This window comes from Oculina patagonica, chromosome 6, assembly GCF_052425735.1.
Source record: "Oculina patagonica isolate OP01 chromosome 6, crgOcupat, whole genome shotgun sequence".
In the NCBI taxonomy this organism is placed as follows: Eukaryota; Metazoa; Cnidaria; class Anthozoa; order Scleractinia; family Oculinidae; genus Oculina; species Oculina patagonica.
In genome coordinates, this window is record NC_135763.1 from 1,880 (window position 1) to 457,916 (window position 456,037).

Genomic DNA, 456,037 nt, shown 5'->3' on the forward strand with positions numbered 1-456,037 from the left:
TAGTCCTTTTTGAATGAAAGGACTTTTAAACTTGAAAAATTCAACAAAAGTTTCTTTTAACTTCGCGCGCGTATCCTCGCGTGTTCATGCTTAAGTACAAGTTTAAAATCTTCCACGATGAAAGATGTGTAAGCTGGTGATATTCTTGCGTGTCTACACGCGCGCTTTCCGTTCTGTAGTCCTTCTTGAATTAAACGAGTTTTAAGCTTGAAAAATGCCACGTAAGTTTCTTTTGACGTCGCGCGCGTATCCTGGCGTGTTACCGCGTGAGTACAAGTTTAAAATCGTCCACAATGAAAGATTGTCAGTTGACGATATTCTCGCGTGTCTTCACGCACGCTTTATTAGTCCTGTAGTCCTTTTTGAATAAAAGGACTTTAAAACTTTAAAAATGCCACGTAAGTTTTTTTGACGGCACGCGCGTATCCTCGCGTGTCCCCGCGTAAGAACTCGTTTAAAATCTTCCACGATGAAAGATGTTAGTTGATTATATTCTTGGTTATCTCCACGCGCGCTCTCCGTCCTGTAGTCCTTCTTGAATGAAACGACTTTTAAACTTGAAAAATTCAACGTCAGTTTCTTTGGACTGCGCGCGCGTATCCTCGCGTGTCTCCACGCGCGCTTTCCGTCCTGTAGTCCTTCTTGAAGAAAACGAGTTGTAAGCTTGAAAAATGCCACGAAAGTTTCTTTTGACGTTGCGCGCGTATCCTTGCGTATTCATTCGTCAGTACAAGTATAAAATCATCCACGAAGAAAGATGTGTTAATTGACGATATTCTCGCGTGTCTGCAAGCGCGCTTTCCTGCCTCTAGTCCTTCTTGAATCAAACGACTTTTAAACTAGCGTGTTCCTGAGTGAGTAAAAGATTAAAATCTTCCACGATGAAAGATGTGTTAGTTGACGATATTCTGCCGTGACTCCACGCGCGCTTTTCGTCCTTTAGTCCTTCTTGAATAAAACGACTCTTAAACCTAAAAAAATGCCACGTTAGTTTATTTTGACGTCGCGTTCGTATCCTCGCGTGTTCCTGCGTGAGAACAAGTTTAAAATATTCCACGATGAAATAAATGTGTTAGTTGACGATATTCTCGCGTGTTTCCACGCGCGCTTTCCGTAATGTAGTTCTTCTTTAATAAAACGACTTTTATGGTGGAAAAATGCCATGTAAGTTTCTTTTGATATCCCGCGCGTATCCTCGCATGTTCCCGCGTAGATACCAGTTTAAAATGTTCCACGATGAAAGATGTGTTAGTTGACGATATTTTCGCGTGTCTCCACGCGCGCTTCCGTCCTGTCGTCCTTCTTGAATAAAACGACTTTAAAACTTGAAAAATGCCACGTAGGTTTCTTTTGAAGTCTCACGCGTTTCCTCGCGTGTTCGTGCGTGAGTACAAGTTTAAAATCGTCCACGACGAAAGATGTGTTAGCTGGCGATATTCTCGTCTGTCAATACGCGCGCTTTCCGTCCTGTAGTCCTTCTTGAATTAAACGAGTTTTAAGCTTGAAAAATGCCACGTAAGTTTCTTTTGACGTCGCGCGCGTATCCTTGCGTGCTCCCGCGTGAGTACAAGTTTGAAATCGTCCACGATAAAAGATGTGTTAGCTGGCGATATTCTCGTGTGTCAATACTCGCGCTTTCCGTCCTGTAGTCCTTCTTGAATTAAACGAGTTTTAAGCTTGAAAAATACCACGTAAGTTTATTTTGACGTCGCGCGCGTATCTTCGCGTGTTCCCGCGTGAGTACAAGTTTAAAATCGTCCACGATGAAAGATATGTTAGCTGGGGATATTCGTCAATACGCACGCTTTCCGTCCTGTAGTCCTTGTTGAAGAAAACGAGTTTTAAGCTTGAAAAATGCCACGTAAGTTTTTTTTTTTGACAACGCGCGCGTATCCTCGCGTGCTCCCGCGTGAGTACAAGTTTAAAATCGTCCACAATGAAAGATGTGTTAGTTGACGATATTCTCGCGTGTCTCAACGCGCGCTTTTCGTCCTTCTTGAATAAAACGACTTTTAAACTTGAAAAATGCCTAGGCTTGAGGTTAGGGTTAACTTCAAAGGTCCGGCCACATAGGAAATTCCCCATTAATTTTTAAAAATTTTATCCTTATGGGAATACACGCTTCAAACGTTATGATCGGCCTCACTTTGATTTGAAACGTGTATTCCCATGAGGATAAAATTTTCAAAATTAATGGGGATTTTCTTGTGTGGCCAGGCCTTTAAAGTTACTAAACCTAACCCCTAGAGAAACCCTAACCGTTTTTTTTTAAAAAAATTTAAACAGTAACCATTTTTCGCCAAACTTTTCACGATGATTGGGCACGTTTATTGGAAATAAATGCCGTTTATTTTGTCTAAATCCATCGAGATCTTCTTGGGTTAAGCGCATTTATAAAGTGCTCACCCCAAGGAACACTGTAACCCTAGCAGTTTTTTAAAATATATTTAAAAAGTAACCGTTTTTCGCCAATTGCTTCACGATGAGGGACCTCGTTCTTTGGAAATCAATGTCGTTTATTTTGTCCAAATCCATCGACATCTTCTTGGGTTAAGCGCATTTAGAAAGTGCTAACCCCAAAGACCACTATAACCCTAGCCTTTTTTTAAAAAAATTTAAACAGTAACCGTTTTTCGCCAATTGCTTCACGATGAGAGAGCTCGTTCATTGGATATCAATGCCGTTTATTTTATTCAAATCCACCGAGATCTTCTTGGGTTACGCCCATTTAGAAGGTGCTAACCCCAACGACCAACTTTAACCTTTGCCGTTTTTTTTTAAAAAAAATTTTAACAGTAACTGTTTTTCGCCAATTGCTTCACGATGAGAGAGCTCGTTTATTGGAAATCAATGCCGTTTATTTTATTCAAATCCACCGAGATCTTCTTGGGTTAAGCGCATTTATAAAGTGCTCACCCCAAGGAACACTGTAACCCTAGCAGTTTTTTAAAATATATTTAAAAAGTAACCGTTTTTCGCCAATTGCTTCACGATGAGGGACCTCGTTCTTTGGAAATCAATGTCGTTTATTTTGTCTTAATCCATCGACATCTTCTTGGGTTAAGCCCATTTAGAAAGTGCTAACCTCAAAGACCACTATAACCCTAGCCTTTTTTTAAAAAAATTATTGAAACAGTAACCGTTTTTCGCCAATTGCTTCACGATGAGAGAGCTCGTTTATTGGAAATCAATGCCGTTTATTTTGTTTAAATCCACCGAGATCTTCTTGGGTTAAGCGCATTTATAAAGTGCTATCCCAAACGACCACTTTAACCCTTGCCCTTTTTTAAAAAAAATAAACAGTAACCGTTTTTCGGCAATTGCTTCACGATGAGAGAGCTCGTTCATTGGATTTCAATGCCGTTTATTTTGTCCAAATCCATCGAGATCTTCTTGGGTAAAGCGCATTTAGAAAATGCTAACTCCAACGACCAATGACCACCAACCCCAACGACCACTGTAACCCTAGCCGTTTTTTTTAAAAACCAAATTTTAAACAGTAACCGTTTTTCGCCAATTGCTTCACGATGAGAGAGTTCGTTCATTGGAAATCAATGCCGTTTATTTTATTTAAAACCACCGAGATCTTCTTGGGTTAAGCGCATTTATAAAGTGCTAACCCAAACAACCACTTTAACCCTTGCCGTTTTTTAAAAAAAATTAAACAGTAACCGTTTTTCGCCAATTACTTCACGATGAGAGAGCTCGTTCATTGGAAATCAATGCCGTTTATTTTATTTAAATCCATCGAGATCTTCTTGGGTTTAGCGCATGTTCCAGGCTCTAGCAAGATAATAGGTTGCATTATTTGAGCTTCAGAAGGTCACTTTGAAATGTTTTATTGCATCTGTTGTAACTAAAAAGTGATTCCACTTTTGTGGAGACTTCATCATCATCATCATCATCATAAACTTTATTTAAGTGTCAATGGTATTTAGCTAAAGAGCTAATTGGGGACACTAAAATAAATATACAAATATAAAAATACTAATATTATACAAATAGATATAAAATATAAAAACACTAATATTATATAAATAGATAAATAGATATAAAATATAAAAATTGTACAGCAAAATAATGTTGTGGAAGTGAGAAGTTCAATAAATTGTTAAAAACTTAATGAGGTTCAAATTGGTTCTGTTCATTATTTTGCAAGTGGTTATCCTGCTTATTACAGAAGAGAAAAACCCTGGTTAGTTTGTCTCTGTCTGACACAGGCATCAAGCTTTTTGGCCAAGAGTATTTCATTTAATTTGTTGAGCTTGGTAACAGGAAAAAAAGGAGTCCTGCCTCCTACTCATTTGATGTATATTTCCAGCCAAGTTGCCCAGCAGGCTGGAGCTTATACCAGTTTCAGGAGCTTGAAGAGACTATGAGTATTCTCCCCCTCCCCTCCTGAATGGGATGTTAGTTAGTCTATCACAGGGTTACCCCCAGCAGTAAACTTGCCAGTACCCATTTATACACCTGCGTGGAAGGAGGCACTATAAGAGTATTAGTGTCGTGCCCAAAAACACAACACAATGACCGGGGCTATGGTTTGAATCAGGACTGCTCAATCCAGAGTCCGATACACAACGCTTCCATACCACCCTTAAATTATCAAGACACTAATGGAAATATTATAATTATTATTATTATGAAATGACACAGTGTTTCTTTCACAATGTTTTATTTATGCAAATTTTAGCAACCTTCAGCATCTGAGGTTGTCACTTGATATGTTCCTTTATCTGGTTGGTTTATTCTTGATTATGAAGCTTCTCCTGGAGAAACAAATTCTGAGAAATTCGGAGAAACGGAATATCCTAAAACGCGGAATGACGGAATATTCTAAAACGCGGAATTGTGAAACATTAAAAAAAGAAGCAACAAAAACAAACAAGCAAAAGGAAAATTATAATTGCTAACTTTCTCAGACGGTGATAATAAGGCTAAGTATGTCGCTAAGAATGATTCAGGTGTACTTTAACTAGTGGATATTCGTTGCCGTGACAGAAAAGCCAACTTGTTTACAACGGATGCTAGCAGTAGAAAACCAGTAAACAGTAAATATACCCTATAAACGAAGGGTTCTTTATATATCTTCTTAATCCTTCGAAGAATACTCGAGTGATCAAGGGAGGATTTCGTTATTTTATCGTTATTTTACAGAGTTCTCGACCCGCTCGAGACAATGAAACGTATAAAGCTGAAGTACGCTAACGAAGCCGTTAGAAAGAAAACGAAAGGGCCTGAAATTAACTGAGTTTGTACTGACATATTAATAAAAAAGAAATCCACAACAAGGCAAGGGGTTTCCAGATGGTCACCCATCCAAGTACTAGCCCCGCCCAACAGGGCTTAACTTTGGCGATCGGATGAGAACCGGTGCGTTCCATGTGGTTCTTGTCTGATCGCCAAAGTTAAGCCCTGTTGGGCGGGGTTAGTACTTGGATGGGTGACTATCTGGAAACCCCTTGTTGTGGGTTTCCTTTTTTTTAATTTCTCAGTACGAACTCATTAAATTTCAGGCCCTTTCGTTTTCTTTCTAACGGCTTCGTTAACGAATTTCGGCTTTATAGATTTTATTGTCTCAGGCGGGACGAGAACCCTGTAACTTTACGAAATACTCCCAGTCGATCACTCGAGTACCCTTTGAAGGATAGCCTTATTATCGCCGTCTGTCTGAGAAAGTGAGCAATTATAATTTTCCTTTTGTTTGTTTGTTTTTGTTGCTTATTTTTTTAATGTTTCACAATTCCGCGTTTTAGAATATTCCGTCATTCCGCGTTTTAGGATATTCCGTCATTCCGCGTTTTAGGATATTCCGTCATTCCTCATTTTAGGATATTCCGCCATTCCGCCGTGCCGTTCCTGTGTTTGAGGCCGCGTTTATACGAGGCCGGCGTTTAATCCAAATTGGGGTCCGGGGTTTAATAGAGAAAATACGGTACATCATATTAAACAAGCAAATTTACAAAATGGCGTCTAGCAGCATGCGTCCATTCGCTGGATATAGGGTTGGCGAAATTTCTCAAGCACTTGTTACAAAGGATGCTGTAACAAAATCAGACAGCAAAAAAAAAAAATGAAAAGCTTAATGGGTTGTTTGCTTCTGCAAGAGTATTTCAACCAGCATTTGTACCGATAATTTCTAAGGTAAGAGAGCATGTATCGATTATAGCGAGATTATAGCGAGAAATGGTTACTGAAAAAATTAATCTTAAAAGACAAAAACATAAATTTTCCAAAAACAAAACCGGAAATCAACACGTGATAAGTTCTCTTCCTTTTTAAATGGAATTCCAATTGATAAGGCCTCACAATACAGTTATCTTGGCACTACCTTCAACACAAATGGAAGTTTTGCTAATTCAAAAAAAGTTCTGGTCGAAAAAACCAGAAGGTCGATATTTGCTTCGAAACGTTACCTTGACTTTAATAAACTACACATCAAAACGTGTAATAAACTATTTGATACTTTATTTCTTCCCATCCTTTTATACGGTTCCGAAATTTGGGGAGCTTACGATAGTATCAACTTCAAAAAATGGGAAAAAGACCCAGTAGAAAGACAACATACACAATTCTACAAATGCTTTCTTGGCCTCAATAGAAGAGCACCTAATGTGATAGCCCGCAATGAAACTGGACGACTCCCTCTTAAGTTGCACATTTTGGATACATCTTGAATCTCTCCCAGAAAACAGTATTGCCAAACAATGCTTAATCATTTCCAATCAATTGGCAAATGAAACAAAAACCTCTTTCATGTTAACAATTAATGAAATTATTCATAATTATTTAGACATTCAAAAACAATCACATAGCAAAACAATTCAAAATAGTAATAATATACCAACAATCAAACATAATTTACAAAAAATAAAATGCCACATCACAACCAGTTTAAAAAGCCATCAACTGGAGTTAATCCGATCTAATAAGAAGTTATGCTTCTACTCTATATTTAAAACAGATGTTAGTAGATCTGATTATTTAGAACAAGTGAAGAATCAAAAGCATAGACGAGCTATAGCTAAACTACGATCAGGCAATCACAGTCTTCGGATCGAATCTGGGCGACATTGTATACCAAAATTACCCGAATCTCTTAGGATTTGTCAATATTGTCACTCTAATCAAATAGAGGATGAAATACATTTCTTATTTCATTGTGATCGCTATAGAACTATTAGGCAACAAATAACAAGTGATATTGTACTAAAGTATCCATTAGCTAATGTTTTGAATGAGACTGATAAAATTATTTTCTTGTTTAATAATGTTGATCCTTTCATCTGTAAGAAACTAGGTTATTATATTTATGAAGCATTACGTATAAGAGAAACTTGTAATCCTATTTATTCTATTGTATAGTGTTATCTTAGGTAATACCATTTATATGGGAATACCAATAAAATTATTGTTGTTGTTGTTGTTGATTATGGGCTAAGTTTATATAAAGCACGATTACAAAAGACGTAAAAATGTATTCTTTGCCTCAGAAAACCCGTAACGAGCTTCAGTATTCGGCGTACACGTGTAAGGCTGTTTAATACAAATTTACAAAACCACAGGAACCTCCGGAATATCCTAAATCGCAATCAATCAATCAATCAATCAATACAATTTTATTGTCCATACGTGGGACGAGGTCTCCCTCAATGTCCGAGCCAGAGGCTCATGTATAAAACGTAGGACTAAAATTAAAATACACTTAAGTATATGCTATTAAAAATATAAAAAACATTATCCCACCCATTAAAAAATAGAATGAAAAACAAGAACAAAACTAATACCACCCCCCTCTCCTTACCCCATACTGTATAATTAGTTTAAATCAATGGATCAAGTGATAATATATATACACATATGTCTGAATTTATCAAAACCGGGTCACGACCAAAAAGCCTGGTCTGCACTTTTTCCAGCAAAAGCACCGTCCTTGTCAATCAATCAATCAAAAGCAAACTGTCACTTGTTAGCATGCACACCAACCTTGCTTGTGTGTGAAAGCCTCATGGCAGCTTCTCAACCCTGCACGCAGCCGCCACCTGGAAGTTCAAAGACGATTTCAGCCCCAAAATCCCACTTTTGGAAAGTGACCAAACCCTGACTAGGACCACCCCCCCCCCCCAGCAAGCCCACAAATCAATGACTGACCCTGGTCTCCCTTGGGCTGTTAGGTCATTGACTAAGCTACCCAGCACAGGCTCCGGTGACGGAGACCCCCCCTCAATTTTTACGCGTGCGGCTGGCTTGAAGGCCGACTGTCGTCGGCCTTCAAGCATGGCTCGCGGAGTCCAAAATTCGTCAAATCAGTGTAGAATTTCAAGCCCACAAATCAATGACTGACCCTGGTCTCCCTTGGGCTGTTAGGTCATTGACTAACCCTAACCCTAACCCCCCTCAATTTTTACGCGCGCGGCTGGCTTGAAGGCCGACTGTCGTCGGCCTTCAAGCATGGCTCGCGTAGTCCAAAATTCGTCAAATCAGTGTAGAATTTCATGGTGTAGTTAGCTGTGACTGACAAAAGATGGCTGCTTAGATAACCAAAGTAGTCACTTGGATAGTTAGCTAGTCCTAACCGTATTTCTTCCCTCTCCTGCTAAATAGCAGATTAAAGAACTTTCCACTCAGGAAAAGCAAAATATAACTGTTGTGGTTTAACTTTGTCTTTGGCTTAATATTTTTCAAACCAGTTTGATTTCTATTTCCCTTTGTTTCACATTGTGATAATGAATGTAAGACAATGAAAATTAAAAATCAAACTGGTTTGAAAAAATTTAAACCAAAGATAAAATTAACATAAAAACCACAACGAAACCATGCCAAATTCTGACCCTATTTTGATAAATTCAGACATACATATATATCGCTCCAAATGGTCGAGACAGCAGCAAAATTGTAGAAATTTTTAAAAATAATACGACTTTTTTAATTTTCACAAACATGTTTCGACGGTACATCCATCATCGTCAGTGTGACGGTTATGAAAGTTTACAGTGATTCAAAACGCGCCTGTTACAAATCATACGTTACATTGCATTGAAAAGCAATACGCTAGATAAATTTCGAAGTTAACGGAATTTAATAAAAAGAAGCGCGCGCGCGTGCAGCTATAGGGAAAGCGTCAAATTGATGTGTTTGACCTGTTGATTAAGGTCCGGCTTTTTCCACTTGATGTACATAGACTCCTTAAGCTTAACCTGGTACTTAGTAGGCGCAGAGTCTAAGATCTTGAAGCAGTCTAAGTTACAAGAGGTACGGCATGACTACATAATACATACATACATACATACATACATACATACATACATACATACATACATACATACATACATACATACATACATACATACATACATACATACATACATACATACATACAGACAGACATACATACATACATACATACAGACATACATACATACATACATACATACATACATACATACATACATACATACATACATACATACATACATACATACATACAGACAACATACATACAGACAGACATACATACATACATACATACATACATACATACATACATACATACATACATACATACATACATACATACATACATACATACATACATACATACATAGCTTTTTGTTAAGGCAGGTCTCGTAGGGCAACCATAAAGGCTGGTGTGGACCTGCCATTAAATAATACACTAACAAAACATATAACTATTAATGAAAAAGAAATATAAAAAGAGAATTAAAAATATATGAAGTCAGAATCCTTGGAATTAATCAAGCAGGCCTCTTTCTCAAACTGGATTAGGTCTATAGATCTAGAGACATGTTTAAGACTTGCTTTGAAAAGCTGTAAGGAGGCAGCGTTTCTGATGTTTCTCGGGATTGATTTCCATACAATAGGTCCCCGATATAGTTTGTTGAAGGTTTGTCGCTGACTGTGTTTTGATGTTATTTTTTCAAGACGTTTCGGCTATTGCTTAAGCCTTCATCAGTTAAAAAATCAAAGCTTTCACACGCGATTTAAAAAATAGCAGCACATAAACACGCGCTTTAAAAATAACGTGTAAAAGTTTGAAACAAAAGAAAACGTGGCGCGAAACTCATGCGCGTGACAAGGACTTGTAAACCTCTGGGATGACAGCATGGTCGTTCCCAGAGTGCGTATCCTTTATGGACAACCAGGCTTCCAAAAAGAGTCGCTTGCGGTAATTTCGCTCATGTCCAACTACATTGACGGCATTGAAATCCATGTGGTGATTATTTTCATGTACATGACAGGAGATCTTTGAGTCATGGTCGAACATGGCCACTGCTCGTTTGTGTTCCGCAATCCGGGTCTTTAATGGTCGCTCCGTTTGACCGTAGTATACAAAGTTACAGTTGGTGCAATTGATTTTGTAAACTACGCCAGATCTTGGGCGGTCAACATCATTTTGAGCCTTTGGGCGCGGAAACAAACTGTTTACAGTTTTTAGCGGTTTGTAGGCGACTTTGATCTCTTGTTGTCTCAAAATGCGGCCAATCTTTTCGGAAATGCCTTGAACATAGGGGAGTACCACGAAGCCATTAGTTGGTAAATCTGCTGGTGGTTTTGACAGTGATCTCTCACACTTTTTAATAAAAGATGGTGGATAGTTGTTCTCGCGCAACACCGACTTCACTCGTTTTGTTTCTTTTCGTTTCCCTTCTTGTGTTGAAGGAATGTTCTTTGCCCTTCGTAGCAGTGTGCAAACTACAGATCTCTTATCACCCTGTGTGTCATAAGAGATCTGTAGTTTGCACACTGCTACGAAGGGCAAAGAACATTCCTTCAACACAAGAAGGGAAACGAAAAGAAACAAAACGAGTGAAGTCGGTGTTGCGCGAGAACAACTATCCACCATCTTTTATTAAAAAAGTGTGAGAGATCACTGTCAAAACCACCAGCAGATTTACCAACTAATGGCTTCGTGGTACTCCCCTATGTTCAAGGCATTTCCGAAAAGATTGGCCGCATTTTGAGACAACAAGAGATCAAAGTCGCCTACAAACCGCTAAAAACTGTAAACAGTTTGTTTCCGCGCCCAAAGGCTCAAAATGATGTTGACCGCCCAAGATCTGGCGTAGTTTACAAAATCAATTGCACCAACTGTAACTTTGTATACTACGGTCAAACGGAGCGACCATTAAAGACCCGGATTGCGGAACACAAACGAGCAGTGGCCATGTTCGACCATGACTCAAAGATCTCCTGTCATGTACATGAAAATAATCACCACATGGATTTCAATGCCGTCAATGTAGTTGGACATGAGCGAAATTACCACAAGCGACTCTTTTTGGAAGCCTGGTTGTCCATAAAGGATACGCACTCTGGGAACGACCATGCTGTCATCCCAGAGGTTTACAAGTCCTTGTCACGCGCATGAGTTTCGCGCCACGTTTTCTTTTGTTTCAAACTTTTACACGTTATTTTTAAAGCGCGCGCTAATGTGCTGCTATTTTTTAAATCGCGTGTGAAAGCTTTGATTTTTTAACTGATGAAGGCTTAAGCAATAGCCGAAACGTCTTGAAAAAATAACATCAAAACACAGTCAGCGACAAACCTTCAACAAACTGTGTCTTCCCCTGACTACAATTACACGATTTTGAAAGGTCCCCGATATCTCACGCTGTTTCTTCCAAGTAAACTATTGTAACGTATTAGAGAAAAGTCATTAGAGCGCCTTAATTTATAATTATTATCGTCGTAACGTGTTCCAAGCAGGGATGTAAGTTGATCAGGTAGAGAGTGATTGTACACCTGGTACATAATGGAAGCAAGCCTTCGCTTGACTCTGAAGCCTGCAAATGCTTATATGTCTTATAAACGTGAGAGGTTCTGTCCGATGACAAGTGCTCGTGCACGCGCGTGGAGAAATGTCGGCTTGTTTCGCCAACGTAACAAGCATTACAGCTTGCACAAGAAAATTTGTACACGATACGCGTACGGAGCCTGTCAGGGAGAGGATCTTTCACGTTGAAAGATCCTCTCCCATGACAATTTGGATAAAAAGCGAAGGGTTACAAGGGCTTTTTCCTGTGTTTTAGACTTGTTTGCAGACTTGGCGCGTGAATTAATTCTCGGGAAAAAGGCATTTTTAATGACCTGAAATGGATCTATGGTCGGGCATTTGAACGGCTTTTTGGTCCGGGGAGGGGGAAATTTGAACACAAATTTTTCAAAAATTCAAATGCCCGGGGTGTGGCCCGTGGGGGGGGGGGGGGGGGATGTTGAACCTTCGATTTAACTGGTACATTATCAAAATTAAAAGTGTTCAACCTTTTGCGAAAATCGTTGCGCTTTTTAAGTTGAAACCAGACAAAGCAAGTGGCCCGGACCACGTTTCCTCCAAACTTCTAAAGTATGCTGGTAATGTTATCATACCGTCACTGATGTCTGTCTTCACTGCAAGCTGACTGCATCCAATTCTGTCCCTGCTACTTGGAAATTAGCTAATGTGTCGTCATTGTATAAAAGTGGTGACGAGACAGACAAGCATAACTATCGTCCGATATCCCTTTTGTCCGTTCCTGGGAAGCTGATGGAGTCATGTATAGGCTCCATCATCACCACGCATATAACAAATCACGACTTAAGAAGCGGGAACCAGTGGGCATATAGAAAGGGCTACTCGACAGAACTACTGCTGGTGAAGATGACTGAAGACTGGAGAACGGCGCTGGACAGTAACCTGGTGGTGGGAGTAGTGTTTGTGGACTTCCGCAAAGCCTTTGATTCTATATCCCACTCGCTGCTGCTACAAAAACTCCAAGGGCTTGGCATTTCAGGAGACCTTTGGTCTTGGATCAAGGACTACCTTTCAGAAAGACACCAGGTCACGGTAATTAACGGCAGTCGATCCAGCCTACAGACAGTGAAATTTGGCGTACCACAAGGATCTGTCCTTGGTCCTCTACTTTTTGCATTGTTCTGCAACGATCTGCCAAATATAACCGATGGTAGTGAAGGAGAGCTTCACATGTATGCTGATGACACAACCATCTACGTCGCGGCCACAAGTCCGGACATGGTAGCCACCGTGCTAAATTACATCTTACGGAAATTATATCGCTGGTGTTGTCAAAATTTGCTGACGCCACACCCGGGAAAAACAGAATATATGCTGCTATACCGAGGATCATTTACTGGCCCTTTACAAAGCATTAAGCTTGGGGAAAATAACATCAGGCAAGTCACTTCAGCTAGGTGTCTAGGTGTCCAAATAGACAGTGCACTCAAATGGAACATTCATGTCAAAGAACTGTGTAAACGTTTCACCCAGAAACTGAACCTTTTAAGATCATTGTATTTTTTGCCAATTCCTGCGAGAGTAGACTTTTATTTTAAAGTAATTTTACCGTCTGTAATGTACGGTATGATAGTCTGGGGGTCGTGTGGCTCAACACTTTTTAGTGACTTAGAAAAAATCCATGTGCGTGCCGCCAAGATAATTTTCGGCTTAGACTGGTTCACCCCTTCAGAAGACGTACTGCGTCAAGCAAAGTGGATACCATTGAGGCAAATGTACATCCGCAGGGTACTTTGTTTTGTCTTCAAATGTGTATCTGGAGGTGCTCCGGTCCAATTACAACACTTGTGGACGGAGCAGAAGACTAATTACAATCTTAGAAGGAAAAATTGCTTGTCAGTACCAAGACCAAAGACTGACTTTCTCAAAAAGTCGATTACTTATGAAGGGGCCACATTATGGAATTCTTTGAATAACGAGGCCCGCCTTAAAGAATCGTTGGCAAGTTTCAAGGGTGCTTTGAAAGTATTAGGGATTTAGAGGTTGTGTATTTTTGTTTGTTTGGAATGCTTAGTTTGTAGTCTTTACTTGTTATTTAAGGGTTTAGTTAGATTCAATAGTAATTTGTAAACACGACCACATCAGCTATGCTGCAAAACATTTATCGTGTATAAATAAAAGCTTTTATTATTATTATTATTATTTATTATTTATTATTTAAGTTCGTTGATTGTTGATTGCAAATAAAAATGGTTTCGGAAATGGGTTCGGAATTCTCCGATGCCACTCTTATGAGTATAAAAAAGTAGACTCGGAAATTTCTGAAACCACACATCACCAAACATTGTTGAAGGAAATCACCGAAAACCTTTCGAGCAGTGGCGCGAAGTACACTCCACCCACAAACTTGACCCGGACCACTCGACCCATTTCTGGTGGAGCGGAGCATTGGAGGCCTGGAACCGAACAGTTCTTCGCTTAGCAACCACAACAAACTTCAAAATGGCGGATAAAGTGCTGTGACTTTCTTTAATTACGAGCAAAAACAACCTTTGCTTAGAAGAGTACACCAGTGAATATGTCCAAATCTCGAAGAGGGAAAAGTGCATCAGCTAATGAACTAAGTAGATGGGAAGCAGAGCTAATTCAAGCGCCTCTCAATGAGGTTAGTGCAATTTTAACAGCGATACAAACACAACGTCTGTTGGTGTTTCATTGCATGCGCAACCTTTAGTAGTCTTTCCATGTACAACATCTAGGATATTTCTTAACTGTATTATTTTCTTTCACATTAGGAAACGTGGAGATCATGTGTCTTCTTCATTGCACCAAATAAACTGGAGGATAATGTATTTATCGATGTACTGTCAGAAGTGGTTGCGTCTGGTCTCAGGAAATTGTTTAGCATCATTACTTACGAAGGCCTTGTTAAAGATGTGAGCTTTCTTACTTGATAATTATATAAAATTACGAGTTTGTGTTTATCTGTAGTATGTGAAAATCACGATATACCATAGAACATCAGCTTTCTGTTCTAAGTCAAGCGTTACTTTTATTAAGATTTCAATATTGGGCAATACCAATAAAAAAGTTTAAAAAAATCCAGATTCATTAGTCAAAGAAGCAAGTACTTCAATTTACAAGCACACGATCTTGTTTTATCAACAAAAATTGGTATAATGTGATGTCTTTGTCTTTAATAAACATCGATACTAGGTTATTTAAAGACTGTAAAAACTGAATTCCAGTTTGTACTGCGCAATATCCGCTTGCAATGTCTCACACGAAGGAATGTTTACTAGCAAAATTGAAAATTCTGTGACAAACTTACCTTTTTCTTCATTATTAGCACCAGATATCCTTGCAATACAATAATAAGTAGTAGGAGAACCTCGAAGCTATTTCAAACCAACGTTTCAGCTCATCAGAAATTCTTGAATGAAAGGAACCGTAATGGCGGACTTAAACTTTTCATGTATGTTATTACCGAAGTGTATTGTTTTAACAAATTCAAAATAAAAACAAAAAACAAATTCCAAATCTGCGCAAGAAGGACTGGAAATCAGCTTTAAGGAATAATGGATGAAAAAAACCACGCCATTTCTAGTTGACTTTGTAATCAGGTTTTCTGATAGGGTGCGGCAAAAAAGCAGAAATTATGCGGCATTTTTAGGGCAGATTATGCGGCAAGAAAGTACTATTATGCGGCAAATTATGCGATTTTATCTGAGCGATTTTAAGCTTACTTTACAAGGTTTCAGGAGATGAAAATCCATTTTGTGCATTTCAAAAAATAATAAGAGCATAAATGAAGGATAAATGTCTGTATTAGAATGAAATAGATTATTTTCACCTCATTTGGGTATTCCAATGTCAAATGGCTTTCCGTGTACACTACATGACGTAGTAGAACGTTGGAGACTTTTGGTGACATAATATATGAAGTGTAACAAGATACCACTGACTGAATCAATGAAGGCGCACATGGTGTCGAACGATCGAACAATCTACGATGTTTTTTACTTCATGGAAGGATTTAGACATTTAGACATTCTGAATTCAGCCATTTTGCCTTGTAAACTTCAGTACAATACAAGAAAGCAAAGATAGAAGCAAATTTATTTGCGTGAATGTTGTTTTGGCTGAGTTAACACTGAAAAAGAAAGTTGCCCGCTCGAAGTAATGAAAGTTGTTCGCTGGTAACCACATAAGAGGTTTTCCAAGTTTTTTTTGAAGGTACAGGGTTAGGGTTAGGGTTTAGGGTTAGGGTTTAAAGGGTTTATTTCCTTTATCTTTGCTCAAATTGTGCGATTTTGTGCGAATTATGCAATTTTTGATGAATTATGCGAAAAGTTGCGATTTGAGGTCAATTATGCGAAATCGCAACATCGCATAATATCAGAAGCCCTGTTTCTTACTAAGCAGCCCGGCCTTCTCTGGAACCCATGCAGAACCCTTCAAGTGTTCATTCTTTTCTTTTTTTGCCCTACCGACCAACCCACCATCACAAGAGACGGGGCATTGGGAAATGAAACATTTTATTGGGATGCCCTTGATGAGTTTGTAATAATTTTTGTTGAGAATATCTACAACAGCTATACATATTTCAAGCCATTGTCCTCTTTAGTATGGTTATCACACAGTTGTAATAGCCTGTTCAAGGAATTACAATTAGTTGGTTTGGGAGTAGCTGGGTATTGGGGGCCCCCTCATTTTCTCTTTCCGTTTTTTTTTTCTGCTTCAACTAACCAAATGCCTGGAACAGACAACATAATAGTTTCTGATTTTTTGAGAGTTTATACAATATTTTATCAAGAGACTCTTGAATTTAACTTTTTTTAGATTTTTAATATTCTTAAGATTTTATTTTATCTTTAACAAATTGATGTCTGCTCAGTTTCTTATGCGTTTGTCTTGTTACTGGTGAAAAATTGCATCATAACATTTTCAAAATCCACGAGCCCCTAAGCGAGTGGATCTGACTTTGACAATGTTATGACAAAATTTATCATCAATAACAGGACAAATGCATAAAAAACCTATAAATTTAAGATGACTTCCTCATTGAAGACTATTAGATTTGTTGTATGATTCTGGCCTTATCAAGAATGCAGCATGCTGAATCAGTCTAGAAAAGTTTGACAAAACTTTCACTGATGGTGCCAGCTTTTCAAATTTCATCCATCTGTTCTCTTATTGGCAATAAAAATTAGCCAATCAGCGCATGAGAATTCGCTTAGTTATTGTAAAATTAACCCATTGACACCTGAACCGGCCATAGCCAGTCATGTTGAGATTGGTCTTTTTCCACTTTGAACAGTCGTCTTTACCTTCGACCAAAAAAGGCATCACTTATACTCAAAATCTGCAGAAGGAAAAGATCACAGTGATTGCGTAAATGTAGCCTGAAATATGCACCGAAATGGATAGACATTTCAGTGAAAAACTGAAAGGGAAATTTTTGCCAACCAACCCAGTGCTGTTTCATGGTAAAAATTTTGTGTGAGGATGATACTTTCTCTAGAATAGTCCATTTTACAGTTGGCTGCTAAGTGACCTGGCCTTTGAATGGTAGTGAGGCTGGAGGTGACCTTGCATTGATACAAACCTCTCTGCATTATTATGTAAATACAAACTAGTTAGCATCAGAAGAACATGATTAACAAAACAAAAGCAGTGAGGTCTGTATCAAAACAAGGTCACCTTCAGCTTCACTTCCATTCAAAGGCCAGGTCACTGAGCTGACAACTGTAAAATGGCCTATTCTTGAATTGAGATCGAGCAAGGCCACTAGATCGCCAACAAGTGCAACAAAAAGATAATAAAAGGAGGAAAAGGAAAAGTGAACAACAACAAAAAATGAAAAGCCTAAAATGGTAGAGCACTTTTCTCCAAACTTTGAATTTTGCACTACCCATGCAAAAATGTCATAAAATGTAAAGCTAGTGAAAAGAAAGGCATGCTTTCATGTTGTATTTCTAGAGTCGCCATCAGTCTTCTCTTTAAAGTTGTTATATTTTGCTTTTATAAGGTTAAAGAATTTGGCAAGGGACCTGCCCCAGGAGGCAAGGGCAAAGGGGCTGCATCAGCTAAACCTCCTCAGTTCTATGAAGTATGTGAGCAAGTCAAGCCATTGGTGGATCAGGGTGAATCAATACCCCCTTCTCTAATGGCTAAACTTCTGAAGTTTAAGTTGCTGCATGTTAAACAGAAAGATTTGGACAGAAGAGAGGATGAGAGAAAGGTGCTTCTAAATATCTATCTATTAAATTATATATTTTATTTTTTAACAAATTTTAAAATCTTTAAATAAGAGACTAGTAATTTTACAACTGGGTGATAAGAAGTGAGAGGGTCAGGCAGCAAATTAGATTAGGATTTCAACCTGCTATAGAGTTCTCATAACAAGCCCTGGTACATGTATTAGGTCCAAAGGTTTTTATGGTCAGTAATTTTTAAGGAGGGAGGTAGAGGGCAGGTTTGGGTGAGGGTCATTGTCAGGTGGACTTAACATTTTCAAAATGTTTCAGGATAAATATCATGATGTTTCAGAAGGAATGCTGCATCTAAGACAGTCAGTGGTAATTAGCGGGGTATACAGTGCAGATCAGGTTTTTTGAAAATAAAACAGCCCTTTCACAATTCACAACACATTAAATAAATGGCATTTCACACTTCACGGAAAATAAAAGAGAATGTTTTGCAAAACCGTGGTTCACAGCTACTACGGAAAATTGTGATCCAAGAGCAAAAAAATACACATTTCACATTTCACCAGAAATAAAAAGGGCCGATCACAGCTTCACAAAAATACCTTTTACCACCCTCATCTAAGATGTTTCACTTGTACACAAGAATACAACATGACATGGTTAAACCCTCTAAACAGAACAATGTGTAACACAAAACAAATTTAACAGTGATTCAGGGCATTAACTATACATATGGTAGCCATAGGAGCTCCATGCATATATTGGGCTTGACTTCGATTCCACTGCTCTCTCAAGTGCAGCCCTGAGCCATTCTTTCACAATCTAAACAGTCAGCTAGACCTGTGTGCCAGGTGTGCTAGTATTTCATGCTAAAAGACATTAAACAATATGTTATTCTAATTTTAGGCTGCTAAGGCTGCTGAAGCAGGAAAGAAAGATGAAAAAGGAAAGAAATCAGGGAGAAGTACATCTGCTGGAAAACGGTCCAAATCACCAGGAAAGAAGAAGGGTAAAAAGGAAGCAGACCTGCCACCATCTCCAAAGAAGGACACAAAACTAAAGAGAAGGGGAGATGTTGAGGACACATTTAAAACTATTGGTAAAAACCAAAAACTAAATAAAGATAAATTACTAAATTGAAATTGTTTTTACTGACTGTGAGCTAGACATCAAGTCACAGTTAACTTAGATGTAGTCACGGATTGCATTCCAAGCTGCTGTATACATGTGATCTTCACATGTACAAAATTAGTATTGTTAATCTGTTTTTGTGGCAAACGAACAAGTTGGAATTTCATTGTCCTATACTTGACATTTCATTGGCTGAAATGAAGCAGGAAGACATATTTGTTGTGTAAATTCAAGTTTGGTATAATCTTTTAAAGGTAAACATTGTTATAGGGTATGGGAATAAAACAAAGTACCAAGGGTAAAATACATGTATGAAACCACAACATATAGACAAAAATTGAAAAAAAAATTTCCTAGCATGTAAGCAGGTTACTGGCCGGATTAATTTGTGATGATATTAACCGTAATGACTGATTCCACATTCTTATCTCAGATGATGAACCCGATGACCAGGGAAGCCCCCAGCATTATGTTTTGATCCATGGCATCCTCACGGCACCGGTCATTTACCACTTAAATGAGACAGGTGTAAATGTTGATGCTATCATCTGTGTAAAGGCACAGAATTATGATTGCCTCACACCAACTCCAGTTCAACAGGATGAGAACAAAGAAGTTGATACTTCTAAAGTAAGATTATACTACAGCTGGCCCCGGTTGTTCAAAGCATGGATAACGCTATCCATCGGATAAATATCACTATCCAGTGGATAGCGCAGTATGTTTCGTGAGCACTTATTTGCTGGATAGCATTTTACCCGGTGGATAGTGTTATCCATGCTTTGAACAACTGGGGCCTGGTGGCTATGTTATCAAATGAGTTTGAATAGTGGTATACGGGATGGGCTCAGTTTGCACCTTTAAAGTTGGCTCATCCGCGTGAAACTATTTACATAACAATGCAGAAAATTATTATTATTTTCACAAACTAATTTATATTCACACCACGATACAACATTTTACGTTGATAATGATGTTAGTTACTTCGAAACGTCAGACAACTTTAGTTTTAAAAACTAGTGGTAACCACAGGTTAGAAAGTGCGGGCCTCGATGAAGTTAAGAGAAGGTACTCAGGGAGGGAAGTGTTTTTAAATCACTGGACAAAAGAAAATTATTCCGAGTAAGGTCGAGTAACGCGTCACGCTTAAGTCACGAATGTTTTTTATCGTTTCCTATTGCCGCGAACCAATCAGAGTTGTTTTTTTGTGTCTAGTGCGAAGCGCAGACACTAAGCTATAACGCTAAAATTTTTCAGTAAGTACTTCATATACGGCAAATTATGACGTCATACTAACCAAATTCAACTGAGATTTCTAATACGTGACAGCGTACACGAAGTATTTTACAGAAATGCTTCTCTGCATAATAGTAATCGATAATCACTCGTTTTGCCTTCGTTACCCCTACGTTATTCCTTCGTGAACAAATGATGAAAATGTAGAACAAACGGAACAAGTCTAATTTGAGATAATTAAGGCATTAATTACGTCAACAAACGTCAACACAATGTATTGTGCTAAAAATAATAAATTCTTGGACATTTGAAGACTTTTGTCTCTTCATTAACGTTAAAACTGCCGTTAACAGACAGCACGCGCAAGACCCTGCATTCAAATGGGATGAACGTTGAATTTGCTTTCTTGATACAGTGCAAGCGCTTGCTTGCGGCGAAGATGCATTTTAAATTAATTTAAATGTACACGTGCGTGCTGTCTGTTAACTGCATTTTTTACACTTACGAAGACGCGCGTGACGGTATTTTTAACGCTCACAAAGAGACAAAAGTGTCGAAACGTCCGAGAATTTATTGTCTTTTAGCGCATCAACAATACTTTTGTTCAGATGTACGCAAGAGTAATTTATTTAAATCTCTTAATGTACAAATTGCTTCTCTGATCACGGCGCGTGCCATCTTACATTGTGACAATGCCAGCGCGTGTTAATGGCGAAGACGTGTGCTGTCTGTAAACGGTATTTTTAGGCCGATGAAGAAACAGAATACGCGATTCCCTCTATAGCACGCGCCTGCAGGGAATCACGGTAGTTGTATTCATCAAACCATGCGCAAAACTCAGCAACACGCATCATTGCTGAGTCTCGCGCATGGTTTGATGAATACAACTACCGTGATTCCCTGCAGGCGCGCGCTATAGAGGGAATCGGCCATTCTCGAAACATACCAGAATCTTTTGTATTTGAGTGCACCAAGAATACTGTTGTTTAACTTTGTTCATACCATACATGCGCTACACAGTTTTTTGATGATAACTTCTACCCATATTTCTTCACTACACTGTTGAAGCTAGAATCCTCTACAACTATAGTCTATGCCGACAAAAACCTAATAAATGCACTACCGTGACCGAGCAATACAGTAATGCACAAAGCTCAATAAAGCTCAGCACTAGACACATGTACGCAGTGCGGACCTATTTTTTGATTGACAGTTTTGCGAAGTGTAGTCGAGCACGCGGTGTGAATTGAGATGTGATTTTCCTCCGTCGGCAAACTCGCTTTGTTGTCAGTGTTATAAGGAATTTCTCGAGAATAACCGTTGTTGGAATCATTCGTTTGCCGTAGTTTATCTGTGATACAATCACAGCAGATCTTCTCAAAAGCAACACCTATAAAACAACGTCTGCAAAACGTAATGTCTGCAAGACAGAAGCCTCGATCTAATGTGACAAACTGTTGATTTTTCGCATTCTTATCGCTCTTGGAGACAAGATTTTTCTCTTCTGGTGTTACGACAAACTGTCGTGATTGACACATTTTTTGCATTCCGATCGTTCTTAGTGGAAGAACAAAATTTTCAACTTCCGGTTTGCAGATAGCCTTTATAAACGTGGCGCGCACTGTCAAGATTAGGGTTGCGGGCCTCTCTTGGGCCCGCAAATAATAATAACTTTATTTCACATAATCGTTAAAATATGTACACACATCGATAAAAAAGATACAAAATTGAAATTAGCTGTAAAAAAGTCAATAAAATGTTTTTGCAATAATATTAATAATAAATAAAAAAATTGTTGATAAAATTTAAATAATAATAATAATAATAATAATAATAATAGAAAAACAATGTAAAATGTGATCACAATGAGGATTTCGCTCTCTGAGGTAAAAACTTTCTTGTGGCGGTTATAAATGAAAACTAATCTGTCAAGTGTCTTGCATTGTCCAGCAGGGAGTTATAAGTATGTGCAGCCATCAGTTTAAAATTGTCTGATGCTCTTAGAACGTTTAATAGAGCTGCAGCTGATTAACGCAGGTTGTTAGAACATGGAGAGTGAAATTCAAGTTTAAAATGCTTTGGTAAACCCTCACTTGTGGTGCACTGTGAGTCATTTTCAGCAAGCTCAATTCTATCCTTTCACATACCAGGCTATTGAGGCCCCCCTCACCCTTAGAACATCCAATAGCAGTCTTTGGAATTAGTATGGATATTCTGGAGCTGCAGATTAATAGCTGATTGCTGATATTTTTAGGAAGATGATCCAGAAATGCTGGACAGAGAGCTACAAGAGTCGGAAGAAAGGGCTCAAAAGCTTGAAGCAGAAGCCAAACTTAACATGTTTTGGTGTGAATCAGAAAGCATTGTAATGAGAGCCCCTTCCGGTCACAAGCTTAAGGATGTAGCAACATATGAAGTGAAAGTGAAAGAGAGTATTGTGCCAGAAAGTGATCTGCAGGAATTAGATGCAGAGAGAAAGGTATCTTTCAAGTACAATTAACTGATGATAAAACTTATGGTCTTTTACATTATAGCTGGGATAAATTTCCTCTGTAGGCATATTTCTTTCTCATAGTAAATGCTCTTCTTTCTTCTTAAAATAACCAGCAGAGACGTGCAATCACACTAAAAAATCTTGGTGTTTCAAGCAATCTGATTGGTTTGCTTTCTCGGACTAATGAGCATTATTCACTCCCTATGGAGTGAATAATACGTGATCCAAACAGAAACAAAATGGGTGGCATTTCTGAATCGCAAGTAGTAACAATCAGAAGAATACAAGAAGATGCTGAAGCAGAAAAGACAAAAAAGGGTGATGGTTTTCAAAGTAAGAGAAGACTACATATTTCGCAATTTGCAACACAATTTCCACACAACTGGAGTAAAATGATAAACATTTGCTTACCGTCAAGTCGCTCTTCGCGCGGCATCGGCAAAAATGAATACTGCCGATTTATCGGCAACAACATCAAGTGTTATTTAACCAAGATCCAGAATAATTTACCTCGATTTCAAAGAAAAGTTTTAAATAGTTATAGAAAGATGATGATATATAACAACTTTGGGAGTTTTGAGATTTGATTGTTGTTAACTTTGTAATATCAGACAGAGTTTGGAACAGCAATATTTGAAGACGTGGCTGATGTGTGCTACAATATGCTAGATCATTTGGAGCAGTACAAACAGTATCTAGATTCAATGAAGTTGATTCATGTTCCTGTGCACACGAAGCCATCAGCCAGTGCTTCATCAGTTATTCAAACTACTGCTGATCAGCTTCCTGGATCACAATCTGTAGCAGCTACTCAGTGTGAGTAATCAACTGCCTATAGAGTTAAAAGAAAGTTGCTATGTTTTCCACCTTGCTCTTTGGGCATAAATTTTGGATACATACGTTAGTGTCAGGTGAAACCCTAGCAAAGAGTGTGATCAACTTTTAATACAGTAATGTTATACTATTTTGTGTTATTTCATGTTTCTTAGTGGTACAAAATATATCAAATAGAAGAGACAGTGTTTCAATGGGTTATCCGAACACCGAGAAGAAAGTTGAAAATACGACGTGCAGTGGAGTATTTTTGACAAAATTCAAGGATAGCCGATGAGACACTGTCACGAGTGTTTGATATATCTTCTCAATCGGAGTGTTGTTTATTTATGTGTTAAATGCCATTGGATGTCATTGTTTTTGTTTTTCAGTGTTAGACGCTCAAGCAAATGTTGCAGTTTCAGCTAATATTGACAAACGCTTTTATGATCACCTTATCGGCAGTGTGCCACCTGAGAGCCACAGTGTGCCACTCATCCTTCACTGTTTGTTAGAGCAGGTTAGTACCTAAACACATCATCCTTCAGCACTGATATCCAGAATTTGTATCGAGAGCAACCAATTTTTATCTCTTTTCAGGTTGTTGCAACAGTTGATGACAAAAATCCACTCGATCAGGTGGTTCCCCCGAGAGGAGATGGGTTAAATCATGATCTGGCTGCATACATTTCTAGCAAAACCTCCAAACTAGCTTCAGTACAAAATAGCGAACAGGTAAGGTTCAGTTTAGTGTTTAGCGCGCCACATGTCCACCAAATGAATAATGTGTAGCTGAACACTACATATCTGTAACAGTAACAGGACGCATAATAGACACAAGTTTTTACAGATCAAATGCAAGTTGTTAAATTCAATATATGACTGTATTTTTATTTACGCACGTTAGGCGTGCTATAGCAAGAGAATGTGTCTTATATCATACATGTATTTGAAAAGCTTATTTGTGCCACCTTTTACTTAATTGTTTTAGGCTGTTACTGGACCTGCAGACAGCAACAAGCCTCGAAAACCTCAAGATTCTCCAGTGATACTTCATTACCATGACAAAATGACGTCACGCCTACATCACCTCGAGCCAGCCAATGGTCTTGATCCTACGGAGGCTGAACTGCGCATGCTTGATCTTTTCCCTCAAAGCCGACTAAAAGAACTTCCAGAACTGCACGGGCGGGACATGGTGGAGCGTGATGCACGTGCTAATGAGTTGCGCCACTTTTTTGAATCCCAGATAAATTCCGACCTCCTGGAGCGTGCATTAAAGCAGTTTGCTTTTGAAGGGATGCTTTTGAAAGTTGTAGGCCAAAGTGGGGATGTTGTGGATCTCAAAGATGTAGATGAATCGTTTAAGATTTATTCAAACTTGTGGGATCATCCTTACAGCAAACTGAGCGAGTTTCAAGCGTTGAGATTTCCTGCTGATGACTCAGAGAAAGTGAAACTTGCTAGTGATATCAACTCTTCACCACTTGCTTCGTTTCGTAACCTTGATGAGTGGTTTTTTGTGGAACATTTTGACCACAAGACCATGATTCAGGCAAGTTTTTAACACTTTTAAACTTTGTTGGCGTTCATTTCACATGTTTAATTCTTAACGATTCTGATCTTATGGTGGTGTGACTGATTCGCCATTTTTTTCTTTGTGCTTTTCATCTTGTTGGTAGTAAATTTGATAAACTTAGCTACAAAAAAAATCGAGTCAACATTGAAGGACGCTTTAGAGCCACAAGCACGAAATGTGTGTTCCTTGTTTAGTTGCATATGTGATGTTAACATGAGAGCCAGTTGGGCTATAGTGATTATGTGAATCCACACAGCCAAAGGTAAAGGTTTAATCAAGTGCGTTCAAAGCCGTAGGACACTGTCAACTGATAAAAATACAACAAGGGGTTTGACTTGTCTTTGGAAAAAGAAACAGATGTTAAAAAGTTTACTGACTATTTACAGGCTAGACATAAATTAAACTGTTGGTCAGGGGAACTTGTAAACTATTGACAAAGTAATACACCCGTCACAGGCATGCATTGTCATGCGCACGCACAATAACTATGGTACTTACTTTGTTCGTTAACTGTTCTGTTTGAACAGGTTTTAGAAGCAGCACGCCTCGCCAATCCCTACATAGACACATACTACCACAAGCGTGACCACTCCCTGTTGTTAGCGTTACACAATCCTGTCGGAGCCAACTGTGACAGTAGCAAGTCATCCTGGAGTACAAAGCTCCATTCAAATGTGGGCTTTAGAAACTACCTTGAACACGTAGTCAGTTCCATTGAAGACTGGGTTCGAGAACAGGTATTTGCATTCTCCATTTTGTTTAATGATAACGTATGTGCTTCCAATATCAAATTGAAAGCTCAGACCATACAGTGTTCCTGCTTTTGTATCGGTTTTTATATTTTTATGCAACTTATTTCTTTCTGATATTTGTGGCAACTATTTTACTTTAGTCAACTCTGTGATGTATACAATTTCTTTCAAATCTAAGGAATTTTAAATAGTTGTTTAAAAAACCTCAATGATGTAAATTATATGAATTAAAAAGGAAGTAGGCTACATAACCAAATCTTTCCGAAAGGGTTCGTGTATACTTTTTTTCTCCGATATCTTTGGTAGTTAACTTGCAGTTCAAAACAGTAAGTATAAACTACAGCCGTTGAATGTGTTTTATTTCTTACTTTAACACAACAGGAGAGAATTCGAGAACAAGCAGCTAGAACACCCACCCCTCCCCCGCCGGCTCCAGAGCAACCCAGTGTCCCCCTGAAGATTGGTAGTCGTTACGGTCTTATGACAAGACAAGAAGTTGCTTTGATCAAGGCGGAGGAAGAAGAAAAAGGGAAAAAGAAAGGGAAAAAGAGCGCACGTGGCAGCCGGAGTCCCAAGAGAAGTGCAAAGACTCGCGAAAAGAGCGCCTCGCCGGATAAAAAGGACGATAAAGGTAATGACAATAGATTTAGCGTGATGATTCGTCCTTCAAGAAGAACATTCAAAGTGACCTAATGACAATCAATTGCACGTAATGTTGTTTGCGGTTAATTGCGAGCGCTGAGCATGTAAATAGATAGACTGACAACAATTTCATTGCACAAAACGTTTTTTTTTATTTTTACACAAAACGTAAAAATAGCTAAAGAAATGGTAGATATTCAGTGCTTCTTACCAATAATATGATATCACAAAAGCAATTAGGGTACTTATTAATTTTAGTCTAATAGGTTTATTTTCTCCCAGCCTGCTCATAGCCCATCTCCACAACTGGTGCCCGTATAATTGTCTGTTATATTTCCGTGTTACTTTTAGATAAGAAACGCGACGGATCAGCCTCCAGTCGACAAAAATCAGCGACCGGTCGGAGTCCTTCGGCAAAAGGTTCTCCATCCATTAAAAGCGCCACTAGCAAGGCTGACAAAAGAGGACGGTCACGCTCTACAGATTTCGAAGAGCCTGAGATACCACCTGTGGAGGAACCTGTCGAGAAACCGCACGATTTCATTGGCTATGACGTGGGAGATAATTTGATTCATGTTTCTGGCTCCTTGACTACAATGTTCCCAGCTGACGGGGGACAGATTCAGGTTAACAAGTCACAATATGTACAGGGAGCAAAAAGAATCTCCACATCTGTGTTCAAAGATGGCAACATGTTTGTGCTTCATTTCTTGGAACCGATTGACGAGATTTTGACGAAGGAGGAACTGGAGGGTTCTGTAGAGAAGGAGGATGGTAGAATTGTAACCGACGAGAATAAACAAGAAGACAACGCGGGCGAGGAGGTAGATAAAAGCGAAGTTGAGTCCTCTGAGAAAGAACAACACAAACGTCCAAAGGATCCCAAACCATTCTGTGACTTCAGCTCTTTTGTGGCAGAGCTGAGTGATGGTATGGTGTTAGCTCTGAGTGGGTATGGTCCCTCGGGCTCCCTCAAAGAGAAAGAAACAAAGGAATCAGAAGACATAGTTACAGGGTATTTGGCAGCAGATGTTGTCCCTCCCCCTCAGGCCACGCCCAGTCCACAGCCCAAAGCGGGATCTCCAAAAGCGCGTAAGAGAGCAGAAGAAGAGGTCAAGAGAATGGAGGAAATCCAACAGCAGCAGGAAGAAGAACGACTCAGACTTGAAGATGAAGGTAAACAACAGTCTCGTAGAGGGGCAAGTGTAAGCCTGCGTACAGTATAACTGGCTGTAGTCTGTATTTGAGACTAGAACATAAAGTCACAGAAAAAAGAAGTCACATCCATTACATAGACTGTATTCGTGCAAGTAAAGAGTTTTGTCTCCATTATATCATAAGCGGTTTAAAATCTATATTGTTTAGCAGACTGGTCACGAGAACAAAGCAAATTATTAACAAAGTGTTAATTCCATTGTTCACTCATTGTTTCTATTGCAGCGCGAAAGAAAGCCGAGGAAGAAAGGTTGAAGAAGCCATTCCAACACGTGTATATCACGTGCCCTGATGGCCAGCACGTGCAGTACTTAAACGATGATAGTTATCAGAGCAGAGACAATAAGGGTGGAGTGATTGTGAGGCAGAGCTATCCCGTCAGGCCACTTGGGCCTGCTAAAGAAAAACCAGCATCAGAAGAAACCTCCCGTACCGTGATGACTGACGGGACAGTCATAAAAGTGAGTAGCTGTAACCATGGATAAGCGTATTTTTGATTAAAAGTTGATGTATACATTTCTCCAGAGTATCAGCGCATGGTCTGAAATGAGACAACAAGTAAATTATAATTTGTCTGCTGACTTCTTGTAGTTCATTTATTATCACAATTCAAGATTGATAAAAAGGCGTTTGTTTGATTAAGTGAAGAAATGTACTATTTGTTTGATGTCTTAACGACGTAGCGTATTTAGTAAGCGTACACAAAATGTTTGCATATTAAAAGAACTGTTAAAAAAAACACTTTATTCCACTATAAAGTTACCAAATGAAAAATTATATATTTTCACTGCGCAAATTGACACAAAAATATGATCAAATGCGAATAACAAAATAGCCAAAATACAATATATTAAAACACTAACCTGATGGCTGGAACAATTATCCAAAAATAATTATTTATTTGTCTATAGCTACTCGCTGATGGGAGCATCCAAGTTCTTTTTCCGGACGGTGCAGTAAGCAAGTGTCAATCTTACCCCATCAAAAGCCCCCCTCCTACAAGCAAGCCAGGGAGTGCCATAGCCAGACAGGACCCTTCTGTGACTGCAGCAACTAAAAAGAACCTCCGTGGGCCAGGAATAAATCCAAAGCCCTCAGAGGAACCTCTGGTGCCAGCGATCTCTCTACCTGAGAAAGTCCCTGAATGGTCAAGTACGGCAGTTGATGGGAACAGAGTGGTTACTATACCTGATGGAGGTCATGAGAGTGTTGCTGGTGTACTCTGTTCTTTAGCCACGTGCCCTCAAAGTGGGCAGGTCAGTTCTACTCATTATAGGCGAGTTTTTGGCTAAGCATCTAGCTTGATATTAACTCGTGGGGCTCCTTTTCACGCTTGTTTTACATACTTTTCTTCTGGCCATGGATACAAAAAATTATTAGAATATTGAAAAGATGGCGTTTTTTTTTGAGTGATTTGAAAGTAAGGTTCTGACCCAACGTCTAATTTAAGCATACCGTGCTAACAAATCAAGAAACCTCAAGCGCCATGTTACCTTTTCTGACGCGTTTAAACTACAGACTTAACGATAACGCCGGTACGTGGCGCCAAGAAAGGGGGCTCTAGTTAATAATTTGACGGCAAGCTCGAGGTTTCTATCGGCTGACATCAAAGTCGATAGAAACCGAGAGCGATTGTTTTAGCAGAACCTGGTGACTGATTTAACTGAGTGAGCGCGCGCTCCGAGAGCCGTCTCTTGCACCCGTGTAGCCAATCAGATTGTGCGTTTTGCCAATAGTCAGCCGCTTGACCATAGATTGTATCCATATAGAGAAGTGTAATGAAAAAAATTATATTGATTTTACCACCTACAGCAGGTGCAATTACCCCAGTGAACAATTAGTTTTAACAGTCATCAAACACGCGGGCATTCACCATACGAAAAAAAATGGCAGCTGTTCATTTTATCACAATACCTCGCGAACCTAGCAACGCACATGAAAATCCACGTTTTTGCAAAATTCATCTACTGACAACAGTTTTCATGCCGGGTTTGAAGTTTTATAGGTTTTTTTTTTACTATTAGCGTGCGTTTCAATGGTTTTCTTGCGCTAAGCATTAACGGTAAATGTGCAAGTCGCCATCGTTTTTGGTACGGTGTATTGAGCGTAACTATGCTAACGAAGTAAACAGAAATTGTGCTGCCATTTTTATCAGGTTCTCAAAACGCGGGAAGACAACGTCATCACGGTAGAGTGCCCGGATGGAACACGAATTGTGGAGCACGCGGACGGAACACGCGTTACAACTTTCTACAAACAAATTATTTCGGAACTTCAGGCCCCAGACAACGAGACAGGAGAACAGGCTGAATACTGTGAGATTACCAAAACGTTCTTCAAAGTAGAGTGCACAGGATTCGCTACGGTGATATTCGACAGTGATTTAGGTTCGTGTGAGACTGTGTTTGGAAATGGCACGAGACTTGACACTCAGGCCAATGGTGTGTCTGTTATGTACAGGCCAGATGGAACACAATTGCATATAGAAGCTAAAGGTAAGAGAAACTGAATACTTATCACTTGCGATGCGCTTCAGTGAAAATAAACCAGAATAAAATAGAGCATAGTGTTTAGACTTGGACAACATGGCACTTCCTCCCACTACATTAGTTAGCACGTGGTTACTAAACCTCAGAGTAATAATGTTAGAAATTTCAAAAAGCAGAAATTAAGGGCCTACAGAAATGCGTATGCGTACACGAAAAATTCGATATGGTAAGTTCATGTTAATAATGCTCAAAATTTTTCTTGTTAGCAGAGATTTCATCGCTTGTTTGCACTTTCACCCATTGCGTGCCTGTTTTCCTCTTTGCAGGTGTTGTGTCATACTATGGCCGTGACGCTCAAACTGACAAACAAGCTCATGATTCCAAAACACCCAAGGGCATTTATGTCATGCGCACCGCAAGCCAGGATTGCTGTGAAGTAACAGATGGCAGAGGAAACCACTTCATTGTCATGTCAAACGGTCAAATGACAGTTGACAAGAAAGAAACTGAATCCATCAATAAGGAAACAATTATGAGGTCCGAGGGTACAGTGGATGAAAAAGAGGAGCCGTCAGAACCAGGGCCCTTACAGCAAGCACCTGCGAGCCCTATAGTGCCTCGTTTCTTTATCATTCATGCCGATGGAACAGGCTCCGAGCTCTTGCGAAGTGCTGACGTGAAGGACTTCCTGGAACGTGCCGAGGAGGACCCCGCCACAGCTGTCTTAAAGAGCCCCTTGGAAGGACACCTTGATGTTACAGGACTTACAATCTTGAAGCCTTATTCTGGTAAGGGAACTAGTCGCATTTTCTAAACACTTTTTAATCATTTCTTAATGATACATTAAATTTTAAATTTAAATTGCTGTTTAAAATAACTGTTCCAATTTGTAAAAAACCGTGACGAATGACGCCGAAAAACTAAAGTAGAATACGACCCGTTTGGTACTTCAGCGGTTTTTAGCTCTCTGATTGCTGTGTTCTTCAAGGTGGGTTGGACAAAGGTGTAGCCTCTTCACTTTCTCTTGTGTCCGACAATCTAGGAAGCTGAATTTTTATAACGCGCTCACGTTATGTTAAACTTCGTTTCAAAAATAAGGAAAGAAATATGCTACGGTAATAACGCCTGATGGCCGGCCAAGTAATCAAAGCGCTTGTTTCACTGTGTCTGTATCCAACAGGTGGAACTGACAAGATTTGGTGGAAAGAAAAGGACGAGAAGCTCATCATTCCACAGGGGTTGAGAGAAAGGGACTTCAAAGTGATGCCTTCTAGAGAGCTAAAGAAACCAGGCCCTGTTTTTGGCACTAATGCTGGTAAGGAACTGTTTTGGTTTTATCTCTGGTCTGAGCTGCAAAGCTCTGAACAGTTTAGCAGTTCTGTGCAATTCTTCTCTGACCATATATATTAACATCCCTTCTCCATACACTGTCCATTGCAATAAAGATGTGTTCTTATTTGATTTTTATAAGGTAACAGTCTAAACATTGGATCCTCTGTAGTGAAGCCAATTCCTCCTCCTCCCATCACATGTCCACGGGCTCTAGAGTTCCGCCAACTAATTCAGTATAAACCGCTGACCATGGAACAACGACAGCAGATCACTAAGGCCATGCAGGATTATGGAGAGTACCTGGAAAAGAGGCAAACAGGGTTAGACGACTTACTGCCGCGAGATCCTAGAAATGAGAGCGAGAAGGTCGTGGCCGAGAAACTGCAAGCTAACGTGAGTTTTAGTCCCTCTAGCCCAGAATTTTCTGTAAGTCATTAAAATGAACTAGACACAGACAGATGTGTTCAAGCCTTCGGTTGAACATAAAAGCTGTTGATAGGTTAGGTTAGTAATTGGAAGAGGGTGAAACATAAAACACAACTTGTAAGCAATCACTGTATAGCTGCAACAGTAAGACATTTTATTCAGTGTCTTTAAACCTGAATCTACAAATTTTATTTCAACCACAGGTCAGGCAGGACACCGAGAATGAAGCCGAGTTACGCGACAAACAAGGTACGATGGTTTAACGTTTGAAACTTAAACTGTGAAATTTAAAATGAATAAAATGATTTTGGTAGTGTAAAAGCAATTTAAAGTATGTAAATGTGATCTAAATTTTCTTCTTTCTTAACTCAGATGAAGCGAAAAATGAAGACTTAGCCTCTAAATACGTGAATGAAATAACGCCCGACCCAGTTCCACAACCTCCACCCCCGAAATGGAAAAGATCTTCGTCAGAGTGGGAGCGGGACCGAATAGAACTGGCTGAGCTGGATTATGGGAAGCATGCCTTGAGATACAAAGAAGTGCCGCCTTACTTTGAGACTACTCCAGGTAAAAGTGATCAAGTGTAGCACAACTGTCTTCTGGCAAAGGGGTTCATGAATTAAAAGAGGCGCGATTAAAAGGGTTACATAAGCTTAACTTGATATTTCTAGTTTCATTCAGTTTGTATGTACACAAGCCGCTGTTTATTTGCCTTGTATTGTCAGGTCAAGAGTTCCTTAAAGGTATCTACAGTCAGAAGGTCCCGGATATGGAAGCGTTGACATCTGAACTAGCACACCAAACCCGTCACCCACCCCCTGGAGAAAGCAGCCCTGCGGAGACACCAGAAATTGTTGTATACGAGGGGAGCGCTACATCTGATCGGACAGGTAACTTGTACAAGTGAAGCTAATAATCTATCACTCATGGCCATATAATAATCAAACTTTTGAAGATATTAATCTGTATTTGAGATGGTACTAGCAGGCGTTGATAACCCGCAATCATCCAAAATTGTCCTCCCAACATCGCGAACAATTCTATTACAGAATAGCCTAGAACGTCTGCGTAGAAGGCTAATTACAGAATGATCTAAGTACTTTTCTACAAACTTTGCCAGAGAATTCTATTGACATACCCACTTTTTTGAAGGCTTTGTAAGAGGGTGGTTATTGTTAAAGTTATCATAATTGGAAACTTTAATGCAACGCGCAGCTGAAACATCACTGTAGATGAGAATAATTGTGTTGTCAACCAATCACATTTCAGAAATTTCTCGGCCTGTATTATAAATAGCATGTTTGTATTACTTAATTGTAAAATTCATTAACTATTCATGAGGGTGCAAACCAATCCCAGTACAGTATTCAGATCACATGTACACAACTGTAAACCCCAATACAAATCAAACAAGAGAATTAACTTTTGATACAAACTCCTGCTCAGCTAATTAGTATTCATTAACTTTTGATACAGATCTCTACTGATTCACATAACAATACTTTGCATTCAATTTATTGTTTTCATTTCACAAGTAGAATAAAATTTTCGCATCCGATCTGTATGGCCATTTACAATGGCTCGCCTAACGGCTCGCCATTGTAAATGCCCATACAGATCTCCTGCTCATATTTTATCTACTACTTATAATTTTCTCAGCAGAAGAAGAGAAAGATCCAGTCAGCCCCGATGTTGCTCTTTCCACGACAAACGGAGAGACAACCTCGCTTCCCACTGGTGAGCCAAGCGCCACACCTAACGGAATGAGGCCTACTAACCCCACCCCGGCACATGCTACTGGTAATGGTACCCCCACCCCGGTGCGTCCAACTAATCCTACTCCTTCCCATGCCTCTTCATCTGTCATTTCTCGTCCGAGTAATCCAACACCACGACAAGCTTCTGAGCTTCTCTCTCATGAGTCACCACTCCAGGGGGACTCCCCACAGTGGAGGAATAATTTGGAGTCTGTTCAAGAAGTGGATGTTCCTTCTTCCGTGGGGGAGGTAGTGGAGGGGCCGGTTGAGGCGGAGGACCCGGATGAAGAAGAAAACGTCCCAATGTTTTCGGGTGAGTAGGAAACTCGACTGGCAATTATCCAATGGGACAGTGTCTTTCTTAATACACAGCGCTGTACTGCAGATGCCGTTTAAATTTTGTGATGAACGCCAGAAAAAAGTGTATGATGCTTTGTAGAATTCATGCTCCAACTACACCAGAAAACAACAGGACAGTGTAAAAGCTTCTAAAAATGTGTTCTAGCGTTGCTTCTCGACACCCAATATTAGTATAATTTCCAGAGGTAAATTCAATTCTGATTGGTCGAGAAGCTCGGACTATGTCGCAATATTCACCGCGCTAGGCGGTGAATATTGCATCTGAAGGTTTGGCTACTAAGCCATGCCACGTTTGTCATCCAGGCCAGTGAACATGGCGGCATTTGCTGAATGAAAATTTCTCTCATTTAGAAGAAATCACTCCAAATCCTGGATATTTGAAGCATTGGGAATTTTGCAAATTTACTACCAAGGCTTTTGGACCGAAAATATTTTCAAGAGATGGTTTTCAAGGCGTTAGAATTGATCGTAAACATGGTGGTTTTGGAAATCGCACACGGCCATGTACTCAGTCAGCTCGACTGTCAAAACATATTTAGTTCTCTTCTCTTCTGCTAGTAATTTGGAGAGGATTCACACAATTGCTCAGAAGTCACCAACAATTAAACAAAGGTACCAGATATCTATCTTTTTCGTAGTGTTTGGTTTGTTCCGTTTTATTGCTAAAACTTGAGTGTAAATTTTGATTTCATTCGATGAATTAAACTGGTTTACAGGTATGCAAGCGAGCTTTTCTGTTTGTTGTTTTCGTGTTTTCTATTGTTATTTTGCAGTTTTTGATATTCACCTCTGAAAATTATACTAAAACAATTATTCGCCTCAGGCTCAGTGATTATTGTTGAATAATCACTTCGCCTTCGGCGAATAATTGTTAATTTAGCAGTTATAGTTAACTCTGACAGTCTATGCTCCAGTGTCTTTCCACTTCCTAATATCTACGTTATAATGATTAACAGCTGATATGCCGCAAGTTGGTCCGAGGAGTCTGTATTTCGATGTAACTGGAGAAGCTAGATCAGAGAAAGTAAATCTGCCCAGCTGTATCAGAAGTTCCAAACCAGGAGCACTTCCCAACACCCAGGTGTGTACCCCCCACCTCTCCCCCCCCCCCCTCCCACACCGTGCAGTTATCGGCGGGAAGATCGTCTCGTGAAAAGCTGACGTCGAAAAGTTTTGATCAGATATGAATCATAAAGTCGGCGGGTAAAACAACGCTTGTTACCTTGTCTTTTTATGCAGTTAACTTGCATCCTATGGAACATTCTGGACAAGGTTTAATTCGGAACGAAAGAATTTGGAGGTCTAGTTTGATTTCAACTCTTAACTGCGTTGTCATCACATAAATTCTTTTCAATTTTCGGTTTTACGCCATTAACATAGGCCTGTTGCAGGTTCTCAGGTTTTGGTGAAACGAGCGAAAAGCGTTTTCCTTTCCTCTTCGTTATTCATACAATCCGAGAGTAGAAACACACTAGATCGGTTTCAGTATTAAAATACCCTGTACACCTATCTCCCTATATTTCCCCATTCCTCAGTTTCTACTGTAACATGTAATTCGCTCGATTGATTGCAGTTCTATGAAGTAGAAGACCCTGTACGGCGGCGTGTACAAACAGTATCCGTGGCGGGTGGCGATCAGGAACAAGTGGAAAATCTCCGAGGCTTTGAGCTGCTTCCAGCACAGGTGTCGTTCGGAGTGTTGAAGGAAGGCTGCACCTATGTACACAGTGTGCTGCTAAAAAATGTCGGCATTGATAGCTGTCGGTACAAAATCAAACAACCGCCGCCATCAACTGGTTTACGCGTTCTTTATCAACCTGGTCCGGTAAGTTTTCTTCATAAGTCATCAACATGTACCATCGATTGGTCATCGTTACCAGATGCTTTTAAATACTAGTTATGCAACGCTTTCGAGTGGTATACTATGAAATATCCCACGAGTCACTTGTATTTTATCGGTATACAGACGAGCCTTTAGGCGAGTGTGTATACCAAGAAAATACAAGTGATTTCAGCGGCAGTAAGACACTCAAGGTTTAGGAACTTCTTCTATCTTCTTTATTGCATCTGGACTAAACAACTCTTGACAGCTGTAGGTAACTCAATGGTAGCTCGGTGGTAGCTTGAGGTAATTCGAAGGTAATTCAAAGGTAATTCAAAGGTAATTCAAATATCGTACAGAAAAGGGCTTCTTATATATGTTTAAAGTGTGATAATAATGACAGGTGAAAATACAAGTTCAAGGCTAAATAAACAACTACATTTAGTTTATCAATGTCGATCTCTAGGAAGGAAATTGCTTAACACTTTAATCTTCCGTTCAAAAAGGTTTCAGGATATTGCTTAAGATAAAGGCAAATAATAGTGTTACTTGCGAATGTGCTTACTGCGCATTTTAGAACAAGGAATAAATTACTGAACTAAATACAACAGGTACAGTTCTTAAAACTTGAAGAGAAATTCCTTTTATGTTATGATTTACGATTCTATTAATGATTCTGAGCTTAAGGTTCTATTAAACTAGTAAACACTTATAAATTATACTCGCGCTAAAATTCAACATGATAAACAACAGGACATACTGCAATTATCTATTTTCTGGAAGAATAACGCTTAGCTTGCAATTCTTAGCTATGAGCGGAACTAAGCTACAGAAAGATAAATAACGATAGGAAATTGCTAACTTAGAGAGTAAACATACTAAATCTCACAATTAAAACTTGCATAAGGTCAAGGCTAAATCAACAGATGACATCTTAAGGTTAAATATATTTTAAAAGCATAATTGTCCGAGTTTCGATATGTTTTGAAATATTTGAATCGCATAGGGTGAGTTTTACCGTGACAGCTTACTGAATTTCGTCGAGAATACAATCGCAGCGCACGATGGGGAGGTTGGGTTGAATACCGTCGAATATACAACGGCTATCCTGTATTCTGATTGGCTGTATTTTCTATGGCATGGTATAAAAGAACCTATGTCGTGTGAAATTTTTAAACAGAAAATTAAGAACTTTTTAAAAGCAAAGTACTTTGAACTTTTTATTTAAATGTTTAAAACTTTGTTCTTAATAGAACATTATACTTGTAATATTAACTTGATTTTTAACCTTGTAAATTGGTTTTATTTGAGGACCTCCCTGAAAACATAAACATTGATTTGTTGTTAGTGGTTATGGAACTGAATGAAACAACAAAAAATGCCAAAATGTCACATATGTACATGGCGACGATGACGTTCACGTCAAAAAATATTTGGTGTTTTTTTGTTTGTGTCTAGTGTGTTTATTTTTTCTTTATTTATTGTATTTTATTTTTTAAGTTTTATCCCTGGTTAGTGGTGATTACTATTGTAACGTGCTTGATCATTCTCCTCAAGGTGGCAGCTGGTATGAATACTGTCCTCGATGTGGAGATATTTGCCGTTGCAGTGGGCGTGGTCGGAGAGAGTGGTTTAGGCCACGTGGGCCATCATGTGGAGATAGTTACTGAGACTGACATACTTTACTTGCCAGTTACTGCAAATATCCTTTTAAACTCCTTTACTTTAACGTTACAGACATTAACACGTAGTCTTTATTAAAACACGGTTATTTACAAGTAAGTTAACGTTAAAAAAAAAACCGTTCGCCTGACGTTAGGCAACGAAAGGTTTTGCGGCTGCTCAGAGAATAAAAGGGGTCGTGCAGTGCTCGTAAAATTAGGCTTCTGCTCGGAATGCTCGGTAAAAGTGCTCGTTGCTCGCAAGGCTAACTTTTGTCAATGCTCGTGCTCGCAAAGAAAAACGCTATGCTTGCATACTCGCAAAGACCATTCGATAGCCCCTATAGACAAGGGGAAGGGATAAACGAGGAGCCAGTCTGACTGATTCCCTTTGACCTTCAACTATCCAGACACAGACTTGTCTGGGTCAAATAGTTTGTTGTCCAGCAGACTTCAAAGCACTCGATTGGCTATTTCTTCGATAGTTTTGTAAGTCGTAAAATGTCTGACGGTTTTATCTTTCCTGGCGAGCTACAAAATGCAAAACTTGAATGGACAAACTTGAATTACTAAAGTTTTCCGTTTTGCTTGAAATGATTTGTCATTTTTTGTCATTTCTTGTATACCATTAAAGCTTTGGTTAACCCAGGGTGAAAAATAGGGTGTCGTGTTATGTTGTCTTTCCTTGACCAGGGGTACCTATCATGACGGTGTACGAGTACGAGGCCCGCTATGGCGACACTCAGGAGGGGCTCGCACAAGGCACACGTAGAGTACCCAACAGGCCGCCATCCAGGGACCCCACACGGCCTCGCAAAGAAGAGGATTACGCATTATTAGACGCGGCTCTTTAGCCTATTGGTGTCATACGAATATTCTGTTGGTGTTCTTTTTCTCGCTATCGAGGATTTAAAGCAATTTCCAATAGAATAACTAAATGCACTGTTAGCTAATGAGACTACCAGTGTTTCAAGCGTGTAGAAATGTAATAAAATTGTACATATTTGTTTAATTGCACGGTCTGGTGGATTATCCTATGATTTCCTTTTGATGAGTCGCACAAATTAAAAGAAAGTCACTTGTTGCGGGGACACATTCTCTCTGATTGGTTTATTGTTGAGGTAAAAAGGATACACTCGCGTTTCTACAACTAAACGTTTGACTCGATCAAACCTGTTTATTTCCGCGGGAAGGACAAATACTAGGCCTTTTCCACACATGTTCACCGACCGTATTAGAATCTGGCTCGGTATTGTATTTCTGGTTTTGGGATTAGAACGAAGAAAACCGCCAGTAGTCTACTTCTTCTCGCAAATGCGCGTGATATGAGTGTAGAATGCAATGAAGCCGATCAATTGAAAGAATGATGTTTTATGTTTCATGTTTATTTGCTATATTTTACTTTTAGTTAGGCGTTGAAACACCAGAAGCGTTCTTTCTTTTATTTCCCATTTATTGCTGGGCTTACAATACATTGTCGCAATCTTTCCTTATTTCAGTGCACGAGGTGGTGTTCCAGAAAACGTCTATAGCAATACAATACCACTGCAGAGTCTAGTAAGGGCATGTCTAAAAACAACAGGCAGGCAATTTTCTCCAAGTATTTTATTACTGTTCTCTCATATCGTATATATTAAATTTTTCTGTAAAAATATCTCTTATAAATCAATATATTATTCGAAAACTATCAGTATTTGAGTCAGCTACATGTTATTGAATTATTACGTACATTTTTTGGTGACACAAAAGTATATTTATATAACGTTTGGTAAAGTACATCACGAAAGTAAAATAACAGGCTACTGTTAGCAAGGACTTTGTAAACAAATCCACCTCTAATGATTTGTAAAACCAAAACTAACAACAACTCCAGCGCTGTTCTAATAGGGCACAACAAACGCACATCAATTTCGACACAAAAACAAAACTACTAAGCTTATTAAATGTTATCACCTCTCACCACAGAGAACAAACAAAACTACATTTATCAAAGTTTCTTGGGGGAGGGGCTGATAGCAAGGGCTACCAAATTATTCGCTCATTTTTAATTTTCCTTGGCCATGCCTCGAAATCCGCCCCTGAATAGTGCCAGGACTCTGCAAGAGCCTTGGCACAATAAACACGAATAAACTCGATATATAACATAATGTCCAGGATTGTGATTACTAACAGCCCGCTAGTGTAATCCTGGGGTGGGTCTATTAGTCTTCTGCCCTTTTCCCAAAACGTCTCCATACTTCTTCCATTGAGGAAAAAAACTTTAACATCAAAACAATTTATACACGAAGGAGAGGCAAATCATGCAATCAAAATCAGCATGGGTTTTCAAAAACATCAATAAAAAAATCAATAAATTATGTGAATGAATTCTCTGAGTAAAAATAATTATATGTTAAAAATTATTTTGATTTCCACTCTTCTTTTCACTAGCTGATCGCTTGGAATTTCATGCCTGAGGAACAGGAAGAAATGAAATAAACATAATTACAAAACAAATGTTGACTGCAGCTGAAATAAATAGCAGCCCTCGTGATTTACAGCTTTCCTTTCAAGAGTGAAAAGCTGTAAGAAGGGCCAGTTATGAAAGCAAGTGATTAAAAAGATGATCAAACTAAAAGACAAAGTTGAATTCAGAGGCTGGTCAATATTCGATAGCCAGAGTTGGTATATAAAATGATGACTTGCAATTGAAATTCACTATTGATCTTAGCTGACGAATCTTAAGTTTGCCAGTCTTAGTAATGTTAGAAAATTATCAAAAAGCATTTAAACCACCTTCACTACAAAAAGTCAGGTCTTCTGTTAGTTTAAATGTATCAAAGTTATTGGAACAAGTAAATGACCTTTGGACAATCTTGACCTCAATCTTAAGGTAATTGTTTGGAATATCATCAGAAATATTCAGCTCATCTTCATAACCTGCCCAAGTAATCCCCTTAAGCTAAATAGTTAAGTACCATGACAATGATGATGATGACGATGATGATGAAGATGATGACGATGGTGATGATGATGGTTATATGATGAAGGGTTAAAAGAAGTTAAATATAAGTTAGATATTTTATAGCTAAAAGAAAGTTACAACAAGCAAACAAATTTAATCTCAAAATTAAATCTTTATTGTTACAACAATAATTATCATCATCCATAATCACACATTATGATTAAAGTACACACTAATTAATAGAAAAATGAACAGAATTTCAACACGGAGGCAATATCACAACAAGCTACACATGACCAAATGCTTAAAGCTTTTTAATTCTGTAAAAATCAACAAACTATGAAACTGGAGGGAGCTCTTTAAGTATGAGATGTCTTTTAACATAACTTAATTACTCTATACACATACATCTAGATGTGATTGAACAATAATTTATTACATATAGTCGTTACCCTCAATGTTTATTATTACCATTACAATTATTTAGATGTCATCCAACATACATTATTTCACTCCACAGCACTCTAATTATCACTTTACCCTGATTATGTAGAAATGAATATGAGCTACAGCCAACATTACCATAGCTTAATTATGATGTACATTGAACATGTATGACCCTTTCAGCAAAACCTTTAAGAAACCACCTATTTGATATTATACACACAACAAATTGTTTTGACATGTATGTCCTTCAAGTGAGATTGTGTTTAATTGAGAATTTGAGCGCGAACAGTTTCATTTCAACACATTATGAAGTAATTTGCTTCCCATGACCACTTGAGCAAACAAAGGTGTATGTTGATATTTATTAACTGATTTGAAAATTCAACAAAACAAAGTGATAAAAAGTACTTAGAAAATTAATTTGTAAAATGACTACGAAAGAAATGTAAACTTGTTCAGTCTATATTTTCCGATTGGATAATGGTACTTACAAAGAAAACATCTGTGCAACTGGTGAGTACAAAAATAAAGGCAATTTTAGGAAAACATTCATTTTGAATAGCATGGGCATGGTTCCAGTATGAACTAATCTTATTTTTCAAAATAATACAAAAATACACAAATTTCGTAAATAATATGCCCATACCATTGGCTGCATCTAAGTGTGAACACATCATTTACAAACATGAGCGGATATCAACCGTTGCATAGCTTGCCATCAAGTCAAGTCATTTGAACTTTGACAGACCTTTATTCAAACCTTTGTGCCCAAAGTGCAACACAGCTGGTATTGTTTTTTATTACCAAATTGTCAATGAAAATGTTTGCAATAACTTTTTAGTACGAATGAAAGTTCAAAGGAGTTTAAATGTTTGATGGCTACTCAGATCATTTTTTTTATGACATGTCCACCTTTAGATACAACCAACAGTATTTAAACATAAAACAAACACAGTTCACACTTGCACAAACCAAAATGCACTCTATTCAGCAAGGCCAATAATACTAATTTCAGCCAGTTGGTTTCTTAATAAAATGATCGTGAAATAAAACTTTTAACATATAGAATAATTTGGTTTAGACTGAAATGGCAGGCAGTTTACATTGAAAGTGACCACCCATTTGCAAACTCCACAAAATAAGTTGTGCATATTTAAGAAAGTCAATCTCCTCGGCCACTGAAAACAACCCTTTCAGTTTCTTGTTGATTGGATTGCTAGATATTCCATTAAACAATAATACGACAGTGTATAATTATGTATAATTAAGTTTGAAGGAAATGCATTTCGTTGATTTAGGATGTTTGTTATTGCTTTTGGTACCAGCTGTAAAATGGTTTCAATTTTCTACATGTACATGTCTGTGTTTTTGGGTTTTTTTTTTTTCAGACAAAGTTTTTCTTTATCCATGTCTTTTACATCCTTGCATTTTATTGTTGAAATTTGCTATTTTAAGGAAAGATCAGTATGACTCTTGCATGTGTATTGCTGAAAGGGCAACTTAACAGAACACAAACCACCAAAAACACAAAAACACTTAAAATAGATTTCAAAATATATTACAGTACTATTATTAAATCTGATTGTTGATAATTCCTCTTTAAACATACAGAAATATATTAAGATCATTTGTTACAAAACTCATATTTTTGCAATAGGAACTACGTAAATGGTTAGTCCACAGTTGTGAGTGGGCTTGTAAAAGACAAAAGAAAGCAGTTTCTTCAGGCTTTACATTTAGCCTGGTAATTAGTTGGTCTTCTTCAGAATTAGTGTTACCCATTGTCAGTCTAGTAAGAAAGAGAAGTTCTATATTAGTATAAATTAAATTAAGTTAAATGCTTCTTAGCTGCAAAGCTGTCAGAAAGAGGGCTTTTATTAATATATTTCCTTTTAGTTAACTCTTGAACAGCACTTTACAGTTTAGTTTGCAAGCTTTAATTAAATGGCAGCAAGCAAAACCTTTGTGCAGAGTTACATTTGCCAGATTGTTTGTTATTATCTAAATAATGACTTAATAAACGTTGTGAGGGTTATATTGCTCATATTGGAATAACCAGCTTTGCCCTTTATGCAGTTCATAGATTAATATATTTTGGGAGGTTTTGTAAGCTCCAGGGAATTGGCAAGGTACATTTACTAGTTAAATGAAAGACATTAGTGACTTGAGAATTGAAGTGATTATAGCAAAGAGAATTTGATTCTAGTGAGGGATATATATTGTCACTGTCCTTCACTTCAAGCAAGAAATAATAATAATAATAATAATAATAATAATAATAATAATAATAATAATAACTTTAATGAGACAATAACTTTATTTCACATAATCAGAAAAAAAACAGCTGGTATCCTTATAAAAAAGTAAATAAAATATCTTTCGAGAATGGCATCTTTTTTTAATGTCACTTCTAATATGTAAAAATGACAGGAATATAGAGCAGAGAGATTATACTATAGAGATAATAATAATAATAACAATAATAAATAATAATAAAGAAAGAAAATCCTTTATTTACAATAATATTTTATAAACTCAAATAAAACTTACAAAGAACTAATGTGCATCATAAATATCGTAGCAGACATAATAATAATAATAATAATAATAATAATAATAATAATAGTAATATTAATAATTAATACAGTTAGTAATAATAATAAAAATTATAATAACAATTTTTATTTAAAACAATAGCCTTCACCTACATAATTACACTCTGAAAGCTTTAACATGCTCTAAGCTTCAATGTACACAGGTTATAATATAAAAAATTGAGGTAAATTATTTATAATAATAATAATATTGTCCATAATGTTCGCTTTATAAAATATATACTATATACAAGGCTAAAAAGAGTTAAAAAAACAAAAAACTCTTAACTCTTTTTAGCCTTGTATATAGTATATAATAATAATAATAATATAAATTTGGCTTGCGAAACGAAAACATACCTCATAATCGAGCAAATCTTGACATTCGTAAAAAATAACGCTGACAGTTGTATGCAATGAAAGGTATGAAAGTCGTAAAAATAATTAAAAATAATTAAAACGCTAATGTATAGATTTAGGAAAATCTAAAAGTGGAGCTCCCCTAGTTTAGCTTTTTAGTTATTTTGGGTGACCAAATTTATTTATTGTTTAAACATTTCTTTTTTGTAATTTACAGTTCAAATAAACTTTTGTTGTTGTTGTCGTTGTGTTTTATACTTTTTAGACCGATTTTTTTATTCATGTTATTATCTTTATATATTATATGTATCATTGTTCACCATGAACAACAGCACCAAATAAGAGCAAAAACAATATTATTGATCAATCAAAAAAGGATTATCAATTAGCAGTAACTTTTCTTAACCCTAGGATGTACAATTCCCGGCGTATCCAATCGAACGTTCGGTAATCTAACCCAATCGAACACCAATCGTTCGATTGCGTTCGGTCATCGAACATATTCGAACGTTCAATTACCGAACAGTCAACTCAATTAACCGTACATAACTGAACTCATGTTTGTTTATATTGCGACATTTGGACGGTGCACCGTCCCCCTCATTAGTCCTGCGTGATTTACTTATCAAGAGACGGATTCCAAACAAAATAGAGTCAGATTGAATTCGATTGAGTTCGATTGGTTCGAAAATCAAACTCACAGCAAAATAGATGCTCGATTTTGTTGGATAACCGAACCCAATCGAATGATTGGTGTTCGATTGGGTTCGTTTGATTTTTAGTTTGGTTTTGTTCGATTGGATATGCCGGGACAGTTGAATCTCGATAACTCAAACTCATAAAAACTCCAACCTCTCACTAGCTCGAACCTTTTTCAAATTCCCCTTCAGGTAATTTTTTTGTAATAATTTTACCCTCCCTAACTCAAACCTCCGATATTTCGAACCATTTTTGCGATTTTGCGTCTGAATCGAATGAAGTCAAACATATCTCTGATGCCTTAAAAGTGAATTGCTACCCCCAATCAATTATCTCTAACATCCTAAAGAAAAAACGCACTACAGAAACAATTCCCTCTCCAGAGGAACTTGTTGGTTTGTTTTTTAAGTGGGTCAAGCCATCAGAATCATTTGACTTGGCTTGTCTGCCCTATATCAATGACCTCACCGAACCGCTTAAAAGATTGGTTCAAAACACCGGAATTTGTGTCGTCACCAGACCCTACAGAACTCTTCACCAAGAGTTTCCTTCACCAAAATTCAGACCTCCCAGCCACCTTCAAACAAATGTGGTCTACAAGATTCCTTGTAATGACTGTAATTGGAGTTACATTGGAGAAACTGGCAGATGTCTACAGACGTGAAGAAAAGAACACATCAGAATTGTTTAACATTGTAACAAAGGATCGAACATTTCAAACCATGCATGGATGAATGACCATCAAATTGATTTCAAAAATGCAAGAGTCATCAACAAAGGAGACTATCGCGTGCAAAAAACTCTTGAGTCATGGCACACTGCCATGACAACTGAAGCGGACAACAATGCTAGGTCATTACCTCCACAATATTCTATTCTTTTAAAATAGTTCTCTTTTATTATCAAATTCTCACTATTTTTCTTGTCACCTTTTTTACGCATTTTTATTCTGTAATTTTTTCACACATTTTTACCCTATATATTTATTCATTCGCGCCATTTTTATCATTCGTTAAAGGCTGCAGTTTGGCAGCCGAAAGCTTATATTTTAACAAAAAAATTTTTTTAACCAGAGAACGTTTCAAAAACATTTTACTTAATAATAATAATAATAATAATAATAATAATAATAATAATAATAATAATAATAATAATAATAATAATAAGAAGAAGAAGAAGAAGAAGAAGAAGAAGAAGAAGAAGACCTCAACGAGATATTAAGAACACTAACATTGACGTTGGAATTGCAGAAAGTGTGTATTGTAAATAGTTTAAATAGTTCTTCTTCTTTTTTATTGCTACTCACGTACACCGGATCACATCAAATGCACAATGTAACCATTATGTTTCCTTTGCATTTAAAATCGCTCATTCCAATTTTGAACGCTTCTCAGCTTTTCTATATAACATATTGTGCTTTTCATTTTAACGATTGTATCATAGAATCGTTTATTGTAAATAGTTTTGCACCATAGATAATTATCACAGAATATTTTTAATAAAGAATTGTTTTATAATTTAAATAATAATAACTAATAATAATAATAATGCTTTTAAGTACACTTAGAACATAGGCTATCAGGAGGAAAGAGATATCTCTGCTCTACATTCCAGTTATTTTTACATATTAGAATTGATTTTAAGATTTTGATTCTCGCTTATACAATGATATTTTACTTTCTCAATATATAACGGTGCAAGCTGTTTTTTTAATTCTTAATCTTTTTATCGATGCTTGTTGTTTTAATGATTGTGTGAAATAAAGTTAAAATATATTTAAAAAAAATTAAAAATAAATAATAATAATAATTATAATAATAGTAATGGGAATTAATTCAAAGATAATTTATTTCACCTGGCTAATTCAGGCTGGTAAATTCCTTGATGGTGGAAAATAACAATACCAAACTGGCTTATTGCTTTGTTGCTTACCTTATCTCTGGTATGGGTGTTCTCTGATAGGTCTCCGGGGTTTAACTGCACCTAAGCAGCAAGCAAAATGCAGTGAATGCAAAATAGAAAACTATTTACTGCAAAAATAATTTCTACTTAGAAAACACTGAAGTTGAAATTGCACCACATGAAAATACTGCTTTTGACAAACAGCACAATTGCTTGAAAAGTAATTTCATTTGAATGGTCACACTTCAGGATTTAAAACAGGAGTTAAGTTTCAGCTCCAGGGGGAGGAGCTGACAACAGGTTAAAAGATTTTCTTTAACATTTGTAGGTTAAATCATTTATTAATCTGTCTATAGTCTGGATGCCCTAATTTATTTTCATCAGACTTACCAACAATGGACTGTTCTAGTCCATAGTCGAAAATAGTTCCTGGTCTTGTTGCATATGGCGCAAATTCTAGTCCTGCTAGGCCAGCTGGGTATGCACTCGGAACTGATAAAAACAAAATCATCATTGGTTTTAATGTTTTAGGAATACTTCTTTGGTTCCTAACAAACACTTTTGATGCCACAGATTGCAACACTAAGAAAAAAACAAAGGTAAAGCCAAAGGTTATGTCAGCCATGCAAGAGACCGAATTATGTACCATCAAATCACAGGAAATAAGCTTTCACAGTACTGCACCTTTTTGCAAAATGGCGAAGGACAAATTAAAATACCAAACCAACAAAAATACAGCATTTCATTTGTCAAAAAGAAGAAAAAAGAGTTCTAGATGCCTAAATAATAAAGAGGCCTGGAGTTGCAAAAAACAACTTTGCAATTTTTTTGGACAAACTGCATGCATGAGATGTGCAATTCCATGTAGACCTATGGTGTCTGATAAGTAAATCGTATCATGTAACAGATTAGCTCAACAATCAATGTGTTCTTTTTGTACAAGTCATGTACCTGGAGGTCGAGCTGCAAATGGATATCCAGCTAACGCTGGTGCAAGGGGCATCCCAAGAAGACCATTGTGAAGAAGAGTAGCATTGCCTGTATGAAAAAATAAAGGCCTTTTTAACATTCCCGAGTTTATAGCACAGCAAGTTTAGGAAGCTTTTCGAGTATAATAATGCATTCATTCGGCTTGATGTGAACATACACGTACCTGCTTGTTCCCTCAGAGTACCATTCATTAATGCTAAGTCTTTCAACTGCTTCTTTTTTAATTCATCTTCTCCTTCATTCTAAATATAGAGACAATGAGAGTAATAAATAAATAATTCTAATAAAAATGCTTGTAATATATAGTTGGAGAAATACTATGCAAGGTAAGGCAAATGCAGCCACTCAACATCCTTAAAATAATACCTTTACCCTGAAGGTACATGTACCTGCTAGGCGAATGTGACACCCCTGTAGGTACATGTACCTGTAATGCAAATGAGACACCCCTGAAGGTACATGTACCTGCTATGCAAATGAGACACCCCTGAAGGTACATGTACCTGTAATGCAAATGGGACACCCCTGTAGGTACATGTACCTGCTATGCAAATGAGACACCCCTGTAGGTACATGTACCTGCTATGCAAATGAGACACCCCTGTAGGTACATGTACCTGCTATGCAAATGAGACACCCCTGTAGGTACATGTACCTGTAATGCAAATGGGACACCCCTGAAGGTACATGTACCTGCTATGCAAATGGGACACCCCTGTAGGTACATGTACCTGCTATGCGAATGAGACACCCCTGAAGGTACATGTACCTGTAATGCAAATGGGACACCCCTGAAGGTACATGTACCTGTAATGCAAATGGGACACCCCTGAAGGTACATGTACCTGTAATGCAAATGGGACACCCCTGAAGGTACATGTACCTGCTAGGCGAATGAGACACCCCTGAAGGTACATGTACCTGTAATGCAAATGGGACACCCCTGAAGGAACATGTACCTGTAATGCAAATGGGACACCCCTGAAGGTACATGTACCTGTAATGCAAATGAGACACCCCTGAAGGTACATGTACCTGCTATGCAAATGAGACACCCCTGAAGGTACATGTACCTGTAATGCAAATGGGACACCCCTGAAGGTACATGTACCTGCTATGCAAATGGGACACCCCTGTAGGTACATGTACCTGCTATGCAAATGAGACAACCCTGTAGGTACATGTACCTGTAATGCAAATGGGACACCCCTGAAGCTACATGTACCTGCTATGCAAATGAGACACCCCTGAAGGTACATGTACCTGCTAGGCGAATGGGACACCCCTGAAGGTACATGTACCTGCTATGCAAATGAGACACCCCTGAAGGTACATGTACCTGCTATGCAAATGAGAACACCCCTGTAGGTACATGTACCTGTAATGCAAATGAGACACCCCTGAAGGTACATGTACCTGTAATGCAAATGGAACACCCCTGAAGGTACATGTACCTGTAATGCAAATGGAACACCCCTGAAGGTACATGTACCTGTAATGCAAATGGAACACCCCTGAAGGTACATGTACCTGTAATGCAAATGAGACACCCCTGTAGGTACATGTACCTGTAATGCAAATGGAACACCCCTGAAGGTACATGTACCTGTAATGCAAATGAGACACTCCTGAAGGTACATGTACCTGCTATGCAAATGAGACACCCCTGAAGGTACATGTACCTGCTATGCAAATGAGACACCCCTGTAGGTACATGTACCTGTAATGCAAATGGGACACCCCTGAAGGTACATGTACCTGCTATGCAAATGGGACACCCCTGAAGGTACATGTACCTGCTATGCAAATGAGACACCCCTGAAGGTACATGTACCTGTAATGCAAATGGAACACCCCTGAAGGTACATGTACCTGTAATGCAAATGGAACACCCCTGAAGGTACATGTACCTGTAATGCAAATGGAACACCCCTGAAGGTACATGTACCTGTAATGCAAATGAGACACCCCTGTAGGTACATGTACCTGTAATGCAAATGGAACACCCCTGAAGGTACATGTACCTGTAATGCAAATGAGACACTCCTGAAGGTACATGTACCTGCTATGCAAATGAGACACCCCTGAAGGTACATGTACCTGCTATGCAAATGAGACACCCCTGTAGGTACATGTACCTGTAATGCAAATGGGACACCCCTGAAGGTACATGTACCTGCTATGCAAATGGGACACCCCTGAAGGTACATGTACCTGCTATGCAAATGAGACACCCCTGAAGGTACATGTACCTGCTATGCAAATGGAACACCCCTGAAGGTACATGTACCTGTAATGCAAATGAGACACCCCTGAAGGTACATGTACCTGCTATGCAAATGAGACACCCCTGTAGGTACATGTACCTGTAATGCAAATGGAACACCCCTGAAGGTACATGTACCTGTAATGCAAATGGGACACCCCTGAAGGTACATGTACCTGTAATGCAAATGGAACACCCCTGAAGGTACATGTACCTGTAATGCAAATGAGACACCCCTGAAGGTACATGTACCTGTAATGCAAATGAGACACCCCTGTAGGTACATGTACCTGTAATGCAAATGGGACACCCCTGAAGGTACATGTACCTGTAATGCAAATGAGACACCCCTGAAGGTACATGTACCTGCTAGGCGAATGGGACACCCCTGTAGGTACATGTACCTGTAATGCAAATGAGACACCCCTGAAGGTACATGTACCTGCTATGCAAATGAGACACCCCTGTAGGTACATGTACCTGTAATGCAAATGAGACACCCCTGTAGGTACATGTACCTGTAATGCAAATGAGACACCCCTGAAGGTACATGTACCTGCTATGCAAATGGAACACCCCTGAAGGTACATGTACCTGCTATGCAAATGAGACACCCCTGTAGGTACATGTACCTGTAATGCAAATGGGACACCCCTGAAGGTACATGTACCTGTAATGCAAATGGGACACCCCTGAAGGTACATGTACCTGTAATGCAAATGAGACACCCCTGAAGGTACATGTACCTGTAATGCAAATGAGACACCCCTGAAGGTACATGTACCTGCTATGCAAATGAGACACCCCTGTAGGTACATGTACCTGCTATGCAAATGAGACACCCCTGAAGGTACATGTACCTGTAATGCAAATGGGACACCCCTGAAGGTACATGTACCTGTAATGCAAATGAGACACCCCTGAAGGTACATGTACCTGCTATGCAAATGAGACACCCCTGAAGGTACATGTACCTGCTATGCAAATGAGACACCCCTGTAGGTACATGTACCTGTAATGCAAATGAGACACCCCTGAAGGTACATGTACCTGCTATGCAAATGAGACACCCCTGAAGGTACATGTACCTGTAATGCAAATGGGACACCCCTGAAGGTACATGTACCTGTAATGCAAATGAGACAACCCTGTAGGTACATGTACCTGTAATGCAAATGAGACAGATAAGATAAGATAAGATAAGAGACACCCCTGAAGGAAATTTGTATAGTACAAAGCAATTTAGTTTATGTGTCACGACAACTGGAAAGATATGTTAAGTCAGGTAACTAACCACAGGTTGAAGAAGCTCTTTGACTTTATCAACAGCCTTTGCAAGTCTTAATTTTGCTCTATCCTCTGTATCTTCCACTGACAATAACACATGAAGATCCTCATCTAGATGTTCATAGTTTGGCTGGCCTCGCTTTTCCTCCTCCTGTGATACACAAAATGGTAACGCATGTATATCACTGCCACATATGATTTAACACAAACCGTTTTATGTGCAGGTATGTAAATAATAAATTATCCATCAGAAGTGTCAGTTCATTTTGCTACCCCATCAACTCCAGTTTGAGATTATAAAATTATTTTTAACAAACCCTGTGCCTTGTGTCTTATAGTAACAGAAATGACAGAAATATCCCAGCCTGACAATTTTACAAGTTTAAGGTAACTTAGATTCATTTAAATAAAACTAGAATTTGTGCGACTGATTGCGGCGACAAAAACTGTAGCCAAAATCTACCATGTCACACGAGGAAACATGTTGCAGCAACTTGTCCCCTAGTGTGTCCCGACCTTGAGCCTTATTCAACTTTTCTCTTGTTTGCTAGAATTAAAAAATGCATCACATTATGCCAAAACAACTGACGACAAGACCACTGTTGAAATCAACTAAAGTTGTGTGTAATTTAGCTTACCAATTTTTTGTCTTTCATTGAACCTTTTCCTCTGACTAAAAGTTTGCATCCAGTGGTAGACTCTACTGCTCGTAACGTCATGCCTCGAGGGCCAATCACTCTACCAACAAAGTTAAACTGGAACAGGAAAACATATCAAAGAACTTGAAACAAACCTTTGAGCAAAGCATATGTGTATATGTTGCAGGTTAAAACTGTTTTCAGGTTAAATCCGTTTCCAGCCTCGTTTAATCTGTTTCCACCAGAAGATAACAATCTATTAACTTGACTTCTGTCAAGTGAATTCATGTTATGTCATTGTGAAAGTGTTGTCTTCAGGTTGAAGCAGATTAATCTAGGTCGGAAGCAGATTTAACTTGAAAACTGATTTAACCTGCAGCATATATACTAAGAAACATGCTGGCTGCCAATCAATTTCACTTGACCAGATCTTGTTATCGTTGCCTGGCACAGTCTTTTTTCGATTTTTAACAAAAAATTCAATCACTTCCTGGCTGACTGGATTTTTTTGCCTGCTTAGCTACACTTCTGCAATTAAGCAAAATTTGTTTGCTATATGTAACAGAGAACATATCATCCCTCTACATAAAATGCTCACTACAAGCAAACGATAATACAGCCCTCCAAGTTAAGACCATTTAAGTCGCCATGGTGACTAAAATTTTGGAGCTGGCGACTTTTTTTGAACTAAAGTCGCCAGCCTGGCGACTAAAATTGAGAAGAAGGATTGAAAGCGTGAGCTTAATTTTAGCGACAAAAATTTTTCACTGGCAACCAAACCTGAGCAGTCGGTGGCCAAATGGCCACTAAGGAAAAAAATAAACTTGGAGGGTCGTAATATTAGCAAAGCAGGGTGCTCTATGCTTTCAGGGTATTAGTAAACTTTCTTCTTTTGCTAACTGTACTTATTCAAACATGAATTCCTAAAAAATACTTGACAACTGTAAAAAAAACAAATTTAGACTTAAAGTAAAGGCTTGGTCATTATTTTTGACCAGCTACAGTACCAAGCTACCATCCTTGCTATAGATGTAAATTATTGTACAGTTATTATTTTTATTATTTATTGTAAGCTTTTTTTCCTGGTATTATTATTCTAAAAATGTTGATGTTGTTGTCGCACTGAAAATCCATTGTTATAGTGTAACAAAACATTATTCTTAATCATCTCCCGACTACCACTGGAACATATTCATTTGTTTCACATGTACCAGACATTATTTTCACCTAAGTCACACCCGTGGTCTGGACATAATATAACATTGTTAACAGCAATCATAAAATTCAAAAACTATAGAAATTACTTCTTTCCTTTATTTATTCAAACAAAAGCCACAAGCCACAACTCTTTTCATTTGGCATAGGAAAATGGAAGTTGAAAAAATGTTAATTTGTTTATTAAAAACAAAAATAATAAATCATAAAAAGCGGCACTCTGCAAATACAGACAAGAGTTCAATATTCTTTATGTAAAAAGGGATCAGCCAGGGCTAGGAATGACCTCAATTCATATAATGGCAGCAGCTGCTTCTCTAACCAAGGACCATTTCCTTTCTTTTCCTTTAAAACTCATTTACTTGAGATTCAAAATGGATTACACAGATTATTATAAAGAGTTTACTAAAAATAATAAATACAATCTTTTTTAACTTTTAAGGGACACTTGCTAAGGATGTGTGGGTTCACCTGCAAACAAACTTTCATTAGACATAAAAACAATGCCCCCTCAGAAAATGGCGACGATTTGCACATTTTAATAAACACACACTAGGGTTTTGATTCATAGAAACAACTTACAAAACATAATATTAAACCAGTACCACACAGTGTAAATATAACAAGATTCATAAAACTGCTGGAGCGATCTGTGGTCATAGCTTAAAATATAAAAATGGTTTAAACAGATCTAAAAATATAAAAGGATACTCTAAATTTTTGATCGCCTTCTGCGGTCTTCTTCAGAGAAGATTCAGACAAGATTCAGTTGTACGGTTATTCAGTTTAATCTGCATACATGGCTGACTCAAGGTTTGACTCACAGAGGAAAGAGCTGTTAATAATCTTTTTTTATTTCCACTTGTTAGTGTGTAAAAATATCTTTACCTTGGGATATTCTTTCACTGGTGCAAAAACCTTTTCTGTCAATTTAACTCTTGGCCCTGCTGGTGTAGGAAGCTGCAGTTCTGTATACTCTCCATCTGGTTCATTTTTTACCACACCATGGAAAAGCTCATTTCTTACTCTGTTTATTTCTGTATAAAAAGAAACTATACTCAATATTCTACATTTTTAGGAGAGGTCGCATGGCCTAGTGGTTAGGGCACTGGACTTGTAATCTGGAGGTTCAGGGTTCAAATCCTTCCCCCCTGCCACTACAGGGATTTGTGTTTGGTCGTTCAGAATGAAGCCTCCTACGCGGACCTCCTTTGGGCTTGTCAGGCTTTCAGTTTGTGAGGGAGAAACGCATGACAAGACCAAAGAACATCTGCCTAGGAGGCTATTTTGAATCCAACTCCTCTATGCTTTATAAATAGCCAACTGGTCAGCCTTCCACCAGTTGGGGTTAGTTTTAACAGGCTTTATTTACAATATTTGTTTGTTTATTCAAGGGCCACATTGAAAACTGCTGGGAAACCAGTAATTGTGTTACCCTATCAACCCTCCAAGTTTATTTTTTTTCCTTAGTAGCCATTTGGACACCAACTGCTCAAGTTTGGTCAACGGTGAAAAATTTAAGTCGCTAAATTAAGCTTACGCTTTCAACTCTTCGGTTCCAATTTTGTTGCCAGCTCCAAAATTTTAGTCGCAATGGTGACTAAAATGGTCTTAACTTGGAGGGTTGCCTATAAATAACTATTAATAACGTGACACTTGAGACCTGACCATTTTAAAAGATTATTCTCTATCTTTTTACAGTGTATGTTCCCTTCTATAGACCTTTGTCCAAAATAGCCAGCTCAAAGTAGATACTACATTCCAAAAAAATCTTTTACATTGTATATATACAATGTACATAATAATACTTGACAAAAAAGAAGTAAAAATGATGAAATATGATTCATTTCCAATAAGTAGTCTTTCTAAGAATCGTCTAAATATAGTATTTTTTTTCAAATTTTATAAATTCTCTCCACTATGGTCAAATGTTGACTAAAGTGGTTTTGATGAATTTTTTTGTGAATCTTTTAAAAGATTAGAAAAAATTAAAAACAGATATTTCAAACAAATGTTATTATGGGGTAAACCTCTGACTAGTTTTTGACAAAAACTGACAGTGCAATGTCAGTTAATTTCCATGAAAATAACAATATGTAAGTTATAATATAATTCAATAAACTGACCGACTAATATATCACAACACAAAAGATGCAGCCATTTGTTCATTACAATTATATACAGAACATTTGAAGCTGCTACGGTGAACAAAAGCCAATTTAGAAATAAATGGAATAATGTAGTCAACATGTTACATATTGCCACAAGAATAAATTATCTTGGTAACCACATATCACAGCCTTCTATTCATTCAAATAAACTAAGGTAAGAAACTGCAGCTTGTGACAAAATTATGAAGAGTAAATGGAATAAATCTCAGTAACTGTTTTTTTTAAGATGAATACTATTTTCAGCCTACAAATTCCAAATCACATCAAAATTACAGAAGCAGAATTGCAGTGGTTGCAATTAAAACTGCTGTATTTACAATGAATCAATTTAATTTAGGTCTTTGGGGCATATTTGAGAGGCAAAATAAAAGATATTTCAAATCTGTTCACAAAAAGTAAAAGGGCAGGAAAGAATTTGACAGCGAATGTTGTCAATTTGTTTGTTTTTCCTCAGAAAAAATAAAGACAAAATCATAAAAAATGCTAGATTCAAACTATGAAGAATGAAAACCACAGGATGTTTACGTTCCTTCATCTGAAAGCTGATCAGTGTCTTCTCAGTTTCAACCCAACCAAATGACACCCCCTATCAAAAAAACACATTCAACATAAAGCACTAAACCACATTTCATCATTTTTTATCTGTAGAACTTTCCATGATTTGTGGTTATGGAGTCTTTATTGCGAAATTATACATTCTATTTCTGATATCTTCTCTGTTTGGCTAGATACCCGTCTTTGAGGGCATCTGCCTCTTATCACCTCAATGATGATTATTACGCGCGCATTCCGTGAACTAAACCTGCTAAGAGTGAATTCCTTAGCCACCAAACCAAAAAGAAATTTACAATTATAGGAGCGAACAAGGCGAACCCCTGCAATACGACTTTTTGATTTCTAGTTCATTAAGTTCTCCGATGGGACGTTCTGATCTGATGAATAAATCTGAGCTCAATCAGAACACATCAAATTTTCACAGTGATTTGACCCTGACAAATTAAAATGGAAATTGAATTCCAAGCGTGACGATTTTTGTTTCACCGATAACATGTAATTTCATGGACCGTCGAGCGTTTCAAACACTGAAACTATTTAACAAAAGACCTTCCAAGTAAAAGCTAATGTTTTAGTTTGTTTACATGTAAGAATAAAAACAAAACACCATCGCGGCAAAGCAACTTGCAAAAATAATCACCGCGTAACAAGCATACACGACTTGTCGGCGAGCTCTGTAAATTAATTTCAAAGCGATTTTCTTTATCGATTGTGAGCTTATTTGATTTCGGTACATGTAATATCATGTACCTCGACTTGAACTTAAAAATAACCAATGCCGGACAGCCTTCAAATAAGACTGTCTTGCATAACTGAGATCGAAACTGTGGATAAAATATTCATACATCCCACTGGGTCGAAAGAAATCCCGTTGAATGCAATAATACGAGTTAATAAAACAGAAAATCACAACAACCTTGTTCACAATACCAGCAACCGAATTTCAGGATAATTTATTTTCACGGTAATTTGCAAGTTTCAAAGGGGTTATTGATATATTTTACCAAAAACATCTTTTGAAAAACCCCACAGCGTCAAATTCGGGACAACAAAGAGGCACACAACAGTTGAAGGCAACTATAATAATGAGCGTTCGATCAACCCAATGTTCTTTTCCCATACAACTAAAACTTATCACTAACAAAATGTCATATATCCAACAAACCTGAAGGTGATCTCTTGTACTCCCCGGTGTTTCAGTGATGCTAAACTAAAACACAATCGTTGTTCGGTAAACACAGGACACGGTGTCCGGATGTAGGGCAAACAAATAGAAGGTTCCATCCGCGATCGATTACGATTTTTCGTCGACGTTTTTTAACTTAAATCGCGTTAGAACAAACTCGACCTCTGTGAAAATAATTAGATATTACCTCGCAAAGTTATATTTCTCTCTGCTGGGGATTATTTACGTTCATTTACCGATTATTTATCATAACTGCAGTTATTATTATATTAAATTTGAAGTTAACTTGGCGCACACAGTACCTTGATCCAGCAACCTTTCGGCGTGAAGAAATATCTTGGGCATTTTCGATACTGTTGTTTTGTCGCTCAGTAGCTCGTTAAGGTATTCAGAAGAAGCGACAGAACAAGACATTGTTGCTGTTATGGGTTAGTAGAACGTAAAAAGAAAACACATAAAAAAAGCAATAAGCGGTTGTTCTACGCCTGTGCAAGTCTTGTGAACCTCGACATGTGCAACCAATGAACGCTCGGTCGAGGGACTGGGCTCATTTGCCCAGTTTCTTTTCTACGAGCCTGTGATCTTTATAAAGCGGTTTTCTCACAAAATCCAAGATGGCGGAGGCGACAAGTTCTGGGAATGATGAAGTTGACGACTTATTTTCACGTTTTATGTCCGAGGTAACAAGTATTTCATTCTACTTACTTCCTTTAAATTTATGTATTTGATCCAAAACGTTTTTTACTGAATATAGTGTAATAGTTTTATGCCTGGGTGGGCTTTTGGAAAAAGAGCCGGGAATAGAACTCTTTTGAGATCTTCATGCATTCATCTAGCTTTTTTATTCATATATTACATATCTTCAATATAAGTTGAATGAGATAGCAAAGAACAGTTTCTTGATGTAGAGTTTAAGTTATCGGAGTACTGTGCAACTTCTATGTAGCTGAATCTCGGTTAGTTTTATCGTAAGCTTACTATGATATATTGATGCCATTCTTTTTTGCAATTTAATGACATATCTGTTGTAAGATTAATAATTGGCATAAAAAAAGCCTTGCTTAAAATTGGAGCAAGATGCATTTAAGGAATCATAAGGAAATTATTGCGGGCGAGCAAAAGCGAGCCCGCAGACTATTCTTGGAGTCAGCGGCACTTTCTTAGCCGACTTGAAGCAAAATGTGGGCACATTTTTGACATTCCTTTGTTCTTCCAACTGGAATGTGAGCAAACGGCAAAGCAAAGGCCCTGGTGTTGAGTTCAAGGTCCGTGGTCATCACATGAATTTCATGTTTCCGAAACACATGTCACGTTTGGCATTTACTTGTACAAGCAACAAGAGGCTAAACTGCAAATTTTCGGTAAGATATAGCTGTAAAATGGAAAATCATCGAGTACAGAGTGCTAAAACCTTGCTGATGAAGGATTTATCTTCCTTCCACGGCCGCGAAGACATGGTGTCACGGCACTTCCAAATGCGTTTTGAATGCACATCACAGACTTGAACACAGACTTATTAATGCGGCTTCTAAAGACTTCTAAGAACAAAATGGTAATGTTAGGATGGAATTTTCAGAAGGATCGGTAAAGCCGTTGAGTGAATAATTGAATAATTAATTCTTGTATGCCGAATTGCACGGCTTTGAAATTTTCGATATTTTGACGCTTTTGAATAAGCTTACATTTCTTGGCTTCCTCTTAACCGAAAATTAATATGAAACAAAGTTTCTTTAAAGTTTCTCCCATTTTCTATCTTTAGTCCGCAATTTTAGGCTTTTGAAGCCAAAGAGATTTGACACGCATTTGTTGTTATCTGACACCCATCTTTTATCGGGACTTGCTTCAGTTGTTTATTTAGCCGCTTTGTTTTGAGTTGTGTTTATAGATTTAGAAAGTTACTACAATGCTTCAGAAAATTCAAAGGAGTATGTTTATTAACATTAAAAGAAAAGGAAAGCGTTGAAAGCGTTGCTTGTGTTCATTTTGTCCTAGGAATTCTGCAGTATTGTAAGCGATTATACGCTGTTTCTCGCTTGTTTGTCACACCCTTCAAGTCAAGAAAGTTTGTATATAGTTAGTAACCAATCAGAATTGTTTGTTCCAACAAATAACAATCATAAAAAAAGCTCGAACATGATTGGTCCACACACAAACAAGCTCAGGTTCTTTTATTTCAAACTTATATCCTGGTTAAACTACAGATTAACAGTTAAACCTTGGCATATTACATTATTTTTAAAATAATGACAGCTAAAAAGAAACAGTCAGGGCACGAGACTAACGGTAGCCAACTAGCCAAAGACTAGTAGAAATGCAGTTTTGGCTAGTAGGTTTTGGACTTTCACTAGCCAAAATGGCCAGTGAAAATTTCAGGCATAAGTGCAAAGAAACTGCAATTATTAAAGTCGTTACTGAGAGAAAGGAACTAAGAATGTGCATATGCTGAAGTATCCAAAAGCAAACAGACTGCTACAGTAACTTTTTTAAGAGTTCTTTAGAGGCCTTTTTGTGTGGAAAGCGGCAAGTGACAGGAAATTGTTTCTGCTAAGACATTGCAGTATAACTTCACCGTTACGTTGATCGTAACCTGAGATCATGTCCTCCCTTTATCTATATCCTTGGCGACTAAAAGTTCTGGTTTAGTCTTCAAAATGGCCGGCGATTACATTTCTCTGTGTTGACGATTTATAACGGTAACTTTCTCAGACATTTAGTCCTTTCAGAAAATTAAATTGGATGATCTTTTCTTCTAAAAAATTCATATAGTGAAAAGAAGTCAATCTATCGTTTTCCTTTGCCATAAAAGATCCTCACATGTCCGAAAACTTGCCGTGTTAGAATTCGCCTATAATGCATTGCAAACTCTTGAACATTGAGTACGTCATTTATGAATGCATTTGGATTGTGTCTCATTTTATGCATCGCTGTCTGTCTGCCATGTTAATTGCCTCGAAGTTTCTTACGGCTCCATATGTTTGCCACAAAGTAAGTGGCCACAAAATCCTACATCATCTATTTGTTTTAGACCTTGTGATAAGATTGTTTTGTTTATGTTCTTGAGTGTTTGTATATTCAGTCCTTTTTTAGATTAAATTCCTGTAACACTTTTCAACTAGCCCCTATTTGATTTTAATAATAATAATAAATAATAATAACAGTTCTTAGCACGCACTTTACATACGTCTCAGTGCGTTTACATTTGAAATTTAAAAGTAAAAATATAAAAACCCGATTTAAATTACAATCAGATAAAAATACGCTAAGGATAACCTAATTTATTTACAATTGATAAAAAATAAAAATAAAAATGACAATAAAAACATGGCGAACTTGTTAAAAATATATCGACCTAAATAAATATGTCTTTAAAAGTGTTTTAAAAGTGGAGACTGAAGGGGCATTCTTTACTGTTGTTGGTAGTGTGTTCCAAAGTCTCGGCGCAGCAATGGAAAAGGCCCGATCTCCGTATGTAGAGGTGGCCGATCTTGGAAATTTAAGCAAATTTTGCGAGGCCGAGCGTAGACAACGTGATGGCACGTATTGGTCAAGAAGATCTACAATGTATGACGGAGCATAGCCATTCATAGCTTTATAGGTAAACAACAAGATCTTAAACGAAATGCGTTCGCTAACAGGCAGCCAGTGTAATTGTTGTAGAATAGGGCTTATGTGATCCGTGCGCTTTGCCTTAACCACCAATCTCGCAGCAGTGTTCTGAATGCGTTGTAACTTTTGAAGTTCAGTAGAGGGCAAGCCGTACAATAGACTATTGCAATAGTCCAACTTGGATGTTATGAAAGCATGTACTAAGCGCTCGGTGCTGCTCTGGCTTATGTATTTCCTTACTCTACCAATGTTACGAAGCGCCAGGGATGCGTGACGGCAGATGTTGTTAACGTGGCTGGTCATGGTGAGGTGGCGATCCAAAACACTTCCCAGATTACGAGCTTTGTTTGCGCAGGATACAATGTTTACGCCAATAGAAATATTCGATAATGGAGGATGCCGAGTAAAGCGAGATGTGAGATGAAGAACTTCTGTCTTAGTCGGGTTGCAGACTAGCTTATTAGTAAGAAAGAATGCTTGGATATCATTAATACACAGCTCCAAATTGAGAAGCGCAGGCTGTCTTGCTGCAGGGTTCAAAATAATGTAGAGTTGTGAATCATCAGCGTACATCATACAGTCCAGTCCGTGAGCCTTGATGACGTCTTGTAGGGGTCCGAAGTATAGGGAAAATAACAGAGGACCCAAAACTGATCCCTGTGGGACACCCGATGTGAGAGGCTGCGGTTTGGACTCAGTATTACCAATGACAACCTTTTGTGAACGATCATTAAGGTAGGACCTGAACCAATCGAGCACCGTCCCTGTGAAGCCGTACTGTGTTGAAAGCCTATTGATGAGAATTTCATGATCTAATGTATCGAATGCAGCTGAAAGGTCCAGTAACACCAATAGTACCTCATTCCCATTATCGATAGCACGTAAGATGTCATTTTGAACTCGTAAGAGCGCAGTTTCTGTGCTATGGAATTTACGATAAGCTGATTGTAGGCTGGGGTAGAGGTCATTCTCAGTGAGATAATCACGTATCTGGCTTGCAACAATCCTTTCCAAAGCTTTCGAAAGAAAAGGAAGATTAGTGATGGGACGATAGTTCGAGTATACCTCGGGATCGAGTGACTCCTTTTTAATGAAAGGAAGAACACGACCTTCCTTGAAGGCATTAGGAAAAACACCTCTACTCAGCGATGAGTTGATAATGTTGGTAACTGTCGGGAGCGTCTCATTAAGACAAGCTTTCAATGTCCGTGTGGGGATGGGATCAGATGGACATGACTTGGAAGGTGCTTTCTGGATGGTCTTTGACACATATTCTAGTGATACCTCATTGAACTCGGCCATGGAGCAAGCGCAGAATGTGCCAATAGTAACTGACATTGTGGGAATCGTTGCTCTAGCTATACCTTGTCGCAGACCCTCTATCTTGTCGATGAAGTAGCAGCTGAACTTCTCAGTAAGTTGTTCAACATTATCATGGGAAGGGAAAATAGGTACCGGTTTTAAATGAAACATTCCGTCAATCAGACGGAACAGGTCCTTCTGATCTGCTTCCTCAATCTTTGACTTATAGTACTGAGCCTTCGTGTTTTCAAGTAACGTCGCGTAGCTGCGGCATTGTTCACGGTATATTTGCTCATGAACGACAAGACGAGATTTCCGATAAGCCCGTTCACATCGACGTCTCTTTCGCTTAGCATCTCGAAGTTCCGCGGTGAACCACGGAGCATGTGGGCGAAGGGTGATTGAGCGTGAAACCTCTGGAGCATGTTTGTCTATAGTATCACGTAGCGCGTTGTTGTAAAGATCCACAAGTGTATTGGGATCAGATTCTTGCAAGTCATGCGTCTTAAGTAATTTGGCAATATCGTTTTTAAAGGCGTCAATGTCCAAATCTCGCAGTCGGCGCTGACGAAAATGAGATTTGGAGGCTTTAGGTCTTGCAAAAGCGACAGAGCATATCGCTTTTACGATCTGGCGACTAAAAATATGCATTTGGCGACTGTGTTTTACCATTAATTCGCCAAATGACGACTGAAGAATTTCTTTCGATGACTTCTAGTATGTGACTCACTTAAGAAAAATACTCCAGATAAAGATGAATACCTGATGAAGTCATGTCTAGATGTCTACATGGTTTGAGATTTTATTGGTGTGCGTTTCAGTTAAAATATGTTCCCTCCCTCATGGTGAAAGAAAATTATATACACTTGAAAAATATGGCTAGTAGAAAATCAGTTTTGGCTAGTGGAATCAAAGCTGTCACTAGCCACTTGGCTAGTTAGCAAAAAAGTTAGTCTCGAGCCCTGAACAGTAAACCTTGAATTATTTTATGTCTTAACTAATTATAATGAATATTATTTATCTTGTTCTCAACCCCAAGGTGAAGGAAATTGAGAAGAGGGATTCTGTTCTTACTGGACCACAACAGATAGACAGACTAACAAGACCTGGATCCACTTACTTCAATCTTAATCCTTATGAGGTTGATATGATTCTTTTGGGTTCTATTAAAGTCTGCTCTGATCTTAGGGATCAAAGGATAGAGGCAACCTTAAGTAGTGTTGTCCTGACCAACCATTGTTGAACTCGATTGTTTTCGCCCGCAAGAGAAACCCCAAGAAAATGTACATATAGACTGGCAGAGATCAAATCTTTTTATTACCTTGTTCTCAGGCCAATTTTGGCCAAAATGTCTCCCCTCCCATTTCACAAGAGCCTTTTCTACAAGCTTGCATGCATTGCTTCCTTTCATGTATCTTCCAGGTTCTTCAGCTTTCTACTGATGCCAAAGAGGAAGAAATTAAAAAGCAATATAGAAAGGTCAGTTACTAGCTTAGCTTTTGTAATGTAACTTTAATAATTAAAGTTGCACCAGATTTGTATCATACTGATTAATGTATGGATGGACTATGGAGGTTATCCATTCTTGCCTTACACAAAGTGTTGTGTTGAGGTTCTCTGTTTTGCTCCCACCAGAGATAGCCTAAGTGTAGTACAATCGAAATCGACTGAGTGCATAAATTAACTAATAAAAAAATTGAGGATTAACCTCTACATCTAGGTATTTGTAGCTAAAGAATATGTATCCTGGTTTTCTTTCAATAAAAAAAGGATCAAATTGAATGCAATAACCAGCAGTACATGGTATAATTAGGTGGTAGATAAAATGTTTTAGGAGCCATTCAGATTGAAATTCACTCAATACTAAAACCTAGGATCAAAGTTAAGAACAAATTTGAATACTTGTAAAACTGACACTGTTATTGACAAAACATTTCATTTTGATGTTTGTTTATAATGCAGCTTTCATTTCTTGTCCATCCTGACAAGAACAGAGATGATTCTGAAAGAGCTCAGAAAGCATTTGAAGGTAAGAACAACAAGCCATTGGATTTAGTTGGCATAATTCTGCCACTTTTGGAACTGAATTTGCTGAAGAGATATTTTATAACATGATGGTATTACTGAACAGTGCAATAGCGTTTACTGTCATACATTTCAAGTAGTTTTAAGAAAAGAAAAATGCTATCCTGAATCCCGGGGGTTTACAATCCTTGTTATCTATAATAGCAATCGAAAAAAATAAAGACCAGTCCCAAATTTGCCACAGGAGTCTTACATTAAGCTTGGGAAGTCGAGAGAGAAACGAGTGCCAAAATTTTGTCTGCATTTGCAGGCTATCCTACATTTAATTTAGGAATTCAAAGAATCCTTATACAGGAACCCAGCAACTCAACATGTATCCCAGGGCTCAAAATAATGGCCAGTCAACAGACAATGTCCGGTCAAGATGTCAGTTTGTCTGGACACAGTTTCCTTTTTTCTAGTCTTTTTGACTGGTCATGTACATGGCTTTAAAATAATAACTGATGACCAGAAAAATAAATAATATTTTCGTACCAATTTATATTTTTAGTGATAACTTTTTTTCTAACTAAGCTGCACCTTGAGTTTTGAAGGTCAAATTTTTGGGGAAAAAAGGATCTATAAAGAATTTTAAACAACCACTCGCATCTGCTGTTCATTGAATCATCCTTTTCATGTGGTGTTAAAAACCTGCTATATCTTCACTGTTGTGGCTGCAAGTTCTGAGAATAGATGGCTTCTTGATGTCCTTGTAAGATGTGATAGCGACAAGTCAATTAACTTATGCACAATTTAAACATCTCCCACATTGTTTTCGTTCTCTCACCTTCAAATCAAACGTCTGGTGTCCATGCAAGTTATGAATGTTCTTCTGCACCTTCCAAGCACGTCCTTGTCCTTTATGTGAAAAGTTCCGCATAATACTTGAACAAAACTGTACAGGTTAAAAACTAGGGAAAGAAGATGCACCATTTTTTACTGAATAAGAATGGCATTTGTACTATAGTGCATATGAATTTTGGATTAGGAATTTAAAAAGATAAGAGCATGTGAATTTAAGGTAAAACTTTATGGTTTGAATGTTGTAGAGTTTGCTCTGATATATCAGTCACACTCGGTTGATGAAATAAAACTTCAGCAAAGTTATTTCGGGACTCAATCTTTTTTATTACAATTTTCAATATTTTGTCCAGTCAGAAATGACACGTGACCCAGCTAAAATCTGTTTGGCTGGTCATGTTGACCAGCAACTGTCCGGAAATTATTTTGAGCCCTGTATCCTCTGTGTCATGTGACACCATCATGTACACAAGCCAAAAACTGTCATGCAGATAACAAACTGCAGAACTTTGCTTTTGTTGGTTTGTGAAAACCACTCCATATAGTCAGACTCCAAGTTTACAGCATTTTCACACAGCCTGACTCTAGATGGTCCTACCAGAATCCATGTGTACAGGGTTGCTACACAGTCTGACTGTGTGGGATCCCTGTGTAAAGGGTTCCTAGACAGTCTGATTGCAGCCCTGTGTACAAGGTTGCTGCAAATACCTGTGTACAGGGTTCCCACACAATCTGACTCCATTTGTACAGGGTTGCCACACAGTGTTACTGTGTGCAATCCCTGTGTACAGGGTTCCCACACAGTCTGACTCCATTTGTACAGGGTTGCCACACAGTGTTACTGTGTGCAATCTCTGTGTACAGGGTTCCCATACAGTCTGACTCCATTTGTACAGGGTTGCCACACAGTGTAACTGTGTGCAATCCCTGCGTACAGGGTTCCCACTCAGTCTGGCTCCATGTATACAGGGTTGCCACACAGTGTTACTGTGTGCAATCCCTGTGTACAGGGTTCCCACACAGTCTGACTCCATTTGTACAGGGTTGCCACACAGTGTAACTGTGTGCAATTCCTGCGTACAGGGTTCCCACTCAGTCTGGCTCCATGTATACAGGGTTGCCACACAGTGTTACTGTGTGCAATCCCTGTGTACAGGGTTCCCACACAGTCTGACTCCATTTGTACAGGGTTGCCACACAGTGTTACTGTGTGCAATCCCTGTGTACAGGGTTCCCACACAGTCTGACTCCATTTGTACAGGGTTGCCACACAGTGTTACTGTGTGCAATCTCTGTGTACAGGGTTCCCACACAGTCTGACTCCATTTGTACAGGGTTGCCACGCAGTGTTACTGTGTGCAATCCCTGCGTACAGGGTTCCCACTCAGTCTGGCTCCATGTTACAGGGTTGCCACACAGTGTTACTGTATGCAATCCCTGTGTCCAGGAGTTCCTACACAGTGACTATTTGTATGTGTTCCCACATAGTCAGACTTCATGTGCACAGGGATCCCACACAGCCTAACTCCATGTATACCAAGTTTTTACCCAGTCTGCACAGCCTGCTGTCCAGTATTAAAGACCTGCAAGGCAAATTAAATTGACATCCAGAAAGGAATATGGAATTCTGTCTAAGTAGTTCCAGATCTCAGTTCTGTGAAATTTAATTGTCTGCTAGCCTAAATTTCTCTTATGGGAATAAGTCTGAAAGAAAAAGACAGATTCTTTGGAATACTAGATGTTATAAATGCTTGTTATTTGCTCAAAAATGAGCATACTTCCTTCAACAAAAAATATATATCATAATTTGTTCAATTCTTGCTTGCCATCATGTTACATGTTGTGTCTGCCTCCATATAATGCACATTGTGTTTGGTTTTATGTCAAACTCATCTTTAGGTTCATTTTATAATTCTCATTCCAGCTGTCAGTAATGCCCACGTGCTGCTTCTAGACGAGGACAAAGTTAAAAAGGTCAAAGAAATCCTTGAAGAAGCACGAGCGATGGTCAAGGCAAATGTAAGTTTCTCCTGGTTAACTGTTTATTCTGTTTAGATTGAGTAGCATCAAATATTCTTGCATGCACAGTGTCCCAGATCAGGTTTTTGTGTTCCTTTCTCAATTGCACTGTTGATATTACTTTTGAATTCTGTAATCCAGGCAGTAACCAAGTAGATGTATTCAGCCCCTAGGAATATGATTATTTCTTACTGTGTTATTGTGAAGAGTACAGGAACAAACTTCCAGAAAATATATGATCTGAACTGATTTGGTTTTCAATATGAATTTGTTTAGCTTAGCACATTTTTCTGTTGCTTTATTTCCCATGGTATTCATTGATATAATAATCCATACCCATGTTTAGATCACATTTCTTGAGCAGCAAAGTATATACATATGCAATGTGTTTTGTGATCCAAAAAATGTCTGTCTGTTTCGTTTCACATATTGCAGCTCAAAGAAAAGAAAAAGCAGGCCAAGAAAGAAGGAAAAGAGAAAATTGAAGAGGAAGAAGACACAGATAAGGTAACAACAAAGGGCTTACATACCGAGGATGAGGTGCAATTTATAGACAAGAGTTGTTTTTCAAACTTGGTTAAGAAAGTCCGGGAAAAACTTGGAATCTTGTGCCTTATAATCTTATCTGTGCTCCATTTTCCGGAGCTGGAATTTGATGAAGAAGTACACGACCTATATGAAAATTGTAGTCTGCCCTTTTTGAAAGGGTAGATAACGCTTAACAAAACCAAGAGTTCCATCACTGGATTGTGATTTATCAAGTAGAAAGCCTGAAAAACATTCAGGGTTCAACAGGATTTTTACCTCTGACATTTATGATGCCAGTGCAAATGCTCTAAAAATAAAAAATCTTATAAATTGATATACACTAAGAATTAAAATCAGCAACTCTAGAAGCATGTAAAAACTTAGCAACCTAGGGTAAAAAGCAGAAATTAAATTAGACATTGGTCTCTTAAATTCGTTTGGCAGTGAGGCCCAATGATTTTATATTGCTCTAAAATTGCTCTAAAAAACTGACAACCTCTTTAATTTTGCATGCACATTTCCTTCAACTGTGCACTCTAGTTTTACGTTCCTAGCTACTCACTTACTAATTTTATCACATGTATTTATCAACTGTTTGTTCAGGCAATACCATCTGTAAATGGAAACTCATGCTAATACAACTTGCCCTGTTATTGTTGTTGTTTCTGTACTTCATACCCCAGATCATGGTGATGATGATGATGATGTGAATTTTTGTTTCTCACCAAATGTAGAAATAATTTATGTGACTCTTAATCTGAATACAGTGTACCCAAAAATCACAACAAATATATTTTCTCGTTGTTTTGTTCCTATAGTTAACAAAACTAGTACATTCTACAACTGTTAAACTATTCGCTGATTATGAAATCAAGAGAAGAGCACAAGAAGAAAAAGATGCAGAGACAAGGTAAAGAAAATAATTAGGGCATTATTGTTTCCACTTGATTAAGTTTTGACAACGATTTGCCAAATTCAAGATAGTTTTTCATACTTTCATGCAAGTGCAATTTGTAAGCACATACTACCTCTTTACTTTGTCAAGAATTAATATTCTACAAGCTCAAGTTTTCTAGTAGCGAACAGTAGGCACTTTTGGTCATTTCTCATAGGAATAGTTCTGTATAGAAATTGTTGCACAAAATGAATATATTTATGTAACTTTACCGCCATAAATGGATTTGAGTTATGATGGTTTGGAACAACACGCACGCAAGTCTTGACTATCGGCAAAGACAACGATGGCATAAAAATAAACATCTATTGTTTTAAAACGTAGCTTTATTGTATTAGCACTGTTCTACTTTCAAACAACCAAGGTGTTTCGTTCAAGTGAATTTTTTCTTGTTTGCAGAAAACGGCAACGCGAGCAAGAGATAGCTGAAGAAGAAGCTGCAAAAAAGAAGAAAGAATGGGAAAAGGAATGGGAGGTGAGTGTTCAAGTACTCACAGACTTTTTAACCATATGGTACTTTTATTAATCTCCGCAGACTTTCTAACCTTATCGCCCTTTTAAAAGTCTCTTCAAGTTTTCTAAACTTTTGGTATTTTACAAGTACCCCTCAGGCTTTCCAACCTTAAGGCTGGTTCTCATATGATCGCCCCGATCGTTTCTGTCGCTTCTGTTGTTTGCAAAGTCTGAGGTGATTGGAGCAAGCACACTTTTTGAAGCGACAGAAGCGACAGAAGCGACAGAGACGATCGGGACGATCATATGAGAACCAGGCTTTATTGTCCTTGTAAATAATAAAGATGGTAAATTTTAAGCTCGGTGATAATAATGAGAATGAATTTTTCAACAATGACACGAGCATGGGGCAAAAATCCTGAGTCTCCGACGGGAATCGTACCCATGGCCTCCCAGATACCGGTTGGGCGCTCTAACCAACTGAGCTAGCTACGAGAGACTCATGGTGAGCTGGGCCATTTACTAGTTTGATATGTGACACACGTCCTGCATACTGCTCGGATCAGCAATGTCGAAATCGTAAAGTATGTAGTAAATAATAAAGACGGTAAACTTAAAGCTCGGTGATAAATAATGAAGAAGAATTTTTCAACAATGACACGAGCATGGGACAAAGAAAAATTCTGAGTTCCTGACGGGAATCGAACCCCAGCTCACCACGAGTCTCTCGTAGCTCAGTTGGTTAGAGCGCCCAACAGTATCTGGGAGGCCATGGGTTCGATGCCCGTCAGGGACTCAGAATTTTTCTTTGTCCCATGCTCGTGTCATTGTTGAGAAATTCATCTTCATTCTTATTGTCCTTTTACTTGTAAGTATCCACAGGCTTTGCAGCGTCCAAATAGAACCCGAGGAAACGCAACTTTCCATCAGAAAATACCCCCCCCCCCCTCCCTGCATAAAAGCCCTTCACAAAACGATGTTAAACAAATAATTATTATTAGTGCAGGGCTTGTTTTTTATTCGGAATTTTACGGTACCAACAGTTATCCCAAGACGTTTGACTATTATAATTTGCTATCGTTTCTTTTTAAAGGAGAGTCGAACAAACCGCGTAGATAGCTGGAGAACGTTTCAAGCTGGAGGAAAAAAGAAAAAAGAAAAGAAAGGCCGCACTGCGTTCAAACCACCCGCTCTTAGACCAGAGAAACGCTAAACAAGTGGGCGTGACACAAGCTGTCAATCATTTCAAACTACTGAAAAGAATTGTGGGACGTCTCATCATCAGATGTGTTTATAACGTTTGTGTGCGTGTAGAAAAGCAAAGTGCGAGACGTGACTCCTGTTTAAATTGTAAATATTGCCTTTATTTTATACCCGCGAAATCTCTGTATCTAAAGCTGATTAAAAACTGAACTGCACATGATTCATGGCTACTTTTTCTTTATATGGCCGTATTTTTTCTTGTTGTGTTGACGATTCCCAGTTTTCTGAGGCCCAGTTCAAACGCCGCTCATCTATCCACCAAACCTACCTGACGCCAGGGATGATGGACCATTATATTTTTGAGAACGGGGTGTGGGAGGGGGTGGGGGCAATTACCCCCAAAAATTCCTGCACGGCAAAACACCACACTTTTACGTACTTGTCAACAAGGATACGGAATTCCGGCTGACGCTATTACAGAGCTGCCGGCGCTGTAAATAGCTTTGAGTCATTTTGTTCTCAAACATGTTTTTTTATATACATGTAGTACGTAGGTTTTCTTAACGCTTTTAGGTGTAAATTTCTATATTACTATTTTCTTCATATATTTTCTTAATTCGGAGATACTAGCTTATTGCTAGTCTAGATATCCGAATTAAAATTGAGTTTTTGACTTTTGACTTGAATGCGGGCGGAGACACGCGAGGTATCTGCCGCCTGCTGCTGATTGTACGTGGTTGTCAATATCCCAGGAAAAGTGTTCCTGCCTGAAGCAGGTTTTCATGTGTTATGTAAAACGACTACATGGTTCTCGGTTGGCTGTTTAGCTGCAAATTTCTAATGTTGCATGATCGAAAATAGCTTAGGTATTGAAATGAGCGACGTTGCCACGCAAAATGGGCGTGGATTTGGTCTGGCGTGGTCAAACAGAACTTCTAGGGCACGCAACACCTTAATACTGCAGCAGAAGCTAATATATAGTATAATATTATTGCAATTCCTAAATGGGTTTAATCCTGGGGCTCAATCCAATAAAACTAAAGTCAGTGCAGAAGAGTTATGTTTTGCCGGTGTTCCTTGAAAACTGTGCCCCCTCTTGGTCTCCTCCTGCAGGCTTGGTCACTCAGCTATCGGATTGATTTGTACATGACCAGCACGGAACATGTTTCGATACATATTTTATTTTCCCGTATTTCTTGCTATCGGAGGCGTAGAATGCCCAACCCAAAGCTTGTGTACAGCTTTTAACTCTTAAGATTAAGAATGACTAAATTTGATGTTTAATTCAGAATATGGAGTAGTTTTTTGTTGGCCTATAGCGAGGTGGTGTGTGTGAACTAGCTTGTCAAGTACTTAGGCACAAACACGAAACTGGATCTCGACGGTTTGAACACGACAACACCGCGGCACAAAGGAGAACAAGTAGTCAAGACATGGAGGCGCATAATATCGCAACGTTTATCAGGAATCGAGAAGTAAAGGTAAAGTTTATGTTGTGAGAGTAACTGCTGCCCGCAGTTTACATTTCTTCATTTGTGGATTTTGTCTTCTTACAGTCGTCCATCACGCGAGCATTTCAGAGAAGATTTCAACTCCATTCACCGTTTGTTGAAAGACTTGGACTAGAAAGGGAGCTCGAGGTAAAATAAAAACTTTTGATGTTAAGACACGCGATTTATTCCTTTGCTCTGTGCCGCTCTCTCATTACTGCTTGCATACGAAACTACATCAGCTACATGCATGTCTTTTTGAATGTTTATTTTGGGTCTGTGATGAATATGTTTCAGGATTCAATCAACTGTTAAGTGTCTTTCATTTGATGTCACGTCTTTGAATAAGAGAGGAAAGCAACTGGGGGTTTCACGGAAAACTGAAATCCATGTTTTGGTCACCAATTACCTAATTTCGTGCAGAGGTCTCCAATCACGGTCGCCATTTGTCATGAAGAGCGATTTGGAATAAACAGGAATGTTAAAGAACTTAATTAGCCCTATTGTGAAAACCCCTTATATAATCCAAAATTCCAACAGGGGAAGCAATTGTAATTGAAACTCACTAGCCAGAAACTTGTTAAATTTCCAACAGTTTTCAGGAAAAAGATTTTTAAGACTCCCAAATGTGGTGTGGATATTGGTCGCGAGTTCTTAGCTATGTGATATAGAAAGTGCATATTAATAAATTTATTTGTAACGTGACTTTGTCATATAGAACGGCAGAAACAAGGATAAATCGAGACTTTTCGTTTGTCGTCATTATATTTTCTCATTTATTCACAGAAGGAGATGGAGCAAATTAACTTTTTTTTTAGAAAAACAATGCATTCATTTGTTTTGAAAAAATAAAAGTATTTACAAAAAAGAGTTAATATTAATATTAAAATGCTCCAGTACAAGTAAACCAAACATGTTGACACTGCAATGTGACTCTGGTTGCTTTTATTGATCACCATATCTTTATTGTTATTTGCCACCCACTTATTGTTTAGGTATGCAGTTTTTGTAGGACCCTTTGAATGCTGTTTACGATAAAATGTCAGAACACAGAACTGATCTTAGCTGATGTCATTGTTTACATTTTGCCTTATTAGCATACAACTTTGCAGCATCAAGCTATATACAAAGTGACTCCAGATATTTAAAGAGCTTGTAAAACTTAATTATCAGCAAAGTTTTCAGCTCTTTGTGTGGAATATTTAAGGAGATATAAGTGTTCAAAAACTGCAAAATTTCTGGGTGGCAAAAAAAACTAATGAGTCCATATATATTCTTTGTAAAAATCAAGTTTTCAAACCTATGTCACAGAAAAAGTATTTAATACGTCAGGCTCAAAAAAAAAAGTGAAAGTTAATCGTACCATGTACTTTCAATATTCAGAATTGATTTTTTTGCAGTTTGATCAGAAAGTGAAGCACTTATGCCAATGGGGCAAATATTTTTAGCAAATATTTCCAAATTAACATAATACTATGCCAATTTGTAAATTTGCCCATTAGGTACAAAAAAGGAAGGTTATTACACAAAAAAGGAATTGTGATCAGTCCAACAGATTTCACCATGTTGTGCATGGCCACACACATGTTCGTGTATTGTGTAGTTCCAGAAAATATCCATACCCTCAACCACGTAGGGAATTTCACGTAAGAGCTCCATGGATCTCTCTGAAATAAACCCTTCACCCCACCCCTTCTGAATTTCCAAAAGTATTTTGTGTACCCCCAGCGCAGCCCCTCTTGAAAACAAAATTAATAAGGAAAATTATGCACAATGTGAGTGGCAGGTAAATGATTTCTGTGTTTCTTGAGGGTTCTCAAATACCTTACAGGGTGTTCAATGACAGTTGGTAATTAATGGAGTCAGCTTCTTTATTATAATTATTTAGATTAAAGGCGTGCAAAACAATAAACATGGCTTTCTCAGGTTTATTCTGTTGGAGTACATGCAAAATCCAAACTGTATTATAATTAAAAATTAATCAATAACATGCACACATGTTTACAATAACCTGTATCAGTAGTCTTGTGCAGGTTTTGAGATAAAGGTTTTATAACTTAAAACAGTGAAATACGAGATAAAAAATACTGAGTTGATTAAGTGTGTTAATGTTTGTGCAATCATTTTTCCACCAGGGTCACTCTGGGTGTGTTAATTGTTTGGAATGGAATGAAACTGGAAAGTAAGTTACATAGTTTTATTTCAATCAGTCAATCACTCATTCAATCAGAAATATTATTATTAAATGAGGGTGGCACATATAGTTATGTGTTATAAACTAATAATCTTAAGGCCCTCCTGAAAATAGCTAATTATATACTTACAATGATAATCTGTTTGTTTGACAAGGCAAACTTTACGCCAATGTTTGGAGCCGTAAGACTTGTCAGCCACGTTTATTTACTTCAATTTTTTGACAAATTTCCAGAATTATTTAAGACCTTCTTGTGAAAAGTTGTCGCTTCTGCATGCATTGCATGCCATTTGTTTAGACTGCATTACTATGGGCTATTTCAAACTTGGTTCTCTCAAAACTCCAGTTTTTTACTGTATTGTTGCAGCATGTATCTGCGACCAAACCTTATCATCTTGAGTTAAAGTAATTTGAAGGACAGCAGGGAAAAAAACTTTTGCACTCACTATCTTTCGAGCAGTTTTCCCCACCACTCAGTAGTTCAAGATAGCAGAGATCTGCTTCAGTTATTGCTAAAAATTGCTATTTTCCGTAGCCTTCTTGTGTCTGGATCAGATGATCTCAATGCAATATTGTGGGATCCACTGCAATGTCAGAAAAAGTGTTGCATCAAAACTGGACACTCTGGAAACATATTCTCTGTGAAGGTATCATATCCAACAAATCTTAAATGATGCACAGAATTTAAAAAGTATAGAAAATATCAATACCCACTCCATGGAAGGAATAAAATACAAAAAAAATGCCATGGAAGGTCATTGGGAATTCTGAGGGGGTAGGGGTCTTAAGCTGGAGCTTGGACTAGGAGTGTGGGCTGGGACTGGAGTTAGGGCTGGGACTGATGTTAGGACTGGCACAGGAGATAGGAATGGGACTAGGGCTTGGACTTGGTCTGGAACCAGGACTGGGACAGGGACTACTAGAGCTGAAACTAGGACTAGGACTGAGACTGGGGCTAGGACTGAGACTGGGCCTAGCACTGCGACTAGGACTAGGACTGAGACTGGGGCTAGGACTGAGACTGGGGCTAGCACTGGGATTAGGTCTAGGACTGGGACTAGGACTAGGACTGAGACTGGGGCTAGGACTGAGACTGGGGCTAGCACTGGGACTAGGGCTAGGACTGGGACTAGGACTGAGACTGGGGCTAGGACTGAGACTGGGGCTAGCACTGGGACTAGGACTAGGACTGAGACTGGGGCTAGGACTGAGATGGGGGCTAGCACTGGGACTAGGGCTAGGACTGGAGTTTGGACTGGGCCTGGCAGAGGTTTCATTAAGGGCCAGGCACCAGGCAATTGACTGGCTTTGAACATAACTTAGTCCGGCTGTTTTCAACATCTGAACTGACTTCTGTCTAATCAAGACAATATATAGTGCCTTGCTGATACTTTGCTGTAGATAGGGTTTTACTGCTCTAAACCTTAATGACTCCCCTGGCCTGGGAATTTGGAAAGACCATTTCTGGGACTAAAACTAGGACTAAGAATGGCCAACCAGTCAAGTAGCAGTATCAAAGAGTACCTTATCACATTCTAATAACATTAAAGTTCCTGGTGGATGGTGCTTTCTGTTGCAGCCTTTATTTGAAGGATCATACTCCCACTTGAGTTCAGTGCACAGTTTAAACAGCTTAAACAGCTGTCCAATGAACAGCTGGACAGGCTGGATGTTCAAGTTTAAAAAAAAGATGCTGATCCTCAATATCTGAATGATTTTAGTGCAGTGCATTTTTGTGATGGCTTAGTAGCCCGTTGGCCACTGGTAAATAATCTAAACTTATCCTGCCATCCTTGGTTTTGTAGTTTTTGCCGCAGATTGGGGATAGAATCATTGCAACAGCTGCTGCTGATGCTAAAGTTCAGATCCACACAGTGGAAACACAGGAGACATCACAAGTTTATAAATGCCACATTGGACGTGTGAAAAGACTTGCTACAGCTCCAGACACTCCATACATGCTGTGGAGTGCATCTGAAGATGGCACCATAAGGTAAGAATAAAGGCATGTACATTTACCAGTCAACACTTTATACTGTGCCCACTACCATGGGGATGCTTTGTGGGGGTGAGGTTGCTGGGTTGTAATTGGCCTGTCCTGACTCACAGTTTCTGATACAACAGTGAACTAAGGAGGACACAAGTGGTGATTTTATTGCTTCTACATCTGTTTTCCCATTATCTAAGTTACAGATGTGAGAGCCTTGCATGTCCATTATAAACAAAAAGCAAAACAAAACAAAAAATGTGGTTGCCCAGTCACTGAGATATTAATAAACTGATTTATAAATGTAATGTGCAAATAACTTATCATTTTTATAACAAACTGTGTTTCAACCGTGAGTATAATTTTGTATTGGAACAATTAATACTAGGGCTGCAACGATACACCTGTGCATTGGTGTCTGGATACGAATATCGGTATTTGAACAAAATATCGCAGTATCGTGAAACAATAAAATATTCTTCATCGACATTCAGAAATTACTTTTTTTTTGCTTTTTACCCAAGTCAAAGCCCTCAATAATGATTTATTAAACCGAGGGACAAGGAAGTTCTATTCTGCTTCACTTACGATCACATATTCTTAATTGATGCTAATACTAGTTGGCGACTGACACAGCATTGTGTGCCCACAAGCAAAAACATGCGGTTCATGAGAGCTTCACTTTGCAAATAAGTTTTTACTGCTGATAAGTGGAAAAAACGTAGTTGCCAACAGAATTTAGTAAAATTATGGCACTTGTCAGTTGTATGTAATGTTGTATCGTATAATTTGTGTATCATATCGTGGCACTTGTATCGAGGTACGTATCGTATTGTGAAAAAAAGTATCAATGCAGCCCTAATTAATAATGCACAATTTCTTCTTTTCATCAGGCAATTTGATCTTCGACAACCACATACTTGCAACACAAGCAGTAAAAACTGTAAGAATGTGCTCATTAACCTCAATATTTATGTTGGTGCCATGGCAGAGGCCAAGTGTCTTGCAATAAATCCTCTGCAGCCAGAACTTCTAGCTGTTGGGTGCAATGATCCCTTTGTACGACTGTATGATCATAGAATGTTAGCAACACATAGTTTCTCAGAGGTAAAGAAGCCTTCCAGCAGCAGCGGCAGTAGCAGTCCAGAGGATGCAAAGCTACCTCCTGGATGTGTTCAATATTTTGCTCCAGGCCATTTGCCCCCACAGTTAAGCAAAGATTCACGGAGACGATTTCGAGCCTATGTTGCTACCTATGTAAACTTCTCTCCTAGTGGACGTGAGTTGATTGCAAATTTAGGCGGTGAACAAATATACTTATTTGACATTAAACAGCATCGAAAGGTCATGAAGTACCAGGCTGTAAATGGTATTACTTCATCGCTTTCTTCAAATGGTGTCGTCAAAAGTGTTGTAGATAATTTTGGTATTTCTTCAAGTAAAAATGGATTTTCACCCTCTGCTAATGGAGCTACAAATGGTTATACAGTGTGTAAAATCCCAAATTTGGATGGGAAGAGAACTGTCACAGACAAGAGACCATCCAAATCCATAAGTTTGACTTATGTTTCACAGGAGTTGCCACCCAAAGCTCTTGAACTAAAGGCTAAAGGAAATGATGCCTTTTGCCAACAACAGTTTTGGACAGCTGTCAACTTGTATAACGAGGCGATATCTTATGCATCTGACTCTGCTGTCCTTTACGCCAACAGAGCTGCTGCTTTTATCAAGAGGGCATGGTATGTAACAACTCTGATACCGTAAAATTCTGCTTATAAGCCCCCCCCACCCCACCCCCCGGTTTTAGGTCCATCTATCAGGCAACAAAAAATACATCCGATTATAAGCCCTCCCGGATATAAGCCCATCCTCTGCCGGATGACAGTACTGAACAGGGCTAAATGTTGCTTTATTATGCGTTTTTAACTTTAAAACATATTTCGATCAACACTCTCGTGGCTTGTTTCAAAACGTTTTTTTTATTCCGCTTATAAGCTCTCCCGGATATAAGCCCCTCCATTTATAAGCCCACCCAAAACCCCTTATGAAGTTGTATAAGCCCAGGGCTTTTAACCGGAATTTTACGGTATGTCTCTTGTGATGGCTCTTAGTGGTGTGAACTAATTAAAAATGTTTGTTTGTGTCTCTTCAGCTAGACAACTTTTTCATACATGTACCTAGCAATACTATATTGTACCATACATGTGTATCAGCTATTTGTTATTCAGCAACTTTTTTGTAGACTTCATTCTGAAAGGTGATTTCACAAAAAATTTGCACACTACCGGTAGTAGTAGTAGTAGTAGTAGTAGTAGTAGTAGTAGTAGTAGAAGTCTTTATTAAGAAGCTAGTCACAACAGACGTGTGGCTTTACAATAAAAAAACAAGCTAAAATAAGCTAAACTAGTAAAATGAACCTACCGGTAGGTGATAATCAAAACATCTCACAAGAGTCTTTCCCAGAACTACATAGTCCTGATGCTGCACTGGTGATCTTATTCAATCTTTTTATAATTTAGCTGGATATTAAGGCAGTTTAAATGGGATTGAGCAATTTTTATGTGAAAATTTTTATTTGCTCTTGAAAGTAGATGAGGAAAATTGGCCAATATTTATGTGACAAGCTGAAAAGCTGGGGTGTTAGCTTTTGCGACAAATAAAAGTTGTCAAAAATTGCTTGACATGTGTAGATGACTCATCACATAAAATGTGGCAAATATTGCGACAGCATTGGTGGTCCCCATTGTTTCACTGGGCACTGGGCATGCCTTGTTTCTGCAAACCACTGCTGTCCAAAGTCATTACTGGTGCACTAAACTTTAAACTGTTGCAAATAATTGTAAATGTGCCATCTACAGAATCACATAATAAATGTCATACACCCATGCTGCCCGTGTTACCACACACTGTTTTTCTAGCCACCAGACTACTAAGTTCTTTGCAACATTCATGACCTGCCAGATAGATTTGTACAATGCATTTTGCTAATAAATGCTCTTAAGGTCGCGGGGGATACCTACAGCATGAATAAATTCATGAAGCGAAATTTTGCTTGACCTGCATCTTTTAAAACGCTTATTTATCGGCTGTTATGGGTGCGATTAAGCTCAAATTTTACAGAGACATAAAGAAATGATAAAAGATTATGTATGTCATCTTTTATTTGGTAGATTGTACTTAACGGCAATGTAATAGCCACGTTAGTGCCAAATTGGGAAGAACATGATTTTGTGGCAGAGTTTGCGGAACGAGTAGGAGACAGCACACTGTGATCTTGTCAAAAACTAATCAGTCAACATCTCAAGAGTGTCATAACAGAAGCGGATTTTTTAATTTAAAATTTGCCAGCAAGTTATGGCGGTTTAAATGCGCAAATGTTAAATTAATTCCTTCTACCTCTTTCTAAAAGCGCTCTTTTAAAATTCCGCCTCTGTTATGACACACTACAATATCCATAGTTTACCTATTCGCAGTGGCAAGTCATGAAGTTCTGTATCCGTGCTGTATTCTCTGCCACAAAATTGTCGGAAAAGTCCAAACTTTGAGATTTCCGAAGGTGTCCCGGCCAAAACACGATCAGTTTCCAAAGGAGAGATGTAATTATGGTAATTATATTCCACGCTTTTATGGTGAGAACAATGCGTTTTTATAAAGACACGATTGTTTATGCCGAATATTATTGTGATAACTCTGAGTTGCAGAAACATTCAAAAATAAGCTCATAGACCATGTAGACTTCCTACAATTTATATAAACGTATAACGCCAAGTGTTGTTATAAATTGTTTAAAATATCAAAGAAACAGGAATTTATTTTTTTTTTTTTTAATCCCGCCACGCACCCATATTTTTATCCAGTCATGAATATCTCGTAAAGTTGTCGATGTCAGTCGTTGCACTTCGTGCATACGCTTTAAATAAATGCATAATGATGAGCCTAGGGTGTCCCCCGCGACCTTAACTATATCAAGTTGTGATACAAGTGAAATCACATATTTCTTGACAGGGATGGGGACATCTATGCAGCTTTGCGGGACTGCCACAGAGCACTTCGACTGGATCCCAATCACACCAAGGCACATTTTCGCCAGGCTCGCTGTTTGTATGAACTGCATTGGTTCCAAGAAGCTCTGTCCTGTCTGAACCATTTCAAGTTAAAATTTCCTGAACAAGCTGAGGGAAGTGCAGCAAAGACTCTAGAGAGAGATATCAGAGCAGCTGCATTTGCCGAGACTGAAGGTGGGTAATTCCTTGTTACAACAGCATGTCAATATTCGAGATTTTTCACCTACGATGATCTACCCTCCCTTTGACCTATAGAAACAGAATCAAATCTCTTTCAAAGTATACCTAATGGTGATGTTGCATATAATGTGGCCCAATTTTACCCTTGGTACAATCTGATATTTTCCTTTGTTTCATATTACCATACACCAGAACAAAGGAAAATACCAAATTGTACCAAGGATAAAATTGCACCACAACACATGTACACAATACCGTAAAATTCTGGTAATTAGCCATGGGCTTATACAATTTTATAGGGGGTTTTGTGTGGGCTTATATGCGGAGGGGGCATATATCCAGGAGGGCTTATAAGCGGAATGAAAAAACGTCTCAAAACGACCCAGGGGAGTGTTGATCGAATTTTGCCCTGTTCAGTACTGTCATCCAGCAGCAGGGGGCTTACAATCAGATGTATTTTTTTTGTTTCCAGGTAGATGGGCCTATAGGGTGGGGGGGGGGAGGGGGGAGAGGGGCTTATAACCGGAATGTTGCAGTATATCGCAGGATTTCTGGTGACAGTCTCTGTTTTAAGGTCAATTCCAAATGACCCCATATGCTTTCCTCATTCAGATGATGATGATGAAACAAGCAGCCAGGCAGATTCTGTTCCCAGTCGGCGCAGGAGACGCCTTAGCATTGTATCTGATCAAGAGAAAGCTTTCCGTTCTGAAGCTTTTGATTATGAGCAGCGGTTCTGTGGACACTGTAACACGACCACCGATATAAAAGAAGCAAATTTCTTTGGTAGCAATGGACAATATATTGTGGCAGGTAGTGACGATGGTTCTTTCTTTATGTGGGACAAGAAAACAACAAATCTAGTAAGAGTTTTGAAGGGAGATGATTCTATTGTGAACTGCTTGCAGCCACATCCAAGCACATGTCTTATGGCCACAAGTGGAATTGACCCTGTGATCAGACTTTGGAGTCCATGTCCACAGGAAGGAGAAACACAGGACAGACTTATTGATGAGGTGGAAGCTGCTGCCAAGGCAAATCAGCGGAGAATGAATGCTGATCCTTTAGAGGTGATGCTAATGAACATGGGATACAGATCAAGATTCACTATGGCAGAAGGTAGTGATGAAGATGATACAGAAACTCCCATACAATGTCGCACCAGCTAGACAATAAAATTTTATAATAATTATTTGATACACTGTAAGTGTTGCTAGAACTCACTTTGAGGAAACTGACTTACGTTTTAGTTACCTTAAGCAAAATTATTTCATGGTAATTAATGTATTAAATGCTTGCAAAATGCTGTCATTTTCTAAATTTTTAAAGGTGCCGAAATGGGTACAGCCATAAGAGACAGTGCCCTGCAAGATTTTACAATCTTTAATTTATTGCGAGTTTAAGGTGGCTGAATACAGTTTTTACCTGGCTCAAAGGCGCGCGCTACGATTTTCTGCTTGACGTCATTATTGCTCACGCGGCCTAAAATGGCGCTAGCAACTCTAAACAGAAACGAAAAAGAGTTCCATCTGTTTTACCATGCTTTACCAAATTTGTATACTTCAAAATACTTTCAGATAGGTCTCGAAACCTGATTCTGTGTTTCATTATCGCTCGCGATGCATGGCGTCATATGAGCGCGCGCTCGCACACGCAATTTGATTCGCTCCGGAGGTCGTAAAAGCCAGATTTTGATCCAGATTTTCTCGAAAACCTACCGTACAACCTATTATGAAACTTTCACAATTAAATTTAAGGGGTGAACCACGTTCACGGCCAAAATTTTAAAAAAAAATCTGTAAGACAGATTTTGAGCTATTTTAAAAATCGGCAAAATATCACATTTTCCTATTTTGCGAAAAATCTGTCTTAGAGATTTTTATATTATTTTGCATGAATGATAAATCAAAGCCAATTTCTTATTTCTTAGATTTTGAGGTAGGGTCATACGGGTAGATTTTGAGAAAAACGCTGTTTAAACTACTAGTGCCAGTCCCCTCATAAGCACTCGGCCGTTCATTACAGCTGTTTATTAGCATTTTTATTTTCCAAATATCGCATTAGATGGTTTTAGGATGTAACAAACAGTGATAAGAGAAAGACAAAACTTTTCTGGAGAATTTACAAGAGAGTTAAAGGTTGGACTGATTTGCCCTGTAAAAACTGTATTAAGCCACCTTAAAGTAGTATCTAAGAGCTGGTCAGTTGCACAGTTGTGCTCTAGACTGAGCTTAACCTTTGAACTACAACAACTCAGTTCAGTTTCTTTTGTCTCTTTTAAAACTTTTTTGTGTGAAGGATCTAATCAACTAAGGAGAAATTTAAAAAAAATAATCATGAATTTAACTAAGGAGAACTTTGCCTTCTTTGAAACGGAAGGATTATGAATGAAGTATACTTGGATGAATTACTAGACTACACTATGGCAAACTGCGATGTTTATTTCATGTTCACTGTCAGCAAGACATGTCAAAATATTGCAGCTGCTGTGTCTGTTGCATTGCATATGTACATGTTAAGTTAAAGCTTTAGTTGCATAAGGGAAATATTCTTTTTTGGGAAAATGGAAATAATATCAGTTGTTAAGTCATGCTTCCCTACACGATGGAGTGTAAGGGACTGTATAGCCTGGCAGCAAGAATCCGCCAAACACTGAAGGGGTTATAATAATTTTCAGGTAAAAAAAAAAAATGAAAGAAATTAAATGACAGGTACAGGTTTTCCAAGGAGGATAATGCTATTCTGGGATGGCATCAACTTTAAATTCCTGTAACCCTAACCCAAACTAACATTTCGAGGTTAAGAATTACTGTGCATTATTCATTGGAATACCAACTCAGTAAACTTTATGAAGTGTTGCTGCATTGGAGGATTCTCGCCTTGCCCTTGCTTTGTATGGCCAAGATGATTTTTGTTGTTGACCAGATGCAAGTGTAAAATCTTAGGGCTTTCTAGAAATTTTCTTAGAGTGCAAACTTGTTGAAAATATTCTAAAGTTGGGTACAGTGTGGCATTGTTGACACATATTTTTGTTAAAGTGGAATTTTCTAAAAGCAATGGGTAAAGTCAACATGAGGTGTCCAAAATTAAAATAAAGCAAATTTTGTCCTCAGAAAAATGTGTTTTGCTCTCTCCGCCATTGTAGAATAATTAACTTTTTTTCAGCTAATGTTTAAAAATTTATAAAAAAAATTATCTAGGTCTTTTTAAGCTTAAATTGTTAAATGGAAAGTTACTTGGTTTTGAATGGCAAAAAAAATTAAAAAAATTAAAACTTGTGGAAATTATTGAACTGCCTGGTAGATAGTCTACGTTGCCCTTATTGCCATACGTTTTTGTTTGTTCTAAAATTTTAAGTAGGCTATTGAGACAATACATCCTGTACTTCTATAACATGCCAGTTGTAAGCCCTTATCCTCTCTCTGCCCTTCCCTGTTAGCAGCGCTAATTTAACTTTTCAATAAACTTACTAACATCCTCACAGAACATCGCATTTCAAATAGAAATTGGCAGTAATAAGTTTGCAAGTAGAGTGCAGATCAAAACTTTTAAGTAGCTTTCTTACAATATGCACGTCACCATCAACAACTCAAAGCGATTCCATTGTGAGACAGACGACTAAACACTTTCCTAACATATCTCTCATCAATCTGAGTCTTTTCTTGTTAGCTCAGTTCCAAATGTTTTTTTTTTTGCCATTTAAAAGCCCCTCCAGATATAAACTCCTCCATTATAAGCCCACCCAAAACACTTTACTTGTACAGTCGGTTACAGGGAGCTGTTCTTCACAATTACCCATTTTACAGTTTGTGAGCTACTTTACTCTCACTGTATGTTTTTTTTTGCAGCAAAGTATCTGTTGACTTGTTGCATGAGACAAAGTTGCACTGTCTAATCAGTCAGAACAAGAGATGCATCTAGAATACAAAGCAAAACATTTAATACTGGCTTTGACGTACTTTCTAGATTTTTGTGCATGATTGCATGGTGAAATCATGACACTTCCAAGTCTAAAAGTGTTACATTAACAGCACGTGTCTTGTGGGCACTAAAAGAGGTCATTGTGCTGTTCAATCGCCACTTAGACTACGAGCAGTCCCTATTTTTTCGCAGAGTACGTCGAGCTTGAAGCGAAATTTTTTTCGAAGAGTTCATCGAGCTTATAGCGAAAAAAATTACGCGTGGGGGGAGGAGGCGGGGCAAGGCGAGAAGCGAAAAAAAATTTTTTTTTCGCTTCTCGCCTTGCCCCGCCTCCTCCCCCCGCGCGTAATTTTTTCGCTATAAGCTTGACGAACTCTTCGAAAAAAAATTTCGCTTCAAGCTCGACGGACTCTGCGAAAAAATAGGGACTGCTCGTAGTCTAATCACCACTGGGCTTGCTGTGCAAAGTACTCTAAACTGGTCTGACATCAATAGTAAGAACCAATCACATGCCAGGATAAAACAGAATTCTGCATATATCATTGTATAATATAACTAATGCGCCAGATCAGTTGCTCACTTTAACCCTTCATGTGAACACTTTTCTCCGGGGTTAACAGCTTCATGAGGGTCAGTCTGTCTGCTGCATTTTGTATGGAATAGTTTTGAAACTAAATAATTAAAAAGAAATTTATTTTTCAACAAGAATACACTGTACCACATCACACACTAGTACTAATTATTATTATTTTCCTCTGACACAATCTTGAAACTGATAATTATTCTGATCTACAGTATCCCTGATTAATTTTGAGTGATTAGTTGGTTAACCGAACCCTTGATATGATCACCTTCAGTTGGTTATTGGAGTTAAGTGAGTGTAGTGCAATTCAGAGGTAATCAATATGTAATAATATTGAAATATCACTCTCCTTTGATTCGGAAATCAGTTTCCAAGTATAGATTTCAAATCATGCCAATCTCCTACAACACTCGTTTAGTTTTACTTATTCTAATTATGTCTTTATTTCTTGTTTGTAGACACTTCAAATGTTTCACTAAACAATACAAACAAACTCTGGTTGTTCAAATTGTTTATTACATGTTTTTCTTAGTAAGTACTGTACGTTTTTGGAAACTGTTTAGCCGAGATACACATCATTCTCTTTTACAAAGTTGACTGAAATTTGTGACAACTATTATTAGTACAGGTAGCTGCATTAACAGCTTCATATTTGCAGTTACTATTTACGAAAATATCATCCACTTCCTATGATTTAACAATTTTATCCAAATATAAATACCCCTAACACATCACCCAGTGTATTAGATGTAAAAGTGACACCCACAAGTTACAATCTACACCTGGCAAAAATAAATTAAAATGACCAGTATCTCTTTGGAGCTCTCCCTGTTTCCCATAACACCTGTAGTCTCTCCTCCTTGGGCACTTAACTACCTTACTTTAAGGGAGACAGAACTGAAATTCTATTAAAAAAATTCAATGAAGATGTACACAGAAGATCTATGTTGTGTCTGATCCAAATTGTTAGGATAGAATATACAGTATGATCACTGAGTGCACAATACAGTCATTTTTGATGTTCTTTTGTTGTGTTGTATTATTATTCCACTGCTAGTAGCTGGTGATTTTCTTCAGAGCTTCAAAACATCTCCACTTGTCTGGGAGGTAAAATGGCTCAAAGATGTGGGGGAAGGGTGTGTCCCAGCCACACACACGTTGGACAGGGGCTTCAAGAGACAAGAAACAATGTTCCTACAACAGAAAAAGAGAAAAAACCTGTTAGTGGTGCAAACTACACACTGGAATGTAGTACAAACCTTTTCTCGTATTCTGATCAGTCTGAACCTCCCCCTCCTCACCCTCTGCACTTACACAAGAAAATATGTTAACATGAAAAGATCACTTATTTTATAATGAATAGCGGATGTGTGTGGGCAAACTGATTCTTTTTCAGTTCAAAGAAAGCTTGCACCTGTCTGGTAACAGAAAACCCATGTTGACTTTTTAATGTAATAAAAATTTTCCCAGCAAATTATAGAAATTAGTTACAGCTAATACATCAAAAACATTGAGCAGAATTGCTAATGCTATTACCTGCACAGTGCTGCCAATTTCTCCAGCAAATCCTCCAGTTAAAGGAGCTTCATGTGCTATTAATAGCCTTCCTGTTTTGAATACAGACTAACAAAAGAAAAACAGAGTTTAGATGTTTGATTCATTTTGTATTCCAGACAGCTGGAAATCAATCAATATACCCTAGGTGTACACTGCTGTAACTACCTAAGGTATTGGATAAAAAGACTTTCTGCCATAAAATTGAAAAAAATAGACTACCTTGATTACAGTCTCTTCATCCCAAGGAAGAATTGTTCGAAGATCAATAAGTTCACAGTTGACTCCTAGCAGATCTTTAGCCATTTTACAGACATCACGCAAAACATGGATCTGTGTACCCCATCCAACAAGAGTCACATCAGAACCTACAATACAATGACAAGAATGAAGAGTCAGCTGTCAGCCAGTTAATCAAGTTATGCCACTACACACAGCTTACCTTCCTCTAGTATTTCTGCCTCAGAGAGTGGTATTTCATAGTCTCTAACAGGCACTTCCTCGACAGCTTGTCTGTACAAGATCTTGGGTTCGAAGAAAACAACTGGGTTTTTGTCTCTGATAGAAGACAGAAGAAGTCCTTTGGCTTGAATAGGACCTCTGGGTATGACAACCTAAAAAAAAATTAAATTAAATTATAACAATTGGTTCCTGCTTTAGCATGCACTATCAAGTATGGTTCATATGGGAAGTTTGGAGTGCATGAAAGAAGCGTATAAGTCCGAAAGCAACTCTAGTTTCTGGAGTGCTCTTCAGACTCCCTACATGCATCATAACTCGATAGTGCCCAGCTGAAATCATGAACTAATATGTTTTATAACACTACCAGTGGAAATGTACATCAAAACCTGTGCCAAAAACGTACGAGAAAAAATTCTGACTATCGGATTATGGTGCACACTTATGTGTACTTATGTATATAATTCCTCGCGAAGCGAGACCGAAGGCCGAGCGTAGCGGAGTGTATAATTTTGTCCCTCAAAGGGCTCAGGCGGGATGAAATCTCGGGTGGAGTTTACCGTCATATATATACTAGTTATGCAACGCTTTCGAGTGGTATACTATGGAATATCCCACGAGTCACTTGTATTTTCTCGGTATACACACGAGCCTTTAGGCGAGTGTGTATACGAAGAAAATACAAGTGACAAGTGGGATATTCCATAGTATACCACGAGAAAGTGTTGTGTAACTATTTTATACCATGCCATAGAAAATACGCTTACTAAATTTCATCGAGAATAAGATCGCAGCGCACTATAGGAAGGTTGGGTTGAATACCGTCGAATATACAACGGCTTTCCCGTATTCTGATTGGCTGTATTTTCTATGGCATGGTATAAATATATATATTTGTGAGCTTGGTGTGTGGCGGAAATGACGTCACACGGCCGCGCGCTGGTGGCCTAATGGTGTGAGGCGTCGAACTTGAAATCAGATCTTCCGGACTGAGGGTGGGGGTTCGAATCCGGCTAGGGTTTTTATTTTTTATTTTTTATTATTTTTTTTTTTGTGGGTTCGAATCCTGAGCCTTTCATTTTTATCTTTTTTCTTTTCGGATTAAAATAACACTGATTTTCTATAAACCTTTCATCACCATCAGGGGCGCGTGGGCGGAGGGTTCGAATCCTCCTGCCGTTCGTTCTTCTTTTTTTTAATGCCCTCAAATAAATGTCAAAAATGCGACTATCCAATAATTTGTCGATGATTTTGAAAATAGCCTGCGCTTCCCAACGCTTTATACCTCGTTACGAACCAGAAAGAGCCGCCATCTTCAAAGCAGAGTAGACCCTGGAAACGAGGGTGTCGTGGCCACGCCCGTTACTAGGCAACAATAACAAATCACCGGTTAAAACCGGTTATAACACCCCCCCCCCCTCCCCAACCCAGAGCTTCGCGGGGCCCTGCGAGTCACGTATTACTAGTATATAGTTTGATTTCACAGCTCTGCTGCTGAGCTATGTTATAATTATATCTCATCACTCACAGCTGCTACTCTGACCAATGTCTCTTGCTTAGATGATGATGCATTTCACTTTAAGAATAAACTGTTCCCCATGATCTTGCACTTAGTTACATGACATGGTACCTTTAGTCCTGGCACATGGGCAAAGAAGCTTTCCACTGATTGTGAATGATAATGAGCTCCATGACCAACAGCTCCACATGGCGCTCGCACAGTTAGGCTTCCACAATCATAAAGATTTCCTGACCGATACCTGAATTTTGCACCTTCATTAACAAGCTATAACAAAACAGCATAACAAAGTACGGATTAAAAACTATCACACAGTTTACTGATCACACAGAGGGTCTCAATGGGGTGGTGTCTTTTCGGTTAACAGTTAAAATATTGGCTTTTTTACAGCTAACAGTTAATTTATATCCATTACAGTAAACAGTAGTTAAAAATTAATTTCCATTATTGAAGAACATAATTTATTTTAGGTCTAAGGACCATTCTGGGACAATGAAGTGATCTAGTCTGTTTTATTTATTATTACTGACTGACTTTTTACGGTAAAATTATTTTACGGCTAACAGTTAAAATTTTCCAATTTTTACGCATAACGGCTACATTTTTGGCCCTTTTACGTTTAATGGTTAAGCCCATTGAGACCCTCCATACATACTAGCAGAACCCAGTGCCTCTGATTGCCTATGCCAGTTAACATTCTATTTGTATCTACAGTCGACTCCCGATAACTCGAACCTTTAAGGGAAATTGAAAAAGGTTCGAGTTATCGGAAGTTCGAGTTATCGAGAGTTGAGAAAAAATGAACGGAAATAAGGAGAAAAAAACGGTGTTAACTGTTCAATTCATACAGTGTAAGTTTTAATCGAATTTGATTATAGTATTGAAAAGTCGAGTGAAAATGAAATAATACATTTCTAAATAACTGTATCAATCGTAACGTAATGTGAAAGAAAGCAAAGCAGCAGGAGAAGTCTGGGTAATGCGAACTTCGCAGGTTTCAAAGAGAACAACGTCGGGCTACTGTTAGAGTTCAAGCGATTTACTTTCAATACGCCCTGACGCTTTTCAACTAATCACTATCAACTATCCTTGAAAGTTTTCTATGGTGGACTTGAAAGAATCGGTATCAACCTCAAGCTCCATCAACAAACCAAACATCTGTAGCACGCCAATGGCGTGGCACAGTTCATGTTTTGAGGGGCATTTTGGGGCTGCTCTACTCCCGTACGTATTAATTTCAAAAGACAGTCGGTGTTTTTTACTACAGTACACTGTTTCTTGTGACTTGTCACGTATTGACAGACATGGTTTGAGTTTTCGAGGGTAAAAATATATAGAAAATGACCTGAAGGGAAACGAAAATTGGTTCGAGTGAGCGGGAGATTCGAGTTATCGAAGGTTCGAGTTACCGGGGGTAAAATTACAGTAAATGTATGACGGAAATCCCAATCGACTTTGGTTCGAGTTAGCACGAGGTTCGAGTTAGAGAGGGTTCGAGTTATCGGGAGTCGACTGTACATGTGTTCAACAGACAGGGACGGATCAATAATTTTTCAAAGTGGGGTGGCTGTTAAAAAATATCTTGTTTTTTATTTTATTTTATTTTATCCCCAGGTTTTTTATAGGGGAGGGGGTGGCTGTTATCAACTATTTTAACTTTATGTTAGCTAAAATTATCAACAATTTTTACCTTTTTACCCAGTGTCATTGTCCTTATTTTCTAATTTTAAGGTGTTTATTTTGATTTTTCTGATGGATCTAGGGGGCGGCTAGCCACCCAATCTACCACCCTCCCCCCTAGATCCGCCCCTGATTAGTGATAGAAGGTCCTTAGTGTTCAAACAAATTTTTTCTTGCATCATTGCAAAAATGTTATATGACTAGTTTTCTTGCAATATTTCTAAGTTTACAAGATTGGCTGGATTGTATTATGATGACATATAAGCTTGCTCATGGTTTCTATCTACTGGTACTTTTGATACATTGTACACACAGTGTGTTTGGGGCTCATGACATATGCCCCTCACCAACTTTCAGGTGTTAGAAGCCTTGAGCTTGCAGTCTAAATATTTTTAAAAAAATTATCATTAAACCATTTTTGGAGACCAGTTAGTGATACATTTACTCAGTGGTTAGTGCTTTAAAGGTTGATGGAGCTGATCAGAAGTCTGATACAGCACAGCCATATATCCATGGCAACCAATTGTCAACAGGCATAAAATATATTCTTATTGGCCACATAATATTATGTAGTAATATTAAAATTATGTGTAATATGCATTGCTAAGGTAAGAAGGCAAAGGTGAATTAACCAACCTGATCAAATGCAGGGAAGATATAATCAGCAAACTGAATCTCTGCAATAGCTGTTGCACCTGCGGCAGCCATTCCAATTCCAAACCCAACAATTCCTTGTTCACTGAGTGGTGTATTAAACACTCTGTCTTTACCTAGTGCAAGGGGAAACTAAGTTTTACCTCTTCAGAAAGGATATCAATTATCATGGAATTGAACTATTCAGAGGATGGTACCAGTAGACATGTTTAAATCCCTTGATGATGTAACTTTACAAAGATCCTTGTAATGTATTGTTTGTTACTTACACGTAAAACTACAAAATAAAGCACAAGCCACTATGTCATCATTAAGAATGGATTTTTTTTTGGGGGGGGGGGGCGGGGGGGAAGGTAGGAGTAAATCTCGACTATCTCTTGATCAGGAGAAAAATTGAGCAAACTAGAAACAAAAACTAACAGGTTTAATAATAACAATAATAATGGTTTATTAACAGTATATCCATACTACATGGCTCTTCACCTGTTAATACTAACTAAATATAGAAGAACTACAGTTCGATATAGAAGACAAAAAGAAAAAATTCCTATAGCTAAAAAATTACAATTAATATAAAAGACAAAAATTCATATAGCTAAAATACAATTTGATATAAAAGACAAAAAGAAAAATTCCTAAAGCTAAAAACTTACAATTAATATAAAAAGACAAAAATTCCTATAGCTAAAATAATATTAAAAGCTGCTATTGGTCGCATCTTGACCTAAGAAAGTGCTTTCTGACTCCCCTGCAGAACATTTTGAAGTCGCTACAAGTTCTAAGGTTGGCAGGTAGGTTGTTGAAAAGGCTGGCAGACATGTCCTGGAAGGTTCCATGTTCTAAGGGAATTACAAGTCTAGTTGCTGAACTTGACCGCAGTAACTTGATCAATAGACAGAGTTAAATATTAAACTTACCATATTTGTCTTTAAGACCAACAGTACATCTAAATACTCCACCAAAAGCAACATCCTCTCCAAATATAACTAGTAAAGTTCAACAGGTTTGGATTACACAGGGTTACATGGTGTAACAGGATACATTAAAAATCAACCTTAAATATAAACACCAGGGGCGTAGCCAGCTTTTTGAAGAGTTGTAGTCAAGGGGGATGGGGTGGAGCAAGTTTGCTGTGGAAATATATTTTTGGATCAAGATTCTCAAAAATAAGTTGTCCTTCACTCTTCTGCTTATGTTATGTGTATTTCATAGCGCCTAAGTTATAACATTTCATAGGCAGGAATTGTGCCAGTTTTCACTCATTCCCGGCAAAATAAACACGTCTTTTTCAGTGTATGCCATTGTGGGTTTGTCTGTCACCTGGCAAGCCTAGCATCACGAAAAGGTTAAATGCGAAATATATAACACTAAGGAATGTTGCAAATTGCTCTTCATTTCATCTTGAATACGTTTCAGCTGGATTTTTTTCTCTCATCATACATTTAAAAAAAACGATTGGGCTGAAAAATTTGTAGGCCCCGGCCTACAGGCCTATAGGCTGGCTACGCCCCTGAACACAGTCATGTATTTAATTGAATATCTATAGTTGGTTCTTTAAAAATAGGCATTTTGGAAACAACCCCCAAGATGTCACATTTGCTTATTCACCCATTAACTTACTCAAACATTGAACAAAGCAGAAACATCCCAGGAGGCCAGGTCAGTGCCTTCTTAGGTTGACAATCTTCAGTTGTTAAAGTGATGCATGTGTTTAGTTATCAGTTTACCTGCTGATGGGTCGGAATCAAGAACAATATCCATTGCATTGGTTAGAGATTGAAACAAGTTCATCTTTTGAGTTTCTCCTGTAGAGGGAAGTTCAGAGATTATGAAGTTTATTCATAACATCTACCTTCATATTATTTATTATTTAACATAACATTATGTACTGCATATTTCATCTCCACAACCAGGGGAACCAGGGACACACTAGGTACTCAGTAAATACTTCGACAATCAACTCTCGCCTTGCGGACACCTTGCTATTATGGACAGACGTTGACGTCCTGGCGAATGAGAATTAATGAAAATAACTCTGGCTGCTATGGACTCCCTTTACTATGCACACCAAATTGTGGTCCCGAAGGTGTCCGTTATAAAGGTAGTTGATTGTCCTATCAAAATCACTAGAGTGGTAAAACTTCCATTAGGAATCTGAACCAGTGGCACAATTCTTATCATGAGATTGAAAAATTTTCACCACTCTCACTAGTGATTTTGATAGTTAATGTCTGCTGTTAATGAAAATATCCAATCTTTTAACAACTTGAACCTAGTAGCTACAGATTATGGATAACAGCCTTTCCAGATAAGGAGGCTTAACAGCTTCCCCAGCAAACCAAAAGAAATTTTATCTTTTTTATATATAGAGCTTTTTTGGGACTGTAATGATGTTTTCATAATTGAAAATCATATAAGATTATGTCACACATGCACTTAAAATGCTCCATTCTAGGCTCAAGGAAGTACTTTTGGGCACTAAAACAAGTTATTTAAAAGATTCATGTCCATGTCATGAGTAGGCAAGTGGACTGTTCTTGACCAGCCTTACACATTTTTGAAGAATCACTTTTTGAGCAGCATCAGAGAACAACACTAGTCTGTCCAGGACAATAGTGTCAAAATTAAAGAGCCAGTGACTGTCCTACAGTTTTTCTTTTCTTTTTTTTTAAAAAAAAAAAAACAGGTAAGTGGAAAAGGAGGAAAATCACCAGGACATATCTAATCGATAGAAATCGATCATCGATAGTACTCGATATTTGTTGATTGATAAGTCAATTTAATTGATTGAAATTGATAATCACAAATTTTTTGTCACATCAATGGAAATCAAGAATCAAAAACGTGTTCTGATCTTTTCATAACTTGCATAACACTTACCTTCAAGCTAACCTTCGAATCCGCTTTGTTAATAAAGATGATGTTACTTCTTTCTCCAATGGACTACTGTGTATTAGTTGGAGTGAAATGTGACTAATTCTAGCGTAAAACTGAGAAACGTATGAAAGAGAATCTTCATCCATTTTCTTTTCGATCACTGTCGAACAAATCGATAGCTCAATTACAGAAATCGATCAAAATCGATAATCACAAGAACGCGAGTGATCGATTTCTATCGATTTCGATAGTAATCGATTGATTAGTATCGATTACGATAGATTTCTATTGAGTATAGAAAATATCGATTAGATAGGTCCTGATATCACGCAGGTGTCAAAGGTGTGTCATTTTATTGCCTTAAAAGGAATTGGATAGGACATTTTGTTTTCTGTAGATGGCGGCTTTTATACATTAGCCCCATTCGTCAATTTAGTGTACCTCCTTCTAAAAACTTAATTCAGAGAATCTTATCTAACAGCAGCAAATGAAACCTCTATTATAAGCTTTAGCTTTAATGGGTTTAATTATAATGTGCGTGGAATAATTTATCTAAAGCTTACCATCAAGAGGCGAAGGCGAATCCGGTACAAATGAGAATGTCGAAGCACATCTGCAACATCTCTGAAGTGAAGCGCTCGATTTCGATGTTCCTAAATGGTGTATTTTCCTTGCAAAATTCAACAAATTTGAGTTAAAAATCTTTTTCAACCCACCAGCACCCGCCATGTTGGAAGTGATTCCTTTCCAGGCTTTCTCATCCTCCTCCTATCGCAGTGCCCCAGTCTTCCAGCCAGTCCCAGGCTCTCGGGAAAAACGAGGGATCATTACTTCAGTGAAAGTCTCACTTGATTAGCTTTGATTAGTCGTGAGAACAACATTAAATAACGGACACTTACAATGTCCCTATCCCTAAAGACAATAAGCAATAGAATGCCTCTGGAATTAGAGGTTCACTAGCCTGCGAACAGTCTCCCAAGTGGAGAATCGCCGGTTTCTTTTTTTTTCGCCCCGTCCTACTCGGGAGTCTGTTCAGTCGCAGGTATAGTGGTTCAAATGAGGTACTGTTGTACTGGAGTGAATTTTTGTATGTATGTATGTATGAGCATGGGACAAAGAAAAATTCCGAGTCCCTGACGGGAATCAAACCCATGGTCTCCCAGATACCGATTGGGCGCTCTAACCAACTGAGCAACGAGAGACTCGTGGTGAGCTGGGCCACTTACTAGGTTGATATGTGACACGCGTCCTGCATACTGCTAGGATCAGCAATGTCGAAATCATCAAATGTGTAGTAAATAATAAAGATGGTAAATTTTATAGAGCTCGGCTCGGCTCAGTTTTTTTCTTTTTCCCATGCTCGTGTCATTGTTGAAAAGTTCATCTTCATTTTTTATCACCAAGCTTAAAATTTACCATCTTCATTATTTACTACAAACTTGATGATTTCGACATTGCTGATCCTAGCAGTATGCAGGACGCGTGCCACATACCAAACCTAGTAAATGGCCCAGCTCACCACCCCAGGGGGGGTACTTGCAGTATACATGACGGGGGGGGTCCGACGGAGCTTCATATTGCGAACCCAAAAAAATACATGAGCCTGAAATTTTACACCCAAAAAATACCTGGCATCAAAATTTTCTACCCCAAAAAGTACAAGACCAAGCACCTCGATACTGATTTATTCAATCAAACAGACTTTAAGACCTTAAAAAATACATGACAGATCTCTTGACCCAAAAAAATACCGAGGGTGGAAATTTTCAACCCAAAAAAATACGTCGGACCTCCCCGTCATGTATACTGCAAGTACCCCCCCTGGGCTCACCACGAGTCAGTCTCGTAGCTCAGTTGGTTAGAGCGCCCAACCGGTATCTGGGAGGCCATGGGTTCGATTCCCGTCGTGGACTCAGAATTTTTCTTTGTCCCATGCTCGTGTCATTGTTGAAAAATTCATCTTTATTAGTCTAAAGTTCTTTCCTGGTCTTCACCGCCCATCATTGTTTTCTATTTTATTTTTTTATTATTATTTTTAAAGTTTTCCACGATTCTGAATCGTGATTTCGTAATTCACAAAGACATCTATTTGTGCAAGCTTCTTTAAAATTTATAGCTTTCAAGTGGAACTAACTTCAACTAAATGGTGAAACGAAGACGTTTCCGTTGTATTCATGAAACGTTGATAATTTGATTAAAAATTTAAGGCGAAAGGGGGGCGAAAAGTGTTTGGTTAGTTTCAGAAAATTCATTTAGGTAGTGCGTCAATTTCACAGTAATCAAAAGGAATTTTAATAATAAAGAAAACTATACAATGGTTGTTGTTTCTGTAGCACAATACGTAATTCGGATCAGTGTGGGAGTTTTGTGGGCGGATGACGTCACAAAAGCTAGTGTGTCAACAGAATGTCAGTAAATCTGAATAGCCAAAAAAATTACAATTTCAACAACACTTACGTAACGAAACATGCCGTCGATAATCATTGTGACAGTAATATCTTATTGCGTATATTCATATAGAAAAAAAATTCAAATCATTACAGAGAGTACTAAAGGCGGTAAGATAAAAAACAATGACGTCTCGATTGAAACGGGGGCTCATTCAGAATAGATATTTACATCGAAGATATCAATTGAAACCTTTTGACTCGATTATTTTCATTAACAAAAGTAATGATCATGAAAAACCCACGCTTTTGAGCCTCATAAAAAGTTTAACTGTAAACATGTGGGGTTGCATTTTTCCGGATCTATCTTTCCTTGTCGAAAAGAACAGATACAGTGAAGATATTGGATAAATTCGTAAAAAATACCACATTTAGATTTTTTACATGTATATGTATTTTTACTGTCATTCAATAAGATCCTTAAATCTTAAACTAAAATCAGCATTGCAAGTTTTTTTCTTGATATACCGGGTAAATGCGTCGAAAGCAAAGGAAAAACTTAATATCTTGGAAATCCTCGCTTCCTCCCTCTACCCAGAAATGTACAAATATCAAATTATTAGTTCAGGATCTCAAGCGTGGGATCAGTGATCCTTCAGTTCTGAATTGAAAGATAAAAGGAGATTTCCCAGGTCACGGATCAGACATTTTTATGGCTCGCGGACAAATAATCTTGGAGAGCTAGCGTGTATCAAGTTGAACTGATTAACCAGGTTGCTGCATGGAGCAAAGCGAAGTTTATTAGGCTATGCCAAGGAGGCAGAGGGTAGCTCTTAGTCTGCCATTGTTTTTGACCGCAAAACATTGTTTCATCTCTACCGCCCACCAAATATCGAATACTGATCGCGAATGAAAATCGTGAGCGAAACCGCCAAGAAGGCGCCGTACTCCATTTTTCTGTCCACCCCACCCCAATGGGCTACCATACGGACATCCCTATAATAAGCTAAAAATATAGAACAGCGAATCTATTTACTTGAACCATAGCCAGCTAAACAATAGGATTCAGTGCTCATTAACCTCATTTTAAGGTTGCTTAAAGGTACGAGTAAAAATTACTTCGCTTAATAAAAGTGGATGCTAATTTTAGTCCTGACACAGTGCAAGACCTACACAACAAGAAAGTCGATTAACCTCTGGTGGTGAAGAAACTTTCCCAATTATATTGCTTTCCAAATCGTGCACGTACAGTTGTTAAACAACATAAGAGCATGTGTATTTTGCATTTGTCTTGGTAAACCTCCGAAAATAACAGTGTAGTTATTAAAATGACAAAGAAACACTTAACCGTCTTTTTTTTTTTTTTTTGTCCCGGGTATTTGCAGTGAGCTAAACGAAAAGATGAATCTATGGCACTTTTCTCCCAGAGGAGAGCCAAGAAGAAGAAACGAAAAGATGAAGAAACGGAACTGGGCAGCGATACGATATATGCCATATGTTCCTTGTCTTAACTTGAAAATGATAATTTAGAACATCATTTGAACTGATCAGCATACTATTTTCTTCTGCAAAATTTAAAAGTGAAAATTACTGATTAATATCTCCTTGCATCCCGCCTGGCTGTATAATATCACTAACCTTTTATTAAACGGCATATCAAATAGTTTACACACCTGCCAGAAACAAATGATTGCTCAGATATGTTGGTTTTAAATACAAAGCTTGCTGTTTAAGCAGTTGTCTTGTTTTGCAGAGAAGCATGATTTGCCGGGCTATATTGCAAAATGTGGACTCCTTGACTAGGTCAATAGCAGCCTGGATTTTTTGGGTTGTTTTTAAAAGGATGTGATCACGGTCGCCGACGCACGAAGTCAAATTCGATGTTTTAAGTGCCTATTTTAGTAAGTGTGTCCCCTTAAAGTACTTGAAAAAACTTCTAAGGTATTCGGGGATATTTGCCTCTTTCCATCTAATTTATCTCGCATCACCCGCAAAATGTGGTCCGACTCGCTCCACTGGTGCAAAACGCTTTAGTATCAGGTCTATCGAATAATACTTTCCCTGCTATTAATTTCTACTCAACAAAACAGCATTCATTGCAGACATGACTCTTTAAGCTGGCGTAGAGTGCCACCCTAAAACTGACCAAAAAAGGCCATATGTATTTTTATAGCTAAGCTATATTGCCCTTCACATGTGGATCATCCTCACGGTTGCCCAGGAGCAATTCCATGGTCCAGGAATTTTTCGGATGGAATTTACATGCAAGAAAAACAAGTTTGAAGCGATCCGGCTTTTGGTCTCTTTATTTTTATTTTTCGAAAGAGAAAGTTATCCATCAGAAAAAGAAAAAACGAAAATTGTTTCTTTCTTCGTGATTGTATGGGATTGTATGCCCGCTTGAGTAGAGGTGTCGAGCATTCAAAACGGAAACGGAGGTAGAATGCGAGTGAAATGGAGAAAAAAACATCCAAACAGGGAATTTTAGAATATTTAAACGTGTTATGAATGAATGACAAGTTATGTCCTGCTTAAGGAGTTTATATCTTCTGTCGAGACACTTGCCGTACACTGTGTCAAGCGCGACTAAAATTGTTCCGGTCGCGTGCATCAGCCTTACTTGAACAAAACGACGAACTCAAAACCCCGAGAAAAAATTACTTTTTTCCTATAGCTTCCCTTTCTATTAGAAATTTCTAACACATTTCAGAAATTGTCGTGTTTTTCTGAAACGATTTTCGATTTCAATTTAGGTGGAAAAAATATTAGATAGGTTTGATCGGAAATGCAAATGTTTGCTCTCCACTCGAGACGAAAGGTACAGCGCTTTCTATTGGTTCACAGATGAAGAAAACCTGTTCTGATTGGCTGATGGAGTTAAAGGCCATCAAACCATTTCGTTACGCCGGAATTAAGAAAGATTTTTAAACCGAAGCGCCAATTCTACGGGTAAAATTTCTTGACAATTCTATCCCGTCCATGGTTACAAGGACTGATATATAAAAGATCCTAAATACGGAAATTTCAATATTCTTTTAAAGAAAAAGCAAAAATATCGGGTTGCGTAATTTTACTTTCCGTCAGACCAACACACGAACATCAAACGTAACACAAACAACATTCTAAAAAATATATTTTTCATTTATTTTTAACACAACCATAGATACTTTTCGGATGAACCAAGTACGACGGCTATTTTTATAATCTACTTATTTTTTACTGCGCGATAGCTTGTCACAGCAAGCATCCGCGCAAAATGTCTGTCGTATTTCAGTCTATATTTCAAAGCAAGACCACAACTTTACTTGTGAATTGCGAAATAATAAATTTGGCATCAATGCCTGCCCGATATATTAAGCCGTTTTACACAAATTACGGGCAAAGGAAGAGAATTTTTTTGTTCGTTTTCTTCAAACAGCAAACTAGGGTTATACACTCTCTTATACATTGATACAATGATAAACAAATACGCGTCTCTACTGTACCTATAGAGCTACATGTATTCAATGAAACGACTTCAGTCCCTCGATATAAAAATATAACTGTGCTCTCAACGTTCGGCGAATAAAGTCACGAATGTGATGGATGTCTTCACTGGGGGGTCGAGTTTCAGGCTTTTATAGCGTTGACCTTCTTGAATCACTCGTTAAAAACACGGAACTAAGCTGTTGTACGGATATGGGTTGTAGTTCTGGCTGCTGTCCGATTGTACAGGCACCATATAACCGGTAGCTGGAACCAAAGAGTAAGCGTTATCGCCGTACATCACCACTGGCATGTAGCTCACTAAGCTGTGTTGTTTGGCTAAAAAGTCTATAAGTCGAAGGGTTTGTTTTCGTTCGTGTCCCATGAGGCAAACCGTCGACGAAGCAACAATCTGATAGAGAACCATCAAATATTCATATTGACCTCGCTCGTCTCCGATGAAATGATTCGCTAGGTAGCTCTCCAACTTCTGTTGCTGCTGTTGAAGATCACTGAAGTCGATGAAGAAACGACTGCACATGTATCTCTCTAGGATCTTAATCTCTTCGAAGTTTTCTGGCACATAATTCCGCACCAACAGATTGCAGTACTTTAGAAGACCGCCTCCGCGTATTTCCTCTGGGTTACGGGTAGCTATCAGTTTGTTGTCTAAATGATGGAGGGCAACTTTAATGTCACCGTAAACCGACTCAGCAACAACAGTGGGGAAGAAATTCGGCTTCATCGGCACCGGCGACAGCTTGTAGAAACCAAGGAGAGAATCGAGGATGATCTGAAACGAATCCACCGAGAACTCGAACTGCCTTCGCATCGAGTCGACAAACTTCAGTTCGACATTTTTTCCCTCGTTGTTCCAGAGGGAAATTAACGACCACCGATCGTTGTCAGTCGATACTTTGACCATCTTTTGAACGTAGGCTTCCTTCAGAGTACAGCTATTCATTCTATCCTTCGACACTCCGCTGGGGAAGAAGTTGAGAAGGGAGTTCAAGACGACACACTTGATCTGTTGTAAGTGCGAATTAGAGCGAATCTCCACTCCGAAGATCAAGTCTATGTCATTGTACGAGCAGTTACTCTCGGTGCTCAGAATATTACTGGCAGTGCTTCCATTCAATCGAAGGTCTCGAACTTTCAATCCTTCTTCTTTTAGGCCCGCTGTCACCGTTTCTATTAAATCTTTCAGGGGAACTTCGAGCGTAGGAAAATTTCCTCGGCCATGGATGAACACGGTTTGGCTCAGGACGTTGTGAAGTCGATTGACCTGGTCGAACGTAAGGACTTGGCAGTTGTTATTTAGCTCCATATCTTCACTTTGAGTCGTTTACAAACGTAGAAAAATGCTGAATCGGTGAAAACGTAGTAGTTTTGCTGATCGAAGAAATCAAACACTGCAAATTCTCGGTTGAAGTGAACGCAATTTTACCGACGACAAGAAGATATCATGTCTCAGTCATAATTTACGCGATCTGATTGGCTTAGAGAACAATACAACACAATCACTCGGCAACAGCACGAGAGCTGGCGGTGACAGGTCATTATAGCCAATGACATGATAGGTTTTTTTATCAGCCCACAACCCGCCCACAATTCATAAACATATTAGACAAAATTTCTTGTTTTAGCTTTCAGCTCGGCTTCCCGTATTTTAGGTTTTTTTATCCGGACCAAAAAAACAAAATTCCCCGCAGAAATAAAATTCCCTCAGATTCTTGGCGGCTTCCGTTTATTTCAAGAACATTAGCGGGTTTGAGGTCATTAGGGAATATGCGTCAATAATTTTAGAAGGCGCAAAATAGCTTTATCTGTCCTCGTGCATGGCATTATTCATAAATACAAAGAGTTTGACGAAAAGCGTTTTCAGATTTGAAAGTGACGTCAAAGATTTCAAGAGTTTTGTTTTCATGTGTTCCTGGCGGGGGATTTGTCCACAGGCTTGAGAATTAATTGCTCAGGCCAATGTTCAATAAAAAAAAGAAAGAAAGCAAAACTCTACATTATCATTTAGACAAAAGGACTTAAACAAAAAGCAAAAATAATTATAATAATTTCACCGCCAACTTCAAGGAACACAAATCCGATGTCAGTGACCTATTCCGCGAGATCACGCCGAATCGCACGAACAGCACGAACAGCACATACCACGCGCTGCGAATATCTCCCAGGTGAAGCCAACGAGAAAACAGGAATTCGTTTACAGTCAGTTTCTACTAATGGAAATTAATTTATAACCGGACATATCGGAACTGGTGCGTAGTTCCAGTCGCTTCAAGATATCTTTCTCGGTAGAACCACTACGCAAAACCCCACAAGACTAAATTACAACAGATCTTGGCTAAAAGTAAATCATATTCGAATCATATGAAGGGGCAGCAAACACCTGTGTATAAATTTAAAATCGCTATCAAAGCGAAAAATCAAAATGCATCGAACAATGTCAGGTTTGTACAAGGCTTTCAGTGTTTTGAGTCATAAATAAAAATATACACGAACTGAAAGAAACTCTTCTCGCGACATCTTTTTTTTAACTTCCTTCCTTCGTGTCAATAAGCGTCGCATTTAGTAATAATAGGGCAAAAAAAATTTGCATGTGAACAACTCAGTATTTTCTGGATGAACTTTTTTTAATTCTCTTTTTTCAAGACGTGTCTTCAATTCGTTCAGTTGAATGCAATGCGTTGGCGAGACAATTTTTATTAACAAGAAAGGTTATTTTGTTGGTCAGATAACATCACTAACACCTACTCTTATTGCGAAACGGAGAAAAACCGTTGAAAGTGACTCCTTTGCATTTATATATACACACCTGTCACTTTAAAGCGAGCCCGTAAGTGCAGGAATAAACTCTGGGTAAACAGTGTGATCTCACTAGTCGATTCTGTATTTTTTTTTCTTCATATTTCAACCCATAAGTGCTGGAATAAACTCCGGGTAAACAGTGTCATCTTAGTAGTCGATTCTGTTTCTATTTTTTCATATTTCAAACTTCTTGGGAAACTCGGTGACAAGTGCGTTATAGGTTTGTATTCACTGTAAAGCGCATCCCAGCGGCTCAGTTTAAGATCTGATATCAAACTGACACGGATGCAAACAAAAGGGAATTTTCATTCAATGCCGGGACGAGAAACGTCTAAATTACACACAAACCCCAACACAAGACTTCCTGCCTTCATATATAAAAATAACTTTATTGCTCTTTATATATTTATAGTACAGTTCGTTGTTGCCTATTTCTGTATAAATTTCTCAAGCTTCAAGCACTGAATACACTACGAATCAATTTCTATGGATTACTAATATAAAACGGAAATTCAGTACGGCTTACTCAGCAAACTGTCATTTCCAAAATATATTTAGAAAATTCTATGGAGAAAAAAAATCAGAAATAATAATTTGATTCTTGGAAGGTAACTTTTTTTCACGGTTCTCCTCCGAAAAATTAAAACAACTTTGAGTGTCTATAATACTTCTAACTTACTGAAAATAATATTCGCCAATGTTGACTAATTGTTTTATGTCATCAAGCTTTATAGGATCATGTCAAAGTTTTGTTCATAACACTGCATTAACTTGATATCAATGCCCGCTATATGTGGTCCGAAAAAACCAAAACACGTAAATGAAAGAGAAAAACAGAAACACACAACTGAAAAACGATCGGCGCAGAAATGAACCTAGCAGGCAAGGAACAAAGAAATATTTTTTCTCCATCATTAAAATGTTTAATTTGCTCTACAACTAATTGACTGTATTTCCTAAAAAATTAAAACAAGTTATATCAACTCCAAAGCTGCCATTAGAAATTCATATGAAATAACACGGGGAATTACTGCTAGTGCAATTCACCATCAAGTGAATAAATACTGATATTTTTCGATTCAGGTAATACAGTGCTGCAGCTCGTGTTCCAAAAGATTATTTAAAATATCGTTCGTCCATATTTACTGGTAGATTCGACACTTAATTTTTTTAACACTCTCTTATAGACTTCCTGTGCGGTACGTGCTAGCCGGAGTATGGTAATTGTTTCCATTTTCCTAAAAAACAAGAACAAAGAAACCCATAAAATGACCGAGTAAAATACTGATACGAAAAACAAATTAGAATTTTACTGTATTGCTTGTTTCGTTTAAAATAGCCGATATCTTTTTAATCCTGTAACCTTAGACAAATAATTATACCTTCATGTCATACTCCAACACAAAAGCCGGTATTTCCAGTTGATCCGGATCAATCCAGTCGTACAGGTATTGAATGCCAGACAGAAAGTGCACTTTCTCCTTTATAGAGGAAGCGGTGAAGGTCGTGAAGAACCACGTGACAATTCTAGCCCAGAGGGTGGGGTGTACTATGTAAAATGCCTTCAGGTTGCGTCGATACCTACGTACAAATAACACATGTTAGCGAGAGAAAATAAGCGGACTCTTGCCGTCCAAAAAATCAGTCAATTAGCCACAAGTCTGTTAATAGATTGTTTAGTAATGTGAGTGAAGTGGAAGCGAGCGATCAGTGATTTTGCACCTTTCCCCAGTTTGTGGCCACGGTCAAGTTTTATTCGTACACATTCGATAAAGTCATTGTTAATAATGACAGGAAACTAAGCAAATAACAGCAGCATAGGAGACTAACTTGTTATCCACCAAGTGATAGATATCCTTCAAGAATGACAAGGGAGGCTGATTCTCCTCGGAACTCAGGGTGTGCAAGTAAACGATGACGTAATCTCTATTAACAATCTTGTCCAAGACGTAGATGAAGTATGCTACTGCCTGAAACACAAACAACAGCTTACATCAAGTATGCTACTGCCTGAAACACAAACAACAGCTTACATCAAGTATGCTACTGCCTGAAACACAAACAACAGCTTACATCAAGTATGCTCCTGCCTGAAACACAAAAACAGATTACATGAAGTATGCTACTGCCTGAAACACAAACAAGGCCTACAACGGCCACTGTCAGCTTTCACAACCTACTCAGCAGGCAAGCACTAAGTCAGGTAAGCCCCAAATTTGGAACACAGAAAACCCTCAGATAAATAAGTTATTGTTCAGAGACTGTTTGCGTTTCTCATACTGCAGTCGTGTTTGATAGAGTGTTTACGATGAACAATTCCCATATGGCATTCTTTTATGCACATAAAAGTTTTCAGACGTAAAATTGTGTCTAAATTTTCGTCTGATACCCTACCACCCAGAAATAAAACATAACACTGCTGTTTTGGCTAGAAAAACTAAACTTAAATTGCGTGCTTGAATTGATGTAAACACAACCCAAGTGGACCACCCTTCATAACCATTACTTTCCTATTCAGACAAAATAACAAGCCAATTATAATAGTAAGAATCCCTGAGTATGTTTTCAATTTTTATATATCACATGGAACCTGTCTAAAGGTCAAAGATATTGGAAATTAACACGTGAAAACGACGCAGTCTGCATGTGCATTTGGCATCTTGGTACATTTCTGACTGTGCTTTGCAAAACAACAACTGAACGTAAAATGTCAAAATTCTAAGTTCTATGGAGATCATGAATCACAACAGTCAATTTTCCTTGTTTCTTTTAAGGCTAAAACATTGTCTGCTAATTGAGTTAATCATGACTTTGATAGAGCTATTGTGATCAAACACATTGATTTCTAAACATAGTACTTAGCCAAACCCTAACCTTAACCCCCACTCCCACCCACCCAGAAAGAACTTCTTATTCTTTAAAATGTTCAAACGCACCTTGTTCAAGTCGACATTTCTTGCCTGAAAATGCCGACCAACAAATACTACAACAGGTCTGCCAAGGAAATCAACCCCTGCAAAACAAACACAAATTTTAAATCAAAACTGTTGTCAAAAATGTTTCTATAGTAATGTGACGGTGCTGCATTCTACTGTCATCCTAAATATTAAACTGAGTCACAATTTGAAACACCTTTCTCATCAGTGTGCCTGACAGAGTGAGTTTGAAGGTGAAGATTAATAAAAAAAACAGTCTATCGTGTTAGATTGGGATGGAAAAGGATCAATACAGATGGGTGATTTACTAAAACAAACAAGCAAACAAACAGACAAACCTGATTGGTAGACCATCTTTAGTCGGACAAGACTTGACAAATCCTCTGTCCTTGCTCGTCGTAACCATCTCTGATACCTGATAAAAAATATTAAAATACTCTCAACAATGCAATTTTCATGTACATTTTGTCTTATAACTTCTAAACAGCAAGAAAAATTGCAAGGAACAATCAAAAGGCTAACATGCCATGTGATAGCCATACTTGCTGCAACAACTGCAGCTTGAAACAAAGTGCATGTTCATTTGACGGAGCACGCACCATGTAATATACATACTACATGGTGCAGTGCACAACATAATGTAACAGGGCATTTGTATATACCATTTTATACCATGCCATAGAAAATACAGCCAATCAGAATACAGGAAAGCCGTTGTATATTCAACGGTATTCAACCCAACCTTCCCATAGTGCGCTGCGAATGTATTCTTGACGAAATTTAGTAAGCATATTTTCTATGGCATGGTATAAAATAGTTACACAACACTTTCTCGTGGTATACTATGGAATATCCCACTTGTCATTTGTATTTTCTTGGCATACACACTCGCCTAAAGGCTCGTGTGTATACCGAGAAAATACAAGTGACTCGTGGGATATTCCATAGTATACCACTCGAAAGCGTTGTATAACTAGTATGTATCATATTTCTCAAACATATTTTTTTATAACAACTCTTGCTTTCTGTTTATGGCTTATCAAATACCGTACTTTATTTTAACCTGGACAAAATGGAATTAAGTTCATGTAAGCCTGACACATCTATCCTCTCTAAGCCAACACTATACAATGCACCTTCTTGCTGGTAACCATGGTAACCATTGCAAAATGTTATACCACTTTCAGTGGTATAGCATTATACGTGCATAGCGTATGCATATCTTTCGGCACCCATCTTTCGACATTGTCTTTAAGCTGTTTGAAATGAGCCAATCAAAACCGACACATACTGGTGTTTGTTTTATGCAAATGAGCCCACAAGTTCAGAAATTTCTATGTAGCATGAAAGCACTTGGAATATTGGTACCCCTCCCAAGTGGGGAAGCTGGTCTGTTGCAACACTCCTTTGCAGCATTTTGTCACACATAATCATGGCCATTCATATTGCTACACAGTGAGGGAGAGACCCACACTCCTGTCTCCAAAGAGTTTGATTGATTAATTAACTGCCTTACACTCTCTCATGCTGAACAGCATGCATTTCGTTGGGGGATCTTTGTAATCGTTGTCTTGTTAGCTGGTCATGATCTCCTGCCATTGCAGTGAAGGAATGTTTTCCAATTGTAGATGAATCCAACATGTGAACAGCACCAGCTTCTTCAGCTTCTTCGACTTCATCATCATCTTAGAACACAAAGATAGAAGCAGAGAGTTATCGGTAGTTTCACAAACAAGTAATACTTTCAATGCTAGACGGCCATAACTCAAAACAGCCACTGTGATCACGTTAAGGCCAGAGAAAAAATCTGCATTTCTCTCAGGGTGAGGGAGAATTCCTCACCTTCTCTTTACTTCAAATCGGGCAGTTGTGATCAGAAACCAAATTTTAATTCGAACATTGATCCCTGCTAATATTTTAATAACATGAATGCATTCTTGGAATCGACCAACAGATTCAAATTTCAAACAAATCAATTAATTAATATAATTTTGGGGGTTATGCTTTGCTTGGCACAGCTTTAAAAGAACTCTAAGGCATACCATCATCTAAGTCTCTATGTCCAAGTGGTTTATCCATGATCCTGATTTGTCTTTCAGCAATCACTGGCTCACCATTCTCATTTCCTACAAGTACAAGTAAAAAAAAAAAGATGAACTAGTAAATGGAAAACTCACACACATGTTGACACAGCTTGATGCAAACTCACTACAAGTTGGGAGAATTGGACAGTTTGCATGATACCAAGCAGCAAATGAGAGTTTACACAAGCTCCTCAAGTAACAGAGATGAACTTAATGAATCATGTTCTTTTTCCAGTTATCAATAGTTTTAACTGAAAGGAGTCATTCAATTTGGACACTTTAAATAAGTCAAGATTGGTTTTACATGCAGCTTGAAGTTTGGTCCTACTACAACCCAACCTTAGTCTAGGTCTCGTCTATGTCAACCAGTGAATTTACAGCTCTTATGTGTTCAGAATTTTAACTCACCAATATCATCAGGGAGTTCATTCAATGCAAAGTCTTCCTCTTCCTTGTTTCTTGGAAAGTAGAGAGGCATGACTTTCCTGTAAATTGCCTGAAAACAAAAGTAATCAAATTTAACACCTCTTATTGGCCTACAGTTTTAACTTGAATAAAACAATTGAAAACATATTTCAGTGATCATTACCTCATCAGCATTTTCAACAACAAAAACAACAAGTTCAAGATCAGCAAACTTTTCTAGAAATCGTCTGACAGTTCCTGTAATCAGAAGATAGTAAAATTAGCAAAGTTTGTTTCTGTTTCTATTTCTGATAATAGCACAATAATAATAGAACCTCTGCATCGCCACTATCTCCTCATCTAGTTATAAAACTGCTTTTTAGAATTATTTACCTAATGAATTGATTAATTTTCTGTCTATGTGCCTTGTACATGAAGCTACAATATTTATCTTTTCATTACTAAAAAAAATAAATCAGTCACATGAAGGGATTTCTAATATACTAAATACAATGATGTACCTAATACAAATCACTTACGCAAAGCTATGTGAGCACCATCTTCAGGGGGGTACCCTCGTCTTGATGTGTTTATAACACACAGACCAACTGATGCGATTCTTGACTCTCTAAAAAATACAGGTGAATGAGCTCACTTAAATTCTAAAAGCAGGAACAGTATCTAAGTGAAAATGCTGACATGTCAGAGTTATGACAGAGGTTGATAAGCTGACAGATTTCTGAAGTACATGTATGTTCTAAGTATAGTACATTCACTACTGAATAAATTCATTCTGAGAAGCTAATCTGCTAACACCTTAACAAAATGTTGTCTCATTTTCTTTAGTGAAACATGTAATTAACAATCACTGTGCAGCACTAATACATGTTGTATTATCACTTGTAAAATTCATTAACTATTCATGAGGGTGCAAACCAATCCCAGCAATGTATTCAGATCACATGTACACAACTATAAACCCCAATACAAATCAAACAATAGAATTAACTTTTGATACAGACTACTGCTCAGTTAATTAGTATTCATTAACTTTTGATACAGATCTCTACTGATTCGCATAACAAAACTTTGCATTCAATTTATTGTTTTCATTTCACAAGTAGAATAAAATATTCGTTTACTCGCGAATATTATGGGCGTTTACAATGGCTCGCCTATCGGCTCGCCATTGTAAACGCCCATGGATATAGATCTCCCGCTCATATTTTATCTACTACATGTGACTCAAAAGTTGACTAATTTTATAACTATTATTGTTTTTCTCATTTTATTTAATACCCACCTTACAATCTTCATAACACTCCTGTAGGAAGAGTACAGAGCACTTTCTGCTGCAGTCTTGTATTTAATGTTGTAACGTGGACCCACAGTATGAATGACATATCTACAAATACAAGCAAAAAAGTGCATGTCTTGTGTCATGAATCGAGGTGAAAGGTACAATCAACAGCAGATGAAACATCTACAAAATTAGCTAACTTGTAAAAGATCAATTGAAAGCGTTATTCACAATATGAATAAATAAACTTTACAAGAGGCGCAGTAGTCTAGTGGTTAGTGCGTTGGACTCTGGAATGAGTGGTTCTGGTTAGAGCCCTGGCTGGGGCAATGTGTTCTTGACAAGACACTCTACTCTTGCAGTACTCTTTCACCCCAGGTGTGTAAATTGATGCTCGCAAATTTAATGCTGGGGGTGACCCTGTAATGGACTAGCATCCCATCCAGGAGGGTGGTGGGGGTAGTAGAAATACTCATACTCGCTCTATATTTCAGAAACCGCGATAAGCTCTGGCCTGATAGGCCACTAGGATTGAATGCAGACATAACCTTTACATAGTTAAAATTGACATGCTATGGTATGCTTCTGCAAAATCACCTACCTTGCTGGTAGACTGTAGCCTTTTGATACTTTAGCTTCTCCAGTCCTACAACCTACCAAAACAAAGACATTGATTAACTGGTATCATATTTTGCTACATTATGTAACAAAAAAAAAGGCATAACTTCGCCTTCAGTTATACGAAATGGTCTTAAATTCTTTTTCTTTCAGATGTTGCCGTAATGCTGTAGCCGAAATGGAGATTTTCATTGCCATCTTTGTATCCTGGCTGTTGTTCTCTCACAACTCTGGAAAACAAGCTGCTATTTTTTACAGACGTGAAGACAACTACACATGAGCAAAATATTATTTGTATCAACACCACAGTCAGACTGTGAAGCGCATGGGCAGACCATTACTTGTAGGCTGTTATTTGCATGTCACATGGCAGGCTCTCGACCAATGGATCCAAATGAAAGGTAAACAAACATTTATGCAGTAAATTGCTCAATCAGATAATTGACAAAACATGACATCTTACCAAGTAATTGTGTTTTACATTCTTGTAACAGGTCTGGGCCTGCTGCTCGATGGATTCTTTCACTTAACACTCCTCTGTTGCTGAGGGATTCATTTGTTGTGTTTACTATTGCAATGGTATTCAGTTTAGTAATATCACCAGACCTACAACAACATGGGAAACAGAATTCAGCAGGTACATTAAATTAGTAATAAAATATAATTGACATTGTATGCATTTGAAACTATACAGTGGAACTCCACCTTACCACCAACGTGGAGAGGGACAGGGGGCGGGAGCCCGGGAGAAAAAGAGTAAAATTTCACAACATTTCGTTATATTTTGCAATGGATATGGGACAAAGAGGAGAGAACTGCTATAGAAACAGGCGGGAGTAAAAGGTATGGGAAGCATGAGCTAAGGGTATGGGAGCTGGAAGGTTCAGACTCCCCTTGTTGGCATGCCTGTGAAGCTGAGTTTGGCGCGACTTCACAGGCATGCTGGCAGAAAGTCAGTATTTGGGAAAATGGAAATGTTGGATAATAAATCTGTTACTAGACAGTAATCACATTTTAGTGTGTGGTATCGCTGTACATTTTTACTTGTCACTTACAAAAATACCACAAGTCCCATAAAAATATACAGCGACACTGCACACTAAAATGTTTATAAACATACATGAATAATTTATTGCGTTATTAAATTAGAAAGTTAATTACGTCATTATTAAGCTGTCATTTGAGAGAACATCCATTTCCGATGTGCAGTATTGCTATAACCATATACACTATAACCTTTGGTGGAATTAAAGGATGCAAGGTGAAATGTGTAAACAGAATATGAATCGCTTATAATTTTATTTATAGGAGTCATCGTCTGTTGCAACTTTTTTTGCCAGAAACCCTTGGGCCAAGCTGAGGCAAGTCATATCAGCTGCATACAAAACAACAAAACCAACTTCTGCACTGACATCTTCACCTAAAAACCAAACCGGACAAATCTATAAACAGCAACTGCTACTCACCATAGAGCTACTTTGGAGTTTAAGTCTTGCCGAACAGGAAATGGATTCTCCATTCTTTTGCTACTCGCGGGCGGCATCGCGTTCTCATATGCCGGAACAGGAATGGAACTCCATCTTGGAAGAGAAAGAGCGTCTACAATGGGTGCTGTCACTCCAAGAGGGTCCATAGCGCTGTTATAAGCTCTACCTTAAAATCATAAACTAAATAACTTGCAGTGAGCTTGAACGTAACTCAAATTATATCGGTTTTCGTATTTTTTGGACGTATTTCGAAAGAGACAAAGTGCACGACCGCACAAGTTGAAACGTCTGTACAATTGACCAGCGACACTCAACGAAACACTCCCATTTCATATAAGAAGAACTAATGTGTATCCTCATCTCCGAACATCTGGAAAATCCATTTTGATCGACCTGCGAGGCCCCATTAGGGGGGGGGGGGGGGGGGGTCCGAGTATCCCGTATCTCATTAATTAGTTCGATATCCCACAATCCCTTTCTTTAATATCCCATATCCCTATAATTTTTCCCTGAAATATCCCGTATCCCTATAATTTTCTCCCCAAATATCCCGTATCCCTAAAACCCCTAATGGGGCCTCACCTGCGTTTTGCACGTGGTAGGCTGAGTGATAAGAGGCGGCTGTATTCGCAGCCTACATCTCATTGGTTTTATATGAAAACAACTCGACCATATATATTATTGCGACGCAGGCACCGCGTAACAACAACAAGTAGCTTTATTTGTATGAGCATAAATTCATACAATATTTGTGGCCTGAACAGGAATTGTATAGCAAGTCGTGGACAATACATATGTTGCACATTTATTCAAGGCGAAATAAAGACTTAGTTACACAGCCACACTCTTAACTCTTTACACTCTTAAAAATTTGCCCTGTAGTAAATTCACTTGATATGTACATGTTCACTCCACTAACTCGACACTTTTACGGATCATGCAGTGTTGGTTCCAAGTTAGGAATTGAATAAAGGTTGGCTCACATAGTCTATATATTTGTCATTTACAACAAAGAGAAAAAATAAATAAATTTCGTTCATACCCAAATTTCAGCCTTGGGTACGTTCTTAGGCCTTTCTAAGCCTCGACGTTCCTATACCATACAAAAGGTTCTTAATGCTAGACGTTCCCAGACTGATAAGCAATGTAAAACAAAACCGATGCAGCTCATGATTTACGCTGCCTTACTAACCGCAACAAGACGAAAGTCGACAGCCGTTTTAAATTTTACGAGAACTGCGTAGATGTGAAATAGTTATAGGTTGCAAAAGAAAAAAAATCCTTCAAGATGAATGGACATGACTAACCTAAACTATGAATAAATTTCAGAAAATTTCGCTAGTTCTTGCATGTTACACATCAGCGAAAAAAGCAACAACTGAATAAGATGCGATTACCTTCACCCAAAAGAGAGACTCATCGTCAATCCATGGCCAGCTATTTGGAAACAGAATGTCAAAGAAAGTCATTCATTTTCATTAAAACGTTTCGCTTCCAAAACTACTGTCGGCTATTTAAAAAGAAGATGAAAATTAACAACTATCGAATAATTATTTTCAACGGACTGAGTAAATTTTCCACTGATCTTCTTGGGGTGCTTTTACTTCCTCCTCCTTCGATTGTACTCACTGCCTGTAATTTGCTTGTAATCTTCTTCAGTAATTTTTATTCGTCCCATTCTTCTTTGTGGCTCTGCAGTCATACTCCTTGAAGTTGTCCTCGCTATCGCCTGTTGCAGGGAACTGTTCTGCCTATCCCGACTATCCCATGTAAACGTCAATTGATTCGCACAAGGATGAACAAATATGATGATGGGGCGTGGATTTAAGCGTTGAGATTCTTCAATTAATTTTCTGGCCTCCTCGATATCCCATCCCGCAGTATAGAACGGAATAGAACTATTAGCACCGTGTTGATAAGAGTTTTTTTCAGCCATTTTGGTTTTGCTGGAAAATGACTTGAAGGTTCGCTCTCCGATTGCTATGACGAAATGCTTACGTAATGACATGAGCTTTAAAGGTTTCTTCACATGCCACAAAGCGATTTTTATTCCGAACATTGAAAAAGAGTGAAAAGAGTGATGAATGAAATTGAAACAGTAGCGTTTATCCCAATTTTTATCTGTTCTGTCATTCTTTCAGGGAATATCAGAAGCGTGCATCGGCTCAAAATACTGCGGGCTAGACTGTTCACAGCCCCTTTATTTTTCATCGGAAAAAACGTGAGTTTTGAAACGGATTATATTAAAGTCGAGAGAACTATAACGATGACACTAATTCTGTAATGTTTACCAGCGATTTTACGGGTTATTACAAAACAGTGTGTTATTACAATCGTGTACGACAACTCGGATTATTACACACAGTTTGCCATAGGGGCGATTAAAAATTTGACTACAGGTGTAACAACTGTTAATACAATTCACGACAGTACAATTGGTTACCTTCAGCATTTATAAGCAACCATCAGATTTAATTGTCGCTAACAGGGGAGGTCGTTTACATATAAAAGATAAAAATAGGTAAATTAAAACTGACTACAACATGGACAGTTTTAACAAACATCTTTATTGTACAGTCAGGCGATATCCCTTCAACGCCAAATGTCAAATGAAATATTCTACACCAAAACAACAAACAACGCTTTGAGAATGCTATGCATACAAAAATAAAATGCCGGATTTGGAAACTGTATGTACATATGCTACATTGCAGTAACACACTATTGTAACGTATAACGGCGTTACTAATAATTTACAATTCATTTACAATTCACTGTTCTACGAGGTGAAACCTTGCATGTGTTCATCTGGCTGATCGTGACACCAGTCTGGCTCCCTTATAAGGAGACGATACTGCCGTACTTTGCAGCTTCAAGTTATCCAGTACATAGTTTCTCTTTTGTTTTACAGTTCTACGCGAGGAGTTGGCGCTCGTGGACACGATTTTGGACCGCATGTTAGGCGGGCTGTAGTCAGCGGTCGTGCCAATGATGTCATACGTCCATTGCATGTCTGAGGTCTGTTGATAAAAAAATATTTTTTTTACTTTACCGACAAGGTTCTTAGAATACAGCTACACCTTGTATTTCTAGCGTTTGTACATTAAAAATGTCCTGCGCAATCAGGACTAGTATTCTTAACGATCCACGCAGTTCTATGCTCTATTAGTCCAGTTAACCACGCAAAATGTTAGAAGATAAAAAGGGATTGAAAGTCGCGAGTGATTTACAAATTTTAAGTAAAAGAAGACAAATTCTGTCGCTGACATGCGTCGTACACTTGTGCTGGTTTCATTCTCGTCCCCAGAGCTGCTTGTTCCTCTCAGCCGGCGGAGCCTGTACACGAGAAACAAGTGGCTCTGGGAACACATGACTCGATTGGCTGGATTTTGACAAAAGGAACAGCCGTTCTGTACATCGATTGGCAACAGTACGGTGCATGTCTCTCTAGCACCAAACCGCAAACCAGTTGCCTGCTTCAGTCCTTACCTGAACCACCAGTTTAGCCTTGTGCGTCTTGCCGTATATTTGGGGCTTGTAGGCGACCCTGATAAGCGTTCCTTCGGTACCTACAGGAGTTAGTTCCCCGGATGTAGGAGCGACTGTAAACTCCAGGTCAGAATTGGGAGCGAAAAATGCTTCAAATGGAAGAGTGTGTCTAGAAGAGAGAACAAGATCACGTAATGTAATCTTCATCCATTTTATAGTTGACAGATGACATCAAATCACTGGGACAACTTTAAACTAAAGTTTAAAGCTCCGGCTCCAGCAATTCACTGCTCCCATATTTTAAATTTTTCACCAAACAACCTGATCTTATTTTAACCTGCTTCGAACCTGCTCTTCATATCTTAATTGCTTCACAGTGAGTTATTATTATTCACCTCATTTGACTTGTCATTCTGAAGCCCACGACAGATTCTTTGTCCAGTCCAACAGACTCAATCGTTATCGTATCGTCGACTTCCGGTTCAGTGGCTAACACTCTCAGCGGAAATCTCCAGACTCCACCGGAAGCTGCTGATATCATTAACTGAGTCTTGTGGCTAGAGAAACGAACAACAAAAACGTTCATAACGCGACAGCCAGAATCTATTGCAACGTCAAAATATTTCAATCGACATTTGGCAATTTTAGCTGCTTTCAGATCAAACTAATGACAGCACTTAACTAATGGCACTCGCAATATTTTAGAGTTTGTCTTTGTAATATCGTGTTAACGTGATAATGGCGGAGACAGAGTTTAGCCGCTTGTCAAATTCTGATTGGCTCATTACGTTATTTCCGTATGTTATGATTGGTCAGATGTTAACTTTAATTCCTGTCTGGCTTACCTGAATGGCTTGAATGGTGAAAACACAAAGTTGAACACAAGAATCACCACTCCTGACACTTGATTCTTGATCTTTCTCAACAGGCTCACCCCCAGTGATCGCTCCAGGCAAGACTGGCATTCAGCGTCATCGTAAATAAGTTCGTACCTACAGGGGGAGGGTAGGAACATTGATGAATTAGCCCCAAACAACTTCCTGACCCCACCCAATACAGTCTGTCATTACCTCTGAACTCCCATCTTCTCGTTTGGAAAAATTCTTTTGACTGTTTAAGTGTTTTTAGCTATTGACAACTTACTCCGCAATTTTCAAATCGTCGATTTGTAAAAATGACAATAATCTCTCACGTTCAAATCACTTTAGATATGATTACCTGAATTCCTCAGGCACATTCAAGTAGTCCACTCCATATTCCATTTCTCCAGGCAAATGTCGGCCAAGCAGATTAATAGGAGTAACGCTAGGGTACCGCCCAAAACCCGAGCTGCCGGTATTAGGTGCCAGTCCGGTCAGGGTTACCTCCACTCTCTCCTCCACTCGGCTGCGAGCTTTGCACTCAATACATGGGGCTTGGGACTCCTTGATAGGATGTGATTCAGGGATCCCCCTAACGGGGTATATCCAGTGTAGATCATTCACCATGCGCGTGCTCATCATGCTTGGGTAGTTTCCATCCCACGTGTCTTCTGTGTCTCTGTGCATGGTCACAGTGACCGTGGCCTCGTGTAGCTGCATGGTGTCAGGCGCAAAGGAGATCGGGATATCAAGAGTCGCACCAGCCTCCAGAAGGATACTTTTGGCGCGTTTGAGCAGGAGGCAGAAAACCGAGTCTTTTGGCTGGGTGTCACTGCGCATGCTTGTGAACAAGGAACCTGGAAACAACAATGACAAAGAAAATTGCGATACTGAGACTGAGTGCGTTTAGAAAGGGGTTTTCATGTTGAAAACCTCCCATCTTTGGTGAAAGAATCAATAATCGTTTCCACGAATTTGCTATTCAAGGCGACCAAGAACTCCAGCAAGAAAGCGAAACAACTCACACGTAATGGGGATAGCTCAGGGTATTTGGGGTGAAACGTACCCGACCACTTTTTAAACACCACAATGAAATAGTCATTAAATGAAGTATCAGCAACATAACAAACTGAAAGGATTTCTGAGCTAAGCAAGAAATGATTCCCTTCTCAACCTCCTGTATGCAGTTACTGGACTTACCACTCCTAGACAAGAGGCGCTCCTTCATAATCACATCCACGATCACTTGCCGGTCAGTAGGGTTTTTGAATGGAATTATAACCGAGGAGTTTCCACCGAGCTGTGAATAGATATCGATAGGATCCACCGGGCCTGGCATCATCCCCGTACCGTGGGCTAGGAATACCCAGCTACCGAGCTGAAGAAAATGGTAAAAAAAAAAACATTTAAAAATAGTTCAGAACGAATAATTTAGTTTTAATAAATGGCATCAACTAATGACTCTTCTGCGCAAATCCTATTTCAATGCTGTTTTCAAGTACACCTTCTATAAAAGTTAAAAATAGTCGTTCAATGAATTGCTTAAAGTTCCTCCTTGTTGCTTAATTCACACACAGCAAAGGGCAACGATTTACCTGAGGACATTGGAAGGAAATTTCTGCAGAATGAAGTTGTCCTATAGCAGATGGAGTAAATTTTAGCGGTATTTCTAACAAACCGCCTGATGGCAAGAGAATCTGTTTAGTATTGTCCAGCTCCAGACTGAAATTAGCTGGGTTTGAGCAGTGAGGTGTGAGCACAAGTGACTCGTCTGTTGGATTCTGAAGGCGAATCATCTGATAAGTGGACCTGAAAATACAAAAAAAATTCACTTTACTCTGAGGAACAACGACGCAAACAATGAAACAAATTACAACAAAATTTTAACCACGTCACAGATAAAACCTTAGACTCAGACCAGTACAAAAGTGGTTAACTTACTTGCCAATCTCGCAATGAATTGAGGGTAGGTGTGAAGGTTGAGGAGTAGTTGCCTTGAGCACCAGATCATACCAGAACTCTCCAACAGCTTCATGCTGAAATATCACACTGAAAACAATATCAAAAGCAAAGTAGGTAAGAAAACAAGCAGGCAGATAAACAACTTAAATAAAACGCCTCTCATGTGAGAGACCATTCATAACGATAACTGAACTCGGCAAATCTAAACCCAACAGCTCTCACCTGCCAGCATATTCACCAATCACGGTTGGTGCAAATGCCACTTGATATATGACTTGCTGCCGAGGGTGCAGAGTGACCGTGGGCTCACCAGACAGAGCCACGCCGTCAATGAGCACGTCCATGACAATTCTCTCCCGGGTGGGGTTAGTCACTGCTATGTCGACTGCCACTGCCGAATGTGCTGCACATGTTACTTCCAGGGTCCTCTCAGGATTGGGTGCTGAGGACTGAACTTCTATCGTGTACCACAAACGGTAGGGTCGATGTTTGGGATCATCTGCCATCTCCTGGGACAAAAGAGCTTTAGTATCATTAGGAGACTTTCTGTCATTCAAATCTTCTTCGTCTTCGTCATCGTCTCTAACTCTGCAAATGAATCAAATTGTTGCATTGTGAATGGCACAAAGCGTCGATCACTTAAATAAAGCTACGCGTTTTACACAACCCGCGCTGGACATCTCTTAACGTCAAGCAATAGACTATAACAATTAGAAATACTTGTGGCTACTAGGGCTACTTTCCAATTTCCGTTAAGTAAGAGTTCGTGACTTAGAAGCTCTAAGTACTTTAAAAAATAGGGCCCCAATGGGTCCATGTGTTTTGCTGCTAGAGCAAAGTCTTAGGGAACATGTTGATGAAAGACAAGTGAGTCGAGATTGAAATCCAACGTCTTTTATTGTCTGTCACTTGTGTGCAGGTTAATAATTGCACTATATTGTAGTCACTTTGTGTTAATTCAATCCTGATAATTTTACTGATCAATGTTATGTTGAAATCAAAGACAGCAAACATAATTTAATTACTAGTAAGTTAACGTAATGTCTGACATGATTGTCTCTTTGATAAAAAACAGTAACTCTTAACATTATAAAAAAATCTCAATGAACTCAATGTGATTCTTTTAGTGGCGTTATCTCACTGGTTACCGTTAGTTGTATTTGGAATCATTGTCACAATGGTAGCGTTTTAACAACAACGAAAAAGACAGAATCTATTGACCTTATAAGAACTCAATGTGATATATTTATTAGTGACAAGACAGTGGTTCTTTAACCACTTTCACCCAAATTAAACACTGGAACAACTAACTCTTAACAAACTTGTTGTGTCACCCTGAGTTAAATATGCAAAATTCAGAAATTATAAATAATCGCACGCGCACCGGCGTACAACAACAGAAAGACGGCGTTGAACGTAACGCAAAGTTCATTTTGAAAGCGAAAGTTTACAAATAATTATTATCATTCGTCAGTCATCCCTTCACGCATGAACACTCGTCGAATTTCAGTGTCTTCACAACAAGATCGGAAGATCGATAAGGACCAATTTTTGATTCTGCGAAAGTTCGTTTTCTTAAAGTTTTAGAAATTTGTGAAGTTGGAGGATTCACTGAGGACTGCGTAGCCGAAGATGCAGTGGCTCGCTGGACATCAAATTCTATTTTTCACGGCGTTTAATTAATCTTCACAAAATAAACATGTGGCGCCAGCGCGTCTGGCAGTCAAAACTTCATTTTTCAAAAAACTTTCCCTTTCCAGCTATTTTAGCGGGGCTTATACTATAGTACCTACCTGTCAGTCGTAGAAAAGCTGAAATTTAAGGATGAACTGTTTATTAAATGAAGACCGTATTATTTTTTAATAACTAGTAAACAAACTGGTCGCCACGCATTTAAACACGAACTGACGAATGTTGCATCTGATGCAGTGAATCTGGTGAATGAGAACTTCCTTTAATATTTCTTTGTTTTCGACGGTGTGCACCACTGAATAAGTTTCTTTCCCATTGTGATGTTACTAGTATTAATTCGTTTCTAGCTGTCTTTTATATAGCTCGAATACAGCTACAATTAGCGGTGCAGCCTACCAGCATGGTATATTCCTTTCCAGCTGTCTTTGCGTGACAAGTTACACGTTCATACATTTTATTTTAAAATATGAAGTTCAGAGTTAATACAGTACTAGTATGCTGTAGACAGTGTAGACAAGGTGAGGGTAAGTTTATTTTCAAAGCGAAAGTTTACAAACTGTGCACTAACCGGTCCTTTGGAGAAAATATTTATGACCTTCGGCGAGGTTCCAAGTCTTCGCTCTTTTCGTAAATGATGAAAACTGCAGAATAATTTTCTCATAAAACTGGAGTGGTCGCGCCACAGTTTGTTTTCTTTCCCAATGCGATATACTTTTAAATCGGTTTTCTGTTTTCCAACGTGTCCAACGTGGTTTGCGTTCGAATACTTTGGCCCGTAACTTCGAATGCGATCAGCGCTACGGTTCATTGGTTTCGATTTTGTTTGTTCATGGATTTGATTGACATCGGTAGTTCAGATTTCTCCTCTGTTACGGCACTTACACCTTACGGCACTTACCACCTTACGGCACAAACTTCAGCTCTCAATGTGTTTTGCTTGCAGCCATTGCGGCTGCAGCAAAACACAAAAATTACACAGCAGCGGTTTACACATGGTGCTTAATCAGTTTCAACAACAAACGACTCAATTCATGGCCAATTCAGAATCCACTGTGGATGTACTATTCTGCTGTCCTTACCTAACTGCATCAGGACTGCCTGAGGAGGATTCTCCAGGGGATATAAATGTAACAAGTCCAGTGAATATGCCTCGTTTCCAGGGCGAGACTGTGATCACGTGCTCGGCAGTCTTTCCTGGGAGGACTGTTACCGACGATGGACCACTCAAGATATCAAGGTCGGTCTTGACCTAACAATATATGGAACATGAAATAAGTTGAAATACATCATGCTGATCACACAAAAGTTTATATGCATTTGACACATCTAAGAGTCTTCATGTAGTTTTCTTTATGCAATTTTAAGAATCAACACAATCGGTGATATCTTGCTCTTTGAACGGGTGACTGCGCTTGCTGACACAGGGTGCAAAAAGGCGTACAGTGCTATTTGCAGCGGACGGATAATATAGTGTTCCAGTCTTCATTATCCAGAATTTTTTCCGGATCTCAAAAACTAGCGAGATTTTCCTCCGTTTTGTTTTCTAGGAAACTTTTTTTCATGATGACCACGTAAACGCAAATTAAAGCCCGATGCTTAAGGAGAGTCTACTAACCTGGAAGGTGAGTTTATTTTTCGTCACATTTGGTACTTGCAGAGTGTAGGTAGCACTGTCAAAAAACAACATCAATGGTATTCCTTCAGCATTAACCTTAAGCATTAGAAATTGTTTTCAATCAACTTTGAGTTTGATGGGATTTCTGAGAATTGGGAAGAAGCCGAGGAAACAGACTGCTATACTCCTTAAAACTATTACAACAATATAGAAAACGTTCCCAGGCAAAATTGCAGCAAGAACAATCAATGAACCAATCAAATAAATCAGCGAACCAATCAGCACTCGCAAAAAAAGGATACGACCAGCGCCATGCGTGAGAAAACATGCGCAGGAAAAACATGCAGCCGGCGCCAAACGCGGGAAAGTGCGCTCAAGCCAAGTCTCGATTGGTTTAAGTTTTGTTCCAGATTGGTAAATTTACGGTAATTGGTCAGAACACGTGTCTTCACTCGTACCTTTCTTTGGCAGGGCACTCAATCAAGATGTGATCCAGTGGAAGCGGTTTTTTTCCTGTTCCTAGGAGCCTGTAGACCTGCTCTGTGCCATCTAAAGTGTTTGTCAGCAACAGTTTACCCTGAGTAACAAAGGCAAATAAATCAAACGTTAATTATCATGAGTGGATAGTTGGCAGCATTGGACATGTCTTACCTCCACTTGTCCCTCGTAACAAGGTTTAAACATCAGGGGGTAGCTGGTGGTGAGGTGTGATTTTGCTACCATAACAGGTGGCCCGTAGAACCCCTCCCCCTCTAAGGTTGCAGCGAGATGCCAGTCCTGATTAGTTTGGTTGACCTGCAAGGAGAAATGAAAATTAAGAAAGAATGACATACTGCAGCAAAAAATGCTCTATCGATAAAGTTTCCTTGTTTTACTTTTTTGGTCTGCTATGATTTTGACAGCGCTTTCACATGAAACAATGTTTTTGTTTTTGAAACTTGTCATTCTAACAAACAGGCGCATATGTAAGATAATAAAAAGTAATGAAAACGTTTATGGAATGACATGGCAGCAGGCTGCACATGATTTCAGTTCATTACGGGAACTAACTGTTTCTATAAAAGGCCGAATGTTCCAGCGAGGTTGGACGATTGGACGTTAGAACGGTTGTCAGTGATTTGGTGCAGTTCCCTTTGGTTATCAAATCAATGATTGGTATAACTCAGTGAATTAATTCCTCACTTCATTTGCGGCCAAACCTTTGTACTTATCAGCGGAAATACGTTATCTCTGGTTTGGTCGTGCGTTAATTCAATAACGCATTTCAACATTTCGATAAAAACGCGACCGGTCACACTTGAACAAATACGAGATGTTTAAATACAGAAGAACGGACACAGCTTGTATTTACCACTGGTATGTCCTGAGTCACTGACTGATGTGTTGGCGACATGAACTCCAGCTCAAGAGCTGAGCCCTCGGGAGACACAGTACATTCCAGCTGATATACTCTCGTGTCATGCGCAGACTTTAGAATAATTCGACAAGGGTAGTGTCCAGGTCCTTTCGGTTGGAAAGTCACCGGTAATGGAACTGTATTCCTCAGTGGCCCGGATTTAAGTCCAGTAGATGTCAACTCAACTAAAATGAGACAAAGGTAAAATGGTAAGGTATACAAAGTCTGTGTTTCAGCCTAGTGGCCCATCAGGACAAAGTTTTTGCTGGTTTCCACAGCATTTAGCAACTAGGAGTATTCCTACTTCTCCCTGGATGGGATGCTAGTCCGTCGTAGGTTTACCCCGAGACTTTTCAAGACTGTACGAACCATGTGCGTAGAAAAGCAGAAAACGACTCAACTTTTTGCGTAACTTTCAAAAACAGCACGAGGTTATCTTACCGCTCTTTCTGTTAACACTCGCCGGGATGATGACTTGAGAAGGAGCCTGAAAGAACTTGGAGCTCAGTTCAGTGTGGAACTCTGTGACCGCTTTTTCAAGTGAACTTTTAGTTTTGGTGTCGCCAGGATGCAGGAATTTGTCGCCTCCCAGGCCTAACGCGGCCACACTTGCTGTGACGGTACAACTGGCCAGCGTACCCGTCAGCTTTCGGCGTTGAAGCTCGCGCTCTGACATATGCTGTTGAGCAGCGATTGCTTGGAATCAAAAGAAGAGGAAAACCAAATCAAATACACTGTGTAGAGATAACATAGTCATACACCACCCAATACATGTTCATATACTCACCCAAGGCATTTTCCCTTGCCTCGTTTACGAGCGGAATGTACAAGTCTTCCGTGAACGACTCGTCATGTTCGCATTTCCAGTACACCACCCTTTCATCGCCACCGAACGCCCCCCTACCCCTCCTGGCTGCTGCAGCACTGCTGATCCGTATGCTATGGGGGGACTCGGCTACTGGCATAGGGGATGGGAGGGGCAGAGTGGCGTTTGCTTCAATACAATAGAGAAACTCGCCAATCTTGTCGTTAATGAAGAGGATTGAGCACTGTCTATGGCCGACTTCAAATGGTAAAAACTGAATTTCTACTGCTCCTGTGCTGTTGGCTTCAAGTTGAATGGTGTTGGTGGGACACCAGAAGGCGCTTAACATTGGACTTGGGGGAGCTGAATAAAAACAACAAAGCTGAACATCAGTGAATTCTACATAGCTAATCACTGTAATAAAATTATACACATGTACAAATATAACCATGATATGTTAGAGCCGGCTCACCTGTGGCTGTCTCAGTCTTCTGTTGTTCAATTTTATGTGGGAATTCTCTTCTGGGTGATCTATTCATTTGTCTGCGATAAACAAAACAGAGAAAAATGCAACAAATAATTACTTTTATTATACAATGTACAACACATTGATTGAAGTCACACTTTCGTCTATTAACATCATAATGCAGCTGGCGAGATAGCCCTCAATTGGACGTTATGAACTAGAAATCTTTCGGCCAAAAAGACACTAGTTCCCTCTTGACTGTCAAAAGGTTTACAAGAATTTTGTTGAGTGGAAAAGAACACCAATAATATTTGAGCCAAAATTCTAAAAGACGAAATTGACGATAACCCTGTTAAAATAAGCCTTGAACTGTTACCCGTGATCTGTTCTTGACTCCACTTTCTTTAAATTCTTGTTAGACTTGGACGCCTTTGCTTTTGGCGGCGAGGTTCCCGGGAATGAATTTCGAGCTTCCACCAACACGATACGGAACTCTCCGGTCAGCGGAAACGGGTTAGTGGCGTCAAAATTCACCTTCTGAAGTTCGTAGCATGCTGACTCGCTTTTGATAGTTGCCTTAAAGAAATTATGAGTATTTTTAAAAAAATAATTACTCAACTCTATGTTTCTTTGTTTATTAGACCCTAGTTTCTTGTGAGATTTAAAAACAAATAAGTTAATTTTAAACAAAACACGACACTTTTAAGTTTTGCAGACATGTTTCGGCAGGAACCAATTTGCCATTCTCAGTGCGATTATCGTTGCTTTTACTAATATCTCTCAAATAAATTAATCGTTGACAGCGTTCTTAATATTTGTTGTGATAAAGGTTACTATTATGTCAGCTACGTATTTTGCAACCTAAATCACATTTTTTTTCAGAGCTGGTGCAATCGACAAGACGGCAGCTAAGTGACTTATCACTGGTTATGTCAATTCAGAACACAGATTCTTTTCTTACCACAGGAACAATGTTGGTGATGCAAGTTTCTAGATTAAACACAAGAGTGTTTCCACATGGAGTCCCTTCTCGTTTTCCAACCAGAACTAATGTTCCGTTACACGGTCTGAGGAAACGACTCTTGAACTCTACTGGCATCTGAAGCTGGCCTTTAGACGGAACCTAAAAACAGAAATAATGCAAACGTACATTGTTTTTTATGGGTGAAACATAACAAAAAACAATCCAATGAACTAGGCTTATTCCTTTATCTTGCTGCAGTGCTGAGATAATTGCTCCAAGCGACCTTTGATGATTTGGAACCCGTCTTTTTTACCTGTTCGGTGTCTCCCATTGGAAGTCGAAAGTCGGCCGCATCTCTTCCCGCTAAAAGAACTTGATACACGAGCGGCTTGGTACTAGGGTTTTGAAGTCGAACCTGGAGATGAAAAAATGATCACACAATTTGGTCACAAACTTCTTTCACAGTTTTTTACCATTCCTTTACTCTTTATATATCCGTTAGTTTTTGCAATAGTGTTCATCTCTCGAAAGAGAGATGAGGAAAAAAGAACCACTAGAACCACTAGTTAACTACAACCCTAACCCTTGAGAAGGTTAAACGTAATAAAAAGTACTTTAAAGTGTATCACTGTTTCCAAAAAAGAATCAAACCTTACATGTTTTGTCACTGTGTCGTGTAGCGGACCTTCAAAGGCGACAGTTGCACGTGGCAAGTAGTGAGGAAGCCGCTGATACAAATGAATACATAACAGAAGAATCGTGATTGGGTTGGGTTCCGTCAGGTCTGTTGGCTGATACAAAGAGAAAAACATTATAACAATAGTCAGTTAATGAATCCTGAACGTAATGTTACAATAGCAGTTAATATTAACATAACATGACTTCATAAAGTAATCAAGTTTTTCCTGTTTTTGATGAGATACTGGCTCGTGAAAGGTGCGTAACGTGCTCCAGCCAATCAAAAGCGAGGATGTTGACTTTTCAGTCAATCAGCTCCTTTGTGATTTGGATCATGTGACTTTTCCCGTGCTTGTCATGACTCGTGTCATATATTTCTTCTTTGAGTTCTGATTGGACTGGAGCTGCGTTGACTTTAGATTTGGTTTATGAAGTCATTAAAAATACTCTTTTAAAACAGGATGAGTGGGCAGCAACCTTAGCCAAAGACAAACCTACACTGGCTAGACCGCAAAATTATAAATGCTTCACAAACATTGTTAACTGTTCAACAGAGAAATGTTACTTTATAATTCTTGCTTTTATTTACATCTAAACTTTAAATTTTTTTCTTTAGTTTGAAGCTGGCTTAAGAAAACATATAAACAATGCTATGTAGTGACTAACCTGAATGTCGTAGTCCAAGCCTATATGTCTAAGAGCCTCGACAACTTTCAGCACATTATGAAGACACTGTTCTCCTTTACTAGGGCGAGTGTACATTGAATACAAATGGGTTGGAATCTGTAAATAAAGAAAAGCACTTCAACGTGTGATGACAGAACTTTACAACAGAGCGGAGAACGAAGAAATGAGGCACCGAGTAGATGTAAGCCAAGATCACCCCCTCCCCCAAGAATAAAAATGTGACTCTTGTCGTCTCTAATTACTCACAGCTTTTTCTCATTAGAGACTGGGGATGAGTTTATTACAAATGTGTCACAGCAAAAGGTTTGCATGATGACAATAATTATTATCAGATGGCGTGATAAAACACGTTTTGGTGTACAATAAGAAAATAAGAGTCTATGTATAATTGCTTACCACAAATGGGACATGAGCACTAACAAGAGCAGCTAGTACCAGTCCATCCATGAAATCAACATCAAAGTTCACAATCCACCGACATGGAGGGCTGGTACCTAGAAAGCGATTTGGGGCATTTTTACAGAAAATGTCAAAGAACCTTAAAAAGTTTACTAATTGGAAAACATACATTTTTAGCTTGAGTAAATTAGTTTCCTTACGACCGTTTTAAACTAAAATCTTGATAATGAGGATTTCAGTAAATTACATAATAAACTAATCACAATCCAAAGCAAACCACATAACCGGTGCAAACTTCGGACAGAAATACATCACACATGATTTGCGTTGTGTATCTATTTCAGGCGATATAAAAGGCACTCAATATGTTGATACCGAGGCAATCGGCAAATAATGAAATTTCTCACCACCAATAGCAGCAGGCCAGTTAATGCTTCTCTGCACATTGTAATGATGATTGATCCAAGCTAACAAGATCCGTTCTCCTACACTGTAAACATTGCTGGTCAGCGGATCAGGATTCACATCTGGCAAAGGAGCGCTCTTATTGGGAAACTGAAGCTTCTTGAACTGATGAGGGGTGATACGGCTCAATATCAAGACCTACAAAGAGTGAGATATGGATAACATCAAAAGCATCACGTCTGGTAAAGGAGCGCTCTTATTGGGAAACTGAAGCTTCTTGAACTGATGAGGGGTGATACGACTCAGTATCAAGACCTACAAAGAGTGAGATATGGATAACATCACAAGCATCACGTCTGGTAAAGGAGCGCTCTTATTGGGAAACTGAAGCTTCTTGAACTGATGCGGGGTGATACGACTCAGTATCAAGACCTACAAAGAGTGAGATATGGATAACATCACAAGCATCACGTCTGGTAAAGGAGCGCTCTTATTGGGAAACTGAAGCTTCTTGAACTGATGCGGGGTGATACGACTCAGTATCAAGACCTATATAGGGTGAGATATGGATAAGTATCAAGTCTGGTAAAAGAATCAGTGTTGTTATTGGACAGCTGAAGCTTCCTAAACTGTAGTGGGGTGACAAGGCTCAGTATCAAGACCTACATAGGGTGAGATATGGATAAATATCACGTCTACTCGTCTGGTAAAGGAATGTTCTTATTGAACAACTGAAGCTTCTTGAACAGATGTGGGGTGATACGGGTAAGTATCAAAACCTAGTGTGAGATATGGGTAAGTGTCACGTCTGGTAAAGGAAGTTCACATCAACTTGAGCAAGTTTAGTGTATTGTCCAAGCCAAGCACACTTTCTGTCAATCTAGCTACAGTACAGTACCTTGACTAGTTGTGACAGGATGTGAGTCCATGCCTGGGTAGAAGTTGCTTCAAATTGAGCTATTTCCAATTTACTACTGTCACTTGGCGAGTCTTCTTCATCGGCTCCTGTGAGGTTTCTTTGGATTTTTTGCCAGCGGTGATAATCTGCGCTATCTAACAAGTCTTCTGGATTGACATGAGACACCATTGCACCTTGAGTTCTTTTGGAAAGAGAAGAAACAATTGATGGATTATGTTCACGTCTGACCAAGTATGCTCGTTATCTTGTTATCGCACAGGTGTATTACACAAGGCTGAAACCAGTTCATGCGCTCAAATTAATAGAGCTACTAAGCAAACAACTGTAATCCATATACGACTTATGTGCTGTTAACAGTAGATATTTTGAAAACACATAATATCGTTTGACGTTCTTATGTCTCTCCATGGCGCCAAGCCTGCGTAGTATTTAGGAGTATTCGCATTCAGGCTATTATTTGATGGGAATATGAGAATTTAAAACTGTTCGCTTAACTTGTTACCTGATTCAAAGTGCGCAAATAATTTTAACTTACCTCAAGAAAGTAAGTAAGGTGGAGTACATCCAGTGAATCTGCCGTACACGGTCAACAGGACATGTTGGAAGAGTGGAAGCTAGTGGAATTCCTGGCACAGGGCGACCACACAAATGACCAACAAGATCAAACACTGATCTCACTTCTTTTTTGGAGTTATTGTCCCAGTTAGATGTCCTTGCAGCCCCTGTACCACCCGCCTGGGGATCACTTGTGTCTTGGAGAGCTGACCGTAGGGTCTGAGGTATAGTCATTGGGTAAGGTCCACCAGACCAGGCCTGCGCTGAGAAGTACCTGCATGTGATCAAGAATGGGAGAGCATTGAAGAGGTAAGATAAAATCTCAACTGTAGCATACACCTTCGAAATAATAAACCATTTGTAAACACGTTCATAGTTCTCACCTCTGCACAGCATTAACGACCTTCCTGATGAACTTTCTCTCATCACTCTCAGCTCCAGGTCCCAGAATGAAGGTCCCATTTGTGTCAGATCCATCAGAGACCCCTCGAACAGGGCCCCCATGCTGAGGCTCGCCGTGATGGGGCGTGGAGGGGTAGGTAGAGGATGTAGCCTCGTTACTGGACTCGGGATATGTAGATGTACTGATACCAAAGCTCGTGCTTGTGGCACTAGTTGAAGCTATTGTCGGGGGACGGTTAGGGGTTACACATGGCATGAACAGAGGTTCCCCTGGGGGGTAGTCTTGGCCGTCTTCTTGTTTATCTCGGATTGATATTCCTTGTTGTTCACAGATGATGTGGAAATCTGTTTGGTGTGCGGACAGGAAGGGATAACACGAGAATAGACAATTGTCAGCAGTGGCCGTCACGGGCAGCTCATACCTACAAGCAGCAAGAAAAAAGGTTAAAGTCATAATCATAACAAAAGCAGACACATGCAACCTTGGGAATGAGTTCCTACAAAAAAAAAAAACAAGCAAGCAATAAAATGTTGGCCATGAAAGATTGGCATACAGTGTATTGCAGAGAAAACGGCATGTAAAAGTCACTGGTAGTACAAAAATGAAGCAAGAAAGAATTTCAATCCTACACTCCATTTAACCAGAGTTCTCCAATGCCGCCGAGAGTTAGTCAGAGCAAGAAGGTGCCAATCCACGACTTTTTCAATTCTAATGATCTGCTGACTAATACAGTGCGAGGATTCGTAAAAAAGGTTGTCAATTACAATGGCATGGTCTCGCTTTTGACAACACATAGTGCTACCCAGCAACAAGAAAACTTTGGGCTTAGTCAAAATCTCAACATGTTCTGATGAAAGTAAGTCAAATTAGTAGACATACTTTTCCTTTCCATCTGTGAAGACGATAGCTGTGGTAAACGTCACAGGACTGGGGGACTGGAATGTCACAGTACATGGAATCACGCTAGGTTCTCCTTTATCGTCGTTAATACAGCATGGTGGTATTGTCTGTCCATCAGGAAAAGCCACTTCCAACACTGACTGCAAGCTGCCATCTTCTAACTCCACCTCTGGGATTTCACAATCTAACACTGACGCTCTACAGAAGGCAACAAACGTTTACTGTAATTGTTGTAGTTCAAAATGAATATCTGGACAAAATAATTTTAAACTAGTGTAATTTTACTTTGTTCCAGATTAATTACCATCTTGCTAAACAAAGAAAAATATGAATCGTACTAGTTTAAAATCATTTTGACCTGAAATTTAATTTAAGCCGTAATCATAAGTTTCATCTAACAGCTGTGCATCTCACTCCATTGCACTCCATGAGTATAACCTCAGTCTGTGTATAGCCACACCCCGGTCCATTCCTCTGTTTTAGCCAGTTAAAGCGCAAAAAATTGCACATTCCATTTACCGGTTAGTGAACCTCTGTGTCTTTATTTTTGAAGTGTAACACAGTTCTTGATGTGTAAAACAACGAAAAACGGACAGATAACCGTAGGGAAAAAACGTGCTCTGGGAGAACAGCATGTAACATTTTACAAAAATGTCCTTAATCTATGCTAGAGACCACAGGCATTAAGTGTATAACGCTGTTCGTTTACCTTCTGTATCCACTCGCAATGATGTTGAAATTAACCGACACCTGTGTATTAAGTGGCACAGGTGTGAGGCGAAGACATTCAGGGTCAAACTTGAGGCTCGGTGCTAGAAGTTCTCCCCTGAGGGTGAGGGTGCGGTATGGAATGTCTCTGTTACCATTCAAGATCACTGGAACGTGTACCACAAACATGCCTGGGCTCCCTGTGGAGATTTGACAGAAAAAACTCATCAGAGAGATACCGAGAATTGTGCACTCTAAGAAAGATAGTGCCTGTGGTACATCTGGAAATAAAACTAATTTGATACTTGCAACAACAATCTGCTGCATTACTGAGAATATCATGACGTTATCATGTATTCGAACAATGCCTGAATGGACTTCCATCAATGATTAAGATTTCAAATAAACTGGTGCATATCAAAACATTGGGGCAAATAACAAAGTAGAGAAAGACTGGCACATTATCATGCAAAATCAATCGTAGACATATCCAAAAGTATCAAGCCAAATTGTTTCCCAATCCCCACAAGGGTGTAGAAAGAAAATGATGTTTCTAAGGAGCGGCTAATTGTAAGGCAAGTAACACGGCTGACTTCATCCAAAAGAAGAAAGCGGAATTGTCTTACGTGGTGTAAACAGAACTCCCAGTTGAAAAGTCTCTCCACTTTCCAGGGTTATGTCAGGAATGACACTTTTCTTTCCTGCTGATGATGGTGTGAATGGTGACCCCGTCCTGTGAAGGAATTTAAAGGTGCCATCCTCCATCAAGGCTCCTGCAGCCTTGGTGTTCAGAGTCCATGACAAGGTTTGATCGCTGTTGTTTACAAACAAGCAGCCCTGTTTAAACATAATCAATGTGTTTGTTAACGGATAAATTTTCTACTAGCCACTGTTTTTTTTAACTCATTTGTACTTCAGATGGAGGAATAAGGTTAATTGATTTTATTACATAGCTAGCAGAACAATTGAATTCAGTATACATAAGTGTGCATGGTAATCCAATAGTACATGCTGATAGGGTCAGCAAATGGCTTTGCCAAAGTTTTTTTCCTCACATGAAGGTTTTGATGTATATTTCCACCGTCAATGTTATAAAACAAATGGTTCATGCTTTCAGCTGTGCACTATCGAGTTATGGTGCACTTGGCAAGTTTGGAGAACACTCAAGAAGCTAGGGTTGCTCTCGGCTAAAAACCCAAGCAACTCTTATCCTTCTTTTGTGCTCTTCAAACTTCCCAGGTGCACCATAACTCGATAGTGCAGGCTAAAGCATGAACCAATTGTTAATTGAAGCATGAGTAACATTACTGTTATTTGGGTACCAAGTCGACATGACTCAAGGTAACTTCTAGTTGAATTCCAAAGGAAACTTCGAAGTTAACTTATTTTAAGGGACAAATATTATACAATTTCAGCCTGATTCAAGCTACAGTGTAATTTCTCCATTAATTCATTGTAGATCAAAAAAGAAACAGAAGAACACTATAACAGAAATGTAAAGTTTGAGAAGATGAAAATTGTCAGAAAACAATTTCTATATTAAAACAGTAAAACAGACTTCACTGACCTGTGCACGCCCTGCCCCTGACTCAATGCCGAGCTCAAAATAACCAGATGGAAGGTTGAACTCAAGGACAGAATGTGACAACTGCAGAGGGGGACGCAAAGCTGTTGCCACCACACGACGGCTGGGAGTAGCAATGCCAGCTAGAGAGGGTACAGGGGTCATCAGCTCAGAGATGGTCCAGTTCATGTGTGAGGGAGCGGGTGTGGGAGGGAAGGTGGATGGTGCTGGAGTAGGAGCCACTGTGTGGTTGATGCTGACAGGGATGACAAAGTCATAAGACGCAACCTGAGAAATACAAAATAGCTGTAAAAATCAGTTATGGTTCAGTGGCCAAGTTATCGATAATGTAGGAATAAAATGTAAGAGAGTGTCTAACTGATCTTACCTCCTCCTTCTCTTGAGGAAACCTGGTGTTAGGGCACTAATACTGGGTTAGCGTCAAGTCTTAGATGTAAGATCATGAGCTGTCGCTTTTATTAATTTAAAGGTAACTCCAAGGTAGTGGGGTAACATGTTATAAAAAAAACAGAGTGGATTTAGTTTGCACCTCAGATGGCTGGAATTCCAGAGCACACTCCAAGACCTGTTGACCTTTCAAAGAAATGTGGTAAACACCATTTCCATCATCCACTGGATCATCTAGGAGGCACAAAAACAACAGCATTACACCAACAACATGTGCAGTCATTCAGATAAGATGTTTGTTTTGTTACATGTTGTCAGTTGGTGATCACAAGTGATAACTGCAATAATACCTTCAAGATCAGTGTCCAGGAATTTGAGTGAAAAATCCAGGAATCTGCTCAGGTCAAAAACCATGTCTGCTTGAGTGCGGGTCTGAAAATAAAAAGCTCATGATATTAAATACTAATAACATACAGTTTCAATTCAGACAATCATTAATATCATGACCAAACTTTGTTTATGTTTTTACCTTGTTGCTCAGTTGAAATTTAACAGTTGCTAAAGCACCACAGTGGACTCCACCAAACTGAAATGAACTCTGCAATTTGAAAGAAATTATATCATCGCTTAATCATGGTCTTCTCTACTTAAGTAAAACCTTGTCTAGTTTTGAGGTAGTGTGAGTCTACACAGAGACTGCCAAAAAATTATATTCATTACCCTATCAGTAGTACTCCAACTGCACTTACCGCATCAATATCCACACAGGGAGGTTCTATTGTACCTCCCACCCTCAGTGAGATGGTCTTCCATCCTCGCACATTCACCTGGATGTGAGTATCAAACTTGTGGATGCTGTTAGGAGTAAACTCAACCTGGAAATGAAGAGACAAACATGGTTATCGCTTAAGGTTTAACATTAGTGCAACTGTCATATAAGCATTGCTAATTAACCAGAAAGTTTGTTTGGAATTAAATTCAGCAGCAGAATTTTTTTTTTTTTGCAGAATCTTGCATTTTTATGGGCTGGAAGAGGGAGGGTCGTCATTTCCGTTTAATTACACAAAACATACTAATTTAAATGTGACCTTTTATGCAAAGAGGTGCATTTCTTAAATTTGCAAATTTGGGCATCAGAGCATGAGCATTAAATGAAAGTTAATCATAAGTTGCATCTTAACACAGACTGTAGATGCCTTGCAAGTGGTATGCGTAACAGTTTGTTTGATTTACATTTTGATAACCCTTGCCATAAGTAACTACTACTCGTGGGTACTGCTTATGAGTGAAATAAATATAGGATACTGGGGCAGCCATTACATTGAAGTTGTCACCTGTAGCATTTCACTTTGAATGCAAGTGTAACATGACACCAATCGACGTCTTCACCCATAACATCAAGTGAACTCGGCCATAGCAGGTATTATGGGTTATGGACCTTAATGACAGCCCTGGGATAAGGTTCCTTTCAAATCAGCTGATAAACCAGAAGTGATGGCTCAGGTCATTTTTGATTCTGTTTTTGTTGCTAATTATTCTGCATAGTTGTAATAGAATGTAAACTTCCAGTCTCAACAGTAAAGGGAAGTACTACTAAGGTACTAATTTCTTATTTATATCTCCTGATTTTCCAGGTTAATGGCAAACATCCTCAATCTCCCAAAAAATTACCTTAAGTTCCGCTGTTCCTCCAATCGGGATAACTCCCTCCTTTGGAGAAATGATGATTCCAGGGATAGGACGAGTGTCGATCACCTAGAAAGCAAGAAGCCCAATTGCTGTGAGGTAACCCCCTCTGATGTCTGTTTTGGTCTTGTTATTTTTTTTCATTCTCAATTGGCAACTGCAGAGCCAATATTTTGTATTTTACATAATTTGATTTACTGTCAGACATTTATTTTATGAATTATTTTTCACACAACCCATGTATTCAAAACAATAAAAAATACTCTGATGCTTGAAACTAAGTTGTTTTGGTCTAACAGATGGGACTATATCCTACATGTATGTGTTTGTGGATGTTTAAGTCTTGTCCATAAAGCAGCAAGCAATCATCAAAGTACAAACCTCAAAGTAAGCATGGTTATGACTTGTATTTCGAAGGGACACTGTCTTCACTGTTGTTAAATGAAGAGGTACTGAGCCAAACAGAAGCCTCCTCTCCACAAATGAACAATGGGCAGAGCCAAGCTAAAAAGGATGTACAGTATTTGAAGTTTAAACACAATTGGCTTTGAAAATAACTCATCACTACCTAAGCAGCAAGTGTGGTGGACCCCATAATGGTAAAATAATGAAGAAAGTATGAGATCTAACTGGTCAGAATAAAAGATATTTACAATTGGCTAATATAGTTTTGTGACACATTGTCTAGCTGTAGCTTACAACTTCAGCATAGAAATGGAATCCACATAGAAATGGTGACTGGGAAAACATTAAGTCCTTTATAGAGGGAAGTTACATAGTACTTGTGGAGTTTTAACAGTACTGGTAGTTTATTACAGGTAGCATTCCTCAAGGATAACTGAATATAGTGTGTACCTTAGCCACGCATTTTAGCTTCAAATCACTTCCTCCAGTTACATGAACAAGGAAATCAGTTTCATCAGGAGCTGAAAATGTGGGTTGATAAACAACCTCACATTCCAAGCTAGTAAATGCATCAACAGTCCCTACAACAGCAAAGACAGTTTCTTATTTATTAATTTTCACTGGAAAGATGTAATGCCTCTATGACTTTGACCTGCTCTCTTCTCAACAATTTCCCTTATAAATAAGTTAGCCATCCCTTAATAGATGCTCCAGATAAATCAAGGTAACAAAAATTATTATGAAGATGAAGTGTTCAACATGACGCGAGCATGGGAAAGAAAAATTCTGAGTCACCGACGGGAATCGAACCCATGGCCTCCCAGATACTGGTTGGGCTCTCTAACCAACTGAGCTATGAGAGACTCGCTGTGAGCTGGGCCATTTTACTAGGTTGATAAGTGACACGCGTCCTGCATACTGCTAGGATCAGCAATGTCGAATTCATCAAGTTTGTGGTAAATAATAAAGATGGTAAATTTTAAGCTTGGTAATAGATAATGAAGATGAAGTGTTCAACATGACTCGAGCATGGGACAAAGAAAAATTCTGAGTCCCCGACGGGAATCGAACTCCCTTTGGGGACTCAGAATTTTTCTTTGTCCCATGCTCGAGTCATGTTGAACACTTCATCTTCATTATTTATTACCGAGCTTAAAATTTACCATCTTTATTACTTACTACAAAAATTATTATGTTTTTCTTTCTTTCTATTTTGCATTATTCTATTTTCCAGTTCAATGAAACATAAAAGCCTAGCATTTAGGAAATAATTATAACCAAGCCAAATGAAAGTGGTGAATTGGGTGCCGAATAAAACCGTGGTATTGATGCTCATATGGCAATGACTACCCTTCAAAAGTGTAGCATTTTACTATCAGCCACATTTTTGAGTAAAGAGTGCAACCTCTACATCCTCTGTAAGGACATCGTTACCTCCATACCTATTGATGGTCTTATGGAGAATGCCGTGCCCTTTTCATCCATCACAGGGGACCAAGAAAATTCTGCAGGGTAGTTTCTTTTGTTTAACAAAGTGATGGAGCCTCGGAAACCTAGAAGAGTTTAAAAATAGTTTTATTCAAAGATGTGTTAAGACAGTGTCATGAGATGTTTTAACTATCAAACTTTTTACTTTCTGATTTTTAAATGATACGACTGCAAACAATATGCTGTGTCTGGTGAAAAATGCATGGCATTTACCTGAATCAGCTAAGAGGCCAGGAGAGGGTCTAAGTTCAACTTCGTCACTTGATAGCTCTAAAGCAACAGACACAACTTCTGCCAGAACCACAATATGCTGTCGATGATAGCCATTAATGCTGTAGTTGATGCTCCTAATGAAGTAATGACAGACCAAAACAGGTGTACAGAAATGCACATTTAAGCAATTCTCTTTCTTTGAGATGATATGACTGAGCTGAAATGTGTGGAATGAGACCAACACTGTTTTGTACTCTAACAAAACATGCTCAAGTTCCATGCGCAAACACAGCAGCAATGTTATGACACACCATTCAGTTCTTCCTTACACTAGGTAATCAAAGATTTGTTACCTTTCAAATCTGCCTCGTACATTTGATTCAAACATCATGGCCAGCTTTGCCACAGAGCTTGGTGGTATCACTTGTGACAACGGAGATGTTTGACGAAGCTCACGGCAATCAATCTGCAATTTGACATCAATAAAATTGCTAAACATTTACTATTGTTAATAGAAGATAAAAGCTAAAATTAGTAAGATAATAATAAACTTCAGATGATAATGAGAAATTCAATGTATTGCTTGGTTGGTTCAGTCAGGGTCAGGTAACTTCATTCTGTTCATGTCAATTCACAAAAAAAATAAAAAAATAAACATGCAATCTAGATGTTTTTCATGCAAACAAACATTGATGATGGCAACAACAAATAAATTTAATGCTGAAGTGTCACATATCTCAAAAGAATGTGAACATCACAAGTTTATTTTACAAAAAACGTAAATCAGCTGTTGAAGACAAAGCAAACATCTAGTTGGTTGACCTTCCCTGACATTATTTTGGAATGTTGGCCACTATTATTGCCACATACAAAAACTGGTGAAAAACATCTCATATACAGCATACTACACTGCAAAGATAAAGGAAGCCTGAAATGCAAGAAGACATGAATGCCCACTTACCTCAACAACAACATGAATGAAACTGTTTAAGTTGTTAACAATCATGAGGTCTTTACTGCTAACAGATCGCAGACAGACTTGGCCAAAGTCCATTAAAGAGGGACCTAGAAATGAAAAGCATTAATCAGAAATTTACTGGAAATGAATTTAAAGGAAATACAAGATCTAGCCCTGGTAGGTACCAATAATATTATTGTGTTGTGTAAAAACTTAGTACATGTACTGTGTTACTGTTGCTTGAATTACTTGTCCACAAATAGCATAAGGCAACAGGATAGCTGGTTTTATCACTTAATCTGACAAATATCATTGTTTAACTGACAAATAGATATTATTGTATATTTTAATTTTTTTAATTGAATTTACCTATATCCACAAGTTTTAGTTGCTGAGGAGTGAGCCATGTGGAACATTCACGCTTTTCCCTTTCAGTCATCGGCACAGCATTTAAGCCATCACTTAACTGCACAGAACAAAGTGAATAATCAGACAACATGTTAACAACTTTACAAAGCTACTACTGCTGGAAAATCAACAAACAATCACTGCTTCTAATATTATTATTAATATTCATTTCTGTTACAGTGTTATTATACATCTTCAAGCATTATAATTTTATTTCCAAAACACTTCTGACTGATAATCAGGGACTCCCAGACCTGTGATTTCTCATTGGTCATCAATTCCTTGTGTGAATGATGATGATGATGATGATATGTTGAATGATTTATTTTACTCACTGGCTTTAATAATGTCTGAGACTTCTCTCCTGCAAGTGTCATGGAACTTAGTAACTTCACTTCATCACTAACAGGAGAAGGAGCTGCATAATGATATAGAACAATCATCAAAATTATATTACAATACAACATGTATGTTGTATTCATCAAATAAACTGTGCCATGAAAACTTAAAGGAATAAACACTAATCTCACTTACTTTTTTCTGGGGATCTAAGTTCTTTTGTAGAAATCTTTGGAGGTTTTAAACCTTTACCACTCTTCATTCCTAAATCAGTATCATTATTATATTGATGAAAGTCACTGTGAAGAAAAAAGCAAAAAGACAGTACTATTAGTACTGTAAGTATCTCAGGGTAACATGTCCGTTACTGATAAGTTGCTCGACTTGTACAGGTCAACTTAAGTGTTCGGTATTTTAAAAAAGAAACATTTGACAAGTAAGCCCTACCAGTAATTATTGTAACACAAATTTCAAGTTGCTTTAAACCAACACCTTAAAGGAAAGTTGATGGGAGGTGTGTGAGATAAAAGAGACAGAGATATCGAGGCATAAACTTTTAATACAAATGTGCTGTTATCTCTTGCAGCATTAAGTCAGGTTTACAGGCACATATATATTATTTTGTATATCTTTCTAAAGAAGTTATCTTTCTGTGAATGTGAAGTAAATTTTCTAATACTCAGTAAGTTAAGGAGGTTTCTGGCTTTAATACTGGAAATGATAACAATGTTATTCATTTTTGTTAGACTTAGTATAACTGTGTACCTAGTCTTCTCGTCAGCCAGTCTATTTCCTCTCAAAGTTTTAATGTAGTCCAGATACTGTTGTTCATGTTCCATTCTGAGTCGGTGTTCCTCATCAGTGAAAGCATAATCAGGATCTACAAATGTATATCTCTCAATTCCTGTGAATAATGTTCTGAAAACAACAATGTGGAAAGGTTTGATTAGTTTAAATATAACTACCACCATACCACATTTACATTTAATATTGATGGATGTGCATGTTTTTGTAGTACTTCAAATTAAATCAACAATAAAATAAGTATGCTACATCCAGGTACACATTCCTTGAGTAAGGAAGAATTCCTGTTGGTGCAGTTCCCAAACTAAAATCCGCCTCAGGGCAATGCACTTTTTTACATAGGGCAATTGCCCATTGGAATTCCTTGCCACATGCTGTAGTTGACGACCTTCATACATTCAAAAAGAAACTGAGAGAGCTTCTATTTGATAAACATTTTAGTTTTTAGATAGGCGATTTACTTTATTTGTCTAGTTACTCTGTACATTGGGTCCGTGTGGAAAGCCCTTTATAAAGTTAATAAACATTTATGTTTACTTTCAGATCTGTGCATGCATGTGGGTTGTTGGGAACCTGGAAAGTGTAAATCAGAATTTCCATCTTGAACAGTCTTGCATTATCTTTTGTTCAAAATGAAGGCCACAAAATAAAGAAACTCAGAAAGCCTTAAACAAAAAATAATTTTAAGTTTGTGTGGAGCAAGATGATGTAGTATAAACTTACTTGACATTTTCATCCCTCTTTGCTGGTCGGATGCTAGTGGCTCGATCATTTGGATGAGCAATCTGTAGCACACCTGGCGGCGGCTGTGTTTTTGCATGATTAGTTGTCCTGGTGCCAGCACCATAAAGACAGATTGGAGTTGTGTAAATTGGTATCAGCCTGCAACAAGCAAAGTTCTTTTTTAGTAAATAAAAAAATAAAAATAAAAACCAAAATAACCAAGAGTTGAATCTTTGTCACAAACTTATATGTGTTCCTATCTCATGAAAGATGTCTGCTTAGTTCAAATTCTAATCAGAATTTATAGCAAATCATAATTTATAAATGGCAAGTATAAGTGTCAAGTGGTATACAAAAGTCATTGAATTAAATCACTAATGAACAATATTTTTAACTTTCAAATACAGACACCATAAACTATTAAAAGGTAATTGCGACCAGCGAACAAGCACCAGCGCAGTTCGCTGGGAGCAACTCTAATGTTGGTGAGGAAAGATTTCTTTGACGCTGACTAGCGATTCCGCTAGCGCAGGCGCTTGTATTGTTCTCGAGCTATATTTGGCATTTAGCACGTAAACAAATGTTCCTGCTCATATGATTTTAATTAAATTAATCCATATTTGGTGCAGCAAAACATGCGTTCAATAATTCCATATTCCTTATTTGGCGTGTTCGTACGTGCCTGTGTTTTCACTATGTCAACATGTTTTCACATCGCTCATGAGTTTTCTGAGCGGTTAGTTTAAAACGAAGACTAAAATGCAGATTGAGGGTAAAGTAACAAAATACGAGTCACAAAGCCTTCCGCCGACTCCAAAGTTTGAAGAAATGTATGTCAGATTACATTTCGCATGAGCGAACACGTGAATGGTATTAAAATGTTTATATGCTGACACAAAATGTGTTCAATTTTTTACTTTTAATACGGACTTGACCTTGTGAGACTTCAAGTCTTCGTCACCAGTAAACTGGATGAAACTGAACGGTTAACATCCCTTTCAGCTGTTTCAGGCTGTGCCCTTTCGGAAATTATTTTTTTACGCACACGAACTCATTGAAACTCAAGTCATTTGTTTATCGCTCCCTGTGTTGCAGCCGGACGTGTCACGAAATCCTCGATTGTCTGCAATTCGCAACGCAAGCAAGCAAGTTAACCGCTCGCTATAAACATAAAAGTGTTGTACCTTTTTTTTTATATAGTGTTTTATTACGACGGTTAGCGAAGCAAAGCCATTATTTATAACTTTACTGCGGAAGCGTTAAATCTGCGCCAGTTAAAAACACTTGAAAGAGCTGTTGCGGTGAAGTAATTTGATCGCTGAATGTGACCTTGTTGTGTCGGCATGGTATAAAAGAGAATTATTTTTCTAAATTATCCTTAAACCGCCCAGTTAAATGAGTTAAATCGGGTTTTTAAACGTAGTATCAAAAAGTTAATTTGATAGCTTTTGATCAAATTATCTATTTTGTATGACATTTATCACCAGTTCATTTTCATGATAGCTCATGCGAAACGTTGTCTGGTGTACATTTCTTCAAAATTTGGAGCAGCTAGCCGGCAGGGAAAAATGGCTTTGTGACTCATATTTCGTTACTTTACCCTCGGTCTGTATTTTACCCCTGGTCTGCAGTCTGCATTTTACACTGACCGGATTGAAAAACAATAATTCACATAAAACATAACTCATTTCTAGAATTCACATTCCTGTAGTTTCTTTTATTTCACAACATTTTTAAAAGATAATTCTATACAAAATACACATGGTCGCACTACTTAACGTATTGTAATTACAAGTCTACATTGTACATGCAAAATTATGCAATCCTACCTAACAGCAGTGGGATCACCATCAGATGAAAACTGCTCAACAATGCCTCCTAGAACGTCAAGTGGAACTACAGGTTTGAATGTTCCCATCTGATTAGGTCTGAAAGTCAATAACACATCGACTGACTGTCCAGGACTGATGTGATCCTGTGATGGTGAAAAATGGAAGTGTGCCGTAGAATGGAGGGAAAATGTCAGTGGTAGACTGGCTGATTCATTGTTTACGGTACAGAGGGCATCAATTTGTTCACCAACAGCACAATCTCCAAACTTGAACACAGGGCTGGGTGAAATGGACAGCAGCACTGGTAAAGCTGTGCCCAACACACCAACTTCAACTCTTGAGCCTAGAAAAGATAAAAATATTCAGAGTTTCAGGAGTTTACAGACTTGTAAGTTCTTCATGAAGGCGCTCCATCAACCACTGAGTTTGATGAACTCAACAGAGAAGATATCTGCCTTGAAGCTCTGAACATATCCTCTATGTGACTATATATCTCAATCAATATTTTAAATGCTATTTCAATTTCACTACAAACACTGTAAGTATTTACACATTCTTGTTGTATCTGCCATCAATGGCAGGCACTATCTATGAAGATAGAAATTCCATTTGGACACCAGAGATACATGTACGTCTGACAAAATGTTGCACATTTCAGACTTACTTGGAAAAGTGAATTTGTATTGTATCCTGTTTACTACAATAACTGGCCACCTCAATGTAGTACACAATTTACGCTACTAAGATAATCTTTAGATGTTGTCCTTCAGTAGCATTGGAAATGTAATTGTATTCTAGGCCCAGACCACAATTATTGTACCAAGCACATTTTTGGCACATTGAAAACAACAGAGCTGAATAATATTTACTTTTTAACAACTTTTTTTAACCTTTTCTTCCTGCTTGTATTAAAGAAAAGTTCTACAAAACATGTATCTCACCTCCACTGCCGTTTCCACCGTTAGACTTATCAGAGATACCAGCAATGCTGCCTACAGTTTCTATATGCATGAACAAGGTGTAATCTTTCCTTGGAGGTGGCTGATCACTTTTTTTCCAACCTTTGTTAGACTTGGTGTATCTTGGACTGAATCTAAAGTGAATCTCTCTTTTTTCTTGTGGGTAAAGGATTCCTTGACTTGGTAAAGCTGTCACAAGTGTAGTCAAGTCATTAGCAGTGCCAAGTTCCTGAGAACTTGTTTGAGACAGTAATGTGGCCGTTGCACTTTTAGTCAAGTCAACACCCTGGGATAAACAGATAGTAAGCCATGTTAGAAAACTTAAACGTTTTACTGTGAGTTTATTGAACGGCTTCAAAGACCCCTGATGTACTTCTTTTCATTCTTGTACTCAGTCTGATAATTAGATTTTGGGTTATTTTGGCCGAGAAAATTGTTTTGGTCGCCAGTGAAAAATTTTAGTCGCCATATTAAGCTGATCCTTACAATCATTCCTCTCAATTTTAGTCGCCAGGCTGGCGACCTTGGTTCAAATTTAGTCGCCAGCTCCCAAATTTTAGTCGCCATGGCGACTAAAATGGTTTTAACTTGGAGGGTTGCAAGTACAAACTATATAGAATTCCTCAGGGTATACTATAATTTCAACATAATGTCACACACACAAAAAAACAATGTATGAATAGAGAATCATCAACTGGGGGGGGGGGGGGGCTGGAGGCAAAGGGATTAACGTACCACTTCCTGTCCCTCTCCACCTTCTTCCAGTATAACAACAAAGTTAGCGACATCTGGTCCATTGTTATAAATCAGGAAAGACTCTGTTCGGTCAGTGCCATAGTAAGTTGAACCAAAGTTAATTGTTTGTACATTTTCTTCTGTGTCCAGTGTCAACAGCTCCAGGGACCTCTCAACTACATTGCCAATAATTTGAAGAGTTGCTGGAGGCTGTCTTTCAAGTTTAACTCTACAGAAGAACAAAATTGTAAAACAGTTTAGCCGATATACTGTGTATGGCAAAAAATTAAATATATTGCATGTCCATGCACAGTTTTGATCACTACATGTGCATGTACACCTCAGTGATTCCCAATACAAAGAAGCTGAAAACTTGGTGGTGGTTAATCTAAACAGTAGCCAATCATTCTTTATTCCCAAAATTAAAACCCCGTAGTTGTATAATGCGATTCTAATTTGTCACAGTCAAATAGACCATTTATTTTAAAAAGTAAAACTTTAATCATGCTGTCTTTTCTGATTACCTCTAACAGCTTCATCAAACCTAAATGATAGCTAAACCTATCAGTCTTTTTATGCAAAAGTTTTCACTCACTGTGCTTCTTCATCAAGCTTTCCTGGAGTCTTGCTGATAAACTCAATCTGCACATACAGTGAAAAAAAAAAGCTATTGTTGTTATAGTTCATGACTTTGACATAATTACACAACCCATTACCTCTATTATAGTTTATAAATTATTAATCTCCAATGAAACTCTCTTTTTCTAAAAAAAAGTAAATAATAATAATAAAAAATTAAAGGAGAGTGACCACTCCAAACAATTTGGCCCCATTCTTCACGAGGAGAGATGGGATACTCCAAACAGTTTTCAAAAAGAACATATATTTGTACATACAATGAAGATCAATGAAGAAGGAATGCCAAATGCCAATATTTTTCTGCAGCACTCACCTTAATAGTCTGCCTCACTCCTGGCTTGATAATACCACCTGTTGGCATGATCGTGATTGGTTGATTGCCGTTGTACCTTATTTTGAACTCTCCCGTTAATGATCCTTCATTGGTAACAAAAACTTCACGTGTTAATACTTTGCCGTCAGCCACTGTTACACCAAAATCAGCTGGCCCACTCAATTCCAACTGCGGAGAAGGAGTATATCTGTTGACGATACAAACAACAATCTGCTTAGTTTTCCTCTTTGATATTCTCCTACTGTTCAAACATTGAATATGCACTGCAAGCACTAATTAAGCTTTCTCATTAATGTCAACAGGAATGTAAATTATTTAGAAATTGAATGAAGTTGTTTTTTTTTATTGTGAATGAAACCTCATACCAAAGTGGTGCATTTTGGAGAGAAGCACTATGAGTAAAGTTAGTTAAGTTTAAGTAAAGTGCTTAAGTATACTAACGCAACAAGAGGAATTTCAACAACATCATTGTCGACCACGAGTATAACCCTATCCTGTGCATCTTCTGCCTTGGTGGTGTAATACTCCACCAGTCCTGACACTTCCAGTCCAGGTGCAATAGCATGGTCAGGATTTTTCACTTTTAATCGGAAACACTGAAACAGAAAAATAACGTTATTAAATATCACACTGTGTTATTAATATTAATAATAATAATTATAATTAACTTTATTTAAAGAGGGTAAACACGTGACAGTAAAAAACTCAAAAACCAGTGGCCCTCTAATATATAATACAGTTAATAACTAAAAAATAATGGTTAAAATCTAAGAATCTAAAATCTAAAATTCTACATATTAACTTGTATTATCTGAGAAATATTCAACAATAAGACTATCAGCCTAAGTTTTCTATATATACATACATATACATATACTTTATTTATCTTATCTAAGAGCGAATAGTCAATGAGGTACAGCTGAGTTAACTGTCACTCATAGAAAATGAGGGTGAGCAATCTTATTGTTTAAGTACAAACTCAAAACCATTGTAGTCCAAAACCTGCCAACTATTGCGAGATGTTTATACTCCTTTTGTGCATTATTTGTACTTTACCAAGTGCAGATGCATAAATAAGTGAAGTATGTCTGGTATAGAAAATGTCCACAGACACAGAACAGTTTACAAATGTTGCTACAAATGTACAATTTTTGAATTAGCTAGCTAAAGATTGAAAGATTTAAGTCCGGATCATTCTCTTAATGATGCCACAAAATAGAATTCCATATCATTACATGTATCTTGGGTTAGCCTAACCCTATTAAACTCCTTTACTGTACAGCTGAGATATAAAAGATGTCTGCACAGAAATCCATTGAGCTTACATTGTTCCTAGTGTGAGTCCAAGCTGAGCTTGTTATATTACTAAGCAAGATAGTACACATGGTTAAAGATCATAAGCCACTTACGTTAGATGCAGGCCCGTGAAACCGGATGCTCTTTGAAGTCTTGCTCAAGTTTTGTACTGTCAATGTCATTTGATGCACCACGTCCGATTCGGCATCGAAAAATTCCACCACAGGAGGGACAATCCTTACTCCAGCCACAGTTCCCTCCATAACTGATGCCTTAACTCAAATTTGATCGTCTTTTTCAAATGATTAGATGCTTACAAAAAGTGAATTTCGCGAAGACTCATTACTTGTTGTGAACTTAAATCAGCCGCCATATTGATTTACGCTTTCGTTGCATGGAAACAAGCGGGAAAGTGACTGACATATAACGCGGATTCTAATTGGCCTGTTTGTCGATAAAAAGTTTAACCCAATCAGAAGTTGTGTATTATTCTTGTTTTCATGATGCCGTTTTATTATTCAAAATGGCGGATGAACAAAAATACATGAAAAGTTCATCGATCGATCAATGCAGAGAACGGTTTATACCTTTTCTTAAATCAAAAACTGAAATCATTCTTTACTATGGATATATGTCAGAAAGAGGTCTTGTTTCTTTTTTGGTCGACGTGCGATCTGAAAAGGTTCAACTTCAAGTTTGCGCTTCTTGCGTGAGTCCTTACAAGCTTACACTTTCTGCGGTAAGCTCAAGGCCTCACAGTGCAGACAGTGCAGTGGTAGCCATGTTGGTAATAGAAGGAATCTGTTTCTAACTATTAGACAACAAAGACTAGCAACGATTACGCAGGTTCTTTGCATGTGCCCAGGAACAAATGAGTAAGTCTTACACATTTTTAATTAATTAAGACGTAAGCTTACATTTTTATTTGTGCGGACATTTCCATTTTTTCTCTTTTCCGTATGGGGTGTGTGGTTTAGCCTGGCTCAAGGCGGAAGCGAGGAGAAATTCTGGCGATTTATAACAATGGATGTCTGTCAACGCCATGTCCACGTGGGCAAGAATGGTAAACAACCACCTGTTGCACGCGTGACGTGTGAATACTTGTGTTGAATATTTATGCGGCTCAGTACATGAATGGGTTGCGAGTGAATGAACTTTACAAACCAAAACAAGACGCCCATATCGCTAAGTCTCTGAAATTTTCAGGTAAGTTGATCGACCGTAAATCTACTTGCGTTTTAAAATGTTATCGCCCGAAATATTTATTCCATTTAGTTAACTTTCCTCTCTTGGCATCGGAGAGTTTTTCTCTACATCAATCCTTTGTTCTGGGCTCGTTTTTCGACGTAGATGGAATCGGTGCGTCAGTGAAGTCGAATTTAAACTTCTTGCCCGATATTGAGCTTAAAGTTGATAACAATCTTCTAACCAGTCTAACCACAATAGGAAAATAAGTTTGAAATTCAAAACTTCAAGGATCAAAAAGATGTCTGGCCCTTCTTGAATATTTAGGGCTCTTTCCGCTTGTGAAAAATAAAGGAAGTTGAACTATAATTTTTTATTAGAAACATCTTAAGCTATTTCGATATTAGATTGAGCGCTTCAAAGCAGTTAATATTGGAGGGACTAATGCGTATTTTTTTTATTCTACTAAAAAATATGGAAATATATAGGGAGCTGTCGTTTGCGTGTTTCGCGCGCAGTCGATTTTGCATGTTATTTTTATTGACGATGGCCCGAGGCATTTATTACGTTTCATCTCAGGGAATGTTTTACAATCTTTGACTTTTAAATGAATCCCAACAGTACTCTCGCTGGTCTAAATTCAGTTTCACTGCGTCGCTACCAAATTCATGGTTAGTTTCGATGGTGGTGGACAAAACACTGACCCCCAGTCCATGGACTACCCCCATGGACTACCCCATGGACTACTCAAATGGACTACCTAAAATGGACTACCTCTAAAAATTGGACTACCCCTTAAAGTACTATTCCGAGTGTGTACTACTTACTGAGCTGTTGTTATACGCACATAATTTGCACTTACTTCTGTTACTTTCGACAACTCTAGCCGCCATTTTGAATGAATTACACTATACATCTGCTGACCTCAAAAAGCGAAGACTCATGCCCAGACTAAGCACTATTTTTTTCTCAGGATCTTTTTTTTTTTTTTGCCTACCGGTTCTGTTCTCCTCGCTGCGCTGCCAAAGTTATTCATTCAAAAATTTTCTCTGGCCACCAAATGTTTAAGATGCATCTCAAGCAACTATCTGATACTATTTATAAAAGTTTGGATCTTCTGTAGTGCAGTGCAGTGCCTGTTTCGTCTGTCTCTATGAGTCCAAAGATTGATTGCTTGATTTGAGTCTACACTTTCGTGATCAGCGGATGTTCATTTAGTATAATATATTCAAAATGGCGGCGAGAGGGATACGTACAGCTTGAAAATAAACAAGGTAAGACGTAAGTGCAAATTATGTGTGTATAACAACAGCTCAGTAAGTGGTACACACTTGGAATAGTACTTTAAGGGTAGTCCATTTTTTAGGGGTAGTCCATTTTAGGTAGTCCATTTGGGTAGTCCATGGGGGTAGTCCATGGACTGGGGGTCAGTGTTTTGTCCACCACCAGTTTCGATCCTGTTTTGATGATCATTCCTTGGGCCACGTTTGTGTGACCCAACATGTCACGCCTTGAAACTGAAAGTCGTGTGTGTTTATTTACATTGCGGCGTACGAAATGCGCTAATCGATAATATTTTTCATCGCATCTGTTTGCTATAGCCAATACGTTTTTATCGCTTTAACAGATCTGTGGTTTTGCCAAATTTGGTTCAAGATTTATACCTTGCTTTGACAGGTGCAAGCACATTGGGATCGAACACGAGGAAACAATGAGGAAAGACCCCTGCCTTCAGCTTCGGCAACAAAGATTTAGTGGCACAGTCATACACGCATCAAAATAAAGGTTTGTAGGAGAATTTACACTTTTATTTTAAATTTGTTGCGATTGAGAACTATTTCAAAGAAACTTTCAAACCTACTTGAACTGTTGTTTACTATTTCTCCTTTGAAAAAATATGCAAATTTGACAGCTAATGATATTGTATCTCAGACGAATATTGGTCCAAATAAATTTTGTTGCAAAAATTAAGGAAATCCTTATTAAGTCAGTCTAGTATGCGAGTAAACTGGGAGGGATTTAAAATATGATAGATTAAAGTTAAAAATTGCTTTTTGGAGAAATAAGTTTTTTTTCCACTCAGTAATGTACAAATTTATTTTGTTCAAAATGTTTGCCAGAGATTTTTTGAGTTTCACCTGTACTTTTGGTTTCTATGGCTATTAAATATTTACAGCATTTTCAGTGTTTTTACCAGAGTAGACAAATCAGAAAAAGAGGAATTGTGTCTAATCATGTTACATGTTTCTTAGTTATGCTATATCACCATGGGTTTCAGAAGTTTTTTTTTTCTAGATGTTAATTATTTTACCCTCAAATTTGACACCTGTTGAATGTAGCTGCCTGAGCTAATGTTTGTCAGCCTTGACTGAAATGGCAACATTTTGAGGACAATTTTTCTGCTGATGTATTGAATTTCTGAGTTAGACTGAAACCTACAAATAGCAATGAAAATCACTCTAATTTACTATAATTTTATAAATTTATTTTAACCAATTTAGTTGGTAGAAGATCATATAAGACCCACCCACCTTATGAAGCTATTCATTTTATACAAGCTGTGCCTAGATTGTCTATTTTCACTGAATTTTTTTGCATTTTATAGTTTGGGAAGAAAAAAAAAATATAAATCAGACATTTGTGAAATTTTACAGCTTCTTTACATGCTTGGGATTGGTAAATTATACCTAACAGAGAGAGTACTTCATGTAAAGAGAAAAAATACATATTTTTAATTGCAATCTCAAAAATAAGTATTTACTGCATTGTTTCTCATTTTGTCTGAATAAAACACAAGACATTGATTGTTGTACAGCTCAAAATCATAGCTAGCTTGGATGGAAAGTTATAAATTATTTGTTTCTTTTTTTTCTTGGTTCAACAGGTGGCTATGAGGGAAAGTTTCTTAAATATTTTAAATCATAAAAGTCTTAAGTTTCACAAATTAAAATAAGTGATAATGCAAAAAGTTGTTAATGATAAGCACCTGCCTGTCTGGAAAGTCGCAAATTATTTAAAAGCTAAAACAGGATAATTACAAGTGTTTTGTAGCTGGGAAATTTAGATCTGTGATGCCATTAACAAGAAAATTAATTAGTTTTTATAACCAGGTTTATAATTTTTTTAAACACACTCTTGTTGGGTTACCTAGCTAGGGTGTACACGAAAGCAAAGAACTCTTAAGAAATTTATTTTGTTTTCTATAGTTTTAGCTATTCTTTACTTTTTGATTGTATATACAGTGCATGCTTCTATTTTTAATATTTTTTCACTACATTTTGTAAGCCTATAAATTTAACCATTTCTTTTATCTGTTCGTAAGTGCATTGATCATTGTCAAACCCACTCAAAATATTTATTATAATCATCATCATAATTATCATCATCATTGTTTTGGATTTCTCTTTACCTGGTGAGTATAACGTGCAGGGTACCCAGCAAAAAGAAAATAAGTAAAGTTATTTTTTTTTTATTTCAAGCATATAATTATAACATCTGAAATCACCTTGGCTTTTATTATATACTGAAAAATTAAGAAAAGCATTTATTCTTTTTTAAGATTAAAATGATAATTGAGCCAAGCAATATTGGGAATTATTCTTGCTTAATTTCCTTCTGTGGCATTTTTGGTGATAACATTAAATTAAATCTTTTTTTTTTTTTCATAGCGTTCAAGGTGGCACAAAGGACAGGTTAGACACAGACACAATGAAAGATTATTATGTGAGTGTTTGTTTTTGCTGTCATTACATACACTCTCTGTTTTGGCAGTTTTGAAAACAGGAAGGTTGATATCTCAGTCTGCAAACTCTGTGCCCTTCCCCAAAAGCATCAACAAAACCAGTTGCTTTTTACATTTCAATGAGAGAGTAGATTAAAGCAGTCCAAGGTATAAGGCCGACAATTGTCTTTGATGAGATTTTAACAGTAGAGCCCCCATGCACCGAAGACACGCACGAGTGCAGCCCCATACCTAAGAAAGATTGGTAAACCCGTCGAGCTGAAAACTGTTGGTTGTCACGTGTTCGTCCGTCCGTACGTATGCCAGTTGCACTGCGCGTATGCGACCTGAGCGTTGAGTCAAGTCAAGTCAATATACGAGTGAAATAAAAGAGGAATGGCCATTCACTACCAGAATTTTCTTGTTTGTTATCAATACCCGATAATTAGACATCTTAAATTTATTGTCGTTATTTACACTGCAGTGGGCACCGAGTTCTAGAAATAAATAGGTGTAGAGCTCCGCTTTTAGGCTTGGCTAAATTTTTTATATTATTTAAATTATATGTTTTCAGTACGAAGACTTTGAGGCGTTATCACAGACAGCTCGTGAAGTGTGGCTCGCCGAGCAGTGTTCAGCCTTTGAAACACAAATACAAACCCTGTCACGCGAGAGAGAAAAGGACCATTTTCTCGAGGAGCTGTATCGCAAACTTAAACAAGTGACCCGTCGCTGGCAGTCCTGGAATCATAGGTCCTTTGGAGGAGTTACTTCAAGAGGGTGCGTTGGACCACAAACATGTCTGAAACACTTGCCAAAGCTCGCGTGGCTTAGCGTTTCGCTAATATATTCCTTTCGTTGTTATAATTTTAGATTCCTTCACCTCTTTATAAATGATAGGCTCAGTTTTTTCCCTTTCTTTTAATTCAATAGGTACTGAACAATGTGGACGCCGATTTAACATTATTTACCATTTATTTGTCTTTTTTTAAAAACAGGTATGTGGCCGAGTTAGCCTCATGGGAAAGAAATATTCAACTCCGTGGAATCTTAGTCCCAAAGAGTCAATCGAACTCGCCGGAATCAAATGTGCTTCAACGGTTTGATGAACTTTGTATGAGTTTTGAGAATCTACTCGAGCGCTTTAGAAAAGGCATTTACCAGCCACTTAGCGACTTCTTTCAAAACGAAAAGATACTGTCGCATCTCAAAAGCGTTCCCAAAGACCTGGAGAAAGTTTTAAATCAGTGGAATGCTCTTCTCACTTCTGGTGTCATAGACGAGAAGTTGTTTAGCCGAACGAGCGGCGAGGGACTTTATCCAATAGGAATACGAAATAGAATACACGACTTTGATCTCGTGTTACGACTTATTCCGGACTTGACTGAAAAAGCTTACGAAGCTTTACGACTCGCTCGTCGGTGGAGGCTAATAGGAAAAACATCCGCTTGCATTCAACGCGACGAAACTTATATCATTTCCAGAGAACAGACTGCTAGACTGCACAAGCGCCGTACTTCGAAAACTTTGAAGAAAGTAAGTTCGTTGGAAGCGGAGCTGGAGGAATCTAAAGCTCAATGTATCTCTCTTGAAGCTGAACTTAACAAGTCGAATGCTAAATGCGAAGCCATTGAAAAGGTTGTTGCGGTTTACCGACAGCAGTGTAACCAATTAGAGAACGAGCTAGATGCCGTGAAGAGAAGGTGCGAGTCTCTGAAAGAACAGTTAGAAAACGCGAAAAAAGAAAGTCGAAATTCTTCTAACGAGGTTGAAAGTTCTCAGGAGCATTGCCGTATTTTACAGCAAGAACTGAACAGTGCTAGACTCAAGTATTGTACGCAGAAAGTCAAGTTCATAAACACGAAAAAACGTTGTGCTCAAGTGACAAACCAATTAAATGCTACTCGAGAGCAGTTAACGCAACTTGAAAGTGAACTAGAAGCGAGAAAGAAACGGTGTCAAGCGCTCCAAGTTAAACTGGAGAATTCTAAGAAAAATATATTCACGCAAGGCAACATGCTAGACGTGCTTCAGAATCAGTGTTATACACTGAAGGAAGAGTTGGACGGAACAAAAGCAAAATGTTTACAGTTAACTTGTGAGCTGGAAAAATCTCACGATAGGTACTCTACGCTGGAGAAAGAAGTGAACCTTTTGAAAGAGCACTGTCAAACGTTAGAGACAGAGCTGAGGAGAGCGAAAACACGAGAGGAACTGTTGGTACAGCAGAACACCCAGTTACGGAAATTGTTTCAAGGTATTTATTTTCAGTTGTAAGTTGGATGACTCATGCTTACTCTCTTTATACTGTCTACTGTAGTTGAGTTTTTATACTCGTTTTGGTAAAGTTGTCTTTTGTACGTTGCTAAATTTAACTGTACTCTCAATGGAAAGACGAAAACAGCGAAAAACAAAACTAAAAAAAAGAACATAGTAAACTTTATGGTTTGAACCCAGGAGTATCAGCATCGCTAATATGGCTGTGCAAATTGTCCAGGGTAGTCCGTTGTTGATGATAGGTGAAGTTATTTTTTACCTATTTTTCTCTTCATTAGAAAAGGGGATAGAGGAACCAAGTTTGCTGAAGGTCAACTTACACACCCCCGACTCAGGTATAGTATTTCACTATAGCCAGATAAGTCCTCAGCCAATAACTTCAACAATTTACGCATGCTCTGTTTTCTTGTTAGGTGCCACGTGATCAGAAGTCGTCAGAAGCCATGGCCTTGGTTCCAATTGCAGTCAAAGAACTGATTTTAGTGTCGCTGTAGCTCTTTGTTTTAAGACATCATACGCTACCGAAGATTCTAACTTACCACTGACGTGTTTTGATACTTCATTCATTATCCTACTCAATAACAGGTCACGACTTTTGTCAGAATCAGAAATTAATTATTTTAAGGGCCTGTTTATATGGAGGAGAGTTGTCCCTGGTAGGAGGGTTACCCTCCATACCGAGCCACCCCGGGCGAGAGAGCTTTTCATACGTTTCTTTATAAATAGCTGCGAACTGTTTATATGAGAAATTGCAAAGTTGGCTCGGGGGGCAGGGTGACCCTGGGTGGAGGCTCACTCGCTTTGAAGGTAGGGTGACCCTGGGAAGCGAGCCAACTTTTTTCCATGTAAACAGTTTGGTTATTTTCGCCTCGCCCACCAGGGACAAGTTGACACATACAGAGCATGCGCAAACGCTGCAGTCGACCAAAACAAAATTGCAGATACATTTAAATCGAAGTCGGCGGTAAATTTGTCCAAAAAATGGTCGTGGTCGATGTTTCAGCGTTCCTTATTTAAAAAAGGCAGACATAATAGATATTTCAAAACAACTCTCGCCAGTCTTTTGAACCAAGAGGGCCAAGTTTTGGCTCGGTCAACAGGGACAACAACAACAACGCTCGGCAAAAGATAGCTCGGGGGAGAGTGTAGCCCTAATACCAGGGACAACTCTCCTCCATATAAACAGGCCCTAAATGTTTCATCCCACGATGTTTTACCTAGTAAAAACGGAAGTGACAAACTATACAGAAAAAATCGGTGTCTTTCTAAACGTACATAGACTGCGATCAATTTTCCATCTTTTTGCAAGCGTAACTTTATTTCTATGCAAGGTTTTTCCTTTCCTGTGGCCTGTAGCTTTATCGCTCACTGCTCGATACTGAAGACAACATAGACACTGCTGCGAGTCTATCATGCTAAATTTTATTTATAACAGGAAAATAAATTGAGAAATATTTACAACATTTATTGCATCTTTCATTATAAAAAGCAATGCTTTACAGAAATTGATATAGGTATTACGAAATATAGAAATTAAAGAATCCAGACAAATGGCTTATGCTACGCAAATATTATCATCAGATTATCACACCAATTGTAATTTTAATACTAGTAAAAGATTTATCGATATTAAGATAAGATTTATAATAAAGATATTCTGAAATTAGGCTAGGCAAGAAGGTCTCAACCTGGAGAGTCTATATTGGAATATGATACAAGGGTTGGGGTAAGAAAGTTATTTGCTCAAATGGTATAGTGTAGAAACAAAGGAATCTGAATTATTAAAAGCAAAAGTTTTGTTCACATTTGTGACAGTACCAAATGATAACTATAGATATTAAATAAATGAACAAATAAATAATTTTAAATAAATTGTAAAGATTTTAAACATTGATAAAATAAATAAATGGTTCTACGAATATGCGTGCGTTTCTTATTTTTCGTCATTATTACGAGAGCTAGTCTAATTATTCACTCCTTTCTGTTTTAGTAAACGGCCAACTTTGCAATTGTCGTCAGCTAAATGTTGCAACAGTATCAACTTAACAGTAATAATTCCTGAATCAGATTTTGAGAAAATCTGAAACTTGAATCTATTAATAGCGAATAATGCTGGCAATGTAACGTTCAGGATTGTGACATCACACTTGTGCGGTTATGAGTGAAGCATGTTTGAGGTTCAGTTTTTTTCTATTGTCACCGCTGGTCAGCATGTTCGTGCGAACGACTTCTTTTAATCTGGAGCAAGGCGAAGTCCTTTGTCTTTCAGTCCACCAGTCAGCGGATACCTCCAATTCTTGCTGCAACTCTTTGAGCTGTGATGCGGGTGAAACTTTGATGTAATAGGAAATCTAAAGGAAGATACATCGAATCGTTACAGTTTACTATACATGGCTTATTTTAAGCCAAATCTAAAGTTATTTCTTTGGCCAATAACAACAAATGCAAATAACCCATTAACGGGTGTCAAGCGCGCGGGAACACACGTCAGTCGCGACTTTGTTTGCTACTGAGGTCGATTAAAAACAGCAAGTATGCAGCAAGTACGGTGTACGACTTATTCGAGCCACTGATCTAAGAACTTAATGACACTTGGGATATGTGGTAGAAAAAACAATCATGATAGCACCATAGACTCTGTTCTAAAAAGCAAACGGCAGTTGTTTCGGCCTTCTAGGCAGCCTGCGTCGTTTGCCACGACATGTTGAAGAGATACAAGAAGGCTGAATTAGATGTGCATGGTTGCTAAAAGTCGAGCGTCAGCTGCTTGAGTTGAATCGTCATCTACAATATGAGAAAATCAGCGAGGATATCCTTTTCAAATGTAAACACATCTATAGATGATTGTTTCCACTGTGGTTGCGTTTTGTCGCTTTCTTAGGAACAAAATCTATTAACTGCTTTAAGTAATTCAGCGATTATTAACATGTAACTTTATTCACTGTCAAGCTATACTCTAATCATGTTTAACTCTTCCCAGTACCTCTTTCTGTGTAAATTTTAGTTGTAAAACTCCACTGTCCTCTTTATTAACTGTTGCCTGATCAAGCCGCAAGACTTCTCGAGGTTGATCCTCCTAAAGCGAAATGAAGAAGGGTTTTCAGTTCAAGTTTTTTATACTCTTTGAAATTTTAAAAAAGTTTACTATTGAATGTAGAATTAGTCGTGTTAGTTGTGAAGTGACTCTTCTTTTTTATAACCTAAATTTTCGGTGACTATACTGTTCACCTTCATTAGAGTTCACTCTTCTTTTTTTCCTTTTTTTTGGGAGGGTGGTGGTGGGGAAATCATTCAGTTCTGGGAGAGTTTCCTATATTTTAAAATACTTATATTTTTGTGGAATCCGACACGTTAGAATGCAACGTACCTTCTCGCTATCGAAAACAAATAAAAAGTTATCTTTAATAAGAAACACTTGTGATGTAGTTTCTTCCAAAGATCGACCTCCATCCTGACAAACTGCACATTAAAAAAAGTTAAAAAGAACAAATTAGAACTAACAAACTTCAGCCACTTGCAAATACCACGGAAAGCTATAAGTAAGATAATTGAAAGCAGGGCAGTGAATAACCAAATGACTTACATTTCAGCACTTTACTTTTACCGTTGGCGCTTTGTAAAGAATTCGCGTCTAATTTCTAGTGAAAGAACGTGTAGGTATAATTATTAGATCAGACTTAACCCCAGTCCCTTTATAGAGACGCGAAGGAGCGAGCACGAATCGCACTAAGTACTTGCTTGTTCAAAGCAGGATTAAGCACGTAAATCACCTACCCCATAAAGTGTTTCCGCCAGCCCCTTGTCCGAAATAAAATATTTGAAAAGTTGACGAAGTTGTTGAACATGTCGCTGACGGCGATCAACCTGTCAAAAAAAAAAAAAAACGTTTAGCTACAAAAGTCATTCTTAATCACAAGCCTGTCTCTTTGTAGTTACTGACAAATGGCTAAGACTACATTTTTTTACTTAAGTGGCAGTGAAATTAAGGACTGTCATACTTGTCCTTTAGGCTCTTCTTTATTGATAAAATCCAAGATGGTGTCTTATAAAACAGCCACCTGTGTATACTTAAAGAAAATTACTTAACAGACTATCTTGTATGATCCAAGATATTTTTGTTAGTGAGATATTTCAACCCACCTGGGCTTGAAGTCTGTTCAGCTCCGCTTCACATTTTTCGTGCTTCCGTTTTAAAAGCTGTTTACGAGCAAACAGAAAACAAAAACTTGGCAACAATAAACTCAAGAAAAATGTAAACAAACAAACAAACAAACAAACAAAGAAAAAAATGAATGTGCATCCAAAAGAAAGAAAAACTATTTTGTAATCGGTGTTTGATTAACCAGTTGTCGAAGCCAAGAGAACATAACCGAGAAAGTTTATAAAATCTGTAAGCTTCAGGTTCCTAAAATAGAACTTACGTCTCGCTCATGCGTGATAGCCTCTTTCTGAAGTACCATAGTTGTTTGTCTTCGTGAAGTTGCCGAAATTTTGTTTTCAAGTTCGTTAACTTGTTCAGCGTATTCTTTTTTGAGAACCTAAAAAAGACAACAGTAACCAAGTCAAATATAGCAGCAATAAATAGCTGTTGCTCGTCCAGTAGGATTAAACGTGTCAATCGCAAAAAATACCCACGCAACGAGATCGATTTCTCCTTGCAAGAGAGTTCTAGAGAAAGTTAATCTGATTGAGAAATTTAAGCTAGCTTAAAAAAATTACTGGAAAAAATTGAAGTGAATAGTTCTTTGAGAGAAAGTAAGAAGAAATAAAATACAAAGCAAAGAAAACAAACAAACCTCTTTTTCCTTCTTCAGACTGTCAATTGTTATTTCTTGATTTTTTATTGTCGCTTCAGAATCGGTTTGCACGGCTTTCATGTCGGCTAGCTGACTTTTAAGAAGGGAATTCTCTGCTTTTAAAAGTCGAAGTGTTTCTTCTACGCCAGTCTAAAAGAGGTAAAAACGAAGAAATTAAAATCTGGCTGATTAAGTTAAGGGTGACTGGAGAGAGATCTGACACAGTCTATGTAATAATTAACATGATGATATCTCTGAGACATTTCTCGGTGCCTTTTTTGCTTTGCAGGGCACGACTGATAAGGGTGACTGGAGAGAGATCTGACAAAGTCTATGGAATAATTAACATGATGATATCTCTGAGACATTTCTCGAGCTCGGTGCCTTTTTTGCTTTGCAGGGCACGACTGATAAGGGTGACTGGAGAGAGATCTGACACAGTCTATGTAATAATTAACATGATGATATCTCTGAGACCTTTCTCGGTGCCTTTTTTGCTTTGCAGGGCACGACTGATAAGGGTGACTGGAGAGAGATCTGACACAGTCTATGTAATAATTAACATGATGATATCTCTGAGACCTTTCTCGGTGCCTTTTTTGCTTTGCAGGGCACAACTGATGACACGTCAGTCAGATCTGCTCACTTTTGAACAAAAGAAAATGCTTGGGATATCACTAAATGAAACTTTGGAATAAAACTTTGTGCAGTTGAATCGGAGAAAGTCATTAGCGAGCCCTGCAATAACAGGAAACAACTTTTCAATCTGAGTATGGGTGAAAGCTGAGACCGTGTGCTGAAAGTTGGATAGTTCATAAGACGATTACTGCATTATTTTCCCTTCTCAAAAAACTTATAAATTATAGAGCCTTTATTAGAAGAAAAATGTCACATTCATTCGTCATTCAGTGAACTCCAAGAAGCTTAAATAACAAGCTCATCTACATTTCCTCATGTGGAGGCAGCGTGGCCTAGTGACAAGACTTGTAATCCGGAGGTGCCGGGTTCAAATCCTTTTCCCTGCCACGCTTTGTGTTCAGTGGTCAACTCCTCCACGCTTTGTTAATAGCCAGCTGGTCAGTCTTCTCATTATATTTGTTTTTTTTTTTTCAGTACCCTCAATAAGCGTAGCAGTGCTAAATACTCTGTCACTTCACCTATCCTCCTCTCGCCTCGTGGCACATATGGCCTTACCCTGACACTTGAATAAGCATTTATTTATTTTTATTTTATCATTAATCATGATACGTACGAGGTGTTTATTTTCGTCTTCTAGTCTTAAAGCTTTCCTTTTGAGAATCTCCATCTCTCTTAGACTCTCCTCCAGCCTCTTGCGAGCGTCTTTAAATTCTTCTGACATCTCTTTCCTCACTTGTAGCAACACATTGCGCTCTTCTTCGGCGAATCGACACCTCAAAAGAAGATATATATTTCATAAACTAACTGTCGGTAGAATATTACTGCAACTACTGAAAAATGTCTCAGTGTACTTAACAACTTTTATGGCATTAATCTGTGGATACAAATATGAACATGTGTTGAAGAATAAAATAATTTAACTGATTTTTAGCAAATGACTAGCAAATGATTTTTAGCACATGATTTTTCGCAAATGATTTTTAGCAAATGACTAAATGTTGACTAGCGTGTTATTAATAAGCCTTATTGGCGGGCGTTTATGAAAAGAAAACAGTTGCCTTTCTTCAACAAACCAGTTGTTTCGACTGGTATGGCATTTTTAAAATTAACTAAATAAAGTAAGAGATACAGAAACAGATTGACTTTTATTTATTTCATACGTATGATTGGTTATAGGCCCGCAATACCTGCTGAGAGCGGTGTTCAGTTCCTCTGTAAGCCGGATGGTGTCCATATCTGTTACAGAAAACTTAAGTCCCGGACTAGTATGAAATAGATTTGCCAAGAACGCAAGGTTAAGCCGTGGATTTCCCTAGAAAAAAAAAAGAATAAATCAAATTTTGGTCAAACCTGCGAACAAAGACGGATCTCCTTAATTGTTAATTCATCCGCCGAAGGATAATTTGGATTTTAAGTTATTTTTGTTTACGTGGCCAAGAAAATCATCAAACGAATATTTCATTCAATTCGTATATCTTGTGACAACATATCAAAACATTTACTCACAAGTACCTTCACAAGTTCGTGTGGAGTCAGATACTTCCTGCACCCTATGAGCTCTGCCATGGCAAGGACTTTCTTTGCTCTCACAAACAAATCTTCTTCATCTAATGGAGACAGGATACATCTGTTGATATGAAAAGATAAAATGTTAAAAATATTAAAAACTATTTTTATGTGTAGCTATTTTTATTTTAGAGCGCCCAACCGGTATCTAGGAGGCCATGGGTTCAATTCCCTTCTGGGACTCAGAATTTTTCTTTGTCCCATGCTTGTGTCATTGTTGAAAAATTCATCTTCATTATTTTTATGTTTTTGGTTAAAAATGAATACGTTTTAATGACGACGACGACGACGATGATGAAGAAGATGATGATGATGATTGTGATTATGATTGTGATTATGATGACGACGATCATGATCAGTACTCGAACAAAGCTTTCTTTTTCTGTGGGGAGTAAGAATATTTCCCACAGTTGCGGACTGTCTTTTATTCCTATCACCAGCTCAGAGTCCATCTCATAGTGTATTGATCTTGTACTAAAAAGCTGATGTTGAAGGATGGAGTGTGCGAATTCCAGTTACTCGGTGCTCTTTCCTGTAGCATAGTTCGAGTCAGTTAATTTTACAGCCACCCATGGTCACAGCGTGTAGGTGTGTCGGGAACATTTACCAATAAAAGACAAAGGTCAAAAGATACCGTTCTGGAGCCAACTGGTTCAAAAGATGGCAGTAGATTGCTGAGTCCTACATGAAGAGAAGAAACGACAAACATCATTTCGAAGAACGAACTAACTTGGAATTCGTGAAGGAACAAATTTGAATAAAACAGGAGTGATTGGAAAGGAAAATGGTCAAAAAGAATAAGACATGACAGTAATATTCAGGTAAATTTGGCTCCGATGTTTGTGAGACCATTCTACTGAAATAAGGAATTCTTTTCTGTAATTAAGTTATGTTAGTGTTCAAAGAGTTATGTAATTTGATGTATGTGATGGCTCCCTTTGTCACGTACCTTTAAACTGCTGTCGAAGTCCCTCATCTCTGGGCCCCTGTACTTTGAGTGCCTCAAGTGATGATTGACCCATCTGATGAGCAGCACTTCTGGAGGAAGCTGAAGGGTAATGTAATGCCCTGGTTATGTTTGTGCAAAATAAAATGAAATCCACCATACAGATTAAACTTATAGTACGACGATTGACGCTAACCTTGACGAACACGGCCCAGTCTTCATTGGACTTGCGTAGTATAGTTATGTTTGGATGTTCTTCGACGTTTACGTGAGATAGCAGACCAACCTAAAAGATATGACCCACCATAATATCTACCGTTAGACTTATCTGGTGTATTTGAAAGCGTCCTCCCGGTACAAGCAGAGGTTTTGCTTCGTTTGTGAAATCTTGGTAAGACTGCAAACCGGGCCTTTGGCCTTCTTTCCATCTCAAAAGTCTCCAATCAAACATAACCATAGAAAATAACGAAGTACTTGCAGTTTTAAAATTTGCACCAGGGTGTGGATTCTAATTTCTTTTATCATAAAGGAGACCGTGTTTTGATTTTTCGTTCCGAACAAACGCTTGAATGACACACACAAAAAAATTGTTTCACCCTAAAAGAGTATTTTAAATATTAAATAAAAAAGATTATTAACAATTGCCCTAACTACATTTTACCGACAAGGCGCAAGTAAATTTGGTGCGCTATTTATAAAACCTATAGCTACCACATAAACAGTCAAGCAGCTTCTATCCAACCACTTAGTCTCGTTGGCTGCACTTGCACACGCGCGTGTTCACGAGTTTTGTTGCTGCTCATTTTTCTGCCACTTACTTTGACGATTTGCCAAAGGATTTCCAAAACCACATACTCCTGGTAAAAATAAAGATGACAAAATCAAGTTACAAAGTTGCAAATTGTTAAAAGAGGTACTCTAGAGACTTTGTCAACGTGGTTACGTTTGTCCTCCAGTAGCGGCGAGTAAAGTGGGGTGAGTTAGGGTTTCCCAAGTGATATAATGGCTTCTTTAAATTGACTTAAATTTTGGTTGCCACAATCTCAGATAACGACTAAGTCTACAGAACAAGAGTATTGACAAAAATATCAATTCTGACCAATTCTATAGACGTTTTAAATCAGCAGAAGTTGTATACAAAAATAAATTTTCTCAGACCCTCCTGAACAAATGCCTTTTGAAACATAGAAACATCAAGAAGCATCTATGTTAACCAAGTGAACACTCAACGTGGACAGCCAAAACTGTCTTCGCCGTACCTTTCCACTCCAAAGATCCTCAGCGCTAATATTCTGAACTACAATACCAATGTGTCGCGCTCCCGCAATGACAAGAGTCTGATTTTCAAGTGCTTGATGGATATTCTTTACCCGTTTATTTATCTTTAAGCACGGTACAGTTCCTCTGCTGATGCGGTTTAACAATTTACTGAAAACAAATCCAGCAAACAAATATGTCAAAAACACTTTCATAAAACAGCAAACGGTCAAAACAGGGTCAAGAACACAGTCAAAACATGGTAAACCATGGTCAAAACAGAGTCAGGGACACAGTCAAAACACGGTAAACCATGGTCAAAACAGAATCAAGAAGATTTTTAAAACACGATAAACCATGGTCAAAACAGAGTCAAGAAGATTTTCAAAACACGGTAAACCATGGTCAACACAGGGAAAAGTAGATTTTCAAAACACGGTAAACCATGGTCAAAACAGGGTCCACAACACAGTCAAAACACGGTAAACCATGGTCAAAACAGAATCAAGAAGATTTTTAAAACACGATAAACCATGGTCAAAACAGAGTCAAGAACACAGTCAAAACACGGTAAACCATGGTCAAAATGGAGTCAAGAAGATTGTCAAAACAAGATAAACCAGAGTCAAAACAAGGTCAAGAAAACAGTCAAAACACGGTAAACCATGGTCAAAACAGGGTCAAGAACACAGTCAAAACACGGTAAACCATGGTCAAAACAGAGTCAAGAACACAGTCAAAACACGGTAAACCATGGTCAAAATGGAGTCAAGAAGATTGTCAAAACAAGATAAACCAGAGTCAAAACAAGGTCAAGAAAACAGTCAAAACACGGTAAACCATGGTCAAAACAGGGTCAAGAACACAGTCAAAACACGGTAAACCATGGTCAAAATGGAGTCAAGAAGATTGTCAAAAAACGATAAACCAGGGTCAAAACAGAGTCAAGAACACAGTCAAAACACGGTAAACCATGGTCAAAACAGAGTCAAGAAGATTGTCAAAACACGGTAAACCATGGTCAAAACAGAGTCAAGAACACAGTCAAAACACGGTAAACCATGGTCAAAACAGAGTCAAGAACACAGTCAAAACACGGTAAACCATGGTCAAAACAGAGTCAAGAACACAGTCAAAACACGGTAAACCATGGTCAAAACAGAGTCAAGAAGATTGTCAAAAAACGATAAACCAGGGTCAAAACAGAGTCAAGAACACAGTCAAAACACGGTAAATCATGGTCAAAACAGAGTCAAGAAGATTGCCAAAACACGGTAAACCAGGGTCAAAACAGAGTCAAGAACACAGTCAAAACACGGTAAACCATGGTCAAAACAGAGTCAAGAACACAGTCAAAACACGGTAAACCATGGTCAAAACAGAGTCAAGAACACAGTCAAAACACGGTAAACCATGGTCAAAACAGAGTCAAGAAGATTGTCAAAAAACGATAAACCAGGGTCAAAACAGAGTCAAGAACACAGTCAAAACACGGTAAACCATGGTCAAAACAGAGTCAAGAAGATTGCCAAAACACGGTAAACCATGGTCAAAACAGGATCCAGAACAATGCCAAAACAAGGTAAATCATGGTCAAAACAGGTTCAAGAAGATTTTCAAAAAACTGTAAACCATGGTCAAAACAGGATCCAGAACACAGTCAAAACACGGTAAACCATTGTCAAAACATGGTCAAAAACATAGTGCAATACAGGGTCTAGTAAACCGTGATAAAGATAAACTGAGGAAAAAGGTAATGAGAATGACAAAACAAAAAACTGATTCAAAGATGGACTAGAAACTGATTCGAAGTGCTTCTGATGTTGTTTTGGTTCAGTTCTGGTCTTTTCCTCAAGTTACGTGTTACACTCACCAGAAGAGCACGCCATTCTTTTGTGCTTGGTAGAGTCGCTGTGCAGGTTTGATTGGCAGGCAGTCAAGATCACCATCCCGAGCTAGGACGGAGTTCACATAACTCACCAAAGCCTCCAGCTATTACCAAAAAATAAAACTCTGTTTTTTAACAATTGCAAAGAGAATAATTTCGCTGAGCTCCAGATATCCTCTGTTGTTGAACTAAAAACATAGCAAAGAAGTGTAGCCCGATAACGGCTGGGCAAGTATAATTCACAAAAGCCAAAAGTAACTCAAAATCGTTGTCAGTTTGCAAGAATGCTCAGAAAAAGCGAGGCTACTCGTTAGGTTGTTTATGTTATTTACAATTGCGTGCGGTTGGAATAAACCTACACAACAATTTAGAATATGATAAATACATTGAGGTTAGAAACAAAACACCGTTTTTTTCAAGGTGAATAACACATAAGCTGAGTAAAGAACGCTCGGCGAATTAAAGTCGTCCATTTGTGGATGTATGTTGTCACTTTTGGTATCGGACATTTGTAAATCAAATCAAAGAGAGGCAATTCGAAGGTTATTCATACAAGGTAGTAGCATGAAACTTTGCTCTAATTTTACAGTCAACCCTCACTTTTTCAGTACTTTCTCGCGAGCAAGCCAATAACTAGTAAAATACGTGCGAGTACACCGGCTCATTTTATTTGCACTTTGTCCCTACTTAAAATAAACTTTTATAACAACTTTCAGTACAATACAGTCAGTTCTGTCCAAGGCTGTGTATGAGATAACTCGAAACACGTTCTACAATAATTTTCCGTTATTCTATATATGTTACTGTTTGAAAGTCCCGCTAAGCTTTTGTTCAACCCAGCAATAGTTTTCCTTTTAAACAAACAGTACTGCAGAAACTGTTAACATAACGCGAAGAGTATTTGTTTTTCCTACTCGTTCAAGATAATGAACTGATTGCCCAATCGTATAATTATTAATTTTCACTTATTGACATTAAAATGCTTGTCAGCAACATTGAAGTTGTTAATTAACTTACCTCAGCCAACGTAAAGGCATACGCGGCCATTATACACTTCTAGCTACTTCTGCTTCAGGTCAATCTACTCTTAACAAGCTAGTAACTCTTGCGTTTTGACTTCAGTTTGTGTAATAATAAAATTCGAAGGTCACGGTGGTAATTATTCTAATTTGAACGAACTTTATCCTCAAGGGATCACGTCCACGATTCAATCACTTCAATGAAAACAATATACCCCCAAAACTAATCACGGTAATCAATCATTTCTGTTTTGTTTAAGAAGGTAAACAAAACAGTCTGGTGTAAACATTGTAAGCTTTACAGCGTGACTGTATTAACAAGATTTTAGTCGGCCTCGTTGCAATTAGTCAAATTAACCATGCGAGTCGAATTGTGCAATCGACAGTTTTCATAGCACGTTTTTCTTTTAATCGGGATTCTACTTATTTTCGTCCCCAGACCCACTCGATTCTCTTAGTCAAGCTAACATTGGATCCAAACCTAAAACGTGGAATTAAGAAATGGGCCACATTTCTGAACAATTACTGGTATGATGACGAACCCGATATAACGAATTCTAGCTTGAGCGGGACATTTTGCCCCAGCCTTAACACTGATATTAAAAGATCCCGGTGTTGTGGTCTGTTATATTCCATGGGTTGGGTGGTGAGGTGAGATCATACACATGGACGGATAGCGGCTGCCATAGGCGCCTTATATGCTGATGTCCGGTCTCATCCCATAGATTTAAATGGTAAAGCGCATTGATCATTAGCTTTGTAAATGCGCTATATAAGCACCCATATCATATCATATCATATCATATCATATCATATCATATCATATCATATCATATCATATCATATCATATCATATCATATCATATCATATCATATCATATCATATCATATCATATCATATCTTTCTTACTAGGGACAGACTGGTAAAAAAACTTCTGTACCAAGTTTGTATCGTTGCTTACTTTACTCCGTACTCGGAACTCAGTACTAATGAACGTAACCCGGTAACTCGGCATGTTTTTCTTTTATTAAAAAAGCATAATAGCTATGATTATAAGTATTTACAAATATTTTATGCTCTGAAATATTTTTATTGACAATGAAAAATATATCTTTTAAGGAGACTTCTCCGTTGATTTGCTTTTAAAATCAAAATTCAAAATTTCATAAACTAGTGAATTTACAAGACTTGAGCAAAGATTTAAAACTAAGTATGGCTGCCCAATCTTGTTAGCCAATCGTGGTTATTCTGGGCAGCCATGCACTTTACTTTATTTTTTATTATTGTATTGTTAATTTAATTGAATGTAAAGGGTGCAAATAAAGTTGTTGTTGTTGTTTAATAAACATATATAAATATGCCTATAGGGCATGACTCTTGTTTAACAAGATATCACCAAACTTTTTCTAAGTCGGTGCATAAAATGTACAGTTTACTCTTTTAAAATACCTAAGTCGTAAACTACATTAGGTATGGGGTCAGTGTGCCCCATCTTGCCGGAGCTTATCCAGGTTCTATAGTCTGAAGCAACTAAGGGTTCTTACCATTTAGCTATGAAAACCGGAAATTTCGGTTGGAATGAAAATGGTAAGGTTAATTTTACGAGAATTCCGGCTGGAACTAGTGGACAACCTTCGGAGGTTGTCCAGCGAGTATGGTTGGAACAAACCAACTGGAATTCCCCTTACCATTTGCACGGTTTCCCAGTTTCAGCCTCCCAGCAACGGAAAACAATAACAGGAAACCGAATTACAAATGGTAAGCGCTATCTCTTTCGGTTAGTTTGCTGATTTTGGAAAAACCCTTACCATTACGCAGTGGTCATCCCAACCGGTTTCTTCCGAGGAATGGTAAGCACCCTTCAGAAGTCAGTATTTCTACTCCCCTGGATGGGATGTTAATCTATCGCACGGTGCAAACAACATAAAACTAAGTCCATTTCAATACACTGTACATCTTGTTAGCCTGAATTTCAGGCGTCTTTCTCTGGTCGCGTACTCCTCAATAAGCAGTAAGTACTCTCGGAAATAAGCGACCAGAGAAAGACGTCTATTTAACTTCTGTTGTATAGAAGTGCCTCTCACTGATTATGGTTTGTTAAGTTTGAGATTAGTCAGAAAACAGTAATGAAAAGTTTAAAAACTGAAATCAATAGGTAATCCTGGCCTGAATTATCTTGATCGTGCTCTGAACAATTGGGATAAAAAAGAATTGACAAAATTGATTATTAGTTACATATAAAATAACTCTTATAAACACAATGGCATAAAACGTAGCTATAAACTACAAGTTTACGGGTTGTTATAAATCAAAATTTATGAAAACTAAATAAAGAAAATCAATTGTGATAAAGCAGTTTCCCGGTTAAACTTGATCTTTGCAATAATTATTTCAAAGGAATCTGAGCCAAACCTCTTCCATGCTCACTTCCAAATAGGTTCCTTGCCATTTGTTGAGCTCTGTTCGACAAATCAATACATTATTGATGGCATTCCTGTCAACTACGCCGGCGTGACAGTGCCTTTGTAAACTAACTTTTTTTACAATTTTGTTTGCTTTTTGTGATTTGATGTTGCTTGTTTTTAATAAAAATATACCTTTGATATTAAAGACAGCACATCAACTTAAAATGACTGTCAGTTTCGACAACATAAAAAGCTTATAAATTAAAAAAATAAATAAAAAATGGTAATATGACCGTAAGGGGCAAACAAACAAAACACCTGTGGCATGCGAATTTTGGTATTGGACACCTTAGCTGCCCGCGCTCCAATTTGGTAAAAAATAAATGGTGCTAAGAGCAAAATCAGATTCGAAAATCGTGTCATAGTTAACATACCAACATAACTAACCTATGTCTTAGGGAGGTATAAACTCAATTGTTTACTTAGGCCGAGGAGTCAAACTGATTTAGTTGTTCTGCTTCAATAGGAAGAGAAAAAGCCTCGGGGGGAGGTGGGTAAGGTTCGTCGTCGTCCTCGGACAGCTCGGAGTTAGGATAATCTACTTCAGGAAGTACAGGCAGTGAGTCGCCATCATTGGGTGATATTGACGGAGCAGGTGGCGGAGGTGGAGGGGGTGGCGGGGGAGGTTCCCCAAGATCAGGACGCCTTCGGATATTCCCTGTTGTTTTCCTTCGACCGGTCTCCCCCACAAGAACTTCCAGATTCCGATGATCCCCGTGGGAACCAGCCGTGCTATTAGATCCTTCTTCTTTGCCTTCGTTCAATGGCGGCAAGGGAAGGGAATCTTGTTTTGAAATGAATTTCTTTGGAGTTGAATGGACAACAACGGCGGGCATATCGTCTCCATCCGGGTTTACAAATGGCTCTTCCACTGGAGGGAACAACCGCTGGCTGTATGAATATGGAGGCGCGTTTTGTGACGTCAAGGACTCTTGACTTCTTCCCGAACCTGGGCTTTGAACTGTGGAATGACTGAAGACGGCGTCATTACTAGTTTCTCGAAGACTTTCAGCTGTTGTCCAGACACCACTTGATGACGCTGCAGATTGGCTCAGAAGAGAAATTCCTTTCAGTTTCTTTAACTTTATCTGGTACAACAGAGCAAGAACGACACTCTTGTAACAAAACGCGTATTGTTCTAACGTTTGCACCATTCCCGAGCGCTGCTTTCTCAAATCTCGGACGGCTTCAGCCACGTTTATCTTGCCCGTAGATCTAAACGACTGTAGGCAGTTGTTTATGGCGCAAAATGCTCCGGATCGTCCAACCCCCGCACTGCAATGTACCAATATGGGGGTCCCGGGCACCGGAAGTGATTTGTAATCTCGCATAACTTCATAGTAGAGCTCGAGGAAGTCAGCTGGGGATGATGGGATACCAAAGTCAGGCCAAGCGGTGAACTGAAAGTACATGAGCTCTCGACACTCGCCGCTGCCTGAGTTTTCAAGAAGAAACCGACGGATCACACGACTGTCCAGTTTTCTGTGAACAAATCAAATCAAATCAAAACCTTTATTTAGACACGATGGAATAAAAAAGCTACATAGCTTGTGGGGTCGTGTGTAAATAAAACATCAATACTAGTAGATAAAAACATTAAACTATATTAAGGTAAAAACGCTAAACATATCGCTAAAAATAAAACCAAAAGAAACATTCTGATCACAAATCAATTGTTATTCGGCTTTGTATCATTTAGGTTCTGGTTAGTTTATTACATTATAGTGACTTCGATTTTGGCAAATCGTCGCAGAAACATTCAAAGAGTTTGCGATTCTTATTGTCCAATCAAACGTTACCATGAGAACTCACTAGTTTCCAAAAGTGGCCGCGTCATCTTACGTCATTTTCCTTAGCAACCGCTGAATAAAACCGTGGGCTAAGTCCCTTCATCGCCTGTTACGCACGCTACGTTAGTGAAATTCTTCTAGTATAGTGGTAATACCTCACCTTTTGTAAGTGCTGGTGATCACAAAGTCTCTAAAGGTCACTTCTTCATCTGTATCAGGCCAATACCTTCAACAATTCAAATAAAAACATACTTTTAGTGACATGTATAAACACCTGCCATTTGTTTGACAGCAAACGAGACACGTCGTGATTCTTACTTGACGCACTTGACTTTCTTGCCCTCCTGCAGTCTCGTTAACATAACGATGACATGGACATTCTGTTCCCAAACCATTTGCCAGAAGTCAGCGATAGTGCTGTTCAGCGGACCCTAGAATCGAGTATAAATAAAGGTGGTTACCGAGGAACATACAAGTGATGTTAACCATTCTTTAAATGACTTTTATTTTATACGTGGTAATACAAGGAAACCACATGTCAGAAGTTGCATTTTTTGACTTAACGCTACCTGAGTTGCAATGTAAGAATTTTTCTGTTTAAATCCATCCAGGAAGTTGGCGTTGATGTAATCAGCATCTTCTTGGCCTTGTTCTGTTTCCAAAGTGACTCGCGAATGATCAAAGGGAAGAATATTCTTGTAGCGGTTTTTAGGCAGATTAACTGGATCACTGGAAAAAGAGAAATAAGTTTTTAGGAAAGGTCGTAATTTGGGTGCCGGACACGAGAAAATAAGATGTCTTCGAAACAAGCCCAGACTACAAATAGGCCTTGTTCTGAAATACTTTCAATGATTACTACTTGTAGGATATGTTTTTACGCGACTGTTTGAGATTGAAGGTTTAGATAAAAAGAGCTTGCCAAACTGTAGGTAAACATCGAATGCAAAAACCTGATAAAATTAATCGCAAATAATTGTATTACTTTGTCGACAAATAACTGTAACTGAAAGGACGTTGTTTTACAAATACAGAGTGCACAGTGTTGGCCTTCACAACAAATTATCCAGCGTTGATTTAAAAAAAAGGGTCCCTTACTTAGCACGTTGATAAGTCCCTTCTGTCCTCTCAGCTGCTAGCTCACGGAACTCTTTGTTAACGTCACCACTTGCTAACCGCTGGAGCATCTCTTCTGCCTGCAGGCGCGCCTTTCGTATCTGTCCACGTGACTACAATGATGAACAACCAGAGGTTGTCAAGGAAACAATTATTGCGGACATATAATATTGTAAGCTGGAAAAATAAATTTCATTCTGAATTTTGTGGTCTGAGTGCAAAAAAGGTACACCATGGATATGAAAGGGAAGTTGTTGGTAAGCAATTTTTTAAAATCTGATGAGGGCAAATAAATTACCACGATTACCACACTCACGAATCAAGATAGAAGCAACACAGAAAAAAGCAACACAGAAAAAAGAAACGCAGGAATGACGACTGAGAAGTTAAGTTATCACCAAACACAGTCAAACAAACAATGCTGAGGGAATTACTATACGTCACAAGTTTATTCAATCATCCTTTGAAGATTTTATAAAACGCATGTTATTGCCACTCACTGAATGTTTGGATTATTAAAGAAACCAGCTCTGTTGTTTTTCAAATGGCCATGCAAATACCGCTGGTGTCCCTAACTGAGCCTCTGATTGGTCAACCAGTGTGTGATAACAATGGGACGCATTAAGCTGAAATCACGCTGAACAGTCTTTATTACATTATTTTATTTTTTGAATAACAATACATTTAAATAGATAAGTTAAAATTTTTAGTTTATTAATGAAAACTTTATTCTGTAGTTTAATCTTGAATTAACTTTTATTTTGTTATATATTCGAAAGGTATTGAAACAATTATAAGTGAAGACGATTTATTAAGTATTTTATATTTTAGTACCCAAATAGTTTACATTTACTGTCTTTTACTTGTTAGTTGCTTTTATTTTTATTCTTTCATTAAGTTTATGTTTTAACACATTTTAAAGCTAACGACTGGTTTATATATTGCTGCGACTTTTAAGTTACACTTTGACAATGTTATTACATTTTCTTCGTTCTTTTACACTTAATACTCGAGACTTTTTTATTCGGGTTAAAAACAAGTAGAAATTAACTTTAAAAACTTCTATTATTTCAACTATTTAGTATTATCGTGTTACATTTGAAACCAGGAAATGCTCGACAACTTAAATTTGCGGCAAAGCCAAACATTTTACGTCACAAAGAATATTCACGTTAAACGTTAAGTTTTAGAAGTGTTATTACCGCGGTTTATTGGTCTTTTGAACTGCGTTAAATTAAAGTTAATCAGATTTATATTTTACAATAATGTTTATCTGTTACTTTAGCTCTTCGTAATTTACAGCTGAAAAAGAAAGACAACCGTTAGGAAAACAACAAACAAACATTCAGACTGTGAACTAACACTGCTTGCTTTCCTTTGACAATTAACACAAAAAAACGTTTGGAATATGTTGTGATATAAAGTACAATTTAATCTTTAATATTTTAGTAAATGAGAAAGACAAAAGCTTTATTTCCATTTTGTACCTTCGTTTCCTCAATTCCGAAATGATCCCCTTCAGTTAATGCACTCCTGGCGTAATAGTAGTCCCACTCAATGGTATCATCTACAAAATGGACAAAAAATAGTACCGTAATGATTCGATTTAGCGCCCGGGGCGCTTATTTACTTTTGGCACCTCGAGGGAGGGCGCTTATTCGAGACAGGGCGCTTATTCGGGACAGGGCGCTTATTTAATTTCTTGAGAAACAACCAAATGTATCTAACAATAATAGAAACTGTAACAGTTAAAAATTGTTTAAAGTTCAGTTACTTTTAAAATAATTGTTCATTTTAGCAGTAAATATATACATGAACTGTATGGCGAACGGTCAGGAGTTTATCTAGTTGACATCAATGTCTTCAGTATGGGCAGTTTTCCACGATAGGGGCACTTATTAGAATAAGGGTGCTTATAAGAACGGGGGCGCTAATAAGAATGGGGGCGCTTATTGGAATAGGGGCGCTTATTTACAAAAACACATTCGAAGGGGGGCGTTTATTCGGAAGGGGGCGCTTATTTGAAGGAGAGCGCTAAATCGAATCATTACGGTATTCATGCCACTCAGCTCTCTCGGCACAGTAGATGTCATACGCTTGCCAAACGTCAAAATCACTAGAGTATACGTATTTACTGATATTGACGTCACACAATTAGCGATGATGATTTAAAATCAAGTTACACATGGTCACTAGTTTCCTTTGCAGCCCCTTTTTCATTTTTGGGATGTCACACAAAGCTCTCCCCAAAGCGTTGCGTGACATCCCCCAAAACGGCTGCAAAGGACACTACAAGGTCACACGTCTGTGATACAACGTCTGATTTTCAGGATTTATCCTAACAACTTTGATTTTAGTTTAAGAACATTGAACAGTCATTTGGAAAGCGGTCTTACCCAAGGTTCTTAGCACTGGTAGGTTCCTTACCTTCCTTTTTTTTCTTGGACTTCTTCCTACTCGTGTTTTCTGGACTGAAAGTGGACTGGCTGCGAGATTGTCGTGTCATGTTAACAAGGTTGTCTTCCCGAAGAGAAAACTGTTGTCCACTGAAGCCATTTACACGCCCCAAGGTGTCAGGGTTCTAAAAATAAAGAGGAATTAGTACATTTCGTGAAGTGGGAGGCCCGGTGGTCTGATGGTTAGTGCGCAGCATCTCCTTAAGGCTGGTGTCAATACTCCTAGTTGCTATAGAAACCAGAGTCAAATGCCGACACTGATCAGCCACATGGCTTTACAATCCACTGGATTGGAAAACACTTTATATCTTTAACCCAACGAGTCCTGAAATGTTGAATAAGAAAATTTTGAGAACTTCTCATTCGTTGTTTACAGCAGTGATCAAGATCCTGTTTTTCCAAACAACATTTAATACATTGACAAGGAGACAGTTGCAGAGAATGAAGAAAATCATCAGCTATGTATGGCACACTGGCATAGTAATTAGAATAGGTAAGTAATCGTAAAGGTCAGTAACAATGACTAGTGAGTTAACGTCTACAGTGTAAGCGAACCTCTTTCATGGCTGCATCAAGTTCATTCATTTCTTGTGCTGCTTCTTTGAGAACCGTCTCCTCGTAGCCTGGATCCCAGTTCTGAGTGCGCGCGGAGCCTGGTTCAAAGTGTCTGTGGTTCACCACAGCAAGTGCGTCTTGCCCAGAGTCATTTTCCAAGTCCTACATACAACACGACAATTTTTAGAAATCCTTCAAATTTTGCTGTTAATAAAACACAGTTGTTGATGGAATTTCGGTTAGGTTGGTTCCCTTTTGAAAGACTGCGAGTTAGGACTGCGAGTGCGCACTTAAAATTACGAGAAAAATAGTCCAAGCTTCCACATCGTTCGTAATTGAAACAAAAACGATTGTCTAAGAAAAACAACGATTTTTCAAACGTTAACTTAGTATTTTTTACTGTATTATTGGCTAGGCGACGTGTGGATAGTTCTAGAGGTGCCTTGAAAACAAGATTGTTCCCCTTTTTCTCACTGCACCGTGTAACAATGTCTGCTTTGACCCAGAAATCTGTGCGCCATTACACGAAAACGAGGCCAAGTCAAAGTCATATCCCAAGTAACACTAAAAATCGTCCCGTATAACAATCGCTTTCGTGATAAACTACGTGATCAACATGACGTACCTGCTCCTTCCAGGGATTTTCCAGTCCATCTATGCTGAAGTGATGTTCATACATTCGTCCTCTGGCGAGACTAGTCTCTCGCAGACTTGAGGTAGATCTTAGCTCCATCGCTAAGTTGTCTGTGCTGCTGACGTCCTATTAAAACAAAGTAGAGTGCGTTTACAGTAACATTATAATGCTAATATCTTCCGGGATTTGAACACCGATGAATACGTCACAGAGTCATCAGCGATAATTGTCGTAGCCTGTCGCTGTCACGTGATTAAAGTTTAAGGAGAGGTTGTTCTGAAGACTTCTATGAAACAATTATGAAGAAACGTTGCAGTGCTAATATAGGTTGTTAACAGTAATTTGAAATCATTTCTAGCACTAAATATGTACAATATGTACACCGAACTTTCGAGACTACCGTTTAATAGTCTATTAATTGTGACTCGCTAAAACTTTAGGGTGCGTAGACTACAGCGGAACACCCTCATCTAAAAACTTGCAACAAGAAATAATCTAAAAAAAAAATCTTACCAAAGAATTGTACTGATGTAATGATCGATAATCCAGCTTGCTTGGCTGTTTTCGTTCTATGTGTCTCCTGACAAGCCACACCAGTAGAATAATCAACAGAGCGATGAAAGCAGCGCTACCAATAGTGATTCCCACAATAACCTCAACTGACAGGTCCGTATCGCGGGCCCCTGAACCTGGCGATAACAAAGAATAAAACATTTCAACTTACAAAGTATAAGACGTAGCCAAGTGATAGCACGCATTACAGCTGAAAAGCCTAGCCTTGAGACTAAGTTACCAGCCATTTCTATCAGCGTTTGGTATTCACACGTCATTTAGCTAAAATTGTTTTTATCATAGTTTTGTTGTTGGACACTTAAAACTACGAATGTAATCAGTAGGTGAAATTTATTCACTGCACAGTCATAATGACACAACAGAAAGGAAAAAACTAGAAAGAGGCCTGTCTTTGAAGTTTGCCGGGTTTCATATTAAACCAGCCCCTCGACTCAGTGTAAACACTTTACTTCAAACGTAAATACTCACTTGGCGACTTTTCCAACGGCACAGAGACACTGACAACAGAACTCTTGGTGCCACCCACAGATGTATTGGCCATGACGTAAAAAAAGTACTCTTGACCAGCGGATAGTCCAGTCACGTGATACGACAGGCTGGAGCCTTGATAAAGGATTGAGTAAATGGACAAATTGCGCATGTGCAAAGAGTAACTGATGATGATGCCATTTGGATGTTCTGGTTCTGTCCACGAGGCGTTTAGTGAAGAAGAACTCGAGACTTCCAAAACAGGAGGATTAACTCCCTCGGGTACTGGTGAATAGAAAAAGGAAAACATTGTTTACACAGCAAAAGCTATAGTTAGAGGGGAGACTTACACTTCTCAAATATTTGTTTACAATTAATTGCCGAGCTAATTGCGCAAGTTTTCACTCAACTGCTATGCGAAGCGAAACGAAAAAAAAATGGTGACAATTTAAAGGGAAAGATCCACAAAATTTATGTCGAGAATAACAAGTCCTCATTTTTTTTTATTTTAAATATGTGTTATATTTTAATTTAAATAGTGTCCCCGATTAGTAGGCCCTATAGCCAGCTAGAAGACTAGACACTCAAATTAAGTTGTTATTATTATTGCTATTACATGTATTATCGCTAACGCCGCGACGATGTTTTAATGAACAGATAAACTGTGTCTGAGTAATTTTTCGGTTACGAGCAAAACGTTGCTCTTAATCAACTTTTCTTGCAGTTTATAAATATTATCTTCTAAAAGGTTTGTGAAGGAGATTGCAACTTAAAGATGCCATCACATGAGGGGGCTTGTCGCAGGAACATGCCGCAGCTACATGTAGCAATGACAAAATCACAACGCGGGGACATGTTGCAGCGACACGCATCGCTTCACATGTAACTGCTACAGTGTTTTACGTATGCGCACGTTGTGATGTGATTATTATACTACTATTATACTAAGAATCAGTTCACTTACCTGACTCTAACGTTCGCACAGTTTCCCAACCTGTCTCCCTCAGTGGTAGCCCTGTGGTCCTTACTTTCAGCGAGTAGTTGGTGTAAGGTTTGAGGCCCGTCACGGTATGGTTAGTCCCACTCACTTGCAATGAGCGGATTTCACAAGGTTCGTTTAACTGCGCTGGATCACAAAGACGTAGCTTTAGACTAAATGAAAAGTTTAATCCTCGTCGTACATTTGCAAGCCTCCAGGATGCCAAAAGTTTCCTTGCGCCAAGTGCTCGTAAGACAATATCGTTTTCAAGTAGAGGATGATCACTGCAGTTGGTGGACGCTAAAGCATTACTAAAGAAAGTGTAAGGGTTGTAGCCGTTCGGTCTTCTAATGCTATAACGTCTTCCATTCCCTAGGTCGAAGGTAGCGTTGAGAACGCCTTGATAAAGCGGCGGCCGAGTGAATAACCCATTAACCATCACAGTTCCTGTGAAGTCAAGCGATCCGTCATTTGCAAAACGAACTTGAACGAATGACAGACCAACGTTTGTATAGAGCAGAGAGGTGTTCAATGACGCCACAAATCTTCTTTCTGCAGTGTTAAATTCTGCACGGATTATCCCCCCTGGAATTCCTTTTTCTGTTGTATCTAAAGCCCCAGTTGTAAAAACACTGTCACGTAAACTGTTGGAAAAACTTTGCTCAGAGTGCGAGACATCGAAGAAAATTTTAGTGCGGTTTGCGTCAGGCGGTTCAACACCAAGCTGGGAAGCAGATACAGAAATAGTAAGAAGACAATTAGAGTTGGGATCTTGAACTGGTATAACTGTAACAGTAGGAAATAGTGAAACAATTTGGAGATTGGCCTGTAATAATAGATTAACGTCATTTAAGGTCACTGATCCGTCCCCGTTTGCGTCCAAAGCCTGTAACTGCTGTTGTGTGATAGAATTCTGTATCTGTTGTCCTTTGTCGCGGGTAAAGTTAAACTGCTGCTCTGTCATGTAAGCCAGCGTGAATTTTACATCTCTTATATCGAAAATACAGTTGCCATCAGTATCTCCAGGCTCTCTCCCGTTTGTACAATTGGCGCAGGGAGGATTGGGGCAAGCAACGGCAGAACGCCTCTTACGAGTTTTTATTGAAGACTGCGGATAAAGTCTTGGTGCCGAGGAAAAGGATCTCCGCCGGCGACCCAAGTTATTGACAGTAGCAACTTCGGTATCTCCCGCCACAATGTTCCTAGGAACAGGAAGCCCAATAACGCTACCAACAAGATCATCATCAGCGATCATCAAAACAGTTCCACTAACACGTGCAATGCCGCTCGACACGACCCGGAATTTGACATCTGCGACATGGCGAACGGGATGATCTTGACTCTCAATGCTAAGTGCTCCAGCGATTCTCACTTTTCCGGTTTGACCGGTTCGGCTTGACTTGTCAGCGACAAAAAACCCGGTCATGTCAGCACCTTCATTCACACTGTCAACCTCCAACAGTTCACTGTCATAAACGATTTCAACATCGAAACTTCCCAACACCCGGTTCCCGGAGTTAACGCGCACTGGAGCTACAAAACTTTCCCGCACATGCGCGGGCTTTATCGGGACACCAGTGACGCCACCGATATCCACGTCACCAACATACGGGTCTAAATTGCAGGCGAATGCAAACGAGTCGTTTATCAACGGAGACTGCACTGCAGATACAGTTACACGTACTTCTTGTGGAGAATTAGCTTTTAGGGTAACTAAACCACTGCTTTCGTTCAGCGATATTTTTGTTGTGTCCTGGGTACTAAAAGTAACTAAATCAAACAAAGTTCTGTTTTCTGATCTAAAGAGTCCAAGCAGTTTAGAATCATCGCTAAATTCAAGATTCACAGTAAGTTGCAAAGTTGAACGGTCTCTCAAACCGCTGAGCGTGAAGTTGGGTGACATGGCAACCTCTACTGATGTCACTGTTACAGGAGTTGACTCGACCTGAAGAGTTAACACGTGACTAGACATGCCAATAAAACTTCCTTTGATTGACAGCTGACCCTTCTCACTTCTCCACTGGACCGACACCACGTGATAACCATCATTGGTAGCTTCAATGAAGCTGTTATGCGCAAGCTCAGGTGGCTGAGTCGCTGTGATCTCGAACAGTGCCTTTGCGTCTCTTGAAATGTCGCTTGAAGTTCCGTTTGTGAGGATAAGAATCAGATTCAACCTCGCTTGTTGATGCTCTCCTGAGTTTCCAATCGGATTTAACTGAGTAACGTTTATACTCATTGACGAGTTAAACGCTGGGTGTGGACTTGCGTAAAATGACAGTTCTTGAGCGCCAATGACATCAATTGCTACTCGATTACTCGCCTGAACATGCGTAAACTTGACTGACATTTCAACTTGACCAAAGCCAGCACCGGAAGCGGAAACGACGACTGCGCGCTCTGTTACAACGAAACTGACCAAGTTATTGCCGACTTCCAAGTTATAAATTGTCCGATTGTCATTTGTAACATCAACGCGCTGTTCACGGCCACTAACGTTGTAAACAAGAGTCACTGTTAGTTCAGCAGACAAGGAGACGCCAATCGCCTCAGCAGGGTCCCCACGGGGAGTTACTTGTCTTGAGCTTAAAGTGAGGAGAACTGCAACTGGTTCCTGGAAATTAACGTCAACGTTTGCACTTGAGATTAAGGTTGGTTTCAGTGTGCAGTGACCTGAGTGCATGGCGACATGAAGTAGATTCCCACTTCCATAGTTGACCGCTGTAATGCGTTCCTCTTGTACCGTAATCACACTATTGTTTGTAGAGTTGATGTAGAAGCCCTGTAGGTTGTTAAACGTGTTAACCACTCCATCGCTGTACTGCAAAGATACGACAACTGAGCCCTCGTCCTCCGGAGTAGAAAACTTCTGATCGATGTGAACTCTCACTGCGTGCTGCAGTGAGCTGTTCAATGACTTAGGAACAACAACAAATATCCTTGTTGCAATGATTGCGTCAAGAATATAGACTCTTGTCTCCTCATTGGTAACTTCCACAATCACATCTCCAAGGGACTGAACTAGCTCAGAGTTGTAAACTTCGATCATGGCTTTGCCAACGCTTTTACCATGAATATTTAAACCAACTATTTCAGCCACACTGATGTTCGAACTTTTTAAGTTATTTTCAACGTGTTGGGTAACATCAACTCCAGTGTATGATTGCTTGCCATCAGAAAAGTCTGCCGTTACTGTCACGCGCGCATGCTGATAGCGCGACTTGCAGGAATTACCAGGATCATACCAGTCACGTATTCTCTTCAATTTTCCAGGAGTGACACTTAAGGAAATAGGGATTGTCGGTGTCCACACGATAAAGGAATAGTTCGTTGTAAGATTTTGGTGGGAAAACTCAATTATTGCTTCTGTTGATCCACGAGTTTCACTTCCAGTTACATAAACGCTAGAGCAGTTGTTTGAAACTTTCAAAACAGCGGCATCAAGACTTTTACATGTCACGACACTCGTCACATTCAAGACTCGTCCAGACGCGGTTACACCGTACACAACCAGAGGAACATCAACTCGCCTTCCATTCAGCACAGCAGTGTTTACAATGACTGAAAAATCAGCCACGACAAAAATAGCTGTTACGTCATCATCAACAACCACAAAACGTCCTCTTTCATTTCTTCCGAATCTGTCCTCGAAAACAGCCTTCACTGGTGCATCAATAAGTTGGTTGCCTTCTCGGTCGCTCACTTGACTCACAGTACATTCCATGTGTTCTGGGCTCACCATTATGGCATTCTCAGCGATTTCAGCTTTGATGGTAAAATAAAGCGCAGCAGTAGCTGAAGTATCTTCACTGTGACCACTCTTCCGAACTCCAAACACAACAAACTCGTTCGCGCCATTGAAAGTTGTTTGAACACTCCATGAAGGCGAAGCCTGCACCCCGGTTATCTTTATGCCAGTGGAAACGGTAAAGATCAGAGTGAAATAATTTACGAGTTTAGGATACTGAGCATACACCTCGAGTAAAAATTCATCACCAACATTCAACAAATACAGTGGCGCCAATATAACAAAGTTTCTTTCAACTTGGGAGATTGGTCTTCCTCTACGAGAAACCTGTTTTAGCTCAACCATATTTGAGATTGACAGACCATATTGTAGAGAAGCTGTCCGAGCGGGAGCAGAAGTGTTCAGCCATTCCTGAGGGACGTGCAAACGGCCAACACACATTCCAGTATTAGTCGAGGGAACACAGTTGATACTGATCTCCAAGTCTGTATTCAGGTTGATAAGCTTAAAATATACTTTTGTTGGTGCGGTCTTGACATTGAAGTTTCGGTCAAATACCTGCACTGCGATCCGTATAACCTGATAATCTGGCCAATCACTGACAAGGGCTGCTTTAATGTATAACGCGAGTTCTTTTAACACCTCGAACTTCTCTGCATGTTGAATGTTTCCTGTACTTACTTGAAGATCACCCGACATCTGGGAGAATAAGCCCAGGCTAGTCTCAGCATAGACGCTGCTCAACATGACTGGCGGCTCAACTTGAAGTGCACCACAAACGGCATAGCTAAAAGGATATGTATCATTGTATTTGAACGTAACATTGTAATGTATACGCACTTGTAATAAGGCGGTGTTATTTAAAGGTGGCACGCCCTTATCCAATGCAATTATCGACAAGTCGATAGTCCAATAATTTGCGTCTCTGAGAGATAACTTTGTCCTTACTTCTCCTGACGAGCCATTAATAACAAACAGCTCTGTAGCCCGACTTGATGACAGAAGTTCATAAGTTATCTCTGCGTTGATTCCTGAATCCTGATCTGTCGCGTTGACTCGAGCAACCAGCGAACCTGCAGGAAGATTCTCATTGATCAAAACAGAGTAGAAATCTCTTGCAAACCGCGGTGGATTATCATTCACGTCTAGCAACAACAAAGAAACGTTCGCAAAGCTAAAGAATGAGATTGACGAGTTAGAATCATTTGCAGCACCAATGACATCGAGTGTGTCATTTGGAAGAAATGTGTCTGTTGCCTTGACAACCAGAAAGTAATGATTCATTTCCTCGAAATCCAGCGAGCGCGCAAGTTTGATTTCTCCTGATGAAGAATTTATCATAAAAGTTTCATTGTCGTTACTATCATGTACGCTGTACACGATGCCGCCCGCGGTACTACTGTCCAGATCTTGCGCGTGCACACGAAGAATTGTCGAATTGACCGTAAAGTTCTCGTAGATACTGGCTTCGTATAAATCTTGACTGAATATTGGGCGGTGGTCGTTCACGTCAATGACGTAAATGGTAAGAATAGCATTTGAAGACAGAGGTGGGACTCCATTGTCGATAACAGAGATGTTTAATTTGTACGAGGACACATTTTCATGATCCAGCGCATGCGCTGTTGTTATGACCCCGCTTGTCTCGTTGATAATAAAATCACCGGCCTGGTTACCTATGAGAGAGAAAAGAGAAAAACAATATTTAAATTGGCAACACTTTTTAATTAGGGTCCCCTTTTAGTAGAGGGTCCTACTCGGGATAAACTATTTATACGTACACATATTATTTATTGGTACAGTATATACTAAAACAGTAGATAGCCATTTGGCGCGCGCTGATTGGCTACTCAAACTCGGAATATCCTTTGCTATTCACCTCCGAGCAACGTGCGCGAGAAAATTGTAATATTTGAAGGAAAAGATTTAGTCAGAAGTCATTCTTTGTGGCTATTTTATCTCAGTGTTTTAGTATACAGCTATTTCGAGAAACGTTGTCGGAAAAAAGCACAAAACTGCACAAGCCAATCCCTAAAGGTAGTATGGGTAGACGTATTAAGCTACTGCACGTGTTGAATACTAATGAGATATAACAACAAAATAAGCGCAATTTTCAGGTTTTCTTTCTTTTCAGACATGTAGAAACAAGGTACGTTTAGACCCTCTGAAGTTCAGAAGAATTTTTCCTCACTCAAAGACATGCGACAGTAAAAGTAAAGCTACAGATATAGGCCTCCTGAGAACCAAAACAAATTCTCCACGTGCAAAAATACAAACTTGTAAATTTCCTCTAGGCCAATATGCAAAATTCCAGTGAATACCCAGACCACCTTTCGGTCTTGTCGCGTGCACTTTGATGTTTTTTTTTTCCGACAACCTTTCTCGAAATAGCTGTATACTAAAACAACTATTCACCTCAGTGTCGGTAGCTAGTGATGGCTATTTACCTCGCCGCTTCGCGTCTCGGTGAATATCCACCACTAACCACCTCCACTTCGGTGAATAGTTGTTAAATATAACATGTTGATGGTATGGGGAACGCATATTTGGGGTTATAGCTCAGTCTAAAGCAACGGTGATCTAATCCGGAGGTCGTAGGTTCGAATCCTATCGAGATCAAAGAATTATTCTTTACTTGGTGTGGTCCCAGATTTCCTTACTAGGGCTAATGCTCAGGACGAAAGTCTTAAATTTCATAAGCGTTTATTCTGTAGTTTCCAGTCCCCATTCCTAGAAAAGACTCACCAGACACAATAGTGAAGTTGAGCACCGCATTCATCCCTGAGTCACCGTCTGTAGCATTGACTCGTGCCATCACTGTATCAACAGGGACATTCTCTCTGACGTACACAGGAGACAAGGGGTAAATGACAGGTGTCATGTCATTCACGTCAATCACTTCAACTGTTACCAGAATGTTACTTTGCAGGGGAGGGATCCCTTGATCTTGCACACTCACATTCAAAGTGTAAAATCTCTCCTTTTCATAATCAAGTTGTGAAGCTGTGGTGATGACGCCATTAGCTGGATTTATAGTGAAAGTGTTGTTTAAATTTCCACTTACAATTGAGAACGAAAGATTTGAATTTATTCCGCTATCCGCATCAGAAGCATTTATTTGTACAACAAATGTCCCTTGTTGAACGCGTTCTAGTAAAGTTATGTTGTACGTTTGGTTACTGTCAATAATAGGTGCATTATCATTGATATCCCGGATGTTAACTATAACCGACGCGTTGGCTTCGAGCGGTGGTGTCCCATGATCCTTAGCTTGCACGGTCAAATTCAATTGGTGCAGCGTCTCATAGTCAAGAGATGTTAACACAGTTATTTCACCGCTTGAGCTGTTCATGCTAAAGATACTCTGGTTTCCTGAAATGATCGTGTAAGATAAAACAGAATTGGCTCCCTGGTCAGTGTCATTTGCGCGGACTGATACTAACACTACCCCGGGAGAGTTTTCTTCGTCTAACTCCACTGTGTAGACACTTTGTTTAAAGCGAGGACGTACATCATTTACATCTAAAATACGTACAGTGATGCTGGCATTGTCGACGTATTTCTCACCAGTCAGGGGCGAATATTTGTAGGCGTTTATTTCAAATTGATACGTGTCTTGGATTTCACGGTCAAGCTCAACTTCTGTTGTTATGATCCCTGTAGAGGAGTTTACCTTAAACACAGAAGCAACGCTCGCAAATGTGGAAGATATGTTGTAAAAGATTCTATCTCCGTTAGAATCAGCAGCGAACACAGTAAGAACTTCACTTCCAGGAGGACGATCTTCCAGAATGGAGGCATTGTAATATGTGCGATTAAACTGAGGTGGGCTGCGGTCATCTTCAACAGTTACGTTAATTCCCGTTGTATTGTACAACATTGGAGATCCGAGATCAGACACGTTTATAGTAAGATAAAACCAAGGAACGCTCTCATACAGGAGAGATCTGTTCAACTGGAGGAACCCGAGCTCGTTTATAACGAACTTATGCAGCTCGTTACCGGAAGTGATTCTGAACTGCAGCTGCGCATTAAGACCTTCGTCTGCATCGGTAGCGTTCACACGCAGCAACGTGTATCCCACGTGAGCAGTGTTCTTGATTGTGATTGGCTGTACCGCTTTCAAATATGGCGCATTGTCATTGACATCAAGAACAGTGATATTTAGCAAGAGTTCTGTAGTTTGAATTTCTGCGAAGCGTTGAACTGCAAGGTTCGAAGCGTGAATAGATAACGAATAAAAACGTATTTCTTCCCTATCCAGACTTTTTTGAATAAAAACCTCCCCGCTAAGATTTCGAATTGAAAACTTCTCATCCAAGTTACCACTTGATATGGTAAAGTATGTGTCCAGTTCTTGTCCAGAAATATTCATTGGAGCAAACGTGTACACAACATTGTCAATTGAAATATCTTCAGGTAAAGTAATGTTGATGTCGCTACGAGAAAACCGCGGTGGAAATAGGACTGAAATATTGACCGTAAAGTTAGCTGACAACGCAGGGACACCTGAATCGGAAACTTGTACTGAAAGTTGAACAAAACTTTCGTTGAGATCCAGCAATGACGAATTTAGGAATATCTCTCCACTTTCTTTGTTGATTACAAAGAGATTGAAGACGTCTTCGAGAAGATAGAACTTCAGGGCTGAATTCTTTCCAATGTCTCTGTCTGATGCATTGACGCGCCAAACTTTGCTGCCCACGGGTAGATTGTACGGGATGACCCGCAGAGGTGCAGGATAAGGGATAGGGGCATTGTCGTTTTCATCTAAAACAGTGATATTAACTGTAGCATTAGTGCTGATGTTCTGTCCGTAATGTGCAGTTACAGTCAGAAAGAAAAAGTCGCTGACTTCCCGATCAATTGTAGAACGCACCAATACAACGCCATTGTTTGAATCGATTTTGAACGCCGCGTTGTCACTTATGGAATAAACGACATCAGCCAAAGGAAGTCCAGGAACATACGCCTTTACTTGGACAACACTGGTATTTTCTGGGCTGTTTTCTGTCAGGTTTGCCTCATAAAATTGAGAATTAAAAAATATTTCAACATCCGAAGCGAAGGTTATCCAAAATTCCACTGAGGTGTTGGTTGTTAACACAGGAATACCATGATCTGAAATCAACACCACTATCTTAAAAATATCTCCAACTTTTCCATGCAAAGAACTGTTCAAAATCACTTCACCAGTTGTTTCATTCATTACAAACGTTCCATTTGGTGAAGAGTTGCTAACGATACTAAAACCAAGTCGTGCATTTTTCCCGACATCTGCGTCTGAAACGATCACTTTGGCCAGCGGATTACCGATGACAGCATTCTCAGGGATTTTGATTACGTGAGCCGGTACAATTTTAGTGACAACTGGAGCATTGTCGTTCACGTCAGTGATCAAAACGAGCACGTACGCATGAGCAAACTTTTCTCGACCCGGGGCTCCTCCATCCGTGGCTCTGACCGTTAGATTGTACCAGGCCTTCTCCTCTCTATCCAAAGATCTCACAATGCGGATGACGCCTGAGGTCGAGTTTACAGCAAAAGGCAGCGCTTCATCGCTTACAAGACTGTAACTGATTCTCCCGCTATCTCCATGATCAAGATCCGTGGCGTTAACAGTAACAACTGAAGAATTCACAGTCGCATTCTCTGAGACATTGGCGTGATAGAAGAGCTTTTCAAACTGTGGTGTGAAGTTGTTTATGCAATCCGCGGAGCTCAGTGTATTGTTAAAGGCGACAAAAGGATTGTATTTGTTGTTCGCGTTTACTCTGATAGTTTGACCAGAAACTTGCAAGTCTACTGATAAACTGAAAGGGAACAAGTACGGCGGACGAGGACTCCCAAGGAGTGCAGACAATCGTTGAAAACTTGTTTTGTTGTTGGAGTCAAAAGTACCATGAAACACGCTAAAGCCAAGACTATCTTGAACGAGCTCAAAGGGAGACTGGACACCAAAACTTCCGTTACCTTGACTAATTCCCCGGATTAAGTTTCCATAGATACCAACATCTCTTTGAGATGCTGTGGACCCTGCAAAATCAATGGGGCGCCCCCCGTAAGTGATGTCAAAGAAGACAAAAGTGTTGGCATCCGAGGCGGGGCCATTCTTTGACATTAAGGTGACGCTAAATAACAGCTGGCAATCAGAGCTTAGCATCTGCACTGGAGTCACGCTTGCAGCAGAAACAAATCGAACTAAACCCAGGAGTCCTCTCACAAGGTAAAACGCATCGGCAGGGTTCACAATAGTGTTTTTATCTACGTCAAGGTCACGTGATTGATTGGATGCTAGTGATTGGACAAAATTTTTACCAGTCGCGCTCGAGAAATTGAAGATCCAGAACGAATAGTACCTGAGCACAAAGATAACATCGCCAAGATCAAAAAGACAATCTCTGTTCACATCGCCAGGGAGGGGAGAGTTATCGCATTGACAAGGAGGAGTAGCACAAAACACAGATCTGCGCATGCGCTGCTTATGAGCTTCAAGAACTTCTCTTCTATCACGATCCTCGACGCTGCGACGCTTTCTTTTACCGCTACCCACAATTTCTTGATCTACGTCTCCGGCCACAAGCGAGGAAGGCCCAAGGTCATCCGTAGTAACAAAACCGAAAATTCCAGCCAAACCAGGACTGGTGGCATTGAAAGTAATGTCTGCTACCTCAACAAGACCACTCAAGGACGAGTCGCTCAGACAATCAAGAGAAATTTGCCCTGGGGTGCTAAAATCGGATACACAAGATGTCCAAACACTTCCTCCAATTACAGATAGCACAGCTAGTTTTGATTGATCATAGCTTAGAGTTAAATCAATCATTTTGACGCCTGGACCTGTTCCAGCGTTCAAACGCGCCTGAATTTGAATCAACGATCCAACAACTCTGGGCGGTAAGGGTATTCCTCTTTCTTCTCCGAGATCAACATCACCGATGGCAGGCAGGAGGTTGCAAGTGACTTTTAGACTAGACGTTACCATAGAGACCGCAGCAGTAGCGGTTAGAGAGAGTGTTTGGTGGTAGTTTCGACGAAGCGTGATTTGACCTGTGGAGGAATCCACAGTGAACACCTGGTTATCTTCACTTGCCAAGGTAATTAATCCCGGAAATAACGCAGTACTTCTGTCATAAAATTGCGTTACTCGCCTTCCATTGCTAAATGCCAAAGATAACTCCACTTGTGCTACAGGAGAATTTTCCACACCGGACAAAGTTCCATTGTTTTCTGGTGATAAGACGAAGTCAGTTATGTTAATAACATTTACAGGAGAACTCTTCACAAAAATGCACATATCCATCTTGCCAACATCACTAAAAAATCCTTCAACAACAGCAGAGGCCGATGTCACGCCAGCTCTTACTGTCACGCGGTTTGCAGCGTGTTGTCCAACAATAACATCTAAAGATATGGATGAAAAAGACGTAAGTTGATGTCGTGTGATGTCATAATCTGAAGCATCACTCAAAATCATAGCGAGGCTTAGCGAAGCCATTTCATGTGAACCGGTGTCAGCAATACGGCTCAACGAATTGATCCGAGGCGATCCAGGGTAGGGTGGGTAAGGTTTCGCATACAGGTCTAGTCCTACGTACTTCACAATATTGACTGTAACAGAGTCCGAGAGTGCAAAATGTGTGAAGCGCACCACAAGTTCTTTTCTACCGAATTTTCCGAGTGAGCTTGGTTTAATCACTGGAACATTGTTAAGGTCGCGATGCACGATGAAGAAGCCTTCAGACTCACTCAAGTCGTAAACAGTCCTGGAGTCTGAGCTCATATCCACACGATGCTCATTCTCGAACACTAATGTCACTACAATAGCACTTGATGTTGGTATCCCTGCGATAGTGGACTTGTCTCCTGGCACAGTGATCTGTGGACTGACACCGGTTATTTCAAGTCTTATCGGAGGTGACAAACTCACATTCGTCATTTCATAACCAACTCCAAGGCTAAACCCACTGGGATAGCAAACGCTTGGGGGCAAGACCCAATCAGCTTGAAGCATCCCAGCTCCGGAACCGACGGAGATCGCATCTGATTGGCCAATGATTCTCAGCACGTGATCATCAAGTGACTTAAGCTGAAGGCCCAGTTCAGAGTTTAGTTTTTGCCGTCTGCCATCGCTGAAAGTTACGCAAGCCACGAGGGCACCACGTGTGTGATCACGACGCAAATCTTGGTGAACAGAAACTATGGCCATTTGTGTTGACAGTCTGGGGTAGGGTGGAGTAGGAATGCTAACACTCAGATTGGTTACCATGACAATGTCGATCACCTGGACAGCGACGCGCTTTGAGGAGATCACCGTGACTTCAGCGCTTCCCAGAAAAACACCATTCAATGGATTTACAGCTCTAATAGTTGCTCGACCAGGAGACATTCCGTGAACGTTTCCAAAGCCATCAACAACTGCTACCGACTCATTCAGACTCACAAACGAGTCACGAACGAGGCTTGTTGTCGACATGTTTTCAAAGTGGACTCCATCATACGTGAACAGGGCTTCAGAATAAACTTCGCTCCACTGATAACGCTGCCCACATTTACCGCTTGACGCTTTGAATTTTAACCAACCAGACACTTGTGCGAGCTCTGGGTAATTCAGAGTCAGGTTTAAGGGCAGAACAGGAAACCACACGCGAACTAAAACAATCGCCTTCACGTGACCATATTCGACTTGCACCCGCGCTTCGGGTGATCCCTCGGGTTCGCTACCGTTTAGAAATACTGTCGAACAGTTCTTAGTAACTTGGACAGCTTTCGATAAGCTCGTGCAATTTGCCTCAGAGAGTAGTGTGACGTCACCTGATCTTTGAACACCCAAGAGCTTTATGTTCGCCGTCACCATCTGTCCATTTATAACAGCCGTGTTTACCAGGACAGACGGTTCAGCGTATGGTATTAGTTGTTTGATATCATTGGAAGCAATTCGTATCGTCCCTATAGTGTGTCGAGCTTGGCTCAAACCATCAATCATGGCTGCCATGACAGGAAGTGTCTGTCCGCCGATTTGAATTTCCTCGTTGTTGATGTTACTGAGATAAGCTACCTGTAATAGAAAAGAGAAGAAGGGCAGCAAGACCTTAGCTCGAGAATCACACATCATTCAAAAAACTATATACCCCAGTTGATGACTTTTATCAATCTCGTCATCTGTCTTGCTCTATAGCAATATACTGGTATTGTAAGCAAGGCTGAATTCCACTGACGTGTAAGTTAGAGAAAGAAAACGCATAGACAGCTTTCTTCTACGGCAAATGTTGAACCGCACGCATTTTCTGAATCATCTTTTTCCGTAGATTTTCTCATTTTATTTACGCTCGTACGCAATGCAAGTAAAAATTTCGTTCGGTTCCAAGCGCTTCCCTCCCAGTAACCTTTCCTGTAGTGGCGATGCCTGCTGACAGCCATTGATGTTGAAAAAAGCTAAATAGAAACGCGTGGCAGAACAAAACCAATCAACGTTGACTTGAAAATATGAATTTATCTCCTCGCTCTCACCTAGATGTAATATCATATCTACATACCTCGGCTGTCACAGTGCCGTTTGTATCAGCTGCAGCCATCTCCTTCACTTTGACATCAAAAGTAACCAGCTTGGCCTTCTTGACAACTCCTTGAGGGGCTGATTCAGGATCAGTCAAAGTGGCACTCACAACCCATTCAGAAGAACTGTGATTGACAGCAACATGAACCCAACTCTGTCCATCAACGTGTGATTTTACAATGACAAGCGACGGACCTACCACCAGCTTTATTGCAAACGAGGCTACAGCGTAGGAGGAGTCACAATAAACCGAAAAGCTGAATTCTCTTCCCACAAATACACTTTCTAAAGGAAGGACACTGTACACGTCATTTGCGAACAAATGTGTGTTGGTTTGCGGGTGAATTGTAGCGTTACCTAGCAACGTAGGAGACATGGCAGAGTTGCGGAGGCGGTAGGTGATGGTTGCAATTTCAGGATCAACAAGAGAGGAGTCTGAGAACCACTGAGGAGGTAAAGGCACTTCAACTTCGGCAATACCACTCGATGCACTTGGCTTGACAATCGACTAAAGGAAAAATGTCAATCAATCAATCAATCAACCAGTCAGTTTGTCAGCCAATTATTTCATAGCTATATCATACATGTAGAAAACAATTACATTTTGACTTGTAGAAAAGTTCTAACAAAAAACAGCAATTCACAACTCAGCGAGGATCAAGGTGGTTTACAATGTGAACAATCGTAAAAACACAAGGCTTTGAGTACTACAGAAGTTTGCAAAAATCTATCAATAAAACTTCACTCGAAGACAACCCTCTCGTGCTGTTTTATAAACAGCAACTCAAAACCCAACCGTTCGTCAAAATTCAAACTGCTCCAGTTTGAAAGATCATTAAAAGTCACTATAGTAATACAACTGATTTACTTACTTGCAAGAGTCTTCCATCAATCATTGACAGGTTGGCACTGGGTTCGACTTTTACAACAACCTCGCTATCGTCCACCAATGTACGTACATTATGCGAAGAGTCCTGCACCTGCGCAATAACTCGCACCGCTGGCCTGTCCCAATACACATCACTGTTGACCAGGAAAGCTTTCACATACATGGCTCGTTCACGTGTTGTTGTATAGTTTACTTTAGCGCTCACATCTCCAACAAACGCGTGTAAGCGTCCTTCGCTGTCTGGATAACCATTCACGAAGAACCCAAACTGTTGCACGCGGTTTGATATCCGTTCGTTTTGAAGGAAACCTAATTTCTCAGTTTTAAAGTTTACAATAGTTCTGGAGTTCAAAGTGTCGCGAGCTATAACTTTGATTAACACCAGTGTGGTAGAGCTGTTTACTGGATGTTCGCCATTTTGAAGTCGGGCTTCTACCAGAAATTGAAATGTGCTGTTCAAGAACACGTAGGAGCGAAGTTTGAAGACTCCTGTTGTGTTTTCAATTTGAAAAGAGCCTGAGTCATTTCTTTCAATGATGGAGTAAGAAACTTGGGCAGACCTGTCGCATAGACTTCTGGCGTGAACTAGAATAAAAAATAAAATATTTAGTACATAATTAGTAAACTAAGGCCCGGTTGAGACGCCGATCTTTTCATAAGCCGAACCTAATTCCTTGAATTAAGTACATGAAAAGATCGGCGTCTGAATCAAATAAGAACGGCTATTTCAATTTGGAACGGCTCACCCGTTCTTCCCGCCTGGCTTGGCCGAGAATTTCGCCTGTGGAACTCCTTTGGAACGGCTTTGATTCAGACGCCGTACTTTTCATGTGCCGATCCTAATTCATAAATTATTATAATGTATTTTGCAAGCAGTTTACCTCAATTATTGGAACTGTATTAGGAACGGCCTCGGAACGGCCAAAAAGTGCGGCGTCTGAATCAAGAGGCGTACTTTTGTCAATTTGGGTCGGTCCAAATTCGAATTGAGTTCGGCTCATGAAAAGTACGGCGTCTGAACCGGGCCTAACAAGGTCATCTTCAAAAAAGTATTATTTGTTTTTTTTTTTCGTCAAGTATTGAGCGATCAGGGGTTAAATACTGAATTATTCAGGAACGAGAATAGCACTGATTACAGAAAGAATAGAATTCCTTTTGGGGTTTGGGAATATACAATTAAGTACATATTGGACAATTCTAGCAGATGGCGGCTGTGGTGTAGTGGTATGGACGACGCGGCATGTATAGGCAAACGATCCAAGTTCAATAGCTTGTGTGGGCATTTAAAAAAAAAAAGAAAGAAAAAAAGATTTATTTTTAGAAAATACAAAAAAAAAAAACACTAAAAAGTAAAAAGTGACGTTACCGATGGTATATAATCACGACTTAGGTTTCGAACCTGATTAGCTGAAAAGGTCTTTTCTGTTTTTTGCTGTTTTTCGGCGAGGGCACGTTGCAAATTAGTTGCGATTTTAATTTTCCGACATTATTTGATAAACTTTACCTACAATCATTACAAGCATGAAACTAACCTTGCAGTATTGGAACCCCAATTGGTGTCTGATCAAAGATACTTCTAGTGTAGCGCTCGCTGTCGAATGTCAAAGTTTCATTGCACTTTGGCGGCCTAGTAATGGCTCCATCACATTGACAAGAAGAAATATTTGTTGGAAAAGAACAGCTGCAGTTTCTACCATAGATTTCAATCTCTGCAATTGCAAAATAATCTGTCTTCTGCTGTGAATTTCCCAAATAAGATACCATCGACAACCTAACATGGGTGGCAAAAGAAAACTCCTGAAGAGTTCGATTTGTTTCAAAACTATTTGCTCCCGGTCTTGTCGACTGCAGTAAATAAAACGGTACAGTTTCGCCTGGGACAGGATAGGACAATCCTTCAATACAGTTAACACTGTTAGGAAAGTCCAGCTTTTCACGAGCCTCCATGTTAAAGGTCGCTTTGCAGTCTTGAGCAAAATATTGCCAAGGGATCCATGTCGCACCATTATCTGCAGATTTTAAAAGAATCAAACCTCCCGGCGGCCACCATTTGAATGATATCTTAACAACTAACACTTGTTTGACGCCGCCCAGACTGACTGTAAAATTGAGTGGGACTTCCGTTGTTTTAGACTGCCACCAAGTATCAAGGTTACCATCATTGGCCATGCCAACAAAATGCGCTTTCTCATTCACACGCCTTGATGTTTTGTTGTTTTTAGGATTGACACAGTAAAGACCATCAACATCCAAGGACATTAATGGATAATTCACATGACATCTACAGCGTGGTGCCAGACGGGGCTTATGAATGGTTCGCCCTGTAGCAACTACACTGATTTCTGATGGAAGAAGAGGTCCAGCATAAAGACGAGCGGAACCAAGCTCTCCTGTAAGAAATTAGTTATGGTGGAAATGAAAATAAGGAAGGATTACTTGTTAGACTACACCCTGTCATGCTACAAAGGACTGGACTAATGGCAGATTTGAAAGAACCACCATACCCAGTTGATAGAACATCTGACCTGGCAGTTCCAAGCTAAAGCTTAAATTTCATTCTTCCCACTGATCATCATTGTATTCGTTTCAATAATAGTTCGTGTACAGCTATAATTCAGGAAGGCGCAGACTGCTAAATGGATTGATCTCTTTTATATTCCTAGAGTCAAACCTCAAGTCAGTTAATGATAAATAAGGATTTAACTCTTAAGTTTGTGGAAACACCCTAGTGTGTGATAATTCAAATAAAACTGAGATATCGAGCAGTACTTTCATGCGGTCCTTTTTAAATGCTGTACAAGGTGGCTCTAACTTTTGAAGTCTGTGGGTAAAACGCAAGTGTTTGACCGTTCAAATGAAAGCTATTGAGTAGTATATTTATGTAGTAGTGTTAACTGTAATGTACAGGTGGTTTTTGTTAATAAGAACCAAGATTTGATATTTTAAGAGTCAAAGTATTTAACATTTTGCAAGTACCTTCAAAGAACTGATCTTGTGAAGCATTAGGCATCCCTCCTAAGAAGATACTTCCACTTCTGTTCCAAAGATTCTGATAAGTAATCTCTTCAGCAACAAGAATTGCATTAATGTACATTTGTATTGTGGAGCTAAACAGCACCACTGCCACATGGTGACACTGGCCATCAGCTATACTGTAGTTGACGAGCAAGTTGCGCCTAAATCCACTCACATTGAGATATTGTAGAGAAAGTTCCTGGTTACTACTGTCAGCAGATAAAGCAAAGACTAAACTTCTGTTGTCTTCTTTGCTTATGAGATCACTAAAAGAATCATTTGAAAATGGAATTTATTAATAACTACTGTATGCCATTTTTAAATTCAAGATACAAAATAAAAGGCACCAGCAAAAGATGGTACATAACTCAGGTGTCTGTGCTGTCGTTTAAAATTATCTTTGGTTTAAAATTTTTCAAACCAGTTTGATTTTTATTTTGCTTTGTTTCAGATTATGATAATGAATTTGAGACAATGAAAAATAAAAATCAAACTGGTTTAAAAATTTTATTCAGAGCTAAATTTAAAGGTGCAATGTCACAGCATTTTAAGTCGTTTTTCTGATTACTTTCAAAGTGAAGGAAACTTCAAAATATAGTTTTCTAACAGAAAAACAACAAAGGAGCAACAAAAATGCGAAAATAACCAAGGATGGTTTCAACTGATGAAGATTAGAACGCATTTTCAAGATACGTTGTCTGTGAAGTATCTCCTTTAAATGATAACATCTGCACCACAACACCACCACCAATAAAAACCTTTATTAGTGAAGAATCAAGGACAGTACTGCTTTGTCAAGCAGTTTTGCTTCTCCTATTTTGAGGTTGCTCCGTTAGCAGTAAGACAATACGCATTTATACTCCTGGGTGGAGAGAGACATAAGAGTTGTGTCTTGCTCCTTAAAAAAGTCTGTCTCCGAGCCATGAGGCTCATACAGCCGGAGCTTATCCCGGTTTCAGTAGCATTAAGCGACTAGGAGTATTGCCACTCCCCCCTGGATGGGATGCTAGTCCATCGTAGGGTTACCCCCCAGCAGTAAATTCGCCGGTACCCATTTATACACCTGGGTGGAGAGAGGCACTGTGAGAGTAAAGTGTCTTGCCCAAGAACACAACGCAGCGCCCCGGCCAGGCCTCGAACCCGGGCCGTTCGACTCGGAGTCGAGCGCGCTAACCATTAGGCCACCGCGCCTCCCTTAGAAAGACTCTTGCTCCTTAAAAAGACAACAAAACAAACCCAGCCAAAGTTGAATGGGCTGGAACTCACCCACTATCTCCTGGGTTTTGGCTCAGATGAACGGTAACTGTAAGCCCTTGAAATTCACTGAAGAAAGGCAAGCCTTCAGGTGACTTGGAAATAAAACCATTTGTGCCATTAAATTGAACTGTTCTTGCTCCTTGTTGATTACAAGCTGTACTGGATTGATTTATTAATGTCACCTGTAAATTTAAAAAAAAAGTCAGATACAATAGTTGACTACTGAGGGGGGTGGGGAGCAATGGCAGGGAAATGGGGTACTTAGGTATATTAGTGAGAGGAAAGTGCAAATGAGGCCAAATTGTTGTAGCCCCCAAAAAGTCATGTTTGTGATTTTGGAATTATACTTGTACATGCTACAATGGCAGTCTATTTAACAATTAGATGGCAAGCTCGATGTTTCTATCGGCTGATAGTTGGCGAGGGGCGAAGCCCCAAGCCAACTATTAAAAGCCAGTAGAGACCAAGAGCGAGTCGTCTAATTGTTTTAGCATAACCCAGCTGCCTATCTATTAAACACAAAATATACATGTAGGTAGAGTTGATCATTTGAATGTTTTGTTGATAAAATTCCACAAAAAAACTGAGCGTGCACACCAAGAGCCATCTATCGATCGTTAGCATAACCACCACACTGACCTACTATTGGTATTCGCGCAATCTGATTGGCTACACAGGTGCCTACTATCGATCCGTAGAAGGCTCTCGGAGCGCGCGCGTAGTCTTCGCTGAATTTTATCAATCAAAACCTTCAATAAATCATTTCTAGCGATATTCTGAGTTTACTAGATAGGTCAGTGGGTTATGCTAACACAATTAGACGGCTCGCTCTCGGTTTCTACCGGCTTTTGATAGTTGGCTCGGGGCTTCGCCCCTCGCCAACTATCAGCCGGTAGAAACCTCGAGCTTGCCGTCTAATTGTTAAATAGATGGCACCTGTGTAGCAAATCAGATTGTGCATTTTGCCAATAGACGGCAGCTGGGTTATGCTAATTAACAATTAGACACCAAGCTTGAAGTTTCTATCGGCTGATGGTTGGGAAGGGGTGAAGTCGATAAAACCCAAAAGCGAACCGTCTAATTGTTTTTGCATTAAACCCAGTGGCTGATCTATAAGACACAGAATATCACTAGAATTGATTAATTGAAGGTTTTGATTGATAAAATTCAGCGAGAAACTGAGCCTGTGCTCCAAGAACCGTCTATCGATCAATAGACAGCACCTGTGTAGCCGATCAGATTGCGTGTTTTGCCAATAGACAGCCACTGGGTTATGCTAACAAAAGTTAGTAGAAATTCAGCTGTGTTCTATTGGAAATCCGTGAATCTGATTGGTTCTCCCACTGTTTTCTATTCGCCAATAGAAAACAGTCGCGCACGCGAGTAGCTCTTTAAGTGGTAAATTTTCTTGATTTTTGTCTTCAAAGTGCACAGTATTGTAGGTTTTGGACTGCAATCCTTTAGAGTTTCTACTAAAACAATTAGACTGCATTGCATACATGTAGCCAATCAGATTTCAAGTTTGGCTCATAGTTGAAAAAACAATTCCCAGTGTGGTACATGATGTCTGATTCACCAATTATTTTAAGGGATTAGTCAACAAACTCAAGATGCACTATATTAATATAGGCCACCATCAACTGGAGTAAGCCACCCCAGGAGCTAACTTTTCTAGTCAAATATTAACTTTTACTAAAAACATAATATAAACAAACACAGCCCAATTATCATCATTAGCTACCGATCTATAAGGATAATTGCTTCAGTTCATGTCAACCCCGTTTGGGAAACAGAGTGAAAGTCGTCGCGTAAATTTTAGCTTCCAGGTTAAACACGTTGTTTATTTTTGAAACAAATTAGGCTTTGTTCGCGTTTCAGCGGGCCCAATCAACAATGCAAATTGCAAAGAAATTCAGATTAATTGTAATTGTCGAATTGTTGTTTGTATCGAGCACAACTAAGTGTTATACACTGTACAACATTAAAACAAATCACCATCAAGAATGATAAAAAATAGGTTTAGCTTTATACTAGTTACCTCGCCATGGAAAATTCCCGTAGCAACAAGATCCACGCTATCCGGAATATTCTCCCCAAACGGACATTGAGCGCTACAATAATCCAGCTCTTGACACCGCTGAAAGCGATCTACTGCTGAGCAGAATTCATCGTTTTCTTGCAAACCACAAGTGTCATTCGATGAAACAATTGCTTCTTGATAAAGTGCGAAATTTGTTTGTGCATAGATTGGCAAAGCACTTTGTTGAATTAAAAAACCCGCAATTAACAATACCCGAAGACCCCAAAGAGGCATGTTTATCACGTAAGTGCATGATACAGATCCATTGCACCTATATTTGTTTTTCGATCGAAATCACCTCAGTTTAACCTGTCGTGTGGGGGATAAATTGCTGATGAAACCATGGTAGAACCTTCTGCAAACATTGACAGCTTCACTCAGTTGCATCCCGGAAACTTGCTAACTTGACAAAAAGTTGACAATCAAACAACCTGAACATTTTGCTGGTCTTTTCACTACCAGCGCACAAGGCAGACCTTCGAGTAACTTCAGTTTATCTGCTGTCTGTAACACCACTACTACTTCTCAGTAAAAACGCCATAGCGGTTTGCGGTATAAATTTCGAGACGAAGCGAAATGTCAATTGTCAATAATTAATTTATTCCGTTTACATCTTTGTTTTGGAAGTTTGCTATTTACAGACTGACTGAGCCGACTGGCGATCAGCGGTACTCCAAAGTGAATACCCACACTTCTTGTAAGCGCGCAGTTCAAAATTTAAAATGGCGGACAGGGAAGTGAAAACATTGCAAAGATTTGCGTCTAAAAACTCATCTGCAGCTCCTTCTATACAGTCCGTGACTGTTTCTAAACGCAAGAACATAGTATTACTGTCAAATGGCAGCGAGTTCCTATATTTGGTTCTAGAAGACAGCATAATAGTAAGTGTATTTTAAAATAGTTCTGGTGATCATAATTTCTTTTCACTTTTCATGCAATAAATTTACACTTATAAGCTAATTAATAATAATATAAACTTATTTTGTCACTAAACGAACAACGGACCTATGATTACACGTTTTTTAGCTCTCACATTTATTTTTTTCTTCAATTGCAGCATACCTTTCGACTTCCCACTTCGATTATTGGTGTTCACTTTCAAGAATTTGACGGAAAAAGACAGATAATATTTGCAGCAACAGAGGATGGGAACATTTTTGCTGTTTCCTTGCCAGAGAATCTGACCAAAAGCAAGAGGTATAATTTGCCACTGGTCACTTTAGGACCATTACCTTACTTTATACTCACGGCACTTACTTAAGCCCATCGCTCCAGGTGGAGCATGGGCCATTGACAACACGTTACCAGCAAGGGACCGTTACTGGGGACAAAAAAAAAATGAGAGGTCATATTGGTCCCAGTAATGGTCCCACAAGCAAATGCGAGAAGAGACTCCCCAGAATTTTTTCTCTTTTGTAAAGTGGCGAACAGAGTAAAATTTATCAACTTGCCGTAGTCATGATTGGCATTTGTGTACTTGTGACTCTATTTTCAAATTTCGGTCATCCCCACCCAGGGCTCCAAATAACGGCCGGTCAACGGACAATATCCGGCCAAGATGACAAGTTGTCCGGACAAACGTTCAATTTGCCGGTCATTTTGACCGGCCATACACCAGACCAAAAAAAATTGTTGCACATGCCAAAATATAACGTTAATTCTAACAACTTATTTTAACCTTTACTCATGGAGCGATTTAATACACAGTATCAGAGCAACCTTTACATTAAAACAACAGGTACATGTGTAGCTCCAAAGTCTTACCTTCAATTCCAAATCTGAAATACATGAAGTATAAATGTTATTCCAATTCGGAAAATATGATACATCTTTTTTGCTAGTTTTTGATCCGTGCAGTTCTCTTCAGGTCAGTATTATAATTTAGTATTATGCAAAACTTCAGCGAAAAGAACATGCATGGAAAAACGCTCAAAGCTTGGTAACTACTAGGTATTTCATTCGAGTGCGAAAGAGGGAAAACAACGTGACAGATGTTTGCATTTTGCCTCAGTTAATTGACCTGTCGCTATCACATCTTACAAGGGTACTAAAAAACTAACTAGAAAAAAAATTGGCAGGCAAAACGGTGAAGAGATGGTGGGTCCTTTTCTATATCACGCGAACAAAGACGATTCAACGAAAAGCAAAAGTGACTCAGTGCTATTTTCAATATTTTGGCCGGTCAAAAACGACACGTGACCGAGCTAAAATTGGTTTGGCCGGTCAACATGACCGACAATGTCCTATCCAAAAATTATTTTGAACCCTGCCCACCTGTCCTGGACCAATGTTACCCCAGATAAGTATAGAGTTCTGAACATGGAGGACACCAGTTGTCCTTTAAAAATGCTTTTCTTGCCTGCATCTCAGTTGTTAGTGAGAATGAATGGCCAGTTAACCCATCATACACATCCCATGCAGTATTTCAATCATCATGCAGTACTTCAATCATTTTGGTCCCTCTACGAGTGACAACATTTCTTAGCAAAGTTGCTGCATCGAATCGACCAACAATATCACAAGTGCTTGTAGTGTTCATGTAAATGAGGTGTTTTGCATTTACAGTGCTTACTGGTAGTTAAAAATGGTGACCAAACTTTCCATTAGTGACCATTTTACAAAATAAATTGAGCATCAAAAGGCAAATTGTGGAAAAAATAAGGGTCCCCTTGAATAAGTGCTCGGACTGCCAGTCTTGACCTATACTTGTTAATACATGTAAGTGCTCTGGGTGCTTTAAGTCAAGGAATAATAGGCTGGGTACCTATATCCCAGCCAGGTGTATTTTACTGCTTAGGCAATGGTGTCCTTCCTTAAAAAAGAAGTATCTTTTGTATGTTGTGGTTCAATTTTTCCCTTGGTACAGTTTTTATTTGGTATTTTTTTTGTTTTAGATTCATTATCACATAGTACCTTATACCAGAACAAAGAAAAAAGACACCAAATTGCAGCAAGGGTAAAACTGAACCACAATATGTACAGTGTACATAATTAACTGTAAATTATGGTAAGAGCATGTGACTTGTAAGTTACTAAACCCCAGCTAAGGTTCGTGAAGGCAAGGGGCATGAAAGAAATAAAAATGGTTGGTGTAGAATCATGTATGCAAACCCAAGATCATTCAATATATGCAATAAATTACTTTGCTTTATCCATGCATATAATTGCCTTAGGTTGAAAAAGAAATGTGGAGATGTTAATCCAGAAGTACCTAGTGAAGGATCAAAACCACTACAGACTGATAATGATATCTTTGAAGAACTCCTTGCTGGTACAAGTGCTGCTGTAGAAAAGACAGTCAATCAACAGCCGCTCAAGACAATGAAATGCATGACACTGATTGATGCAGGAAGTGCAGTTTTATTTGAGCATGGCTTAAGAACATTCTTGCCTATCAAGGACAAGATGGTATGTTGCAGAGCTTCAGAGCAAGGCTTTGTGGTGTCCATGTATGGTCCAGTTGCAGCTAGTAGTGATATTGTCACACCAGCTTATGCAGCACTTCCAGTGTTCAAAGCAACAGTAGAAGTTCCACCAGTGATGTCCTCTGTACAAGAAAGTCAAAGAAGTTGTTACTGGGATTATACACCTCAGCTATGCTGTGTACAGCCTGGTGACAGTTTGTCATGTTCATCATCATGCGCAGTTGTCGAAAGACACTTATTTAACAAGCTTTTTAACTGTGAGGCATCCCTTTTGGACTCACCAGTCATTGTATTTGGTGGTATAGATGGACAGATAGTCTTTTGGCCTGTGAACAGCTTTGCTCTCACAAGTACAGGTTCTGAAAGCCTTGGAGGTAAGCAGTCATTTACACCCCAGGTGCTTTATCACCTTGAACAAAGAGTGTTAGCAATTTACACAGCAAATCTCTGTTGTCAAAAGGATCCATCAGGTGTGGGATCTGCGTCAGTTAAAAATGAGTCAGGAAGCAGTGATAAACACAACAAAGAATCCAGTGGTTATTGCAATGCTCTTGTTTTTGTTGGAGATCGTGACAAGATTGTCATTGCATCTGAATGTTTGTCTCAGAAGGCAGATGAAGTGAAAGCAATCAATTTCACTAGTCACACGATTCTTGGGCCTGTTCTGTGTTCGTGTCTAAACAGCAATGGTGACACCCTGGTACATTCAACAGGAAAAGAAATTTTTGTCACCAAGCTGAATATTAACGGTGAAATGGATGCAACAAACTCTGCACTGGTGTCATTATCTACATGTATGTCAACATCGCTTATCACTCTGAGCATGCAGGTACCAAACATTTGCACAGTTTGCTGTGTTGATAAGAAGAACAAGACAGCTGGAACAAAGAGACAGGTTTATGCTCTTACTTTGGATGGAAAACTGTTGCAGTTTGTTTTACCTGAATTACAAGATGGGGAATCACCCATGTATTCAAATGTCTCACCGCAAGTGGCTGGTGAGAAAGTAAAGAGCTACTTACGTGAAATTGAAACTCAGTCTGCAGAGCTAGCCAAAGTTACTGCAACCATAGAGACTGAGGATAGTATTTTGAAAGAGCTTAATATGGTTATCCACGCTGCTTGCCAACTTGCCGAGGATGCAACAGTAGGTGGCAAAAGTACAATGCCACAACAAGACATGTTTCCTTTATGCTGTACATTTACACCCACAGTTGTGTGCTATGACAGCAGTGGAAACAGTTCAGTGTCTCTGCACTGTAAAGTTGTTAATCAAGGGAGCTTGCTGTTGTCATCTTCCTGGTCTCTGATGGTTCACATACAAGGCAAAGAACCTTGGTGTCGTCAAGTCACAACAGAATCACACACCATGGGCCGCTCATTGCCACTGAAGATTTGTAATCCAGGGTCATTCTTTGAGATAGACATTCCCCTTAACAAGTCTTTCTCTTTATCATTTCACATTGTTGCAGAGGTGCACTTGTATTGTAACTTGAATTCGTTACTTGCTGATCTCAGAAGTGACCCAGTCTCAGGTCATTTCTTTAAGAAGCCTGTTGAAGATGTGCTAATACCAATCAGTAGACACGTGTTGGATGTGCTTCATTTTGTGCGGCAAAATCAAATTGGATCACAAGTTTCAGTGCAGAGTACTGTACCAGGTTCCAAGGAAGAGCTTTTACAAACTTTAGACAAACTTGGCTCAGAATCCCAACATGCTATGAACAAGGAGGGTTTACTTGGCCATGATGGAGCAAAGAAAGCAGAGGAATCTTTGCAACTTGGAAACTTCTCTGCATCGTTTCTCGTTTCTCAGGATGCTGTGAGCTTTATGAAGACTGCCGTTAAGAGCAACACTGCTCCTTTAACACTGCAAGCCACTGTTTTGCAGTTTATCCTTACGGATTCAAGCATCTCCCATCAGCACATTGATTCCAAATATCCAGGCATAAATTTGCTAACTGTTAATGGTAGTCGCGCCTCCATACACGTGAAACCAGCCGCTGGATCTACAACATCAGCTGAAAGCGCTCCTTTGGAAGTCACACTGCACTGTTCCTCTATTCCTCTCCTGTGCCGTCTGCATGAGGCAGTCTTAACAAGATTGAAAGTAAGTAAATAGAATTCTCGAAATCGTGACAAAATTGTTTCAAGAGGGTCATTACACTTGGTACAGAGTTGCATGCTTGCCCTCTCTCTATACTGAGCAGTTTACTAATAACTGTTGTAGAACAAAAACAAAAGAAATCATTCTGACCAATCACAGCAAACGTAAAAAATAAAAAACGCAATTAAAACGTGACCAGTGCCAGGTGCAGGAAAACGCACACAGCCGAAGTGATAAATGGTGTTGGTTTTGCACTTGTGTTGATAAACAAAATCCAGTTACAAAAAACCTGCACATTGCACATTAAAAAAAAGCGTACAATTTAGTTGTTTTTGGCACTTCCAACTGAAAACGACTCTAACATGCATGATTCAACGACTAAACCACGAGTTCCCTTTAAGTTTGTTTCGTGTGACTGGGACGGGAAGAGACGAGTTCTCCGCATCTATTGCAATAATAATGGTCTCAAACTGACATACTTCTTGTTTAGCCTGTCATCACACGTGAGACCAGAAAAAGTCAAATGCGAGCACATGATCTTCAGAAAGCATTGGAAAAACTTCAGGTACAAATAAGTCTGTCATTGACTTTTACACGTGTTTCTTAAATATGTGACGTTAATGAAAAAGATATCGATCGTTACAACATTGTTACCTGTATCCCAAGAAAACATCAACCGAAACTTTCAAACTGGCAAAATAAACCTCCTCCAAAGAATTTGATTCTGTACCAGGGCGGTAACTAGCAAGAGGCAAGATTCTAACCCAAAATTAAAAACAAAATATATTTTGATGGGAAAATAATCCCAAATTGAACAAGATATATTTTTCTCAAGAAATACCTTATGAAAAATGTTGAAGAAAGAGTTTCAGAGCTTCTACAGTAGATTTCAAAATTTCCTGAAGGGCATGCCCCCAGAAACCCCTAGCAATATCTTGCCTTGCCTAAGGCAAAGGTCTGGTTACGGCCCTGTGTTCAATATTTAATGTCCTCTCTATTGTTTTCCTTTCATTGATTCCAAACTAGACCCTCCAAGAAAAGGTCATGTGGCTGGAAGATGCAACATCTCAGAGGACATATCTCAGACAAGACAAGGTTCAAAGAGCCCATTGTAAGTTCAAACTCTGGACATTCTACGAGGAACTTCGACGAGTTGTACTTCTTGTCTAATCAATCGGGTTTACACCCGCTTTCAGTGTTATGTGCATAGCGGCTTTCTATCGTCATCCGTCTTTTGACGTGCTAAACAAACAAGATGGATCAAAATCCGCCAATCACAGCCCACGAGCATGACCTTCTGAATTTGTGGGCTCATTTGCATAAAACCAACACCAGTATGTATCCGTTTTGATTGGCTCATCTCAAACAGCTCCTCGAATGACGATGTCGAAAATGGATGTAGAAAGATTACTATGCACGTAACACTGAAGGCGGGTGTAATTGAAAGTGCCACTCAAGCAGATCTTATCCACTCGCGGACTTTTACTTTGCTGAAAGTTTGTAACTTCTTTTTCTTCATGTTTTAAGTTTATTAAGCGATAAAAGTTTCAAGGCAGGCATGGCTGGATGCGTTAAAGGAACTTTGTCATAGATTTTAGGTAAATCAGTTAGACATACGGAAATAGCCACCAAATTGAGTGAAATATAAAGTAACTCCTCAAAACAAAACAAATACAAAAGAAGGTATAGATGGACAAGAATTTAAGAAGGTTAAAACGGATCGCGATATGGGTATTTAAAAAACTGTTGGGCTGAACAGTTTTCAGAGTTAATCACGTTTGTTTGTAACTTTTAATTGTTACGCCCGGTAGTCATATTTGTTTGTAATCCAGCTATGGTTTTGTCATTTATAATTAGGTCCATAGAAGTATTTTTTTCGCTAACATTAAGTTTCACGGCGAATATAGTTGGTCAATCTTAATAAGATTAAATAAACAAAGCCGTGACACAGTCCCCTAAAGATGGCCTGCGGGTATCTATTGCCCTTTCAAAACGCGTTTTTGAAGAGGAAACCATAAAGCGATTTCTTAGAATTTTTAAAGGCTGACAGAAAAACCCTGAAATATTGTAAAATCATAAAAAAATGTGGCTATCAAGCAGGATTTGTCTTAGTTATGAGCAATTTTCTGAAGCCTTATTTTTTCAGTAATATAACGCGTTTTCTTTTTAATATGCCACGGTAAAATAGCAAGTTGCATGATATTCCTTGCCGTAGATTTTACAAGATAAACTGCTCTATTATTCTGTCCGCCTCAACTGCCTCATAAATGTGACAGCTATCTTGACCGAATACCCAACCCCAAATAAAAAGATCGAAAGATCAGAGATTTACATCAAATGTTAGCAATCGATAAAGTTGGACTATTTCACGCCAAAATAATTGAGAAAATCAAACAAATGATATACAACTGTAATTGCAACTTGTAGAAAAACTGTCGATTTGTTTTGGCTGAAGGTCGACCTAATTTTGGCCGACCTGGCATGAATCTGAGGGGGTAGTGGAACAAATAGAACCTGCCGGCAATAAAATCAACCAAGCGTCTCCTGGAGAGTATGGAAAAATTCGCCATGTTGGAAGCAATCTCGAGCCCAGAGTCTGCCGGCTTCTCGGACACCGGTAGGTCACCGGGACGGACTCTTGGAAAATGAAATGCCAGAATTTCTGGTGTTCTAGTTTTTATTGTGCATGTTAGACAAAAATTTTTTTTGTTCTGAAGTAAAATTTCCCAGAACGGAAGGTCGTCGCGCTCGGCTAGGCCTCGAGCAAGTCTTACGCTTCTTTCGTCCTCTCCAAATTCCTGCGTGCATCCATAACTCGATGGACGCGCGCTCAGCATGAACCAATTCTCAATTGACAGGATGCTAGGACGACTAAACTCAGTAAGGTTACACTGCGTAGAAATGGGTATGCTAGTTCGACTAAAAGCAACTCAATGCTATTCGTAATGAAAAAAAGTACCGCTCTTTGTGTTCAAGGCTTTTATTAGTAGCTTCACACAGCCTACATTACTAAGAAACTAATTCACTGCTGTTTTGTGCACCGTTGAACACACCAAGATTCATCCTTTTAAGCCGTCGGTCCTGCAAAAAAGAAGTATTACAACGTATAAGTTTCCTTTGCTCTTAAGCGAGGATACACACTTTTTCTTAGAACCTTTTTTTGTAAGACAACTAGTAAGTAAGTAAGTAAGTGAGTCAGTCAGTCAGTCAGTCAGTCAGTCAGTCAGTCAGTCAGTCAGTCAGTCAGTCAGTCAGTCAGTCAGTCAGTCAGTCAGTCAGTAAGTAAGTAAGTAAGTAAGTATGTGTGGTTTTGCGCGCGTATGTGATCCTCTCGCGCCTTTCGCGTTTCCCAAACGCGCGCTCAAAAACTACACAGGCGCCTACTACGCAGTCTAGAAAATCAGCCATCACGCAGTAGCATCCATGCGAGGCAGTACGTATAAGATTGCTTATGCCATATCCAAGAAGTATTCTATCTCAGTACTCTAAATTTATACAATAAATTTGCTTTTCTTGATCCTTACCGCGAACCCAGACATATACTGGGTAGGCCAGGTCGTTCGTGTTAGTGTACGCTGTTACCAATGACGTATCTGTGCACTGGAAGCATGCGAAGTTGTATTTCTCCCAGTACTCAACAGCGATGCATCCTGGAAGGCCGTCACAGCGTGCCTGGCATTCAGCTGCGCTAGGTACCTGATAAGCTATGAGAGATCTTCCAGAGACAGTGCACCAACTTGTGTAATTCGTGTATTTCGCCCACACTGTAAAGCAGAAAGATCCTGTGAGTCTCACATTTCTGTTTTTTTGACTTTGAGATGATCGCTAAATAGTACAAACAAAATTGCGAGATTGGTCATATCAAGCCAACAGTTTTTTACAAGATACGGCATTGATTACAGTCAGGTTCTTGACTTTCTTCGATGTCCTTGCAATCTTGGAAACAAAATTTCTCGTGGCGTCGTCAAACCGGACTCGACATCAAACAAACACAGCTTCCTTTCAATTAGTTACTGTCTTGTTTAGCCCAGTTAAATGTCTCGAAAGGTGAACGATATTTGGCGGATTGTCCCTCTCTGTAGATTTACAATTAAGCTGAACTTTTTCTTTTTATTGTGGCCTCGCGACTTTTGAAAAACGTTTCCGACAACACTGACTTGTACTATGAACTCTGATCACGCACGCGAGTTATACCATGTAGTGACGTCATCTGTACATCCGCGCCCGTTTCTCGGAAGCCCCGAAAACTTTTCGGGCCCGTAAAGCCAATTTAAAATATCTGTATTTCAAAAACAGAGAAGTGTATAGCCCTGAAACTTTTTATGAATGAAACCTCTCTTCATATGAAAAATGTCATGGAATTAAACAACTCTGTAAGGTTTAAGATCTTGTTATGGGTTTTCGGGCCTTGAATAGTTTTTCGACTTTTTATTGAAGTTTTTGGTTTATTATTTCCTGTCCTCCATTTTTGACATCGACTGGTCTCAAACTCGACAAATCATAAACAATAAAAACACTGTTATCCTGGGTTAGTGTTAATCGGCTTTCGAACAACCCGGCCCCAATCAGAACACGCGCAGTAGCTCGGTTATTGTACAAACAGTATCAGGAGCCAAGAAATGGAGATCACAGTTTTTGAGGCAATCGATTTTGACACGATGCCGAAATATCTGAGTGGTCTGTTTCAAATGAGAAATACTACTCATAACTTTATCTAGCCTGCGTTGCTGGCGGGATTCGCGACCGAGTGCGAGTGCTTTGTTTACGGCGAACGGCAGACCCGAGCTGCGAAGCCGCGAGGGAATTGGGGAGGAGTCGAGTTTTGAAAATTTTCCAAAAATTCATAATTGTAAAAGTGTTTTGCAGTTAAAAATCGCTAGTTTCTTCGAGCAATATTCTCTCCACTTCTCCTCTTTTTGTGTTCATTTTTATTGATTACAATTTTTAAAATATCAATAATAATTTGAGCCATAAGCAATTTTTTTTTGCAAAATGTGCCAGATGATGCAATATCGGACAGCAGCTTTAATGTCTGAGAGGATAATCAACGCCGGTCTCAATAACATTTTGTTTTTAACATATCCATTCTTATCAATTAAGACAAATATACTTTGCGTTACCTTGATTTAATTATAACAAGGCTTTTTATGGCTTTGTTTCTGTGGGATAACTTCCCCAGTAACGAGAGACATGCGAGCAAATAAGAAGGCATGATCTATCGAGCTTTCTGAAAGATGGATGCAAGGACTGGCAACTATGCAACTCTTAAATTTTTGATCCTGTAGATATATCTCGTTTAAATAGTTTTTAGATGTCCACTGTAAGAAGGGGGTTCTTAATCTGCTAGATATCTTTATATAAAGTTCATTCGTAGGGTAGGAGCCACACCCCTTACTAAAAGCATTCGTGGCGAGATTCACTGATAACAATATCAAAGTGCTGTCTTACCAGTTGGTGGTGACGTTGTCGTTGGTGTTGCAGTTGTTGTTGGTTTTTCAGGTGTTGTTGGTTTTTCAGTTGTTGTTGGTGTTTCAGTTGTCGTTGGTGTTTCAGTTGTCGTTGGTGTTTCAGTTGTCTCTGGCATTTCAGTTGTCGTTGGTGTTTCAGTTGTCTCTGGCATTTCAGTTGTCTCTGGCATTTCAGTTGTCGTTGGCGGAGGTGGTGGTTTAGTTGTCGGAGGTGGTGGTGGTGGTTTAGTTGTTGGAGGTGGTGGTGGTGGTTTAGTTGTCGGAGGTGGTGGTGGCGGCGGCGGCGGTGGCGGCGGCGGCGGTGGTGGCGGCGGCGATTCCCTTTCATCACGGACACGATGTTGCTGCCCTGGTGCCATTGACTTCCCCTCGTCTTCACCAACTTTATCGAACAGGAAATCTTCTGTGCACAAAATTATACATTATTAGAAACTTCTTGTTGACACAAGCTTCAAACGTGTCCATTATGTTTTGTTTTTTAATTTTTTTGTTTAGACAAAGGCGTCAAACACACGAGTACTTGACTAATTTTTAATTGTTATGTTGTCAAAAAGGCGTTACACTAGACGTGCACGACTCTGGCATTGTAAATAGTTTATTATTACAAAGACTGGCGTCAAACTAGAACTTTGACACAAAAATGTTAAACTAGTTAATTAATAAATGAATATGATTGTTGGCACAAAACGTCAAATTCGTACAAAACATTTTGGAAATGTTTGTTAGGTATTTTAATTGTGTCCCCAATTAGCCCATAAGGGCTAAATACACAGCCACAGAAATAAAGTTTTTACTTACTTACTGACTGACTGACTGACTGACTGGCTGGCTGACTGACTGACTGACTGACTGACTGACTGACTGACTGACTTACTTAACACAAAGACTCAAACTCGTGCATCACTTGTTGTAAATGTTTCATGGAAGTGAATATATGAAGTTTTAAACTACTTTGTACATCTTTGTTGATAGTAGTTTGTAAGTCATGCCCGTACCTAAATTGAAAGCTTCATGTGACCCATAGCCAACTCCGTTGACATGAACATTCACCAGCGTGTCCCTCTCCTCTTCGCGTTCTGATCGGATACTGTCGCTTGCCCATTTTGTCCCCTCGTCACCAGCTCCATTGACCGGCGGTGGCTCTGTAGCTGTGTAAAGAATTGTGTTGAACTGAGATTAGTATTACTATCCTCAACATGATTATCATTTCAGAGGTACCCCTCCCTCAGTGAAATTCACTGAACATTTGAAATGTGTATCAAACTGACTAACCAGAGTTTGCAGCATCCTGCAGTGGCTCGACACCCTTTAGGCCATTGACAATTTTCTCCGGATCATCTGTTTTACAAAGAAGCAAAAAGTTGTTGAAAAGTGACTATTTGTTATTTTGAGTTAGCTGAGGTAGCTTGACTTTTTTGTCGCTCTTTTGTAGAGGTGTGTTCTTTAACAGAAATAAATTAGATGAAACTTTTCCCCGGCTACATGTGTTTCACAACTGTCTAATGGTGCTGTACATATTCTTGAGATAGATAGATAAATACATAGAGAGAGCGAACAAGAAGAAAGGAAAGTTTTATAACGAAAGAAGGGAACTAGTCTTCTACAGGGCCTAGTTCTGGTTCGTGAACTTGAACAGTTGGAATAGAGGGCTTAAGTCAGCACATCACAAACAGACTATTCACACTTCTTGTTTTGACTAAAAGAGATCTATGATATTTGTCAATCTCAAGTAACCAGTGTAGCCCAGTAGAGGAAAAACTCACCATTGAACGCTCGTGAGATGCAGCAGGGAATGAAAGCAAGGACGAGTAAGCCCACAAAATGCATCTTTGACCTCACTGAACAGCAAACAGAAAAAATGACTCCGGATTAACATCAAAGGAATTAATGCATCCATGAATGAATGAATGAATAAACGAATAAATGAATGAATGAAAAAAATGAATAAGTGAATATTAACTGGTGACACTATAAAAATTGACAATACAACGAATGAATGAATGAATGAAGGAATGAATGAATTAGACAATAAAATATACTAAAAACGTACTGACTTTTGAATATGCAGTTCATCAAACTTCAGTATTTTGATTTGCAGAAAAATAAGGAGAGTGGTGGAGAAAAAGACTGGCATTCCTCAAAGTTTTTATAGTCTAATTTAGAGATGGTTTGTTTTTGAACAGGAGCAAAGCTTAATATGTAATAATGGTGAAATTTAAATGGACCAGGTTTTTAAAAAAAAATTAGCGTTAGTAATTGTGAAATTCTACGTATAACTTTGAATTAAAAAAAAGAAAATGTTGGCTTTCCTGTAAGTTACAAAGTAATTGGCAGCCTGATTTTATGCAATTGCCTTCAATTAGGCTTTCGAAGTCTCTCTTTCTTATCCTGAACCTGAAAACAATAAGGCTTACAAAATGAAACTCCGTCCTTTCTTCGTCAATTTTGACGATAAATATGGATTAATAAGTATCTAAAAGAATTCTTACCATATTTATTTTAGATACCCACTTAAAGACGACACATTAAAACTATTGAAAGCTTTGATTGTTTTTAACTTGTTATTTGGAAAGCACAGATTTGAAGGTCAGGTATTGGCGTTAAGAAAAGAAACCTTAAACAGGTTTGGTGGTAAATGTCGTGATCTGGTTACTGCTGGTTCACTGAACAACATAATCTCACACAATGCCTGTTATAGGTGGACCTCTTAGAGCACTCTCTCGAGAAAGAGAACAGTGCGAGATGAAAGAGGCACTAAAGCAAGCTTACCAGATATACGCAAAGCGAAACTGAAACAAATGAATTTATTGTATGTAGTATAGATAGCATACAATGAACACATCAGTACATATTGTTCAATCGCATGATGTAAGAAAGTGAGAAAATAAGGCAACCAGTTTTCCATTTTAACGTTGTAAAATGAAAATTTCTTTTTTTTTTTTTGCAAATAATTAAAAATATCGCTTGTTTTCTTGTACATTTTTACTTTTGTTAAACATAAACGTGTCGGACAAGAAAAAATTAAGTATCAATGGTTGCATAGAATCAAGTTGACTCAAATTAACAACCAATAATGCCAATTTTTCTTTAAACGAAGCAGATCGAAAGGTTGTCTTCGGTTTCAGTTAGCATAAAGCTGCCCTTACAGGCTTTAATACTGCAAAGATTTTCATTCAAAGAAGATTAAGAAAATTCTTACCTATTCTGTATAAAGTTGAAGAACAATGAAGAAAAAACACATTTTAACGTTGTGTTGAACAATATTTCTTTTTTCCTGCAAATTTTCAATTGGAAAATTCGCTTGTTTTTTGTATATTTTCACTTTTATTAAACATAAACGTGTCGGACAAGAAAATATTAACAAGCAAAAGTAGCATAAGGTCGAGTCCACTTAAATAAAAAATCTAATTCCATTAAAAAAAACACAGAAGAAATCGAAAGCTCGTCTTTGGTTTCAGTTAACATAAAGATCCCTGGCTTAATAACAGACTATTATTTAGACCGAAAAGCTTTTCATTGAAAGAAGGTTTGGAAAATTCTTACCTTTTCTGTAGAAAGATGAAGAAGTTTGAAACACAAACTAAAGTTCTCTTGCGTGTGGAATGAAATAGGTAATAAACATCAAATGAGCTTATTCATAACTTGATGTTTGTTAAAGAAATCCAAAAGTTAATAGAGATTGTTAGTTGGGAGGCGCGTGGATAATCGCGAGTGATCAGCTGTCCAAACAGCTGTTGCCGTAATTGATATTTTTAGCGCATTCTTTAAACTAGAATTGAACTTTATTTAAGTGCTAAACTTGTTTCTACTTAAACCAAGTGTGACAAAAAAACAGATTAGATTTGATCGCTTTCTTTCTTTCTTTCTTTCTTTCTTTCTTTTCTCATCGTCTGATTCAAGAAACCGGGTAAAAAATCTTCTTCCATCTCGTTGTAGCCCAATATAGAGCTGGGCATGTGAATAAGTTAATTTAAATTATTCACAAAGATCACGGTTGCAATCAGATATTTTTTCGGGCTAAAAACTGTATTTTGTAATGGCATAACTTATTTTACGACTGTAAAGGTCACTAAGCAACGAATACTTAGAAAAAACGAATTGATTTGACTGTTTAAAGTTTCTGTTTAGGCGCCTTCTGAAATCAAAGCGAAAACATTGAAACTTCTTCGATTGGCATAAATTGTTATTTTTATTGTCAGATAAAAACGAAAAAAAGGTAGTTGTCCGAAATTAAAAATACGGGATCTTAGCACTGAAGGAAGAACCATTTTAGTATTTGAAAACCCAGTGTTGTCCTAAGTTTGTGTAATCTGCACATCATATTTTTTCTCCTTCTTTAGTCCAATGCCCTTTACTGAAAATTAAACTTTATATTTTATCGTCTATAAAATAAATTCTAGGCAGGAAAAATCATCAGGTTCTCGACAAGTTTTTAACTCTCGGTCTCTGTTTAGGTTCTTTTAGAAAACGCGGCGTTTAGGCATTGAGGGAAAAATAAATGTGTAAACCTGTCTCCTGTTAAATGTCGTGATCTGGGTATTGCTGATTTACTGAACAACATAAACTCACACAATACCTGTTATAGGCGGACATCTTTGAGCACACTTACGAAAAAGAGAAAGGAAAAAAATTGAGATAAAGGCTTTGTAAATTTGCAAATTTAACTTTGGGTTTTATCTTTCTTTAGTTTCACATAATAGTGCGCCTTGAAGTGAAATTAGTTTTCCATTACTTATCAGTTCTAAATTAAATACTTTGCGTAAAATGAAGACAATAGTTTACATTGTTTAATCGCACGATGTAAGAAAGTGAGAAAATATGGCGACCAGTTTTCCATTTTAACGTTGCGAGTTGGACATTCCTGTTTTTCCTGCAAATTTTCAATTGGAAAAATCGCTTGTTTTCTTGTATATTTTAACTTTTGTTAACAATAAACGTATCGGACCAGAAAACATTAACTAGCAAAAGTATCGCAAGGTCAAGTTGACTTACATTAATAATATTTTGCCAATTATTTTTAAAACGAAACCTATCAAAAACTCGTCTTTGGTTTCAGTTAAAATAAATTTCCCTTACGAACTATTAGAGAGACTGGAAAGGTTTTCGTTGAAAGAAGATTAAGAAAATTACTTACCTATTCTGTATATATTCTGTAGGATGGGTTACTAATAACTTGATGTTTCATAAATAATTAACAAGAAAAACAAAGAGATCGATAGTTGCGAGGCTCGTGAATAATCACGAGTGATCAGCTGTTCAAACAGCTGTAGCCTTAGGTGATATTTTTTACAAAAAGTTGTAAGCGCGTTCTTTATAACATAATTGAACTTTTATTGAAAAACTTGTCGATTGTACGACTTTTCTATTAAAATCATGTTTCGTTGATTGGAATTTAAAAATATGGTAGGGCGTCAAAACATCAAAAACGAAAACATTGAAACGTCGTCGATTAGCATCAATTTTGATTTTCATTGTCAGATATACTGTATTAGCAAACCATAAAGTGTTCGGAAAAAACGTCTTCACCACTGATGGAAGGACTACACCAGTATTTGAAAACCTCGTGTTTTCCTGAATTTGTGTAAATCTGCACATCATTTCTTTTCCCTTAGTTCGATGCCTTGTACTGAAATTTGAATTACATATTTTATCGCCTATAAATCAAATTTTAGCAAGGAGAAATCAGCAGTTTCTATTACTCTCGGGCTCTGTTTGGTACCCTGCAGTTTTAACGCCATAAGGTGGAAAAGGTGTGACAGAGCAAAACCCAGATTAGATTTGTTTAAAGACAATAGTTTACATTGTTCAATCGCACGATGTAAGAAACTGAGAAAATATGGCGACCTGTTTTTCATTTTAGCGTTGGGAGTTAGACATTTTTTTTTCCTGCAAATTTTTAATTGGAAAAATCGCTTGTTGTCTTGTACATTTTCACTTATGTTAACCATAAACGTATCGAACAAGAAAACGTAAGCTAGCAAAAGTTGCATAAGATAAAGTTGATTTAAATTAAAAATCAAATGCTAATTTTTCTTAAAACAAAACATATAAAAAGCCTGTGTTCGGTTTCAGTTAACATAAAGCTGCTCTAACAGCCTATTAGACTGGAAAGCTTTTCATTTAAAGAAGATTCAGAAAATTCTTACCTATTCTGTATACAGTTCAAGAACAGTGAAAAACACAACTTGAATTTCTCTTGCGTGTGGAATGATAAAGGTAATCAATATCAAGTTAACATACTCATAACTTGATGTTTGTTTAAAAAAGTTAATAGAGATCGATAGTTGGGAGACGCGTGGATAATTACGAGTGATCAGCTGTCTTAACAGCGAAATAAGTTTCTCTAAAATTCTTCAAAACGTTTTTAGCTTATTCTAATAACAGAATTTCAACCCTAGTGTCAAACTTTTTCATTGCAAGGGTTTCTACTGAAACCACGTTGGCTGTTTTGAGTTTATGATTTTTATTGTCAGATATATTGCATAAGAAAGCCATAAAGTGTTCGAAAAAATACGTTTTCAGCACTGATGGAAGGACTTTATCTGTATTTAAAAACCTCGTGTTTTCTTACGTTTCTGTAAATCTTCTCATCGTACCCTAAGTTTTCTTTTCCTTCAGTTTAATGCCCTGTACTGAAATTTGAATTGCATATTTAATTGCCTATAAATCAAATTCTAGCAGGGAAAATAAGCAGTTTCCATAACTCTCGGTCTCTATTTAAGTACTCTGCAGTTTTAGAAACGCCATTAGGTAACAATGACAAAACAAAACTCAGATAAGATTTGTTCGCTTTCTTTCTTTCTTTTCTCTTCGCCTGATTCAGGAACCTGGGTAATGGATATTCTTCCATAGCGTCGTAGCTCAATCAATATAAAGCTGGATGTTTAATCGCAAAGATCACGGGCTATCAATTGTATTTTTCTGATGGCACAAGTTCAGTTTTACGACTGCGAGGATCAATCAGCAATAAATTCTTAGAAAAATACTGAATGGATTTAACCGTCAAAATAAATAATAGTCGATATTTGTGATTCCCGGGAGATATCCAATCGTGTGTGAAATATCCTTTCCGTAGTGAGTACGAAAGAAGTAGAATTAAGAGGCTCCGACTGAGAATATGAAGAATCGTTGGACAGGCTGGGGAAATCGAAAATCTTGAAACTTTGCCTGAATAACACCTTTGGGGAACTATGTTCGAAAATATTATTCTCATCTTCTAGGAATTTATGGTTTTCGACAAATTAAGAAAAAACGAAAATAACGGTTTTAGCTCATTAAATATGCAAAAATATGCGTAAAAATGGCAAAGTTCTCGATATTCCTATAAGAGCAATTTTCATTGCTTTGAATCGAAATAAACTTAGTATAATAGCTTGACTTTTATTCGTTCAGGCAACATAAATTTTTAATTTTTCCGGCTATTTTGAGGTTTCCTTTGCCTTTTAAAATAATGCTTTATCGAGCACTTCGGGAAAGGGCAAAAATTGAGAAACTTTGGAGGCCGAAAAAGCACCTTGATATGTCCGATATCGAGTCAAAATAAAAACTGTGCAAAAGCTCGATGTCTCTTCTGTTATAATATTAAATAAAAAATCTGGGTACTCAAGATTTACACAAATTAGAAACGAAAGTTTACGGCCTCCTCGTGTCTAATTTGCATAAAGCTAATTTTTGAATTCGTCCTCCGCTAAGTAATCTGGTCCGCTAAATTAACATTTGGGAGCTATGATTTGCACAAAGAAAGCAAGTTAAAACTTTATTTGATTTTTTTGACGTCTTATTCCTATCAACAGGTTATATAGACGCGAAAAAAGAAGAAAAAACGGTAAAACAATCGACTGAGGTCATTGCGTGACCTGCGCCACGTTAGGAATTTTCTTGTCAACAATTGAATTTGATTTGTTTGTTGGGACTTTTGCATTTCAAATTTAAAATTAAAGAATGAGATAATAATATTATTCACTTACCTGAAATTGGGAATGATTTGTAGCTTTTATTTTTAACTTACGTCAAAGCTATAACTTGCGTAGTATTATTAATTTGGAAGTTGACTTCAGTTATAAACAGAAACGTACATAAATATTATGAACATATATCGCTATAAGTTTCCGTTCAGTTGTCATTTATAATGGAAATAAAAACACCAGAAGTTTCTCTTCTTGTTTTAAAACAACTATATAGAAGGTTTCGATCGTGCAAAAACCATTCATTCATTCATTCAGATGCACATCACAAAATTAAATTAATTTATAATTCCCTTTAAAGAGACCGAACACGTACACAGCGACAGAACTCGGCGCCAGGACATTTAACACAAAGCACCGCGAAATTATTCGGCTGAAATTAAAAAATAGAATGACCCTTAACAGTTGTGCCTCTCTTGTTGGTGGGGCTTGGAGTCCAAGCCCAGAAAATCCAGAATTTGTCCAGTTTGTAAATTACTATGCAAAAGCACACTTCAAATTTGGTTACATCTTGTCTGACAGATACTGAAAGCATCGATAGCAAAGGAAAATTATTAGTTGCCCGTGCAGATAAGGTAAAATATATATTTTTTTCTTTGAACCACATCTATGTTTAGTTAACTGAATTAATGTAAGCTTACTTATTCAATACCTTGGGATTATTGTAGCGCAAGAATGCCAAGTACATATGACAGTTTGCCATAAATACAAGAACACGCTCTTTCGCTGGCGGACTGGAGAGCAAGATATTCTATACTAATGAAAATTGCGAGCCGTAAGCCTTCTTTTACTCGGGAGGATCGCGGAATAGCAAGCAACCCCGCTCTGTTTTACAAGAGACGGGTATGCTTGTTCCAGCTAGATCACGGAAGTATCAACTTTCCGGTGAAGGTAATGTAAATTTATTATTTGTTTTTTCTTTGAAACACATTATTTTATAAGGTCCACACTAGCGACATTTTTATGGCAAACTTTCATATGTTCTTTGCATTCTTGCGCTACAAAAATCCCAAGGTATTGGATAGTTTAGCTTGTATTAATTCAGTTACCCATACATAAAAGTGGTTCAAAAAAAATATTTTACCTTACCTGCACGGGCAACTAACAATTTTCCTTAGCTATCGATGCTTTCAGTTTCTGTCAGACAAGATGTAACAAAATTTGAAGTGTGCTTTTGCATGGTAATTTTACAAACTGGACAAGTTCTGGATTTTCTGGGCTTGGACTCCAAGCCCCACCAACAAGAGAGGCACAACTGTAAAGGAGAATTCATACGAGGTTTGAAAATACTGGTATGATCGGGAACTAGCTGATATTTTTACTCTACACAGCCGAAAAGTGTAGTCAATTATCTGCTACAGTCTCAGCATCTATGACAAAAAAAAAGTGGCACCGAAAACGCTCTTTAGCGACTGTAGTGTTCAAAACGTGCTAATCGTTTTCAACGATTCCTCCTCTGGATTTCAATCAATTTTTATATGACAGTTTTCCACTTTCTGACTGTTCTATATTTCGTTGAAAGTTTACATAAGAATTGTACCGATTGTTAGTTACAGACCTTAGAAAAAACTTTTCTGGATCGATATTTCAGCAGATTTCAGGAAATGTAAATACTATTTGATTGAGTGAACGGCGCTGCAGTGCAATTTGTGAATGAAGTTTCGCGCGCCTGTTTTTTCTTGTCATGTGAGACAACACGAACATTTTCGTGTGGTGAAGCGCAATTAAAAGCACGTCTTTTACACCAATGTGTTGGTGTTATGTAATAAAACAAATGGTAAACGTCAGAGCGTGCACTATTGAGTTACAGATGCACTTGGGAGGTTTGCTAAGCACTAATAATAATAATAATAATAAAGATATTTTAGCAGGGAGCCCACGTCACAAAAAGGTGGTTTTCAGTGGGGCCCTCAAGAAGCTAGAGTCGTCGTGCTTAGTAACCTCCCGTGTGCATCTGTAACTCAATAGTGCACGCTCTGACGTTTACCATTTGTTAAATTAACAGTATGCTAGGACGACAAAACTCAGTGAGGTTACACTGCGTGAAATGGGTGTGTAAGTTCGACTAAAAGCAACTCGATGCTATTCGTAATAAAAAATCGGTACCGCTGTTTGTGTTCTGTGCTTTTATTAGTAGCTACACACAGCCTACATTACTAAGAAACTAATTCACTGCTGCTTTGTGCACCGTTGAACACACCAAGATTCATCCTTTTAAGCCGTCGGCCCTGTAAAAAAATATTACAATGTATTAGTTTCCTTTGCTCTTAAACAATTTTCCTTTGCTCTTAAACCATTTTTCACTTTTTTTTATAAGCCCATCGAGGCTCCAGAGAAACCACTTGAGTTTTTATCATTTTATGACATCATTTCTATGGTCTATCAGGGTGTAGACCACAGAAAACTCGATTTGGTAATTTTTTTAAAATACAATAACAACGAAAATTTACCAGCGAATTAGATGGAAAATCAGTGCAAAACCACACGCGCGTGTGACAGCTCGTATGATCGCAATTTTCCACTTCAAACCGGCGAATATGTGGGAAATGTCACGCCAAATATTCCACTTAAGAGGGTCCTGAAAGGGAAGGGATATGAATTCATTTCGCAGCCCAAATTTTGCCCAAATCTTATTTCTCAGTCTATTGTTTTCCCAAATTCCCCAAATTTCATTCCCAGTTCCATTGTGTTTGTATCTGATTCCCAGTCTCAGTGACCAAAAACCTATTTTGTTAGTGAAAATTTGCCAAATCCCACTACCCATTTTAACCCTTCTGGTCCCAAAACTCACTGGTTTCTTTTTTGTTTTTTTCAAGTATCCAAAAATTGCCTTTTCGTTGCATTACAGGTTACGTCATTGTCGTAGTGTATATTTTCATTAACCAAAGCTCTCGACCAATGAGCGTGCGAGAATGCTCACAGTTATTATGTATTGTGCAACGTTTTGTTTATTACACAAAAGTGTGTATACTATTTATGCTTGCAAGCTGTGATGAATCTCCTGGGGATGGTAGGTAATTCCCGCTTTTGATATTACGTTTGTGCTTATTGAAGTTAATTAAAAAATATTTTATAATCGTTTCAGCGCGATTAGATTAAAGGTGGAGTTCCACTGGCGCGTAAATAATTGCATGCGTAAAACGTGCGTTAAAAAATGTATGCTGACAAATTTCCACTGTCGCGTAAAAGGCAATAAAGGTGGATTTCCACTGTCGCGTTTTTGTTGACGCACTAAATGTACGTAAAAATGAAATTTTACGCGCGCGATTACGTGTGTCGAATTTACGTTGTCCAATTTCCAATGCCACGTCTTTTTCTTGGTATTTACGTACGTTACATGCACGTACACGCGCGTAGCAATCGCAAGTGTTTTCAAAAAAGTTGAACTGAGTTCAACTTTTTGCGCAGCTGTGTGCGGTTACGCAGCGATTAAACCAATCATACCTTTATATTTTGTCACATGACACCACTTACCATGTGGAAAACCATTTTGTGGGGGCAAACCCCGCACAATGGTATCGACTGCGGGATTTATTTATTTATTTATTTGTGTGTGGGTTTGCTTGTGTCACGTGGTCTTCTGCGAAAGAGCCTGAGGCCGGAGACGGGAAAGAAAATGAGAGAGAGCCTGGGGATGAGTTCGTGTCGAGTAGTAAACTAGAAATCGGCCATATTGGATTTTGGCGTGTCGTTTCGTGTGGTTTCTTTTTAGACTGTTTTGATAGAATTTGACGGCGTTCATTTTCGCTGGAGTTTCCAAGGTAAGTTCTTGTTTGTCTTGCTTGTTTTGGTGTATCAATACCATATCAATTTTTTTCATGCCTCGCAAATGTTGCTGTGATTGCGTTTAATAGATAAAAAAGGCTTGTTATTGTTGTTTTTGATTTCAGCTGTTCCTGTAATTGCTCGTCACTACAGCAGCTCACGAAGTCATACTAGCCAACATTTCGTTTGGCTGGAAGTCTGTGCAGGTGTCTGTGCACATCAATTCAAGAAGAGATTTTACGCTTACGAAGCCAATATTCACTCGGCTTGATCCTCACTGAGGTAGCACGTGATATTACTGAAATAGCCACTGAAAAGCAATACTAATACAGCCTGAAATAGACACTGGAAATAATACTGAGTCACATTTCACTTGCTCAGTCATCTATATTTTAAAAACCGTAGCTGGAGATTCAAAAGACTATGAGGATGTCAGTTAAACAATATTGGTCCAGGATCGGCAGTCATGACAACTTTGTTAAAACAAAGCTGGTCTTGTCACGTATGAGAGAACAATTTTGGAACGTGATGTTAATGATGTTTTATTTGAATGTGTTTTACTTACTTACATATTTATAGTCAATTGATTATAAGACAAGCAAATGATGTGGAGGAAAATCCAGGCCCTACAATATTTGATTTTATTGACCCAACAAAAACAGTATATGCTGACTACAGCCAAGGAAACGAATCTCTCTTTGGAAAAAATGCTAGTAAGCAATGTGTAGCAATGTCACTTAGTGCTATTATTTATTATCATATAGAAAATGTTTATTTGTGGACTTCTTCAACTTTGAATAATAATTTTGGTTTTGGAAATAACCTGTACACTTCTATAAGATATTCTGTGCGAACAAATGATTATTTGCTCTTAACTGATGTGCCAGGCATTGTTTCAATTTTTGACAAATTGTATACATTTACATTACAATACAGTGAGTCGTTAACAGGAAGTGTGTTTATGACATCTAGCGATGGCCTGTTTATGTCTCTTCAAAATTCACTTCAAGAGGTTTTTTCTCAGCAAAACTACAATTGTTGTTTGCTAACTATTGGTATTAATACACCGTCGAGATATGGCCACCGGAATACATAATTAACTCCATCTGTTTTCTCGTGTTTGGAAATCGTGATGAAACACTCACACTCGTTTTTGAAATAGTACTTCAAGTTGTTACCAACAATTTAACCACTCCTTTTATACACGATGATTTTGATATTAAATGTATACCTTAAGGCTACTATTTACTGCGATTCTTAATTTTTGCCATTTGGGAAACTGCGTATTTTGCGAGTGTTTCACTTTTGCGACTTTTGAAAGATTTTGCTGAGACAAATACAACCGACTTCAGCACTTGAGAAAAAATAATCCCGACAATGAAAAAAGAGTGATGAACAGGACAAGAATTGGAATTTATTTTTGTTGAGGAAAGATAAGGTAGTTATTTTTGTTAGGAAAACACAAAAAGTAACGTACTAATCTCAACAAGAACACTTTGTCAAAAGAAGAAAACGTCAAAAAGTACTAAATGAATTCACAAAAAGGAAGAATGAAATTTGGAATTATCAAGCCCCCACACGTACGCATTGCGGACCTATATTTTTTAATCGCCGTTGATTTACATCAGATATAGAAGCACTTCTCATCGAGAAAGTCCGAACATTTCCAGCAATAATCTACAGAACCAAATTACAAGAACGCAGTAGTGAAAGAAAACGCATGGCGTCAAGTCACGTAGGCTTTGAACCGGCAATTCGGGAAGGTCGCCTCAAACCTTTTTTTTACTTGATGATGTCTTTCAGAAGTATTTATAAAATGCCTCTTGGTCATATTCACGCATTTCTTTTACTTGCGTGTGCCACAAATTGTTTTCATGGCAGCCATGTTGGAAGAGTCAAACAACAAGATATTTGCATAAAAATGTTAATGATTTTTTCCCCAAAGGAAAAACAATTTATCATCATCATCATCATCATCATCATCATCATCATCATCATCACTTTGTTTACCCTTGGATTTGAAGAGTAGCTTATACAGCTAATATCTCCGAGCATTCGAACAGTACACAGCACAATGGGCAAAGACCAGACCACAACACCGGGAACTCCATGCCCTACTCTTTACGATAAGCGTGTGGGTTCTTTTACGTCCCCTGCTGACCATAACACTGAAGATGCAGGAGACGGGGCCTACGGTTTATCGTCCTTATCCGAGAAGACTAGAATATCCAACCATTTGCAGATGTTATTGCAAAGGCAGCATATTCTTCTCAGTTATTTTAAGACCCTGAGTGTTGGTCCGGTCTGGGAATCGAACCCGAGACCTCCCGCACTGTAGTCCGTCGCTCTACCAACTGAGCTAACCGGTCGGCGGTTGTTTCACTCCTCCAATATGGCCGCCAATAACACACTCAATTCACCAACTTAATAATTCAGAATGGCGGGCATTTACGTACGTTCAACGCACGTAAAAAAGAAACGCTTTTTATTACTTTTTACGCGACAGTGAAAATTTGCCTACGTATCTTTTTTAACGCACGTTTTACGTACGTAGATATCGCAAAAAAAATAAAATAAAAATCATAACAGGTCTTTATTAGAAGTTTCCGCCAGGCAAATAAGTTTAGAGCGTTTCACGTTGTTTGTTATTTGTTAAATTGTTTTCGCATTTAAAGCACTTCTGTGACAATTTGTTGCTTTCCCCATCCTGAATAATATATTTTTTTAATTATAATTTTAAAACTCGCAAAAATCCCAACAGTTAGAAAACCCGACGCGGGAACTCGATGCCAGAGAAGTTATTTTCATTATTTTCATTTCTGACGATTTATATTTAGTACCATTCTTCTTACCTGGGGCCGGGGCCCAGACGTAAACTGGGTAGGCCAGGTCGTTCGTGTTAGTGTAGGGCGTTATCAGTGACAGATCTGTGCACTGGAAGCATGCGTAGTTGTACGACTCCCAGAACTCAATAGCATTGCATCCTTCGATGGCCTGACAGCGCGTCTGGCATTCAAAGTGATCTATTGGCTTGGTTTTGTCCTGGGTGATAAGTTTTCTTCCAGAGGTAGTGCACCAGCTGGTTTCCGACCTGACTTTTTTCCACGCTACAAAGGCAAATGGATCATGTTGTGAGAATAGCCTCCATATCGACAATCAAAGATCTCTTGGAGATCTACCGACTATTAGTAGAAATATAAGAAGACGAAATAGTTGTGGGTGACAACAAAGGTAAATAAACGTGAACAACGATTCGTCAAACCAAGGAAAAGCAAACGAGTGAACACGCGGTTTGATAGCGGTTGTCTACAGAAAAAGCTGTCAACACAGACACAACCACATGGTTGGGGCTGAGTCAAAGTACAAAAAAAAAATACACGAATGAAGATCAGGAAGGGTGGTTAATAAAATAGCGTTATGATAAAAATTAACACTGCTTATTATAACGTACCGTAACAGCACGTGTCACTAACAAAATCACGTTCCCAGTGCCGGAAATGAATTGTAACCTCTTTTACAAGAAATACCACTGGTACCTTTACGTGTCATAAAGAGACCCTTTGTGTGCTCCGAGAAAATGTCGAAAAATATTTTCAACTGTGCTGCGTTAGCCATTAACACGCCATATATATATATATATAACCAACACTCTGTGAAAAAGTCTTTTTTTGTGGTGAAAAGTCACCTGAATAAACACCAGTAACTCATGACGAGCTTTGGCCTAAAAAAATCTACCTTGGAGATGGTTTAATCTTGAACAAGGCTTGTCACCACATGCTAGGAAATGTGACATAAAACTGGACCAAAGATGTGTTTCTTTGGCGTGTTCCTTGCTAAGTTGCCATTTTTGAAGTTTTCGAGGGCTCAAATATTCATGGCTGTCACGTCTGTACCATTTTTTTAAAAGAACGCGTAAAATTTGGCTGAGCCTGAGGATGTTCTTATTTTAGCCCATACATTTTATTAAATGTTTGGGCAAATCTCATCTATTGTGTTATGCCTCGTTCTAAAAAGCGTTCCGACACGGTGGACCAAAGGGCCCTGAATTCTGTAGTTGTTCCCATCGAAGTATAAAGCACGACAACAAGTTAAGTCGATTTTATTCACAGAGTTTTATGTTCAATCTGCAGGGCGTATGTTGTAATCATCAGTTTCTGTTAAGTCACAAAATGCAGAATTTAAAATTGCTGGTGTGAAGTGACATTTGCCAGTGTTTTTTGCTTGCCTATTTTGAAATTACTTCCTGTAAATCGACTTTTTAATTCTTTGCATTTATGAAAAAATAATACTATATTTAAAAGCTTAGCTTGCCTATAATAGTTTTCACAGAAAGAACCATGAATTTTCCTCTATGAAGACTAACAAAACTTATTTCGCAGCGTAACAAATCGGTAGAATTGATCACAGCGCACACCAGACATTTGTAGCGAAGGATAATTAGCAATTATTCGCCGAAGGCGAAGTGAATCACGGCGAATAGTCCCCGAGACGAAGTCGAGGGGAATATTCGCCTAGATTCACTAAGCCTGAGGCGAATAATTGTTTTAGTCTAATTTTCAGAGGTGAAAAAAGAACTTACACTAAAACAAAGAATAATAAACAGGGTGAGACGAAAATAGAAAAGTCAGCTTGCCCTTCGGGCAAGCCATTATCTTATCTTACTAGCCCGAAGTTCTGAGAAGCTAGCCCGAAAGTAATTTGCATAATTAGTTATATGCAAATTTAAAATTGTTCTTCCTTTGGAGACAATAAATATATAAACATTCAAAAAGAAAACGAAAATAATCTTACCACAAGAATTAAAACAAACACATTATTACGATTTTGTGGCAACGAACTTTGTAGCTTAATGATCCTATATATTTGTAATCCTACATTTCAAGAGACACAATTCATATGCATACATGACGTACCCAATGCCCGCAATGCATTTCGGGGCGTTTTCAAAAACGGTTAGCCATTTGCAAGTTTTACGAAGTGATGGAGTACTTTATGGCAAAGCAATAGCATGGATTGGAACACTATGACTTCTTTTCTTATTTTGAACGTTTTAGAAGCAAAGATCTTCCAATATAATTTTCTGGAAGGACACAATTCCACAGAAAATGGCTCAGGCTGTTACTCATCTTATACAGAGGAATATAGTCGCCACGTTCAAGTTGGCGACTATAAAACCAGGAGTTTTAGTCGCCAAGGATGCAGTGAGTCACATTTTCGAGCCCCAAATTTTTCCCTTTAATTTGTCTGGTGCACATTAATTTTATTTCTGAAGGTTGTCATTAAAAAACAATGTTTCTTGCCCGTGTGTTGCTTGCCCGTCGGGCAACTTGTGATCAGAATACGCTAGCCCGACGGATAATTCTACTAGCCCCGGGCTATCGGACAGCACTTTTGTCGCGCCCTGATAAAGAACTAAAACACGGAATCAACAAACACAAATGCTCGCTTGAAGTTTAAGCGATAAAACGAACAAAACAAACACTACGAAAAAGATAGATATCTGGTACCTTTGTTTAATCGTTGGCGACTTCTGAGCAATTGTGTAAATCCTCTTGAAATAAGTTGAGTAGCTCTGAGCTGAAGAGAACTGAGTCATTTTTGGTCAATTGATCTGCCAATGAGTTTCTTGTGGCCCGTGCGATCTCCAAAACCATCGTCCTTAGCGCTAATTCTAATGCCTTGAGAACCATCTCTTGAAAATATTTTCGGTTCAAAAGCCTTGGTAGCCAATTTTTTAAAATTCCAACTGTTTTGAATACCCCGGACTTGACGTGATTTCTTTCGAATGAACGAAAATTTCATACATCAAATGCCGCCATGTTTACTTGCCTGGATGGCAAAGTGGCGTGGCTTAGTAACCAAGCCCTGAAATGTTATATTCACCTCCAAGCGAGGTGAATATAACGTCATAAACCAGAGCTTCTTGACCAATCAGAATGTCGTATTCTTATATTCACCTCTTGAAATTAGACTAAAACAGTCTATACACTTCCTTAATATAAAGACATCGCCATTAAGAAAACAACTCACATTCAAAGTTAATAATGCTACATACAAACCAACAACCAGCTGTTTCCAAAATTCAAAACAGTAATCACGGTACTTAAAAGAAACCGAATTGTTTAACCTTAAAAAGTTTAAAACACATTGAATACTCGCGTAGAAACTTACTTCTGCCCAGTATAGCAAACAGACAGCTCGGCAGTTCAACACCCTCTTCATATATGCCCGCATACGTAACTAGCCTGATAACTAGCTAAGCACTGCAATTAATCTACGCAAATAGCCGACTCGTCCCCAGTCGTCTTTTTATAGCACTACACGTTAGCCGTTCTCGTTACTGAGGAAGATTGCGTGACGAGCTAAAAATACTTCTTTCAATGAAGACTACATTGTTAAGACAACATTGAATGTGCAATACTAGACAATCACATTGGCAAAAATCCTCTGATAATGAAAATTCGCAGCAGCTTTTATTCCATCGGTGAATGGCAGAAATTTTTGAAAAATGCCTACCTTTAATTTACAAGAGAATAAAAAGCCTCAGCAGTGCTTGTTCTGTTAAAGGCCAAGCCTTATTAAGTAGCACGGTCAATCAAAAGTAGTAAAAACAAAACAGTGATACTCCCTCGTATTTGTTATATTTTTTTAACAGGACGTGACCGTCAGAAAATTAGTAGTCTGCGTAGCAGGCGCCTGTGTAGTTTTGCGCCCACATTGTAGTCAAATCGCGCCTTTCGCGTTTCCCAAACGTGCGTTAAAAAACTACACAGTGATGATGTTTCTCAGCCATCACACAGCAGCCATGCGAGGCAGTACGTATAAATGGCGATCTCATTAAGTTAAGGTTGTTAATGCCACTTCCAACATATCCAAGAAGTTTTCTATCTCTCTAGTATTCTAAATTTATACCAAAAATTTGCTTTTCTTAATCCTTACCGCGAGTCCAGACATATACTGGGTAAGCCAGGTCGTTCTCGTAAGTGTACGCTGTTATCAATGACGTATCTGTGCACTCGAAGCATGCGTAGTTGTACTCCTCCCAGTACTCAACAGCGATGCATCCTGGGTTATTTTCAACACAGCGTGCCTGACATTCAGCTGCGGTATCCACATCATAGCTTATGAAAGATCTTCCACCCGCAGTGCACCAACTTGTGTAATCCGTGTATTTCGACCACACTGAAAAGCAGAAAGATCCCGTGAGTCTCACGTTTCTGTATTTCTGCATTTCAGATGATCGCTAAAGAGTACATGTACATACAAAATTGCTAGATTGGTCATACCAACGCCAATATTATTTTACAAGATACGGCATTGATTACAGTCGGATCACCTCCATGTGTGTGTGGAAACAAAATTGAACCAAACATTTCTGTACAGTCAATTTATTGTTTATGGCTTTCGCTTTTCGCTTTTTAGAATTGACAGAAATATACATGGTGGCGGACTCAATCTCTATAAGTGAGGTATTGGATACTGTCCAATGGCAGTATAATACGTAGCATCCATGTAGGCTAGTTTCGTATTCCGCAATATCACTTTTAGTTCGCCTTCGACCATCCTCGGAGACCCTGGGGCAGTTAGTGGGGCGAGGGAAACGCGAAATTGCTGGTAGAAAATAGCGCGAAACTGCGAGGGAGAAAATCAGCATATAAAAGTTGAATTGACTGAAAGTGCCCCTGGGGAAAGAATCTTACCAGACCAGTTCAAAAAGCTCTTTGAATACTGCTTCGTGATTGGGCAGAAAAATCTTTTGTATTCCCTTTGTATTATTCTGCCCAATCGGCGACCAGCCTGACTACAGTCCTTTTGGTGTGTTCTCACACGAAATATGTACACAAAATCAGTTCGCTCGCCATATCTGTCTTGCTTGTTCGCCAAGAATTTGACTGCTATTGTCAATTACTTAAGCTGTGTTTACACTAGGCCAAAACATGATTAGTCTGATCACGAATGAAACATGTTTCGTTTTGAAAAGTGTTCACATCAGGAAGTTCATTGCGCGAATCATGATTGAAAACATGATTATTTTGATCATGATTGAAACTACCTCCGTGAGGTAGTTTCAATCATGATCAAACTAAACACGTTAAAAATGGCGGCAAGGAGGCGAGTGGCCAAAAGCTTCAAAATTAAATTGGGCCTTCTATGATTTTCTATAAGTCGATATGAGACCAAATGTTTATTTAAAATATGGGCTAATGAAGCGATACAACAGGAATTATCGGCGATGGGTAGAAAGCGGAATAATTGGCAGAACATCGCCACGAAAGTTTACGACGGCGGATACAAGCGAACAGCATTGCAATGCACTAAACATTCTTCTTTTACCAAAGATAGCGCAAATGCTAACAATACTGTCTCCTTGCTATGAAACGATTGAAAGCCCTGCTCCATCGAAGGGCTGAAAATATACAGAAAGACAAGGATTTAATGGAAACTTTATTGTAATTTCGAGTATTTTTTTTCGGTTAAAGTGTACAGGATTTTTGCAAGAACCGTAAAACCACTGACCTTACACACCATGCAACAACAACAACAACGAGCTTTATTCGCATGACTGTAAATTTGTTACAATATTGCAAAGGCGTAAACTTATTAAGTAAAAATAATAATAATAATAATAATAATAATAATAATAATAATAATTTTTTTTTTAAAAAAAATAAACACTTTATTAACCAATTTCTAAAAGAATTACAATGATTTGACTATTCGAATAAGAACTTTATATATAAACATATTATTTACATAATAATAATAATAATAATAATAATAATAATAATAATAATAATAATAATAAACAGTTACAGAAAATGAGGATGTCACAATATTATGGGACATGCCCATACACACAGACAGGAAAATAACAGCCAACAGACCAGATATAGTGATTAAAGATCACAAAACGAAAACCTGTAAATTTATTGGCATGGCAGTACCATCAGACAGAAACACATCCGTGAAAGTCACTGAAAAACTATCTAAATATAAGGACTTGGAAATCGAAACAGGCCGAATGTGGGGCATGAGAACGGAAACGATACCAGTTATCATTGGAGCACTTGGAGCTATCAAAAAGGGACTAGAGAGTTATATTGGAAGAATCCCCGGCCAAATAAGCATCAGTGAACTACAGAAGATAACCTTGCTGGGTACAGCGCATATTTTGAGGAGGGTGTTGTCAAGCTAAAAAATGACTACCCTTTAGTGCCCCAGGACCATGGTTTGGTCGGCGCTAAGGACTTTAAGCAAACATTACGTAAGGAACATAACAATAATAATAATAATAATAATAATAATAAAAGAATAATAAAATAATAACATAGTAAAAAAACAACAAAATGATTACATATAAAATTAATGACATTGATAGTATTTTGTTACGTAAATCAAAACAACATGATATAAATTTAATCAATTGCATGGTCACAAAATAATCGGAAGAATTCATTAATTCTAAAATCAAGTCAGGCACTGGTAGCCGGCTGACATTTAAGATGATAGGCTGTATTTTCTTGTAAAAGTTATCTCTTATTGTTGTATATTTGGAACAATAAAAGAGAAAATGAATTTCATCTTCGGTTTTATTACATGCATGAAACGTGTTTGAAACTAACACCTAATGTGAACAATGCAATAACAAGCTTGTTAAGATGAAACATGTTTATTCTAAGCATGTTTCGGGTTAAATGTTAACACAGTTTTAGACGATTTTCTTACTAGTCATCGGACGCCGCTACCAGTGAGCTAAAGTTGTTTTCATTTCACGATAAAGTTTTCGTAAGGGACTGGTCAATAAGTATCAGGGGGGGTGGGCCGGAGCAATTGGAAAAGTGGTGGCTCGAAAATTTTTGACCCACCCCTTCCGTCTGGCTCAAAACTGACTAACCCACCCCTGACAGGGGGTTGAAAATTACATGACCCACCCCCTTTGCTAAAAAAAGTCAAGGGACCTATCATTTCTTTATCATCTGTTAGGGGTTGGAGATTTTTTATTTGACTTCAGCTTTTAAAGTGAAATTCCCTACATAGACATTTTCCCTGATGGACACTGCTGTTCCATGTACATCTTTTTCCATTTCTTGACACACCAAAGAAGGATGAATTTATCACTTCAGTCATACTAGCCTTTTGAAAGTTTTCCACATATTTGTGTGTAAAGTCCATGGGGAAATTTAGACACAACATATGAAAAAAACTGAATCAGTATATGATATTAATTCATAATCAATTATTGAAGAGTTCATATTTTTATACAGAAATTAATAACATAAAATACAACCACTGAAAATCATTCATATTTGCAAATTGTTTGAGAAAAGAGTTCACTGGTATTAAAAGGCCTAAAGCCCAGCGTAAAATTAAGCAGGTTGAAGAGGGTCAGGTAAAACTGATGATATGATTACAAGCCATCTAGGGGGGTCAGGGGGCATGCTCCCCCGGGAAATTTTTATATTTGGACCTTTTGAAATTGCTAGAAATTCATTTTAAACTGCTTACATGGAGAAATTTATCAATTTTATATACTGATGAATACAACTTTTCTTGGAACTATAACAGTTAAAAGTTAGTGAATAAATAAGATGACCCACCCCCTATGTGTAGATCAAAATTACATAACCCACCCCTTTTCGAGGGCTCAAAAACTGATGACCCACCCCCTTTCTGCTCCGGCCCACCCCCCTGTACTTATTGACCAGTCCCTAATCACGAAGCACTGCTATTAAAATCGGTTAATAAACAGAATGATGGGAAATTAAAACGTCAACGATCACCTTCATCCCATTTGGAAAGTTCTTTAACTCTTCAAGCTTTAACCTTAGCGTTCAACCGCCATTCATGGATTTCTCGTGGCGTCGTCAAATTTCTCGACATCGGACAAACACAGCATTCGATATTATTTCAATTAGTCGCTGTCTTGTTCAGCCCAGGTGCCCAGGTGTTCCAAAGGTGAACGATATCTGGCGGATTGTTCCTCTCTGTTTTTTTTATTGTAGTATCGCGAGTTTTGTAGAACTTTGCCGACAACACTGACTTGGACTATGAATTCTGATCACGCGTGATAGTCACACCATGCAGTGACGTCATATGTACTCTAATAGATGACAGGCATTAACCAATCAGAACGCCCGCAGTAGCTCGGTTATTGTACAAGGAGCCAAGATGGATATTGCCGCGATGCCGAAATATCCGAGTGGTCAGTTTCAAATGAGAAATACTACACATAACTTGATCAAGCTAACTGTTTGTTTCAGTGAACGGGCTCACTGAGGACCTGAAAGTAGTTAATTGCTGTTGGGCTTGTATATATCATGTCTCTCTCTTCTTTTTCTCTCTTTCTCGGAGGTATTAACTTCCATATAGCTATTCTGTAAATCCGAGGTTTCTATTAGCTTTTATAAAACAGTTTTCTAGTTCTTTTTTTTTTTTTTTTACAAAAGTAAGGCAACAAATAAAAAATATACCTATTGAAAAGCTAAGATCGTTCTCTGGTTAAAAAAATTTGAAATCAGCTACCAGCCTTCAGCATTGGACGAATAATGGAAATGTCGCGAATACAACTGAGTAATAAGGTGAAGAGTAGAATATTCTCTTATACAAACATAAGCCATCGCCATTTATTGATGTTAAATTACGTAAAACTGTGCCTTAAATTTTCAATTTCCAAAAATGTAAAAGTGTTTTGCATTTAAGAATCGCTAATTTTCTCGAGCTGGTGTTCATCTATATTGATTACAATTTAATATCAATAATTAACAATTCTGCGAAATGTGCCAGATGATGCAATATTGGACAGTGGCTTTTAAGAGAGGATAGTAAACGCCAAAAATTTATCTTTTTATACATTTTTATTCCATTCTTATCAATTAAGACAAACATACTTTGGGTTACCTTGATTTACACGGTTTCTTACGGCTAGCACTCGTCGCGTTACCTTGGTCCTAAACTGTGGGGTAACCCACGAGAGACATGCGAGAAATCTAAATTTTAAGGCTTTTAAGATGGAAATAAGAAGGCGTGATCTATCGAAATTTCTGAAAGATGGATGCAAGAACTGCTGACACCCATGCAACTCTTAATTTTTTTTAATCCTGTAAATAGATGTCGTTATAGTTTCCAAAAAAATAGTACCATAGTTTTTTTTATTTCTTAGTTAAGTGATCCCTGTTAGCAGGGGATTCTTCCTCTGCTAAACATTTTAATAACGTTCATTCGTAGGGTTGGAGCCGTGTCGATTATTGTCACTGGGTTATGTTGTTTGGTAAGATGAAAAACACTGCACACCCTTACTAAAAGCTGTCGTGGCGGAATTCACTGTTAGCAATATCAAAGTTCTGGCTTACCATGTGGCGGTGGCGGTCGCGCACTCCTTTCATCACGGACACGATATTGCTGCCGTGGTGCCGAGAGATTTTCTGTGAAAAAAATTATGCAATATTAGAAACGTCTTGTTGACACAAGCTTACAACTTGTCCATTACATTTTTGTCCATGACATTTTTGTCGAGACAAAAGCGTCAAACAAACTAGTACATGATTTATAAGTGGTTTTCACTGTCACGCAACTGTCAAGCCGCGAAAAAATAATTTAAACTATTAAATAAAAAATTCCAGAATACAACAGGTTGTAGAAAAGTTCCAGATGATGTACTTGTCCAAGACTCAAGTCTGTACGCTATTCCTTACTCGAGTTATCCATCAAAATGTTCCACACAAATTTTGAAAGTACAGTATGGAGACGCCATGTTGGTGTCCACCCAAATGGGAAAGACGGCGGGTGCTTTCGAGCTAAAAACCTTCAACAATATATTTATTAAGGACGTCTAACAGCCAGTGAAGGCTAAATATTCAGATTTTGAATTTTAGAATTTTTATGACGTCACGTGAAAACCACTACCTGTAAATGTTATGTTGACAAAAAGGCGTCAAACTACCAGACGACTCCGGCATTGTTAATAGTTTGTTAAAGACTGGTGTCAAACAAGTTAATGGTTTTTTTCAAGTGACAGTTGGCTCAAAACGTCACCGAACAATAGCATATGATTTATTCAGTACAAAATGTTTGTAGACACAAAAATGCTTAACTAGTGATACTAATAAATGAAAATGATTGTTGGCACAAAAACGTCAAATTCGTACAAAACATTTTGGAAATGTTTGTTATCTCAAAGAATTAAAATCGTCCATCACTTGTGTAAATGTTTTACAGAAGTGAATATATGAAGTTTGAACTATTTTGTACATCTCTGTTGATTGTACTGTTTATTGGTCATGTCCTTGCCTAAATTGACTGCTTCATTTGTCCCATAGCCAACTCCGTTGACTTGAACATTCACCAGCGTGTCACGGCTCTCCACTTCGCGTTCTGGTCGGCTACTGTCGCGTGCCCCTCTTGTCCCCTCGTCACCAGCTCCATTGACCGGCGGTGGCTCTGTAGCTTCACTGCTGTCGCCTATTTTCCCCTCGTCACCAGCTCCATTGACCGGCGGTGGCTCTGTAGCTGTGCAAAGAATTGTGTTGAATTGAGTTCAGTTTCACTATCCTCAACAGGATTATTATTTCAGAGGTACCCCTCCCTCAGTTAAATTCACTGAACATTTGAAATGTGTATCAAACCGACTTACCAGAGTTTGCAGCATCATGCAGTGGCTCAATACCCTTTAGGCCGTTGACAGTTTTCTCCAGATCATCTGTTTTACAAAGAAGCAAAAAGTTGTTGAAAAGTGACTATGTACAGTGGAACCCCGATATAACGATCTTCGATATAACGATATCCCCGATATAACGATGAATATGTTATGTCCCGGCAATAGTAAAATGTATGAGACGGAACCCCGATATAACGATTCCTGGATATAACGATATAATTTTACTGCCCCCTTGGCATATCGTTATATCGGGGTTCCACTGTATTATTTTTAGAAAGCTTGACGTTTTTGTCACTCTTTTGTAGAGGCGAAATAAATTAGAATAAACTTTTCCCAGGCTACATGTGTAGCTATGTGTTTCACAACTGTCTAATGGTGCTGTACATATTCTTGAGAGAAAGATAAATATAAAGAGAAAGTGAACCAGAAAAAAGGAAAGTTTTCTAACGAAAGAAGGTAACTAGTCTTCTACAGGGCCTAGTTCTGGTTCGTGAACTTGAACAGTTGGAATAGAGGGCTTAAGTCAGCACATCACAAACAGACTATTCACACTTCTTGTTTTGACTAAAAGAGATCTATGATATTTGTCAATCTCAAGTAACCAGTGTAGCCCAGTAGAGGATAACTCACCATTGAACGCTCGTGAGATGCAGCAGGGAATGAAAGCTAGCACGAGTAAGCCCACAAAATGCATCTTTGACCTCACTGAACGGCAAACAGGAAAAAATGACTCCTGATTAACATCAAAGGAATTAATGCATGCATGCATGAATGAATGAGTGAATAGTGAATGAATGAATAAACGAACAAATGAATGAATGAAAAAATGAATAAGTGAATATTAACTGGTGACACTATAAAAATATATTAACAATACAATGAATGAATGAATGAATGAATGAATGAATTAGACAATAATTAAAATATACTAATAACGTATTGATTTTTGAATATGCAGTTCATCAAAATTTCAGTATTTTGATTTGCAGAAAAATAAGGAGAGTGGTGGAGAAAAAGACTGGCATTCTTCAAAGTTTTATAGTCTACATAAGAGATGGTTTGTTTTTGAGCAAGAGAAAAACTTAGAATATGTAAAAATGGTGAAATTTTAATGAACCACGTTTTTAAAAAATTAGCGTTAGAAATTGTGAAATTCTACGTATAATCAATAAAAAGAGAATATTGGCTTTCCTGCAAGTTACAACATATAATTTGCAGCCTGATTTTATGCAATTGCCTTTAATTAGGCTTTCGAAGTCTTTCTTTCTTATCCTGAACCTGAAAACAATGAGGCTTACAAAACTCAGCCCTTTCTTCGTCAATTTTGACGATAAATATGGATTAATAAGTATCTAAAAGAATTCTTACCATATTTATTTTAGATACCCCCTTAAAGTCGACACATTAAAACTATTGAAAGCTTTGATTGTTCTTAACTTGTTATTTGGAAACTCGGCGGCACAGATTTGAAGGTCAGGTATTGGCGTTAAGAACGTGATCTGGTTACTGCTGGTTCACTGATCGAACAACATAAAGAGAAAAGTGCGAGATGAAAGAGGCACAAAAGCAAGCTTGCCAGATAGACGCAAAGTGAAAAACAATTGTATTTAGTATAGATAGCATATAATGAACACATCTTTATGAATTTGAAGAACAATAAAAACACATGAAAAAATAACACATAAAAACACATTTTAACGTTGTGTTGAAAATTTCTTTTTTCCTGCAATTTTCAAATCGCTTGTTTTTTGTATATTTTCACTTTTGTTAAACATAAACGTGTCGGACAAGAAAATATTAACAACCAAAATTAGAATAAGGTCGAGTTCACTTAAATAAAAAATCTAATGCCATTAAAAAAAAACCCAGAACATATCGAAAGCTCGTCTTTGGTTTCAGTTAACATAAAGCTCCCTGGCTTAATTACAGACTAATACTTAGACCGAAAGGTTGTTCATTGAAAGATCATTTGGAAAATTCTTACCTTTTCTGTAGAAAGATGAAGAAGATTGAAACACAACTTGAAGTTCTCTTGCGTGTGAAATGATATAGGCAATCAATATCAAGTTAATTTTCTCATAACTTGATGTTTGTTAAATAATTATGAAGAAAAAGAGAGATTGATAGATGGGAGGCGCGTAGATCATCACGAGTTATCGACTGTCCAAACAATTGTAGCCGTAAATGATATTTTTAAAAAGACGTTTTAACCGATTTTTTTTTAACACAGTTGAACTTCTATTGTTAAACTTGTTGATTGTAAGACTTTTATATGCCTGCCTGTAATGTGCAAAAACTTCAACTCGTTCAGAATTTCGCTGCTCGGATAATTAGTGGTACATTCAAATTTGAGCATATAACTCCATCACTCAAGAATTTGAGGTGGCTTCCCGTAAAGAAGCAGCTTTACCGCCGAGACGCTGTTTTCGCATTTAAGTGCATGACGGGCTGTGCCCCGACTTATCTGACTTCGCAATTTGTCAAAAGGCAACAAATATCAAGCAGAACCACAAGAAATTCACAACAACTGAATATTCCCCTGTGCAAAACCACTGCTGGCCAGAAGTCATTTTATTACAGAATAGTAAAGCTATGGAACTCTTTAGACAAAGACTTAAAACTCTGCAAGAGTCATAAAATTTTTAAGAAAGCTCTGAAGACAAAGCTTCTCAGCGAGTTTTTAAATTAATTTTTTCTTATTTCTTTCATTTTTCTTTCTATTTCTTTTTATTTTATATACATTTCGCCGATAAAAGGTTAAAAATAAAACTTAAGGTAAAAGCTGTTAAAATTGATGCTAAACGTTTTCGATCTGTTCGATCATCATCATTTATTTTGTTTTTATAATATATAACTAGTGTACACATTTTAAATTTTACATTTTATTCAACTTCATGTATTGTTCACTGTAAAACCTCTTTAGGAGTGTTCAATAAAATTTTATCTTATCTTATCTTATCTTATATTAAAATCATGTTCCGTTCATTTGGCATTTAAAAATATGGTAGGGCGTTTGAAGTTTTTGTTAAAGGTCTCCTAAAATCAAAAGCGAAAACATGAAACGTCGTCGATTAGCATCAGTTTTGATTTTCATTGTCAGATATACTGTATTAGCAAACCATTAAGTGTTCGGAAAAAACGTCTTCACCACTGATGGAAGGACTACACCAGTACAGTAAGAACCTAACATTTAAGAACCTGTTAGGCTAAAATGTCATTTTTAAGCACTCTTCACATAAGAACCATTTTAGGCTAAAATTCTAAAACAGGTTCTAATTATTTTCAAAAAAGAAAAAATAATCTTAAAAAACATAGATTATTTATAACACAGTCTGTTTTTAAAGAGGAACTTTGACATTTTATTATGTTATGTTGTTTTGTATACAAGATTTATGGAACTATAGTAAAGGTTACAGTATAGGTTTGATTTTAACAAAATCAGATTAAAATAGTATAGTATTTTGCTTACCAAAGCCTCCAAAAATACTGTTTCTGGACATTAAAGACCAGATCATTTGAAAATTCTACTTTATTTCTTGAACAAAAGTTAGAACCTAATTAAGAACCTAGTTTGCCTTCACACTAACTAGCATTTATATAAGAACCTGTTTAGGCTAACTTGAAAAAAACTAGGTTCTTATACGCGGGTTTTTTACTATATTTGAAAAACACGTGTTTTCCTGAGTTTGTGTAAATCTGTACATAATTTTTGTCCCTTTAGTTCGATGCCTTGTACTGAAATTTGAATTAGGTATTTTATCGCCTATAAATTAAATTTTAGCAAGGGGAAATCAGCAGTTCCTGTTACTCTCGGGCTCTGTTTAATTGGTACCCTGCAGTTTTAGAAAACGAGGCTGGTGCTATGTGCGTAAAATAACGCCAGAAGGTGGCAAAGGTGTGACAAAGAAAAACCCAGGATAGATTTGTTTGAATACAATAGTTTACATTGTTCAATGGCACGATGTAAGAAACTGAGAACTGAATGTGGCGACCAGTTTTCCATTTTAGCGTTGGGAGTTGGACATTCCTGTTTTTTCTGCAAATTTGCAATTGGAAAAATCGCTTGTTGTCTCGTACATTTTCGCTCATGTTAACCATAAACGTATCGGACAAGAAAACATAAACGAGAAAAAGTTGCATATGACAAAGTTGACTACAAATTTAAAAATGTAACGCTAATTTTTCTTAAAACAGAACATATAGAAATCCTGTGTTCGGTTTCAGTTAACATAAAGCTGCCCTCACAGCCGATTAGATTGGAAGGCTTTTCATTTAAAGAAGATTAAGAAAATTCTTACCTATTCTGTATAAAGTTCAAGAACAGTGAAAACACAACTTGAAGTTCTCTTGCGTGTAGAATAATAAAGGTAATCAATATCAAGTTAACATACTCATAACTTGATGTTTGTTTAAAAAAGTTAATAGAGATTGATAGATGGGAGACGCGTGGATAATTACGAGTGATCAGCTGTCTTAAAAAGCGAAAAACATTGAACATCGATTAGCATCATTTTTGATTTTTATTGTCATATATATTGCATAAGAATACCATAAAGTGTTCGAAAAAAATACGTTTTTAGCACTGATGGAAGGACTTTATCCCTATTTAAAAACCTCGTGTTTCCTTACGTTTCTGTAAATCTTCTCATCGTGCCCTAGGTTTTCTTTTCCTTCAGTTTAATGCCCTGTACTGAAATTTGAATTGCATATTTAATTGCCTATAAATCAAATTCTAGCAGGGAAAATAAGCAGTTTCCATAACTTACGCTCTCTGTTTAAGTAGTCTGCAGTTTTAGAAACGCCATTAGGTAACAATGACAAAACAAAACTCAGATAAGAGTTGTTCGCTTTCTTTCTTTCTTTTCTCTTCGCCTGATTCAGGAACCTGGGTAATGGATATTCTTCCATAGCGTCGTAGCTCAATCAATATAAAGCTGGATGTTTAATCGCAAAGATCACGGGCTAACAATTGTATTTTGCTAATGCCATATTATGGCAAAAGTTCAGTTTTACGACTGCGAGGATCAATCAGCAATAAATACTTAGAAAAATACTGAATGGATTTAACCGTCAAAATAAATAATAGTCGATATGTGTGATTCCCGGGAGATATCCAATCGTGTGTGAAATATCCTTTCCGTAGTGAGTAAGAAAGAAGTAGGAGGAGCGACATCGAGAACTAAAGCGATTTAAAACTGCCAAGAAATCTCCCCATATTTAACTTAAGAAACCCCTTGATAAGTAAAAAACACCAAATAATTGTAAGCCCTATTTTCAATTTGTTATTGTAAAACTACAGACTTTCAATTCCGAAAGCTATGGCAGTCAGAACAAGTTTTTCTACGCATGCAGAAATCATTGGGACTGAAAATGTAACTTGATGAGTCAAGGTCTAGTATTGGCGTTACGAGACAAATAAACGTGTAAATCGCTGCGCTGGTAACTGTCGTGATCTGGTTTATATTACTGATAAACTCACATAAAAAACTCACTCGAAAAACATTGACTAGCAAGAGTTGCTTAAGAACAAGTTGAATTGAATAAAAATTCTTATGGTTATTTTTCCTAAAACGGAACATATTAAAAGCGTGTCTTCGGTTTCAGTTAACATAAAGCTGCTCTTACAGCCTATTACACTGGAAAGCACTTCATTCAAAAAAAGAAGATTTAGAAAATTCTTACCTTTTCTGTATAAAGTTGAAGAACAGTGAAAAACACAACTTGAAGTTCTCTTGCGTGTGGAACGATTAAGGTAATAAATATCAAGTTAACATACCCATAACTTGATGTTTGTTTAAAAAAGTTAATAGAGATTGATAGATGGGAGACGCGTGGATAATTACGATTGATCAGCTGGCTTAACAGCTAAAGAAGTTTCTCTAAAATTCTTCAAAACGTTTTTAATTTTAAGCCTGTCTTCGGTTTCAGTTAACATAAAGCTGCTCTTACAGCCTATCACACTGGAAAGCACTTCATTCAAAAAAAGAAGATTTAGAAAATTCTTACCTATTCCGTATAAAGTTGAAGAACAGTGAAAAACACAACTTGAAGTTCTCTTGCGTGTGGAATGATAATCAAGTTAGCTTACTCATGACTTGGTAAAATGATCAAAAAGGCGCGTTCATAATCACGAGTGATCAGCTGTCCAAACAGCTGTAGAAGGTACTCTAATTATCTTTCAAAACGTTTTTTTGCTCATTCCTTATAACTTTAAAAATATAACTTATAATTTTATTATAACAGAATAAAAACTCTAGTATCAAACTTTTTAAACTAAAAATGTTTTTTTTTTTTTACTATAACCATGTTGGCTGTTTATGGTTTATGTCAAATTCTGAAATTAAACCGAAAAATACGGAAACGTCGTCGTCTAGCATCAATTTTGATTTTTATTGTCAGATGTATAAGCAAACCATTAAGTGTTCGAAAAATACGTTTTCAGCACTGAAGGAAGGACCATACCAGTATTGTCAATTCTCGTATTTTTCTAGAGTTCGGTGTAAATTCGCACATGATTTCTTTTCCTTCAGTTCAATGCCCTGTACTGAAATTTGAATTGTACAATTTATTGCTTACAAATCAAATTCTGCGATATTGATCGAAAATACGCAGTTGGTTTCATTTGGAGAAATCGCTCGATTTCTGTATCGAGCGAAAAATACATAAAACAAAACAACTGATACATGTGGCTACGTTTACACGGGACCGGTCCGGAACCGTTCCGAACCGAACCGGACCTGTTTACATGGAACCATTTGGAACCGATCCATGTGTTTACACGTGACCGTTCTGGATCCGTTCCGGACCGGATCCATAACTGGACCTGCAAAATAGCAGGTCCAGTTTTGGACCCGTTCCGGACCGGTTCCAGAACGGTCCCGTGTAAACAGAAGGCCTATCCGGTACGAAAATCGGACCGGATCCGTTCCGGACCGGTCCCGTGTAAACATAGCCCCGAGGGGGGTAATCCGACTTGTAAATGACGGGGATGATCGAATGAAGGCAAAACTCAGGACCCAAACAAATCCCTAAGTTTTCCGACATAACCCAAAAAAAAACCCCTGGACCAAAAATAGCCCCCCCCAAAAAAAATCCTTTGTCAAATTACCCTTAAATTGTCAGGCAGGGGCAATAACGCTAGAGTTTAATTATTCGTCATACCATAATACGCGAAGACCCGCCAAGGCACTTTAGTTACTTTTTAATACCCCAAAAAAATCCCCTATTTGAATCAAGTCACCCAAAAAAATACTTGCCAAATCTTCCAACCCAAAAAAAACCCGGAATCGAAAATTTCAAAGCCAAAAAAATCCTTCGATCATCTCCGTCATTTACAAGCCGGAGTACTCCCCCCCCCCCTCCCTGGGACATAGCCACAGTTTGCAACCTTCTTCTGCGATCGTTGGTCTCGGAAGCAAAGAATATAAAATTCAACATGGTCAAATGGATATAACAAGCACTGAATACCAAAAAGAACTGACACAGAAGGAAATTATCAAAAAGCATTTGAATAGTTGATATGGAATCCAATACAACGAATTTTTCGACTTTTTCGACATCGATTTGGCGGATTTTTTAAATTTTTTAGGGAATTCTTTTTTTAAATTTAAGATTTTTAAAACGTGTTCCCCCAAAATTATTTTATTCAACGTGCATTATTTGCGCAAAGCAAATATTTAAAAATTATTCAACTTTTCTATCAGTGTTTATTTTTTTTTAAAAAAACGCCAATGTAGTCGAGATGATGTAAACATTGTGTAACAAATATAGCGGCCGACGAAGAGGCTGCCATTGCAGCCATTATCGTAGAAAGAGAAGGAAAAAATATGGAGACCGTATTGGACTTGCCGAATGTTCTGGCAGTGCTATATTCACAAAGGAGAGGAAACACATCCCTCGAATCACGGGCAATGCCGTCCGCCATCTTGAATTTCATTCGTAACATTCTGTTCATTCTGCCCCTGGCAGCATAATGGACGGAATGGCATTCTGTCTATTTCGGAATAGGAATGCGGGATAGCAAAACGCGCGCATTTCACATTCTAGTCATTCTCATTCCAGAATTGTGAGTAAAAAAAAACGCGCCCAAAGACAGTGAAAACAGAGCAGAGTTTTCGCGTTTGCTTATTTATTGGAGGCTCAAAATACAGATATTCAGCCATCACTTGCCCGATCTCCGTCGTTATGTTTAAAAGAATGTGTTCGCGCTTTTAGCTGTGCGTCCATGCATGAGTTGTGGATGCACTTGGAAACTTGCAAAGCACTAGAGAAGCTACGGTCGCTCTCAGCTAGGCGTCGAGTAAGTCTTGCGCTTCTCTTGTGCTCTCCAAACGTCTGCGTGCATCCGTAACTTATAACTCGACTGAAGCCAAAACCAGTTCTTAATTGACAGTATACTAGGACAACTTTACTCAATAAGGTTGCATCTCGTGAAAATTGGGATGCTAGCTCAAGAAAAAGCAAGTCAGTGCTATTTGTAATAAAAAAAGAATACTACTCTTTGTGTTGCTGGTTTTATTAGTAGCTACACAGAGCCTACATTATTAAGAAACTAATTCTGCTGCTATAGCTCAGTAATTGATAGTAATATGATTTTGTGCACCGCTAGAAACACACCAAGATTCAATCTTCTAAGGTCCCTGTTCTGCGAAAAAAAAAAAAAACTATATCTTTCTGGTGATAAAAAAAGAAATATGGGAAATTTTAGGCTCTTTAAATGAAGTGTGGAAGATGAGATATTCAGCATGTCAGGAGTGTTGAACAAAGAAAAAAATCTAAGTCCCCAACGGGAATAGAACCCATGACCTCCCTTATATTAAACGGTTGGGCGCTCTAAACAACTGAGCTACGAGAACTCGTGGTGAGCAAGACCATTTTACTATTTTCATATGTGACACGCGTCCTGCATACTGCTACGATAGTGTCGATAGCGTCCTGTATGGTGATAAATAAAGAAAGATAGTAAATGTTTCTTAACTTATAATTTAGTAATAATAATTTAGTACAGTGCACACTCCTTCCCGTGGTTTTACTCGAATTTCGAACATTTATGACGTCATTTCTATGGTCTAAGGGTTTATGAAAAATATGATAATGATGATGACGACGATGATCCCTTCAAGGCTCTGTTTGAAGGTATGACCTTTGACCAGATAAAGTTAGTGCCGAAGATGTGGTTGATACAGAAACGGCGTTTTAACATAAAACCTTGGTTTCTTGGGTGAGAAAGACATCCTCGCAGAGTTTGATGGAGAAAGCCAGATATACGTGGATGAGGACGATAATGAAAATGAAGATGAAAAAAGAGAAACCCCCAAAGCGATCATCAGAGAGTGAAGTTCACCAGGTAATCGAGACTCTCTCTCGCTATTTTGCTGTTGAGGGAGTAGAGATTCGACGACCACGGCTAGATTACTTTCCCCTTCCTTTTTTTATTCTTCTATAGTCTGTTTACATCTACCTTCTATTTTATCCAAAGGTCGTCCATACAAATCGCGAAGGATTTAAAGGTCAAATGAACCGAAATTTCAAAATTCCATTTTTAACCAACCAAGCACAAAAACTATCCATTATTGAGTGAAATTAAAAAATTGAATTCCGAGACTTAAAGCGCGAATTACAGCAAAAAATACGAAGATTTCCGAAAGATTCACGAAAACGTTTTTGAACAACGAGTTTGTGACGTTTTAATTTGCAGGTCGCACTGGTTGTCAAGTTTCGAGACAAAAGAGCGATCTCGCAAACTTCGATTTTTACATGCTAATGAGAATCGTTAAATGCTAATGAGAAAGAACAATAGAGAATCCTGAATTGTTTGTATACCAGCGTGCATACTACCCAAATGCTAATGAGAAAAAACAATAGAGACTCCTGATTTGTTGTCTCACATTAAACGGCCGCACAGAATAAAATAACTCCTTGAAATGTCACTAAACATATTTATTTAAATTCTAAGGGGTGATCTGCGGAATCGGTCTGCGGTCGTCTTCAAAAAACACCAATTATGACGTCACATGTTTTTATTTGCAACAATTTTTCCGAGCTCTCTACGATTATGAAGGCCTAAAAAGCATTTTTCAACTTGCAATATCTCTGCGATGTAATGTCCAATTACTTTGAAACTTCGGGATATGTTTATTTGGATCTTGATAAACACATGGGCAAAAAAATCGAAATTTCTGTTCATTTGACCTTTAAAGAGCGCGACCACAAGGGGCAGGGGTTGTGTTTAAAAGAGAAACTGAACTATTATCTTCATAAGTAAATACTCAAGCATCAGTGCAAAAGTGTAGCCTAGAGGAACAATATAGTACTGACAGGATGAGCACAGAGTATTTGATTTGGCAGTTCTACTATTTTCTGACAGTTTACGTTGTACAAAAAATAATCATTTTGGTCGATATAGCACCGGTGTATTCTGAATTACGAGGACAGAATTTTAGTAAAAGTGTTTGGCACTTTATTATATGAATTTTACGTATAAAGTGGGGCAAATAGGAATATTTAAGCTTTTTAAGGGTCACAATTAACTACTAATAACTGACAAAAGCCGGCCCAAAATGTAACCAATAAAACTGACAAATGGACACTTTATTTAACTGACAACTGATATGTGCATCACCCCCTGTAGATCAGCTTTCTACATGGGACCCACACATATACTGGGTAGGCCAGGTCGTTTACCCAACCGTAGTGCTTTACAACTGATGTATCTGGGCACTGGAAACATGCGTAGTTGTACTTCTCCCAGAACTCAATAGCGTTGCATCCTGGGATGGCCTGACAGCGCTTTTGGCATTCAATGTGATCTATTGGCTTGCTCTGGTCCTTGGATATGAGGATGCGTCCAGGGTAACACCAGCTGGTATATGACGTAAATTTTCTCCACACTACAAAAGCAAATGGACAATGATTTGGAGTAAAAAGCTTATGTGATCAGCAAAGCATTACAACCTCGTCCTCAGGCTTTTCTCTACTTTTCAAGGCGCCATTTTGAAAAAAGTCACGGAGAAGTCCCTGGAGACGAACTCGGGAGCATCAAGGCACATTACGGAGGTCGGGCACATTACCATTTATACTATTGAATATAGATTTTTTAATAGTATGTTTTAACAGATAATTATTTTAAAATTATAATTGTGTATCTCAAGTATTCTAGTTTTTTTTTAATATTGTAACTAGGAGGGCCACAGGTTTGTTATTACTCAATTCACTCACTTACTTACTTACTTACCTACCTACCTACCTACCTACCTACCTACCTACCTACCTACCTACCTACCTACTTACTTACTTACTTACTTACTTAATTGTTTACTAATTTACTATTTAATAATTATTAAAATATGTTATACAAAAGTGAAAGTAAGCGATCACTATGATCTTATTAATAATAATAATAATAATAATAATAATAATAATAATAATAATAATAATAATAATAAGAATAATAGTTATAATACTTATAATAATAATAATAATAATAATAATATTAATAATAATAATAATAATAATGATAATAGCAATAATAATAAATAATAATAATAATAATAATAATAATAATAATAATAATATTTAACAACTATCCGCCGAAGTGGAGGTGGCTGGTGGATATTAACAGAGCCGCGAAGCGGCGAGTTAAATATCCACCTCTAGTCACCGACACTAGAGTCCACGTTAAAGTGAATAGTTGTTTTAGTATATACTAACATAGTGAGATATTATAGCCCGAAAGGATAATTTTTGACTAGTTTGTTCAAGGTATCCAAGAAGTATTTTATCTTAGTACTCTACATTTAAACAACAAATTTCTTGATCCTTACCCCAACGCCAACGCCAGACGTATACCGGGTAGGCCTTGTCGTTCGTCCAAGTGTATGGTTTCACCGATTGCAAATTTTTGCATTCGAAACATGCGAAGTTGTACTTCTCCCAGTACTCAACAGCGATACATCCTGTCTTCTTATAACAGAGGGCCTGGCATTCAGTAATATTAACATGGTATTTTATAATTTCCCTGTCACTGCCACACCAGCTAGTATAATTCGTTTCTTTAAACCACTCTGAAAAGCAGAAAGATCCTGTGAGTCTGACGTTTCTGTATTTCAGACTTTGCGGTAATCGCTTAAGAGTACATAAAAAATGCAAGATTGGTCATATCAACGCCAGCAGCATTGCAGGATACTAATTTCACGACATACGGCATTGGTTACAGTCGGGTTTTTGAGGGTCACTTCGATATCAAAAATTGGACCAAACATTTCCGTACAGTAAATTTATTGTTGATGGCTTTCGCTTTCTTTCTCAGAATTGACAGAAATAAACATGGTGCAGAACTCATGCTCTATGTAACGAATGATAGAAACTATTTAATGTCTTGTTAGTAGATTTATAATTTTGAAAGGGACTGGCAATAGTCAAAGCAAGGAAATAACTTTTGTCTAGTTAAATGTTTTGTTCCATTCCGAGCGGATTTCCTAAACCCTTCTTCGACAAGTGGTGGGAATCGTTAACAATGGTTTTCTCGAGCTGTAAGGCGTGGTCAATCACCTGACCTAAATCTTTTACTAAAAATATTATTTTTTGATTATCTTAAATCACTCGAGCATTTTTTTATTTACATTACCACGCACCAAAAAGTGATTTTTAAAAATTGTCAGAAAATATGAAAAAGGTCTGAGAACCAGGCCTTACTGTACTTGAGACGTTGGAATAACATGGTTGATAACTGTTGGTATTTATCGCCCGCCATGTCCCAAGAAACCCGGTGGGAACTCGAGCTTAGCAATCTGTTTGAAATTTTTAAAGGACTATGTCTCGGATTTTACCAGATTTTGAACCGCCAAAATTTATTTGTGTCGCATAAAACCTAAAAATAATGGTCAATTGTTTTAAAAAATGGCTATATTAGAGCACTGAATCTGATAACTAGCATCTTTGGCTGCGGATGCCTTGGATGGAAACGGATTGCAAGTTGAAAACGTTAGGCAAACGTCCGCGCGTCTTCAAAAAAATCGATATTTCTAGCCGTAGCTTGATTTCTATCCGCAAATTAAGGTTATATCTTTCTTTAGATGTTCAAAGATAGTGTTTTTTATGGGTCTTGTTGCCTACCACTTATTTCAGAACAGTTTTGACCTGAAACTGTGATATCCCCGTGACAATCCCTGATAACCTTTCCTGGGAGCGATGTTATGTTTTTTGGGAGATTTTAATTGCAACATGATTAATCCCTGCGAACAACCAAAAGATGGACGATTTCTCATGGATTCACTGGATGTCTGTCAGCGTAAAAAAATTGGTTACACAACGGAGTGACTAAATGTACAGAAATGCTAACTGACTTGATCTTATCCAACAAAAAAGAAGAGCCGGTTCTTCAAACGAGTGTTGTGCACACTAACATCTGCAACCACTCGCTCAGTGGCTCGGACAGTGCCTGTAAGAAGATAGTTAACGGCGGTATCAGTAAAATTTTGTTTTAAGCATGTTTATAGGATAAGAGCCGTATCGATTATTGGGTTGTGTTCTTTGGTAAGATAACTTATCTGTACGTTGCATACATTGTAAACGGCCAATTGTATTAAATTATCAACGTCTAAAACTCTCATGTGAACTTCGTAACAAACCTATGACGGATTTTGAAATACACGTTATCCCGAAGTCGTCACAAGAGAATAGTGCTAACATGCGCTAACACCTACGAAAATCATTGTGCATCCCTTAAGCCTGGTTTTCACTAGCGACGCAAGCACGAGCACAAGCACAAGAGCAAGGATAACAGCTCTTATTTCACCGTGAAAACGGCTTCCACGCAAGCAAAAGCACAAGCGCATTGCATTTTGATGCTCGTGCTTGTGCTTGCGGCAAGCACAAGCACAAGGGTCAAAATTTGTCCTTTTTGCGTGCACGTGATTGCACTTGTGCTTGCGTCGCTATTGAAAAACAGGCTTTACTAAAACCAGTTGTGGCGGGATTCACTGATAGCTTAATCAAAATGCTGTCTTACCAGGTGACACATTCCTTTTATCACGGGCACGATATTCCTGCCCTGGTGCCATTGACATCTCCTCATCTTCAACGTTCCTCGGCTGCTCGTCTTTTTTTGCCCTTACCTCATCACCAATACCATCGACCAGGAAATCTTCTATGCACAGAATTGAACATGATTAGAAACTTCTTGTAGACGCAAGCCTCAATCGTGTCCATTTTGTCATTTTATAAATGTTTGTCGAGACAAAAACGTCAAACAAACAAGTACATGACTTGTTTTCTTGGCAAAAAAAGTGTTAAACTAGACGCACGACGCACGCATTGTACATATTTTGTTAATGCAAAGACTGGCGTCAAACTTGTACATGACTTTTTGTAAGTGTCGGCTGACACAAAATACAATATAACAATAGCACATGGTGCTTTCAGTACTGAATGTTGTAAAGACAAAAATGCTTAACTATTAAATGAACCATTGAAAATAATTGCTGATATTAACACGCTCAAATTCGTACAAAACCTTTTGTTTGTTTAATAACAAAGAGTTAAACTCGTCCATCACTCGTTTTTAGTAATTTATAAGTCAGCCATGCTCGTACCTAAATTGACTGCTTCATGTGTCCCATAGCCAACTCCGTTGACTTGAACATTCACCAGCGTGTCCCTCTCCACTTCGCGTTCTGGTCGGATACTGTCGCTTGCCCATTTTGTCCCCTCGTCACCAGCTCCATTGACCGGCGGTGGCTCTGTAGCTGCCCTGCTATCGCTTCTTGTCCCCTCGTCACCAGCTCCATTGACCGGCGGTGGCTCTGTAGCTGGGCTATTGTCGCTTCTTGTCCCCTCGTCACTAGCTCCATTGACCGGCGGTGGCTCTGTAGCTGGGCTACTGTCGCTTCTTGTCCCCTCGTCACCAGCTCCATTGACCGGCGGTTTCTCTGAAGCTGTGCAAAGAATTGTGTTCAATTGAGATCAGTTTCACTATCCTCAGCAAAATTACCATTTCAGAAAAACCCCTTCCACAGTTAAATCCACAAAGTGGCTAACCATAGTTTGCAACATCCTCCAATGGCTCGTCACCCTTTAGGCCGTTAACCATAAACTTCGCCTGGGCTCCAAAGTTCGATTGCTCATCTGCTCTAGGGCTTTTCTCATCACCAACTCTCTTGACCTGTTTAGCATCAGTTGGACCATCGTTTGCATCTTTGGACAGTGTTTGTTCCTTCAGTAAATCTCCAGCTGTCTCTGGATTATCTGTTTAAAAGAAAAGCAAAGTAAGTAAAGTAAAACACTGGAGAAGAGCGTAAATTCGAGAAAATGAGTAGCGTTAGTTTAACCAGGGTAGTCCAGTTGAGGAATTACTCACCACTGACCGCTTGTGTGATGCAGCAGTGGACGAAAACGAGGACGAGTAATCCCGCAAAATGCATCTTTGACCTCACTGCACGGCAAACAGGCAAAATGTTCCTGATTAACATCAAAAAACGAATGGATGAATGAATGAATGAATGAATGAATGAATGAATGAATGAATGAATGAACGAATGAATGAATGAATGAATGAATGGATAAATGAATGAAAAATGGTAGAATATGATAAAAACGTATATATAGTTGACTTTTTTTGAATACTCGATTCATCAAAATTCCAGCGTTTTGCAGGAACTACGTTAAATACTTTGTTTTAAGGGTCCATGATCAATATACTAAAATAAGGCCAATCTAAAAAAGAGAAATAAGGAAAATAAACAGTGGAGGAAATAAAGGATTGGCATTCCTCAATGTTTTTATATTGCCTACTTGTTTTGTCTGAACAAGAGACAAGGGTAGTGGGTGAAAATGATGAAATTTGCATGAAGCACGTTTCTAAAAAAAATTAGGTTTGTTTGAAACATAAGTAACTGTAAAATTGTACGATGTCTTACTTGTAGAACTCTGAGAGAATGAATTGAACAGTATTTAATTTACGACTGTAGTTTCTGTTTGTGTAAATTTGCACATTTAAATTTAGGCTTTCTCTTTTTTAGTTCAACACAGTGCAACTTGAACTGAAATTCGAATTCCCTAACTTGTCAGTTCTAAATTAGATACTAATCATAGAATGAACACACCAGTTTACATTGTTCAATATCGCGAGGCAGGAAATTGAGACAATATGGCGACCAGCTTTCCCTTGTAACGTTGCGAGTTTGACATTTCTGTCTTTTTCTTCAAAATTTCAAGGAAAAAACCGCTAGTTTTCTTGTACATTTTTAATTTTGCTACACATCAACGTGTCGAGCAAAAAAAAAACTTAACAAGCTAAAGTTGCATGAATCAAGTTGACTTAGATTAAAAATCTAATGTTAATGTTTCTTAAAACGAAAAATATTGAAACCTGTCTTCAGTTTAAATTTAACATATCGCCTATAAGACTGGAAAACTTTTCATTAAAAGAATATTCAGAAATATCCTTACCTTTTCTGATTTAATTAACAGAGCAGTAAAAACATAAATTGAAGTTCTCTCGCGTGTGAAATGATATAGGTAATTCACATCAAGTGATCATGAATTTACTCATAACTTGATGTTTGGTAAACAATAAAGAAGTTAATCAAAGCGATAGATGGAAGGCGCGTGAATAATCAGCTGTCCAAACAACTGTAGACGTAATTATAATACTATTTTTCAAAGCTTTTTAGCTCATTCCCTATAACAAGACGTAACTTTTGGTGTCAAAATTATTTTCAAAATTATTTTCACTTTTCTACTTAAACCATGTTCCGTTGATTGGCATTCAAAAATATGGTAGGGTGTTTTAAGTTTCTGTTTAAGGCTTTTAGAAATCAAAGCGAAAAACATTGAAATGTCGTCGACTAGCGTTAATTGTGATTTTTATTGTCAGATATAAAAGCAAACCATACATTGTTCGAAAAAATACCTTTTTAGCACAACATAAACTCACACAATACCTGTTAACTCTAGGTTTCTTCTTTCTTCAGTTCAACATATCAGTGCATCTTGAACTGAAATTTGATTTCTTATCAGTTCTAAATTAGATACTATGCATATAATGAACACATTATATTACTGTTAAATCGCACAATGTAAGAAATTGAGCCGGAGAATATACGGCGATCAGTTTTTTCATTTTGACGCTGCCATTTTTCCACTTCTGTTTTTCCTGCAAATTATCAACGTGTCGAAGAAGAAAACCTTGAATCAAAAGTTGACTAGAATCAAGCTGACTTTAATTATAAATCTAATGCTAATTTTTCTCAAAATAGCAAAACTATTTCTGATTTTGCTTCAAATTTTCAATTGGAAAAATCGCTTGTTTTCTTTTATATTTTCACTTGTGTTAACCATAAACGGGTCGAACGAAAAAACATTGACTAGCAAAACGTGCATAAGATCAAATCTAATTAAATTAAAAATCTTATGACAATTTCTCCTAGGAAGGAACATTTCGATAGCCTCTGTTTGGTTTCAGTTAACATAAAGCTGCTCTTACAGCTTATTAGACTGGAAAGCTTTTCATTGAAAGAAGACAAAGAAAATTCTTACCTATTCTGTACAAAGTTGAAAAACAGTAAAAACACAACTTGAAGTTTCCTTGCGTGTGAAATGATATAGGTGATTAACATCAAGCAAGTTTACTCATATTAACTTGATGTTAGTTAAATTATCAAAAATTTAATCAAAGAGGTTGATAGATCGCGTTGATAATCACGAGTGATCAGCTGTTCAAACAGCTTTAGTCGTAACTAGTATTTTTTTACATAACGTTTTTACCTTGTTCCTTATAACAGAATTTAATCTTTGGTGTGAAACTGTTTCACTGTTAGACTTCTCTACTTATACTATGTTCAGTTGATCGGCATTTAAAAACATGGAAGGCTGTTTTAAGGTTCTATTGAGGCCTTCTGAAATAAAAGCGAAAACATCGAACTTCGTCGATAAGCATCAATTTAAATTTTTGTCAGATATAAAAGCAACTGACCATGAATTGTTCGAAAAAAAAATACGTTCTTAGCACTGAAGGAAGGACCATGCCAGTATTTGTAAGTGTTTTCCTGAGTTTGTGTAAATCTGCACATCATAACCTAGGTTTTTTCCTTTACTTCGATGCCCCGAACTGAAATTTGAATTGCAGATTTTATCACATATAAATCAAATTTGTGGCAAGGAAAAAAAAAAAACAGTTTCCATAACTCGCGATCTTTGTTTTGGTACTCTGCAGTTTTAGAAAACGCGCTGGCTGGGGCTTTGTGCGTAAAATAACGCCATCAGGTGTCAAAAATGTGACAAAGCAAAACCCAGATTAGATTTGTTTGCTTTCTTGTTTTTCTCACCTTGAAATTCAAGAACCCGGGTAATAGGTCTTCTTCCATCGTAGCCCAATATAAAGCTGCGCATGTGAATGATACTTGCAAAGATCATGGTTGCAAATGGCTTTGATACATCAGACATTTTATCCGGCTAACAACTGTATTTTCTTTATGGCATATGCTGTTGTACGACTGTGGAAATCACTCAGTAATATATACTTAGAAAGAGTTACCCATATGTTCGACTCTCGGGAGATATAAATCAAGCGTCTGTGAAATATCCTTTCCCCGAGTACGCCAAAAGTAAAATTAATAGCGGAGAAGCGAAGTCGAGGGCTAAAACGATTAAAAGTCAAGAATTCTTCCCATACTGAACTAAAGAACCCCCTTGGTCAGGACAAGAATTAACCTTATTTAAAGCTATATTTTCTATTTGTTATCGTTAACACAAACTTTTAATACTGAAAGCAAAGGGTGCAGGGAAGAAAATTTTTCCGCATTAAGCAATTGGGACTGAAAATGTAACTTGAGGAGTGGAGGTCAGGTATGCCGTGATTGTTGCTGATAAGCTGTAACTAGCAAAAGTTACGTAAGATCATGATAAGATGAAGTTGACTTAAATTAAAATCTTATATATTACATACATTACATATCAAAAGCCTGTCTTCGGTTTTAGTTAACGTAAAGCTGCACGTACAGCCTATTAGATTGAAAAGCACTTCATTAAAAGAAGATTTAAAAATTCTTACCTAACAGCGTATAAAGTTTAAGAACAGTGAGAACACAACTTGAAGTTCTCTTGCGTGTGGAATGATATAGGTTATTAACACCAAGTGAATTTACTCATAACTTGATGTTAGTTAAATAATCAAAAAGTTAATCAAAGCGATAGATGGAAGGCGCGTGGATAATCAGCTGTCCAAACAGTTCTAGAAGTTACTCTAAGGTCCCAGCCGACAGCGTCGTCCCCAGTCGTCCCCGGCGAATTTGGATGTGACGTCACCCGCGTCCTCCGCTCACTCGAATAACCCTTCCCCTAAATTACCCTGGCCGAGCTTACTTTTCGTTTATTTATTTTTTTTTTTAAAAAACCAACCGTTAACATGAGAATCTTAAACTCGTCTCGGGGGACTAGACAATTCGGTTGGCGAGTTTTCTTGCCTCGCCGGGCAGGTAGGGTAACCCTGTATAGCAGGAGAGACAACTTTTTCTGATATAAAGACTTTGACTCGCCAAGCCGGGACGACTCACGGCGTGCCGAATGTGACGTTTATATACCGAGACTTTAGGTTTCGCGCGTTATTTGTATTCCATGAAGCGGAATTGGATAATAATTAACAATTATTCACCGAAGTGGAGCTGAATCTGACTCGTCCCCAGTCGTCTTCATATAGCACGCGGCAAAGGGAGAAGCACGCGCGCGAGGTGGGGGAGCAGGGGATGATGGGAAGGAAGAAGGGGAGAAATTAAGACCAATTCCTCCTCTCCCTACCCATCTCCCCTTGCGCTCCCTTTCTCGGTACCCGTCTCTCCCTCCGCTGTATCTTTGCCGCGTCTGTATGAAGACGACTGGGGACGAGTCAGGAGCTGAATAGTACTTTGATAATCACCTCCGAGTTAACCAATCAGCGCGAGTGAAAAACACCGTTCACTTGTGTGGTATATACTAAAAGGTGTTATTGTATTAGAGATGATTTGTATTTCGATGGCATGAACAAATTGTTACGCTGGGATTACGCACATGTTGTAACTGTACGCGGTTTGCTAAAATCAGTTCTTTGCGCTATAATCTATTCCCTCCTTATCGCAAAAATTAGATCCCGTAAAACACAAATATCACCCATTTTCAAAATTTAACTTGTTATGTTATTGATTCGCACTCTCTTTGTTTTGTGTTTGATTGTTATAACTGACTCGCGCTGTTTGTTTTGTGTTTGCAGACAGCACTATACAATACATTTGTTTAGAAACCATTTTTTATTCATGACTTCGGTTACAACAAAATTGCTGTCGCACCGGTAACTACCTATAACACCCAACTAAGACAACATAGTGCCCGATTAACTCGTTAAGTTGGTTCTGTTGTGCTATGTGTTGCATAGTTAAAAATTGTGTATATATATGCTTGGCCGACTAAATGCACAAATGCTATATCATAGTAAATTTTGACAGTATGGTAGGACGAATAAACTCATTAGGTTCACTCACATCGCATACAATTGGGTATGCTAGGTCGACTAAAACAACTCAATGCAGGAGCCCATTACCTGCTCAGTGCTATATTCCTTGTGAAAAACAATACAATTCTTTGTTGTGGGCCTTTCATTAGTAGCAGCAACCCACCAAAAACAAATCTACTTTACTAAGAAACTAGTTCTACTGTAAATAACTTGTTATGGCATTATGCGCCGTTGAACACTGTGACACACCAAGATTCAAGATTCTGAGCTCTCGTCAGCTGAGGCAGAATCTTTATTATTCTGCGGAAAAAATGTAACAAAGTATAAGTTTTGTTTGCATTTGGACAAGAACAAACTCTTTTTATGAACATAGCCAGCCTTAGATTCAGTTAAGAACGGCTTTATTTCGATTGGAACAGAGCAACAACAACAACAACAACATCCTCTTTATTTCCTTATCATTAAATTAAATTACAGATTATTATAAATATTTTGATAAAGATAAGGAGTTCTGACAACCCGAAATAACCACTAGGTTAAAAATGCCGGGTTGTCAGTTTACAAATCGAGTAGACAAATTTTGGCCGGACACACACACGTACACACATACAAAATATAATATAGAAAATAATATATACCAGAAAGTAAAGAAGAAAAGAAGCGGAAATTACACGCGTAATCTATTACCTTAAATAAAAAATATAAATGAACTGAATAATGAAGAATATCAGGAACATAATGGTAAGGCGTTGCAAAAACAGTGTTATTATCTTAAGAGCACAATATCTTTGAAAGGTTTGCTGGTGAAGTCCGCATTAGTTACTTAACATATTAAGAACGTTGTCAAGCTAAAATCGCCTGAAAAAGTTTTAAACTACTTTCAGTCCCTGTTCAGACTTAGCTAAACATTGGGCATTCTTATTAAAAAGCGTATATTTGAAAGGCCGTCGACAAGATTGCAGTTAACCAAGATTATTTGAAGCGACTCAGACGTTGGAAAAGCGACTGTAAGGATCTTGAACGGGATTACTTACTAGACAAATTACGTATGAGTGGTTGGTTTTGTTTTTATTCTTTGAATTGTTTTCTTACTGTTTAATGCGTTATGTGATGGTTTCTTGCTTTTTCTTCCGTCCTGAGTTGATCGGCTTAGACAAAACTCGTTTAAAATCTCAGTATTTCGATAACCGGAGAAATCGTAGAAAATATGAAAACTCGATGTTTTATAACTTACCCCACATTACAGCAATTTTATTCCTAACGATTTATATTTAGTGCCATTTTTCTTACCTGGGACCCAGACGTACACTGGGTAGGCCAGGTCGTTCGTGTTAGTGTAGGGTGTTATCTTTGACGTATCTGTGCACTGGAAGCATGCGTCGTTGTACTTTTCCCAGTACTCAACAGCGTTGCATCCAGATCTTGCCTGACAGCGATTCTGACATTCAATGCGGCTCACATGGTAGCTGATGAGAGATCTTCCAGAGACCGTGCACCAGCTGGTAGCTGAGGAGTATTTTATCCAGTCTAAAAAGGCAAATTATGTGGTGAGTGTAGCCTCATATCTGCACATGTGATCAGCACAGCTGATCTCTTGTAGACAAATGCATATATGTCCACAAGAGACCTGACCATTTTACTCTAATTTTTATTTTTTTATTACTCTAAAATAAAAACCTAATCAGCCCCCTAATAACAACTAAAATGTTTTATACAGGGTTGCCACGTCAAGTTACCATAGGCGTACGAGGCGGGGGGGGCGAGGGGGGCTGCAGCCCCCCCAGTGCCGAAATTTTTCGGGCAAAATGCTTAGAATTCGGGCAACAAACCTAGCAAAAAATAGAAAATAAGCCGACAAATCTCAAAATTACGTTCAAAACGAATTACATTAACAGGAAAAGCATTGGAAATATAACGAGCTTTGTGGTTCAAAAGTCCAAATTTCTCATTCATCTGCTTTTGTTTCCCCTCGCAAATTGCTATCATCATGTTCGATTTTCCTCGAAAATTCTGTGTGACCCCTCAGTTTGATTCAGTTGCAATCAGCTTTTCCATAGCTTGAGCGTTTGCGCGCGGTGGACCCAAAAAAACAAAGCTGTTGCAATTGTGATGAAGCTGCAGATCATGGCAGATGCTTTTCTCAAATGTTAAGTTCTTAGGAAGAGCTCAAAATTTTCGATCCATTCATCCCTGAAAATGTTTCGCACGCTTTTGTGTAACTTTCAAGGTGGGGGAATACAATGTAAATTGGCTCCCCCAAAATACTTTAATTTTTATAAATAATTTTTTTCCCTGAATTAGAGTGAATAAATAAATATTTCCGAAGAAAAAGGATTCAGTGCATTGACACCTCCAGGCAATGCCACGAAATTTATTAAAGTACTATCGTTTCCTTTTAGCAAACGGGCAAGCTTTTTTCAAAACTATTTCAATGCACGTTTTGTTTTGCATATTATATATGCCTCTTTATTTGGCTTTCAACCCATGCCAATTTTTTTTTCGGGCAACAAGGTCTCCGCCCCCCCAGGTCCGAAGGTGCCCGTACGCCTATGCAAGTTACACAACTGCTATCAATGTGGGACCTGTAAAAACAATAAATGAAATTATTAAGAACATAATGAAGCTAAAAAAAACATATAAAAATAGAGAAACTGACACCGATGGTAAGTCAAAAATTCTAAAACAATAAACTGTTAAAAATGCTACAGACTATGAAATATAAACCAAAATAAAATCTTTTTTTAACAACTGCTCTAAATTGGTCTTAATTTCTACATTTCTTACCTCGAACCCAGACATATACTGGGTAGGCCAGGTCGTAAGTGTAAGTGTAGGGTCGTATCTTTGACGTATCTGTGCACTGGAAGCATGCGAAGTTGTATTTTTCCCAGTACTCAACAGCGTTGCATCCTGACCTTTCCTGACAGCGATTCTGGCATTCAATGCGGCTTACATGATAGCTGATGAGAGATCTTCCAGAGACCGTGCACCAGCTGGTAGCTGAGGAGTATTTCCTATACACTGAAAGTAGCAGAAAATAGGACATGTGATGAGCAATATTCGAATTTCCCCAGTTATTTTAAATAAATTCCCGTGGTTTAATCACATTATATGCCTGCGGTTTTGGGTAGTACTCATAACCGAGGGCACAATTTTCCCTTTAAGGACCGACCTAGGTCGACAAAAAACATTTAAGCGGAGTTCCTGCATAGGTGCACGCAAATGAGACCCCATACTAAAGAAACTTTGATAAACTACTTCAACTTCGATTGACTAGATTGATGGAAAAGAGTACTCGCCTATTGAAATATAGCGAGGCCTTTAATTCCAGTGCTGACTATTTATCTTTTACATTTACAATGGTTGGTAAGCAACAATTTTTCTATTTTTGAAGGCGAATATTTCGTTCAGTTCTAGCAGCAAAATAGAATTCGCACGAATATGGGAATGGAGACTTTGGGATGAGTCCGGTTCAGAGTGCGCGTCAACAGCCAATTGAATTTAAGAATATAGTATGCTGGAACACTAAGATCTTAAGGAAAAATCTTTTTTCATTGTAATCTGTTCTGCGAAATTTAAAACACATGCGGTAATTCTAAATAACAAGCTATTTCGAAGCTTGTCTTAAGCTTCGTTATGTAATCTGTTGTATAAATATAAATCTTTATCTAGACAGAGAACACCCTGAGAAAATGATTGATTGGCATATCCATGTAATTCTGTAACAACCTTAAGTCTGCTAAAAAGAAATTAATTAATACAATAGCTTATCTGAGGGCTGCTGCCGGTTGCTGACAATTTTAAAAGCCAAAGATTTATTTACCTAGTCCTGAAAGATAAAAAAGAAAACAAAACTACCTTAGCAAATAACCCTAGTTCTATGAATTACACTAATTAAGCTACATGTAATTATCATGTGTGATAAAGTTTCTAACGAGTTGCAATGTTTGCAGCTAGGGAGGAGATCTGGGGAGAGTCCGCAATCTTGTTACTTTTATTGATTAGTTTAAACAGAAGCATGGAGATTGTATTAAGCTGAGTAACATCTACTCCTTGAATAAACATTTTGCGCGAGCACCCTTAAATTTTCCTGTTCACATCATTTGAATTGTATGAAAATGATATTAAAAAAAGATATTTAATAGAATAGTTATCGTGCCCTCCACTTAGCTAAAAGCTACTTTTCAAAGTAAGAAAAAATAAACAAAATAACAACAGGAAAATAAAACTTTGTTATATATCCCAAAGCAAAGATGGGCCGTTGTGGTCACTGAACTTATAATGGTGTATCAGCCTTATTTTGCGCTTTTTTGTGAGCCACTGTTTCAGAGTTGGATTGCTCAAGTTTTAGCCAAGTTCTGTCAGGTAGCTCTGGCAGATTTCCGGCAGCGAATTTTCATCCAGTTGAAAAAGGAAGTAGTAATGCTAACGCACTAACTTACTTTCTGTCTTATTAGGAACCTGGATTCAATTTATGTCAGTTTTAGCTCTTGTTATTGAACACGTTTTACAATTCTCTAATTCAAATGAATAGTAAGCTTGATAGGGAAGCAAGTCAAAAAATAATAACAAAAGTCCATCTGATACGTTTATACTTCGGAGCAGTTTCGGATTCAATGTCATTTTTTAAACGCTGAGAAAATTAAAGTTAAAACCTGTACAACCTGTAGAATCAGATTATACAATTCTAAGGAATACGAAATCTCAGCCATTTTCTGTTTTAATTATACTTACCTGGGACCCAGACATGTACTGGGTAGGCCAGGTCGTTCGTGTTAGTGTAGGGTGTTATCTTTGACATATCCGTGCACTGGAAGCATGCAAAGTTGAACTTTTCCCAGTACTCGACAGCGTTGCATCCTGATCTGGCCTGGCAGCGCTTCTGGCATTCAAAGCGACTCACATGATAGCTAATGAGAGATCTTCCAGAGACCGTGCACCAACTGGTAGATGCCGCATATTTCTTCCACACTGAAAAAGAAAACAAACCATGTGTTCAACAAAAAACATAGTTCCTCGTTACCTTATTATAGAAAATTAACGCGTCATGAAAAAACATTCGCGTTAATTTAAGTCGCGTTAATTTTTGTTAACGTTAATTTCCACACCGTTAATTTAGTGGAGCGTTAATTTCCATGACCTAATTATAAATTTCAATTATTTTGGCCTCAATTTCTCGTTACAGTCCAGACGTTCTCAACTCCAAGGAAAAAGCATTATTTTATCAGGGTGGAAATCTGCCGCTATCCCTGATACTGCAGAGAACTCTCGAAGTGGGAAAAGTATACCACGAACACGTACATTGTACGCCTACAAGGGTTCAAATAAACTTGTTCCTGTTGTTAACGGCGCGTTAATTTCCTTCATTTTGCAATGTTACCCCCTCTTTCCGTTAATTTTCTTTATTGGGAAGTAACTGAATTTCCTATAATAAGGTAAATAGATACATGTGTTGAATTAAGACAATTTTTTACAATAACTGAGCGAATTCTCGGGCGCTGATTGGCTAATTTTCATTGTCAATAAGAGGACAGAAGCATAAAACTCGTCGCTGACGCAATCAGTGAAGGTTTTGTCAAACTTTTCAGCACTGATTTAGCGCTGCATTCTTGATGAGGCGAGAATTATTCCACAAAACAAGTAGTCTTCAATGAGGAAACAATCTAGAATTTATCGGTTAAAGCTTAAGAAACCACTGCTAGCTGAGAGCGAAAAGAAGAGGATGTTTATCGAGGATTCAGACCTGAAAATCGGCGGTGAGCGGGAATCTGTGCTGTCAGTTAAGAAGCTGAACCGCGTTTTAGCGAATAATTTTGTGAACAATTTTCACTGGATTAAAGGCTAGTTGAAAAATTTGAATTTTCTCTTGTATTTCTGGCCGTATTCTAAACAAGCATTTACGAGCCTATGATTCTCCGAATTACAGCGACGAAATTCAGTTAGATTCTGCGGCCGTACGGCAATCGCATCTTCCTCGTGCATTTCTTTCCTTCGTTTTAAAATCAGTTTTGGCTTTTTGTTATTGTAAAAAAAACAAATTGACATCAGTTTTTTATGCATCTGTCCTGTTATTGATGATCAATTTCGTCATAACATTGTCAAAGTAGCGTATCGATTATGTAATGTCTTGTTTTATGTAAATGCATTAATAAAAAATAAAAAAAATAAAATAAAAAAATAACATTGTCAAAGTTTGTCGTAGATCCACTCGCCTAGCGCGCGGAACATCAGCTGATACCAAGAGAATAAAAGAGAAAACATTTTATACTTTCTGATAACGAGGCTGTATGTCAAGTTGGCTAGAATCGGACGATAATCCGCAAGATTAAGCAGGATAGTTGTTTAATTATTTATAAAAATTGTATGATTAAAAATGGAAGAGTAACCAGGATTCATAATCAAGTAAAATGTTTTTGAAGCGTTCTCTAGTTAAAAATTTGTTAAAAGATAAGCTTTCGGCTGCCAAACTACAGCCTTTAACGAATGATAAAAATGGCGCGAATGAATAAATATATAGGGTAAAAATGTGTGAAAAAATTACAGAATAAAAATGCGTGAAAGGGTGACAAGAAAAATAGTGAGAATTTGATAATAAAAGAGAACTATTTTAAAAGAATAGAATATTGTGGGGGTAATGACCAAGCATTGTTGTCTGCTTCAGTTGTCATGGCAGTGTGCCATGACTCAAGAGTTTTTCGCACGCGATAGTCTCCTTTGTCGATGACTCTTGCATTTTTGAAATCTATTTTACTAATCAGAACATTGCAAGCCAGGTACAACTTAACCAGACACTATAGATGTCTCATTATCAAAGGATAAATGCACACGGTCGAATATTTATGGCCCGCATTCTAGGCATGAATATATTGTGCTAGTAAATTCAGGAAAAGTTGCTTCACAATATACCCAAAAGTTGCTCTAAAGTTGCTCAAATATCGAAAAGTTGCCACCAAAATTTAGAAAAGTTGCTCGCTCTAGAGTCGTTTTGTTTTAGATAAATACTCACAACGTGTTTGTTTGTTTGTTGTCATTTAAAGAGTTTCATTAAATATTCTTACAATCATTTAGAGAGGCCAAAAAGCCATTGCTACATGAGAAATATAAATACTTCGTTGTAATCAATATACGCTCTAAACTCAACTTAACTTCAATGATAGATAAAAACAAAAAAATAATAAAAAATAAAAATAAAAAATAGATAAAAAAGATAAAAATCCTTCAAAATGAAACGGTCTTTTATGGTTTGGATCGGTTTTATATCAATTTGTTGCTCAAAAGTTGCCAACTGGAAGGCAAAAGTGGCCCTAAGTTGCTGGCACTACAAAAAGTTGCTCAAAACGCTAAAAGTTGCTCAAAAGTTGCCTAGCACAATCTATTTATGCCTACCGCATTCACCCTAGATGCATTGCGCGCCAAGGAACAATTTTCATATATGAATCGATATTAAAATTGTACACGCCATTTTATGTAAGAGTGAGTTGAATTGTTTCAATCTTTTTCCATCCTGTTTTTTTTAGCTAAGTAATTAACACGCTTTTTCTGTTAAAGTAATTTGACTGTTTTACCGTCGATATTTATGAGTAGTTTTCCAGTTTGGTTCAAAACAACAACAACAACAACAAAAAAAACGGTCGCAAAGCATATCTTTTGAAGGTGGGCTTTAATGGATTAATATCGCGTAACAGAGAAGACCAATCCTTTTTTAACGTTCTAAAGTGATGTTTGCGGCATGAATAAACGTGCTTAACTCATTCGCTGTTTTCTGTAGCCGCGCCCAAGCATTTTTTGCCTTTTTTGCGCTCCTCATATCAAGGACATTTAATCGTTATTTAGCCATATAGATAGTTTGTCTCGTACCCTGCCCATTGGTCCAATAATTTTCTCGGCCCCAATTGGAAGGGTGGCAGCACTGATTTCACGTCATATCATTAAAAGTAAGATTCTTTAATTAAAATAAGAAGTGATCCTCGTATTAAAGGAATTAAAATTGGTAATATAGAGGTAAAACTTGCAGCCTTTGCTGATGACTTGACAACATTTGTACACAACAAAGCCTCCATAGAACATTTGTTCAGTACACTGGGACTATTCGAAAAATGTTCAGGCTTGAAATTAAACAAAGACAAAACGGAGGCCTACTGGCTCGGGAGTAGCCATAATTGTAAACAAAACTTGGGTATAGAAACTGTTAATGAACCAATGAAGATTCTGGGAATTTATTTTACGTATAATTCTCGCCTAAAACATGAACTTAATTTTGAAGCAATACTTAAATCTTTGAAGAAAACCTTGAATGGTTGGCAATGGCGAAATCTAACTGTGTTCGGCAAGATTCAAATCATTAAAACATTCGCAATGCCAAAACTCATGTACCGTGTTTCCGTATTAAATCTAGACAAAGATTTTTTGAAAAAGGTTAATTCTGTGATGTTTAATTTTTTATGGAACGGAAAAGATAAAATCAAACGCTTAGCTCTGATCAGCGATTATAAAGATGGCGGTCTGAAAATGCCTCACGTGGAGTCTGCAATCAAAACTCAGAGAATCATTTGCCTAAAGAAGTATACTGAGAACTATCATAGCCCTTGGAAACTTATTCTATCAAGGATTCTCAAAGATCACGGCGAGAAATTCCTTCTTCATTGTAATTATAATGGTGCTGATCTACCTAAACACCTTCCTAAATTTTATCGCGAGTGTTTTGAGACCTGGGCGACAGTCAATACTAAAGAAATGTCCTCCCGAGACGTCATCATGGATCAAATACTATGGAACAATCAATTTCTGCGTATTGGGGGCAAACCTCAATTTTGCAAAAAATCATATATGGCTGGAATTGTAAAGATAAAAGATATCCTTCTCCCGAACGGCAAATTAAAAACTTGGAATTTCTTTAGAGGAAAAGGGCTGAATTTTAACAATTATTTCTTAATCCTTGGTCTGTCAAAAGCACTTCCAGACGCATGGAGAGTCTTGATAAACTTGAAAAATCCACAACCCCCTGATGCGCAAGAGCAGAGCACCACCACAATTTTGGATTTAACTCAGTTTGTGCTCAGTTGTAATAATGAAGAAATTAAGCTCAGTGAACTCACGAGCAAAAGACTGTACTGGATTCTGATAGGGAACATACACGTCCATCCTACTGCAAGATTAAAATACAACTCTTTATTTGATGATCAAAATCTTGACTGGAATCAAATTTATTTAACGCCACAAAAAGTGACTTTAGACATTAAAACAAGAATGTTTCAATTTAAAATTCTTAATCGTATAATATATACTAACAAATTGTTGAATAAAATGAGGCTAATAGATACCTCGTTATGTACGTTTTGTGGAGAGTACGAAGAATCTCTCGAGCATTTGTTTTTACACTGCAAATTTACCATAGATTTCTGGACGCATACTACTAACTGGTTAAATAAATTAAATATTACCATTTCTAGGCTAAATGACAGCGAAATTCTGCTAGGTATTACAAAAGAAAGTCCTCATTGGACTCTTCTCAATCATATTCTCATTGCTGGTAAGCAAGTAATCCACGCTAATCGGCTCAGGAAAACAAAACCACTCTTACCTCAGTTAATAGCTAAACTTAAATACATTGAACACATTGAATATTGTATCGCTAAGAAAAGGGACAGGCTTAAATTTCACCTACAGAAATGGGAAATACTTAAGTTTTCTTGAGAAATTATTGTATCTTTAAATAAGTCCTTTTACTTAATCTTCATTGTTGTAAATAGGGCATAATTAGTGTCAAATAGAAGTAGCTTAGCAATCAATCAAAACTTTTGTTAAATAGGAGTAGCGCTTTACGGTAGCGACAATAGTATTGTTTTTTTTTTCGTGTTTGTAGTGTATGCAATGTTAGAATCGTCTTTGTAAGTAATTGTCAGTAATTGTATTGTAATGTAGTGTGCATGAATCAGTAAGAGCAATAAAAAAAAAAAAAAAAAAAAAAAAAAAGATTCTTTATGCCATCTTTGAGATAACCTCACAAAATTCTACCTTAGTACGAAAGTACTCTAAATTTGTGAAGGGTGGCAGCATCTTTATTATTTAATACTCTAAATTTATTTATTTCTTACCTCGAACCCAGACATATACTGGGTAGGCCAGATCGTAAGTGTAAGTGTAGGGTCTTATCTTTGTCGTATCTGTGCACTGGAAGCATGCGTCGTTGTACTTTTCCCAGTACTCAATAGCGTTGCATCCTGGCCTGTCGTCACAGCGGGCCTGACATTCAGCAGCGGTTTTTACATGATAAGCTATGAGAGATCTTCCAGATACAGTGCACCAACTAGTAGCTGACGAGTATTTCTCCCACACTAAAAAGCGAAAGAACATATGAGTCTTAAATCTTCCCAATGAATTGGCTCTATACCAATTTATGGGTATAAAGCTAACTTATATTTATTTGTAATCTGGCAATATGCTTCATCTCTATAAATCATGCACGAACAGTTATTAACAATTTCATAGGACCTCAACTACAAATATAATGATGGCATTTTCAGAATACATTAAATCCGAAGGAGATCAGGTTACACTAGCCTGTGTACAGCCGTCCCGCTCCCCTAAAAAAAAAATCCGGTAGCGGGACGGGTGTACACAGGCCAAGGTTACACCGGTATACCGCATACCCCTTACTGCACGCAGTCGCAGTGGGATTCAGTGTTAACAATATCAGAATGCTATCTTACCGTCTTTGTTACCACCTGCATCACGTACACTTTTTAATATTTCAATTTCGGAGGAATGATACTCCTGTCCTGGTTCAGAGTTTTGGCCGTTAACCATAAACTTCCCCTCATCTTCAAGGATGATGTCTTCGTATGTGTCTTCGTCTTCTTTAGGGCTTTCCTCATCACCAACTCCATCGACGGGCGCGGGGGGATCTTGATATTCCTGTCCTGGTTCCGAGCTTTGGCCGTTCACCATATACAGCCCCTCATCTTGAAGGATGCTGTCTTCATATGTGTCTTCATCTTCTTTAGGGCTTTCCTCATCACCAACTCCATCGACAGGCGCGGGGGGATCTTGATATTCCTGTCCTGGTTCAGAGCTTTGGCCGGTCACCATAGACAACCCCTCATCTTGAAGGATGCTGTCTTCGTATGAGTCTTGGGTGTCTTCCTTAGCGCTTTTATCATCACCAACTCCATCGACGGGCGCGGGGGGATCTTGATACTCCTGTCCTGGTTCAGAGTTTTGTCCGTTAACGATCAACTTTTCCTCGTCTTCAAGGATGATGTCTTCGTATGTGTCTTCATCTTCTTTAGGGCTTTCCTCATCACCAACTCCATCGACAGGCGCGGGGGGATCTTGATACTCCTGTCCTGGTTCAGAGTTTTGTCCGTTCACCATAGACAACCCCTCATCTTGAAGGATGCTGTCTTCGTATGAGTCTTGGGTGTCTTCCTTAGCGCTTTTATCATCACCAACTCCATCGACGGGCGCGGGGGGATCTTGATATTCTTGCCCTGGTTCAGAGTTTTGTCCGTTAACCATCAACTTCTCCTCGTCTTCAAGGGTAAAGTAAAGTAAAGTAAAGTAAAGTAAAGTAAAGTAAAGTAAAGTAAAGTAAAGTAAAGTAAAGTAAAGTAAAGTAAAGTAAAGTAAAGTAAAGTAAAGTAAAGTAAAGTAAAGTAAAGTAAAGTAAAGTAAAGTAAAGTAAAGTAAAGTAAAGTAAAGTAAAGTAAAGTAAAGTAAAGTAAAGTAAAGTAAAGTAAAGTAAAGTAAAAGTAAAGTAAAGTAAAGTAAAGTAAAGTAAAGTAAAGTAAAGTAAAAGTAAAGTAAAGTAAAGTAAAGTAAAGTAAAGTAAAGTAAAGTAAAGTAAAGTAAAGTAAAGTAAAGTAAAGTAAAGTAAAGTAAAGTAAAGTAAAGTAAAGTAAAGTAAAGTAAAGTAAAGTAAAGTAAAGTAAAGTAAAGTAAAGTAAAGTAAAGTAAAGTAAAGTAAAGTAAAGTAAAGTAAAGTAAAGTAAAGTAAAGTAAAGTAAAGTAAAGTAAAGTAAAGTAAAGTAAAGTAAAGTAAAGTAAAGTAAAGTAAAGTAAAGTAAAGTAAAGTAAAGTAAAGTAAAGTAAAGTAAAGTAAAGTAAAGTAAAGTAAAAGTAAAGTAAAGTAAAGTAAAGTAAAGTAAAGTAAAGTAAAGTAAAGTAAAGTAAAGTAAAGTAAAGTAAAGTAAAGTAAAGTAAAGTAAAGTAAAGTAAAGTAAAGCGAAGTGAAGTGAAGTTAAGTTATGTTAAGTGGACCTTCCGAGTAACATTAAGTAAAGTAAAGTGAAGTGATGTGAAGTAAAGTAAAATGAAGAGTAAATGACCCATTAAGCATAGCATATAGTAAAACAAAGCATAGTCTCTTGGGCGTTCAAGACCGCGCGAACGTGTTTATCTGTGACGTCAACAGGCAGGAAAATTGTGGCAACACGTTTAACAGCAATTAGCGGGAAGAGGACACCTGGGCACTAGCCAAATGGTCGCCAAATGCTGATTCGATAAAAGTACGTAATTCAATTGACTCATGAATAAATCATTGCTTATTTTTTCCTGTTTCGAGATCCATTGCAAAAATCTGAAAGCTTTATTTGAAAAGCAGGCTAAAATTAATTATTTGATGGAAACTAACTGTTATTTAGAGGTATACGCTGTATGTTTTAGTTATTCGCCCACAACAGCCGAGTTAACTTTTATTGTGACTTTTGTGGAGATGTGTTTTTGGTCTTCTTTGGTCTTACAGAAATAATTTCATTAAAAAGTTTGCTACATCTTTTTCACAACTGTCTCATGGCGCTCTATTTATGTCATTTATGAGAGTGTAATGGATGCAAGCTTGTAAAGGTGCTTCTGATTGCCGCTATATCGGTTCATTTAGATCTCACCGCGCCCATACAACCCGTGGCGAACACTTTTCACAGAAAACGAAAAATCGCGACTCGGAAACGTCCCTCGGAATTGATATGTGCAGATGATTTAAACGAATCCAGCATCCTAACGTCCCTTTACGCGATACTAAAATGTTTCTACGCTGTATGTTTAGTCCTAATTACTCAGTGAACTCTTTTGAACACTCTACCAACTTAAAAGGAAGCATTTTTGTCTAGATCTGTTGGATGTACTAGTTAATAGTTTTTGTTTCAGTTAACTGGTTTTTCTGTTCGAAGTTTCAAATAAAACTGCCAAGGCTCAGATTAAATCAGACGAAATCGAGACGAGAACTGGTACGGACGGTCAGCTTACAAACGGGTTCTTGCGCACTGTATGCGTTTGACGACTCACGCTACTAGTATTTTGTTTTGATCGGAAACAGCCATCTTTTTACGGTCTAAATTTAACAGGATAGTCTAGCCGGTAGAGGAATAAAAATTAAATTTTGCTTACCATTTAACGCTCGTGAGATGCAGCAGGGAATGAAAGCTAGCACGAGTAAGCTCACAAGATGCATCTTGACTTCACTGCACGGCAAACAGGAAAAAAATGACTCCTGATTTTATAATCACTGGTCTTTAATCTAGATGTCGCTAAGTAATTTAGAATAGCTCCTTGGTGACAACAAGTGGTAATTGAAATTATTGAAAGCTTTATTTTCTCTTTGTTATCGAGAAACCACAGACTCAATACTGAAAGCTAAATGCCGTTAAGGAATTTTTTCCGGTTTCAACCGGGTCCCTGCTCAGTTTTTTGCACTGAATCTCTGAAAGGAGAGAAACTTAATGAAAAGTGAAGACCGATGTTTCCGAACTCATGACCGAAAATGAAAAATGATCTGTTATATGAAAGGGAAAAGTAAACGTGTAAGCTTTACCCTGTTTTTAGCCACCCTGCTCGTGGCCCCGGCTCGTGACACTCAGCATGCTAGGAGTGTCACTTGGCAGCAAAATAATAAACATGATTAGCCGCCTCCGTGCTTGTTAACGCGTATACCGTAGAATTCCGGTTATAAGCCCTGGGCTTATACAACTTCGTAAGGGTTTTTGGGTGGGCTTATAAGCGGAGGGGCTTATATTCGGGAGGGCTTATAAGCGGAAGGAAAAAAACGTTTCGAAACGAGCCTCGGGAGTGTTGATCGAAATACGTTTTTAAGTTAAAAACGCACAAAAAAGCAACATTTAGCCCTGTTCAGTACTGTCATCCGGTAGAGGGGGGCTTATATCCGGAGGGGCTTATAACCGGATGTATTTTTTTGTTTCCAGGTTGATGGGCCTATAACTGGGGGGGCTTATAAGCGGGGGGGCTTATAACCGGAATTTTACGGTATTCCATTTCTCAGAGATGGGATGACGGTAAAGTCTACTAAAGTTATTCAGTATTTGAATATATAATAACCTTTTTGAAAAAACCAAAAGCCAAAGCCTTATTTTCCCTTTGTTATTGTCAGTTTCGACCGGTTTTTGAACCGTGTTTGTTTATTAGTTATCCCGACCCTGGTCTGTATTGAGGGTCACAATAAAATAACTACATCATTCATAAATTGTGCTATAGCTGATCAATGCAGGCTCGAGAGGGGACAGTTAACGTTGTATTTTAATACAATATTTTAAAAATACGTGATTTTAGCTGAGTACACCTCCATTTCTAAGACTAATAGACACTGCAAAAATGTTGCTTAAATTATGGAGATATGGATAGTGAGTCATCACTTTGTGAGGACGTGTTAAAAATGGGTCGTGAGCGAAAAATTATTCATAATTTGCAACTTTAAGTTAACTGGAGTTACTAGCGTTACTAAATGAAGAGAAGATTCTCGCATTTATGAACACAACTTCAGCAGATGCGAAAAGAAAGCCCGAAAAAATCAGGCTTGCCGAGACTCGAACCCTGACCTCTGCAGTACCGGTGCAGCGCTTTAACTTATTGAGCTAACAAGCCGTGACATTCCAACCGTTATTCACTGTAACCTGCGGCTATGACATCCTTTTTGAATCCGTGCAACCAAGGTCACCTTGATGTCAACACTTAGCTGTTTTTTGTTGATGATTCTTGTGTGTCATGAGTAACACGGAAAGCGGAAAAATTTCAAGAAGCCTCTGTGATCTGTGATTGTTTTCTAAAAACAAAAAACCCAAAGAGTTTTCAAAGTCACTGAACTATGTGTAAAACCAATACAGCAAAATACTTCGTGCCTTCTTATTCTAAATTATCCGTGCGTCGAACCACGAGTAACAGGAAAGCAGAAAATTTTTTGAGGACACCTCTTTTGACAGTTTTCTGAAACAAAGAGTTTTCAAAGAAGTCACTGAACTGTGTGTAAAACCAATACAGCAAAAGACTTCGTGCCTTCTTTTTTTAAATTATCGTGCGTCGAGCCACGAGTCATGACGAGTTACAGGAAAGTGGAAAATTTTCATATCAACTTTGTTTTTTACATCGCTCTTTCTTTTTCTACAAAAAATAAAAGGGTTTTCAAAAAAGTAATTTCACTGTGTGTGCAACCAAAACAACAGAAAAATTCTGCATCAAGGCTTCGTAATCCTTTAACACTTCAGCGTAACTATGACTGACGAAAACACTTATATCAGTCCTGCAGCAATCCGTTGTGCAGTGGTTTAACATTTTACAATCGTTCAAAGACTACACGTGAAGTGTCTCTAAAATTATTTAACAAACTGAACACTTAGCGATTTTAGTCGACGATTCTTGAGTTTTTTTTTTTTTTCTGTTGGTACACAAATAAACTGGATTTATCGTGCGTCACGATTAACGCTTAAAGTGGAAAATTTCAAGCGATTGTTTACAGAAAAAAAGTTTCTATTAAAAGAAGTCACTGAACTGTGTAAAACCAATATAGCAAAAGTCTCTTTGCTTTCTTAATATGAATTATAGTCGCTGAGTCGCTTATACTCGCTGAGTCGCTTATACTCTCCAGATTAGATTATAATGATGTAGTAACGTATCCCACAAATGACTATCTCATCAAGCGTTTACAGCGTGTTCAGTTGGCTGCAGCCGGTTTTGTTATTGGCCGCTATGCAAACGAACGTGATTTATTGAAACTTGGTTGGCTTCCAATGTCAGAAAGACGTGAATTTCGCTTAACTAAATTAGCTTTCAAATCATTTTACTCTGATCACTGCCCAGAACATCTGAAACTTGAGCGTTATGTACCAACTAGGACGCTTCGCTCTAGCAGTGAATTTAAAATGGACACAAACTATGTACAGGGAACTTTCAAGTATAGTGCATCGAATGCTTTTGATTGTCTCCCAAAAATGATAAGAGAGTTCAGCGAACCGAACGAGTTTTACCACCTCTCTAAAGCTTATTTTAAGAAGAGAGCCGCAGACAACTTATTATAATTTCTTTTATCTCACCATTTTCTTTTCATATTATCTTAACAAATTGTATTTTTTACTATAGCTTAACTTTTAGATTTTTTAACATTGTTAGTAAATTATTATACATTATATCTGCAAATAAACCATGATTATTATTACTATTTTAGTGCGGAATAAAAACCAAAGAAAAAAAACATAAGTATTTTTTTTTCATTTTAAAAACGCTCCACTTTCAGTGGTGGTCTTGATCGGCGCCGTGTTAACGAAAGCGCAACTGCATCGAAAGCGATGCGGTTATAAATGAAACCGTGTCCGTGTCAACAGTGACTAAACTAACAATTCGATCTGTAGCTATGTCGTTATTTATTAATCCATGCAACATGGGTCCCCTTGATGCCAACGACACTTAACTGCTTTATGTATTAAACAAATTCTTAGGTATGGTACTCAAATAAATTGGATCTATCGTGTCATAGAAACTATGAGAACACGGAAAGCGGAAAATTTTCAAGACGCCCCTTTCGCGATTGTTTTCAGAAAAAAGAAAAGACAAAAGAAAACAAAACAAAGAGTTTTTAAGAGGTCACTGAACTGTATGTAAAACCAATACAGCAAAAGTCTCTTTGCTTTCTAATTTGCATTATCGTGCGACGTACTCGAACGACAAGTAACGCGAATAGCGAAAAATTTTCACAACAACCTTTTATAAACGGCTATCAGATTATATAGACATAGAAACAGATGTTTTTCCCTTATATAAACGTGAAGTAGTAATGTACTACACTCTGAGGCAAATTTGCCTTAGAGATGTAGTACATCACTACTTCCAGTGCTGGATACAAAATATGGGACAAAAATGGATTCAAATATTGGAATCAAATATTAGAATCAAAAACTGAAATTCAAACCCTAGAAAACCAAGCCTGAAAACTTCTTATACTCTTTTTCAAAATTTTGGATACAGTGCGTTTAAACAAGCCTTGATATCATAACTGAAATATCAATCTGGAAAACCAAGCGAAGCCGAGTTTTATGATGTTTTTTGAAATTTATTTCAAAATCTCTTATTCTCTTTTTTAAAAATCTTGGATCTTAGTGCGTTTAAAAATCAAATCGCTTGCTCTGCTCAAACCCTAGGTCAAATTAATATCCATATGGATATGTTTCTATATTGGTATCTGATATGTATTTTATTGCGCGCTTGTCATATCCAAAGGTGTATACCTTTTCTTCATATTTGTTTACAATTTGTTTATTTTGTCTGGTAATTTTATTTTCATTTACTAATGTGAGTTCTTTGATTTCGTTCTTTACAATTTTAATCATATTTGCGTGATTCAGTATCTGGGAATTTTCATGGTTTAACCTGAAACCTTTAATAACACATTTCTGTTTATTATTTCCATATGTGAAACTGTAATTCTTTGGACCTCCAGAAACGAATGTATTATTTATAGCTTCACCCCCTAATTCATCTGTTAAATCACCTAACATATCACCTGTTTCTATCACCTTACTATTTTGAGATTCGATATACACAATACTATCTGTATCAAAATATAATACCTGTTTATCTAAATAGTCTAGTTTTTCATACAACATTAACCGTGCACTGCTAGTCGTGAAACAGGCTACATAGATATTTGTATTATAGGAATTATCAACAAACTGATCCTTATAAGTGTAACTCATCTGTACCATCTCATCGGTTATGAAATTCATGTTTAAATTACCTATAGTATCGTCGAGAACTACTTGATAAAATTCATTTATATCAGTTACGTATTTGCACTGATTCATGTTATTTCGTTGACCAAATTTCCCCCAAAGTGAGTTTAAACACATTTTTGCAATGGCTCGTAAACCTGAATTTTCATTTAATTCACCTAAATCAATATCTAAATTCTTTTTGACTTTATTTCTGAAATTCATCTCGTCATTGTTATTTTTAAAATTATATTTCGTTGATTCAAGTTTGAGTTTCATAAATTTTTTTATATATCCCTTGAATAGATCGTCGGATGAGTTTTCAAAATGCCAAACTTCATATATTTTTGTAATTCTATACCCTTTTTCAATGGCTTTGTTGACTTCATCGGTTGTCCATGTGCCTATGAATGATCGTTCATTTTCATTATGTTGGCATCTTTCTTGTTGCTTTGATTTAGCACATGATATACACAGAGGGAACATTAGCTTTTCAGAATTTTCACATTTTATTTTTTGAGGCAGAACAGGATGGTATAGTTCTCTTGGTGCCAAAATTTTACATTTTATGAATCCATACCATTTCTTATCGTATTTTTCTGGCGATATAATTTTTTCAGGATGACCTATGGGATATTTCTTGTAGAACTGGACAGTTGGGTACAAGGAGCAAAAGTCAACGTATTTACCACATTCGCCTTCTTTGAATTTGTACAATAATTTGGTAGCATTTGTACGCCCCCCGTAGAAAGCATCTCTAGGGTTTAGTTGCCCAACCACTTCTCTATACCAATCATTTTTATAATATTTCTGAAAACTTTTATCCTTTTTTAATTTACATTCCCACATTTCAATAAGATTGTAACCAGCAGTTGTTATTTTGTTATTTTTAGCTTGTGTTTTATTATACAAAGTGCCCATATCGCATTGATTCTTATTATTGATTACATCAGGCTTGTAACAATCTTGACAGCCATGCCAGAAACAGCCTTGAAATTCATAAACAGTATTTGTAGACTCACAAAAACCATCTACTTTTAATTTGTTATTGATAAGTTTTTCACCTCCTGCCAAAGCATGCTGAATCTTAATTTTATTTTTCTCACCAATGTAATCAAGCCATGCAATACTGACTTCACTATGTTTGTCTGTTTGAATAATATTATCAACTACAGCTATGATATTTTTTGGCATATAATTACCTCTATAAATAGCCATACAAACACCAGCTATTGTGATGTATTTTAGTGGATCAATATTTTCTTGGTTTATGAAATCTTGTCTGAATTTTAACATACATCTTCTTAATATATCAACATCTGACCGACAGTATTCAATTAATTCTTTTTTAAAATCAAAAACATAATTTTCATTAACACGATCGTCATACCATTGTAAAAATTTCTGTCTATCTTCTGTTTTCATTTGATTATAGCCATAATGTTTTTTGGAAGGCATCTCTCCTATATACTTTTGATTACAAACTTTGTTGAAATAATGTGGAAAATATCCTTTTTTCAACTCGTTTAAACCAAACGTTTTAGGAAACGATGATAACGATTGTTGAATGAAATTTAAGCTGTCGATTATCTTGATTCTTAATTGTGAAATTTCCATCATCATAATTTTTGCACCATTGTAAATACAATAAGGTTTGAAACCATTATCTATACACCATTTTAGTATAAAATGACTGTCATACCCTTTGCTATTATGAGCCAAAAGTGTATATCCTTTATATTTTTCATTGACGATTTTATTACAAAAACTATTAATATCAGTGAAGATTAATTCATTACCATCGAAATCATGACAGATAGCTAAATTGACTTCGTGTATTCCAGTGTTTTGGGTACATTCGAAATCAAAAAATAAATATTTTTCATTATACGTTTTACATGAGTAGCAATAATCTTTTTTGAGAATGTTTTTATTTAATCGGCATGGTTTTTTGCTATTTTTGATGCAATTTCCACCCATAACTTTTATCTTTTTCATGAAACATTCATGTTTGCTTTCACAATATTTATTACAATTATTACACATTTTGAAACCGCATTTATGTATTTTAATATATGGTTTTAGTATGATTTGATTGCATTTTAAACATTTTGCTACACTGCTACATACTGAATCATCACTATCTTTTTTCGATCGGTTACTAGTATGGTTTTTGAAGCAAGTATTACCATGAAAAACACGATTGCATTGATTACATGTAACGTCTTTACCATTACATTTATTTCCATCTGGAAAATATTTGAAACAAGATAGGCATTTTTTGGGGCATTTGTGTTTATCACGTCTCGTGTAAGCTTTTTTGCAAGAATGGCAGTAATATGCTACATCTAAAAAGGCTGTCATTGATTTTATGACATCAAAATGATTCCGTGTTTTGTATAAATAAATTTTATCTGTTTTACCATTATTGGATGTATATATGATTTCATTGAACTGCTCAGAATCGATAATGTTAATCTCAATATCTAAATGTGATGCAAAGCTATTTACATCTTCTAAAGAATTTCCATAATCATTAATTTCAACATTAGCATTATTATGAAGTTCTTTGGCTTGAATTTGTTGTAGTTTCCTACTTTTATTGAATCCATCTTTCAACTGAGTTGTAGTGTAATTCTCAGGGTGTAAATTAGCATAACCTGTTACTATTGCCCTAGCAAGGCATATTGAGTCGGTGTTTTTTATTGTGATAATGCATTGTTTCCTATTTACTGTTTGTTTTGATAAATATAGTCGACCTTTACCTGAAGGTATTTTAACAGATTGAATAATTATTTTGCAATTTTCTAAATTTATTTCTTTATACTCCAACGTATTGATTACATCTAAAAGTTGATTTAACTTGAAATCAGAAACTTTTAACAATTTTGTTGAAATCGGATGTGTTAATTCATTATTTGAAATTACCAATCTGAACCTATCATTTGGTTTTAACTGTCTTTTCTTTATTGTCATTTCAACCATTTTTTCAAAGACACTGAAAACGTCATTTTTATTACCTATGAAATTTTTGCGTACAATTATTTTAAATTCATTTGTGTAAGCATTGTACTTTTTATTTACCGTATTTCCGATTTCAGTTATTTTGAATAGAGGTTGGTCATTGGATGTTGTATCAAAAATACTGTCATCGAAATTAAATTCATTGAGTGTCCTCTTTAAGGTCTTATCGTTCTTATATTTTTGAATTTTATTGATTACTTTTTTCCTTGTTGAGTTTTTTACAAGATCTATCCATGTATAGCCTAGTGCCTTTGCATCCCTCAGGTAACTTTTTGATAGTTGTTTAAGAGTATTATGGGTTTTTGTTATTGGTTTAGGAGTGTTTGAATGAGATTGGTATGTCTTCTTTTTTGGTATTTTACGCGAGGGGGTGGGGCTTTTATTCGGCTTCTGGGGCTCGTGTGCTTTCTGCTCGACCTTTTTGTGCTCGTGTGCTTTTGGTTCGGCTTTTAGTGATAAAATGAGTTTTATAAGGTCGGTTTTAGATAGATTGTTGAGATCAGATTCGTCCATATTAATATTGGTTGAGATATTTTTTTGTGTCATTTTTTGTGTACTATATAGAATCACCAAACCTTTAAGTCCTTTTATAGTAAAAATTATTTTTGAGATTTTTTTGGTGCGTTTAAAAGATAACCAGAAATAAATATATTTTTGGTTACCTAAGGCAACAGATAACAGCAATTCATATATACTGTGCTATACAATATATAATTATATAATTTTTCTTTATATGTTATTCATCAGGTATAATATTGAACCGATTATCTTCTTGAATACCTTTAATGACAGCATTTTTAATGTGTTTTTTAGTCCTCATGTGACTCCATTTTCCTGCAAGGCAAGTGTGATATTCACAAATATCACAATACCAAGGCTTATTAAGCATGTATTTCGTTTTTGATCTAGTAATAGCTTCTAATCGGTCTTTTTCGGTTGTATAAATTTTGTTCCTTCCCATTTATTATATACTATATATATATAATTCTTTATATGTTTTTTATAATGCGTTTAAGTGATAGATATAAACAGATAATTATTTTCTTTATTAATATATATAGAATGAGTGATATTACATTAAATATCAAACACCTGCCAGAAGCTGATGAAAGCTCGAATGATATAGTCTTCATAAATAAAATGTGGTGTATTCAGAGCATTCTTGAAGCTAATATTTGTATTATTAAAATGCTATCTTCGAACCTAAATAGCAGATCTGAAATATCAAATGAAGACAAAAATCATGCACGTTTAGAGTGTAAACCTGAAGACCAGAAACGACGACGGGGGAGACCTCGTAAGGATCAACATTAAATACATAATTATTCAGTTTACGGTTTTAGCCATAAGTTATAAATGATTAATGACTAAAAAGATGGTTCCACAATGTTTACATTTGAAGACATTCTCGGAAATTATTAGGGGTTTTTCGATGGCGTGATTTTTCGACTTACGCGTCAGCAGGTTTTTTTGATCAATGGCGTGATTTTTCGACTTACGCGTCAGCAGGTTTTTTTTATCAATGGCGTGATTTTTCGACTTACGCGTCAGCAGGTATTTTTAATCAACCAGTCTTTAAAAAGGGAGTTTTTTGATGAATTACGCGTCAGCAGGTATTTTTAATTTAGGCTATATCAAGTCGATAAATTCGTTTTTGAGGTTATGAGTAAGAATTTTTTTTATTATAAACTTTTTGAGTAAAGTTTACTCAAAAAGTTTATATGCGTTGCGTATTCAATTACGAGTGTTTCCATAATTGCATTTTAGACGATATAACAATGCATGCAAACAGAGACAAACTCGATGATAGTCTTCATAACTTAATTCTATTGCCTTGAACCATCTTTATATAAATATATTTATATATGAGATGTTTTGTGATACACAGATACATAGCGATTTAAAAATAATGGGCGAGGGTTCTTGTATTTTTTGCAATGAGTTATTATATGCAGGAGATAAAGTGGCTGAGCCATGCTGTAGTAAGAAGGATATGTCAAATCAAAACGGTATAAATGTTTGTATTAATTGCGGTTTGGTTCATGGTTCTATTTATTACAATGAGTACATTGATTTTTATGCAAATATGTATAAAATACGGCGAGAATCGGTATATCATCGGAAGTACCATATTGAAAATATACTATTTAGCATATGCTATGGAAATAGGGTACAATTGACTAGTGATCAAAGGAATCGAATTTATAAAGTGTTTGATATTATCGAATCCGCTATTCCTGTTGTAAACAAAGGTAGAAAAAGACTTATATCAACCAAATTCATAATTAAACAGCTTTTTTTGATGATGAATCTACCTTGTGAATTTATCAAAATTAGCAAAAGCAAGAAAACGTTAGCCTTTTATCAATTGTATTGGAATGAGATTTTAGAATTAAAATTTGGCGAAATAAATCGGATCATCCAATAAATTTCTTATCATATTTTCGTAGGTACTTGTCGATTATCGGACCGGTATCCGTCACATAATCGTCAATGTTCTTCATTGAAATTATGACGCTAGACGGATTGTAATCACCGCATCTCATCGTGTTTTTAATTGAGTTGAGTAAATGCTGGTAGCTCTGATATGCATATGTACTATTTTGAATTTTTAAATCGAGATTTTGATGATGCATCCAGCCTTGTATTAAAAGCGCTATTGTACTAATTGCAACCAAACTAATACCACCTGTAGCAATACTTGATGCAAGGGAGCCGGATGCAAAGAGAATAGACAAAGAGTTACCCAGTAATTTCAGTCTTTTCAAGCGCTTTACGGCCTGCTTGTAAGCCCAGCATTTTCTGTGATAGGTGCTGTAATAGGCTTTTAATTCTGTGACTTGGTCCTCATTTAACTTGGCTGAAATATGATTCCAGTCAAATATTTTGCGATTGTCTGTCATATATTATATGATTAGACTATGTTTTTTCTTTCGATTTTCTTTTTTTTATTGAGTTGATTAATTTCCTGATATTTTGAATCAATCGATCAATACTTTTCAGTATCTCAGTTATCAATTCAGCAGTCTTCATATATATTGTTTAGACAATTAAGCGATTTTTATTCGAAGAAAACATTTTTTGTTTTATCTAAAAATTGACATTTATGATACTCATTACCATTTATCGAATATGGAATTTTACTAAAACCTATTCTTTGTACATAGTAATCTGAAGAAATTTGAAGGCTAGATGCATTCAGCGTATACCCCGAGAAAATTTTATCGAGACAAATGCTGTTGTTAGAAAGGCAAATTCGAAATTGATCCTGTATTTTTGTATACCAGAGATTCATATATTTACCTATATAACCAGCTCTAATTTGCTCACTCGATATATCTAAATCATAATCGAGTGATAACTGATTAGACTCTACTTTCACCCATGGAAAATCAAAACTACTACCATTGTCGAAGTTTATTTTAATTCTTTTATTATCACCGGCTTTATAGTCATATTTAAATGCCATATATATAGTCCATTCATCGGATTCAGTGACATTTTCATTTAAATTAATTTCGAAACCACTCATAAAGCCATTTTTTGGATCAAAATCTTCTAACAATTTTGTGGGATTAAAGACAAGATTACCATTTAATCCAGACACTACAGCACCGTTACTATCTGCCATGATGAATTCAGATGGATCTAATAAATCAAAATAATATTCAAATATTTCATTATAAAAGCTCTTGGGCTGTAATAATTTTATTTTATTTTTTAATTGTAATAAATTAACCACAGATTTGTCAGTAGTGCCTGCTTCAACATTAATGATCTGTTTGTCGTTCATATTGACAATTTTTTCAAAGTAAATATTATCATTTTGGAAATACATGAAACTGTCATAAACACTACTATCAACATTTTCAACATAACCTATTACTCCATAAAATATCAAATAACAAGGAACCCATTCATTGTTGAAATCTGTTGGTACATCATGTTTTTTATCGAAATCAATGTCAATATAGAGAACTCCATGATCACTGTTTTTATGTATATGAATCAAATATTTATTATATTCAGAAAAATTTTTGTCTGTTTTATTACCTACATTGATTGATGTTGACTGAATGAATAATTCAGTGTTAATATTCCAATGTGGAAACAGCTCACAAACAATAGTATATTCACCATGATTAAGAGCCCCACAATCGATACTTACTCTTCCACGATACCAATATATCAATCCATTGGTTCCAGGTTTGACTTCTCTATTTATTTCGAAACTAACAAGATGCAGATTGATATGATGTATTTTGAAATCCTTTTCAATCAATGAAAGATTTCTTGTTTTGAATTCTGTTTTCCATAATGATCGGTTTAGTGTGAAAGAAAAAACATTTTTTCTTATGACAGATTGTTTTATTTTATCTTGATTAACAAGATCGACGACAAATTTTTTATTTGCACCGTCTGTATCATTTATCGGTTCTTTTAGATTGGTGATATTATGGTCATCCATATTGAGATCAGCTTGCATAGATTTACTACCGTTAATATCAATCTTGGTCTGAAGGCTTTGAGCCAGGGCACTTCCAACTGGCTTCGTTAAATATGTACTATCCGCTAGCGTTTTATCGATTTTGTTTTGAATGCTTTTAGCCATAGCTGTACCAGTGATTTTTTTTAAATATGTATTGTCTGCGTACGATTTGTCTGTTTTAAGTGCGTCTCTGGAGTCAATATATTCCTTATTCATCACGTTAGACATATTGCTGTATCCTTGATTGAAATTCGGAACATTTATTATGCTGTTAAATGTTTGTTCGTCGTTGGTACTTAGATCAGCTTTATCAGCGAGTTTGTTGTTGAGTTCTGCTTTGACTTTGTTGTCTTCCAACCTCACGTATTCCACATTTGGCAAAGATGTATCGTTGTACAAACCGGGATAAAAGGGCTCACTATTAAATATATTACACTGGCCCAAATCAAAGTCATTGCCCTGAGCGTCTTTAGTAAGACATTGACGTTTAACGTACCCCTTATTAACTCCAGACGAAAGATCAAGAGCATATGTATCGAGATCAGCATCGATAGCTACATCAGCTTGCGTATTTAACCGGAATATCTTTTTGTTATCCATATCGAAATCAGCTCCCAGTTGTTTAAAACCAATTGCAGGTTTTGCACTTTGAGAATATTTGGTATGCATAAAATCATTTTCGTCATTAATGTACCCCATTTTCTGTTAATATGTTAGATTAAATCTTCTCATCGAAATTTTTTGTTATGAATTTACGTGGTTTATCAATATATAAAAAGCTGAATGGGTCTTTAGTTGCTTGCTCGTATTGCTCTTTTGGAATACTGTTTTCACGGCATATCAGTGCCCTCTCATTAGCACTTGGGAATTCGTAAATACAGAAATGCGAACAGTTAATTCTTATGTCTTTTTTCGTTTTAAAATAGCTTTGAGACAAATATATCACGCTACAGTTTTTATGTCTCCCTTGTATAAAATAATCGATTAATGGTTTTTGATTTTTATCACAAACATAATCGTCAAATATCACGAGCTTTTGATTATCATCATTTAGTTTAGAAACAGGAATTATTTGGTCGTTACTAGCTTCAACAATGTTATAACCAGCTTCATCGCTTATTGGTTGGAACACATTGATAAGATTCTGGTATTTAGACTGGTCTAAATTTTTTGCATATAAATATATTTTATCGAAATATAATAAATTGTAAATCATATGCATTAAAGTATTAGTCTTTCCCATATTACTCGGAGCGCAAAGTAGCATACGAAAACATTGATTTGGCATGAAATCGTATACTTGTTTAAAGTTCGAGACTATATCGTCTTCAGTGTCATAATTTGGTATTTTCATATTATATATATCAGTTATATAATATGAAAGACGCCTGAAAGACTAATGAAAGACGCCTGAAAGACTGATGAAAGACCGATGAAAGACTTCTGTAAGACCGATGAAAGACTGATGAAAGACTTCTAGAAGACCGATGAAAGACTGATAATAATCTACACTAATATATATAAATGAGTCTATTAGCTTGGCAAAAAATTGCTGATCAAAAAGAAGAAGTTGAAAATCAAATCAAGAATATTAATAATCAAATAATGTCTTCAAAATTGGCAGATGAATTAGGACAAATCAAATTCACAAAAATGTTTAAACCAGTAACATCTCGTCTAGATACACAAATTGAAGCAACTAAAAAGTTGAATAATAAAGGGTTAAAAGAGCGTGACCCTCTTCCAGAATTTCCAATTGATGAAGATGAGGATGAAGATGAAATGCCCAATTATCCACCCCCGATACCAATTGATGAAGATGAGGATGAAGATGAAATGCCCAATTATCCACCCCCGATACCAATTGATGAAGATGAGGATGAAGATGAAATGCCCAATTATCCACCTCCGATACCAATTGATGAAGATGAGGATGAAGATGAAATGCCCGATTTTGAAGCACAATCAACAACACGGAAGAGAAAAGAATGGGATCCCACTTCGATTAATAAGACTGACCAACAGGAATTAAACAATCTACGTAAAAATCTTGCGGAAGATAGACGGCAGATTAATGTTTTGCTTGGAAAATTAAATAAGAGTGGAAAAAATTATGTTAAAACGGGAAAGTATCGTGGGCTATCATATGATGATCTATTAAAACAATCAGATAATTTTACAAAACAAATTAACAATATTGAAAACCAGTTGTTATTAACTAAGCAAAAAATACAACGTATGGAGTACAAACGGGTTCCTTTTACTGATTCGGATTTACAGGAAAAATCAAAAAATTTAAAAAAGACCCCCCGTAAAACTAAATATAAGAAAAAACCAGCTATAGAAAAATCATTATTTGAAAAGATAGAGGGTATGAGGAGGGACACAGCGCCTGATTCTGATAGAGAAGAAGATGAGTGGGAAGGCAGTGGTCTAGCCCATAATTATAAGGCTATTTATTACAGAGACCCTGAAAAACTTATTGAAAAATTGGATATAATTTGTGGAAGCATATCCGCTGGAAATACGAGTTATGAATTAAAAAACCAAGGTATTACAATAATAGATGAACTGTTAAGAGTGAAAAGAATTACAAAGCGTCTTTATGAAAAAATTTATAACAACTATTTTATCTAATTTAAATATATATAATGGAAAAACATTTGATACTTAGTTCATTCAGGGCGAAAAGACAAGCCAATAATTATAATCAGAAAGCACATGATTTCACTATTTATCTTGAACAGCCACTTTTCTTGGATCAAAATAAAAATTATGAAATGGCACTGGATGAGATTATAACGATGACATATAGTTGGTACAATATCGCATCCTCATTCACTAATACTAAAATAAGATATCGAAAAACCGTTGGTAGTGATACAAGTTTTAAAAATATTGAATTTCCTAATGGAATGTATTCATATACAGACATTGATACTTTTTTAAAAAATACAACTGGTAAAGATGGTGATAATTATCCATTTTCAGTTACGTTTGATTTATCATTATTTAGAACAATAATAACCATAAAGCCAAATTATGAATTAGATCTATCTGTATCAGACTTTAATTTGATTCTGGGTTTTGAAAAGAAAATTTTAACTTCAGGGAGTAATATAAGTGACAAAATACCTGATTTAACAAGGAGCGTTGATATGATATGTATTCATTGCGATTTGACTAACAGATCCTTGACAGATGAATCCAGAGATGTATTATTTTGTTTTAGTATCATTGCACAAGGCATTCGTAGATCATTCCCTTTCACTCTTCAACCAAGACGACTAAAATTTTCACCAATTAATAAAAATAGTATTGATTCAATCAGACTATATATAACCGATTCGTATAATCGTCCCATTGATTTAAATGAAATCGATACGGCGTTTCATATCGTTATCAAAGAGGTGAATTAATCTAAACTAATAATATAAAATGAATCGAGTATACGAATGGTCAAAATTTTATAACCCTAAAAAAGGTTTATATCAATATCGCCATAAAGGATCAGGTTTAATAACTAATGATTTATCAAATATCGGACAATATTCTAAAAAAATGATAAAAGATATCAATAAATCACCAATAATCAAAGCACAAAAGAAAAGTTTAAAAACCGTGTTAAATAGAAGTGAAAAAGCTGGGGATCTTATTTTGAAACGATTAGCACAATTGAAGTAAATTATCTAATCTAATAATATAAATGAGTTTCAGAAGCATAGAAAATGTTGAAAAAGTTGATTATCTCAGATTCAATCTGCAAACACCCATTATTCAGCCGGCAAATGGCTTATATCAGGAAAAAACAGGGTATATATTCAATATGACTGATCGTTCTTCTTGGTTCGATTGGTATAACGGATACTTTATCGTCAAATACAAACTTCAAAAAATGGCTGATGGTACAGCTATCGATGCCAATGCTCTAGAAACACCTGTGCTAACGTCAACGATAAATGATAGTTCCAGTATTATAAATCACATTATGATAACTTCAGGAGGTAAAAAACCTTACGATGGTAATGACCTGCATAAAATCTGTTTCATAAAAGGATTGCTTGAATTTTCTGATGACTATAGTCGTACAGTAGCTACCAATTTTAATTGGTATCTTGACGATAGAGCTGCATTAGTGGGCAATTTGACAACAGCCCCAAAAGTAGGAGCAATTAAAAGAGGTGAATTGTGCGCACAATCAAAAGACGTATATGCGTGTATTCCGTTGAATAGGTTTTCCATTTTTCAAGAACTACGAGATAAAATGATACCACCTATGCAAATCGAACTAAACATAACACTAAATGATGATAGAGAATTTATTTACAGAGTTGGGGGTGCTGAAACACGATATGTGGTTCTAGATTTTCAGTTATGGTTACCACGTTTGAACTTTACATCAGCAGGACAAAAATTAGTGAATAGTAGTTTTTTAACAGCAACAAAATGGACATATTTAAGAGAATTTATTAAACATTCATCACCAACAACTGCTATTTCTGGGATATATCAAATTACACCAGCTATTAAAAATGCAAAACATGTTTTTGTATATCTGCAAAGAAACAAGTCAAATAATGAATTAGAAAATCCCTTTATTTTTGATACTTTTAAAATAAATGCGGGTGATAATGCATGTACACTATCTACCTGTCGATTGCAACTTGGGAATTCATATTTTACTCCAGAACTAGAGTATGATTGTGATTTTAAACCAAGATTATATAATGACATTCTAGAATATGCATACAGAACCTCCGACTATAATACAGGGGTGCAGTTAAATTTACAGAATTACTCTGAATTATTTCCGATAATATATTTTAATTTACGAAATCATAAGGAATCGGTTACTGATGATCCAAAACAGTTATTGTTTCATTACAGATTGAATGTACAAGCTACTGACGATTATATGATATACGCTGTAGTTCTTTATGAAGAAAAAATTGTAATTGACAAAATTGGGAATGAACTTATTTTTATGTAATATTTAATCTAACACTATTATATATAGAGCAAGACTATGAGCACAAAATATATTTCAACATATATTCCTTTAACAGAAGGCCAAATGAAAAAGCTAGCCAGAGCAATCAAAAATTCAAGTGAAGTGAGTTTATTGATTGATAAGCATCAGATCAAAAAGAAGGGTAATACTGAGTTATACCTTACAAAAAGACAAATAACACGGCATAATAAAGTAAAAAGTGAGGGTAAAGGCATTACATTGAGTTTATCTAAAACACAAATAAGTAAAATGCGAAAGGTGATTGGAAAAGGAATTCAAGTCACTCCCCCTCAAGGAGGGACAGGAATGCAAATAGAATACCCTTATTATTCACCACAAATCATTGGGAAACAAAGATCAAAAAACGGTGGTAAAATTAAACTACCAAGTAAGAAAGATGTATTATCTTACAGATCTCATCCAGTATTAGGATCATGGGGTGAATATGATAAATTTCTTAGAACAGGTGGATTAGTGCTTCCAAAAAAAAAGATCTTGAAACCAAAAAGAAAGTAAGAAAGCCAACATTCCATAAGAATATACCGATGAGTAATTTTGATCTAATAAAATGGTGCAGATATTTAAGCATCCCAATCAGTGATGTTTTGTCAAGGGATGAAAGAGTACCACATAACCATAGACAAGCATTATTTATTTACAATCTTGAACCATCTTATATGAGCGGTAGCCATTGGGTTGCAACTTATGTAAAAGATAAGGTAATCAATTATTTTGATAGTTTTGGTATGCCTCCATTTCAAGAAATAGTCGATCACGCAAAAAAGAAGAATTTAACATTGATACATCAAAACAATCAGATACAGAATATAAATACAACCACATGCGGATACTTCTCTTTATACTTTCTTAACGAAATGAATAAGGGAAATTCGTATTATAATTTATTAGAAGTGTTTGACATATATGACACAATGAATAATGAAAAATTCATTCAACATTATTTCAAAAATATGTAACGTAATATATATACAATGACTAAATCGTATTGTGTACGTGAAAAAATAAAAACTAATTCAGTTCCTAATTCTGAAAAATATATGAGAACAAAAAACAATCGTTTAATACTCAAATCGAAATGCGTTTCTTGTGGTATTACTAAAACTCGTTTTGTGAGTGAGGAAAAAGGACGAGGAGTTGGACAAACCATTAACAAAAAGATTGGTGATAAAATTCCAGGGTTTCAACAGGCTCAAGACATGGCATCAGCTATCATGGCAGTTACGGGAGCTGATAAAGATCTATTTAAAAAATATTGGCGCGGTGACTTTGCTAAAGGTATATTTAATAAAAAAAGCGGGATTCAGACATCTAATTTTTGGAAGCCCGCTGGAGCATATAAAAATGAAAATCTCGACCCAAAATGCAATTTCAGTGAGTATAAAAATGGAAAATGGATAAATCATTATTGCGATTAAATATCTAATCAATATATATATAATGTGCCAATCGTATTGTCTATCATGTAAAAAACAAACCAAATCATTAAACTCTAAAAAGGTAATAGCTAAAAATGGTCGGCTTATGGAAAAATCAGTTTGTCAAATATGCAGGAAGAATAAGAGTAAATTTATTAAAGGAGGTGCTATTTCAAAGCGTAAGCCCCCTTCTACTATTGAATATGACATGAGAGGTTCTGGCATTGATATTCAAAAACACTTATCAAAACTTGGAGAATTACATATGAGAACACCTACAGGAAAAAAGTACAATTATTGTGGACCTGGTACTAAATTAGAAGAAAGATTAGCTTCTAACGATCCTAAATATAAAAATCCAATAAACAATCTTGATAGCATATGTCAACAGCATGATATTGACTACAGTAATTCAAAATCACTAGCTGATAAACATAAGGCAGATGATCTTATGCTTAAGAGAATATCAAAAATACCATTTAAAGACCGTCCGTGGGGAACAACAGGGGTACAAGCTTTAATCGCTAGTAAAAGAAAAATCGGATTGGGTATAAAAAAAAGAAGCCAAAAAACGGAAAACGGCGTTGAGTAAAAATGATTGGTCTCAACAATTAGCCGATGAGTTACATAAACCAATCAGACGAAAATTTAAAACTAGAAGAGTAATATCAAATGGAATTGACGACATATGGTCTGCTGATTTAGTTTTTATGGATAAACTTTCAAAATGGAATAAAGGTTATAAATATCTATTGACTATAATTGACGTATTCAGTAAATTCGCTTGGGCTATACAATTGAAAGATAAGAAAGGTGCATCAATAACTAACGCTTTCAACAATATTGTCATTAATGACAAGCGTAAACCTGAATATCTCTGGGTCGATAAGGGATCTGAATTTTATAACAAAACATTCAAGGAATGGCTAAAGCAAAATGATATTAAGATGTATTCCACTTTTAATGAAGGTAAAGCTGTTGTTATTGAGAGATTTAATAGGACTTTAAAAAACAAAATGTACAAACAGTTTACTATTCAAGGTAATACACAGTATCTTGAAATGCTACCAAAAATAGTAAAAGAATATAATAATACAAAACATAGCTCTATCAAAATGACACCCATAGAAGCTTCAAATAAAAAGAATGAAGGAACTGTTTACTTTAACCTATACGGCGATATGGAGTCATTATCAACTAAACCAAAATTTAAGGTTGGTGACAAGGTCCGAATATCAAAGTATAAACGAATTGTTTTCGATAAGGGTTATACACCGAATTGGAGTGAAGAAATGTTCGTAATTACTAAGATCCAACATACTAATCCCATTACATACAAATTGAAAGATCTCAATAATGAAGACATACAAGGAAGCTTTTATGAACCTGAATTATTAAAAGCAAAACAGGATGTATTCAGAATTGATAAAGTGATCCGTAGAGATTATAAGAAGAAACAAGCTTTAGTTAAGTGGAAAGGATACAGTGATGACTTCAACAGTTGGATTCCAATCAAGGATTTGAAAGATATATAAACAATTTTTAATTTTATTTATGGAGTATATGTTAAGAGTGCCTTAAAATCAATTATCAAGTATTACACATGCAAATAAAAATATTAAGTATAATATTTTTATAAATCAGTATTTGATTACAAAAAATATTTTAGGACATACATTCATTTTAAAAAAACATTGAATTTATCAACAACTAATTTTTCATCCAATTGATCTTCATTATAAAAAAAGGTATCAATATTTATAATACTACAGCCGTTATCAAAAAGCATTTCGACAATATCTAAATTAAACAAATTTGATATTACGTAATTAGTATCTTTATAATTATCAAAATATGCTTCAATATAATCAGCCCATGGGTTAGCACCACCATCCATAACAACTACACTCTTTGGCTGATTAAATACCATGTGCTTGAAATTAAATTCATCTTCTAAGATTTTAGCAATTATTTTAATATCATTCGATCTATCATTTTTATCCGAGGTTAAACCGATTATAAATCTTTTATCATTCATATATATATATTACAAAGAGATTTTATTTTTATATGGTTTTATGCGTTTTTTCCTTAATGATTTTAAATTATATTTTAAATTAGTATGAATATTACTGATATAACTTTTAGTAAAAAACGCATAAAACCATATAAAAATTTCTAAAGTTATATATATATATATAAATGGTTGAAGTCCGGAGATATTTTACTGAAAGGGACAAAATGGATGCAAAAAGAAGATCGAAAAGAGTATATGCTTCTAAAAAGGAATGGTTTTGTGTCATTTGTAATAATTATAACTATAAACTAGCCGGTAAATGGAGACATCTTTTAACACAAAAGCATATTAATAACAGCATCATTTACAACAAAAAATCAGATTAAATGCACTTTATAAATGATATAAAAAATAATGTATAATAAATATTATAATGACATCAAATTACATCAAAAAAAAATTTGTTGATATGATGAATATTATAGAAAAACATTGCATTAAAGACAATATACATTTCTTACAATTAAGTGAAAAGGAACAATCAGATAGATTAGCTAACATTTGTACTGATCTCGGTATTATATCAAATATGATCCTACATAAAAACATGTTCAAAAATCTGATAAAAATACAAAAATATTATATTGAAAATATAATATAAGACGTTCAGTTTAAAAGCACTGTATATAAAATTTTGAAAAAGAGTATAAGAGATTTTGAAATAAATTTCAAAAACATCATAAAACTCGGCTTCGCTTGGTTTTCCAGATTGATATTTCAGTTATGATATCAAGGCTTGTTTAAACGCACTGTATCCAAAATTTTGAAAAAGAGTATAAGAAGTTTTCAGGCTTGGTTTTCTAGGGTTTGAATTTCAGTTTTTGATTCTAATATTTGATTCCAATATTTGAATCCATTTTTGTCCCATATTTTGTATCCAGCACTGGAAGTAGTGATGTACTACATCTCTAAGGCAAATTTGCCTCAGAGTGTAGTACATTACTACTACGTGAATATCACATTTTATTTACAAATGTATAAAATTCTACATTTTTCTTTTATAACATCTTGTATGTAAGTGCTATTATCTTTTTGGAGGCTTGTAGCTATTCCAGCATTCTACAATGTTGTGTTCTTTTTTCTTTGGTTCATAGCAGCTTCTCACTCGGACTATTCTTGGCCGTATCAGATCTATATCAGTGTCTAGCTCATTCTTTAGCTCCTTGAGACCGTCCGCTCCCAAGATAAAGTTGATTAGGAAGTATCTGAAAAGAAAGCATCACATAAGAACTTTTTCTCGTGTCCGATTTTTGCGAGTAACTCTAATCAAATAAAGAAATCAAATCAATCAATTTATTAAAGTCATGGGGCAGGATGAGGTTGCCCTCTCTTTCGAGCCGGAGGCTCCTGTAAATAGCACTTGACAATAACTAAAATATAATATAATGGTTCATCACAACACTGCTAGTATTGCAACTTGGGAAATTGCACTGGATGCACTGAAAATAACTCTAATAGCTAACTGTCTTCTTAAATGAAGATTTTTTGTATTTATGGATACGTTTGTTCATGGATTAGGCCTCTGAAGTGACATCAGGCTTAAGCTATGACACAAAATTTAGACCCCTGTTATCTGACTTCTCATAAGTGACCACCTCCCGTAAGCGACCTCATGGGCTTGACACTTCGGGTGGCCATACACTTATGCGAGGTTAGACTGTCTGGGGCATGTTTACTTCCAATGACAGGTTCTACCGTTAGGAGTATGTTTAGCCTCTAGTTGGTAGCATTGCATCATAGAGCGCTTTTCTCTTAATTGTCGAAAGTAATTCTCGTTTGCTTTGGTTTTGCATTACTACACTTTGTGATTGGCTCAAAACACTTGGGCCACTTTCTCAGCCAATCAGAAGTAAAGTCTTTATTTAACGAGGGTTGCACTAAAATAGCATAAAAAATACTAACAAACCAGTGGCACTCCAAAATTATTTACAATAAAATATAAAAATACACTAGAATATGAATATTAAAACTATGAGATAATATAACAAATAAAAATACAAGAAATACGAGATAAAATATTAAAAAGGTAAAAAGGTCAAAAGGGTAAAAGCGCAACTAAATTACAGAAAAAAAATGATTTAAAAGCTGCTGTTCTTTAAAAATTCTCTTCCGAAGAGAGTTCTTAAAAGATTTAATCGTGGGTAAGCTGTTCCATTCATTACATGCAGTCCCAGTAAATGTTCTACCACCCTTAGTTTGTCCTTTGACAACAGGACGAGCAATATTAAAGTTGGCATATCTAGTCTGTCGCGAGTGAGTCTCGCTAGTAAGCTTAAGTAAGCTTTTCAGATAGGTGGGTACATGCCCCTGTAAACACTTGTATATAATACAGCACTTAGTTAGTTTAGCTTGTTCGGAAAATGGTATCCAGTTAAGTTTATTGAACAGTTTGACAGAGTTCGCTTGGTGATCAGCATCTAGAATTACTCTTGGAGCCCTCTTCTGCAGTTTTAAAACACGTGTGAGGGTATGAGAAGTAGGTGGTCCCTTACTGAATGGATGGCAGGAATAAGTAGAGAGTGATGAAATAAGTAAGAGAGGAATGGATGGCAAAGCTTGCCATCTGGCAACACTTTGCTACCGAAATTTTTAAAGCCTTTAAACAGCCAAAAAATTTCATTTGCACATTAATGGTCTAAAAATTGGCTATCTTGCTAAGTTGTTTATGCTGCATTCCATTTCTGACACCTATAAAATAAATTTACAAGGTGAGGGACAGTTCATTTTTTAATGGGATGAGAGGGGGGGGGGGTCTGGTGGCTGGTGGGATTTGATAGACAGTGCCTGTAATATATAATGACCCCCTCTTCATCAGAAATTTTTACTCTGGCCCCCCTGTAATCCAAAATTTTTAGATATGACCCTTCCCTTCCCTGGAAATGATTAAGTAAGCTGCTGGTACACAACAAGGCAGGGCAGTCTGGGAGCATTCTTCCCCTGGAAAGAAATGCTATTTTAAGCATTCCAGAAGAACTTTTGCACTTTTTATAGATGACTTCACACAATACCTAAGTTAATTACTTTGAGTGACCCCCCATTACAAAGCAAAATTTTTTCTGATGGCTACCCCTTTAAGCCTTTTTTTGGCCTGACACCCTCTCAAATCTCACCAGCCCCCAGCCCCCCCCCCCCCCAACCCACAAAAAAATGTGGGAGCTGGGAGCCCAGGCTGCATTTATGTAGGTTACCGGAACATCAAAGATCTTTGGTGTGAATTAAGGGTCTTGGGGAAGACATAAAAGAAAACTCTGTTGTATCTTGTACATGGACTGCACCCTGGCTGGGAGCATTTGCAGGAAAATGATAGCCCGCCACTTCATTTACATGTGTTGGAATGCTTTAAAGAATGGGGCATAACACCATAGAATAAGATAGCTCTATTAAGTAAAATCATTGCAGCCCCCAGGAGCGGCTGAATAGGCTTTATCACGGTTTCCGACACCATCTTGACGGGTAGGCAAAGCGGGTAGAAATTACAGTGTTTGTATGGGAATCCGACGGAAAATATCTTTTACAAAAATTGAATTCTGGACAACTTATGAATTGTTAGTTAAGATACCAGGCAAAAGTTTTTATTTGCCAAGTTTGAAGGATGTAGCTGGGCTAGAAAACGTTCAGTTAAATTTTTAATTTCCCATACATTTTGGTCCTTGGTCCTTGGTCTGCAGTCTGCATTTTACCCGCGGTCTGCAGTCCACAATCTGCGTTTTACACTGACCGATTTTATAACTCTTTACCTGCCATGTGTATTCCACTCGTGGTGCGCTCTCATTCTGTGAGGTAATTCTTGCTCTCCAAGGTTTTCCATTTTCTTTACCACACCTTCTTTTTCCATTATAAATAGAGCTGTTCGACGTAGCACTGAAGCAAAACCTTCCTATTGAGTTGAGATTACAGTATAACACTTTAGAATGACGATTCTCGTAACATCATTTGAAAGTTAATTAAGGTGAGGTGCGTGGTAAAACTTTCATATTTATCTATTCTTACCTTTGTTAGAAGTCTGGTTATCATGGCTAGTTCATATTCTGGCATTTTGACTCCTACGTTTGAGAAATTTTGCCAAACAACTGCAACCTACATGTATGAACTGCTCGACTTACTGGGAGAAGGCGTGGAACCTCAGCTACTTCATGTAAGAAAGTCACGTGTTCAACAGCTTTCACAATCACCGAAAATGTCTGCTCAAGAGAGGTCTTTTTCTGGTAAAGTGGCTTTGATAACAGGTAAAGTTATAATCTTTTCGATTTTTTTTTGCATGTTTGGAAAAATATCAGTATGAAAATAATTTGGTTTTGATCTGGATTGGCGTTTTTATGTACGCTCAGTGGCCAGTGATATTCAGGCCGGGTATTCAGTTGGTGTAGGTAATCACATGATTTCGAGTGCAATTTGGGATAAATCAGCACGAGTAAATTTTTCAAAGGCTAACAAAATTATATACGTACCGGAGCTATAAGAACAGCAAGATTTGAGTCATTTGACCTCTTCTTTCAGTTTCACTAGTACTGTCGATTGCGACAGTTTAGTCCTGCATTTGTTCGCAACTGCTTTTCAAACGTTCCTCAGCATTCATAATAGATTTTCCTCACAGATTCCTACCTGTATTAATTACACACAGCTGAGGCAGAGGTTCCATTTCAACAAGAAAGCGTGAAAATTGACGTGAAGTTCAAAAATATTAGCCCTTCTTGACTCGAGCGCCATCTTGTTTTATCCACAGGGATCCTATACAAGAAATAAAACATTCTAGCCCATTCTCTCCACGGCCAAATTGGTGGAGGACATGTTTTTTTTTTATGTATTTTTTATTTTATTTTATTTTTTATTAATTTAATTGCAACACACACACACAAAAAAAGAAAAAGCTTATTTACAAATTGATTACTTACATTACCTCTACTCACGGTACAGTTACATACATTACTTACAGAAAAAAGAAAGACTACTTACTAAACGATTACTTGCACTACTTACGGGACCGTTACATACATTACTTACAGGAAAAAAAAAGACTACTTACAAATTGATTACTTACATTACTTACGGGACAGTTACTTACATTACTAAAATTAAATTATAATTTATTGAGGCTGAGCAGGAGAAGAAACTAACACTACTTACATTAAATCTAAAGGATCGAAAAACAAGAAGAAAATAAATGAAAAGGGGAAAAAAAACGATTCTACTTTATAAAATAAAAGAGGAGTTTAATAGTTAAAGATTAAGTGTCAATGTGTCAGATTTTCCACTTTGTATTTAAGATTGAGTTTGTTGCTAAAATCAGTCAGACAAAGTAAACTGTTATTTAGCTTACTTGCATATATATAGTATTTCATGAAGAGGAGGGTGTAATTGACCTGTTTCTCTAGCACCGGGTTGTTTGGGTATTTACAGGATGAAAAAAGCATTTCTTTCGTATCCGGTTGGAAACTAGAGCCATTTTGAACATTAAACCAATCAATGACATTACGAGAGAAGGTTCGAGTAAATGTGCAGTTAATGAAAGTATGATCTATAGAATCTGGTTCACTGCAATATGCACAATCACTATCTGTGTGGATCCCATATCTGAAGAGTTCTTTCTTCGTGACGACAATCCTATGGATGAATTTGAACTGAAATTCTTTTAACTTATTTTCCTTGCATAGCTTTGGGTTTGCGCTAAAAATTTCTTTCCAGTCTTCTGTATCTATTGTTAGATCGGTGCTCCATCTTTTAGGGCCAGTAGGGGGTGATTGATGTTTCTTGGCAAGGAGTAGGTGGTAATAGTCTCTTGCTTTAAACTTTTCCAGATTAATTTGGGTGTTTTGATTTAGCAGAAACGATGTAGAATTTTCGCTGTAGTTAAGTATCGGGTTTTGCCCTAAAGTTCGCGCTTTATCTTTCAAAGAGCCAGGAATTGCGCTCAAGATTTGATAAAACTGGAGAAAATTCGTTTTGCAATGATATTTTATCTGAAAATCATGGAAGGTTAGGTATTGACCTTCCTCATTCAAGAGCTCTTGGATCGTATGGATGCCTTTATTAAACCATTCCCTAATAAATATAGGCTTTCCACCCACTAAAATATCCTTATTGTTGAAAAGGATAGTAAGTAAGTAAGTAAGTAAGTATGACTTTATTTAACGAGGGTGACACCTGACAGTAATCAAACTGATAAACTTGTGGCCCTCACAAAAATATAACAATAACGGAAATATAACAATGGTATAAACTTTAAAAATAGATATTGATTTAGATAAAACTATGTACAACATTAAATACAATAAAACAATTAAGAATTAAAATTACATGAATGATTGCGTATGGATTTGATTATTTAAAATTTGTTTAAAAAGAGAACGCTTAAAAAAGTTAACACTTGGGCTCCGTTTTAAGTCCGCGCTAAGTGAGTTCCATTCTTTGATTGTCCTTACACTAAACGTCTTGCCGCCTTCAGTATTCCTCTTATATCGAGGGCAACTTAAGTTTAGGTTACAAAAACGAGTTGATCTTTTATGAGTATCAGAGTTTCTGATGAGTAGATCGTTTATATATTCTGGCGTGGTGCCATTTATCCGTTTATAGATTAAGGTACATCGGTTAACATATGATTCTGCATAGAATGGGATCCACTTTAAAGTGTTAAATAGGCTGACAGAAGATGCTGTTCTTTCGGCGTCGAGGATAATCCTAGCTGCCCGTTTTTGGAGTCGCAGAAGTTTCAGAAGATTTCCTTTACTACAAGAAGTCCAAATCGTGCTGCCGTAAAGCAGTACAGGTTTAATAACCGTAGAGTAATATATTGTGCGTTGATCACGTTTCAGGTAGGGACTAATATGACGAAGAAGTCCAATGCGTTTCGACAGCTTTTTGTATAACTCTTCGACATGACGATTAAATGAGAGATCTTGATCTAACGTTACACCAAGAAGTTTGAAATCGGTGACATGCTCAATATTACTTCCATTTAGGTTGACATCAATCGAGGAAGAGGGAACAAAGTTCCGCAGCCGTTTCCCTGTTACCAGCATGGATTTGGTTTTTTCCGAATTTATAAACATTTTGTTTCGTGCTGACCACTCATCTAGATGCTTGAGATCTTGATTTAGAGCATGTACCAGATGGGGAACATTTTCCCAATTTGATCTTTTTGATAAAGTTGTGTCATCAGCATAGACGTCAAGTGTCGAGTCACATATACTTAACGGCATATCGTTGACAAAAAGAAGAAAGAGAATTGGTCCTAATATCGATCCCTGAGGTACTCCTTGTAATATCTGCTTACTTGAAGAGCAGCACCCGGATAATGTCATTTCCTTGATCATAGTTGTACAAAGTTTTAATTTCGTCAAAGGCAATAAGTATGTCTCTGTAAAATTCTGGAAAATGCCCAAGGTATTTGGAGGACATGTTGTTTACCTGTCAAACAGTTTATATCATTTCTTGCATCAGAATAACCACGTCCAATGTATTTTTTTGTGTGTGCGGGTTTTACAGAGAGAATTTGTCTAAGATTTTCGAAGCACCTCATAGCTGTGAATGGAAACATTATCAGTCTTGAAAACGCAGCAAACGTTTTGGAAACTTGAACGACAATTCTGTCGCTGGTGAGTTTAAAATTGTTTCGTGTCAAACCAAACAACTGATGTTTATCTTACCTATGCGACATTGTTTGACAATAACAATTACGATATAGTCAAACGATATTATTAAAAAAAAAAGTGAAAAAAAGTGACTCGAACTTGACTCGTGACTCGAAGTTGACTCGGGCTTGAACTTGACTCGTGCTACGATCAAACTCGAGCAAACCATAAACAGGCTAACAAAAGTGCATAGTAGGCTAACCGAAGTGAATAGTAGTCTAATCAAAGTGCATAGTAGTCTAACCAAAGTGCATAGTAGGCTAACCGAAGAGGATAGTAGTCTAACCAAAGTGCATTACATAGTAGGCTAACCGAAGTGGATAGTGACCGCGTTGGCAGTCATCTTAAAGTGGGCGGAAAATAGAAATGCCCTCCCTGGGTGCCATATACTTATCTCTGTCAGCTAGTCAAACACCTGAAGTATGCCTGACAGGGAGGATTGTGATATTTGATACATAATGCTTCTTTGAAAGTTTCTCAATCTTTTTTGCATTATCCATTAATCTACAAATTTCAACTTTGATGTCATGCAGGGAAGTAGCTAAGATTTCCAAACAGTCAAAATTTTCTTGATCACGGGCGTAAAATTTGGGTCACATTAAACAAAAGATCTAACCTGACACAGTCTTTTAGCCAGAAAAATCAAGTCTTCAGGTTTTTTCGCCTTCCACCTATTATTTACATTCCTGTCATACATATAGCCAGACCAATTTCTTATTGTCTGACTAATAAACCTAAAATGATCGTGAAAAGGTTAAACTAGTTTATATTAATCACCCTTTTTGTCATTAAGTTTTGTGTTTACACATCTTGTCATTAAGGTCACGGGGGACACCTTCAGCATGCATAAATTCATTACGCGAAATTTCACTTGACCTGCATCTTTTAAAACGGTTATTTCTCGGCTGTTATGGGTGCGATTAGGCTCAATTTTTACTGAGACGTAACAAAATGATGAAGTATTATGAATGTCAACTTTTATCTGGAAGATTTTACTTAGCGGTGGTGATATAGCCTCGTAACTGACAAATTGGGAGAAACATGATTTTGTGGTAGAGTTTGCGAATCAATTAGGAGACAGCACTCTGTGATCTTGTCAATAACTGATCAGTCAATGCTTCTAATGTGTCATAACAGAAGCGGAGTTTTTAATTTACAGCTTGCCAGCAAGTTATGATGGTTTAAATGTGCAAATTTAAATTTAATGCTTTTTATCTCTTTCTAAAAGCGCTCTTTGAAAATTCTGCTTCTGTTATAACACACTACAGTATTCCCAGTTTGCCCCCCCCTCTCCCCCCCGCCTGGAAGGAAGAAGGGTGGAGGGGTAGTCACCTTGGTCCATGCTAAATCTACCCATGACATATACCTAATTGCAATAAGGTTGTCATATAAAATTTAAAGAAAAAGGAAAAAGTCAAGTAGGAATTAATTAAGTGTATGCATGAAATTAATTTTATTCAAACAAATGGCCTCAAAAATTCTGCCTCAAAATACAAATAAATCAATATATCTTGTTACAGCATAACAAAGTGGCTGCAAAGTGTGCAGATAAAACTCGTGAGTTTTCTGTAAATGTTACTAGTTATAAAACCATGCTAATTAATTCCTATTCACTTTTTTTCTTTTTTCTATGACAAAGTTTTTGCAGTTAGGTGTATATGTATCTTCAAAAAATATAAATTAGAAACGCTGACATTCCTCACACATTTAACTCAGAAATTTTTAGGCAATTATTTACCTGTAGCCGAGTTTGTTTCATTTTATTCTTTTTCAGGAGGGAGTTCAGGTATTGGTAGAGGAGCAGTTCTTTTGCTATCTAAACTTGGTTGCAGTGTTGCTTTTGGAGGAAGAAACAAAGAGGAACTTGACAAAGTAGCAGCCCAATGCAAAGAAACAAGAAGCGATGCTCAGGTACTGATAACTTTGTCTACTAAGAATATTTTTTTTGTAAAACTATCAATTGAAGAAATAAAAGTAGTTAGTGAGAAGGTTTCAAAATTTATTACCCAAGCCCTGTCACTGAAGGTCTGAAGACAATAACCACACAGGCAGACTCCAAGTCTATTTTTGGAACTGTTTATTCAGATGGGTGCAGAGGGGTCCCGAGAGTGAAAAAAAGACTTAGGGCAGGAGGTAGGGTCAGCAAAAACCGGACTGACCAAAGGCCACCAACAAGATAAATCTCCTGGAGGATTTCTGCTGATTTAATAATAATTAGGGAACTAAGATCCAGATCTGATATTATTTTTCTTTTCTTTTGGAGAATATCAGCTGGTAGTTTATTGATTTTGTTCAACTTTTGTGATGCCAGGCAGTTGGTAAGAAGTGAAGTACTGTACTTACCATACATTGTTTTTTTTTTTAGGTTCTCCCAGTACAAGGTAATTTGGAGAAAGATGAAGATATAAAAGCACTTCTAGAAGCAACTATTAAACAATTTGGAAAGCTGGATATTCTGGTGAGTTTGCAACACTTCTTGTTCTTTAGAATCCTTCTTTGGAATCCAGTATATTAATTATACTACTGAACCTGAAAAACACATATTTTCAGTGTTGGTACAATTAAGGTCATTGCCCTGTTTTGCATTGCGCATCCTTACTGCGCAGAATTTTACGCGTAATTAGCGCGCGCGCGAGCACATCAACAAAATGGTGGCTTTTTTCTATGCGGCTTAGTCCGCGAGAGAAGTAAATTGTCACTTTCTCCTAAACGAGCCTGGTGACCTATCAATTTTTTCTCATATTTTGGGTGTAGCGATCAAATTCTTTCTGTAAAATGAAAACAGATCAATTCATGTGTTTGAAAAATAAATTATCGCTAAAAAGTGTACTTTGCCAGTACTCGCAGAGGAATTATAAAGGAATTATATGGAATATACATGGTCTTCCTGCTCCTAAACGAATCTGGTGACCCCCCTTTTTTATTTCAAAATTTAAGTTCCCTTGAAGTAATAAACCAGTAGGCGAAGTTTGGTTAAAAATCTATGTTCAGTTTTATTTCTGTCATTAGTAGCCAGTGACTGGATATTAGGGACCTTCAGATCGGAGTATGAGTACAAATTTTCTAACCAATTAGTGCTTATACTTTTGACAATCCCATTTCACACCAATCTTGTCCAAAAGTCTCCCTTTTAATCTGAAGGTCCCCATTTTGACTGCAGGCAACTGTGGTGAAAATGACTGGTAACTCAATTATTTGAAAATAGCCAAAAAACATCCCGCAGAGAAATCTTAAAATTAAGACAGTTAAAATTCTGCCGGCTCCATAAAGCTTCAAGTTGACTGATACATGTTACGGCTTCCAATAAACAGGTGAACAATGCTGGTATAGTTCTTAAAGGAAGTATTGAAACCACATCACTGGAAGATTTTGATAAGGTCATGAGAATCAACACGAGGTAATGCAGTCATTGACCATTACTTAAGTATTATTTTCATTATACCCATGTCTGTGATTCTTTTTAATAGTTGTAACATATGGCAAGAAAAATAATATAATTGTCTAAAAATGCACCACAAATCTTTCCTTTTTAACAAACTGAAACAGTATCCTTATGCAATTACCAGCTTAAGTTTAAAAACATTTACTAGATAGTTTAAAAGTAGAAACCTACTTAAAAAAAACCCAAGGTGAAAAAGATTTATTTTATTAGTAAAAAAAAAAATAACATAACCTAGATTAAAAATATTTAACCTGAATTTAAATTTGACATGTAACATAAATCACCAGGGCTGACTTAATTTCTAGTATGTGCTAAAAATTCTGTGCTTTTTGGCTGTTTGGTTGTACCAACCCTCCAAGTTAATTTTTTTCCTTTGTGGCCATTTGGCCACCAACTGCTTAAGTTGGGTCGCCATGCAGTCTAAAATTTTAGTCGCCAAATTAAGCTCATACTTTCAATCCTTCTTTTCAATTTTAGTGGCCAGGCTGACGACTTCGTTTTCAATTTAGTCGCCAGCTCCAACATTTTAGTCGCCATGGCGACTTAAATGGTCTTAACTTGGAGGGTTGTGTACTAGGATTCCACAGAAACTGTAGGACTGATTAGGAATGAGCTCAGTGGAAATTTTTAGGTCTACTGACAGCTCAGAAAGAAAATCTCAATCTCAAAAATCTAAATTCTTGGGGTTTTAACTATTTTCACTGCTATTATCTCCCAAACCACAGGGCTGTGTTTTATCTGACGTCACTGGCTGTGCCTTATCTGACTGAAACACAAGGTAAACAATATGTGTTGACACACAAACATGCCATATGCCATTCACTGTTATATGTATTTCAAATCAGATTATTTTCAGTGATTAATGATTATTTGTGATTAATGTTTAATATCACATTAAAAAAATGCTGAGTATTGCAGCAGAATAGGCCAGGTTTATTTTGCAAGCAAGTTACAGTAGCCAGGGAAAGTACTCTAAACAATTATTAAGAAAATATTTGAGACAGATTCATTTTAAGTATTGTGCTTTTATTGTGTTTTTACCATAAGCGTCTATTCTTGTACAGTGCATGTGTACAAAATTAATCTGCCTTGATTTTCCCAACTGGCAGGTTGTATTGTGAATGTCTCCAGTGTCAATGGAATAAGATCGGTGAGTTTCTAAGTTCATCAACATGCTAAGCTCAATTCTTACCACAGGAAAGGGTAATGTTTCTCATGGTGTCTTTTTGACACTCTCCAAATACAGTACTGTAAGTTGATTGTGCAAGTGTTTGCCGGCAAATATTGTATAAAGCACATAGCTTTACATGCCTTATACATTATATACACACATGCACTTGCAGGCCAATTTGCAGCATCTTCTTTTGTCCATCATTTTGATACACAAATTGGACATTTGTTTGAAGTACAGGCAGTGGTCAACAGAAGTTATTCCTATTTTACAAGGGGTTTAGCTGTCTTTGAGATCCCCAAGTGTGTAAGATGCATAAAATAATCCATTAAAGTGTGTCCTTGTACTATCCAACCTGAATACACTCAATCATTAGTTTTTTTGCTTTATTGTTATTAGTTCCCTGGAGTTCTAGCGTACTGTATGTCTAAAAGTGCAGTTGATCAACTCACAAGGTGTACAGCTCTGGGTGAGTGCATGTAACAGAATTTTTTTTGCAAGCCTCCCACATGCATTTTGAACTGTTGTATTTATGGGCAGGGGTCAAGTCATCTTTTTCACTAAAAGGCTGCCATAAATAGGCCTTTTGAATAAATGCCACTCTAGAGATTAAGTGCTTTAAATAAATACTGCATTGTTGTATAGGGGTGCACTTTAGGGGCAATGCTTTTCTAGTTGATACTGTTACCATCAGACCCTGATACTTTTTTAGCCAATCAGGAGTGTTTTCCCACGGATCGCATTGATTGCATGTTTCATTACTTTTTGATTGGGTAATATTTATTTAAGCATCTCTTTTTAAATTCTATTTTTAATGATTTTAATGTAATAGTAATGTAAGTAATTTTATTGTAAATAGTCGTGCGTTTTTAACATGAGCCCCTGGCTCGGGAGACTGGGCAACCACTCCCAACGTTACCGACTTTAAATAAAATACCTATACCTATTTGATTTCTTACGTTTTTAATACAGTGACACTCTTTATACTCTTGCACTTCAGTGTTATATGCCACCACCAAAAACTATTAGCCGAAAAGAAAGCCTCTGAGTAATGACCGTAATGACATTTTCATTCAAATGTTTTGTTTTCATTCTTTTTCAGAACTTGCTTCCAAAAAAGTGCGTTGTAACTCAGTCAAGTAAGTTTCGCTGCCCTTTTGTCAACATACAAGTTATCTATACTGGTCTCTATGTCTTTTTATACTACTTGTACTACTTGTAGGAAAGGTTATACTTGTACTACTTGTAAGAAAAGGTTATACTTCTGCTACTTGTAGGAAAGGTTATAAGTGAATTGTCAGTCCCTGACTCTGTCAAAGGCCGTTTTAGCCTGCGTAGCAGGCGCTTGCGTATTTTTTGAGCGTTCGTTTGGGAAAATCGAAAGGGGTGAGAATTTGCTCATTGGTGAATGCCTCGTGAGGCTTATCGTAGAGTGTGTACCTTTTCCCATCGCTAATTTACACAGTTTGTGTCATAATAGATAAAAAAATTGAAATACAACGATAACTAAAGTAAAGAAATGATCCTCGCAGTGCAATTAAAGAAATTGCAAAGAAAGAAGCCTGAAAAAATTCAGGGCTTCAAGGGGATTCTGCGATACTGGTGAGATGTTCTACCAACTGAGCTATGAAGCCACACACATTGGGAGCAAGGTCAATTGTGAATTCCTATTTTCCCGTGAAAGGAAAATGAATAGAATGACGTGAAGTATATGAAAGGATTTATAATTGAACTGCAAAAAGATGTAACGTAAACGATAACTGTTACTGTGGACTAACATGTTTTCCCTGTAAATAATGGTAATAAATGGTTGCTGTTAAAAATGGTTTCTTCAAAAGTGCTTAGATCTTATATAGTTTTTGCAGGACGTTTCGGGAATAACTGTTGAATGTCTCTCTGGGTCCTCGTTCGACGGTTTTCAGAGAAACACTGCATGGCCTGTAAGTTTTTGGTCTATTTTTTTGTTCTTGGCAGCCCTGGAGTGATACTTACTGAGATACACAAACGAGGAGGTATGGATGATGAAGAGTATGCCAAGGTGAGTACAATGTTGTCTTGAACAAGCAGGTCTCCTTTTTTGCACAAAGAACAGCCACCCTCTTTTCACGGAAATTTGTTTATTACTCAAATCAACATTGAAAGTTACGAGAAGAGAGCGTGACATAATGGGGCTAGGCGCAAGAAAAAGTACTTTTTACGCGCGATTTTGCCGCTCGCTATTTTCACCCTTATCGATCTATGGGGCAGTGAAGTTACTGTTCGTAGTCTATTGAGAACCTAGCCCTTTTGGACGTAGTTTAACCGTTGCTTGACAAACAACGGCAGAGCCGAGAAATATGACCTATGTTAACGCTTATTGGTTTGTTTTGCATTTAGTTTTTAGAGCGTTGTAAACAAACTCACGCATTGGGCCGACCAGGAAATGTCGAAGAAGTGGCGAGTGTCATCGCGTTTCTTGCATCAAGTGACTCGTCTTACATGACTGGGGCCTCGCTACCTGTTGACGGAGGAAGACACGCCATGTGTCCGAGATAAAAACTGCAAACTAAATCTTACTACGAAATAAAAAGAAAGTCTGAGAGGTTCTTAAGGTTCTTTGCGATGCCCCCTTTATTATTTTCTTTGAGGATTTCTTTCTTATCAGAATAAATGAAGAAGCAGAAGCAGAATGATGTGACCCATGGGGGGCTGCATACATGTAGTAAAAAAAATTGCTGTACACGGAATTCAGAACCAAGATAATAAAGGTGGCAAGCTTGTTTTCATTTCGTTTCAGCCGAATTTCGACGTGAGGCAACACCAGGCTTATTTCCCCGTATATGTTTTAGGTGAATTTTCTCTTTTAATCGGATGAAAGTAAAGGGAGAAATAAAAAAAGAAAAACGAGTGAGAGAGAGACCACCAAATGGACTGCCCAGCGCGACAGCACTTCCGACTTCGGCTTGGGGGTAGTCAATTTTTTATAGACACACAGCGCCACCCCACTGGATCTCCTTCATAACAGTTTCATAAACATCAAACTATCAACGAAAACGCTTAAAACTGGATTACTGAAACCTGTCACGGCATTTCTGCATTGGCCAAATGGGGAGAAGGAGTGTTGCAGTGGTGAAAGCAATCGCCTCCGTCCCACCAATGTGCCCGAATTCGATCTCGGTTAGGTTCCATGTGTGGGTTGAGTTTGTTGTTAGTTCTCTTCTTCCTCCGAGGGATTTTCTCCGGTTTGCCTCCCTCCTGAAAACCCAACATTTCTAAATTCCAATTCGACATGGATAGAGGACCCGCATGAAAACCAGGTAAAACTGATGTGGCTTCCTCTCTAAATATACCGGATTCATAGGGAAGTAATAATGATGATGATGATTTCACGAGGTCGCTCTTTAATACATCATCATCTTCTACCTATAATTATGTACATTTAGTAAAACTATAAAGACAACAAAAAGAAATAAAGAAGGTACTTAAATTACGTGTTGACGCGCTTAATTTGCCCAATTTGGGGAAAACCTTATATTTGAAGCAATTTTGGATGCATAATCAACTCTCCAAACACAATGGAAGTGCTACAGAAAAGTCAGCGTCGTTTCCGGTCGTTCCAGTATTCCTTTTAACAACTGGCCGAGGCGGACTAGTCACGAAAGTACAATGTACCACGTCATATAAAACGTATTGAAATGTAGTATTTGGAGTAAAACAACATGGCGACAGGATTGGCAGGCAAGGTTGCTTTGATAACAGGTAAATTCTTATTTATGATTAGATATTTGATCAAATACTACTGCATAGAAAGGGTTACGGCTTCTCCTCAACATCTTTGATAAGTTAGTAAATGAATTTTCCAAATTTCGGGCACGGTCTCGCTTTTTTCGTGCGCGCAGAGCTACTTGCGTCTACTTGACCGAGGGCGAAAGAACATGTATACGGGTGGTGAGTGGTAGAAGGTGTGAAAACATTCCCTACTCCCAAATATTTTTTGAGCTTCCTCAGTGAAATTATGTTTCCTGGTGATTTAAAATAGATTAATGGTCAATTTGAAGCAAAGCTCTATATGGCAGGAATCGGATATTGGGTGGGGGGTGGGGGAGCTCTTGGGAAATTTGAGAGCATGGGGGCTGGAAGTGGGATTTCCAAGGTGACGGGAACTGGGAAAAATAAGGAGAAAGAATTGAAACACTGAGGGGACTAAAAAAATGTAAATTGTGATGATATTCCGTTCAGTGATGAGTAGGAGACATGGCCCATATGGGACAGAGTGCACTCATAGGTTTTGAACCTATACTTCTGGGATGAGCACTGTCAGCATATTTTTGTTATTGCCAACGAGACAGCCGAGCCAAGAGGTGAGGCTGTCGAGGCGGCAGAATCATAGAGCCATGTGCGTATGAGTGTATAGGCAGAGAAAATCTTAAGTTCTGCGTAAGGGACTTTTTTTTTGACCATATTTGGGTGTAAGTAAACCCCATATTTGGGTTGTATTGTTCTTCCCAACTGGTTCCTAGTCTCTCACTCCTTGCTAGAGAGCAAATAACCAAAATGGCGTCCACGCGGCTCGCTGTTAAAATTTTCAATGTGGTCATTCATTACATCCCTTTACCGATAAATACACCTTTAGGGAATTATAAATCGAAAGAGAATACCCTACAGAATATTCGACCGCCGAAAAAATAAACATCAAGGTCTTCAAAGCGATGAAATAATATTTTGACTTTGGAGTCCTTTGATTTACGATCGAAGAGAGACATGAAAATCAAAAGCGGACTGTTGACTTCAAATAGAGTTTTTTTGACTTATGAGAATGCTGAATGCTGTGACATTTTAACGTTGAAAAGAATATAAAGATTTGTCAAGAGTTATCAATCTGTCAAACCCATAGCCTGCGTAGCAGACATCTGTGTACGTTTTTTAGTGTGTTTAAAAGAGTGCGTGATCGCGAGAATACGCGCGCTGGAAACTACGGCGCCTGCTACGCAGGTTATCAAGCCTGTGTCATTTATGAACACCAGAGAAATAGCACTACCTAAAATACAATTTACCATATCAGTGGTCATTTTAAATATAGTTCTATCAAAAACCATTCAATATCTGTTCTTATGAACAAACATGAGTATTTCGCTCGTTGGCACTTACCGATAGGTACAACTAGTTTTAGGGGTTGAGAAATGAAGTATCTTTGGAAGTTTACAGTACAAGTATAAGATTAAGTACAAATATTTGAAATTCAGGTGGCAGTTCAGGTATTGGCAGAGCAACTACTGTACTTTTATCCAAGCTTGGTTGCAGTGTTGCTTTTGGAGGCAGAAGTAAAGGCAACCTTGACAAAGTGGCAGCTACCTGCTTGGAGACAAGACATGATGCTAAGGTATCAGCATACAGCTGTAGGTTAAACTAAATAATCTGATCACAAACAAACTCTAGTAACGAAAACAGCATAACAAAGAGCCTGAGGCCTTGTATCAATTTATTGTACGCAGGAAGGAATGATGATGATGATGATGACGATGGAGAAGGCAGGGAGGGAGGCATGGTGGCCTTATGTTTAGTGGTGGTGAACTCTAGATCAAGTGGTCTGGGTTCAAAACCTCAGTGGTCAGACTTGTGTTGTGTTTGTTGGCAAGACACTTTTCTCTCACTATCACGGTCTCTCTTGTTAGGAGAGAGACAATGTAAAATGTAAGGGTGACCTGACAAAATGTAAGGGTGACCTGCAGTCAATGGACTGACATGGCATTCTGGAGGGGGGGGGGGTGGGGGTAGAAACACTCCTTGTTGCTTCATGCAACTAGAATCAGTGGATTGGTCTGATGAACCAGTAGGCTGAAATGCAGACTTTACCTACATTTGCCACCCTCTAACTTGCAGAATAAGACAGTCAAACATTAAGATCTAATCAGGGGTCCTTTGAGAGGATTGCAATACCTTTGTACTCCTTAATTCACCTTTTATATTATTTTTTAATTTATTTACTGAATAAAATCTTTTTATTTTTTTTCAAAACATGAAATGTTACAAGGTTCTTCCAGTGCAAGGTGATTTGGAAAATGATGAAGACGTGAAAACCCTGCTTGGAACAACAATTAAACACTATGGAAAACTAGACATTTTGGTGAGAGGATTAGAAGTATACTTCTTGCTCTGTAGATATTAAATTGCCTAAATCTTAATGAATGTAAAGTAAGGAATGCCTAAAAGTAAGTTAAAACAGATAAGAATTTTCAAAGTCAGTTAATTCTGGTGTTTCCTTTTGATAACATTCTTTCCTGTAGATTGGATATAAAGACAAACTATCTTCGAATAATTCAAAGAAAAACAGAAAAAAGCAAAAATTAAGCCCCACAAAAAAAAATAACGATAAGTAATTCTAGCTCAACTGACTATAGGCACAACTGTTTCTAAATCAAGAGATTCCACAAGTCTAACTGAGTGGCAATAAATGAAAGTTGCCTGCTATTGTAACTAAAAATACTTTGATGACTTTGAATCTTATAAATATTTTTTGTCTATAACACAACCCTGTGTTGAATTTGTTTTCTGAAGGTAAACAATGCAGGTGTAGCAGGTTTGGGAACTATTGAGAACACTTCCCTGGAATCATTTGATCAGATTATGAAAATTAATGTGAGGTATGGCAATAAAATTCTTTACTTATAAACTTTTATTTAATTAATTAATTTGGGTAGTTTTATATTTTTAAGTATCCTCTGAACACTGTATTTTACATTTTTTCAGGTCAGTGTTTTACTTGACTTCTTTAGCTGTTCCATTTCTTACACCCACACAAGGTAATTATGATTTTGAAGTTGTAATAGTATTTTAATTATTTTCTTGCAGGGGATACAATATTTTATATTCTATTTGCATAAAATCATGATCATCGAGTTGTATTCGCCCTGAAATGCCTAGAAACAGTTTACCCAATATCAAGAAAGTAAGTTGCAGAAATAATTAGTTTTGCCAAAAAATGTAATTGTAAACCCCAGTTAGTTTATTTCCTTCATATGCTAAAATTTTAATTTATATTTAAATATTTTTTCCCTACTTGGCAGGCTGCATAGTTAATGTGTCAAGCGTTAATGGACTTAGATCGGTGAGTTTATAATTATTACAACTAAGAACATTTTGTTCTTGGTTGCCAGCTCAGATACAGTCTGAGCTTGCAGTTCCCTAACCTATGCAAGCAAATATGCAACGGTTTTTTTTTTACAGTGGATCATATTATTTCAATGTAGGTTAAAAATTTGAAACCATTAAAATTGCTATTTGGCTAATATGACTTTGTTGACACTCGACATCAACATCATGTTTTTTTGTTTAATTAATTTTGATTGGTTTGTGATGATCTTCTGCTCTGCAGTAGTTAACTCTATCCATCTGGTAATTACTGTTGAGTAGCCATTTTTAGCTAAAAACAACCTGAACCATTTCTGTTATAGTTTCCTGGAGTACTGGCTTACAATGTATCAAAAAGTGCTTTGGATCAGCTCACAAGATGTGTGGCTCTTGGTGAGTCAAATAAAAAAAAACAACTCCAGTAAAAACAATAAAATCGATAAACAGGAACTTGGCACTTGTTTTCTGTAGTTGCTTAGAACTGTACAACATATCTTTGTGAAGGCAACACTAAAGTATGGAGAAGTATTGAGTAAGATTGATTGGCCTGTCTTAGTCTGAAATGGCGGCCGTCCTCTCATCCCAACCCCCGAACAAAGGGGTGCGGGCGTGAGGGACTCTAGCCCATAACCCTCCATTGGGGGGTTGGGAGGAGAGGATGGCTGACATTTTAAGCTGAGCCTGTCACTAAATCATCTTACTTATCATTTTCATTTCAGAACTTGCACCAAAGAAGATACGGTGTAACTCCGTCAAGTAAGTAAATATTAAACAAGGCAATAATAAACAGGATTGCAATGCATGCAAAGGGCTACAGCTTCACAGCACTCTGCACACATTGCATGCCTATAATTCCTGTTAATATTTACCTAAGCATTAGGCAGTTCTTTGCATGTGTTGCAGACATGCGGTACAAGGTTAACTAAGTACCATAACCTTGTAATGCATGCAAAGGGCTACAGCTAACTAACCTCTGCACATATTGCATGCCTATAATTTGTTTTAATATTATTACCTTAGCTTTAGTTCTTTGCATGTGTTGCAAACCAGTGGTACTAGGCTAACCAAAGTACCATAACCTTTGTGTATGCATAGGGCTACAGCTACATAACCTCTGCACACATTGCATGTCTGTAACACTAGGCCACCTGCAAAAAAAAAATTGGTTGCTCTCGAGTAAAAGGAAGTAATCATCATCCGGCGTGTTGGATTCGGTCTGTTATTAATGATTTCAGAATGACAAAAGCACAAAAACAGTCGTCGTAATCACTGAGGGATCAACACCAAGCGTTTTATACTACAAGCACTGAGCTTAGTTACTATGAAAGTTGGGGAGGGGGGGGGGAGGGGTCTTTTCTTCCTCATTTTGACCATTTTTTTTCAACAGCCCTGGTGTTATCACAACTGGATTACAAAGACGAGGAGGACTCAGTGAAGAAGCTTATCAGAAGGTTAGATCCACAATGTACTGTTGTATTATTTATGTAGACCTGTGGGTAAAATCACCAGTGGGATCACTTTTTGAAAGTATGTGTACCTTGTTTTTACATATTAATTTTTGTAAAAAAAAAAAAAACAAGAATTGGCATGTGGTGTAAATAATAAATGTGGTAAATTTCAAGCTCGGTGATAAATAGTGAAGAAATTATTCAACATGACACCAGCGTGGGACAAAGAAAAAATGTGAGTCCCCAACAGGAATCGAACCCATGGCCCCCCAGATACCGGTTGGGCGCTCTAACCAACTGAGCTACGAGAGACTCGTTGTGAGCTGGGCCATTTACTAGATTGATATATGACACGCGTCCTGCATACTGCTAGGATCAGCAATGTCGAAATCATCAAATGTGTAGTAAATAATAAAGATGGTAAATTTCAAGCTCGGTAATAAATAGTGAAGAAATTATTCAACATGACACGAGCGTGGGACAAAGTAAAAATCTGAGTTCCCGACGGGAATCGAACCCATGGCCTCCCAGATACCGGTTGGGCGCTCTAACCAACTGAGCTACGAGAGACTCGTTGTGAGCTGGGCCATTCCGGTATCTGGGAGGCCATGGGTTCGATTCCTGTCGGGGACTCAGATTTTTTCTTTGTCCCACGCTCGTGTCATTTTGAATAATTTCTTCATTAAAAACAATAATATTATCCTTGTATTTGTCTGTAAATTTTCTCGTGGTCCTTACTCGGTTTGTCTGTTTTCTCTATGAAGTTTTTAGAGCGATCAAAGGAAACTCATGCCTTGGGTCGACCAGGAGATGCAGAAGAAGTTGCTAGTGTCATCGCTTTTTTGGCATCAAGTGATGCATCCTTCATTACTGGTGCTACATTGCCTGTGGACGGTGGAAGACACGCCATGTGTCCGAGATAACACAGAGGGGAACTGGGAAACACCTTCGGTGCAGGATATGAGAGACAACGTTACCTTCTATGCAGATGCCTATGGATCTCATTACACATTCCTCTCCCATGGTCGTGAGGGAAGAGTGCGTGACGAGAGTAACATCTCCGTATCAAAGAGACTAGGGGCTGCGGGTTTAGCAGAGCAACTCATTGTAAATTAAAAACCAAGGGAGAGAGAGTAGAGAAAGTTGTACATTCCGTGAGAAACACTGATAAGCCTTCTGTTCTGTGACTCCTGTCTGTGTCTTCCGAGCTGTTACAACTCGTCACCTGCTGGGGTTTACAATCCTTCTTTCGTATTCTACTTATCCACAATCTTTTGAGAGTTGAGGAAACCAAACTGTGTATAGTATAACACAAGTGTAGAACTAGAGATTTGAAACTGATTGAACTAAAGGCAAAGATTTTAGCCATCTGTCTGTAATGATAAAATAACGACAATGTTTGATGGTTAAGTCATTTGATAAGGGCTTAAAACCCTCAAAAATAATGATGACATACCTTAGTAGCTATGCGACCATGAAATAAAATTAAGATTTTTGTTTATAGTGTTTCCTCTTTTTCAGTGGAGAATAACTGTTTTAGCAAAACCTGCACACTTATCAATTCAACAACCTAATGCACGAAAAACCATGTGTTCATCCTGAGCTGCCCCAAGCCCCAAGGGCCCTCTGTTGATTGACAGTTGTAGTCAATCAGATTGTGTGTTTTCCAATAGTTAGTCACTGAGGTATTCTAATGGATCATCATCACTATACAACTTACTAACGAGTAAAAGTTCACACTAGCACCAAAACAAGTTTTAGAGTAAAAACGTTTACAAAAAAGACGTTTTTGCCTGAACATGTTTGTTTACACTGTTCACATCAGGTGTAGCGCTTTAAGGTTTAAATCAGTTTTTGGACTTTTTTATACATAAAAATTTGTTTCTATAAAGAGATAACAATAAGTTAGATGCTACAAATTAGTTTTTTTGAGTTGCACTGTGGGCAGAAATGTATATTTAATGGCTAGTTCTTGTTTATTGCAATCTATCGTAAAATGTGTTCTTTGTATGTTTCATTCAAATATGTCATTGACAAGTTATTATATAATAAATACAAATGAGCTAGTTTAGTTCTTAGACTCTGTAATGAGAATCAGATTCAGACTCTACAGCAAAACGTTGAAGCTTACAAAAGTACATCGGGCTCCAGTTCTTTGTCTTGGATGGTAACACTAGAATGCCATTTTTCGTTGTTCTGTAATTGAACATTTCTGAAATAAAATGATTTGTAAACTGTGAGTCCACTACCTCAACTTTGAGCTGACTGTTCTCTGAACATTTTGTCAAAACCTGATCAACAACTCTGTCATTTTCTAACGGCGACATAGAGCAGGTGGAATAAACCACAATTCCACCAGGAACAACAGTTTGTAAAGCAGACATGAGAAGTTTTCTCTGCACGTTGGCATTTGCCTTGGAGTGTTCCTCAGACCAGAAGCTGAATTCAAAGTTAGTATGCAAGTTGTGTCGTTCAGACGAGCATGGTACATCAAGAAGGACTCTGTCGTATGTGCAAGGTTCATACTCGCCATATTTGAAACCTGTCAAGTTTCTTATGTGAACCAAGTCTTTGGTTTTGGATATCTTTGGTACGTAGTCCTTAATTACCTAGAAATAAAACATTAAAGGTAACCATATCATAGGAAAATAGTATTCCTTTCACATACCCACAGAAGGGATAATGCAGCTCTTTTTTTTAATTTTTCACAAAATACCTCAAAATTATCAATAAATTGATCCTTTGATAGGTCTGTTCGAGATATTTTAAAAAGGTCTTTTAAATACCTATAGTAAATGACAGTTTTACCTAGTGAGTACTGACTCTTTTGTATACTCCCAAATTGTGAAATCATCTTACTTTAATACACCTACAGCCTGAATAATTATTAGGTACCCCTTTTGGGCGGAGCCTCCCTGTACAGTCCCCGTTAAATAAGGAGTACCCCCAGAATCAGGCGTTTCGAATGGTAAGTGGCAGCGAGACTTTGCGAGATGGTGAGAATGATATCTTTTCTGCGAGCCTGAGACCTTGTTAGCCTTGCAAAAGAAATCGAGACTCCGAGGAGGCGTCAAAGAAAATTTCAAGACAACGAGACATGCATTATTTGAATGACAATTCTCCAACCCCCAAGATTCCCACTCCCAAGAAATAAACCAAATGAAAGAAAAATTACTGAGGAAATTCTATTTACCTTGTGTGGTGTAACCATTGTAATGAGGTAATATCTACAGTCGACCTTACCTTAATTAGATTTGCCCTTCTATGGTTTGCGACTTCACTAGCAACAAGACAGCCTTTGGTTGACAGGAATTGCGATATCAGGACACTTTTACCACCTGGAGCAGCACACATGTCAAGAACTGTGCTCTCTGGATGGAGATCAAGAGCTAAGACAGGCAGGATAGAGGAAGCATCCGGAAGATAGTAATCAAAATATCCATTGCTTGTTTCTCCTTGTTTTGGAAATCTAACATTTTCTAAACTTGGGAAGTAACAAGGCAGCTGGTCTTGATTTTGGCCATGCTCGTTAGGTGTGCTTTGAAGAGCTGGTATGTTATGAAGTTTTGCTGCTACTGTAGAGAGTTTTTCATGAGCTTCTTTGTGAGCAGAAAACTTGTTTACTACTGCACAATGCTGGACCGGTAGCTTAAGTGCCTCAAAAATCAAAGGCCAGTCTTCACCAAACTGCTCAGCATAAAATGTTTGGAAATTCTCCAAAGATGAAGCCTTTTTCCTTTGTATCTGTCAATTACATGTAACAGCAAACACTCAGAGTCAATCAATAGTAACTGTTCTTGAAAGTTGTCCAAATAATGCCATGGGTGGCATTATTTGGACTTAAAAGATGTAGTGGTGGTTAAGCTATGTGGAAACATTTATGTACTTTACTCAGACTGTGGACCAGACTGTTGGGGGGAGCTGAGGAGGGAGGGGAAAAGAGGAATAGGGTGACTTTGAATTGCCAGTGGCCTGTTACTTCAAAAGGGTTAATTTGGTAGTAAATCCAATTCAAGATGGAACTTGGGTTTTGACAAAGTGCAAGCCAGGGAGTCATGAGAGCCACTAGTTTCTGGTTAGCCTAAATATCACCCGGTTAGCCTACGGTTAGCTTACTTAATATAGGGAGCTTAATAGTAGCCTCTATTTTGGGATTGATTGATTGCAAATGATTGATTGGAAAATTAAGCGGCAAGATTTCCGCACAGGACCCTACATTAATTATGCATACAATTTTTTGACTGATTCGTTCTTTTCGTGATTGCTGTTTATGTATAGTGATAGTATGAAATAGTTGCATACATAATTAATGTAGGGTCCTGTGCGGAGATCTTTCCAATTAAGCCCTAGGGGGAAAAGCGCAAAGAGGTCTTTAGAACCAATGCATGTGGGTACCAACCCAGGGCTGGGAGAGTCACCTACTCTTTTGACTCTTTTCAAACAGTGATTGAGAGTTCAGTGCTGAGTTCTGGCTCGCCCTGATTCATAGGACAGTCATACTTGATTGGGAAGCCACCACTTTGAATAATTTGGTAAGCGAAATCATAATATAAGGGGGTTGGCTGTTGGATTGAATATTCCGGGACTTGATATATAAATGCAGAATGAATGCAGACTTTACGATAAAATGTTGACTGAAAATGAAATGACTATGAAAATTTTTTAAAAACTGCATACATCTTACCTTCCATGACTTCTTCTTGTAATACCTTCTACCAAAAACAGCCAGAAAAGGACGAACAAAACTATTTTTTGAAGAAATTCGTCGAATCATTCTTACTACTGTACTCGCTTGCAGGCAGAAAATAACAAGGCGTTCCTTCAACACGTCGACTGGGCACCGCGGTCAACGATCGAAAGGAGACTGGAAACGAATGAAGTCATTCACAAACTTGAAGAAGCACGTATGATAAAATTTCGGAAGGTAACAGGGAAATAATTCTCTGCTGTGAGATTTCACCATCCAGAAATGAATTACACTCCAGAAACGTTCTCCATTGGTGTGCCTGGAAATAGAGGGGTGAATTTTGTAGGCGGCAATGTAGATCTCAGTGGAACACTGATAATCAAAGCACGGTTGGGAGACGATATACGATGCATACCAATTCACAACGAGGACCTCACTTACGATGACTTATTGTTAATGATGCAAAGAGTTTACCGAGGAAAACTTAGTAACACGGATGATATTACAATTAAATACAAGGATGACGGTAAGCATTCAGATTGTCTGTGGCATATAAAATGGTATTCTTTATCAAATTGTCCGGAGATTATCGAGCCTATTTAAAATTGACATCACTTATCATTACATTGCACTTGTTTCAGATGGCGATCTAGTAACCATTTTTGATAGTTCTGACCTTGCCTTTGCGCGAACCATATGCAGGATATTAAAGATAACTCTGTTTGGTAAGTAGGCGTAGTGCATTTTTTCAATTATACTGAATTATACTATAAATATATTCCTCAGGATTGAGTTCAATTAAATTAAGCTTAATTATTTTGTTTAGATTCAATAGTAAACTTTTAGCTTAATTATAAATTGGCCAAGTTCTTATGTTTAATCGTATCTATTAAAAAATTCTTGATTTTGATTGGTGCCTGTTTGTTGTGTAATTGGCGCTCGATAACATGGGTGTCCAATTAGAGGTATCCAATTTGAACAACTTCAAATTAGCTACCTGTAATCGGATTTAGTATCTAATTCTTATAGGGCATGAGGGTTATACTGAGATAATGTCACCCAAGGTCTTTCTGGTGCAGACTGAATAAAGTGAGGTCTGTGCAAGAAGGACAGAAAGTGATATTGTCCCAGTACAGTCTGAGCTTATGAGAGTAAATAAGAAGTTCATTTATTGTTTTCTTTGCTATGCTGTTGCCTATGTTTTTCTAGGCAGCCGATCATTAACATTGCTTGTAATGCCCATTAGCTGTCAGTGCTTTTCGTATATGTACCAGAAATGACTCTTAACAGCAGGGAACATCTTGAATTGGCTGCAAGTAAAAAGGTTTAGAAATCATTGCAAGCTTCTGAATATACAATAATGTAGAAAACATGTTGCAGTGGGGGTGTGTACTTGTCTTGTTCTATAACATCAAATGTAAAATAAATATGTTGAATTTTTCTTCAGTTAATGGAAAGCCTCGACCTCCAGAACACACCCTTGTTGCAGAGTTTAGAAGAGAATTGACGCAGATTAGGGATAGGATTAATTATCTTCTGAACAGACTGGAGATAAGTGATGAAAGTGACCAGCCCAAGGGTGGACCACAACAGCCAGTTGATAAGAAAATTGTACAAGGTTTGTGGCTTACAGTATGTAAGGTTTTGAAAAGTTGTACTTACAAAAATGATATTTTATGCCAGTTACTGTATTTGTAAAACAATCAAAGTAATTAAACATTGGCCCAGGGACATAAGTCTTTTTTCTGCTAATATGGCACAAACATTTTGTTGCGTAAAGTATGTGTAGACTGTATGGAAGATGAAACAGTGCACTGAGTTAGATACTTAATGCTATCCACTGGATAGTGATTTATCTGATGGAAAGTGTTTAATCCATCCTTTTAACAACCAGGCTCAGAATTCGACCTGCTATAATCTTGGCACATTGACAAGATCATTTTAAAATTTACAATAAAACACATTTGCTTCAGAAAGGCTGCTTAGATATTATTGGAATTGGATGCTAATGTAATGTATTTCTGAATTCTGTAGTTCCCACTCAGGAACAGTCACCGCCTATAGTACATGTTCCTCCTCCCAAGCCCACCCCTGAGGTGACCATGTTTGATCCTCTTGCTAAGGATAAACAGCAGCCAGACAGTTCCACTGGAAACATCTCACGGCAGCCGCTGTATCCCAGCGCTGCCGCTGCCACTGATGGAGGTCAGACCATTTAACATTTAACTTCGGTGGTTGAATCTTTTAAAGTTCCAGGACTTAAGTCATATTCTCATACACTGAATTCCCCTTGTCTGCTACACAAGAATGCAACAGCATTAATTGACATGTCAACAAAGCTTACAGACATAACAAAAAGAGACTTTGCCCACACTGAACAAAACAGCAACGAAGAACTCATGACAGACTGGCAGAGGGTTGGGAGATTGGGAAAGCTGTTAATGGGTTTGGCAAGAAACAAAAACTGACTCACATAACCAACCCTCCAAGTTTACTTTTTTCCTTAGTGGCCATTTGGCCACTGACTGCTCAAGTTTGGTCGCCAGTGAAAAGTTTTTGTCGCTAAATTAAGCTCACGCTTTCAATCCTTCTTTTCAATTTTAGTCGCCAGACTGGCAACTTTAGTTCCAATTTAATCGCCAGCTAAAAAATTTTAGTCACCATGGCGACTAAAATGGTCTTAACTTGGAGAGTTGATAACCAAGTTTGACATCTGATATTGTGAGTCGTACCCAGCCCTCCATTCAGTGTTTGAACACTTTATTTCTTTCCTCTTTCAAGCTCAGCTGGCATGAAAGACATTTTTTTCAGAAACCAGTCATATCATGTTTGAGCCATCCAAGCACCTTCTAAGTCTTAAGAATTTCACGAGCTGCATTTTAACTTTTTGAAAAAAATATCTTTTCAAATACCATAAATTTCTGACCCTACACTCAACTGTTGGTAATTATAGGAACAATTAAAACTTTTTAAAAAAAATTACATCTGCAGGTTTAAAGAGCCAAGAGCTAAGTTCCCAAGGATATCAGGCAAGTCCTGCGTCACAGCAGATGCAGCTTCCAGGACAGCAGAACATCGCGCCGTCATCTCTGGCAAACAAAGCACCTGCAGCATCATCATATGCACAGCAGACCCAGTATCCGCAGCAGGCCACCCAAGCACCCCCGCAATCTTATGCTCCCACTTCCACTCAGACACAGTCAACTTACCCCGGTATGACCAGTGCAGCAGCTGCCACTTATCCAGCTAGCCAAGCTCAACAGCCTTATGGCCAAACCAGTCAGCAAAGTTACACTCCGCAAAGCCAGAGTTACTCAGCTGCTGGCGTCACAGCATATTCTGGGTCAGGACAGACACAGACACAGTACCAAGCTGGTTATCAACAGCAACAGCAGCAGCCGCAGCAGCCGCAATCTCAACAGCAACCTGCGGCACAGAGTGGTTATGGTGGTACACAAGCATCAGTGTATCCTAGTAACCAACAGTATCCACAGCAACCCGCATATAATCAATATAATTATAACTATCAACAACAGCAGACATATCCGAATTATTGATACTTTTCACCTGGTGAGATATCATTGTAATCTGCTAGGACAGAACTCAATGTTGGATTGTGCATTTTGCATTTTCCACATGCAAAGAATGCAATCTTGGTCCCGACATTGAAGTATGTTATAGGCTAGGTTAGCAACTAATAAAAAATGTAATGGTTTTTTTAATTACAAGTGTAAAAGTGTAAAAGATTGTGGTAGGGTATAAGTATTTGTAAAAAAGTAAACAAAACTGTGATTGTGTAGTTTTCTGCTTTCAGCTGCAAAGCAGGCTATAGCTTTCAAGTTTGCAACATGCTAATGAGCCACAAAAGAGTCTTGCCATTAGTTGTAAGGAGGCTGTGGCATTTATTAACTTTTCCTAGGTATATTAATAAGGAACTACATGAGAAAACATAGTGCAATCACTTATTATAAAAGGATGAGAAATTGGTTAAGAGATCTAAATTTCCTTTTTCAAATTTGGATCTGTATTTTGGTTTATGCCAAGAACCTACATGCAGAAGTGGGAAGAATTTGTAAGTTAATTGTAAAGCTTGGTGTAAGGACTTGGCTGAGTAAAATCAGTTTACAGCCTGAATCCTAGAAAGAACATGAGAAAATTAACAACCAAAACATTTCTGAGTGAGTGGCTCACCAAGTGCTGTAACTTTTTAAAAAACGTTACTGTCAGTATAAACTGAGAGAGTAATGACAGCTCTTGCCAGTCTAGTGCTAATAAGCACTCTTGAGAGATTCAGATAAGTGATAAGAACTTTGAAAATTGCTGACTAGTGTACCAACAAATTCTTTACTAGCACTAAAAGAAGAAATATATGCATTCAGTAAGGAGAACGAATGCTCTTTTACAGTTTGGGTTACATGGTTTAATAGGGAAAGTATTAACATGGGTAACAAAAAAGCATTGAAAAGTGGAAATGAAATAATTTTATTGCTTTCACTGACTTTCATACTTGATCCAGCTCAGCCAATCACTGACCTAATACGTGCAATAACAAAGCAAGGACATTTAATATGGTTAGAATTAAGTGATTGGAACACCTCTCTCACTCAAACTTGGAGCTTTTGCTTGGCAAAAAAAGCATCACTTTTTTACCTTATTAGTTAAAAAGGCAGCATTAACTACCTATTAATAGGTACACAAGTAAATAACCCAAGGTTAAATAATTTTTCTCGTACTAATAAAATGACAAAAAAACCCGAAGTGTGTTGGTTTGCTATATCTTCAAAATCCCCAATTTCAACATTCAAATTCTCACAGTTTTCAGAGCTCCACCTCACTATGACCTCACACCTAAGAGAAATTGGTAAACCCATCGAGCTAAAAAATTTTGGTTGTAACGTGTTTGTCCGTGCGTCCGTACTCTGCAATACGCGATAAATACGAATTGGTTCATGCTTAGCGTGCGTGTACCGCGTTTATAGGTGCACGCGGGAAATTTGGAAAGCACGAAAGATGCGTACGTTTTACCATGATGGCTCAAAATGCAAAGCATTGCGGGTATAGGGTCCAATCCTCCTTGGCTCAATTCTTAAATTCTTGCTTTTCACATGACGTCATCAAAATTCTAAAATCCAGAATCGCGAGACCCCTGACTTTTTATCCTTAACTGCCAATTAGACGTCCTTAATATAACTTATTATAGGAAATTAACGCTTCATGAAATTAACGTGATTTTTTTAAATTCGCGTTAATTTTTGTTAACGTAAATTTCCGCACCGTTAATTAGAGTGGACGGTTAATTTCCATGACCTTAATTTCCATTATTTTGGCCCTAATTTCTCGTTACAGTCCAGACATTCCTGACTCCTAGGAAAATGCTTTATTTTATCAGGTTGGAAATCTGCCAGTATAACTAAAACTGTGAAGAACGCTCGAGGCGGTCGGAATTCTTCGCTTAGCCCATACGTTTAGGATTACACGCCAAGTGTTAAAATAAAATTATTCCTGTTGTCACAACAAGTTTTTTCTTTGTGTTCGTCGCGTTAATTTCCTTCATTTTGAAATTTTAACCCCTCTTTCGCGTTAATTTCCTCTATTGGGAAGTAATTTTTCCTTCGATTCGCGTTAATTTAAGTCGCGTTAATTTCAAATACCTTAATTAACACAAGCGTTTTAAAATTTCCTATATTAAGGTATATTTTAATGAAGGTTTTTAAGATATACCGTTAACATTTTGAATTTCGGAGTTTCGCGCCACACGACATCAAAATGGCCGCCTGAAGGCTGTCACGTATGTTTACTGAAAATGCCTCCTCCTGTTATTTGTAATAATCTAAACAGCTGAGGTTTTACGAGAAGTGTTTATGTGAATGTTTAAGTGTTCATGAAGGTGAACTGACAGATGTTTTCATTGATTTCCGGCGGCCATGTTGGAGCCCTTCACACGGACTCCAACATGGCGTTTCCATACTGAGCTCTCTAAGTTTGTGTAAAACATTTTGACAGATAACTCAAGTACGGAATACCGTACAGACTTGAGACTTGGACACGTTGATTATCTAGTAATTTTCTACAACCTGTAATATTCTTGATTTTTTTTTACTCAATAGTTTTGGATTTATATTTAGCAGCGCGTGACAGCAGCGTTACTGGCGTGACCAGCATGCGCGCTATGTTATAATTACAACATACATACAATAACATACAAGTTATTGCCGGTCGTGATTTACAAGTCGCGCTCAGGAGATAAATAACTGTGCTCCGCTTTTAGCCTTAGTACTGTATAACCTTTATATTAGATTTTACAGTGACTGTTAACAACCTCTGTGGGTTTCCTTTCGGCTCTGACAGTCCTTACCCGGACTGCCTCCCCAAATGCGCTCAATGGCGATTTGCATGATGGCATACACCGGCTACAACTACCAGAATGCTTCACTGTGTAATTGTTAGCTAAGCCTAGACTGTTCTCAGGTTCTCTATTTTTTTAACGCAAAAGAACGTGAGATCTAGGCTTTTATAGATTGTGCTAGCATAATTTTTGGCATAATTGGAGCTAAAAAGCATAATTTGTGAAACGAGCACTGCCACGGCATAATTAGCAATTTTTAGCACTTTTTGGAGCATAAATTCATAAAATGTAGTAAATATGGTGTACTTTCTACAGAAATAAATGAAATTTAGGTAGTTTGTTCTTGCAATGCGTGTTTTAGCTATACAATTGTGATTGTTAAGTCGTTGGAGGCATTTTACAAACGGTTTAGAGATGCGAGCAGCTAATTTGGACAGCTGACGGCCGTGATAAACTGCCATAAACACAAATAAATTTACAACAACAGTTTATTTAAAAAACATCATAATTTGGTGTCGTTATTGCGCACCTCTATGTATAGAATCTACGTCATTTTGTGAGCATAATTTCGGAAATCAGAAGCATAATTTGGGAATTCTGGCATAATTTTTGCATAATTTGGCAAAATTTTGAGCACTGCTAGTAGCATAATATGCCACTTTTAGGAGCACAATCTATAAAAGCCTACCCCCACCCCTTCCAGGTTGCGCCTCATAAAGAGGAAAACATTTAGATAAAGGATAACCTGCGATCAGGCGTTATTTTTCTCGCAGCGATAGGCTCGCACGGCCGTTCAACTTCTTTTTAAGAAAGAACTTTATACAGCTTGCGAACGCAGACGTATTTCCGGCTGTCGTTTCTCTCCGCAGCCGGGAAATACGTCTGTGTCCGAATATTCTTACCGGTTTCCCAGGCCCAATAGGCTTCCAAGTAAGGCCAGGTTACCAAGTGGTTTGTTGAACTTCTTCTTTGGCTTATTGCGTGAGAAAAGTAAAACATACACGTGCAAAGCCGGGTGAAAAATACATCATACCTGTTGTCGATTTCCATGCTACAACGGCTGTTCTTCTCAAGGGCACTCGTTAACAAGTTTGGCTTGATTCGACCGATAAACAGTGCAGTTAGGAACATTACAGGAAATATGGGTTCGAATAGTTCACCTTCAGCTGACGACAAATTCAATCTGATCACAAGAAATCTACAGGTATGGGCTTGACACGTTTATTAAGTTATAAATCGGCTTACACAGAAGTTTAATCCTCGCAAGTTTCTTGTGACTTTGTAAAAATGTAGAGTTTGACTGGTGAATTAGTTGTACCCCTTTCAGTGACGTCAGAGTTTCCTTTCCTTCCTCTTTATTAGTTGGGCTGAATTTGCATTTTATTATTATGAGGCTGTAAAGTTTGTGTCTTGGGTTATTCACAGTCAGAACTGGCTGGTCTGTTTGGTGGTTTTGAATATGAAATAGGCCTTTTACAAGAGTTTTCCCTAACAATTTAAGCTTACGACAACAGTTAAATATTTATAATTGACAGATTCAGATGCATATTATAATTACCCAGGTGATATGATTCTGACTGATCTGACAGAACAAATTGTGTTAATAACCAGGCATAACTAATCGATGATCAATGATATCAATTGGTAATCAATGAGTAATCGATGGTAATCAGTTGATTAGTCATTGATTATTGGCGATGATCAATGAGTAATCGATGAGTAATCGAAGCCCAAACATTTTGTGGCCTATCGATTACTCATCGATGACATTGATTACCCATTGATGTAATTGACTACCTGTTGATGTTACTGATAACTCATCAATGATCCATCGATTACTCATCGACTATTATACTATTATGCACAAAAATCACATTTCTTGCTTTCTTGTTTCGTTTTTTTTTTCGTTTGTGATTTTTTATCTATAACTGATGTTCCTGTGGACGAAATTACGCCTTCATAAAGGCTAAATAACCGCCCGGCATGTCGAGACGTGAAGTGCTAATCACAAATATAGAGGATTCTTAATTGTGCAATATTTCACTTTTCCAAATTCTTCATTCAATAACAAAAGAACAGGAACCAACCAGTCTGAAAATGAAACTAACAAGTCCGCTGACAAGAATCGACAACGTTCGGTTGATCTCAGTGTGCGGCAGGCTAGGTTGATGTTTGTCAGCAAAGTAAAACTGATTCGGCTTAGAGAAACAGCCGTCATAAGCAGTTACATTACGCACCGGAATGAGATGGTATCGATGAGGAATGAAATGACTAATCGATAACCAAAAATTTTGTGGCCTATTGATTAGTCATCGATTAATCATTGATCATCGGCAATAATCAATGACTAATCAACTGATTATCCATCGATTACCTATTGATTACTCATTGATGTCATTGATTTCATCGATTAGTTATGCCTGGTAATAGATACACCAGTCTGGCTGGCCAGTTCTGCCTTTCAGAAAAATTTAGAATCGTGCATGTACAGTGACAGAAGCATAATATTATGCTTCTGCGTATGGTTAATGTCCACACAACAAGGTTCAGCTTCCAGGAACTGCAGAACAGGGGTGGGGGGTGGGGGGGTGTTGGGGGGCTTAGTCCCCCAATATTTCCATAAACAATAAAGACTTTCTGAGAGAAGAGTCTCTAAAGCCCCCCCCCCCACTTCAAGTCACTAGTCAGCCCCCCCCCCCCCCCCAATAAGATAAATGTTCCGCGGTCCCTGGTTTCAGATACCAACTAATGTTAGAGTTGTTAGAACAAAACTGTGCTAATTCAAATTATGGCACTAGTTGATTATTGCACCATTCTTGTAAATGAGATCCCAAGATACCTCCTTAAATCTGAGATGCACAGAATATCTATTTTACCAGATTTAATGCTGTTTTACTAATAGGAAGTGATTGGCGAAGATCGTTTGAAGGCAATTATTCAGGAGAAACCACTTTCTTTGTACTGGGGCACAGCTACCACAGGGAGACCACATGTTGCTTACTTTGTGCCAATGACAAAAATTGCCGACTTTTTGAAAGCTGATTGTGAGGTATGCGAATATCCTTTGTGCCAATGTGGAGCATGAAAATTATGACTTGCATTGCAAATCTTAGTTGACTATATTTAATATGCTCTTTAAACAAACCTGTCAACCCTCCTGGTTTGGCCGGGAGACTCACGACCACCTCCCATAAATGACCACATTAGTTTATTATTTGGGGTGGTCACTTACGAGAGGTTAATGACTGTATTTGTTTGCAAATGGACACCATGTTTTCGTCAGGATCAATCTTTTTAAGTATAATAGTTATATATATTGCTGTATTTCTCTAGGTGACCATTCTGTTAGCAGACCTTCATGCATATCTGGATAATCTGAAAGCTCCTTGGGAACTTTTGGCCCACAGAGTCAAATACTATGAGGAACTGATCAAGGTTGGTCATGAAAATATAGTTATATTACTGGGTGGAGGGGGTATATTACACTTGTTTCCCAGGAGTAGTCAGCAGCTAGTTCCTCAGACAAATCAGAAAATTGTCACCGTAGGGGATTAAAGGCCTTACCATGGTTTTCAAAACGCCATCTTGACAGGTAGGCAACACAGTTAGAATTTACAGTGTTTGTATGGGAATCCGATGGCAAATACCTTTTACAAAAATTGAATTCTAGACTAGGCAAAAGTTTTTATTTGCCGAGTTTGAAGGATGTAGCTGAGCTAGGAAGTGTTCAGTTACGTTTTCAATTTTCCATACATTTGTCTATATTTTGTTCCGCAAATTGATGCGGTTCGCGGGAAAAATTATCGACAAATGTATGGGAAATTAAAAAACGTAACTGAACACTTTCTAGCCCAGCTACATTCTTTAAAATGGCGAATAAAAATTTTTGCCTAGTATCTTAACTTTACAATTCATAAGTTGTCCTGAGTTCAATTTTTGTAAAAGATGTTTGCCGTCCAATTCCCATACAAACACTGTAATTTCTACCCCCTTTGTCTACTCGTCAAGATGGCGTTGAAAACCGTGATAAGGCCCAGTATACTACTATTATCATTAGGAAGAAGATTTGACTGTACTGACCAGAATGTCATTAATGCAATTATACTGCAATTAAACTAGGTTCAAAAGGATTTTTCGGTTTTCATTAAAACTTTGTATTTTGTTTTATGTTCTGTCACACAGGCAATGCTGGAATCAATTAATGTCCCTCTGGGAAAATTAAAGTTTGTTCGAGGAACAGAATATCAGCTGAACAAGTAACTGATTAAAGAATATTTTAGTTCCATTTTCTACACTATTGGTTCTGAATTTTGGTGTACAGTTATACATTTGTTAACTACAGTATTTGTGTGTGTCTTTTGAGTACATTGGTTTGTATGAGGGATGTGACCAACAATATTTTTCTTTTCTTTTTGTTTCCCAGAGACTATGTTTTGGATGTATTCAAAATGACTACATTGGTTACCGAGGTAATGTGACTGATCCTTCGGAAAATGCATCTTGCAGAGTTTTAGCCGACTTTCATGGGTCTCACCATGCTTTGTCTGAGTCTTGATTTTTTGTCAGGCTGACAGTTTCAGGCTCGCAGAAAAGATATTTAGTCTAGGTGCTGACTCACAAAGTCTTGAGCATTTGCCACCCCTACCAGTGTTCAATTTAAAAGTGTCAGTGCTAAAATTATAAAATTAAGTCATCTTAGGAAGCTTAGATCTACAGTGTAGAAATTGCTTACGTTTGGCCAAGCCTACCTGATGTGGATCAAAAAAAAAAAAAAGAATTGTTTGAAAAACATGCAATAATTGATTGGTGCAACATTGGTTGTTTCACCTGCGCACAATTTAATAATAATATTATTATTAATAATAATAATAATTAATAATAATAATAAATATAAGTATTTGGAGCATAATACTATAAAATAAAAACAAACTTAACAAGATAAAGAAATGTAAACAACATTTTAGTGCACACCTCAAAACCAGGTAGCAGACCGGAAGACTTCCGCATTGTAATGTCGGAGCGATGTACAGTAACATTTATCTGCCCCTTTACTGTCAAATAAAATATATTTTTTTCATCTTTGAATAGCATGATGCAAAGAAAGCTGGAGCAGAGGTTGTTAAACAAGTTCAACATCCTCTTCTTAGTGGTCTTTTGTACCCTGGCCTGCAGGTTAGAACTTTCATTAGAATGGTTTTCACGTGAGTGTCGAAAGTAAATTGCGTTTGCTTTGGTTTTGCATTACTACGCTTAGTGATTGGCTTAAAAATCTCGCGCCACTTTCTCAGCCAATCAGAACTAAAACCAAAACCAATTGTGACTCGCTCGCGCACGTTTTCCCGCGCTTCGTGCCAGCTACATGTATTTTCTTCGAGTTTTGATTGGTTCACTGGATTGTCTGTGTCCTTTGTGATTGGCCAGAGTAATTACTTTGGTTTTTACGACACTCAATTGAAAACTGCTCTATTATAAAATTAATATACTTAATTATGAAATGAATATTACTATGTGTAAAATGAAGTAATTATTACTGGTGCTGTACAAGTGCCGGAGGGAGGTCCGAATGTAGCTGGAGGACTGTACGTGTTGTTCCAAAACATATTGATTCCACATGGATATGGAAGGATTATGTATACCACCAGAATTTCCAATGACCTTTTTTGGGGTGGATATGGATATTCCTGGAACTGTGCAGTGTTAAATGCAATAATTATAATTATTTTTAAACATTGACTGACAGGAATTGACTAACTGATCACTTGTACTACAGGCCCTTGATGAACATTACCTTAAAGTGGATGCACAGTTTGGAGGTGTCGATCAGCGCAAAATATTCACTTTTGCTGAAAAGGTTAGACAATGCTTACATGACTGTGTACATAACACTAGTTTACATCAATATTTGGTTTATGATTGGTTTGAAAAATGTACAGATTTGCATATTTATGTTCATCTAACCTGTACAGTCTGATAATTTGTTCAATTTTATCTTTTGAATTAAGCTTGTTTTAAAAAGCAGAAACATGTGTTTGATTAATTTATACAAGATGGTTGAAATTTCGGGCTTCTTTTTCTCCCTCCGATCTACCCTCCAACATTTCCCTAATCACTCTTGAAATACACATATGTAAGAAGACAGTTCAATGAATATTTTTTTCAAACACAATCACTATTTGTTTTTCAGTATCTTCCATCCCTAGGTTATACCAAGAGAATCCATCTTATGAATCCCATGGGTAAGTTAGGCCCTGTTCACACTTGGTGCTCAAGCACTTGTGCCCGGGCATGGACAAAAAAAGTCCGAAAATAGTCCCCATATTTTGGTACCAAAAAAATTACGAGTGCAGCATAAAATTGGTTTGTCAAGATGTTAATTCTGTCTCCTGAATGAGTTCAAACATCTTGGAAACTTACTTGGAAGTCTTCAGGAAACTTTGTTTATTTTTGGAAATGTTTGAAAAATGATCGGAAACGTTCGTAAGGCCTTCAAACAACAATTGGAGAATCTTCGGATATCTTCGGTCAGAAAATAAAAAGTTACTTCAAATATGAAAACCTGCTGAGTATTTTTAAGACAGTCTTAGCGCCCCACAATCCAAAACGCTCCACCGCCTCTGTAGTACTGTGTTCAGACACTGGAAACCAAAGAGCCCAAGTGCTCTTTAATTTAGTGCTTAACAAGTATTCTGGCATGGGTACTTGAAAAAATAGTGTATTCACATGAGTGCCCAGAGAGAATTGTACTTGCAAGCACCGTGCCTGGGCACCATTAATTTTGTCAACAAATCTGACTCTTTGTTGCATTTCATGTGTTGTTGAATAATGCTGATTGTGAATGTAAATGTTTTTAGTTCCAGGTCTTACTGGCACCAAGATGAGTGCATCAGATGAGGTGAGGTATGCTTATGATAAGCTAGTGCTTACTTTTATAAGCTACATAATTATACACTGAACATAAATGTTAATTAGAATAATATTAGTTCGTATAGTGTGATCGTCCGGGTGAGAGTAGTTCTGAGAAGAACTGTTGTTGGTGACTGACGTTTCGACAACCTGAGCGGAAGTCATCTTCAGAACACCTAAACGAACAGAACGCCGACATTCAGTTTACCAGGGAGATCGAAGAAAACGGAAAACTTCCTTTTCTTGACTGTCTGGTAAGCCGCGACAACAACAAAATACGAACTACAGTGTACAGAAAACCGACGCATACCGACAGATTACTGGACGAAACATCCTACAACCCGACTTCCCACAAAGCTACGACTATCAAGACTTTGACGAGACGAGCGCAACTAGTTTGTGACACACCAGACAGTTTATCTGACGAAAACAAATACCTTGACCGCGTTTTCCACAAGAACAACTACAATACTGACTTTATTAGACGCAACACTCACAGAACTACTGAAACTGACAGAAATCTGACATCTGTTACTACAGCGACTTTACCCTACATCAAGGGCACTTCTGAGACTATTGCGCGGATCCTACAACCCTACAATATCCGTGTAGCTCACAAACCTATAACAACGTTACGACATTTACTGACCAACGTTAAAGACAGGGACGAACCTAACAACAGACAGGGAGCGATTTATAAGATCAAATGCTCCGACTGCCAGGCCTCCTACATCGGAGAGACCGGTAGAAACTTGACCACGAGACTGACTGAACACAAACGAGCGACGAGAAATGGTGATGTCAACAATCACATTTCTGAACACCACCGACTTACTAAACACAAAATCGACTGGGACTCTGCTGAATGCTTAACCTACAGTACTAACTATTTTCAACGACTGACTCTGGAAAGCTGGTACACAAACTTAGAACAGAAGCCTATCAACAGATGTCAACAACTACCGGCACCTTACAAACGACTTATTCACGACGAAAAGAGAAGCGACAAACGAACCGCCAACAGAACGACTTAATTTGACTAACAATAGACGGAACAGAACGACTTAATTAGACTAACAATAGACGGATCGAAACTGACCAATTACTGATGACAAACTTTACACGAGTCTTACAGCCAATAACATCACGGCTTAACTGACCAATCAGCTTCAACGGACCAGACTTATAACATCATCGACTGACAACAACTTTTCACTTGACTCTGAAGATGACTTCCGCTCAGGTTGTCGAAACGTCAGTCACCAACAACAGTTCTTCTCAGAACTACTCTCACCCGGACGATCACACTATACGAACTACTGATACTCCTGGGTTCAAACCATTTACTTTATTAGAATAATATTGATAACAACTCTATTTAACTTTTAGTTTCATCAGACGAGCATTAGACTGGGGCCAGTAAACATAGCAAATAACATAGATGATTAATGGTTTATTGTGCATAACATCCTTTACAGTTTTATGTGGTATATATGTGGAAAACAAATTCACAATAAAATGGTTCTCAAATTTGCAGCCATTCTAAGTATGAATTGACCAAGGTGTTTAAATGTTATTTTTTTTATTGTTTACTTAAGGATTCAAAAATTGACTTATTGGATGGTGCTTCTGTTGTCAAGAAAAAGTTGAATAAGGTCAGTAATGATTTGAATAATGTCTTGACATGTTTTCATTGATTGTACAAGTGCATGATCATGACTCCACATCAAGAATCATTATCAGGGCCATCATGATAAGTAAGTAAGTAACGTGACTAACTTTTCAGTTTACTGTGGACAAACAAAGGGTGAAGGCATACAAGCGTGGGTCTTTGTATACAGAGACATATTAAAGGACGGGAACTCTTTTGGTTTCTTCTTTTGATTTGATTTAAGGTCATTGCCCCGAAATAGAACTGAACATAGATTTTCATCCAAACTTTGCCTACTTGTTGATTACCTTAAGAGGACTTAAATTTTGAAATTAAAAAGCAGGGTCCCCATATTCGTTTATGAGCACGCGGACCTTGTATATACCATATAATTCCTTAATAATTCCCTTGCGAGTACTGGCAAAGTACACATTTCCAGTGATAATTTATTTTTCAAACATAGGAATTGATCTGTTTTCGTTCTACAGAAAGAACTTGATCGCTACACCCAAAATGTGAGAAAAAATTGATAGGTCACCATACTCGTTTACGAGAAAAAGACAATTTATTTTTCTTGCGGACTAGGCCGCATAGAAAAAAGCCGCCATTTTGTTTATGTGCACGCGCTAATAACATGTAAAATTCTGTGCAGAAAGGATGCGGAATGCAATACAGGGCAATGACCTTAAGCTTAATTCCTGGGCAAAGCTTTTTGTGTACTGCAATTGGTCACCAATGATATTGGTGTAATTTGTTTTAATAATGTAATTTAAGTGACGTCTAGTTTTAAGCAAGGAAACGTGGCAAAAAAATGACATATAGTGTGAAAATTAGGCAATGTACGGTACTTTAAATTCACCATTCCCTTCCCCCATCCCTGCTACAATGTCTTAGGACAGGCTCAAGTCCTACCATGTGGTGTTTAAATTTCCACCCTCTGGCTGACCACGAATATTAAATTCCCTGCTACAATACTCTCTAGTTCCTTTGATAATTGCTTGGTGTTCTGTTGTTGTGTTGTCAACAGGCATTCTGTGAAGAAGGCAACATTGAAGAGAATGGCATTCTTGCTTTTGCCAAGTTTGTCATCTTCTCAGTTTTGGAAACAAGACATCAAACAGGTTGGTAAGACAGACCACTGCAAAGAAATGTTTTATTAAATGCTATAAAATAATACACACATAAAACATTAGCATTTGTGATTGACGGCATGCAAAATCTACTATAACTAAATGTGGCCAAGGCACTGTTTTGTATACAATGTAGATTTTCAATATAAGGTCTTTTGTCTTCTTTATTATGGCGCGTCGGGACCAGCTCTGTCGACTTTGTCACTCGTTCTCCACTTCTAGACCTAAAAAGCTCGCTTTGCTTGCAAAAACTCGTGAGGTCGACTTGTGACAAGTCTATGTTTTGTGATTTAAAATTAAATTTTTGTCTCCTTCTTTTGTAGAGTTTGTAATTGAAAGAACAGAAGAAAATGGAGGAACAATTTCATTTCAAGACTATGCATCCCTTGAACAGGCTTTTGCCAGAAAGGTGAGTCATACACGTCAGAATTTCTCTCTATTTATCGTCATGTTCATCAGTGGGTTCGATGAGGATAAGTAAGTAAGTAGTATCGTCATGTTACTCCTACAGCTCCTAAGAGTTTGGTGAGTACTAATTGTATCGAGATTGCCTTCCTGGGAATGTACTGATGTTGTAGGAAGAAATTTAATTGTGACCCCTCTTGACGTAATAATTGACGTGTGATTTGTTTGCCTCATCAGGAACTTCATCCACTTGATCTCAAAAACGGAGTTGCAAACTTCTTAAACCAGGTACGTGAAGACATGGTTTTATTTTTTCTTCTGCTCTAAAGATTGCCAAAGTTCAAATGGAACAATTTTTCTATTTGGACGAAGAGCAAAACGAACAGCAAAAAACAGCAAAAAAATACTGCTCTACCACTTTCTTTTGTAATGAGTGGTCACACACCAGGGTTTCCATTTATAAAAAAAATATATGGTAAAATAGAGAGTGGGAAGTTAGAGAACAAAACTAAAGCACTGAGTCGCTGTTGTTTTTCTCCCAAAGCTTCTTGATCCCATTAGAAAGAAGTTCCAAACTCCAGAACTGCTGAAGCTAACAAAACTTGCCTATCCTGAGGCTAAGAAAGCAAGTAAGTATGGCGACTGGAAGATTAGGCAGTAATACTACACGCACAATTCAGTTTCCTGCGAATGTGAAAGTGTCTTAATCCTATTCAGACCGGGCTTTTTTGGACCTTCTCAGACCGGGGGGGGGGGGGGGGGGGGGCTTAAAGTAATCACCATGAAAGTTATAGGATGTATTATACGTCCAAAACTCTTTCTTTTGGTATACGTCACGTGGGATGGTGACGTCACATCACGTGACAATTACATCATGATGTCAAAACAGCCGTCATATTGGATCCGCCATCTTGGATTTCAAAATTCTTCCAAAATGCCACAAAACCACCCAAAATCACTGCAAAGTACTCAAAATGAACAGAAACACGCAAAATTACAAATTTGGGAAAACATGCCTGTCAAAATGTCGTTGCCATGGCGATGTCAAGTTCCTGACACATCATCCAACCCTACCAAATTGTTGCCAGATAAATTTTAGGAAAACTCAGAAAGTTTTGCAGCGTTTGGTTAAATCTTAAAAAAGTTATAAAAGTTCAAAGTCAGCGCGGGCCTCAAAAGCCCCCCCCCCCCCCCCGGTCTGAATAGGGTTAACGTTGTATGTTACCACGTAGTGTCCGCTTTCTCCCATCTTACATTTTGATTCGTCAAATTAAACAGAATCAATTACAAAAGTTGTAGAAAGGATGTCAATTAAGGTCGTGTCGCAACAGTTTTGCACATACCACTGACATAAGTAAGGATTCTCTTCTCTCTATATATACTGCAAAGCTGTGCTCTTAGAATAATTTCCAGGTGCCTGAATGCTTTTATGTTAGAAATCTTGGGTGACCAGGTCATACAAGCTTTCCTGATAGCAAAATTTTACAAGTCGCCCAAAGACAAAAGTTGGTCCGTGACCTGAAGCACCCAGGCTCTGCTAGAGCACAGTTAACAACACTTGATGTTTTTTTTCCCTTGCCCTTCCTTACACCCTTGCCACAACCAAGTGTAGTAAACAGTTATTATTGGTGAGGAATACTAATTACTGCTTGAATATCATTTGAACTAAGAGTGACTAATTGTCAAACATCTCACTGTTTTGTGTTCCAGAGGGTGGTAAAGGAGGTGCATCAGCTAACCCTGATAGAGGTGTTGATCCGTCAAGATTAGACTTGAGAATTGGAAAAATATTGTCAGCAAAAAAGGTGAATATGTTGAGAAAGGCGATTTCTTTTTTCGTGGGAAAGTGTTCTCCAGTACATGTATCAGTCTCGTTTGAAATCGACGATGAATCGAAGTGTTCCCATACGGATTAATCACAGCATTGCTAATTACATTAGATCTGTACTTATAATAAAAACTGCTGGTGTAGTTTGCTCTGTGTTGTTTGAAAAGTACGGTAACCAAGTCAACTGAAACGTGAAGATGCTAGAACGTGGACAGTTAACATCAATAAAATACTTATTGCAATTGCAACAGCGCTTTGCATTTTGTTGAAATTCTTCTCTCCTCTTTTGCAGCATCCAGATGCGGATTCGTTGTATGTTGAAGAAATTGACGTCGGAGAAGAAAGTATGTTTAGTCAACACGACACAGTTGATCAAACAATGCTTCTAACGCGAAGATGAATTCAGTTATATAAAGTGTTTATATCTATAAACATTAAAAATAAGCTGTTTGTTCTGCTGAATCATGTGCTTGTACATACACTTGACAACAGCAACGTTCCCCACCCTGCCTTTTTTTACAGGTTTACACGTCTTCAGCTCTAGCGTAGTACAACGTTTAACTATAACTGCTTGGCTAATCGTTTTCCTCCATATTATAGCAACAAAACAGTGTAATCTTCATCATTCTGTCGATGTACTTTTCATCTTAACCTTAGCACTCTGTAAAGGTTTACCTTCTCCTTATTTTTCTCCCTTTTAACTCCTCCCTATAATACTACAAAAATGTCACTCAAAATCAAGACAGTCGTAAGTTTTAATTCAAAAAAGGGAAGCCTTGATCTAAGTGGCCCATACTTCAACTTGCCGGAGCTTATTCTGGTTTCTGTAACATTAAGAGGCTAGGAATATTTCTACCCCCCCTGAATGAGATGCTAGTCCATCGCAGGGTACCCCCCCCCCCCCCAGCATTATGTCGCCGGTACCTATTTATACCATTTGGTGGAGAGAGGCACTATGAGAGTAAAGTGTCTTGCCTAAGAACACAACACAGTGACCCTGGCCAAGCCTATAACCCAGGACCGCTCAGTCTGGAGTCCGGCGCACTAACCATTGGGCCACCGCGCCTCCCAAGTTTTAATGGTTTGAATATTATTTTTTAGAGCCAAGAACTGTAGTGAGTGGTTTAGCGGAGTATGTTCCTTTGGATGATCTTCAAGACAGACTTGTTGTAATGATGTGTAACTTGAAACCTGTTAACATGAGAGGTGAGTCTACCATGTGTACCTTGGTCAAACAGCCTTTTATTCTCTCCTCTTGAAATAAACCGGGAATAAATCGTTTCCTCGAAAGTCTCTTCGAGTTATGAATATTCGAGATTGCCTTGTTCCTCGATCCTCGAGACTCGAGACGCGAGGATCGAGTCGAGACCGTCAACGTACATTTGAGCGGTACTGTACATAGAAACAACTGAAGGGAAATCGGACTATCCTTTTGGCAATGCCCAGTTCTCTCAATTAGTCACGCCTGCAGGGAATCATTGTAGTTGTTTTTAACAAACTAATCCCAGACTTAGAATTCAAGTACCATGAACCTCTGCAGGCGCGTCTCATAGAGGTAATTACTCACAATAGTGTAAATTGACAGTTGTTATCACAAACGACTCCGTTCAAGGCACATTATTTATCCTAAGGTTTGCTTTGAAGTGGTTGCTTCTCCTCCTAGTCCGAATTAGGAGTTGTAAAACTCTCTTTTAAAAGAGTGATTTATGAACGACGTTTTGTAATATCCACTGCAATTCGCCATAAGATATCCGTTATTGCAGTTAACATATTTTGTTGTATGTTATAAGGCATCAAGTCAGAAGCGATGCTTATGGCGGCATCCATAACAGGGTGAGTTGACGTAGAACTTGGTTTTACTTATTCGTGTACACTTTTGTCGAATTTGTTGTTTCTGCGCCTATTAATAACTCTGCTCAAGTCAAAGTTAACGCTTTCCGCTGCCATCAATCATCTAAGCGGACCTCTTAGGAAACAGAAGCGGACCCCTTATGAAACAGAAGTCCACTTCAACTACTTCACGTCTGTCGGTTGTAATTTTTAGATTTCGATTAATTTCGTTTGTTTCTGTAAGTCAAGGTTCGTTGGCTGTCGCCAAAAAGCGCTGAGGGCAGCAAAAAATGCAATCGTTAGGCGTAGTTAACCTAGCTCACTGTTGAGAATAGTATGGTGACTGATGAAAAACGTGCGTTTTTATTTGTAGCTCTGATGGCAAGCGACAAGTTATCCCTCTGTGTCCGCCAGAAGATTGTAAACCTGGTGACAGAGTTGTAGTAAAAGGATACGAGCATGAAACAGCGGGAGGTGAGATAACTGTCGCTTAGTCTTAACTGGCGCACAATTTCCCCACACGACAAAGTAGGGGTGCTACTACTGGAACAGTTGACAAATTCTTATTCCGACGTTCCTTAATTCAATCTCGCATGCAGAAGCTGGCTTTCACCAACAAATAAAGTTAAACTTCTTAAAGTGCCTATGAAGTGAAAATTAATTAATGCTTATTTGAAAGACTTTTACAAATAACCAAGAATGGCGTTTACCGTTTTGAAAAATCTTCTTTCGTTTAGGAGATATTCACGTTTTTATGTTATGCAAATGAGGAAAGTGATGACGTCATAAATTGTTCCACTAAAAGATAGATCACAAAATCAAGGATATCTCTGAAAATATAAAGGTGATATTTCTGAAACTTGGCATCAGTAGTAACCTTCCTTAAAGGTACAAGATGGCTCATACTATGATGTAACCATGGCAACACTCTTGGTTCCAGGCTCTTTCTGTCATAAACCAAATATCTAAATTTGCAACCCTTTGAAGTGGGACAGAGGGTCCAGCTTGGAACACACATAATGCCCTATTATCCTAACTCTCCACATTAGCTTGTTGGGGGTGGATCACCTTTGATTAAGCAAAAACTGGGGATATCAGTATTAATTTAAATAGGTATTTGCAGCAAAACTGTTGCCATGACAACAGCACGACAGGTGTCATTTTTTGTCTTTTGTGGTGTACATTAATCGTGCCAAGTTTGAAGCACACAGCTCAAATATTCCAATAGATATTCTTGATTCAATGCTTCATCTTTTTGTGGAACAATTAATGACGTCATCACTTTCCTCATTTGCATATTATAAAAACGTAAATATCTCTTAAACGAAAAAACATATTGCAAAAAGGAAAACGCCATTCTTCTTTATTTCGAAAAGCCTTTAAAATAAACAGCAATTATTTTTTACTTCATAGGCACTTTAAGGTGCATGTTAGCAAAGGTAGCTAGATTGATTTTTTTCCCTAAATGTTGTACTTAACATTACAAGTTTTGAGCGTATATAATTGTTTATCATAATATACCATATTACATGAAATAATGGTTTGTTTCTTTTTTTATCATTCAGCCCCAGATGAACAACTAAATCCAAAGAAAAAGATTTTTGAGACAATAAAGGTTTGCTTGATTTTACTTTATATCCTTCCGACTTTTCAAACCAAACAATATTTCCCTTTTAGTCGAAAAGCGGACCTTGAAAAAAAGGAAACCATTTGCTGTGTAGTAGGAACTCAAATGGTAGTGAAGTAACATGAATTGGGAGCTAGTGACTCGTCATGATTAGATACATGTATGTCGATGCGACAAACGGAAGTGTTTACTGTTGGTTTCCACACTTCTCAGCCAATCGGAACCGGCTATCGCAGGTGCAGCCCATCGCCGGGCACGTGGGGCCAACGTGATCCTTCCACCAATCAAACTAACTTGAATTTTGATTGGTTAAGTTTTTGCATACCAACAAAACGATGTCAAAAAGTGATTTAAAAATCGTTTTTTTTTTAAAGTAACAACACCTTTTCCAGAGTTTTTTTCAACTCCTCTAAATTGCAATTTTTACTTTGTCACACAGTTTCAAACAACACTTATCTATTTTTCATCTGTTTATTTTTTTCAGCCTGATCTTTGTACCTCTGAGGAGGGTGTAGCTGAGTACAAAGGAAGCCCTTTTGTAACATCCGCTGGCCACATTACTGCATCTCTCAAGAACGCGCAAATTAGTTGACGACTCTTCGTTGTGAATCGAATTAAAAAGTGGAATCGTTTATTACAATCAACAGGCAGCAAGAAATGTCGTCAGAATTAAATTTCATCCCAACGTGTAGTTATTTAGTTATTTAAATTTAGTGGAGACTTACTGAGAGTGAACATGTCTGTTGGTTTCTTGTAATGTTTGTTGAGGACACTCTTCGGATTTAACAAATTTCATATTTGAGATTTTACCCTTAATTGCCATTTACTCAAAACAGCAACATGAGTTGCTCCTGTTGACAGAAATTTTGATATTTGTTATTTTGGGGAAATTTCCAGTAGTAAATGCTGGAACGTTAAAAGTGAACGATGGTGAAAGTTCTTTTATCCGTTGGGCATAACAGGCCTTAATTTCTTTGTTCTCTTCAATCGAAGAGCCTGGGAAAGGGCTTTAGCAAGATGTATGTTAATTCCCCATTACTGCGTTATTCTGGTAAAGGTTCAGTGAAATTGTCACCAATCCTCAAACCTGAATTCTCAAAGTATTGTAATAAACTGACTCAAGACAATTCATCCCTGGTGTTCAATTTCTTCCTTTTTACGACCTCTACACTAAACGTTTCCTAATGAGATGTTTGGAGATGGCGTTCAGAGCCAACAGATAAGTAGCAGAACCTCTCTACTGCCTCTACATAGAGCCCCAGGGGGGTACTCCAGCTTGTAAATGACAGGGATGATCGAATGGAGGCAAAACTCAGGACCCCAAAAATCCCTAAGTCTTCCGACATTACCCCCCAAAAATCCCTGTATCAAAAATAACCCCCCAAAAACTCCTTTGTCAAATTACCCTTAAATTGCCAGGAGGGGCAATAATATAACACAAAGAAAATCAAAAAAATTAAACGCTAGTGTTTGTTCATTCATGATACCATAAATACGCCAAAGGCCGCACCAAGGCACTTCAGTTCGTTTTCAATACCCCAAAAAATCCCCTATTTAAATCAAGTCACCCCCAAAAATACTTACCAAATTTTCCAACCCAAAAAAATCCCGCAATCGAAAATTTCAACCCTAAAAAATCCTTCGATCATCCCCGTCATTTACAAGCCGGAGTACCCCCCCCCCCCCGGGCATGGAGCTTTTCTATTTACACTCTGCGCACGATATCGGTGTCTTACTTTAAAAAAAAATTGTATTATTTAAAGACTGCATGCTGCTGGGTTGTACGTTTTATGTTTTGTTGATGTATTTACAGCTTCGTAAAGGAAAAAGTGGAAGAAAAAAAAACTGGGGGTGGCTAGCCCTTTGGATTTCACCAAGCCGTTCCAAGTCAGGAGGCCCGCTAGGTATCTCCCATTCGCTACGGCTTTAGTATGCGGGATCAGAGATCCCAGTAATTTGCTTTTCTTACGCGATATATAAATCATTTCGTCTACGAAGCATCATCCATGTGGGGTGCGGTAAATAGTTACTCATTAACTTAACTCTGTCTGAAGGCGTGTAAAAGTTGTTGATATTGCTTATCATTTTATTATAATTTGTTTTTTAATATCCTTGTAATGACAGCTAGCTGCAATAAAAATAAGAAAACAAAACAGTTTTCTTCCTGATACGCATGCGCAGTGTATCAAGAAGGTCGAATCAGCTAATTAAATATGCAAGAGAGTTTTAAACTTTCTCCACTTCGAATTCGAAGTTAACCCCACTTTTCAAATTTCTTGAACGGAAATATCTTGGATATCGCGGATTCGCCTCGGTAGCCAAAAATAATATACCAACGTTATCGATGTTGCTTTGATTAAAAAAATGTTTCTCGTCCGGTTCACAGAAAAAAAGTGTCCGTTGTTGGTTATTAACGGGTGTCCATATTTAGCGGGTTAATGTAAGAAAAATGTATGGACAAACAATTTCTGCCCGGTTTTCCTTCGTTTCGCCCCACTAACTGCCCCTGGGTCTCCGAGGATGGGTTCCACTGAACTTTTACTTGCGGTATTTTTTGACAAATTTCCTGAAAATATTTATTAAAAGACCCTTTGTGAAACGTCATCGCTTCTGCATGCATTGCGTGTCATTTATTTTTTTCGGTTTGCATGCCGCGTACGTATCAGTTATTTTAAATTTATAGAAACTATACTTCGATGACTTAGTAGTTTTTTTTCCAAGAAAACAACTGATAAGGAGCGTTATGTAATTCTACGCTCTTAAGAAACGTTACGTAAAATATTTATTTCAGCCTACAGAGACCTCTCAGCTTTAAACCTTTCGTTAGAAGCAATCATTGCTTGTTGACTTTGTGTCCAATATCCATCAAAGAAAAAAATGCGAAATTTTCCTCAAGAGTCGAGTGCTTTCTCTGAAAAAAGAGAGATCTGCATTGCGTTGATTGACTGACTTGGACTTGAAGAGCACTGAGCACACAACATCAATCATAAACAACTGACAAACGTGGATAGCTAAAAAGTTAAAATGATAGCTTGATTAGTATGTCAACTTAAAAATGCGACATTAGCTTGGAAAACGCAAGTTTTCTAAGAAGTTGTTTTGATTAACATTCTGTTGCTGTTAAAACATTCCGTGCTGTTACAGCTGTTCATTGGCTACCAGCTGGTTGTCATGACCACCTGAATTCCTTTCTATCACGACACATCTGTAATCGGTCAACTGTTCTCCGTTACGTACTGTCATGGCTTCCCGAATCGGATATTATGATTCTCAAATGCTTCACAGAGACTGCGAGAATGCAGTACAGTTATATAGTAAGGTGGCAAAGGACATCAACAACCTTGCGTCTATGAACGCAGCTGCAAAATTGAAAAAGTTCTTGCTGACGTTTGGTACTGATTCTGTTCAAGCCGAGATCTCCAACACGCAGCCCGTCTGTATGATAAAGCTGAGCTTGCCGGCAGAGAATATGCCCGAAAAGCAAGGAATTGTGCCGAGGAAAACATCTTAGTAGCTAAAGGCGTTCTGCAAGGAAAACAGTATTATACACCCCAAGATGTCCTTGACGCTTTTGAAGACATGGTTGACGGTCTTCTTAAGGAATACGACCTGGTCATCACAAAACACAACGTTGTAGTAGATCTCATGGCAGCAGCACAGACATTTCAAACAAAGCTGGAAGGGCAAAAGTACGAGCTCAGAAAGAAGTCAAAGAAGCGGCGGATGGTATAGCGCGTCATGCTCCCCTGGCGGCCCCTTTTGTTGGAGCGGTAGAGTGTGCTGAACTGTTTTCTAGCGCAGTCGACAACGTACCGGGGAAAGCTGTTTTGGGCTTCCTTGGAGCAATAGCAGGAGTCATTAAAGGGGCTATTACAAGCGTGCTTATTGTGCCTATGGCGGTCAACATCGCCAACAGCGCCAAATACCAAAAGATGACCGAAGAGTTTCAGGAACTGGCGAAATAATTGGATAATGTGGAATACATTATCAATGACCACAGAGAGTTGTTGACACAGATCAACGGCCCCGTGAAGAATCTTTCCGAGAAGTACAAATCAATTAGGGGCCGCAAAGAGCTCAGGCCAGCCATGCTGGATCGCATTATCTCGGAGTCTTAAACCTTGATTAGAGCCTGTGACAATTACTTACAGAAATGACTTGCTTTGTGCAGGTATAAAGCAGCTAGGTCCTTGCCTAGTTTGCCGAACCATATTAGTGAGTTCTAATGAATAGCATAAGCTTAATTTTTGAGGAATGTGTTTAGGTCGCAATTATGTTTTCAGTAATGTAGTTCGAACTTTCGCCATTTAGAAGTTTTACATTGTTTTTAAAGCTTATATTTTAAGTGCGTAGAGCTTGTATAACAGAAGTGATGTCTTATTCTTTTCGTTGTATAACTACGTTGCTTCTTTCATGATTACAATTAACCGTTAAAACTTAGATTTGTGCGACGACAAGAATGTGAGTGAAGTTAAACATTTGAGGGAGAACGGAGACGTTTCAATACGTGCAACTCCCTTCCCATGAGCCCACTTTCTTTGTTGTCAGCAACAAGAACAAGTAAGTACGTCATGTATGGGGACGATTCCACCGTCCCCACCTTGTCTAGGGTGCATGATGCTGGTCAAAAGAATAGCGGGCTCGGGGCAGGAATGGTGTAACAACTTGGGATAGGTTAATGCTCTAAATGTAATACCTATTTTGCTTCTCTTTGAAAAACACGATGCAGTTCAGACCTATAAAAAGGCAGCAGGATCTAATAACCCATTACTGCCGGCAGTAACACACCCAGTTTAAGACTCAGTTGCTTATGTAACCGCGGTTTTAAATCATTCCAGTGTCAAGATTTAAATGTAGCCATCAGACGTTCTGAGAATTTGGTGTTATATCAAAACAATATCTTGCAATTGATGATTTTCCATATTCTCATCAACTGTATGCTTAACAATGCACAGACAACGCAAAAAGAAATTAGATGTTGATGAACCGGAAAATTTTTTATTGTGTCTGATTATCAGATCATGGAAGGCACGGCTTCGTGGAGTTAGGTGAGATGCAAATCAAAAGAAATATTTTGCGGATAGTCGAACATTCCATACACTGCATAGCTTACAACGCCCCACTGATAAACTCAATTTTGTGTTGCGCAAAGATGTTGCAAGGTTTACATTCTTCTCTGTTGTGTAAATAACAATGAGCATGATATAGACTTTCGTCATTTTGCAGTTTAGTTCACGAGTAAATGCTTGCAATGAAAAGTGCGAAGCTTTGAACTCTTCTAATTTCATGTTGTTTACAAAAAGAAAGCCATTCTTATCTGGCAGCGCCTCTAACGCTTCGGTGATCTTGTTACAGCCTCGTCACGCAACGAAAAAACATATTTTCCTTTGCACTAATGAACAATAAATCAAATAAGACTTAAATGACTTGATCCAATGCAAATAGAGTATTTTATTCCAAAATTATTACCTATAAAACAAGTTATTTGTAACAGATAACATTAAAACTGATCTGACAGACATTAAAAAATGTTAACTAATTTAATTCGACACCCGCTGGGCTTTTATGCCCGCCTTGAAATTAAATGCACTTAATTAAGGGTAAAATTATCTAAATACAAATTAAAAAATGCTGAAACATGATTTTCTTAAAAATCGAAAACTAACTGAAGAGAAAAGATTTAAAAAAACATTCCTAAAGTAGCAACAAAAAAATCTCGGCTTTAATTAAGTTCGCATTGGTCACAGAAACTGTCAAACTTACGTATCAAAGTCACTATACGCGTAAAACGCGAACATTTTAGTCTTCATCCCTGTCTTCGTCCGATGATCGATCCTCTGGCTCTGGCTCTGGCTCGCGCTCGGGTTCGGGATCTGCGGGTTCGGGTTCGGGTTCTTCTTCCTCTGCGACTTGGTAGCGATCTGTCACCTTCTTAGGCTCTTGGACGTCAACATCGTCAATGGATGATTCCACCATGTCCTCCATATCCTTCATCTCCTTCTGGATCATCTGGATTTTGTCCTGGAACATGTCGTGTTCCTGTGTCAGATCGTCTATAATACTCTCTTGCGGTTGTACCTTCCGCTCGGCTTCTTCAGCGCGCGCCACAGCCTCCTTGAGCTGTCCTTCTAAGAACTCTAGCTTCTCGATCAGCTCTTGTTCTCTTTCAGCGGAGTCGGAATCTTGGCCTTCCAGTTCTCGCAAACTGTTGCCGCGGTCTGTAATATTCTCTTCCAACTCCGTGGCTTTGCTTTCTAAGGTATCTACGCGTTCTCTTGCCTTTTCCACCTCGGTTAGGGTGACTCTCAGCTTTTGTTTGGTCTCTTGTAGGCGCTCGTCAGACTCCTTGGCAGTTTGAATGGCTTCCAGGACAGTCTGCTCTATTTCCGTCAAGCGTTCGTCGCTCTCGCGGTCGATTCCCTCCAGCTCTTTGCAGGCAGCTTCGTGATCATGTGAAGCAGCCTTAATTTCGGCCAATTTTTCTTCTTTCTCCTTCAAAGTTTCCAGAGTTTTTTCAAGTTCATCTCTTACGAGGACAGTTCTTCGCCTGAATGAATCCGCCTCATTTTCATTTTTGTCACAGTTTTCTTCCACCTCACGAAGTTTCTCCTTGGCATCATGCTCCCGATCTTCGGCCTTCTCGATCTTATCCTTCAGCCCTTGAAGCTTTCCCTTCACTTTGCTCAGTTTAATATCGGCCATGTTGTACACTTTCACGCGGGAGCAGAGCTTACAAACTGTCCGAGTCCAACACACAGGCGCACAGATACACTGCAGAGAGCCAAACAAAATGCGACGTATGGAACGCTAGCTGTGTTGTTTTTGTAAATGCAAATTATCAAAAGCTCCTGAGGTGTGGGCCATTTAACGAGCGTAGATTGGTGCTCGCTGGGCGCCTTATCAGTTCAGGCTCGATTTACTTCCATCTTTTACCTGTTGAGGCCCAAGGAAAAAACAATTTTAACTCGTCTTTTATTTCTCGCGTGTTCAATAAAGAATCGATAAGGTAGTTGAACGGTCGAGTTTTTCCGACGGATTGATTTTTTTGTAAAAGTTTTCTAGCTCGCAGATGTTTGAGTCTCTTCGTTCGCAATGAATAGAACTTAATTTGATCAAAGCTGGCATTGTTGCATACCGCCGAAATAGCACTTGACTTTTAACTGAGTTGCGTGACCAACAAAGCCCACAGATACGACGTCTCGACAGTTTTGATGTTTCTCCACAATTAATTATAAATATGTTTTTTTGTGATATAAAACTATTTGATCGGTCGGTAAATTTCCTCATAATTCAAAAACATTTATTTTTGGTCTCTTCCAACTGATCGCCGTAAATCCACCATTTTGACCCTTTTCAGATTTGATCCCACTTTCCAAATGAAGTTTATAACAGGACAGTGACAAATAAAATAATAACAAGGAGTCTGTCTTATCGTATCCTATTTTCTTTAAGCTTAAAATATACACTAACGTCGGATTGGATTTAACACGAGCCTTATTAAAGATACACTCAGACTCTCAATTCCTTCTTCTACGAACAATTGCATCACAAAGGAACAGAACTCGAACAGGATTTGGATAGGGCATGGCTCGGATGTTTTGCGGTAAAAGATTTTACATACCAGAGAGGGTTGTGGGGGAGGGGACGGGAGCCGAAGGGAGAGGGACAAGGGCAGCGGTGCTTAAAGTCGAAGGGTTCCAATAAAGAAAAAGTTTGTTTAAACGTGGCTTGATTAAAATTGATTTCCTTACTTATATGGCGATTGCCCAATGACTTTAAAGTTCTCGTAGCTTGTGTAGCTACAAGTGAGAGTTTAATTTAGTCGTCTCAGAAAAGTAAAGCTGCCAATTTTCGTGACACTGACTTTAAATAACATCATTCATCTTCTCACACGCCACCTGTTTAAGACACCATCCGTTATTCTCAATTCCTTAGACTTCCAGACGAAATGTGCCAGTTTTTCAAAGATCACGGTAATCCCAACTCAACTGTCATTACAGGACGAGATCGCGCACTACAAATCGACCAACAAACAGCGCTACAAACGTCACAACTATGATCAAGGAAGACTGAGAAATTCCAACACTTGCCGTAAAAAAGCATAATTTAGACAAACTTCAAACTACTCCAAGACGACCCCGAAACAGGCAGAATCCATTTACAACCACCACTTGTTTCCTTCAAACGAGGCAAGAATATCAGTAACTTTTTAGTTAAAAGTTCACTTAACAACCATGGTATAATGCTTGCGCTCGATGCAACACTCATCCCTTTAACCACAACCGGCAACGTTAAAGAAGCTTCGTCACGGACAACACATCTTGAAAAAATTGGCAAGTTTTTCCAAGTTTCTCATTCGTAATCCGTCTTAATCTTCGTCAGTCGAAACCATCCTTGGTGAGAAATGGGTTTTTATTTCTCCTTTGGGTGTTTTTCTTCCTTAGAAAACTACTTTTTTGAGGTTTCTTTTAATTTGAGAGTAATCAGAGAAATGACTTAAAATATCGTGACATTGCTCTTTTAACATCTCTGGTCCAAAACGCTCAATCACAGTAATCTATCGTTTTGATTGCACCTTCTGACTACTCTGTGAAAAATCTGGATACATTCAGTGGGAAAGCAGGAGGGAGACTAGGACGACTAGGAGATCGCTTCCGCGAACTTTTTTGAGACGAAAAAAAAAAAAAATGGCGAAAATGCCTTTAAACCCGTATGTAAGCATTTTAATCTTCCCCGTCATTCTTTTGAAAACATGATTCCCGGATCGATCTTCATCAAGGCAACACTGAAATTAAAGTCGCAAAACTTCAGAAAAAAAATTTATCTTTCAAATCGGCACCTTGCCTTCCCATGGAGTCAACAAACGCTTCTTTTTTAATTAGTTAATTTATTTACCAGAAGTTCATAAGAACCATATATTATATATTTTTTCTATAGGGGGTCAAAGTTAATGAGGATTAGGTTCCTTCCTGCTGACACCCTTTCTTCTTTTTCTTATTGCAAATAAAGTTGTTTTATTAAAAAAAAAACTAGATAAACTTCTGATTTACGTAACATTCGTTATTATGCTACTCCAACAGCATAACTCCATACTCTAGTATATAAACACTATATCACAACCCACAATCCTCCATTTTGCTCCGCCAGAGGGCTAACGCTCGAAAAGTCAACTTCTCTAATACGCTACGGCACTTTATTTTTTATCAACTTCCAGTTAATAAACCCCGGGTAAATAATTTTGATTGACAAGAAACATTACACTCTACATTGACTTTCTGTTGTGTTAATTTTTTTACGCCACATTCAAAATGGCCGGTCAATACACTGCAGCAACAGATGAAAGTGCAACTTCAATTACAAACAAGTTTCTTTTATCACGATCTCTTCCTTTCTGCACTCGGAACGTTTTACGAGATGAACAGTCTCTCTTCTTTTGGAGAATACACTTGCCCGGGATAATGGGACAGCAAACAAAATACACGTGGAAACTGTTGTGATTCCTCCTGCACAGAAGAACGCCACAGCATAACTGTTAGATGTATCGTATATCCAGCCCGCAATCGAAGGGCCAGCGGTTTTTGGGATAGAAAGAAAGCAGTACAAGGAACCTAGGGCTGGTGCGAGTTTGCTGACTCCAACCAAATCTTGTACAATTAATGGCAGTGAAATTATAAAGCATCCCTCTAGGAGACCGTATAGAAATGCAAAGGATGCTAGCCATTCATAATTGGTTGCTATGGGAACTAGCGTTGTTGAAATACTGATGAAGAGAAGTATCAACTGAAGTGTGGTAATACCGCTGACTCCAGGTAAGTCAAGGAATTTGCCAAAGAAAGGACGGACTGGTAACGAGCCCAACGCTAAACAGCTGACCAAAAATGCTGCCTTGATGGGGTCTACACCAGAATCCTTGGCAAGTCGAACCTGCATGACAATAAAAATTGTTAAAACACACATTTTTAACGTCGTCTTTAGATGTCGTTTTCGATAAGACCTTGAAGAAGAAAGGCCGTGCCTTCCTAAATATTGGAATTTAAATATACTCCCACACCGTTTAATCAGCCTTGCATTTTATCTTTGTTAATAATTCAGTTATAGCTGATCAGATTCTATACAGTGAGAGGATGCGGTTCTTCTAATCGCCACGGTGATCTTTGCAAATTTGCGTTCGTTTTCAATTAAAACACAGGATTTTAGTGAAAGTGAGCGAGTAGATGATATTAAAACTAATTAAATTGCAAGGCTGACACTACGGCAAGAGCACTTTTAAAAGTGCCCTTAAGCTTGCCACAGTGCCAGCCTTGAAATTTAAAATTAGGAAGGAAGGAAGGAACGACAACTTACCAAATGCACATAAGGCACCAAGTACGCGGGCATAAAAACGAACAGAGACACCACCAAAATCAGGTAGCCTTTGTTCTTGAATATTGACCAATCAAAACTGGTTTTCTTAATATTTTTAAACTCAAGTTGTTCAAGCCCAAGTAAAAGAATCAATCTTATTATAAATCCACAGAGAACTAAAACTAGCTGTAGTCCCGCTAAAACTTGAAAGGTTGTTGCCAATCCCAAGTCACTGAAAAGTTTCTGAACAACTGCACTAAGAACAAGAGTACCAACTGGCGCTCCGAGAAATACGATCCCATTGGCTAAGCCGATACGCTCCCGGAAAAACTGTGGAAGCAGAAACAGCGCGGAACAGTAACAAAGACAAGAACCAAATCCCCAGATAAGGCCATAAGTTACGTAAAGTGTGTAGATATCTGGTGCAAACGATGAAGAAAACATCCCAACAGCGCATGTGAATCCACCTAGCACAATGACGTTGGCGAATCCAAGCCGGTTACCAAGGACAGCGGGTACCATTCCAAACGCATGCATGCTTCCTGAGGCCATGGCGGTTACCCAAGCTGAGGAGAAAAAATCATTAGTAAGACATTCAACATGTTCTTTTGGAAATGCACTCTATTAATTCATTCAATCGTTCGTTCGTTCGTTCGTTCGTTTGTTCATTCGTTCGTTTGTTCGTTCGTTCGTTCGTTCGTTCGTTCGTTCGTTCGTTCGTTCGTTCGTTCGTTCGTTCGTTCGTTCGTTCGTTCGTTCGTTCGTTCGTTCGTTCGTTCGTTCGTTCGTTCGTTCGTTCGTTCGTTCGTTCGTTCGTTCGTTCGTTCATCCATTCGTTTGCATTTGCTCGTTCGTTCGTCAGTCGTTCCGTCATTCCATTCATTCAGCCCCGACCCCAAGTGACATATAAAGCCCGGACATAGGGACGAAATCTTCCCCATTCCTGCCAGGGCTTCCCCTATGTTCTCCCGGCTTCGTTTCAATGTCTCCATAGCCAGATAGGAACTACCAGCAACACCGTAAATGGGAATGTCACTACTTTTGATCTTGCGATTTTTGCTGATTTTGGGTAGTTTGAGACCTTATGTGACACTTTGCCACAAAAGAGATAGGTAACAGGTAACGCACCGAAGTTTACAAATTTTTGCTGAATCAGCAAATCAGTATATCAGATATACTCACTCGAGCAGTTTGAAACGTCGAGATAAACGGCAAAAAAGTAATGCTGATGAGAGTGATCATGGACCGTGGTGAGTTTAATGGCGATTGAAGTGTCATCAATTAAAGTCATTAAAGGATTTTTATATCAACCGGAAACGGTCCTCACTGCACTCTCAGAAAAATTTCCGGCTCGGCGCACGCGTACGCGAATCTAATCTATAAATTTCATGTTCACAAACTAGATAGAGATGCACGAGATAACCAAATGGTATAGTGGACCTAAGCTGCCTTTTTGGAGTCACTGAAATGCGAGTATTTAGTAGTGCGTCTGCAAGACGTGAGGAGCGAGAAATTCTTCAGCAACTGAGATCTTCTTACGCGCGTCTTGACACATAAATATACAGTTCATCTATATTTGGCAAAAATTGTAGCTTCTATGAAGCAAGCCGTCTGTTTGGAAATTAAAAAAAGAGTTTTTTTCCCAATTGAAATCCAAATCTTTACATCAAAATCAAAGCGAAGGCATAGCGTTCATCGATTACGTTTTCAGTTTTCATACATTATATTACATTAAATATTGCATAATCCCGACGTTTTTAATGGGAACTAGAGCTTATGTCACGAATATGGACAGAGTCCATTCCCACACGCTAAATATTAGAATATTCGCGATTTTCATTATCGATTCATTACGATGTATGTAACCTGAAGTCACTCACTTTGGTTGCATTGTTCACATTTAAATAAAGCTAAATATAAGAACAAATTTTCAAACCAAAACAAAACAAAAAAAATCATACCGGTCTGGCCTCGGTTGGTGTTGTATTCATCCAGCAATGCAGCGAATATTATTCCTGAACAATTATTCTGACCAGCAATGATAAACATAATAAAAAATCCGACCACGCAGGCTATCCATGAATAACCTCCATCCAAGCGACATTTCATAGGATAGTTTTTCCTCAAACCTAAGCTCGCAGCGTTTTTCAGTTTTCCTTCTTCGCCCTCTGCCGAGTTTGCCATGAGAAAATCTTGTGGTCTGACCCCTTCAATCACTTCCAAGCATGCACAGAGGGTCTCATTTTACATGCATGACAAAAATATAAAATACATGTATAAGGATGGGTGATCGGTGGGATGCCACGCCAGATGTTGTGGCCGTGTGGATCAAAGACCAAATGCGTTGGTTTTAATTCTGTGGGTTGAAGGAGAGAAATAAGTTTCTTTTTATACAACTGTTTTTATAGCCTTTATAGGATCGTCGAAGCTGGGAAAGGACAGAATCTTACACAAATCTTTAACTCTTCTGACAAACGCAACAGAAGGTTGCCGAAAATTGAGTTAAAAAGTTTTAAATAAATTTTGTAGTTTCAAAATCACTTCAAAATATTTTTAAGTTGACCAAGAGAAACAATTTTTTGACATGTTAATTTAACCCTCATCGCCGAAATAACAATTAAAAACATATTTTTTCCCCATTGGTTGTGAAAATGTTGACCGCGCACAAAGTGAACAAACCTTTTATTTGACACCTGACAGTGGCAACACGTGTATGCAAACAATAATCAATTCCAGTATATTCATTCATTCCCCGTCAAATTTTGATAACAGTAGAGAATTTGCATTTGCAGTATTTTATGTTGCTCTCTAAATTAATTTTTGCCGAATGTATCAATTTCTCACCAAGGAACTCGAGTCAGCGAGAAGGCCTGACTAAACTGTGTTTACAGTTTACGGTGAACCTACGGAACCTAAGAAAAACGTTTCTACCGGTTAGTAAACAAAACAGGGCTAGTAGAAATTCAACCTGTAAATTTTAAGGAAAACAACTGGGATAATTTCTTCGGTTGCCTTTGTCCTGTGTAATTTATTACACGGCGATTAAAATTTATTAAAGTGCTACTATGACCAAAATTTTTGTTTTTCTTTTCGTCTTTTTCTAAAGTCAATTTGTTCAATAAGGCTAAATTTAACTAGCGCGCTAGAATTTAGAACGTTGCGAGCGATATAAGCCTTGAAATAGCTTGCCGAAAATCGTGGAAAACCCGTCCGCCATTACTCGGACGTCTAAAGTGAGCCAGCGACTGTACTGAAAAGCGGATTTACGCATGAGTTGGTTCGTGACGTCATATGCGCATCGTCGCTTCGAGCTTCGAGTGTTCCAAGAGAGAATATACTGAGAATTACAGGGTTATAAAAGATATTTCTTCGACAAATTCTTCGTCTAGTTTGCCCGGTGGCAAAACCGAAGAGAGCCGCAACGAAGAGACATTGCAATTTAGCGGTATCGTTTCTTATAATGAGAATTTAAAGCCGTTTTCCGTCGGTCTAAAGGGCAATGTTTGTATGCAAATACTTCAATATTTATTTCATTCGATGAGGTTTCGGCGGTGTATGCCTACAACGAAGCTGCCGTCTTCTTGTCCAATCGAAGCAACGATCGAAGAAGCCTCGAAAAACGAAGAGGAACGGCGATTCATGGAATACGTTCGTAATACATGGTATGATGAGAACAACGTAATTGAATAGTAAAATGTCTGCAATGTTTGAATTAATAGAGCTGCAAATACATGTGGTTGCTTCTGCCGTTTGCGAAGGATTGAAATGATTTTAACTGTTGTTTTTATTCTTCATGTTCTTGTAATCTATCATAAACGCCATGGGCTTAAAATATATCTCAGCTGTTTATTCCGAAAAAAGCTTTATTTACATGAAATAATGTAAAATTTATACAGAAAAATTAAAGTCAACAAGATGGTGCAGGTGATCAATGGATTTAGTTCCTTGAATTTTATACAGTTTTACCTTCCTTGACTACAATACAGGTAATAAACCTTTTAAAACTAAGTCTTTTAATGGGTAATAACACTTCAGACATCCAGCTTCAGCCAGCATTCAGTATTCCTGTTTCTTAAAATAAGAAAACCATTTGAATGCTGTATAGAGTCCTTCACTCTATTTACTGATAATGTTATGAAACTGGCCCACAAGTAGCAGCAAAACTGGTAGGAGTAGTTTTTCTTATTCATTTCACCCATTTGTTTTTCTCTTGGCCCCGTGATTTTGTTTTAGTTATTTTTATCACAACATGGGAACAAGTAAATAATGTTAAGGGTATAAAGTTTTAAGTTCATAAACGGAAACACCTGGACCTCGAACAAACACTGGGACCTTGATCAAACGTTTCCAGTTTTGAACCGGCATTTAAATGAAGCCCACATTGAGTCGGGGTCTGGCGTCTACTCAAGAAAATATGGTATCATATGCAATATGACAGTGGCTCTTTCTAGAGAATATCACTGGCAGTACATTGTGCATCTGCAGTATGTGTATGAAATTGAGAGTTCAATTTTGGGACTAATCTTGTGTCAACTTAATGTGACTGTAAACAAGCCAGCTCCAAGTACCACCCTAAATAAACAGACACCCTATTGGAGACAGTTTCTCCTTTCATAAGGGGTTAATTCCCATAAATGTGCTTCAAAATTGCTCCCTTGATGCAAAAAGGCAAAGTCTGCATGCAAGCCTACTTGCCCATCAGGCCAAAGCATATCAGGTTTAACCTCCCCACTCCCCCCACATACATGTAATGACACTGTTCTGGGCTCACATCTGAACAGCTCGATTCAGAGTCTGACCATTAGGTCACCGCACCTTAATCAATACAACTACCCCATTACTATGACAACATTTTTATTTATGGTACAGGTTTGACTGTATTTGTTGTCGGCTTCGCAGTTCGTGTATACTCTTTAAATAAATACGCATATAATGGTTGCAAGGGTCCTGTGTGACCTCATAATTATCCCCTTGTTACAAAAAGGCAAGGTCTGCATGCAAGTCTAGTTGCCCATCAAGCAAGCTTATCCTGGCTAAGTAGGATTAAGCAACCAGGAGTATTTCTACTTCCCCCCTGGATAAGATGAAAGTAAAGGTTCATCAAAGGCACCATGAGAGTAGTCTTGCCCAAGAACAAGCACAATGACACCAGTAAGAGTTCACACCTGAACTGCTTGATCCAGAGTCCGACAACTTACACTTAGGCCACTGCACCTCAATCAATACAACATTTGTATTTATGATACAGATTTGACTGTACATGTATTAGAGAAATTATGATGGATCAGCAGCTCAGGAGTTCTCTGGCACATTCACATGATTTATTGTTGGCTACTACATTCTCAAATTATGAACAAAAAGAGCATGCCAAAAAATAAACAGTGCTCTGTCGACACAGCATAAGTGATTGGCACAGGTCATAAATATTATAGCTCATGGCCCCTGTTGTACTTAAATATAAAAAAGATTTACTGAGTATATACATGCTATCCGGATTTGATTTTATTTAATACTATTCTAAGTGCACAATGAAGTACAGTCCTACTGTAGTGTTTTACATTGCATGGCAGAAATAAACAAGTGACCAACACTGAATACGTGCTGGTGAGTTGACCGCAGAGTATACAGAGGACTACAATGGAAACATTCTCACAGTAAAAAGATATTGCTAAGCTTTGCATCCTTCTGTATGTACTTTCACATAATGTACCGCCTCGTGCGAATTTATTTAAGTTTATTTGTACAATAGAGGATATAATTCAGAAACATACAGGCCGATTTGCCCAAAAATTACCTTTTTTGACATGAAGTATTTACATTTAATTTAAAAATGACTATTCTAGAACACAAGTGCTTGAGCAACAGAAGTAAATTACGCCACTCACCCAATGTTTTGCTTCTAAGAAGTAGCGAATACAGTAAACTCACTGTAGATAATTCGAAGCGTTCTATTCTATTCACTTCCCTTGGATAGTTGAAGAAGTTTACCTCACAATGGTTGCAGGGAGAAATATCTATAAAGCATTTCCAAGAGTACAAGTTTCCCTCAAAGTTATCAGACGATCTATTATATTCATCTTGCGTGGTTCGGGCGAGTTAAGATATCACGAAATTCCGCCTCTTGAGTTGTTTTCTGCCACTATGTTGTGCAAAAGTGACCTGGAGATGCCTTGAAGTATGTTTAAAAAACATTTGCGCAGTAGATACGGCTTCTACATCACTACAGATTAAAAAGAAAACCAATGTTTTTCCAGATCCAGCACTCCAGCCTTCGAAGCAGTCATTTTGTTGATGCGCATATGACGTCAGCATGCTCTCGCCCCAACTAGTTCCAGATCTCTATTTGGTCCTCGGACATTTTTGAATCTAGTAATGGCGGCAAGCCAAAGCCGAAGTTTACGCGTGAAATAAGTGGTCTTCCAATTCGAATTTGAACTTAAAATTTGGCAAGGTTACTATTTAATGTAAGTACTTTCAAAAACCGAAGAGAAAAGGGAAGGTAAAATTTTGATCATAGTACCACTTTAACAGAGTGGTGAAAACTACATGATCACAATTTATCTTCTCCCTGTGCCATAAAATTTGCCACTTACCAGTTCGAACCAAACTAGGCATAACCCGGAAACTCTTTTTTCCTGTTCCGGACTGAATCTCTAAGGCTATAATTTATTATGGATCAAGTCAATGGAAGTGACGTCAAAACGGGCACTGAGCTGCAACCTCGTTCCCAGGGTCCTCTTCTTGGGAAGAGGACCCTGGGAACGAGGTTGACTGAGCTGTTACTCGTTTGGTGATCTAATGATCGTTAGGTCTCGTTATTTATGAATAAATCAACAAAGAATAGTAGAATAGATTTCTGGTACTGAGTGCAAGTGAGTCAGTAGCTCGTTTGGTCGCTTAGCATATCTCTATTGACTTTTCGTACAAAAAGTTAACATAAGCGTGCTTTTGAAGGAAGAACAAGACATTTTATTCAGCTAAGTCCACTAAGCGCAGGACGCACCGGCATAAGGCAATCTCGTTTGCAGGGTCTCTCTCTCTCCCTCTGCGCTGTTTGTTTTATATTTTTAATCAAGCTACGTTTGCCTAAGAACAAGAGTCAATAGATCATATTCGTATTATCGGTATTAAACTGAACTGCTTGCAATGGAGGCTAATGCGGGAATCTTTTCAAATGCAAATCACATGAAAAGCTGGCATTAGCGAACATTGCAAGCTAGTTCAGTCCATTACCGAGAATATGAATATGGTATTTTACCGATTGCCTCGTTAACTATCCGTCTTTGCCATGTTTATATATTAAAGGGACAAGTTCATGGTACGGCGCATGTACAAGTTATGACGCAAGCTATTGTTCATAGACCAATCGGAACCGTACCGAACTTGCAGCTAACCAAGTTATATCAAAAAGTCATAACCGGCTGTTTCTTTGCATTTTTAGTAAAAAAAATATTGATTCCGTTTGTTTTTTCGTATACTCTTCTACGATTTTCTAAGCGGTTTCTCACTTTAACTTGCATGTTTACTGCTAGTTAGTCATAACTCGGAATTTTAAGCAAGAAACTTGAATAGTTCTTAAATAGAAAAATGCAACATTACAGTTTCAATTTATTATCTCCGAGCTGTAAAAGTCATTTGAATAGCTTTAACAGAAATTCAGTTCACGTCACTTGGGGTTTGAAGAGATTCGCCAGGTCGCCATGGTAACATTTGCATGATCGAGTCACATGGTCATTGGCTCTAACACAGTAATGACGTCACTCATTGTTGAGCGCTTGGTCGGATCCTTTGCAATGCACTGTTCAGCTAAATCTCTTAGATTTTTGTTCCACATCAATGCAATTTGTTTCTCTCTTTCATCAGGATTCGGTGTTTGGTTGGTGCACAGTTCACAAAGAAGCACACCAAAACTGTAGACGTCGATCTGTTTGGGAGAAAAAAAAGACAAAGAGAAGAATAAGTAAAATGTTTGCCATTATTGAGTCACACACTGAAGGGCGTTTCTTAATATCGACATTCAGGCGAGTACTTCTTTAGTGTGAAAATGTTACACTCATCATTTCCGTGTATGGCCGTGTTGCCATTGGCCGATACTCAATTATAGTCCTTGAATTGATTGAGAGAGGCACTGTGTGAGTTAGCACAAACAGTGACCTCAGCTTGTGCTCTAATCTCGATCTGTAGGTCTTAATTAAATCCAACGCACAAAATCGAAGGATTTTTTTCTTCCAAGTCTCCTTGGCGCCAAGGAGACTACAGTTAAATTCCGATAACTCAAACCACCCGGTAACTCGAGCCTACCTTTAACTTCCCCTTTAGGTCACTTTCGTACTAATTTTACCCTCGATAACTTGAACTTCCGATAATTCGAACCTTTCTCAATTTCCCTTGAAAGTTCAAGTTATCAGGATTCAACTGTACTTTAGGGTGTTTTCTGATAACAACGATAAACCTATGACGTCATAAGATCCAAAATGGCGACGCGCGCCAAATGTTAAGCTCAACTTGGTTAATATTTGAATCCAACTTTCAACGAAACTCGGGAGCCCATTACCCTGTCGCGACAATTTATTCCAACTTATGTAGATTTCCGGCTATAATAAAACAGTGGATTGTGCTTTGCATGGTAAATAATTGTTTGGCGTTTCAAAAAAAGGACTTCCTACCTTAGGGGACTGGTGCGAGCTGCTCGCCTCTGGAGCCGAGTAGAACGGATTGCCCGGATTTTCTGACATCTTGCTCCCCATGAACTCCGCTGATCCAAAATCGCAGAGTTTCCCGCGCCATTTGTCGCCTTGTCGCCAAACCATGACGTTGCCGCTGTTGACGTCACGATGCAGTATGGGATTGGGTCGAAAGCAGTGAAGGTAGTTGAGTCCGTAAGCCACATCAAGCGCTAGTACTCTGATGTATCTATTGCCTAAAGTTTTTTCATCCCTCACCAGCTGCGAGAGAGACATGTCCATGAGCTCTGCAACCAACAAAGGCTTACTAGAACGGTATTCCGCCACAGCCAAGAATTGTAAAATGCACGGATGTCTCACTAACGTAGCAAATGTGATTTCGCGATCGAACAGGAGTCTGTTGTGTGCAGACTGAATGATTTCGTGGATTTCTTTCACTGCCACTTTTGTGCCTCGAAAATTCCCTTCCACAACTCTTCCCCACGCGCCAGTACCTAGAACCTTGTCAGAAAGTTTAATTTCATCTTTCGTGACCATCCACGGCTGTTCCCCGCGAAAAATGTCGGTAGTTTGACGAGCTCTTTCGATTTCGTGTTCTAAGACGCGAGCCCGTCTTTGATGTGTTTCTACATCCGCTTCAGCGCGTTGCAAACGTTCTTCACACGCACGCTTCTCGTCACGTAACGTATCGTACGCGCTTCGTTGTGCCCTACGCTCATCCTGCCATTGTTTCTCTAGTCGATCCAAGCGGTCAGAAGTCCCTTTCCTTGATTTCTCTAGAGTCTCCAAAGTTCTGTCTTTCTCAAAAAGGAGGTTGTCTTTTCGTCTTAGTTGCTCTCGGAGCTCACCACGTTCATCATTTGCCTGTCTCAAAGCCTGTTCCTTTTCTGTTAATCTAATCTCTATGTTTCCAAGGTACGCCAGGCCTCTCTCTTTCTCTCTGTTTAACCTGTCAACTGAAAACTTTCGTTCCAGGCTAATCTTGTCATTTTCTCTTTTCTCCTGCTGCAAAGTTTCTTTCTCGCGCTTGAGTGAGTTAATTTCATGATCTCTGGCCTTGAGGGTGTTTATTTTTTCTTGTATTTGTAGCTTGAATCGCTCGTTTTCCCTTCTAATGGATTCGAGTTCGACTCTGGTATCTAAATCAGAGCTAAGTGCACTTGCGGAATGATGAGTCTTGTTCAGCTTTTTATTGTTCATGTTCTCCATCGCACTCTGCATTTCTTTCACGATCTCTTCTTGCTCGGCTAGCTGTTTTCTCAACAGTTCAGCATTTTCGTTTGCTTCTCTAAACAAACGTTCCTTTTCTCTCAGCTCGGACTCTTTCTCCTCGATCCGTTGCGTGAAAACCTGCATTTTCTCATGAAAAGACTGAATGACAAACTCTTTTCCTTCAATGACCTGCTCTTTTTCCTCAATTCGTTCCAAATGACGTTCTCGTTCATTTGTTAAACGATCGAGAATTTCCTTGCCCTTAGATAGAATTTCATTTTTTCCGTGTAGTTCAATTAACAAATGCTTCATTTTTATTTTCATGGCCTTCTTCTTACGAGGAATTTGCTTTTCCAAGAATTCTTCGGAAAGTTCTTCATCTCCTTTGTTGGGACTCTCCGCTTTTAATTTTTCCCGCTTCTTCTCTTTCTTTGGTTTGGCTTTTGCCATCGGCTTGTCACGTGACTCTTCAACATCCGGAATTCCTGAAGGTGCAGTGTTTTCTTCATTCTCGTTGTCCACAATTTGGAAAGTTCTTTCAACGTCTAAAGAATCTTGTGAATTAAATTCTGGTACTTCTCCTATTCTTTCGAGCTCTTTTATACTCTGAAAAATATGAAATAATATGGATGGATTTAAAATCGAGAAATGGTTGACATGTTTAAGATTGGGGTAGTGTTTTAACGAACGCACACGTATTCCGTGACAGCCGACAGCCGGAAATGCGTCTGTGTGTTTTATGTAAACCGTTTGTTTACTTGCTAATTAATTTAATTTTCACAATAAAATGGAAAAAACTTTTCATTCAAATGCTAGCGTACATTTTTATTTGTTGCAAAATACTGTTGGCCAACCAAAGAATGTTGTTCTCTCCCCATTCTCCCAGTCATATGTTTTCTTTCTTCTCTGTTCTACTCAGACGAAATCTCGTTTGTCGCTCTGTGACTCGTTTTGGCAGCTCAAATTTGACTGACAAATAAAGAAGAAAAAACTTATCGAACCATGCAGGGTACGTGAATTTTTTGAACTTCAAGTTTATCAATAAATTAGTGACTTGGGCTTCCGTCTGCGTGGAGCTTGTGAACCGGTGCTGTTCCAGATTAAATACTTTAAATCTTTCGATTTTAATTCTGTCATACGGAATGCTTTAGGATAATTCTTCTTACAGCTTTAAATAATGGCAGTGTAGGTGAAATGCAAAGCAATAAATGAGTCATAAATAGAGAAGCTAAGTGAATTTATGCTGAAAGTAATAGTGCTGCAACGGTCTGAGTCTATTTTGGTCAGCGGATGGGTTTATAGGTAAAAGACTGGCGTCAGAATTATACCGTTTAGGTTTTGGTTTAGGTTAAATAAAAATAAATAAAAAGTAAAGGTTCCATGTATATCCAATATATCCAATCAATATCCAATGTAAACAAATATCTCTTTCTACCTTTATCTGCACGTTGAGATGTTACTTCCTTTGATATTCCCATTGTTGCAATGGATCGTCAGTGAATTTTGTCAAATTGCAGAAATGTTCAAGTTACGCCTGAGAGAAGGCTCTCTTAAGTCATTATTGAATCTATTCATGTTGAGAAAGAGACTGAGTACAGTGAAAAATAGCAAGCACTTACTTACCGTATTTCCCATGGTTGACTTCTGATTGCAGCGGAAAAATCACAACTTTCAAATTCTTTAACAAAACCGATTCAAGTCGGCGAAGGCTTATGACCAGGAGTCCAATTCAGTTGAAACACGCATAAACTTCTGTTGATTCTCTTCCACTAAAACAGCAGATCTAGACAAAGTTAAATCGTCTTCTCGTCGGGATAGGAGAACGTACGCCAGACTGAACAAACCAAAGGCATGAACTCTGTTCTTAGCGGAAATTCGTTCTGCGTTCGCAGGCTACTTATTATTCAACCGCTTTCTTTCCCTGGCTGAGTTACCAATAACAAAACAACCTGCTCACGTGTAAATTATGCATTGTGAAGCTCAATTCATGCTCAAAATACACGCTACGTAATCAGGATAAAGACAATAAATGATAATTAACTGCTAAAGACAACAGAACAGCACTCAAGCGGCAAGTCACAAGACTCCTGATTTCACTGCCACTTCCTTTGATGTCACTAAGTTTACTTTTACCGCCTACTTTCGAAGTACTCTTTTAGAGAACTACCTTCCGTTGCAAAACAGAACAGAGCACAAAAAAGAACATTTCCCGTCTTAGTTAAGGCCTATAACAGGTCGAGTACGTTAAGAGTTGAGAAACCAGTTCCAAGCTGATAGTTGCACGTTTTGCAGGAGTTTCTTAAGCATTTTTTGAGGCGCTTATACAACTGATGAAAATAACTCCACTGACAAAAGTTCTCCTGAATTAACAAAAGTTCTTGGCCGATGCAAGTTTGTCGACCGATATAATATAAAAACGACTGAGCACACAGAGTTTCTCAGGCATTTTTATAAGCCAATTAAAACTGTCATTTACATTTCTTGACTTATTTCAAACGACTTGGTTAACTTAAGTAGACTAAGTAAACAGAGCAGGAGTATCTCAGGTATTTTAATAACACAATGAAATTTTCTTCCCTGAACTTAGACAGCGACAGAAAGAAGGCGGGGCGCGCGCGCGTGCGGGGAGGTGGGGGGGGGGGGGAGGGAAGGCTTTAAATAAAAAGCAGTAGATCCCTCTATTTTTCTCGCCTCTCAAACTCCACTAGCTTCCACCCCCGCGCACTTCCGCCTCTGCGCTCGCGTCCAGTCCTCCCGCGATTCTTTTGGCGGACCAGTTGATGATCGAAAAAAACGGAAACAAAGAGAGCTGCGGGCGGTCTACAACTAACATAAAAATTCTCAATCGATGAAAGATTCCCGACAATCCAAAACAGTATTTTGCTATCGTGCTGCTTAATACAGCAAAAATTGTATGTGAAGACTGCTGCTGTAAAAATTATTTATTTACTACAAATTATTTATTTACAACAGTCTCGAAAAGAAGAAAAATAAAAAAAACTGGGGGTGGCTAGCCCTTCGGATTTCACCAAGCCGTTCCAAGTCAGGAGGCCCGCTAGGTATCTCCCATTCGCTACGGCTTTAGTATGCGGGATCAGAGATCCCATTCCTGTCTCTTCCAGAGGGGCTTTTTAACCATTCAGTTCAAGCAGCGCCATCCATATGGTAGTTGTTTAATAGTTACTTATAAACTTGACTCATTAAAGAGCCATATTAAAGTTGTTATTTTTGCCAACCTTCATTATTGGACCTTTTACAACAACAATATGCCGAATTTCAGCAAAACAGAACGATGACTAGTTCTTACCAATACGCATGCGCATTATTCGTCTGGACGCTCAAGTGGGCTAATTAAATATGCAAGAGAGTTACCCCCTCTTAGAATTTTCATTCCAACAGCATGCTAGCCGCTACAAGACCAAAACAAATAGCAATGAAGACAAGTTTGCGATTCCAGGAAAAATTATATAAATTAGATGATTTTTTGTCGATTCATTTTGCTTCGTATGTGAATCACTTGTTACCTAATTAAGAGCATAAGCTCATGGTCATTTTCCAGCCGTTTTGAGAGCCGTTCTTTGAGCGTCCTGACGAATAAAGTGTATGTTCCTTTATTTTTTTCTGTCGCTGTTTCAATGGTGTGTTGCTTGTCAGTTAGACTTTCTAAAAGTCGTTCGCTTTTCGTTTCCGGTTCGCGCTCGCTCTCGCGCTCTGGGTGCTCTCTTCGCGCTCTGGGTGCACTCTTCGCGCTCTCTGAGCTCGACTTGTAGGCAAGTCTACTTGTCGGTATTTACGCTAATTGGACCTCAATTTCTGTACAACCTGGAAGGACGAAATAGGACTCGAACAGGCTATCTTTCCGTCAACAGTCTTTTCAGGTCGCCATAACATGATGCTAGGTTACGCAATCACGCCTTGGTACGAACACATCACCTTTTTCATCATCAAATAAGCCAACAGCGAAAGGGACTAGCTAACATCTACTTAAGTACCAGAGTACTCCAGGACGAACAATAAATACTTCTAGATGTTCAGTGATTATCTTTTAATACTATGGAATAAACGGTATTTTCCTAAACCGGAGCATTAATTTCTGCCTAACTGGTTCAGTCTAAGTTATTAAGTGCCTTTTGAAGAGAAACTGACAGAGGCAGCAAGTAACTCAAGTGACGAGCCACTGATATTTTTTATTGTTTTATGAAAATTAAAAACCGAAGTACAATAATGTAAATGCTAAAAACCGTGGAAGGCTTGAAAAGCCATTTGAGAGAGTTGATACAAGCGCGTGATAAAGACATAAAAATGCCAAAACGAGATTCTACAAGGTGGCTGTTCTTCCATTTATCGTCACAAGTCCCTGAGCTCGCAGAGACTCAGCTTGTTGAGTCAACACTAAAATGACGTCACTGATAGCTGGACGCGCCTCAGGGTCCCTCATGACACAACGCATAATGAGCTCTCGGAGGACACCGTTAGTTACCAGGCCTATCTGTTCTTGGATCTGCTGCGGGACCGGAAGTTCTCTGATACACATCTCGCACAACAATAAACCGAAACTGTAAACATCAGCCTGGAAAATAATACATGAGAAACAAACAGTTTTTGGATGAAAGATGGACGAATAAAAGGAATTTTCCTCAAAAGGACAATTGTTGTATGATCTACTAATCAAATTGATATAAGTAGGAAAAAGGAGGAATCTGAAAAATGACTCAGTAGAGGAGACTGAAGTCCATTTCAGTTAAAATTGGGAAATTCACGTAGGGCAGCGAAGAAAAAAAACCGCACTACTAAAACAGCGTAAATTTTGTCCAAGCGCATATTATGCGCTTGAACGAGTGTTGTTGTTTTTTTATATGGAATAGAGTCATGTAAAAAGGCCGCAATTTGCCACAAATAATTCTGGTTTTCAATCCCGAAGCTCTACCTCTCTTCCGTTTTCCGTTATTTTATACTAACATTAACTACATTCTCACAACTTACTTGCATTAATTTGTTATAAAAAAGAATCTCTTAGTTATTCATGCTTGCGATTAAAGCGTTACAGAGGAGACGTTTCTTTAGCCCATCACGCAGTCTTTTCCCTAACGAAAAAGGTAAGATTGGGTGGCTGGCCAACAATTTTCAGATATTTTATAATCACCTTTGGCGACTGTTGAGAAGTGAGAGCCTCAGGCGCGGCATAAATCCTCGCTCCTGGATTGACCGTCATGTACTGGCGCATGAAATTTGCCGCTCCATAATCTGACAGCTTGGCCCTCCAACTGTCATCCCGTCTCCATAGCAACACGTTGGAACTACTGATGTCTCTATGCATGATGGGAAAAGGCTTATTTAGATGGAGATAATTAAGTCCTCGAGCGACATCCAAAGCGAGGCAAATGATCTCTTCCTGATGTAATGCACGCTGAGTTAAAACGTTCCTCAAATCTGTATCAAGCAGCTCGGTTACAAACAATGGGCTTCCATCATCATTAGTCGCACCAATAAACTGTAACAGATGAGGGTGCCGACACCGTGACGCAATGCTCATTTCCCGCTCAAAAAGTCTGCGATTGTGAGGCGAGAGAATAAGCTCGTGAATTTGCTTTACTGCAACTTGACAGCCGCGAAACATTCCTTCGTACACCTTGCCCCAGGCCCCTACACCTAAACTGTTTTCACTCAGAGTCACTTCCTCGCGTCGAATGATCCAATCACGTGGTTCGAGGCGCTGATACTCGGCCAAGGTCTCTTGCGCAGCAGACACCGCTGATTGTAACTCTCGCAGGCGTCGGTCGCTTTCGGACGCAGTTCTTTCGCTGTCGCGGATGCGTTGTTCATAGTGCTCGCGCTCTCGTTCCAGGTTTTCTCGATCTTGCTGTAAGGTTCCTCTTTCCTCAGTGAGTTCTCTCTCTCTAGACATGCGTCTGCTCCTTTCTTGCTCCAGTTCAGTCTGTACGCTCCTCAGTCTGTCCTGTAAGTTCGTCTTCTGTTCACGTTCTAGCTGCAAGAGCCGTAACTGTTCCGCAATAGTGTCCTCTTTCGCTTGAACATCTTCTCGGCTGGACTGACTTGACAACCGTTCATTTTCTAGTCTTCTCTCTAACTCAGTACAAGCACTTCTAGCTTGGCGTAGCTCCTCTTCAACTCTCAATCTCGCTTGTTGCTCTTCGCCCAAAGTTCCTTGTAATCCATGGAAGTTTGTCTCTTTTTCTCTTAGCTGTTGTTCTCTCATGTTACGTACTGTTTTCTCTTCATCAAGCGCCCGCCGAACCCGCACAAGATCACTCTGAACTTTACGCAAATGAGCATTTGCTTCACGTTCTTGTTCAAGCTCGTTTTGAATCTGCCGTACAGAAACTCGTTCTTGTTCCAGCTCATTAGATAACAAGGCTAAATTAACAGTTTGTTGAGTTAAGGTGTGATCTTTTTCTGTCAAAGCGTTTTCTAAAACTCGGATTCTTTCATACAGACGTTCCTGATCGGCCGAATAACCAATCTCTAAATCTCTTATCCGCCCAAGTTGGCGATCTTTCTCCTCTTCCATTTCTTGTAGCTTTCCTCTTTCTATTTCCAGAAGTTTTTGGTGTTGCTGTAAGTTTTCTCTTTGTTCCTTGCTGTGCTGATCGAGTAGCGTGATATGTGACTCCATTTCTTTATGGTGAAGTAGAATATCTGGTTTAACAGGTTCAGAGCCGGTTGCTACAGCGTTGTCACTGTTTGTGACATCCGAGGCTTTCCGTCGCCTGCTTCTTGTTTGTATCGCGGTGTCTGCTGGGTCATTTTTTTGCTCCTTCGTTCGTTCCTCCAAACATTCGGATTCAGTGTTGTTGGTAGCACTGGAAGGAGAGGCTGGCATTTTGGCCTGAAAGTTCAAAAGAAACACACTGCAAAGTCTCAATACGTTCAAAATCTAAGTTTTGAGAACTTTTTAAAAGATCAAGGCAGTGTCCCAACTTGTCAGCTTGAAAATGTATTGACCTTCCCTCAGTTTACGGAATCCGAAACTCAAGAGCCTGCTCGCAGGCTATTGCAACTACGAAGTTCGAGGGCTTACTTGCTAGATTTGAGGAAAATGTATGGTGAACTGCATGTAAGGCTAAATTTTGAAGTAGAATTACGCCAAGCACTGTTTTCAATTGCAGCGTGGCTTATGCAGTAAAGATAACCACATCAAATCACTTACCGGAGCAGACTTTGATCTATCTGTGAAGAGCTTTTTACGAGCGTGTTTGCCTGTATAGACAAAACAGACAATACTTAACTGTGCTCAGGTATTAGCAAAGTTATTCGTTTTTTAAAGAAACTATTGCGCTTTGGCAGGCACAGGCAAATTTGGACAGCTGACGTTTCGAGCGTTCGCCCTTTTTGCTTCATCGAAGGGCCAACGCTCAAATCGTCAGCTCTCCAAAAATTTGCTACGCAGGTTAATATATATTTATTAACTCTAAGTGAGCTCAATAAGAATATAATTTCTATGTCTCCTTATGTCCAATTTCCAGAAAATAGCTACAACATAGCCTTACAGATGAGAACAGACATCAGAGGAAGCCAAAAAAGATTTAAGGGGGCAGACCCTTCACTCCAGAGCCGTTACTAAGGACGCTCTCTTGAAAATTTATATTTTCAACAGTTTTTTGTGTTTTGCTGCAGCCGCAATGGCTGCAAGCAAAACACATTGAGAGCTGAAGTTTGTGCCGTAAGTGCCGTAAGGTGTAAGTGCCGTAACAGAGGAGAAATCTGAACTACCGATGTCAATCAAATCCATGAACAAACAAAATCGAAACCAATGAACCGTAGCGCTGATCGCATTCGAAGTTACGGGCCAAAGTATTCGAACGCAAACCACGTTGGACACGTTGGAAAACAGAAAACCGATTTAAAAGTATATCGCATTGGGAAAGAAAACAAACTGTGGCGCGACCACTCCAGTTTTATGAGAAAATTATTCTGCAGTTTTCATCATTTACGAAAAGAGCGAAGACTTGGAACCTCGCCGAAGGTCATAAATATTTTCTCCAAAGGACCGGTTAGTGCACAGTTTGTAAACTTTCGCTTTGAAAATAAACTTACCCTCACCTTGTCTACACTGTCTACAGCATACTAGTACTGTATTAACTCTGAACTTCATATTTTAAAATAAAATGTATGAACGTGTAACTTGTCACGCAAAGACAGCTGGAAAGGAATATACCATGCTGGTAGGCTGCACCGCTAATTGTAGCTGTATTCGAGCTATATAAAAGACAGCTAGAAACGAATTAATACTAGTAACATCCCAATGGGAAAGAAACTTATTCAGTGGTGCACACCGTCGAAAACAAAGAAATATTAAAGGAAGTTCTCATTCACCAGATTCACTGCATCAGATGCAACATTCGTCAGTTCGGGTTTAAATGCGTGGCGACCAGTTTGTTTACTAGTTATTAAAAAATAATACGGTCTTCATTTAATAAACAGTTCATCCTTAAATTTCAGCTTTTCTACGACTGACAGGTAGGTACTATAGTATAAGCCCCGCTAAAATAGCTGGAAAGGGAAAGTTTTTTGAAAAATGAATTTTTGACTGCCAGACGCGCTGGCGCCACATGTTTATTTTGTGAAGATTAATTAAACGCCGTGAAAAATAGAATTTGATGTCCAGCGAGCCACTGCATCTTCGGCTACGCAGTCCTCAGTGAATCCTCCAACTTCACAAATTTCTAAAACTTTAAGAAAACGAACTTTCGCAGAATCAAAAATTGGTCCTTATCGATCTTCCGACCTTGTTGTGAATACACTGAAATTCGACGAGTGTTCATGCGTGAAGGGATGACTGACGAATGATAATAATTATTTGTAAACTTTCGCTTTCAAAATGAACTTTGCGTTACGTTCAACGCCGTCTTTCTGTTGTTGTACGCCGGTGCGCGTGCGATTATTTATAATTTCTGAATTTTGCATATTTAACTCAGGGTGACACAACAAGTTTGTTAAGAGTTAGTTGTTCCAGTGTTTAATTTGGGTGAAAGTGGTTAAAGAACCACTGTCTTGTCACTAACTAGGGGTAGCTGACACTAAAAGTGCCCCCGCTCTTTTGATCTTAGCTGAATTGAATAGAATGGAAACTTGTTTGTGTTTATTTTTTAGGGCTGTATGTGGGAAACTGTAGCTTGCGGTTTTGTGCATAGTTAGTAACTATGTTAAGTGTTACGAAGTTGAGTGGTTATCGCATCTTGGTACTGGGTGAGGCATTGATGGGCAGTGAGAAGTTGAAGATATAGCTTATTTTGATTATTAAATATTTAATATTTCTCTTTTCATTTTAAAATACTAAACTGTGACAATTTTGTAACGTGACAGTCTAGTTTTTGAGCTTCTGCAAGGTAAGGCTTTTTGATTGGATTTTGTTGCCATCGAAATAGATTACAAAGCTTGCTACTGTAGAGCAAGTTGGTTATGATTGCTGGATTGAAAGATTGCAAAATCTCAAAAACTTTCGTAAAAGTCTAAATACGAAAGTCGAAATTAACTTACAACGAATTCTAAAATTCGCTAATTTGATTTGTTCGATGGTTTCCGCTCCCGAAAGTGCTAAAAACGTGTCGGCGTTTTGTCGTATTCGATTACATTAAAAAATTATAGAGCATTTTTGAAGAAGGTCTAAAAAACATGCTTCGATCGTACAGAAAAGCCTCTCTACGCAAAATTTTTTATAAATAAAACAATTGCCGACGCGTTTTTGTTTTCGTTTTTACACATTTGCTGACCCACATGTTGAAGTAATTCCTCTTAAAAATTGAAGTCAAAATAGCGTTTAGAAAAATCTATTAGCCTGCGAATACAGCCGCTTCTCATTCACGTCCCTCAACGAAGAATGAGAGGCGGCTGTATTCGCAGCTAAATAATCTATCGCTTCGCAAAGAAACACCGCTCACCAATCACTGCTTGGTTTGTTTTTGTCCGGTCACCTCCTGGGGAAAATGTCCACGTGGAGCGCTCTTCGGAATGAGGGAGGGCTGTATTCGTAGGCTACGAATTTTTATTAAGGCTGGTTTCCATATGATCGCAGACGATCGCATCGGATCGCAGAGGATCGCAAAATCGCAGAAATTTACTGAACCGTGTGATCGTAACGATCGCAGAGCGACCTGTTTCCATATGATCGCAAAAGATGGTAGACGATCGCAGAAGTGTTGAATGATGGGAATAATTGTCGAAATTATGGGATAGTTTTCGATCGCAATCGATCGCAATTGTGTTTCCATATGATCGCAACGATCGCAGACGATCGCAGGCGATCGCAAACGATCGCAGATGCGTGTTTCCAAATGATCGCAGATCGCAAAACCTATAATTCTGCGATCGTCTGCGATCGTTTGCGATCATATGGAAACCAGCCTTTAGAAGTGCAGCGACCGAATACAAAGCCCTGACTAAAAGATCAAACGTCCTCAGCAAGTATCGCTTCAGATTTTCATTTCCGACCGACAAAAGCTTGAAAATTATATGCAAGTCTGCCGATGTCACGTAGGCCCTTCCGGTTGACACATTCTAATTAGCTTTTATAACACCTAGCTTTATACGTCATCATTACCCGATACTATTTGCAGGCAAAACCTATTGTGACGTCATCATTACCCGATACTAGCTTGCGCGCTCACTTCAACCAAGTCGAGATTTTTTCTGGCTTCTGACTATATGCACTGTATTTTCCCCTGTATTTCCTCTGTATTTTTCTTATGTAACTACTTATACGTGGGGGACACTATAATGCCTCCTCGGGCTTTGGCCTCTGGGCCAAAGCCCTGCGGGGGCAATAAATATATCACATTGAGTTCTTATAAGGTCAATAGATTCTGTCTTTTTCGTTGTTGTTAAAACGCTACCATTGTGACAATGATTCCAAATACAACTAACGGTAACCAGTGAGATAACGCCACTAAAAGAATCACATTGAGTTCATTGAGATTTTTTTATAATGTTAAGAGTTACTGTTTTTTATCAAAGAGACAATCATGTCAGACATTACGTTAACTTACTAGTAATTAAATTATGTTTGCTGTCTTTGATTTCAACATAACATTGATCAGTAAAATTATCAGGATTGAATTAACACAAAGTGACTACAATATAGTGCAATTATTAACCTGCACACAAGTGACAGACAATAAAAGACGTTGGATTTCAATCTCGACTCACTTGTCTTTCATCAACATGTTCCCTAAGACTTTGCTCTAGCAGCAAAACACATGGACCCATTGGGGCCCTATTTTTTAGCCTCCTGGGCAGACGAACGCGTGACGAACCCAAAGAGGGTCCGCACAGGAGACTAAAGTTTCTTGTGAGTTATGAATATTAACAGAAATGTGGAAGGAATGCCAGATTTGAGCCGCGTTCGTCACAAGTGAAGTGTCAGTCACAAACCCTGCAAACAAACAAGTTTGAAAGAAAACAAATCGCTAGTACTCAGAGGAAAACCGTCGTACAACTGTACTGTGTAGGGCCTGTTCACATTGGAGTTTATGCTGGTTTAAAATTGAAATTTTAAGGGAGTAGCTTAGTTTAAAATAGCTACCTTTAGGCGTTAATACTTTTCTGTGTTCCATATTCACTGGACTTGCTGGCTTTGGTGACTGTGTTGTGTTCAACTCTTCAACAGAGTTATAAACTTCTTCCTTCTTGTCCAGAATGTCCTGGGCTTCCTTTGCACTTATAATAAAAATAAAAATAAAAAAAACATAAAGAGATTACAACAGCTAAATTTTTAGGGTACTGAATTTTATTTAGTTAAAATCGTAAAATTAAGTATTTTGTACCTCAGCTCACTCCATGACAACTGTTCAGCAAAACGGTTCTGAAACTAAAGAAAAAAAAAACCCAGTTAACTTCCAAAATTCTTTAATTTTAGGTTTTATATTAAGGCTTTTTAGCTCTATTATTTATCCTTTATTTTTTCTTTTTAGCTTTATTATTCATCCTTAATTTATTAATTGTTTTTAGCTTTATTATTCATCCTTTAATAATCTTTGACGTTTCTCAAACCTCTTTGTTCTGTCTAGAAGGTGTAATACACTGCAGTTGATGGCTGGTGGTCTGGGTTGAGTGGAAGGCACTTTTCAAATAATGATGCTGTGACATAAAAGTTCCTCCCCTATGAGCCCAAAGAGTATCTGCGTTGCACTTACAATAATATAAATAATGCCCCTATCACTAAAAATCTCGATGATTTGGTAAGTGCAGAATGCAATATGGAACAATTGAAAGTATGTTGTTTTATATATGTTCGTGTTTATTTGCTTTATTTTACTTTCGGAAAAACTGTTCACAGGCTACTTGTATTCTTTCCCAGGTGTTCCTTACGCTAATCTTTGCAAACGTAACACGACACTTTTGTTCGTTTGTAACAAAATACTTTTGTCTTCCTTGAAAATGCGATAACATGAAACTTTTGTTTTTTGTTTGTTTTACGGCGGCATCGATGACATTTGTTTAATTTAATTAAGTTACGGTTTAGACTGCACGAAAGACGATTCTCAAAAACTAAAGAAACAAATCTAATCAAAAAACATATTTTTCGACAGGTTTTTTAAAACGCAGTACAGCTAGGATATTTGTTTCCTGGTTATCAGGTGTTCACGCCGAAAATCCCGGTGCAAGTTTTTGCATACCTAATTACGAAAGCGCCGTGAAAGTCTCAAAATCTAATTTAATTAATTTGCGGTTTTTACTTGGCGCCAAGAAGTCTGCAGGAAGCCTACCGCAAACACGCAATACAAGCGATGTTCATGATAGTTCCAGAAAACAACGTAGACTAATCTGCGCATGCGTTTGGTGTAAATTACGTTGAGTAGTACCACAAGGAGAGCAAAGGGTTTTCTGAAACAAATATATACGTTTGAGATCTTCATATGAAAGTAACGTAGATGTGCTCCAGGTTTTACCTAGGGGTACGGTCAGGTGCTCCCCACCCCCACCCCTCCACAAGGAATAATTAATTAATTGATATCAATTAATTAATTGGTGATTAAAAGTTTAAACCATAGTGCTTTAGCGCCTGAGGGGTTTAGCAAACGACAACCCACCAAACCATCACAATAGTGCATTCTGCACTAAAAACAACAGCAATTATACTCACCAACTCAATCAAATCAGCTTTTATATCTCTTGGAATCACTTTGTAATTCATCACCAGAACAATGTATCTCTTTTTCATGTCTGTTGAAGAAAATCATCAATTTTAAAAATGTTTAAAAAAAACCCCAGACCTTTGAAACATGTAAATAACAAGGATGGTCTAAGATCACAGGCACGCAATGAATACAGACGGATATGTACAGTAGCGATTAATAGTTCATTGTACACATTGTAGACCTTTGAGACATGGAAATAACTTGCATCATAGGCAAGTGATGCATGGTGGGGCTACATTTCTATAAATGTCTGCATGCATAATGGAATTCTGGGTCTACAATACTGGCTAATATGTTTCAGAAAAAATCCATACCTCCCCCATGAAAGGCTTGTTGGTTTGAACCTCCCCACCCCTCTGGAAATCCCAGTTTAGCTTCATACTTTTCTTTAAGAATTTTGGTTTTTGAGTACCTTCCCCCACCCCCTTGGATTTTCCAATGACCCTCTGTGGGGTGAGTATTTATATTTTCTGGAACCACACATAAACAACCACTGAAAGAATTTTCATTTAACTTTAGCTCCAATCAACTTTAGCTACATAATATATATAACAATCAGACAACTACTTCATGTAAGCATTTAATTATTGCTAAGAGCAAGTGCATCACCAGGCATGAAGCAACAAATAAAAAATCTGCATGATAATAATACATGATAGTGACTTATGTTTTAACCATACCTTGACTTTCAGGGTCCAGAAATTGTCCCCTCTCCTTACATTTCTCTCGAATGGCAGTCGCTCCAGCAGGAGTAGGTTTTACAACAAAAAGTAATGGTGCACCACTAAAATTTGTCTTTCAAAGTACAAAGCAGAAATGATAAAAACTTTTGTTAGATTCAAGGATGTAATACACAGTCTGTGCTGAAGCAACAGCACTGAGCAGACAGGAAATAATCTTGAGATAGAAACATGGTTTTAAGTTTGAAACATGTAATGGATGACCCACACCATGTTGTAATTCACTGACTAGCGGGACTACTGTAATCAGAACTGATGGTGGATGCAGGTCATCGCGAAAAAAATTAAAAAAAAAATTACATGTAAATGTAATATAGAACAGCCACCATGACCGATAAAAATGATTAGTGTTACCTTGCATTCCATTAAATCTTTACATGGAATTCTAAAATGGTGGGAAACAGTTTTGTCACCAATTCCTGAAATAAAAAAAAGTTATAATAGTTATAACAAAATAATAATTATAATAAAAATGAATAAAATAATTTATTATTTCCTTAAAGTTAAACATGATTTTTATGTTGTAAATCCTCACCCATTGTAAGTTATATATTATTTATTAAGTAGCACAATGTCTGGGTAAGATTGTACATTGCACTTATTTTTATTATTTTTTATTTTTTGTTTGCAATCAGATGTTTTCCTTTTGTTTTTATCTGTGTTGTATCCATAAAAAAAAGTGCATTTATTTAAAAATATTATTTATTATAGGATTATTAGTAGTAGTGTCTATGAAGAGCGGTCTGTTTTACAGTTTTTTAGCCTAACATTTAGCAATTATAACTGTTATTTAGTAGTGAATCTTTTTTGCATGGTATAACTAAATTACTAGGAGTTTATTACAAATGTTTATTGACAACCAGTATGACTAGGTATTTACAGCATCTGTTAAAGACTTGAGAAATGCACATCCAATAAACATTTTAGACAAAAATTAAAATAAAAGCAAAGAAAGTAATTTACATGATTATATTTACAGGGCCATGCTTTACCTTCATTAGTCTCCATTTCTATGAACATTTTCTCTGCATATATCTGTAAAAAAATATAATGATATAATTGTATACATGATACAAATTTGCAACTACCTACATTCCTTTAAAAGTACTGGTTTGGATAGTATGATTTGTACATGACTGTATGTTGAATGTAACATGCCTATCATATGAAATAATAATTTGTTTATCAACAGTTTTGTAAATCAAACTAATGTAATATCAAGCCATGCATGTGTAAAAATGACTGAACCCAAGTCCCCTTTCAAGTCTTTTAACAAGTGTGCTGCTGATGCTAAGAATTTGTATGGAACTTTATTACAAAAGAAGATAAGGCCTTAACAGTGTATATTATTTTACTCCTTCACCTTAACAGGAGCAGAGGCCTTTCCAATCAGTTCTCCAATTTGTATAGTGCTGACATGAAGAACTATGTAAATTGCTCTCTTCCTGTTTGATAAAGAAGTGGTCTTTGATATTTGCGGCTTCTGTTCATTTGCTTGTTTTTTCTGGCTTGCAACTGGCATCTCCCTTTTTGGCTCCTATCCAGGAAATACATATAAACAATAAGATACTCCGTCTTGTAAATAACGGGGTTGATCGAATGGAGGCAAAACTCAGGACCCAAAAAAATCCCTAAGTCTTCCGACATTACCCAAAAAAATCACTGGACCAAAAATAACCCCCCAAAAATTCCCTTGTCAAATTACCCCTAAATTGCCAGGAGCAGCAATAACCTAACACAAAGAACGCTTGTTTTTTTATTCATCATACCATAAAAACGCCAAGGCCGTGCCAAGGCACTTTAGTTTCTTTTTATCCTATCTAAATCAAGTCACCCAAAAAGATACTTGCCAAATTTTTCAACCCCAAAAAATCCTTCGATCATCCCTGTCATTTACAAGCCAGAGTACCCCCCCCCCCCTGGGGGTAAACCTGAACCTCAACATGTACATATTTTGAAAGTAATGACTGATGATAGCAGAGCCACGTGTTTGTACAACATACATGTTTAGTTACATGTATTTTGCAAGTGCTGATTTCTCTAAGGTTCAAAAATTATGTGGACATGTACAGTTGTTAAGGTCAAAGCACTTGTACATTGTTATATCATATACAGTATACACATAGTGTATTCAGTTGTTGCCATATTTGTCTTTTTTACTACTTTTCTTGTGATTTGCCTGTGAGAAGATTTTGACAAGTTCTGAAGATTTTACAGTGCTGCTACTCCACCTCAATGGATGCTACACTGAAGTACATAATTATTTCTAGTATAAAAGCTAGGTTACTCTCGATGGCATTTTATTAGTTTGCTCTACAATTTATTACCAACACATCAAGATGCCCCTTACAAGTGCTATTACATGTATGTGTAAAAAATTAGTAATTTTTCTTATCAACTTAATAGTTCTATTTAGTGTTACCTTTGGCTTAGCACCTGAAGTAACACTGCTACTTTCTCCTCCAGTGAGATATTTGTCTGTAAGACTCTTCTCTTCTGAGGCTCTTTGCTCAGATACAATATCTTCTCCAGCACAAGCAGATTCATCATAATTAACATCTTGATGGTCAATATCCATCGCTTCTTCTACATCTAATCCTTGATTAGGGTGACTAGTTGCTGATGAAAAAAGTGTTGCATTAAAGTTTGCAACACTAGAGTCTGATAGAAACTTGTTGGAATTAAGCTGCATGCCAGGATTAAGTAAATTCTCAAGGCTGCCTCCAGTACTGTAGTGTCCCAGGGGGATTTTGTCTGGGCTGGCATTCTCAGGGGATAACTGGGTCCCTAGACCAGGGGTACTTTGCCATGATAAACCACCCAAGCTACCATTGAAGTTGTGGTTTCCAGCATACGGTTTGGTGACACGATTTTTGCCATTTCTTGGAGAGCCTGAACTTTTTGATGATCTTGCTCTGAGGTCATGATTACTGGAGCTACTGGCAGCTACAATTAATTTCTTTGCTCCCTCTGCTTTGTCATGAGCAAAGGGCTCCATGGACAGACCCTGGAAAACCTTGAGTGTATTGGTCAGTTAATCAAACAAAGGTGTCCTGGTGAATAGAAAAAAGATAAAAATTAGTAATACATTGTAAAATGCAAATTTGGAAAACTCGGGGACTTAAAAACGTATAATGTTAGTTGGGGGATACTTCTTCAATATACATTGTGGTTCAATTATACCCTTGGTACAATTTGCATTTTCCCTTGTTTCATATTCATTATCATATAATTATTACCCATACACCAGAATGGAGGAAAATACCAAATTGTACAAAGGGCAAAATTAAACCACAGCATATTTAGATACAAAGATTTTAAGACTAATAATATGCATGGAAAAAATGATGGATTAAATTTTTACAAGGTTAAGCTATAACAATATTTTTTTGCAATAATTATCGATTGATCTATTGATTTATTGTTTGCTCTTTGATTCATGATCGTTAATAGACCATATTCGTATTCTGGGTATTGGACTGGAACTAGCTTGCAATGGAGGCTAATGCAGGTAATCTTTTCAAATGCAAATGACATGAAACTCTTTTTAATGATATTCCCCTGTATCAGCCTCCATTGCGAGCTAGTTCCAATCCAATACCGTGAATACGAATATAGTCTATTACATAGTCTGCCAGCTCGCCGCTGCCCTGAACCATTGCCAGGTTAGTCCTCTAGTGGAAATTATGACTATTAAAGATTAAAGATTATACAGCAAGTCTATTATAAAAGATAACTTTTACTTTACATGTATTTTCCTATTGTATTCTCAAATACCTGAACTACTCAAGGGAATTTATGTTTTTAGTACGACGTAAAATCCTCTTCTAGAATAATATATACAGTTTTCACAAAAGTGTTGATAGTCTCTGACTGGAAACAAAGAGTAAAAAAACCACCATAAACACGAGTTTGATGTCGGGCAATATATGTCGACGTGTACACAAACATGAACTTGTTCAATGGACCCTAAAGAAGATACGGTTTACCGTTACGTTTGAATTCAGTTTTTACAGTAAACCAGCATCAACTGATAGAAAATTAACATACATCAAGCAAAGTTAACTGTGGATTCAAGACATACATTAAGATCGTAGACAGACGCAAAAAAGATCCTCCAAAATTTAAAAAGATAAAGAAAGGCAAAGGGTAGGTCACTGCGCACGTACCCATGGACAGAGAACTTACAGGGGACCTAACTACTCCCGTAACTTCACTTAACTACGTTTATAATATTAACTTACATGCTAAAGTACAAACCGACAGGGTTTGAGGTAAGTGTTTCCTTGAGAACATCGCATTTTGTTATTATTTTGTGCTGACGGTCGCTGACGGTACACCAAATTTTCTTTGTTTACATCGCGAAGCTGCGCAGCTACTGTTCAGGACAAGGCGCATATAATTTTTACGAAATCCGCCGACTATGGTGTTTTGGCACGCAGGCCTCAACATGGAAACGAGGTTGGCAACAGCGCGCTTTGCAATTTCAAAATGGCGGGTAAATGAAGTAAGAAATTGTTCTTCCTTGACCCCGTATTAAACCGATTGTTCGGTTAATTTTTGGATGTATCCTGTGCTGTTGTAATGAGGTAGACGAAGAAAATGAATCGAGGCCTTTTATCAGGTATATAGTTCCTATCTAGGAAAAGCTACGTAAAAATGTTCTAATGATCTGCTCTGAATACGTGAAAGACGTTCATTGCGGATGTTGAAGATCGTAATGTGTTGGTTTTTCGATGTTTTCAGGCCTGGATAAAGCCGAAAAAAGTCCATACGCAGGATGGAATACCTTCGTTCACAGTTATTCACCAGAGAAAGAGTATGTGTTTACCCGAATATCTAAGCTTACATTTAGAAATTGAAACTGATTTCTGTTTCAGATCAAATTTTCCGTGCAAGTCGTGAAGTCAACATCTTAAAGTTTGATTTCTTTTTGGCGAGTGCATCTTGTCGTTATTCCAGTTAACTGAATTAAGTGAGGTGAAAAGAAAAACGGTTTCCACGGTTTTGACGATTTTATTAGATATATGATAAGATCATACAGCTTTTGTCCACAGTCTTGCACTGTACGTATAGTGCTAGTTTTACTGTAACAGAAGTTAAGTTCTCAAATCCTCAGTGGTAATGTAAGTAAAAACATTACTGAATGAGAACTGTGCTGCTTCCATCAGGTGATGACTTTAACTTTCATAGCATATATGATTTTTGTTTCAATTTTTTTGAGGGGCAACATGACCTTACTTCTGATTAGCATATTTTTTTTTCAACTCCATTTCTTTTCACAGTGATGTGTGTTTACTGGATGATGACCACTGTGATAGTGAACAGCAAGGCTCATCCTCTTCCGGTGACTCCAGGAAATGTCTATCAGATGGGCTCAGGAGTCCTAAGGTATGGTATGAGTAACAATCCCAGGGATAAGCCTTGTACAACATGTAGCCCAATGATGTTAGTGCTAGGAGTCCCAAGGTATGGTACGAGTAACAATCCCAGGGATAAGCCTTGTACAATGATATGTTAGTGCTAGGAGTCCCAAGGTATGGTATGAGTAACAATCCCAGGGATAAGCCTTGTACAATGATATGTTAGTGCTAGGAGTCCTAAGGTATGGTATGAGTAACAATCCCAGGGATAAGCCTTGTACAATGATGTTAGTGCTAGGAGTCCTAAGGTATGGTATGAGTAACAATCCCAGGGATAAGCCTTGTACAACATGTAGCGCAATGATGTTAGTGCTAGAAGTCCCAAGGTATGGTATGAGTAACAATCCCAGGGATAAGCCTTGTACAACATGTAGCGCAATGATGTTAGTGCTAGGAGTCCTAAAGTATGGTATGAGTAACAATCCCAAAGTTTTCTCAGCGCGTGCTCAATGTATGGCGTGGCATGGTGTTGCGACAAGAATTACGGACAATTAGCACGGACATCCTTAAGTGTATAATTATCTACATGTATATTGTTTATCCACATTAGGACTTCACTGTGAGAAACGCATCATTTAAGATTCCAAAAAAGTCTCCTGGTCCTCCAGATAACAAAGGCAGGAAAGGTCAAGCATGGATTGAATCATCCTTCAATGAGGACGCGCAGTGTGGAGGCTGTCAAACAAAGACACGTTATCAGAAACCAAGAAATAATATAAACTGTGCTGGCAAGAGAAAATCATTAGATGAAAATGCAATTGGATATCGTCTTTTTAGGCAAGGGCTTTGTACTCCCAAAACACGATGGAAACATGCTAATCCCCCTGGAACATTCTCTTCTTTGCGGAGTGCAAATGCTACATCTTCAGCAAAACAGCCTTCCGGAAGCCAAGGTTTGAAATCATTGTCAATAAATTACAAAATGTAGTAGAAGTAGTTAACTGTTATTTTGTATTAATTTTGCAGTTACAAGTGCTCATACATCTGAACAATGCAATGGCTCGGTATCTGCAGACACTGCCAAAAGTAGTGTACAAAGGAGTTGTAGCTCTCTAGATAAAGAGAAAAGAGAGAATCTATCTGTTTTAGATAAGATAATGGAAGGTAAAGCTGTGGAGATTTCATGTAATGCAGACTCTGATGATGGGATTTTAAAGAGTGAAGACAATGATTCAGATAGCAACTTCAGGAAAAAATCAAGGCTTAGTGAAACTCCAAACTCATCAAAGGATATACTCTCAGATGATAACTATGACGACTGCTTTTACTCTAATTACTGCGAAAAATGTACAGGAAAGTTATCACTCAACAAAAAGTGTCCATGTTGTGACAAAGACATTTTCCCTTCACAAGCTGCCACACCAAGGAAACCTCTTTCAGCAGATAGATTTTACTCTCAGACTGATGACAAAAAGCTGAACGTTCAACGAAAATATCACAATAGGTCACGTGGAGTTCCTAAGTTATTGCAGCCAGGAACAGTAGAAAAGTTGTCAGATGCTAAAAAATCAACTAATGAAACAAGCCAGACAAACTTCATAGTAAAGAAAAGAAAGAATCAACGAAAAGTAAGTTAAACTGTTTTTTGAGCTGTATGAGGTCTTTTGACCAACAAGATTGTCTTGATAACTAGGGAGATTTTTAAGCTTGAGAATTTGAAGGGACAGAAGTACTGGGATTATTCACAAAAATAAGCACAGAAACGAAACTTTAATTAATTTTATTATGAACCAAAAAAGGCTATTGGTCAGTGGATATGTGGTCTAGAATTGCACAAAATCTCTGTAAAAACTCTAATATATGCTAACAAAAAGATTATAATTGTTTCTTTTTTTTTTCATATTATTCAAGTCAAACAGTGAAGACTCTGATTCAGGTATAGTTCTTATTATGTGAAATTTTCATTCATATTTTTTTATACATTTGTTGATACATTTTAATCTTTCATAGCTTTCTGTAAACAGTGTGACCATTAATTTTTTACTGAACCAAACTGATAACTATCCCAACTAACAATTTATCAAATCAACTACCAAAAAAAAAAATGTTTTATTGTGATCCTCCTTTAACGTGCAGAACAAAAACCACAAGTGAAGAAGAAACGGAATGGGAGACAAACAAAGCTCACTGTGCCTAAAAAAGGTTAGTTACCGATACTCTCTCCCTTCCCACTTGTCCCTTCCAAAAGAACTGAAAATAAGTAGAATTATATTTTAAAATTGGCATTTTTTTACAAAAAAAAAAATCAAACTTCCCCTGGGCACCAGTTGTACTGTTGTACAAGTAACTTTCAATTCAAGTTTGATTATTTTAAAAATATGCCAATTTTAAAATAATTTAACTTAAGTGTACATATTTAACAATTATTCGCTGAAGGCGAAGTGATTATTGTTGAATAATCCCTGAGATGAAGTCGAGGGGATTATTCAACAATAATCACTGAGCCTGAGGCGAATAATTGTTTTAGTGTAATTTTCAGAGGTGAATATCAAAAACTTCTAAATAACAAATAGAAAATTAAACACAAAAACAACAAACACAAGCTGTTTGCTTGCGTGTAAACCAGTTTAATTCATCGATTGAAATCGTAATTTACACTGAAGTTTTAGCAATAAAACGGAACAAAACAAACACTACGAAAAAGATAGATATCTAGTACCTTTGTTTAATCATTGGTGACTTCTGAGCAATTGTGTGAATCCTCTCGAAATTACTAGCTCCGGTGAGAAGAGAACTAAATAATGTTTTGCCAGTGGATCTGACTGAGTGCATGGCCGGGTGCGAAAAAAACCCAAAAACAACGTGTTTATGATCAATTCTAATGCCTTGAAACCATCTCTTGAAAATATTTTTGGTCCAAAAGCCTTCATAGTTAATTTGCAAAATTCCCAATATTTTAAATATCCAGGACTTGGAGTGATTTTGTTTTAATTAGAGAAATTTTCATTCTGCAAATGCCGCCATGTTCACTGGCCTAGATGGCAAACGTGGCATGGCTTAGTAGCCAAACCTTGAGATGCAAAATTCACCGCCTAGCGCGGTGAATATTGACACATATTCCAAGCTTCTCAACCAATCAGAATTGAATTCACCTCTGGAAATTATACTAATATTACATGTAGCTTGCAATTGGAAGTTTTCCCAATTATTGGCTGTTTTAGTTGGATACATGTAAGGAAATGAGATTTTTGTAAAGTAACCCTTAACTGGAATTATCAGATTCACAGGTTTGTTATCACAATGTTAATAATTTGTTCACGCTTTTATGTAATTACACATCAGTAGATTGTATGATCCTATTTACAAGTACGTCAACTTGTTCATTGCAGTGGATGTCATAACTTTATCAGATGAAGAAGATATTGTAGGTGAGTCTTACATTGCTGTACATTTTAAATCACTGTTTGAAACATTTGGTGCTACAGCAACAATTTGATTGTAGATTTAAAAATATTTGTAGCAGTGCTGTAATGTATTTATAAGTCACAAAATAATACACGCTCTGCATACAGGACTGACAACAAAACTTTTACTGTAAGTTCTACCCTGCTTGACCATCCCCCTAAAAACCTTAAAATAATACTGATGGTGTCATTAGTGGAACTTCTCCCTTTTAACCAAATTTTACTCTTTACAAATGATCTAAATAAGTGTTTGATTTTATCATTTTCTGGCTGTTTTGTGCCTTGACAGAAGCAACAACAGAGCTGGTAGTAGAAGAGTCTGAGAGCACTGTTAAGAAACCTACCATCATCCCTGAATCACCTGTCAACCAGGACATAGTTACAAAAGGAAGTGTTGTGGAGTCTAGTTCTGCAGGCACTGATGTTTGTCCAGAGGTAGCGAAAAAACAGAAGACAGTACAGTCAAAGGTACATTATTGTTCACACATTTTGTAGCTAATAATGTATTATTATTGTTAGAACCATTTTACTTTTATTGTGTAAATGACAGTTGCTATAATTGTATTTCTGATTTCCACTTTGCTTTAGGTGGAGCAAAATATTAATAGAAAAACTGAAAATGTACATGGCTATACCAGAGATGACCTTGAAATAGAAATAATGCTTGGACAAGATGTTCGACTTGGAACCTTGGCTTGCACTGCTACAAAACCACTAAGAGTAAGTATTTTCTACCTACATTAACATGTTTTGTTAATGACTAGTCTATCTCTTGAGCCAGCACGTAAGATGAGTAGTGTATGTGCGTAATGTAACATATTGTAATAGTACTACATTTTAGAATGGTGGTTCTTTATAACTTTATGTTTATTATTAACTTAATAATGCACAATATTTTCTCTTTTTTTACAGATTACATGCCACAATGATGAAATCAAACTTGATATTGATTATGGTGAGTGGGCAACAATAACTCACAGGCAGAAAAACAAGTTGATCCCAAGACCAGGCAAAGCTCCCAGTTTTCCCAGCTTTCCATTTGGCAGGGATGGCGGAGCCATGGAGGCTGGGGGGCTTTTAACTCCCCCCCCCCCACTTTTTTCAAAAAAATTAAGACTCTCTTAGAGAAAAGTCACAACATTCAGGGTTGGAAATTAGCGCTCGCCCACTCACCCAGGCGAGTGTGAAAACTGTCGGGCGAGTACAAATCATGGATCACTCGCCCGGTTTGGCGAGTACGATTTTCATATCCAGTATTACTAGTATTCAAATGTTTAAAAAAAAGGCGTAACGGTTACTTTTCACTTCGAATTAATCCACACTGTCCACAAGCCGATAGCCTACCAACATTTTGAAATCTCCAACAAAGCTGCGTTCAAGTTCGTAAACAGACAGAAATGGCTTCCTTTTAGTAATTGTTACATGATGGACGTACCTTTACAAAGTAACCCTCTGGACATAAACACACTAACTCGTCTACCGAGCTGCGAAATGCGGCAAGATCACTATTTCCCGATTTTCTTGCCTCTTTTTCTGAACAATTTTGCATTTGGGAAGACGTTTCAAATTAAAAACTGTGTTTCAACTTTTGAAGTAAGCGTGCTCATGGTTTATTAAGGATTAACGTCTATTTTTGGCGATTTTCATTGAAAAAAATAGATTGCAGTCTGTATCGCGATTGACCACTGACGGAGGCACGATAAGTATCGAACGTGATTTAAAATTTAAGATATATATTTCAATTTTTTGTGGGGGGTGAGGGGCTAAATTTTCCTTTCTTAAATGGAGGAGACTGGGCGAGTGAAAATTGATCTGGGCGAGTGCAATTTGAAGGTTACTCGCCCAGATGGTGAGTGCTCCGAAATTTTAGTTTCCAACCCTGACATTTTATTTGACTGTTGGCGATGCTGCTGGGACAAAACTGAAAAAAAAAAGGATTTCCTACACTGTTTTTATACAGTGATGTACATGTACTGGTAGTCAATAAAAGATTGTTATGCTATCAAATTACCCTAGACTTGCAAATCTTTAATAAGAGATGTTGAGGTTCAGCACCTTTATGTGTCAAATTGGTTCATGCTAATTATATTTAAATGCTGCATTTGTCATAGCCAAAAAAAATTGTTCACTGACCATCTTAGGAAAAGACCTTGCTTCTTTCAAGGTAAGAGCTATGGCGGTACAGTGTAAATTAGTATAACCAATACTTTGCCAAGTTCTACAAACGTTTTAGTCTACTGTATCCTGGAGTATTGACTTCCCCAAGCGTCAGTTTTTGATATGCTTGTAGTGCTTGGGAGATAAGTAAGGCTTGACAAGTCACAACGGTCTACACTCTAGTGCCGTTTAGAGTTAAACTTTTAGGGTGCATAAGCTTTTGGCCTTAAATGGACCGTGTGACAGATTTTAGCCAAACTTAAGCAAAGGAAATGACCATCAAATTCGTTTAAATAATTATATAAAATAATTTCTAAAAAAACAGTGAAGGAATATTTAAATGACACACCAAATGCAAAAGAAGGTACGGATGGCCAAAAAAGGTTGAAACAGATTGCGATATTGGTTTTTGAAATATGGTCTGGCGGAACAGTTTTCAAAGTTAATCTTGTTTGCTTGTGACTTAAAATAATAATGCACGGGAGACACATTTTGCTGTGATTAAGCTTTAGTTTTGTCATTTAGAATCATAAAGTTAATGTCTTGGCAAACAGTTAGTTTCATAGGGAGTATTTGACAAAATTTAATAACATTAAGTTGACTAAGCCGTGACACGGTCCCTTTAATAATCTTGCTGAGTTGTCTGATACAGCATGGTTTTACCGCTGGGGAGATAAGTTTGGCTTTTGGTCACGCATTGGAAGTCAGATCACATATCTGTCATGCCAATTGCCGAGCAGTGATCCCCACTTTACACTATATACTGTGTGTTTATTGCATCTGATTATTTTAGGTGTTTTAAAGTATAACTTCTAAGAAACGGTGACATTAAATAATTTTTCTTGCAGTTTTATACAAATTCCAATCCAGGTGTAATTGTGTTGGGAGTGACCCCAGGGTATGCACTGAAACTAAAACAAAGGATCCCCAACAAAGGAACTTTCCTGAATCCTGGAAGTGCTGGTGAGTTTATTAACTTTGTAGTCTGTATGCACTTTTAGTACATAGCCAATCCTTGGATGTGAACAAGCAGAGCCTATGATTAGTTTCCAAATACCTAAGCTTTGTGATTATATCCTGTATGTAGTAATGATGTAGAATCAGATGTATGGAAAAACTATTAAAACTTTTCTTCTTGGTTAAAATGTTTCTGTTCGTAAGTACCGTAGATAGCATTCCTCATAATCCATTAGTTGGATTAGTTGGATATTAATCCACTAGTTACCCACTCAATTCCTTATTGGAAGTGTGTCTTTTGACATAGTTTCCACTGTTTCAAGTGAACCTGTTTCTGTTGTATGTTTGACAGTTGCGGCAGAAAGGGACATTGTTCTTGAAGTCAATGAACACATAAAGCCAGAAGTGATGGCTGATTTGATGGAATGGGTATGTACAATTTGTAGACTACACAGCATGTTTATAAATTATTTGTATCAGGGTGTATATCCCAGACTTTGACAAGAAAGTCTGAAAATGAAAATCAATTTAAATAACTATTTACTGTTTGTTTATGGTTGATGCTCTAACTTGTTTTTGGATTCATTTGGTTTGAGGATGTCTGTGTAAAGGTAGATTTCCACTAACACCTTATTTTTTACTTGCACTAACGTGTGTGAAAAAATTGAGAGACAACATATGACTTGCGTAAGTCGTTCATAGGTTGTATCTAAATTTTTTACACACATAAACGCACATAAAAAAATATGGGTCAGTGGAAATCCACCTTAAAAATGTTGTTTTGTAATCACTACATTCATGGCAGCTGTTATTTTGTGATTACTGAGAAAAATGGATGCATGTAGTTACTTGCCTCATTCAGTCTTACCGTATTTTCTCGATTAAACGCCCCCGGCGTTTATTTCAAACTTGGCCCTATAGGGCCGGCGTTTATTTGAATTCAGGAGTTTTTTCAAGCCCTATGTGTCTAAGAAATGATTTTCATTCATTATTTTTGACAGCTTTATACTTAGACATTATTTTTAAAGCATATTCAACCTTTAATAATTGTTTAAGGGGTTGATTTTCAAATACAACTTGGAGACCCGGCGTTTAATCAAGAAAATACTTTCTGTGTGGCAAATATTATTATTACTATTATTTTAAAATACTCCTTCTACTAATTGTTTTCCATTTCTAAGGTGACAGACAAGTTATCTAAAGAGTTTGCTGAGTTAAGGTGGGTTTTCCTTGTTTTAAACAGTGAAATATGAAAATAATTTTTTTCTGATATCTATAACCTATGTAATTAACAAATACAATAAAGAATCTAAACTTAAAAATACAATAACTAGTCATCCAAAAAAATTTAAGGAGCTGAACTAGTTAGATGACCCCAAGATTCTTCATTTTAAAATAGTTATTTATTGATGTCAGTCAAGTTGGAGAATTAATTTTGAACAAAGGGAAGAAACAATAAAAACTACATTATTTTGCCTTTTAATGAAATTCATCATTTTTGTGTTGCAGCATAAAAGAAGTGGAGAGAATTATGTCATATAAAGCCTCTTCCTCAAGCACCAGCAAACAGAATCAATGTAAGAACATGGGGTTGCTATTTTCAGCGCACTTGAGTACTTAGCTCCACTGTAGTATTGTAAAGTGCACATTGTTGTAGTGTACTGTAATATACTGTGTACAGTGTACTGCAGTGTGGTATTTGTTGGTAAATCCAATGTTAATATTACTTTTTCATATTTTTTTCTAGCATCTGATGAGGCGTCTTCTTCAGCTATGTCAACTCGTTCCAGAACCTACAACACAAGAACAAACAGTAACAAGCAGCCTACACAAACACCACAAAAGTACAGTTGCTCTTGTCATTTTAATTGGTTAATTAACATCTGATGTACGGTAACCGTCGTACAGTGTAGTCATTTCTGTGAGAAGAGCTGGTCATGTTGATGTGCGCTTGTCCCAAACTAATCAGCAGGTCATCTTATATCAACATTATTCACATTTTTGAAAAGTTAGGCGGGACTTAAGATCTTATTTTGTTATTTTTTTAGACTCATTGTTTATCCACCGCCTCCTCAACCTGGCGGAATAACTGTTACTACAGAGGATATTGGTTGTCTTGATTCTGGTGAATTTCTCAATGATGTCATCATTGATTTTTATCTGAAGTAAGTTAATCAACAAACATATTAGCAGTATAATGTTTTTGTCAGAGCAATACTACGAAAATATCCGAACTGTAGAATGGGCAGGAATTTTTTTCTTGCTGCCCCACCCACTTTCGTTGACATATTCCACAAATACCCGTGGCTCACGTGCTGCGCCTTGTTGCCGACACTGTTTTGTACAGTCATTTGTTTGAACTGCGCTTGAAAAATAATCTTGGTTAAATTTATTTTTCTCGCAGCAAAACATAAAATTAGCGCCAAACCTCGACACAACCACTTAAAGTAAATGGCAAGCACTATGTTTAACCGAGCTTTTATTGAGATTCTCTTCAACCAGCCATTTATTCGACGCTCTATTTAATGACCAATCCATTGTGATGTAGCAAGCTGTTAATAATACGCGACAAGGTGACAGGTGGAATTTACAGACAAAGGTAGGCGGGGAAGAAGAAGGAAGTGGGCGGGGCAGCAGCATAAAAATTCAGGCCTATTCCATAGTTCAGTGATTTTCATAGTTTACCAAAACCAACACTTGGATAAGGTAATTTATGTAGTTTACTGAGACTGTTTACAGCTCTACCAGTATTTTTTTCTTGTATTTCTCTTCGAATGTTGAACCTGGGAGAGAACTTAACGCCAGCACAAAATTGGAGGGTGGGGAGCGAGAAAAACAACCATCCCCACCCCCTCACGTTTCGCACTGGTGCTTGCTTTGCTCGCTGTTTCTCTCGCGTTCTTCTGCATTGACAAATAGAGAGGCTGTGAGCAGTCTAGTCAAAAACGTTAATGATTAGTTGAGGATCCTGCCCCAATTTTATAAAATCATTCTAAAGTTGATTTAACACATAATATTTGCACACAGGACATTATTAAAAAAAAAAACTTTCTTCTGCAAAAATCTTGTTTGCAGGTATGTATTCTTTGAGAAGCTCAAACCTGAGGACCGAGCACGGACGCATATTTTAAGCTCATTCTTCTACAAGCGGCTCACGCAGAGAAAGAACAACAATAATGACACCTTCACCAGGTTAGTACTGTTAAAAATATTCTTCCTGGCCATATGCTGTTGACAATACCCCACTAACGATGATTTTTGGGCCCAGGTCACACATTTCCTTTTCATTCAACCAGCTTAAAACAGTCATCTCGTTCATAAGGACACTTTCTTTCTTTGTGTGTACGTGTATGTTCAATATACTAATGAAATCCTTTGAAAGTTATGCACAAATACTACATGAAATGTTTGGTTTACAAAAAAATTCAAACTTGAGAATGGATTAGGTTTAAATGAGTCTATAGGTGTTTAATAGCCTTAGACAAAACTGTTAAATATAAAAATGTTACGTTTTCAATGTTACATTTTGCATGGGTCTTGTGTTCTGGTCGCACCAAGCAGTTTTGGAACAAAAATAATTTTACAATTCTCTCTATAGTTATCAGTTAAATAGTATTAAAGTCGTTCAAACAATATAATACTTTAACTTACCGTAAATGATCTAATAAACGCCCAGGGCGTTTATTAAATTTTAGAGGTTTTACAGGGGACGTTAAATAGACATGAGGCGTTTATTAGAGAGAGGCGTTTATTTCACACAAACTAAAATAACGTCTACTAAACAAATAAGACACGAAGTTGCCGGCGCGGAGTAAGACAGAAAACAGAGTTTGTGAGTAGGAGTCTAATCTATTCTGCGCTAATGCAAAGCTATCAATGTTTCCATCGACATCGGGGTCAACCATGTTGGTATCGTTGGCCTCTTCGATGTTCGAAACAAGCAAGAAACTAAATAAATTACGTGATTTTACTCTATGGAGCGTTACCTTGGTTTTTGAGGCGATCCTTAGAGAGGGGCTTCTATTAGACACGGGCCGTTTATTAGAGAGGGGCGTCTAATACAAACTTTACACCTCAGGGGGAGCGTTTATTAGATACAAGGCGTTATTTGAGAGTGGGTGTTTATTAGATCATTTACGGTATCCACATTTTCACCCGTGTCAAATGAGAGGTGATTATGGTTAAGGTACATCTCATTTTTTTAGTTCAACTTCACTCTTTATTCCTTAGTACCCCCACCCTCCCTCACTTTTAACTGGCTACTTTTCTCTCCCTAGTACTCCAGACCGAATGCATTCTCAAGTGCGTACATGGACTAAGAATGTGGATATATTCGAGAAAGATTTTGTAATTGTACCTATAAATGAAAGGTATGTTATATGGAGAGTGAGAGCTGGACTGTCGGGGTGGTGGTGGCACTGACTGACTACAAATGCCATGGCCGGAGCAATGCTGGCTTGAACCATTTCTTCACACCAAAAATACAGTTTTGCTTTAATTTTCTTCACAATTTACGGTCATGTGAATCTATTTTTTACTTAAAAATATCAACACCCTCTTACAAAAGTAGACATTAACTAGCTACTACAGTTTATTCTCCCAGCGAGCGCCGTGAGAATTGTATGGAGACCAGTTAGGTTAACATCAGGGTTTACTAACGACACATGTTTGATCTCCTTAACTGGTGAGAAACTGACGGTTGTGTGATGGAACATGACCCTGACCTTTTGTTTTGTTTTACTCTGTCAGCTCTCACTGGTATCTGGCAGTGATCTGTTTTGCTGGACATGAGAATCCAACTTACGTTAATGAAATCAATGATGACGATGAAACCGACAACAAGGTACAGTTTAATATTAATTAACTTAACCTGAAGATTTTTAACCTCAAGATTAGCTTTCTTTACCCCCCCCCCCCCATTTCGTTCAGTCCCAACACGGTGTAGACTCGAGTTTAAGGGGGGGGGGAGGTTCTTTCAGCCATGGATTCGAGGAAGCAAAATTAAGAACTCGTGTTGTGATCTTGATCAGAGTTTAGGCAGTATTTTTTATTCGCGCGCGTGAAAAATCAATTGAAGCGTACCAGTAAAGAGTAGAGTATGGAGTGAGTTCCCGGTGTTGTGGTCTGGTCTTTGCCCATTGTACTGTGCTTACTGTGAAAAGCTTGGAGATATTAGCTGTATAAGGTACTCTACAAATCCGAGGATAAAGAAAAGTGATGTGTGTGTATATGTATAATACTGTCTTGATGTGCCGGTTATTATCTGAACGACCGACAACTAAAAAAGAGAAATAATAGTTTGTTCTTTATAGAACAGGATCTGATCGCTGTATTTTGATATTGCTGTCACGGTCCTTTCGAATCTCATCGTATACTCATGATATTATTAATTCATTTTAAAAACTCAACAGAATGAGGCCACAGATACGGAGACTGGAACCGAGGAAGAACGCGAACATGGCGATGACGATGATGATTTTGAGTTCTCTCCGCTGGCAGCGTTACGAAAGAAACCAACCACACGTAACTCCAGGAAAAGTTTGTCCAAACAGATCGTCAAATCACAGTAAGGGACATTTTGGAGATTCAGCTTGACCAGTTTAACTAGGAGCTTCTAACTTTACCCTTACACATTGTCAAAACTGACAACAAAAATACTAAATGTCATTATTTAAAAAAAAAAATAATGAGAAGCAAACAGCACCTGACAAACGATTTTAGGCGATTGCGTTTGAACGCTTAACTCATATAATCGAGCACATTTCATTTCACTGTATAAAACCTCTGATTAATGTTTATTGTAACGATGATTTCAATAACGTCACAACACAATAAGTTGATCAAGAAGAGCTCGTTTGTCTCCAAACATGCTGACGAAGTACTATTTTTTTTTTTGCAGACCGTGTATTTTAGTGTTTGACTCTCTGGGAGGTTCTAGGGCAAGGTGTATGTTTAATCTGAGAAAGTAAGTGTTAATTTATATCTGGTTCTCCTTTAGAATTCGACCACCGGAGAATTTGTTGTTACATTACATTTTCAATGCCGATCCATCGATGATTTTGTTGTTGCGTGGTCTGGGACAAAGGCTGCGTCCAGGGGAACAGCCAAAACGTCTGTTTCCCGCCAAAACTTGGGAAACCGACGTGGGCGCGGCACATGGCGGGAAAACCCCATTGCTTGCATGCGACTCGTCAGTTACTAGGTTGTTAGCCCTCTGATTGGCTATTTCTATAGCAACGGATTTAAAATTTGCATATCATCGCGCGAAGCTTTAGCTTTGAAGAAACCTTCACTAAATGTTTCACAACACTGCTGGTATTTTTTACTAGCTACCTCAAGTGTGAATGGAGAGAACGAAAGAAAGAGCCCGCCACAAGAATCTTCGACAAAGACACGATCAAAGGAAGCCATCCCAAGGTTTGTTATTTGAATGATTAATCAACCCTTATTACCTTTGACTTTATCTTGAATAAATAAAGAAAAGCTGCCATTGGAATTACAGTGCTCCAACAGTTTGCATATCTGGATAAGTATGGACTCTTCCAACCTGTGTAGAAAGTGAAGTTGTACATTAGAAAATTTCCGCAAAGTTTGTCCAACATATAAAGTCATGAGTTTGGAAAGAGCGGGTTGGATATTTTTGTCGAAAGCATGGAAAGATTGCAATTTAAATGGAGTGAAACTGTGTTCATAAGACTTTTATATTCAGGATTTCTTTCTCTCTTTCATGCCCAGGTTCCCCAGCAAGATAACTTTTGTGATTGCGGTGTGTACGTGTTGCAGTACATGGAAAGCTTCTTTGAGGTAAATTTTGATTTGTACGAAGTTCGCTTGAATGCTCAGTTCCTATTATGAGACACGCCCGCAGGGAATCGTGGACATGTTTTGATGAATTCAACTGACATGATTGCCAGCGGGCGCGTCTTACAGAGAGAATTGAACATTATAAATACTGTATACTATAACCAGTGAATAACTTTGGATATTTTTTAGGATTTGATTGATCAATCACTTCACGTCTGTTTATTTTTGAACAGTTTAAACGGAAAGTATTATGGCTTTTCTCATTTTTAGTGCAGAATGCACTATTGTGATGGTTTGTTGGGGCTGTCGTCCGCTAACCCGCTAGTGCGCTAACGTGTAAACTTTAATAGTCAATTAATTAATTAATTCCTGTGGAGGGGGTTGAGTCTCCCAAGTAAAACGTGGAGCACATCTACGTTACTTTTACATGAGGATCTCAAAGGTATATATTTGTTTCAGTAAAACCATTGCTCTCCTTGTGGTACTACTCAACGTAATTTACACCAAACGCATGCGCAGATTAGTCTACGTTGTTTTCTGGAACTATCATGAACATCGCTTGTATTGCGTGTTTGCGGTAGGCTTCCTGCAGACTTCTTGGCGCCAAGTAAAAACCGCAAATTAATTCAATTAGATTTTGAGACTTTCACAGCGCTTTCGTAATTAGGTATGCAAAAACTTGCACCGGGATTTTCGGCGTGAACACCTGATAACCAGGAAACAAATATCCTAGCTGTACTGCGTTTTAAAAAACCTGTCGAAAAATATGTTTTTTGATTAGATTTGTTTCTTTAGTTTTTGAGAATCGTCTTTCGTGCAGTCCAAACCGTAACTTAATTAAATTAAACAAATGCCGTCGATGCCGCCGTTAAACAAACAAAAAACAAAAGTTTCATGTTATCACATTTTCAAGGAAGACAAAAGTATTTTGTTACAAACGAACAAAAGTGTCGTGGTACGTTTGCAAAGATTAGCGAAGGGAACACCTGGGAAAGAATACAAGTAGCCTGTGAACAGTTTTTCCGAAAGTAAAATAAAGCAAATAAACACGAACATATATAAAACATCATACTTTCAATTGTTCCATATTGCATTCTGCACTTACCAAATCATTGAGATTTTTTTTTTGTTATTTTCAGGATCCAATCACAGACTTCTCACTGCCCATAAAGAAACCCAACTGGTTTTCATCAGTTGCACAAAAGCGAACCGAAATACGGGATCTTATTTATACCTTGAAAGCAAACGCCGACGTAGATGGTAACACGTGATCTTATTTATACCTTGAAAGCAAACGCCGACGTAGATGGTAACACGTGAAAGGGGCAAGAAAGAAATAAAGACTTGTTTAAGAAACAGATGGCTTATGCGGGCCATAAGCTCCATATTAGCCTGGAAACTGAGCTCCGTAAAAATCGCCATGTTTGGGCGTAAGCTCCACATGTGACCCCTAAGAAGCGATCCTGTAACATTGTCTGAAACAACACTCGTGGTTTGCAACATCAGTTGCTTCCAGTTGCCAATCACACTTTGTCAATTTTTTTTTAAAAAAAAAATCTCCAGTGTCAAGAGTTCTCACTCAATTGATGAAAACCAATGGCATTGTAGTATGAAAAAAATCAACGTGTTGTTATTTGAGCCGATCATTTTCCGGTACAAACACAGTATTTCAACCTTCAACTCATTACACTGCCCTGTTTCGTTGTGCAATGTGTTGCTTGTTCGCTGTTTAAGTGGATGCAGGGGCCTCATAGTTAAGATGCCAATTATCGTGTTCAAATTGATTAGTCCATGATTATTTTTTTATCTGTTTCGCGATTCATCCGTGAACTGTGGGCGCGTATCATAAAGAACGGTGAAGAGAAATATCGACTTGTCATAGTTTGTTATAGTTTTGGCTTAGAAAGGATTCCTTATGTATTTCCGTACAGTTGTGGCAGCACAAGTGGATGTCAGGAATAACGAAAGAAAATTGTGGGAAAAATACCTTAAAATACCTCGAGGTATTTTTTATCATTCAGTTTTACGCTTATGAAAGAAATATCGCTATAGTCTTTAATTACAATTCAGTTGTTACAAATATGAGTTGACCCTTTTTACACTGTGTTCCTGTGTATGAATTATTGATACTGACTGTAAAAGCGTTGTCATAAACAAGGTGCATTATGTCGGAATCAGTTTACACAGTCTCCAAGCGTCTACCGTGGAACATTTCACTTATTTGGATCGATTACGATTTGTAAAAGAAACAGTTTATATAAATCAAGGGTAGTGATTGTGAATAGGAAATTTATCACAATCATGAAGTTTAGTTATGTTTTCATAAGACGCTGAAATGTAAAAAGTTTGTCATGACTTCAAATTACTTTAAGATTTTACATTGTAGATATTTATTGGAAAAATGGATTTCAGTGGATATCAAATAAACCAAATGTTGGACGCTCTTGTGTTGTGCTTCCAATTTCTCCCGGTTGTTTCAAAGCCGATTAACAACAATCTAACCAGGTTTGTTCCTCCTGGTCAAACGTATTCTGAATTCCAAGTTGACTCTAATTCCTGCCCTGAAGCTCAGGTTATCTCGTTCCCAGACCTGCTCTTTTAATAAGCCGTCTTCACAGTCATGCGCAGTTGTCTGCGAGAACATAGAGAGTGGTGCTAATCAATCTCGTTTCCAGATCCGGGAAACTCGGGAAACTCAACGGCTCTGGACTAATCCAAAACCGGAACCAGGAAATCCTGGTTCCGGTTTGATTGGGCGCGTGCGCCGGAGATTGTAGTTAAACGAATAAGTTTTCAACAGCCAATCAGACTCGGACGCCTTTGTGGCTGGCTTTCAGAGTAGCCCAGAGGTCCCGATCGCTGGCGCAGACCAGAAGGATCGCGGCCTCTGGGGACGAGATTGGGTGCTAATGGAAAGCAAAAAAGCATTTTTATTAGCTTGTGTAATGAAGCTTGACCACTAGGAAGTGCAGTTATGCAGATAATTTTTTGGTTTCACGTGGAAGTAAGTGTCGAACATCTACTAACTAGAAGGATTTGCATAAAACTGTGATTGCAACAGTAGTCAATTACAAGATATTTTTTGCCAGGGCCCTGCAAAACACCAAAAGTATTGTCCTCCACTGCTGGTGTTTCTCGTCGGTTACAACGCCTCCTTGACACTTACAAGGCCTGCAAGAGGCGGCAGAGAGTGATTAGGGATAGCCTGCGTTACAGACGAACAAAACTCTGGACTATATATATCGGGGTTTTGTTCGTCTGCAACGCAGCCTAGATTAGGGACGGCTGCGTAAATGTTAACTAAAGGGCTTGTGGCCAAAAATAAAAAAATGTTTCCTTGTCAATTTCGACTCGCAGAATTACACAAACGCAATCATCTGTTTCTTATATTATGCGGCAACATAAATTATTTTATTTCCTCCTTGCACGGCACGTAAAACACGCCGACATAAAAACCACAACCACCTCATCGTCGTTGAAGTTGGCAACACAATGGCGGCCAACAAGTGTAGTGGTTGTTTTGTTCCTAGGAGATCTACAGGTCCCAACAGCGCTACCACGATCAAAGAAAAATCTTTCCCACGCATGCTGCGGTAATAAACACGCAAACAAAACAATCTATTTTTGAGCCACTTGAAACCGCTTAGTATTGATCGTGCAGCAGTTTAAGGGGGCGGTCAGTTTACGTATTTATTTTCCAAGATAGTTGGGCACGCGAACGAACAAATGGTTACCAGAATTATTTGATCTGAATTAACTGGTCATTTAAGTACAAGTCCTAAACCTTACTAGCATCAAAGTATCCTCTTTCCACGAGTTTATTATCCACTTATTAGAATCAGTGCGTGAAAGAAAACTCGGATGTGTTCAGAGGTCATTAATTTTCATCACAGCCAGGTCACGCAAGCACACAACTGATTTTTACTGCGAAATCGATGGAGAGCTTTGCACAAGCTTGTTGACGCCGGACCTAGATTTTGAACAATGATTTAGTCATTTTGGGTTTACCTTGCAAAATGTTTCTACTACATCTCATTTTTCTTTATTTTCAAGGATCGAATAGCGAAATTGGGCAAATTTTCTCTTCGAAGACTCGAGAATCGTCGATGAATGGAGTACGAAAAAAAAAATGGAAACTGAAACATCCAAAAGTTAACTCCAGTCTGTTGAGCAATAAATTAAAAATTTTGTTATTGTCGATCACCGAGAATCAGCTATAGTGGGCATATTTGCAATTTTGCAGTTCTTGAGAGGAGTCTTTTTTAAGAAGCAACCTACGTCAAAACAAATATATCTTATCTTAAAAATATAGCGCCTACATCAAAATAAGTATGACTAAAGTTTAAGGGTACCTTTGAAATTACACTTAGTCAATATAGGACAGGAAAGTGCGTAATGGCGTAAAAATAAAGAATATAAAAAGAACATGCCTACAAGAGCCAATATAAAAATACTAATTTAGCTCTGCATGCCAGCAAAATAAAGTTTATTGTTACGGTTCGGCTAAAAGAGAGTATTTTCACGACTCTAGCGCCTGCCAAGTTAAAAATAAATCTTAAAACTAACTTTTTAATTTGCAAAAACTTATATCAGTCTCGCGGGACCATGCTCAAGACAATTCTGAATGTTTTTCTTTTTCTTTGTTTGTTATTTCTCTAGCAACAAGGTACTATAATTAACGGAACTAATAATATGGGCCTGATTACATGGCCGGAATTTCAGCCCGGGCTAAACACTTAAAAAACTGAAAAATTATCATGGCCGCCATTTTCTTTCGTCGAAAGCCATTACTGCGCATCCTTAAGCTCGCTTTACCCGTTTGCCCGGGCTTAGATTTCCAGCCCGGTTAACCGCAAACGTGTTTTTTAGAAGATTTGTTTTAGAAGCCAGGCTGAAATCTCAGCCCGGCAAACCGGCATACCAGACATTTACTCGAACAGCGAAAACGAGAATATCTAATAATACTGTATACATGGGTACAAAAGCAGTCTTTCTATTGAAATCCACTGTCTTACCTTACTCGCAGCCAATAGCCTGCGAGCAGGCTCTCTATTCGGGGGCAACGTGAATATCGCCGACTCGCGCCTTCGGCACTCGCGGGATCACGCCTTCGGCGCTCGAAGAGTTCAATTCACGTTGCCCCCGAATAGAGAGTAGGCTTTTATAGATTGTGCTAGCATAATTTTTGGATAATTGGAGCTAAAAAGCATAATTTGTGAAACGAGTACTGCCACGGCATATAGTTTTTAGCACTTTTGGAGCATAAATTCATAAAATGTAGTAAATATGGTGACTTTCACAGAAAAAATGAATTAGGTATTTGTTCTTGCAATGCGTGTTTAGCTATACAATTTGATTGTTAGTCGTTAGAGGCATACAAACGGTTAGAGATGCGAGCAGCTAATTGGACAGCGACGGCCGTGATAAACTGCCATAAACACAAATAAATTACAACAACAGTTTATTTAAAAACTCATAATTTGGTGTCGTATTGCGCACCTCTATGTATAGAATCTACGTCATTTTGTGAGTATAATTCGGAAATCAGAAGCATATTTGGGAATTGGCATAATTTTTGCATAATTTGGCAAATTTTGAGCACTGCTAGTAGCATAATATGCCACTTTTAGGAGCACAATCTATAAAAAGCCTAATAGAGAGCCTGCTCGCAGGCTACGCAGCCAATTTCATTAATGAAGTTTAAGCTGTTTCGCAGTTTGTAATTAAACCAAAAGCAAAAAGAGAGAGCTCAGTGGTGTCGTATATACGTATGCATTATGGCCCTTCGTTCTTAGGAGAAGTAAAAAAAAATTCACATAAAAATTATTTACACCAGGGCTGGGTTGTTCAAAGCACGATTACCTAATCCAGGATAAGCGTGAATTTTGAATTTTTTTTTCAAACGTTTTAGTGAGGTTTTCAACTTATATTTACTTCCTCCAGTTTTGAAGTCGACTAGTCTCAAACTCCACAAAACATAAGTAACAAAAAGAAATTTATACAAGAGAAATTGAACCCTCGATCAACTTTTAATCCTGGGTTATTATTGTAAATCGGCTTGCGAACAACCCGGCCCAGGTGAATCGCATGAGACAGAATCAAAACAAAGACCCTCAGCGTAATTATCAGACGAACTTGGCGCATGGCTCGCTGCAGCACGTTTAGTTTGACTAGCAGCCGGTCATTATTATTAGAGAACGACAAAATAATAAACAAAATATAAAGACAGATGTCAACATCGTTGAGTTCAACTTTGAGCTTCCTTCCTTGCATTGTCATTTCTCTTACTAAAAGCTGTAACATCAAATATAGAGACTTGGTTTTCTGCCTTTGTTCCATTGTAATCAATCGGATCGTTTGCTTGTCCAGGCAAAACATTACTCCAAAGAAGTGCATCGTGCATTGGGCCGATTGCGCCTGCACCGCAGCGATCCCCGCCCCTCCCTTCCAAACGCAATAGTCGGGGCAATTTTGGAACTGCAAACTTTGGTTCAGACTTTGCACAAGCGCACGCGCATCGCATAGCATTTTGTCACCTCAAAATTATTATTATTATTTTTTCTCAACGAAAAACTGGTGGAAGTAAATATGCTTTCTGTTCTTCATTGACGGACACTTGTTTTCTGTCATTTTATTTTGTTAGTTTTGGGAACTAAATATTTCTGATATTGATCGCAGTTATTTGACTACAGATAACGCAAGAACCATGAACTAAGCTATACACCGCCTCATACAGCATATTACCATTTTAAAATGGGTTTTCAGATATGTTTTAATTTGGTCGGTGCCTAGCCCCTTTGACAGGTTATTGCGTTGCCAATAAGGCTGCGGAAAGTCCGATTAAGGTCCAATTAAATGTACTGACTAGTAGCAAATGCGAAAATTTCATAATGTTTGAAAATGTGCATTTTGAGTAGCTGAACAAGTATTCATTGACCCCCCTTGTGGTACACACTTTTCGTGGATATAGTATGTTGTTTTCTTCTGTTCCGCCCTTTTCATAAATCACGGCTTAGGGCTATAAAGGCAAACACGGAAAGAACGGAAGCCTAGCAACTCTATTAGATTAATAGCTGTCTTTCAGAGAAACAATTACCCCCGCCAAGGAGATTTAAACTGGAAGCCAGACACGAAAAATGGGTGACTTTGATAGCCTCTCCCCATTAACCACAATATCGGCGCACTTTGAAATGGGAGGCGTAGTTACGTTTTACACTATACATCAGATCCTTCTTGTTCAATATTTCCGATTTCGCAGACAATGCGCTGTGCGATGAAGCGTCACAAATGACTTTCTTTAAATGTCTATTGTTTTTTTCCGGAGTGTCATTAAAAATGTTTAGTATTTTCCTTTGTGCTCGTTACATGCAGTGTTCAAGAAACAACTCGCCTGTTTCTTTAGAAAAGACAAGTTTTTGTCCCTAATTGAGCGAGCAAACGAAATCTGTGACCATATGATCAAGACTGAATAAAACAATCAAAAATTATTATCATTAAAAATCAAATCTTAGCGATCGTGCAGTGAAACATAATAAGGTAAAACTTTGCACGTAAGCCAGTCATTAATCTAATTTTTTCCTTCTTTTGATTTTTTCGCTTTTTTTGCTAGAAAATTCAAATTTTCTAGATTGCCCAAACCGCGGAATTAAAATTACAACCATTTGCTATCAGGTCTTTCATGTTCTTCTTACAAAGTGAAAGCTTTTTAACGAAACATTTGCGTTACAATAGTGGACAGCTGCATCAAGTTCTCTTTTTATGCAAATCTTTTTTTATTTTAATTTGACTGTTAAAAGTCATACTTAGGTAAATTTACATCTGTAAATAATTTTTCTTTTTGTCACGCACAAATAAATTTTGCGGATCTAGTACGCTACCTTCTTCTCGTCTTCAAGCTATACAAAAATACTGTGTTTAAATTAAGTGTTTTTTTCTGTATTTACATAGTGATATATTTTGCCCGCTTTTCCATGCCAAAGCAAAACACAACCTTGGACAGATATCTAGAATTCGTTGTGTTTCAATCTAAGAGATATTTGAATATTGCAAACAGAGTCACTATTGTCCACTCTGCGGTTTTGTCTATGAATATTATTTAAGAGATTTGAAAAATTTACTTTTCAAAAATGTTCTTTAAACCCAGCCTCTCATATCATTGTTTTTTTTTTGCTGGGAAGAAAATATCCTGCTTTCCATCCAGAATAAAGTTTTGGCAGTTAGAACCGAACAGTCCTGCTGTCGTCCGTGCTATGCCTTTTTCTCAATATAAATATTCTTCTTTCTATTTACAACGGTTTCGTCCGCGACCAAATATGCGGAGGTCACTGTGTGGTATTCAGGAGGCTTGTAAACGAGCCACCGTGACATGTCAGGCATGCATGGGCCATGGTTTGCCATGAACAGCGTTTGAATATTGTTGTTGAATGCGATAAGCTGGAATCCGACCGTACTGCGACGCAACATAGTTCATCTGCTGCTGCTTTCGTCTAAAGAACAACGTGCGAAGATCCGGCAAATCTTGTAATGTGTTCAACTGCATTTCAACTATGAGTTTCGACAATGCGCCTTCGTCTACACGGTCCATCGAGTCAAAAAATTCTTTCCCCAAGGGCGCACAATTCTCCCGGGTGTATTCAGGCATCTGAGTAAAGAAAAACACAAACACGATCAGTTTAACGAGTTTCAAATCAGAAATCGAATTATTCACATTAGAACAGAACTTTCGTCATATTGTCTCGCTCGGCGCAGAATCTCAGCACATGTTATTGCTTGTAAGCTCGATTGCCCTAATGCTTGCTTTTTGATCCCGCATAACTCAAACTGTCAAAAAGATTTAAAATGAAATGCGTACGTCGCACTTATTACCTCTCTCGTAACTTTCTTGGAGTTTTTCGTTTCTTTGCGTGTCGAGTTTGCGTACTACTTCCACAATGCTCTGCTCTTAATGACCACAGACTGCGTGTGACTGAAATTTCCGTTGAGAGTCCGAAAACTAAAATAGTGTTTGGATTACACCCTTGAGTAACTATTTACGGTAACCACCGCTGAGAACAACAGCTGAATTGATAACCACACAATTGATATTGCCGCAGCTATTGTGCCGTCACTGGCTAGTGACGTCATATCAGCTCGCCGCCATCTTGTATTACGCATTGGAATAAAATCTCAGGACGTGGGACGCCACCGAGCGTAAAAATGAAATATTTCGTCATCGACTTAAAAAGGCGCGTTTTCCTTAGTTACAAAACAAGACTTGAACACTTCAGTTTTGCTGAAAAGTTTGAGCAAGATCGCTATTTGAGATTAGTAAGATATGTTTATTATGCAAAGGACATGACCCCATAGGGTAGTTTATTGTCATTTTTGTCAACATAGACTTATAGGGCATATAATAACCAAGATATTAACGAGTTACGATAAGCTAGCGACGGTCACGCGATGTGGTCGATGGTGCGAGAAGTTCAGTGTTAGGGTGTGTTGAAATTCTTTACGAACTCTCCAGGAATGCCGATAAAATCCTGTTTGAAGTTGTCAGTTACTCCGTGCTTTGAATTCCACAGAGGCTGAAGCTATTTTACGAGGAAAAGGAAAGAGGTCAGAACAGAGCTGCAGTTTCCTAAAGTGATGCAAACTGGTTTTTCAGTGGAGGTACACATACGTCTGATACGAGAAAGAGCTTGAACATTGCATTATCGCACGTAAAGCTCTTCAAGTATTAAGCAACAACAGCAAATTAAACCTAATGACTTCGTTAAAGGCCAGCTATTGAGCAACCATGTTAATTCCGACCCAAAATGGTGTCAAATATTAATCTTGAGAGCTCATGCTAAAATAAAGTCCTTCAAAGTGATTGGACTGTTGCTCTCTCTAGCACATGAGAAACTGTTTTGTATAAGTCACGAAAACATAATAAGGTTATCGATAATCGCAGTTTTATACTCTATTAAACAAGGAATCAAGTTTGCCAAATCAGCACCAAAGCACAAAAAGAAAAAAAATTAAAACCTCTTGTTGCCATTGATTTTCTGCGCTGATTATTAGTTTTTTTTTTTAAAAAAGAATGACTCTTTGTTGGTTGGGAAAACAGTTTTGATTTGACCGGCCGATATTGTTAACAAAACATCTGTCAGTGAATCAAAAGATAATGTCTTGCCTTCTCGAACGTGCCGGAAGTTCGTGTCAAGGTTATAACTCCACCGCCGGAGAAGTTGCACAGCTAAACACGAATAGGCTAACGCTCCAAACCTCAAATCAGTTTGTAATTTACACCAGAAAATGAAAGTTAGTTTACTTTTTCAACCCGCAGATCGATAAAAACAAGGGGTTTTGTAGCAAAACAGTTCCAAGTTATTTAGAACTAATTTACTCCCTTATGCTGCGGATATTTTAATTTCCTCCCATAGTGACGCAAGATGTAATTAATAATTGCATGAAGATGCAATGTAATTTGCCGCCATTTGATTAGTTTTGTTTTCTCGCTACTCCGGTATCCAGGTTGCTCAATTTTGCAACCACAAGAGACGGTCAGGAAGTTCGGCACTTAAGTTTTATTTATACTTAAGAAATCGCTGAAAAGGCATTGATGTCACGCCGTTCTGAGTGTTTTATAAAGAGTTCCGTTTGACTGTTCATTTGAAAGCCTTGTAGTTGAGGTCATAATTCAAAATTTAGAGATGTTGCTGTCTCGGTGGTATTCAAAAGCACGCCCCCACCCCCCCCCCCCCCCCCCGTGTGATTTCACTTCACCAGGCCACATATTCAAGTACACAGGTCATAAAAATAAAGAATCTGATCATTCAAGCAAGAAATGTTGATCGAAAGAACAGTTCTCCTGCGGAAGTTACAGAAAAAACGATACAAACGTAAGGAGAATTCTTGTTACTGATAAGTCCCCATAGGGAGACCTACTCCCGGCACACCTAAGCCTTTATTTATTGCGTTCGATTTTCTTTAATACAAGCAGCTTTCAATCTCGAGAACAACTGTTTGCAAAGGTTTTTTAGCAAATAAAATAGACACAATACGGTCAATACGAGCTAGTAAACTCCCTTTAGATCTGCCGTGACCTATTCTCAAACGCTTTTAAAATTAGTTTGAATTTTAACAAATAAAACATACACGATGAAGATTAATTTTTAAACAATGACATGTATGACACGAGCATGGGACAAAGAAAAATTCTGAGTCCCCGACGGGAATTGAACCCATGGCCTCCCAGATACCGTCTGGACGCTCTAACCAACTGAGCTACGAGAGACTCGTGGTGAGCTGGGCCATTTACTTGGTTAATATGTGACATGCGTCCTGCATACTGCTAGGATCAGCAATGTCGAAATCATCAAGTGTGTAGTAAATAATAAAGATAGTAAATTTTAAGCTCGGTGATAAATAATGAAGATTAATTTTTCAACAATGACACGAGCATGGGACAAAGAAAAATTCTGAGTCCCCGACGGGAAACGAACCCATGGCTCCCAGATACCGGTTGGTCGCTCTAACAAACTGAGCAACGAGAGACTCGTGGTGAGCTGGGCCATTCCTCTCGAAGCTCAAGTGGTAAGCAGGTATCTGGGAGGCCATGGGTTCGTTTCCAATCGGGGACTCCAATTTTTCTTTGTCCCATGCTCGTGTCATTGTTGAAAAATTAATCTTCATTATTTATCACTGAGCTTAAAATTTACCATCTTTATTATTTACTACAAACTTGACGATTTCGACATTGCTGATCCTAGCAGTATGCAGGACGCGTGTCACATATTAACCAAGTAAATGGCCCATCTCCCCACGAGTCTCTCGTAGCTCAGTTGGTTAGAGCGCCCAACCGGTATCTGGGAGGCCATGGGTTCGATTCCCGTCGGGGACTCAAATTTTTCTTTGTCCCATGCTCGTGTCATGTTGAATACTTCATCTTCATTATTTTAAAATTTACCATCTTTATTATTTTCATAACATCTTTATAACAAATTTAAGTACACAGGTCGTAAGAATCAAGAATCTGATCATTCAGGCAAGAAATGTTGATCAAAAGAACAATTTTCCTGCGGAAATTACAGAAAAAACGATACAAACGCAAGGTGAATCTTGTTATTGATCGTGATCAGATCCCATAGGGAGACCTACTCCCGTACACCTGTACGAGCAATTAATTCATGTTTCTCGCTGAATATAAGCAGCTTTCAATCTCAAAAACAACTGTCTACAAAGGATTTTTAGCAAAGAAAATAGACAAAACACGAGCTAGTAAACTTCCTCAAGATCTGCCGTGACCTATTCTTAAACGGCGCGCTTTTAAAATTAGCTTGAATTTTGGCAAATAAAACATACACGTAAATACATCGATAAAACTGTTGGCTGACGAATTTAACAAGCCTCAACATCAGTAAAGTGGTTGTTAAACTTATATTTCCTTTGTCTCCACAATGTTTGTATTCCTCGCAGCTGACGGGAAATTGCGCAACAAACATGCATTTTCGACATTTCGCCTCCCAAAACTGCTATAGTCAGTTATCTTACAGTAAATTTGTATTTACAAACCTTGATCAGCTGTAACACTGTAATTACCGGTTTGCTTTCCGATTTTTCAGTGAACTTCTTAATCTCTCTGTACCAAAACACTGTGTCTTCAGCGCTCAACGTGTATTCCCTCTCTTGTCACGAGTTTGTAATGCAGCTGGAATTATTACATGGCATTATAAACTCGTGAACAGGGGCGTGTCACTGAATATTCGACAATTGTCACGAAACCCGGCTTTGCTGTCAGTCAAAGTATTATGTTCTTCCCGTCACAACAAGGAGGATCGGTTGAAAGAACAGTGGGAGGCTAGAAACACGTTCACGTTCGGAACATGTTTCGTTCCTTTTGGGTGTCGCCGGCAATTTTTGTCACACAAAGAATTCAATGGCGAGAAACCGGCTGACTGAATTTTTGATTCGGCAAACTATGCACGCCAGCTTAGCAAACAACGTTAACTTTTGCGCAATATGTTGATTATTTCTTTGTCTAGATGTTTCCATTTGCTACCAGTTTGTGGGTCTTAGCGATCATAGAAACTATAATTTGCTACCACTTATAAAGCTCCCACAGTTTATCAACGCGTTTTTTTAAAAAAGAAATACACTGCCTAAGAAGCAGTGTAAACTAACCTGTCTTGGCCGGACATCATGGGAGTTTTTCAGAATCAAGTATGTTTGCTCCATTAGTAATTAGAACCGTTCTGATGTGCAGAAAAAATGTTGTCTAAAGAGACGGCTTACTCGGCTTGGGTCTGTTGTATTCAAGGCAGATTTTACTAAAATTTTTCAGCGCCGGCTTAAATACTGGGCAACGCCAACAAAGCATATTTACATTTCCCTGTTTTGAAATCCCTGTTTCCGGTTTCGATCAGGTCACGAATCCTAGGTCACGATTCACGTCGATATAGTTTAAAATTTCTTCGCATATTTTGTCTTCTATTATTCTATAGATTCTATTCTACATACATATGTAATAACTACCGGTGAATTTCTTAATTAAGAAACAAATCTCGTAGTAGTTTCATTGCTTTTCATACCACCATCACCGTCGGTTCGAATTCAAAAAACTTCATTTCCGATTCCTCCCGGCTTAGTAAAGTGCTCTTGCGTAGGTTCCATACGCGTGTCGCATGTCGCGTGTCGTGTGACGTTTGTCGAACATTTACATAAAGTAAAAATGTACTATTTGGTGAATCGATGTTTTTTTTTTCTTGTACTCTACACAGTTTTTAAACTATCACGAGGATTTCAAATGATTTCTTGAATATTATTGTTAGCAATGTCAGGGCTGTCACGCGTGATTACACGTGCTCAGACAAATCCGTTCAAACATGAATTTACGATGTTTGTGTTTTGTTCTTTCACTGTTTTGAGTGCATACGTCTTGTCTTCACATACAGGCACCCCAGGGTCGACTGACAAAAAAGAGCAGAAATCATTAAAATAATAATAAAAGCGACAGCGCAGTTTGTTTACATTTTCGTCACTCGCGCGTCACTCCCACTTCAGAGTTTGTCACGTAACACCGTAATGTTTCCTTTGTACGTGTTACACTTCCGGTCTTGTCGCGCTTTGTGTTTTTGATCTGTCAGATAGGTTTAAGATTTTTGGTATAAGCTTGAAAGAAGCTTACTAAGATTGTGTTGCTTGTTATAACCACAGATTGCCTCTGTGGTTATTTTTAAAAATTAGACGATCAAGAAAAATCTTGGTATTTTTATGGTTGCATAATCGGATGTTATAAAAGTTTCTGTCACGCAATCGCGTTTGACGCATTCCTCCATCACTTTTTTGCTTCATTTTTTGCACGTTAGTGACGGAGACGACTTCAATCCTTTTCACGGCTATATTGTTGCAAAATTGCCCTCATTCTGCAGACATCTTATTTCTCAAGAAAGCAATAGTGCTTTTGTAAATACACAAAGGTTAAGGAACGTGATTCAGTCGAAATAGATGAAATTTCTTTTGCAATATACAGATGCCACTCCTGCGACCACACCAAGCGGGGCGGTGGGCATTTAGTTTATTTCTATTCTCGATCTTTCATCAATCCAGGGATACGTGCAACATCTCGTTTTCGGGCGGTGTGCTACAAAGGTACACTGCAGACCTACGAACTTGCGCTCCAGTTAGCCTGACAAAAACCCCGCATCGGCTAGTCAATAAACTCTCAATACAATAATACTTTAAAAATAAAGTCTGCAGGTCTTTAGTCAGCTGCAGTTATCAGACACCGTACTTCAGGGAAGATTTAACCCTTAAAATGTTTGAAGCTCCCAAGCTGAATGCAAGAATGATAAAATTGCAATTCTCCTTGCGATAACAACATTGTCAAGCCGACCAATAAACGAGACTGATCACATGGGAAATACCTTATTATAGGAATATAACGAAGCCTTTTAACAACGCGAACAAAAATCCTTATAGTAAAAAAGTTAACATCAATAAAATTAACGCGAATTTTTGAAATTCGCGTTAATAACATGTATCGTTAATTTCCTATAATAAGGTAATCTTGATGCACCACTAAATCCTTTTTACTAATACAACATAATTTGTTGCAACCGTTTACGAGAATTTTTCTCCGATTTAAATGTTCAGATAGTTAGTGCTTCGAAAAATAATTGCCCAAGATTTGCCAATGTGGCAAAACGCCAATATTTTTAGCCATAATGGTCTTGCTTAGGGTTGCACACGAAGAAATATACAAATATAAATAATATTCTTAGTTTTTGGTATCCTTTAGGGGTCAAGAAAAGGATGAGCCACACCCAGATGGTCTCTTTTAGGGGTTCTTTTCAAAATTTCCACCGGCATCCCCGTCTATTTCATCAGGAGCCCATTACTATCCATTCATATAGGAGTCCCCCGGGGTTTATCGACACACAATGTTTGCTATTTTAGATACTGAATGATCCAGATCCGCATTCGACAATTCGTCTCTGAATCCGCGATAATCGGGAAATGCCTTTCATAAATTAAGACATTTCATTTTAGCGAAAACTGGGATTAACATTACTTTCCAACTTTCTCAGCACGATAGCGTAAGAAATTCTTTCCTCAGAAGAACCCAGAAAGCGGAAATCGTCAAATCGAAATCAAAACAGGTGTCTTGGCTTGAGCCGTCTAGGTTTATATATTGTGCTAACAGTCCACAAAGTGCTCAGAAGTGTTACCCTGACAAATTTTCTCTTGACCTCAAGACCTTCGGCCAAAAGTTCTAACTGACAAAAACCGCTGCACCAGTTCGACTTGCACATGGATTAGGTCACCTTCACTCCCGTCCCACTCCTCCCCCTTCCCGCTGGCTACCGCGCCTTGTAGTGTTTCGATGCACCAGGCTTCGCAGAGACTCTCGAGGGGAGTTACCGCGGGGAGCCACGCACCACGCGCTCTTTCTCGCGAAAGTCTCTCTGACCGCATGTCCGAGGCGCGAGGAGTCCCAACATAAGAATGCAGTAATTTTAAATGCACGGCTAGTACGACGACACTTGTGTTGGACAATTTATTTGGCCGATATTTCGACTAGTACATGCATCTCCAAGCTACGTGAGATCCGACAACAATTGTGCCATAGTCTTCCTAACGTTGTGTGGCCCTCTGCATTTAATCGTCCCACATAAGAATGCAGTACACCTGATCGCGCAGACTGACATGCACGCGCATAAATTCTAACACAGAGACAACGTCATATCTGAGTTACTATGGTAACTTAGTACATGGCACCGAGAATCCTGGAGACTAAGAGCTTAGGGTGAAAAATCTCACGGACGGGCTTATCTCCGATTTTGTTCATTAATTTAGATTTGTATCAGAGACAGTTTGTTCTTTCAAGCGGTTCCTAAAAACGAAAAAATGCCAGGATCCGGCACCTTTGTGCTGTCCCTTGTCTCTTGGCCCCATTTCTATCGCAAAATTTATCAAAAAGGTTTTCTTAACCCCTCATCCTTCCAAATCCTGATTATCCAGATTATTCCTAAATGAGTATCAGAGGGTATAAGCTCAAAGAATTTAGCCGATTAAACGGTTAGGTTCAATAAACAATTCACAATATAATCACGGTGTTGATGTCTTGGGTGTGGTGTGTCTTGAAATGAACAGGTGAATTGATGAAGTGAACCCCTTTCTTGTTGTACACAGTTTGAATCTATGACGGCTTACTCAGAGCAAACAATCGATGATTGAGCAACTGAGGACTAGGACCACAGTAAATGATGGCAAAGTGAGGAGGGTTAAGATCTTTAGTGTGTTGCTTTAATATTTCAAGTAGGCTTATAAGAGCCTTCTTGCTACGCTAGATGTCCCGCTTTTTTCTGAAAACTATATTTTTAAACATGGAAGATAATTAAAATGTCGAAGAACCCTTTCCATTTCCATAGTAGATTCTTAAGTTAATCATTTCGGTTCTAATTTAACCGGCATGAATGTAAAGGGGTGTTTGCATGGAGGTCCATACCGGGTTCATACCGTATTCTTCACCCTGGATTGGATCACTACGTGTGCGCTACTCGTTCCAATCTATGATTTCCTGAAACGAGTGGTCGTTCGGCATCGTTTACATGATCAGACTGGTGCGGTATTTCGTATCGGAACGAAACCTCGCACCGGTAGCTGCAGAATAATATTAATAATAAAAGATTTTTTTTCTAAATTTGGGATTTTTTTAAATTTAGAACTTGGAATCCTATGAGCGACACACTCGTTTAAACATTCTTTTGCTGATCAAACTAATTGGATCAGGAAATTCGTCTACCGCGATGTGTTTTTCTATTGGTTTTTTCGAATCCGATTTGGAGAATTTCTCTCTGTGTAGATTTGTGATTCGTAAAATAACTGAAGACCTAAATTCCTTGATAATAAAATTAATAAAAAAACATGTTTGACCTGCTTACTTCTTGCAGTGGTTTCACCTAGTAATTGTTAGAAAAAAAAAACACCCAAACGGTACCATATTTCACGATACTAATTTCATAAAGTAGTTTTGTTAGTAATGATTGAGGTTATTGCGGCCTTATTTTAATTTGCGAGGCCTTATGCGTCCAATGGCGCGAAAAGGATCGATGATGATGATTTTAATTTGCGGTTGATCAAAAGGTTAGCTATTAATTGCTTCAGTTCTCTCAAGTCTTTTCTGTTAGAAATTTCTCCTAACTGCTCAGTTCATTCGACTTACTCTGTTTGCTAGGAGTGACTTACAATAATGGTAAAATTGAAATTTCGAAAACGAAATTCCGTGTGACTGTGTAGCGCATAAAATTAGTGCATTTAAACGATAATTTTAAAAGGTAAAATACGCCAGAGATAGAAAAATATTTCCAGACGTTTCGGGGTTACTCCCCCTTCTTCAGTGAAAAATGTAAACGCCAATTAACGGAAAACAGCACGTGCGCGTGATCAATGTATTTGAAAAGTGAAAAATTAAAACGTACGCGACGAGCGCGCGCGCTTGTTAGAGTGAACATTACAGGAGCCAAAAGCCAAAGTCCACATTCAAGCCACGAGGTTGCAGAGTCTGGTGGCGGAAAATCAGCTTTGCCTCAACCCATTTTCTTTTCATGGTATCAGTTAGTCCGGCACGCTGAACCTATCAGCCAGTTTCCCCGATGTAGCACTTGGCGCACGCGCGGCATTGAATGACCATACAACGAAAGAGTTCAGGTGATGCTTAAGGACGCGATTCAATCTGGTGATCTCCCAGCATTAGCGTCTCACCTTATTGTATACCAGCCACGTACATCCAAGTTTTACCTGCTGCCCAAGATCCATAAGCCGGGTAATCCTGGTAGGCCGATTGTATCCGCTTGTAATTGCCCGAAGGAACTGATTGCAGCTTATTTGGACCGACTTACTACACCTTTGGTTCACAATCTCCCCAGCTTTGTAAAGGACACAAATCACATACTTCAAATTGCCGAGTCATTTCGCTTCCCGGAATTCACCAACTACGTGTTTACGATGGATGTAAAACCCCTCTATACCGTGATACCCAACAGTTCCGTCGGGCAATTACAAGCGGATACGATCGGCCTACCAGGATTACCAGGCTTATGGATCTTAGGCAGCAGGTAAAACTTGGTTGTACGTGGCTGGTCTACAATAAGGTGAGACGCTGATGCTGGGAGTTCACCAGATTGAATCGCGTCCTTAAGCACCACCTGAACTCTCTTAATACACAAAGCAGAAGTTTCTCGGGCACTTTAAATTTCGCATTAAAAACTTAACGGTGTTTTAAATTTTTCGACCAATTAGAAAACGACTTGACTCTTAGCAGTAGTTTTTCGGGCACTTCTGAATATCGCAGTAAGAAAAGGTGTTTTAAATTTTTTGACGAAATAAAAAACGACGTGACTCTGAACTAAGTACTTACACAGAGCAGAAGTTTTCCGTGCATTTTAAGAGAGCCGTTAAAATTAATAAAATTAAATTCTTTGACACATTAGTTAAAAAACGACGTGTTCACAACTGATCAAAAATTCTTGCTCGCAAAACATTTCTCCACCGATTTCTCGACCTCGACGGGCGATTATTTTTGGACTGCTGTCCGCTGTTTCAGGCGTTCACTGTCAATTTTTCAAAGGTGAGTTTGATGTCGCTCGGCTGAAATGACATCTGGGCTTACTTATCGTATTTCCTTATACTTTGCTCTGCTTTATCCGCAGGACGAAGTACGTTAGTCGGTTGCCAGCTGATTATAGCAGCAACATTCCCGCTGTCCCGCCCTAATACAAACCCTCGTTAGTTTACAGTAATTTTAAATGCACGGCTAGTACGACGACACTTGTGTTGGACAATTTATTTGGCCGATATTTCGACTAGTCAACTAGTCTTCTACAGGGCCAGAGCTGGAGTGAGATAAAACTTAACGGCTCCTAAAATTTAAATTAAAGTATACAAGTGCATTTAAAATTACTGTTTTATACACCTCGAGTGAGTTCTAGTACATGCATCTCCAAGCTACGTGAGATCCGACAAAAATTGTGCCATAGTCTTCCTAACGTTGTGTGGCCCTCTGCATTTAATCGTCCCTCATTAGTTTAGCCTGAGTTTGTTCCTTTCAACTTTTGTTTATTGAATTTATAACTTCTTGATCATAACGAATAAGGATCTGTCACCTTGTAGTCTACTCTTTATAGCGAATTACTAGTGTGTAGGACAAGCAAAGAAAATTTTTGACTGTTTGTTTTTATATCTATGGGACCTAAAAGCATGCCCTGCATGCTGATGACGCAGGGGGTTTGTGACTACATCAGGTTCGCCGTCGAACATTTAAGAAACCGAGAGATTCGCCGTAGTGCTCTTATTTAATTCTTTCCTTCGCTGTCGTTATTTTAATAAAAGTCTGGTCGTTCCTCGCCTTTTTTGACTTCTTCCATGTCGCTGTTTAAACGCCGTGTCGCTTGTCGGAATTTACCCTACCAGGCCTCAACAGAAGCCGATCCGATCCGGAACGGTTCCGAACGGTTCCGATCCGATCCCGTGTAAACGTAGCCTACATCAAGTTTCTCCGAAACCGAAATCATGTATATATATGATGAGTTTCAGGTCAAAATGATTACATACTGGATTGATTTGTATTTTACGTTATTCCAGATTTATTACCATAGAAGTATATGTCTTTTGCTTTTGATTTATCCGGTGGATAGCGTTATCCACCCTTTTTGAACAGCCGGACCCTAGCGGAAATTGATTTTCCATTGTAAAACTGATAGGTAAGGATAATATCTGAAATATAAAATTATGAAATAGGGTCGTGTTTGAGTAATGATATGCGTTCGTAATATTATCATTGTTCACATTTTTCTCATACTTTTCAATATCAACGCACTTGTTACGATATAAAGCATAAGCAAATCAAGAATCAAATGCCGGAAAACATTTTCGTTGCTCAATCTCTGGGTGCTGTCTGTGAATGATATTGATAAGAAAAAGTTAAACTCCCGAGTGAATATAGAACACTGGTCTTCTTGGAAGAATTTATAATTTCACTTAGGTCACATATCTCTTGAATAACTCACCAAAACAGGGGAGAAGTGAAATTATGGACGGTCAAACCAGCTGCTCTCTACAAGGTTAAAACATTGTCCTGTAGTCCATTTCGATATAAATGCACAATTATAAAGAACTCCAGCTATTAAACTAACTGTGTCATTTTTGCTAGGACAACACGGGAAAAATAGACAAAACAAATGTGTTAAAATGACAGGATTTACGGCCGGTGTTTATAAAAAAAACGAAGTGGCAAATATTTTTTCACTATCTACAACACGAGTGAGTAAATCTGCATAATCCTCAAAAATGAATATTTAATCAGTATGACTTACTAAAGTAGAGGATAAAAAGCGAAATTTTACGAGTAGAGTGTATGGAGATATTTAAATTATTTTGAAGATTTTTTTCATAAGTAATTTCAAACTCGTTTCCTTTTGCTTAATTATGCTGTGGTGAATATGTTTTCCACAAACCTTGTTTGGCCACCTGACAAAATGGCTTTCAAACAGTGACAAGGTTCATAATTATAATTCATAATTATAGCACTTTCACAACGGCATTTCTTTTCAGTAACACTTAATAATACCACTTTTAGTGTGTCATATAGCCATATACCAGCCACTTATTTTGTTGAAGTTCGAGTTGAGTGCTATAATATATAAACCGTAAAAAGGTCTGCAATACGACCCTGTATAAACCAACCAGCCACAAACAATTCAGTCGTGTAAAATTTACCTCTCTCTCTAGGAAAGCAAGAGAAAAACGTGATCTAGCTAAAGCCAAAGATAGAGACTGATTCTTTTGCAAGCCGAAAGCGAGGCTCAAACCTAACTACAAAGAAAAGAAAAGGAGGGAGTCACGCATGTTTTGAGTGGAAACAGAAAGTCTGATAACAGAATAACCATTGCACTTACACCCAATTGCGATAACGTTGTCATAGAAAAAAAAAGAAAGGTAAATAGAAATTAATTAATGTAGTTTCATAACTGATAACATTTACAGAAGACTAACGAGTTTTTATCTGCACACTTTCAGCATGTTGAGTCCACTTTTTTATGCTGTAACAAGATAAATTGATTTATTCGTATTGTGAGGCATTTTAAGACCGTTTGTACGAATAAACTTTTATGCATGCGCTTAATTAATTCCTATTTGACATTTTCCTTTTTCCTTTTTTCTATGACAACCTTATTGCAATTAGGTGTATGTTTAAATTAGACCATTATATTACGGATAATTTGCCTTCTCCAGCCAAATACTGTATAGTGTCTTTATTTTCTTGGCCTGTCAAGAGTCGTACTTGCCAGCTTTCGTTAGTTTTCATGACAGCTGGTTATTGACCGGTGTTGAATCTCAAGCCATTTCTTTATGAAAGTAGGTTTCACAACAGAAGCAGTTCAATCAAGGATACGTTTCTGGAATTTTTCGTGACCCTTGAGTATTGGCCCGTCAACATTACTTGATATCAGTATTCAGAAAAGATCAAAAATGGTTTGCGACAAAGATGTCAGCGAAAATGATGATTTCAGTTTCTGGGAAACTTCACTTTAACTTTTAGCTCGATACAGCCCTGTTGCAACGAACGTGTGAAAATTGTGCCCTTTCCATTTGCATTTACGAAGCAAGTTAACCAGAAAAATACCATTAATTTGTTTTGAAGACTCTGACAGTTTTTTCTCGTATTTTTTTTATTTTGTATAAATCATAATAATTGTCAAAGAAAATTAGAATAGTAATGCAAATTTTGTAGTCAAATCTTCTTTAATGGCCGCCGCTGAAATTAGTGCAAGTTATTTACTTAACTAAAATAAATGGAACCTTCATTATGCACTAGATCTCGTGACCTGTTAATTAAAGTTTATATTTTTTTAATTCAAAGAGCAACAGAAATTCAAACCGGACATAACAAGCTTATATAAGCCTTTGCGGTGAAAAGTCAAAGCGACATGCACGGTAATTTGTGCACGAGAACGGTTTAAACACAATTCTGGGCGTCCTTAGCTAGCTATTAAATGACCAAATACGTAGTTTTTGGTAAACAAATAAGCACTATTTTCTTTTCGTGACAGGTGGTCGTGCTGCAGTTTCCCATAACTGATGACGAAGATTATCTCGAACGAATGGCAGATATCAAGTTTAATGGGTCGACAGTGTAAACTATGCAGATTTTAAACTTTCTCGCGAGATATAGACATAATTAAAAGCTTTTGTTGCTACTAACAGCATGACATCGCCTCAAGGAAAAACATTGGTATATTTACACTCCTATCTTGATGGAGTTATTTTCAAATGCGCGTTCATGCAGAGTAGAACTCATCAAAGTTCTGATTGATTGACGTGAGACGTTTACGTGCCAAATATAGCGTTACCACTCAGCTCAGTGATCTTTCTCTTTCGCCAACTCATACCACAGGAAGTTAAATTCTTTTCCTTTTAGTTCAGAGATAGATGTACTGTTTTGACGAGGAACTATCGAGGACAAGCTGCCAATTTACAGAGGATTTTCAAGTCTCCGGCTGCTACTCTGAAATAACCGCTAACGCAATTACGACTTGAAAATGGTTTTGTTGATATTTTGTTTTCATAACCTCAACTCTGGTGTAGTGATCATGATGGCCATGACTTTATTTCTCGTTATACCACAAACCACTTATACAGCAGCTCAAATCCAACCTGGGATGAGAAGCTACAAGAAGGGAAACGTAACTATCGGTGGACTTTTCCCTGTACATGTGCGCGGAGGATTTCGATCGAAATTTATGTCACTAGCTGAAGCTATGGTGTTTGCCATTGGACAAATTAACAATGATACGAAGCTTTTACCGAACATCACGCTGGGTTACGACATAACAGACACAAACCTAATGAACCGACGAGCCATGAAAACCACCTTGGATTATGTCAATGTTCATAAGTTTGCTTTTGAGAATCCTGAATTGAATGAATCGTGTCTCATTTTGCCGAGGGGACCGTTCTCCCCGGTAGTCGCCGTTGTTGGGACTGGCAATTCACGATCGTCAATCCTGGTGTCAAATTTATTGGAAGTAGAAGATATCCCTCTCATAAGCTACGCTGCAACTAGTGACGAGCTCAGTAGCAGTGCTTATCCATCGTTTTTCCGCACTGTTCCCCCTGATCGATTTCAATCGAAAGTGATGTCCGATATTGCCCGTGAATTCAACTGGACATATGTGGCAGCTATAGCGCAAGACGACGCGTACGGGAGATCGGGGATTGAATATTTCCGGAAACATACGAAACCCTTGGGGCTCTGCATTGCGTATGAAAATTACTTTCCCGCTAACAACCAAAGGGAGGAGAAAATTAAAACCATCATCGAGGAACTCAAAGATATGGAGGAAGTTGGTGTAATAATCTTGTATTGTACTAGTGAGCCTGCCCTGTCTGTGCTCAGAGAAGCTATGCGCCAAGGTCTTGAGGGTCGCACGTGGATTGCTAGCGAGGCTTGGGGAGATCACGAACGTGTTATCAAGGAGAAAGAACTTCAACCCATCCTGAAGGGAATGCTGGGAGTTGTGTTCACTGACATCACTGTTCCTTCATATAAGCGGTATCTATTGTCGCGCACTTCTGCATACAGGCCAGAGCCGTGGTGGAGGCATTTCTGGGAACGAGAATTTAAATGCACTTTTAACGTCACGCCATCAGACGGAACGAAACGGTGCTCCAATCACCTTAAGGTCAGCGAGAGTGTCTTTAAAAACAGTCTGTCTGACAGCAAAGCTACATATGTCATAAACGCTGTGTATGCAATCGCGCATGCGTTAGACGCCATTTTCAAGTGTAAATCACCTCCAATGAGCCGATGTCCGCAGACAGAACCATTCATTGAACCAAAGGACGTCCTGGATTACTTGAAAAAAGTGAATTTTACCACTGAAGTGTCCAAGGTGTTCTTTGACGACAATGGTGATTCCTTAGCATCTTACAGCATCATCAACTACCGTGCTGGTAATGACACAGGTGGCCGAGTGGAGACTGTGGGAACCTGGGAAGTGGGAGAGCTCAAACTCAACACCAGTCACATTATTTGGAACAACGGGCTGTCTGGAAATCATATCCCGCGATCAGTTTGTAGCGAGAGATGTGGGCCGGGTTATCGACAAACGCAAGAACTCAACTGTTGTTGGCAGTGCATCAGATGTTCACAGGACACTGTAACAAGTGTATCAGGAGCGATGAATTGTACACCGTGCAGTGAGGATCACATTTCAAATGAGGCGCGCACAGAATGCATTCCAGTTCCCATAGAGCGCATTCATTGGGGAGATCCCATAGGAATACTCGTCGCCTTTATCGCTTGCTTGGGGACCCTTGCGTCAGTTCTTGTCGGGGCAGTGTTCGTGTGGCGCAACGAGACTCCAATCGTGAAGGCTTCAAATCGAGAACTAAGCTACACATTCTTGTTTTGTATCGGTATGAATTATTTGTGGGCTCTGGTTAACCTCGCTGAGCCGAGCGATTTCATTTGTCCATTGTCACAAGCTTGGTTCTACATCTTTTACACAGTTGCTATAGTCGTGCTGGGCGTCAAAACAAAAAGAATCGTTCACTTGTTTGAGCACCGTGTCCCACGCTCTGAACTCACTAAAACATTCATTGAGAAACACAAACACATTTTAGTAATTGTCGGTGTTACAGCTCTTGATGTGCTGATCCTGGTTATTTGGTTTGCAGTGGACGTCCCTAAACCAAATGTCGACAAATCCTTGCGGACTACCTACTTTCTGGAATGCTTGGAAAACTCTAACTTAGTGGGAAGTTTCTGCCGGTATCTCCTCATCGCCATCCTTGTCATCATGTCGTTTGTCTGTTGCTATTTTGCATTCAAGTCCAGAAAATTGCCGCACAATTTTAATGAAGGTAAATTCATCGCATTCGCTCTTTACGTCATCGTTGTTTCCTGGGTGACGTTTTACCCCGTTTATTTGAACATCCGCGGCAAATACTCTGTGGTCATCGCGGGCGCAGCTTCAATAATCGCCGCAACTGGACTGCTTGTTTGCATCTTTGTCCCAAAGATTTACATCATTCTCTTTCACCCTGAGAAAAATACTGTCGCTTACATGAAGAGCCAAATTTCCAACCACACTTTCCGGCGGAGCACCATGGAGGGGGACTCCCGGCACAGATCGTACAACACCCCGGATAGTAACGCAGGAGGGACGCCCACGGGGACCCCAGTTCAAGCGGGGACTCCGGTTCAGACAGGAACTCCGACCTCATCGCGGCCAGCGTCGCAATGTATGAAAGAAACAGAAAAGAAGAGCGGAAAGGTTATCACCTATTTATAAGGTACAGACTTTCGAGAAAAGAAACGTCGAGATCTAAACGTTTTAGAAAAGAGAGAAGGCCTCGTTGTGTCTGCGTTCGCAGGCTACGTGTTCAACAGCAATAACAATTGCAAGACTTGTCGTACAAAGAAGATTGATTGCCTTTGCTGACACTGCATAATGACTTTAACTTGAAAATTGAAATGCAATATTTGGATTCTCTCCCGTTTCAGTTTTCATCTAGGAATCGGAAATGATCTTATTTTTTTTACGTAATTAAATTTCGTATTTACAGGGTCAAAGAGTATTCGAGCAGACACAAGCGATGTTGCAAATCTTCTCCAAATTTTCATATTGAATACCTCTGATAAGTAGTTACACTAAAAGGTTGGCCGACATTATTTCTTGAAAACTGAATAAAAATCGATTGAAAAGTTCTTAATTCAGCGAAAGACGCAAAACAAGAAATTTGGTGCAAAAATCGTCTCGTATATGACTTCTGGCGTGATTAAAATTGTGGATGTGGAGAAAAATCATAATGAATACCAGATGATGGTTTCACAGAGTGGCAGAACAAAAAAAATTTATTTAAATATTAAATTAAATTAACTGGAAAATTTTATAATATGACAGAGAAAGGATTTACAACAATCACTTACGAAATTCACAGTAAGTAAAAGTTTATCTTGTTATCATTTCTGCAAGTAAAATTAAGGGTTTGTCTCAAATAAATTTTAATTTATTAAAATATTTCTTATTTGTCTCGTGAGAATTAATCCGGAAAAAAGAGAGATTATATTGGCCGTATTTATGTAGGAAGGTGTGTGTCAGACGTATCATGTCCCGAGACGCATAAAGTTATCCGGGAATGATAATGTCTAGTGGAAATTTTGTGTTTCTCGAATTTACCATTACGTACTCAATTAATTAGATTTATACTTCGTCTGTCTGTGTAAACACGGCCATTTTTATTTATAATTCAACTACTTAATGTGATATCACCGGAATATATGCAAGCCATAAACCAGGTTGCAATTTTCCCCGCCATTTTTAAAGGCGCAAACATGGCACGAGATATATTCCTATGCTGGGAAGTTTCGGGAATTTGACGCAAGCTATTTCTAAAAGCTTGATTTTATATATTCTGGCACATACATTTTAACGTAATGGGACTGGGAGAAGATTTACCCCACCAAGGGTAGCCTGTTCCAGGCGTTCGGTTACTGAGTTGAGGCTGAGCGCGAAAAACGGCGAGCGAAAAATAACAGGCTACACCAAGGGTAACGATTGTACGCGTATTTATTTTTCCTCGCATTTTTCTGTAAATTTTCCTGCCCATACACCCCTGCGTGCCTACATTTCTCAAACGTGATTAGCGAAATCGTTTTTCGCACACAATGCGAATACTGTATTTCAGAAAAAAAAAATTATCATCGGATTCCTTTGCAGACTTTACAAATCGCGCCAAATTTTCAAAATGGTGGGGAAAAGCGCAAACTACTAAACTGGTTTCTTCTATTTCATTCTACTTCATCAGAGTGAGACATCGTGCCCAGGCCCCTTGTCTCAGAAATCGCCCCAGGCCTGATAAAGCACGCTTACTCGTGCGAAAATACACAACTCCCCCCTCCCCGGACTCCCCCCCCCCCCCAGACAATCTACTACCAGTATCCGGTGATCAGCCAAGATGATTTGATGAAACGATCCGTTGCACGTGCTGGAATAACGTGTTGGAATGTAAGCGGAAGTGTTCCCTATTGAGTTGCGGCCAAACCCATATCACTTCCTTATAGCTGATTGTCATAAATTCTTTTCAATACCGTAAACAACCCTGAAATAATACTCTTGAAAAATATGATTGATATTGATAGTTTCCTACGATTATAATTTTCCAACTTTGGATCTCCAGCTTATTCATTGACAACGACTCCATCGTTACAGGTTCAGGGACAATTCTCGTAGCAAGATTACGGTCCCGTCCCGTCCCGTCCAACACAAAATCCCTTGGCTCAGAAGGCCATTACTCTGCTTGACTTCAGTACTATTCTCGAAAGCTACGGTATCATGGTGTCCATGATTCTACGAATTTGCTAGTTTATTGAAGTAATATTATATTTTTCCATATAGTTTAGACTAATATTTAGAAGAAAGGATGAAATCCTTTTTTGTAAAAACAGTTTGGATGCAGGGGACAAAGCAACGAAAAACAAAAGTACTTGCCTTGTCTGTTGCCGGATCACTTGTTTAAGAAATGCTCGTACCAGTCGTTACTCTAAGTGTTAATAAAACCAGATTGATTGCAAGGCTGTTACAACGGATGTAAGGCAAAATTTATTGGCCAATAAGTTTTGCCCTACTACTGCCGTTGTACTAGTCTTTCTTTCTTGTATTCATAAGGGACCGACCATTATTTTCTTGGCGGGAGTGTATGAACAATGTTCCTCTGAAAACTGATTTTTTAGTTTTTGCACCTCTGCACACTTTTTTTTCGAAATTCCACCTATATTTTGAGATACATATAGTGTCTGCAAACACTCCGGTTTAAATCCTGAGTAAAATTTCTTTGTTATGAGGATTGTTAACTCATTCCCGTCACACTGACGTTTAACTATTAAAACCTATACTTTTCCGTTAATAATCGATGCGATACCGTATGAACCATCGGTTACGTTAGAAAACAAATCAATTCCAATTATTGATGTGCCTTCAAAAAATATTTACAACCTCTTTCGAGGAAAAAAGTATATCCCGCCCACCGCTCAACAAAGATTTACGGAAAAGTACCCAAATATGCTCATTGATTGGAATAAAGTTTATTTATTACCATTTCACGGCCACCATAGAGTCAAAAGCCAGAGAATTTTAGTATAAAGTTCTTAATCGTATTGTCTATACAAACGAAAAACTATGTCGTCTTGGTATAGTCGAGTCTCCCATTTGTGCTTTCTGCTTGGAAGAGGTAGAATCCGTCGAGCATTTACTCTTTTCCTGCACCAAATCCTCTGAGTTTTGGAAATCCGTCCTATCTTGGCTGAGAGACAAAAATAAATATGTTGGGAATTTGACCGAAACAGATCTGATATTGGGTAAATTCGATGTTATTGAGGATTTCTTCTTGGTCAATCATATACTATTGTTAGGCAAACATTACATTTACTCTAGGAAATGCCAGAATAGCACGCCTTCCTTTTCGGGCTTTTCGCCAAAATTCGACGTGTGTTTAATATTGAACTTTATATCGCCGGGAAAAGAGATAAGCTCTCTCTTCACATTAAAAAATGGGAAAAGTTAGTAAATGGTCTGCAGTCAGAACAAGCTTAATGCAAAAATTAAGTTCAATTTTATTGCTTAGTAGCCCTGTGCGAGTGTAAATTTATTTATTTTTTATTTATTTTTTATTTTTTTGTAACTTCATTATTTCTTTTTTTCTTCTTTGTGTTGTAAAAATGTTTCGTAAATGTGTTGAAAAATGAATAAAAAAATGTCTAAATCACAAAAAAAAAATAATGTTTGCAAACAATTTATTATGTCTTTCTAGGCCCTGCAAACATTTTTTTTTTCAATATTTTTCATACCCGCTTCAAAAAAATTATGGTCCGACCCTATTAAAGAAGACGTCGACATTATATATAATATCCTTCGCTCTTTGGGAATGAAGACGCAACATTAGGGGTACATAAACGGTCGATTAAAGATGGTATAAGGACACTTTACTTTGTTTTAAAAAGCATTTTTTTTCTGTCACAGAGCATTTCTTTTTAGCTCTGACAAAATGCTACCGGATTTGATTAGGTTCACCTGACTCATGACACTTGTTTGTGGTACAACACGAGTTAAATGTTGTGATAGAACAACTTTTTTTTCATGAGATCATTTTTTATCAGGCTTGTGACTAACCCGTGCTCCTCGCTGAATGGACATGTTTTTATCACGTGCGTCTTGTTGCAAGTCACAGCATGAGACTGATTGGAGGGACAAGAGAACAGTCAAGTACAGTGCACTGGATCGAAGATTCGCTTAATTTGACTTTGATAAAACTCTGGATAATTTCGTTTGTCTCACTCAAAGGAACTGAAGTTAAGAGTATTTTCAAGGTAAATGATAGAAATTTTGGGTGTGGCTTAAAACTGACGGGGGGGGGGGAGGGTGAGAAGATCTGCTATTTTCGGATGAGGATTCTTCTAGGGTGAATGGGCATCCACTGGGATTAAAGAAAAGTGTTGAAAACATCATCTTTTATTTGTATAACACGTTTGATCAAAAGTTAAGTATAGTGCTGATTACCAATATTGTCTAAGATGCATGTGACTAGCTCGAGGTCCACCTTACAGAATTACTTTTCTCGATCTGCCACTTGCGTTTTCTCTCTAAGGACTGGAGAAAGCATTTGAGAGTGCTGGTTTTCATTTAGGGTGTTGGTTTTAATTTGTAAGAACTATGCGTTTTTCATTCGTTCACCCGTTTTCATCCATTCATCCATCCGTCTGTCCGTCCGTCCATCTTGTCTTTGCGTTAGTTCATTCTTTCGTTCGTTCACTTGATTGTTCAATCTTTCGCTCGCTCAATCGTTAGTTCATTCAGCCATTCATTTTTCCAAGTTGTGTGAAGAATTGGAAAGTCGGAATAAATGCACTGTAGAATTTAAGTTAAGAGACAGTGAGCCCTGCTTTAAGCTTCAATTTACTTTTAGGTGATTAATTTATTAAAATACAAATAGGAAGCAGCAGAGTGACTATAACTTGCTGACTCATTTTGTCGTCACGCATCGGAGACTAAAGAATGCGTGACACACGTACATGGGTTCGGGATTGTACATACCGAATGAACTTCAGGAGAACTAAAACAATTGGTACAAGTGCTTGAAACGTGGGGGCAAGGAATTCAACGAAAGGAAACACTCAACTAAAACGCGTTTAAATCTACGTTGATTGAATAAGCTAATAAACATTTGACCAACAGGTGTGTCTCTTCCAAAAGTTTGTTTTCCTGCCCTGGCTTTCCTGTGGTGTCAGTAATTGTAATCGTGTCAGTAATTGTATAACAAAACAAACGAAAGAATCCTGCGCTCGTACTCGATTACCGTCGTTGCCATGGCAACCAATCGGTAACCGTCCGGGGTGGCAAAGGCATTGTGCCTTGTCATCCAAACAAGTCATGACAACTCACACGGAATCACAATGGAGCCTCTTCATCCAAATGCAAAATAAATTGATCGTTTCCCATTGCGGTTTGGCATTAATCCCGCATTAACAAAGCACGAAAACTTTTTGGAACTCTGTATTTTTTCTATTTTTTATTCAGTTTGAATAAGCAGTACATAATGAAGCTAAAAAAGTTTTTCACGGGCAGAACAGCAATTTTCCCTTCGAGCGAAAATATTTTGTTACCGGGTTTGTTAGCAAGGCACACGTGTCAAAGATAATGCCTGTTTCACCCACATGACATAAACAATCTTCTATTGTGATGGCGCGGTATGACGTAACAGTCCAATGTCCTGTTTGTTAGTCAGTAGTTTTGAAAGAAAATTTATACAAGCGATGAACATGACTATAAGACTATAAGACTGTTATTTTAAAAAGCTACTACTACTTTTTAAAACAAAACGCCATAATTTACAATCTTTACTAGGAGGCGGGTATGCCACTTCATGCTTCATTGCGTTGGTGAATGATCCAGGGGAGGGGAGGGATAAATGTCGGTACTACATTCAGTACGGAATCAGAAGAAGAAAAGGGGGGATCACTAAAAATACTTGTGGCTATTTATTTTGCAGCAAAGAAACACTTTTTTGTTTTCTGTTTTCGCAAATTTTGTTGGTAGAATGAAGCAAACTGTTACACTTTTCTTCTACTTCTACCCTTGACCACACGCTCCTCCCTCCCCTCCCCCACCTGTCTCCAGGGTGCTTCTATTGATTCAACACATTCATTCAAACTATGCGCGCTCCCAGAGGTGACGATTTTGTCTGTTATTAAAAATTACATATGTACACAAAGACTCATTCCCAAAATAGCCAGGTCGCAGCGCAGACGTGTTTTTCTCGTGAGCATCAGGAGTACCAAGAATCTACAATTTCAGTGTTTAGTGATCCCAAGACACGCCAATTCGTACAGACGTTAAAATAACGGTCGTGCTTTTAGGAGCATGTATTTACAAGGCTACACAAAGAGCAAGTCGGCTTGTTTGTAGGTGGGTGTTAGATTTGCCATCTTGTGTGACATAATCGTTAAGGGAACAAGACACCCAGTGAAACCCTTGTGGAAAGACGAATTAATCTCGATATCTTTTATATAACTGAAGCAACTCCAACGTTTTGCCAGGGATTAATCATCCCACGCCGTGATTTTACGCAAGTTCTGCGCTGTTCAAAAAGGCAAGGGTTGTAAACAGACACTGCAGAGAGCATGTGTGATCAGGACATATGCCACACATACCCCGTCAAAGTATCACCGGATAATTTGGACCAGTGGAGTGTGTTAGACAATATTGACGAGGACACGCTAAAGAAACTTATTTCTGACTTTGGGCTCGAGTTACAACATGATTTGCCAGAGTTAAAAGGTTCTCTTCATTTAACGATAAACACTACAACAGAAGATGAAGTTCCTGAACGATAGCTGAATCGAGCTGAAGCCGTAGGAGGGTCTGACTTGTAAATTTGTCCAGGGCAATGAGGATAAACAATCACAAGAAACTAAGGCTCTTACATCAAGATGGAATTGTTTTCTGTAAAAATCAATCAAACAGTTAATGGAATCGTCAATTCTAAATCTACGTTTTGTTTCTGCAAAGGATAAATTGCCCGAAGGGGTTAACAAGGCGCATTCAGGCGTGACGTAAGTTCAAACGTGTTGAAAGCCATGTGATGGATTTTGTAACACGTTCGGTTCTCTGACCACAAAAACTAAATCCAGCCAATTGCTTTTCTTTGACGCAGAGCAACAGCTACTCATACTGAAAGATCAAATTGACGACAAATATATTATGGCCATTTTAAAAGCATCGAGGCATGGCTACTTAAAATTCCTGGCTCACTGCCGCGAGGGCTTGCAATGCAATGATACGTAAAAAGGTGTAACTGTATTATAAGTTTTAAAAGCATGAGAAATTTGAAAAATTTATTAAATATCCCTAATGTACTGACGAGATTGATTGATATATTGTTATCTTGGGTTCAAACCAATCTCGTTTTGAAAGACCTTTGCAAGAAGACACTTAACACTTTTAAAAAGTAGAAATAATGCAAATTACAGAAGCGTGATTAAAATGCTAAATGATAAGATAATCACCGCATAAGTAAATAGATTATATTCCATTGCCAAGTTGTGCTTTGACAGAAGAGGGTAAATGACAAAACAAAGCAAAATAACTTGAAGCCTGCGAATACAGACGCCTCTTATAGCTCTCGGTCGCCCTGGCTGTATTTGCAAGCAAACTTTGGTGTTTTGATTTATAGTGTAAGGATTAAAATATTACTCAAGCGTTTAATAACTTTGACTTGTTAACATCGTCCATTGGGTCGTCTCTACTCCTTACAGCTGTCCACAAACTATAAAACGTGTTTTCTCCATCACAAAATTGTTTCAATTGTTCCTTTTGTGTGTGCGACATTGCTTTGCAAATGGATTTTGCTCGATTCGAGTGAGGCGCAAACTCCGTTGACATTTGCCGCTTACTTCTTTACTGTGATAAGCTTATTTTAAGGTCGGTTTTTTTTAAGTTAAAAATACAAACATTTAGGGATTGGACAGAGCAATTCACATGAAGGAATTGCGGTGTAGGTTAATCAGTTTGGAATAAATAGCCAACATTCTCCATTAAGCAGCCAATCAGATGACTGAAAAGACCTTCCCGCCAAAAGGTGAAAGGGTTTCGCGCCAAAAATGTAGTTTTCTTTTTGTGCGGTTTATCACAAGCAATATTTCACATTTCGTCGATAACTGAATGAAATGCTTGGTCGAATATTTTATCGGTAGATTTGCAATTGCATCGCAATAAAAAGCAATAAATGACTTTTTGGTGCGCAGTCATCGCTGACTGGTGGGTGCAGTGACAAACCTTTAGTCCCAGCTTACGTTCAACAAAAACCCCGCGTCACTCTTTCTTTTCATCCATGTAACACCTATAAATATAGTTTCTTCAGCGGAACTATCAAAGACTGGAATGCTCTTCCTAATGGAATAAACAAACTGGAAACTTTTGCAGCCTTCAAATCAGCCATGGCCCAAACCTCAACCAAAGACCATTTTAATTTTAATTTTATCTTTTATCTCTTTTTCAATTACACATGTAAATCGCGCCTTTTTTCGACACCTGCACCACACTTATATCTGCGTAATGGGAAACCTTAGCAAATTTTATATATATATTGATAAATAGAAGAAATGGAAATACTTCGGAAATCACGATGGCGAAGCCGGAGACTACGCGAAGTGGGAAATTTATTTTATACTTGCTACTACATAGACTTGTTGAGTGCACTACCAAATATAATATGCAAAGAATTGTTTATTACATCAGTGTACAGTTGAGGTGCAAAGTAACTTTTCACTTTACTTTGTACATGTTTTCCAAGCATAGGATGGTAAGCCTGTGGTTTGAGAGAGCCAAGGCTTCTGACTCAATAACGTCTTTTGAATATAAATAGGTCATTAATATAAATGTGCCCCTACGCAAATTCATCATCATCATCGTCATCATCATCATCACTTTATTTACCCTCGGATTTGAAAAGTAGCTTGTATAGCTAATATTTCCGAGAATTTCCGAGCAGTTCCTGAGTGTTGGTCATTTTCTCAGAAATGCCAAAAGAATTCCAAGAAAAAAAAACACTTTTTGCCGCAAAAAGAGAACGGCTCGGCAAAAGTGAGACAATTTTTTCCATGTTTTTGTCTAGCCCTAGCTTACAGCTCAGATCACGTAACCCAAAGTCAAGGCCCGTTGGCCCGGTGGTTTATTTACTCTTTCTGTAAATGGTCGGGGATATCTAATATGCAAACAAGTTAAAAACATTAAAACCTTGAAGGAAGGATTTTTTTAAACAACCTAAGAAAATTAAAAAAAAGTTTGGATGTAGGGGACCACGCAACGAAGAATGAAACTGCTTGGTTGGCAGTTGCCGCATCTTTTATTCAAGAAATGCTCACTCTAAGTGTTAATAAAACCAGATTGATTACAAGGCTGGTACTGAACGGCAGAAGGGCAAAATTTATTGGCCATTATTTCAACTAGCAGCCGGCTAGTCTCTTTCAGGGCCAATAGTATAATGAAAGGAAAATAACGGCTCTGAGCTCTTTCCTTACATTATAGTACAGATTAAGCGTAATTTGCCTCTCGCAGAGCGCAAACTGTATTTTAACGCGCTGATCAAGCCAAAAATGCTGCACGGATCATGCGCATGGTGCACTGCGTCAGAAGAGAATGTCAAACGTGTTTCTAGTCTGCAAAAGCGAGCAGCTCGAGTAATTTTAGATGCTGATATCGGAGAAAGGAGTGAGGTGCTATTTAGACGGCTAGACTGGCTCCCGCTTAAGGACGAATTAAATCTCAAAAAGAGTAGTTTAGTATTTATGCGTATTAATGACGAAAATCACTGCCCAAGCTATATAACTGAACTATTACCCAGGAACTCCGACCGTCATTGTAGAAATAGTCGTTACGGGAAATACAACTTGGTGTGCCCCTACTACAACAGAGAATCTGAAGGGGGTCGTTCCTTTCAAGTAAGAGCAATAAAGTTATGGAAAAAGATTCCCCTGGACGTTCGCAAGAAGAGCACCATTGGGTCGTTTAAATCTGCACTTAAAAAACATTTTTTACACTCTGTAACCAAAGCCTGATCTATTTTAACTCATGTACACATTTTCTTATATCCTTTCCTTTTTTAGCATTTTTAAAGATATTTGTATTAGAAGTAGTAGAACCAGAAAATTAAGTTTTGTAAAAAAAAAAAAAAAAAAAAAAAATTAGAAGTAGTAGACAAATCATTTGTATTTAAAATCAATTATTGTAATTTTAGAGTTTTTAATTTTTTTGTGATTAGATTATTTAGATTAATTAATTAGTTTTATATTTCTAGAAATTGTAATTTTGAAAAAAATAGAGGGCCACAGGTTTTTCAGAATTTCTGTTACGTGCTACCCTCTTTAAATAAAGTTGTCTATCTTGTCTATCTATCTATAGTACTGGCCCTGAAAAAGATTAGCTTTGCTAGTTTAAATATCGGCCAATAAATTCTGCCCTCCTGCCGTTGTACCAGCCTTGCAATCAATCAACCTTTGACCGGTAAGGTTTTTAAAGCCCTGCTCCCTCCCCAAGTGCCCACGAGCTTCATTGTTCTAATGCACGCGTAAAACAATTACTCAACTCAAGCCGGGTTCGACGAGAGGCGGCAAGGACAAAATAGCTACATTCAGGAGCATACAATTTACTCTGCAGTCCAAAATACCAAAATTACCAAAATTTATTTTTCCATTCAAGTGTAAAGACGATGGTAGACTGGGTTCCATAAACATTTCGCTTGCCTTTGTGACTGCAGACTCAGATGGAATTCGTTCGCTGCGACGCTGCGCGCTCGCTGAAGTTTCTGTTACTGAAGAGCGAAATCTTCTGAAATAATGGATTTCGAGAGCGATTCCGACAGTACAGACGACATTTATGAAGTGGAGAAGATACTAGATGCCAAAAAGAAGGTGAGTTAAACTGTCTTAGGCATATGGGCTCAACATTTGTATGCAAATTAAAAGCGTTTGTCATAAAGTGATAAAGTATTCATCGACCATACCGCCAAAAAATAATACCTACTGTACTAATGTTATAAGCTTACTATGATGTTTGTGAATTTCATTCCAGTAGTTTAGAAAAAAATATGAATGTTTGAAGCTTTAAGCTGAGAAGTTGACATGAGTTCGTAGCATACTTCAAGCAAATATGGCGCGATTCTTGTCAGGCTGAACACAGCACGTGAAAACTGAATGTATTGACGATCTTTCATTTGTGATCCTCGTATAAAGAAAAAATTAACAAAAGGGTTTTTTAATAGAAACGAGTTTGATCATTCAGACGGTCAGTTTAAGATCGGTAGTAATTATTAGGATGTTCAAGTCGATGTTTTTTGGTAAATAAATAGTCTCTTTAAATTCATTCAATGGTGCACATGTACAAAAAAGTCGACAACCCTGGGGGGCAAAAAATTTTCCTTCTTACTCGATATTTACAGGATTGATCAAAGTTGATTTTCAAGCAGGATGTCATCCCATTTAAGATTGTCAAATTTCAATTGATTGTTGAAAGTTGTTTTATAAAATTTTACACAACTGACCTGGGTTGCATGAAAGCCAATGTACACTAACCCAGGATTGAAAGTTGATCGAGGGTTCAATTTCTCTTGCATAAAAGTGCTTAAATTGCTTATGTTTTGTCGAGTTTGAGATAAGTCGACGTCAAAACTGGAGGACAGAAAATATAAACAGAAAACCTCACTGAAAAGTTGAAAAACTCATCAAACTCATCAAAATTCTTGCTACTGTAATTCTGGATTAGCTTAATCATGCTTTGAACAACCTGGCCCTGAAGTAAAGTAAGCTTGTATAATAAGGGCTAAAACAATAATCCAAACTTTTAGCTTTGAGCATGTGCCTGGAAAACACAAGTCAAGGGGAATTGTTTAAGCAACTTATGGCCAAGTCTCCTCATGTGAACTACCATCTTCATCATAAAATCTTGTCAGGGGCAGATTTGGTCCCTTTAATGCACAGTTTCAACTTGTTCCCTGAAATTGTTTTTGTCTTTTGTGTATTGATCATGGGACCACAGAAGAAATTAAATTTTCGTCCTGTAACTAGTCTCCTCATGTCGGCTGATGCAGTGAAAAAACATTTATCTGACCTGAGCAAGAAAATCGATCACACTCTTCAACCAGTATTCAAGAGTCGCAAAATCTGTGAAGATCTCAAGATGCATGAACCAAAACCACCTTTAATTAACCATTAATGCATAGTGTACAATTACCAATGTGATCTCTGCGATGCAGAGTATGTTGGTTATACCAGCCGGCATTTGCACCAACGTATTGATGAACACAGGTTCTCCGCTATCAAAAAGCAATTAAAGAACGATCACAGCCTTAATAACATCGGCCACCTTACCAGTAATTTTTCCCTCCTAAAGAAATGCAACAGAAAACTGGACTGTTTGATTTTTGAAATGCTGTTTATTAGAAAGAAGAAACCTAGCCTGAACATGCAATCAGCTTCTATCCCCGCGATATGTTAATAAATAATCACACCTCTCACCGCATATACATGTACAACACTGTTGAACCTTGATTGTCTTGTCACTTGAAAATGCTGTCATGATGACATCGAAACATTGTGTAAAATTTCAGCGGCTCATTTTTATTCTGAAATGTTTATCGAGACTTTTTTAGCCCTTTGGTATTTGCTAAATACTGCAGCTGCTTATCTGAGCTAACAGTGTTGTACATCATGTTCTGTTCCTAAGGATGGAAAGGTGCTTTTTAAAGTGCGTTGGGAGGGATATGGTTCAGAGGAAGACTCGTGGGAACCCAATGATAACCTGCTTACATGTCAGGAACTGGTTGACAGGTTCTGGTTGGAAAAGAAAGAAGGTTACAAGAAGCGTGGCCGCAAGCCAGTAAGTGTAATCTGGTGATTAGTTAATTAAGCTATGATTATTAAGCAGGGTCGTTCTTAATTACAGGAACATCTATGTTGTTCCTTTTTTCGACTTTTTTGCTTGTTTACAAGCAAAATGAAGGAGAATAGCGGTTAAGTGGGGGTAAATGTGAATCCAACCACATTCTTGTTAACTCTCAAGGGACTGTTTTAATTTCTCAAGGGAATACTTTCCTCCGTGGGTGATCAAAGCGCGTGACTTGTTAAGTGTCACTCTATAGTTGTGCTTCAACACTTCCGTTCTTGTAGAGAAAACGTGACTTGTCAAATTTACAAACTACACAAGGTAGCCTGTTCCAGGCTCTCGGTTTGTGGGGAAGAGCGAAAAAGCAGGCGAAAATGACGAGCGGGGAAGAAGGCGAGACAAGGTCATAATTAACCAATTAAGAATGTAAGGGGTTCAGTGATCGAAGGCAGCGAAGTTTAAAATGATTAAGAACGCAATTTGTACTGGTACAAGTCTTAAGCCGCTAATATTAATTTAACCTAAAACGATTAACAACGCAAATTTGTACTGGTACAAGTGTTTCACACACTAAAACGTTGCAAAGGGAACTCATTTCGTGACAATTGATTATTTCTGCTGAGTTGCACAATTTAGAATTGCAACATCATTAAAAGTGTTAAGTGATATTTACAAGTTTTTTTGTAGCCTGTTGTGAAATTACTTCCGGTGGAAGCAGTAAATGCTAAATGTTTTTTTTGCTTCTGTTCAGAAGTTAATGCATCGCCATTAGAAAATAAACAGCAACTGTTTTACTGGTAATGTAGTCGTTAGAAATGGCATGTGTAGCCGTAAGGTAAAGAATAACGCGAGGAGCAGCGGCTTTTGGTAATATCCAAACGAAAATTTACTTCTCAATGTGGGGTTAAGATTGCGTGACGAGACAAAAGGTAACTCTATTGTGCGTAACCTTTGTCGGGCACCCTACATTAAGCCGAGTAGAAATCTTTCTAACTCGAAAGGAAACAACTATTTCGATTAAAGGCAAACGTCAAAGTTTACCATTTTTAACCAAGCCAAAGTATATGTGTCGCAAAGCGCCCGGCCGTCGCGACTGACAAATACAGCATTTCCTTCGCGAAAATAAAAAAATGCTTGAACTGAAAGACGTTTGAATTCTTCCATGATATGTTCGAACAACAATGCCCAGGATAAACCTTCTACTCGTACTAACTTCATGCAAAAAAGTCGATATCTCTAAGAGATCTTTGATTTTCCTTTAAACCTGTTTAAAGCTCAGCAAAAAACAAAACAAATCCTTGATCACTTTCAGTTTCCATCAGTTCCAGATGAGAGGGTTAGGTGAACAGAAAGACTCATGCAGGTTATCTTTAAAAACAGCCTTAGCGTGAACGGGATAAGGCTGGAAAATACATGTTGTACTACTGGGCATGTGCAGAAAAGATATCTGTAATAAGAAATTCTTTATAAACAGTTTCAATTAGATTTTTTTGTTCCATTTCTCACTACAGTATACAACTGATTATGTTAATAAATGTAGGATTTTTGCCTGGTGACCTCAGCTTTGAGGCTGATGTGATTCAATGGATATGAACCTCTCACTTTTCTTACCTTTTACCATCGCTTACCGCCCCTTTCCATAGTGGTTCCCTCCTCTTTGTTCCATTTCCATTGCAAAATATAACAAAAATTCTCTCAATTTCTCCCAGTTCCCACTACTTTGGGAATCCTGCTTCCAGCCTTCTCTTCTCCCACCTTCTGCCCCTTTTCTCCCAGGCTACTGCCCTCCTGCCCGCCACACCTGCCCCCTCCCCCCACTCCATAAACTCATGTATCCAGGTCCAAGGGGAGGGGAGTCCCATATGAAAGAGACAGGGATGCTCATCATCTCTTAGTGATGTAAATGTCAGATTTCAGTGTTACTCAGGGTGTTCCAGGTTTAGTGCCAATTTTGTATAAATTTAGTGCACTGAGGTCTCGTTTAGGGTTTCACACAAAGAATTATAGAAATAGAAATAATTATTGTATTGTTAGCATTTTGGTATCTTTAAGGGGTCAAAAAAGCTTGATCCACTTTTAAGGGTTTAATTCAAAATTTCTGACAAGGATTTCCGTCTGTTTTATATGGGAGTCCCCCCCCCCCCCCCCCCCCGGGGTATTCAGGTGTAATCAAAGTAGACATATGAGTACCTGCAGTAAATTACATGTAGTACTTTCTCAATGAAAAAACTTATAGGTGATAAGCAAAATCACATCAAAAACGCAGGTAACCAGGCAAAAACTAAAATAAAATGGCAGTTCTGTGGACAAAAATATATTCATACGGTTTTGGCTATTACAGACACTTTTGAAAACGGATCAGTGTGCTGGGGCCCGTTTCTCGAAAGCCCCGAAAACTTTTCGGGCCCGTAAAGCCATTTTAAATTATACGTATTTTAAAAACAGAGAAGTGTAAAGGCCTGAAACTTTGTATGAAGGAAACCACAGTTCAAATGAAAAATATCATGGAATTAAACAGCTCTGTAATTATAAGGTTTGAGATTTTTCTATGGCTTTTTTCGGAACCTTCGAGAAACGGGCCCCTGGACAGGACCTAACAGCTTACAGAAACCCTCCACTGACTCACTGAATACTGAATCTTAATAAAGCGTGTTCTTTAAATACAAATTGAAATAGATTTTACGTTTCCTGCTTACAGAAACGGCTCAAGGAAATGGCTGGAGAAGACAGTGATACGGCAGATGAAGTTAAGGTGAGTGATATGCTGTCCTATATCACCAACTGGAAGAAAGTCGACATGTTTATGCCAACTTGGTGCAACTACACAGTCTGTATAGGAATCTGATGTCAACTAAGACATATCCCTACAATTTGATATAACTGATAAAATTATAATGCCCTGGTCCAAAACTGCTAAAGGATATGGACCTCTGGTACAAATCAGGTAGTGGATCTGTACCCCCCCCCCCCCCCCTATCAACTATCACGTTCAGTAAATTTTCCATTTGCAACCCTTTTATCCAACTTTTCCTCGATTAGCGACACAAAATTCGTTACTAAAGATAAAGACAAATGTATATTTCGTTGTAATTCTACCATGTTTATTAAAGTTGATACAACAACTTCATACAAAGCGATGCTCGAACAATCTATGACTGCCACTGGTCTCTAAATTATGCACATAATTCATAATTCATTATAATTCGTTATGAAGAAAAGAATATATTGTGTAAAGTTAAAACAAAAAGCAAAAACAATGTAATTAGAGTTCAAAAGCAAACTTATCGTCTGGTATCTAATTTAGGTTATGTTAATTCACTCAACCGAACATTTATTGGAATAATAAAACCAACTTGACATTAACGCATAAGGTACTTGTTAGTTGGACTTGTTTTTATTTCAGAGCTATACAACAAACTAACAAAATGCAATTGTAAATTTAGGCTTGGGTCAACAAAAATCCCACTTGATTCGTTTGGAAAACGTTGCTACGGGATGTTGAGGATTACATAATTGCGATGTGCATGCTGTACATTTTAACATACTTTGGTATACACCTGGGCGTACTTTGTATATTTCATCTTTTTAAAGTCCATGAAATATTCGCATTGACATTAAAACAGATTTACTTTTTTTCGTTGTTTTTGGGGAGTCCAAATTAGCGAAGGGGGTGTCGAAATCCGCTAGCGAATGTGGACTCCCGGGGGTCCAAATCCGCTAGGACAACGACAGATCGAGGACTACCCCGTTTTCCTTTTCCGAAAATTGTAAAATTAGTAGCGCAAAGTGCTGTTCAAATATGGCTATTTTAAAAGTTCTTACAACGGGCGCTCCGTTTGAGCTAAAATCCCAGTTTAAAATGTGCAAATTTCCACTACTCAATATAATTTTATTGCTCATTTTGGTAAAACTGCCTTACGAAAATACGTGTTTTATTTACGTAAACTTTCTTAAATTTTTCCTCGGAATACTGAAATGCCCGTTAGTCGTTCATTTGTGTTTTTCGGGTAATTTAGCGATATCGTTGCACATGTTCGGTGCAAGCAGCTATGCCGCGCGAAGCTAAATTTCGAAAATTTCAATGGGACGCGTGATTTTGGTTGTTCCAGATTTTGAAAAAGTGGTGCACCTTCTTTTGTAATTTTTTTGGAAATTTTGTTTTTAATTCGCCACATAGGTGTAATTTACAAAGAAGAATATAATGAAATAATTTAAATAAGCGAAAAGTGCTAAAATTGCAGTCAGGGATGGACATCAGTACTATAAGAATCTAAGATTTCCTCTTGACACTGACTTGTGTAAATGTTAGAATTAAGTTTAAAAAAATAATATAAAAAATATACAAAGAGGGGAGACCGAAAAGAAACTACAATGCTTATACGTGTTTCGGCCTCCCCACCTTGCGAAGTATATACCCAAAGTCATGAGTTGCAAAAATTTATTGCTAAGCTCTCCTTCGCGGACTGTTCTTTTTTTGGTTTAATGGAAAGACCACCATGCGTTCTATCGCTCGAGCATGAACGACCGTACGTTAGAATTTAAAATGCTTAGTTCCCGCCATGACGCAAGACGCCTTGTACAAAAATAACGTTTAGAAGATCACATGGATAGCGTTCAGACACTGTGTCGTGCGTACATGATTTGATTTTTGTAGCAATCCAGGTATGTGCTTCTGATCACCCTAGTTTATGTCAACACTTAGTTTATGTCAAGCTGCAACTTTACTGTTTGGCAGAAACTCGCTCCTTTTTGGTTCTTTCGTTCCCTTTCGTTGCATTCGCGAGAAAGAAACTCTGTTTGCTCGTGCTTCAAACCCCACTTTAAATCTGCTCTATTTTTTACCCTTTTACCTATCCTCCGATATTCTAACAGGGCTCGTCAATTTTGTGATCTGGGCGGCGTGTTTTTACTTTCTTGATCTGATGCGTGACAGCAGACTGAAAATTGCGTGCGAAATTCACTAAGATAATAGAACCACAATAGACTTGACTTCGTCTTGACTTGACTACTAGTAGGTCTACGTGGAAATAACTAGTATAAGTGGTTGACGATTTGACTAATAGTTCCATTCATACTCAAAACTTTGAGGCCCCGTCCACACTGACCCGGGTAAATTTGAAAACGGAGATATTTGAAAACGCCGCGTAAAATGTTTTATTTTATTATTTTCGGGGTTTTTTTTTTTTTTTTTTTTTTTTCAAGCGCGCCAACCCCCAAAATAAATGTTAAAATGGGTAAATTTGAAAACGATACGCTTCATTGGTGAGCGTTTTTGAAAAGTCCTGTTTTCGGTGACCGAAAACGCCGGTTCAGTGTGGACGGTTGGCCTAACCGGGGATAAAAGATGCGTTTTCAAATTTTCCCAAGTCAGTGTGGACGGGGCCTAAATCTGTCCCGTCCTAACGCCTGTATTAATTTAATTTTTTGTCTTTTGCCGTGTAAATTACTCTTCTATCGATAGGAACTCATCTGCACCAAGCATGTTTAAAAGCTTTTTACTCCATTGCTTTTCTGAGCGCAAGGTTGTAACATTTACAACTTCACTAGTTTTGATGTTTTCTTGTCATATCTGAAAACCATTCACCTGTTCGTTTGATTGACGAGGTCACGTGATGTCAAAAGTCAGTGGGAAACCCTTTTAAAGCTAAAATACAGGAAGCGCATTGAATATGAGCTCAAATTGATATTAAACATGGTAAATTTTTCTTGTCAGGATCAAAACGACGACGAAAGCGAAATGATTACACCGCCAGAAAAAAGGAGAAGAGGTCGTCCCCCAAAACATCGCATGTTGGAAAAAGGCATTGAAGGAATGGAAGAAAAAATTAGTTTAGATGGCAGCAGTTCCACGTCACCAGATTTGAGCGAGGGAAACACGACGAAGAAAAAGCGAGGGAGACCGCCAAAAGATGGCTACTATTTTTCTCCCTCTCTCGTTCCCTCGGAATTATTGCTTCTAGATGTGCCGGAAATCGCTCCCTTGGGATTAACTCGTCAAGCCAGCAAAGAACTTGCTCTCGTTTCGCTCCGGAAGAAGCAGGAACACTATCAGGATCACTCTCACTCGGAAATCCGAAGTGATTTCGTGGCTTCGTCGGAAACAAAGCAGGAAAAGTCTGAACCGAGTGCTGGTGATACGAGCGCTGTGTGTTCAGAGCAGAATCCCTTCGAAGTTATTGAAATTTCTTCGCAGGGTACAACTGACGATGAACGGGAATATAGTTCACAAGATTCTAAACCCACCGTAATAAAAGAATGCATAGTAATATCTTCACAAAGTGAGTCTGAGGAGGAGGGAGAGAAAATGCAAGTGAAATCCTCTCTAGATTCGGCAAAAACCAAGTTGAAAAAGAAGAATAAAAAGGACAAGTCTGTCATCCAGGAGGCTGGAAAAGATCGTTTAGGAAAAGAAGAAAATAGTGTGGGAAAAAAGAAAAAGGTTAAGAAATCCTTGTCCGTTGAAAATCAAGCGAAGAAAAATAACGAACGTTCAGAATTTGACATCTTTCCTCCGATAGACTTTAGTTTCGAGAGCAGAACAGGAGTTTCACTAGATGCAAATGGCAGGGAGTCCTTCTTGAAGTCGCGCAAAAACCTGCAAGGGTTTGAAATAGAGGCGACCAAAGTTTTTGACGAACCGGGACAAGAGACTGACGAGAATTCAAACCAAGTGACAACTTCTCTTACTCGGCCTGAATTGTCTTCCAAGCTTTCAGTGTCAAAAATGAAAACGTTAAGGATGACAATGAAAGTAAACAATCCTCTTGTTGGGGGCTTGGAGAAAAATAATAAATCCGAACAGAAAAGCGCGGCTTTATCAAGCGTGACAGATGATTCTACCACGGCAACAAATTCGAGCTCGAAATTGTCACCAGTGTCACTTGTGAAAGGATCGTTTGCTGAAAACAGCGTTTTCGTGGGAAGCGTGATACGGCGGGAAAATAATGAGATGGAAAAATCCGCCACGAGAACCTCTGTTGACGAAGACACGTCACAGCTGTACAATCAGGGTATCGTTACTATGAAAAGACTAGGAGGCGAGAAGAAAAACAAGGGCAAAGCGAGAAGAACTGAAGGACGACCGAAATCGCTCAGAGAGTTTAAAAAGCGTTTGTCGATCGACAAAACAGTAGTTACACAACAAAACTCTGCCAGTACAGAATATTCAGCTGCAGGGGCAATGAACGATGCACAGGGAAAAACGGATAAATACAATATCGCTTCCACCACAGCGGATTTGCTACCCATGCAGAATAAAACTAAGTCTGTTCCGCTTATGGATGGAGATTTAATCGGTGCAATTATTCAGCAGAGTGGGAATGACAGTGAAAGCAAAGTAAAACCCTTATCAACAGCTCCACCAGCAAAGAAAGAAGGAAAAAATGAAGATAGTGGAAAAGAACAGGACAAGACACAAGATGAGACAGGGAATTTTAGATCTTGGGTAAGTGTTTTTTTTTTAAGTGATAAGAAGCATTGCGTTGTTGGTAACGTGTTATTTTGTTTTAAATTCATGCAAATTGTGTTATTTGGACACGTTTGTCTCTCACTTCTAATTGTTAAAGTTCGGTTAGGTCGTGATCCAGAGCAGCGGTCGGTTTCTAGCTTAAAATATGACTTTAGTTTTACTGATCAGTCTACAGCTTGAATTTGTTCGAAATTCGCGGTTCTCATTTTCCTGTGCGAGATTTCGTTCGCTAATTTTATTCGTTCTGTAATGTTCATGTACTGATCAAAACACTGATCGTTAATTACTGACCTTAAAATTCGTAGAATTTATTCGCTTCACTAATAAGAAATACAACAGGTGCCTCAAACTCAGTGGATTAAATCACATTCAATTACTCATCTTATAGCAGGTAAGTATGCAACTGTTTGATTTCGATTATATTTTGTAAATCTAATGAAAAATATCAAAAATCGAAAAAGGATTAAATATTCACGGAAGTGAATTTTCAGTTGAATTTGTATAACAAAGACCGTGTTTCGTTGGCACGACACGTTTTAACCGTGTGATAGAATGCGCTTTTTTTCCCTAAGACGACTCGCTGCGAAGTACCAGCTTCGATTGCGTGTTCACGAAATGCGAAGCGAAAAATATTTTTCTCCGCTCACATTGAAGTAAAAAAAGGTGATTAAAATTTAGACTTGAACAAGTGATTTATCACAGGTTAGGTCTTGCGATGCAGATGAAAGGTTTACCCAAAGATATCCGTTTTGAATAAATTAAGTTTTTTATCCGCTTCAATAACAAATAGCGCCAGGAAACTAGTAAAACGCAGCCAAAAGAACCTGTTTTCGGGGATTGAATAAAGATAATAAACCTATTTTAGGACAGTCAAGTTTGTAACGTTCACTTGCGTCGTTTGTATTTTGATAGACTTTCTCAAAGTCCTTCTACGCGCACTCGCGGTCGTCGCTTCGCGACGCGTGGCTCGCTTCGCTCGCCAATAGAGGGCGACTTGGTGCAAGTCTAGTATTTTGATTGGTCTTGCTGGCACACAATATGGCACAGTTCTTGCGACAAAAACACACAAGACGTCTATTTAAAAAGAAAACTTCTTTAATAAAAGGAATTGCACCTCAAAAAGTTTTCACAAATGGCTTTTCCTTAAATTTTGGCGTAAATGTGATAAATTGTTTGCAGGCTTCGCTTTTCTAAATTTCTTCCTCGATATTTTTATACACAAGTTAAATCGGTAACAGATGTTCGTTGCGCTCAATTCAGTCTCATTCTCCTTTTCAAACAAATTATATTCCGCTTTCTTTTAGTCCGATTTCATTACCACTCGTATAATAACAGGCTAAATTGGACTTCACTTGGTTCTAAAACCTTAAAAATGTGGCTTAGTTGACTCGGGCTCGAGAACCAAGGTAGATAAATTTTCGTATGCAATTTATAATTACCTTTTCAATTTTTTTGTGACCAAACTAATAATGTTGCTTTTTTAGCTTTAAACATACAGTTCATCTGAGATAGACTGTACTTACCGTAAGAATATATTAAGCCCCCCCCCCCAATCCCCCCTGGGGGAGCCTATTTCCTTTTGAGACTTTGATGGGGGAGGGGTGCTTAGTAGGAAGGGGCTCATCAGAGACTGGGGGCTTATTTCAACTTGCATACCAGCTAGAGTACGCCGTAAAAAGAATGCAGGAGGCTGTTTAGTGCTGTTTGTTCATACATACATTTTTTGAAAAATAGCAACAACAGCAAGTAAATGTGGCGGTTGAATACTTGTTAAAGCGTGAAGTTGCCTTGTTTCCCTTGTTTATATATTGTTATGATTTACCATCTAAGGACGGGGGAGGGCTTACTAGAGAAAGGGGAGGGCATATTAAAAATATTAACTTCTAGATTTTTTCTTCTTTTTTTTTTTGGGGGGGGGGGTGGGGGGGCGCTTGTTAGAGAAGAAAAAGAGGGGGTAGATTAATAAAACTCTTTCGGTATTGTTGGTCGGCGATACAAGTGCCCGTTGATGACGAATGCCGGTCTTTGAGACCAACCTGAGCCTGCAGTTTTTGGGCTTGACAGCTTTTGTAGTAGTCTCTCGAGTGCTCGTGCTCTGTTTTAATTGGATGATAAAAATCGTAAACTTCACGAGTGCCATCCTCGGAGACCCAGGGGCGAAAAAAATCGGCGAAGAAAAGACAAGAACTTGACTTTTCTTCGCCGATTTTTTTTTTCGCCCGTATAGACTTTTCCCCGCCCCCACTAACTGCCCCTGGGTCTCCGAGGATGCACGAGTGCTTGAACGGCAAAAAAGCAACTTGTTCTATATACGAGATAAATACGGCCATTTAACGTTCAACACGTCCCAGACGTGTTACATTTTTTCCAGATTTCGTTGTTGCAGTATTGTAACAACTAAATACCATCGTTCCCAGGGCTTTTATCCTACATTAAAAAGAGAAAACGCTGGAACAAGATAGTTACTTAGCTACAAGAAAAAATAAAGATGCTTTAACGGGACATGATTTTTGTGTTGGTTTGTGTTGTATCAGGACAGCGGAATGGAGGACATATCAGACGGGGAGGACGACCTGAGTGATTTTGAGTTTGATTTGGATGACTACTCGCCACATTCCTTTTTTAACGAGGTGGAGGTGAGTAAACTATTTCACTCTTAGAGAAACTCAGCTGTGTTCTATTGGTGGTTTTTTCTTTTTTTTGTTTTTTTTTTTTTTTTTTTTTTTTTTTTCAGTCAAACCAGTAAAACCGGCCTTGACAGCTGTGTTGCTGCTAATCAGAGCTAAGATGAAACAGCAAAGTCGAAAGAGAGGTCGCTCTTAAAACAACGAATGTGAAGGTTAACGTTTTCTACAAAATACTAAAGCCACGTCTTTACTACACAGCGAAACACTGATTTCTTGAATCTCCTAGGGACACGGAAATTGGTTCGAGAAATTGGGAGTTTTTTTTGCTCAAAAAATTAGAACTCCACTGTATGTGTGTTCAAGTTTGTAGTAATTTAGCTTCGACTCTATATTAGAGCTTTTGCATAAAAGAGACATTTAATTTATCAGGATTGCATTGTGCGGAAAACGTTTAAAAGATTTTAAAAAGGGTAGTTAAATCTTTTCTTGGTCTTTGTAGGAATCGAACGTAGCCGACAGAGCCTCTTCTCCAGCTGTAGACCCGCTAAACCTGTCATGGGGTAAGAGATAGTGTAACATGCAATGATTAGCAAATGTGGTTTCCGAGTGGTTACGACGTTGTCCCCGGGATCTTTAAAGGGACTATGTCACGGGGATTTCGCAATTTTTTGGTCTTAACTGTTCTGAAATAAGTGGTAGCCAACGTTAACCATGAAAAACATTATCTTTGAACATTGAACTGAAGATATAACCTTTATTTGGGGGATGGAAAACAAACTTTGGATATAAATATCGATTTTTTTTTTTAAGGCGCGCGGAAACACCTTGAAAACGTTGGCTAACGTTGTCAAATCTGACTGTTATCCATTTTCCATCCGAGCTATCCGAAGCCAAACGCGCTTTTAAACAGTTTTAGTGCTCGAAAATAGCAATTGTTTATAAAAATGGAGCATTATTTTTAAGTTTCCTGCGACACAATTATAAATTCTGGCTGTTCAAAAATCTGGTCTGAGAACAATTGTTTTTGATCGGCAAGGAAAAATAGCTGAAAAGACGAACTCGAGTTCAGTTATAAATGTCCTTACTGCTAGATATTCACTGTGAGAGTTGAGCGCCTTCATCAACGGGACAATGAACATGCTGGTTTTTTTTTTCATATATCATTCCGTGCCACCTAAAAGAATGACCATATGTCCTATAAACATAAATTTGACAAATTTCTGGGATAGGGCCGGAATAGTTGACTATTATTTCGAGGTTGTATATTGCCAATAATGCATTTATTAATCGTGACGTGGTTCCCTCTCGAGGTTTGTTTATGTATTTTGTGTTTTTTTTTCCTTCTGCCATTTAGCCGCCCTAAGGCAAGCGATTCAAGAAGGTGACGTCATGCTGGTCAGACGAGCCCTTGCTGTGCCCGGCTTTAACCCGGATGACGTTGCCATAGATACAGCGTCAGGAATGACTCTTCTGATGTGGGCGGCGACGAGTGGTCAGTATGAGATTGTGAGACTTCTACTGAGAAGAGGAGCTGGTGTAAATACTGTACAGAAAAGAACCGCCATGACAGCGCTGATGCACGCTGCCGAACAGGTACTAAGCCTGGTTTTCTTTAGCGCAGGGTTCCCACAGGTCAGGAAGTGGTCAGGGAAATTAAAATTCTTGAAGGACAGGGAAAAGTCAATGAATTTTATTCTGAGTCAGGGAAAATTGACATTTTGAAGAAAAGTCAGGGAAAATTGAAATTATAACACCTCTGACTTAATACCATTAAAGGATGGAAGAGCCATTTCAGGTCAATGTGATCACAGCAATGTTTTTCTTTTGGAAGCGTAGGCCGGAGGCTGTGACTTTATCTGACATTTTGTATATATTTGGTCAGGGAAAATTGATTTTATCAGGGAAAAGTCAGGGCATTTTGAAAACTGATGTCTGTGGCAACCACGTAGCGACGCAAGCGCAAGCGCAAGTAGTTTATGCCAAATCAGTGAAAACGAACGTGGGCAGAAGCACAAGCGATAAGACCACGATGTTTGCTAGTCACAAGGCTCAAATGCTGTTATGCTTGCGCTGTGCTTGCGTTGCTAGTCCAATCAGGCTAAAGAGCTCTTTATTGCACCGCGAAAATGGCCTCGACGCAAGCATAAGCGACCAAGCACAAGGATCAAAATGTTTCCGTTGCGGGTAGTGTGATTAACTAATCAGACATCGAAACAATGATTGTTTTTAGGGTTTTCCAGAAACCGTGCAGATTCTGCTGGAGTCTGGGGCTCACATCAACTGGCAACAGACGGCAGGAGAAACAGCACTCATGAAGGTCAGTGGGTATCCCCAACACTAACATGCGCGAATATTGAATAAATAATTTATGTCACAACTTCAAGTGAAGCACATCTCTATTTGCTAAGTTTTTTTTAAGTTTTTTTTGGCCACATTTTCCGCAATTTTCGAGAGATACTGAAATGCTTTAACAAATGAAAAATATTGTATGAGGCAATTATTTGTTAAGAAGTCAGTTCTTTCAATATAACAGACACCCCGTTTTCGAGTTGGATTCGTTTGCGAAGTGATTATACGAACTACTGATTTTCTATGATGGAACATTTGGGCTGTCCATTGATTGAAAATTCGGAGTTTGAAGAATGGAGTTTGAGTTTCGCTACAAATGCAATAACCAACTTTTTTGTGCGGATTAGAGTTAGCTAAGTTGCAAGAACAGCAATTGGACAGTTTTCTTTAGCTGTACCTCTGTTTCTTTAGGCCGGCTGCAAAACTAATTTTTATCTGTTTTAATTTTTTAGGCTTGTAAGAAGGGTCATGAAGAAGTAGTGGAAGTTTTGCTGAAGAATGGAGTCGACACTAAAGCCCAGTCCAACTACGAACAAACTGCCATTCAAATCGCCTTAAGAAATCAACATGTTGATATACAAAACCTGCTCCAAAAACACGAAAAAAGGTTAGTACTGTTCCTCAGTTGATGGCGACAGAGTGGATTGCCATAAACTTTACACGCGACCTCAAGGATGAATTAACAAAGTTGTCCTCAAAATTTCGTTACTGCTATTGTTTATTTTTAAACAATTTTGAAGCCGATGCCTTTAATTTACCGTACCTATATTTAACAATTATTTTTATTAAACAATTCGTGTAGTCATCCTCGGAGACCCAGGGGCAGTTAGTTGGGGCAGGGAAAAGCATATACGGGAAAAAAAAAATCGGCGAAGAAAAGTCAAGAACGCCGATTTTTTTTTCGGTAAATTCGTCCAAGAAATGGTCTTGGTCGTTCCTGATTTTAGAAAAGGCCGTCATATTAGATGTTTTAAAACAATACTCGCCAGTCTTTTGAACCGATAGGGCCAAGTTTTGGCTCAGTCAACAGGGACAACTTTTCTCATATACCGGTAAGCGCTCGGCAAAGATGGCTCGGGGGAGAGTAACCCTCCTACCAGGGACAACTGTCCTCCATATAAACGGGCCCGCCCTGAGTTTCGTAAAAACAAAACCAAAGTAATCGCTCTGACCAATCACAAAGGACATAGACAACTCAGTGAGCCAACCAAGGGCGTGAAAACGCGCGCGAACGAGTCACGATTGGTTTTGGTCCTACTTCTGATTGGCTGAGAAAGTGGCACTGAGTGTTTTAAATTAGTCACTAAGCTTAGTAACGAAAAACTCAAAGCAAACGGAAATTACTTTCGACACTCACGTCAAAATCGCTATAATACTATTTGTCATTGTTTGTTTATTAATTGCCAATATATTTTAATTAATATGGCCAAGGGTTCTCGACTGCTTTTCCTTGTCGTTTTTCAGCCTGGAGAGCACACTGCAGGTTGCACTAGGCAAGTGCCTGGGAACAGCCGGCACTTTACGGCTCCCGTGGGTGATGCCGTACCGCTGTATTGCCCCAGGGGAGAAAGACAGTGTAACGTTTACACTTAAATATAACCCGAACAAGGGAACTCAAGGTAAGGCCAGCTGTATGTTGTTGATGACTGAATCATCCTCTCTGTTTCGTTTGGTGGCCGTTCTCTTTTAGCGTCATCTCTATTGTCTTTCACGGTTTCAATTTATTCATACTCGCATTGACAAAGAAAACTCAGGATAAAACGTTGTCGTTATGGGCTGGTTCACACATACGATGCAAACGTAAACGCAGACGTAAGCGCAAAAGCAAGAAAAAACACGGCTTAACTAGCACAACGCAAACGCCAGCACAAGTGCAAGCGCGAGGAATGCACCTGGCTTGCGCTAGCGTTTGCGCTTGCTTCACGTTTCAACACTGCAAGCTCAAATGCAAGCAAGCGAGGCGTGGCTTGTCCGCCATCTTGGAAATAGTCTTCAACTGCTTTCGCGTATCTTTGGTTTTTTTGCGTTCTATATGTGAACGTCGCTTCAATTTGCGCTTGCATTTGCGTCGCACTTGTGAACCAGCCTAAAGTGCTTCTTCGTTGTACAAGTCTTCCAATCAATGATTTACTCACGTCATTGTTTAGCCTGGAATGTCGACAATCGTCTCGCTGACCCTCAAACCAAACCCCCGGGTATGAGTCTGATTAGCAATGGTTAAACCTCTATGTTTGCTTTGACCTTTTTTAGGCACCAAAGTGGTTTTGTTTTGTGTCAAAGCTGATTTTAATGGTGACGAAGTTTGTCTTAGTTTTGGTGGTGACAATGGAGTTCGCTCGGTACTGCTGAATGCCAGCATTCAATATCCACTAGTACAGGTAAGAAAACTCCAAGAACACACAAAGTTCTGAAAGTTTTCCTTTGATTGTTGTATATCACACAGTGCAACTGATCGGGCCAACTCGTTACGCGGCAAATTGTAACGGCTCTTCGAAAAACAACAATTCCCGACCACTAAGCCAGTCAGAACACGCACCAAGTCAATGCGATTTTCACGCGCTTCACACCGATTGCAAATTATACGACGATTTCTGTTTGGTTTATTGCGCTAGTTTAACGAAGGTGTTGTGTTTGCCTAGATCGGATAAATTTGATTTTGTTCTTGCGATAGTGCTTAACTCAGGTACACTACTGGTTTTTCCCGCTCATTGTTTTACTGTGCACACGAACTTATTTTATGGTATGCTCAGATTTCGGCGGAAAATACCTGGAAGCCGTGAGCCTGACAGACGTAGCAACTGGCGGGAAAACAACTGGAAGCCGCGACGGATGCGGCACATTTTGGCGGGAAAACACCACTGAATGCAACCCGGAGGATTATCGGAACTTATTGGCGAATATTTAATGGCTTCCCTGATTTGCTATCTCAACTAAACAGGCGTGCATTGCTATTACTGTTTTGCAGGGTAACAGGTCTGTGTATCTTCTAAGCCTTGACACGGAAGCTTCAAGCGATGAACTCACTGTGGAAACACATCCCGCTAAAAGCAGACTCATCGTTTGCGCAGCCAATGTGATCCCAGCGGCCGACAGTTAACAATTATTAACGTCGCTTCTTAAACTTTTAATACATTTTACAAATTTTTAGTTATTTTATAGACAATCAACTATTTATATGGAGAAATAAACGCGTTTTAAACGTGAATAAAGCTTGGAACAACGTGTTCACTCTTTTGCTGTGTTTTTTTTTTTTTTTTTTTTTTTTTTTTTGTATAAACACGTACTGGTGGTGCTCTTTTTAGTTTATTCAGATGGGGGGGGGGGGGGGGGTTATGCAACATTTCATATTTAGTTAATTGCAGTACTAGTTTAGACAACTGCGTGCACAGAAATCCTTGAAGACATATTTCAGGAAGGTTGAAACGACACCTTTTCCTTTGAATATGACCTCCCCGGCTTAACAGTGGCTGAATGACGTTTCGATGTACTCGTGCCTGGTTCATGCCGTGCTCTGGTTAGGGACAAACGCGAGCCAAGTTCCATCAATAGTTAACGATCAATCGCAAAAAGCAGAAGCGGTACAACGAATATCAGTCATCAAAAGACCTCCTCATACTCAACGTTATAAATGAATATGTGTCCAGCAGTAGAAATGGAAAATATATAATAAATGCGAGTGCGGCCATACTACTGAAGAAACCTGAAATAAAAATTTCAGGCTCGAAGCGGGATTCGAACCCACGACCTTTGCGTTACCGGTGCAATGCTCTACCACTGAGCTATTTTCATGTTTTTTCAGTAGTATGGCCGCACTTGCATTTATCATGTATATTCCATTGCTACTGCTGGACACATTCATTTATTTCACATATAATTGGGCCGAGTATCATGTCCACCGCACATAAAGGGCGAACCCAGATACGACCGCTGTCATGTAGCTTTGATAGCTCAGTGGTAGAGCATTGCACCGGTAACGCAAAGGTCCCGCTTAGAGCCTGAAAATTGTTTTCATTTTTTTTTTTTCAGTAGTATGTCCGCACTCGCATTTATCATACCAAACGTTGTTTCAGTCTACATTGATGTCGGAGACGGGAGGGGTGCAAGCATGCGTGATCAGGGGCAATGTGTCCCAAAGCATTGTAATCAAAAGCCCTTTGGGCCTAGTGTCTCGTGTCACTTTTTGGAGCTTTATTGAAAAAATGATCGCCTTTCGCGCCTTTTTATTGATTGCTGGGGACTTTGCTGTCTGCAGACTGTCAAAGATTTTGAATATTGAAAAGCGTTTAGCTAATTTAAAGGAAAATTAAGACTCTTCACCCCTCTTTAGAACTTCATTCATCCACTAAAAAATAAAATTAAAACTGCTTTTGTCGCGCCACAGAAGTTGCGTTATATTGTAGCGTGACATTCTTAACACGATACGGGAACTTAATTTTGCAAAAATGGAACGGGCTTAGTAAATAATAAAGATGGTAACGGGCATATTTCGCGGGACTTAATTTTCGCGATTTGGCCAAAAACACCCTGCACTAAGCTCACCCCCCCCCCCCCCCCAAACACACACACACACATATTCTCGTGTCACGTGACAAAAAGGATTGCAACAAAAACATGACCACCTTTACCTTTATTCACCGATTTTACAGACAATAACAAAGGGATGTCTGATTTACTGCTAGACCTCTTTAACGGATAGTGAACTGCATTGTTACACACACAGATGGGGGTGTTTACCATTTACAAAAAATTTCCGGAAATTCCGGGTGGGATGTAAATGGAACACGACTTTTCGGTTCGTTCCACTGGAAAATTCCCGAAATAAACGGTCAACCTGAAAAGGTAGTCCCGTTTTCCCGGCGGAAACTTCCCAATGGAAATTCGTGTTCCATTTACAGATTTCTCGTCTTTCTGACTAGTTCCAAGCCTTTTTCACAGCCGGGTCTCACGGCTCCTCAACTAAAATGCGGGTCTCTATTAGTCTATAAGTTCTTCATGTTAGTTTTCAGGGTTTAAGTGTTTAAACGAGTGCTCACTAAGTATTGATAGTCCTACAAAAAACCCACGATAAATGGTAGGTAAAATTTGTCCCTGAAGCCAAGCCTTGAAAGAAGTATTTATTCATCGATCGAATATGCTGACAAAGTCAAAAAAGCGTTACTATTGTGGTACAGAGTCATGAAAGTTGCAGCCGCTGCAAGGAACTAATTACCCCATAATCTTGAATTTATCAGATTTTCCCGCCAACTATACATGATTCATTCATCACGCACTTGAGTATAAACATCTTTCGCGGACGATTCGAGAGAGCAACAGAAACAAAACAGAGAGGAGCCTGTGAGCGAATGAGACCTGTCTAAATGGAACGCACTTTTCCCAACGGAAATTCCCCGGGGTTTCGTTATGGGATGGAGCCCGGTCTGGCCGCCTAGTGGGGTGCAGGAGTCTATATCAGCAGGAGCCCACAATGGGCTCCTGATATCAGTGAGAAACCTTGAGTTCTTTATCTGACAGGGATACAACCCATTAGTTAAGCCTAACAGCTTAATTACAGATCAGGTCAAAAGAGGAGTGCACATATTTATAGGATAACTCTCAAACAACTGGACTTATGACTGCCAACATCAAATCTTAGAATTGTAAATAATTGGTTCTAAGATAATCATTTAGTCACAAGGTCCCCGCATAAGCGCCTTAAATTTGTACCAAACTAGAGCTACCACCTTATATACATGCCACTGTATACTACTTTTAAAATGATCATGAACAAAAAGTAGTTTTGTAAAGGTGATTTCCTTATAAATAAAGACTAAACTACCATGATTATATCTAATAAAGTAATGAGAAATATTGCTGTCAGCCACACTCAAGTGCTTAGTCCTGTAAACAAGCACCGGAAGGTACTTTGGAAAATTTCTGTGGAATGCTTGTGCAGTGTGGAACTCGTTGTGACTTTTAGCATCAAATCCTGGAGCAGTCAATATTGGTTCCACGATCATCATGATGTCACACGAGATCTGTTTGCACAAGTGGCATTATGCCAAGTTTGAATTACCACCTAACCAAAGTGGAAGTAATCTTCAGAAAACCTCTCACTTGCAGTTGTGTTGCTCTACATTTTGCAGGGATGTCGCTAAGGGCCGGCTGCCAGCTAATTTCACTGGCTGAAATTTCACATGAAAACAAAGACTTGGGTAACTTTTAGAGTTGCCAAGGCCAGAAAAGCCAGCTGGGCTTGTTGATGATCCGGCTTAATGTTTTCTTAGCTACATACATTTGTGTGAGAATTCAAATGAAATGTTATTGAACTCTTAATACCCTTAGTTGGGGAGCAGCGAGAAAAATGCAATAAGCACAAAGAACAGTGAGCGTGACGGGTTTGGAGCTAGAAAAGCAAGGGTACACATTCTCTTGCCCTCCCCTTCCCACCCTATTCCTTTATTCTTCTCTTACCATTTTTGGCACTGCTCCCCAACTAATAGCCTGATGCTCAGACAGTCCAGGTCGGTCGCGATCTGGACTGTCTGAAAATCAGGCTACCCAACTAACTGAATGCCTGGAACAAGCAATGTCCAAGGTGGTTCTAAGTTTGTACTCTGTAGATTAAACACTAGTTTGTGAACATTAAAATAATTTTAAAAAACTATGGAGAAGTAATTCATGTGGCACAGTTTGTTTTCAATATTTTGATTTTGAAACTTGAGCATTCTTGAGTGTGAAAGAGCCGAGGGTTCACTGTCATCATTTGTTAAGCTAAAAACAATTAGTTTTGTCTTAGTTAATAAAAGGGAATGGTTATGAAGCCCAATAAACTTCAACAAAGCAGACAAAAAATATGCCAAGTTTTAAGTCCACAATCTTTTTGTTTCACTTCAGTTACTGGTGAATAACATAACCATAAAGTTTCTTTTGGCTAGTTGCTTGGACACATGATGAAACCCTTTGTGTTTTGTGGATGGTCAAGGCAAGAAAAAAAAAGAACAAAAAAAAAAGAATTTTGGCAGGCTTCATAGCATTGTCCCTTTATTGACTATGGTTTTGTTTATGAAAGTATCTCACCATCATTAAGTCCAGTTTTGTTCATCATTTAAAATGAATTCATCATTGTTGGATTGCCTAGGTATGTTTTCATTTAACCTAAAATGAAAGGTTGTCAGAGCCCTTTAAAAAATGGTATCAAATTGCACTAGTGTGCTTTCAATATTGTAAGCAAACAATGGTCATAGGCATGTAATATACAAAGTGTTTTGTTATATATGTAAAAACTTTTCTACACTAACTGTGGCTGAGTTCTGAAACTAAGGAACTTTTATTCTAAACGCTAGACTTCAAACGTGTCAGCAGACGCTGGAAGATTTTTTTGAATGTTTCGGGTGGTTGTGCACCTGAGAATGCAGCAATCTTCTGGTTTTCACCCCTGAGCTGAATGTTAAAGTGCGGCACTCCATTAACTCCCTCATCATGAGCGTCCATGGCTTCTTCTCGCACTCGTGAAACAACTGATGAGTCCTTCATGTGCCTAAAAAAATCACAGAGACTTGTCAGCATGCGGCTAATACTCCAACCTATTCAGAGTTAATTAGGAGGATCTATTTAAAAATATTGATAACAACATGCCGGACAGAGAAAACATTGATGCAAGATTCAAAATTTTTTTATTCAAAATGGTTGCATCTGGAAAATTTGGACACCATTCTTTTGACTGATTGACTGGCTGACCAAAAGATGTGTTAACTTGGAACATTGTAGCCAGTGCAATGTATGTATCTGTTGATTAACTTATTGAGTTCTGAACAATTGGTAACAAACGTCTTGTTCCAACTGATTGTTATAACTGTTTTTGCTGTATTAAAAAAGTTTCAGTTACTTACTAAATGAATATAGTCTTTTTATAATTTCCAACATTAACAAAAAAAATAGTCACATCACAACTGAATGTCTTCCTTAAATAAATAATTTCCACCTTTAGGTAAGTACCCCCTTTCTAAGTGCCTTCAGTACTTATTCAGGCAAATATATGGTGTATTAGCATGCACAAACAAGCAGTTAAACAAGCAGTTAAATGGTCAGTCTAGATATATATAATAACTTGAATAAATAAATGTTTCCCTCAGATTTGCTTTATTCAGTAAAATGCTGCATTTTTACCCCCATGTTTAAGATATCCTGATTCCGCTGTACAATAACTACACATGTTGCTTCTTACTTCTGCATATTTTCCAAGTTAAGACCAGTATCCACAGCAATTTTAGCAAGAACGTCAACAGAGTTGATATCTTTGCCTTGTTCAAAATATGTTGTGAACAAATTTTCTGCGAGGAGATCTTGTTTGCCTTCAGACTTGGCATAATCCAGCATACAGTGAGATTTCAGAGTGTTGACTATACGACGATCTGAGGTAAAGTTTATACCCTATGATGAGAAACAGAAGAAAAACTATTTCAATCAAGGAATGAACATTTTTGCCTCGCTTATCCGTGGCCTAATGGTTAGTGTGCTAGTCTAAGGATCAAGCAGTCCGGGTTCAAGCCTTGCCAGGGCACTGCATTGCGTTCTTAGGCAAGACGCTTTACTCTCATAGTGCCTCTCTTCACCCAGGTATATAAATGGGTACCAGTGAATTTACTGCCAGAGGGTAACCCTACAATGGACAAGCATCCCATCCAGGGGGAGTGGAATACTCCTAGCTACAGAAACCAGAATAAACTCCGGTCTGATCATTGTGTTGTATGATGAGCCACTTGGCTTGACAGCAGGCTTTACCTTATCAATAAAATTACGGTAAATATAGCTGTTATAGGACTGGCTTGATTAGCTAAGCCAAATTTCAGGGTTTGGATCATTGCTTCAAATACATTGTGTATTTTCAGTTTCTAAAATGTTTCTGAAACCCTGTGATGGACTAGCATCCCATTCAGAAGGGAGTAGAAATATTCCTAGCTCCTTAATGCTACAGAACCTGAGATAAGGTCTGGCAAGTATGGGCCACTTGGCTGGAGGCTTCCCCTCCTTCTCCTAAGATGTTTCTAAGACATAAATTTATTTGGATTCTCACACAATGTTATTTTAATTAAGGTGCCCAACAAAATGGTGGTCAAAACTGTAAAATGGTCATTACCACATTCATTCCAGCTTTAGTCAGTGGACTAGTTCCATCTTTAGCCATGGCTCCTGCCCTGGGTCCATACTTCTGTGTCAGGTATTGTATAAGAGGGATACCACTCTCTGGAGTTGTGGGGTTAAGGAAGAATGGCTTCCATGTGACCTCAAAGAGCAAGTCGTTGGAAAACGCCTTCATAGCTTCTTCCAGATGGCGCTTTCCAACGAAACACCTGAAGTGAGGACAAAGTGACATTAAGTCGTCATAACAGCAATTAACAAGGGGTTGGATAATAAATCCCACGAGTCTCTTATTCAGACAGCACACCAAAATGCAATTGGAAAATATCCTGGAATGATCTAATAAGATATACAGCTAATAAGGCATAAGCTTTAAGCTTATCTAATCGTTTTGCCTATTCACTGAAGCCAATGTAAGCTTAAATAACCTTACAAGAAACTAAACTGTGACAAAAATTGCAGTGTCATCATCCACTGGCCAAAGACGTTTTAATAAACAACAATTCCTACATACTCAATATGGCTTTCTTTTTAACATTGAAAAGGTTTTTCATTTGTTGAAAACCTTTCACACTATGCTTGTATTTGTTTTAAACTTTAGCAGGCTAGGAGGCTTCGTTAAGCTCACATAAACTTGTGTTTACGTGTGTCATAAATGTGTCCCTAGCCAAGAAAAACAAATACCAAGCGAGCACATACCATGGTCAGACGGTGTCTGAGATGATGTCAATTAATACCGATGGCTTCTGACTGCTCATATCAGCTGATTCCTGGGTCAATTCTGCACCTAAATACACTTGATAACAACACAAGTATCCGCTTACAGCTACGCTTGCAAACTGCTGTACCCTGCTGTGAATTCGTCGGATCCGCCTTGCCCATTTCTTACTTCATGTACAGGGCACAGAAAATGCACGCGTTAGTTACCAGGCCATACCGCCGGGAAAGGACCTTGGAAAGAGCACTTGACAAATACAGTAAAAACCCGCGTGTAAGAACCTACTTTTTTCAGAGTTTGGCAAAGCAGGTTCTTGTATTATGGGGTATTTATTGACAGTTTAGGCTAAGTAGGTTCTTAATCAGGTTCTTAATTTCTACAGAGTAGACATTGTTGTTGATTATCAGAAAATAAGATAAAATCTGGTCTGTTCTTCATTATAAATATTTATTAATGTACCCATGTTGCCAAAAGTCCAACAACATACTGTATATACCCCAGTAACATCACCTTTCTGGTTTTTGGTAAAATATATATATAAATTAAATAGTTAAACCCTACATATAAGAACCTGTAGGAATTTGTTTGGCTAAACAGGTTCTTATATTTTGAGGTATTATAAAAGCAAATTTCTGCTAGAAGGTTCTTAAATGCCTAGGTTCTTACACGCGGGTTTTTACTGTACGTATTTATTCGAATAAGCGCCGCGGCGCTTATTAAATTTTTTTGGGTCTCAAGTGCGGCGCTTATTAGAGGGCGGCGCTTATTTAAAATTTGGACGCCATAAAGAATTTAATCTTTTACAGTAATTGAAAATACCGTCTTTTGATTGTCAGTCTTCGTCTCTTGCTGGAGAAAGAAGTAGCGCTAGCTGTCTTGGCAAAGTTCACGGCCATCACAACATTTACAGAGCTGCGTATTGCAAGAATGTTGGATAGAAGAACTAATGAGCGAGCGGTAAAACAATAACATTGAACTGCAAAACATCGCTTTTGATAAAAAAGAAATTTACAAGTTTGTTTTAGAGTTGCTTTGTAGTGCTGCTACTAGTTAAACGGAATTCCTCAAATAAGCGCCGCATCGGGACTGCGGCGCTTATTCGGGGGCGGCGCTTATTACCTTTTTTGTCCCAAATGCGGCGCTTATTCGAGGGCGGCGCTTATTCGAGTAAATACGGTAGCCTTAACTGTCTTGCGGTCAAAAAAACTAGAACTTTTTAAAGATAATGCTTTTGTAGTCAAAGTGGCTACCATTTTAACAAGTAGGTACTTTCAAAATGGTCAGTGGAACCCCGCTTTACGGATACCCGCTTAATACGGACACGCCGGTATTACGGACAGTTTCGTTGGTCCCGAGAAAAACATTATACATTTTCTCTTAATTAACCCGCTTAATACGGACACCCGTTAATATGAACAACGGACACTTTTCTGTGTCCCGAGTGACAAACCGCCATACAATGTCAAACGCGCTTTACGGAGACTGTTTATCTATGCACTGTCAATTTTCATTGTCGCGATTATTTGCTAACTTCACCACAGGGAGCCCATACAAGCGGCGTCCGGCGTGACTGTTTGTATGTTCGAAATATAAAGAAACGTATGGAGATTTTGAAAGGGTCTTATTATCGAAAAATTAATTCGAGTAATGTCTATGTTTAAGTTCAAAATAAACGTAAACTTACCTCAGCTGTTGTCTGTTGTCGTGATTGAGCCTCAGAACGCCGAATTTGCATGGGCGATTTGAAGGGTTTTGCGTTGAATGTTACTTCTCTTCTTATAACGTGAAGTGACATTGAACAAAAATTCAGTTTTATACGTTTTTACCAAACCGATTTTAAGATCAGATACAAACCAAAATTTTTTATTATGAAATTATTTATTTCTGTAATTTATTTAATAATTATTTAATTGCATTACAATATAAATTACTTGCTGCACCTTCAGATTAATTTAAGGCCATCCATGGTTTGCGTTCTTCTCAACTACTTACATCATTTCCACATACGAAAGAACTGGACTTTTTAGTATTTTAAATGTATCTCGACTAGGCTCTTTATACCGAAAGTGCTAGTAAAAAAAGCATTTAATGCTTAAAGCAGTGCTCGTTTTTTACCAAAAAAGTGCTAAAATAATGCTAATTTTTTTAAAAAGTGCTCGTGGTTTACATAAAAATGCTCACTTTTTTCCGATTTTTTTTTTAACAGAATATTACATTTTTCAGATTTTCAGTAGCTTTTTTCACTTTTTGCCTTAGCTGGCTGTCTTCCATTGTTCCTCGATGACAAAGTGGATGACGCCATCTTGGAACGAGTGTGATGGACTGGGTTTCTAGAAGGCAACCGCTGACCTATCAAACATATTCCCCAGGCCTCCTCGGCTCCTTTGACTAAAATGAGGGCAAAATGCTGGGAGGCTTTGGACGCCATAAAAAAGTCAGATTGTGCTTTTTAACAAAGAATTATACAAATATAGTCAGTCGAAAATCCAAAATAATGCTAGCAGTGCTTTTTAGGATAAAATGTAGAAAAAAATACTCGCGAAGCAAAATAATGCCAAAAAAAGTGCTAGCACTTTCGGTAAGAGCCTAATCTCGACTGTTATTTTCAAGTGAAGGCGAAACTCCTTCCTTTTTTTGTTCGGATGTTTATGTCAAAAAGGAAATAAGCGCCCCATTCGCATCAAGTGTCCTTTTTCGAATAAGCACCGCTCCCCCCCCCCCCCCACCCTTTCCCTTAACTTAAGCTCTCAAAATTAAATAAGTGACCTATGCACTAAATCGAATTATTACATTGTTTTCGTTTCTGTTTTCTTGGTGTTGAACAAAGTTACTTTCAAATTGAGAAAATCCAAAAAAACTTTACCAAAACACTAAAGTGGTAATAAAAGAAAATCGAGCAAGGATAGTTTATGACTGAGACCGATGACAAACTTGAAAAAATTTGGGCTAAATTTTTCAAAATGTGATCTCAATTTAATCGCTTGAAACATCACAACCTGGCGTGACAAAACGCCTGATTAAAATGGTCAAGCGTGACAAAATTGCCAATAATGCGTAATCTTGTTGAAAAAATGTCCTTTTCTTAGTGTAAATCGGTTTCTAGTACTGTTCTCGTATAACGGCGAGTATCTCGTAAGAGCGCACAAGACGTAAGCCAAGTGCTAACTTGTCTCTAACAATTCATGTAATGTCGCAATGTACTCCTTCGCTATTCTAAGAGTTTGGATTCTCGAGAGCCTGTCTCCCGGTTCTCTCCCGGAAAAGGAATCAGGAATTACGCTGCGAAGCACGTTAAACGCTCCCTTTAAACGCGTCTGTCTTTTGCGCTCCCTTTCACGGTTCTTTTCTCTTCGGGTTGTCAGTGGTGATAATGGACTACAACTATTATCCAGTAAAGGTACAGTTTGCTCGGTCTCTTGTTCAAATTGTTCCACACTTTCGAATTCTGTCAGCATCAGTGTGTCCCACTGGAAGGGGAAGACTGGACAACTTTGTTCCGTGGGTTCATTCACTACTGCTGCCTCGTTTGGGACATACGTTTGGTTTAGCTGCATCTGAAAAGAATTGAGAAAGGAGAAAAATCACAAAATGAATCAATCTAAGATGCATGCCCGAGAAGCTAAAATAAAAAAGTGGCCGGGTGGTTGTTGGATATTTAGAAAGGAATCCTTGGTTTTGAAAGCATGGCTCCAATTCATGCCGCCATCACCCTTAAGTGGTGCCATTGACTTTCTAGCAAGTAATATGTCATATATTTTAACCCTTATTTTTTTACGTGGTGCGGTTTGCTTTGTTTTTTGTTTTGTTGTTGTTGGTTTTTAGGTATTATGTTAAGGCCCCGTCCACACGTATTCGATTTCGTTTGAAAACGCAACATTTTCTTTGCGGATTGACCTTAATTCCGTCCACACGCATCCGGTGAAAACGGTGACCGAAAACGCCACTTTTCAAAGACAATCAATCAATCAATCAATTTGCATCCAGAGTGCAAATTTTTTAGATCACCGCTTTTCTTTGGACGGTCAAAACGGAATTTTTCGATACAATGACGCCACTTGTTGTTTTGCGGGCTCATTAATCGGGCGTGGCCGATTTAAGGTTTACCCTTTGGTCGTCCTAGAGCGTAGTCTCCTGGCGCGGCCAAAAAGACGGGGATAGCTCGGGGTTGCTACAAAACCGCTACGGGTGACGCATACCGCAATGGTTTTCATTTTAGTTTTGACAGGAAATCATTGCAGGCACACTTGGTCGACTTTTGGGTTAATGTGTAATCAGGTTGTGTTTTTTTGCTTCGGCGGAAGGACAGAGAAAAAAGCTTACGGGGCAAAGTACAGTATGGGGCCCAGTTCTCGGCCACTTTTGACGTTAACTTGTATTTCTTACCTCAGAAGAACCGCAGGAACTTGAAATTTCTCCCAGAGCTAGCTACATTATTCAGCTTTTTGGTGTAAAGCTATCGACCGGTCAAAAATTAATTTGCCCGAGCAATAATAAAAATAAAAGCTCCATTTGTGGGCCCAGTTCTCGGCCACCTTGGCCCAGTTCTCGGCCACTTTTGACGTAAACTTGTATTTCTTACCTCAGAAGAACCGCAGGAACTTGAAATTTCTCCCAGAGCTAGCTACATTATTCAGCTTTTTGGTGTAAAGCTATCGACCGGTCAAAAATTAATTTGCCCGAGCAATAATAAAAATAAAAGCTCCATTTGTGGGCCCAGTTCTCGGCCACCTTGGCCCAGTTCTCGGCCACTTTTGACGTAAACTTGTATTTCTTACCTCAGAAGAACCGCAGGAACTTGAAATTTCTCCCAGAGCTAGCTACATTATTCAGCTTTTTGGTGTAAAGCTATCGACCGGTCAAAAATTAATTTGCCCGAGCAATAATAAAAATAAAAGCTCCATTTGTGGGCCCAGTTCTCGGCCACCTTGACCTTGTTCTCGGCCACTAAAAAGCTTGTGCGTAATTATCTGTAAAAAAATGCTCAATTAATTTTCACAGTCATAAAATCACTCTGTAAACCTATTTATACTATATCGATCCCAAATTATTTTTATGATGCTTTGTTTTACTTTAGAAAAGAAGGATTTTAACGCGCCTAGTTGCCTATGTGCAGGTTCTGGCAAAACCGCATTGTGTGACCCGTGCATTTAGATGGTTTATTTTGCAGTGAAAAGGTCTTGAAAGATTTAGGTGTTGTAGAAATAATAGACAAGACAAGAGTCAGCTCAAAACTTAGAGATAAGATTGAACTTTATTTTTAAAACATTTATTTCTTTCATTCTGGCAGCAGCAGATGAAATTATATTAAAAACCAAGCGCTAAGCTGTGATAGCGAGCAGGGTGGCCGAGAACTGGCAAATACGCAAACGTCGCAAGAAAAAATTTCGAAGTAAATTAAGACCAAAAAATACAACGGTTCAACGAAAAGTTAACTAAAGCAGAAAGCTGAATTATTCTACGTTTCACATGCCAAAAATTAGCTCGTATGGTGGGGGCTTTTGGATAAAATACGAATTTAACTACATCCATGAATTTGGAGCCGTAAACAAACAACTTTTTTGGGAATGCAAATTCACCTACCTCCGCGTAAACTCGACGTGTGAGCTTTCTATATCGAATTGAACGATCAAACTCAAGATACTTAAAGCACATGAATCAGTCTATCGTTTGAAGGAAATACCTTTTTCTTTTGATTCAACTGGAGTGTGAAAAAACGCGTTAAACACAAAGTGGCCGAGAACTGGGCCCCATACTGTACTGATATTCACCATTGTGAAATTGCACTTACTTTGACAAGTTAAAGTTATTTTTGTAAATGAAAAAGGTAACGTCATTGATGTCACGCAGTGTTTTTTTTAGCAAACTAGATGGTTTGCTGGTTTCTGACTATGAATGGGGGTGTGATCTTGCGGTATATTTTTTGAGCCTGACTCCGCCGTAAAACTTTTTTTTTATTTAGCAAGAACTGTGTCGATTTTCATTTCTGAACAATTGGTCGTCAAGTCGTTTGTCACAAAGAGTAGAATGTTTGTACAGCATGTTTTGGAATTATTTTAGATTCGGTTAGTAAGACGCTTCTGAAGACCTGAGCAAAACATTGGGAATGTACAGTATTAATAGGAACTTGAATGGAATTTTTCACAAGTTGGATAAAGGTATCAACTGAAAAAAATGGAATTCAAAATGAGGCTTGGATTTTGTTGTAATTAAATTTTATCGCGGATTGGATGCATAATATCACGGCTTTGAAAGTCTTCAAATAATTAGAAAGGTTCCTTTCTTCCTTTTGATCTTATTTTTATTTTCATGTATTGATTATTCGAAAGTGGTTTTCGTTGATACAAAAAAAAAACGGGTTTTCACTGAATTGCTTGAAGTATTTTTAGACGTGATAATATTGGCTTAATCAAATTACATTGTGCACGAAATATTTGTTATTCTTTTGTCTTGAAACTTTGAGGAAATTGAAATTTTTGTTTGACAGTAGTGTATGAAAGGCATTTTATAGAACTGAATAAAAAATAAGAAACATTGATGAAGGTTATTTCAAAGATTTATTTTGCCTGATTTTGAAGGGTTTCAGGAGTTTTAAAGAGTGCTGGTAAACGGCTGTATGTTGTTTGTGATTACGGATCTTATTTAGTTTCGAACGCTCTAATTTTTGAAAGGTTAAAACAGGTTAAAACCGGGCGGTTTCATGAGCTTTTTGGGTAGAAAGGTACGGTGGTGGTAAAAAAAAAATGTTTAGAAAGGAATGACTGTAGTAGCACGTAAGTCGGAGGTTTGCGTGAGTCACGGGGTATAGTATGCGTGAGCTGGATTTCCGGCGTCATAACGGCATGTTTTGTTTACTGAAAGATACACTCGACGTTTAGTTAGCTTAGTCGGCTTGGGAAACTATTTTAAAAATGAATGTTGTAATAGTTAATTAATAGTAATCTAGAATTAACCCACTCTCGATTGGAGTCTGTTCTGGATTCGCGCTACCTTTTCGCCGCGAAGGAATTTTGTAAAATTTCGCTAGAGGGTACTGTAAGAACAGTATCAATAACTCAAAAGGAGGAACTTCTTTGTAGCTCTGAATTAAGACGTATGATAAAATTTTAGAATAAGAAACTTTCGATATATGGTTTTCATATTGTTTTTGTCAATTTCCTTTTGTGGCAGATTTTTTGAGAATCAGCTTTTCTTTCGTGTGATGAAAGACACAGGACAGAACGAGAGGTGGATGAGAAAGATGCCGAAGATGAATAGGCACCGAAAAACGACAAGAACCGTCAAGGACTTATCTTTAGAGGGCGGGGAGTTTTGGCATACTGTATTTCGAGGACTGGACTGGACTAGTAAAACGCGGACTAGTAAAACGCGGACTTGTAAAACGCGGACTAGTATAACGCGGACTAGTAAAACGCGGACTTGTAAAACGCGGACTAGTAAAACGCGGACTCAGGTAAAACGCGGACTTGTAAAAGGCGGACTAGTAAAACGCGGACTAGTAAAACGCGGACTTGTAAAACGCGGACTTGTAAAACGAGGGCTTGTTAAGCACGGACTTGTAGAACGCGGACTTGTAAAACAAGCGCTTGTAAATCGGATAAAACTAAACGGTTTAGCGAGCGAAACAATTTGTGTTTGAAGCTCTTGTGTGTTTCTTCGACGGCATATTTCTAGCTTTTTTGAGCACTCTATGGTCTGTTTTAGCGTGGAGATGTTTTTGCAGTATAGCACATGTTCGTTCTGCAAACCCCTACTAAAACAACGGGATTGATGCTATGAGTTGTGTGCATATGTTTCTTTCTTTCCACTACTTGACGTCTGTTGAGTGCAGTCGTTTGTATTGCTCGCACGAGGTAGAACGGGGCCCGTCCAGAAATCAACAGTCAATCGTAAATAAAGGTGACGGGCCTACACGACTCCTGCGTTCGTGACATTAGAATATTTGCCGTTAAATGTTTAAATTCGGTCTTTCGACCTTATTTGCTTCTGACTTCTTTCTGAGGGTACTGTTTTAATTTGGGGGCAGTATGTGGTAAATAAAGGTGACGGGCCTACATGACTCCTACGTTCGTGACATTAGAACATTTGCCGTTATATGTTCAAATTCGGTCTTTCGACCTTATTTGCTTCTGACTTCTTTCTGAGGTTACTGTTTTTTTGAGACATTATGTATTGAAGAGAGCCGTAAGATGATTGTGGCCAAGGAATTCGAAGTGTCTAGAGGCGTTTTACAAGTCCGCGTTTTACTAGTCCGTTTTTTACTAGTCCAGTCCAGTCTACAAGTTAAAGACACATCAAGACCACCCCACTGTGAATTGCCATAGCACAGACAAAATTATAGTCAATATCTTATGTGTTTTTAAGAGAATTACATAAGAACCAAGGCATGTCTTGTCTTGCCTTACATTGACATGCAATAATTTGGAAATACTAAGCTCGTAACAGTTTAAGACAGAATCCATCAGGAATTTGAGTAACATTAATTTTAGTTACGCAAAAATTGAGCACCAGAATAATTTAAATCCTTGTGTTCTTTCATACCTTGTTAAAGGCTTGACATGTGATAACACCAACATAACACCAACAACAGTTCTTTATCAGTGGGGATTGAAGAAAAAAATGGAAACATCATCACACAGTTGACCCCCATGCAAAAACACTCCAGGATGTCACGGGACTGTTTGGTGTCCGTCTGCCAATTTCTAACTTCAAATTCCAATGTTAAATTCACATTAAATTTTCAATATTTCTTAGTTGTCTAAATTTTACTAATTCTTTTAAAAAAAACTATCACCTGCCAAACATCCCCAAAAATCACTCAAAAAATTACAAAATACCGAAATACATAGATACATGGGATGAGTGAAGTTTCCTTGGATTCCTTGAAACACCAACAAGATATTTCCGTTTAAGGTGGCTGATAATGGGTTTCAGTATTTCCCAGTCCTTATACTTTGGTTCAGGACTAAAAGCCTTCATCAATTGCTATTATAGTAATGGTATGAAACAAATGTTCAATCATTCATCAACAAGTTGTGATCATTTTCTTGACAATAGTAGTTCCCCGGTAAACAGTTGTAGTACTGTCCCATCAAAGTGCAATGCCTGGAAAATACCGAAAAGCACACGACCTTCAGGTGAAACCGCACCTTACAGTATTACCAATACACTGCACTTTGCTAAGTCTTAAAACATTACATTGTCTAGTCGTCTACTTCAATCGTTTATTTGTATTTTGTGAGATACAT

General features: G+C 38.1%; 31 protein-coding genes, 1 long non-coding RNA gene and 1 pseudogene across 48 annotated transcripts; 13 read left to right on the top strand and 20 right to left on the bottom strand.

Moving 5' to 3' along the window:
- Positions 1-5,282: 5,282 nt before the first annotated feature.
- On the bottom strand, positions 5,283-5,399 carry LOC144659038 (5S ribosomal RNA; annotated as a pseudogene).
- An 8,844-nt stretch (positions 5,400-14,243) lies between these two features.
- LOC144656859 (sperm-associated antigen 17-like) lies at positions 14,244-38,688 on the top strand. Of its 2 annotated transcripts, none has more exons than XM_078517103.1 (27): positions 14,244-14,417; positions 14,548-14,688; positions 17,784-17,996; positions 18,871-19,063; positions 19,529-19,725; positions 22,586-22,810; positions 23,437-23,641; positions 24,031-24,158; positions 24,239-24,373; positions 24,630-25,193; positions 25,745-25,954; positions 26,351-26,600; positions 26,963-27,787; positions 28,052-28,287; positions 28,738-29,082; positions 29,982-30,321; positions 30,642-31,103; positions 31,496-31,630; positions 31,787-32,040; positions 32,277-32,322; positions 32,446-32,643; positions 32,802-32,966; positions 33,736-34,146; positions 35,150-35,274; positions 35,767-36,018; positions 37,573-37,717; positions 38,376-38,688. In XM_078517103.1, exons 1-27 carry the CDS (start codon positions 14,331-14,333, stop codon positions 38,528-38,530), a joined length of 6,642 nt encoding a protein of 2,213 aa, XP_078373229.1. In that variant the 5' UTR covers positions 14,244-14,330; the 3' UTR covers positions 38,531-38,688. The 2 variants fall into 2 exon arrangements, with proteins under 2 accessions (XP_078373229.1, XP_078373230.1); XM_078517104.1 differs by having other exon boundaries at positions 33,739-34,146.
- A 575-nt stretch (positions 38,689-39,263) lies between these two features.
- Positions 39,264-57,461, bottom strand: LOC144656860 (protein quaking-A-like). 2 transcript variants are annotated; one of them, XM_078517105.1, is made up of 9 exons: positions 57,233-57,461; positions 53,907-54,055; positions 51,804-51,920; positions 51,173-51,316; positions 47,776-47,854; positions 47,574-47,660; positions 47,013-47,114; positions 46,653-46,703; positions 39,264-40,128 (listed from the first exon to the last, which is right to left on the bottom strand). In XM_078517105.1, exons 1-8 carry the CDS (start codon positions 57,342-57,344, stop codon positions 46,654-46,656), a joined length of 840 nt encoding a protein of 279 aa, XP_078373231.1. In that variant the 5' UTR covers positions 57,345-57,461; the 3' UTR covers positions 39,264-40,128; position 46,653. The 2 variants fall into 2 exon arrangements, with proteins under 2 accessions (XP_078373231.1, XP_078373232.1); XM_078517106.1 differs by having other exon boundaries at positions 39,264-42,856.
- A 1-nt stretch (position 57,462) lies between these two features.
- On the top strand, positions 57,463-70,081 carry LOC144656861 (dnaJ homolog subfamily C member 8-like). The gene is made up of 9 exons (XM_078517107.1): positions 57,463-57,610; positions 62,878-62,979; positions 63,261-63,317; positions 63,801-63,867; positions 66,628-66,722; positions 67,158-67,229; positions 68,069-68,160; positions 68,605-68,680; positions 69,752-70,081. Exons 1-9 carry the CDS (start codon positions 57,545-57,547, stop codon positions 69,869-69,871), a joined length of 747 nt encoding a protein of 248 aa, XP_078373233.1. The 5' UTR covers positions 57,463-57,544; the 3' UTR covers positions 69,872-70,081.
- A 917-nt stretch (positions 70,082-70,998) lies between these two features.
- Positions 70,999-82,894, top strand: LOC144658719 (WD and tetratricopeptide repeats protein 1-like). Its single transcript, XM_078519192.1, has 8 exons — positions 70,999-71,342; positions 71,418-71,501; positions 73,487-73,533; positions 74,081-74,192; positions 75,351-75,538; positions 76,426-77,271; positions 79,538-79,770; positions 80,389-82,894. The coding sequence occupies exons 1-8, from the start codon at positions 71,295-71,297 to the stop codon at positions 80,943-80,945; spliced, it is 2,115 nt and encodes a 704-aa protein (XP_078375318.1). The 5' UTR covers positions 70,999-71,294; the 3' UTR covers positions 80,946-82,894.
- Positions 82,895-84,774: 1,880 nt separating this feature from the next.
- On the bottom strand, positions 84,775-93,785 carry LOC144656261 (2-oxoisovalerate dehydrogenase subunit beta, mitochondrial-like). The gene is made up of 9 exons (XM_078516496.1): positions 93,587-93,785; positions 91,874-91,951; positions 91,064-91,132; positions 90,129-90,262; positions 87,924-88,079; positions 86,277-86,448; positions 86,057-86,202; positions 85,817-85,903; positions 84,775-85,474 (listed from the first exon to the last, which is right to left on the bottom strand). The coding sequence occupies exons 1-9, from the start codon at positions 93,750-93,752 to the stop codon at positions 85,334-85,336; spliced, it is 1,149 nt and encodes a 382-aa protein (XP_078372622.1). The 5' UTR covers positions 93,753-93,785; the 3' UTR covers positions 84,775-85,333.
- A 4,745-nt stretch (positions 93,786-98,530) lies between these two features.
- Positions 98,531-100,345, bottom strand: LOC144658729 (terminal nucleotidyltransferase 5C-like). Its single transcript, XM_078519199.1, has one exon. It carries the CDS (start codon positions 100,200-100,202, stop codon positions 99,057-99,059), a length of 1,146 nt encoding a protein of 381 aa, XP_078375325.1. The 5' UTR covers positions 100,203-100,345; the 3' UTR covers positions 98,531-99,056.
- Positions 100,346-102,068: 1,723 nt separating this feature from the next.
- On the bottom strand, positions 102,069-110,956 carry LOC144658728 (protein GDAP2 homolog). The gene is made up of 14 exons (XM_078519198.1): positions 110,505-110,956; positions 109,502-109,644; positions 109,022-109,073; positions 108,424-108,525; positions 107,660-107,748; positions 107,305-107,378; positions 107,124-107,211; positions 106,674-106,757; positions 106,148-106,316; positions 104,970-105,046; positions 104,632-104,708; positions 103,526-103,665; positions 103,078-103,276; positions 102,069-102,933 (listed from the first exon to the last, which is right to left on the bottom strand). The coding sequence occupies exons 1-14, from the start codon at positions 110,669-110,671 to the stop codon at positions 102,877-102,879; spliced, it is 1,518 nt and encodes a 505-aa protein (XP_078375324.1). The 5' UTR covers positions 110,672-110,956; the 3' UTR covers positions 102,069-102,876.
- LOC144658730 (uncharacterized) lies at positions 103,836-109,669 on the top strand. Of its 2 annotated transcripts, none has more exons than XR_013571767.1 (3): positions 103,836-103,898; positions 109,192-109,439; positions 109,533-109,669. It is a non-coding gene; the product is annotated as an uncharacterized LOC144658730 (long non-coding RNA). The 2 variants fall into 2 exon arrangements; XR_013571768.1 differs by lacking the exon at positions 103,836-103,898 and adding an exon at positions 108,399-108,798.
- Positions 110,957-113,071: 2,115 nt separating the features above from the next.
- On the bottom strand, positions 113,072-144,607 carry LOC144658529 (cilia- and flagella-associated protein 47-like). The gene is made up of 54 exons (XM_078518954.1): positions 144,333-144,607; positions 143,365-143,519; positions 142,903-143,110; positions 142,546-142,592; positions 141,951-142,179; positions 141,198-141,501; positions 140,254-140,599; positions 138,425-138,583; positions 137,663-137,815; positions 137,093-137,196; positions 136,894-136,976; positions 136,520-136,616; positions 136,154-136,257; positions 135,546-135,658; positions 135,193-135,326; positions 134,934-135,044; positions 133,942-134,072; positions 133,468-133,590; positions 133,072-133,155; positions 132,150-132,275; positions 131,930-131,998; positions 131,751-131,832; positions 131,543-131,634; positions 130,996-131,280; positions 130,055-130,265; positions 129,430-129,628; positions 128,700-128,918; positions 127,801-128,241; positions 127,398-127,691; positions 126,842-127,043; positions 125,946-126,141; positions 125,536-125,633; positions 125,119-125,235; positions 124,431-124,565; positions 124,088-124,189; positions 123,772-123,933; positions 123,187-123,386; positions 122,817-122,887; positions 122,327-122,707; positions 121,981-122,235; positions 121,495-121,724; positions 120,795-120,938; positions 120,602-120,720; positions 120,144-120,198; positions 119,608-119,777; positions 117,059-117,424; positions 116,816-116,923; positions 116,470-116,683; positions 116,075-116,252; positions 115,233-115,731; positions 114,860-115,006; positions 114,410-114,571; positions 114,015-114,183; positions 113,072-113,545 (listed from the first exon to the last, which is right to left on the bottom strand). Exons 1-54 carry the CDS (start codon positions 144,480-144,482, stop codon positions 113,330-113,332), a joined length of 9,549 nt encoding a protein of 3,182 aa, XP_078375080.1. The 5' UTR covers positions 144,483-144,607; the 3' UTR covers positions 113,072-113,329.
- Positions 144,608-145,160: 553 nt separating this feature from the next.
- On the top strand, positions 145,161-153,323 carry LOC144656012 (uncharacterized). Its single transcript, XM_078516221.1, has 7 exons — positions 145,161-145,425; positions 147,082-147,189; positions 149,073-149,127; positions 149,700-149,905; positions 150,124-151,382; positions 151,681-151,737; positions 151,816-153,323. Exons 3-7 carry the CDS (start codon positions 149,113-149,115, stop codon positions 151,824-151,826), a joined length of 1,548 nt encoding a protein of 515 aa, XP_078372347.1. The 5' UTR covers positions 145,161-145,425; positions 147,082-147,189; positions 149,073-149,112; the 3' UTR covers positions 151,827-153,323.
- Positions 153,324-153,356: 33 nt separating this feature from the next.
- Positions 153,357-163,740, bottom strand: LOC144656011 (uncharacterized). 2 transcript variants are annotated; one of them, XM_078516218.1, is made up of 18 exons: positions 163,512-163,740; positions 162,480-162,598; positions 160,609-160,777; positions 160,168-160,206; positions 159,546-159,635; positions 159,353-159,451; positions 159,038-159,084; positions 158,350-158,464; positions 158,025-158,149; positions 157,451-157,610; positions 156,199-156,348; positions 155,824-155,940; positions 155,543-155,599; positions 155,177-155,266; positions 154,986-155,040; positions 154,770-154,861; positions 154,386-154,478; positions 153,357-153,753 (listed from the first exon to the last, which is right to left on the bottom strand). In XM_078516218.1, exons 1-18 carry the CDS (start codon positions 163,539-163,541, stop codon positions 153,544-153,546), a joined length of 1,857 nt encoding a protein of 618 aa, XP_078372344.1. In that variant the 5' UTR covers positions 163,542-163,740; the 3' UTR covers positions 153,357-153,543. The 2 variants fall into 2 exon arrangements, with proteins under 2 accessions (XP_078372344.1, XP_078372345.1); XM_078516219.1 differs by lacking the exon at positions 160,168-160,206.
- Positions 163,741-164,347: 607 nt separating this feature from the next.
- LOC144657406 (uncharacterized) lies at positions 164,348-195,694 on the bottom strand. Of its 3 annotated transcripts, XM_078517753.1 has the most exons (20): positions 195,051-195,694; positions 193,022-193,194; positions 191,717-192,021; positions 190,273-191,130; positions 188,724-189,325; positions 187,832-188,359; positions 181,041-187,353; positions 174,533-179,971; positions 173,569-173,853; positions 173,041-173,216; positions 172,519-172,653; positions 171,894-172,055; positions 171,310-171,463; positions 170,370-170,449; positions 168,865-168,995; positions 168,339-168,498; positions 168,088-168,200; positions 167,930-167,995; positions 166,367-167,461; positions 164,349-165,701 (listed from the first exon to the last, which is right to left on the bottom strand). In XM_078517753.1, the coding sequence occupies exons 1-19, from the start codon at positions 195,324-195,326 to the stop codon at positions 166,402-166,404; spliced, it is 17,016 nt and encodes a 5,671-aa protein (XP_078373879.1). In that variant the 5' UTR covers positions 195,327-195,694; the 3' UTR covers positions 164,349-165,701; positions 166,367-166,401. The 3 variants fall into 3 exon arrangements, with proteins under 3 accessions (XP_078373878.1, XP_078373879.1, XP_078373880.1); XM_078517752.1 differs by having other exon boundaries at positions 164,348-167,461; XM_078517754.1 differs by lacking the exons at positions 164,349-165,701; positions 166,367-167,461; positions 167,930-167,995; ... (1 more) ...; positions 168,339-168,498; positions 168,865-168,995 and adding an exon at positions 169,150-170,184.
- Positions 195,695-195,802: 108 nt separating this feature from the next.
- LOC144658546 (Fanconi anemia core complex-associated protein 100-like) lies at positions 195,803-202,936 on the top strand. The gene is made up of 5 exons (XM_078518973.1): positions 195,803-195,973; positions 196,150-196,289; positions 198,266-200,627; positions 201,115-201,189; positions 201,651-202,936. Exons 1-5 carry the CDS (start codon positions 195,815-195,817, stop codon positions 201,792-201,794), a joined length of 2,880 nt encoding a protein of 959 aa, XP_078375099.1. The 5' UTR covers positions 195,803-195,814; the 3' UTR covers positions 201,795-202,936.
- A 652-nt stretch (positions 202,937-203,588) lies between these two features.
- LOC144658550 (uncharacterized) lies at positions 203,589-237,199 on the bottom strand. Its single transcript, XM_078518983.1, has 7 exons — positions 237,158-237,199; positions 207,856-207,930; positions 207,365-207,430; positions 207,088-207,240; positions 206,073-206,495; positions 204,149-204,388; positions 203,589-203,705 (listed from the first exon to the last, which is right to left on the bottom strand). The coding sequence occupies exons 2-7, from the start codon at positions 207,917-207,919 to the stop codon at positions 203,692-203,694; spliced, it is 960 nt and encodes a 319-aa protein (XP_078375109.1). The 5' UTR covers positions 207,920-207,930; positions 237,158-237,199; the 3' UTR covers positions 203,589-203,691.
- Positions 216,168-250,618, bottom strand: LOC144658548 (uncharacterized). 7 transcript variants are annotated; one of them, XM_078518981.1, is made up of 8 exons: positions 250,524-250,618; positions 246,831-246,931; positions 246,512-246,718; positions 246,067-246,408; positions 230,172-230,243; positions 224,761-225,003; positions 220,674-220,928; positions 216,168-216,284 (listed from the first exon to the last, which is right to left on the bottom strand). In XM_078518981.1, exons 2-8 carry the CDS (start codon positions 246,892-246,894, stop codon positions 216,271-216,273), a joined length of 1,197 nt encoding a protein of 398 aa, XP_078375107.1. In that variant the 5' UTR covers positions 246,895-246,931; positions 250,524-250,618; the 3' UTR covers positions 216,168-216,270. The 7 variants fall into 7 exon arrangements, with proteins under 7 accessions (XP_078375107.1, XP_078375106.1, XP_078375104.1 ...); XM_078518980.1 differs by lacking the exons at positions 216,168-216,284; positions 220,674-220,928; positions 224,761-225,003; positions 230,172-230,243 and adding exons at positions 242,051-242,364; positions 243,298-243,537; positions 245,484-245,621 and having other exon boundaries at positions 246,067-246,345; XM_078518978.1 differs by lacking the exons at positions 216,168-216,284; positions 220,674-220,928; positions 224,761-225,003; positions 230,172-230,243 and adding exons at positions 242,051-242,364; positions 243,298-243,537; positions 245,484-245,618.
- LOC144658776 (uncharacterized) lies at positions 231,059-233,507 on the bottom strand. The gene is made up of 4 exons (XM_078519241.1): positions 233,460-233,507; positions 232,106-232,176; positions 231,452-231,517; positions 231,059-231,327 (listed from the first exon to the last, which is right to left on the bottom strand). Exons 2-4 carry the CDS (start codon positions 232,167-232,169, stop codon positions 231,059-231,061), a joined length of 399 nt encoding a protein of 132 aa, XP_078375367.1. The 5' UTR covers positions 232,170-232,176; positions 233,460-233,507.
- A 1,145-nt stretch (positions 250,619-251,763) lies between the features above and the next one.
- Positions 251,764-265,440, bottom strand: LOC144658547 (uncharacterized). The gene is made up of 5 exons (XM_078518974.1): positions 265,338-265,440; positions 262,664-263,485; positions 262,049-262,288; positions 256,689-256,925; positions 251,764-252,254 (listed from the first exon to the last, which is right to left on the bottom strand). The coding sequence occupies exons 1-5, from the start codon at positions 265,399-265,401 to the stop codon at positions 252,250-252,252; spliced, it is 1,368 nt and encodes a 455-aa protein (XP_078375100.1). The 5' UTR covers positions 265,402-265,440; the 3' UTR covers positions 251,764-252,249.
- A 21,473-nt stretch (positions 265,441-286,913) lies between these two features.
- On the bottom strand, positions 286,914-290,092 carry LOC144656999 (small ribosomal subunit protein bS6m-like). Its single transcript, XM_078517271.1, has 3 exons — positions 289,966-290,092; positions 289,713-289,852; positions 286,914-287,180 (listed from the first exon to the last, which is right to left on the bottom strand). Exons 1-3 carry the CDS (start codon positions 290,008-290,010, stop codon positions 287,000-287,002), a joined length of 366 nt encoding a protein of 121 aa, XP_078373397.1. The 5' UTR covers positions 290,011-290,092; the 3' UTR covers positions 286,914-286,999.
- LOC144656996 (3-oxoacyl-[acyl-carrier-protein] reductase FabG-like) lies at positions 289,988-300,981 on the top strand. The gene is made up of 10 exons (XM_078517269.1): positions 289,988-290,201; positions 295,378-295,514; positions 295,969-296,061; positions 296,915-297,000; positions 297,771-297,823; positions 298,155-298,195; positions 298,616-298,685; positions 299,319-299,355; positions 300,191-300,254; positions 300,593-300,981. Exons 1-10 carry the CDS (start codon positions 289,988-289,990, stop codon positions 300,749-300,751), a joined length of 954 nt encoding a protein of 317 aa, XP_078373395.1. The 3' UTR covers positions 300,752-300,981.
- A 133-nt stretch (positions 300,982-301,114) lies between these two features.
- On the top strand, positions 301,115-308,272 carry LOC144656998 (3-oxoacyl-[acyl-carrier-protein] reductase FabG-like). The gene is made up of 10 exons (XM_078517270.1): positions 301,115-301,954; positions 303,439-303,575; positions 304,227-304,319; positions 304,751-304,836; positions 304,943-304,995; positions 305,260-305,300; positions 305,647-305,716; positions 306,043-306,079; positions 306,711-306,774; positions 307,536-308,272. The coding sequence occupies exons 1-10, from the start codon at positions 301,915-301,917 to the stop codon at positions 307,692-307,694; spliced, it is 780 nt and encodes a 259-aa protein (XP_078373396.1). The 5' UTR covers positions 301,115-301,914; the 3' UTR covers positions 307,695-308,272.
- A 574-nt stretch (positions 308,273-308,846) lies between these two features.
- On the bottom strand, positions 308,847-311,576 carry LOC144656995 (5-cytosine rRNA methyltransferase NSUN4-like). Its single transcript, XM_078517268.1, has 3 exons — positions 311,456-311,576; positions 310,015-310,515; positions 308,847-309,380 (listed from the first exon to the last, which is right to left on the bottom strand). The coding sequence occupies exons 1-3, from the start codon at positions 311,543-311,545 to the stop codon at positions 308,847-308,849; spliced, it is 1,125 nt and encodes a 374-aa protein (XP_078373394.1). The 5' UTR covers positions 311,546-311,576.
- On the top strand, positions 310,510-316,210 carry LOC144656994 (uncharacterized). 2 transcript variants are annotated; one of them, XM_078517267.1, is made up of 6 exons: positions 310,510-311,984; positions 312,100-312,183; positions 312,906-313,076; positions 313,493-313,663; positions 314,450-314,491; positions 314,522-316,210. In XM_078517267.1, the coding sequence occupies exons 1-6, from the start codon at positions 311,741-311,743 to the stop codon at positions 315,013-315,015; spliced, it is 1,206 nt and encodes a 401-aa protein (XP_078373393.1). In that variant the 5' UTR covers positions 310,510-311,740; the 3' UTR covers positions 315,016-316,210. The 2 variants fall into 2 exon arrangements, with proteins under 2 accessions (XP_078373393.1, XP_078373392.1); XM_078517266.1 differs by having other exon boundaries at positions 314,450-316,210.
- Positions 316,211-318,753: 2,543 nt separating this feature from the next.
- Positions 318,754-334,309, top strand: LOC144655973 (tyrosine--tRNA ligase, cytoplasmic-like). Its single transcript, XM_078516174.1, has 21 exons — positions 318,754-319,008; positions 320,707-320,853; positions 321,138-321,239; positions 321,987-322,060; positions 322,228-322,273; positions 322,893-322,976; positions 323,575-323,655; positions 323,989-324,040; positions 324,656-324,696; positions 326,306-326,362; positions 327,386-327,479; positions 327,812-327,897; positions 328,131-328,181; positions 328,438-328,522; positions 329,604-329,698; positions 330,014-330,065; positions 330,823-330,927; positions 331,512-331,554; positions 331,925-332,025; positions 333,117-333,166; positions 333,663-334,309. Exons 1-21 carry the CDS (start codon positions 318,853-318,855, stop codon positions 333,768-333,770), a joined length of 1,710 nt encoding a protein of 569 aa, XP_078372300.1. The 5' UTR covers positions 318,754-318,852; the 3' UTR covers positions 333,771-334,309.
- Positions 334,310-338,609: 4,300 nt separating this feature from the next.
- On the bottom strand, positions 338,610-340,010 carry LOC144656264 (uncharacterized). The gene has a single exon (XM_078516499.1). The coding sequence runs from the start codon at positions 339,878-339,880 to the stop codon at positions 338,978-338,980; it is 903 nt and encodes a 300-aa protein (XP_078372625.1). The 5' UTR covers positions 339,881-340,010; the 3' UTR covers positions 338,610-338,977.
- A 2,207-nt stretch (positions 340,011-342,217) lies between these two features.
- LOC144656390 (monocarboxylate transporter 10-like) lies at positions 342,218-345,897 on the bottom strand. The gene is made up of 3 exons (XM_078516613.1): positions 345,484-345,897; positions 343,523-344,088; positions 342,218-343,102 (listed from the first exon to the last, which is right to left on the bottom strand). Exons 1-3 carry the CDS (start codon positions 345,704-345,706, stop codon positions 342,533-342,535), a joined length of 1,359 nt encoding a protein of 452 aa, XP_078372739.1. The 5' UTR covers positions 345,707-345,897; the 3' UTR covers positions 342,218-342,532.
- A 5,098-nt stretch (positions 345,898-350,995) lies between these two features.
- Positions 350,996-355,408, bottom strand: LOC144657106 (uncharacterized). Its single transcript, XM_078517404.1, has 3 exons — positions 355,042-355,408; positions 352,189-354,024; positions 350,996-351,446 (listed from the first exon to the last, which is right to left on the bottom strand). The coding sequence occupies exons 1-3, from the start codon at positions 355,051-355,053 to the stop codon at positions 351,246-351,248; spliced, it is 2,049 nt and encodes a 682-aa protein (XP_078373530.1). The 5' UTR covers positions 355,054-355,408; the 3' UTR covers positions 350,996-351,245.
- Positions 355,409-357,508: 2,100 nt separating this feature from the next.
- On the bottom strand, positions 357,509-371,707 carry LOC144657104 (uncharacterized). Its single transcript, XM_078517400.1, has 12 exons — positions 371,557-371,707; positions 369,735-370,365; positions 368,676-368,849; positions 368,305-368,347; positions 367,667-367,731; positions 367,253-367,367; positions 366,518-366,597; positions 365,199-365,242; positions 364,958-365,091; positions 360,587-360,636; positions 358,562-360,265; positions 357,509-357,988 (listed from the first exon to the last, which is right to left on the bottom strand). Exons 2-12 carry the CDS (start codon positions 370,308-370,310, stop codon positions 357,737-357,739), a joined length of 3,237 nt encoding a protein of 1,078 aa, XP_078373526.1. The 5' UTR covers positions 370,311-370,365; positions 371,557-371,707; the 3' UTR covers positions 357,509-357,736.
- Positions 371,708-371,780: 73 nt separating this feature from the next.
- LOC144657105 (uncharacterized) lies at positions 371,781-388,501 on the top strand. 3 transcript variants are annotated; one of them, XM_078517401.1, is made up of 27 exons: positions 371,781-371,936; positions 372,059-372,131; positions 372,598-372,703; positions 373,286-373,628; positions 373,702-374,303; positions 374,587-374,611; positions 374,812-374,877; positions 376,065-376,103; positions 376,429-376,607; positions 376,728-376,859; positions 377,052-377,094; positions 378,251-378,303; positions 379,145-379,259; positions 379,606-379,682; positions 380,435-380,472; positions 380,763-380,830; positions 381,001-381,097; positions 381,302-381,418; positions 382,329-382,445; positions 383,531-383,623; positions 384,003-384,096; positions 384,665-384,819; positions 385,153-385,218; positions 385,583-385,670; positions 385,989-386,057; positions 387,197-387,324; positions 387,411-388,501. In XM_078517401.1, exons 1-27 carry the CDS (start codon positions 371,915-371,917, stop codon positions 387,502-387,504), a joined length of 3,099 nt encoding a protein of 1,032 aa, XP_078373527.1. In that variant the 5' UTR covers positions 371,781-371,914; the 3' UTR covers positions 387,505-388,501. The 3 variants fall into 3 exon arrangements, with proteins under 3 accessions (XP_078373527.1, XP_078373529.1, XP_078373528.1); XM_078517403.1 differs by having other exon boundaries at positions 387,197-387,291; positions 387,341-388,501; XM_078517402.1 differs by lacking the exon at positions 387,411-388,501 and having other exon boundaries at positions 387,197-387,334.
- A 5,304-nt stretch (positions 388,502-393,805) lies between these two features.
- On the bottom strand, positions 393,806-399,346 carry LOC144656142 (uncharacterized). Its single transcript, XM_078516368.1, has 2 exons — positions 399,201-399,346; positions 393,806-394,698 (listed from the first exon to the last, which is right to left on the bottom strand). The coding sequence occupies exons 1-2, from the start codon at positions 399,252-399,254 to the stop codon at positions 394,426-394,428; spliced, it is 327 nt and encodes a 108-aa protein (XP_078372494.1). The 5' UTR covers positions 399,255-399,346; the 3' UTR covers positions 393,806-394,425.
- A 9,221-nt stretch (positions 399,347-408,567) lies between these two features.
- LOC144656196 (extracellular calcium-sensing receptor-like) lies at positions 408,568-412,603 on the top strand. Its single transcript, XM_078516439.1, has one exon. It carries the CDS (start codon positions 409,118-409,120, stop codon positions 411,872-411,874), a length of 2,757 nt encoding a protein of 918 aa, XP_078372565.1. The 5' UTR covers positions 408,568-409,117; the 3' UTR covers positions 411,875-412,603.
- A 9,611-nt stretch (positions 412,604-422,214) lies between these two features.
- LOC144658557 (uncharacterized) lies at positions 422,215-440,181 on the top strand. 2 transcript variants are annotated; one of them, XM_078518993.1, is made up of 12 exons: positions 422,215-422,544; positions 424,355-424,507; positions 427,212-427,265; positions 430,227-431,957; positions 434,516-434,617; positions 435,108-435,168; positions 435,963-436,201; positions 436,839-436,925; positions 437,410-437,564; positions 438,422-438,576; positions 439,208-439,335; positions 439,923-440,181. In XM_078518993.1, exons 1-12 carry the CDS (start codon positions 422,470-422,472, stop codon positions 440,052-440,054), a joined length of 3,072 nt encoding a protein of 1,023 aa, XP_078375119.1. In that variant the 5' UTR covers positions 422,215-422,469; the 3' UTR covers positions 440,055-440,181. The 2 variants fall into 2 exon arrangements, with proteins under 2 accessions (XP_078375119.1, XP_078375121.1); XM_078518995.1 differs by lacking the exons at positions 422,215-422,544; positions 424,355-424,507; positions 427,212-427,265 and adding an exon at positions 429,071-429,175.
- A 2,171-nt stretch (positions 440,182-442,352) lies between these two features.
- Positions 442,353-446,944, bottom strand: LOC144656627 (uncharacterized). Its single transcript, XM_078516871.1, has 4 exons — positions 446,774-446,944; positions 446,073-446,286; positions 445,161-445,366; positions 442,353-444,473 (listed from the first exon to the last, which is right to left on the bottom strand). The coding sequence occupies exons 2-4, from the start codon at positions 446,250-446,252 to the stop codon at positions 444,269-444,271; spliced, it is 591 nt and encodes a 196-aa protein (XP_078372997.1). The 5' UTR covers positions 446,253-446,286; positions 446,774-446,944; the 3' UTR covers positions 442,353-444,268.
- Between the last annotated feature and the right edge of the window lie 9,093 nt (positions 446,945-456,037).

Bases quoted from the DNA above. Each gene is read 5' to 3' on its own strand.
- LOC144656261 (XM_078516496.1), bottom strand. From the start codon at position 93,752: ATGGCGGGTGCTGGTGGGTTGAAAAAGATTTTTAACTCAAATTTGTTG. The intron at 91,952-93,586 runs GTAAGCTTTAGA...TTCCCTCTACAG, and splicing joins TTCGCCTTCGCCTCTTGATG to GAGAAACTCAAAAGATGAAC. The intron at 91,133-91,873 runs GTAAACTGATAA...GAACTTTACTAG, and splicing joins TGATTCCGACCCATCAGCAG to TTATATTTGGAGAGGATGTT.
- LOC144656994 (XM_078517266.1), top strand. From the start codon at position 311,741: ATGAATTACACTCCAGAAACGTTCTCCATTGGTGTGCCTGGAAATAGA. The intron at 312,184-312,905 runs GTAAGTAGGCGT...ATTTTTCTTCAG, and splicing joins ATTAAAGATAACTCTGTTTG to TTAATGGAAAGCCTCGACCT. The intron at 313,664-314,449 runs GTCAGACCATTT...TTACATCTGCAG, and splicing joins TGCCGCTGCCACTGATGGAG to GTTTAAAGAGCCAAGAGCTA.
- LOC144658550 (XM_078518983.1), bottom strand. From the start codon at position 207,919: ATGCATTTTGTGGGCTTACTCGTCCTTGCTTTCATTCCCTGCTGCATC. The intron at 207,431-207,855 runs GTGAGTTTTTCC...TTTGTAAAACAG, and splicing joins CATCTCACGAGCGTTCAATG to ATGATCCGGAGAAAATTGTC. The intron at 204,389-206,072 runs GTAAGACAGCAC...TCTGCTTTACAG, and splicing joins GACAACGTCACCACCAACTG to TGTGGGCGAAATACACGAAT.
- LOC144658729 (XM_078519199.1), bottom strand. From the start codon at position 100,202: ATGGAGCTAAATAACAACTGCCAAGTCCTTACGTTCGACCAGGTCAAT.
- LOC144656861 (XM_078517107.1), top strand. From the start codon at position 57,545: ATGGCGGAGGCGACAAGTTCTGGGAATGATGAAGTTGACGACTTATTT. The intron at 57,611-62,877 runs GTAACAAGTATT...CTCAACCCCAAG, and splicing joins TTTCACGTTTTATGTCCGAG to GTGAAGGAAATTGAGAAGAG. The intron at 62,980-63,260 runs GTTGATATGATT...TGTATCTTCCAG, and splicing joins TCAATCTTAATCCTTATGAG to GTTCTTCAGCTTTCTACTGA.
- LOC144656998 (XM_078517270.1), top strand. From the start codon at position 301,915: ATGGCGACAGGATTGGCAGGCAAGGTTGCTTTGATAACAG. The intron at 303,576-304,226 runs GTATCAGCATAC...AAATGTTACAAG, and splicing joins AGACAAGACATGATGCTAAG to GTTCTTCCAGTGCAAGGTGA. The intron at 304,320-304,750 runs GTGAGAGGATTA...TGTTTTCTGAAG, and splicing joins ATGGAAAACTAGACATTTTG to GTAAACAATGCAGGTGTAGC.
- LOC144656011 (XM_078516218.1), bottom strand. From the start codon at position 163,541: ATGGCCGCGTATGCCTTTACGTTGGCTGAG. The intron at 160,207-160,608 runs GTACGGCGAAGA...TATTTTTACCAG, and splicing joins AGGATCTTTGGAGTGGAAAG to GAGTATGTGGTTTTGGAAAT. The intron at 159,085-159,352 runs GTACGTGACAAA...CTCTTCATGTAG, and splicing joins ACTTCGACAGCAGTTTAAAG to GACTCAGCAATCTACTGCCA.
- LOC144657406 (XM_078517752.1), bottom strand. From the start codon at position 195,326: ATGCCTCTTTGGGGTCTTCGGGTATTGTTAATTGCGGGTTTTTTAATT. The intron at 191,131-191,716 runs GTACTTGCAAAA...AATTTCTTACAG, and splicing joins ACAAGATCAGTTCTTTGAAG to GAGAGCTTGGTTCCGCTCGT. The intron at 168,201-168,338 runs GTAGCGTTAAGT...ACTCGATTCTAG, and splicing joins ATTCTTACATTGCAACTCAG to GGTCCGCTGAACAGCACTAT.
- LOC144658529 (XM_078518954.1), bottom strand. From the start codon at position 144,482: ATGGAGGGAACTGTGGCTGGAGTAAGGATTGTCCCTCCTGTGGTGGAA. The intron at 138,584-140,253 runs GTAGGATTGCAT...TGCTTGTTGCAG, and splicing joins GGTGATCCCACTGCTGTTAG to GCTGATACCAATTTACACAA. The intron at 131,833-131,929 runs GTAAAAACATAA...TTTTATTTTCAG, and splicing joins AATTTCAACTGAGCAACAAG to ACCCGCACTCAAGCAGACAT.
- LOC144656142 (XM_078516368.1), bottom strand. From the start codon at position 399,254: ATGGAGCAAACATACTTGATTCTGAAAAACTCCCATGATGTCCGGCCA. The intron at 394,699-399,200 runs GTTAGTTTACAC...TTCTTTACTCAG, and splicing joins ATGATGTCCGGCCAAGACAG to ATGCCTGAATACACCCGGGA.
- LOC144656264 (XM_078516499.1), bottom strand. From the start codon at position 339,880: ATGGCCGATATTAAACTGAGCAAAGTGAAGGGAAAGCTTCAAGGGCTG.
- LOC144655973 (XM_078516174.1), top strand. From the start codon at position 318,853: ATGCTACAACGGCTGTTCTTCTCAAGGGCACTCGTTAACAAGTTTGGC. The intron at 321,240-321,986 runs GTTGGTCATGAA...TCTGTCACACAG, and splicing joins ACTATGAGGAACTGATCAAG to GCAATGCTGGAATCAATTAA. The intron at 324,697-326,305 runs GTGAGGTATGCT...TGTTTACTTAAG, and splicing joins AGATGAGTGCATCAGATGAG to GATTCAAAAATTGACTTATT.
- LOC144658557 (XM_078518993.1), top strand. From the start codon at position 422,470: ATGGATTTCGAGAGCGATTCCGACAGTACAGACGACATTTATGAAGTG. The intron at 427,266-430,226 runs GTGAGTGATATG...TTTTCTTGTCAG, and splicing joins ATACGGCAGATGAAGTTAAG to GATCAAAACGACGACGAAAG. The intron at 431,958-434,515 runs GTAAGTGTTTTT...GTGTTGTATCAG, and splicing joins CAGGGAATTTTAGATCTTGG to GACAGCGGAATGGAGGACAT.
- LOC144656196 (XM_078516439.1), top strand. From the start codon at position 409,118: ATGGTTTTGTTGATATTTTGTTTTCATAACCTCAACTCTGGTGTAGTG.
- LOC144656627 (XM_078516871.1), bottom strand. From the start codon at position 446,252: ATGAAGGCGTTTTCCAACGACTTGCTCTTTGAGGTCACATGGAAGCCA. The intron at 445,367-446,072 runs GTAATGACCATT...TTCTCATCATAG, and splicing joins CTAAAGCTGGAATGAATGTG to GGTATAAACTTTACCTCAGA. The intron at 444,474-445,160 runs GTAAGAAGCAAC...TGATTTTTTTAG, and splicing joins AACTTGGAAAATATGCAGAA to GCACATGAAGGACTCATCAG.
- LOC144656860 (XM_078517105.1), bottom strand. From the start codon at position 57,344: ATGTCTTGTTCTGTCGCTTCTTCTGAATACCTTAACGAGCTACTGAGC. The intron at 51,921-53,906 runs GTAAAGATATTT...TTCCTGTTCCAG, and splicing joins CAGTGAAAGAATATCCCAAG to TTTAACTTTGTTGGTAGAGT. The intron at 51,317-51,803 runs GTAAGCTAAATT...TGTGTATCACAG, and splicing joins CAATGAAAGACAAAAAATTG to GAGGAGGAAAAGCGAGGCCA.
- LOC144658728 (XM_078519198.1), bottom strand. From the start codon at position 110,671: ATGGACCCTCTTGGAGTGACAGCACCCATTGTAGACGCTCTTTCTCTT. The intron at 108,526-109,021 runs GTAGGTGATTTT...TTGTATTTGTAG, and splicing joins GGCTACAGTCTACCAGCAAG to ATATGTCATTCATACTGTGG. The intron at 104,709-104,969 runs GTTTGTCTGTTT...TTTGTTTTGCAG, and splicing joins AAAGATGGTCTACCAATCAG to GGGTTGATTTCCTTGGCAGA.
- LOC144656012 (XM_078516221.1), top strand. The intron at 149,906-150,123 runs GTGCGTTGGACC...TTTTAAAAACAG, and splicing joins GGAGGAGTTACTTCAAGAGG to GTATGTGGCCGAGTTAGCCT. The intron at 151,383-151,680 runs GTATTTATTTTC...TCTCTTCATTAG, and splicing joins GTTACGGAAATTGTTTCAAG to AAAAGGGGATAGAGGAACCA.
- LOC144656995 (XM_078517268.1), bottom strand. From the start codon at position 311,545: ATGATTCGACGAATTTCTTCAAAAAATAGTTTTGTTCGTCCTTTTCTG. The intron at 310,516-311,455 runs GTAAGATGTATG...TGTAATTGACAG, and splicing joins ACAAGAAGAAGTCATGGAAG to ATACAAAGGAAAAAGGCTTC. The intron at 309,381-310,014 runs GTAAGGTCGACT...TTTTATTTCTAG, and splicing joins GAAGGGCAAATCTAATTAAG to GTAATTAAGGACTACGTACC.
- LOC144658776 (XM_078519241.1), bottom strand. From the start codon at position 232,169: ATGCATTTTGTGGGCTTACTCGTGCTAGCTTTCATTCCCTGCTGCATC. The intron at 231,518-232,105 runs GTGAGTTATCCT...TTTGTAAAACAG, and splicing joins CATCTCACGAGCGTTCAATG to ATGATCTGGAGAAAACTGTC. The intron at 231,328-231,451 runs GTAAGTCGGTTT...TTCTTTGCACAG, and splicing joins GCATGATGCTGCAAACTCTG to CTACAGAGCCACCGCCGGTC.
- LOC144657104 (XM_078517400.1), bottom strand. From the start codon at position 370,310: ATGGAGCCCTTTGCTCATGACAAAGCAGAGGGAGCAAAGAAATTAATT. The intron at 367,368-367,666 runs GTAACACTAATC...GTACTTTGAAAG, and splicing joins AAGATTTAATGGAATGCAAG to ACAAATTTTAGTGGTGCACC. The intron at 360,266-360,586 runs GTAAGTGATTTG...TTGAACTTTCAG, and splicing joins ATAGATCAAAGTCTGCTCCG to GCCAAAATGCCAGCCTCTCC.
- LOC144658719 (XM_078519192.1), top strand. From the start codon at position 71,295: ATGGAGGCGCATAATATCGCAACGTTTATCAGGAATCGAGAAGTAAAG. The intron at 71,343-71,417 runs GTAAAGTTTATG...GTCTTCTTACAG, and splicing joins TCAGGAATCGAGAAGTAAAG to TCGTCCATCACGCGAGCATT. The intron at 74,193-75,350 runs GTATCATATCCA...TTGGTTTTGTAG, and splicing joins GAAACATATTCTCTGTGAAG to TTTTTGCCGCAGATTGGGGA.
- LOC144658546 (XM_078518973.1), top strand. From the start codon at position 195,815: ATGGCGGACAGGGAAGTGAAAACATTGCAAAGATTTGCGTCTAAAAAC. The intron at 200,628-201,114 runs GTAAGTAAATAG...CTTCTTGTTTAG, and splicing joins CAGTCTTAACAAGATTGAAA to CCTGTCATCACACGTGAGAC. The intron at 201,190-201,650 runs GTACAAATAAGT...ATTCCAAACTAG, and splicing joins AAGCATTGGAAAAACTTCAG to ACCCTCCAAGAAAAGGTCAT.
- LOC144657106 (XM_078517404.1), bottom strand. The intron at 351,447-352,188 runs GTAGGAAGTCCT...TCTCCCAAACAG, and splicing joins GCTCGCACCAGTCCCCTAAG to ATCGACGTCTACAGTTTTGG.
- LOC144658548 (XM_078518975.1), bottom strand. From the start codon at position 246,894: ATGCATTTTGCGGGATTACTCGTCCTCGTTTTCGTCCACTGCTGCATC. The intron at 246,719-246,830 runs GTGAGTAATTCC...TCTTTTAAACAG, and splicing joins CATCACACAAGCGGTCAGTG to ATAATCCAGAGACAGCTGGA. The intron at 245,622-246,066 runs GTACGAGCATGG...TTCTGTGCATAG, and splicing joins ACATGAAGCAGTCAATTTAG to AAGATTTCCTGGTCGATGGT.
- LOC144656390 (XM_078516613.1), bottom strand. From the start codon at position 345,706: ATGGCAAACTCGGCAGAGGGCGAAGAAGGAAAACTGAAAAACGCTGCG. The intron at 344,089-345,483 runs GTATGATTTTTT...TTTTCTCCTCAG, and splicing joins CACCAACCGAGGCCAGACCG to CTTGGGTAACCGCCATGGCC. The intron at 343,103-343,522 runs GTAAGTTGTCGT...ATTGTCATGCAG, and splicing joins TGGTGCCTTATGTGCATTTG to GTTCGACTTGCCAAGGATTC.
- LOC144656996 (XM_078517269.1), top strand. From the start codon at position 289,988: ATGGCTAGTTCATATTCTGGCATTTTGACTCCTACGTTTGAGAAATTT. The intron at 298,686-299,318 runs GTGAGTGCATGT...ATTCTTTTTCAG, and splicing joins CACAAGGTGTACAGCTCTGG to AACTTGCTTCCAAAAAAGTG. The intron at 299,356-300,190 runs GTAAGTTTCGCT...TGTTCTTGGCAG, and splicing joins GTGCGTTGTAACTCAGTCAA to CCCTGGAGTGATACTTACTG.
- LOC144657105 (XM_078517401.1), top strand. From the start codon at position 371,915: ATGAATCGAGGCCTTTTATCAG. The intron at 376,608-376,727 runs GTACATTATTGT...ACTTTGCTTTAG, and splicing joins AGAAGACAGTACAGTCAAAG to GTGGAGCAAAATATTAATAG. The intron at 377,095-378,250 runs GTGAGTGGGCAA...CATTTGTCATAG, and splicing joins CAAACTTGATATTGATTATG to CCAAAAAAAATTGTTCACTG.
- LOC144656999 (XM_078517271.1), bottom strand. From the start codon at position 290,010: ATGCCAGAATATGAACTAGCCATGATAACCAGACTTCTAACAAAG. The intron at 289,853-289,965 runs GTAAGAATAGAT...TCAACTCAATAG, and splicing joins TAACCAGACTTCTAACAAAG to GAAGGTTTTGCTTCAGTGCT. The intron at 287,181-289,712 runs GTAAAGAGTTAT...CTTTCTTTTCAG, and splicing joins GAGTGGAATACACATGGCAG to ATACTTCCTAATCAACTTTA.
- LOC144658547 (XM_078518974.1), bottom strand. From the start codon at position 265,401: ATGCATCTTGTGAGCTTACTCGTGCTAGCTTTCATTCCCTGCTGCATC. The intron at 262,289-262,663 runs GTAAGATAGCAT...TTCGCTTTTTAG, and splicing joins TGCAGGTGGTAACAAAGACG to TGTGGGAGAAATACTCGTCA. The intron at 256,926-262,048 runs GTAAGAAATAAA...TTTCTTTTTCAG, and splicing joins AGTATATGTCTGGGTTCGAG to TGTGGAAGAAATATGCGGCA.
- LOC144656859 (XM_078517103.1), top strand. From the start codon at position 14,331: ATGTCCAAATCTCGAAGAGGGAAAAGTGCATCAGCTAATGAACTAAGT. The intron at 14,689-17,783 runs GTGAGCTTTCTT...TGCTTTTATAAG, and splicing joins ACGAAGGCCTTGTTAAAGAT to GTTAAAGAATTTGGCAAGGG. The intron at 32,041-32,276 runs GTGAGTTTTAGT...TTTCAACCACAG, and splicing joins CCGAGAAACTGCAAGCTAAC to GTCAGGCAGGACACCGAGAA.